The sequence below is a fragment of the Tachysurus vachellii genome, chromosome 22 (assembly GCF_030014155.1).
Source record: "Tachysurus vachellii isolate PV-2020 chromosome 22, HZAU_Pvac_v1, whole genome shotgun sequence".
In the NCBI taxonomy this organism is placed as follows: Eukaryota; Metazoa; Chordata; class Actinopteri; order Siluriformes; family Bagridae; genus Tachysurus; species Tachysurus vachellii.
Window position 1 is genome coordinate 7509596 of NC_083481.1, and position 475405 is coordinate 7985000.

The following is a 475405-nucleotide window of genomic DNA, read 5'->3' on the forward strand; positions in this document are numbered from 1 at the left end:
TGTTAGGATTTTTATTATTATTATTATTATTATTATTATTATTATTATTATTATTATTATTATTCCGCCCTAGAAACGGTCGTGCAGCCCAAACCGTAAGGCCTAGAGAGCTCAAACTTGGTCAGATGGTAGTACTGGTCACAGTTACTCAGGGCCAAAATCTCAGCGGAATCGGACAATTTGGGGCGCTTCAGCGCCCCAAAACGTGTTTGTCCCCATAACCCCTAAACGCCTAAAACCCATATGTCCAAATCTCAAGTGCTTTATATCATTGGAATCCTTGGCTCATGACTTAAAAAACGTATATCTCCAATTTCATTTCTGCCATTAAATTTTTTCGCTATCGCGCATTTTATCCGAAACCTACTTTTGCTAACTAGTCCTAGGTTTTTCGCCTGATCAAGACCAATCCAGTGCAGTAATATTCTCTGGAGTCTCAAAGACAATAATTTTCAAAAAAAAGTCGAAATTTTGATTCAGGGTCCTTAAGGGGCCCCAAAAAGTTTGGACTGTGAGGAGCCAGTTTTAATAAAATGTCAATAACTCAAGAATTAAATGAGCTATCAACACCAAACTTGGGACACATGTGAAAGAGGTCAAACTGAGGTCACAGTTCAAAAACCGTGGCGATTGGCCACTTCGTGGCGCTATAACGGAAAAATCACTAAAAACAGCCATTTTTTAAAAAAAAGCTCTCTAGCGCCCCCAACAGTCCAAAAACCCAATTTTGTGCTGACTTGTAAGGCAAAGATTCTGATTCTGATTCTGGTTCTGACTCGGAGTGGGTGGGGCTTGTCTTGAAATGGGCGGGGCTTTAGCCTGTAATAAATTTGTAATATTTATAACACTAGCTTACTACCTTTATGTTTTTATGAAATACAGCAAAAACGTGTCAGACACTCAGTGTCTGGTTACTGGTTAGAGACAGCTGAAGGTTTAAAAAAGAAAAAAAATCTCTGACAGGCAGAGACGCAATGCGAGTCGCATTCTACCAAGCAAGCACCACGTCTGAACGAACCCACGTTTACCAGAACTCTACTGGTTAGTAAGTACGTATTATTAACGTTACAACCCGAAGTAAAAAGCTGAAGAAACCCTAAACATTAACGGAAAAGACCCACGAACCCGAGTGACTGAAGGAGAGACAGAGAGCTGTTCTGTGTGTGACTGTGAGTGAGCAGAGCGAGACACAGCAGCAACACTGTGACTAGCCTATCACTGTAGGGGAGGGGCGCTGTGACTAGCTTATCACAGAACGCTGACACAATCAGCTAGCCAATGATGATTTTCATACAATCCGAGCACAGATATTGACTCGTATTACTCGTATAATACTTGTACTCGGCAGAAGTGCTTTATCCGTACCGGATACTCGTTTCAGCCGAGTATCCGGCTCATCTCTAATGGATATGACTTTGTTTATTTTAGGGAAAACTGGACGGGTGAGTACTTCACATGACATATGTTGTGGCACCCTCTGTAGCATGACATATGTAGCATGACATGACATATATTATGTCAATCCAAAGGCCTTAAACGCTTGAACCCGGGAAATGCTGCTTGCAGCTTTAATATTTATTTAAATTCGATCCTGGGTTCTGACTCTATCTGGCAACCCATACACACGTGATGAGGATGAGGAAGTGATTCGTTCCTCCTGCTCAGGCAGTTTCATAGATATATACACTAGATGTCGCCTTTTATACGGCAGTACATTAGAGCGAATGCGTCAACTGAGCCGCCATCTTGGTACGGGGGACCCCCTACTCTTAATGCATTAGCGTCAATGTAGGCAAAGAAATAAAATCACCATAAATCGTCATGAATGCGATTCCTAGGTTTTTTTTGTTCGTTCCAAATGTCAGACATGTATTTATCATTAAGTCCAGAGAAAATTTAAGGTTTTGATATTAAGATAATCTACTTTTTCACAATATAATGCATAGTGCTAGTAGGTGTAAGTTTATTAGTTACATTCTTCCACTTGAGTAAACTTCAAATGAACAATCACTACTTACCTTATAGCCTACTGCATGTAACACTGCTACAATGGTGTGACTATACATGTTCATTTAAACATTTAAAATGTATTGGTTTATTAAATATGATACACAAAGCAATTTGCAGGTGGAAGCAAATCACAAATTTGAGAGGAACATTGTGTGAAAGTTAGATAGTTGAGGTGCCAAAGACTGTTGAATCTTTTATTTATACTTTTCCCGCAATACTTGTGCCACATTAAATAAGTATGTACTAAAGTCACATAAACAAACAAAAAACCCCACAAAGTTTAACTTTGTGTATAGATATCTATGAGGCAGTTTAAGGAGAGAGAAATCCTCCAGGGGGAGACAGTGTACACCTAGAGACTCCACACAATCTACACTCTGCTGTGGAAGTGAATAGAGCAAATGTGTTAGGTTGTTGAACTCAGCTGATGAAGGTGTGCAGGTGGAAACTCCTGAGTTGACCCTGATGATCTCAATTTTAGATCAAGATTAGATAATGAGACTGTAAAATGGTTCATTATTAAAGCATGAATGGCAAGAGCATCAGTCACAAGCACTGTTCAATTGTCTTATGTTTATATAAGGAACAATCACTGAACTGACTTCCAAAAAAAATTTAGATTTATGGATAAGACATAAATAAAGAGCACTGGAAAGCAGGGTTGAAAGCACACACTGACTTTGGTGCTTAATGTGATGCTCATGTGTTAGTGTAACGTGTACTGTAAGGAAATACACAGTTGTTCTTTAGGTGTCTGAAAATATCTAATGCAGGACGTTATCAGACGTTCAACAAGAGTGGGTATTTAAAAATGCTGTGCAGAAAGTAATATTACTATCTTAGCTGTGTTGCAGTGCATAAATTCTTCATTACAAAGATGAATACACTTTTGAGAGTCTCACAGCTGCCAAAACCACAGGCCATGGTCAACACATATGAAAAATATGACATGCTCATCCTTCACCATATTCTAAACAATACATAGTGGATGTGTTGAGCATAACGCTGTCTGCAAGGTCACAGGTTTATATAGATGTCCTTGTTTTAACAAGCTACTGCTTCAATAATAACAGCTCAGGCATGGAGATGTGAAAGTGCAGATTATACTTACACTTTTAATGTAACACTAAAATTATAATAACACCCATTGATAGTGTGAAGTGTTCTGTATGGAGATATTTATGTAATAATTATATAAAGAGTCCCCAGGGTTAGTCCTTTGTAACCGTAAAATAGTTTATCAACATAAGAAAGCCTTCACTTTTTCAGTAAGATGATAAGCTATATTGAGAGAGATTGAAAATATACAGCAGTAGATAAATAAAATAATAACTGTATATAGATTAATTTCCATCCATCCATCTATCTATAGTTTATACCACATATCCTAAACAGGGTCATGTGGAACCTGAAGCCTATACAAAGCAAAGGAACTCAGGGCACAAAGCAGGGAACACACTGGACTGGATGTCATGTCCATCACCCAATCGCGCACACACACACGCACACGCACACGCACACGCACACGCACACGCACCAAATCATTTAAAGATGCCAATCAGTCTACAATTCATCTTTAGACTTTAGAAGTAAATCAGAATGTCCAAGAAACCCCCAAAGCACATATTGAACATACTCTGTGCAAACTGGATGGAAGTAGGAAGCAAATCATTAACCCTGAAGATGTGAGTGAAGTTTAGTAAACACTAAGCCACTATATTTCAATTATTAATAAAATATATTGTTGGCAATTAAATTAGAAGCGTAAAGAATTATTAGAAGAATAAAACTCCTTTAACAGCATGCTGCAAAGCTGTTTTTTTCAGTATTTGTACATGCTTCAATTCAATTCAATTCAATTTTATTTGTATTATGCTTTTAACAATGGACATTGTCTCAAAGCAGCTTTACAGAACATAAGAAACATAATTAAAAAAACATAATGTTATACAAAGATTAATATAATATAAAAATTCAAGATTAATATTATACTTATTAGGGTTCAAGCGCGAAGCGCTGGAAACCTATTGTTTTTGTTAGGATTTGTATTATTATTATTATTATTATTATTATTATTATTATTATTATTATTATTATTATTAGGGTTCAAGCGCGAAGCGCTGGAACACTATTGTATTTGCTCAGATTTTTATTATTATTATTATTATTATTATTATTCCGCCCTAGAAACGGTCGTGCAGCCCAAACCGTAAGGCCTAGAGAGCTCAAACTTGGTCAGATGGTAGTACTGGTCACAGTTACTCAGGGCCAAGGTTTCAGCAAAATCGGACAATTTGGGGCGCTTCAGCGCCCCTCAACGCGTTTGTGCCCATAACTCCTAAACCGTATCTCAAAATCTCAAGTGCTTTATATCATTGGAATCCTTGGCTCATGACTTAAAAAACGTATATCACCGATTTCATTTCTGCCATTAAATTTTTCCGCTATAGCGCATTTTGTCCGAAACCTACTTTTGCTAACTAGTCCTAGGTTTTTCGCCTGATCAAGACCAATCCAGTGCAGTAATATTCTCTGGAGTCTCAATGTCAATAATCTTCGAAAAAAAGTTGAAATTTTGATTCAGGGTCCTTAAGGGGCCCCAAAATGTTCGGACTGTGAGGAGCCAGTTTTACTAAAATGTCAATAACTCGCGGTTGATAAATAAGTTATCAACACCAAAACTGGGACACATGTGAAAGAGGTCAAACTGAGGTCACAGTTCAAAAACCGCGGCGATTGTTTGTTCTTGTTCTCTCTCTCTCTCTCTCTTTGCTCCACTATCTATCTTTTCAGATACCTACCATTGGACATCTCCTGTCAATCTTCATTATCCTGTGTGACATCACAGTCCGAACACAGTTCTAGAATCAGTGTTTTCAGTGTTCTAGAATTAGTGCTCTCCTCCAAGCACATTCAGCTTCAATTGGAGGGCTCTATTGTTGTTCATTCAGTTTTAGTATGTCAGAGGGATTTAGTATGTTTTTTTAGTATGATTTAGTATTTTTTAGGGAAAAGTTTTAGGGAGTACAGCATTATCTGTATCTGTATCCGTATCTGTTAACCATATGAATTATCTGTATCTGTATCCGTACTTGGAATGGGTGGGGCCTAACCCGGAAGTAGGCGGGGCTTATCTTGAAACGGGCGGGGCTTTAACCGGTAATAATTAATTTGTAATATTTATAACACTAGCTTACTACCTTTATGTTTTTATGAAATACAGCAAAAACGTGTCAGACATTCAGTGTCTGGTTACTGGTTAGAGACAGCTGAAGGTTTAAAAAAGAAAAAAATCTCCGACAGGCAGAGACGCAATGCGAGTCGCATTCTACCAAGCAAGCACCACGTCTGAACGAACCCACGTTTACCAGAACTCTACTGGTTAGTAAGTACGTATTATTAACGTTACAACCCGAAGTAAAAAGCTGAAGAAACCCTAAACGTTAACGGAAAAGACCCGCGAACCCGAGTGCAACACAATACATCTGTATGTAGAGGGGGGGGGCGCTGTGACTAGCCTATCACACAATCAGCTACCCAATGATGATTTTCATTCAATCCGAGCACAGATATTGACTCGTATTACTCGTATAATACTCGTACTCGGCAGAAGTGCTTTATCCGTACCGGATACTCGTTTCAGCCGAGTATCCGGCTCATCTCTACACTAGGTTAGGAGCGGGTGCCACCCTCTGTAACTTGCGGGTCACTTTGTGTATGTGAAAATCCTTTAAGGCCTTAAACTCCGTAAAGGCCTTAAACGCTTGAACCCGGGAAATGCTGCTTGCAGCTTTAATTATTATTAATTTTATTATTATTATTATTATTATTATTATTATTCCGCCCTAGAAACGGTCGTACAGCCCAAACCGTAAGGCCTAGAGAGCTCAAACTTGGTCAGATGGTAGTACTGGTCACTGTTACTCAGGGCCAAAATCTCAGCGGAATCGGACAATTTGGCCAAAACGTGTTTGTCCCCATAACCCCTAAACCCCTAAAACCCAAATGTCCAAATCTCAAGTGCTTTATATCATTGGAATCCTTGGCTCATGACTTAAAAAACGTATATCTCCAATTTCATTTCCGCCATTAAATTTTTTCGCTATCGCGCATTTTATCCGAAACCTATTTTTGCTAATTAGTCCTAGGTTTTTCGCCTGATCAAGACCAATCCAGTGCAGTAATATTCTCTGGAGTCTCAAAGACAATAATTTTTGAAAAAAGTAGAAATTTTGATTCAGGGTCCTTAAGTGGCCCCAAAAAGTTTGGACTGTGTGGAGCCAGTTTTACTAAAATGTCAATAACTCAAGAATTAAATGAGCTATCAACACCAAACTTGGGACACATGTGAAAGAGGTCAAACTGAGGTCATTTCAAAAACCGTGGCGATTGGCCACTTTAAAAAAAAATATACTTCATACTATACTTCACATGACATATGTTGTGGCACCCTCTGTAGCATGACATATATTATGTCAATCCAAAGGCCCTAAACGCTTGAACCCGGGAAATGCTGCTTGCGGCTTTAATTTTTAAATGTGTTTGTATTTATCCCCAATGAACGAGTCTGAGGTAACTGAGGCGACTGTGGTGAGGAAAAACTCCATTAGAGGGAAGAGGAAGAAACCTTGAGAGGAACAAGATTCAAAAGGGAACCTCATTCTCATTTGAGTGACACCTAAGGGTGTAATTATAAAAGGTCTTTATTCATTCATTCAAAGGCTATGAGAATAAGTTGATAAAATGGATTAGTATGAATCATAAATAATATAAATGTAGCCACTATGTGAAGTAAAAATGAATGGATAGATCATTCAATTAGTCTGCCATAGGACAGATATGATTCTTCCTCTTCTTCATAGATTACATTTCAGTCTGTGTCAAACAAGAAATCTTCCAAATCTAGGCAAATTTTGCCGATCATATTAAAGACGTGTACAACATACCATGGCTCAAACTGTAAGAACCACACAAACAATATCTGTTTGTTTTTGCTTACATCTTGTGGACATTGTACAAACTACAGCTGACGAGTTGTACAGAACTATCACCTGTTGTTATACATAAATCCCCTCTCTCTTTCAATTATGAACATGCATTCAAATCTTCTGCTTGCTTATGTATGTTTAAATTAATTTAATATTTAAATATATTTTTAAAAATTGGTTAAAACTTGATAAATGCAATCAGAGGCAGAACATTTCATGACAATGTAATAACAAATAATAAGATATGCTAAATGAATAAATTAACAAATCAAGAAATCACTGAATGAACTGAGTATCTGATATTTGAGATAAAACAGAGTGTTGTGTGCCTTCCTTAACGTTCATTGGTCTTTCCACACTCCTCTAATTATAGCTCTAACTTTGCCTGACAGAAAGCAGTATTAATAGCAGTGCCATTGGAAGGGCGGCCCATAAAGTATTCACAGGATTACAGTCAAATAGATTGGATACACATTGATACTATTAGTTAGGATTCACTTATAAATATTACACGCATTGATTTTTTATCCACATATGATCTATTTACTTAAGTATTCACCACTTTAAACTTTTACCCAGGTTACTAAAATGGACTTAACCTGAATTTTATGACATTACACTGGTTGCATATCTAGATGCTCACTAACATTTGTTGCATGGGCTACTAACCTGTAAACATACCAAAGTGCACCATTAAATTGTGTTTTAAAAAAAAAATCATGGCTCAGCTGTGATTATATTTTTCCACGATCAAAATCTTTGTCCCAGACATGTTTGATAGCTCCTCGGTCTTCACTGAAGATCGCTGAAAAGACGTATTACGCCATTACACTTGAGGTCATGTGTTTCTTTTTTAGTTTTGTACAAAACTGTGACTGATGGTAACAAGTTCTACCAGAACTAATTTCTGTATTATCTTATCTTATCTCAATGGGGTGAATACTTAAGCAATCACATTTTTTATTTCTCTCTTTTTATTTATTTATGTTTTACTAATAATAATGTAGAAAGGTTTAAGTTGGAGGCAGTGGAAGCTTATGCAAACATGTTAATTATAGTGCAGAAGAGAAAAGCTATAATAATAATGAGATTTATTTAGTGTTACTGTGTAGTTATATATTTGTTCATCTGAAGTGTGAATAATCTGTAAACATAAGAAGGATGTATAAGAAAACGTATTATCCCAGTACCAGGTCTACATGTACAGTGCTTCAGTGCTTCGTCGTGACTAACAAAGGTCAAAGGATGAAGCTTGGAGCTGCTAAAGGTGAAGAGTTTTGGGTGACACCCGAGGGCATGTGGAGCAAGAATCGTATGTCATGCTTGGAGTGTGTGTATCTGAGTGCATGCACACAGTCAAAGTTACATACATGAGTTAATAATGTTCAATTGTTTACCATCAAACTGCATACATCATGATATAAAGCTCATATGAACAAATAAACTGGAACCGATTCAGTTTAAATAATTTTTTTCAAAATGACAGTATTTTATGTTTGGAGCCATAATACACATGGAATCAAAAATAAACCAGATTGTAAAAGCAGGGATGTACACTTTGTATTAGTGTGTAGTTACTTTTAATGTTTCGCCTTGAACAGAAAACAAATAACTGAGCAGGATGAATATTCAGGTAAAAAACAATTAAGGCACTTAAATCCACACTCCTTTAGATTCTGTCAGTGCACACAGTTTTGTTACAAAGCAGCTTACTCACTCACGAGAAGCTGCATGAATACAGTTAGTACATATCTCAGTTAAGAAACATTTACAAAAAAAAAATTCATAGGTTAAAATCTTTCTTAACAACATAGACAGGGTGATTTAGAAGTTCAGACATTCAGGTTAGCCCTAGTTCAGATTCTTCTTTCCTCAGTTACAAATATAGGCACGGTAAAGACAGCCCCAACTCCCCAACTAGATTAGTAGTAGCTTTTTAAGTAGACAAACCTTATCATGCTACAGGATGGTCAATGAGTTACATGTGTTCTGGGTGATTCTGCAAGCAGCTGATGAACTCTTTCACTGGATGGCCCTGGAAGCAGATCTGATACACTGCGTTGAACAGAGGAAATCTGAAAAGGACAATAAATATACTGTACAGCAAAACAGGGAAAGTGGTAAATCTGAACATCAGTATAGTTAAATATGTTACAAATATATCATAAGAAAGATAAGTATTACCACTTAAAAATAGAAAAACAAAAAATAGATGTATTTAACATCATTTACACTATGCATTAATGTAAACTGTCAGCGGACAAAGATGCAAATCCAAGACATCTCAAAAACCAGGTCAGCCACGCTCGAGTCGAGTCCAAATGTAAGCATGACCGAGTCAATATTGGCCAAGTTTGTACTTCAGCTAGTTGGATTTATGCATTCATGTGCCCAGTGTTTAGGCTAGATTTTTAAGGAGAAGCAATTAAGACCAATACTAGTAAAATCAATGCCCAAGACTGAGCCAAGTGAGGAATACATTTACATTTACATTTCCAGCATTGAGCAGATGCCCTTATCCAGGGAGACTTAAATTTGATCTCCTTTTTTTAAAAACAAAGCAATTGAGGGTTAAGGGCCTTACTCAGGGGCCCAGCAGTGGCAGCTCGGTGGACGTGGGAATCAAACTTCTGGGGTTAGGGTAGTCCGATTAGTAGTCCAGCACCTTAACCACTAGGCTACCACATACCTACTCAGAAATACACCCTGAATGGTACACCAGTCCAGAATAGCCTAGATCAGGTATTAAATTGGTCAAAGTTTTGTCAATATCAAATCCAATTGAAAGCAAGGCAGGGTCAAAATCAAGACCGCAAATCATCAAAACCTGCATTGGGCCATTGTTTTCTAAAGGAGCAATAAAAATGTTTTTAAAAATAAAAAAGTTTGGAATGCACCCTGGATGGGACAGCAGTCCAAAAAAACCAAGGCACCATCTAGACATTCATTGCAAGGCACCATGCACACAGTCACATACTTATTCACAACTTGGGTCATTTAGCTTATCCGTGTTTTTGGATGGATGAAGGAAACCAGAGTGCCCAGAGAAAACCCACATGGACACAGTGAGAATATGCAAAATTCCACTGGCTATTCCCTTACCACTGTGTCATCTTAGCAGCTTGCTTTTCAGAAAAATACATGGCATGTTTGATTCACTGCCTGCAGTTATGTTCAATCAAAGTCAACCAAATTGCAATGAGGTTTGTTTGGAGTTCGATCAAGACCACATCTCGATAAATTCAAATCGACAAAATGCTGCTTGTAGGAAGAACCATAAGACACGTGTTGGAGATACCCAAGGTAAGAGTCTGATTTTTCAAAACACAGCCTGGTAGTGGCTTCATTATGGATGTTTTTGCTTATTGATGAGTTACATGGACACTCACTTGTCCACCAGGTTTTTGTGTTGGAGAATGTGGTTCACTTCAGCTGCAGTGGCTGGACCCTGAAGCTTCTGCCCATTCAGCATCTCATTCTCCAGCTCTTCAATTGACTAAGGATGGCAGGATCACATATTTTTCCCAATCAGGCACCAGACAGATATCCAGTGAAAGTAACCAATAATTAGAAGCCAAGTAACAACAGACATGACTTACCTTACCGGTTTTGGCAAAAGCCTCACCGATTTTACGGTTGCGACCTCCATAGCAGGTAGTGATTAGGTCAGCAACACCGCAGCTCTCCAGGAAGGTGGCAGGGGAGACAGTACTGGATGTGCAGAAGATCCGTGCAAAAGCAATCATCTCCATCAGACCCAAACGGATTACAGCTGCTTTGGTGTTATCACCAAAGCCAAGTCCGTCGCAGAAACCTGCGCCAACTGCCACAATGTTCTGGAAGGAAATTCCATACCCATAACTTCCTGTTTGTCTGGTCTTTTAAAATTACATCTTGTTTATATACAACCATGCACAGATAGATTTTCTAAATTCCCTAGTTTAGGTGAATCAATCAAGGTTACCTTCAAAGCTCCACAAATCTCTACAACATCTGACTCTTCCACTACTGTAACCCGAAAGTTCGTTGTCTGCATGAGTTCCTTCAGCAGTGGCCCGTGTTCTTTACTTTTACAGCCTGATGGGTTTGACACAAATTAGTACACCAAATCCTACACCAATGCACTAGCTAGATATTGTGTATTGATAAATAAAACACTTCTTGGTGTGCTATAATAGGAAAATAGTCTAGACTGGGGTGGTCTTATAGTATAGTTGATTACCATTGATTATTTTCTTATAACAGCACATCCTGAAGTGGTTTATACATATAGCACAGATATTTTGCCAATTATTCAAGAATTTCATGTTTAATGGACATTTTTGCTTACTTACCAATTGTGGTCTCACAGAATTTGCCCTCAGCCACCTCATTGGCCAGGTTGGCTCCCATTAGCACAGTCATATTTATACCCAGCTTCTCCTTGATGACATCAGAAATGAGTTTCAACCCATCTGGACCCTCATCAACACCCTGGAGCAGGTAACAGAACAAAAGTAAGTAAAAACCAAAAAGAATGAACAATGTAGCTGAGTGCTATAAGATCCTGGAAAAGCTGAAGGGTTTTTCAGTGCATCTTCCAAGCATTTTAAGCATGAACCAAACCATTATTAGTGTAAAATGAGGAAGAGGAGAAGATTGAAAACAGCTGCACAAATGTCAACTGACTCATTTGCCATTTGTATCATGAAAAATGGACACCTCTTTTGGTGTATTTTGGAGTATATTCCAACATAGTCTGATGTTTAGCTCCTACACAAAATGTGTAAGGCTTGGTAGGTCTTTTACATATTTATTTATGGTATGTTATATACTGACCTAAAAGATGTGCTCTACAGTTTTAATATTTCCACCTTCTAAATTCAAATCCCATCCCATCCATTCTTTACACTGCTTATCCTACTGGGTCATGGTGAACCTAGAGGCCATCCCAGGAGACCCAGGGCACATGGCAGAGTACACCCTGTGATAGACTGGCATCTGGACAGGATGTCAGTCTATCACAGACAGAGACACACACACACAACAGACTATTTAGAGATGCCAATCAGCCTAGAAAACATGTCATGTTGGACAACTTTAAAATCTAGCTGTCAGATACACTACCTTACACAGAACAACATTACATTACAACATTACAGCAAACATTAGATCATTAGATCATGAATCCCTAATTGTAAAGGATGAACTATACCACTGGAGTAAAAGCACAATTCTGTATCTTTCACTTTCATGTAGAAAAATGTAAATTCAAATCAAAGCATCATTGAATTCAATAAAATCTGTTGGCAATTCTTTTTAAATACCACACAATAAGTGAGATAAGAAATTCCACATGACAGTGTGAGCGCTTGCCTTGATTAGGGACATGCCCACCGCATCCGACTTGATGTGACCTTTGATTGTGTCGCAAGTTCTCTTTACAAACTGGTGTGGGATTACAAAGATAAGAATGTCTGCACCTTTCACAGCTTCTAATAGATCTGGAACAGCCACCTGGAAAAGAGAACAAATGTACAACTTAAATAATTGTTTTTCGAGCAAAGAGCAGTAGTTCAAACGTGTTTAGCCTGAATATTTAGCATATTAAACTGTAAATCAGATAAATGAGGAGTAATATAGATAATGTAGACTTTATACTACAGTAATATACATAATATTCCTTCAAAATCTGTTTAGTTTACTTTAGATTTTGTTTTTGAGACAATCAACATAACTGAAGTGTTTTCAGACCAAGATTGTTGTAATGTAAATTTCCTGTTGAAAACAATTTTAGCCCTGGGTCACCATGTTACTAAAGATGACCAGCACAATTTTTAAACTCACACTCTCCAAATAACAGCAGGGGACTGAGACGTTTATTAATTCATGTATTCGGTTTTATAGTTGTGCAGTTGTAGCCTGTTCCCACTCACTAGCCTATTATCAGACCTAAGAGGGTAAAGACTTTTTAAAAAACGTATACTCCCTCCTACACATATAAAACCAGATGAACCATTTTGTTTAAGGATAGCACTAGCTGTCATAATGTTACTTTGCTTTTATCTTTGCTCGTTAGTATAAAAGATATCAGGATGAAGGTTCAAGTTGCTTTCACCTCAGCTGGATTTTCAGTTCACCTACTGTATAAGCTATTGCTAGTTACTATTCGACTGCCTTAAATGCTGCTGCTAATTAGCATGATCATGCTAATGGAAACATAAAGCCACTTATAGCTTTCTCATTAGCATTTAGTGTAGTAGATGCTCTTTCATTTGTAATACATAAGTTAAATACGAGTTAAGACAGGTAAAGGATGAAACGTTATGTTTTCTATGGATTTTCCATTTCTCCATGTCTTTCATAGTAAAGGAGGTTATGACCCCATTCATTCATTTTCTACCGCTTATCCGAACTATCCTTGGGTCACGGGGAACCTGTGCCTATCACAGGCATCATTGGGCATCAAGGCAGGATACACCCTGGACAGAGTGCCAACCCATCGCAGGGCACACACACACACTCTCTTATTCAGTCAAGCACTCACACACTGCGGACAATTTTTCCAGAGATGCCAATCAACCTACCATGCATGTCTTTGGACCGAGTACCCGGAGGAAACCCACAAGGCATGGGGAGAACATGCAAACTCCACACACACAAGGCAGAAGCAGGATTCGAACCCCCAACCCTGGAGGTGTGAGGCAAACATGCTAACCACTAAGCCACCGTGCCCCCCTGTTATGACACCACTCATTCTTTAATTTAAAGTTTATACGCAGAACTGCCTGTGACCAACTGTTGGACCACAAAGAAAGACCGCTAACCCTTAATAACTTGGAGCTAAGCTTGGATTTTTAACTCACTCAATTTAATTTCTGTGTAGTTTGGGATTTATGATATATTATGAGCAGTAAGCATGTCTGTCATACCACGTTAGGAGGCAGCTTATGTCCTGGTAGGTATTTGACATTCTCATGCTCCGTGTTGATAATTTCTGTGAGTTTGCGTCCGTTCACCATTTCTTCAAACACCCACATGTTCACCGTGTCCTCAAATGTGGCAAACTTGGCAGTGTTGGATCCAACGATCTTGGCAATGGCAGAACCCCTGTGAATGAACAAAACCTTTAATCTTGGCAATATGAAACCTCCCTGCATTGACTCACAATGGTCCTAAGCACCACTAGCTGACCAGTTTTGGTGGACCGAGCAGGGTGTAAAAGTAACTTAGATGAAATAGAAAAGAAAACATATTGCAAATGAGATTTAGGACATTGTATATAAGTGTCTGTGAGACATGTAACCAGTGTACTTTTTGGGATAATAAGGAATGACTTTCGATATAATGACCATGGCCCCTATATGTCAGGCTTTTACCACAAATTTCAAGGCATATGATTGTCTAGAATGTCTTTTCTTTACTATAGCTTTAAGCCTTTTTTGCACATTTCATGACCTCAACCCCACTGAACACCTTTTGGATGAACCGTAACTCGCCCAATCTCAATTGGAAAAAATTCCCAAAATCGAACCGAAAGTCTTCCCAGAAGATTGGAATCTATTATGGTCTACATACTTTTGATCATAAAGTACCTGGAGTGTTGATTCATTTGTTTGTTATATAAAACCAATCCAGGGTATTAAAGCATTATAGGTAAAAAAAAAATTCATAATAAATAATAATATTTCTTCCAGTTACATGACATTCTCACAATTATATAGCGGTTTCTTCTGCATGTTGATGATGGCGGTACCAGAATATGGTGCAAGCAACCTGACTCTGTTTGATGCCAACAGACTTTGGTAGCAGATCCTTTATTCATTATCGTAAACAATGTCTCCATGAGGAAATATTAGGCTCCTCTACTTTTCTCTCTGCATTCTACATTATTACCAAGCATGTCATCAGCAGCCAATGTTTTGCTGATCAATCTGTGATCTATCTCTGTATCTGTGGGCTGTTAAAACCAGATAAGCAGCAATTTCCTTTTATTAGCTTCATAATCACTAATTGAGCCTAAAACAGACATGACCAGTCCAGGAAATGACTATAAAGCTTCTTCAGCAAACCTTACTTGCAGATATTAAGAATGGTGAAAAAACTACAGGAGGTAAAAACAACCTGTGTATCAAAGAAATCAGAGGATAACGGTGAGAAGCAAATTAATGAACATGGAATCAAAGTTTAACGCTGGAGTAAAGTTTGTCAGGAATATGTCCTTTTTGGTTAACCAGCTAACAGACCAGGTTAAAAAACATGCCAGTCAGCTTAGAGCAGGAAAATGTCTATAGTAAAAGCAGAATAAACAAAACCAATCAACTAAGAAGTATGAAAGTGACTTGGACTGATTAGGTTAATACTTTTGTAAAATTTCAGAATGAGGAAATTTATTCCTCACAACACTGTCCTTAAGATGTCTAGAAAAATGATAGATGTAAGTGATTTATAGCTGTTTCAAAACTAGGTTTTGCAAAAATAATGTCTGAAAAATGCCTCAAGTCTTGGACCCACAGAGTAGCAAGTTTACCTCACACACGTCATGATGCAACGCAGAAGGGTTTAATAATTACCTCCATTTCAGCAGCATGGTCATGGATCAAAGGAGACATAACATTTCAGCCCAGAATTTTGAAATGTATTTTAGGAATTAGAAGCTTGTGTGGAAATGTGATATGCTGTAATGTGGGACTTGATATCAAATTCCATTTCCTTAGGCATGAATTTAAGCAGGGATTCTTGATTTTGCATTCATGGTCACCCTGAGCACAGAATGCTTCATGTAAACTTTGCAACTATGCAATGTTGCATTTAAATCAGTCCCTGAAGTATTGTCTAGTCACTGATATTAACTCACAATCAAGCAAACTCCACAATATTAGGAGGAGCTTGCAATTTTTAAAAATTACCACAGATTTTTTGCAAATCTGTGTCAAGACCTGCTGCCAAGACATGCTGTCAAGAGATGTGGGAGCTCAGTGGTTAAAGTGTTGGACTATTGATCAGAAGGTCATGAGTTTGAATCCCAGGTCCACCAAACTGCCACTGCTGGGCACCTGAGAAAGATCCTTAATTATTAATTGCTCAGCTGTATAAATTGAAATAAATTGTAAGTCACTCTGGATAAGGTTGTCTGCTAAATGCCAGAAATGTAATTGTCATGTGACATCATAACACACATTCAGCCAAAGCTCTCTTTGATTTATGTGTCAAACATGAGTAGAGCTATTATAGAAAGTAATTACATGTGTCTTCACTGGTGAGAGTTTAAATGTGCTTGCAATTTGACCCATTTAAGAAGTTGAAAAAAAAAATGCTGAAAAAAAAAACCCTGCAACTATCACAAAAATAACGAAATCTTTGGGGAACTGAAATATTGGATACATATATAATATTGGTATATAAATAAATAAATAAATAAACCCAAATACCCAAAAAGATCACACAAATTACACTGAGCTTTTTGTTTCTACTTGCAACGTTTAATAATTTACTCCAATAAATAAAGAAGTGGAATTCACAACACTTTTGCATCCCTACTGATTTTTAACTCACTCATAATTAGCATAAAAAAAAGATTTCTACATTGATCCTTGCAATGTGAGAAGAAATCCGAGAACCTTGAAGAAAACCCAATGTATGCAGAAAGAACACAGAAAACATCAGCTTGACATTAACCCAAGCTCAGGATCGAACACCTGACCCAGGAGCTGTGAGGCAGTAATGCTAAGAATTTCAGCCTTTCCAGACATGTGTTAGAAAATCAATCTATTTCTATCCATGCTTATTTGTCATAGACAAACAAATGTTCCAAACATAAGAAAAAAACTGGGTTATTTTCAAATAAAGGTCTAATCAAGTGTAATCAGTGTTACACTGAGCGTGTTGTGTCAGACATAATGCCTGTTCTTTGTACACAATGACAGACTTTGACATCCTGCCTCATTGATCTCTCGCAGAAAGCAGCTATACTTTGAAACAGCAAATATGACTCATGAAAATCCAAAAACACAAAACACTAGCAGCATAAGCTTTCTTTTCCCTGTAAAAAGACACTGGAATATATGTAAACTGGGTGCTGATAGGTTTATAGTCAGGGTGTGCAGTCATGCCTTCTGTCTCTGAGCATTACTCAGCAACTGTAAATCTAAAGGGTAATGCTAGGAATCATTTTACTGAATCGATTCATCCGAACAAACAATTCAGATCCGAACTCGTGAACTTTGATTCGTTTGGTTTAGTTTCTTTTAGACTTTCACAGTAACCACATTAAATACAATTTCTACTCAAATGGTAAATATCACATTTTAAATGATTAACAACCGAGATTTTTTATTTTACCAATGTAATTATATCGTTATTTAATGTTATTTATATTGGTGAATAATATAAAAAAGAAAAATATAAAAAATAAATAAAAATATTTAGTGCTCATTAGCAAAATAATTTCTTTTGCATTATTATAATTATAATTAAATTACTAGGGACTTTTACATAACAAATCATGTAGCAAAGCAGGTCTTAATTCATACTAAGGTATAGTGTACAAAACCTTTAAGCTCAATTAAACAAATAACCAGACGTAAATAAAATCCTCATATTATATTTAATTTATACACAATTTATACTATAATTGTTATTTAAAAATGAGGTCATTAATTGTAAAAAAAAAAAATAAATAGGAAAAAACAAACCTTAATTAATGAATTATTATTCCTCAGTTAGTTAGTCATGGATATAATCCTAACAATTCACAAAGTCTCAAAGGAGTCGTTTGAAAAGAACCGATTCTTCCGCGACTCGTCCAGCACTCCTTATTTATAACCTATTATAAACGGCGACATTGTAAGGTGAAACGTGTGGTGCAGATTTCTCTCCCTCACACACACAGGTACTCACCAGTTGCCAGAACCGATAATACAGACCTTCTTCGGTGCCATTCTGTAGTGTTGGAGCTCCCAGTCTATTCAGAGGAGCTGCTTTGTGCTTCAAACGACCCACTCATGGAGCTCCACTGCAGCGCCTATTTATATGCTATAAACGGGTTGCCAGATTGACCGACTGTATCACCCAGTTACACTACATTCAACACACCTAGTACAAATTCTTAACCGCACTCGCACAGCGTTGCCAGATTAAGCAATACCCCCACTATACAAACATATTTACACTCATTATTAAATCACATGAGTAAACCATAAAGCTTAATTACCACAATCTGGCAACCCAACCTAGTAACTTAATCTCACAACTTCCATATTTTCAGATGTGCAAAAAATTTATGTACATGTTTATAAAATATGGAGCCATTACAAAGGATCAAGTCAGAAAACAAATGTAATCTGGACTCAAAGGGTGAAGATCTTGTACAGGCAAAAATAAATAAATAAAAAAAATGCTAACATGCCGACTAGGGAATAAAACAAAATAATGGGCTGTTATAGGAAAATAATCAACAATGTCATGGTGTGAAGCAGCTTGATGCAAAGCTGTTCCAACCTCAAAGTTGGATATAAATGTTTATTACAGAAATTTGCCAAAAATTCCTTTATTAATTTATTTTTTTATTATTAAATGAATGACATCATACTTTTATAGTTACAGATTTCATCATTCCTGTCTCTTAGTTGGCAACTGACCTTGATGCTGAAAAGTGTAATATAAATCAATCGTGGCATACACTGGAATGCGAGTTACTATTTTGGATTATGAAATAATACAATAAACATTCATATAAGTTCATCTTTATTATAAGGCTGACACATTCAACAAATTTGGTCCATAAAAGGAAAAAAAAACCACTTTGTAATGAAGGAATGAAGTGATGCACACAAAGTTAAATATTAAGTGTTTGAATATCTTAATCACATGACCATTTCTTTAACTTTCAGCTAATTTGTCAACTCTTAACTCAAGCCTGCTACAATCATGGCTGTTAGTGTGTCCTTCATGAAAGCGTGAGTGCATGGAGCTGGAGTATGCATATATGGCCAGTGAGATGGTAAGAACTGCTGAACGATGTTTATGGTGGAGAAAATACCTGAGCATGGACAGTCGTGTCGATTTTGAAGCCAGTCGACTAGTTCTACGCATCTGCTCGCCATTTCATAGCTTTGTTGAGCTGAAGTACTACACTACTTCGGTAATAAGAATCTAAACCTAACTAATATTCATATAGTCTGTATTATGAAAAAAAATATATCAAAAAGACAAATATCTACCTTTCGCAAAAGGGGGAAAAAAACAAAAACAAAAAAAAACAACTAAAAGCCAAACAAAGTGGCCCCAAAACACATAATTGATTTTGTCATTTACATCAACCACATTTTGCAATCCACTACAATCTATGCAGCAGCCGTTTATGAAAGGAATTTCTGTTTATATATAATAAACTCAACTCAATATAATACAGTAATTGAGTACTGTCAGTCAGTAGAGGTTAAAATGTTTCATGATGAGGACTTACTTATGAACTAGTCACATATAAATCACAGAAATCACAACGGCAAGTTTATTAAACCTGTGGTATAATGCGCTCATGAGAAACCGAGCAGGATCAAACAGCTTCGTGAGCCGCTGCCATTTTCAGGGTTGGTGATAAAAGACACTTATTATTGAGCTAGTTAATCAAATAGCTTAGAGAAAAAAAAAAATCAAGCAAAACAAACATGGTCGAACAAACCAAGACAAGCTTTGCGTCTGAAAATTGCTTCCATTTTTTTTTCCAAGGCTAAAGTAATAGAGCGCTCTCCCAAAAATCTTTCTGTGAATATCTGCCTCAAACAGCATCCAGTTCTTCAGTGATCTCACAGCATAGTATAAAAACACACAAATGTTGTAGCTGGATGCTACATGTCATGAGGCAGCCATCTTGTTCAATAAGAATGTCTTCTTGCTGCACGAGACCACACTTAGTCTAACCACTAATAAATGTGTACGGCATGTTAGGAAAAGTATAACGACCGGCAAATTGTCTCCGCCGGCAGCTGAACCAGCTCGGCCTTTAGAGTTTTACATGCATCCTATCAGAGTAACTAAATAGCAGTGAAGCTCACTGACTTCTATTAGTAGCTTAGAGAGAATTTGGCTGAAAGATTTTGTATCTCACAGCCGCTGCAGTAACATCTGCGTCTATATGGAAAAATTTAGGGAAAAAAACAAAACAAAAAGGAGGCAGAAGCATCTTTTATTCCCCTCCTGGATAACGAGAGGACACAAAACAGAAGGAGGAGAAGAAACATTTTGGTTTTGAGGAAACCAAAGTGGTGAGAGCTTTCTGGTTTGGGTGGAGGAACACCAAATGTTGTGTCCTACCAGCCACAGCAGGAGTGTGGTAAAACAAACTGTAGATTAGTGTCATTGATAAGGAACCCGAGATGGCAGACATCCTCTTCTGTTTCCTTAGGTGTCTTTTTTCTGCTTATGTGTTCCTGATGCCCAGTGCTTGCTCCAGCTCCTGTCTCCTCTGCTGGACCTGGAATGAAATAAACATGTCAATTAATTTCAGGAGAAAACAGAAACATCTCTGATTAAGTGAGATCAAAACTGCACTTTGTTCAGCTATTCAGTTTCTAGCACTACTTGGATGGTATTAGTGCTCTGTGAAGAAGTGGAGTATTGAGAGCTGTTAGTTGAAAACGGAGGTCTTGGTTTCCTTTTTTCAGAAAATACCCAGTCATTGCTTGGCCTTGGCAGGCTTAAGGTTGGGGCTAAAATGCAGTCTGGCCTGGATAATTCATTTCCTTCCTTTCCTTTACGGAAAGATGCCTCTTGGAATGGAATATTGTGACCATTAACTCAGTAATTAGTCACTGCACTTGCAGTCAGAGAAGACTTCAAACAATTCTTTAGAAAAAAAATCAATAAAACTTGTCATGATTTTGTAAAGAAGAAAAGTCTGTCAATTCCAAATGCTGGTTAAACTTCGTAATGAAAGGAACAGCTACTAGAGATCCCCAAATAATTGAATCCTAAAAACAAGGTTATAATTAAACCAGGCCTGATGAATGTAGAAACAACGCATTTCTAAGTTGAGGGGGAAAAAAAAAAGTTTGAATCTATCTGGAATTTTAAGACATCTGAGAGAAAAAACAAAACAAAACACTGGCAGACAGATGACACTGCTTTAGAAATCAGTCTTCTGAGTGTTAATGTATCTCAAAGATCCTCAGGACATTTGGACAAATCAGTGTTTATTGCTAAACTTTAACTCAGATGTAGTGGGTAATATCCAGATTCAAACTAAATAAGAAAAAAGAAAAAAAAAAGGTGAAAAACTTTAAACATTTGTAACTCTGTAATGCTTTGTGTGGCTGAAGACACTGCAGGTAAAACTGTTCAGACCGATCCACTGACAACCACAAGGCAGCTGTTTTGAAGTTGAAGATGTCCAGATGTGGTTTGAGGATAAAAAAGAGTGAATTGTGACAAAAAAGGAAGCAAACACTGTTAGGAAAGTGAATTTTACTTTTAAAGCATTTGGCAGATGCCCTTATCCAGCGTGACTTGCATTTAAGGGCTGCCACATCTGAATTTTTTTTTTTTTTAATAAGCTACCTAGATCCAGTAGAACAAAGCCTTACCTTGGAATAGAAGTAGCGACACACAGCCTCTTGAGCCCATGGCTGGAAATAGAACTCGGCTCTTCTCTCTTCTTCAGGGTTTCCAACCACATCGGTCATGGTCTACACGAGAGAGAAGAGACGATCATAGGAAGTCCTCTTAGGGAAAAGCTTACCTACAGCATTACTCATCAGAACCTGGATTCTGCCACAATATCAAATCCTCAACTATAAACAACTTAAATCCTTAAAATAGAGCTGAAATCTCCGATATGAAATAACTTGGTGGTGGAGGCGAGGACTTCACTTCCCCTAACTTCCCATCAACTGCACAGATTATTTCAGGATAACCAAAAGACTTCCTGACATTAAACCTTTTGAAAGCACAAACACCTATACAGAGTCGCTACAGGATCAAACCTGTCTATTCACTGTGAAATTCAATACTAAAAATACGGTGCCTAAAATAATCAGAGGCAATTAGTACTGTTCGCTGTAACCATCCATCACGTCACTCAGCCCAAACACTGGAACAGCTCCATTACATGGATCTGGCTCCTGGTTCATTTAAGATTGTATCAACTAATAAAAAAAAAAAAGAAGATGGAGGAAGAGTGTAACATCTTTCTTCATTCATTTTGTACAATTTTATATTTTTAAATCGTTATTTTTTATTAATTTTTATTAAAGCTTACTCACAACAACTTAAGTGCAGTGCTGTAAACACTTTTTTTTTTGTTGTTGCACTTTTGTAAAAATAGCAACACTCCCACCCCTTTATCTGGAGTCAGTCTCATGCAATCCCTTTCTCTTAATGTCATTATTAGTCCAGTCAGCCAAGCACTGGCCCACCACCAAGACACAGCTGAGCAAACCTACACACACACACTAGTACAGACAGATACCTGGTGTGAAGGTTCAACAACCGACGTCATTTAATGACAGAAGCATGAAAACCATCAATTCAAACCGGCCAGAGTTGAACGGTTATAACTGGTGACTGAATATAAGATACACTTGTGGGATATTACTGTCAAAAACAAGCTTGGTGGTTGAGTGGGATGTGTATTTTACCTTGAGGTCCCTGCACTGGGACTGCAGCCAGTCGTTGATAAAGCCCTGAGGATCACGGGCAAAGCTCAGCATAAACTCCCTCTGAGTCTTCAGCTGATTGATGGTCTCGATGGTCTCGTGAATCTAAAGGTGATGCCGACAGATAAAAAGGGCCAAAAGTCAAAATCACGAGTGTTTAATTGAATGGTAAATTAAGGGCAATAAAAGAAAAACAAGATGAATGCAAGCCGACTGGTCACAAAACAAGGTGAAAGGAACAAATTATCGCAATAAGAAAGAAAAAAGGAGAAATACACCATTAGGCATAAATTTAAGTCAGAGTGAATGTTTTCCATTCATGCGAAAGTTCAAAGCTCATCTTTACATGTCTACAGTTTAGTTGTTGAAATGTAGAAGTTGCAAAATGCCGCTGAAGTGAACGGGTCATTTGGGTACAGCTGCGACAGCAGTCTCCAAGCTTTCGCTCAATCATTACCAAGCCCAACATTCAGGGTTGAAAATGATGCAACTATAAAAACAGAAGAAATTTCACTCCAAGGCCATCATCACATTATTATTTTAAAATATCAGTCTTCAGTTCCACCCACCACGATTTTCATTCTGCCTGAAAACACTGCCCAAAAGACACCTACCTAACTGTCTGAAACGAACATGGAGCATCGCTCATTTTAAGCCTACAATGTCCTGCGTGTTTTTTTAAAGGGAAAGCGGCCCATTGTATGAAACTATAAGCAAACAAAGTGTGCATATACAAAGCCGTGCTGCCGGATGATGTTCAAGACTGTGAAATCTTTTCAATAAAACCAAAATGGAACAGGACGTGAAGAGAAAACAATGCTGTAAACCTACAGACCTTTAAAAACAAAAAACAAGAAGAACGTCTGCATTGTATCAGGGGAATTCACTTAGGAATAAATAAAAAAGAAACTGGGCTGAATTATAGTGTTTACTTTAACTCTGTAGGGATTAGTCTAATATCCAGTTTGTGTTGTGGCTACTGTCACTGAGGGCTTAGAGAACATGCTTTTTGTCCAGGATGAACAAACTAGAAAGTACAGACTTCAGACTAGCAGCTGTTCTGTTTTGAGGGATTGGACAGAACTGTGGGTGTCAGAGCCTCAAATATCATTAGAGGCGGCAAAAAGACTGGGCATTACTTATACTACCATCCTTCAATGGCAAGAGCAACAAGAATAGTGGCTAAGCAGCACATATGTCTATAAAAAAGAAACTACAACATACATAGAAATGAAAACAATTATACAAATAACTAGTTAAAAACATCAGAAATATCCATAGCTTGTTTCTCTGTTTTCTTTGTTAGTCCAATTAACCAGAGCACACTGCATATCTGCAGCACTACAGCTCTGGTCATCTGAGCTCTGGATCAATTGAATAACTTTAATCTACAACCCAAACGATGCCGTGCTTGGTTCTGCAGTTGTCACCGTTATCGCAGTGTGCCAACACTGACTTGGAACAGAATCTTATTTAGACAAATACTTTGGGCCCAAAATTTGATTCAAAAAGATTAAATGCTGCACATTCGTGAAACTTCCTCATAACCTCAGATGCTTTGGCCATGGGTTTGTTTTTCTGTTCACTTTTCTGGCTGCAAGCTCCAAAATCTTAAATTTTGCATTGTTAATGTTATTTTTCAACAAAACTCCATATACTGAAAACAGAAACCCAACAACGAAGCTCATCAAACGTGCCATATTAAAAATAACACGTACGGAAATGAACGCAATATAAACATATTCATCGGAGATGCCTACACAAACTGATAAGGATGAAACACAAACGCTGAACTGCAAAAGCAGAGCGAGAGAGAGAGAGAGAGAGAGAGAGAGAGAGAGAGACAGAGAGATCACGTGAGCTGACTGAGTAGTGATGAAACCAGGTGAAAGGGAACATCGAGGAACAAATATGGAACAACAATGGGATCAAAGGTTGAAGCGTAAAGATAAAACTCACATGTGAGAAACGCTGCTCTAAAGAGAAACCTAACACATTTGGGCTCTCCAGTAATCAACCAACAAAAAGCTTGTATACATTTTAGTACCAGACTAGAATCTCCCAAAGCTACTCAGTACTCTTTAACCAATACACAACACAGAAAGTCCAGCATGACGATGTAAAAGAAAGAAAATGACTAGCAAATGATTTAACTAATTCCCGAGACCATTCGCTATTACTACAGCTCGTTATTTGCAGAAACGTCGTGTTTTATCTGTGAATAATTAGAGGAGTAGAGAAGAAGCCACTCCTTGTGTTCACGTCGACATAATGCTGATAAGATGACGCTCAGCTGTCGAGATTTCTCTTCGACACTGAACAAAGGGCATTATGCCTTACAAACATCTCTTCAGTAAAAATTTCCACCACACCAGCAAAGCATTTCATCCAATAGGATCTTGTTTCCGCTCTGCATCTCTGACTCACAGTCCATATGCCATGCGAATAAGCAACACAGCGGGGAAATAAATCCACAGTTATAAGCAGTTTAAAGAACCGTACTATAAATCACAAATTAATACAGAAAACATCTAACAGCTCTTTATCCCATTTTTCTCATGGATTCTTGGGGTTATAAAAACAACTACCTTGAAAATGAGTAGTTTAGTTTAGTTACAGAAAGCAGTTCTGCATGACTGGAACCTAAGCCTTAGAATTTAACTCATTTAACTAACACGCAAGTTTCACATAACAGAAATGTTCACAATAAAGAAAATAACATTGGTTCCTGCTACTTTTTTGTCAAAATAAATTCCTTTAGTATTCCTATAAAACTACAACAGCCATCTTAGTAATTAGCAAAAATTTAGGCTGCTTTCTAACAAGAGAAATGACAGTTTAGATTTAGCTAGAGCACTGAAATGGGGTGTGCATGTTGTCAGTGCAATACACATACAGTGATGCAAGTGCTGGGCTGTGTGATTACTCGTTTTAATGACAGTCGTGTGTGAGAATGAAAATCTGCACGTGTAAGTAGAGCTACTGTAGTATGCTACGGAGTAGGGTTAATGCGGTTTCACTGAATGTCCCGATGTTTTTTTTTAAATAAAGAAATTAACAGAACAAATGACACTAACAAAAGTTAGTAAAATATATTAACATCGTCTTGTCAGTCATCGTGTCTCACAGAAGAGGCTGCTCGCACCACTCGCCTACAGTCATGTGACTCCTGCTCTGTGATGAACAGAACAGACACGTGCCACTTCATAACTGTAAGGTCCGTGTCAGACTGAACTAAATTCCTACACTGTACAGACCCTCTCTCCCTGCCACTGAAGTTATCATTGGACCAATCACTTGCATTAGCAATTTAATTCGAACCTTAGTAAGACGGCCATTTCTGCTCCGATCCATAGACGCCACGATTTCAGTGCCGAAAAGCTTTGCTGCTATTTTGAAAAATGTTTTAATTAAAGAAAAGCTAAAAGAATGTGTCTGCATCTGCTGATGACTTGCACCAAAAATTTTTTTAAATAAACAAAACCTCCAACATGTGCCAAACTTGTTGAATCACCTTTTTCAACTGCTTAATTTAATGCCTGCCTACGTACATGTCGTCATGTAGCTTTTATTGTCATTTCAACCATATATAGCTGTTGCAGTACAGTGAAATGAGACAACGTTTCTCCAGGATCAGGGTGCTACATAAAACAATGACAGAGCTATAAGCGAGCTATAAGGACTTAGTAAGTTAGTCCTAGATACATAAAGTGCATCTGTGCAACCTGGTGCAAACAGTGCAGGACAAGACAAATAAGACAGTGCAGGACAAAAAATGCAAGACATCACACACAAGAAAATAAACAAAAGACAACACACAAACAGCGACCAGTGTAAATACTGTATGTTCAATCAATATTACTTGTGCAGAAATACTGGGATGAACACAGTATTATAGCAGCAGTTACCTGAGATATTGTAAAGGATTGTAATTATATTGTAATGTCAAATCCCTGTGGGGAAATAAGTCCTTATATAACAAGTGCACTGATTAATTAAAGGCTAAGAAGTTGCAGTGTGAAAGCAAGACACCGAACAGAACCATGCACAGGATGCACACCAAAAAAAAAAAGGATTTGTCTAAATATCAGACTGTGGAAAGATCTAATTGCTAAGAAATAGGCACAATAAACATGAACATAAATGTGCTGTGTGTCATCAGCATAATCACATCTAACTATTACTATTATTGTATGATGATAAGCCAGCTATTACAAAATAAACTGTTAGCATGTTTAGCCTAGCGTTTATCACAGAGATTTGCTAGCTACCTGTTGTCCTAGCATGACATCAAGAAACTAGAGCTGCGTCCCATAGACCAACAGCATTGTATGCACTTAACCCTCTAGTTTATACATTTTAGAAGGTTATATTGCATCAAACTGAACACTAACAGTTTTTTTTACTAACCAGAAGCTGTTGCTCAGTCAATAGCAAATGTAGCTTGATGCAGCAGAATATATCTAATTTCAAAGATGTACTGTTGATTATCTTGAAAAAGCAAGTGCCTGGTAGCCCTGCGCCTCTTCTGCTACTTAAGCAAAGCTGTGAGTGTTGAGTGCGTGAGGTGTGTAACATTCCACATCTCTGTCATTTTCTCTTAATAGAAAACGGCACAGAATAGTGCACAAGTATGTGATCTGGGTTGCCTTACCTTAGCATTCTTTACTCTACGCAAGCTTTATGTGAGTGAGTATACTCTTGTAAACATGAGCGTTCATTCACTCGAGGAAGACATAAAAGCCGAAGGCAGCACCGGGTGTTTGCATACCTTGTTATCCAAGCCTGCAATCTCCTGCTGACTGGCAGTGGACAGCAGAAAAGAGTTCATCTGGGTCTTGAGTGTATCGTCTACTTCGACGTCGATATCGTAGCAAGCCGTTTTCTTCTGGTCATTCGGGTCCACGCTGGTGATGTGTTGAAGAGGAGCACAAAGAGTGAGTGGATCTCTCAGAGGACCATCATGGGAAGTGGGTTCATAACGTTAGAGGTCTACCTTATGACATGGTTGATGATGATCGGTTCGGGAGGCATCAGCAGGGCGTGCAGCCGCTGAGGAATCTCAGAAAACTTCATCCTCTGAGTCTCAAAGATCTGCAGAAAAAAAATAAATAAATAAAATCACCACATCATTGTGTTCATATTAAGCTCAGGATTCTTAGTGTTTAGTCTTTAGTATTGTTTAACATGTTAACAGGACAAATGACAGGTTATATTAATACACCGGAACTTGCGTGTTTGTTTCTATAGGAACAACCTAACCACAGGGATTGTATCGCAGACGCTCCACACACACTACAGATGCGTGGAAACCTACACAATCGTGTGCTTCTAATTTTGTCGCAACAGTTTGGCAAAAATCCTCATATGTTGTGATAGACAGGTACGACATCGTGTGTGATCATCAGTTGTCCACAAACTTTTGGTCATTCAGTGTTGATTTTTTTTAGCTGTTTTCACACATGCTTAGTTTGGAAAGTCTTTCCTGGGTCGGTTAAGTAAACACAGCGATCGTGTTCAGTCGGGATTCTAGCTCATGATGTCAGCTTGGCCTGATTGCAAGTAAACTCTGGAGCTGTTCGCTTTTGGTGAGAAAGTAATCCAACCAAACATCAGTTAATACCTGCACGAATCGTGGCTCATCTTGTCTGATGGTCATTGGTGATGAATTCAGTGTATGAGTGAATTACTGCAATTCGTAAACAAAGCACGGCTCTTCATTTTAAAAATGATGTGTAATGTCTCGTCTCCAAATCACACGAACTGTGACAATGCTGTTCAGATGGAACCCGGATTGCTGGTCAAACTGATAAATTCTAACAACTACAGCTAAAAAGAAAGCCACACTGAGCTTGTGATGCTGCTGACTCCCCATCCTGTTGGATGACTTATGAGTGGAGTATAAACAGGTCCACACTGAATAAAGTGGGAACAGCTTACGTATTGCACTTGCATAAGCAAATTGGAGTATGTTTTGAAATTTTGCCATGTGAAAGTGAACCGTGCCAAAAATAAGGTCCAACAATAAACAGACTTGGCTTCAGCAGAGAAAGAAAACCTAGAGGAGCAAAAATATTCTACAATACTCTATAGATTTATATGCTAAATGCGATGTAAAAAAGCACTTCTAAATAATATCATAAATGTTGGTAGATTGCTGTGGGAGCTATTTATTAGGGTGCTTATTACGGCCCACCCGTTCACCGGACTTTTATAATAAAATGTTTTTACTTAAATAAAGTGACCATAAAACAGGACGAAGAATCTAAAACAGACTGCATATGAACATGTTGAAATGTCATATTAGGGTGTCTGGCTAAATAGGATGTCGTCAAATAAGTTGTAGTTTAAGGAGTATAATTACAATAAAAAAACAAAACAAAACAAAACAAAACAAAACAAAAAAAACAAAAAAAAACAGTAAAATTATCTACAAACCCGATTCCAAAAAAGTTGGGACACAAAAGTATTGTGAACAAATTGTGAACAAAAAAGGAATGCAATAATTTACAAATCTCAAACTTATATTTTATTTTAGTCACAATAGAATATAGATAACATATCAAATGTTGAAAGTGAGACATTTTGAAATGTCATGCCAAATATTGGCTCATTTTGGATTTCATGAGAGCTAGACATTGCAAAAAAGTTGGGACAGGTAGCAATAAGAGGCCGGAAAAGTTAAATGTACATATAAGGAACAGCTGGAGGAACAATTTGCAAATTATTAGGTTAATTGACAACATGATTGGGTATAAAAAGAGCCAATCAGCGTGGCAGTGTCTCTCAGAAGTCAAGATGGGCAGAGGATCACCAATTCCCCCAATGCTGCGGCGAAAAATAGTGTTGCAACATCAGAAAGGAGTTTCTCAGAGAAAAATTGCAAAGAGTTTGAAGTTATCATCATCTACAGTGCATAATATCATCCAAAGATTCAGAGAACAATCTCTGTGCGTAAGGGTCAAGGCCGGAAAACCATACTGGATGCCTGTGATCTTCGGGCCCTTAGACAGCACTGCATCACATACAGGAATGCTACTGTAATGAAAATCACAACATGGGCTCAGGAATACTTCCAGAAAACAGTGTCGGTGAACACAATCTACAGTGCCATTTGCCGTTGCCGGCTAAATCTCTATAGGTCAAAAAAGAAGCCATATCTAAACATGATCCAGAAGCGCAGCCGTTTTCTCTGGGCCAAGGCTCATTTAAAATGGACTGTGGCAAAGTGGAAAACTGTTCTGTGGTCAGATGAATCAAAATTTAAAGTTCTTTTTGGAAAACTGGGACGCCATGTCATCTGGACTAAAGAGGACGAGGACAACCCAAGTTGTTATCAGCGCTCAGTTTAGAACCTGCATCTCTGATGGTATGGGGTTGCATGAGTGCGTGTGGCATGGGCAGCTTACACATCTGGAAAGGCACCATCAATGCTGAAAGGTATATCCAAGTTCTAGAACATCATATGCTCACATCCAGACGTCCTCTCTTTCAAGGAAGACCTTGCATTTTCACATAACCTGACAATGCCAGACCAGATACTACATCAATTACAACATCGTGGCTGCGAAGAAAAAGGATCCGAGTACTGAAATGGCCAGGCTGCAGTCCAGATCTTTCACCCATAAACATTTGGCGCATCATAAAGAGGAAGATGCGACAAAGAAGATCTAAGACAGTTGAGCAACTAGAAGCCTGTATTAGACAAGAATGGGACAACATTCCTATTCCTAAACTTGAGCAACTTGTCTCCTCAGTCCCCAGACGTTATAAAAAGAAGAGGGGATGACACACAGTGGTAAACATGGCCTTGTCCCAACTTTTTTGAGATGTGTTGATGCCATGAAATTTAAAATCAACTTATTTTTCCCTTAAAATGATACATTTTCTCAGTTTAAACATTTGATATGTCATCTATGTTGTATTCTGAATAAAATATTGAAATTTGCTTCCACATCATTGTTTTTATTCACAATTTGTACAGTGTTCCAACTTTTTTGGAATTGGGCTTGTACAAAACACTTTAGTAAAAAAAAAAAAAAAAAAAACGGAAGTTCTCCGTGTTTCTCATCCTTACCTGCTGGAGGTATTTGTCGCAGTTGATGAACTCGCGCTCATGTGGGTCCTGCAGTTTGTGCGTCTTCACGTACTGCCACAGAGCCTGGATGATGACGGGTCTGGTCTGGGTATGGATGCCCAGCATGCGTGCCAGTCTGGGGTCCAGCTTGAACTGAGGAGGCTACAGAGAGCACATGATCAGATCACTTTAAACAGAACACACTAAATCACATATCTGACCTCTGACTCAAGAAGCTAAGCAAATGCATTAAATAAACACTTAATACTGTGCCTTTCCCTCTCCTGGGCTTTCTTGCAACTGATTTACTTAATTATAGCGACACCTGGTGGCTTCTAGAGATATGAGCAGATCTTGGAGATTTTGGGGGGAACGCTTCATGCCTGGAGAACTGCAGAGCTCTGCCATTGAAACGCTTCTGCCAGCACTCAGCTTCAGTTTTTTTCCTCTTTCCAATAAACTGATTTAAGAGAACTTAAAGACACACAACGGACACCAAAATATCTGATGGAGGATGAGCAGTGTGAAAGAACACTTTTTTAAATTTCCAGGACAATTGCGGTAACACACTAGCATTCAAAAGTTTTCGGGATCATTTGGAAATTTGCTTTTTCCAGTGCACCAGGGCCTTAAACTCGTTTTACTGTTCAGTTGCTGATAATGTGCAACAATCTTTTTTTTTTTTTTTTTTTAAATAAAATCATCTGATTCATATGATGTTTTTGAAATGGCTAAAAATAGGATTTTCTTTGGAAAACAAGAAAAAATTCTAAGTGATCCCAAACTTTTGAATGGTAGTTTATGCTCTAGCGAATCATTTTTGCTACATTTACTACACAATCTCTCTTACACACACACCTGTTATAGTTTTTAAGGCATCGCTCTATTAGCACTGTATAGTTTTTTTTTTATAGAATTCTTAAAAGGCTTCTGTAGCATTAAAACATTCACAGCAGTTGGTTTACCTGGTAGTCGAGCATGAGGAGGACGGTACAGCGCACTCCCACGTCTCCGGGCCTTTTCACCTGAAAGCCGTCAGTCTCCTGAGTAGTGGGTGTTCTGTGCCACTGCGCAAAACAATCAACAGTCATCACACACTGTTAAACGATTGGCAGCCATCAAAGGCAAAGTGACTTACCTCTACCAAATGATTGTCAGGCCCATAGAGGTCTTTGTCCAATTCGATCACTAAAGACTTGAAGAAAGAGGAAAATTTCCTTTTCTGCTTGGTGGCCTCGTATTTAGATACAGCAGTCTGAAAGAAATCAATTGGACAGTGGCATCAGTCAGCTCAGGCTTGTTCATTGGGGATAAATACAAACATTTAAATATAAGTTTAATAATTAAGGAATTAAAAGCAATACCACAGACATCTTTATTACATTACGATATTTTAAAAAAAAAGATTTTCCACATAGAAATGTGATGTAAAAATAACAAAAGGAATCTTTATTACTAAAAATTTGCATGCTGAGGTTAGCTCAGTTAGAAATCTAGTGGTATCTCTAAGGATTTCCCAAAACATGAAAATCACATGGTGGCACAATCCTTAAAATCATGCAGATAGGCATCGCTTAATGGGGAGAAAATAAGATTTCAGTGACTTTGACTGAGGCCCTGGCTGAAGATGCCACAAGGGTGTCGATGTTCAGAAACTGCTGATGTCTGGGGAATTCAACCTTAAAAATTCTAAAATCATTAGAATTTATACAGAATTATAATGGAGGAGAAAAAAAAAAAAAAACACAATAAGAACTGAGTGAGCTGAAATTCTGCTGACAGAAACCTCTTGGTGATGAGAGAATAAGCAATAAGCATTGAGTTGTACTCCTGGTGGCTAAGAACAGGAACTGAGGCTCCAGTGGGTACGTGATCACCAATAACAGCGGGGAAAACAATTATCTTTACTGATGATCATCTTCTGCAGGTGTGATATTTGTATCGTTGTTCCAGGACGTCTAGAACGTCGATACTTACGTCCTCGAGCAGCCGTCCTTCCACTCGCAGCTCCCATGATGCCACAGTTCCCTCACCATCCTCGGCGTCAGGCTTGGCAGGGTTGAAAGTGTTGGAGATAAAAATACGCAGCTTTCGTTTTTGCTGGAGAAAGACAAAGATTCCAACATTTTAATGAGCAAACGATTTCATGATCCATCAGCTGTTCTTCTCACTCAGAGACACATATATGCACATGCCAATTTCCCTAATTGCCACTTGTGCTATAATCCTGTTACGGCCTTCAGCTTACGCCTTCCTATCTATTTATAAGACCTATTTATTTAATTAGCTATTTATTAATTATTAATAATAGATGAATCACATTGCTTTAAAATTCTGTTGAGAAAAACAAAATGTAATTTCAAAGTAAACACGGAGTAATCGAATTCTGAAAACTCAACCACAAAATTACTCAAGGCATTTATTTATTTAAAAAAAAAAAGGCAGGGGTGATATCTATCTATCTGGTTAAAACAGAGTTATATGTACTTAAACCTATGCAACTTTGCCTTATTTGCATTTAAGTGCAATTTTTTTTATATCTTAAGTGCCAGCAGGGGGGCAGGGGGTCCAGCAGCAGGACCCTGTGCTCTCATTGCTTAGTTCAATTACTGGGTTAACCCAGTAACTGAAGGGAACTCTCAGTGCCGGTCCTAAGCCTGGATAAAATGGGAGGGTTGCGTCAGGAAGGGCATCCGATGCCAAATCAAATATGTGGACTAGACGACCCGCCGTGGCGCCTCTGAACAGGAAGCAGCCGAAAGAATGACGCGTGATTACATTTTTATATATCTTGCTATCGTTAGAAAGCTGCTTCAAACCTCAGCCACTCTGAGAAAGGGGTTTGGCCTTGTTACTGTCCGTGCACGCAAGTTAAAAAAATAAATAACTAAACTAAATATCTGGCTAACAGTGTACGTTACGGTGACATCAAGATCAAAACAAATAACGTATGAGGCGTTGATGCAGCGCCTGCCAGCTCCAGCAAAAGGAAGCGCCTGACAGTCCAAGTAAAGTGACCTCTTACTTGTCAAAGCTAATAAAATGGCTCTTTGTTAGAAATGCATCATGTGGATGGTTTTATACATCATTTCTTAGGTGGTTACAATAAAACACTACAGTATTACGGTAAGGTATTTCAGCATACTTGAGCATATACTGTTAAAACTGAATTTAGCTGACATCAGAGGCTTTTAAACCCCCTGCTGGAGCTAATCACACTTTACCTAATGCCAATTACAGATAAAAACACACAAACATTTAAAAACATCCTAGCAGGAAAGTATCATAAAAGTCATGCTGTTTGGTGATTAAAGGGATAGTTTATATCGCTATTCTCTGCAGGTGCTGTTTTTCCAAAATGTAAGTTTAACCTTGATGGGTCTCTTCAGTGCCTCCTGGATATCGAGTCTCTTGCGCATGATGGTTTGATCCAGCTTCCTCTCAAAGGCTAGCAGATCCATGTAAGCCTGAGACTCGGGGACTAGCTCTCTGATCTGCAGTGAAAGAAGACGGAAGCGTACTAGTAACTAGAAACATCAAATAAGTGAATATAAAAAGGTGCTGATGCTAGAAGATCTGTCGAAAGAGGAAAAAGAGGCAGGGCCTATGTGCCCGTTAGGCCTAGTCAAAGAGAGAAATCTTTCTGATCTAAAAAAAACAACTAAGTTTACAAACTACTGAATCACTGCATGCTCATTAGCAGCTTTGTTTTTTTTTTTAAAATAAGCATCACACCTCTACATAATTTAGAAAAAGGCCACTTACTCTCTGAGGTAGAATTTTATCAGCCATCTTCTTCTTCTTGGCACTAAAAGATAGTTTAAAAAAGAAAAGAAAGAAAAAAACTTAGATCTCAACATAGTATAAAAGTAGAAGTAGATGTACAAAAGCATGTGTTTGGTTATTGAACACTCACTGTTGGTTGCGGTTCTGTTGTTGCTGGACCTGCTGTGGCAGCTGAGGTGGCGCAGGCCTCTTGCGTGATGGGTCCATGACTGGCATTCCAGGGCGAGGTACTGGACTAGCGCTGTAGCCTGGAGGACCCATGGGTGGGCCTTGAGGAGTCATCCGGTTTGCTGGGGGCATCCCGGGTCTCTGTGTGCACAGAACAGTGTGGTCTGTTAGCTAATTCCACCACAGACAATTCTTCTGGCTGAAGTCGAGAAGGAATCTGAGCCTTTCTGTACACACAGCTACAAAGAGTTCAGACTTCCCGGAGAGTCCAGACTTCCTGGCACCATCCTGAAGTGTACAGAACTGTGGTCATACAATCTTCAACCTCTGTATGTATGATAATGCTTTGAGGTTAAAGAAGTTGCTGTCTCCTTACTTATTTAGTAACTTTAATAAATCTTTACAAGTAAACCGTTTGTTGCACTAAAAAGCATACCGGATGAAGGTCAATAAAATACATTTACTTTACTTTCTGTTGCATCTGATCTGCGTTATATTGCATTACATTTACAGTATTTTTGCAGACTCCCTTACCCAGAGAGACTATTTTATTTTATACAACCGAGTAACTGAGTCTGGGTCCAGCAGTGGAATTTGAGCTCACAACCTTCCATCACCTTAACCACTGAGCTACAACTTCCCTGCATATTCGATCTGGTGCAGATTTTATGCCAGATGCCCCTCTTTACACAACCCTCCCATTTTATTCGAGGTTGAAACCAGCACTGAGATTTAACCCCTCACTGTCAGCGTCGGCTCTTTTCCCAAGAATAAAACCTGGGCCACAGGTTCCTGCTTGAGTAATTTACTTAAATTAATTAATTTACTTAAAAGCTGCAGAACATTGATGGCTGTTTTTGTTTCCAGACCACGGCATGCTTCATCACCTGCACAACTTTAACGCACAACAGGAAATAGACAAAGGCTTTAATCGATTGTTACTTGCACTGTTTGGAGAGCAAAACCTATCAAAGAAATAAGGAGGGAAAAAACTAAGAAACCTTAGGACAGGAAGACAAGCAAAGGAGTGAGAGACAACTAAACAGAAAGGAGAGCCAGTGAGGAAAGTCAACAGGTTACTATAAAAGAAAGCGAAATTCAGGATTGATATTGAAATTCAAACTTTTTTCTTTTTGAACAAATAGACCATTATTTGTTCTCTAACTTGACAGAAAGCCAGTGAATGAAAGGTATGAGGAATTCATGACAGCTGGCTAGTGATGAACAAGCTGTGTGTGTTTCTCCGTAGCTTCACAAGTTATCCAGGGTTCTACTTTGAAGCTTTTTACCAGACTGGAGGAGAAAAAAAAAAAAATGCACGAATTGGATAAAAGACATAAGATAAAAGAGGAGAACATGGACCATCAATAAAAATGCACATGCATCAAAAGCGAACTGAAGTGACTGTTGTTCTCCACGTTGAATTTTAGATGGATGTCTAGAATTAACTTCGCCAGCAACATGCAGTGAGACAACTTTTACATACAATGTTTTTTGGTGGTTTCAAATAACTCTGGCAATACCGAAGGAAACAGGCACAAATAAATCCCTCATTAAAGTGGCACATACTCTGGCTGTGTCCTGTACTACACGTTACAGTAAATAGTCTATTAGTGCATTGTTTATGTATTCTACATAGTGCACATTGTTTTTACATTTTTATTGTACCCATCAGATAAATCTGTGTGGTTTCACACAGCAATCATACATTTTATGAATTTCCTCAAGCCAGCGGCATTTTTTGCATTAGCATTTTCCGAACTGGGGGGAAAAAAGCCTTAAGCACATGCTTGCTATATCACCACTAGGGCTGGCTGATACGATAATGCGTCAATATCGTGACAAATGTCAACAGTTCACGGTCAAAGCTTTGATTTTTTTTTTTTTTAATCGGAAACTGTTGACATTTGTTTGCTTTATTTAAATTCCCTTCTTCAGTAGACATCAAAAGCATTATTGAACACAACACTACTGATTTTAGCTGCTTGTGAACAAGTCTTTATACCATGAGGCACATGGTGTTGCACAGAAACAGCTTTTTTTTTTTTTTTTTAAATATCATGTGATAGAGTAATAATTTATGTACATTTGTTTAACAGTGTAGAAAATTTAGCAGCACTGCTCCATGGCGATTTTGCCAGATTAACAATACAATGTGGTGATGAACCACAAGTCAAAATCAGCAACAAATTGCCCTAAAACAAAGGAAACGCAAATCTAAACTTCTTATATACTCACCCAGCCATGAGCCAGGAACTCAAACAAGCGGCTTCGTGTTTCAGACCACATGTGCAACACAGGGTAAGAAATCCAGCCAAAGGTAAAACTCCTGCCTCCTTTCTATCCTTCACTAACAGAAACCACCTATCCAGCTGCTTATCATTTAACGCCACACGCTTACCACCACCAGGTGTGTGTAGGCTAAGTACTAAACACACAGCTCTTAATCACATTTCCCCCAACCTGAGCATTTGCCTCAGAGACTGCTGCTGACACTAGAACAGCAGTGCATCAACTACAGCATGTTTTGTAACTGCAGTGAAAAACAGGCTGTTACGCGAACTGTACAATTTGTACATCTTATACACAAAAAGCTGCTCTCTTTTCACAGCACCGCAGGCTTCTCTGACCTCGAAGCTCAAAGCGAGAGCGGAGGCCGTGGACACGTTGGACGCACGAGCACTCACACTTTCTGTGGATGTCGCCAAGGCCACCCATGGAAAAAAAATAAATAAATAAGCAGAATACGGCTTTGGAGGAGAGAGAGAAAAAAACGTCCCTGAGTGATGAAGATGAATTCAGTAGTGACTAACAGCCTTTCATACAGTCCCACTCTAATTAAAAGGTTCATGGAAATGTTCTGTTCCCTCCAGGTCTGTTTTGCAAACCGATGACCTGCTACTCACCAAGCGGGATTGAAGGATTGAGACGATACAAAAGAAGCAGAAGTTACAAAAAAAAAAAGCTATCTGTGGCTTCCAGGTTGCGCAGCACAAATACTTTCCATAAATTGTTGTATTTCAGACGAGTTGGTAAGCAAGAAAACTTTCTTGAAAAGATCTGCAACCCTTTATTAAAAAAATATTACTTCTAACATAATTATGGCAGTTTCTCCAATTCCTCTTGGTCTGTGAAAAGGATGGAATTGCATATTTTAAAAAAAAATCCCTGATTTGGATGTAAACATCTTATAATTAAAAGAAAGTAAATTAAGTCTATAATGAAGAATAAAATGATCCTCTTTAAAAAAAATAATTGAGCATCAGTAATTAACCACAGCTGCTTTTCTATGTGTTTTTCACACCTTTCCTTGTACATTAGGGAGACATTTTGTATTAAGACGTTAAGAGCTTTAAAACACAAACACACGTTATTCTATTCTCCCATAAATTGTCAGAGAACCTCAGTTTAATAATGGCTTTATCAAGGCAAGTAATAGTATATTTATTTTAGTAAAACCTACCTAAGATGTCTGCGGTGTATTTGCGTAACATATCAAAAGAAAATCAAAATCAAAACAAGTCTGATTTCTTCATTCATCACAACGTAACGTTCCATCTGTATCTACAACACACTTAAAACTAGCACCGATTGTTCATTTTCTCTGTTCCAGGTCTACGTAAACACTGTATTTTCGTGTTTTTGTCAACATTTCAGATTAATAAACAATTCCCAACTGAAAAGCGAATAACATTAATAACAATTAATACTTTTTTTTATAAAAAAAAAAAATAAAACGTTAACTAGCTACTAGCATTTAGCTTGTTAGCATTTAGCATGTTAGCTACGATGCTAACAATTCGGCTGAATATCAAACGGCTCGGTTTCTAACCTGTCGTCCACTAGAAAGGGAGTAGAATTGTGTAATTTAGCATGTCAGAGATTAAACGTATAAAAGGTCGCATTGAGCCATTTGGGATTGAGTTGTGCAGTGTGCGGTGATGAGCCGCCTGTCCAGCCGCCTTTGTTCTCGCTCTTACCGGGTATCCAGGCCCAGGCATCGGGGAGCGATACATTGGATTCTGCGGTCCTGCTGGTCCCATCCTTCCCGCAGGAGTTCCAGGAGCCATACCCGGTCCTCCTCCACCCGGTACCGGAGGTCCTGGTCCCATTGCGCCGCCTCCACCGCCTCCAGAAGCCGCTTGTTGGAAACCACCTCGAGCCGCCATCTTGTCTCCTCACAACGAGGAGAAATATCGAGCACACAACCCACCTATCGGGAGCCGATGAGTGTCACGTGACAGGAAACCGGAAGTCTTGATTACATTATTTACATTGTAGTTTGTTTTTGTTGTTGTTTACAGTTTAATACAAATGATCGTCGAAATCAGTCATAAAGTTGACGTTACCACTGAATAATATCATTGAATAATATTAATATCGAGTCATACAATACAAACAATTCATAGGATTTTTCAGTATGTTTTTGTTTGGGAAAGGAAACTATTAAATCTTAGTCCTGAGGTACAAACTGTGCTTTTTTGTGCGTTAGTAACTACTACAGAAAATATAGAGTTATATTTTAATTAGGTTTAGGTTTGTATCTTTCCCCTTTATTTTCATATGGATGAAGAAATGCAGAAATATATAAAAGGGAAACATTCAGGATCACCTAAATACAAAAACACATGAGTAAAGATGGGGTGTAACAGAATAAAAAGAGAAACTAATTCAATTCAACTTATTTGAATAGAGCTTTTACAGAAGTATGGAAACAGAAGAGAGAGAGAGAGAGAGAGAAGAAATAAATATATTAATAAGAATAACAAATAAGGATAAAAAAATAAATAAATGAATATATACAATTGTAGTTTAAAATTAGTTTAAAGAATATTAACTTAAAATTTAAAATGCTATATATCTTTCCCATCCCTAATGAGCAAGCCGAGGCGACGATGCCAAGGAAAAACTCCCTGAGAGGACATGAGGAAGAAACCTTGAGAGGAACCAGGCTCAGAAGGGAACCTCATCCTCATTTGGGTGACACTCTACAGTAAATAGTGTAAATGTAAATAATGTCCTTTCTACAACAGTTTATAATAGTGCAACAGAGCTCCTGAGGTTCAGCGCAGACCTGATTGCAGATAAAGACCAGACCATACAGCTGACTGACACAACATTGGTTCAAAAGAAGACATTACAGTATCAGTCTCCAGGCGGCTCTGACAAATAATATATACAATTAATTGCTAAATATTTATATTGGATTTATTGTGTAATTTATTTATTCATTATTTAATAATAAAAAAAAAATCCTCTTCTTAAACGTTCCACAAGATGTCAGAATTGTACAGTTTCAGTAAGGAAAGATTCCTTATGCGTAGATTTGCAGATCAGTGATCTTATATTTCCTTTATCATTTTTTCATCTATATATGTGGCAGCCTGTGAAAACCCATAAGAGGTTGTTTCTTCAAAAAGTCTTTTTTTTTTTCTTTTTTTTTTTTTTTTTTACTAAAATGAGATGGACCTCATGAAATGGCAGCTCAGCAGTTACTTCACTGCTCTGGGTAGGCTTGTCTGACATTGATTGTTCCCTACTTAATGATTCAATCACTCAGAACTGATCAGCCAAAAAAAAAAAAAAAACATGGAAATGAGAATTTTCATATGTCAGGTATTAAGGGTTTGATAATTTTATCACATAATCTACCATTTAATCCTTTTACAAATAGGTTGTCTAATGTCCAAATTTCCATCCCAATGTCATTACAATTAGCATCATTTAGTATTAGATCTTATACTTATTGAGACAAATTTAATCCTTTTAGGTCATGACCTTGATTTTGGGGTAACATTTTTCATTTACCTTGACATAAAGTGAGGAATCTTTTAAATCCACACAAAAGCATGCGAGCCTGGTGGAAGAAGGTGCTTCCAGACAGTGCCCCTTAATATGAGAGTTCAAAACAATCCACCTAAATCAGTCCAGACTTGCATGCATATTGCTTACTCTGTTATTGGGGTGCAAAAGACTAGCCACTTTATTTAGTTTGTTTTGGGCGATATTACAGACATTCAATTGTGGCGCCTCTATGCAACATGCATAAATGTAATGGCACTGGTCAATGTGTCAAAATAAAATTGTGTAGGGATGATAAAATAGTATTTGCTTTGACGGTTATTGTCTGTACAGAAGCAGTTTTACGTACCCTCCCAGTAGGTCTCCTCTAGGTTCTACAGCTTGCTGCCACCTCCTTCCTCTTAGAAACATGCTGGAACATGGACTATACAAAATAAATTGCACCGCTTTGTGAATATGTGATTGTGTGGTGCCATGCAATGGACAGGCATCACAGATCTGGATGGGATGCCTGTCCATTCATGAATGGTAGTAATGGTAGTAATTTCTGTTGCTTTCTTAAATGTTAAAGTAAATGTTCGTTACTTAGTAAAAGCTCTACAACAGCAATAACTCCTCACATAATGGTTAAAGTTTTGTGAAGCACATGCTCACCCTTATCCAGTGACATTTTCATGGTTACGATAAATAGCTGTCTTTCCACATTCACATTTTACTAGATATATAGAATCACTACAAGCATGCATTACTCATGGACAAATCACATATGAGAGCAAACATGCAAGCAATTTTTTTAAAACCATTGTAAAGATTCTGAGTATTAAATAAACAGTGCTGGTTTTAAATGAGAGAATTAGAAAACCATGTAACGAAGTCTTCAGGAAAAAATGGGGTTTGGAAATAAATATCAGTAGGACAAAAAGACTACATTGTTGACAATGATGCACAAGTATTTTATAAAAATGTTATAAAAAAGGACTTGTTTGATTTAAAACATTTTTGTCAATTTTCGTGTGGATATTTATTTCACTGTTTTATTTTTTATCAAGTTCATTCTGGCACAAAGGAATTTTTCATATGGAGTCATCTGTTATGATTTGCGTAGAAGTGCTTACTGCTAGTCATTTTAATTCTGCGCATAAGCAGTGAGACAGGGGATGGTTGATGACTTGGTTTATTGTATTGGCCATTTAGAACGCATTTCTAATTAAATGGTTTGAACCGTTGAGAAAAACACCATCCATCACCAAAGAGTTGGAACCGGAGTATGCCTGGTAAATGAGATGAGGAGGGAACAGTATGGTGGATACCAGCATCCTGAATCAGGCAATTAACAGCGCTGATGGTTGAAAGGAAAGTAAAAGGACTGTGTGAAAACAAATGGTCATTTTATATACCTCTTCTCTTATTCACCAACAGTTGTGTAGATTCGATGCAAAGCTCTGCAAACCAGTTTTGATGTGAAAGTTTCATATTGCCAGACATGAAAGGGAGAAGGTTATTTCTATTTGCTGATGAAAGTTGGAGCAATTTTCCACATAAGGCCATGAATTTCACAAGGGTCAGAATGATGTGAACAATTTTCAGATTATTAAAACTTTGAATAGTCTTTCAATAGTTAATCAGTGAGAGCAGGTTATGGACATTAAAAATGATTAATAGCGCCACAATGAAACAATTAAAACGGACAAAAAGATTAAATAATATAAATGGGGCAAACTATTACACATATGTTTAACAGACAGGCATTTGTGATTTTTGCTGCATTTTTTTCTGAAAACCGAACATGCTAAATGGAAAGTTTGTACTTTGATTGGACAATGTGTGTGTAGTCATTTTTCTTTACTTTGAGGAATTCTGGTAAAAAAAATAAATTATAAACTAAATATTTTACGATTATTGTTTATTACATCTAGAACTGTATTTCACATGTGCCTTCACATGTGCCCTCTTGTCAATTACTTGATATGACTGACCTCTGACAGAAATCTATAGTCTCAGCTATAGTCTTACTTTTTCATAGTCATCTGCTTTCTGTTTATGATGTCATACCTGGTTTAGCATTTACAAAATGTACATTGTGCTCAACCATCTCTCTCTCTCTCTCTCTCTCTCTCTCTCTCTCTCTCTCTCTCTCTTTCTCTCTCTCTCTCTCTCTCTCTCTCTCTCTCTCTCTCTCTCTCTCTCTCTCTCTCTCTCTCTCTCTCTCTCTCTCTCTCTCTCTCTCTCTCTCTCTCTCTCTCTTTCCAGGCTGGCCTGATCCATCACGATGCTCTACTTCTGGATGGGGTCTCATCACTTGCACAACACTCGCTTGCTGCTGGATGGACTGTCTAAAGATAGATGACATTACTGTGGATGGTAACACTTACAAACCATGAAGATGGCTTAGGACTACATTTGCTATGATATATTTAGGACTACAGTTTTGCACTCATCATTTGTCTCCATCAGTGAACAGTTGAAAACTTCAACATAATTGACTTCAGGAGAAAATGAGAATGAATTTCCTGGTTAAATAACTTTTTCTGTCTAAATAGCACACAGTTTTAGAAGGGAAATTATTCATAATCGTACAGCATTGTAGCTGTAACAATGTAGAGATAACAATGTATTTACTCCCTCACAGAGTTTATATTTCCTTTCTACTACCATGTGATAAGCAGCACCCCAGTGCTTATTATGTAGAAATTAGTCAGATAACACAAGACAGACTGCAGTCAACAACTTGATTATTACATAATGAAAAAAAAATTGCAATATTAAAAATATGAATGAGCAGTGTTATATATTATATATTATGTTATATATTATTATTTATTTTAGAAATAGTGCCGAGAAAGTATGCAAAGCCATCAGAGAGCTATTGCTTATACTGATGTGTTTTGTAATGGTAATTTTTTTTCTGTCTTATGTCCCTGACCTACCTTTTCCTAAGCTTCCTGTATCAAAGTACACCATAGACACAGGCTTTAACTTTTCATCTACCATTAAGAACCAAACATCAGATATCTCCGACCTATTGTCTGCCCTTTATAGCCTGTCTGCTGAATTTCAATAAGCAGGCAGGAAAACTGCAGACAAAAATCACAAGGTTTAAAATTGACCAGTCCATCTGTGGACAAGTTCAAAAAGACAGTGGAATATGCTTAGTGGTCACAGTACATAAAAGGTCATTGAGGCACTGAAAGAGCACAAACAAAAGCTGAGCATCAAAGAGAATCAAAACCACAGACAAAATATCTCTCACCTTTTTACAAACAAAGCGGCATCATTTCATGCTTGTTTTTATCTTTCATGCTTTTATTATGTCTGTGTGATGTTTGTTTTGGTCCAAATTGCATGACCTCAAAAAAATTCTCTTTCTGTTTTGAGGTGTGAAAAACCCTTGAATAGTATAAACCAAACTGGGCTCTCTCAAATAATGTGAAGTCAGGGCAAAAAAATGGTGGAGCAATAGGTAAAGTGGCTAATTACTTACTCAGTTTACTTACTTTATCCACCTCCAGAAAGCGCTGCAGGATCAAATATTAGGTTCATTACTCAAACGTGTACAGTCCTATTCAGTATTCTGGCAATTGATTGCACTCCACTGAGAAAATAGGTCCAGGTTGACATTAATTATAGGGCTGACTTGATTTTTAATTATTAAGGTGATTAAACCTATTTAATTCAAGCAGCAGCAAATGCAAGGTTTTTAATAAAGAAAACACAAACAGCCTTTTATTATAGAAATCACAAAGTGGGGGAAAAAGAGCAAGATGAATGTGGTATACTATGTACATTAAACACAGCACAAGTGAGTTTATTTACAACAATACGACAGTGAACCCGGAATTTTATATAGAGTTAGTGAAACACATGACAGGTGAGAGTACCTGTTGTGATACACATAAAATATACATGACATTACAAGTCAATTTTCTTTTATTGCATGGATAGTACATATGTTCATGTAATTTGTTTTACTGGTCATTAGTGTTGGACCATAAGAATTATATTGCAATTAATTTGTATTGTAAGAGAATAGACAATCCAAAAAACAGAGCCACAAACTTTCAAAAGTCTTTGATTCTCTCAAATAGTGAGAAGTCAGTGCAAAAAAAGGGTGGAGAAATAGGGTTTGAGAAATTACTTACTCAGTTTACTTACTTTGTCCATCTCCAAAAGCCAGGTGCAAATTAACGTGTTGTTTGGAGCATAATAGGCAGCGCTGCCAGGTGCATAGTGCCAGGTGTTGAATAGAAAACATCACAGTGTGGAAATCATCCAAACCAGGATTATCCACCTCACCTGGAGATTTGCCTGTGTGCAATTCCCATTGATGTAGTGAAGAAAGCACTTGAGCATGTTGTTTCTAAAGGTTTCCTTCACACAGCTGATTGTGTAGAAGTGCATTTGTCTCATTTTTGTTCTAAAACACTTCATTCATTGTGGATCGCTGTTAATATAAACAGTTTGCCCACAATAAAACAATGTAGAATAAAAATGCTAACAATTGGTGATATCTTTGTATTAGTATTTTATAGGGGTATAATCAACTGGTGGGCAGTTGGGCCTAGTGTCACGGTCAGCGCGCCGCACGCACCTAATGAACACCAGCGAAGAGAATCGTCTCCAGTCTGGTTTTAAGAAAATTGTTTGAAGAAAAAAAAATTATTATTATTATTATTATTATTATTATAGTTGTTGGCATAACATTATTATTATTTATAATAATAATAATAATGTTTGTTGTTGCTGCTGCTTGAATTAAATAGGTTTAATCACCTTAATAAGTGAAAATCAAGTCAGCCCTACAGTATAATTAATGTCAACCTGGACCTATTTTCTCAGTGGATTGTAATCAATAGCCAGAATACTGAATAGGACTGTACACATTTGAGTAATGAACCTGTACATAATGACTACAGTACTTGAATATACTTAAAAAGCTCTCTCAGGCTTTTACAGGATATTTCTTGTATATGGTGCCTTATGGGACCTCGAGACATTTAAAAAACTTTAGATTTGCATTATATTATGTGTTTAATACATTCTGCTAGAAAGCACAAGTTTTAAATGGTGGTTCATAACAGGCTGTAAAATACATAGGCAAAGATTCACAGTGCAATCATTCAGCAATCATGGTAATCATCAGGAAATGTTTGGCTTACAGTCTAGAATTCATAGGAACTTGTATAGTAGAAGAGCAATATAAACAATATGATGCTGTTAGTGAATACATAAAAAATACTCTGATCACTGATCACAGCAATCTCTAAGGAGTCACTGATTTAATGGTTAAGGAAGGAGTCTTCATTGTCAGTGCTATGCAGTTATTTGTTTTTTTTAATTGCTGTCATATGAGAGGAATAAAACACCACAGTACATGTGGTTATAGGTAGAGTATCAACTTTTTGGGTTTCATCACATCACCCCATTCAATCTAATGGTATGTGAATGTGTATGAGCAAAACTTTTGACCTACTACAAAAATGCAGGGATATGGAGTTCTTATCTGCAATTTTGTGGCCAAAACAGTGCTGAAGAGATAAGAAAATAAACAGGCCAAAGAAAAGCCAAAATGTTTTCAGAAGTCTTTAGTGTTTTAAAGGAGTTGAAAAGGATGTGAAGCTTTAGAGTTCATTATTAGACATTGTTTTCCTAGCAGTTCCATCCAGAATGCTTTTTTATGCTGAGAAGAAGATAATAAGGCAGTATTACCCAATACCCAAATTCTAGGATCATTACTTATTAAAGTACCTATTACCTTTGAAGATACATCAATTATATATCCCCAGAAGAGAAGTTGAGGAGCAAGCAGATGTGGAGCAATTCACCTTCACATTTTACCTCTTTGACATTTTGAAGATATATCACTGCTCATCATGTGAACTTTTTAAGGAGATGCAGAAAATTAAACTGGATTTGTCTGTTTTGGTAGATCAAAATAATTTTTATTCTGTCCATAAAATATTCCAAAAAATATTACATACTATCTGAGTTTTTTTGTTACTGATTTATGCACGTCTAGGATCTATATACCACCACTTAGGAAAAAAAACAATCCCAACCAAATGTCACTGTATTACACTTTCATATCCAAAAACAATAAATACACTCTGGCCTTTGTTATTGCTTTTCTGATATGATACATGCAGAGTTGCACAATGAAGCCTTTGCTGATCTACTACTATTTTGGATGTGTTGCTTCATGCATATGCAATTTGATATTGTAGTAACACAATTATTTTTTATTGATGACAAAATAACTAATCTTATAATTAATGGCAAACTCAAATAATTGCCACACTGAAGATTTGGGTAAGATCCATAATTTCAGGCTTGTTGCTTAAGCTTGTTATCATAAAAAAAAAAACACGTGAGACTGCAGCGTCAGCTCCAAAAGTGAGAGATAAATCTATATTTTATCTGCTAAAAAGTAAGCAAACATACTAATAAAAACTGTTTAGAACTTTATTCACAAAACTGTTACTATTTGAAAACTATGGGCATTAATACTGAGTTATAACTCCCCTTTACAGCTATAACAGTTTGACTTTTTTGGGCAGGTTATGCACTTGCCCATTCATCTAGAGAGTGCAAGAAGTTGGACAAATGTAAGGATGTTGTTTGTTCTCTAGGTAGTTTCAGCAAGCTAGTCTAGTAAAAATGTCTCCATGCAATGTATTTTATTGTAATATAATGAAACATCAAACTTGACCTTTAAAAAATGAAAGCCTCTTAAAAGGGCTAAAATTGCTACATATCCAAAGTGCATTTATGAGACAGAGCTTGGTCCGAGCGTAAAGCTGAGTAGGTCTTCCTAGGAGGTCCAGTGATTTCTGTCCCAGGCTTTGAATTGATTAAATACTAAGTATTTAACTGTTGCTTCTATTATCTGTTGTAGTAGACCTACGTACATTCTATAAGAAAAAAGATTCATAATGCATACCTGGATGTCAGGCTTTCTCTTTTTTTCTGCCCAGAGGAACACTGTGGAAATCTTACAGACGACAAACGACTGGACATGCTAATTGCCCTTCGAGATCTGACAGGATAAAATCATTCCTAGTCTGAGGAAAATTGAAGAATAGGGTGAAATGTTGTTCATATTAAACATTCAGAAGACGTAAATGTGATGGCCTTTAAGTAGGCTAATGTGATCATTTAAAAAAATCCTTCAATCGTCTTCATAGGGTTATATTGTTAGAAATATAAGCAATTAAAATGCTTTAGAGCTTAATTTCATGCTTAATGATTCCTAAGAAGTCTTTGCAGATTAAAGGACGATGCCAGTGCAGATAATATGACAATAATATTTGAAGTTTTGAATATTTGAGTTTCATTGTCATGTTCCTGAAACCAGTTTGATTTGCTTTATTGACATGGTACATTATCTTGCTGCTAGTAGAACTAGATGATGCTAAAACTAGAAGACAGGAATTCACCATTCTCTCTCATCAACAAGGCGTTTTCATCTGCTGAACTGCTGCTAACTGGATGTTTCACAGTATTGTTGAAATTCCTAGAAGCACAGCAGTTAAAGAAATTCTCAGAAAATCAGCCCGTTTGGCACCTACTAAGTCATGCCAGGGTCAAAATGGTTATCACATTTTTACTCAATTCTTATAGTTTAAACCTTACTCATAACTGCTGCTATGTATCTGCATAATTTTATTTATTGCACTGCTGCTACATAAGTTGTAAAGGTGGTCCTAATAAAATAATCCAGGACAGTATACTTAGACTTAATTCGGGATAAAAAACACCCTATATGCACTAATGTATAATTCTGTCATTTTGGTAGATCTGGTAGATGGGCCTCTAGATTCTAGAGTTGGACTGTATTCCCTGTATGTTAGATATTTAAGATATTTTTTAATACTACATCATGATTGATATTTTTACAAAAGTCCTAGAAATGTTTTGAATGTTCCTCTGTCTTCATGATGCTGTTTGTATGCATGCATGGTCTGACACCCTCTGGGTTTATTTATATCAAGATCAGGGATGCAAAAAATAATTACACAAGAAAAAACGAGGAGAGGGGTTTTGAAATACATATGTTTTAGAGTATATATGATTATGTGAAGTAGTTTCATGTAGCATTACTCTTGACACCCTTGATAGGTTCTTGAGAGGCGTAAATGGACAATTAAAACCATAATTTCATGGTTAATGGTTTTCATTAAGACCCATGCCAACACAGCTAGTATAATGATAATAATATTAATAACTTTAGAAGCTATGCCAGCAACGTAGAATCCAGAGACTTCCAGAGTTTTCAGTTTACTGTAAATTCTTATAACACTAGAAGATCACAGTCTGGTAGCCTGTGTGTTTCATCATATACTGTAACAACATGCCTTTTTTGGAAGTGAGGAAAAGTAGAATAATTACAGGCAGAAAATGTAAGTTTATGGGCATTGTCTGATATTGTTCTAATCTATGTGACAGAGTAATAAAATCAATACACAGTCCTGTCTACTTTTAATAAAACAAATGGCAGTCAAATCAGCTAAATCAGAGTTTAAACATGACAGCTGTGATGGCGTCATTAGCATCACTGGTTAAATCTGTCTAAAGGTTGAAAGGTCAGATGATGTATACATATTTATAGATCCCTCCCTCCGAAGAAAAGACAGGCTCCACTGAATGCACAGAGGCACTCGGTTACCACAAATATCACCACAATTCTCAGTGCGGTGTATGTCAACAGAAGCTGTAGATGGAAATAACAAAGTCCTGTCATTCAGAATGCAATTATAATACCTGATTAACACATGTCTTTCAGCAAGACCTGCACAGTGGGGTGACTGCAACGTGTCAGACATTGGAGAATGAGATGTTACATATTGGGGAATGACATTTTTCTGCCCTCTGGGCTTCAAATGTCAAGATTGTAATTTCATTCTAGTGACCTCTAGTGTGAATGCACACAAAGGTAGCTGCTTGGCTACAAGTCGAAGAGTACAGCAACCGGAACAATCTGATGTAATATAACAGCCGAGAATAATCTGTAAAATATTAATAATTTATTCTTTTTTTAATACTTGACTTGCATACTGTTCCCTCTGGGATAAATGTGATCTCAGAGATTTTGACTATACTGTAGCATGTTTGTTGGTGCCAGATATACTGGTTTCAGAAACTGCAGATTCTCATTTATAGTAAGCTCTAGAATTTACAACAATCAAAAATATTCCAGTGAGATACAGTTCTGTGAGCAGGAAAATAGTCAGATATCAAACTGACACAAAATCTACGTAACCACTCTTTACAACCATGGTAAGCAGAAAAGCATTCCAGAAAACGTACTCGGTTACGAACGTAACCTCGGTTCCCTGAGATACGGAACGAGTACTGCGTATGGGGAAAAGCTCCTTTTTTCCTCAATACTGAAGCCTTTTTCAATAACGCAGTGCAACTGCACTGCCATTGGTTTAATCTGTAAACTTTTTTAAACCAATGACGTCGCTGCGTAGCTGTGCCAGCCTGTGGCGATGCAGCGCGCCAAAGCCCGCTAAAAAGGGGCGGGGCGTATAGCTATATAAGCAAGCAAATCGCCAGAGGAAATCAGGTCATACGACTGAAGCGACGACACTGAAGCCGCAGCCTCGTGGCACGGCATATAAAGCAGTACTCATTCCGTATCTCAGGGAACCGAGGTTACGTTCGTAACCGAGTACGTTCCATTTCGATACTCCACTCATACTGCGTATGGGGAACGAATTCAACCGCGCCGTGCCACGGTAGGGAACGATAAGACTTATCTTGAACACCCTGGGGCCCAGAGGATAAGTGAGAGGGCCGGAGCCGTCGAACCCTTGACGCAACACTGCTAAGAGGAGCAAGCTCCCCGAGGTGGTATGATGAAGGAGTCTGAAGAGGCTGTCGTATCAAACCAAAAGAACCCGAGCGTGCAAGGTCGGGATGTCCAGGTTATAGAATCTGACAAAAGGACCAACTGGCCGCCTCACAGATGTCCTTGATAGAGACACCACCAGACCAGGCCCATGAAGAGGCCATCCCTCTAGTGGAGTGGGCTCTTACTCCTATGGGGCACTCAAGACCCACAGAAGAGTAACATAGAGCGATAGCGTCGACTATCCAACGCGAGAGGCGTTGCTTTGAGACCGAAGACCCCTTGGTGCGGCCACCAAAGCAGACAAAAAGCTGGTCACATTGCCTGAACGGCTGTGACCGCTCAGTGTATACCCTCAAAGCCCTCACTGGGCAGAGTAAATTCAGCTCTTGCTCACCTGACAACAGAGGCAGAGCCGAGAGAGAAACTATCTGTGCTCTAAATGGCGTTGAGAGCACTTTAGGTACGTAGCCGTACCTGGGTTTTAAAATGACCTTTGAGTCATTGGGCCCAAACTCAAAGCATGCAGGGCTCACCATGAGGGCCTGCAAATCGCCAACACGCTTGACCGATGCTAGAGCAAGTAGCAGAGCGGTTTTGAGCGTTAGGGGCCGAAGGCCAGCTGACCGCAGCGGTTCAAAGGGAGGTCCTTTGAGCGCTTCAAGGACCGTGTGAAGGTCCCAAGTGGGAGCGGTGAGAGGACGTGGGGGCTTCAACCACCTAGCACCTCTCAGGAAACGCACAATGAGGCCGTTTCGACCCACTGATTGGCCAGCAATAGGAGCATGAAATGCTGCGATGGCTGCTACGTACACCTTGAGCGTGGAAGGGGTGAGACCTTTGTCCAGACGCTCTTGGAGAAATGACAGTATCGGAGATACGTCACACTCAACAGGGTCTTCGTTCCGTGCGGAGCACCAGTCAACGAAGACTGACCATTTCTGGGCGTAGAGTTCTGCGGGTGCCAGATTGTCCTGTTCGTCTGAGAGAGGAGGTCCCGCCTCAGGGGGATCGGCCATGGGGCTTTCATGGAAAGCATGAATGGCTGGACGAAAGGCCACCTTGGTGATTTATGTAGGACACCACTGTCATGCTGTCCGACTGGACTAGGACATGGTGCCCTTCCAGGATCGCCTGAAAAGATCGAAGGGCTCGTTCTACCGCCAGCATCTCGAGGCAGTTGATATGGAGATGGCTGTCCTCGTGCGACCACGAGCCGAAGGCTGGTCTGCCCTCGCAGAGCGCCCCAACCCAGGTTGGACGCATCTGTTGAGACCACCGTCCTTCTGGAAACCACCTGTAGGGGTACTCCACGGCTGAACCAAACAGGGTTCATCCAAGGCTCCAGGGCTGCTAGACAGGCCTGGTTGACTCTGACGCGAAAGCGGCCATGCCGCCAAGCGTGAGGTGGGACCCGGAGTTTCAGCCAGTATTGCAGGGGCCGCATTCGTAGGAGGCCAAGCTGTAAAACTGGGGAGGCATAATACAAAGGAACATAATACGTTGGCTGGGGAGCAGTGAGCTCTTGGCAAAATTGACCCTGAGTCCTAGGCACTCTAAGTGGCTCAGGAGCACGGATCTGTGGTGGTCTAGCTCGGTTCGCGACCGGGCTAGAATGAGCCAGTCGTCGAGATAGTTCAGAATGCGGATTCCCATCTGTCTCAGAGGGGAAAGTGCCTCGTTCATGCACTTTGTGAAAGTGCGTGGAGCTAGAGACAGCCCAAAGGGAAGGACTGCATATTGGTAAGCCACACCCTCGAACGCAAATCTCAAGAATCGTCTGTGATGTGGGTCGACTTCTGAGACTGAGAGATTCTGAGACGAGGTCACTCACTTCAGCTGAGGGACGCTGCTCTGGGCGTGAGAAGAGGACGGCTCTCTCGTTGGAGAGGTTTCATTAAAGAAAACGATCCGCGAGCGCAGAGAGGCGAGACTCATGCTCTCAAAGAAGCAGCATGAGGACTCAGTGAGTGCAGTTTCAGCGTTGGATTTACCCAGGCAGGAAACGCACTCCTCATGGCCGTCATTGTCGTGCAGAGGGACTCTGCATGTGCCACAGTTGTGACGCGGCATGGCCGCCGCCGTTAAAACGGCGTTTTCGGAAATGTTTTTTTAGAGCGGTGAAAACCGCTGGAAAGTTCTTTTTGTGATCACCGGATGGCGGCAGCGGATTTGCCTGCTTATATAGCTATACGCCCCGCCCCTTTTTAGCGGGCTTTGGCGCGCTGCATCGCCACAGGCTCGCGCAGCTACGCAGCGCCGTCATTGGTTTAAAAAAGTTTACAGATTAAACCAATGGCAGTGTAGTTGCACTGCGTTATTGAAAAAGGCTTCAGTATTGAGGAAAAAATGAGCTTTTCCCCATACGCAGTATGAGTGGAGTATAGAAAGGGAACACAACACATAGACCCGTTAGTTGAATGGACTAGGACAGCAAAAAAATTTCTGTTTCTCAATGACTGGAAAATCAATGCCGGGTCTTTTGTGCTCTTCAACTAAATCTGATTTTATGCATTTCACTATTGCCACATGACTGCTGATTGTAGTTTGGATAGATTGGATAGCATGAATGAGATTTATGTCACACTCCACAGTGGTGGTTAATGTCTCATATGAAAGTAGACATTCATGTTTTATAAGTATTTCTGTTTTTACATTAGGGGCAATATATTCACAGAAATGTTCAAGAAAAAAAACAACAACCCAAAATGGCTATTTTATTTAAGAAAAATGTTTATATCTTCAAAGTAAATCATAAAACTTAGGTTTTAGTTTAAGCACTAAAATGCTTGTAAGGTAACAGAATGTAAAGCGATAAAAATGTCTCACACCAAAAGCTAACAGTGTCCTGACTTATTTTATTTTTAGACTTGTGAAGATAAATCATTTGATTATATTAATGTATAAATGTCTAATAAGTCAATTTCTATTCTGCCAGGACAACGGAAAGCTGTTGTTGTAAAAAGGCCAGATTATTTATATGTTATATAGAAGTAATGTCATCAGTTATACAGTATGTCCAGCAATTGCAACTCTTAGTCAGTGATCCCTTTAACTTAAAAAAATTTTCTGCTTAGTACAATATTTAACTACAGTAATATATTTAAATCCACAAAACAATATTATAGATATTTACTTGAGCCAGATATTTTTTCCAGAGCTTTCCAATCTTGAAACCCTTATATTAAAATAAATAAATAAATTAAAAAAAATTGATTCCAAGTAAAACTGTAATCTTGTCAGAAATGCATACTTATTAGGCATAATAAATGTAATAATAGTGGATAATGATTTTTTTGTCTTCACAAAATTGCATGTTATGCTTCATGATCCGAGGGCTCCAGTTTAAAAACCATGGTTATAAAACTTTACAGGTTTTACAAATTGTACTGAAACTGGAATGCTGTTATTTAACTCAGTTAAAAATAGAAATGAGGAATATGCGGTATTTAAGTGTTGGCTCAAGTCCAACTAGCAGTTGATTGTGAAAGTGAGATGAGCTTTGAGGTCAAAGTAACGCAGTACAATAAAGTAAATAAAATATTATTTGTTATATATGCATATTTCTTTGTCATTTACATCATACTTATAAAAATACTTCAAACACCATACCTCATCCCCTGTACTTTTGTCTGCAGTAACTGAGTTGGCAGCTCATGTTATTTTATTCCATATTTCCATTTTACGCCTTCCTTTGATGTCTGATGAAAGGAAAGAAGTTTCAGTCAAAATTTCCTCCAGTTGATCTGCTTTCCAGAGACAGCACTTCATTTCCTCATCTGTAGGGACCGGGTCAGCGTTGTAGATTTTATAGGAGATCCTATTGCACTGCTTCTAATGTATAAGCAATTTCTTCAAAAAATAAATAAATAAATAAATAAAATAATAAAAAAAATAAAAAATGACAATGTGCAAAGTTGGTCACAAACCTATTAGCTCTGCCTCCTCAAGTGCTGAAAGCTTTTTGAAAACGCCGAAAACTGACCCTGATGTCTGGGACGTTCAAGAAAAAGTTGAAAGAGCATTTGAAAGTGTTGTGAATTTTCCATACTTGCTGCAAAACCAGTTCGAGAGGAAGTAGACGCCATGCAATTGAATAATCTTCAGTGATCTGATTGCTGCCATGTTGAGAGGTTGTTGACTGCCCACACTACATGATTAGCTAGGTCGATTGCAAATCATGAGGGAGAAACAGATCCAATCCCAGCATGAGAATACATACTGTATAAATACTAGTGTTAATGCAAGGCAGAGCTCACAGCATCTGACACACAGATACCATTTTTTATCTTGTATTTTTGGTCTTCAACAATACAGATACTCACTCACTCACTCACTCACTCACTCATTTTCTACCGCTTATCTGAACTACCTCGGGTCACGGGGAGCCTGTGCCTATGTCAGGCGTCATTGGGCATCAAGGCAGGATACACCCTGGACGGAGTGCCAACCCATCGCAGGGCACACACACTCTCATTCGATCACGCACTCACACACTACGGACAATTTTCCAGAGATGCCAATCAACCTACCATGCATGTCTTTGGACAGGGGGAGGAAACCGGCGTACCCGGAGGAAACCCCCGAGGCACGGGGAGAACATACAAACTCCACAAGGCGGAGGCGGGAATCGGACCCCCAACCCTGGAGGTGTGAGGCGAACGTGCCCCCCCAATACAGATACTGTTAACAAAATAAATATCCATTATGTTAAAAGTTACTTATTTAGCTATTACTAAGGTCTGTTTATCTTTCCTCTGATTTACACATTGCCCATGAAAAGCTCAGGCTACTTGACTCATTCTTATAATGTTAGCTAATTGGTTTTTAAATGAAGTGCCAGCTATATTAGTTCCCTTGGATTGAATAGGGTTGAAGTGCAGGTTTTTGTTTCACTGCAGAAGAGTGCTTCCGTACGGCTGTAAGTGAAGCATGTTTCATGGTTTCCATTGCAGCATAGTCAATGACCTATAGTGGCAAGAACATCACACCAGGTAAGAGCTAATCATTTTGCTCACCTATCATTGTGTGTAGACATTTTTCCCTAATCCTATAACCACTCACCTATAAATGAAGTCCACATGCTGAGTTTTATGTTTGAGGTCTTGTGGCATTGATGTAACTTTCACTTTAACTCGTGAGCAATGTGTAAATGCCAGCAAAGAAATGGGTGTGTTATCAGTGCTCACATGACTGAAGTGCTCTTTCTATTTCTCTCACTTTCTGTTGCTCACAAACACACACAAATAAGCAGGTTCTCTACCTGCACACTCACTTCATTGCTCCATGCTCATAAATACTTGTGTGCAAGTCACTGCACCTTGCACACAATTTTTAATGACTATGCCCGCTGATAGTGCTCCAAGTGATTGAGTTGTCATTCTCTCTATTAAATGTATTGTTTAACCTCTATAAAAACATTTTATTAGGTTACTTGTATTTGTGGATGATGATGTGGTTGCTCCTCCTGTAGAGCAGTTTGCAGGCTGCTTTGCTTTGATTGCCATCGTTAATCGTGACGTGTCCAGATTGCTGTCACTTTGTCTCGTCTGTTCATTAGTGTGACAATCATGCTCACATCACACGCATCCCTAGTTGAGACATTAAAAATGTCTTCTTTCCCAAAATAATCCCCAGACATAAAGTACAATTATTTCATCTAAAATTCTCAATGATATTTTATTATACCTTCATAGATAAATAGAACAGTCTAGTATCTGTAAAGATGGTGACTGGACTATCAGGCAACATGTCTACCTTTTTTTTTGTAGAAAAACAAAAATCGGAATAATAGAGTTGTAACGATTCAATTATCGTGATGGTCATAGTCTTTGAAATAACATGAACCCGCCTCCATTTTTATCATCTTTTACATAATGGTGGTCTTGTGCTTCGATATGATATTTGAAACAGTGACAGTTCAGAGAAATTATAATAAACTCACAGAAGAGAATAATTCATTGAAAAGCGGCAAATCTCTCTCTCACACACACACAATAATGGGTCATTTCATACTCATACAAATATCATATATACCCAAATATCAACACACAGACTTTTCATGTCAAGCATACACATATCATATCAAACACACACTGACAGACACACATACATACAGATTGACTGATCATGTCATGACACACATGATGATAAATCGAATCAAATGTTCAGACAATTGTAGGGTTCTCACACACACACACACACACACACACACGTATATAATTGAGGCAAACTTGGCAATAATAATGGTTACTGAAAAAAAACTAAAAAACATGCACAGGAAGACAAACACAAGCATGCAGTCACAAGATGAGAGCTGGATGGAACAACAGACTGCTGAACTTTCTTCACCACGAACAGTTGATAATTTCCTGTCAGTAGGAAAAATACATTCTTAAATGAGACACACTGATCGTGAGTGGCACGTCACTGGAGTCCATCAGTCACCACGAATGCTGCTACATTGATTAAGCACTATATTATTTCTAACAATCTAATTAAGCCACTCAGTTAAGATGGTGTTATATACAGAAAAGGCAGGGGACTCCGCCCACAGGAAGCCTGTCCGTTTGAGCTGTGATGTTCCATGTCTCAAAGGCTTAGTCAAGGAGTTCCCGTTCGAGGCAGTGTTCCAAAATCCTTTAAAAGTACACACATGGTTGTGTTGTGGAACAGTACTACAGTATTTCGTGGTTTCAATGTTTTGATTATTTTACATGACACAATGCGGTGTGTTAAAACATCCAGCCAAAATCAACTCTGTGTCGTCCGGGATGGGTGGGTGTTAGCGAGGATGGAGTCAGTCGGCTTTGGTTGTACACTGCGAGCTGGAGTCCAACTCGAACAGCTCCTCTCTCACTCACTCATTCACTCAGCAGGTGAAGTCCTCGAAGTTACCCTGCCCTGGATGGTGAGGTAGGATGTTAGCCGAATATGTAGATGGAGTGCGAAGGTTTTCACATGGAGGCTGAAAACAGAAGAAATCTTTAGAATCAACTTTTTATTCATCTCGTACATAATCATACACAGCATGACATACAGTACAAAGCATTTTTTCTACTGTGTGTCAATACAGATATATATATATATAAATAATGAGTCATATGAGATGAGCATACAGTACGATTATTATGAATAAAGTGCAGATGTGTACAATTAAGGCCAACTTTAGTGCATGTATGCAGTATTTACTGTGCACAAATTTGTTTGAGGCAGTGTGTGTTGTGTAGACGGGTCCAGAAAAAAGAAAAAGTCCTAAATGTTGTTCTGGGTTTGGTTTTGAACGACCTACAGGAAGAAGCTCCTCCTCATACTCTCTGTATAAATGTCAACTGTATATATCCATGCACTATGCACTTAAATCACTTGAATTTTAGTAAAATACTGAAACAACAGTAACAAACACTGATTTTGAAATTTCAGCTAACCTTTTTGTAATGATAATGCTTTACACTAAGATAGTCTTACAGTAGGTCTCATTATGTAACACATTGCAAGGATTCTCAAAACTTTTGCATCCATTAAGTGTAAAATGATTTGAATGTAATCAGTGATTAGGTTTATTTTGGAACAAATAGAGCTCTTATTTTTATTATTTTTTTAAATTTTATTTTCATCATTAAAGGTGACATTATTTATTTAATTAATTAATATTTAGTTTTTCCAGTTATTGATGTTTGGATCACACACTTTTAATTTCCAACACTGAAAAAAAAAAAGGTCAATAACCTTAATAAGTAAAATTTAACTTCAGTTTGCCAAATATGAACAACACCTTTGATGAACATGTTTTTGATTGTTAAGCACCAGAATTCAAAGTAAAGCATTAAGCAGAGCTCCAGTATTAACTGCTGGGGATCAGAATTCAGTTCCAAGATTATCAACAATAGGAAGTAAATGCTCTAATTAAAATGTAGTTTTTCTCATGTATAACAATATTAGTCATGAAAAAAAAGATGTATTAAATGCTGCTGTTATTGTGTGTTCATGTTGTAACTGAAGTTAGTGGTGTCAGGAAACTTAATGTAAAATGTTACGTTCTGAATTTGTGTCGTATGTGATGTGCTGATGTCAATGTGTCGGCCATTTTTAAACATGAATACACTGCTTGCTTTAAAGGTACACAGTCTGAGACATGGCTTATAAGATGCAGCTCAGTATAAGAACTCAGTTGCTGTGTGCTGAAGCAATATGTATATCTTTATTCTATAGATATTTTGATCCTTGAAAACAAACTGCAGTGCCCTAGATGGTCGGAGTGGTAGTGTAGGGAGCAGTTAGTATAATCTTCAACTAAAAATTTTACCTCTTATATTAAATCTTTAACCTGATTTCTGATCAACACTATAAATGTTTAAGATTATCTTAGAGATAACTTTGTACGGTGTGTATATTTCCTGCTAATGGTTATAGAATTCATGATCGCTTCTTTCTTTCTCTCTCTCTCTCTGAAAATACCTTCATTTTTTTGAACATGATGGTATGTTTCTCTTTTCATCTGATTCAACTTCTTTCATCCTCCTGGGTCACCATTTTACAAGCACAAACTGCCTTGTGGGTTGGAAATCATTTAGACTGTAATTTTTATTCATTTTTGCAAACCTAAACAGAAATTTTTCACTACTTCCAGAAATCTGGGAATGATACATTCGTAAAAAGTGCAGCGACCAGTAAGCTGGATCATTATCACTTTCTCTCCACAGTGACCCCATTGAAAGCTCATTAGCAAGAAAATCAATCAAAAGAGTACAATTCTGCAGAGTTCAACTGGCTATTATAATGATATAATGACATACTTTAAATATAAAGCCTCCCTGCAATGCTGCAATGTTATAACTGCAGTGTTTCATAAATAAACTCCCAATCGTAGATCACCAAAAATGACACAAACATTGTGTTTATAAGTGCTAAAAATGTGATAAGTCTTATCATCGAGACAGTGTGGAAATATATCATTTCCTGCATGCAAAACAAATATAAATAGTGAAATGAAAGTCTCTGTATTAGTACATTTTAAGATTAAAACGTATTTTTACGTAAAATTAAAATTTTCAATGATAATTGAAAAATGTGTTTGAAGCTCCTGAGAGCATATAAAGGGTACGGAAAGCTTTAATAAAACTACTTTAATTAATTTAAAAGATTTGAATTCATTTCTCAAATTGTAAATTGTTTATTCATAGCTTTGATTTCTTTATTAATAATATAAAACCTGGAGAAAAAAGATTTTGACTGATAATATATTCTAGCTAATTCACTAGGAATCTGAATATACATTAGGCCAAAACTGGGCTGTTGAAGACTAGAAAAACATCACCTGATCTTCAGCTGCCTAGCTGCCTAGTCTGTGCCCAGCGTAGCATCACACTCCTGTTTTTCGTTGACAGGAGTAAAACCCGATGTGCCTTATTCTGTTATCCAGCTGCCTCAAGGCTAGACGTGTTGTGCATTCTGACATGCATTTCTGCTCACCAAACTTCCTGTCAGCTTGAATAAGCCTCCCTATATAACCCTCCCAAATACTCAAACCAGTCTGTCTGAAGCAACAACATTACATGGCCAAAGTCAGTGAAATTACTTCTGGAGAATCCCACTGAAATAAAATTTTCCCCATTTTGATTTTTGACCTGTTTGTACATTGCATTGCTCCCAGTTGATTGGCGGATTGGATAAATGCAAATTCTAAAACAGCTAGATGTTCCTAATAAAGTGTCCCTACTCTGTATCATAATATATACAGTAATATAATTTTTTGGATGTCTTTCAAAGATAAACTGTTCCCTCGGTTTAGCTTTCTAAAGTTATGTCTATAAAGCTAATTGCACAGAGTGACTTATTGAATAAATGAGGTGTCAAAAGGCAAGAAACAGAAATAAAGCAGAAAAGGTGATTAAGTGCAGCACAAAATGACCAGGAAGATTTATATATTATGGGGTGTAGTGTTAATTTCGTCAGATGAGACAAGACGAAATATGTTCAACAACCTTTTTTTTCATGACCAAGACGAGACGATGACAAGACTGCACCACGGTCCAAAAACGCTGACTAAGACTAAATTAACATGCATTATTGATGACGAAAAAAGACGAGATGAAAATGTTTTGTATAAAATAAAAACTAAGATAAAATCTCTCTTCATTTTCGTCTACAATTGTCTCTTGCATTACGATTAAAAGCAGTATCAATAAAGTAAAAAAATGTCATGTGCAGTCAAGTTCGAGTGTATGCACTGTTTAAACAAGTGTTCTCAACTTCTCACTGATACTTTTGTTGTATTTTAGGCCCACAGTAAAGTAGGCCTATTATTTTCATTTCATTTTATTTTTCTGAGTATATTTATTTTATTTCTGATTTGAACAGAAACATGAGACACAGGGCAACCAAAACAGTTTTAAAAACCTTTGTAACTTAAGTTGTCAGTCGGAGTCTGTTGGGCCCCAGCTTTTGAATTGTGTTGGTTAAAATAAAATACTCTTCAGAACAGGTTAATCATTTGTGAATGTGTCTCCTAAATCAGAAATTGAAAACCAGACACGTTTAACATTTGCATTCAACAAAAATCATTCAACAAGTGTATTTTGTCAGGTAATTATGACATTTAACCAATGTTTGAGATATGAAACACTTTTTTTTACTGAAATGTTTATCAGTAATAATCTCAGTAATAATGTGTTATTTAAAAAAAGACTACAATTTTTTGACTAAAACTAGACTAAAATTAAAAGATTTTTAGTCGACTAAAACTTGACTAAGATACCTTGAGTTTTCTTTTGACTAAAACTAGACTAAAATATGAGACTTTTAGTCAGCTAAAACTTGACTAACAAAAAAGATATGTGAATGACTAAATATGACTAAAACTAACAAGGACATTTGGCACAAGACTAAGACTAAATTAAAAATAGGTCACGAAATGAACACTAATGGGGTGTGTGTGTGAGAGAGAGAGGGAGAGAGAGAAAGAGAGAGAGAGAGAGAGAGAGAGAGAGAGAGAGAGAGAGAGAGAGAGAGAGAGAGAGACAGACAGACAGAGAGACAGAGAGAGAGAGAGAGAGAGAGAGAGAGAGAGAGAGAGAGAGAGACAAAACAAATTAGAAGATAAGAGCTGACAAGCATGGAGTCAAAGAAACAGAGAAGAGAAGAGAGGAATGAATAGAAGACATCACACTGACTAGCTCCACTTCAAGTGCAATTAAAGCTCAAACTGGTTTCCTTAAAATCACAGAGCTGTAACATATTGCCCAGTCATCAACACTGACATCCCTCAACTGCAAGTGACTGCTGCAACTGCAGCTTTTTTTATTTACGCTTGTGTGTGTATGTGTGTGTGTGTGTGTGTAAAAAAAAGTCTTTCCATTTCTTATCACTATCCCCAGTCATTTCTTCCCCATTTTCACAGCTAGTTTTGATCAAGCTTTGCTTCAAGTTAAATCGGATTAGAGCAAAACTTTAAAAGATGTAGCCCTACGGCTGCGTGCAGTTTTACTCCGTTGACAAAATTTCTTTGTTTACCAGAATTTTTTGCCTAAAGTTGTTTTTCTTTTAAACTACATTTAAACTGTATTAATTATATCCTAGTATCTACTAGGCTTGTGCTATATTGAAGTCATTTGAGAAGATGGGAAAAGTTTCTAATTCAGATATTTTGATTTGTTCTCCTAATTTGAGACTACTTTGATATGACTACTAATGATAATCATTATGTACCGTTTCATGTTAAATATTAGATGAATCAGTCATTCTGTCTTATCCCCATTCCCCTATTTCACACTCTGCGTTATGTTGCAGTGTTTGTATGTTAGTTACTAACATGGCACTGCACGTTGTCCAGGCTCAGAACGGCTCCTCGGTCGTTGTTGTTGCTGCGTTTGTGGTTCTTCTTCCTGCAACGGCACAGCTTGTACTTGATCACCTTAAAAAAAAAAAAAAAAAAAAGAGAGGACATGGAGGATTTGCACATTAGGACACACCAAGTTCTACAGGTCCACAATGGCAAAAGTTATAAATTAAGTGAAAACAAAGGATACATGCTTCTTAGAGAAAGTGCATCAGCTTGATTAACGCTAGAACATGTCCTTTTCTTTTAGAAGGAAGTGCTAACATGGGAAATGTGAGCTTCTGGAAGCTTCGAAATGACCAGCACCAGCTTTAAAATGCTAAACATAAGCTTTGGATGTCAAATGTCAACTCCAGACTGCAAAATGACAGGATTTGGTATAGTAAAGTTCAGCTTTACTGTGCTTGATCTCGGTTTCTGTGTGGCAAAAACTAGTCTGAGTATGCCAAAAGACATCTTACACACATCAATGAGCAGCTTTGAAAAGCTTTGTACCAGCATTGGTGACTTCCTATACCAAACTCTGCTCTAGTATACAATATGACAGCTATAGTATGTCAACTCTGGTATGTCACATGGTAGATCTGGTATGACAAACAACAGATGTGCTTCACCAAATTCCAGCTCAAGCATGGCAAACAGCAGGTAGATATGGTATTCCAGACATTGTCTCTAGTGTGCCAACTGCCATCTCTGATGCACAAATCCCAGCTGCGGTATGGCACATAGCAGGTCTGGTACACTAAACCCTGGCTGTGGTATGTAATATAGCAGGTCTGATACACCACACTCCAGTTGTGGTATGTGGTTTCCAAATCCGGAATGCTAAGCTCCAACTGTGGTATGCTAAAGCACTTCTGGTAAGCCAGACAACAACGTGTGTATGTAAGGTATGCCAAACACCAGCTTTGGTATGTTAGCCTCAGCTCTGGTACACCAAACAGAAGTTCTGGTATTCAAAATGCCAGCTGTGGTACACCAAATGCCAGCTCTGATTTACAAAACTGCAGCTTTGGCACTGAAAACAGCAGCTGTGATATGATTCATTATTCCAAATACCATTTTTCTCAGTCTGGCAGGCCAGAACACCTAAAGACAGGAGTTTCTCTTTTTCCATTCTGTACTTTCACTGCATACATACAATAGTCACAACTTATTTAGCATGTTAGGTACATCTGAAACAAATTAAGTAGCATTCATTCTTTTCTGGTAAATTTACAGTAGTACTGCATTTTTGTTTTTTACTCTTAAGGTTGTTTAAATGATCATTTCTGAGTATAAAAAAAACATTCACTGTATGTAAGTAACCCCTTTTATTCAGTGTGAGAACAAAAAAAACCTTCCAAACTATTTTAATCAAGCCTCATAAACAAATTATTGTACTAATGGGAATGTGAAAATAAGCCAGATGCTTTAGGGATCTCCAATGAGGATCAGGAAGCCATATGTTTGGTCCATCTACAGCCTCTAAATAGAAGGTAATTCATTGAAGATCCTGCAAGTGTGGATTGTTTTGGGCTCGGTGGAGTAACTAACTCCTGTAGCTTTGAGAGCTGTCATTTATCATAAAGACACACACACACAGAAATTTCTAGGACGTATAATTTTAAATTCCTATGTAATATGAGTATTAGAGTCTTAACCTAGTCTCTAAAATTAATCAGACTTCACCTTGAGTGTACAGAAATGTCACATGCACCTTGCAAAAGACAAACTAAAAGAAGTGTCTTCAAGTAAGGAACAATCTCCATTCCATGTAACCCTAATGTGAAACTAAAACTAAACAATTGCTCTCTCAAATACTTTTAAAGAAACAGCGTTCAACATGTTCGAAAAATAAACTGATGACATAGAGATTTACCAGCTCCAGTTAGACTCTGCTTTATGAAGTATTCGGACATATTAAGAGGAGATGCAAACTCCATGTGGTCTTTGAGGACAACAACCTTCTCATCAATACAACATTTGTCAGACTGTATATTTGTAAATCACACCCTCCAGTGTCACCCACATGAAGATGAGGTTCCGCTTTGAGTCCTTTGGTTTCCTTTACCATTCAATGTTAGAAATAAAGTCAAACACATTTAAATATAAGTCTAATATTAATCTTGACCTTTTTGTATTATATTAATCTTTATATCAACCTTTTGTTTTGTGTTTATGTTCTGTAAAGCTACTTTGAGAATGTTAAATTGTTAAAATTGTTAAAAGTGCTATACAAATAAATTTGAATTTGAACTATTTATGGTACACGGACCTCTGAATTGATGGCAGAATTCTATAGCTCATGCTACAAATTCTCCTATTATTAAAAAACAATGAGTATTTTTTTTTTGTAAGAGCTGAGTTAACAGCCTCTGAATTATTTGTGCTACTAGTTTTTATTGAAGACCAAGGATAATAAATCATTTTTAGCCTGGAGAAGAAAACATCCGCTTATACTTTAACAGACTGCATGCTAATTAAGATGATAAAATTTGTGTCCACAGGATACAATGTAGACCATCAAAGAAACGATTTAACTCTTTTTAAAGTCTTTTAAGTGGATATCGTTTTACTATAGTAATAATAATAATCATAATAATTATTATTATAATGAATTGACCCTGAACTGTTGCAGCAACACTGAAAAAAATAAAATTAGCACCAATTAAAAGAGATATTATGTGACACAGGATATGCGTTTCTGTAATGATAGGTCCTATAATGACTCGTATCATTCGCTGGATATTTGGGATACGTCAAATGCAGTCTGTTCTCATGTTCCCTGTTACCTACTTCCAGCTTATGATTGGATGAGTGCCTGCTACTATGTGCTGTGTTTCCACCTCCGGTTTTCTGATTGGATGATTGCCTTTTGCCATGTGCCTTGTTTCCTCTGCCAATTTCTGACCGGATGAAAGCTGCTTCAGGTTTCTGTTTTGTCTGCGTCATGACCACCCTACTGCCATGTGTCTTCTTCTTCCTGTTTCTAGTTCCTGATTAGATAATTGCCTCCTGCCATGTGCCTTATTCCTGCCTGTGGTTTCTTATTTGATGATAACTGCTGCCATATGCCTTATCCCTGCCTTTGTTTTTAATATGATAATAATCATTCTCCATGTGCCTTATTTCTGCCTCTGTTTTCTTATTTGTTGATAAATGCCGCCATGCACCTTATTCCTGCCTCTGGTTTTTGCTTGATAATAACTGCAGCCATATCCCTGATTACACTGTTCTTATTTCCAGGATTTAAATGGATGATAGCTGCTTCCATGTGTTTTGTTCCTGCTTCTGTTCTCTGATTGGTTGATTTCCTGCTGCAATATATCTTGCCTCTATTTTCTTATTAGATGACAATTACTGCCATATCTAGTTCTAGTTTCAGATTGGATAAAAGCTGCTGCCATGTCTCTCGCTACTCCCTCCAGCTTCATGGTATCATCCTATCATCTGGTAGGATGATAGCTGCTGCCATGTACGCTCTTCCCTCTTTTGGTTTATGATTGGATGATAACTGCTGCCAAGTGCTTTGTTCCTACTTCCAATTTCTGTCTGGAAAATTATCTGTTGCCATGTTCCTTGTTGTTGCCTCCACTTTCTGATTGAATAACAACTGCTGCAACTCCTGATTTGTAGTCAGTAATGAAACTTATAAACTTTGACAGTGCATGTCATTCTGCTTTGCCCACAGTATTCTCCTTGGAGTGTATAGCTGTATATACTAAGAATGTTTCAACAGCATTTGCTTGATTGTCAAGGATTTTGAAGGACTTTGCTTTTGGTTTAAAGGACTACACACTATATGCCACACACCAAAAAGGTTCTTCATCCATCACATTTTTTACTTTCCACATTTTACAACAGGCGTGATGGATATTCATTTTATCCTCAAGGAGCTGGCTATTATATGGCTCATTTTCCAGTCAGACTGGACCAGACTTGCATTTTCTGGGCCACATAAAATATATCATTATTCAGTCAGGCATTATGCATGAGGGTAGAATATGTTCTGCATGAAGGTGCTAAAATGTTGCTTAAATTCAACGTTGTACTTGTTGGAACATTTTCCAAAAAAATTAAATAACATTTCAATTCTTATTAAACATATTAATAGTTTTAATAAATATAATGATAAAAATAGGTTTCATACAAATAGAGCCCAACTATTATGTAACAGATATAGGATAATCTGTACTAACACCATGGGCAAGTAAAGATTAGTATGACAGTAAGTAAGTCATGACAAGTACTACCACCACCAAGACTCACTTTGTGGACATATCATCTTGTATTTTTGTTTAATATTAACTTGAGTATTAATGTAAGTATTTATCTTATTGTTAAGATTTCTTCAAATAATTGCAAACAACTGAATACATTGCCATTTTCTAAGATAAAATGTATTCAAACCCCTTATCGCTTGGGTTATGAATAATTAGGAACAAACAACAAAGAAATAAGTGTAATTATTACCTTTGGTGGTATCATAATGAATCACGTTTTAGGTAACTAAGGCAACTGAGCATACTGAATTCTACACATAATCCCATAGCATGTTCTGTGACATATATTGAAACAGCACTGGGTTACATTTAAATCAGCAATTTTGGAGCATAAGTTTAAATTAAACAATGAGGAATAAAATACTTTCTATCATATTTAAATCATACCTATTTTCCATTAAATTTTCCAATTTTCATCCATATCACAGAAAGTGCAAATGCACCCAAGGCATCATCTATAAAATCATGTATGTCTGTCAAAATGCTAAAATTCATTAAAAGATCTTACCTCATAAAGATAGTCAAAGAGCTCCAAAATGGTCAGAATACTGGCTCCAATAAAAAGACCCATCTGACCACCGATATCACCTAGAGAAGAGAAAATGTACACCAAATACTGGGCATTGCTAGTTTCTCTGAATAATCACAATATACTCAAAGGCCAAATTACATGTAATGTGAATGGATTATAAATACACAGTACAATACCGATCATACAGACTTATTATTCTTGAATATTAAAAGATGCTATCACTACTATACAACTTTTGTAAAATAAATTTCCAAATGATTGATCTGAGCAAGAACTATGACTTACCCAGTAACCCAGGCAGCTCATAGGCCTTTTTCTGCTCAATAGTCTCATAGTTCAAAGCCTCGAAGAAGATATCCAGAACCAAAATGTTATCCCTGTCAACAGATTGAAGAGTTTATTGAGGAGAGCAAACTTCTATATATTTCTCTTAGAACGTCAACTTGGACCACTTACACCTGTCAAATGGCAGCAAGTGTTCTCCAATTTTACAGTTATATTAAAAATTATGTTGTTGTTGTCCTTTGGCTGCTCCCTCTTCTGGGTCACCACAGCAGATCGTCCAATCCGCATGTTTTGATTTTTGGCAAAGGTTTTAAATTGGATGCCCTTCCTGATGCAACCCTCCCAATTTATCTGGGCTTGGGACCGGCACTGAGAATTAACCCTTAACAAAAAAGATGATGGGTACTGAATAGAGTACTGAATAATCTCTTACCATTAAGACGTACTGAAATTTAAACACATAGTTGATACCTTTGTGCTCGAGACTTGTACGAAAACACGTCATAAATTTCACCTTTCCGCATGCAGAGCTTGTTTAAATCATTTTGAGCATTATGTTTTGACTAACATACTAACTGTGTTATAACTAAGCCTTTATATACCCTAATATTAATTTGTATCTTTTATAATCCATGGATTTCTAAACCTTGGTGTTTGACTATTCCTTCGTAGAAAACTTGCTAGAACATGAGACTCATGAGATATGAGACATGAGATAAACATTAGACCTCTCCATACAAATGACTAAAAATGTGTTTATTAGCCTTCATTTGCATGATAATCACTTATTCTTATTGTAACCTGTAGATGGCAACAGTGTAAATATATAAGGAACAGGAACCTGCTTAGCTAATAGAGTTAGGAGGTTGACAGTTGAAGAAATAAAAATGTCACAGGCCTGTTCATATAATTTACTTCCAGCGTGTTGAAACAAACAAAGCTTGTGCAGATCTTCCGCTATTCGAGTCTATGTGAATTAGCCGTTACTATAGAAAAAAGTGTATTTGAACAAGTACACTGATAAATGGCATTTGAATTAAAGCTGCCACTGCTGTCAGAGTTTCTGTTATAAACATGAATAAACACTCTTCTGTACAATAAGATTAAAAATTATGAACAATTTTAACATGGTTAAATTCTCAAATATTTCTCAGGTTTTCTTTCACATCAGTGTTTGATTGTTCAGTTTTAATGGCCTCGTACAGATGATACTTAGATGATATAATAACACATTAACAGTCCAGAATTGTTCATTATGAACACATGTAAATGTGTTAGAGTGTCTACAATGTTAGGTAGTGTCTGACCCAAATGTTACTTACTCTGAAATTATTTGTATACTGGTCAAAATCAATTGTTGCCCCCTGCTTTACACGCTGAAATAAGCACTGACCCAGAAAAACTCATATTTACATTTTTTTTGACCTACACTGACCTTAGACCGAGGAAACAGATCGAGTGTAACATCCAGCCTCAGGCACGTTCTCTGTAGATCTGAGCTAGTTATTAAATAGAACATATCAAAGGACAAACCCCCAGTGTTTTTTTGCCCTGGTTTTGTTTTTCTGACTCAGATGTGGTTGGGTGAGCTTAAAGAAATGGAGATTGTATTTCAACCTGAGGCATGAAGATATACAGTAAATTTGTATATAATATTTTTAGTTTTGTTAAGTTTAAGCTTGCCCGCAGATGGTAGCTACATGTGCATGTGTGTGGGTGGTTCTATAGACCGTGTACACAATCATATTCATAATATTTTTAATTCATAATTTCTACAGTAATTACTTATTGTATCCTCTGCCCTCAAACATTAAGTTTGTGCTGGTCAAAGAAATGCAAATCAACTTTCAGCCAAATTAAGAGGAATTAAAATAAATGATCATTAAATCGCACAAAATTTTATTCAGATTTGAGGTAAGTGTGTATAGTAAAGATTTAATTACAAATCAGTATTCAAAACTCAAACTGAACTCCAGACTTAAGCCCTATTCTGAAGTAAAGTAATGGGTGGAGTTGGAGTAAAACAGTGGTGTGTCTGAGTTATGCATAATTCTGTAATTAAGTCCATTTGTCCAGCAAACACTGGCTGACAGTCTGATGTAACCACAATATATCATGCTAAAATGTACAATTTGTATATATCGCATACAACTGTAGTTGTATATACACTGAAAAAAAAAACGTTACATCTGAAAATATTATTGGAAAAGTATACCTGATATACATCTATGCCTGATGTTTTTCAGACCTTGGTTCTAGAGGTTACTGCTCTGTTTGATGTAGCTTAAGAAAATTTGGCATTTATGAACCATAAAAAATTTGTCGCCTTTTTCCTAAATTAGGAAGTGCTTAAAGAGTTAAATGCTGATGGAACAAATTTATTCAGATTTCCTATGCCATAAATCATGAAAACAGGAAAATCCATATTTATAATTTAGATGGCAGATAAATTATTGTGTTTTATTTATAAATATCTTGGCATTTTGGAGCAGGGCAATAGCACAGTGGGGAGTGTGATGCTGAATGAATATGGTGACATTTTGCTTAATAATAAGCTCTTTTTAAAAGCACATTTTGAAAACTAAGGGTGAAACTTGTCTGGCTACAGTACATAGAAACGAAACATATTATGCTTGAAAGAACACGGTGGTTTTGTTCCTCTTTCTTTGTTATGGAGAGGTTATTTACAGATAAACTGGATTTTATTTTCATAAAACTCCTTTAGCTATTTATCATTCCATTTACTTTCAGGTTCATAACTGCCCAATCAATACTGTACTCCTCCTTATATTTTATATAAAAAAGCTGGATGGGCTTGTCAGTGTGAGACCTTTGAGACCTTCATTTGTGCTTGCTTATTTATAAAGTTGTTCTCAATAAACTTGCTCCATAGATCACTTTTATGCCGAAGAAGAAATTTAGTACCAATAATATGTGATTAATGCAATCACTCATGCTCACTGAGCGCAGTTTTATTCTGACCTGGGGAGCACAAGGCGCTTCTTAACCAATAAATAAACCTCACTGAAGAATAGAGTTTACAGTTTGCTTTATCAAATATTTATTTATGTACCTAGTGAACACCTTACATAATGGTTGAATATATGATGTTTAACTTATTCATGCTCTTGTATTTCTGGTCTTTTATTATTATTTTAAATAATTGTATTGCATTTAGGCTGGCCAACATTATCTCTTCCTTTTTTACCAAACAATTGACTTTTAATAGCCAGCAAATGGACATCATGCATTTCATTATTTACCATCATGCTTTTGTCCTGACTCAATAAAAGATACTCACTTACAGCTCAGTTTGAATTGGAGTGAATCAGTTTTATTTTCTTTAGTCTAGAAGCACAATTTATTTTTTAACCCAAAAAAACACATGATTCCAATGTTTGAAAGATTATACTGAAGTTATTAAGATGATATTGGTAATAAATCAATGCATTTTGAAAATATTTTTTTTGCTACCCATGAAACAGCTTGGGAGTGCTTTGAGAGAAAAAGTTATAATAAAATGTATTGAGTGCTTTGAATAATTTCAACAAAATAATAAATGGGAGATTTTAAGAGCATTAAATGAGTTGCCAATCACAGAATGAATGAATGAAATAATGAATGATGATGTTACAGTTTTGCAGGAAATAAAAAGGTAATGCAAAATGAGAATGCCCATGAAACTCTCTGGAATCACACAAATAGGATAGGAGACACATAAAAAAAGCTCCAATACATCAATTTGGAATGACAAAAAAATAAATAAATGGAGGCTCATGTTAGAGGTTCTTAATGTTTTTTTTGCTAGGTAAATGGGCAGCTACACAATATTTTGAAAAAGAATGAACGGTGAGACAAATACATCCATCCATGTTGTGTATGGTTTATACTACACAAGTCCCATAGTCCCAGATTGCTGTTTTTGCACAATTCTATACATTATCTCAAGGACCTGCTGCTAAGAAACAGTGTTCATTCTAGTATTACTGCACAAAATATTGTTTGAACATTCAGCATTTACATACAGTATTTACACTGGTTGGCGCTGTTTCTATTTACTGTTTGTCTTTTGTGTATTGTATTTTTTTGTACCGTCTTGTAAATTTTTGTCTGCACTGTTTGCACCAGGTTGCACAGTTGCACTTTATGTGGCTAAGACTACTTACATGTCCTTAGCTCTGTCTTTGTTTTATGTAGCACCACAATCCTGGAGAAACGTTGTCTCATTTCACTATGTACTGCAACAGCTATATATGGTTGAAATGACAAAAGCTTCTTGAGATGACTTGGGACACAAAGTAGGGCCTACTGTACCCTGTATGGAGTTCCAACCCATTACAAGGAACAATCACACACACAAACTATGGAATATTTTACGGCATTCAATGTAAATCCTGTGCCAAATCATTTATGCAGACCAAAGGATTCTCTGTGGCGGTCCCAAACAGGGAGCAGCCAAAAAAAACGACAACAATGACAAAAATGTCATGCTTTCATGTAAACAGTCATTTAGAGTGTGAAATGAAAATGAAAACACTTTATCAAATCAAAATATCAAAGATCTACATTGTGTCCTTTGTGTCAGATAATAAAGGATATGCTCAAGGCCCACTGACATTCAGTATAAGAACTTAATCTAATGAACTACAATGTCCTCCTTATATTATCCAGATCTGTTGAAAGTTTCCAATCTGAATGTATCTTGTTGTGACAGCTGAAGTCCTTTGGATGAGAGCCTAATTTAATATTCAGATTATTTCCTTCAAATGCACTGGGTGAGACTCAAATGAGCAGTTGCAGATTTTTGATTTCCAGTCTGGTGACAAACTGATAAACTGCTGTCTGGTTTCTTCATTAAGCTTCTGTGTAAGTGTTGTTTAGATTATTGTGTAATGTGCTGTTTAGAACACTGTGTCACTGTTTTTGTTTAGACAACAGTGCAAAAGTTTTTGATAAGACTACTGTGTAACTAGTTTTGTTTTGACTATTAAGCAACTGTTATTCTTACTGTGTAACTGATTGTTTAGACTACTGTGCAATGTATTGTTTAAACTACAGTTTGGGCTATTGTTTAGATTACTGTGTAACTGTTATTGTTTAGACCACTGTGTTATGTGTTTACAATATTTATTGTTTAGATTACTGTGTAACTGTTATTGTTTGGACCTCAGTGTTATGTGTTTACAATATGTGTTGTTGTTTAGATTAGTGTGTAACTGTTATTGTTTAAACCACTGTGTTAGGTGTTTACAATATGTGTTGTTGTTTAGACTACTGTGCAACTGTTATTGTTTAGACCACTGTGTTAGGTGTTTACAATATGTGTTGTTGTTTAGATTACTGTGTAACTGTTATTGTTTAGACCACTGTGTAATGTGTTTGCAATATGTGCTGTTGTTTAGAATACTGTGTAACTGTTATTGTTTAGACCACTGTGTAATGTGTTTGCAATATGTGTTGTTGTTTAGAATACTGTGTAACTGTTGTTGAGAATGTTGTTTTAATCGAAAGAACCCCATTCCAACAGTGACGCTTCAGGAGAGCAGCATCATGTGGGTGTGTTTTGCTAGAAAACCGACTGGCGCACTTTAGAAAATAGATAGCATCATGAGTAAGGAGGATTATCCAGAAATACTGAAGTAAAATCTCAACACATCATCCAGAATATTAAAACCTGGTCATAGCTAGAATGTTATTTAAACAAAAGGCATCATGAAGATCCAGGATATTTTAAATGAAAAACTTGCTGCTTCTGTCAAAATGTTACACCTGAGTCATGTCCTTTCAACAGGACAATGATCCACAAAAAATTGTTTAGTGAAGACAGAATCAATTAGATAATTCCCCGAATATCGACATATCGGAGATTTTTACTCAGTATAAACAAATGAATTATGTTATCACTGCAAGTCTGATGTAAAATTATTTAGAACGCTGTTGACTTTCAGTGTGAGACATTTTAACTTTTGTTGGGATAACCTCAAACAGAAATTTAGGGGTTGAAGTTAGATAGGGATGAACATGTACTTGGGGCAGCTTGGACAGCAGAAATGGGCATATCATTATTTACTTTCAAGATATAAACATTTTTTAAGAACTTTATGAAAACTTTGCTCTGAGTAGGCTAGAAAAAAACAGAAATCCAGAAATTGAGTGTTTTCATGATGGCTTGGACAATTCCCTGTCGAAACATCAGTGGGCGTCCTGGCAAAGGTTTGTTTTCTGTCTTGTGCCATGTGCTTTCTTTTATGTTTTTATGTTCATTTGTGCTTGCCCTGGCCAAACCTTATCCCCTTCCTGCCTGATCATTTCTTGCTAATTACCATCCCTATTTATACTTGTTGATTTGTGTGCGCTTTTGCGTTTGTTTGCTATCTGATGTTCTCTGTTTTATGTTTTTAGGTTTTTGTAACTTGTTTTGTATTTTATTTGCAAATTTTTTCCATGGTGTTTTCTGTGTCTATTAGTGTTAATGTTTTGTTAATAAACTGTCTGTCCTCTATCCATGCATTTGGGTCTGTATTTTGTTCCAATAGAGCCACTCAACTCTGACAGTGTTTCTATTTTCAGAAGGCTTTGTAAGCCTTTAAGGCCTAAAATGGAGGGTAACATGACAAAGAAATACAAACTGTACTGTAAAAGGATTCACTGGCACTTACGCAATGTACTGCTCTGTCTTGTTGAACTTCTTGGCCAGGTATTTAGCTGAGGCCTTGCTAGGGATCTTGACAAAGGACAACTCTTTTCCAAAGCGTGTCATGTTGCAGGGTGTCTCACACACACAGTAATCATTGTCTCTCTCCACGAGGAAATCTAGAAAGAACAGAGGAGGGAATGGAGGAGAAAGAGGTGCCATTAGGCTGGACGGTGATCACAGAAAATTGATAGCAAGAGAAAAAAAAAATCAAACAATGTGCAAAGAGTGAAGAAGTAAAATGGGTGATATAGTGTAGAAAGGGGGGCAATGAGAAGAGCTATGGGGGTGGATGTAGGAAGCACAGAGGAAGGGGATGAGAAGAGCCTCATAAATTGAGCCCTATCACTGCCTCAGGCTCAGCTATCCATAACGAGTGGTTGTGCTCAGAGAGAGTGAGATGCCTGGCAGATCTGGCTGTCTCAGTCTAAATGGGCTAATTTCACTTTCTGTCTCTCTCTTTCTCTTAGACAATTCTCTACACTGTACATTCAGTTCAGTACATTCTTAGGCACTAAAAGAAGCAGTTTAAAATTAAATAAAACACAGTGGACATATGGATACCAAACATCATGCAGCTGAAACCAACTTCTACCTTAAATTAAAAAGGCCTTCAACTACAACAAATCCTGTAACACTGCATAACTGTAAAAATAGAAAAACTCACTACTGATTGGCCATTGCAAATATGGCCACTTTTTTCAGAACTAATCAGCCTCTTAGGTCAGGTTTCTCTTTAGTCACACATAAATCTTTACTAAAGAATTCTGTTGCATGCGAGGCAGAGGAGTTCAACACGATCAACTGTGGCTCAGTGGTTAAGGCTCTGGGCTACTGATCAGAAGGTCATGGGTTCAAGCACTTCCATGCTGACACTGTTGGGCCCTTGAGCAAGGCCCTTAAAGACCTCTCCGCTCCAGTGGAACTACATCACAGCTGAACCTGTGCTCTGACCTCAACTTCCTAATAAGCAAGGATATGCAAAAAATGTATTATTTTATTACATATATGTAAGAAATAAAGCTTTCTTCTTCTTCAGTCACTCTGTCATTATAACATTCACAGATTTCCTCAAAAATGAAATGACCTCCATAAATGAGAGGTAATGGTTGACTATGTGTGTGTTCACAGTCACTGATGCATCTTTGCATCTTTTAAATGAAATGGTCATAGTGACTGAAAATCAAAATTCTGATTCCACTCCTAATTATATATATATATTTTATTGGGTGCTGTATTTTTGTGAGATGCTGAAAATTAGTAGCTGTGTGCAACCTGACGTGAAACATATATTGCTGGTACCATTACAGTAGTGTTTAATAGGAAAAAAAATCACAAAGAATAACAATCAGGTTTCTCTATTTGCTTCAAAAGACGACAGAACAGCAGCTTCTTTTCTTACTAACTATTTCAAGATTTTGCTCATAATAATGGGAAATTCAGTTCCATTTTTTTAATGTATTTATGCTTTTAACTTTTAACAATGGACATTGTCAGGTTTACAGAAACCTATCAAACCAGACTCATAAGAGAACTGATCCTCATCTCCTGATGAGATCCAGAATCCAATGTAAAAGTAGTAAAAAACATACTCAAAGTTCCAAAAATGCAAAACAGCCACATGAATCAGTTGCATTGTGTTAAGACAGATGCAAGATACAAGATAACAAGCACAATGCTGGTCATGGTGGTATTAACATAAGAGCTGAAGCTTTGGAAGCAGATCTGTTTGAGTGTACAGATAAGAAAATGAGAGAGCTGGAAAGACTAAAGGACTGAAATGAAGCTGAACTGCTCCCTGTAGGATTAAGCAAGGGCTAATTCCCACTGGTGTCATTATAAGCAAGGAGTCGAAAAGCATTGTGGGAAACCATTAACTAAAGAAAAATTGTCAAACAACATGTCAGTGAAAGAAGTTTATATTAAAAAATTAAAGTAAAGAATTTCACCACAAAATTAACTATTGAAGATCAAATGTTAAAGAAAAAGATTAATATGCAAGTCTTTCGGGTGGAGCATTCAATTAAAGGCCATTTTAACAGCATATGTAGAGCAGGAACTTAATTGTGTTTAGGCATATATGTATTCTTTGATCGCCACTTCACAGAAATCTCTTATGCCTGTACTCACCCAAAGCTGGATCTGCACACTCTTTATACTGTTCTGGCGTGCAGTATGGAGCATCTCCTAAAAAGTCACGAAGCACAAGCAAGAGAGGAAAAAACAATATGACAGATGAGAAATACCTTATCACATAGGCAGTAAAAAAAAAAAAAAAAAAAAAACACTATGATAAACACCAGGCCTTAGAGAGCCAATCAGAATCACATATCAAGCAAACCAGACAATCAACTAGAACGAAACAAAGGAGATGAAACAGAAATGAAAGGAGGACAAAGAGAACATGATGTTCTGGCTCTGAAAGTAGATAATATGTAGTGATTCAAGCATCTTGCAGTCAGTTCTTTTAATTAAACTATGCCTCTGTCAATCACGCTGTCCTTATCTGCCTGTGACTTCTCCTTCAAATCTGATCTCATCATTTAATTGATTTCATTAATGCTGCACCTTATTTGCTCTAAATGTAAGAGAGAGTCAGAGAGAGAAGGAGAGAGAGAGAGGGAATAACAAGCATAGTCGAGATGCAGCAGATTACCATATGCCATTACTACTCTTATTGCTTATTATGTTTTGTCACTCACATATCACACTAATGAGAAAGGTCTTGAGAAATTATCAATCAGAGCACGGTATGTTCAAGAGCCAAAAGCTCACCCCAAACTCCCTGAGCCATTTACACAGCACAGGAACAGCTACAAATGCACCTGCTTTCATCAAGCTGGAAACATGAACCCATGTAAATCCAAAACATCCTGACAATTTGCACTGAGTAGCTTTACGCTGATAACAATTTTCATTTCCTGGAGGATCCTGACTAATATCTGAGCTCTGAGTGTCGGCTGATCTCACTGAGCCTACTCTTTTCTTTTCCTCAGGTTAAAAAAAAACAAAAACAAACAAACAAAAAAAAAAACACAGTTCATGATCCCTGACCTTCAGGTTCACCCAACTTCTTTGCTTGTGTTCATATTAAAGCAGAATCTTTGTGCCATTCTGTTCATATTATCACAGAATATAGTTATTATTGTAGCATTGATTTCAAGTACTGGAAAATTTAAAACAGCTACAATAGGCTGAATTAAGAGGCCAAAATTGCACCTGTAGTCAGTTGTGCATGCCATAGCCATCCACACAGAGGGGTGTGTGTGCGAGGAATGTTGCAGTCTCTCTCTTACCTGTAACTGACACTAGCCAATCATGGGTGTCTGTCAGCTCATGTATGAGGAAGAGGGTAGACAGCGCTCTCCTCTGAGTGTTACACTGCCATATGATGCAGTGCAGCATGAGCAGCAGTTTGAAATGACAAGCTTGGATGACTTCAAATACAAGGGAGAAAGACTCTGGTTTAGCCTTCACCCTCCCTAGCTGCTGATATGTGAGAGCTGGCTGGTGGGTAGGAATTGGCAGGTGACCACAAACCTTGTTGTGTCCTTCTGGGCATTCGTTGTAGAAGACTACATTAAAGATTTTTCCAATTCCAGAAATTTCTAATTAGGATCTGTATTAGAAAGTTAAGAACTCCTTGTGAAAACATTATCTCTTTGAGCGTAGCCTTGAGAATCTTGGAAATTTGTTGGATACTTGATTTTCTTAAAACTCCCATGATCCAGGATTAAGCCATGAGCCGGTACAGAACTTGGCACACCCGTAATGTGTTCCTCCATCATGTGAAAGCTACCTTCTCAAACTTCCTGAAGAACACAGTACCTAGATTCCCATTTCATGCATCTCAAACAAGTTTTTGGTTTTCCCTTCAGCCCCAGAGGCCTATGTGATAAGTGGATCCCATTCTCATAACATCTTTCATAATTATTCCCCACTGGCATGCAGACATAGCAACCAAGTCACTGTCAAGGCTGAGTGAGACACTAAATAAACCTTCAGGCTTCAGCACATAGCTGTCTGTCTTGTTTAATAGGTTGATTGTTCAAACAAGCAGAATCACTTTTGTCCTGTGTACTTCTCTCTCTGCTTTGAAATATTATAATATTTGGAAGACTCACTATCCTCCCATTTATGTTTTAACTAAGAAAATGGTTTGATATAAATGCACAGTTCCAAAGATTCCTTAACTGGATAAAAATACCATTCTAACTGGATTATGAAGTTTATGCTGAATTATTAATGTATTAATAGGCTGCATGTAAACATATCTAATGCTGCTACAAAAAAAGCATTACCTACTGTGAGTAATGACGGAATAAATGTAAGTTCCTCACCTGGCATGTGCACCATGCGACAGTTACAGTTCTCTACCAGGTACCGTGTCTCACAGTCGATGCGGCATGCTGTGATGGTGTAGGTGGTAAAGAAGTCGGAGTCGATGGGTTCGGTCCTGCAGTCACCCCATGGAGGGGGCAGGTAGGTCAACTGCATAGACATACAAAAAGAAAGGAAGAAAGAAAAGCAGGAAAGATGGAAAGAAAGAAATAATTAATTCATAATCATAAATAGAAGACAATTACAGAATTACTGAAGCCACTTTGTGTTACACACTCACATGTAAGGTGCTTCAACTGACTCAATTACTGTGGATATAAAAAGTTTACACAAACATTTTGAAATGGCAGGGTTTTGTTGTGTAAAAAAAATTAAACCAGGATAATTCATGTAATGTCATAAATCATCAACCTGAAAGAAAATACATCCCATTAACATTTCATGAGTAAATCTCCTGTCCAAAACAGGGGCATTGCTAGGGTTGGAAGGGATGAGGGGCTTAGACCCCTGAGACAATCACTCACCAACAGTTGCATTATTATTATCTCACCAACTCTTCAAATAATGGATGAATGGATGAATGAATGACGACTGTCCAATGGCCATATACTAACATCTACTTTTCTGTTTAACAGCTCTAAACATAAATCTTTTACTTTATCTAGAACTAAGTCTTGTACTTTTCATCCTTTTTCACTTTTAGTGTGAAACTGCAACCGATATATTAAAGTGAAAACAGCAAATAAGAAAAAAGGGAAAACAACAAGAAAAGGGAAATAAAATGAAAAAAAAAAATAAAAATAATACAATATGTACAAAAACCTGTTTGCATAAATGTGCACACTCTGTTATAATTGGGAATGTGGAAGTGTTCAGAACAAACCAATCAAACAAAAGTTAAATACTAATTTAGCATAGACCTGCCCTTTGTGTCGACTTTTTATATCCATAATAACGCATAATTAATGCTGTTATTTCTTATATTTATTTCTTCATGGGAACCAGCAAAAGGACCCCTAACCCCCTCCAACACACACACACACACACACTCCTCTAAAGCACTTGTGCACTAATGCATTAGCATGCAGATCCATCATTTCTCACATCATGACTGTTTACAGCCCAATCTAATTACTAAATTCCCTATAATCCTTTTCTCTTCTGATTAGAGGGGATGAAAAAATAATACTAAAAATTACAACCCACAACTGACAGCTCAGTGGAGGGAATCTCAATCAGAAGATGCATTGTTCTTATACATTCTGCCCAGTAATGACTTCACTCATGGCGAATGAGCAGAAGTGGCTCGGTAGTTAATTTTGTGAGTCAAAATCCCAGGACTTCTAGAGCCAGTGTTGGCACCCAGGAATATGACCCTCAGTTAATCAGCTAAATACTCGAATTCTGCCATACTTGGTATTCTCTTTGAGTAAAAGTGTTTGCCAAATGAAGAAGTCAAAGTGCACAGCGTTAATCCGCTTCACTTACCTGTTTCCATCGTCAAACAGGAAACTTGTTTTAAAGACAACTGTGCAGACTGTGCAGGATTTGAAAGAGGCTTTGCTGCAGGGGATATGGAGGATGTGTGTATGTGTGTGTTTGTGTGTCTGTGCCTGGAGATAGGCTTCCAGAAACCAAAAAAAACAATAAAATCACTATGCAGCACCTAATCGGTGTTTCACACTGCATACTAAAACCTTCATAAAAGGTACATAAAATATAAATAATAATAATATATCTAAAATATATCAACACAGATCACAGAGGTTTGTTAAATACATGTTAATGTATAGCCTCTGAATAATAATAATGTTTTTATAAATCAGGTGCAAAATTTCTCCTCTTGTACTGCCAAGCCATTTTTGTCTCTCTTTCTGTTCTCTGGTGCTCGACTGGAAAAAAAATGTCCATCATTCCATATTCGTTTGCTTAGTGAATATAACACAAACCCTAGCTTGTTTACCTGCCTGTATTTTTGGGGTTGAACACACCAGTGTCACAGTTGCTTCCTCACTTATCACACCATAGGCTGTGTCTCAATCAGCTCCCTAGTTCTGCAGTCAGGGCACTGATCCCCATCCTTATTAGTTCCCCTGATTGTGTTCACCTCTACATTGTCGCCCTCTTAATTAGTATGTATTTCTAACTTTGGTATTTCCATGTGCCTTTGCAAAATCTTATCATTTGTGTGATAATTTCTATGTATTTTTAGATATTCATATACATGTAGATAAATTCTATGAATTTTCAGCATGCTTTCTCTTTGTGTCCCTGTCCTTTTGTCCATGTTTAGGGCTATTGATTATTCTATATTAACTTAGTTTGCATGTGATGTTACCCCTGTACTGAGCTCTGGGTTTGAATTTTGGATTTCCTTAATATCATTCATGGCAAGATGACAAGTAAACATAGATGCATCCTGACTCGAACCAAACATTACTTCACCACCAACAAACACAGCAACTCTGCGCGAGAGGCATTTACAATATGAAAAAATATATATTTAAAAAATACTCAGAAAATCTCTGATTACTTTTATAAACTAAAGCTTTAAAATATATTTCCAGCTGTCAGAGCTACACAAAGCCAACTTTATAGTTCTGAGTCATCGAAAAAGGATGAGTTTGGGTAGTACTGACAGCTGGGATATTTTAGTACCCAAATAGGCAGTTTGGCCAGGGCTTATTGTACAACTGTGTCAGATGAGTTCATGTTGTGTGGGAGTACTTCAACATTGGATCAACCTCTCACTCTCCATGGCAGAATATCTTTTATAAAAATGACAATAGCTCAAAAAAGCCATTCATCCATTCATTTAGTCTACCACTTATGTAGGCTAGTTGGGGAGCCTGGAATTTCTTACAGGGGACTTTGGGCATGAGGTAGGAGGCACAGCCTGGATGGATTGCCAACTTATTACAGGGTAGAATCACACACACACACTCACACAGACATTCACACAGTACAGACAATTTATTGATGCCAATGCACGTCTTTGGACTGGGGGAGGAAGCGAGAGTACTCAGATAAAACCCCCAAAGCAAGCGGAGAAATACAAGCACAAGGTTTGAGGCAAATATGCTAACTACAAAGCCATAATTCTGCCTAATACCAAAAATAAACCACTTATTTTCACTGTTCAAACCAGTTTGCCTGATTCAAAACATGAGAACCTATTGCCTTAAAATTTGAGTGGGAAATAAACTTAAGGATTCTATCCTTAAAATCATTGAAAATACCAAACTTTCAACAATATTCCCATGCCATCTAAAACAAAGCCCAGTCACACGGAGAACCAGCGTAGTTTCAAAAGCCTGATGAGAGATTATACCTCTGATAGCTTAACCATATAACAATAAGGGTTGTAAGTATTTGTAGGTTTTCATAAGCATTTCTGTTTTCACCCACTGTACTAAGGGCAAAATATTCACAGAAAATTTTCAAAAATAAATTATAGTTAGTTTTTTTCCATATAAATATTTATATCTTCAAAATAATTGGTGATATCAAACCTATTTTTGCTCTCCGAGATGCCCGTAGTGTTCATAAGCATCTAGGGTTGGGAACCGAGAACCGGTTCTTATTCAGAACCGCTTCTGTTTTTTAACAGGAACCGGAACCGCGCGAAATTATTTAGTTTCGGTTCCAAACGCGGTTCCGATGAGACGACGGGCAAAGTGCTGTGAGCGGTCACTTTAAATAGCCATGTCTAACCTCATGAATATTAATTGTTTTAGAGTCATGCAACCAAATTAACGCAGCTTACCACAGAAATCAGTCACTCGTGCTGCTGTGCTGAGGTACGCTTTGTGTTAAACAAAAAAATGTCTAAAAAAAAAGTCTAAAGTGTGGATTAATTTCCAAAGCTACGACAAGGAAGAAAATCTACCCCATCATAAAAAAAACAAAAAAAAAAACAAAAAAACACACATTTTCCAAAAATAAATGTTGTAGTACAACTATCAGAACATCAGTGATGTGTGATCTGAATTTGGTGACAGTACAGTGTATTACAGTAAAGCTATTGATTTTTTTATATTATGAAAAATCATAAAAAATAAACAAAAACACATTTATCCCAAATAAGTGTTGTAGTACAACACTCAGGACATCAGTGATGTGTGATCTGAGTTTGGTGACAGTACAGTGTATTACAGTAAAGTTATTGACTGTTTTTTGTATTCGCTTTTCGGGTTTTGCTTTTTGCTGACGGTCCCTTGGAATCTGTCTCTTAGGTGTTCACACATAGAGACTTATGTATTTTGTCCAACGCAGAGGAAAGCTGATATTGAGGAAACTTGGGTTGTAGCTGCCTCTCTACATTACTATAAAAAAAGAGGCGTTATTTGTGTAATAAGAGTGTTTAGGTCAGGAGCTATTGACTCTGGAAATTCAAATCTGTGAATATGGAGCCAACTTTACTTAAGTCCCTCTGAGAGGGTTTTCTCCACAGCTGGAGATACAATAAGCCAGGAAAGGTCTCGTCTTCTCCCAGAGAAAGCAGACATGTTAATTTTTCTTCAGAAAAATTGCTAACTGTTTTGCTAAGTTGTAATTCTGAATGTTAAATTTGATGTTGGATTTATTTAAATTGATATGAATTGAAATGCTCTGTTTAAAATATTTAAAGAGTGATTAATAAACACAAATGGAATTGTTTAAGTATTGTGCATTATTTTTCACATTTATTTTATTATGGAATCGGAATCAGAACCGTGAATCATAAGGCAGAACTGGAACTGGAATCGGAACCGGAAAATTCCTTTTGATACCCAACCCTATAAGCATCTAATATTTGTGTGCAACAGAGGGAAAAACATTCATTTTGTTTCACACCTAAAGTCAAGATTTTCCTGACTAATTTTATATTAGACTCGTCAATAAAATAATGAATTTGCTTATACTGATTGAAAATGTCTGATAAGTCGATTTCTATTCCACCAGCACAACACAAAGTCAGTCAAGCACATTGTATTATTCTTACATCTAATTCAAAACTGGTATTGTGTTATTTAAATTCCTACACAATAGAAAACGAAAATCAACCTGAAAGAAAATACATCCCATTAACATTTTGTCAGGGATCAGCGCGGACCTTTGGACACGTGCGAATGTTTTTATTATTGTCACGTGTCTGCCACGCCTTCGTCCGCTCCTCCCTGTCTCCTCGCCTGTTTCCCATTCTGTGATTGACTGTGTGTGTGTATTTATGTGAGCCGCGTTGCCGATGGCAGCGCGGATTCATTAGTGTATTTACGTTAGATTAAGTTACGTTAGTTCCCCGTGTCGTGTGGATGTCTGTTTGTTTCCCTTGTGTATTAAACCCCTATCATTTGAAGCTATCCTGCCGACGGGTCTGTCTCCTTTCCACCGGATCCGGGGGCCTGACAGAATGAATCCGCCTTAAGACCCAGCAGACCCAGCAGGATAGCTTCCAGCTCGGACCGGCCTTTTTTTTTCTTTTTCTTCCTTTTTTTTTTCTCCGGGGAAGGACGCCGCTCCGTTTCCGGTTTCTCCCGAGGAGGACGTCGCTTCACTTCCCCCTGGACTGTTCCGTCAGTCCTTCCGGGCCTGAGTCCAGTGACATCCTCACCACGTTCGCGGAGGATGTCGTCATCCTGGTTGCCCCCCCCCTTTTTTTTGTTTGGCGCCCTGCGGCATCGCCCCGCATGTTCCGGTGAAGGACGCCGCTCCGTTTCCGGTACAGATCATGAGGAAGACGTCGCTTCACTTCCCCCTGGACTGTTCCGTCAGTCCTTCCGGGCCTGAGTCCAGTGACATCGCTCCGCATTTCTCTGGTGAAGGACGCCGCTCCGTTTCCGGTACAGATCCCGAGGAGGACGTCGCTTCACTTTTTCCGCGGGGGGTGCTGCAGGTCCGAGGCGGAGGATCCTTCCCCCCTGGACTGTTCCGTCAGTCCTTCCGGGCCTGAGTCCAGTGACATCCTCACCACGTTCGCGGAGGATGTCGTCATCCTGGTTGGCCCCCCTTTTTTTTTTGGTGCCCTGCGGCATCGCCCCGCACGTTTCCGGTGAAGGACGCCGCTCCGTTTCCGGTACAGATTCCGAGGAGGACGTCGCTTCACTCTTTCCGCGGGGGGTGCTGCGGGCCCGAGGCGGAGGATCCTTCCCGCCCTCCCGCCCCTTTTCTCAGGTCGCCGAGGCGGGGGTTTGGCCGCGGTGCGTCGGGGGATGTTGCTCGGCACCTCAGTTCGGCGGTGGACGTCACTCGGCCCTACAGCTCGGCTGTGGACTTCGCTCGGCCCTTCAGCTCGGATGCGGACGTCGCTTCGGCCCTTCAGCTCGGCTGTGGACGTCGCTCGGCCCTCTTTGGCTGCGCCGCCGTGTGCCCTGCTCCCCCCACCTACCTCGCCGTGTGCCTTGGCTCCCCTCGGCTACCTCGCCGTGGTCCTTGCTCCCCCCACTGGCCTCGCCGTCGTCCTTGCTCCCCTCACCTGCCAATCACCGTGGGCCTCGCCCCCCCTCCTGGACCTTGTCGGGTTTTGGCGCTTCGGGAGCCGCGCCTTAAGGGGGGGGTTCTGTCAGGGATCAGCGCGGACCTTTGGACACGTGCGAATGTTTTTATTATTGTCACGTGTCTGCCACGCCTTCGTCCGCTCCTCCCTGTCTCCTCACCTGTTTCCCATCCTGTGATTGACTGTGTGTGTGTATTTATGTGGATTCATTAGTGTATTTAAGTTAGATTAAGTTACGTTAGTTCCCCGTGTCGTGTGGATGTCTGTTTGTTTCCCTTGTGTATTAAACCCCTATCATTTGAAGCTATCCTGCCGACGGGTCTGTCTCCTTTCCACCGGATCCGGGGGCCTGACACATTTCATCAGTAAATCTCCTGTCCAAAACAGGGCTATTGCTAGGGTTGGAAGGGATGATGGGCTTTAGACCCCTGAGACAATCACTCACCAACAGTTGCATTATTATTATCTCACCAACTCTTCAAATTAATGGATGAATGACTGTCCAATGGCCATATACTAACATCTCCTTTTCTGATTAACAGCTCTAAACGTAAATTTTAAAACTGCGTACTAGTAAGTCTTGTACTTTATTTGTGGTGTAAAATATTTTCAGTCTTCAAAGACAGGGCCAGGACTTTTGAAAGTACATGAGCAACGCCGCTGGTCCAAAAAGTACAGAATAATACTAAAATGTAATCTTGCAATTTTCATACCATCAGAAATGGGAAGAGGATGCATCACTTACTCCCTATCCCCTGTGCTTAGAAATAAATCAGAAATCCAAATAAATAAGAATACTAACTTGTTACGGTGTCAAGAATATGATCCGTTTTTGTCCTTTTTTTGTTCTTATTTTGTTCTACTACAACTGTTGTATTTCCTCTGTTTGTTTCCTTACTGTTGGTTTTCCCATTTGTAAAAGTTTGTATCCTTCTGCTTTATACGACCTCGTTACATTGTGAAATATGTAGCCAGACTTCTTGTTTTTTTTTGTGTCACTCAGTGTCTCGAAGAAACACCTACTCTGCCAAAAAGAGGTAGCCTGACTCATATATAAATCAACCAACCACAGATCATTGTTATTGCCTGTTATTTCCTGTTATTGCATGATATAGTGTTGTCAGGCTTGTTGTCATGATATGCAGAGCAGGCTCTTAGAGATTTGCTACAGGTACTATGTTCACACTAGCGAGCTGTAAAGTGACTGATAAGTTTCTATGTAAGTGTGTGAGATAGAACTGCGATCCCACTGACAGCACCAAATAAACAACGCAACATCTGAAGTGTGATCATAGCATAGCTGTCTCACAGCTCCAGAATCCTGCCTTTAGCCTGAGGTCAGGCTACTGTCTGTGCAGCATTCCACATATTTCCTCTGTGTTCTCTAGTTTCCTCCCAGTGTTTAGTTGGCTTGGTGTTGCTAATTTGCCTCTGGGTGTAAATAAATGCATGCGAGCACAGTGCCTTGCAATGGATCGGCGGATCTTTCTGAATGAATTGTTTTGCCTTGTGCTCAGTGTTAAAAGGATTGGCTTTGGATTCAATGTCAACCTATCTTCAACAAAGAGATGACCAAAGATGAATGAATCAATAAACAGACAAATTCCTCAATTCTATGCTAATCAGGTATGACTTTGCTGATTGACATTTCCAAACAATTGGCTTGAATAATTTCAAAAGTATGTGTGATCTGATGTTTTTTTTTTTCAGTTCCAATTGTTTACTACTTTAGTTAATAACTGAAATGAGTTTTCATTCACTCTCTGGTGCCAAAAAAAACTAATCAAACACCTCAAACTATGTTGTCATCTTATCCCATCATATACAACATTTTATTAATTGCTCATAGAGATATAACTAAGAATAATACCTCTAAGGAGTGCGTTTGGTTTATAGGAGTAATGTTTACCTGTTTTGCTAATCTGTAGATGAAGCTAGTATGAAGTCTAGCACACAACTTGTAAATCAAAGTAAAGATGGCAAGTAAGTGACAAGATTCTGACAGAAATTTCCATCTTTCAATAATGTACTGTAGGGCTGGGCAATTAATCGAAAAGTAATCGAAATCCACATTCAGAACCTATAATCGATCAAATTTTTCCCATTTCCGATTACTTTCCCATTAAAAACAGTACCGCGTGTGGAGTCACGTGACCCCGCTCCGTTCCGTTCCATTCCGTTATTCCGCCGACATGTCGAGCATGGAGAGCTTAAACACTCAGACAACTGAGCAACAAGAGCAGCTTGTACCAAAGAAAAACGCAGTCTCCGTCGTTTGGACACATTTTGGCTTCAGTAAGGATGACATCGAACAACATGAAGTCAGATGTAGACACTGTAGAAAAACAGTTTCGACGCCCAAAGGTAACACCACCAATTTGTTTCAACACTTGGAGCGCAATCACGTTACTGAATATGAACAGTGCATGGCTCAAAAAAAAAAAAAAAAAAAGAGACTGACAAGCGCCCAGCAACAAGTGCCTCCGCAAAGCAGATGTCGATAACCAATGCATTCACAAATGCCACACAGTATGAGAAGAGTTCAAGAAGATGGAAAGAAATAACTGACGCTATTTGTTATTACATCGCAAAGGATATGACTCCCTTGGCTACAGTGGAGTGAAGCTATACAAGTTCTTTTATTTAGAAGAGATACTGCTTTTTTCTACTTTTAATATGAAAAACATTGAAAATAATTTATTTTGTTTCCAAAAGTGCAAGTTATTTATTTTTTTTATAAGAACAAAGTGACTGTTCGTTTTAGGCAATGTGTGCTTTAATTTCAGTTGTTCAACATTGATGTTCAATAAATAATCATAGCTAGTAGATAGTGTGTGTTTCCTTCAATTATTTTAAAATCAAGTAATGCACCCTTCATTCAAAAATCTCTCACTTGTAATATGTGAGCATATTTACTAAACAAAACTTGTCAGTGAACTATGAGGGCAAAAAAAAAAAAATAATAAAATAATTCACTTATATAAAAAATGAAAAAATAAAAAATAAACGTTCATTACTCGTAATCGAGTTAAAATGTTCAATTAATCGAGATTTTGATTTTAGGCCAAATCACCCAGCCCTAATGTACTGTACATTCACATAGTTTCTACTTTTCTTCATGTGGAGACATGAGGAAACCTTCGAGAAGGACAGCCGCCTCTGCACACTCTTACTTGGGCCTTTATGAAGCTGGTGGTGGAAAGTGAATAGATCAAAATATAGAGACAACATGCACAATGGAGAAAAACGTAAACCGCACACTGTGGAAATGGTTCACCTTCCAGCCCAGTAACATAACCAATACAATCCAGCAGTGGCTTTGGGTCAAGTCTATGGGACAAATCTGGAGAGACCTAAAAATAGAGACTCTGCCTGATTAAGCTCAAGTGATTCAGTAAATGTGGAGGCAGAAAAAGCTCCAGATGTGGCAAGTTTTCCAAATTTTTTTTCAGCTGCCCCCTGTTCAGTGTGGCCACAGCGGATCACATGGTCTGCATATTCGACTTTTTATTAGGCCCTTCCCGATGCACCCCTCCCATTTAATCCGGGCTTGTGGCCGACACGGAGTTGTTCGGTTAGCCTCCCTGCCCGTGAATCGAACCCGGGCCGCAGCAATGAGCGCACGGGATCAAGCTTCCAGATAATTAAAATCTGTAATTGCTGTGTTGCTTCAAATTAGTACTGAATAAGGGTGAAAACCTTTGTATATTTTTGTAGCTGATATGTATAAGATAAGTATTGATAAAAAATGATTTTATTAGCCCCATTTTAATATGAGGCTATTATAAAATATAATATAACAAAACAAAAACAAAGTGGGGTGGACACATTCTAAATCCTCTATAATATAAGTGGAGTGTCTACTTCCCTATTTTAAGATTTGAAAGGAGACACGAGAATGTCCTCTTTAACCAATACATTTTTCTTTGCCTGCTATATTAGTCTCCTGAAACTGATTTAAGATACAGACTATCATGTTTATGCTAAATCAATGCTTGATCTATGTTATCCATCAGCCTCTCCATGCTTCCTTGTCCATTCCCCAGGCACCCTCACCTGGGGAATATTTCATATATTTCTGCGTCTTTTTGTCATGCATCAGTCGATGTTGTGTGTTTGTTGCTTAGCCTTCCATAACCTTGCTCATAGTCTGCATATTCAGTATGTGTTGCTGCTTTGGTTTATACTCTCGGTTTTAGAATAGAAGATAGATAGATAGAAGCCTTTATTTTGTCACATCTACAGTACAGCACAGTAAAATACTTTCTTCGCATATCCCAGCTTTTGAAGGTTTGGGTCAGAGCACAGAGTAAGCCATGATACAGCGCCCTGGAGCAGTGAGGGTTAAGAGCCTTGCTCAAGGTCCCAAAAGTGGCAGCTTGGCAGTGCTGGGGCTTGAACCTCAATCCTCTCAACAACAACACAGAGCCTGGACTGCTTGAGCGACCACTGCACCTTTTAAAATAAAAGTCTTCACTTCTACTGCCTCTACGGTTCTGTGACACAGGTTGTGTAGATCATTCTGTTTATTTAATGCACTATTGCTTTGGACTTGTATGCCATGTAACAGGGTACTGTGTCTATTAAGATGCCCAAGGAATTTGACAGACAGCTAGCAAGACAGGTTAAAAATAAAATGACACGCCTCTTTTTACCAGGACAACAGGAAGTACAGCAGAAAATTTAATGAAAAATGTTTAATGAAAGTCTCTGTTGATCGAATAGTCACCCTCCTCTATTTTCTAAATGTACAATCCTTCAAATTCCAGACTAGTTTTGCTGTTGATGATGATGTTGGTGTTTATGCTGGTGTTTATTGCTAAAGAATTGTGTTATGTGGTGTGAGGGAATTGGTGCACTGTTATTATTGAATACACTGAATATTACTTTAATAACTATAATATCTTTTTAATGAATACATTTTATTATAAAATAACTTTTTTGATGAAATAACCTTTGGGCACTTCATCTCTTTCACTCCACTGAGCCATTTACAAGGTCCAGCTGCAAGGGACCATGTTGTAACACTGTCCCTCTTAAAGGTATGCTGGGGTGCCAGACACCCCAGTTTGTGTTTGTGTTTCTTCCTTATCTGGTTTACTCTCCTAAGATTTGGGATATGTGTGATGATCATGCATTAAGATACATGTGTCCTTTGTTCACTCTCCTTCTGACTGGACTAACTTCTTCTTCTTCTTTCGGCTTTTCCCTTCAGGGGTCGCCACAGCGAATCATCTCTCTCCACCTAACCCTATCTTCTGCATCCTCAACACTTGCAACCACTAGCTTCAAATCCTCATTAATTACATCCATATACCTCCTCTTTGGCCTTCCTCTTTGCCTCCTGCCTGGCAGCTCCATGTCCAACATTCTCCTACCAATATACTCACTCTCCCTCCTCTGAACATGTCCAAACCATCTTAATCTCGCCTCCCTAACTTTGTCCCCCAAATGTCCAACATGAGCTGTCCCTCTGATGTACTCGTTCCTAATCCTGTCCAATCTTGTCACACCCAAAGAGAACCTCAACATCTTCAGTTCGGCTACCTCAAGCTCTGACTCCTGTCTCTTCTTCAGTGACACTGTCTCTAACCCATACAGCACGGCCGGTCTCACCACTGTCCTGTACACCTTCCCCTTGATTCTTGCTGATATTTTCCTATCACACAGAACTCCTGACACCTTTCTCCACCCACTCCAACCTGCCTGCACTCGCTTCTTTACTTCTTTCCCACTCTCTCCATTACTCTGGACTGTTGACCCCAAGTACTTAAACTCCTGTACCTTCTTCACCTCTTCACCCTGTAACCTTACTATTCCACTTCCCTCCCTTTCATTCACACACATGTACTCAGTCTTACTACGACTGACTTTCATTCCTCTTCTCTCCAGCGCAAACCTCCACCTCTCCTCACCTCTCTGACTGGACTAACAATCCTTACTATAATTGACAGAGTATTTATCTCTGTCTGGCACCCCAGCATACCTTTAAGAGGGACAGTGTTACAACATGGTCCCTTGCAGCTGGACCTTGTAAATGGCTCAGTGGAGTGAAAGAGATGAAGTGCCTAAAGGTTATTTCATCAAAAAAGTTCTTTTATAATAAAATGTATTCATTAAAAAGATATTATAGTTATTAAAGTAATTCTGAAAAGCCAAGACAGACAAAAAGAGAGAGATTATTAGCACAGATTTCAAAGAGGCTAGATTAGCAAAACGGCTGCTCTCTGAAATGAGTCATGGAAGTTTTGCAAGTGGAACGGGGACAGCTTTCCTTTTTTTATGGATAAATACGTATATAAAAAGCAGCATGATCTCAGGTTCCATTCTTTCCAACATTAAATTGTGAGATTTTCATTAATTTCTTTTATTTTTAACAGATGCAGAACCTGTTTTGGTGTGTCCATGTTCAGCACTGAATTTCTTCGTCATGTCATAATTCACAGTGGTGCTTACTTATTCACATGAACGCTGACACACAGGGCTTTAAGAATCTGTAAATTTCCATAAATATTCTGTTTTTACCTAACCTAACTTAAAATTCTGTGTAACGTTATCCCAACAGAGGTAAAAACATCTCACACTGAAAACCAACACTGTCTTGACTCAGTTTTATCAGACTTGCTGCCATAAAATGTTTCATTTTTTTTTTTACACAGAGTAAAAATGTCCTGTAAGTCGATTTTCATTTCAGAAAGGGTTAAACATGGACAATTCTTATTTTTGCAGAAACCTGTAAAAAAAATACAGCTTTGTTTCAGATATGTGCAGACAGCTGTCACAAACCCTTCACCCTGAAACACATAAAACATGTTTATGTTAAAATATTCATGATGCTTTTGTTGATTTTGGTGCAAATCCTAGGGTTGAGGTTATATTTTTGTTATTCCAGTAAGGCGTTAGCGGCTGCCTTCCATGCTGATGTCACCACGCTGATGACATGCTGATGACATTGCTAGCACAGTTGCAACAGAATTTAATAGGAGAAAAACTGAAATGGTTACAAACTTAACTGATAAATAGTCTGATATCAGAGTTAGCTCCTAAAGACGAATACGCGAGTGCTTCTCTTCTCACTCACCATTTACCAGCAATGTTCAATGTCATTTTAATAGGAATTCCAGAATGCAGTTCGGTTTTATGACGCAGTTAGGCTGATTTATAGCTGAGACTCGGCATGGATAGTTAGTGATCTGCAAGATGACAAGCATGATGACGGTGGCATTAGCAAGAAAGTTAATGTTTCATACGCTGATCTGTTTGAAAAGAGTGCACAAATGAGTAGTTGAGAAGGCTGGACAGACCAAAGGACTAGAGTGCTGTCCACTTTAGAGTGATTAGTGATTAATCGTGGGCTAATGAGGTGTTCATTGAGATTCTAGTTAAAAAGATCTGTTGGTATGACTCTCCAGCTGGTAATTTCAACATAACTGACTTCTCAGAGTTGCTAATCTGTGACATCACATGATGAAAAGTAAAAACAAGACTTAAAACCACATTTTAAGTTCTTGAGCAGTCTTTTGAGCTACTGATTGATACTTTGAAATGCAAATTTGCTTTCTGCAAGATATTTGGATCAAAAACTGCTCTTTCATGTCATTTTCAGGACTATTAATAATGAATCATCACATCTACTTATAACCAATAAATGAAGCACTTAAAAGAAGTTTCTGTTTTTATATACAGCGTACAGAGCGTGTACACTGTCTTGTTTTATTCCAGACCTTAGGCTGAGTTTGTGTGAACGCTCTAATGTGGAAACTAGAAGGCTCACAGTTTTCAGTTATTTTAGTGTTGCCGAAAAGCATTGTGGGTAATACAGGAAACAAAATCTTCTAAATAAAATAGACAAAAAAATCTTCTTCAGCACTCAAAACAACATATTGATTATGTATACTGATAAACCTTTACCATGGGTTTTGGGAGAATTTTCTGTTCCTGTGTGTCACGCGTAACGAACCGCCGGACGAGCGTCGCCATAGAGACGCGTCCCCTGAGTACTAACGCGCTTCCGGACTACACTTCCCATCAGCCACCTCCCTTCCTGATTACCGCACCAGCTGTTCCTCATCTCCGGCTCGTATATATTCACGCCAGAACTGCTTACCTGTGCGAGGTCTCGACTAGTCTTAGTACAGTCATTCTGAGCGTTTTCTGTATTCCTGTGTTCCTGGTTTTCCTGTCCTGTTTTGCCTCTTGATATTCTGATTGATTGCCGCCTGTCCCGACCTTTTGCCTGTCCCTGATTCTGATTCTGCCTTCTCTCTCTCACTGCTGTTTTGCCCGTTCTGATCTCTGCCTGTACGACCCTGTCAGTGTTTTCTAATAAACACCTCTGCTGCACATGGATCCACAGCCGTATGCCTCCTCCTTATTACAGGAGACCTCGCCAACAGAGGATCCAGCAGCTGTCGCGCAGCTGACCACTCAGGTCACCAGTCAGGCTCAGCAACTCGCCGGCCACCACCAACAGCTGACACGCCTCACTCAGCTCACACAGGAGCTCGCCGCGGCACTGCAAGGTCTGCATGGAGCCGCCGCTTCGCCGAATCCCCCAGTCCCGGCACCCACTCCCCAGGCCGCGGCGTACCACGCACCTGCGACCACCGGACCCCGTCTCGCCCTTCCAGAAAAATTTAACTGCGAACCGGGAGGTTGTAGGGGCTTCCTGATGCAGTGCTCACTGTTCGTGGCACAGCAACCGGCCCTGTACACCACGGAGGACAGCCGCATCGCCTTTGTCTGTTCCCTGCTTACAGGAAGGGCACTGGAGTGGGCTACCGCTGTGTGGGGAGAGAACGCCTTCCCCACGTTCGAGGCTTTCCTCGCCCGGTTTCGGACCGTGTTCGACCACTCCGCATCTGGGGAGAGCGCGGAGGAGCGCCTCCTGGCCTTATCTCAGGGCGATGGCACCGCGGCGGAGTATGCTCTGACGTTCCGCACTCTCGCCGCTGAAGCAGGTTGGGGGGAACGCCCCCTGCGACTGCTCTACCGCAAGGGTCTGCATCCTGATCTCCAGGCTGAGTTGGCTTGCCGGGATGAGGGAAGGAACCTGTCCGAGTTCGTGGACCTCTCAATCCAGCTAGACAATCTGATGCGCTCCCGTCAGGCGCGAGCCCCTCCGCGCACCGCCACCCGCCTTACACGCGCCGAATACTCTGAACCCATGCAGGTCGATTACACGCACCTCACGCTGGAGGAACGAGATCGTCGCTTCCGGCTCCGTCTCTGCCTTTACTGCGGGGAACCGGGACACCGACTGTCGACCTGTCCTACCAGACCTCAACGAGGGCGATACCCTCCGGTGAGTCAACGCTCCGTCACCCCGTACTCACCGAGCTGCGCCAAGATCAGTGTACGGCTCAGGATTCGGGGGGTGAATGTGGAGATCGGTGCCCTGATCGACTCGGGCGCGGCCGGTAATTTTATGTCTTGGGACTTTGTCCACACCCATAACGTCCCTGTGATTCCCTCTGTGTTTCCCTTAGCAGTGGAGGCGATAGATGGACGACCGCTAGGAGAGGGGCGTGTGACACACCTAACCCGGAGGCTCAGCATGCAGGTGGGGGACCAACACCAGGAGCGCCTCTCCTTCCACATCATCCACTCCCCACGGCACGCCCTCATCCTTGGCCTACCATGGCTTCAACTCCACGACCCAACCATCTCCTGGTCCAAGCTGCGCATCACCAGATGGGGCTGCGCATGTACCGCGCACCGCCGTGTTACAGCAGAACCGTGCCAGATCAACACCACAGACACCACACTCATCTCCACCGAGACCCCCAATCTCCCCGACGAGTACCTGGACCTCGCAGAGGCATTCAGTAAGATCAAGGCAACGGAACTACCTCCTCATCGCGCCTGTGACTGCGCCATCGACCTACTGCCCGGGGTAACACCACCTAGAGGGAGAATCTTCCCACTCTCACAAACGGAGTCCACGGCCATGAATGCCTATATCCAGGAAGAACTGAAAAAGGGGTTCATTCGTCCTTCCGTGTCACCGGCGTCGTCGGGGTTCTTCTTTGTCAAGAAGAAGGACGGGGGGCTCCGTCCGTGCATTGACTACCGAGCCCTCAACGACCTCACCGTGAAGTTCCGGTACCCTCTGCCTCTCGTCCCGTCAGCCTTAGAGCAACTCCGCCGCGCGCGATACTTCACGAAGCTTGACCTCCGCTGCGCTTACAACCTCATCCGCATCAGACCAGGAGATGAGTGGAAAACCGCCTTCTCGACACAATCCGGACATGCTCGACCGCTGCGTGATCGTCTACATCGACGACATTCTCGTCTATTCAGAGAACAAGGAGGACCACATTCAACACGTGAGGGCGGTGTTGCAACGCCTCATCCAGCACCGTTTATACGCCAAAGCGGAGAAGTGCGAGTTTCACCAAACCGCGACATCCTTCCTTGGGTACGTCATCTCAGCAGACGGTGTCGCAATGGATGACACTAAAGTGCAAGCAGTGCTACGGTGGCCCATACCACGGACCATCAAAGAGCTCCAACGCTTCCTGGGGTTCGCGAATTTCTACCGTCGCTTCATTCGTGGCTTCAGCACCATCGCTGCGCCCCTCACCTCGATGACACGGCAGGCTCCCACTCAGCTCACCTGGTCGCCGGAGGCACACAAAGCGTTCGGTCAATTAAAGGAGAGCTTCACCACAGCCCCGATCCTCCACCACCCAGACCCTAACCGACCATTCACCGTCGAGGTGGACGCCTCCAACACGGGAATCGGCGCCGTTCTCTCTCAACGACAGGGACCCGCCGATAAGATGTTCCCCTGTGCCTATTTCTCCCGCAAACTATCCCCGGCAGAACGGAACTACGACGTTGGAGATCGTGAACTCCTAGCTATGAAAGCAGCACTAGAGGAGTGGCGGCACTGGCTGGAGGGCGCACGGCATCCTTTTACCGTTCTCACTGACCACCGTAATCTGGAGTACCTACGTTCTGCCAAACGAATGAACCCACGCCAAGCCCGATGGACCATGTTCTTCACTCGGTTCCAATTCACCGTGACGTACAGGCCAGGGAGCAAGAACATCAAAGCCGACGCCTTGTCTCGCATTCACCGAGAGACGGACTCGCACACGCTCCCCGAGCCGATCCTCCCTGAGACTCGAATCATAGCACCCATCCAGTGGGACATCATGACCGAGATCGCCAACGCCAACGCCCAAACACCGCCTCCGAGCGAATGTCCTACCGAAAAGACGTACGTACCGGAGCACCTGCGCGCCCCGCTCCTCAACCTGCTACACGCAAGCCCGGCCTCCGGCCACCCCGGCATAACCGCGACAACCCACCTGGTCCAGAACGAGTTCTGGTGGCCGTCTCTGGCAGCAGACACACGCGAGCACGTCCACAGCTGCGCGGTGTGCCAGACCACTAAAGCCTCTCACCAATTACCCGCGGGCTTACTACATCCTCTACCAGTCCCACAACGTCCCTGGGCGCACATTGCATTAGACTTCATTACAGATTTGCCTCTGTCCAACAACTACACCACCATTCTGACCGTGATCGACCGATTCTCGAAAGCCTGCCGATTGATTCCCCTAACCAAGCTTCCCTCCGCCTTCGAAACTGCGGAGATGCTCTGCAACCACGTCTTTCGCTTCTATGGTCTCCCAGAAGACATCGTCTCGGACAGAGGTCCTCAGTTCACCTCACGGGTCTGGAAAGCTTTCTTCAAGCGGCTAAACGTTACCGTTAGTCTCACTTCGGGATACCATCCACAGTCCAATGGACAGACGGAACGACTCAACCAGGAAATCATCCGCTTTCTCCGGACGTACTGTCACCACAACCAGAACGAGTGGAGCCGGTACCTGATGTGGGCCGAATATGCACAGAACTCACTCGTCAAACCCGCCACGGGGCTGACGCCCTTTCAGTGCGTCCTCGGCTTCCAGCCTCCCTTATTTCCCTGGTCCGACACGCCCACCGACCTGCCGGCCGTTGATGACTGGTTTCATCGGAGCGGGGAGACATGGACCAAGGCCCACCGGCAACTACGGAGAGCCGTCAGGGTGCAAAAAACCCAGGCGGACAGACATCGCAGGTCACATCCAGAGTACCAACCCGGCCAGTGGGTTTGGCTTTCGACTCGCGACATCCGTCTCCGTCTACCCTGCCGCAAGCTCAGTCCTCGGTACGTGGGTCCGTTCCGAATCCTCAGGCGTATTAACCCCGTCTCGTACCGCCTCTCGCTGCCTGCCGCCTACCGCATTTCCCCGACCTTCCACGTCTCGCTGCTGAAACCGGCCGGCGAGCCGAGAGGGGGCCCCGGTCCTCCCGTGGACCTACCCGCACCGCCGCCGCTAATGATCGACGGCGAGGAGTCCTATCTAGTTCGCGAATTACTCAACTCCAGACGTCGGAGGGGCCTCTTGGAATACCTGGTCGACTGGGAGGGCTTCGGTCCGGAGGAGCGCTCGTGGGTGAGGGCGGGGGACATCCTGGATCCTTCGCTCACGGCCGAATTCCACCTGCGGCACCCGGAGAGACCGGCACCCCGTCCTCGGGGTCGGCCCCGGCGTTGGGTGCGTCCTCGCGTCGGGAGCCGCTCGCAGGGGGGGGGCTCTGTCACGCGTAACGAACCGCCGGACGAGCGTCGCCATAGAGACGCGTCCCCTGAGTACTAACGCGCTTCCGGACTACACTTCCCATCAGCCACCTCCCTTCCTGATTACCGCACCAGCTGTTCCTCATCTCCGGCTCGTATATATTCACGCCAGAACTGCTTACCTGTGCGAGGTCTCGACTAGTCTTAGTACAGTCATTCTGAGCGTTTTCTGTATTCCTGTGTTCCTGGTTTTCCTGTCCTGTTTTGCCTCTTGATATTCTGATTGATTGCCGCCTGTCCCGACCTTTTGCCTGTCCCTGATTCTGATTCTGCCTTCTCTCTCTCACTGCTGTTTTGCCCGTTCTGATCTCTGCCTGTACGACCCTGTCAGTGTTTTCTAATAAACACCTCTGCTGCACATGGATCCACAGCCGTATGCCTCCTCCTTATTACACTGTGTGTGTCCCAGAACTGTAACATTTTCCTTTTATAAAGCCACTTGGTCAATGTATTCATTAAACTTATTTTATAAATGCCCTATTATTCAACAAAAACTGGGCCTCATTTATCAAGCAGATCTATTCGTAAACTGTTCATTTTACTAAGAAGACTAACTAATGTAAACACTGAAACCTTGACTTTGACAAATCAAATAATTAGCATTTTTATATCTGAAATACACTTATGAGTTTAAATTGCATTTAGCACACTGCCACATAATAATGTCATGTATAGATTTTTTTATTTTCCCCCATTTTATACACTTCTGTGTATGTCCTATACGAACGTTTATTTTCAACTTGTTTACTGTGACTGTAGATTCAATTTTTAAAAAATAAAAGAAAATACTGACACATACAAATAGAAGGAAAAAACAAAGGTCAAATCAGCCCAGGACTAAAAAACTAAAAATATGAATTGATTTTATGTGGAAAGCTTTGCTGGATTCGTTTTAGTCTGAGTAAACTGAGGGGAGACAACTTGTCATAGATGGGAGAGACAGCCTGAGTGACCGGGCTAATTAAATATAGTGAAAACACGCTGTTTAATTTGCAGTAGTTTTCTCTGTCAGTCTGTGCTAGAGAAGAGAGAGAGATGTGTGTGTAGTGCATTAGCATTTCTGAACATGAAAAACTCCAGCTAAATGTAGTCACCTAGAATTGAATGAAACTGAAGAATAGGGTGGGGTATTAAATCACTGAAAACTGCTTTTAATGCAAGCAGCTAACACTCTCACCAGTCTCGAAAACAAGGGCGTGTAGCCAACTCGCTAACAGCATGGCAAAAACAACAGCCGTACGAGAGGAAATATAGCCACCTACACACGCTGTGCTGAGTGTTTGAACAGAACCGATATAGCTATGTAAACACTCTCATATTGGTTTAACCATGTAACATCGCCGTATCAGCCAGTACTTCCTCTGTGCTTGGTGTTTGTTTGTGAGATTTACAGACTAGTTTATGATAAGAAAGAGATGTGAGTAGTATACACATGCTAATTAAAGAGAGAGAAGAGAGAGAGAGAAACTAGGTACTTGTGATTGGATCTGCATGAAACAGCAAAGTTAAAAGTAAGCTGAACGTTAAAGAAATCGATTTGATTCCAGTTGAGATTTTACTCGTCTCCAATTACGAAGGCTAGAGAGCTGACCGGTCTCATATCAGCATCACCTTTCACATGCTCTTTGAAAGGATTAAGAGTGGCATTTCCTCTACACAGGCTTAAAAATCTGTGAGTTTGTAGCCACTTCTAGATTCTAAGAATCTTTCTTTTCTTAACAGCTTCCAAGACTGTTCATTATTTTGCACTGCCACAAATTTTAATTCTTTTTGGGTCAAAAATCTTATAGTCAGAATTTATTTATTTATCAATTGGCAAGCAAAATACTAGCATGCTGGCCAACCATTAATTAAAATCTGGTAGCTCAGACACTCTTTCTTGTCCTTGTATCTCTGCTTTCCAAGTCTCACAGACTTTCACACTGGAAGTTTATTCCGAAACAAAGCATAGTTCACGTGAAAAAATATATTATTATAATATTATTATATTATTATATTTAGTGTTTATATATATATATATATATATATATATATATATATATATATAAATAAACACTAAAATTGTTCAAGGTTAACCTCATGTCTCAAACTCAAAGCCAATGGTGTCCTCAATGATTATATATCAGACTCCCAGACATAAAATAATTCATTTGTTTATACTGATTAAAAATGTCTGATAAATTGATTTGCATTCTGCTGGTAGAATCGCACAAGTACATAGTACATGTGACATTCATTCATTCATTCATCTTCTACCGCTTATCCGAACTACCTCGGGTCACGGGGAGCCTGCACCTATCTCAAGCGTCATTGGGCATCAAGGCAGGATACACCCTGGACGGAATGCCAACCCATCGCAGGGCACACACACACTCTCATTCACTCACGCAATCACACACTAGGGACAATTTTCCAGAGATGCCAATCAACCTACCATGCATGTCTTTGGACCGGGGGAGGAAACCGGAGTGCCCGGAGGAAACCCCCGAGGCACGGGGAGAACATGCAAACTCCACACACACAAGGTGGAGGCGGGAATCGAACCCCGACCCTGGAGGTGTGAGGCGAACGTGCTAACCACTAAGCCACCGTGCCCCCCCTACATGTGACATCAGATGTTCATTCATTCATTCATCTTCTACCGCTTATCCGAACTACCTCGGGTCACGGGGAGCCTGCACCTATCTCAAGCGTCATTGGGCATCAAGGCAGGATACACCCTGGACGGAATGCCAACCCATCGCAGGGCACACACACACTCTCATTCACTCACGCAATCACACACTAGGGACAATTTTCCAGAGATGCCAATCAACCTACCATGCATGTCTTTGGACCGGGGGAGGAAACCGGAGTGCCCGGAGGAAACCCCCGAGGCACGGGGAGAACATGCAAACTCCACACACACAAGGTGGAGGCGGGAATCGAACCCCGACCCTGGAGGTGTGAGGCGAACGTGCTAACCACTAAGCCACCGTGCCCCCCCTACATGTGACATCAGATGTTAAAAAATACATTTGACGTCAATCAGAATTTTTCCAAAACAGGAGACCTTTTTTCAATTTTAGACGTTCCGTCATAAAAAGTTCAAGTTGTTTCCACAAAAATACAGCAGCAAAATATAAAAGCTCCATTATACAACACAGTGAGCTATATTGATTTTTTTTTGTATTTTACTTTCCTACGTCTGGTTGGAGTTCTCATCACATGGAAAGCACTAGCTGCTGCTTAGGATGGCCTACATGGACCAACTAAAGATAAGTGAGAGAACTGTGGATTGTAGAAATCATAACACTGATTTACGATTGCAATTGCTATGAACAGTTTTACTACAACAGCTTGGGGTTGCAATTGCCCTGAACACTTCTGCTCTCCATCGTCATCATCCACTGTTCGAGTCTCCATCGGTGAACAGTTGATAACTCTAACATAATAGGCTTCAGATTAAGTTACAAAGAACTCAGTAACTTTGATGCTCATACGTTGCTCATATATTGCTCACACTATTTGACTATATAGTACATAATTATAGAAGGAAAATTCATAAATCACACTATTCAGTGATGAGGATGTGTTCAGTTAGGAGTCTGGCTCCACTTAAGGTTTCTTCCTAATATCTCAGATAGTTTTTTCTCTCCACCATCATCTCTGGCTTGCTCAGGGATAAATTTGTAAATGTATATGTGAAATTTGTTTATTTCTCCAAAGCAGCTCCATTGTTACAAATTTGCAGGTCTTATAGCTTTGGTATTAAAGAGTGTCCATGACTGGAATCTTCGGGTGATTAACACATTATGACATTCAGTAGCAGTTTCTCAATGTCATTTCAGGGTGCTGAAATCAATTTGGAAAATTCCCTTTAATTATTGTTGCATGACTACCACTAGCTGTCACATCTGCAAAGATTAATTCAGAGACTGAAACAGCAGCAGTCGCTTACCCTCTGCTCCTGGCAGGACACAAAAGTCTGAAAGCCTGGCGCCACTCCGAATCCCAGCTGATCGATGAACGGCGGCTCGTCCTGAGTATGGATCTGCACTTTGATGCCGGCTTCAAAAGACGTCTCATCTGGAGAGAAACAGAACCGATTCAGATACGATACGGTGATTTTCTATACGTGGTGGCATTAATGATTTAGGATCCTGTTTCTGCTGACGGATGTGGAAATGCTCCAAAAAGGGTACTTGAGTCAGATTTACAATGTTGGATCACTGACAGTGTGCTGACCACTGACTTCTTAATATGACTCAGGAATCGTGCTCGGTATACGATAGTCCGCACTGATAGCTCTTACATTCTTAGGCATTGTACAGCAAAACTTACAAATACAATATGAATACATCATGTGAACATCATAAGCCACACCAACGCACATTTCTAATCTATTACAATATGACATTTTGTACAGATTTTGTAATTTATGCCAGTTCCAGAGGCAAGTTCCAGAGGCAAGCTTTTTCTTAAATACATAAAAAACATGTACTTGTTCTTTTTAAGGATTTATACCATTGCACTGTTGAATCTTTGATTCTTATAATACAGTGTCTATCAGACTATATGGCCAAATGTTTGTATGTGAACATCCGACAATCTCAGCCATAAAGAAGCACACAATTTTCTAAAATGTTTTTGTTTCTTCCAGCTGCTACCCCACAGCGGATCACGTGGTCTGCATATTGGATTTGGTACGTGTTTTTTTCCTGGATGCCCTTCCTGATGCAACCCTCCCATTTTTGTCTGGGCTTGGGACCGGCACTAAGAGTTAACCCTTCAGTCGCTGGCTTAGCGTCCTCCCAGGTTTCAAACCTGGGCCACAGCAATAAGAGCTCTAGAATGTCTTTGTATACTGTAGAATTACAATTTCCCTTCACTGGAACCAAAAGACCCAAACCTGTTCCAGCATAATTCCCCTGTGCACAAGTCAAACATGAACTTAAAGAACTTCTGGGATGAACTGGAATGCTGAGTCTTACTTCTCTAGTCTTACTTGTCTGAATGAATTAGCTGAATGAACACAAATCCCCACAGCCTCACTCCAATGCTTCCCAAGAGATTGGAAGTAACAGCCAAATTTTGGAAAGGGATATTTAAGAACTACACAAACATTTGGTCATAAAATGAAGAGAAAATTCTCTGTTGAAGGTTCTACATACATTGTTGTATGTAAAGCTGTAAATGATACACAGACACAAGAAAGGATAGAGGAAGAAATGACAAGCTACAACTTTTTTTTTGTTTTGTTTTATTAACCTTGTACTAATTTAAACTGAGCAAACATATCCCTCAAAACTTAATCAGTGTGTACCGATCAGTCGGCTGCAGTGGCATATCAAACAAATAGCATAATATATCTTTTCCCTGATGTACACCTTAATCAATGTACACTCCATTTTCTTTCATTTGTATAATAAGTAAATTAAAAAACAACTAAAACCAATCATATTCCTTAAGACTCAGGTTTAAACCTATAGCTCTTACTATAACAACCTTACCCTAGTTATTCCTCCTAACTAAAACTGTACTGTAGATACTGAATTATATAAATATATTAATGACTAAAAAGCCTTCCTTTCCCTACTGATTTCACTGATAAACAACATTATTATCTATTCTTTATTATAAATGGCATATGCTAGAATGTTTGATTAAAAAAAAAAAATACCTCATAATTCACACAACAGGTACACAATGAAGGATGTTCCCCTCCTAAATCTTGGTTTTCTCTTACCTTCATCCCATTTATTTTTCTGACATTGCCTTTGGCTAGCTCACTAAGTGAGGAATAAAACATGATGGGGCGTCCTGGTTGTTATGGGAAAGATTAACACATAAGCCACAACACACCACAATAATATGCCAAAGAATACATTTTTTAAAGTTTACTAATTAACAAACCTACTCTTTTTCAAACATTTATGGTTACATTTAATTTTGTGGAAAGTCTAGAAGATGAGGTTTTTTTTTTTTTTTAATTTTTAGAATTAAACCTGCTATTACCAACAAGAAAATTTTACCAACCATTTCATTAAATGTAATCGAAGGTGATAAATGCTCATTCATGCTGATTGAACAATTAATGCTTACACGCTGAATAAATAAACAAAATTCTGAAGAGAATTAAAAATAGTTTGTAAGACGTTTGAAAAAAACATTCAAAATTGATATTTTACTTACACATGCACCGAAGATCACTCTGCTCATACTGTGATAAACTATTTTACAGATCTTGAAAAAAAGCCACAGTGTTAGTGCTTAGTCTGGTTAAACTGCGAGATGAGATAAATTCGGGAAATATCGCTTTGAAGCATTTTGGCAAAGGTCATCAGGAAAGTGGTGATAAAATGCTCTACTGAACATTAGGTCTACACTGTCCTTGATTAAATCATATGTATCATATTGCTTTGCTGAAAGGCTGCCAAGCTCTTAGCTTGTCTTATAGCCTGCTGTATATTTACCCCGAGGAGCAGAGCAGACAAACACAGCTAAGAGCGTGTGCTGAAGTCTACTAAAATACAGTCTTAACTGCAGCTCTGATCAACGTGAATGCACTGGCACCTCAGTAACAAATATGTGAATAAACACACGTTTAAGATTATAGATAAATCGATACTAGCTGGCATTGTGAGCTCAAATGTATTCTTCATTTATGGATTTTACATTAACTAGTGGGATGGCAACATACTCGGGTTACTCAAACAGCATGATGGATCGAACTGATGTTTAAATGTTGTGTCTTTCTTTTTGACAGGTAATTATGCTAAAAAAGTTCCAGTATTTAACATGCACATCTAAGCAGGGCTTCATCAGCTGAACAATGAAATCTGGTTTGCAAAATGTTCCAAAAAAAAAACAAAAAAAAACCCACGTTAGAGCTGAGAGACCTACACAGCTTAGGGAAGAACATTAAATCTTTCAGCTTCTATACATAGCTCAGAAATATCAACAACCATTAAATGCAGGTATATTTTAGTTGTGTAAACAGTATTATAATGTATATTTTATATATATAAGCTTCAATATTTCATTTTAGATGGATTTGTTTCTCAAAAAAATGATTCAGATTCAAATCACATGTTAAAAATAGCTGAAGTTATCATAAACAAAAAAAGAAAAATATTAGAATTATGGCAAAATACCACAATTCCTGACAAGTGTAAAGCTATTCACTGATTTTGTAGGTATTATATATAGAGCTAAGGTGTTATATGGCATCATATTAACTTTCTTTTAATTTATTGGATCTTTTCATGCAAATTTAGAGATGACGTATATCATACATTTTATAGAATATGGCACAGAACCGGGTCTGAACCTGTTCCAGCATGACAATGCCCATGTGCACAAAGCAAAGCCTATGAAGACCTGGTTTGCAAATGATGGTATAGAAGAAATTCAAAGCACTGACCTCAACCCCACTGCACACTTTTGAGATGAACTGGAATGCCGACTGCACTCACTATACTTACTATTACTATATAAGCAAAGATGAACTAAATATGGAACATTATTATTTCAACAAAGCAAATATAATTGTAATGGTCAGGTGCCTGCAAAACTTTAGGCTATATAGTGTAATGCTAAAAAAACAGCTTTATATTCTCAGTTCGAGTGTTGACACGATACACAATTTGTTTATCACCGTCAAATCTATCCTGTCAGTTTACCCTCGACGCTCTGTGCACCATCTGCCTCATTAGTCCCTACTCTTTCCTTTTATGGTCAATGCTTCCTGCTCTTATTACGGTGTTGCTACGGTAGTTAATTAGTTCCACCTGTTTCCCATTACCCCTCATTCAGCTGTGTACTTACTGTATACCCCTCTGCTGGACTCTGTGTGGGGGAACTATTGCCTGTGTGAGGTTGCAGGCTGGTATTATCCCGTCTCTATTATTAGTCCTGGTCTTCTGTTTCCTGTGGTTTTGTTTCCTTTGGCTTTGTTTCCTTTGGCTTTGTTTCCTGTCTGTCTTTATTTTTAATAATGCGATATTCAATCAGCTTTTGCATGACTTCCGACTTCTGCCTGGTGTACTGACTACATTTAATCAGTCTATAGCTGGTGGAAAAGCACTTAGAGCAGCAGTGTGTAGAGCTTCTGTATTCTGTATTCTGGGTAGAGCAATGCTGAAAATGCCGGAAGCTAGAAGTGACCCAAATTATGTCGGGTAATCTTTGTGGTGCATCGCGGGAGTGGTGACATTTTGCTTCGTTTTTATTAACAAAATCAAATGCAGAACCATGTCAATGAAACTTTAAGGATGTTAATAAAAATGTGGCGTAAACAGAAGTCGGTGAACAAATCACCTCTTCATCTTTGCTCTTAATATCCATTAGTATTAGTATCATACAAGCAATTTTCTAATGAGTTTAAATTTATGTACATAAATTTAAAAAAAAATAAAAAAATAAATAAAATGAAGGGTGGCCAAAAAAAATCTCTTCTGGTGTGAACTGTTCTTGTTTGTGTTTTCACACAGACGTAGTTTGCGGTTTGTAAGAGTGATATGACCGTAAATGATATCTCCTGTAGATGTGCTGTGTCTGGTTAAAGATCTGATAAGAAATAGTAGAAGGCAAAATTGTACATTATTACCTTTCTTATGTTTTAGATCATAATTAAACCCAGCAAAAGTTTATCGTCTAAATTTGTCACTCCCACTTAAGGAGGCGTGGCCTCAATGGCTCAAACACAATGAATATGGTAAGAGCTCTGTGGATGTCTGATCCATACAAAGAGTCCCTCTTTATGTCCCTCAGTCCCAGTGAAGCAGGTGTGACCTCTGTGTCTGTCATTCTTAGTGGGGGAGGTGTGGCATTTGTGAAGGGGGTGTGGCCTTTGTGTATGTCAGTCTAGTGGGGGGTGGCCTTTGTGAAGGGGTGTGGCCTTTGGGTATGTCAGTCTCAGTGGGGAAGGTGTGGCATTTGCGAAGGGGGTGTGGCCTTTGGGTATGTCAGTTTCAGTGGGGATGGTGTTTGGCCTTTGTGTATGTCAGTGGGGGAGGTGTGGCCTTTGTGAAGGGGGGTGTGGCCTTTGCGTATGTCAGTCTAAGTGAAGAAGGCATAGTCATTTTGTATGTCAGTCTCAGGGACAGAGGTGTGGCCTTTGTGTATGTCAGTGGGGGAGGTGTGGCCTTTGTGAAGGGGTGTGGTTATTTCCAGTAAAGTATGTGTGCTTCAGAACTTGCCAGTCTTAGGGAAGGTGTGTCCTCTGTTCCGGTCTTTCTCAGAGATGTGAACTTGACTTCTGTGACCTCTGTGGTTGTCAGTTCCATTGAAAGAGGTGTGGCTTATGTCACTCACTCACTGACTGTGTACCTGTTAATCTTAGTGAAGGAGGTGTGGCCTTTATGCCTATCAGACATAGTAAATGAGGTACAGTAATAACTTCTGATCCCTGTCATTACCAGTGAGGGGGTGTGGCCACACAGTCTGTCTGTCAGTAATAGTAATGGAGACATAGTCCAAGTGTGGACCTTCACTTGTTGCATGATATTGAATTAAATTGTATTACATCATGCACACATCATATTAAATGATTAAATAAATCATATCACATTTATCGCAGGCTGCTTTGAAAATATCTTTTATAAACCCTACCATTGCCCTTGTGTATCTGTGCTTTATATTATCTCAGATGAAAAGACACACAGTGCTACTCACAGCCTTGTAAAATCATTTGGGAAATGCAGGTCTGATAGACAGGCACTTCTCTGGCTGTCTGTTTAAACTGTCACTCTGTCCCTCCCATATCTGTTTCTGTGCTTTCCTTTCAATTACAACAATAGGAGCTTAAGTTTAGCTACACTAAGCTATTGAGTGGAAAGCAAAAGACGAACTCGAACACTCACCACGTCCATGTCATCTGATGGGTAATTAACTTGTCTCGCTGCCTGGTTGGGTCTGTATGGGACTCTAAGTGTGTATGTGCCTTGTTTGTTCAATTCCACCATCTGCATGTGAGGAGAGATTGTCTTCTCCAGTGGAGACCGAGGAAACCATTGCAAAGGTGGCCTAAAACGTGCTAAACGTAACTAAAACGTAAAAAGACTTTACTATGTGATTTCCTGCCACATGACACAGAATTCGAGATGGAAGCCAGCATTCAGGTTCCTGCTCATAATCATATTGTACTTATTAATGTAGTTTACCAAAGACAAGATGGAAGGATGAAATGCATGTCTAGGGAAAAGAAATGGATAAAGCTGTTATCTTTTCAGAATTTTATATTGGCTCTGGGCAAAATGCATTTGCACTCAAATTTGTTTAGAACTAATCAAAGTAAGAGAGCAAAAAAAAAAAAAATCTTTCATTGTACTGGAGTTAAAATGTAACTTTTGAGAATTCATTTTATTATAATTTCCTGACTAATGGGAAAACAGGAAAACGTCATTTTCATGAGTTTCAGAGTACCACTTTAAACTCATTACCAAGTGGTAACATATTGTTTGAAACCACCTCGTCCTGATTTGATCTTGTTATATATAACAGCAGATGCAGTTTATTACTTGTGCATCCTTTAATTGTTTATTGTAATATTATTTATTTATACACACACAATTCCCTTCCATCTGCTTTAACAGTTTTCCTCTCCCCTGCTAGCATCTTAATGTGCTAGTGGCATTTGTTGCCCAGCAGTAAGCTAATGCGAGTCAGTGAGTGTGTACAATAGTGTGTGAGAGTGTGTTTTACCTGTCTCTCCCCACACTGGCAGGTACTCATCCTGTTGAATGTCCAGCATTAGTTCCAGGCCGTTGCCCATACCCCCTTTCGTGGTGATGCGGAGTGGCTGTCCATCCTGACCAGAGTTGAACGTGTAGCATTTGCCGTATCGAGTGAAAATCTGCAGAGAAACAAAACAAGAACATCAAATCAGTATATAACATTTGGCAATTTGGCATTATTACTGCAGCAAACGACACACAATTCTGTTAATTCTTGTATATAGACCTATGTACTTATAGATATATAGTATATATGGTCTTTATACAGTTGCTTTCCTTAAAAAAAAAAAAAACATGCACCACATCAGTCTCATGAAACTGTTTAAAATATGCAGAATGCATGTCACTGTTTTGGGCATGTATAAAAACAGCTTATTAGTTCCTATATTTGCCCACAACTGCAATATTTATAGTTCCATTTATTTTTGTACCTAATGTCGTGGAACATCTGTGAAACAAGTTCCTATTATCAATTTCATTATAACAGCTAGAAAAAAACTCCCTTTGTTCTCTGTCTTAAATTAAATAAAAAAAGTACCCCCCCCCCTCAATCCTCCATCATATAACCATCACTGAAACCTTTACACAAGTCAAAATTTATACACTGTTTTATCTTTACACCCTTTCCATCTGTAAGTTGTTTGTTTTGTAGAATTATATTTAGCACGGATTTCAGTAACAATAAGGAATAAGTAAGAAACAATTCCTAATGATGGGCAGAAGAAATTAGGAGGAAAGAAAGGAAATTTCACTCAAACTGATATGGAATATGCACCTTCTTGAGTGCATCTCTAACACACAGCCTAACCCTCGAATTATAGCGCATGGATTCTTGAACGGTTGTATGGTTCTTGTATGGTTGCAGGAAGCTTGGAGTCTATCCCAGCAAACATGGGGTACAAGGTGAAGGATACCCTTGATGGGGTGCCAATTCATCACAGGGCACAACAACACATCCCTTCACACACTGCGAACAATTCAGAGATCCTAATCAGTCTACAACGCAGGTCTTTGTACTTGGGATGAAACCAGAGTTCCCATGGGAAACCTGGAAGTATGGGTAGAACATATTTTTCAGCACTACCAAGCCAAACAGACCGGATCTGAATATAAAATATCCTTCACTAAAAAACTCCTGTCCTTTGCGTTATAAAAAAAAAAACATGAGGTGATTTTTTATATCAAATTTAACTTTGTATAGCTTCATTTTCATGTGGTCTTTCAACACCAAATAACAACAACAAAAACTACGCTGAGATTTCCAATTCAGAAGAACATAACGGAATACACTTCTCCATCCTCACATGAGCTGGGGTTTTCTAATTAGTTAGAAGTCGTCATTTTTAACTCTCCAGCCAACCCTTCTCAATTCTCAGTCCCTGGGGAAACATGGAAAAGACGTTTTCACTGAAAATGATGATTGCAGAAATATCCCACGAGAGAATGGGACATTATGTTGCTTAGCAATAAGAAAAAATTATGAGATAACCCAGAACCAAAAAAAGTTGAGCTTTAAATGAAAATCTTTTTCATCCACCCCAAGAGATTGCCTTTGATTACAGAAAACCAAATGAAAAATGCAGTATCTTGTAATTGGAAGTCTTTGTGAAGCAATGATTAAGTTCACACCGGTATCGAGAATGTTATTTCCCTTGGATATCAGCATGTTCTTTCTTAATGTATTCAGGAAATGAGTTGCTTAACATTCCTGAAATTTGCTCATAAAGGATTAATAGGAATGTTAGGTGAATGAATGAATGAATGAATAAATGAACGAATGAATGAATGAATATCTTAACTAGATCATCAGATCAGTCCCTACAGGAGGTGCAATTTCATTCAGAATAATTTTCTCAGTGAAACTGTCTGATTAGATGTGAGGAAATGCAAGGCTGCTTTCATTGAATCTCAATATTGATTTTAAGCTGTGCTTAAAGAGAGACCGGACTTCATGCGCTGAATCCAGGCGGTGTAAATAAGAACAGCATTTATATTGTAATGCAGGAGAGTCAGGAGCAAGAGGAGGCAAAAGGTACTGTTTACCAGGGATCAGGACAGAGGCTATCGCAGAGGTTCAGGCAGAGTAGAGGTAGCAGGAAAATCAGTAATTAATTGACAAGGGTTCAAATACAGGGAACAAAATAGTGTAGTAGACTGAGCGAGTGAGTCAGTGAACGCATGAGTGAATGTGAGACAGAGAAAGAGAGAGTGAGTGAGTGTGTCTCTCTGTCTCACTCTCACTCTCTCACTCACACACGCATAGAGTATCGTTTCAACCTGGAAACGTGAACCGGTTACAATTCCGTTAGTTTGTCTCTGAAAGTGTACTGAAAAGCTTCCATATTATAAACCTGAGTCTCTGAGCTGTGCTGAAATTGTCTTCCAAGTCTTCTTCCACACCCAGTGTGTAAATCTATATCTGTATGTATTTGGTGCTTCAGCTATCTTTTTTTCACATCTGTATCTGGATGTAAATGCAGGCAGTTAAGCTTTAAACTAAAAGGGTTTTATTGACAAGTGTTTTATATTTTTTACCCAAATTAAACATGAATCCTCCCGCTTTGCCCATACAAACACTAGGGGGAAAAACAGAGGTGGAAATGTCAGCAATGTCGCCAGGGTCTCTGTGAAGGATGGCTGTGACAGTTCCTCAACCTCAGCACGCTTTGTTTAGCTCTGTTTCTTTTTCAACTCACTCACATGGTTATTATTATTTGTTTCCACTTCCTCACAATATTCTCTAACAAATGTAGTTGGTTATATTGGCTAACACCACTTACCTGACCAGACATTTACTAACAGTTTGTTACTGAACCTGATTTTCCTTCGTCCTGCAAGCTTCATTTCTGACCACCTTCGAATAAGTTCTTGAAAGACGAAACACAAACAAAACAAACTAATTGCGCACCTCCTATTCATACCTGTAGCTAGATTTGTTTCAGAAACATTGTTCATTTTAAACAATGTTTTCAAATTGGGTTTCATAACTTGAATTTAAGTAGGCAGTCTTAGTGTTAGAAATGTATTCGGAACTTAAATGCTTGATTTGTGAAATACACGGAATTAAATCTTATTTGTATAGCGTTTGTACATTGAATGTTGTCGCAATGCAGCTATACAGAAATGTACACTTTCAGAAAAGAAATGACAATGTGTCATTTAAACTGATATTTATGCCTAATTTGCAAGACAAAGCCGACTGTGGCAAGTACAAATTACCTGAGACAAAATGAGGAGGAAACCGTGAGACTAACCAGATTCAAAAGGGAAAACATGCTCTCTCACTTCGTTCACATTTAGTATTTATCCTGGTCAGGGTTGCAGTGGGGAACATTTAGTGTGATCAGGAATACATCCTGAAAACAAAGATTAAAAGATGAATTAAGCTATGATAACAAAAAAACAGATAAAGAATATGTCAGTGTCTGAATGAATGAGTGTTAATTTGCGCTGACTTTCCAAATGATTAATTCACATTAATACCAGCAATTATTTCAGCAGGACTTGGGAATTAGGAAATTAGTACTATGGAAATAAAGTAATAAAGAAGCTCAAAACTGCAACAAAAACATGCAGGCTTTTCCAAAGGAAAGATTTACAGGCCAATGAGTCCTTACAAAACTAATCATGTGCAATAGCTATAAATAATGATGAAAAGGTGTGGACAAGTCTAGCAAGGAATAAAGAAAATAAAAAATAAATGCCAGCAAAGAATAATGTAGATGCTCTTATTGACTTTCAATTGAAATTCAAAGGTTTCATTTTTTTTTTCAGCTAAATCATATTTTTATACAATTATGTCGGACTAATGTGACTTCCTTATTTGTTATGCTAATGTTATTTGACACACCATGGACTCATGAATAATCATAAAGGTTCCTAGACGGTTACAAAACGGACCACATAAAGGTGTGTTTCATGGTGATGTCATTCTCTGGAATGGGCTGGGTTGAATATTTCAGAAACTTCTACTATTTTTTTACATGAACAGTCTAGAAGTTTTTATAAAAAAAAAGCATCTAGTGAGTCACGGTTCTGAAAACAGAAACAGGTTGCTGATGAGATAGGTTAGAAATTAGCCAGTCTGATCTGCAATAATGTAATATGTAATGAATGTAATATGTAATAAGCACTCGTTACAACTGTGGTGAGCAGAAAAGCATCTCAGAAAGCACAAGACATCCGACCTTCAGGCGGATGAGCCACTACAGAAATCCACATCAAGTTCCATTTCTGTTAGAAAAGAAGAGGAATCTAACCGTACATTTGCACAGGCTTACCAACACCGGACAAGATTTATAGCCTGGTCTAATGAATCTGTTATAATGCTGTAAAGTGAAGATGATCAGGTCAGAATAAATTCATAGACCCAACCTGCCTTGTGTTGACAGTTCAGGCTGCTGGTGATGGTGGTGGTATAATGGCTTGGGGAATGTTTGTGTAGCACACATATATAATATACTATATTTTCAACTATAATGCAAAAATCAACAACAAACTGGTTCCATGAACATGACAATGGATTTAGTGTACTTCATTTTTTACTACAGTTCTAAGATCTGAATCCAACAAAGAGACTGGCAGCATGAATATGCAGCTGAAAAATGTTTCCTACACCTTGTGGAATTCATGCCATAAAGAATTGAGGATGTTTTGAGGGTAGAGAAAGGGATTAATTCCTCATCTCTGTGATGCCAGGAAATTAGGCAGGTTTTGTAATTATTCAAATTTTGTGAGGTATTTTTAATAGTATGCAATATGATGTCCATAACAACATGTCAACTCCTATTAACATTTCATGCCGATAAAAAGTGGACTGGAGCTCTAGAGAGAAAGGAAATTCAAGGCTGCTTTTTTAGGAGGTGTCAGGCTTTTTTTTTTTTTTTTTTTTTTTAAATAAATGTAAAAATTGCTCGCTGGAGTGCTTTCTGTGCTATGAAGAAAAGCAGCTCCCTCTATGTACGTATATATTGCAAACAATCATACCTTGCTAGTGCAAGCTAATGCATTAGCTTAGCTTGCTATCTAAATTAGATTCATTATTATTTTGCATTACAGTGAAATAGTAAGCTCAGTCAGTGACTAGAAAAGAAATTAAAATGAATTCAAAAGAAAAACTACAGGGAGTTCTGCAGTAGAGTACTGTTTGCAATCATATGCTAATTTTCTTTTCTACTTTCTTTGATAGTTCCCTTAATTTAAATGAAATGACAGCAGGCATGAAGAGAATTTGTTCTAAACAAAACTGATTATGAAATAAATTTAACAAAGGATCCTCTGAAGAGCATCGTTGGCAATGTATGTCAGAGTTGTCATACTGCTGAGTCACATCCTCATAACTTCAAGCCAATGAAAATGAGAAACAACATGAAACCATTTGGCATATGTTCATGTTGGGAGGCAAATCGAGAAAGCTCAGTCTGCATTCTGAGACCCGGACCTCAAGCATGAAGACAACAACAGAACTAATGGATGTTTTGTGTTTTCAAAAGCCACTGCAGGCCATACACTCCTATTTACCCTAAAATGCATTAACTTAATGGACTCAGTGTAACAATAGCCTGATCATAAAGGTTGAAAACAGGGGTGTGCATGTTGATGCCCCTTGCAATAGGTCAACAACGTTACAGAAAATAAAGGCAGTAAATAATTCAGTTTAAAATCAACAATGACAGAAACCACGCCTCCTTTACTAGGACTAATAGGCAAAGTGACCACGCCTTCTTTACTGGGACTGACAAGCAAAGTGACCACACCTTCTTCACGGAGACCGACAAGCAAAGTGACCACGCCTTCTTCACTGAGACCGACAAGCAAAATGACCACGCGTTCTTCACTGAGGCTGACAAACAAAGTGACCACGCCTTCTTCACTGAGACTGACAAGCAAAGTGACCACGCCTTCTTCACTGGGACTGACTCTGTATACTTGGTGTTGAAGTCTTACCGATACCTTCAGCCCCACTTTGTTGGCAATGTTACTGCCTGTTGTTTTTGAGCTTTTCTTCACAGCACTGTTTAACTTTTTTATTATTAGTACACCAGTGTTCTGTTTCTTTTCAGTACGTTACAAATTATTTGATTGGATATGCATACTGCTTATGCAATGACTGATCATTTTTCCCTCTTTCCTCAGCTTCAAAATGAACTGCATTTCTTTCATAGACAGCTCCTTTTTAACAACAAATGTACTCTTTACAGGTGAAGCCCAGTGTTCAAACCAAGAGTAGACATTCAGAGCTATTAATCGTTTAAACAATCGATCTCACAGGGCACACCTGTGCAACAAACACGAGTCCCATTTTCAACATTTCATTAAAACACATGTCCAAGAAATTGAAAATCATCATTCCACAAAGGCTATAAACATAACTCTAAGCCTTTGAAGACTTGAGCATCTGAGTGGTTTACTGTATGTGTGCCTCAACCAGACTTGAAAAGCTAGAGTTGTCTCCGAGATACAATGAACAGATAAGGGCAAACATAATTGGGTTGTTTCTTGTTGCTGTGGTAACTTGTTCGTTTGAAAGAATTGGGGGGATGACCTTGTGATGGAGAAGCCTTGTTCATATAGAAAAATCCATTTTAGCCCATAATGCACCACAAAGTAACCGCTCCGTCTGTAGGAAAAAGAGGAACCAGAAGGAGTTAGACATAGACATCTATTTCTTATCCATGATCCAAACCTGATCACTGTTCAAAACATAATCTAAATTCTGGTCAAAATATATGAAGATAAAGTAGAATATATTTTTTGTTTGTTTGTTTTCTATAAAGCTGCGAGTTGTAAGGTGAAATATGGCTGAAATCTCTCTGCTAGTAATATGCAATGGGACAATTTAGTATAATGTTAATAGGATTTGTCACAAGAAAAGTTAACGGTAATATATCACAGCACACTACATAAATCAACCCACTTGTCTAAAGTCCGACAGGTCATAAAAAAGATAATCAAATAAGAGCTCTAGCTATATAACCAAGTTTAATAGCATAACAAAGTTTATTCTCTTATACAAGTCATTTGCATGCAGTATTTTGAAACCAGCTCAGTGCTCAGTCCCAATTCTTAATGTTACAGACATACACAAACTTGCCATGTGTTGTGGCTCCCATGTAAAGAACAAACCACACGTTCTTTCAACATGGAATGGCAAACACACAATAAGTCATGAGAACCCTGCTGCTAGGCAACTGATAAATATGGACGCAGAGTAAACCTAGGATGTGACTCAGGTGAATGGTTTAACTGTTAAGTCTTTTGTACAGACAGTATAAAGACAGAATGACAGTGAAACTAAGAATTTCTTCATAATTTTCTTCAGATATATATATATCTATATCTATATATATCTATATCTATATATATATATATATATAGGTAAAATTCTGTATAACAAAAATGTCCCCATAATAATGGTTAGAGTTGTCTGTTCCTCCACAATGAACTCATACATGTACTAAACACTTCATCAGGGCTTCATTCACAGAGCATTTTATAGAGCATTTAAAAATGGTTCCTACTGATTCATACTTTTGCATCACAGTTTAACATTTTTTCCTTTTACTGTTACTTATCCAGACTGGATATTAAACCATAAGGCAAGATGTCTTCATGTAATATAGGGAGAAGCACACTTCTATTGTGTATAGAGGGCAGTAAAAGGTACGGCGAATGGTACACAAAGGATTTTTACAACAAACGTCAAGTATTCTGACACAACACTTTCAACTGCTTCATTTATCTGAAACGTCTGAACTAAACTATAAACATCAAACACTACTACTGTGAAAAATTAGTGTGCGAACTGAGAAACCCTTTAAAACAGACAGTTTCTTTGATCTCAGGACACAACTGGTTTACACACACTGTGCACGCCAGTGGAGATTAAGCCTCTGAGCAAGAGAGAGAGAGAGAGAGAGAGAGAGAGAAAGAGAGAGAGAGCAAGACTAGGGGGTGTGACATTGTGAAACAGGTTTCTATCTAATGTTTTTACATTAGCATATTAACCTCGTCTAGTATAACATAAAAACAGTGAATTACAAAGCAGGTGTTTGAAAATAGATTAAATAGGTTCTGACCCAGCTAAGTTAAACATAGGCTATTCAAAAAGCACAGTAAAGAGAGGTTTGGCATCAGATTTCCTTCTTAAATTTTGCCTTATGTGCCACAAGGCTAAAATCTTTTACGCCTTTAAATACCATAACGGCTACAAAACTGCACCAAAGAAATTGGTCGATATGAATGTACAAGACGGTCATTCTTACTGTGTTACAGGCGTTATTGTAGTAGTGGTTTACAGCCTTAAAATTACTGTACAGCTGACTTCAGGTTTACAGTGTACAGTGTTACAGCTTCACAGTGTTACAGCTATAGAGTTTAGTGTTACAGCTTTACACTGTTGCATCTGTACAGTGTTAGAGCTACACATCTTTATAGCTTTACACTGTTACTGCGGACACCTGTAAAGCTTTAGTGTTACATCATTAAACTACCACAGATTTCTAGTGTTACAGCCATTATAGTGTTACAGCTTAGCAGTGTTACATCATTAAACTACCACAGATTTCTAGTGTTACAGCCATTATAGTGTTACAGCTTTGCAGTGTTACATCATTAAACTACCACAGATTTCTAGTGTTACAGCCATTATAGTGTTACAGCTTTGCAGTGTTACATCATTAAACTACCACAGATTTCTAGTGTTACAGCCATTATAGTGTTACAGCTTAGCAGTGTTACATCATTAAACTACCACAGATTTCTAGTGTTACAGCCATTATAGTGTTACAGCTTTGCAGTGTTACATTATTAAAGTGCCACAGATTTCTAGTGTTACAGCCATTCTAAGGTTACAGTTGTACAAAATTACAGCTACGTACAGTAATTTGTGCAGAGCTACAAGATTACAGGTTTATACTGTTCATTACAGAATTACAGTGTTACAGCTTTACAACTGTACAGATTTACACGGTTACAGTTTTAGTACAGCCTTTCTATGGAGATGTAGAGTGTTAAATTGGTACAGCTTTACAGAGTTACACCATTACACTGCTGCATGGTGTTCATCTGTTACAGCTTTACATTATGGTAAGTGATACTGTAATTTTTTACTGTGAAAAACAAAAGTGTAAAAAATTCCCCCTACATCTCTATTTTACACTGGAGCTTTAATGTATTTAATGTATGTAGCAAACAAGTAATAGAAGATTGTGTGACATAAATGACTTTTTCTTAATATCTTCTTCAAACCATACTTTGTCAGCAAAATCACAGTCTAGGAAAAAGTAGTTTAGGAAAAGAGTGTGACTGATTTATTATACAGATATAAACAAAACTGAAAAAGTTTATAGTTGCTTCATGTTCCAGTGTATAACTGAGGCGGCAAAGTGGAAGTAGGGGAAATGTAATGTATGCGTTTTAATTTTGTATTTAAAAACAACAAATTAATCTTTTAGTATCACTTACCATAAAATAAGACAAGATAAATATGACCAGATGATGATTTAAATTGAGTAATAAAGTCAATTAAATGTAGGTTTAATTTACTTTATTACGCATTATTGCCTAGTTTTATTTATCCCTCCACCCCCACCCTCACCCACCCCCCGCAGGTAAAAATAATCTGAATACAATCTGCGTTGGGATGAATTTTAATGCAGAATGTCACTGAAATGCTCCCTATATGTACATAAACAGCTAACAGATAGTTATAACCTCTGCAAGCAATGTTGCAATATAACAAAAAGACAATTCTCAAAGCAACACTGTCTCACACGCATAAACACCATCACAAACATCACAATTAATGCATGTCTTATCTGGGATCAGGCGGGAATAAAATAAAAACAGTCACAGATTGAGGACTGTTTAGTTCTCACCAGCAAGCACAGATTGATAGAGCCAGATGTAGTCATCCCACTTCTTCAATTGACAGCTATTCCTTTCCAAATGAATAATTCATCTTTAGCCAAAAGACGTGTTTCTGTGAGCTTAAGGCTTGCTAGTTTGAAAAACAGCATAGCGGTAGCGAATGTTTTCAAGGACATTATTCCATAGAGTTTTGCAGCCAGTAGATAAGTGTGTCTAGGTAAACGATTCAATTTTAAATGCTGTGCTTTAAATGGATCATTTATCGACAGTGACAACACTGCCGACAAGAACGTCTTAGCAGATAGGAGAAAAAAAATGATTTACCAAAAGATCTATAGGTTTGGTTTCTCATCATATTCATGCATTAATTTGAAGGGATTTGATTCTGCCTTCTAAATGGGTCTGGAAATTGAAAAGTCAAATTAAAGTAAACATAACTGCAAAACTGCAGAGACAACAAGGAAATAGTCTTAGAAGGAAAAAAGAATGAAATTGTCCAGCCATACAAAGGATAATAACTTTAGATGAGAATTGCTGGCGTTTGTAGCACAGCTGTTATATCACTCACATCACTGACAGGACAGATTGAGGTCCTCTGTTTTTTGGAACAATAAAAGCATTTCCACTTCCTGTGGGTCAGTAAAATTTAGTGGTTTTTTTTTTTCTTTTTTTTACCTTTTGTACATGATCCCAAGACTGATTTAAAGTCTCCTGCTTTATGGAACCATAACATTTTTACTTTCACCGATTAGGTATGACAGAGTTTTAACAGTCTGCAGTTCAGCCTCGCTACAACATTATCTCTTTGTCCACAATCTATCTTCATTTCTTCCTTTTCTGTTTTTGCAAGCTGCCTGTGCTGTTTCTGCTCTAGTCTGAAAAACACACAATGTTCTTTCTATTCTTTGAGCTTGGAGGGGAACGAGACAGCTCTGAGGAGATCAATAAAGGAACAAAGATGGCTTGAGGGACCCTGTTGTGCTCGGTGACGGTTTAGTCATGAAGAAATCGATGTTGATGACGCTATTGACAGGCAGAGTGCTGGGAGTCACAGATATTTCTGATAGAGGAGTCAAGTATGTAATGCTGAGCAGTTTGGTGAGATAATCTCACAAGGCAAAAGGTGCACTATTCATTAGTCAATGTCATGACACTGGAAAAGAGCCGACTCCCATCTCCCATCATGCCACTACCTTTCTTTATTTCTTCTCCCTCTTAATTTACTGAATTGGCTCTGAGTCACAGTGACTGTTGACTAGTCACATTCACTAAAATAAAATCACCTAAGGTGCACAGATTGATGTTCCAATATTGTATTTTCACATCCAAAATATTGATTCGGCATTGCCTTATCTGAGAAGCGATGTTAGAAAGTTTATAACTGTGTCATGGTTTTCAATGTTTGTGTATGATCAGACCTTCAAAATACTAGTGCATGATAAATACTGACAATGTAAATGTTTTAAGGAAATGTCATTCCTGTGGTTTTTGCACTACTCTTTTAATTGTCATAAAGATAATTCAGGAAGCTTTTACTCTTCCTGAATTGTCATACATCATCTCCTGTCAAAATCATACCGAAAACAAGATTAAGTTAAAAACATAGATCTGAAAAGGACTTATAAATGGAGAGACACTTCCGAGAGACTTTGGATAAGTTATTCCTAGAATTATAGTGTTGATCACACTACAGCAAGGACTTATTTAAAGTGAGGTATTTGTAGTTGAAGTATTCAGTATCAAAGTACACAGAGCTGAAGTATTCATTCATGATTTATGCAAACATCTCATCCCATAGAAATGATTCATAATTACTATAAAAATCTCTTAACATTACTATATGGCCAAATGAACGTGGACACCCGACCATAATAGCCATATTCAGGCATTCTCCAAAATGTTGTCACAAAGTTTGGTGCACAATAGAAATATCTTTGTATGCTGCAGCATTAAGATTGTCCTTCAATGGAACTACTGTAAAAGTGGCCTAAATTTATTCCAGTATGACACTGTCCCTGGTCATACAGCAAGCTCCATGAAGACAAGGTCTGCCAAGGTTGGAGTGGAAGAACTCAAATGGCCTGCAATCAATCCCATTGAACACTTTAGGGATGAACTCAAACACTGACTGGACCCCAGACAACGTCACCCAACATCAATCTCTGGCCTCAATGATGCTCTTTTGGCTCAATGATCCCCACAGATCCCCACAACCAGGCTCCAAAATCTATTGGAAAGTCTCCTGATTGAAGCTTATTCATAAAAGCAAAGCGCAAACTAAATCTGGAATGTGATGTACAACAAGCACATACGAGTATTATGGTGTGCACAAACTTTTAGCCATGTAGTGTATTGTCTTCTGCTTTAGTAAATAGACACAATGTACTTTTAAATGCTATTTCTGTCCTCCTTTAAATTGTGCCCCTCTGTGTAGCCACTTCAGTCTCAAGGGCAGTATATAATAGTAATGAATGAGTAGTAATGGCACTAAACAGCAAAATGGGCATTAAACTCATGGACAGTGTGCTAGATAAAGCGATATAGCTTGCATCCATATGGCCAAGGGCCATGCCTTAAGCTGTAAAATGGAATTGAGACTGTGATAAATATAGTTATATGAATGATAACAATAAGTTTATATCCCCATGCTGCCAGAGGTAATGTAGCCAATCTGTGCTCATATTCACGATGGCAGAAATGCTTAGCGATGCACTTTTAATCATTTCAAATCAATACAGAGTCTACGGTGCCAATTATTCTGGTACTTTAGATATTAGCTCATTGTTATAGCCATCTACAAGACTCTGGTCTCTTCAGAAAAAAGGAATAAAAGATCAGAATTAGTGGATAAATTGGTCCCTGTAGACTGCATGTCATAGTACTTTTTAAGAGGGAACATTCTCACAAGACTGTATTGCTTATTCCTGCAATGGGTACAGACTTTGTGCTGTAGCTTGATGAATCACAGCCCAATGGCAGCAAAGAAGCTTTATATTGTGCTATGAGAAGGCCACATAAAGTGATTAAACACAGTTTCATTCCATCTAATGCTCTAAATCTTACTTACATGTGACCAGAATTATCAATGATGCAATTATCCAGAAAAGCATAACTACAGTGGTGCTCTCCATTCTGTATAATAGCTCATTATTTTACATTATTATTTTAAAAGCCTAACAATCCACATTTAATTGTGCTTTCTATAAGGAATAAAACATTGGGACATGTGGTTCTATTCAGTATAGAGGAAAATATTCTCTTACAGGGTTAGGTGATATGGCCTGATGCAAAGCCTGAAGTTGATTATTTTACTACAACAGTATGTCCCAAAGTTGTGGGGCATTTGGAAATAGTATAAACAATCATGACCTTACTAGCCTTTAGTATTTAATAAGACAAAAAAAAACCTGCACTTTTTAATGTTACCATAAAACCAGACAGTGCAATATCCTCTGTTCTGAAGATGCCACTGTGGCAGAAAACGTACTGACTCTTACATATCATTGACACTGGAGGCTCCTTCAATAATGTTAAATAAATTCACCAATCAGCCATATAACTAAAAACACCTGCCTAGTATTGTGATGGTCCTCCTTTTGCTGCCAAAACGGTTCTACCCCATGGAGACATGGACTCCACAAGACATCTATGCTGTGGCACCTGACACCAAGATGTCAGCAGTGCCTCCATGGTTCAGACTTGTTTGTCCAGCACATCCCACAGATACCTGATGTTGAGAAGCTGCAGGCCAAGTCAACACCTTGAACTCTTGTAGCATTCCTCAAACCATTCCTGAACATTTTTATGCAGTCTGTCAGGGTGCATTATCCTGCTGAAAGAGGCCAGTACTATTAGAGAATACCGTTGCCATAAGAGAAGTACTTGGTCTGCATGTTTAGGTAGGTGGTATGTGGCAGTTAAACATCCACATGAAACCTAGGACACAATGTTTCCCAACAGAACATTGTACAGAGCATCACACTACCTCTGCTGACTTGGGTTCTTAATACAGGGCATCTCTTCCCTAACTAAGTCACGCATACACACTCGGACATGCACATGATGTAAAAAAAATAAATAAATAGTTTCATCCGAGCTCTGATGATCATGTGCCACTTGTAGGCACTTTCAGCAAAGTACAGAGGTCAACATTGGTACGTTTTTACATTTATATGTAAAGTTAAAATTTATGCCAATTTTGTACTTCATAGGTAAGTCAGATGCAGCATTGAGAATAATAAGCTTCAGCTATGATTAACCATGTCTATTGTACACCAAATATGAGATGTAACATTCTGTATGAGGCAGGACAGAAGTGATTAAACTTGACTCATGCTTAATCAGGGCAAATCAATACCAGGAAGTACAGGAAGATTTTTTTAAGAAAGCAAAAAAGAACAGGATATACATAGTGAAATTAATCAAGAAGTGACATAGAACAGATGGACACAGTCAGGTAACAAACCACTGATAGGACAGCAATGTTACAAAAAACAAACAAATATGTGATGGGAACTGTGATGCAAATGGAGAAAAGGTGGCAGGGGAAAAATTCCTAGTGCTGTGTATTATATCCAACAAAGTCAACATCAAACTAAATTTACAAGAGTTAAATATTTATGATTAATATTCCGTTAGCGGCGTCAGCGTAAGTAACAAATCCGAGCACTTGACATTAACCCCAGCACTATGCCAGTACGGGATTCCAAATCTGTTGTAAAGTTGTTTTGAACTGAAGCTTCTTCTAAATGAATGCTTGTAATTGTATATAGTTGGACAAAAAAAAAATCATCTTCAAACGCCAAGCTAAATAGTTGCTTGTAACACTGTGTAAAGTGGAGCACTAATTTGTGCAGACTTTTTGTCTGATTGCCTCAAGGGAAATGCTGGTAAAGGTACTGTAGTAGGGAACATGATGAAAATGGAAATGAATCAAACATGGGTGTGCACTCCAGCACAGTAATTATGATGTTTCCTTCAAGCTCAACTGAGCCACAGTCTCAGCACTGATAGTGCGAGGTAGAGGCAATTTAAATGAAACAATCTATGCAAAGGCCCCTCTGAGACTCCGGCAACCCACACGGAAGTTGATCTCGTCTCAACTATGCAAAGGCTTTGCACTTTGGAAATATCCCATAATTGAATTACATAGTATGAAAAATGAGTATCGGGATGCGTGTGCATGTGTGTGGGTAAAAGCAGGAGAGAGGTCTGAGGTGGGAAAAAATTTAAAACTATGATTCAGGCTGAGTGCCAGAGTATTTCTGTTAATGGAAATGTAATGAAAATGGCAGTGAAGCATTAAAACCACACACCAGCACGGGTAAAAATGTTACAATCTGCAAAGAAACCGTTTTGTATTTTCACTATTTTTAGCCGGAAAAACAAACTTTTTAGATCAACATATTACTGGTTATCAATATGTAGTGACATACAGGTACCTAAGAAGCGTTAATAAAGTCTTATGAACAAACAGCTCATTATTTACAATAATACTAAAGTCTAATATCCTGGGCCCTATGACAGCCGTTACTTTCAAAAATAATAATAAAAAACATATTAATGCAGGTGTCACAAAACATTAGCTGGAAATTGTTTCATAACTTTATTATTAGAACAAACAAAGAAATTCAGAGTGCACAAGCATCGAAAAAGGAGTTTTTTAATTGCCTAATTGCAAATATATTCAAACAAATACAACAGATCTACCAGCAGATCTATCAGCATGTATCATGTGATTTGAAGCAGTCCATGCTAGATTGATCTACAGGAACAGCAATGACAGCAACATTAACAAAGACTCCTGATCATCTGATGCTTTAGTCTAATGTAGATTCAGTTTGTTGTGTCTGTTTGAACAGTTTTGACAACTGTTCAACACGTTCATTTATTTATCTTCAGATCTGGATCCAGAGCAACACCAGGATATCTGGGCATGAGGTGTGTACACGCCCTGGATAAATTCCAGCATTTGTAAACTAAACATTATTGAATGCTACAGTAAATAAAATGAAAATCTGTTGAATAGGATTTCTGATTTGTGACATGAAGAGAGAGGAGGAGCAAAGTACTATATGAGAAACATCTATACCAATATACACGTTTTTAAGCAAATAAATAATGTTATATCAGGGTCTCGGGCCACACAAGTCAAAATCTAATCTTAAGTGTTCTCTCAAGAGCAAATTGAAGCAAAATACTCATGCTGTAGAGCCCTTCTATAATAAGATAAAATATGTTTTTATATTTGTTCCTATAACCATTTAATTTTGCTCTGGTCATCCATATTACACAGATGGATGAACTTGAAAAGCATCCAACCTTGTTGGCCAATTGCAAGTGCTGAATAAACTTTTCCAGTGCCGAATGAACACTTCACTTTTTAATTACATAGCAATGGTTAATCCGAAAGCTTTCTTCACTGGGGTTACACGAACTTGCTGACGTGGTTGAGAAAAGTATAATCTATAAAATGATTTGATAAATATGTAAATGTTTTCTAACATATTTTTTTTTTCAAATGTTTCTAGAGCAATGATGCTAGACACCAGGTTGGGCGATTTAAAAAACAAAAAAAAAAAAACACAACTTCATCAATGAGTTCCGCTTCCAATTTTTTTACATTACATAATGCTATTGTAGCTAAAATATTCTTGAAATTTTTTCAAAAGTGTTTAATTTATTGGAATGGTCTTTGGAAAAACTAGATGTGCATCACACTATAGATCACACTATATGCTATAGATTGCCCTGTCTCTATTTTTACACAACTTAATAAACGCTTCTTTTTTGACAAAGTAAATGGGGACCAGTACATGATGGCAAAGTTGTCTACCGTAACAGCACCTGCTGCATTCGTCTCGGTACTCAGTACCGCTCTGCCGTAGATCTTTAAGTGTGCTTTATCTATTTATCTCAAATTTATTCTCTTCTGTTTATCTGCTTAATTCAGTTTGTTCTAGTGTTATTTAAATTTTGTTATATTGTATAGCAATAGGTGATTAATCAAGAGTAGTTCAGAGTCTCCCTGAAGGTGTGAATTGTGAACAGGGCTTAGTGATTTATAATGAAGGTGTACCAGCTCAATCTCCAATGTGCTTTAGCTCTTGAACCTGAATTTATTCTCTTCTGGTAAGGTAGGATTCTGACTTCTGACTATCTGCTTAAAGATTTGTGGTTAATTTTTTTTTGTTCAAAAAGTTAATTAACAATTTAAGAACTTAAAAGGAATTACACTGCTTATACAAGTGTGAGCTTTAGATTAAGCAACATGCAGACATATCCGCTTGTTAAATGTAAAACACAGACTATACAATTGCATTACGTTACAAACATTTTTAATCTGACTTTACAAGCCTGTACCAATTCAATATCTCTGAAGTGTTTGGTAGCAGCGCAGGCTATAGAAGGTGTATACAAAGGCTGTTTTTCTTTCATATTGGTTTCAATTTTAAATAGCATTTATGGGTGTTTTATTTATGCATTTATGGGTGTTAAAATGTTCAGCACGGTTATGACAGGGACTAAGAAAAGAATAAATAAATAAATAAACAGGGTTATTTAAAACGTTATTTGAAATAAAAGGGCTGCCATTTAAAACACAGATATAATTTTGTTGATATAGTGACATTTATATAAACATTTATGGAAGAAGTCTCCAGGGTCAATACTTTACTGTTACAGGTAAAGATACAGAACTGAGTTGTTCACACAGAGGAGAGAGAAAGAGAAAGAGAGAGAGAGAGAGAGAGAGAGAGAGAGAGAGAGAGAGAGAGAGAGAGAGAGGCACACAAAGAGAGAGAGAGTAAGAGAGAGAGAGAGAGAGAGAGAGAGAGAGAGAGAGAGAGAGGCACACAAAGAGAGAGTAAGAGAGAGACAGAGAGAGAGAGAGAGAGAGAGAGAGAGAGAGAGACACAAAGAGAAAGAGAGACACAGAGAGAAAGAGAGAGACAAGAGACAGAGAGAAAGAGAGAGACTCCTTTATGTTCCCCAGCATTAAATGTAGCTGTAATTGGTATAAAAGTGTCATTGTAATAATAATAATAATTATTATTATTATTATTATTAGCTATAGTAGTATTAATGGGGTAATAGTTTCAGGTTATTATAGGTATGATCTGTCGCTTCTACTGTACAATACCATGTTCTTCTACTGTACAATACCATGTTAGCATTTTCTAACTTAACATTTGAAGCCAAGTGTATGAAGTTGTATTATATGGAAAAGGTCTGAGATCAGACAGACTCCCGTTCTCTCCAAAACTAGTCCAAAACTAAAGCAGCAAAGATTTCACACCTTGTGTGTCCATTTTGGGGAAACTCAGAGTAATTGTGCATCTGGATTATTTTTGTTAAACACCAGACTTTTCTGTTGTTGATACTGAATGAACTCGTGTTACAGTGTTGTGCAACTGCAGGTCCTGAATCTCACACACACACACACTTACGGTGCTGAAGTTGCGCGGGCCGCAGCGTTCGCCCTGAAAGCGGCAATACAGCAACATTTCCTCCAGCTGATGCCCGAGTCGGTCTAACAGCTGCCTCATGGAGGGCTGCGCCTCACGCGGCGGAGGCAGAAAGCGACTGAAATCCAGCGCACGGAACGGCGTGTTCGAATCCTCTCGCGCGCCCAGAGCCTCCGCTGCGACCGCGGACACTTGCCGGTTTTTCCCCAGTAAACCAAGCCAGCGTCCCGCGCTAAAGATATCCGGTTTGCTCATGCGCCGCGGCAGCAGCAGGTTCCGGTTGCAGATGGTCACCGCGGGGAAGACGAGGCGCGTGGCGTACACCACGTGCGCCTTCGTGTGCACGGGCGACGACAGCAAATAGCGCACCCGGTTGGAGGACCACGCGACCAAGAGCGCGAGCGAGGCGAGGAACGCGATGAGCCAAGCTGCGCGGCGTGGATATGAACCTCCGAGGAAGACGTGCCTGAGCCCGTGAAAGGTCGTGTGCTTCAGGAACAGCTCACCGGCCTCGCGCACGGAGCTCCGCTCGCGCTTTTCCCTCGGCGCCGATTCACTCAAACACATTTTGAAGGAAACAACCGGAAAGACGCGGAGTGAGCGCGCGGCTCCCCGGGGGACAAAAAAAGGAGTCACTTTTCTGGAGCGCGGCGAAGGCGCATGGCCGCGCGGTGCCCGTTAAAGCGCGCGCGCCCTGTTGCACTGTCACACGGTGTAACGTTTACGCTCTGCACGAGGCATGATGAACGTTACCTCGTGCGCTTCACCTCACCGTCTGCGCTTTACTGATTAAGGGGTGTGTCCGAGTGCGTTAAAGCGTCAGTCAGCAAAGACTCTCTCTATAGATCTCCACACTTTTAGCTGAATTCCCCTTTAAATTTAGAAACACTTTGTCTTGCTTAAGGGGCTGAAAATGGAATATGAGCAGAGGAAAGAAGTGATGAAGACGAAAATCAGTGTTGCCAACTGGTGTCAGGGAAAAGTGGCCAGAATAATATAGTCAGAAAGTCACCATATGACGCAACAGTCTGTTATAGTCACCAGATGACGATACAGTATAATTAGCATATTCATTAAATTGGTCTGGTTACATGTGAGTATAGCAAACTTCCAATAGGAAGAAGGAAGATTTACGCAAAACTACAATAACCAGAATAGAAATAACACGTTACACACAACGCTCCATTACGTTATGGGAAACTAATCACTTTGGGCTGCATTATTTCCACACAACACTGTGGTCTCGAGTGTGTTTCTACTTATATCACAGCAATTTGCCAAAATTTAAAATGTTTAATTTATAAAACAAATGACAGATCGTACAGTTTACAGTTAGAATTAATGTTATGGAACCTAAAAGAGTCGAGTTCCTATTATCATTTATTCACTCACCAGCCTCACTCTCACTCTCTCTCTCTCTCTCCCTCCCTCTATCTCTTGTTCTCTCTCCCTCCCTCTATCTCTTGTTCTCTCTCCCTCTCCCTCTCTCTCTCTCTCTCTCTCTCTCTTTCTCTCTCTCTCTCTCTCTCTCTCTCTCTCTCTCTCTCTCTCTCTCTCTCTCTCTCTCTCTCTCCCTCCCCCTCTCTCACTTTCTCTCTCTCTCTCCCTTAACCACGCAGCTTGTCATTTTACAGAGTAAGTAGAAAGTACAAACTCCTCTGCTTTGAATCCTGAACACTTTTCCATGCTGGGAAACTTTACAAAGTACAGTGAATGTTGCAGAATTCTTACACCGGAGACTCCTTCCGTAAATGTTAAATTAATGTCTCCTAAGAAAAAAAACATCACTATGCCAATGATTATTTTTATAGTGGTTTACTTAATATATTAAAAATGAGCACATTAATATAAACTTGTCATTCATGTTGCAGCTCACTGTCTGAGCAGATGTACAAATATAAAACAATAGAAAAATCTACAATGATGATATACTAAAAATAATGCACTTCTTCTCAAAAGTCAGATTCAACCATTAATTCTTGCTGTGGTATAAATTCAAAGAGAGCTTATTTCTTATATAAAGAAGTTTTTCGTCATATTACAACAAATAAACTATCTACCTATTTAGAAAATATTATCATTTCTAAGAACACAAGCAAAGTGAAGCAGTGGTAATAATTAATTGAGAAATAGACATCAAGGAATTGTGAATAATGGTGATCAGTGATTGGTGATTGGTCTTGATCAATGATTAGACATTTCTTTTCAATCTGACCAACCCAAGATCCAGAATTTAAATCATACGTCGGTGGAAATGTTATCGGCAGAATTTTGTGAATTTGGTAAAAAACTAATGCTGAGATCAGCTAAAATGTATTTCAGTCAAACAGGCTTTGTGGGTGGAATGAACTTCCGTATAATTCAGTCTATATAAAACGGAAAAAAAATTGAATGTACTACACTTCCACAAATTTTCCAGCCTTCTATGTTCTGTTATTCTTTTTTTCTTGCTTACCCAAGTTATAGGAATGTGATACAAGTATTATTATTATTATTATTATTATTATTAAAGACTTGTGAGTTTTCAAAACTACCAAGCAAAAGACTGAAAATTTTCCTAAAATTATACGCACAGTTCTATTTATGTCTTCATCCAGGGCGTTTCTGAGAATAAAAGTATGTTCTGCCTCACCAGGTTCCTTAAGACAGATGAAATCTGCTTTCTAAAGATCAGCTTTAGTTTGATTCAGTGTGGAATTTTCAGATTCTTGAATTAAAAAAAGATTTTCTTAAAAAACATTATACAGATATAGATACTGAAATTCAATTTCTGCAATAAACCAGCTGACAAGATGTCAACCTGCTCAGCAACCATCTATCAAAAGCACTGCGAGTATGTTTAAAAGAGACCAACCTGGCAACCTGGTGTCTTCTATGTGCTTAATAATGAATGACAGCATATATAGAGCTAATTAAAAAACAAGTCTTGCGTTTGCCTTGCTTTGTCAATTCAAAAGAAACAAGTAAATGTTTTCTGGTGCCAGGTTTCCGGCTATAAATCCGTTCTTAGGCAGCTGTGATTCATTTGGCTCAAATCCCCTGTTCACTGTGGTTATATTATATTCATGTTTTGTAAAGACAATAAGACTATCTGTGCATGCTCGAACAAATTTTACTAACTCAGTGTGTTCAGTGAAGTGATGATAAGTGAGCATGAGGTCCACTGCAACCCTCCAAGTGATAGTTCATTAAATATTGCAAAGCACACTCACATCTACACTCTCAGATCTCTCAGCTCTATATTAATGGCACAAATACACCTACATTTGTTCCCCGTATTAGGAAATCAAGCTCTATAAGCAAATGAGAAACAATCTCAACATCTAACTCCTTACTCTATACATAAGTGTTGTCTATTCCAGATTTGCATACTGGAACATGATTGGTTCTTGTATTTTATGATTTAGTAACATTGTATTTCACATTTCAATACATACATACATTTCAGATAGCAATGTGTCTTCAGAGCTGCAGGGTCTACAGTTCAATCCTCTTCATGCTCTTTTATGTTCTCTCCATGTTGCACCACATGTGGGCTTCCTGTGGATTCTCTTATTTCCTCCCAAGCCCAAAAGCAAGCTGGTAGGTGGAAAGACACCTAGCTGTGAATTGATAATAGACTAGCATCCCATCCCTATCACACATTCACAGATAGGGGTCAGCCCACGTATCAGCATATTTTGTGCCTTGGAATAGCATCCAGATCCACAATGACCTTGACCAGGTTCAAACACTTACGGAAGATGTATGCATGAATAAATGTTATTTCTAATTGTTCACGTTTCAATTCTATCTTGCTTTCATTTTGTTTTACACACACCATCCCATTACTAAGCTCCCTTCACTGGATTACTGTAGTTGCCTGCATCATATTTAAGACATTGATGATTGCCCCCAAAGCCAAAAATGGACCAGCACCCACCTACCTCGAAGTACTTAAAGTATCACACCACAAACTACACCACATGCCCTCCATTCTGGCACCTAGGAGGAGGAACGAGCTTCCCCTAGATGTCTGAACAGTTGAGTCAAACTAACAAACTTATTTCAAACAATGTCTAAAGGCTTACCTTTTCCTGAAGTACTTAAACTAGCACGTCATACTTAAGAAAAGCAAACAGATAAGTTGTTTTTTGTCATATTTTCTCCAAAGAAAGATTTCTAGACTGATGGTATTTTTAGTCTGTGACCTAGTGAACCAGTGTCAATGCATTCATTAATAGTGATTTTAAACCACTTCTCTAAGGATTTGTATAAGGGTGTCTGCCAAATGCCACACATTTAAATGTAAATGTAAATTGAGTTTATGTAGCATGTCAATTTCCCACTGGGGATCTACAAAGCGCTAACTTTAGCTTTTTTAAGTTTCTTTATGTCGATATCCAATTGTAGAACGTGGCATCAGACATAAAAATCATAATGCATAATTCCCAAAATGGATTGCATACATAACCCATTAGAGAGTGCATAGAAGCCATTTCTTCATTCTATATGTGGTGCACTTATAAGGTGTGGGAAGTAATTTGGCATTCAGGCACTGGACGAATGCAGATGATCGAATCCATCCGTTTAGTGGAGTCCTGAGCCGCCTGTTGAGCGCCGATAGGAAAGGAATATTCGGCTTCGTCCCTTGACTGAAAGACATGCCACACATCTATGATGACACATTTCTTAGTTAGAAGCTAGAGATCACTTTGAGGTCGCTGCATTTTTAGTTATAAAGCTACCACCTGCATTGATTTTTCAGAAACAAAAAAAACCCAAAACGTCTTTCTTCTCAACTCTCTTTATCCAGAGCGTCTAACAGTGCTTTGAATACTGCATTGATTCTGGTTCACTAGATCATGAACTAAGAATACAATCAGTTTAAATACTCTTTTGGGAGGTAATGTAGCAAGAACAGCAAACAAACTAACATTTTTGTTACTTTGGAAGAGGTAGGTCTATCGGTTAAACTCAGCTGTTTGGACATCTAGGGGAAGTTCATTCCACTAGCTAGGTGCCAGGAACAGAGAAGAGTCTTGATCCATGTCTTCCTTGAAGCCTGAGAAATGGTGGGATCAATCACAAGCAGTGCTAGAGGATTGGATAAAGAGTGGTGCAGTGTGGAGTGTGATAAGTACTTGTGGTACAGTAAGTGGGTGGTGTTTTAAATCTGATGTGGGCAGCTACCAGAAGCCAAAGGAGGGGGAGTAGCAATGAGGTGGTGTGTGAGAACTTAGAAAAGTTGAAAAAACTTCTAGAAAATGCAGCTGGCTCCCATGTAGCCTCCTATACAGCAACCAATTTCATACAATTTTCTTACTTTTTTTTTCAAAACCCTTTGCATATAGTAAAATATCAATAATCAATTAACAAACACTTTAACGATTAAAGTCAATTTGTAGAGTGGGTTTTGATGCAATATGTGATTCAGTTCTATTTTAATTCTGTCGTATTTTGTTGACTGATAATTTCCCCCTGGGGTATTGTTTGTATCATTACCTTATAATATATTTTTTAAATTTTTTATCAAATATAATCAATGTTTATTCTGTAGAAAATAGAATGCTCCTATCATTCAACAATGTGTGAAAATAAAGTGCTATGCTATGGTGTAACGTTGTTGATCTGTAGGAAAATCTTCCTGCCTTTTCTTTGGTATATTAGCTGACAAATCTGACATGGAAAGTGCTAACCCTAACTTCTTCTGAGACATAAATCCACAAACTAAAAGACTGTTGATGTAACATCATTACTTATACAGGTAAAGCATAAAGTTCATAACAATTTCTCACTGCCATTGAGCCATTGAGTTTTTTGGAGGAGTGCATCAGGAAACATTTTCCTCTTCCAGCATCACATACTGACGTGCCAGTGTTCTGCAAGAGGAATGGCTCAAAATCCCTCTGGCCACCGTTCAGGACTTGTATCTGTCATTCCCAAGATAAATTGCTGCTGTTTTGGGTGCAAAAGAAAGCCCTACACTATACTAATAAATTATTGCGGTCTAAAACCAGGTGTTTCACTTTCACTGTAGATGTATGAGCTCCTCTACCTTCTCTGATGATCTTTTTCCATCTTTTTAAAATATACAAACTGTCCTAAAAGTCTTTGTACATAGGAGATATTAACATATTTGAGCTAAACGTAACTTTATGTACAACTCTTCCCGATCGAATAGTAAGAATAAATTCAATATGATCTATTGTCAAAGACATTCTTAAAGGCCATCGGGAAATAACATGCAAAATATTAACTACGCATGAAGACTTTAAGGATTTCCTGTAGATTTTACAGAGAAGCTGGAATCAATCAGAGTGCAGACACAATCAGTCTTGATCTGCCACAAATCTGACAAGGGTTTAATGGCTGTGTTATATGGCATAACATTTACCATGTAAAAACGTGGGTCTCAGTTTGTCTTTTGCTTGTTTTTTTATTTTTTTTAGCTTCGAGTGCAATCATGTACCCTTCAATCACTGGCACACAGTGCACTCAGGGCGCGCAAGTAATCACCCTTTAGTGAGTGAACTGTTAGTGAATTATTCTGTTAAAGGTTTCTAAACTTGAGAGAGGATCACAGTGAAGTTTCAGTAAATCCATAAAAGTACTCCATATCTTCTTGAAATCATATAATACACCAGACACTGACAATCAAGTGCCAGTTTCAGCTTAAATATATTTGGAAAATTCAAAGATCTAAGCCTTCAAGAGGCAACCCACATTTTCCTGATATACCATACTATCAACAAGTGTCAGAGAACATAGTGATTTCTCCTATCGATATAAAAAAGCTATTTTCATGACATGCCCAAGAAGCTTTTAGAAGCAAAAACAGCAAGCTAACCTTGAATGCTGCTCAAGTTCCTACACTACAATCCTGAATTACTGCAGTTGCTATGGTTTCCCTTGAGACTTGAGAAATATGGCTGCATAAACTTCATAAATATCTACAGAACATATACTGAATCACATATTTGACCATAAATCAAACTAAGCTCACCACTAAGCGGAGGTGCCAACATCTATAGATTAGGTGTAGCATTTCTTGACCTGAATTCTGAAAGCTTTTCTGCTCTCTCAGCTAATGCTGTGATCTGATAAGCCAATTCACTGAAAGGGTTTGCATTTGATTATTCGCATTGAACTAATGGATTAGAGGTTTGTTGAATTTTGGAGAACCGAGTACAACAGCACCACAAGTGGTCATAAGAAAACTTCACTGAATTGTTGCTAGGCTATGGAGAAGAAGAGAGGCTGAGACTATTTCTTCCTAGCACATGCTATAGACTCATGCAGCCGAATAATAACGGTAATGTCAGATGACTGTCAGCTTATACAATGTGCAATATGTCTCTAATGGTTTTATACTATGTGCAATACTGTATATGCATCTCAACATACATTTCAATAATCAAGGCATTACACTTATCTGCAATTGTGTACATATTTTACTTATTTAATTTCTTCATTTAAATTTCTTTCGTGTGTTATGTTTAAATATCTTCTTGCTGTCTGAGAGTTGCCACAATAAAGACAAAAAGAATCTTACTGTACTTCACCTTACATTTGATTACAGCACACCCTATATTTTTTATATTATTTTTCACACATTGTCCAGGCAAATCACACAAAAGCACAGACGATGAAAGATTTTGTGAATTTTTCTGTTTGGAATTCAGAGAAAACATGGATGCCAAAAAACGGGAAAAAGTAAGTGAGAGTGAAAGACAGAGAAAGAAAGAAAGAAAGAAAGAGAGAGAGAGAGAGAGAGAGAGAGAGAGAGAGAGAGAGAGAGAGAGAGATTGTTCCATATCATTCTTATTATGCCATGGATGAGTCCTCCTGATATAATACATTGCTCATCCATAATAGTTTCAGCCACCAGCCCTCACTGCTCACTATTGTCCACTGTGTGTGTGTGTTGTTTAGATCAGACCTGGAATGTATTAGGCATGTGTATCACACACAATAATCTGATTGATTATGAAATTTGAAGTGTACTTACACCCCAAATAACTATAAAAGTTATTTCAGTTAAAAGAGATGTTGTAAATGTTTTGCCCGTGACACTCATGCTGACTATTTTTAAAAACCTTTAACAATGCTTAGTATTCTTTGCACGTCCCGGACATAGAGACACGTCTTTCCCTCTCTATGCCTCATCTGTCTTTTTCATGGTCAGTTGACTCCATTGTAGGGCTCTGATCTGAATCCTGGGACATGTGGATATGGGAAGGAATTGGCTTTGTGCCCTCAGGTCACATCCCATTGCTACTTGCACCTGTTTTCTGAATCATTAAGATTCACTCTTATTACCAAGAAGTGGTTGAATCAGAACTGCTTCAAAGATGGAGCCTCGAAAATGTCTTAGTGGATTCAGCAGTTGAAGCAGTTTGTAGTTGGCAGCACGGCCATGAACTGCACACTTATACTCCTCTCATTTCTTTTGTTGGAGAGAATTCATCCCAACAAATATATACAGTATAACAGGTCTGGATACTGGGTCATAATTTGGTGTATATTAATTAAACAGTGACATAAATATTCCCCCTTAATAACAACTTGTTTCAGTAATCAGTTAAATTTGATTATGTGAATTGTCCTTAAGAATTAGCTCTGTGTTGTTTTATGTAGCACTATAGACCTGGAGAAAGGTTCTCTCATTTTGCTATGTACTGCGTCAGCTAAATATGGTAGAAATGACAATAAAAGCTTCCTGACTTGACTTGACCTGAAGAAAACAGCCAGCTATTAAATGAACCACAGCATTTTAAAGGAAAAAAATTGGCACAGGTATACGACCGCACCTAATATATTTTATTGCGAAATAAACCTAAAATAAAAATAAAACCTTAAAAGCATTACAAATGGTCAATTGCTTCCCATTATCTACCTGTTTACTGTCACATAGTTTTATTTGAAATCATATTTTATATCTTATGTTCCACTGTTTTTGCTAGCTAAACTACAGCAAACTGGACTGTAGTGTTTCTATCATGCTGCAGTATTTCACTCAGTAGATATGCTATATGGCTAAAAAAGAATGTGGACACCTGGCCAATTACACCAATATGTGTTTGCTGAACATCCCATTCCAGATTTATTCCCCATTTGCTGTTATAATAAGCTGCACTCTACTGGGAAGGCTTTCTACAAGATTTTGGTGTGTGGCTCTGGGGATTTGTGCTCATTCAGCTACACGAGCATTACTGAGGTCAGGCACCGGCCTGGGTTGCAGTTGGCATTACAATTTATCCCAGAGCTGTTCAGTGGGGTTGATGTCAGGGCTTTGTGTAGATTATTTACTTTTTTTACACCAGCCTTGTCAAACCATGACTTCCTGGACCTCGCTTTGCACACGGGGGCATTGTTATGATGGAAAAAGTTTCTACCTCTTTTTTTCCAGTGAAGATAATACTACAACATACAAAGAACATTCTAGTCTATTTAATGCTTCCAACAATGTGTTGACGACTATTCTGGTCACGTAGCATATTTCCAGAACCAATCTATTTAAAAAAAGGGTGCAGTCATCATTTATGGGTCTCATTTAAGAATTGTGAATTTTAAATATATATTATACAAATATTATTAAAGTTTAGAATCACATCTCTTTTACAGGTGCACACAATTATTTAAAGCCAGTCATGTAACTTGAGTAGTACTCTCAAGATAATGTATATGTAGTGTACATTTAAAATTTTATAACCCTTAAAAAACACATTTTTGTCTATTTATATGTGCTATCTTCATATTTCCAAGGTGAAAAACATTAAATATTAAAGGTACAAAATGATCTACCCTTAAAGGGGTTGCTAAATTAATGTTCACAATTACACGTAAATGCACCTTAAAATTAGACTTGTGTAGCTCTTTTAACAACAGACACATTCACAAAGGAACTTTCCATATATCCAGATGTAGGTTTAAATCCTTAATGACATGCCAGAGGTGACATCGGTGAGGAAAATCTCCCTGACACGACAGGATAAAACTTGAAAGGAACCGTACTCACATACTGATAAGAGAGATTATAAACTATATAATATATACAGTAAGATGGGTACAAACTGGTTTATCTCCATTTATTTCTTTACGTTTGAATAAAGGGCCTTATATAATACTGAGAGTGTAATTTCGTATTTTTTAGCCTTTACCACAAATACCGCTTCTTGCACCAATATAATGGCTGACTGTTAAGGCCAAAATATCTAAGAAACACAGGAGCATTGATCAGTGCATTTCACAGCTGAAGCTCAGCCAGTTACAGTTTAAAAGCTCCATGATATTTAAATATATCCGCCTGGTTTTGCAGTTATAGCAACGCTGTCTTTTTTGACCTTCAATGAAAGCCTGTAGAGAGAAAAACAGTACCAAATCAATTAAAGTGAGTCTCTTCCACTCATCACTGAAGCTCACTGCTAATTTAATGTGAATCAGAGCACATGGTTCTCATCAGGGGTTCACACATAGAACACAATTAACAAACCTGTTTTAGCTTGACCTGAGCACATGACGTCAGTCACTGAAAGCAAACAATGCTTTTGCGCAAACAGCGTTTCTCTCTGTACTAAAGCTGTTGCTGATCCTGATTTTGAAGGTTTGTAGTGCGTGGCTGAAATAGAAAATGCATTCATTCTAATGACACGCACAGTTTTTATTGCAGAGTTAATATCAGATTGGACAGTGGGATCAGTGACTCTAAAACAGGGAATAATAGCAGATAACATCACCCATAACGGCAAGGTAATAGCAGAAACCAGGCTTCATTTGGTACGTTTTAATGTCAGTTTCTCAGATTTAATTTTCAGTTGAAGATTGGCACCGATTTTCCTTTTCAGACGTTTGCACGCTAAAACAATTGAGGATAATACAATATTTTTAAGGGATATTATGCAGGGGAGTCTCTCTTTCTCTCATATATACATAGAGAAGTCCATTTTTACGTTTAGGTTTCTGGCATTTAACAGACACCCTTATCCAGAGTGACTTACATTTTTACTTAAATTTATACAACTGAGGGTTAAGGGCCTTGGACAGGGACCCAGCAGTGGCACATTGGTGGACCTGGGATTCAAACTCACAACCTTCTGATCAGTAGCCCAACACCTTAACCACATCCCCCATGACTCAACTGGTAAGGAACGTATATGAGGTAGTTGTTGTATAAGCAGATCAGCCATAACACTGTTGTCACAACATCAGTTGTGAGCCTGGTGCTAAAAGGATAAAAATTGATATGAATAAAACTGTAATAAAAGGTTCTACACAGTAAGCCACCCCTCACCCTCGGCTTAATCAATCATAATTGTACAATGTGAGTGGGCTCCAGTGAATTGATATAAGTACAAACGTTGACTGATTATGTGACAAATTGCTTATTTAAAATTCAACTGTGTGGGTAGTTACTGTATACATAAAATGCAAACACTACAAACAGCCAAATAACTACATTCTGCCAAAGTCACCCTGCCTTTATAAGGTCATGATCAGTTTCCATTGATGAGAGTGCAAACGTGGGAAGAAAAGAAAAATTACACAACAGAATTATTTTCTCTTTTAATATAGGAGATGTTTTTTCAATTACAGATGTCTCAGAATATGTAGAATATTGTCTGGAATGTTTTCTAATGTAGTGCTGCAACAGGAAGGCAATAACATGTTAACGTGTGGCGAGTACATGTAGGAGGCAAGTGCATAAATAACACTTTATTAGACCAAATCGAACAATTGCTGTCAGAGTGTAAAGTGGGACTCAAAACACAGAATGATATCAAACAGGAATAATCCATAACCAGTAAACGGGGAGATAGGCGTGAAAAATCAGGAAAAAAAAGACATTTCTGACAGAGAGACAAAGGCACAAGGACATGGACAAGCTGAAAACACCATTAAGTGGTGAAGACACAAAAATATAAGGGTATACATAAACAGATTATTTGGGGCAACACAGAACAGGTGAACACAACTATGCCAAAGGTGATAAACGCTTAATAGAATTTTACAACAGAGCAAATATCTGTAATATCAAATATATGTAACCAAATAAATAACCACTATCCAAAAAACCCCTAAATAACAATTTTTATTAGGGTGTAGTGATAGTTGCATTTACAGCATTTGGCACATGGCCTTATCCAGAGAGACATTTTATTTCATTCACTACAACTGAGCGTTAAGGACCTTGCTCAAAAGCCCAGCAGGGGCAGCTTGGTGGTTCCGGGATTAGAACTCAAGACGTTCCGAATCAGTTGCCCAACACCTTAACCACTAAACTACCACATCCCACGTCCTCATGGAGAGATTAAAGTTCATGCCCAGAGAAGTATTATTTGGCCATCTCTTGTGTTAATTTGGACAAAAACATCAAATTAATAGGACTAAGAGAAGAAAAAAAACAGTTTTGCCGTTAGCAAATCAGCAATAAATAACATTGAGCTGTAACATATCATTAATAAAACGCATTCAGATGATACTGCCTCCAGTAATACTTCTGATGAGAATTATCTAAAGATCGAAAAACATTCCTAACTAATTCAACGCCTGAGTGACCTCCAAACTTCTCCACTGGTCTCTGACTCATGAATCACACAGTAGATTGTGTTACAGAGTTCAAGTTAAATATACGCTAACAAAAAATGACCGGACAATAAATCTTTAAGGCCGGATACTAATCAATGGCCTGGGTATCTCGTTTCAGTGAAAGCTTGCTGCTGAAAGTGCTAGTGGTAGTGAGTCTGAAAATGGTGTGGAAATAACAGCATTTACAGCTTGTGGGTAACTCAGAGAGAAAAGTGTTCATCATTGATTTGGATCATAGTGCACAAACCATAGAGGGAGTTTAATTTCCCTTCACTTATACTGCCAATAGTAAAGTCAGTGAGAAGCCTGGGTGGAAAGTTTATTGATTCCACTGTGGAAAATAACACTTCACGGTCTACATACTCAATAGGAAAATAACTTTAAGGTCAAGAACGTTTCGTTCATAAAACTGTGAGATTTATAAGAAGACAGCTTTGAATCAAGGAGTGATTGTCCACTTACTACAATTACAGCTTTTACCCTTAGAAACTCTGAAACACTTATTTTTTAACATTCACCAGAGAGTCTGGTATTTTGTCAATAAATAATTTAATATGTCAAAAATATAAAGGTTTTAAAAATATTAAATATACCTACTTTCAAACATGACTGAGATATCAGGTGTCCAGAGAAGTTTTCTTGTCCCTAACAGTTTTTTAATCTAGTGATCGTACCTTCCTCCATAGAACTCATTGTGTCACAGTATTTTAGTTATTTGTCCCACAATTACATTTACATGCAACTGCCCAAAGCCAATTCTGATTCTAAAGCTTTGGCCAGAAAAGTGTATTAAAGTATTGTTTGTGGCTAATTCCAGTCCAGAGCCTCTGGATTCAAGCTCTTTCAAATCCACTTAAAATGCATATTTTCTTAACCATCCATACTGGTGTCTGATCCATCAAGATACATACATTTATTCTAAAACAAACACCGGCAGACAAGGCAGTCATAAATACATACTAATTAATTGTAAACTATAGAATATTTAATAAGAAAACCCAGGTATGTTTTCACACTACTATGTATTTATTGTATACTTCTGCAAGTTACTTTCCTGCCTTGACATTTTCAGCAAAACTGGAAAAAAACAAACAAACTGAAAAGGTCATTTATTTATGTGTCACAAATTGAAGACTCAAGTAAAGAGTATGACTATGAATATATTATTTGGAATAAACAGATAATGTGTCCTAAATAAATGCAAATACAGATACGAACAGAAACCTTGCCAGAAAAGGCAAGGACTAAATTGAGTGGATAGATGTGAAGTCTAAGGGACAAAAAGCAATAACATGAACATACAGTGCATTTACAGCATCCTTTGTAAGAGGTTTGCAGGGTTAGAAACTACTGCAGGCAGATACAAATAAAAAAATCATGTGCACTCCTCTGTCTTCCCTGTCATTGCTAGTCGCTGCACCAAGTCGCTCAATATTTGCATAAAATTCAAGTTTTCTTAACTTGTCTCTCTGCTGTCTCACATCTAGTCACCAAATGTCACTGTCACTCATGTTGCCGGAAGTCACCAGCTCTCACTGAAATGTATGTGTGAACGAAAGTATAAAAATGAGAATTCACACCTATAGTGAGGGTTTTTTTTACCATTTTGGGTTGTTTTTTCCACTGTTTCCAGTGGCATAAGAGTTCATATTTAATTTAAAATATCTTCCAGTTAAAGCCATTTCCAATAAATCCATATATACACTATATATATATGGATATTTAGAGCACGACCAGATACAGACATGGATACAGATACAGGCAGTGGCATTGTGTTACACCGCTTCGCGTTGGCAAATCTTCTTTCTACAGCAGCCATTTTCTGACATTGTGAAACTTGAAACAGGAAGAAACATTTAACACTTAGTCCCAGGAGCAGGGGGTTCACACACCTTGACCTGAAGGAACCCTAGACCATTAAAATCAAGGTTACCTTAAGTGTACCTAGGTTGAAAAAGACAAATGTACAGTACCACTATTCCACACAAGAAGAGGTCAAGTTTCCTCAACAGGACACCTGGCCATCACACTTGTATGTCCTTCTTCAACAAACATTTGCCAAAGATTTTGGAAGCACACAATTGTATATAATGTGTTGTTTCCACATACTGGAACTAAGAGGGTCAATGTTCCATCAGGCCAGTTCACTTTTCCTGCTGGGTGGATCAGGTGTGTTGAGGAAAAACCACAAACATCACCTGTCCAACAACCAGACCTGAGAAGCCCTGCCCAAAGCTGTAAACTTTAACTGAAACACCAGTCAACACAACGGGTGAAGATGACTGGTTGTCAACTACATGTCAGCATGAGGCAGTCTGGAGAATAATTATGTATATGATATGCTGTTTAAGCACAAGGTGTTTTTCTTTACACAGGCTTCAAGGCCACTCTACGCCTGCTCTACACACACACACACACACACACACACACACACACACACACACACACACACACACACACTTTGATGAGCTGTGCAGAGAGAAAAGAAGCAGATGGTTGTTTCATGGGAGACTGCAGAAAAAGAAAGGTTGTATAGGCACGACAGACAAAGCGAATGAAATGAGCCCTGCAGTGTCTGTGTGTGTGTGTGTGTGTGTGTGTGTGTGTGTGTGTGTGTGTGTGTGTGTGTGTGTGTGTGTTGGGGTTGTAGTGCAACAGAAAGACAGAAGCGCCTATTTCATGGACATGCTAGAAGAAGGGCTGATGGTAGAAAGAAAGTGATGAGATGGAAGGAGTTAGTGCTCACACTAATGATGGAGAGTGAGGGCAGCTGAGGAAAAAAGATGAAGTGAAGAAAGTGAGAGACCAGCATTGTGTGAGAGAGAAAGTGTTACTGTGAAAATGAATCTGTGAATGTATTTGGGAACGAGCAGACAATTCAGGGTAATGTCTCAGAAGGCTGAATCTGGCCAAGCAAATTTATCCAATGTGTTCAAGATTTAGACAGCTTGGGTCAATGAGAAGAAGGGAAGTCTACTTTATATACTATTCATTCAGTGAGAGTGAGCGTAGTGAGCGAGCATGATCAGGCTGTCCAAATTCGAAACTTAAAAAAAAAACCTTTAAAAACTGCATCGAATTGAAAATATTTAAAATATAAAACTTTTTAAATATTCAGTATACAGATACATCAGAACATTAATGAGCTCATAATTGTAATAAAATCACATCCAGATCGAACCTTAGCAGAAGCGATACACTATTTGTTCAAACTGTACACACCAAATCTTAAATTTTATCATAGACTGAAATTGTTCAGATTTGCTAGGTGTTTATTCACACACAGAAAATGTATGTGTTGCTGCTATATTTAAAATAGCATTTTAATTTTTTTGCTATATTTATTTTATATATAAAACTGTATTTTACGTTTCCTAAACTGTCTATGATCTATGATCTAAATGTGCAATAGTGAAATACTAACAGCGAAAACATTAAATAGAAATGTTTACTGCTTAACTATCAATTAACTTAAATGTTATGCGTGGTAATTAATGTTCTTTAATGCTTTTTTTTTAATTTGCTGTCAAATATAAATCCTTGGGGAAAAAACACACTAGCGGAACCTTAAAATTTGTTGACAGCACATATGCTTTAAATAACTAAGACAAACTGTTTGAATCTGAAAAACTGGGATGGGAATTCTTTCATGCTTGAAGGTGACAGTGCAAGCGTGGATTTTAAAGGAGCAGATGCTTTTGAAATCCCAGCGCTCTCAGATGGTCACTTTTCGGACTTTGAGCAAGGCTCAGCTGTTCAGTTCTACACTGACAGTGGATTTGGCCTTAGTGAAAAAAATAATGGGGATGTCAGGGGGGAAAAACAAAGATTTTTGTCACACAAACATTTAGATCTTCAAAGTAAATGGTGATATCAAACCCTCGATATTCTGCCCACTTTGATTCCCCTACGCACTTGTCTATAAGTAGGCGTTATCTACAACCACTAAAATTCTGTGTAAGGTTATCCCAACAGTGTCTGACTAATTTTATACTAAACTTGCAGCCTTTAGTGCCAGATAAACTGATTTCTATTTTACCGCTGGAACTGAAATCCAGTGTATTGGTAAAAAGGATTAAACATGTTAAAATGCATGCAATCACTTCAGTAATCAGACATGGATAAAAATAAAAATCTAAATATTAAAAGTTATTTTTCTGAGTTAATGTCTCTAAACCTGTAGCTAGTTCCTGTCATTGAGAGTGTATAACTTAGTATATAACATGGTAAATAACAATATAATAAATACATGTGATTGAATAAACCACAACAGAAGATCTGCTATTGAACTATAGCAATTTTTCATATAAAAGAACCTTTTTTCAGTTTGGTTTGCTAAATGATCCGCACAGCTCCGTGGCTTACATAAATTTAGCTGGCAGAAAATATTTAAATCTTTTTGCCAAAATGACTTGTTTTTCTCTCTCAGCAGTTACAGCAGCCATAAGAAAAGTGAGCAGCACCATGCATTCAACATTTAAATACAACAGTCAAGGCAAATTCTTTTCTTTTGGGTCTCTTTCGCAGACAAATGTGAAAGAATTAATCAATCTCTCACAAATTTCTTTTGCAGACATTAGCATGTGATTATATGATTATCGTTGATTACTATTAAACTGTGGTAAGAATTAGGGTTGACTTAGTGCAGTGAAAGGAGACTGATTGTGTTAAAACTAGTTTAAGCAATCAGAAAGCTCATTAAAAGATTTTCTTGGTCTGATTTGTCTCATTTCAATAATCTTCTTTCAAATTGATTCTTTCATGAACTTTCTGAAATGTCAATGAAATTTAACATTTAGGTGTTTCTGGGGAATGGTGATGTAGCACCGATCCAAAACTTCACGAAACTGTAAGAGAGCAGACATATATCTTACTTGACCGTAGACATGTTCAGATTTTAGTATTTACTATTAGTATTTAGTATAAAATATAGTATTTCATTTGAATGGACAACACAGTAATTTCTGCCTGATTTCGAGTATAGAAAAAGAGAGTATTATATTCAGTCTGTTAGATTTTCACCAAATGATTTCAATAGGTCTTCAGCAGCTCTCAATTTCTGTCTCAACATTCTGCAGGGAGGATTATTATTTCTCATTTGCTCAGTGTGACAGCAATAAAACAAGGTAATTAAAGAGAAAATGACAGCTTTTACTTGACATTTATATGTGTACGAAGCTTGACTGAATGTTCATGGCTGTTTGCAGTTACCTTAATATACAGTCATTAGCTGTACTTGAACTTACTTGAACTTGGACAGCAATTTGAGCTAACTGTCAACGCAAGCAGGAAGCATGGCTAATACATTATACCTGGAAATGACATACTGTAAATGTAGATGAAAATGTTAGTAACTGACATAGGATCTACTCATGTCCTTAAAGGGAAGTCAATACAAATTGTATTGCTTTGCTACTCTATGAAGAAAATGTTTATCCTGATGGGTGTGGTCTCCATTCAGGATGACCCCGCTCCATCTACAGGACACGCATCTGAAAATCCATAGTGTGACAGTAATAGTGCTTATCTGTTAACACAATATGTTCCGTTCAGTATGTGTGTGTAATATAAACACAATCTGGACATAAAACATCTGCCACTTTGGCACTGTTATGTGACCTACAGCATCGTTATAACGGCAATACCTTTTATTTTTCAACGGTTTTTACTTCAAAAAGATAATAATTTACCCAGTCGTTCTTAAACAAGTACCACAAGGAACACCGAGGAATAATGTTTAATACCTATAGCATTTGCGCTTAAAAACAGCCTATTCTGAAAGCTCCTTCACATCAAGCCCTTCTCCTTATGGGATAGTGCAGTGTCCATTGGCTCCAAACAGCAGAATCTTAGCCGAAGCATTAGGCCACTCGGGTATTTCTCGCCTACGCTTTTATGAATGCTGAGACTTTTAGACATACAACTACTTTGGTGTACTGCTGGAGTATTGTGGATATTATTCTGGGAGAAGATGCCAGCTACATGTAGTCTTTGATGACAACAACCTCCTTATTAATACACAATTGTTGGACTGTATATGACTATAGAAAGGAGTTTATAACAGTTTATAATCACACCCTCCAGTGTCACCCAAATGAGGATGAGGTTCCCTTTTGAGTCTGGTCCCTCTCAAGGTTTCTTCCTCTTCCATCTAAGGGAGTTTTCCCTCACCACAGTCGCCTCAGTCACCTCAGAATCGATCATTTGGGATAAATACAAGTCTAATATTAATCTTATACTTTAGTATACTATTAATCTTTGTATAATAATAAACTTTTCGTATTATATTTCTTATAGTACAATATTTCTGCAAAGCTGCTTTGATACAATGTCCATTGTTAAAAGTGCTATACAAATAAATTTCAATTGAATAGAATTGAATATTATCAAGGGGCATGGTGGCTTAGTGGTTAGCACGCTCGCCTCACACCTCCAGGGTTGGGGGTTCGATTCCCACCTCCGCCTTGTGTGTGTGGAGTTTGCATGTTCTCCCTGTGCCTCGGGGGTTTCCTGCATGCTAGGTTGATTGGCATCTCTGGAAAATTGTCTGTAGTGTGTGATTATGAGAGTGTGTGTGTGCCCTGCGATGGGTTGGCACTCCGTCCAGGGTGTATCCTGCCTTGATGCCTGATGACGCCTGAGATAGGCACAGGCTCCCCGTGACCCGAGGTAGTTCGGATAAGCGGTAGAAAATGAGTGAGTGAGTGAGAGTGAATATTTTCAGACATAGCTAAGCACTCAATGTATGATTTAATAAATATGAAAAGGGTGTAAATTATATGCTTTGGCCTTCACGTTCACCTTATTTAAACCCAGTTGAACACCTGTGGGTGATTTCTGAGTGACATATCTCAAATGGACTTACATCACCACAACACACAATATCATGTCAGAAACACTGATGTGCTTAAAATGAACCACTGTCCAAATAAAAGCTGCTCTACTGCTAGACAGCGTAGAGCTCCTAGAAACACAACAGATGAGCTTCAGTAAATGGTAAACTTGCAAGATCAGTGTACATCAAACTGGAACAATCACCCTTGAATATGGACAGCCATATTATTAAAGACTTCTTGGATTATCAAAATGACCTGGAGGAATGAAACCATCCCAGACAGATTTTAATAACACTTCCTTCCACTTGTACTCGGACATTTTTACCCTTACTTACTCATTTTTCCATAACACTTGGTAAAAGATGAGGGTGGAGAAGGCAGATCTCAAAAAACAGGATGCTGGTGTCAGGAAGCTGTCAGCCAGACAGGGTTAATGAGGCAATGAGGCAAGACATGTCTGTGTGAGGTCTGGGGAGATGTGCATGTGTGTGTGAGAGAGAGAGCGAGAGAGAGGGATAGTGAGGGATAGTGTGAGAATAGAACTTTGTATTTTCAATACACCGAGTGAATAAAGACAGTAAAGGTGTATGGATTAATGCATGTACTGTAGGAGGATGTACATGGTTGGATTCACATTAATGATCGGAGTTAATATTATTCTTGCTTAATGATCAATAAAAATATTCAGATGGGCTCTCTAAAGGCATAGTACGGGTCATCTCAAAGGTATTGCTCCTGATGGAACAATATAGACAGAAACAGAGACGTGAGTCTTCTGAGAGCATTTGTGCAGTATAATGAAATGACCCTAAGCCTCTCAGATGTGCGACACCTCAAAACCTGAGGCAGATGTGCAGCAACAGAGGAAATACACTCACTGAGGACTTTATTATAAACACCTGTACACAGGCTTTCTCATGCAATTATCTAATCAGCCAGTTGTCTGGCAAACCGTGCAAATCATGCATTTATGGGCCAGTAGCTTTGGGTCATGTTCATGTCGATCATCCGAATGAAGCAAAAAAATATGACCTCGATAATTTTGACAGTAACATGATTAGTGCCAGGCAAACTGGTTTGGGTATTTTTATAATTACTGATCTCTTGGGATTTTCTGACACAATAGCCTTTAGAGTTTACTCAGAATTGTGAAATAAAGAAAAACTGCTGGAAAAACTCCTTGTGGATGAGATAGATCAAGAGAGAATGGCCAGACTCGTTCTAGCTGACAGAAAGGTTACAGTAACTCAAATAACCATTCCATACAATTGTGTTGAGCAGAAAAGCATCAACAGCATCAAATGCACAAGTTGAACCTTGAGGTGACTGAACTACAATAGCAGAAAACCATGTCGTGTTTCACGTCTGTCAGCGAAGAACAGAATGCTGAGGCTGCAGATGCTGCATATGCTTATCAAAACTGGAAAGGGCCAGGACCAGAACTTGGTGAGAACACCATAACACGGTGGCTTAGTGGTTAGCACATTCGCCTCACACCTCCAGGGTTGGGGGTTCGATTCCCGCCTCTGCCTTGTGTGTGTGGAGTTTACATGTTCTCCCCGTGCCTCGGGGGTTTCCTCCAGGTACTCCGGTTTCCTCCACCGGTTCAAAGACATGCATGGTACAGTAGGTTGATTGGCATCTCTGGAAAATTGTCCGTAGTGTGTGAGTGAATGAGAGTGTGTGTGCCCGGCGATGGGTTGGCACTCCGTCCAGGGTGTATCCTGCCTTGATGCCCGATGACGCCTGAGATAGGCACAGGCTCCCCGTGACCCGAGGTAGTTCGGATAAGTGGTAGAAAATGAGTGAGTGAGAGAGTGAGTGAAACAAACGAGGGAACAATAAGGACCTCTAGAGGCTGAAACACAAAATAACAAGTCCAGAATCTGGACATCTGGTCTCTGTCTTCAACAAGGTGTCTGCATGTACATGAACACTGATGTTGGTGTGAACATTAACTGATTATTTGTCCCACCATAATTTGTCCTGCAACATGTTTCGGTGATTGCACAATTCTACAAGTCTTTCTAATATAGTGACCAATGAGTTTATTATACAGTGACTGCAAATTTTTAGTAGTTTATCAGAAATGTAAATACAAGGTGACTAGTAGTTCCATAGTTACAGTACTATGCTCTTTTTAAGCTGTTTACTTATACATTGGCTACACATTTATTTTTCACTGTTAAAGACAATAAATCAGTACAATAAAAGTGCAAAAAAAATCTTTCTGTTATTTTATACTCTATCTACCACTCTATCTATCTATTTTATACTCTGAAATGGTTGATTCTGGAAGTGAGAATGTGCAATTCTCTGGAAAGAAAAACCTCAAAGAATTGATTCAAATGAGCACACCGATTCACGAGTCACGTCAAGGCAATTTATTTTTAATCTATCCGCTATGATTTGATCATGTGTGTTAAAAGCCTTGCATGGATCAAACCGAGGTCACTGGTCTGCTGCAGCATCCACATTCCTACCAATCTATTGTACTGCATGTCTCACTCATGTTCATCTAATAATTTGAAATTTGTTTCTATGAATTTCTCAAAGGAATATGCATAAGCATCGAAAAATATATTGATGAGAAACGCAATGTTTCTACATACTGTAAACTTTAAATCTGACTAACATGTACCATATTTTACAGTATATTTTGCCATGGAAGCTCCTTTAACCCTTTTTACCAGAACATCGTACATCGAATGTAAATCGACTTATCTGGCATTTCTATTAGTGTAAACTAATAATTTTTTATCAGCACAAGTCTGAAATTAGTCAGGACATTTTAATTTTCAGGATGAGATGCTTTTCCCTCTGTTAGTGGCTGAAGATAGCACCTTGAAATTTTTATTTGCTTATGATCAAGCATCTCAGAGAGCAGAAATCGGTTTGATATCAGCATTTATTTTGAAGATAGAAGCACTAGGTTGGAAAACAAAAAAAAAACCCTTTATTTGTTTATTTATTTTATTTTATTTTATTATTTAATTATTTAAATATTTAATTATTTCATTATTTCATTTTTTCATTATGTCATTATTTACTTAGTAATTTAATTATTACTTTACTTGTGGATATATTGTCTCTAGTTGGCACTTAAGTAACAACGACACTTAAAATGTGATTGTCTAATTTCACATGTGCCAATAAACACCATTGTGGAGTTTGACATGACAAACAAATTTAATGCGGAACATGGACACCTCCATGGTTGGAAATTCCATTTTTTGACGTCTGGCAAAAAGAGTTAAGCACAATACAGAATGGAGGATGTTATACCATTTCTGGGAAGTTTTTCTACCATGCTTAATTCCACATCTGAAAATCATCTGAAATCCGAGTCTGGATCAGCCTCTCTGATCTGACTGTAAACTAGCCGAGTGGGATTGGGTAGTAAAGTACAGCCACAGGCTATAAAAGCTTCCTTTCACAAAGTACCTTTAGCTTCAGGCAAAGTGTTAACAGTCTTTTAAGTAAATAGACAAAAAGAATTTCTAATGTCATTTTGTCATATCAAATATATCTTTATTTTATTATTGTTTCTCTTTACAGTAGAAATGTTTCATTTTATTATTATTGAAGAGATCTTTGCTTTACAGCATTTTATATGCGTCAGTCTTTTGCACATTACTGTATTTAATCAAAAATGTATAATTGGATTTAAAGGGATTATATAACCTCCAGTCTGTTCCATTTTGGTGATGTTCTTGTCCCCAACTCATCGGATTATACTAATAAGCTAATTAACATGACCAAACAAGGTTCGATGTTATGGTTATTCAAACATATTAGATAAAGATTGAGACTGGAAAATGCTGGAGATACACATATGCTTGTCACGTATGTATGGAGGTAAAAAGATTTGCTGTCATTCATTATAACTAACATGCTTTATTTGACTGAGAGATATAAATAGAATGAAAACAGATAGATTAAAAAATCGTTAGTAGTTATTAATTAAAATTCACATAATAATTTAAAGATAAGCAGTGACATGTAGATTTTAGGTAAAAGTTGTAGTGGTGTACAGTATATAATCCATGTTGTCCATGTAGTCTTTTTTTTAAAGAAAAGAAAATTATAAAGCTATATAAGAACAATCCAGATGAGTTAGCAGTTAGCAAGTTTTTCAACATGGATCTATATTTGCTATGGTGATAGATGTGTGTAGTGTTAAGCTGTGGTAAGTGGAAGAAAGAATTACAAGAAACTGGATAAATATGAGGACATAAAGAATGTAGAAGGTTAAAAGCAACGAGCTTTTCACTGGAATTGTGACTCCAACAGATCCCAGCATTAACAAGACTGATCTTCCTTCGTCCTTAAAAGGGAATTTATCTTCGGCATCAACAGTGAAGCTGAGACAGAAATTATTTTACATTACAACAGCGTTTAAAGAATTAAAGTTCCTTGTATCCATAGTTTATGCGGACTTAAGTTGATTTTCTGAGCATTTCATTCATCCACATTATCAAACGTCTCCGTTGTCACCAGATATTGCTTGACTCTCCGGGTCTTTCAGTAATCTTTAACGGTCTGTTTTGTCTGATCCTCTGCTCACTGTAGCCTTTTGCTGTTGTTGCTCCTCCAACTCAAAGCTCAATGTTCTGTGTGTTCTGAGATGCTTTTGGGAAAATCGTATTTTAGCCTTCATGTCAGCTCAAACCAGCTAGTCAGTCTCCTCTGATCTCTCATTTGTTTTTCAAGCCATTCTGTGTAAATTCTTTAAAAGACTCAACCCAGCCCATTTGTCATGAAGAGCTGGTTTACGCAAGTCGTTAAGCTATTTTGTGAGCAGTCCATTCAGATTGTTAAAAGTATCTGCATGTAAGTCATGCCTTCAAGGTCAGCAGATTTTTTTCTTGAGTAGAAGCATAGAGTAAAAAGAGTAGAGACAGTTTTAAATACTGTCTAGACACCACTTTTAAACACAAGAGCTTGAAAATATCAGGGATAGAAAATGCTGACTGAAGATACAGATCATGCATAGTTTTCTATAATGTAATATGATTTAACACAAAAAACCACTATTTTAATATTACAAAAAAGTTACAGTAGAGTGTATTTTTGAGTTTTGAGTGTATGTATAGCTCAACTGATAAATGTCCACATGACATATTGTGATTACATCTACTGTACCTGTCAGTCAATGGCACTGGACTTTCCTAGCAGATTTTTTTCCCTTGTTTTTTTTTTTTTCTGTTGTTTTTGTTGTTGTTGTTAACTGAGACAAAATAGCACTTAAATCTGTAGTTCTTCTTGAGGTCTCAATTCTGATATGCAATCATTATTAACTCCTCATTATGCACACTGAATACAGACACTTATGTGCACACTTATTTTTTTAAGTTATTATACAAAGCTGATCTTTGCATTGTCCACAAGTTCCAGCACCGTTGAGAAATCCAGCAAAATGCCATTTTGAATGATCTTGGTAATGCTTTAGGGCTGCTGAATTTGAACTTTAATCTAAATTCTCTGAAACTCACAGGACTGCTGACATATCAAACAGAAGCCAAGCATGAACCAGTAAATGAGGTGCTGCTGTCTTTTAGTCTTCTTTTACTTTGCAATGCACGTTCAAGTTCCACTGTTCTAAGCACAACCACTGAAACAGTAAAAATATCATTCACTTGAAAATTGGTTTTGAAAAATAAACGATTGCTCACAGACTCCACGCCAAACCCAGGGGCCTATGTTGAAAATTAGAACATCAAGAAGCCATTAGAAAATTAATCACAGAGTTAATTAGCTACTGGTACTGTAAGTGCCTGCATCCTTTAGATGTCAAACCTAGATCATGCATTATATTCACTGTAAGAAGGACAAATATTTAACCCACTTTATTTTTAACCCACTTTTAAAAATCATGAAGTAATTTAATAAAAAAAACACTCAGAACAAGATATTTGCCTTGTTAAATAAATACTTAATCATTGAAGATGCCAACATGCTTTTAGTTTCATAGTCAACAGCTGTTTTGATCAAATCTCCCTCATTTCTAACACATCATGCCACGTTTAATTGTTGAACATCTTGACAGAAAATAGTTTAAATTTATTCATAAAAAGACAAAAAAAAAAAAACTATCCTCCTGAGTTAGAAAATAGTATTAAACATTACACTTTGTGATATCAGAAGCCTGTATGAGTATCTGTTTAATGCTTCAAAAAATAGTGTTTTTGTTCATTTTCTTGTTTTTTTTTTAATATAATGATGTTTGTCTGACCACAACAAAGTTCTAAAAAAATACTATAAATACCCAAAATACTATAATTATGCCCTTTTATGTCATCATGATCTGACCACATACTGTGAATGTTGAATATAAGAACTAGCTAATAACTGCAGTCACTATTTGTCCCTTACGCTGAATAATGTCTAATGAAGGTTAGAGATTATAAACTGAAATCTTAGTCTTTAAGTTCAAATCCCAACTCAGCTCCATGAATAGATTGGATGCATGGAATCTGTTTACCTCATATCTTGCTTTGGATAGATTGGAGTACCAAATCTAAGGATTACAGATAAGGTAAATGCTTTTTTGTTTGTTAGCTTGTTACCCCCTGTATCTCAACCCCATTTACTTGAGATTGACTTGAGATATTACCATTCATTCCAGGTGTAAAATGTTTAATGTAAAATGTCCTGTTGTAGTCTTTATGGGACCATCTGTGCTTTTATATTTAGATGTTGGCTTCCAATGTTTAAGCCATTGCAGCAGTAACTTTTGATATGGCACCATCTAGTGCCCAAACATCAGCAGCTGTAGCAGGGTAGCAGTATCAATATAAAGTAATCCTTTTTCATTACGCCCTGTTTGTAAAATTATTTAGTTCTCAATAAATACACAATTTTTAAGGCTACACCATAGATCTGACTAAGAAAATTCTAAGAAATTGCATTAGAAAATGAGCAGACTTCATATGAGCAACACATTTGTGTGATGCCTTTGCAAAACTCTTTACTAGCCCTCTGTCAGGTTTTGGAAGTTCCAGAAACTCAGACCCATGCACAGGATTGAAACCATGTCCTTGATTAGTAACAGGACATAAAAGAAACACTACATGAAACCTGACAACCAAAGCGATGTATTAATACTCAAAACATGATCAAAAACAAAACACAACCTGGCCGACCAAACACGACAATAGACCATAACTCGAAAAAGACAGACACGAAAGGGTAGGAATAAATAAGGCACATTAGGGATAATTATGAACAGGTGACATCACCTGATACCAAAACAAGTATTAGCAATCCACCTGTCAAAAAAACAGACTTTTTGACCAACCAATCATATATTTTCCACTCTCTTCACCAAATCTAAATCTGGTTATTTGTTAGCCTTAATTAATGCTATAACCTTTGTAAGAAAGCCTTAAATCCTTAAAGTGTGCTTGAAACTGCATGAATATTATAAGACTGACAGTTCTGACAACTTAAAGAACCTTTATATTAGCAAAACCTTGACAAAATTCAAACAGGAGTCTAGTCACATAAACTGATTATTATAAGCAGTGACTCCACACTTCTCCCAATGTTGAAAAAATAAGAAGAGTTAATTAAAATGACCTCTGCAGAGAAATCTGTGGGGGAATATTTCAGAAGGATATCTGTGCTGCAGCTTTGTTAATATTTGATGGCTTGCTGTCGCAGCTCCCCTGAGAACCTTTCTGCTCTAAAAATTCCAATTAGACAGCAGAGATAAAGCTGTGATTGCTCAAAATCTAAAAGTATTATGTGACAAAGCACCAAACACATGACTCATGACATGCTGATGCAGAGAATCTAGTAAAAAAAAAACAACAACATAGAGAAATATTTACAAACAAGGTCACAAACAAAATAAAATTCATGTTATAGTTGAGGAAATTCTATAATGTAATCATATGCCTTCCATATGCACCATTTATCTAGAGTTTACGCAAGAGTTCACGTGAGAGAACGTTCAGAGAAGGTGATGGTAACTTAGCAATACACTCTTTACAACCATAAGGAGCAGAAATGCATTTCAATACACAGAGTATGTTAAACTATGATGGGTATTATTCTTGTCAGATTGGAAGAATTGGGAGCTATAGAGTTTAAATTTGGAAATTTGTCTCCTGGTCTATTGAATCTCAATTTCTGCTGATGTCCACATGGTAGAGTCAGAATTTGTCATTAACAGCATGAGTCCATGAACCTAGTCTGGTTGGTGCCAACAGTTCACCCTGTTAGTGGTGTAGGTGTAATGGGGTGGGTAATGTTTTTTTTGCCATACATTTTGTCACCCAAGTATTGTTTTAAGCTTAAGAGTTTTGATGTTGACCACATTTTGACTTTATCTTATAATGGCTACATGTGTCATGTGCCATGTCACAAAGCACAAGTCTCCAACTATTTCCATGAACATGACAGTGAGTTCAGTGCACTCTCCAATCACCAGCTCTAAATTCAAGAGAGCATCTTTGGGATGTGTCAGAACAAGGTTCACAAATCCGTAGCACTTATGTGATGCAATCATGTGAAATCCACGCCACAAAGATCTGAGGCTTTTCTGAGAGCAAAGTTTTCAATGTAATTTTATTTGACTGTCCCAAAGGCCAGCCTTTCTCTTTCTGACCCCACAGTAGTTGCCTTTTCATTTATCTACTTAAAATTCTATTGAACTGTTGCTCTTACAAGGCACTCAAGAGAAAGAAACGTGACTCGATCTTTGGACAGTGAAAACAGAGCTGTGTCTAATGGAGGCTGCGGATGTTGATGCTGCCTGTAGATTCTCAAATTCTGCCACCGGATGGAAATCTGAGATGCCCTTCTCCTTGGCACAGTCTAGCCCTCTGTGGATCGATCTGACCTGGAGTTCTGTTAAATATCCTCTCAGACGATCAATGCCTATTCAACCACCAGCAAAACTCAAAATGCTCTGAGCATTCTAACACACCAGTAATTAGTTAACATGCTCTGTAGCCAGCCACTCGTCATTGCTTGTAGTGCTCTGCTGATGCCGATAACGTGATTAGCATGGATAAACACACAGCAATGATAGACTAAGTAAGCGTATAAATGTGCAAGGTGATATACCATGAGGCTATTTGGCATGCCGCTACACTGTTATGGATGGATTATAGAATCCGGGAAGGCTATCAAGACACTGTAGCTGTGGATGTGTGTGCATTCGTGTGTGTTTACAGATCATTTAAACAAGATTTCAAGGAAGTGCATTTTGGATCTCTGCCTATGTTAAGCCATTAATGACAAACAACTTGCCATTTTTAACCTCCCAAATACTCAAGAGAGTCTACCTTTTATATAAACACCAAACAAATACATTAAAAGTGAATGCCCTTTACTATACTAAAACTATTTTATAATTCAAAACTCAATAGGGCTTACAAAAAGGAAAAATAAATGTGCCTTAGTATCAGAGATGTTTTCACAGCTTGATCATTTAGCTCCATGCCAAGCAAGGCTTGTTTTCTTATAAATGGAGTCTGACCTTCCTTAAGCACGTATTGGAAATGTTTCCCAGCTTCCTGTGATGCCCTCTTAAAACTCTTTTGTATGCAAACCTCTGGCTCCAACTGATAAAACTGAAAGCTTTCTGCTAAATTGGTGAGCTTCAGCAGAGCTGATAATACGTAAATGGAAAAATGACTTTTACCATTTTTGGTATGCAAATTATGTTTTTCTGCTGTAATGCAAAGCTACTGTATACAACGTGTTGGTAAATGGCACGTTTTCTATTATATAAAGCAATTATTTCATTATTAAAGTCTACAGATTACTAACCTACCTAAAATTATATGTAATAGAAAAATAGTGATATGACTCTTGCAAATACACCACTGATTATTGTTAGTCATTTATAGAACTTTTAAAAGGTGCTTTGCAATTACAAGCGCTCAGAGAAGCAACAAAGAGACCGGTTTCCATGAGCAAAATGAAACATCATGATTATCAGTCACAATGCACCCTGTTCTAATTATAGCTAACTGTCTTTCCTCCATGACAAACTCTGCAAGCAGAATAAATGGCTATTTGGCTCCTATTAATTGCTTTGTATTCCCATATTCATTTTCTCTTGCACTACTCAAATTAAATCTCTGGACAAATGGTATTTGCAATGACATTAGGTTCAGACCTTCATTTACTGCCCTACCTCTCTCCAGTGCTCAGGACCACAATCCTTTCCAGCAAAATTGCACTCCAGAAGCATGTCGTCCATACGATGCCGTGTCCGGTTATAGAATTCGGCCAAGCTGAACCGGGGACCTTGGCGATCAGGCTCAGGGGCAAGCTGGAAGCCAGGTGCCATGTTGTCCTCATACCCTATGAGTGGTCCCATAAAGAGCAGGTCACTGTAGCTAATCTGGGAACGACGGAAGTTGTTGAAGTTGCACATAGTGATGGCTGGGAAGGTCATGTTGGGTGCATTGCGCTCGTCTAGCATTGTGATATGGTCATACTGCATGTAATAGACAACTCGGTCACCCACCTGGATCAAGAACATACAGAGGGCTGTCAGGAAGCATACCGCCCAGAGACCCTGCCTCACGCCAAACTTTTTTTCCTCCACAAAGATGTGGTTTGCACCATGAAGAGAACAACCACTGAAAAATGCTGCCAAGTCAATGTTAGGTGGCTCTTCTTCTACTTGTTCCTCGTAAACCTCCAGATCATCACACTCTTCCTTGTAATGGCCAGACTCGCTGTCGCCACTCCGCACTACCCGTTTGTAGTGCTCATCGAAGCTGCTCGCGTAAGACCCCGCAGTATGCTCATCTCCTGATGTAACAGAGATTGTGCATGTAATTCGCACCATGGTTGAAAATGTCCAACTTCAAGAAAAACTGTCCAGATCTAGAGAATGTTTGCTTGCAGTAGAGATGCGTCCACCATTAAAAAGATAGCTTTTGAAGCAAAGTGGAGGGATATACTCAAATAAATTAGTGTACTTAGACAGATATTTGGAAACAACCAATATTTTCAGCTTGGTGTTAAAAGTCAATGACACCAAGTCCAAAATGAACTGTACAGCAGAAGACGGATAGAAAAATTTTCCTTATAATGTAGTTCGGTTCTACTTAGAACACCATCCACTTGAATTAAAGTACCTCAAAAAATTGTAACTTATGAATCTTGCTGGAAAAATTGCCTTAGAACTCAGAAGGTCCTGCTGCCAGTGCGTTACAAGACCTCAACCTAGATGCGGAAACCTTATAAAGAGAATGCGCATGAAGGGTCGAAAGTCCCAAATATGACTGTCTTGTCAGATCGGAGCATCTGAGGAGGCTCTGCAAGGTTGGGATGAGTATCTGCTGCCCCCACCCTACCCCTACACCAACACTGATACATTATACTCCCATCAGGCCCTGCCACTGCTGCACTCAGTGCATGATGTCAGAACCTGATCATCTTTCTTGCCTTCACATAAGGGGATATACTGTAAGCGACTGTTTTTTAATGTAATTGTAATTGTAATTGCTAAGCTCACATCTATTTAAATCATCCAAGCATCAACTTTCGGGCAGCTGGGCCTAACAATGAAGCCGGCTATGGACAAGTTCCTACAGATCAATCTTGCTAATATGTAGGCCAATTCCATATTTCTTGAGTACCTTAACAAACATGTGGTGTATGAAATAAACATCGGAGCACTTTGAGCACTAACTAACTTTGAGCACGAAATGTTAGCTCAATTGATGGTGTCAAGATGTTGGACTACTGATCAGAAGGTTGTTAGTTCAATTTCCAGGACTGCCAGGTTTCCACTGTTGGGCCCTTAAGCCTCAACTGCTCAGATGTATAAATAAAATTAATGAAATAGAACACAAGATCTGGATAAGGACATCAGCCAAATGAATTAAATAAAATAAACATGAAGACTTTTAAACTGTATTTAAAAAGTTGATTAATGTCTTGTTTACTTGATGTTTTATACTGCTTGCTTATACATGAATTCATTTGGAGAATGCTTTCACCTGAAGTAATGTTATGTTGAGAAGAGATTAAAGCCCAACTCTCTCTGCATCAGATGTTGGGTTTTGAGGTTACAGTCTTCTGATCACCTTTCTATCCAAACTCCTTAGCTATCGCAGGCCAAGGCTTCATATTTAAACATGTTTTATAATTTGGAAGCAAATCAGGCTAAAATAATAATTAAATGAGTAAAAGCTGATTCATTAAGCAGTAAGCCCCCTACCCAAAAAAAAAAAAACAAAAAAAAAAAATTGCATTACATTTTCATCAATATGTTCACACGATTCCTTGTTCAAGAACTCTACAGTAACTGTGGCTATTTACAATCTATTTAATATTTACAATCTTTCTTTCTGCAGAAACCTAAGAACTCCATTATTATTATTATTATTATTATTATTATTATTATTATTATTATTATTATTATTATTATTATTATAAATCTATTCCCAAAGGAAATTTCCACTATTAAACATTTAACTGAAAAACAGTTAACAGACATCTGTGCTGCCAAATAACTACAGAGATAAAGAATGTTTATTACCTGGTTTTTATTTTCCAAAGTCAATATAAATTTTCAATTTAAAATTTCAGAAATAAATAATCCCTTCTTTTCATCAAAAATAGGTTGCAGCTCAATGAGCATTTCCAATGATAGTTAATAGATCTTGGAAATGATGAAGCAGAATCCCACAGCTAGAGTGGAAAATTAAAAATGCAATAATAATAATAATAATAATAATAATAATAATAATATTTATTATAATAAATAAATATAATAATAATAATTATTATTATTATAATATTTATAATACATCATCAACACCCCTACCTAGATAACACAAACCAAAGAACACCTTCTGACCAATCAGATTTGGGAATTCAACACTATATTTTGTGCTATAAATGATGTAGAATTGAACTACAGAATGAACTACAGTAGAATTCCAGACAATATAACATGAGACAAGTGACTTAACTAAATGTTAAATAGCTCACTGATTAGCTCTGCGTGGTACATTACTTTCCATCTTTTTCTGCTGTTCCATCAACATCGCAGGAGTTCTGTGCCAGAATTTAATAAAATTACTGTCAAATCAGTGTCCTGGAGGGAAACGGGAAGCGTATCAGGGTAACCAGTCTGTCTTTACGCACAAGCTGAATAATGAAAAGCGTCGTCTCTGCGGAGCCCGAGCCATCCTTCTGTGAAACTATGTAACCTCAACTGTGTCCCCAAATCAGTAGAGGATTGTGATTATAAGACTACAATAATATTTAGAGAAATGCAATGTGAGGTACTTGACATTTAGTTTTGAAGTGCTCGAGGCTATATAATAAAGTTGACTTCGTTTCAAGGTGGGCTGCATTCCGTTCTATTACACACTGAACATTTCATTTACTTTAAAAGTAAATACCTTATTATAGTTCAGTACAGGTATCGTTTTTCTTTTGTATTAAGCAACATGGAAAGCCTGAAATGAAACTTTTGCTTTTTATTTAGGGTTGATGAAGGACACTAGTGAAAAAAAATGTTGCGTATGTATTACGTTTGCTCAAGGTTCAACATATTCCTTGCTTTAAACAACAACAACAACAAAAAAAAGATTTTAGATTGAAATTTCCATTTAAGCTCATACAATTCATAGAACGTTTATCATCAGTCTATGAGATATACCTTTGTTGCTCAATGCCAAACCAAACATTTTCAATCCTTTGTTAAAACCCAGACAGAAAAAAGACTTCTGGGTGTCTATGTGACCTTTGTAATTGCAAAGGAGGCATTTATAATGTCTTACTTGTGGTCAAACTCAAGCAACAAAGACAATAAAGCTGCTTTGATGGAGATCATGATGGATCATTTTGTGCCATTATCAGCCACCAGATGGCATTAGAGTTCAAAGTAAATAAAGCAGAACCCACTAATAAACATTACAGATCTGTTGTACTATCAACTGTCTCAGTCTTGTTATAAACTGGGGTGAACTTTTACTCAGTCTTGTCTTGGTGGTAACCTACAAATACTTGAAAAGTTTTTCAAAAACATCATTCAAAGACCATAACATTTTTTTTTGGAGTAATGTTATTTTTATTTGTAATGTTATGTCTATATTTACACGTTTAGTTATATAGTGAGCATAAATTTCAAAATCAAAGTAATACACAGCTGTGTTTGGTCTCAGAAAACTAAAACAAATTCTAGCTTTAAATGCATTTTATTTACCTGCTGTTTGCTTCGGCTCTTATTTGCAAGCAATGCTTTGTGTGCTTTCTTTCTTTCTTAATTTCTTTCTTTCTTTCTTTCTTTCTTTCTTTCTTTCTTTCTTTCTTTTTAATTTATTTACGGATAAGTTGTTTTGTGATTGTTAAAGTTTACCTGAATTGCTGAAATTGCAAAAAAGGGTTCTCCTTTTAAACTCTTATAAGTGAAGCCACATATGTAATTTCGTTCTATAATACCTGTAGCTGTACTGCTCATGTTTATTGCATGGGAATAGAAGAGCGATTGGCTGAATTCATGTTGTGTTGATGGTTAATATTTAGTTCATTCTATAAAAATGTCATGTCAGGTTAGGAAGATCTACAACCAGAAAACACATCTGAGTGTCTGGTCTGGATCTTGTCATGGACCCAAACACCATGTGTGGTCTCGTCTTGATCGTGCCCTCTGTCATGCTAAGATTCGGATTCCACAGGCTGTGGTCTTGGTCTTAATTTGGTCTCAGCTTAGGTTCTCTTGAAAATTACATAAAGTTTTTGAATTTTGTCTACAATCAATACTTCCTGATATGCTTAAAACAGTTGTATCACCTACAGTAAATCCCTATTACAGTCGCTGTCAACATAACAGCCCAGAATGGTCAAGCCCCAACAAGAAGTGCAATCAAACTCACTCAAAATGTAGTTAAAACACAAATACTTATATTATTATTCCTAAACTAAAAAGCACATTATTCCTATTTTTATATTAAGCATTCATGTAGTACAAACACAAACACCATTTACTCCTTATAACAGTAACAACACAACACAACACAACACATATACTCCTGAGTCAGATCATGAAACGTTCCTGTCAAATAAATCAAAGCCATGCAATTACTCTGAAAGCTCAGACTATAGGAGCAGTGTTTTTAAAGCTCTCTGTATGCAACACTGCAGTGGATTGATCATTCATATCCTGTAAAGTTAGTGTTAAAGAAAGAAAGAGCTATTTTTAATCAGTAAAGTGGCTGTGTGCTCAGATATGCATTAATGATTAAATAAATGTTGGGATACGTGTGGTACCATGCGACATTTACTAAAGGCTGATCGACCGGAGGATCAATCAGGTACAGAACTCAGAGCCACAATTGTAATTGCTCAGAGCAAAGAATTTGAGGTTCACTGATCCCCTTTTTCATTTTTCACTTTAATAACTGCACAAGCTGTTAACTTTATTGAATCTCTGTGCTTTAGCATGTCACATTGTAGAGCATCACTGGTTTTCAATTCTTTGCATGAGAAGTCTTTTTATTTTGCAGAAACTACAGATATCAAGCTAACTAGCCAGCCACAGATCTGGCTCTATCATTTCACATACTGTACATCCACCATGTTTGTTTTTGACAGAGCAAATTTAGACTTAAAAAAAACACAATTATTAATTTATAGCTAATATCTTTAATATACATCATGTGATTGTCAGGGATCAGCGCGGACTTTTGGACACGTGCTAATGTTTTTGTTTTTGTCACGTGTCTGCCCCTCCTTCGTCTGCTCCTCCCTGTCTCCACACCTGTTCCCCATTGTGTGATTGACTTGTCTGTGTGTATATATGTGAGCCGCGTTGCCGATGGCAGCGCGAATTCATTAGTTTAATTACGTTAGTTCCCCCGTGTGGTGTGGATATGTTTGTTTGTCCTCCTCATGTATTAAACCCCATTCATTTGAAGCTATCCTGCGTACGGGTCTGTCTCCTTCCCTCCATAACCGGGGGCCTGACAGAATGTATCCGCCTTTAGAACCAGCAGACCCAGCAGGATAGCTCCCAGCTCGGACCGGCCTTTTTTTTCCTTCTCCCCCTGGACTGTTCTGTCAGTCCTTCCGGCCCTTTTTCCGGTGACATCGCTCCGCATTCCGGTGAGGGACGCTGCTCCGTTTCCGGTTTCTCCGAGGAGGACGTTGCCTCACCACGCTCGCGGAGGATGTCACCATCCTAGTTGGGCCCCCTTTTTTTTGGTGCCCTGCGGCATCGCCCCGCATGTTTCCGATGAAGGACGCCGCTCCCTGTCCGGTTTCTCAGAGGAGGACGTCGCTTCACTTTTTCCGCGGGGGATGCTGCTCGGCCCTTCAGCTCGGCGGTGGACGTCATTCGGCCCTACAGCTCGGCTGTGGACTTCGCTCGGGCCCTTCAGCTCTGATGCGGACGTCGCCTCGGCCCTACAGCTCGGCTGTGGACGTCGCTTGGCCCTCTCTGGCTGCGCCGCCGTGTGCCCTGCTCCCCCCACCTGCCTCGCCGTGTGCCTTGGCTCCCCTCGCCTACCTCGCCGTGGTCCTTGCTCCCCCCACTGGCCTCGCCGTCGTCCTTGCTCCCCCACTGGCCTCACCGTCGTCCTTGCTCCCCTCACCTGCCAATCGCCGTGGGCCTCGGGAGCCGCGCCTTGAGGGGGGGGTTCTGTCAGGGATCAGCGCGGACTTTTGGACACGTGCTAATGTCACGTGTCTGCCCCTCCTTCGTCTGCTCCTCCCTGTCTCCACACCTGTTCCCCATTGTGTGATTGACTTGTCTGTGTGTGTATATATGTGAGCAGTGCGGATTCATTAGATTAATTACGTTAGTTCCCCCGTGTGGTGTGGATATGTTTGTTTGTCCTCCTCATGTATTAAACCCCATTCATTTGAAGCTATCCTGCGTACGGGTCTGTCTCCTTCCCTTCATAACCGGGGGCCTGACAGTGATGGTGTACACACGTGTTTTATGTCAGTCTTAGTGTCCAGGCATGTGATGTACAATTTTACTGTACTATCATTCATGAAAAACCCAAAAAGCATGTTCGTTAAAGTAGGTCATAAAAATGCCCTTTTTTTTTTCATTGCATTTCAAGATTCATATTGCAAATGTTCCTCGCTGATTTTGCATTAATTTGATACTTGGTAACTGATCAGCACATCCTTAAACTATAAATAAAAACTTTTTTAATAAAACAATTTAAAATATACTTTACATTCATTTATCATGCATACATCTATATGACTGAACTTTTAATCCAAAATAAGCTTATCAAATTTTTTTTACTAAATGTAAAAAACTAACCATGAACAGCATTTACTTCATAATTAAACATCATGCACTTATCAGGGTATGTGTGTTATTAGTACATTAAGTATGACTCTGATTCCTGTCAGGGTGTTGTTGATAATGGTGGTGATCTAATTATCCCAGTTCGTATTTATCCTAAACCAACCCACACACTCTGTTTAATAATTTACACAGTTATCAGCCAATCATACAGCCGTGGTGCAATTCATAAAATTATGCACACACAGGTCAAGCGCTTGTGTTAATATTCAGATCAAATATAGGGAGAAGAAAGAGGAAGCTCAATGTATGAGGATAATGACTGTAACTGAGACATGGTAGCTGATACCAGATGGGCTAGTTTGAGTTTTTCAGAAACTAGTGATTTGGGATTTTCAAGGAACAAACGGTCTCTCTAAGTTTACAAACTCATTTTAGATGAGAAAGGTTAGAGGAGAACGGCCAGACTGAATCGAGTTGAGAGTAACGCAACAATATCTCAATTAACTGCTTTTCACAAACGTGGTGAGCAGAAAAGCATCTCAGAGCTCATCACACCACACGTAGAATCTTGAGACAACTAGACGCATCACACATCAGGCTTATACTGTGACAGGCAGTGGACAAATATAGATTGTTAAAATGTCACTAAGTCTAATAAATCTTGATTTCTGCTCTGGACATATGTAGTGTAATTTGGCATCCACAGCATGAATCTATGGACCTAAACTGCCTGTCAAAAGTTTAAGTTGGTGGTGGTTGTGGTGGCGTAATGGTGTGACGAAGGATTTCTAATTTGTTTATTGGGTCCCTTTATAGCAATTAAGCGTTGTTTGAATGCCACAGCATCTTTTTCTGTATTGTTGCTGACCACATACATACCTTTATAGCAGCAACTGACCCAACGTATAATGGCTACATTCAGCACAATATTGCACAGTGTTATTAAACACAAGTCTAAAACTGCTTCCATGATCCTGTGAGTTCTTAGTGCTTTGGTTTCCTCCCCAGTCACCAGATTTGCATCCAGCATAGCACCTTTCGGATGTGGTAGAACAGATGATTGGCTGGTTGAATGTACAGATGACAAATCTGCAGCAATTATTAAATGCAGTGAATACGACATGGACCAGAATCTCAAAGTAACGTCAGCAACACTTTTTAGCATCCATATCAGGAAGAAATGAAGCTGTTCTGAGAGCAGTGTTTGTAATATTAATATTGTATTACTATATATATTACTATATTGTACTAGTTAATTGACCAGGGAGTATATATACATAATAAAGGATATAGTAATGCTTACTATAGTTTTATTAATTAATTACAGTGATGTTTTTATTAATTGCTGTTAATATTTGATCTTAACACGAAGTGGCATATTATTATTATTATTATTATTATTATTATTATTATTATTATTATTATTATTATTATTATTATTATTATTATTATTATTATTATTATTTAAGCCACTGGGGGGCAGTGTGTGTGTTCCCTATAAGGGATGGAACATGATCTATGTCTAAACTGAAGTTTTCCAACCTGCTTCACTTATGTGTACTGCTCTAACACCTGATTTAACTGCTCAGGCTAGTAGCAAGGTTAACAATATGTTAGGGGTAGAAAGCAGGATGCTTATGTGAAGTTCAAGGCCACCGACGGAGTGGGTTGAAGAAAGAGGATTGTGTTTCAGCTGAAGTGAAATGTGTTCACAAAGACTAGATTTTCTTCCGTTTTTCCTTATGTCCCTTTCTCCAGCTCAGCCTTGATAACCGTGGTGGACCCCTTGTTACCATGGAGACCTGACAGCTGAGGGAAGGATGCACAAAGACCTACGATTACAGACGTACATAGACAACAAAGTGTATTTCAACGCAGACAGTGTACTTGTGAGGACTGTCTACTGATTGATGCATGATGCTACAACAAAATCTAACCCCTGCCCTAACCTTTTACATAATAGCTTTTTTTTCTCAGGGGGACAAGCCAAATGTCCCTGCAAGGTCAAAACTGTCAGATATTCCTGTCCATGATTGTATTCCAAACATGCATCCCTGGTCCTCACAAACACACACACACGAACACACTTACATATACACACTGTGAACTGTGGAATGAGTGTGAATGATTTCTGCCAAAGAGGCAGATCAAACACAGCCGACAGCACAAACAGCTTAAAGAAACCGAACAGTGGTTGGAAAAACATGTCTGGGTGTCTCATCATATTGTGCAGACCTGAGTAACTAAAAGCTCTTACAGAGTGCTGTGTTCCCACAGGACAGAGGAGTGATGATAGCAGTGTGCAACAAGCTTAACACTTTAGGAAAGATGGTGCACTTACACAGAAGTAAATGTTGTCACCAGTTTTACAAGCTTTCGTTCATACTCGTATGTGAATACTGATGAATGTGATTCACCTATAAATGACCAATCACGATCAATATACAGCTGATTTACTTTACATCGAGTCACCCCTAGAAAAATAAAAACACAGAGATGAAAACAACAGAATGAAGACTAAACTGAACAAATAGTGTGTGCCCTAGATCTTCCAATAATGCAGCTCAGCCACTGCAGTGCATCATCTACACATACATGTCTTATACACACATTGACTCATCCTCCAGTTATAGGGTCCTTTTTGTCTTACATAAATGGTTAATCTTACATGTCTTCATTTTTGGATTTGCATTGGAAAAAATGAAAAAAATACATTTATCAAATTTGTATCATACAGAAATAAATACGCTATTCAAACTTATAACGCATATATAAAGCCAAACACCCATGAATCATGTGATTCATTTCTTTTATATATCAGTTTTTTTTAATATTAACTCTACTCTCTTAATCATGTGTTAGAGCACATTTTCTGTTAACATTGCTTTAGTGTAAATATAGAAGGCAGTAAAGAAAAATGGGAAAGAGAGCAAACGAGAAAGACAGAGACAATCACAGGAAGAGAGAAAAGCGTGGACTCAGAGTTTAGATTTATTTGTGCAATATGACATTGCGAGTATTGATACGATCAAAACGATATTTTATTCAAATACACACTTATGACTCTAAAATGTATATCACAGTGCTGCAATAATTGTGTGCTGTTCTTATTACTAAAATGCATTATGTATATTATCTATCACAGACATTAAGAAAAGAAAAAGTTAATAAACTACAGTATTACAGTATTTTCTGACTTTTCCTTTTTCTTCTTTTGATAGAAACTTTATAGAATTTCATTATTAACCCCAAATTGTTATCTTCTGATTTTCTAACACATAAATACAAATATTAAAATCAAACAAGATAACAAAAAATTAAGAGAAATTCTGTGATTAAAGAAAAGAAATAAAACGCTTGTGTGGATGCAAAGTTAAATATAACATAAAAATAATCAATGATGTTTTATATATAACCTTGTTATAACCTTAAGGTTTATTAATTTTCTATAACAGCATAAAAAGTTGTATTCCTTAGTTTTATACCACAGTAATTTTCTGAACTTTTCTTACTAACATGTAGAATAACAAAGCCACGAAGCATTGTAGTACCTGTTATCACTTACAATCTTTACTTACTGTTGAAGTTAATAAGACAAAAATCAACTTTTTACCAGTAACGGCAAGGCACAGAGTCTTCTTATATGATCCTCCTCAATAAAGTCACAGCTTTACCATAAATATTATATCGTCGCTGTCGGGCGGAAACCTCGTATGTCCAAATTTGGTCAATTTCATATTTTTTCACATATCGATGCTATTGGTCAGTCCCCACGTGGGTCTGTTATTTTTACAAGTTATTAACCAATCTAAAGTCTTGAAAATAGCTTGAGCGCAAATCTCATAACTCCATTGGACACTTCATCTGTCCACCTCTTCCTCACTCCGCGGGAGAGATTCGCGGCATATTTCACCTCAAGAAGAGTCGCAACGATTCAACACGTCTTCTGAGGTAAATGTCTTCAAATCACTGGGCACAAAGAAAAAAAAATCTTGACCCCCACTAGTTCTGGTGCTCGTCTGAGGACAGGAATTTAGCGCAAGACAATCCACTGCAACGCGTACTAAACCCTGTGCACTGCAGATAAGGTACAGCGTTTTTTAATTTCTTGAAAAGTAACGGTTTTGGAGATATGAGGATTCCGCCCGACAGCGATGATATGTTACATATTAAGTTATTGAAAGCTTCCCAGCATAATTATATGCTTTCCTTTGTTAAATAACAGCATGGCTTTTTTAATTGGTTTATTATTAGTCTTAGGCTATGTGGATTGTCCAAGTCTCCAGGAATGAGCTGTTACTATGGAAACAATATTGCACTAAATAATGCATTAATAATCGATAGAAACCTGTGATTTTGAAGTACAGCAGCACTTATGACTGAGCTGTTTGTTATTAAATCTCATTCAACAAATTCTGACCAATCACATTCAAGATTTCAACAGCAGTGCGGTATAATACACTAGACCCATCAGCCAGAATATTAAAAAACCACTGACAAGTGAAGTGAATAATGTTGATTATCTTGTTACCGTGGCAGCTGTCTGCGGGGTGGGAAATATTATACAGAAAGTAAACAGTCAGCTCTTGAAGTTCTTGATGAGCTGGAAACAGGAAAAATGGGAAAGTGTAAGAATCTTAGGGACTTTGATAAGAGCCATATTATGATGGCTAGAAGACTGAGTATCAGAGAATCTCCAAAACAGCAAATATGTGGTGTGTTTGTGGTATGCAGTGGTTAGTAGCTACCAAAAGTGGTCCAAGGAAAGACAAGCGGTAAACCAGGCACAGGATCATAGGTGAACAAGGATCAGTGAAGTGTCTGGAAACACAAGGCTACCCTGTTTGATCTGATCTGATATTTGGATATCCAACTTCCTGTCAAACAGACTACAAGCAGTTCGGGTGGGAAAACATGTCTCTTCCCCCTCATCCTCAGCACTGGAGCCCCCAAGGTTGCGTACTGAGCCCACTGCTGTACTCACTGTACACTCATGACTGTGTGGCCACTACCAGCTCCACCAACATCATCAAGTTTGCTGATGACACTGTTGTGGTGGGCCTCATCTCCAACGACGACGAGCGTTTCAGTTCCCTGAAGGCAAACACAGAGAATGAGGAGGAGCTTTTTCGCACAGGCCATGCGAGCCCTCAACCAACAGAACACCTAGAACCAGGTTTCTATGGACTCATAGCTGGCTTGATGGTAAATTTTAATTATACATACATTACATTTACAATAAAGTTACACAAATACCACAGGGATGGGCTTAACCACCAGTGTGGCTTAGAGTATGTGGCTTAGAAAATGTGTTACATAATAATAATAAAAAAAGTGTAGACTGCACAAAGCAGCAGGTCTAATCACAGCATATCATACTTGCCAGCTGCTACACAAAAGAGCTCAACAAGAGGTTCAGCCTTTTCAACCGCACATCAACATTTAGTGTCACAGCGGCCTCGGAACACACACATTACTGTGTGAATGTGAGCAGTCTGGGAGCAGTTTAAGCGGTCAGCTCTGACGGCGTTTTGGTTTGCTTTTAAGAAAATACTTTGCTCTGTTCACACAATCCTTCATTAGAGGTCCTGTCTGAATTAATGGCAGTTTCCTCCAGTGAGAAACGCTGCTAAATGTGACCAAGCAGCAGGCCACCATTTCAGATAAAAATGCTCTGATGTGTAGCGGAAGCAAACATGATGACTTTAGCAGCGGTCCTGAGTACTGTGTGTTTCGCTCTATAATGGGACATGGGATTCATAAATCTTTGGTCTCTTGTGTCAATAAATTACACACTGCTAGGTCAATTTAAGTCGAGTGTATTTATAAAGCCTTGAATCACAAAGCCTGAGATTTAGAGCTCACATCAAGGCCATGGAAAACAATAAGGAACCTTGGAAAAAAGAGCTCATGGAGGCTACCCAGGAGACAAGTGACGATCAATTTCAATTTGATCAAATTTGGTGCAGTTTAGTTTTAATGTAGTGAAAGGGCAAATGCAAATGACTTCAATAAATCTCTCTGCCCAATCAGTGTCGGATTTCCATAAAATCTTACCTTGCACCTTTATTACTATTTGCATTTGGTTCACGTGAACCAACACAAACTGAATTTGTTCCAGTATGAATAAATGAACCAAAACTCCATTGTTACATTACGATTAAAAACTTCAGTGTGATGACCAGTCCCATGTTTTGGTTGCCTGGAACCCACATTAAAAAGTGGTATCTATTTGTAATTTGATCATATATTTCAAGCTGTAGATAGTTAATACAAATATTAGAGTAAAAAATTCAGTTTTTTGAAAGATTTTTGAAGTATTTGATCTAAAGCACCAGAAACTAGAACCTTTGCTTAAATATTATAGCTACTCAGATATCTTGTCAGTAAATCAATACATAAATGCATGTCCACACGAGGGAAAAAAAACTTGCTGGCATTACTGACTTGTCACCTTTTAGTAGGAACACAGGGTCAAGCTCTACATGCATCCATTATTACGTAACATAAGAAGGCACAGGACCATTAAACATACTTTCTGGATCATTTCACTCATGTAGCTCAGAGAGAGGGTTTAAATGAAAGCTAATGTGAAAATACAGAGCGGAGGGATGTCAAGAGATAGCAAACGAGCTTGCCGAAAGGGGAAAGTCATCATGCTTTGAATGTTGATAAGGCAAAATGGATCACTCAGGTTTCAAAGGAGGAAAAAATCTGATTTACTCAGTTTTAACCTTGTATTCGATCACACGATTGGTGTCTGACATTGTCTTCTGTAGTTTCTTCTGCGCTCAAGCGATGAACCACAACCACATTTTTAGATATTTGATTCATGAAACTTCAGGTTGAAATGAACTGTTATGAAAAATCACAGGAAGAACATTGCTAAACTAAAGAAACAATCTTTTTTACCAGCACACTTTTGTTCCATTCCACGAACGGACTTGAACAGAACGGAAATCTGATATTTTTAATCAGTATAAACAAATTAATTTCTTTAATCACTGCGAGTCTGATATCAAATTAGTCAGGACACTGCTGGCTTGTATTGTGTAAAGTATTGTGTACTGTGCCTCTGAGTTAAGCTGCAGCTGATTAGTGTGAAACAATGATTAGGATTTGAATATAAAATAGAAATCACAGCTTTCTACAATAACTGTTAAAAAGATCAAATACAATTACAAACAGTTACTTCACATTGTACCCTCCACCTTTCATATGAGCGATATATACAGCCACTGGCTACCCCAGTAATGTTACTATGTTTAGCTAAACAGTGAAATTGAATAGGGTTTTTTTTTATAGATTCCAGTAAGTCATATATATATGCGAAATGTTCACGTTTGAGGGTTTTTATTTTCAAACCTTATATATAGAGTTTGGGAGGACTATTCTATGTCTCAGATGACACACCCATGAACAGAACTGGGATTGCTTGCTTTACTAGTCAGTCAGACGCCTTCTTCAGCAGTCCTTAGACAATAAAAGCTGCTATGGAAGCCAGATCTGCCATCTGTCTGAGACAAGGGTCACACAGGCTTTCAAGTAGCTTCAGCGCAAAAACTAAAGAAGCAAACTTTGAAAAAAAAAACATGCCTTGGTGAATCAACTACATTTGTGATAACTTGTTTAACTTTTTCCATTTGCAATGTTTTTGTAAAAATGTGCAAGGTCAAATAATTAGGATGTAAATAAAAACAACACCCTGGTGATTGTGCTGAGGCAGTCACTGTGTGGCACATTTTAGCATTTGATAAAAGTCATGCCAAGGGCAGAACTGCTGCAGGTTTGCCAGAATCAAATGACAATGTTTTTTATCTAGGCATCATCATAAGTGGAGTGTAGGCTTACCATGCGCTGCAGGGGTGTGACCGATGTCAGGCAGTACTGACTCACACACACACAAACACACACACACACACACACACACACACACATAAATGCAAACATACCACATGCACATAAAAGGTGGATCGTGAACTTGAAATAATGGCCAATGATTTCCGATAGGGCAGAATGAAAGGGCAAGCAGAGAAGCACACAAAGGTGCTTCAGACAAAGAGCAGCACAATTTGAGGACTAAGCTCGATGCACAGCAATGGTCAGCTCTTGGAGCGGCACCAGGAATCACTAAAAGCCTTCATACAAGCTATAAGCTGCTGCGCTGAGGAGAAAGCCTATTAGAGACTCATCTGTAGCAAAAATGCTAATTCGACTGACATCCAGAGCTGCATAGAACTGGTGAAGATGGCCTGGCTGAAGAAGAACATCCTCTCAAAGTCCACCATTATGATCAACTTGTCAGGACTCTGCCCGGACTTTGGCCATGTGCCTTTTTTTTATGTTCTTTGTTCACGTGTCTGCCCCACCCTTGTCTTTTCCTCCCCGCCTCTGCACACCTGTCCCTCATGTCTGTTAATTATTTGTATTATTTAGTTGAGCCGCATTACCTTGTGCAGCACGGAATCCTCTGTTGTCTTCGTCCTGTTTTGTGTCTTTTAGTTATTAAATCCCTGTTTTTGTTAAGCTGTCCTGCATTTGGGTCCGTTTTTACCCCCACGTCCGTGACACAACTGACTATTTTAATGAATGGAATCCCATCATCTCATTTTAGTCATAACCGTACGAACAGATAGTGACAGATTTTTTTTTTTTTTTACATTTCCAACACTTTCTGAGGAAATTAGAAAGGAAATTACAGGAGGTCTCTTTAAAATTGGGTCAGTTTAATAGCTTAGTGATGATGGGAGGACACATAAGAGGCTATTTTGTAAAAATAAAAAGCTTAGTCAAATATTTGAAGGTTCCTGGCAATTAGTAGGTAGTAAAGTACATACAGTAATGAAAAAAGACATGTGCACAGTATTTGGTATATTTATAGAAACACGTGTATGCACTTTCTCATTCATGCAATTATCTAATCAAGGATTCAGTCATCATCATATGCGAGCAGTACATTGCATAAAATCATGCAGATATAGAACAAGAACCTCAGTTAATGTACCATAGTCCCACACAGGCTGGCCTCCAAGCTTAGGACTCTCAGACTAAACACCCCCCTCTATAACTGGGTCCTAGACACAACAGCAGAGTTTACGCAGAATGTGAAAAACAAAAAAAAACATACAATGAGCTGCACTTCTGGTTGTGGAAATGCTTTGATGATGAGAGAGATCAGTTTGGTTTGCCCAGAAAGGTAGGCATTGGCTACTCAAATAAACATTATTTACAACCATAGTTATTAGAAAAGCATCTCAGAATGTAGAAACACTTCTGCTGCTGTAACTCTGTTGACATTCTGACATGGATATGACATCAAGTTATGAAAACTCAAAACAAAACACACACACACAAAAAAAAAAAAAACACCGAAAGTTGATACACTAGATACACAAATATCTACACAGTGAAGCATGGTTGAGGTAACACCATGCATTATGGATTGTTTCCTCAGCGCTTAGGGTCATGTTCTAGTCAGATCAAGGTTCTGAGACACACAGCTTGACGTAAGTTTTAACTAATTTATTATTATTATTATTATTATTATTATTATTATTATTATTATTATTATTATTATTATTATCATTATTAGGGATGCATTAGAGATTCTAAGCATCTCAATAAAATCAATATCACCATGAAAGGTTTCAGATTTTATATGACATATTTTCCAGTCCTCAGAAATATTTAATTTATAAATAACAATAATAATATAATTTATAGCCATTACAAACTCTTAGCCGCTAGCTATTCTCCATCATGGCATGATAGCTAAAAGGGTGAAGGCGAACACATGCACACAAAAACCACTTCATCTTTTTTTTTAAATACTGCCCGAGCAATGGAACAGATCAGCTAAACGCATCTGAAGGAGAATGCTACCTGCCATATTCTGTATAGCTAAGACATCTGCTCTTTGCCAGCACTGAGATTCTGCAGAGCTGAGAGAGGAAAGCTGACCTTTCCACCCAGAGAGCAGGTCCAATTATATTCTATTGGACACTTTATCCTCGATGACTGTGGCATCATTGGCATTTCAACTCGGATCTCGAAACGGATGTGATCGTGTGATCTTGACTGACATGACACAGATCTCATTTATTAAGCATTTGCTAGCTGTAGATTACTCTTGGCTGAATGTGACCTGTTCTCTAACCAAACATCAGGACACTCGAACAATATGTACAGAATAAAAGGTGCACAGCTGTTCATGAATATGACACCAGCGTGCTCTCATTTTTTTTATCACTCTTTCCTCACTCCATGTGTGGCCAGACATAGTGAGAGCAGCTAAAAATATGATCCTCGCTCAGTGAGTCTGCATTTTTGCTGCCAGTCATGATGTTTAACTCTCTTAGTTATGGACTGTTTTCAAGTGCTACACCAAACACCTTAGATGAATTAGAATTTGCCCCTATTTTGCCCATGTTCATCATTAAATTTCTTTGTCATGTCACACTCCACAGTGGTGTTTAACTGGTTTTAAGTAGTTTACAAATTATTTCTCTTTTTATCTAACCTACAAGAGGCGATATATTAATACTAACAGACTGTCAGAATTGAAGAGATAAAATAATTCATTTGTTTATACTGATTAAAAATGTCCTTTAAGTGAAAAGAATTAAAGATGGTGACCAAGGCAGAGTGGAGTTGGAGAATTATTCACCTATAAACTCGAAACACGATCAAAAAAAGCATTGCATCATGCTCAGAGCGTTCTCACGGTGAGAGAGGAGGATTATTACTCTTCATACATACAGTGATAAAGGATCTGTTGGTGATTATTTGAATTTATGTGTTCCACAGAATATACAAGCTACAGCAAGATAGAAAAGTTATATAAAAAGGCCTATGTGTGGGTTTGTATAAAGTGAAAGACTGAGACATGTGCTGGGTCTTTATTAGTGTTTATTCTTAAATCAACTTTTGTGAACTTTGGATGAGTTTAAAACATAGAAGTAATAGCTAATATAAATTATTATTCAGTAGGATAAGATTTATCCCACTTGTGCCTGAGGACGAATGTAATGATTAATGTTAACTTGTCGAATTCACACTGAATAAATTATTCCTGTATGACCAGAAGAGTCTGTATTCAAAAGTTTTTCATTTTGACACAACCTGGTTGTTTTGACCTCTTTATTATTAGGACATTACATGACCACAACATGCATAAACTTTATTTCTGACCTAAGAACTCTATAACTTATCTAGAAACCTCAGCGTTGCTTCTCTGACACATCCTTCTAAAAGTCATATATATTATTTTACACTTGGATGATCTTGCTGTTCATTTTGGTTTTCAGCAAAGAGACGAGAAAAACGAGAGTACGTCCTGTAGTGTGTTTATACTTTGTAAAAAAAGGTAAAACCTTTGCTTATCATCATCAACAAGTACTACATAGAGTAATCCTTCCAGACACACAAATGCACAGGCTGTAAAAGCTAAAGATATGTTACATTAAGACTCAGATGTAGACTATTCCCAAATATAGGGCTTGTATAATTGTGTAAACTTTGTAAACACACATTTTTCATCAAGACTTGGATTCATTTGGTGCAAAGATGGAATATTCCTTGGATTACAGCAATAACCATTAGTAACCAATAAACTATATGATATTGATCCATTCTCCACACCACTTATCCTGCTGGGTCGCAAGCAGTGTTGTATAATTGTATTATATTATATATTATATGACTACATAGTAAGCCAAAAGTTATGGTATTATTAAATGGCAAAAGTGGACACCAAAATTTTATGCATGATGCCAGTCTTGAATCAAGTCAGTTCATGTATGTGTGCATTCTCTACAAACAGTGTGTCCAATGAATGCAGTCATTCATTCATTCATCTTCTACCGCTTATCCGAACTCCCTCGGGTCAAGGGGATCTCAGGCGTCATCGGGCATCAAGGCAGGATACACCCTGGACGGAGTGCCAACCCATCGCAGGGCACACACACTCTCATTCACTCACGCAATCACACACTACGGACAATTTTCCAGAGATGCCAATCAACCGACCATGCATGTCTTTGGACCGGGGGAGGAAACCGGAGTACCCGGAGGAAACCCCCGAGGCACGGGGAGAACATGCAAACTCCACACACACAAGGTGGAGGTGGGAATCGAACCCCCAACCCTGGAGGTGTGATGCAAACGTGCTAATCACTAAGCCACCGTATTACAGTATGTGCATCGACATTTTTTTGCCAATGACAATAAACAAAATACATTTTCTTAGAAGTAAGCGCTTCTAGTCTGGAAGTACTTTGTAAAAGTTCAAATTAAACTCCTAATATTAATCCTAAACTCTAATAGAATTCTGACTGCATATTTATTTTTAAGTACTAACATTCAATCAGCCATGTTATCTTCCCTAAAGACAGCAAATAGTGTGAGTGCTCCATTATTAGGCCAAAGTTTGTCTTGTAGAAACAATAACCGATGTTTTATCTTGGGTAATCAGTCAAAATTATTCGTTCATGATTGTACAGTCTCTTGAAGTAACTGCAAAGCTAACACAGTGATTAAAGCCTAAGTTAGTGAGTGTATCCTTCTGTGACAATTGTCAGTTACAGATTCTGTTCTCTTGCAATACAGGGTCTAATTCAGTCTAAGTAGATTGATAGATTGCTCATTAGAATATTAAGCCATGCCCATCATGTTGACACGTTCTGTTGTGTATGTTTTTGTATTAGACAAGCATCCCTAATATTTTATAAAATACTCTATGGCTCTTTAAGTAGGTGTCATTCACTAGTGTGCTTCTGGGGAATTTTGACAGGTTACACACACATACTCACACACACACACACACACACACACACACACACACACACACACACACACACACACACACACACACACACACACACACCAGACAATGGCATCTATCTGCATCATATCACTCCAGGCACTAACATTGCCCTGAAGCCAAGGAGGAGGCGCAGCTTATATATTTACACAGATCTAGCAATTTTGTCAGCAATGCCACAGATGGCCGCTAAACTCCTCCTGCATGTCACGTCCAATCAGAGAGGCAGAAGGTGAAGCAAAGCACCTGCTCTTCTATTTTAGAATGCAATGGTCCAATCCTCCTCCACAGACCCTGAGGAAGTGTGAGTGTCCATCTATTTGTCATGTCACATGAAGATGAGAGGTGCTCCAGGGGACAGCCAATAACCAGCCTGTTGGTAAAGATGTGGAGTTCCTCAGGCAGGCGGAGGAAGGCGATTCACACATGGCTTCTCATGAAGCAAATTAGATTGGGTTTATTTACTAAAGTCTCTGTTGTGACAAGGGAGGAATCAGCCTGAGTGCAAAAGCACTTCTAATCCACACACTTTGCATTTCCTACTCAAGATGCAATGATCTGTAAATACTGATTTGTAGCAATGATTCATGCGTAAGCAAATATGTAGGATGAGTGTTGTCTGCATTGATGAAGAGGCTTTACAAGTCAACTGAATAAAAAAACTTCTGAAATTTCTTCTCTGGTAGCAAAATGCTGTTGCAAACTACTTGTGGAAGAACATCTTGTATTTTGAATTGTGCCACTTGTCTACTCTGTGACTTGATTAATCTGATTAAATCTGTTAATCTAATTAAACTGTCTTTAGTACATTAATGTGTGGTCTGGGACGTGTTTCTGATCCACAAGGTCAGATCATAGTACACAGACAATAACAGCAAACTATCCAGATAATACTAGCTAGTTAAGAGTCAGGGTCTTGTTGTGGTATGCCCTTTGCACTTGTCTGTCCTTATGAATGATGCTGTAGGCCCTGTCAATCAAAGTAAAGGTGGTGTGGTCTTTACGCCTGTCAGAAGCAGTAAAGGAGTTGTAGCCTGTGCGCTTGTCGGATACAGTAAAGGAGGTGTGGCCTCTAGGACTGTGAGTCTCATTAGAGGAAGTGCAGGCTTCAAGAATGACCGTGCACCTTGTACAGTATGTGTTGAATCTCTATCATGTATATCATATTATTGATGTATCTTTCGTACATCTTGTCATTGATCAAATTTTGAAATGCATCTTGGATGAAAAAATGACACTTCTTTAATACTTGATATTCTTTTTTTTGCTTATTTCCCATTATTGTAAATTTTTGGTAATGGGATGCACAGTTTATAGACTTGACTTTTTTTTAAAAGAATCAAACTCATCTAATCTGTTGCCTTTTTCCTAACTGTCAGTATTACTGAAGCATGATGCCATAAGAAACCACTTATCTCTGCAACAAGTAATCAAAATACTTGATTCCCACCCCCCACCCCCAAGCAAGAGGATCAATTTTCATCATAAAGTCCTCTTAGAACATTAATTTACACCTTGGCATACACTGACTGAACTTAATGATCTGTTCTCACAGCACACGGTGTAAATATGGTCATTAGGGGCGCTCAGGCGGTATACATGGTGCATCAGCCATAATGGGACACCACATTAGAGAGTCACGCTGTAAACAGAGATGGCTTTGGCTTTTTGGCGTGTTGATTAAAATAAAAGCCCATGAGGATGGAATAATGAGATGAGGTCTGCAATGTTTGGCTGCATAAAAAGATATTCTCCAGTTGTTAAACGATTGGGTCCATTAACACCAATTAGTCTGTGGGATGTCTGTATGTGTTGATGTTTTGACAGTTACAGATAGTACAGTCTAATTTTCATGATCAATACCATATGCTTTGTCCTCTTTCTTGTCCCATATGGCATTGTAGGAATAAAACTGATAATTACGCTTACCATGAACCACTTAATCTAGTAAATACTGTAGTTACCATAAATGCACTTCCTTATTTGCTGTTCTGCATAATGAACTAATTGCCAAATACACTGTTACTGACAAGAATGAGTCATGATTCTCAGAGCAAACATAACCTTCGAAGTTACTGTGATCTGTGACGAGAAGTCATTTGACAGTATACAAGGAGATCAAATATTCCCTTTAACTCTCTTTGTAATAATGTATAAAATAATTGGATGCATACGACTTTCAAAACAACTTTGAGTCTAATTGCCTAATTCTTAATAAGAAATCTAATCAAAAGGACTGTAGGAGAGTTCAGGTTAATCAGCAATATGGATCAGTTAGCTTCAATCTCTATATAAAAATAAAATCTCTTTCAGATATGAGTCAACAGATAGACAGAAGGCAGAGGAAGCCTAGAGTCTCCCTGAAGATTATATCTGAACAGCATCCAAATGAATATTGATGATGTACTTTTAACCTCCTTCTGCCACTCTCTCGTCACCCAGCGGAAGCTAATCTGGCATTAAGGGAGTGCAAGGAAGCTGAAAAGGAATTAACATTACTGACGAGCGACAATGCAGAATCTTTGGAAGGATATCTGTCTTGGTTTGGAGAAGGTTTAAGGACATTTTATTTGGAAGAATTTCAAAGATGTTTGATTTAGAGATTGATGGATGTCACAGTGTATTTTGTTTGCAGGTTGAAGAAAGTTAAAATATATTTGCTTGAAAGAAAGTAAAATGTTTGGATTAGATTATGTCACAAGGTAGTTTTGAGGAATTGAAAAAATGTTTGGTTGGAGGAATTGAAGAATATTTGGCTCGAAACTGAAAGGTGTTTGGAAAAAGTTGTGCAAAAGGTGTTTATTAGAGAGGAAAGAAGACGTTTTAAAAAAGATATTTGCTATAACGGAGGTTAAAGGGTATTTGGATTGGGGGAAATTAAATAATGTTTGGTGTAAAAGAACTTAAAAGGTGTTTGGTGTGATAGAAGTTACTGAGTGTTTGGTATAGAGGAAGGTAAAGGGTATTTGGTTTTGAGGAATTTAAACAGTGTTTAATTTTGAGGAAGTTAAAGAATATTTGGTATGTAGGAAGATCACATGTTTGGTATGGAGGAGGTTAAAATGTGTTTGGTAGAGAGGAAGTTAAAATGTGTTTAATTTTGTCTCAGTTAAAAGGCATTTGGTTTGAAGGACGTTAAAGAGTGTTTCTCACTCACTCACTTTCTACCGCTTATCCGAACTACCTCGGGTCACGGGGAGCCTGTGCCTATCTCAGGCGTCATCGGGCATCAAGACAGGATACACCCTGGACGGAGTGCCAACCCACCGCAGGGCACACACACTCTCTCATTCACTCACACACTACGGACAATTTACAGAGATGCCAATCAACCTACCATGCATGTCTTTGGACCGAGGGAGGAAACCGGAGTACCCGGAGGAAACCCCCGAGGCACTGGGAGAACATGCAAACTCCACACACACAAGGCGGAGGTGGGAATCAAACATGCTAACCACTAAGCCACGGTGCCCCCCTAAAGGGTATTTAGTTTGGAGGAAAAAATAGCTTCAGAGGAAAATAAAAAGTTTTAGGAAATGATAAGGTACTTGATGAAAGTTTTTAGAGGAACTTTTGATTTCAGGGATGTTCCATAGTTCTGCGCTAATAACTTAGCTCTATGAGTCTGAAACAGATTTGGAAAAACTACTTCATAGTAGACATTTGAATTAAAGTGTAAATTAATAATATTACAATGACAATCTCTTCCTTACATTTCATTGTGCAGATATTAATCCCATATCATTTTATAACAGGTAACATAAAGAGAATTGCCTCTGAAATATTCTCACTAAAATCAAGATGTAAAAACATTTCATGATACAGTCATAGTTTCTCTATAACATTACAGTTGTGCTTGAATTTCCCAAATATCAGAAGTTAAAGGCAGTTTAATATCTTCCCTGGTGTCTCCTGGAAATGCTCACCATAAAGGTTAACTTGAAAAATTACATACATTTTCTGTCCTACCAACCAACAGGAAAGGGACACAAATATTTCACTTGAAATCACACTTGGTCTAAGTGCCAAGCAGCAACATTATCAGTTATATATTCTAAGTTTATGTAGTAACATTTATATTGAATTTAGGAACGATATGAAAGCGGATCAGGGATCTGTAGTAACTAGCGATACATTGATAATGACACTGCTGTGATTTTATGTTTGTTTACACATACTAATAGAAAATGACAATGACCATACTAATAAAAAAATTACCATATGACGAGATTAAATGCCTGTAACTGTCATTAATAAACGCCAGGAATTAGTCATTAGTTTTGAAAACGAAACAACAAACTACAAACTAGGCTCTGTAAAAATACTGTATAAAGTAAATCTACTACAGTCTTTCTACAATACAAGCAACCTAAAGTAGAGTGTAACAGTGAGGGTGAGCAATAAAAAAAAAGCTGCAAATAAATGTGCATCAGTAGAGCAGTGAAACAAAAGAAACTTGCTCTAGAGAGCACAGTATTTCTGTAAGCACTGAGCCCTGATTCAGGCCTGTTTCTTTTTAATACAGTCTATATTTTGCTCTTGAGTCAAGGTGTAATTGACTGTAAATTGAGTTAATTTTTAATAACCAAGCTCCTGATACTGATCTACATTTTCAGGTCAGCTGCCCTCATTCTCTTTAATCAATATATGAAAGAATAGCAAAAACCATGAACTCAAAATTACATACATGAAAAATTGTATTGAAGCTTGCCCAGTACTAGCCATGCAGGATAAAGAGTTCTTACTTCATGCAACTCTTCCATAAACTCAGGAATCTTTTATGTCCTCACCAACAGAGGTCTCGTTCTTCTGAGTGCTAGCATGACCTCATTTCTGGGATAATTCCTAAGTTTGAATTCATAGTCCTTTGTGAAGTCTTTCCATTCCTTGCCTAGGTTGAAATTTCATGTCCTATTATTCTGGATCACCTCACAATGTACTACATCCATGCTGTGCTTGTTAATTCACTAACTGGATTATCATTTAGCCTTAGTTATACTATCAACTGTATTTCTAACCCTTGCATGCATATTGACCTAAGTTTGGATTATTTAAACAGGTCAAGTGCCTTTGCGAAGTCATGCCATTCTTAGCCGATGTGTAAATTCCAATCCATGGTTAAACCAGATTGTCTCACCCTGTACTGTGTTTGTTGATTTACTTATTGGATTATCCTTTGACCTTGGTTATACTGTACCACCAACTGTATTTCTGACCCTTGCCTGCTTATTGACCTTGAGCTTGACACTGGACAACAACATTGTTGTTTGCACATAAATCCTAAATGTGCTTTTGTGTCTTGTGTGAATCTAACGTATGTGCATAATATATCTTGGTACGTTTGGTCTGTACATCTATATCAGTATACTTTAATACATCCTTCATCTCATATGTGAATATAACTGTATAGAGATAAAACACAAAGCAGGAATTCTTCAATGTCACAGTGCACCATCACTCTTAGCTGGCCCTCCATGGCCATGTGGAAAATCGTGATGAAAAAAGAACAGAGTAATTGATATTCCTCTGAGAAGCTACATGGTGCTGCCAAGAGTGGCAAAAAAAAAGAAAGAAAGGAAAAAAAACATGAAATGGATTACTCAACGTCAGTAATGGCCATAAACATATAAATCACCCAGGGCTGTTGCTGAAGTCAAGGAAAACAACTCCAGGAGAAGGCTGAGAGGAGAAAAGTACAAATGAAAAAGTCTAACAGCACTGCTGCTGTTAGTTGGTTACACACAACTGATGGAAGCAGCACTGGGAAATTAGCTTCTATTATTAAAAGAGCCAATCATCCTGCACCGATGCAGCATACATTAACCTTCTTCATCTTCTCCTCAGAGTGAGACACTCATTAAAAGGCATTTTTGTGATAATCCATGAAGAACTGTGAACCCATCTTGTGAAGGGTCATGTCAAAGAGGCCACAGTTGGCATTTTCTAAAACTTTGAGGTGACCGCTGCGGTTTCAGAGTCATCTTGTCGTCTCACTAATGGTTCTGGAGCTGATGGATTTCTCAGATGTAGCATTTTGATGAAGAATAGCACTCAAACAGAAAGATTACAGGATATTTTGACAATCAATCTAAAAGCCCATTCATCTCAGTCTAATTGCAATTGTGTTATGCTAGGCTATAGTGAAGTGCCAACTGCTAATGGGTTTGGCATTGCGAGCGAGACTGCAAGTCACTTCAATAACTGGCAGCTAAAGATCTCATGCCTAATCACAAGAAACGATGCAACGATGCATGTCAAACTCCGATGACATTTGGTTCCGATCCATCATGCACATTTTTTTTTATATGACTGAAGTGTAGATGTAGCTAATGACAACAATTGATTGCAGGCAAGACTCATCCATTCAAATGTAAAAATTTAATCATCACTTTGCTACCTAGCTGTTTAATTTAAAATACTTTTACCTGTAATTATGTAACTGTATATATAACTGGTAAATCTCTCAGAACTCTCTTACAACTTTGAATTTCCCAATGCATTCATCCATTTTCTATACTGCATATCTTACACCAGGTTGTGGGGAACGTGGAACCACAAGGTGGGGGACACCCTGGACAGGGTGCCAACCCAGTGCAACACACCATTCTCAGATAGAAAACCAGGTTAGCCAGAGTACCCAAACATGAATCAAACCCCCAACCCCAGTGGTGACAGGCAAACATGCTAACTACTGTACTAAGCTAATATCTGACACTGATTGGATGTTAAATTCCTCACAGTAATAATTTAATCTCTCTGCAATCTTCTGCTGCTACATGTACGTTACAGCCATGATGCAATAAGTAATGATAGAAAACACTTCGGGCCATACTGTTACAGGAAAATAATCTACAATGGGATACTTGATGAAGCAGTAAGTACTTCTTACCCCCATCAGAGTTTTATGAGCATTTTATTTCTCAGAATTTCACACAATGCCATCCTCAGATCTGTCGAATATGATAATGATACTAGATTTCATTCCTGTATCGATCCCATAGTCAATATACTGTACAAGCAGTGCAGGTTTAAAACAAAATAGTTAGCAAAGAATATCAATATACATAAAGACATGACAGCTGCATCAGTCATACATGTCATCAACACTAATGTCACCCAACTTGACTGACACTCCAGATTATTATTCCAGATAAGCGATTGGTCTGAAATACTGAGTGCAGGAAAAGAAATAGTTGCAATAAGCAAATGGGAAATGTTTAGCTTATCAATCTGTCTCAGATCTGGTACAAAATTCAACACCTGGGTGTCAAACTTGTAAAGCTCCGTTTTTCAATCATATTTTCCACTTTTAGTCACTCTCTCTCTCTCTCTCTCTCTCTCTCTCTCTCTCTCTCTCTCTCTCTCTCTCTCTCTCCCCCTCCCTCCCCCTGAGGAGCAGCCTCACTTGGGACATACTGTAAGTACTTTGACTGATTGAAGGCTTTTTAATTTTACCTCAGCAACAATGAATAGCTCCCTGATTACATTGCATTGGTTTGTGTGTGTGTGTGTATGTGTGTGTCTCACAGTTGTTGTTTTTAATAGAAAGACCCCTGTGGCTAAATTGTCTCATTAGCTAAGTCAGTGTTATTACACCTGCCCCTATACATCTCCATTTGCCTCACAGATGTTCCCAGCTTTAGGACAACAACTCTACATCTGTCACACAAAAGCAATCAAAAAAGCAGAAATACACAGCAACACACAAACACGGATATATATACAACAATCAGCCATAACATTAAAAACACCTAAAATGACATCTGATGTGAATAACATTGATTATCCCGTTACACTGGCACCTGCCAGGAAATATTATTAGGCAGCAAGTGAACAATCAGTCCTCAAAGCTAGTGTGTTGGAAGCAGGAAAAATGGCAACCTTAAGGATGTGAGGGACTTTGACAAGGGCCAAATTGTGTTGCCAAGACACCCAGAATCTTGGTGCCAGGTACCACATCTCACCTTCAGAGGTCTTGTGGAATCAATGCCAAAACACGTCCATGTTTTGATAACACAACGAGGACCTTCACCATATTAGGCAGGTCGTTTTAATGTTATGGCTGATCGGTGTATAAAATGGATATAAACAAAGACAGATATACTGTATTATGTGATATGAAAAGACATTGTGTTCTAAAAGGCTGAAATCCAGTACAGATATGAAATAAATGTTTAAAAATTTGTTTATTCTCTTTTCTTTAGAAAGCTTGCCAGAAAGATTTGTTGATTTGACAGCGCACAAGCACTTTAAAATGAAGCTCATGAGACTAGTTATCCATATCAGGAAACAGACCCACCAGAGTCCAGCATTAAAGGGTGATGTGGTACTTAGAATCTTTCATCCACATGCCTATGTCAGGCTGTCTAACTGATTGATCAAGCTAATTCATTCATTCATTCATGTGCTTTATCCTAGACAGGGATGTGGACAATCCATGCAAAAAAACCTGCAGGGACAAGGCAGGAATATACCCTCGATGGGACCCCAGTCCATTGTAGTGCACCATAAATACACATTCATGAACAGTCTCACACCTTAAGGTTCTGTTACAGAAACATTATAGCATGCTGCACACAACCAGACAGCTGTTATCAGTAAATTAAGTTATTTTCATTTGCTGCTTACTGGATGTTATTTGGTTTTTTGCGTCTCTGTGTAAAATCTTTTGTGGTTTCTTTGGTACATCACAGATTTTTGGCATGTATCTGAGTTTGTGGCTGATTGAATGAATGTATGAATGTACAGTTGTACAGAAGCATACAGCTGAGAGTAATGATCCTGGTCACGGTGAGCCCACAACTCACTGGGTTTAATCCAAACTTCAGTAAACGACTCAGATTTTAAGCAAAGTCTTGGATGATGGAAAATTCAAGCATAAAATAATTGTCTGAAAACGAGGGTGCCTTCAGAGATAAAATCCAGACTCAAATTATGGGATAACCTGAAAGGGGATTTATTAAGAAAACCAACAAACACTTGGAAAAACACTGGGGAAGACAAAACAACTGAGAAAATAAAACAGAAACAAGGAGTAAAAAAAAAAATCACACATAAACACAAGCAAAAACACAAGATGCAAAAACACAAGATTATATAAGGGAGGTAATCATTAAGACACAAGGAACAGGTGTGCAGAGGCGGGACCGAATTAAGGATAGAGCAAGGCTACACATGTGAACACAAAACAAACACACATGGTACAAGACAAAGCCTGCCAGAAGGTCCCCCTGTTGTTCAGACAGGGAAAAGTCCAAGCCCATCCATAACAAAAATAGCTCCAATAAATAGCCAAAAAAGAAAGTTTACATATTTATTCATTTGCAAATTACCATGAGATTTATTATCCATTTAACTTAAACTTTAGTTTTAGTTTTTCTCACAAACCTTTATAACTATCCACTGTTTTTAGCGGATCTAAAGGATACAGAACAGGTGCAATATCTTAGTATCTTAGTTCAGGTTATGCATTGCTAACAATTCACTGTTACTTTATTTAGCATGAAATAAGAAGAATGGAACTAAATAAAAAATTAAGGAAGGAGGAAGTCACAAGATCTGCATCTGAGACCGAGAAATCTCTACAAAGTGTATAACAGTATATAAAGTTATTTTTTACCCAAACTCTGCATAGTGTTGATCACAATTATATGTAGAAAGTATCTTGTTTCCCTCGGGATCTGTTCAACTTACCGTGAGTTCGCTTTCATTAACGCCTCACTGTCTGTTGCCCTGTGGCTTGCTAGCAAAAAAACACGAAGCATGAATAATGCATGTTCATGGGATATTATGATTGAAAGGCAGAAGTGCGCATTTTGTTGTCGGTATACGTGACATTACTCATCAGTAGGAGGCTTTTGAAATGCACTCTGTATAATAGCACACTCAGATCAGGACACTCTAAACTGGCTTCGGGGAGAGTCGCTCGCCTTTTCTGACTGTGCACCGTTAACCAGGGGAAGTCTTTGATTCGACTTGATTCATAATTCATGACTGTTAGCTTAGGGGAAAGTTAACCCCAACTTATTTGTGGAAAAGATTCAAACAAATATCTTCTTTGCTCTGATGAGAAGTGTGGAAGCGCATAAGGATGAGGTGACTATTCCACTTTTTTGACAATAATCAGATTAAAGAAGAAGAAGAAGAAGAAGAAGGAGAAGAAATCTTGTCGTAGACTTATAAATGCGGCTTCAGTGCCAGCAAAGGGACCTGAGTGACACATGGATGGAAGAACCAGTTGGTGTACTGAGACCAATTAAGTTACAGGCAGATGTCTCTGCAGGGCTCAAAGTGAGACTTTTTTTTTTTTTTTTTTGGCAAAGTGCTACGGCCTGCAATGAGAGGAAGAGGGACAGGCTGGAGAATAAGATTGTGAAAGAGATAATAAGGTATTTCTCACTGCCACCATTTGTTTTGTTTTTGTTTTTTTTTTCAAAGGAGATTTCATATTCGTACAGAAAGCTGAAACTGATCCAGTAAATGCCCTTGGTAATAAAGGATGGAAGGCTGATAACATCAGATGGGCAGGACCAAAGAGAGAGAGAGAGAGAGAGAGAGAGAGAGAGAGAGAGAGAGAGAGAGAGAGAGAGAGATGGGAAAGTACAGGTAGAGAATAAGAAACTGGAAATAAAGGGTTGATTAGTTGATAGGCTGAGGAGGGTAGATGGGTTTTGAGTTGTATATACGGTCATGTGCTCGTTCTTTTGGTTCCTGTATTGTCATTGGTTGTAGCTCATTGGCATGAATATTTTCAGCTGTTTTCATTTCTTCCCTTGATTAGTCTGTATATTGAAGTTATTTGTTTTCCATTGTGAAGTAACACTCAGCATATTCCTGTCTGACTATTGTGGTTTCTGATCGCGTTCTGCTTCCTGGCTTCTCAATTTATGGATTTTATAGATTTGACAATCACCTGAATTTCTGGCTGATTCCCTGTTTTTGAAACATACTCATACATATTTACAGTATATGAATGAAAATGACCCAATCCAAAACCATGCCAATATATGTTTCTCTTTTACATACTCAATTTAAGGCCATGTTTTACTGGGAGAGTTAAAAATCTCAGTACTCAAGAGAAGGATAGTGTCTTTCCATTCCCATTCTTTACACTTCTTATCATACTGGATTGTGGGGAACCTGGAGCCTATACCAGTAGACTTGGCACACATGGCAGGGTACACCTTGGACCAATTGCCAGTATATTGCAGGGCACAATTACAGACACACATCCATTCAACCAATTTAGAGATGCCAATTATCCTAAAATGTGTGTCTTTGGTCTGGGAGAGGAAACCGGAGTACCTGGGCAGTTTCCTTCGGGTATTCCGGTTGGTGGTTTGATTCCAGCCCTGGTTCTGTGAACCTATGTGCGTCTAGGTGTGAAGCTAGAAAGTATCTATTGAGATCAATTTCATTTCAATGTTCTCATACAATTATGTACTGCAATATTTTTGCCAACAGTTTGGAAAAGACCCACATATGGGTTTGATGTCCATTTGTCCATTGAGTGTACACTGATCTTTTAGAGCTTTTAAAGAGATGAGTGTTTGGCCACAAAATATGGAATTAACGCTGTAATTTAACGTTTACTCGATCAATGATTAAGTCAATTTAAATCTTAAATTAATTGTGTGGTTACGATAAAATGTTAGAATATTCATTCATTCATTCATTCATCTTCTACCGCTTATCCGAACTACCTCGGGTCACGGGGAGCCTGTGCCTATCTCAGGCATCATTGGGCATCAAGGCAGGATACACCCTGGACGGAGTGCCAACCCATCGCAGGGCACACACACACTCTCATTCACTCACGCAATCACACACTACGGACAATTTTCCAGAGATGCCAATCAACCTACCATGCATGTCTTTGGACTGGGGGAGGAAACCAGAGTACCCGGAGGAAACCCCCCAGGCACGGGGAAAACATGCAAACTCCACACACAAGGTGGAGGCGGGAATCGAACCCCGATCCTGGAGGTGTGAGGCGAACGTGCTAACCACTAAGCCACCGTGCCCCCCGTTAGAATATTATTTATTTTAATTAATTAATACATTTCTTCAACTTAATTTGACTTTGAAGTTCCCGTCACAAACTCCATGTAATGGTTACACAAAGAAACCCCATAGGTTTACTCACCGTATTTGGGAAATCTAGCTCTAGGAGACTGGCAGGAAAGTATTATCCCGTTCAAAAAACAACACTTCCTGTTTCAAAAGACAATACGTCAAAATATGGCTTCAAAACAGGGCGATCTTACTGTTTCATGGTCACATATTTGTTATCATTTAATTTAAAATTCTGAAAGTTTTTTGAAGGAAAAAGAAATCACACTTACGAAACTGTGCTACTCATTTTTATGACTTTCTATAAGAGTTGTAAAGTTTCTCTTACTTTGTGGATCGAATTGGAAAGCAAACCAAATTGAATCAATTCTGATCCCCCATAAAAGCCTCTTGATGTCACAGGCTGCTGGAGTCTTTGGGTCAGTATGATGTGGAGTGTGACAGTAGCTTAAATCCCAGTCCTGAACAACAAGAATGCATGTAAATATCTGTTCGGTTCCCAAGACGAGAGAATTCATTATCTTTTCTGTTGCATCTTGTCAGCAATGCTTCACCATTCATTTGTGAAGGCACTCATGCAGAAATGTTATGTTTCTAAAGCTAATCATTGAGCAAGGTTGAGTGAACACACTTCCGGAAGTGTTTCTGTATCTTGGCAGGCGGATGCTAATCAGAAACTCTCCCTCAGTTTAGTCTCCTTTGCTTTTCTGCAGTCAGATGTAATCAGTGTTTGTGTTTTCCTCAGACGTGCGCTCAGATCTATGAGAACTGCGCTCTGAGGTACTCGCTGGATTGGTTTGATGTAGATTCCTGTGGTAGGCTGGATTCCCTCATGGTGTTCACAGAAATGGGACAGGTCTCAAGGGGCTACGAGAATGTGAAAATGTGTATCTCTGTGTGTGTGTGTGTGTGTGGGCGTGTGGGTGTATATCTGAGCTTGAGAGTAACAACGTATTCACATTACAGAAAAGTAAAGTAATAAACTTCCCTCTCCTAGTTAGCTGCATTCAGGGTGTGTCGCTAACAAGTTGAGCTTTTCAGAAAGCAGTCCCTGTAGGACTGGGGCTGTGAATCTCACTCTTTTAGAAGATACAATACACTTTTAAATACAATACATACAACACACTATACAAACCATACAGATGACCAAGTAATGATTCGATACACTGATGATTCAATTCACTACTGAATCAGATTCAGTTCAGCATGGATATGATTCAGTTCAGCTCCTATCAATTAAGATTCATTTCTTTTTAACTTTTTGGTCTGTCTTAGTTTTGATACTATAAAACATCTCTTCAGGGTTTATTTTGTCTGAGAATCGGTGCTGTGTTAATTACAATTCTTTGTAATACAGTACAGAGACGCACGATTCACTAAAATGCTAACAAGATGTTATCTTAGTTCCAACAAAGTATTTCCAACCTCCTTTCTCTCTCTCTCTCTGTCTTGCTCTCTGACTCTCTCTCCATGCTTTTATTCACTATTCTAGATTACAACCATTATTTGTCATTTTACAGACAGTAACCATTTTAATGCAACATTTTTAGTGAAGACGTTTAGTTTTGGTTTTAAATATGTTCAGAGATGATGGTATGAGTCTTAAAATTCCTGCTATGGAAAAATGGCAATATATATTAGTAGAAAAAGAACAATGTTGTGCTAATGTTTACTATTAATTGGGTTTTTTATATTACAAAGCTGTAGGGGATCTGAAATACCTACTTTGAGTAGGTATGGTGGCAAAAACTGGCTCTCTGTGAGGTCACTGACGATCTGTTTTATTATCTAAGATGTTGGCTCTTAACAAGGTATTTGAATAATCTCTTTCAGTACATGAACATTTAATTAAATGGTTCTTTAAAATTCTCTCTCTCTCTCTCTCTCTCTCTCTCTCTCTCTCTCTCTCTACAGTGCTAAAAAATTACGTATATATATTCAAGATGTCACGATTTGTCTTCTTTCTAAAAAGACTATAGAGGCTTAAAATTAGTAGAATCATATGCCAATAAAACGAGACTATTCCAATCTTGAAATGAATAAAATAAGTAAAAGAAATTATAAAATTGTGCCCAAGTGAAATAAAATTTTAGAAAGATAATAATAGAGAATTTCTGTTCCTTCTGGTAAAAAAAAATTGAATGCTGTCAGCAGCAGTTAATAAACATTCAACTTGATTTCATTAATCCCAATCCACATTCTGTGCAGTAAATCTTAATATTTCCCCTAAATAGTACATGTATCACTGGGGCATTCACAAAATTCCAGGGGTTTCGTTACCACGACGTAAAGTGGCCGTGTTTCCGGAGGTCTTGGAAAATGCCCTCTTTCAAAAAAACCAGCATACTATGAAGGACAAAATAGTCATACAGGTAGATTTATTTTAGAAAACAAATAAACAACCAAAAACTACGGTTAGGGTTAGGATTAGGGTTAGATGATCGAATAGGCCACACCTAGCCGCTGACGCAATATCTGTTACGCTGTTCTGAATTCCCTGGAAATAAGTGCCTGCCGTATCACTGGTATACTGACATGCTACTTAGTGTGCTAAAAAAATCCCACAATGCACCACAAAAACCAGGGAGCATCGATGCTCGCTACTGTTTGTTACTGGAAATTACTAGAGCTTTTACTGGAGCTAGAGAGCAGATGGATACACACAATTTTTTTCTAAGGCATGATGGGAAATGTACTTTTTGGTCTATCCTTAGTCTGCGAGTATAAGCATGAGTGTGCATGAGGTGCTATGAAAGTGATAAAAGAAATAGAAAGAAAACAAAGCCAAGATAAAGGATTTCACAAGGTCTGGAGGAAAGTGGTAGATTTCTTAGAAAATGTCTCTGCACTTATGGGCTGTTAAACCAGCCGAGTTGATCAAACACTCAAACTCGAAAGAGTGTCCTTCCACTTCGACCAAATGCTCCATGTTTCAATCTAACGACACTGTCACAACCCGGCTTACACGCACAAAGGCTTCGAGAAGCAGTTCTTATTTCATTAGTACTATCTAAAATGAGAATTTAAACGATGCTACTAAAGGAAGTGAAGAACATCTTTCTCTACATCACAGCTCTAACAGCCATGAAGGAAAGCTGTGTTTTTGAAAAAGAACAGCTTTTGTACATCGCACGTCTGTGGCGTAAAGACAAAGTCAGTTCACAGGAAGACATGAAGCTTCCTCATGGCACTGATCACTTTCAGAACAAAGTGCAGGTCGAAAAAGTGTCAGTTCGGGCGGTCATGCTCAATCAAAGTGGACTGACTGGGGAAAGAAAAGGACGATTCGGGTTGCTATGATGTACACGTCTTTGCCGTTGTCCGTGAAAAGCCCAAAAGAACATTCTAGAAATAAAAGAAAAGAAAAGAACATTATTAAATTCTGCTATGCTTCTGTTCTTTATCCACAGCTAGTGGTAACTTTTTCTGCTTCCGTCACTACAGTGAAATCAGAAGAAAGGGAGGGAAAGAGACACAGAAAGAGAGAGAAGTAGAGATAAAAAGACTGAAACTGAAACACAGTTGACAGAGAGAGAGAGAGAGAGAGAGAGAGAGAGAGAGAGAGAGAGAGAGAGAGAGAGACTAAAAGGCTGAGGGAGGAAAGAAAGAAACAGCAAGAAAGTAATGCAGATAAAAGACAAGTGAAAACAGTGATAGAATAAAAGAGTAATAAAACAGAGAAAGGAGAGAGAAATAGTGAAAAGAATTAGAAAAGGCTAGAGAATGTGAAAGAGGGAAAGAAAGACAAAGAAACACAGAAAGTGAAAGAAAGTGTTAGAGAAATGAAAAGATGGCGGAAGACAATCAAAATGGTGGAAGATGAGAGAAATGTAACGTGAAATATAAAGAGAGAGAAAAGAGTGAGGCAAGTAGACAAAGTGAGAATGAAAAATAAATAAAAGTAAATACAAAAAAAGTTAATGAAGAAAAAATGCAACAAAAGAGAAATGAGGTGAGACGGCGAGTGGGCGAAGAGAAAGAGTGTGTAAGAGCTCAGATAGAGGGAAGAGAAAGACCTGAGAGAATGACAGAAAGAAGCCTGAAAGTGAGAGATGAAACGGAAGGAGCAGGAGAAAAGAGGAAGAAGAAAAGATGATGACAGAGCAAGATGAGAGACGTGAGAGAGAAAATGGAGAAAAAGTGCAAGAGAGAGAAAATGAGTGAGATAAAGATTGACAGAGGGAGAGAAAGAGAGACAGACAAAGAGACAAATGCCACCAGGTCAGTGCTGAGCAGCCTCGGGATGGGAGTCCAGCAGACGGAGCTCATTAAAAAGCAACTGACTTTTCCAAAACACAGGAGGACAACGCGGGGAGAAACACAGCTCACGGCACTTTCCACAGCCATAAATAACGGAAGGGACGAACGAAAAACACTACAGAAGAAGAAGCCCGGAGGTGGAGAAGAAGAGAGGAGAAAATGGAAAATACAGGATTAAGGTTTTAAGCTAATGTTAATTGGGTTTGCCATTGTGTGCGTGTGTGCGTGTGTGTGTGTGTGTGTGTGTGTGTGTGTGTGTGTGTGAGCGAGTGAGTCCATGTATTCATGGTTTCTCGAGATGCCGACTCGAGGGCACAGGGGAATAGAGACGGTGTTGATGGATTCTCCTCACACCTGATTCAATTCAAAAGAGAAGGAAGGATCACAGAGCTCCATGCCCCGCCCACACACACACACACATACACACATATTTCTGAAAACATATTTTTTATGTTTTTCATATTATGTGTTTTGCACTAAAACTTGACAGCGAAAGCTAAAACACGACAGCAAAAGCTAAAACACAACAGCGAAAGATAAAACACGTCAGTGAAATCTAAAACACAACAGCGAAAGCTAAAACACGATAGCGAAAGCTAAAAAACAACAGCGAAAGTTAAAACATGACAGCGAAAGCTAAAACAATAGCGAAAGCTAAAACAATAGCGAAAGCTAAAACTTGACAGCGAAAGCTAAAACACGACAGCGAAAGCTAAAACACGACAGCAAAAGATAAAACACGTTATTCGAAAGCTAAAACACGACAGCGAAAGCTAAAACACGACAGCGAAAGCTACGTAAAACACAACAGCGAAAGCTAAAAAACAACAGCGAAAGCTAAAACATGACAGCGAAAGCTAAAACATAACAGCGATTGCTAAAACACAATAGCAAAAGCAAAAACTTGACTGCGAAAGCTAAAACACAACAGCGAAAGCTAAAACACGACAGCGGAAGCTAAAACACGACAGCGAAAGCTAAAACACGACAGCGAAAGCTAAAACACAACAGCGAAAGTTAAAACACGACAGCGAAAGCTAAAACACTACAGCGAAAGCTAAAACACGACAGCGAAAGCTAAAACACGACAGCGAAAGCTACGTAAAACACAACAGCGAAAGCTAAAACATCACAGCGAAAGCTAAAACACGACAGCGAAAGCTAAAACACGACAGCTAATTCAAGAGCATGACAACAAATTCTGAAAAAGAAAACAACGAACCAAAACCATGAGAGAAACTTCATCTTGAGAACAAATTAGGAAACGAAAGAGAAAAAACTTCTAATGTTGAAAACATGACAACAAATATATAGAAACGCAAACCGTCTGTGTTTTCTGCATTTCGCCGCCCAGCGTATCTGCATGACCTTAACATTAGAAGTAGAGGTAGTTTGTGTTAAACTTTATCTTCTACATCAACATTTTCAATCCATCTTCACTGAGACTGAGATAGTTTCAAAAATATATACAGGATCATCGTGTGGAACGGATTTATATTTTTATTTAAAGAAACCCGGAGGTTTGTAATTATATATGTAAACATATAGAAGGGGGACACGGTGGCTTGGTGGTTAGCATGTTCGCCTCACACCTCCAGGGTCGGGGTTCGATTCTCGCCTAAACCTTGTGTGTGTGTAGTTCGCATGTTCTCCCCGTGCCTCGGGGGTTTCCTCCGGGTACTCTGGTTTCCTCCCCTGGTCCAAAGACATGCATGGTAGGTTGATTGGCATCTCTGGAAAATTGTCCCTAGTGTGTGATTGCATGAGTGAATGAGTGTGTGTGTGTGTGTGCCCTGCGATGGGTTGGCACTCCGTCCAGGGTGTATCCTGCCTTGATGCCCGATGACGCCTGAGATAGGCACAGGCTCCCCGTGACCCGAGGTAGTTTGGATAAGAAGTTCGGTAGAAGATGAATGAATGAATGAACATATAGAAGGGACTTTAGGAGAGAAATAAATGAAGGGGATATTAAATGTAACAGCATTAATAAGACTCGGAAAATGTAAAACAGGAAAAACGTCAAACACTGATGTTCAAGATGTTCAATAAAGTTTACTAAAAGTGTTATAAAATCCAGTTAAACCAGTAATCTGCTCCGTTGGTTTCTTTTAATTACTAGACAGAAACTGTTTATATTTAAGTATTAGCACTACTTTGTCTGGTAAATCAATCCTACTGAGACTGGCGAGCTCCTGCCTAATAAGCATTTGCACAGTTTAAAGGTCTCCTTCCCCTCAGCGTGAAGGCTTTGAATGAAGAACAACAAAAAATAAATAAAAAAAATCTCAGCTTTCTCAGTTTGAAGACTGGCAGCCAGTCAATGCTCAGGTTAAAGGTTAAGGGTGCTCTCACTTGGCCTCTGGTCCCTGACTTCACCATCGATTGTCACCCCTCTCTAAGACGTAATTATAGAGCACGAGCCTTTCGCCATCTCCGGCTGTGTCTGCTCGGAAACCGTTTGGAGATTTTCTACAACGCCTTGTCAGATACAGCGCTAAATATATGCAATGAAAATAACACCGGCTCTGGAAGGTTCGATCTCATCATTAACACAGCGTTAAGGCAAACCCAGTTTATTGCTCCGGTGGGTTCAACTTTTTTTTTAATGAGGAGATGATAAAAAAGAGATAGCAAAGAAGAGTAGGAGGAAGGGAAAATTTTGCTTTTATCTGGAGGTCAGGAAGCGGCTGGAAATGTGCTCGTTATGAAAATTGCGCCCATAATGAAGCAAGTGCACAACGCGCAATTATAACAGAGACAACAAATAGTTGCCACAGTGGCAATTTACTGTTGTGTAATAACAAGAGGCACATCTCTGATCTGCAAAATAGATTTGCATCCAAATTTGCTCCCCCACCCCCCACCGCCACCATTTATAGGAGATGTGGTTCGCTATCTAGTAAGTCCTGAGATTGTATTCTCTACTGAACTTTGACTGAATAGAGAAAATATAATTAACAAACTTTTTTCTCTTGGTCTTGAGCTTCTGAATAATGTAGGTTGAAGCCATATGGTTCAAATAATAGAGTATATTGTTACAAACAATAAATAAATCATTTGTTCATTCAAAGTCTTTCTGACTGGATTAGAAGTGCTGAAAATTACATTTTAGTGTCTTTGTGCAGCGTTGAATTGAATCACCTTTTATATACAATATATAAGTTAGCAAATAGTTTGAATATAGTCAAATATAGTCTGCTGTTTCCAATTAAAACAATACAAGAATCCAAATCTAAGATGATTAAACCCTTTTGATAAACAAGTCCTTGATCATTGTACTTCTTTCTAAAATGAATTAGCAAAATAATCTGCCAATAGAATATGAACATGTATATTTATATAAAGCTTATTTGTAATTAATGAAATACTAAATTATTTTGGATTGCTTGTAAGCTCCTCCTTCAAATGTTTTTTGATCCTGAGTGTTAATTTTCATCTCAAACCAAAAAAATCGTTATAGAAACTTTTTGGTTTTAATGCATTTTCCCCAGCAGTTTGGGAGGTCTAAAGGGTAGCACTTATTTCTTTACAATGCAGTCACAACCAACATCTGTCTTGTTTTGAACCCACAGCTGCCAGTCTTATCGATCATGTTAAATGCTTTAAGTCCCACTGAATGAACTTGCAGGTAGAAATCTCAAGACATACAGTATTGCCATATTATATTCACCGCAAAGATACGGGGCTGTAGTGGCAGTTGATACTGTGCACAAAATAATAAAACAAATGTAAAAATTCATCCTTTTGTTTGTAAGGTTCAAATCACAACGACGACAATAGAGGGGTTCAAGAAATAATGCTGGGTGGTAAGGATCAACTCACTGTCTTGCCTGCAGATGGACTTTGACTTATCTCAGCTATAGAGAACAGAGATATCTCTATAGTTTTTCCTCAAGAGCAGACAGAAACAAAAGGGAGATGCATGCTGTCAGGTCAACAGGGATAGTGAACTCTGGACTACAATCCAGACAAATCCTGAACCTTGGCACATTCACGGTCACCAGATATCTGATCAAGCACACCTCACATAGTCTCTCTCTCTCTCTCTCTATCTCACACACACAAACACACACACACACACACATGCACACAAACACACACACACACAAACACACACACAGATTTTTATGCGTTAATTTTTTTCTGAGCCAAAAGACTGCCAAGTTTCAGAAAGATCTGAAAAGGTACAGTACACAATGGCACAGAATAAAAAAGTACAGTACAGAACAAACATACACACAAAAAAAAAAACAGAAGAGGAGAGAACAAAATAAACAAAATAAAACAGAACCAAACAAAACAGAATAAAACAAAGCACAGCCCAGCAAAACATAACAAATGAAAACGAAACAAAAACAGACTAGAAAAGAAAAAAAACAAAACAGAAGAAAAGAAAACAAGAAATAGAACAGAACAAACAGAGCAGAACAGTACAGAACAAACAGACAAAACAAAATTAAAACAGAACAGGAGAAACAAACAGAACGGAAGAAAACAGCGATTTTAGTGATTTTATGAGAAGCAATTCTCATAACATATGAATCACAACCAAAAACCTGCATTAAATCATTAGAAAAAAAATTATAGTAATTTTAACTTGGGGTTAGAGTTGTTTTAGTGCTTTTAGCTGCTCTATGATTGTGTATAAGCAGCAGTTTGAAAACATCTAGAACCATCTGACTTCACAGCAAGCATGTTAGCCTTCATCTTTCCAGGTCACTGTGGTAATTGTAGGGACAGCAGTACTGTGATATACTTCTATTGTGATATACAGCTTCACCAGGACAACTGTACAACTTCCTTGCCCAATGTAGATATATTACTAGAAGACCATAAGAGTGTTAAGCACATAATAAGAGTGTTAATCACTCATGCAGATCACCAGCTGGTTGATGGGGCAGTAAAGAGAGTTCATGCTCTGGTGTTTATTAGAATACTGTGAATTTGATTACATACTGTATATGTTGGATAATGATGGTCTCACAAGGATAGTAATTCATCTGCGTTAAATGTGATGATTAGGATATAATATGTTAGGGAAAACAACAGGTTGGTGCTAAACCCATCGTTTTACCACAAACAAATTAACTGCTTATTTGATTAGTAGATATTAGCGTGAGTCAGCAATCAGCGGTTGTAGATTCTGCACAATGTGAAATAAAAAATGGTGAAAATTTGGAGTTTTACAATTGATTGTTTCCTATTATGATGTAAATAACCAACTGGGAAATCAGTTCCCCTAAGAAAGATCCAATTTACTGCGAAAATACTGTTTACAACAACTCTGTCTCTCAGCCCAACAGATGCAATACTGGATATTAAAATATCTAGTGAGCTTTATTTCATTATTGTGGAATAATGTGGCTTCATTTTTTAACAGAGTTTCGGTCCCATTGGGTCACACCACCACCAGAGTGTCTCATTTAGTATTCTAAAAACGACAAACACGTATTGTTGTCTCTAGTCAGGGCTTTGCCATGAATTCAGGCACAGAAATGGCCTATTCTTGTTAAGTCGATTATCAGATAGTCTGTCTGCAACTTATACATAAGTTTTATATTAATTTAAGGTTTTAATGAAGGCTTGAAATTGCAATTTCAACCCATTTTCCACTTGAACTTCTAGTCAAGTGTCTATCCAGGTTTTCATTAATCTGTGTCATTTTGATTCTGTTGTATTAAGCCAGGTTTGGACTGTGTGATTACAACTGTCTTTTAAGATTATTACCTGTCACACTGTATGAGATGATCCCAATAAACTTTAGCGGAATTCTATAATAGACCATGCGATAACGTGTTCTTCATGTCAGATTATACAAGGAACGACGGACCTGAGATTGAAGAAAATTGCTTTTGGGATCATGTTGAAAATGGGGTCATATTAACAGAAACATTTTTCCAAGTATGCTTGAGGTAATAATCTATCCATTATCTGTATCACTTATCCTACACAGGGGAATGGAGAACCGGGAGCCTGCCTCAGAGGACATGGGGCACAAAGCATGGAATAACTGGGACAGGGTGCAAACACACATTCCCATTTGTACACTACAGTCAATTTAGAGATAACAATTAGCCTAGAACAGATGTCTTTGGACTGGGAAGAAAAGCAAAGGAAACCCTGGAGGAAACCCACAAAAACAGACGGAAAACATGCAAATACAGCTCATACTGGGCAGGGGCAGAAATCAAACCCCGAACTCTGGAGGTATGAGGGAAACGTGCTAAACACTAAGAGTCTGTACCTCCCTTGAGGTAGACCTCTTGTCTAGACGCATGTTTTTTTAACGTTTCATTATTGACACTACTATATTTGTAGCTGTTATGCATAATCCTATACTGTCCTGCTGTTAGTGGCTTTCAGATCAGTGTCACAGCAGCACTCACACGCTGCTTTTTTTTAATCAAAATATTTCTCACACTGCCTGGACTTTGTCGTCAGCTCTTTTTGATTGCAGAGGCACTGAATCAGCCGCAGGTAATAGTGTCACATTCCACGTTTTAAGACCTCTCATCTCAACTCACGATCCGAATTCTTTTACGACGTGCGACTTTTGTCTGAGAAAGCAAAATCTGTCGATAAATGATGCACTCTAAAGCCGACTTTAGGAGGTGTAAACATCTCAGCTTATATAAGAAGGTGTCACTATGTGAAAGTGCAAATTTCTCAAACCAAGACACTGTGGTCTAAATGCATCTAAAGGAAAATGGACACATTCTGGGTAAAAGAAGACAACTACTGTAAAGAACGAATAAAGGAATAATTTCAACTGTGACAACCAGCTTGTCTGGCAGTTCATCAATCTTTAGCTTAGTTATTTTACCTCATTCTGAATCCTAATACATTCACAAAAGTCAGTAAAGCTACCAAAGCCCGTAACTGATAAAACATCTTACATAAAGATTAGAAAACCAACCCACACACTTAGATTGACTTTTTGCACAGCATTTTTTCCCCCCGCCAGTCTAAACCTTGTTTATCCAAGCCAGGGTCTTGGAAAAATGTTCCAGTCTATTCACTCTAACCTCTGTTCCCAACTTCATTCTGTCTCTCTGTCCATCTTTAAGACACTGTGGACCTACAAACCTCTTCACTGAGCTCAATTTAAAGAAGACATGTCAACTGATAAAAGTCTTAAAGTTTAAACTCCCAGATGTCAGAGCACATCAGGCCAATCTTCTGCTTATCACCAGGTCTCACATTGTAGCCTGAGAATTTAAGGGATCATTGAATGGCACTGTCTCAGCATATCGCTTAATGATAACTAAGGAACTAATCATTTAGTCAAAGTGAATTAAAGATTACATTAATCTGTGCACATTCATCAACTTGTCATGGCTAGAGCAAAGTTTAATTGAGGGTGATGCTGCATTTCTAATTGAGTTGAGTTGTTTTTTGCACAATGACCTCTAAAAGACTTTTTAATAATGTCCCATACAACTGGTGGAAAAAAAACATACAGTAATATACTGTACTTTATACACTTCAGCCACTTCGGTTAATGCATTTTAGGATCTTGCTTTGTCTCGGAACAGCTTCAGTTCTTCATGGCATGGATTTCACAGGGTGTTAGAAAGAATCTTTTATATTTCTTGACAATGCTGGCATGACTGCATCACATAATTGCTGCAGATTTGTCAGTTGCACATTTATGCTGTGAATCTCCTTTTCTAGCACATCCCAAAGATGCTCTACCGGATTCAGATCCGTTGACTTGGGAAGGTTACTGAAGTACGCTGAGTGCCTGGTCATGTTCACTGAACAATACTGAGATGACTTGTGAAGTGTGATACGAGACACTGTCATTATAATATTACGTTTGGTTTCGGCTTGATAGGAATGATAGTCAAAGTCACTGAAATAACATTTTCACATTATTCTGATGTTTGATAAACATTAAATTTATAGAATACAGATTAACCCACTGCTCTCAAAGCAGATATGAAAGCATTATTTCTAGTGCAAGAAATATGGTACAACTATCTTAGGCTAAAATTCTATAAGACCTAGAAAGTATTTATATAACTGTGTATATATACTGTATATATATATATATATATATATATATATATATATATATATATATATATATATATATATATATATATAACATTTTAAATTAAAAGGTAAAAACAACAAGTTTATAATTAAAAGAAACATTTTTCATTGGTTTGATGAAACTACTAAAGACTGAGACCAATTAGACAGATTTTAGAGGTTTCCCCTGAACCGAACCATTTCCTACATGTACTTTTCAAGTCTTCATTAAAGCTGAGCTTTATAATATACACTGCAGGAAAAAAGAAATGACGTACTATTCATTACTATTTACAATTCTATTATCTTTAGCTATTCAGGCATGCAGATAACACCTGTGCATTTAGGGTGCAATTGTGAGCTTGAGCGCATTTTCCTATTATCTGGAGCAGGAATGCCATTTATCACAATTGATCAGCCTTTTTATACTACAATAATGATAAATGTTCAAAATCAATTGGATGGTAAAAGTGAGGCAATTAGCACATATATACAGGCTTTATAGCTCAATCTGTGATACGATCCTGAAGTATAAGAAATCGTTATGTTTATACGGGCGCTGGACAACAACAATTTGCCTGTATTGCTTGAATTGTCACTATTATATGACTTTTGATGGAATTAAGCTCCAAATCAATACTTTGAAATTTGCATGATGTTATTCAACTGTGCTCTACATATCCCTCGGCATCAATAACTATCCGATATGCACATATGAGCACCGCGAATACGCTGTTTAAAAACAGTAAGGGCAAAAATAATGAGAGGTAAAAAGAGAGCTAGAATAAGAGAGAAATGGAAAAGTACTGTACATGGTAAGACTTCATTCTATACATTGACTTAGACAGATAGATTCATTAAAACCTTCACAGAAATAATCACGGCTATGTACTCAACACATACAGCAAATATATGTATCATTACAGCTCACCCGGCATGAGCTTTACACAGCTCTTGGAGCACTAACAGACAGCACATACACAAGTGCAGGATCGACACTCAGAGGCAACGTTACCTACAGTATAACCAAAATAGAGAGAAGGTGAATACGTATACAGAGTACTATATATCAGGGCAGTTTTGATGGATCTGGGGCTCATCTTTTCTATATAAAAGTATAAATGAAAGCACTCACAAAACAAACCTCATGAGCTAATACTGGAGTGCAAAAAGTACACTTTTCTTACTGCAGAACACTTCTCTAGAATTTTTGAATCTATAAGCACATGGTCTAATTTTATTCAGGCAATTTTCACGTAGCAGCGTGAGGTGTCACGTGGGTGTACTGAAGTGGACGTGAGTAGTCAACACCTACCACATTCGGAGATGTTGACAGGGAGAGTCTGCCTCAGAGTCCAATGAGCTTCCTGTTATTCGTACACCTACAGGGTATCAGCAATACTCCTGATGACTGTAAAATGTTTTGAAAGCCATTTGGGACAGATCCACATGTGTATATGCATACACTATATTCGTACAGTATATGCATGACTACTTCAATCATGGAATATTTCGTGTGTTAGTTGTACTTGAGAAAAAAAAAAATATATTTTTTGTGGTGGTGGTCCAAATGCTATTAAGGGAAACCCTTACATCACATAAACATGCTGGTATTTTCCTGGGTGGTGCTGAAGTTAAGAGGAAAAAAAATAACAATAAAAAAATGATGAGGGTCACTTTCAACTCCTAAAAAAGAGCTTCTTTTCTCACTCACCATTTTTGAGTGACATTCAGCGTCATATTAATGAGATATCCAAAATAGAAGTAATGTAGATGTGCAAATCCCCACTGGTTAATCAAACAGCAGGCCATCAGACAGCATTCTGGGTGAAATATACAAACTTGTTGAGGATATAAAAGTTTAAACCGGAACATACAGATTATTAATATTGATATGGAAGACATTCATCATGGGTATTTCCTTTACATCTTAACTATTAGTCGTTCCAATTTCCGAGTCCTGGTACGACAGTCCCTCCAGATCTCATTTTTTCCATGTTTCCTCACCTGTTTGCAGATGCCATACAGGAACTGAAGGCTCATGCAGCTGCACCAGCTGGCTCTATCACAGCTTATGCTAGTGTCGAGCCGAATCAGCCAAGAGACGTGTGAGGCAGCGGAGTGTGTCCACAAGAAAAATGAAGGAAAACAGTCCTGAGGATGAAAACTAAGCCATCGGAATTCTAAGCCAGGATGGGATTCGAGATCCCTCATGCTCCGTATCAGACCGGGGATTTTCTGCGTATTAGGATTTGAAGTGGCTCTGTAGTGCTAATTAATGCTGGCCCATTTCAGGGGCAACCTCTGATTGAAACCCAGCTGAGCGAGAAGGAGTTGTGTAATGCCAAAAACCCTTACCATTGAGAGTCTACCATTGAGAGTCTAATTGTGTCAAGGGCTGTGACCTGGGGTGCAGGCCTTTGAAAAAACATGCCCTGATAAAAAACAGGGCGTGTGAATGGTTTTTTTGTTTGAAGTGAAAGTGATGGAAATGATTGAAGAAGAGAAAAAAGTAAACAGGCAAAAGAGAGAAAGAAATTTTGAACATTAATGAGAAAAAGAGAGAGAGAGTGTGGACAGAAGATAAAGAATCTACTTGCGATCTTCCCTCTAAACTTGAAGACCCCATCACTCCAAAGCCCAACATGGCTCTTTAGGAAATCCCTCTGGGCAGAGACCTTCTGCTCACTTGTCAATGTTTTATCTATGAGTCATCACTCAGCGGGCTTTAATGCCTGCTGGTTTCTTCCATCGCAAGCATCCCAGTTTCTTTCTATCTGACAGGCTCTAAAATCTCTTGACAGATCTGCCAAATATGTTCCATTCATTTATAGTCTAACGCTCGCTTCATTTTCAGCTAAATGGATAGCACTAGAAGTCGAGTGAACTGCACTAAAGCCATTTACGACTGAAAAGATTTAAGCGACAGTATGACCAATTTGGATTGGGCTCTGGCAGAGGAGCATCTGTTGTTGTGGGTGAGGTGTGCGACTATCTCCTGGAACCATCTGCTAAATCACACATGGTCTACGGCTCACCTATACAAACCTGGATGGGGAGTGAGAATGTATTCTTGATTCCTGTTAAAGAATGTAATCCATTTTTGATGTAGAAGATACAGAAGCTAGAAATAGATGCTTTATGTTAATCAGGGTGCTAATACATCCTTACATCCTGAGGCCAAAAAGTGATAAAGTAAAAAGAAAAAAAAAACCTCTAACATGCCATGACTGTTTACCTTATAATTCTTTTTTCATACTATTTTTGACATTTTTATTTCGTTTGCATGTTACTCCTCTTATGTGCCCTCCTAGGTTAACTTGAATTCCCTTTACGCGAGAAGCTACTTCTCATCTCAGCTCATCTCATCTCAACTCATCTCATCTTTCATGTCAATTCATGCATCAATCAAAAAGTGTTCAAACTATAATATAGCTGCTGTTTTCATCCCGTTCCAGACTATATTCTGGTACCTTTACAGGGTAAACAATATTGCAATAGCTTAAATTTGAAATATTTATCTAAATTTATTATACATCACTTATATAGATTTTTTATTTTTTCCACCTTCCAGCAGCACAACACATTACTGATAAATACAGTAATGTAAGTGTGCATTTCTAACAGAGTTGCCAGATTGTGTTCCATAATTTGGAATAAAATTCTCTCACTCACTCATTTTCTACCGCTTATCCGAACTACCTCGGGTCACGGGGAGCATCTCAGGCGTCATCGGGCATCAAGGCAGGATACGCCCTGGACGGAGTGCCAACCCATCGCAGGGCACACACACACACTCATTCACTCATGCACTACGGACAATTTTCCAGAGATGCCAATCAACCTACCATGCATGTCTTTGGACCGGGGGAGGAAACCGGAGTACCCGGAGGAAACCCCCGAGGCACGGGGAGAACATGCAAACTCCACACACACAAGGCGGAGGCGGGAATCGAACCCCCAACCCTGGAGGTGTGAAGCGAACATGCTAACCACTAAGCCACTGTAACCCCCTTGGAATAAAATTAATTTGTTTTAATGGTTGAATTTGAGGTGTCCCCTCTTGTGTGATGCAATCGGTTATTCTGTTGTGTGTGGACAGTTGATTTTTACCTGTTTTTTCCTATGTATGAAACTACTAATGTAAATCTTAATGTTTCTGTTCCCGAACCCTAGGAGTTGTGCTGTTCTGCTGTGCATAACACTGTGCTAGAAATATTAATTACAATAAAAAACAAAACACATTACAATTAAACTAATAATAAGGGGATGTGGCAGCTTATTGGTTAAGGTGTTAGACTACTAATCAGAATGTCATGAGTTTGAATACCAGGTATGCTATGCTGCCACTGCTGGCCCCCTGAGCAAATCGCTTAACCCTCAATTGCTCATTTGTATAAATGTTAGTTGCTCGGGATAAAGGCGTCTGTCAAATGGCGTAAATATAATAATAATGATGACGAATAGGCATTCTCAGTGTCAACAGGTCTTGTCACTTTTGTTACTTATCTGTATGCCTTAAATATCCTTAAAATATACTTTAAAATGGAAGGAACATTTGACCTTGATCCCATTGGAAAAATCTTATCAGTTCATCAGTGTTACATAATATAGGCAGAAACTGTTGCAATATTTTTGCAGAAACTAGTCGACAAATCCAAATCAGCAGGCAAAATAATGGAATCACAAGGCAGACAAGGTCAGACAATGCATGAACCACAGTGCAGGGGCACATTCAAAAACTATTTAAGCCATGTCACAAAACCAGAGTAGCTACACACAAGAAAAGGCTTGGCCTTGATTCTCAGTTAGAGACATGCTGATACAATGATAATACCAAATAAATCCTATAAACACTCAACCGCTCACTCTTCTGAAACCTCTTCTGAGATTAAAAAAGAAATACTTCCCAAACTGAAAAGTAAAATACTTTAAGTACAAGGATTTGCCATTTATTACAAGCATTTCATGTGAAGTTTGCCTATGAAACGTCAGAGAAAAAACAGTGAGCTTGTAGGGGTTCATTTGACAAAATGAAATTTCCTGCATTCATTTTTTCTGTGGATAACAAAGTTCACACACCTTGATGTTATAGTGTTTGTGTAGCATTATTTAAGATCTTGCTGAAGAGGGTGAAAAAGTCCACTGTTTAAACGAGTCCGCTTTCTGAATCACTTCCACTTCCATTTTATTCTACAAACAGGGTTGTGAGGGCTACACTTAAAATTTACTGTAATACACAAGATGTTGCTCAGCAGAGGCCGTGTTAAGCACCGCAGCTGTTACAGAAACAGCATTTGATCACTCCCTCGCTGCTCACGGGTCAGCATGGAGGGGGCATCCTACCAGCTACTGACTATTATGAAGAATCAATAGCAAAGCAAGAGTAAAGGCAAAGCTATATCTAAATTATGTAGCAACACTGGCCCATTTAACATCTTGTTAAACTTGAGTTTATCGGCATAGTAGCGTCAAACTGATCACACGTATCTCTTTACGCTATGATGTCGATTAAATAGTATGTATGATCAGAGCTGCAAATCTCTTCTCACTTGAAAACCTGCTTGGCTTTTTCAGTCTGTCCAGCCTCATCTTTACACAGCATACACAAGTAAATGCTATCGGTTAAGCCTGTCTCTCCTAAAAGGGCAGCAGCTCTTCACCCTGAGCAGTGCACACTCTGTCATTTGTTAGCATGTAAGTTTGAGACAGGCTGAGACCCCATGCATGAGTGTGAAAAGGTTACATTACAGAAACACACATGAGAGCCAATAAGACAGCCCAGTGACAGCTCTGTACGTACAAGGAGGACTCGACACAGTCCGCCTGTCATGCAGGACACCGCCGAACACACACACACACACACACACACACACACACACACACACAAATTCATACTGCATTTGTACAGCAGTCACAAATGTATAGAAGTCAAGACGTTTCAGTGGTCAAGGACGATCCGTTATTAATTGAATTAATTGTATTTGTTAATCAAGCAGCAATTTAGCACCATATAGCTTAATACCTATGTGCTATGAAAAATGCAGGAGAATCTGCAGTGTGACTTGAGACTTGTGGTCTTAGTGCAGGAGTCATAAATGCCAGGAGAGGCATGAACATCTAAATATTTATTTCATGTTTTTTTTTTCTTTTTTCTTCTAGGTTACAAAACGTAAAGCGAGTATTAGAAAGTAAATGGCTTTCCACAGATCAGGTGAAGATTCTGTCACGTTACATAAGGATAACAACGATATCAAAACCCAGCGAAGACTCTGCTGTGTGGGATGAAGGGAAGAAGAAAGAAAAGCAGCAAGAAAAATTTGTTGTGTGAAGAAGTGTAGCGTATAATGATTAGTGAAACTGTAAATAAAATGTGTGGCACAGCTTAATCAATCTGGATGGAATTCAATGTTTTAGTGACTTCCTTCTATATGGCACTGTTCATTCATTAAAACTCCAAATGTTTTTGGTGACCACTGCAGCTTGAGGGAACATCTCTGCTGACATGGAGCTAATAGACAGAAGCTTGTGCATCAGCTACTGACTGTTTGTCTCATCGCTACTGTAACAGGACTAAAGATTTACTGATGCTTATTGGACAGCAAGGTTTTTAATATGTCATATTGAACACATCTACAGATTCACACGAAGTGAATGTCGGTTGGTGGGTAATAAATAAAATGTTTCTCACTTGGTCTCCCATGGTTTCTCCATACGGTGTTTGGTTGACCTCGATACAAGGGGAAGAACCTTATACCCAGCTGCCAATCAGTAAATCAACATGACTGACATCAGCACGAGCATGACTGACATTCATTCATTCATTTTCTACCGCTTATCCGAACTACCTCGGGTCACGGGGAGCCTGTGCCTATCTCAGGCGTCATCGGGCATCAAGGCAGGATATACCCTGGACGGAGTGCCAACCCATCGCAGGGCACACACACACACTCATTCACTCACGCAATCACACACTACGGACAGTTTTCCAGAGATGCCAATCAACCTACCATGCATGTTTTTGGACCGGGGAGGAAACCGGAGTACCCGGAGGAAACCCCCGAGGCACGGGGAGAACATGCAAACTCCACACACACAAGCTGGCGGTGGGAATCGAAACCCCAACCCTGGAGGTGTGAGGCGAACGTGCTAACCACTAAGCCACCGTGCCCCCCTCACGACTGACATCAGTATCCTTATATCTTTCAAATTTTTCAAATTTCAAATCAAAATATTTAGATTTTATTTTTAAAATAAAGTTATTTTAATAGATTAGTTTTTTCAACATAATTCAACACAATTTTTCAAAACTGTTTTGATAAAACATCTTATCCTTGGGTGCCAGCAATTCTGAAGATCCATTTTTACAAGAGTGTTGCTTTTTTTTTCTCCTAATATCATTTCCCTATTGTAAATAAAAACACAGTATTGCAACAAAAGGTATTCGCATTTTAAAGTCTGTGTACACTTCCTTATTTGTAAGTATCGACAGGATGTGACCACAGAAACGTTAAAGTCTTCACACTTTTGATATGATCAGAAACAGTGGTGTGGAAGGAAGAGCGTTTATATTGCAGAGGAAGAAAGGTCCCATTACACAAGTGCAATTTCCACTTTGTGAATAGTTTCATTCAGTGCCCACAATATCCAATGATGAACTGGAGTGGAGAGCAATCGAGCGTAAATCACCTCATGGAAACGCTTTTATTTGAATATATTAGGTGACGATGAGTGTGCTATTCTTCAGCTTAGCTTTGTGATTGTCCACGGGAGCTGGGACAGAATATCTAGATTGAAAGCCGGCCATAAGAGAAGATTTCCGCACACAAGATTTCCTCTTTTTATGCTCTCGTATAATGACATCTTGAATCTTAGGTATCATATAAAAAAGTTTAATTAAAAGTTTAAATCTAAGAATTGTCTCCGAGTCATACAGGGGCTATTGAACAAGTTCTTTAATATTTAGCTGTTTAGCTATATGTATTGTTGTACATGTCTCCCTCCATTCTATATAGCTTTGGAGGCAATTATTTGATGTATATTACACTGTACATTTAAACTTTATGCTCAGTTTCTCACCTACTGTAGCTGCTACGTGTATTCTGCGTATTTCCATATAAAAATCACTCACAAGCCAATTTCTTTGGCTGCTTGGAGACATTAAATGGAAACTAATTGTCTGCGTTCATTTACAGCTTGTAAAATTTTGATACAGGTCGTTCCTTCGGTTTTAATGAGATTTTTTTTTAATAGAAAGGAATCGTGTGAATGCAGATACTGATAAGCAGTAAAAATAATAAAGAATCCTGAAGAAAGTTTATAAAAGCTTTCTAACAGTTGTCACAAAACAACTCAATAGTGTGGGAAAAGAACAAAAAAGACTCATCAAGAAGCGTGATGTGTGAAATCGTGCAGATGCAGGTCAAGAGCATCGGTTCCCGTTCACAGCAAACATCAAAATAAAGAAAAATATGGTTGAAGAGGCCAGATGGGATGCTTTGAATATTTCAGAAACTTCTGATCAGGAAATTTTATACAAAACAGTCTCTGGAGTTTATGGTGCAAAAAAAAGAGTAAAACATATCTGTAGACACTGTTGATGAAAGAGGTCAGACAAAAATTGGGACTGGATGGAGTTCTGTCTGGTTGGTGGTGGCAGGAAAAGTATTGCACAACACATCAAACCTTGAGGTGGATAAGCTTCCACTCCTGTTAGCTGAGATCAGGAAACCGACGCTACAATAGATATGGGTTCAGTGGTCAAAAGCCACACATAATGATGTAAACATTAGCTGAAACGATTAACCTCTTTCTGTATGATTTTATTCTCTGAGGTTTATGTATTGTATCAGTGAGTGGATAGCATTCTGGAAATCACAGTATTGGTAATATTTTGAACAATATACAATCTGTTATAAAGAAAATAAAGATTTTTATTTTTAGAGTGCAACTTACTTTTAAGAACAAAGCAATCAACTAAACACTGAAATTGGAAGCAATATTCTAACAAAGTTGTCAGGGAAAGCGGTGGTCTTAACAGATAAAATACAGATCCAAGTGCAGGGATAACGTAAAAGGGGTTTATTTAAAAACAAAATAACAAATGGCTATAAAACAGCAGGAAAATGAAAAGACAAAACATGGGAATACAGAACCTGGAACACAAACAGAGCAGATGCAAGACAACCGGTTTAAATGGTGTGTGGATGGTTTAAATGGTTTGCTTGTTCTTCCTGGGCTTCGAGGGCTTTCTCTGGATACTCTGGTTTCCTCGACTAGTCCAAAGACATGCACTGTAGGCTGAGGTATATTTCTAAAATGCCTGTAGTTTGTGAATGATTGTGTGAGTGTGTGTGTGTAATTGTGCCCTGTGATGGTTTAGCACCTGTCCAGAGTGTCCCCTGTCTTGTGTTCTAAGACTCCAGGCTCCCTGTGACTCACCATAGTATAAGTTGTTCAGACAATGAATAGATGGATGCAGGGATAGATGATTGATGGATAAATGGATGGATTCATGGATGGATAGATTTATGGATTTATGGATAGATAGATGATTGGAAAGATAGATGGATGGATTTATGGACAGATGAAAGAATGGAGGGCTGGATGGACGGATAGAAGGATGGAAGGACGGATGGATGCATTTACGGATGGATGGACAGATGAATGAATATGACACATTTGATCCAAAGCCACCACCGATGTGTGTACTTTCATACTCACAAATCTCTCAGTGATGTTACATACCAAACCTATAAACTAAATTCTTTATGATACGAGCATGTGTAAAAGCGTGTGTAAGCATGTACACGTGTGCGCTTCCATACACCAGCATTAACGGTCATGGCTCCAGAATGTCACTGTACTGTATCTTCTCATAAAACTCCTGAGCTGTTCCCTTGTAGATTATACCTCGGTTTCATTATGGCCTTCTTTCAGCTCCTCCTTTCAGTTCTGTGAATGAATGTGTGGTAATGTCTGCATGAAGCACTCCTTATTTTCCACAGAATTACTGCATTTCATACATTGCTCTTTTTTTTTTCTAAAATAAAAAGCCATCCATTAGCCATCTGCACTGAATGCTGAAATTAAAGTGGGAAATGGATGAAAACGTCATGCTTTGGTAAGCGTCCAATTTTCGGCTTTCAGTATATAGCCGTATCCGTTTACAATTCACATTTTTAATGGCATAAAACAGTATGGTGGCAGTGAAGGGTTTAGTTATTAGCAGAAACATCTTTTTTTCTCATTTTGTTTTCATTTTTAACCATTTCAGGTGTCCGATCAGCATATACCATCAGACCGATCTATTTAATAGGCATGTTTATGTATTCAAAAGAATCCAATACGTATTATTATTTGATATTAATAATAAATTAATAATTATTAATTAAACATGTTAATATAATAATTGAAGACGAAGTAAGTCAAAAATGATAACATATTTTTTTCATATGAATTCAACAGACATCCCATAGACATGCAGAGACAAGGTTTGTTTTTTCTTTCCATATATTAATATAAAACTGATGTGTTTCACAAAATATTTCATTGCATTTGGTCAAGCAACTGAAATAAATAAACTATTAAATAATGCCTATTACGTGGTTTGAAGCCGAATAACCCGAGGTTCACATTTCAGTGTAAATTTACAGAAATATAGAAAACAAACTGAATGGATTTTTAAAAATACATTTAATTAAAAAAACATTATATAATTGCTCGTGTGGACAATTTATGAATAAATACATTTATATCCAGTTTGATGAATTAGGCCTAGACACAGACACACACACACACACTGCAAAAATCAAATAATGATCATATATTAATGCATAAATCACCCTCATTATCACACCCTTAATTGAGATGATCATCTTTCTTTTCCTCCGCAATGAACTCTCTTCATTGTGCTTTTTTTAGAGCTGATTATCTCTTCACTTTTGCATGTTCACCCAAACCAACTTCATTGGAACTAATTTAAAACATTTAGGTAGTTGTTGAAAGAAATTGTTGCCTTCATTCAATTCATTTTCAATTCATAGCGTTTATTGATCAAAGATGCTGTGTATCAGATGTCTTTATGTACATCTCTGGAAGCTTCATAGAATCCAAAATGGTTTCAGAAAGAGTGGCACTTTAATCAAATGCTTAGAGAAAGCAATTTGCCCTGAAGGTGACCCGTTCTGCTGCGCTGTCCGAACCATTAATGAGGATTTTTTTATGTAGACCAGACGCACCCTCTGACCACTCATCTGTTCTGGCCTTTTTCAATCGCCTGCAAATTACCTCTGTGCTCTTTGGCTGCTTGTGCACGTGATCCTGGGAAATCTTGTCAAAATCTCTCTGTTTCTCGTTTTGTTTCTTTTCTTTTCCGGAAGCCTTTCTCAGATCTAGCAGGTTGTTTTCACAAAGATGAGCACAAGAGCTTGTCCTCAAATAATGCTTGTGGAAACGGCCAAAGGATGTTTACTAATGCAAATGCAAGAAAGCAAATTCCAGTCATGAAGAGTAATGGACATTAGTCAGCGGAAAATAACCCAATCAAACACAATCGCCTGCTGGGCCTTTTTGATGAATACGACGCAAAGCGAAGCTGCAAGTGCAATAATAATCAGGGGCGCTATTTCAGATAGGGCACGCATGACCCGCAATCTCGCTGTTCATTTATCTTTGCTGTCCTTTTTCCTCTCCAGACAGCGTGCTAGATTTATTGAATGAATGTTAAATCAACGTCTGCAAAAAATGACACATTATAGTCTACAACGCAAAGCTTAATTGAGGCACATTTATCAAAACCTAAACTCGCTGACATTAAACAAAAGGAAAGCCTGGTGCACTTCTAATATTAGAGCCAGCGTTTTTAAAAGTCTGAAGTAAGGGGAACTGAGAGAGTGTGTGTGTGTGAGAGAGAGAGAGAGAGAGAGAGAGAGAGAGAGCACTGGGCTCGATTTGAAGAAGTTGCCATCCCTCTGGCTTGTAGAAAAATCAACTTCCTTGCAAAACTGCCATCTCTTTTCCTATCCCCTTTGGATGTTTTTTTTTAAATCAATATTTCATTTTATTCACGAGACATCATGAAGCATTATAGCAGTTTTCTTGCATTTTATCGGTATCCAGTGAAGTGATTGGTGCATTGTGCTATAATTTAAAACTTCAAAATGACAGTGAACACTACAAGATATGTGACCTTTCTTTAAACAGAAAAAAATGAATTGTTAACCGTCTTAGCACAGTGTGTATGAATGTAAATTTCAAAAAAGGAAAACAAAACTCAACTTATTGGCCACCTAACATACATTACAAGAGAGAACACACAGGTCAAATACAATTTGTCCACTGACCACAACTGGAACCATGAGACAGACTTTGGACACCTTTGCACCAATCTCACCTGTACAGCGCTTAAAAAATATCCATCTCCTCATACCAAAGCATACAATATTATAATACTAATAGAATTTCATGAATGTAATAAAGTAATTCTAGTTCAGCTAAATGAATGACAATATGTCCTGAGTTTGTGTTTATGACACTGTTAGGAATGTATACCTTCATCACCACTTCACAAGAGCAACTATTATTTATAGCAATTCCTATTTTACCCTAGTGTTATTATTTGAAACAGGATGTTCAATAGCTAGGATGTTTTCTGAACATTTTAGTCACAGAACTTTTGATTGCTACAATTCAGTCTTTTGTTGAAAGCATTTCTGCCACCATCTGAGACAAATCATCGTCTATGTCTGACTCTCCCGGCCTCTCTACTTCACCCCAAAATGCTTTGATCTGTACCAAATATAACCTACTGTCTTCAGAACAGTCAGCAGTGATAGGCCAGATATGAGCCTAACCCTCTGTTCTCTGTCTCTCAGTTGGCCAGACTAGCATTACAAATAAGCCCTATCTTCTATAAAGTGATGTGTTGCTGATGTTCACTGTAAAGTTCCTTGGGGAAACTCTGCGGCAAGAAATCTGCAATATAACAGTAGTAAGAAAAGTAATAAAAATTCAAAGGCTCTGTTCTCTTTCATGAAAAGATCTACCATAAATCTGTAGTGTTACTTCACAAATATTAAAGACTTTACAAATGCCCATGTACAGTTGCATGCGAAATTACTGGCCAATTTGAATAATTAATCCAAATAGAAATCTGAAATAAAAAGGAGTAAACACAACCTCTGTTGCAAACTCGTTTCAAATCTCAGAATAGGACACAGAATTGAATCATATTAGGCCTAAATTGACTCATTAGGACTCATTAGACAGGTCAAGAATTATCATTAGGAAAACGGTTCTAGAGCATAATAAATTCTCTTCAGATAATAAAAACCCTTCAACCTTGTACTAACAGACAACAAGCACGGGCTTCTCTAAGCAGCTGGCTGAGGGTGTGACAATGAATGTAATAATGCCAACAGTGTAGAAGAAGATTATAAAAAGGTATTAAAGCGCATCCATCTCCAAAAATGTGTTTGCAATATGGCAGTGAGGAAATACACAAGTCAAGGCAAGATTAGAAAAAAGAATTCTAATACAGTGAGAGGCTGCTTACATGGTGCACAGAAAGACGAACCAAAATCCTCGAATCCTTTTCTACACTTCAGATTTGATGGTACAAATATGATCTGAATGGACGAGTCATCAAACTAGTGAAGGTCCAATTTATGCACAACAATGTCTAGATAAGTCAGAGGTAGTTTAGACTTTGGTCTCATAAAGTAAAAATGGAAATCCTTGACCATAACCATCAAATGTATGTTTGTTGAAAAAAGGAACGGTATTTTCATTAAATTAACTTCTCAGCTGTTGAGCATGGGATGGGGCTATTATGCTTCATGAAATAATGGATTTTATTAAATGGCAGTAAATTTTAGAAGCAAATTTTACAGTCGAGAAACCGAAGCTGAAAAGAAAGACAATGACCTTTTTTTTTAGGTATGAATCAGAAGTCAAAATTAGAATTCATAAAGAAATGCAGAGATGAGGCACAAAAGCTCTGGAACCAAGATTAACAAAGTGAGGAAAAGTGTCCGAACATATCAGCTAATCGGTCAAGCATGGTGGATGGAGCTAGTGTCATGACTTGGACTTGCATGATTGCTTCTGGAATGGACTCACTAATCATTATTAATGAAGTAACTTTTACCAAAAAAAAACAAAAAACATTTCAAACAATTTATAGAAAAATGCATCCAAATTTAAAAGGAGGAACTTCATCTTGTAGTAACACACTGCCAACTCAACAAAGGACTTCAAAAATGAAAAAAAAAAAAGGTTTTTAAACTGGCCAAGTCAATCACCAGACCTAAACCATATTGAGCAGCATTTCACTTCCTGAAGAGAAATCTGGAGTTTTGAACTGCATAAAAAAAGAATGGGCTCACCAACTTAATGTAAGTTATTGTAAGCAAGTGATATTGCAATCAGATATTAAGACAATTTGTGCCGTGTTCTACCAAAGGTGCCATGTTGGTTCATCTTCTGGTCTCAAACCTAAATGGCTTTGTCATTCCAATACTTTTGGAGGTAACTGTACTGTATACACACTATAAGTACTAGTTTCTACCATTGTCAATAGGACTGTGTTAATTCAGCACCACATGAGAAACATGACATCAATTTTTCCATTACAGTCATGTACATCCACCTCCATTATGCTTCTGATTCCACAGTCTGCCAACCTCAATCATAAGCTTTTTGAAGATGAAGGAGGTGACAAATGTATTTTGAAGCTAACCTCCATCTTAGCTCAATGCAAGTACAGTCATCTCATCTGTGTCGCAATTTCTGAGGTGTTTGAAGTCCAAGGCTTTGTATAGAGGGAAAGGGAGACAGAGCATGAGGTGGGGCAAAAGGTGGAGGTGTATTTGTATTTTGGATGTGCCGTATCTCTGGATGTGTGAGGAATTGAGGTGTGCAGCTTAGCATGTCATTTCCAACAGCATGCATTTATCACAGCTGCATGGTGGTGAGGTGATTTGTACTGAATTTTGTATACTGTAGCTCAACAACTTTACACAGGCTGTATGATGTGATATGTAACAGTGTGTAATACAGTATGTAGCTAATGCAAGTCACAGATTCATATTAATGCACTTGTTCTTAAACGTTATTATAACCTCTTCACAGAGACTTGGAGACTTCTTGGTGACATTAATGTAGATTTTTTTGAGCAACGGTCAAAGGAAAAGCTGCTTCTTTGTTTTCCAGCATGGAAAAATCTTCAAAACTGAAGACACAAAATATAGACTATAACAAAAAAGACACTATCCTGTTCTTAGAATATTCCAGAACAGTGAATGTAACTTTACATGGATTAAAACTATTAAAAAGTGTTTTTATGAACATTATGAGCATGTTTACAATGTCATGTTATGGTGTTACATTTCTTTAAACTCAAAAGTTTTGCTCTTGGAATTCTTGAATCTGATTGGTCAGAATCTGTCAAGAAGTAATTAATATCAGCTACATGGTGAATCACGTACATCAAATATTGATGCCCTTATGGTAAGTACGTATTGTAAGTAAGAAATTGTAGTATATCCTAAAAATGGTAAAAAAAAAAAAAATAAAAATAAATAAATAAATAAAAATGTAGGTTTCTGTATACTTTTTCTTCGTTTATTTTGTTATTCCATAGTTAAAAGCTCTGTACATATAAATTGAATTGAATTAAAGTTCCTGTAGTCATTTATAGACTAGAGGTTCCAGTGCTTTGTAATGGTTGAATTTACATGCAGGGAAAATGACAACTAAGGTACAATGATGAGCGTTGGAGGTGAGCATTGGTGAGGAAGTGACTATATATAACATGTAATAACTAGTTTTTCAAAATGTCACATAAATAAATGTAAATAAAGAGCAAAGTAATATAATATGAGTGGAATTAAGTGTTTTTACGAGGCACCTCACATAAAAAACAAGGCCAAGTTATGTCTATCTTCATGAGACTGCAAATAAACAACCATTTTTACATACACTACCTGTTTGCAAAAAAAAAAAAAAAAAAAAAAAAGCTTTTAAACTTTTAGAAACATGATGCAATAATTTTTGGTGCTTAAGCAAGAATGTTAGTTGCCATTAAAAAAAAGAGGAAGAAGTAGAAGAAAAAAAATCTGGACAGCCAATTAGACTGTAGCCTTCAAGATTCTGTGTATGTTGCCAGTTCAGTGTATAAAATATACATCATATGCTCTGTGGGCTTTGGGCAAAATGTCTGAGACGGAGAGTCAAAAAATACCCCAATCCTAATTTTGGCAACAGTTTCTTTACTTCACTTTGGGGTCGAATCACACCACATTGTTGTATCAATTATTTTATTGTAACAGTTTTATTTGATTTTTCCACTATTTGTTCATTGTTATATAGAATCATTTTGTAAACTTTGATTTTATTTGTGACTTTGTTATTTAACCTTGGCAAAGCTAAACCCTGAATACACTGTACTGTATATCATGTACCGTATTAAAATAGTCATTAATAATCGCTATATTACAGTTTTTACATATAGCATATGCTGTAATATAGAAATGATCTTCTAGGCTAGACTAAACTAAAATGTTTCACAGAAATGTATTTATAAAGCATGACCATGGCAGAACTGATTTACATTTATTGATGTACAAAGTTTAATGATAAAAAGCAAAGCTCACAAAGAGCTAAAAACAAAATCTACCTCATTGGTCCGAATTTCTGCATAGAATAGTACTTTTACGAGCAATTTGCACGTTTTCAGTGTTTGCTAACATTATACAGATGAATAAAGAAGAGAAAAAAATGTTAAATGATAAAAGCTTCTATATGATATTAGCTACATTAGCTTCACAGCTATAATGTTAAGCTAATGGATAAACAACTACAAAAGAAAACGTTTATGAACGTTTGAAAAACATTGAAAGCATTTTGGTTAGTTAGGTTGTCAGGAGTCTGCATGGACATTCTCTGCCAGAACATTAGGGGGCGTTCCAGTAGCGTTTTATGTCACGAGTGTTGCTCGACTGTTCCGAATTGTCTGCTAATTACGTTGCACGTGGCTTCACGGAGTCCTCATCTTTTCTTTGTCTATGTTGTGCTATGTTACCTGTCGCTTAGTTGCCATTTTAAGTGTTTGTTTTTGCCGTGTCATGTTCCTAGTTCATGTGATTTCTTCCCCTGTCTATGCTTCACTTTTTTTTTTTTTAATAAATCCTGTTTGATTTGTTTTGCCTACATTTGGGTGTCACTCTTGACATAGGTGTGTTAAGGTTAAAGGATAATTTAAGATCCAAACCTTTTTGATGCTGTACTAAGGGTTTTGGTAAGTAACTTTATTTCTTTTCTTTTGATTTAGCCTCAGAAGCAGGGCATAACAGTCTTCCTGTACTTCCTGTACATCAGTGTCAGTACTAGTAGGAGTAGACGGGAAAAGAGAATGTGACCAATATTTGCGAGAGCTTCTCAGGACTAATGTACACTAGCAACACTTTTAATGAATGGTAACATGAACTGTAAGTATGTCTGGAAGCTTCTGTCCCGCTCTCTGGGTAAGAGGCCAACTCATAATTGGAAAAGGACCAAAAATAAAAGGAGAAGAAAAAAACAATGAGAAAATTGGATTTAGTAGAACAGAAGCTGGGGTTTACATCAGGAGAAGGAACACACACACACACACACACACACACACACACACACACACACACACACACACACACACACACAGTGTTGGTTTCCTCTGAGCCCCCCTGCAGCAGTGGCAACATGCTGCACCCTGCTGTTACTATTCCAACACCCCTCCCATCAGCAGCCCTGATCCTAAACACAGCTTAATGCCAGCAGACAATTATGCTTTTCAGGACACACACACACACACACACACACACACACACACTCAATGAAGGTCTCAATCACACAATAAGAGCTGAGGATCCGCACACACATGTCGAAGGAGTGTAAAGCAATGATCCTATCTGCATCGGTGCTACAGATATCTTTCTCTCTATTCAGACAACATTACCCCTTAAAAAAACAAAAAAAAACAGCATGGTCAAGATGGTTCCTGATCAACTTTATGAACATGTTTGCAAGATTTAAAAAAAAAAGTTATTATTATTATTTAATTATTCATTTTCTCCACACCCACCTTTGAAAATGTCCAATGAAACTGTTTTGTGTTTTTTCTTCTAAAACATAGCCCAACTGACTTCCTAATGTAAACCCATGCAACCCAGACCAGGCAGTTACTAAGGATGAACTGAATGAAAGCTACACATCTATGTCAATAACTTTTTTTATTCATCATATCTATCAGCTTACTCATGTCAGTGTAATGCTACATCCTGATTTAGCCCAGTCCCAGTGCACACCTCTAGTCTCAGCCAGATGTCCTGTGAACCTTTCTGACAAGCTTTCTAAGAAAAAGAATTAACAGTACGCATTTTTTTGGAAATCCCTATGTTAAATTTTAAAAAGGGGCTTCTTCAAGCAAGTACAATAAATGAATGTTAAAGTACACTTGAAGAATAAGAGTTTGTGAAGAACTGATGTGCACTGGGATATCAATGGCATGACTGAGCCCAAAGCTTAATAATAAAACCTTAGAAATTAATTATTGCCACACAAAGACAAGGAAAAACTCCCTGAACCAATCATCATTTGGTGTGGTGTCTAAGTAATGAGACTCCAACAAGAGAGCAGAAGAGGTCAGGATCACTGGTATCTCAGTATGCAATTTAAACTAAACTAACTTTTTTCCCCAATTAAGTGTTATGTTCGTTATCATATTTAAGTTCATTTCAGTTCCATATTGTAACATGACAAAATATAGCAAAAGTCAAGGGGGTTAACTGCAAGGCACTGCAAACTAACTGGGTGAAACCAGAAGAGTCTCTTATTATGTGTCTGCACTTCCATAGGCCAGTTTTATCTGTGTAAATGTGAAACAGGTTTTTTATGACTGTGGTGACAACAAGCTTCTCTGAGCAATACTACTGCCATTTCCCAAAAGCCATTTAGGTGATGAAAAGCGCATTAGTCTTTATGAGACATGTGTCAGGTAGACCGCCTGGGCAGATCAAAAACACATACACAGCCTGGAAGCAGAAGGCTTGCTGAGGCTTGCTGAGCCGTCGGACGATGAGCAGCTCACTGTGTCCAGAAATAATAGAAGGGAGAAGTGAGGATCATCATAATTCGTTTGGAACCTTCTGTTTCCTGCTGACTACCTTCTTGGTCTTTACCCCTCCTTCATCTGCCCTTTCGCTTTAACTGCTCTAAAACTCTCTCTCTCTCTCTCTCTCTCTCTCTCTCTCTCTCTCTCTCTAACTGCTCTAAAACTCTCTCTCTCTCTCTCTCTCTCTCTCTCTCTCTCTCTCTCTCTCTATGGAGATTTAGTGGGTTTGTGCAAGTCAGCATCTTGTTATCTATTTAACACAGTTGCAGACACACACCAACACACACACACCAACCTCCTCCCACTCCGGTTATCTTGAGCACCATTAAACACTCACCCAGGTCTTTTCATCTATATCCATTCATCCGTTCACTAGCCCATCAGGTAAACGTTGCCAGGTGCCATATAGTTCAAGGGACAAAGTTCCAGAAGTTTCTCCAATGCAAGCCAATCTCATAACACATGGATTAAGCCTGGGCTTGTTATTACTAAAAAAAAGAAAACCTAGATAAAGTCCCACTTTCATCCATGGAAGCAGATTTTGTGTTTTTTCACACAGCAAGCATAACTGTACAGGCATTAAACATTTACAAGAACATTAGATAGGAAATTCTATTAAAAGTTAAAGAGTCAGGACAAATAGACTGCAACACTTTGTTAGAATTTAATATAGGCTAACAAAATAACCCTGCAGTGTATGTGTCTGGATAGTGACAGTGTGCTTTTGCTGGAATGTGAAGTAGCTGTTAGCTCTAAATCTTCCAATGAAAATAATAATCATGAACTATTTGTGCTGTATATTTCATCTTAAATCAGAAATGCCTATAGTTTTCACTTCTCTGAAAAGTATTCCTGAATATTTGAGATAATCAAAAATTGATTAAATGCTGGTAGAAGTTTAAAAGCTTTCCAACAAGAGGCAACACATACTGTATGCTTGTAAAACGTTTTATTTGGTGTCGTTTTTATTTTACCTGGAAAAGTGTGAATTGGAATTGGTTCTATATAGAACCTAAACATTTCTAACACTTGCTTCAACCATTCTGAAGGGCTTATTGAAAAGAAACCATTGGTGTTCACTGAATCCAAGTTAGATGGTTCTTCTTAGAATTATATTTTATTATTTTTTATTATATTATTATTATTATTATTATTATTATTATTATTATTATTATTATTATTATTATTATATATTTAGACTGAATTTGTAATATTTTTTTGGTTAAAAAAGCTTCAACATTGTGTTGAAAAAGTTCTATTCATTATTGATGGCGGCAAAACTCCGCCCTCCTACTGAATAGCTTCATTTTACTTTTAATTATTTCACAATTTCACTCAGAACTATTTGATCTTTTCACTTTAGCTCGCAGAGATATTTGCATATAGATATCATTTTGAGAAGTAAAGGTGCAAGACTACCAACCAAGTGATAAGGAAAAGTACAATTTAACAGTATTTTTCTCACAGCTCAATAGATATTCTGCCACAAGGATTGCAGCAACACTGCAATTTTTCCATACCTACGTACAGTAATGATGATACATGATTTAATCATTTAAGACAAATACAGTGTGATTTTTTTTTTTTTATCATGTTCATGATTCCAGGATGTAGATGTGGCTTTACTTTCTTCGTTCATATGTACACATGTTTTTCTGGTTTACAAGGATTTTGCTCTTGCTCTTGTTTTTAATGTTGTTTTCCCTTGTATTTGTCTTGGGATCATCCACATTGTGTTAAGTCTATCCTCTGCATGTCCACATCACTATAAAAGATAACTGTTTCCAACTTAGGTTCAGATTATAGATTAACCAGACTGTCTCTTCAACTGTACCCTGGCCCATACTCCTGATTCTTCAGCTATCTGTGTGAAAAGTGACGTGACATACAGTACAGCTAAGTATGGTGACCCTTACTCAGAATTCGTTCTCTGAATTTATCCCATCCAAAGTACACACACACAGCAGTAAACACACACACACCGTGAACACACACCCGGAGCAGTGAGCAGCCATTTATGCTGCGGCACCCGGGGAGCAGTTGGGGGGGTTCGGTGCCTTGCTCAAGGGCACCTCATTTGTGGCCAGCCCGAGACTTGAACCCCCTTAGGGTTAGGAGTCAAACTCTCTAACCATTAGGCCACAACTTCCCCCCCATGGCCACGACTTTCTTTCATTATGGTTCCAAAAAAAAACTTCCTGTTTTTATGTGTTTTGGCCACATATCAAGAGATGTAATCAATAGTAGGTCAGTAATTGTAGTGGCTTAAAGCTTAAGGCTTTAAGCTACTGATCAGGAGGCTTTGAGTTCAGATTTTGGCACCACCAGAGTGCTAGCGTTTGGCTCTTGAGCAAGACCTTTAACTTTCATCTGCACAGATTGAGTGTAAGTCACATCTGAACAAAAGTATCTGCCAAATGAGGTGAGTGTAAATATCACAAAATACAATGTGTATCAAGTGATCTTATAGCACCTGATTACTAGAACACAATTCCAGTACTACGGTCAGTGTTGATCTGTTAGGTATTTCAATGGGTTGTTGTATTGTTCATATTTTTACCAAAGCATGAGAATATTCATCTATCCATCAGTTTTCTGTACTGCTTATCCTATATTAAGTGTTGCATGGGTCCATCCGGGGGGACTTAACAACACATTTAATGCCAAACTATCAAAGAGCACACACACACATACTCACGCACATACTCACACACCCATTCACACTCTACAGACAATTTAGAGATGCCAATCAGACTATTTCCCATGTATTCAGACTGGTGAGGAAACTGAAGCACCTGGAAGAAACCCCTAAAGCACAGGAAGAACATGCAAACTCTGCACACACAATGCAGCGGTAGAACTCATAAACCCAATCCTAGTGCCGAAGGCCAAATGTGCTAACTAGGTGCTGTAGAAGTTATATATCACCTCAATTGCATTCCCAATGGTGTACGTACTAATAAGCGTATATCAATAACATATATAATAAAAATAACATCAACAGCACATTGTTCACATTCAATTTTCCTCCCAATAGTTTTGCCCTTTCAAAAACTTGGATAGAATCCATGTCAAAGAGGTGCGGCAGCTTTTACATCCTGTTTCATCAGCCATTAAACAAAGAAGAGCATATAAGCAAACTCAGCAGAGGGAGAGTTCCCATTTTTAGAACTCATGATAATTCTCAACAAGTTTACGGCTTTAATGCCAAAAATCCCAAAATGAAAGCAGTGGTTTAACATCATGTTCATTATAGAATGACATTATCAGTCTTCTAATCTTATATAAGATATTTCAGTTAGCTCAGGGTTTAGTGTGAAGTCTCAGTGCTATGGAAGTGAGAAGGACTGCAACAAATTCCATATTCTTGCAAGTAATTAAGAAAGCTATATGAGTTAAGATATATAAAATAAAAGATAATTGGAGGAATAGTAGGATATAACTTGGGTGTCTGCTAGACTCTCACTTTCCATGTCAATCATAGTGACACTAGCCAATCATGAGCATCTCTGAGCTCATTTATGTGGAAGAGGGCAGATAGCACAATAATATGAGTGTGTTACTCTGCCCTCTGATATGGAATAAGCAGCAGATGTCTCGGAATAAACACATTTTATCCATCTTTTTAAGTTGTTAGCTGAAACTTGTGAGGTAGCTGATGGGCAAGCAATTAAATTGGCAATACATTTCCATTTCTTTAAAGCTTCCTTGAAGAGAATTGGAAAAAATAATGTTGTTTTCTCCAATTCCCTTCAAGGAAGCTTTAAAGAAATGGTAATTTGTTGCCAATTTAATTGCTTGCTAATTCTTACCCAGCAGCTACCTCTCAGAGACAACTCTACGTATACATACACTACATATGACTAAATCTAAACCATATGTTAAAAGTAACAATTAAAAAGGCTAAGCAACTTTTCATATTTTAATTAGTTTTGTTCAGCATCAGGATCATGATCAGAACCACGGACAGCGGCAAAGCCAGGAAAACAACACAACATTACTGTTTTGCATGTGGCAAGTTTTTCAGCTAAAGTAGCACATTAAAACATATTCTGTAACTACTATGAATTATTCAATAACTACAGCAAGACTTATAGTAAAAGTAGAGAAAAGTTTGGTCTGGAAGAAAAGTTTGGTCTGAGTGGTTATGGGGTTAACTCAATTTTTTTTTATTTTTTATACAGGTATGTTCTAGACTATTTTTGCAACTATTTGAAAATTGTATTTTCGACTGCATTTTCTATATGTGGACACATAAATTGTGACATAATTCTGATGACAACCAGGTATTACCTTTTGAATTTTAGTTTAAACAAACATAAAATTAAAAGTAAAAAGCAAAGTCCATTTGCAATTGAATATCCTATGTCTTACAATTTAAGACTCTCATATCAAAATAGCAATACAAATTATCACTTCGGATCTTTCAGTTCCTCATCGCTGTGAATGATCCATCTCAAAATTCAGATGGATTTGCAATTGACTTCGATCCTGTCAATCATCGGCATGTTTTTATTTGGAAGTGGCTTCGGTCACAGTCGAGCACATTTTCCACCGTGCCTTGCAGTCAACGCTGATTGCAATTTGCAGAGGAACAAAGGAGCAGAGTCACTAAACATAATAAGACATAAAATGAATGGCCTGCTATTAAATTATTGCCATGTTCTGGCATGAAAGCAACAATATTGACTTGATTTAATTGCACCAACATTGTGGACATATTAATGTCTCAACTGCCAATGATTTACAAATGTAAAACTGGACAAATGTCTTTACACAGGAGTGCCCTTGAGTAACTGCCTACCTGGGAACCCAAGTATCCACCAGCAATCAACGATTAAATCGTTGTCAAGCCGTGCCAATCAGTCCAACAAGATTTCCAAAGATGTGAATATTAACAATAAACCTGTGCCAATAAACAAACAAACAAACAAACAAATACTGCTGACAAAAATGAGAACAAGAGATGTTTTTTTGTTGGCTGTATTTGTATGGTAGGCTGCTTTTGTAAAATCTACATATTACAGTCCTTGATAATGTTTGATTTTATACCACAGATTATTTCTCTAATTTCTTATGCTTATAAACATTAGGGACAGCAGTAAACATCAGGGATTCCCAGTAGCAAATTTGCCATATGGTCGAGTTTAAATCCTCATGATGTCACAGCCATCCATAGATAGAAGTCCAAGAGAGTGGCCCTGCACTTTGTGTGGGAGAGATGGAGTTACTCTCTCTCTCTCCCTATCAATCAAACTGGCACCAAAGAATTTTAGGTGTCTGTGAGCTCATACATGTGGAAGCTGGCAATTGGCACTTTTATCAAAGTGTGTTAAAGGCCAATGATATAGTTTGAGGAACAGTTTGAGAATGTGGTGTTTGGGGACAAATAGGGTAAACATAAAGCTAGTTGGTGGCTGAGACAAAAATGGGAAAGAAATGATAAGTAAGAGGTAGGTAGCTAGCTAGTGGGTAAGAATTGTTAAAATACACTAAAGGTTTTTGGAAACCTGAACATAACTCCTCTGTCCAAAACCATGGACATTAATATTAAACTTGGTCCCTACTTTACTTTTTTGTTTTGTTATGTTTTATTTGTTTGCTATTTTTTGAGAGAGCTTTCCACTAGATGTTGTAATATTGCTACAAGGATTTGTGCTCATCCAGCCTCTAGAGCGTTACTGAGGCCTGATCTCTGGGCTGCAGATGGAGTTCCAGTTCATCCCAAAGATGTTCAAAGGGGTTAAGGTCAGGATTCTGTGAAGGGCACTTGAGTTGATGCACATCATTCTTTGGCAAACCATGTATTCATCTTTCAAACAATGTCCATGACATAACCTTTTCTACAGGGATATTGTAATGCTGGAACAAGTTTGGGACCCTTAGTTCCAGTGAAGAAAAGTCTTAATCTTAACAAAACAATTCTAGACAAATATGTGCTTCTAGCTTTGTGCCATCAGTCCAATATGGGTATGATACTCAGATTTCCACATACCTTTGGAATATACATACTAACTACATATAGTGTAGTTAGCTAGTGGGAGGAAATTGGTGAATGACCAAACTTGGGGGATGATATGGTAGAGCTAGCTTGTGGGTGGGAAGCGACAAAGAAACATATTGAGAGAGAATTTTGTAGGGGGTGATAGAGGAGTGCTAGCTACTGTAGTAGGTGGAAATTGGCAAAGCCGCACATAGTGGAAGATAAACATTTTTAGCTAGTGGGTGAGAATTGGTAAAGGACCAAACTGGGAGACAATGAGGGGATGGATGCATGAGTGGATGTAGAACTCAAGTCGATTCATTTAATAATAAATGCTTGTATTGAGGTTGTACAAATTGTAAAAAGTTGACCTAACCAGACCATGATGTACTGTAATAACCTCCCTGTACTGTAATTAGTGTTGTATGTTTTGTAGGCCATGTTTTACCTTCCATGATTCAGCTTTCTAGCTTTCTAAGCACTAGCAGTAGATCCACCTTGACATGGTGGGTAATAAAATTATTAATGTGTGTAGTGAGATGTATGTGCTTGTGGGAACCTCGGCTTGCCTTAGTGTTGAACTCTAAAGTCGTTAATGGTCTTACTTAAAACAATGACAGTGATATATGAATGTGGAGCAGCACTTTGTTCCTGTGCCGCTTCCTTATGTCCTCTCTGTACTGTTCCTTCACACACACACACACACACACACACACACACACACACACACACACACACACACACACACACACACACACACACACACACACAAGGGAGCATGCACACTAGTCAACAAATACATGTGCAAAAATCTATACAAGCTTCTATACGCTTCTATACGCTTATATACAGTATACTCAAACAAACACACAAATACACACAAATACACACACACACACACACACACACACACACACACACACACAAACATATGTGTCTTGAGAGGGCTGCAACATTCTTTAATGGAATTTTTCTGTTTTCAGTCAAGCTGCTGTGATGCATGGTTCCAATTTCCCTGCCCAAAGTGCTCTTGGAGATGTGCTTGTTGTACCCAAACATGTTTGTTGCTTTTGTCTAAATCATTATTGTTGCTTTGATCATGGTGCTGACTATAGAACTTTGTCTATACACGATGAAATGGCCCATTTGCGTTCAAAGCAGATTTCAGAACAGTGGAATAGAAAGGATCAGTGGTTGACCCTGAGTTCAGGTTAGTGGTGTTTCACAAGTTCCTCTGGGTTCTCTGGTTTCGATCCATCTCTCAAAAGGAAGTAATGGCTACTCTAAATTGCACCCAGGTATGTGTGTGAATGTGTGTGTGTAAATCGTATGTAAGACGCTGTACTATGAAGTCACTAACAGATATTTCTACTACTTGTTGTATAATAATAATAATGAATAATATTTCCGTGGGGGTCGCAACTACCATTCCACTTGACAACAAATTGAAGAATTTGACAACAAATTAAAATAAAATATTTCTGGAGGGACACGCTGGAGTGTCCCTCCAGCGTGTCCCTCCAGAAATATTTTATTTTAATTTGTTGTCAAATTTTTCAATTTGTTGTCAAGTGGAATGGTAGTTGCGACCCCCACTGCTGGACACGCTGGAGGGACAATGTCTCTCGGCTGGCCTGGGAACGCCTTGGTATTCCCCCGGAAGAGCTGGAGGAAGTGTCTGGGGAGAGGTAAGTCTGGGCGTCCCTGCTTAGACTGCTGCCCCCGCGACCCGGCCCCGGATAAGCGGTAGAAAATGGATGGATGGATGGATATTTCTGGAGGGAGATCTGCTGTTTGGTTTGTGTATAATTTTAGCAGTGTGTATGTGAATTATATTATACAATATGATTAAGAAACAGATGGTAGATGCTGCACCAAGTCACTTATGTATTATTTACATACAGTTGAACTTTTCTCAACTTTGCCACTGGTTGCTGTCACTTATGTCACCAATTCTCACTGAAAATGAATCTCTGGGGCACTGTTTTTTGATGCGAGTTACGGTATGTGTGATTATCCCCAGTGTTCCAAGAATAACCTATGGATCCACTGTGACTCTGACCAAAAGAAAAAAGAACGAACGATATTTCCCTTTGTTCAATAATACAATAAAACACTAAATGGTCTTTTTTTTAAACAAATCCCCCAAGAAACTCACAAAACAATCAGGTTTGTACAAAGTTGTGTACAGTGCTTACTTCAAGAACATAAAAAACAATAAATTTGGCATCACTGATACAGAAATTTACCCAAGTTCACTTAAACATAATATACGCTTGTACAGAAACTTTTTCTGAGCTTCTTGCAATTTTGTACCGAATTCCAATTTTAAACGTGTCGGCCCTAAACTTTGGCTCATATTCTGTATCTGTTAAAATGCTATTTTTGCTTGGCAATCAATAGCAATATGACTTGTATTTTGGTCAGCAGAGCAGGCTGCAACCATCAAGTGTCGAAAGTATTCAACATTTCACACTTCAGTTTTTGTTGGTTTAAGCATATCTGGTATTAATAGTACACTACATCGTGATGAGCTTGCCAGAGTGAAGGCAACAGATACTACAATAAAAGCAGAACGTGCACTTGATTGGAAATAACACCTTTGCTTGTATCCAAAAACTTACTATGCGTGGTTGTAACGTTTGCCGACATGTTCCCTTGAAATACTTATTTTTCATTGTTTAACAATCTGTTTCTTATTAGATGTTGCCATACATGTACTGTATCTGTGAATTTCTGCTACAGTAAAACAATTACAGATGAGGAAAATACATGTTAATGTGAGTAGAGTAGCTAAATTCTGATCGGTGCTGCTTTTAGAAAATTTTAGAATCGTCTTCTGACTAATCAGAATCGAATAATCATCAGTATTGTGATATACATATGCTAAACTGAGGAATCATTAACATATATTAATTAAGACAGCAGGTAATTCAATTTATTAGTCATATAATCATTTTAAATGAACAAAGTTAAGAGATCACATTACTCCCATTTTGGAGTCCTTGCACTGGTCCCCGTTAGGTTTAGGGTTGATTTTAAGATTTTGATGCTTACCTACAAGGCCTTACTTGGGTTAGCTCCTCAATATCTGACTGAGCTTTTAATTCCTTATATTCCATCTCGCGACCTTCGTTCTTCTGAAACTGGTCTTTTAACTGTTCCTTTAACTCGTTTACAATCGATGGGAGATAGGGCCTTCTCTTCACTAGCTCCAAAACTGTGGAATTCTTTACCAACTGAGATAAGGCAAGCTAAATCTCTTGGCATTTTTAAATCTCAGCTTAAAACTAATTTTTAGGTTAGCTTTTAATTGACTAATTGTAATTTTACAGAGTGCTTATTTTATATTCTATTTGTGTTGCTTTAATTTTAATCTTTATATTATGTGTGTATTTTTGTTGATTTATTTGCTTTTTTAAAGCGCTTTGAGATTTACTTTTAAAGGTGCTATAGAAAATAAAGGTTATTATTATTATTATTATTATTATTATTATTATTATTATTATTATTATTATTATAAATGCACTTAAATAAAACTGTAATTTATAATAATGCCATGCAGTGGATTGTTCTACTGTCTTGGTTTTAAATCTATTTACAGTACATGTTTTCTGTCTTGGAAATTGACTTCACCCCATCCAGGACAGATTTATTCAGTTCTACTCATTTTCTCTAAAAGACAACTCACAAGGCAAATCTAGGTTTTATACTTTTATACTTTGACCAAATTCCATTCACATTTCCAGCCAAGCTTCCTTTTTATTGTTGAAAACATTATGCCCCAACCTTTACTTCCTTAACTAAGTACATTTAACAAAATGCCACCAACCAAGTGGAGAGAACTGCTGAATTAGTGACAATGAGAACAAAATGCCTTTTTCTCACAGTGTGAGCAGCTGGAAGCACCTGTGGAGGGGCATTAACCTGAGTATGATTCAAAGAGCAATGAATTTGCACCTCGAGCTTAGAAAAGACATGTTCCATACAGCATACAGCGTCTATTGAGGAATTACAAAGAAGAAATAATTCATGCTGGTTTACTCTTTCAGTGTTATGTGTATTTATAGTGCCTTTTAAAGAATAGTATAAAAGTATAACGCACACAAGAAAGAATTATGATCAGTAACGAAGTGGTTTGTAGAATGAAAGAACAAAATATTTAGAAAGTGTATCAGATCTGACTTGACTGCCACTCCAGTGTGCACCAGTTTTATTCTCGCTATCCTGGCAGTGCTTACGCTTCCTCCTACTCAAGAGCGTGAACGACAGACGGAACAGGGGGGGGACAGAGAAAGAGGCAGGCATAGCAGCTCAGGTGGCTGCAAAGGCGGATGATATGGCAGGACCAAGTCAACTGGAACAAATGAAGGAAAGGAGCAAGAGTCCATTCAGTCCTGCTTCTTCACTTTATACTGCAAAACAGGAATGGACATTCAGAGGATTATAAATAGTCCAAAAAAAAAAAAGTAAAGCTACAATGATGGGTGTGAAATTAAAGGGGGGAAAAAACCAACAAGGTTTCACCACGGGCAGTCAGAACAGCTTCAGTACACCTTGGCATAGATGTTACAACACTCTGGAGATGTTTAGAAGGGATGAAACACTATTCTTCCAAAATAACATCACTTGTTTTTGCATATGGTTTAAAAAATTACATTCATACATCTTCACATTATTCCAAATGATGTCAGCCATGTCTCATTTCTACTGTCACAGTGTTTTTACATCAAACATATAAAAGACTTGTCAGGTACGTGCAAGCTAGCTACATTGCCTTGTTTACAAAAATAGAGAGAATTCTTTCTGCTTCCATATTACCCAGTTGCCTAGCAATGGTGTTGACTCTAGCCACTTAAATAGTAAGCATGCCATGTGGTAAACCTCCCATGTTAAGGTCATGAATTCACAAATTACACTTGACTGTACTATCAGTAAAGACCACATTTTCACAACACTTAATTTAAAATATTTTTTTTAAGCCAACGTCTACTTAGTATCCATTATTGCAGTGAAAATTCACAAAAATATTCTATGCACTAATATATTACAAACATTACTCAATATCCTGTATTGGACTTTTACATTAAAAATCAACATACATTCTGTGTATTCAGAGTTGCACTGTTCCGCTACAATCAAGCCAGTATTGAACCGGTACATTAAAAAAATAATGTTTGGTGTATTGGATTGGTAGATTGGTAGATTGGATAGTCTCCAGTACTCCAGTCTCCAGTACTGTACTTGTACTTCACAAGCAATACTCAGTATCCCATACTGCACTGATGCATTATAAAGCATTCTATCTAATTCTGTCAATTTTGAACAAATAATATATATTTTTGGAGTATTGCAATATATCCACTTAGTATCAAGTATATAAATGATGCATTATATACTGTACTTAGTATCCAGTTTTTTACTGACACATTATAAACAGACCTAGGACACGCTGGAGGGACTATGTCTCTCGGCTGGCCTGGGAACGCCTCGGTATTCCCCCGGAGGAAGCGGTAGAAGATGGATGGATGGATGGCATTATAAACAATTTGTTTTATTCAGTATTACAATGATACTTTGCAGCCAATGTTCAGTAGTTTAGTAGTGCACTGGAAAATTTAAAATCATTTATTCAGTATTTATTATTGCACTGGCATTTTACTGACAATATGCACTATTCTGTACTGGACTGATACAAATAATATTCAGCATTCAGGATTGCACTGGCATTTTACAAACAATTTTCTTCAGAATGAATGTTTATTTGACTGGTACTTTGCTGCCAATATTCAGAGTAGAACCCAGTATTTAATTGGTATATCACAACTTACTACAAGCATTACATGGTATCCTGTATTGCACTATAAGAGGCATTATTAAACAACGTGTCCTCTTGTCTTCATAATGTTTTCTGGTCTTTTCTGCCATCCATCTTGAAAGCCAACAACAACAAAAAAAAACACTCCTACAGTATGTCCCCCTCCCGTACTATTCATTCCTCATATCTCACACTTATCTCATCTCTCACACACTCACACTCTTTGTTTACCTGAGTACTATTCAGAAAAAGATAAACAGCATATTGACATCAACCCCCGCTACATCTCTCTCTCTCTCGCTCTCTCTCTCTCTCTCTCTCTGTCTCTCTCATTCTCTCTCTGTCTGTCTCTCTCTCTGTCTCTCTCACGCTCTCTCACGCTCTCTCTCTGTCTCTCTCTGTCTCTCTCTCTCTCTCTCTCTCTCTCTCTCTCTCTCTCTCTCCCTCAGGGCACAGATGGATAAATGAGCATGGAGGTGAAGTACAGCACCTCACATATACGTATGACACAGGATGAGAGCTTTTGTTATTCTTGCCCCAGATTTTCTTCAATAACTTAAAAAGCAATATTGCAACTGTTTGCCATGAGATGAAATTTATGGAACAGCTGAAATGTCTAAGAGAAATATGAAGAAGTGTCATTAAAAACATACTAACTAACAGATTATATATGAGAAGCTATGATGAGTTTTTCCCTTGTGTAATCTGTTGGCTTTGAGATTTTAGTCACATTACATACTGACAGCTTCTGTTGTTAAAGACGGTCAAATAGAGTTATAGTAGTCATTTTTATTTGGATTGTTCTTCTGGCCCTGGAGAACTCGCTCTCTGTCACCTTAATGAAGGGATAAATGGAGCCAATTTTACTGAGCCAGATCAGCCACATATCCATCTATCATTTACAACAGAAGACAGCTAAATGTTTTCCCATCACTTCTCCATGTGCTGTGTACGCTGTTAAAGCTAACTAGTTATCTATATGATGCAGCCAATCATTTATGAAGGCTGTGTTAGAAATCAGGGCAAATACTAACTACATTTTCAAAGAGTATTAACAACAGTACCAGTATATTAAGAAAGGTAATGTTAGCTCGTTGATAACGCAGTTAAACATGGTTGGAGTTTCTGTAGATTGCTTGCTGGCTCATGTTAATACACATTTCTTTGCAATTAGCTATCTAGCAAAGATGCACCTTACACAAATTCCTGAGGGTTACAAACAGTCTAAAACAGTATTTAGATAAATGTACTTAACAGGCAATCACTTGAAAAGAAAAGTGAACTAAACTGGTGATTACTTACATACTCAATACCAATCATCAAAGAATCTCAAGTTAAATGCGGAGTTTTCATTCCGCAAAACAACAAAAGATCTGGTTAGCTAGTTGAGTTCATTCAGTTCTCTTATAGTAGTAGCGGAATATGTTAGCTTTAAGTTGTTTGACTTGTGTTTTTCAGTTTAGTAACAGTGCACTGGCATTATATTCTGCCAGCAGAACAGATATCAACATTTCATATATTTATATATCTGTATAAATAAATATTTATGATATTGTGTATTACCCCAAGTCTGTTATAAGGACACTGTTGAGTTTCTGTATGTAGAGTATAGTGACCCTGTGTCTCATAACCTTTCTACAATAACATTGATTCAGAGATAACCACAACTAAAGGTTTTTAATAGTCAAACTAAAAGCTCAGAGTCTCTGATTTCATTCTTCACTACTGTGGAGTTTGAGAACACAAATACAACGCTGTACATGTGAGACCCAAAACAAGCAGAAAATGTTTTTATGCCTCAAAAATAAATATAACAGCAATTTTAAGATTTATACGACCGTGACAAAATAAAAAAAATATATATCACAGTCCTCATATTTTACAGACCTCTAGATCTGACTTTGTGAAACACTTCCACTGCTAACTAGAGACTCCAAAAAATGTCAAAACTGTTGACAATGAATACATGTATTTATCATTTATAGTACAAACTGTGTCTAGGTGTGTATTAAATAACAGTGACTTATCTCTTGCTGTTACACACTCATATTTTCTCATTAAAACCACTCACACTAAGTTTTAAAATTGCAGGTAGGTTGTTTAATAGAGCTCGCATCTTACCCCAATACAGATTCAAAAATACAAAGAGGGAGGCAGCTACGTAATCCTGAACCGCAGTCGGTCCTCAGCAAGGGTGCGTTTTAATTAGCTTGGATGTTCGGATGCAGTCACCTTGATTTATGTTTTTTTACAAATAAAATTGACCTTGAATATTTTATACAAAATCAAATATTAAATAAAATATTATCTCAATATTGTAAATGAAATTATCTATTGCTAAATATCATTAGTATTCATTTATTTAAAGAGGTTATATGACAATTTGGTGTTGGTAACAAATTGAACTTTCTGTTTTTCTACCTTTTTTAAGTTATTTCTTATTTCTTCTACACATATGTAGTGTCATTTTGTTTCTCTCCAGCATATCTACATTTGTTTACATTTTTTATTTTGGCCTGTATCTGAGATAACGTTTATATAGCTAGCTACGTACATGCTTCTAGCTAATGTAATTATCCTGAGTGTTCACTAATAAAAAAGGTATATTTATATATACTGTATTTCTGTTTGTATGTTGAGCTGGGAAATGTTGAAATCTCTCCAGTTTTTGGCTTACATCCTTTACAGGTCACGCTGTTTCTTCTGAAGCATACATATATGTCTCTAGTGTCTCAGATCAGCTTTTAATGAATAAGCATTTGCTGCCTGGTATGTAGACTTCTGTCAGAAACTGCTTTATTCTATTAGTCTTGAAATTCCATTTAGTTCAAATTTGTCCTTATTGGTTTTCAATTGGCTGACAGTCTTCCAATGTTGAATATGTTTTTTTAAACCGCTTTTGCTGTCACACATACTTTTAAAAAAGTATACAGAAAAAAAAGAAAAAACACATTTAAATTTTTTTAAATTTAACACAAATGTACAAAGATTAATCTATGACTTCTACCTCCATTTTTGGGTGTTTGATTTCTGCCTCTGCTCTGTGTGGAGTGTGGCCTGTGTCTCCTGGTTTAGGCTCTAAGTGCTCTGTGAGCCAGTAGGATAAGCAGCCCAGAGAATAGGTGGATGCAAGTTTAATCCATCCACCCTTCCATTTTCTGTACAACTTATCCCAGGGGTCATGGGAAGTCTATACCAGGGGACTCAGGGCACAAGGTAGAGCACAACCTAGACAGAGTGCTAAAGCATGTCAGGGCACAATCACACACACTACAGATTATCAACATACAGTGCAAGTCTTTGGACTATGAAAGGAAACTCGAGCATGTGGAGTACATGCAAACTCCCCCCACTCAGGGCAAAGTGGGAATCAAACCCCTACCCCTAAAGACGTGAGGCAACTGTAGTAATCTCTAAGCCACTATGCCTCCCCACCAAAGTTCATATCTTATTACAAAACAAAACAAAAGAAAAAAAAAATAATTTTTATATACTATAATAAGAGCCTATGAAGTTTGTTTCATTTCCACCACTGCTAATTTCACAACCTTTACTGCAGTATCCATCTAACAGACATGCCCTTTAATTATGAGCAATTTCTCCACGTTTGTTTTTACTGTATGTATTTTAGGCAGAGTCGATACAAGCAAAGTTCCTGTCTGAAGATGTGATGCAAATGAAAACGACAATCCTCAAAAAACAAGAACGAAAAAAAAAATAATAATAATAACAAGCTTTTCTATCAATTTCCTGTGAATAGCTTGACCAAAATCCCCTATAAATGCTATATGACTGAAAAAAGATTGCTGTTCTTAGAAAATATGAAACAATCACTTTCCAAGCTTTTATATATGCAGTGTTTGAGTGGGAGTTTATGAGTGGGTGTACATTTCATACATTTTTATGTTATTTTCTCAGAAATTCATAAGACTTATCCGGCTCTGCTTGCCTGCTCTAACTCATAATCCACTGTCATTCTTTTTCCCTCTTATTTAAATGGATTGCCTACTCTAGTGCAGGACGTGGCATGAAACAGCTAAATAAAAGTGCACCCTTTAGATTGGAATCTGCATAATGCTGGAATTGAGGATGTTTGTGGCCATGAATAAATCTATTCTGTGGAAAGGTCAGATCATCTGTCTTGGAGGTGCACAACCAATATAAAGTAGGTTGTTATAGAAGATTCTTAAAGCAAAGAGAAGTTTTTTTTTTTTTTTTTTATTTAAAGGGAAGAGAAGTCTTTTTTTGGTTAAAGTTTAATGCTTATGTGAGGATCAGTGTAGAGACATGCAGCCTTCACATTGCATCAGATTGTTGAACTCTACCTAATATCAACACCACAAGCACAACCCACACTATATTATTTATTACTTACATTTCCACTGGACTCTAACTGATGGACAGAACTGACAGACTCTGACTTTTTACTCCATACATATGTACTGGATGTGTAACATCTCCCACCGTGTCACTTTTTGACAGCATACATTGTCCATAGTTATGTTAATAATTTTGCACAGTCTTTAGTTCGTTTAGCCTTTTTGCACGGTGTCTGCATGTTAGTGAACAACTGTGAACACTGTAAATAGACCCTTAAAGCACTCTCCATGCTCATGATAATAAAACTTTGACTGGCTCTGACATTTAAATAAATCTGGGTTCAATTCGGTTATTCATTATTTGCATAGTGCTTTTAACAATGTTTTAAAAATTTTTATATATTTGAAATTGAAATTTATCCGTAATGAGCAAGAGCTAGAGCTATGAATGAGCAGTAGCAAGAAAAGTCTCAATGATAGGTCAAGAAAAAATCTTGAGAGATACCATACTCCTCTTGATGACACCATATATTGTGATTAATAAACTTATAACTTATAACTACAGAATCAAAAAGTACAATTATGGAACAAGGAACTTATACGTTTATGAAAACTGTGAGTCTAAGGAAGGTCAATGCCAAGGTTTCTTCATTTTGACCGCTAATAAGATGTTACTGGCACTCAGTGTGGTACTATTTTTTAAGGCAACAGTTTAATAAACAGTTAACAGCCTTTAACAGACTTTTTTATATAAAATGTGGAGTGCATGTGCACAATAAAAGTCTGTGTATCATATTAAACAGTATTTCACTATGTAAAGATCTATGAATTCTTAAAATGCACTTATGTGAAAGAGCAGCATTAAGGATGGATAAAGGATGTGAGACTAAAGCAGAGAGGTTTTTCTGCCATGTTCAGCTCCTGTCATATCTGCACACTAGGCCTTCTAGTGCTGGCATGTGCTGCTGATGTGACTCCAAATGAACTGAGTGGGACTGAATAGCGATGTGCCACTCAGGGCTCTGTTCAGTACTGCTTAAATTTTTTTGTGCTTGTTGCAGCCAAAATGCTTGAGTTTCCTTGCCTTTTATTCTCCAAAATGTTGATGCATTTGGTATTTTTTTAAATAAAACTACGTACAAGGACAAGGTTCTTCTTTTAAACTCCACCCAGTGAATACACATGAAATACTTTCTATGATAGCTGTGCTCATGTTCAACGCAGGTGTGAATCAAAAGGGGTTTAGGCTGAATGCACATTGTGATGACGTGTCTTGGCCCAAATCTGTGGTAAAATATGCTGTAATTTTGAAAAATTGACAACATGGCTTTTGCTTGCTGTTGTGTTGATTTCTGCAATTGCACTGTTTTACACACTGTTAGTCTCACACAATTCACACTGCTTCAGTGCAAGGATTTTTTTCATTTAGCTTGAAAGAGAAAAGTAAAATAATTCCTTCAGACTTGGGTGGGAGTAGGATTAAAAGTAGATTTGCACCTTCGTACTTCATGTGAATAATGTTTTCAGATCCTCAAAGCTTAAAAAAAAAACCTACATTTTAAAAGATCCTCACCATTTGATTTCCCTGTCATGGCAATTAGTATTGTGTTAGATGACTAGTCAGTGTAACCCCTTGTTGGCAGTTGATATGTGGTAATTCTACTAAGTTAATAGTCTAGAAAGAAAAAAAATGGCTACAATCACTGTGGCTAAGTCTGGATAAATTTAAAAACTCTTTTCAAAAGTGCTTGTCAGCGTGGATACATCTGAAAAAGGCATTTTTTAAATTGTTATCTCGACATTGCTGCTTCGATTCAATGTGAAGTAAATAAATGCTGAAATGGTACATGACATGTGCCGTACAGGGATGTAAGCATTTTCAGACATTTCAGTGTGGACAAGCAATTTTTGTTCATTCATTCATTCATTTTCTACCGCTTATCCGAACTACCTCGGGTCACGGTGAGCCTGTGCCTATCTCAGGCGTCATCGGGCATCAAGGCAGGATACACCCTGGACGGAGTGCCAACCCATCGCAGGGCACACACACACACTCTCATTCACTCACGCAATCACACACTAGGGACAATTTTCCAGAGATGCCAATCAACCTACCATGCATGTCTTTGGACCGGGGGGAGGAAACCGGAGTACCCGGATGAAACCCCCGAGGCACGGGGAGAACATGCAAACTCCACACACACAAGGTGGAGGCGGGAATCGAACCCCGACCCTGGAGGTGTGAGGCGAACGTGCTAACCACTAAGCCACTGTGCCCCCTAGCAATTTTTGTTAAACGTTAAAAAAGGAGAAAATTTTTTTTTCAAAATAAAAGTCTTTTTTTTTCCAAACCTGGATTAATATGGATGTTGCCTATAACGAGAGACAAGGGGGCAGTTCTAGGATTTCATCTTTAGGGGTTTTAGCCCTCATTGAGAATATAAAACAAGAAGAGTTTTATATTATATATTATATGACTACATAGTAAGCCAAAAGTTATGGTATTATTTAAAATGGCAAAAGTGGACACCAAAATTTTATGCATGATGTAATGATGCCAGTCTTGAATCAGATCAGTTCATGTATGTGTGATTTCTCTACAAACAGTGTGTCCAATGAATGCAGTCATTAATAAAAAAAATATTCACAAGACAAAGACCAAATCAATAAATGTTATTTTATTTAGTATTGAATGGATTCTTTGCATTAATATGTTGTTTGTGCTACAACTCTGCTAATAAGAATAGTGAAATTTCACTGCTTTTGGTTGCCGTCTTTGCGGCTTTCCGCCGATTAACGTTATAGATAAACGCCTCCAGCTTTGACTGCGTGTGCACGCTGCGCGTACCTGTGCTTCTCCTTATTTATTTATTTATTTATTTATTTATTTTTTCTTTTATTGCAAATTCAAATATGATATTAATCAAAAACAACTATGCATACATTACACAAAATCTATCATCAAGACATCCAACGTTAACTGAACAGATGTATGAGAATAGATAGAAAAAAAGGTAGAAACAGAACAAATAAATAAAAAAGGGTACTAAAGAAAAAAAAAGAAAACAAATAAAAAACATCAAAACAAGTATTAATCACGTTACATGAAAGATCTCATCATATCTCTTCAAAAAAGAAATGCATTTTTTGTTATTAATTACTCTGTGATTTAATTAAATGTTCTACTACCCATATAACTCTATAAAAGTAGGTATTTTCTTAAGAAATCCTTGTTTGTGAAAATAGAACTTTGCCACGAGGATAAGAAAGTTAACAGTTGACTCTAAAGATTTGTTTTGGTTTTCAAAAAAAAACAAACAATATCCTTAATGTGAAAAACACCATTCACGTTAATTTTAGAAAAACAATAGAGACTCAAATCTTTCAAGAAGAGTGAAGAAACATTACATGAGAAAAATAAGTGGCAAATATCTTCACTTTCTTTTTTGCAGAAGGTACATATATCAGCTACATCACAAAATTTAGACAAAAATGCATTACAAGGGTATATATTATGCAAGATTTTGAAGTGCACTTCTTTCACTTTATTCGGTATTTATATGGTAATAACCATGTTTTCCTCCATTTAATGTTATCTATTTTAGAACTCCAAAAAATTTCCCTTTTGGAGAAATTGAGTTTCGAGATTGAAAAAGTTGACGAATACATTTAATATTACAATCTTTACTTAAAAGCGAGACACCTCCCAAAAATAACTGTGAAAGTTGTTTTGTGCATGACTCATGGGTAAGGGAAACTTTCATTAGACATATTAATCCATCAGGAATTGCCTTTATAACAGAGTTAAATTCTTTAAATGGAACGGGACAATGATGGATATTCATAAAGCTTTTAGATAATAAGCATAAGATAATAAATCACCATTAGAGTTGAATAGATCAGCAACAAAAATTATGTTTTTATTAAACCATTTATCAAAAAAGATTGATCTTTTTCTAATTTTAATATCCAAATTATTCCATAAGATGGTTTTGTGGGGTGAAAAGTTGTGATTGTAAGCCAGTTTCCAGGCTAACAAGGCTCGTTGATGAATAGCCAGTTTAATAGGTAATTTACCAGTGGAGTAATTGCATTTCATCAAAAAAGAAAGGCCACCTACCCTCTTAAATATATTATTAGGAATAAAATACCACAAAGAATCTGACCCAAGCAAACATCTTTTTAACCAATTAATTTTAAATGTATTGTTAGTATCATCAAAATGCAGGACTTCGAGACCCCATCACTCCTTTTGTTTGCTAAAACATATTTCTTCAACTTGTGTGACTTATTGCTGTGAGGGATATCACCCCTTGTTTCATAGTAGGAGTCATTGTACCATTTTTTATACATTCTTGAAGCATTAAGAAGAAAGGTTGTTCTAAAATCTCCCAAAACTGTATGAAGAATTCTAAAGTAAGGCCATCGGAGCCAGGCGACTTCCCCTTTTTCATTGATTTCATTGCATCTCTCAATTTATTTAAGGAAACAGTAGCCTCACATGACAACTTAAATTCATCACTTATTTGAGGTATATAGTTCTTAATCTGTTGTAGGTATGACATATTTTGGTTTGCCTGTAAATCAGGGGAGTACAGGTTCCTATAAAAATTAGTAACAAATTTCTCAATTTCTTCAGAGTTTTTAGAAACTGAATTGTTAATTTTTAATGCAGAGATGCTTTTCCTTTTAAAATTCCCTTTCTCAAGTGAGAAGAAGAAGCTCGTATTTTTTTCTCCTTCCTCAATCCATCTCGCTCTAGATCTAACGAAGGCACCCTTAACTATTTCTAAATATATATTGTCTAATTCCAATTGCAAAGTTTTTAACTGACTAATTTCTGTAACAGAGAGATTCTCTTTTTTGATTAAGGTATTTATTTTAATTAGCAAGTCCGCCATATATGGCCCTATATATTACATATTATAAAAGTAGCATTATCAGGTTTAGTGACCAGAATAACCCATCTTCCTTCCATAGAAATCAACGATTCAACAATATCTCCTTTAAATTTGTTAAGTGAGAAACCCTGCGGAGTGGTTAGATCCGTGACTAAAGTAGGCCTTGTCACCCCACTGTGATTTCCAAAAGCGAACATCACCCTCACAGGAATGAGTTTCTTGTAACAGTATTAAGTCAGCATTCATTCTTCCACAGTATAAGAATAAGGCTTTTCTTTTAGTGAGATCTCTCAAGCCACGAGTGTTCAACGATAAAATACTCAAAGAGTTAAACTCCAAGTCTTATGCAAGACCGCTGTAAAACTGCATTGACAAAGAGGTAGTTGAAGCTAACACATACCCTATAACATAGGCAAAAATGCAACTGTATGAGAGAGCATAACTTATTTGTGATAAAGGAACCATAACAAAGTATAAAACTTTCACGTTGCCCCATAAATCGGTCTGCATTTAGAGATTGTTTGTCAATGCACAGTTCAGGAGCCAAGTTCGACTTCAGATGCTCCATGAAGACTGTAAATAAGATATTATTATAAAATAAAATAAGAAATTGTCCGAGCACAAATGAAACGTTCAAATGGAAAAGTTAGAAAGTTTGAAAGTTATTTGTAAATGAAAGACTGATCAAGAGCAACTCGTGAAGAGAACACGGGGGCAGACATCAAAACGTGAAAAACTGTTCACGCACAATTCTTGAGTTAAATTCAAAATAAGTTTCTCCATGAAGGCAATCTGCGAATACAGAACAATACGTTGTCCATCTCAAGGGCAAAGTTCGAGTTTTTTTCCAGCGACAAAAGCATGGGGACCCTTCCACAAAACCTTCTTCCCCTCCTCACAAGCCTTCTTAACCAACGGCCATAATTTGGCTCTAGCCTCAACATCTTGTTTGATCAGCGCCTCCTTGATCCGAAGCTTGTTTTCTTTTAGATAGCGCGAGTCTTTCGCAGCCCTCCATACCATGTCTCTGTAGGTACGCATGGTAAAACGCATGATGACGAGGTGCTCCGTCGGATCTCCTTAGCCCCAGGCGGTGTACAACATCAACTACATCATCCAACTTGTTCTGGATACTAGGGACCATCTTCTTTAGGACGTCGCTCTGGGACCCCCTGTATCTTGAGATTCCATCTACGTGAGTACCGTTGCATTTCATCGAAGCTTTCTTTCAGACTTACATTTTCAACTCGCAATTCCTTAATCTCCTTTTCAAGTTGAACGATCTTGACAGCGTGCATCTTGACCTCTTCACTCATATGGGAGACTTTTTCAGATACTGTAGTTTGTCGAGTTTTCCGCAAGAAACGGCAACTGTTTTATCAATGGAGATCACCTTGTTGTGTGTTTCATCCACTTTAGCAGTTAGCTTCTGAATCGCGTCAAGTAATGTAGATAAGGAAACTTCGTTCATGCCTTTTGAACTCACAAGATTCTTGGATGGAATAGAGCAAATTCTCGATGTCGACTGACTCCGTGCAGCATTCTTTCATAAGGTGTCCAGCTAGTATAGCGCTTTCATGAATGGACTGATTTTTCCTTTTTTTGCCCATAATATCGCGTCAAAAAGTGCAAGTATTGCCAGAAAAATATTGAAAAAGCATATATTTTCTAAGTTGTAACTTTACATATTCAAATCTAAGTTTGTTAGCTTCAAACTCCTCAAACTATGTAGACGACTCTAAAACGTGTCCATTCACACCGCTGCCATCTTGGCTTCCCCAAGCAGCTGATGACGGACTTTTGAAAGTCTTCAACGCACGCGCGTAAAAGCAAAGTAAAAAATATCGCTCTTGGATCAAACTGATAAATAATTTTCTTTCCCATTGAAAGAAATGTCCTGCATTTTAACTTAATTTTTTCTTTTTGAAAGAAAAAAATATACTTATAGTTTTAGGGTGGCTGAGATCACAAACAGGGGGCCTGGAGCCACCTTAAAAAAGGCCTAGAACCGCCCCTGACGAGAGACTCTGGATTTACAGAGTTGGAGGTGACCTAATCTTTTCCTTCCTTGCATTTTTTTAAAACACAAAGCGGCATAATTCAAAATACCCAACATAATACGCTTAAACAAGTTTCACTATGATATGTTATGCTGTGCAGTTTTGTGTCTTATCACAACATTGCAGATATGAATTAATTAAGTCTTTGCGTCACACTAAAATATAGCAAGCTGAAAAATCTTCCTGCCTTAGATGTTCTCAAAAACGGTCCAAGGTATCAAATGTGAAATAAGTCAGTGTTTGATTAAAAAGAAAGAGGTTTGATAAGAAAAAAGACATATATTATTCAAAATATCTATTAAATTATGAATAATTTGGTGCTTTAGCTGCTTATCTGTTATAAGGTTGAACCTCTGAGGTCAAGTGGAATAGCTGACAGGAGCAAGTCTATAGCTGAAAGCTGTCCTCTTTTGCCCCCATCAACAAGCTTGTTAACTCAAAACCAACCCCTTGGACACAAAAGAAGACCTTGAACTCCAAAAAAGTCAAATTTTAAAAAAGTCAAATTTGAATAAGCAAAGAAAACATTTCTCCAGTATTTAACCAAAAATATTACCAAACACACATTCTGTTAGGCTACATAATGCTTTCTTACGTAACCGGTTACACACCTCCTACACACTATTAAGAGAAATTTAACTGATATCAGAAATATAACACAACACCCTTACTTTCAAAACAAAGGTTAAGACTTTTACATGACCACAATGACCATCCAAAATTAGAAATACTGTAAGTGGGAGTCTTCTGTTTGTAATAAATGTGCAGACGAAAACAGAGAACTTTTCACAGACATGAACTTGCCATGAATATCAATACACAATTGTCAAACTGCATTCTATAATCATAATGACACCTTCCAGTGTAACCCAAATAAGGATGAGGTTCCCGTTTGAGTCTGGTTCCTCTCAAGCTTTCTTCCTCTTCTATCTAAGGAAGTCTTTCCTCACCACAGTCGCCTCAGTCACCTCAGACTCAGTCATTGGGGATAAATACAAACACATTTAAATATAAGTCTAATATTAATTTTTGTATTATGTTAATCTTTGTACATTATTATTTTTTGTATTATCTTTCTTATATTCTGTAAAGCTACTTTAAGGCTGTGTCCATTGTTACAAATAAATTAGAATTCAATTAAATATCAACTATAACATCAACATTAACATCATAATTAAATCATAATCTTTAAATAATTTTAGAAAATTCAAAGGCTATGCAAATCATATGCAAATGAAATGCTTGTCCTTAAGTTGTAGTGACTTACACGCATAATTACTGCTACCAAAGTGACTTTCTGGCTTCACACTATGGGTGCTCATTTAATTTATTTACACAGATGTCCTCCATATTGCTCAAATTGCATATACAAATAATGAAATAAATATCAAACCACGTTATTTTGCTCCTCCATAGTGACAGTAATCCAGATTTTTGGCAGAATCCAAACATAAAGCTGAGCAGCTGAGGGTTCAAAGCCTTGATCAAGGACTTGATGTAGAACTTTAGGTTGACAAACTTATTCAACTGACTCAGTTACATTATTATTTATATCAGTGATACCTCCTATATCTGTCTCTCAATGGTCTTGCAATTTCGTGACTGAGGAAATTCAAAATCAAACAAACTCTGTGATATTTGGAAGAGCTTGCAGTTTTTCATTAGTTGCACAGATTTTGTGCAGATTTGAGCCAAGACATGTTGTGTGACATCAAGTGTGTCGAACATTACAGCCATCATAGAAAGTCAGTACATCTTTGTTTTCGCTGGTATGAGTGAAAACAAAATCATGTGCTTGCAATTTCACCATTTCAAGTAGTTCTCTGCAAAGAAAAAAAAAAAGCAGAAGAAACTCAGGTTGCATCACAAATTTTGAAACGCAAGCATTTTTGGGCACAACAATAAAAACGAAGTCCTAAGGGTACTGATTAACATCACACAACGTAACATTTCAAACCCTTAGCGCAGTGGTGTTGTTGATGTTCCAACTAGTTCTGAGTTTTATCCTTCTGCTGCTGTAGATGGTTCCACTTTCACTTGTACTTTCTGTCCAAGTCTGTAGATAATCTCACCTGGATGCTGTACATTTGTAGAACTGCTGCTGTAATCAAAAAAGACTGTCCTTTGCTCATCCAAGGACACAAAATATTCAATCAGCACATCTAGTTTTGTTTACCGTTACTCTTCTATACCTGTATACTGTAATGATTTATAAAGCCAATATTCCGTGTCACTGTAAGTGGATTATTTGCCCTCTGAGTCTGCTTCCTCTTAAGCTTTCTTCTTGTCACTTTTTGCCTCTGGATTTAAATATACATTCATTGTACAGCTTCTTTGTGTTTTTGTGGATGTCTTTTTGTTAAAAGTGTTAAAATAAATAGTATTTCATGCAACTTCCTTGTATTATTAAGACAGACCTAATTTATAGTTTCAATTAATTTACAATCTCCTCCAAAGAAAAAAAAAAAAAATGTAACAAATAACCAGCGGTTTCTCAGTGTGTGTGTGTCAGTGGGCTCTTCATTGTAAGCACAATAGAATAAAGCTATGGCCATGAGTGGTGTGAAATCTGTCCAAATGTTCGGCCCGGCCCTCTTCTCCGTTTCTCTTTCAAGTTTTAATAAGATAATTTTCAACACTTCTTTTCCTTGACTAGTATTTATTTATTTCCTCTCAATCTTCATTTAATTCTTGGCGTTGGGATAAGGTCTTGGACTCTGTGGAATAAGGAAATGGGAGGAAGACATGGTGTAGAGAACGAGCCGTGATCCCTGACCGGAGCAATCTAGCATGCTGTAATGAAGTCCGATCTGCAAGGCCGACGCTGCTGTGTCCCCTCGGACACCCACATGACTATCCAGGGAGGATGACGGAACCATAAAGCAAGACATTCACAAGTACGCTATTTCAACTTATATTTTGTTTGTTCAAGAAAGTCACTGATTTTTATTTCTTGAACTTCATAGACAGGTGCATCCAATCATGAGAAATGGTATATAAGGTGGCCAATTGCAAGTTGTTGTTGTCTTTGACTCTCCTCTGTAGAGTGGAAAAATGGAGGCCTCAAAACAACTCTCAAATGACCTGAAAACAAAGATTGTTCAACATTATGCTTTAGGGGAAGACTACAAAAGGTTATCGCAGAGATATAAGCTGTCAGTGTCCACTGTGAGGAACATAGTGAGGAAATGGAAGACCACAGACACAGTTCTTGTTAAGGCCAGAAGTGGCAGGCCATGTAAAATATTGGAGAGGCAAAGGCGAAGGATGGTGAGAACGGTCAAAAACAGCCCACAGACCACCTCCAAAGACCTACACCATCAAATTGCTGCAGATGGTGTCACTGTGCATTGTTCAACAATTCAGTGCACTTTGCACAAGGTGAAACTGTACGGGAGAGTGATGTGAAAGAAGCCTTTTCTGCACACACGGCACAAACGGAGTTGCTTGAGGAATGCAAACGAACATTTGGACAAGCCAGCTTCATTTTGGAATAAGATGCTGTGGAGTGATGAAACAAAGATTGAGTTATTTGGTCATAACATGGGACGTTATGCATGGTGGCAAAAGAACACAGCATTCCAAGAAAAACACTTGTTACCCACAGTAAAATTTGGTGGAGGTCCCATCATGCTGTGGGGCTGTGTGGCCAGTGCCGGTACTGGGAATCTGGTTAAAGTTGAGGGTCACATGGATTCCACTCAATATCTGCATATTCTTGAAAATATTGTTGAGGAATCATTCACAAAGTTGAAGTTACGCCGGGGCTGGATATTTCAACAAGACAACGACCCAAAACACTGCTCAAAATCTACTGGGGCATTTATGCAGAGGAACAAGTACAATGTTCTGGAATGGCCTTCCCAGTTCCCAGACCTGAATATTATTGAACATCTGTGGGGTGATTTGGCTGTCCATGCTCGGCAACCATGAAACCTAACTGAACTGGAGATGTTTTGTAAGGAGGAATGGTCCAAAATACATTCATCCAGAATCCAGACACTCATTTCAGGCTATAGGAAGCATCTAGAGGCTTCTTATTTCTGCTAAAGGACGCTCTACTAAATATTGATGTGATTTTTCCGTTGGGGTGCCCAAATTTATGTACCTGTCTAATTTTGTTTTGATGCATATTGCACATTTTTTGTTAATCCAATAAACCTCATTTCACTAGTGAAATATTACTGTGTCCTTCAGTTATTTGATAGATCAAAATGAAATTGCTGATCAAAACACCCAAATATTTAAAAATGAAAATCATGGAAATTGTCAGGGGTTCCTAAACTTTTGCATACAACTGTACACTATTGATCTATCTATCTATCCATCCATCCATCCATCCTTCTCTAGTGCTTATCCTACACAGTGTTGCAGGAAACCTAGAGACTATGCCAAGGGATTTTGTGCACAAGGCAGGAGACTCCCTGGATGTGCTCTGACCATCACAGAGCAAAGTAATACTTACTCATTCAGACACTATAAACAATTTAGGGATACCAATCAGCCTGCATGTCTTTGGACTGGGGGAGGAATCAGAGTGCCCATGGAAAATCCCTGAGGTTTGGGTAGAACCTATAGTACAGGTTCCATGAACACAGGGTGGAGACAGCAATCAAACTCATGATCCAAGAGGTCAGACATGGATCTAACCACTATCATCACTACTATCATCTTTACTGCATTTAAACCAAGTTTTCGATTTTGGGCTAAAATGTGCTTTCAGAGACTCTTAAAGCCAACCAAGGCATGCAGCCTACAGTAAGTTCTTGCCAACACTGAATCTCTAACATTATTTTTTTTATCCTTTATAAACAGCCATTACACAGGATTGATTTTTTTTCTAAGGCTTTAAGACAATGTCAACAACTATAACAGGAAACATGGCAAGCACATCACACAAAGAGACTGGAATTGATTTAGACCAACCGAGAAGTACATGTCCACCAACATCCAGTGACAAAGGCAAATCCAATGTGGTGCTGCCACTGCCATATATAGAGCCATATTTATATTTATTTGCAACAACAGTGCATACAACTGAAAGTTGTTCTACTTTCAGAGCTAGATCTCACTCACTCATCTTCTACCGCTTTTCCGAACTACCTCGGGTCACGGGGAGCCTGTGCCTATCTCAGGCGTCATCGGGCATCAAGACAGGATACACCCTGGACGGAGTGCCAACCCATCGCAGGGCACACACACACACTCTCATTCACTCACGCAATCACACACTACGGACAATTTTCCAGCGATGCCAATCAACCAACCATGCATGTCTTTGGACCGGGGGAGGAAACCGGAGTACCCAGAGGAAACCCCCAAGGCACGGGGAGAAAAAGCAAACTACACACACACAAGGCGGAGGCGGGAATCGAACCCCCAACCCTGGAGGTGTGAGGCGATCGTGCTAACCACTAAGCCACCGTGCCCGGAATTTATGGTCCAAAATGTTAATGTTTCTTTTGTGATACACAAAAGAAACTGTGTAGAATATTTTATTCATGTTTAATTATGTGACAGCCTCATTTATCAGTACATAAACATCCAGCAAAAAGCTAAGAGCCTTGCTTATGTGTCCAGCACTGGCTCTCTGGCAACTGCTTATGTACCAGTCATCTAACACAACTACATTCTGTTCCAAAAGGTCTGGGAAATGCAGTGCTTATTGTATATCATACACAATAAACCACTTTGTTCTTATGGCTGTGGCACCATTGCTGAGTGTGTAGGTTGAGAACAGCTGATTCCATCGATCTCTGCGCCGCTTTCCATGCCCAAATATTTCATTCCAATTAATTATGTATGTGACCTTTTCTGCTATGTGGACATGATAAAATAAATGAGTTGATAATGCCAAAATAAATGTAAGTCGTATTGGGGGATCCGAGTAAAGACAAAAATATGATTAACGATAAATTAAATGATGGTTAATGAAAGAATTATCTAAGATTAGAGCACTCGGTAGGGTGCTATCGCATTTGAAAAACACCACAATTAGGAGCAAATCTGCTTGTGTCACATTATATGTAGATTAACACGATGCTTTTAGCTAGGGTTATTTGATTTGAAATAAAATGAGGTTAGCTTACATTTCTGTCAGGATTTTATACCAAACCTACATCCAAATAGGCACAATTAGACACAATGTTTGATACTTGGCTGCATACAGTATACTTCAGCTTTCATGTACTTATATATACTTATACTTACTACAAATCCTGAGCATCGTTCAACCATATAACAGTTCCACATTTCAGCATTCAAAGGCTCAGTAGTAACTGTAGCAATCTGTTTAAGGCCATGAACTTACAACAGGGTGACTCATCCGCCAGTGGTGTATTTTTAGGAATTTGATTGGTTGTATTAAAGATGTTCCTCTTCACTTCAGATCTCATCTTGCTTGTGTGATCTCTAGTTGATTGAGCCATCAGGCAGCCATCTGAGCAGCTTGTAGTACTATGAAATGCTCTTTCACAGATATAGTGAGATGCGTTTTTATTATGAGCAGTTGTGCTTTTTACTACACAATTTCCTTTTTCCATCGTTCATCGCCGTTACGTCCTTTTCTATTTTTGTTTTCTGTTTTGGGAGGTGTCTGTGTTTCTGTGCAGGATGAACACCGATTGGTTCCTGAGGGTTACCTGGTGCCACGCCCTGCCTGGTCAGCTGACTCCCTGCGGCCTATAAAAGCCTCCACCACCTCTTCCTGTTTTATCTTATTTGGCTTATTTGCTGTATTTGGTTACTCGTTTGCTGCTAGCTAGTATTGTGTGAGAGTTGTTTGTTGTATTTGTGCGTTTAGCCATTTCTGTAAATACTGACTCCTGCCTGTTCTTTTGACTTTGATTCTGGATTGCCCCTGTTTGGACTGATTAGCTAACCTGTAAATGTTTGTATATAGCGTTATTGGGAAGGTAGGGAGACAGATGCCATTTTTGTTTGAACCTTTTATTGATTGTGTTTTTGTTCAGGGAGTTAGGGAAGTATTTGTATTTTCTTTTTCTTTTGTTTGCCAAGTAGGGAAGTTAAAGGGTACAATAATTAGCTGGTTTTTGTTTGTTATTTTGGCCTTGTCGGCTCCTGAAGACATACCCCCGGTTGTGAAATCGTTCTCATTAAAATATTGTTCTTTCAGTTAACTCTGTTTCCTCGTACCCTTTCATGTTGTGCCTTTACCCCTAGATGGGGCCTAACATGAAATTGGGGGCTCGTCCTCAACTACGAACCTCATTGTCAGTAACACAAGATACTTTAAGTGTTTTCATCTTATTGTTTGCCTGGGATTTTTACTTTGTGTGGGAGGAAATTAGGTTGTGTAATGTCGGAATTTGAATTGGATAAATCATTTTAGTTTTAGTTATACATATATTGTATGGGAGAGATAAAAAATACTTGCTAGTTGCTAGTATAAAACCATTATGTTTGGACCTTATAGCATGGAATCTCATTGTAGGCACAGACATGATTTTCATGTTTTGTGTGCGCATAAACATTTCATGGAGTAAGAGAGCCTAGGGTTTCCTCCAGTTATTCTTGTTTTCTCCCCATTTCAAAGACATACAGTATGCAGTAGACAAAATGGATGTATGGATAGATGTGTGGCATTTCTCTATGGATAAACACTTGACCCAGCATCAGCAATAGCCTGCATTACTCTACAGTGTGGGATAGAAAGACATTGGCCCCAGGATCATATGACTTCTGGTAATGGTATTCTCACTCACTCATTTTCTACCGCTTATCCAAACTAATGCCAACCCATCACAGGGCACACACACACACTCTCATTCACTCACACACTATGACAATTTTCCAGAGATGCCAATCAACCTACCATGCATGTCTTTGGACCGGGGAGGAAACTGGAGTACCTGGAGGAAATCCCAGAGGCACGGGGAGAACAGGCAAACTCCACACACACAAGGCGGAGGCGGGAATCGAACCCACAACCCTGGAGGTGTGAGGCGAACGTGCTAACCACTAAGCCACCGTGCCCCCTTGGTAATGGTATTATTCTGGGTAAAAAGTAAAAAAAGGAAATGTACTCCAAACCATATGGTAACAGTAATTATGCAGCAAATGATGAGTGGACTTAGGAAAAAATGAGCTTCATTTTTTCAACCTAACCCAGTTACAGATTGCTGTCATAGTTGCCAATGGCCTTTCAGTTCTTTTCTTTAGACCAGTCATGAACCACACCACATGAGTCTTCTGTCTCAGTCATGTCTTACTATAGTCTTCTGTTTTCCTTCATCTCTAAATTCATTGGTCCATAAGGATTTGTGATATTCACTATTGTGGTTCATACACTATTGTGATATTCTATCATACAATGTGTAGTTCTGTATAACTTTATTGCAGTTAAACACATGATCTTATTTTGATTAGTATGAATTCTTTGATTGGGTAGTTTAAGTAAGTAATGATGACTTTAATCAGCATCAATCATCTGAAATAGTTTCGGAGGAAATTGTCTTGGTACCATAGAGACAAAAAAAAACAATGTGGCTGTGAATAAAAATGACTTGTACTGTATATGATTGAATGTTTATTGCTGCTATAATGTAAATTATAAAAGAAACGGAACATAAATATATCTAGAAACAGATTATAATTTAATAACTGACTAATCACATTGGAATAAGTGGAATTAAACACTTTTGGAATGTGTTACAGAAAAGTAATCTTCATCATCACAACACATCATCATTTTTTTATTCTCATCACAGTATGTGATTTATCTCTATACGGTAATTGTTACATCATACGTTTAAAAAGCTTGCTCTAATCCTATTATTTTCTGATCTGAAGCCCGTCGTTCCATTTTTCTCATAGCTTCTTCCTTCAGCCAAATACTCTGACTGAGTATGAAAGGATTATATGGATTAGTTTTAGCTTTTGGCAGTACTGCAGTTTAAGAGACTTCCAACAACTTCTGTGATTTTAATCAGTAATATCCATCTGAAAAGTAATCATTTTAGAAGGAATTACCTTCTGTGTTTAACCAAGCATAGATCATCAGTAACCTTCAACAACAGCACTTTTAATCAACCTCACCCTGATTTAATAGAAAAACTTGGTTAGAGACCTGGTCGTGCGCTGATTATTGTCTTCTGTGTTTTTCCATAATTTCTTGATTGTTATGTCTGCTGTGGTTTGATATGTGGATCTGTTCTATTTGTAAAAATCTATATTTAAACACTTTATTTCAAATTAGTTTGTCAAATACGTTGCAAACAATATGATTGAACCTCCTCTGGTAAACGTTCCAGCACAGAAGGTACAGTACTCGAGTTCCACTCATAAAAATGACCAGACTCATGTATCTAAAAGACTTCAGAGAATTTTACAGTCAAACAACTACCGAAAATGGAAAAATTCTCAATTACCCAAACATTTTTTGGTCTTCAGTGGTCTACAATCTCTTCCAGTCCAGTTTTGTTCCAATCCCACCCCCACTATAGTCTCTCATTTGTAGTCTGTAGTCTCATTTTGAACACATCTGCTACATGTCTTAATGTCCCTGAATGATTCTGAGTTTCTGATTTGTGTCAGCCACAAGATTTGTCAAAGAACATTTCTTTGGTGCTTATGTTGAGAGATGACAGCAACAGATGCAAATGTCGGATTTTCCTCACCGTCTCGTACGTGAACTATCGGCGCAACACCGCACAGCTGTGTAAGCATATTCATGACATGGTAAATAGCAGCGGTTTGTGGTTTTAGTGTCAAACACTAGGCTCGCTCACCACAGGCATCGCTCATTTCTGGCATTAGTCATATTGTTACTCACTCACTCCCCTTGACAGCACTGTGTAATAAATTCATAAAAGCAGCTAACAGCCTGTAATTCCAAATGAGCTTGAAGGCCAGTGTCACAGTGACATGTTATGAACAGAAACAGACAAAAAAAGTCAAAAGATGTGCTCAAGCTGTTATTAGTTTCACAGTGACAACAGCATTTATTCAATTCCTCTTAGCCGGACTTCTTGAAATGACACAGCATTATTATATTACATTATTTTTTATTTGTAGCTGCCTGCTAGTGGCAACTCTCATAAAAAATATATATAGAGAGAGTTCATAATATGCACTTTACATTTTTAAGGAAAATAAAATGTTAAAAATATGGTTAGAATGTTCAAAATAATCATTAGAATAAAACAGTAATATATTTTTGTTAATGTCAATTTATTTCATGTTATCAGTAAAACATAGAAAGGTGAGAGGGAACAAATCCTTTTGTTTCACTGGGCAATTATTAATTGTTTCTATCGAGATTTTTTCCGGGGGATTAAAGGTAGAAGAGACTCACGAGGTACGCACTAGTAACGTCTGTACGAGTTACACTTATAAGAAGTGCTAAGAAGTGATATTGCTGCTCTTTGGTTTAAGAAGAAGAAACTGATACCCTGCAAGTTTATTCTTTACTCTTGAGTTAGAGAGGCCAATGAGGTATGTGTTTGTCGTTTTAATTGCTTTTATGTGAATATGTGTATGTTATGTGACTGTGTTAATGTATAATCAGCCAATTTAAGTGTATTTTCTTACGTGTTGAATGTGCACTTTATTTATGTATGTCCCTTCGTAGTTATTGAGGCACAAAAAGGTACAAGACTAGCATGTGCAAGACATGTTGAAGACTCGTGTCCAAAAATAAATGTCTTTTAAAACCAAGAATGACCTGAGCCTTTGATTCAACTCGAGGGGAGTAACATTATTATTTATAGAGTTAAAAAAATGGACTGGTTCTTTAAACTATCTGCAATGATGATATAATTAGTATTGGAAATACCAGAGTGCTCTTTAATACCCCTATCTGGTCATACGGTGTTGATTACTTTAGCAACTCTGACAACAGTGCCAGCTGTAACTCATACCATTATTATAATTATTTTTATCAATGTGATTGTTTTAATGTATATAAAGAATTATACATAATACAATACTGTTTCTATAGTAACAAGTCACTCACAGGTACGATCCACACAATCTATGACTAGAAATTTAGACTGGAAATGGAAAGTTATTTAACATAAAAATTCATAAAAGTCTCCAGTGTCAGCACTATGTAATAATCAATGTTGAAGATTTTGGAAAACATCTTCCTCAGAAGAAGAGACATCAGAACAAAGGACTTCTTCTTTCTTCGTAGCATGAAATCTGTAGCTGACTTTTTTTTTTCAACAATACTACAAAAAGTAAGTGTCTGCAAATGTCTGCAGTCTGAGAGGATTAAAACCTTTTCATGCTATGCTATTATATGAGAAGATCTTTGGCATCACACCGTCCAGTCAAATGTATTCTATAATATTGTTTACTTGTGTTACTTCATGTTTATTTGTGTGGCAAAATTCTGTGTTTTTTCTTTGTTATATAAAATATTTGTTGTCTCATACTTTTTTTAGAAGGTTTGCTTTAATCCTGTTATCTGAAGCTCATCTTTCCATTCATCATCTACTGTAGCTCCTTCCTTCATCCAAACTACCTAGCCTGTAAAGCGCCATGTCTTGTACTGTAATTGTCCCACACTTGCTAGCAGTGGAAAAACACATGAGAGGGCCATTAGAGATCCTTTTGGGGGACGAACTATGGGACACAATAAGACAGTAATTGGGCAAAAAGTGGTCCAGAGAGAATATGAGAGAAAAGTTCAGAGTAAAAGTAAAAGTAAGAGAGGCCGGCTAGGGTCCAGGTCCATCGGTCGCTTCAGATGACTAGAAGATGGTGATGACTCCACACACACACACACACTCAGACACACAGCATCCCAATGAGAGCTATTTGCCCCTAATCACAGGTCACTTCAATTAACATCAAAAGGGAGCGTAAGGAGAAAGACAGAGAGAGAGAGAGAGAGAGAGAGAGAGACTGTGCATCACCCATTGCTCAATAATGCCATTAGGAGTCTCATCATCACTCTTTGATCTTAATGAGACATTTTGCTGTGGAGGACAATAATGTGCTGTCCATTTCAGAGCCATTTGGACAAAACATCAGCACTAGTGCGTGACTTAAAAAAAAAAAATCACATGAAGAACATAAAAAAAATAAAGGCATTTTCACACACACCACTTATTATTAAAATTGCCTGAGATCTTTCTCTAAGGCTACGAAAAACAATTAGGAACAAATAGGAACAAATGAATTATCTCAGTGAATCTGAGCATAGAGAATGTAGCACAAAAGGCTTTATCATAAACTACATTAACACAAGTACAGTACAAGGGTAACGAAAGAATAAATGTAACTGAAACAAACAATAAATTGGTCACTAAAGGGACTGAATAGAAAACCCATGAGAAGAACTGGAACTAAAATTATACATAGCAAACTTACAGTTAGAAGGACTACAGCAAGACTAATACAGATTCAAAACAAAGAAAATGCTTTTTTTAACATCATGTAATGAGAAGCTGAGTAGATGCACGTGAAGATAACTTGACATTTATTCATAATCCAAAACAAAACAAACTATTATAAATGGCTTGGTATAGACAAAACACACAGATACTGAACATATTCTTTACAAAGCACCAAAGACACGCAGCAATATTAATAAACAAATGAACCAAAGGGCAAAACTCTAAACAGGTGCAGGCCATGAAGAGACGCAAGGGAATCATCCAATGACAGGACATACGAGGAGACAAATACTGTATGAGACGAGGTGGAAAACAAAGACACATGGAGACTAAACAAACAGTGCATACAATGCATACTGTAAGTTAGCTCTGGGTGATGACAGAAATGAGATAATTTTATGGATGCTCCACAACACTGAGTATGGCCATAAATGTATAAAAAGTACATGCGCTTTTAATTTAGAAAATATCATACTCCATTTAATGCAATTGAAACATAACAAAGCTAATATTATAGCACTTTAAAACTAGGCTAGGCATATAGAATATAGAATTTCAGGTGTTTATATAACAAAAACTATCTAAGCAAAGAATTAAAAACAAATGCAATAACCTACAAAGCTAGAATCTGGAAAACTGGAAGAAATATAAGCAGAAATGTGCAGCAGTGCATAGGTAGAGTAAAAGTCTGGGGACAATCCCTGATTGCAAGGTCAATGGCGCACAGATGCTACTATTCATGAAAGCTGGAACACTGAGTGATTCTTTCAGGGACAAAAAAAAAAATTTCACTAACTCCAGTAGAAAAGAAGTCAGACTGGTTCACATTTATAAAGCCATATACTTAGCCTCTTTGGGTAAAGCCCTATTGTAATGAATGAAATGATGATTAAGCTTTATGGAAGTCGATTTCTAAAGTGAATAACTAATAAATATTAATAAAAAAAATATCCGTTTCGGCTATATTCCTCTTAGCATCTACTTGAATGGGGAGAGATTGCTACAGTATAACAGAAAAGGATGAACAAGACAATGCTTAAAATATGGACTAGAAAATACTTTTAATTTTGTCAGTTTTTTGGTTCGAAAAACACAAAATTCCATTTTCAGGTTGATGAAGATCCTCTAACGATAGATCTGCAGTTACAGAAAGCTATTAAGCTATGTCGGGGAATGGTGGTTTAGTGGTTAGCATTTTAGCCTCAGAGGGTTAGGGGCTTGATTCCAGCCTCTGCCATGTAGGTGTGGAGTTTGTACAGTATGTTGTATGTTCCCGTGTCTCGAAGGTTGCCATTTGGTATTACGGTTTCCTCCACCAGTCCAAAGACATGCGTTGTAGGCTGTTTGACATCTCTAAATTGTCTGTAGTGCTCAAATGGGTGTGTGAATGTGTGTGTGATTGTGCCCTGTGATAGACTGGCTTCCTGTCCAGGGTCTTCCCTGCCTTCTGCCTCAAGTTTAGTGGGATAGGCTACAGGTTCCCCATGACCTAGGAGGATAAGCAGTGTAGAGGATAGATGGATTGCATTATGTTTATGCCGTTATCAGTCAGCATTATCTGAGCTTGTGCGCATAATGAAAGTCGTACAGTAAATAGAAACATTCTTAGATAATAGGATCTTTTTGCTCATTAGTACTTTGTTTATGTTTCACTATTGTCTCTACTGCTTCTGTAGCTGCGTCATCCTGTGCTGTTCTCCTATTGCTGGCATTTGATGAACGTTCATAGCAGCTGAGATTTTAATACCAGAAGTATGTCATTGTTTTTGTGGTTGCAATGATGTTACCTACTGTCCTGTCTATATTTTACAAAGTAATTTGTGGATATTATCTAAGTCAAATGCAGTCTTTTGACTATGCCATAGTGTTACACTTCTTTAGAGTTTTCAACATAACTGTAGTTTATATAAAAAAAATTGCAGAATTTTGACATTTTAAAAACATCTGGATTGACAACTCTGTCTTAAGCACAGATTCCCATATCATGTCCTGGAATACCTCTGTTCCGCTTCTAATTAGTCAGTTTAGATCACTTAACTAGGTCTGTACAGTATATCAAGCAAACAGTCATGCTATCTCCTCCAACAAGCTTTGGTGGCAGAATTGGGTCGTACTGATAAGCATAGTGCCGTTAAACGTGGTGATGCCACCTTTCCAACACATCAGTTTCTTCAGATTTTTGCCCTCCTGCAGCTGCCACGGTCGACTGTAAGCGCTCGGTGTTATTGTGAAGTGTATAGCTGTCATCCATTGCAACACTAATGAACGAGTTCCCAACTGTCTCTGGAAATGTGAGCACAAGCCAAAGACCACCATGCACAAAGCCATATGTGGAGTGCTCTAAAGCACACTGCAGCGCAGGCGGGATCAACGGGATTATTAAAAATGGTTATTATGGGATGAGATGCTCAACAATAATGTATAGATGCTAACATCATCCATGACTGATTATACTCGAACTGTAGAAGGCTTGTTATGTGATTAAGCTGGAAGTCATGCTTTGGCATTCTCTAAATTTAGGCTTCATGCCAAAAGAAGTTCGTTCTAGATTGTTCTCTCAGCAGGCTGTGACAGCTTTAAAAAAAAAAAAAAAAAAACAATCTGAGAAACATGGCTGAAGTGGCCATTTCATAGATAGTTTTTTTTTATTATAGGTTTAGAAGAAATCTAGAGAAACAATTTCTTCAGACATCAACCTCCTATTTCAGCCATATTAGAGCAAGGATTTCTTTGACTGATAGTTCTTTGGCACTTGGAAAAGGACAACATATAAACGCTTTCCCCACCTTTAGTTCTGATTTGTCTTATCTCTTTCCTTCACACAACACACACAACACACACACAAACACACACAAACATACACACACACACTCACACACACAGAGACATGCTCTGGCAGTTTCTGAAAGTCAAAAAATATAACCATAATACTATGACACTTCTGCTGTCCTGGCTCTTTTTGCCTCCGTTGCCTCTGATTTGCACAGTCACACACTATTAAGTGAGTAATTATTCCCAATGTGACACTGCAGACAGGAGGATTAAATTCAATTCTAACGTCATAGCATAAATCACGTAAGTGCTTTAACAAAACAACAACTCCCTGCCTTTGTAACCAGTGCTATTAACTGGAACGTGGTATCCCACAATGCACTACTGTCTACAGTATGAGTTGCCTGTTTGTCTGGTTGGGGATCAAAGTATTCAAAGATATATTTCATAAGACATCACACCAGGCACAACCGAGATTGAGTCAGATCCAAGTGTTTTAAATAATTCCTTTGATTAGTTCTATGTTGTGGGACTTCAATTCAATACCTAACTTTCTTCCAACTTTAGTTCCTACCCTAGTTCCAATTTTACTTTCTGACATGAAAAAATTGAAACAAAACCTTCCTGCCATATAAGCTTACAATCTTGCAATAAATATGCACAGCGATTATATGAAGAAAGATAAACCTTGGAAGAAAGCTGAGTGTACACATACAGTTTTTAATTTAGCTAAATACTGTAGGTTTAAAAGTTTGTATAGTGCACAGAAATGTATAGTGCACAGACAATAGTGACAACAGTAGCCGTCTCTACGCGACCAAAGAAAAAAACTACACGTACAAATGTGCTACTGTGTTTTCAATTTAGATGGTAATTGTTAAGTAAATATATACAATACCAGCCATTCTCACAGAAAAGCTTGAATTTATTAATCTTTCACATTGGCAGTTTAGTCTAAAACAGAGATCATTTTCAATTTACCTTTAGAGAGCACTTTGAGATGCCCAAAATGTTAAACTGTTAATATGAGATGAAGAAGGGGGTGAAGCTTCTTACAATTTATGTGCTCTTTTTGTGTATTTTTTTAAACCACACTGTAACTCACAGTGGGGGGGCACGGTGGCTTAGTGGTTAGCACGTTCGCCTCACACCTCCAGGGTTGGGTTTTCGATTCCCACCTCCGCCTTGTGTGTGTGGAGTTTGCATGTTCTCCCCGTGCCTCGGGGGTTTCCTCCAGGTACTCCGGTTTCCTCCCCTGGTCCAAAGACATGCATGGTAGGTTGATTGGCATCTCTGGAAAATTGTCCGTAGTGTGTGTGATTGCGTGAGTGAATGAGAGTGTGTGTGTGCCCTGTGATGGGTTGGCACTCTGTTCAGGGTGTATCCTGCCTTGATGCCCAATGACACCTGAGATAGCCACAGGCTCCCCGTGACCCGAGGTAGTTCGGATAAGCGGTAGAAAATGAGTGAGTGAGTGAGTGTAATCATAGCTGCCTACTCCAATGTTAACATACGTAGTTCAAATGCAAAATACATTAAGGTTGCCAGGCCTGTTCCAATGGTTGTGCCACTTGAAATCCTGCTATATGCATTTCTAACTTTTAAATGTGCATTGGTATGAATGGTTGTTTACCAAATGTTTGTTTTGCTAGGGGCAAAGAGCTGCTTCCATATCATTCCCTACCCACTCCCCATATCTCGAACACTTCAGCACTCATCCCATCATGCTATAAACCTCCTGCTACTAAAAGCCTTGAGGATGTAGGGCAGACCAACTGGTGTCAGAGATATAAAACTATATCTTCTCTAAGTGCTCCACACAACACGATTGGCTCCTCTTGATTAGGAATGTGAAGCCTAGATAACTTAGACTTCGGTTGTAGTAAAGATTGATCATGAAACCCTCGGCATTGGAGGTCTATCAGTCAGACTTACTTTATCGGGTAGTTAGTGGACTTCACACAGCATTCTGAGAAGTCGCGGAAGCTGATCAGCATTCAGGAATACTGTTATCGTTAATGTTTATAGACCAGAGGAGACTCTGTTACTTCATGCTCTTTGTTGGCTTTTTCCTCCGAAAGGATGTGAAATCCGTAAGTGCAATTTATTTGGACCTTTCCATGAAAGCAAACACTTGAGATGCGGCCTAGACTTCACGCCATAAAATGGATAAGGATGAATTCTTTAAAGTCGGGTGATATGAAGATTTAAAACCCTTCACCAGGGGCCTAGATTGAACGAAACACTTTCTCAGCCAATTTAAATACAGCCCCTGGAGCTTTTCACCCTGCTCCCTTAGACAGCTTAAAGGGGAAATGACTTGTATATGCTTTATGAACATGAACATTCAGCCATTCCCTTTTGTGACCAATGGGACTATATGCACCACAATGGCAGCTGAATCTGCAAAGCAAATGTGCACTTCAGAGGCCAAATGAAATAAATTGTCTTTGTGTGTGTGTGTGTGTGTGTGTGCATGTGTGTGTGTATGTGCGTGTGTAAAGGTCAACAGGATGAGTGCAAAGGCATTTTATTCTGCAGAAGACGATTCTGAAAAGAAAAAGGCAGGAGGCCAAATTGCATCAATTGCTCAGGACCTACAGTATCATGAAAAACTGTGACCTAGTCACAATTATGGAGAAGAAAGAGTAAGCAGAAGACAAACACCACCTCGTCATTCACCATTGCACATGTGTAACGTGACAGGACACTACTGAGCTTTCACTTTACTATGTCTAAATCAAGTACAATCATCATGTTGAAGAAAGGCTTTGTATATGACTCCTACATTAAAGCTAACATATACCCAATTGTTAGTTTTTTATGTTAAGTGTGCTAAACGGGGGGCACGGTGGCTTAGTGGTTAGCACGTTCGCCTCACACCTCCAGGGTTGGGGGTTCGATTCCCGCCTCCGCCTTGTGTGTGTGGAGTTTGCATGTTCTCCCCGTGCCTCGGGGGTTTCCTCCGGGTACTCCGGTTTTCTCCCCCGGTCCAAAGACATGCATGGTAGGTTGATTGGCATCTCTGGAAAATTGTCCGTAGTGTGTGAGTGCGTGAGTGAAGGAGAGTGTGCATGTGCCCTGTGATGGGTTGGCACTCCGTCCAGGGTGTATCCTGCCTTGATGCCCGATGACTCCTGAGATAGGCACAGGCTCCCCGTGACCCGAGGTAGTTCGGATAAGCGGTAGAAAATGAGTGAGAGAGAGTGCTAAACAGGATATTATGGGAAGGTTAGAGATTGCAACTAACAAATACTTTAAGTCCCAACTCAGCAAGAAAATTAAGGTTAGCAAAGTATTTTCTGACCGTTACATTTCAATTTAAGAAACTTCTTAGGCTATTCTTCCCACCTATTGGTCTGCGTGAATCAGTGAAAGTGAAAGTGACGTGACATACGGCTAAGTATGGTGACCCATACTCAGAATTTGTTCTCTGCGTTTAACCCATCCAAAGTGCACACACACAGCCGTGAACACACACACACCGTGAACACACACCCGGAGTAGTGGGCAGCCATTTATGTTGCGGCGCCCGGGGAGCTGTTGGGGGGTTCGGTGCCTTGCTCAAGGGCACCTCAGTCGTGGCCGGCCCGAGACTCGAACCCACAACTTTCCACAAAAAACGAACCCACAAAAAAGTCAGACTCTCTAACCATTATGCCACGACTTCCCCACCAATAGAGAGATATAATTAAAACAAGTGCAGTGAAATATAAAGATATTTGTGGTCAGTCAGTGTTAAGAAAAAATATGATGTATATTCTGCACATTGTATATATTATTACATTCTTAATTTAAACAAGTTTTTGTTTACTTGATTGAATCAATTCATGTAGTATTGACGTAAACCAAATACATTGTAAAATCTCACAAGAATGTTAGTGTCAATGGAAACTGCAAAAGAACTATAGTACTGAATTAACACACTCGAAACATGCAAGCTACTGTAGAACGGCTAAGTGGAAACGTGGCGGTTGCAAAACACTAGTGTCACTGGTTCGATGCTCGGTGTTTGAGTTTATACAGGGCTTGGAAAATACATGCTCAAATCTTGTTGAAAGTACAAAATCTATTTGTGTTAATGTTATTCAGTTTAATGACTCAGGTGAAGTAAATTCAAAAAAGCATCTTTTTACGTGTGAGAAGTGAAGGGTTGCAAATGTCCTTGGTAACATGAATTCATTCATTTGCCTCTTAAGAAATAATCAACAGAAATTTAAAAAGAAAAAACAAAAAAAAAACATTTGCTTTGTGCTGTTCATGAAAATCACCAGGACTAAATAAATGACTGAGTGATGATTGAAAAAACATCTTTTGTGTCATTTTGAGCACCTCACAAGTACAAAATAAAATGCTACATACAACACGTTTGTATGAAATTGCTTTCAAAATGACCCAGATTAGAGTTCACTTTAAACAAGACAGACATTACTTCCCTCATAAGCTTCAGACAGTTTTGATAAACTGAAATATCATGTATAATTAATAACAAATGTTGTCTATGTTTTCACTAAATCAGACGACCTGCAGCTTTTCCCCATGTGCATGATTTTTTGCATAAATTTCTGTGTATACATAAACACAGAGGAGGAAACATAATGATCCCATCTTATTAATATGTAGCTACAATAAATGATCTTTATTATGTCACGGCCACGCATTAGTTATTTCAGTAGGAATGTCACCAGTGGGGTTCAGCATTAAAGAGATAAAACTCTCAGACAGTGTTCTACCTCTAGTATGCTGTAGATGGGAACCTGGCAACTGATTCACTCAGCTGAAAATCAGACATCTGGCTGATCCTCTATGCACACACCTGAGGGTGAAAAGCTTTTGCGATTTGAAAAGAGGTGACAGTTGAGGAACATTTTATTTAAGGGAGGAATCTTGTTCTCTTTTCAGGCTTGTTAGCATTACAAGGATGGCTAGCAGATCCATCCAAAGTCCCTGGCTGGATTTCCCCTCCTCTGTCTGAATCATTTTCAATTCTGTCACCTCTCCAAAATAGCTGTATAATGATTAAACAAGGAGATTCTCTTTATATGTCTTGAAATAAAAATGGAGAAAGTACTAGGGTATGCACATAAAGCATGATTTTTAGAATAGCAAGGCATGACAGGAATGAGTGACCGTTGCGTGATGCAAAAAAGCAAACTATGAATGGAAACAGCAGGAAGCCAACAGTACCAAGGTGGATGTAGAGAACCTCAGGCTTTTTTCACGCTTGCTGCATGCCAATTGTGTCGGCCTCAAAACATGAATATCAAAGCAGGCTGCTTGATGGACAACTAAGACACAAGAGGCCTCTCCAGCAATAATGAGGCTGGTGAAAAAGGAATGGGGGCAGAAAGAGTGATGGCGAGGAAATTATGGCCGACGCATCTCCAGCAAGATCAAGAACGGAGACGGGGAAAGGAGAAGGACCTGAGCTGCTTTCTGATTTACTAAGCTGCACATTGCATGGCTGAACAGACAGACGGAGAGTCTTATTTATGGACAGGGTGAGGTCGCCTTGTTTTATTCACATCCACCTTGAGTAAATCCAAGTCTCTATTAAGACATCATCTTTAAGGTTGTAAACCTTCTCAACCTCTGTGAAACGAGGGCCGATGATATAGATAGTGGCCTGTAACATACCACTTAGTGAGATATGAGTTTGCCATCTTTTCCTTCTGGTGTTAATTAATGTCAGTGTCACTAGAGTTATAGTGAGAAAATACTGGTCTGGTGTTAAAAGGTCATAATAAAAAAATAAATAATAATAATAATAATAATAATAATAATAATAATAATAATAATAATATTTTGCGTTACTGATGCCAACAGATCACACTGTCAGGTATATATATATATATAATATTTGTGAATTGTCTTTCCCACATAAACTCCCCATCTGATAATAAGCACTGTTTTTATATTTACTGTGACTTACTGGTCTGATATTGTTTCTTTTCTAGTCCTGTTTGTCATTAATATGTTACCTAACTGTGTTCACTTGTTCTGTGTCACTTGTCCTTGATTAGTTTGCTTTTATATACCGTGTTGTGTGTTTGTTTCACTACATAGCCTTATATTACATATAGAAGCTTGCGTTCCCAGCTAGGATGGACTTTTGTGCTTTTCCTAGTGTTCGTGTTTTCCTTTCTGATCACGCATTATCCTTCTTTTACATTTCCTGCCTGTGCTCTAACCCCTGCTTTGAACTTTGATTTCTGAATTATTGGTGTATCCACAATAAATGCCACACAGAGTTTTCCCTTTATATGAACAACACGGTACATTTCCACACTAGAATCTGCAGTTTATAGATCAATTTGAAATAATGTCAGAATTTCAGATAACAAACTGGTCAAGAATATATGAGATGATGTGTCTGCGCCGAGCTTAAGTCTTTTGCAATATTGTTTACTTGGAGACATTTTGTTCTATTTTAATTACCACTGTTTCAGGATAAACCTGTCATAGATAACATTTATCCACAAATCGAAAAAATTTGTACATGTTATGTCACGCCTTAAAAAGAAAAATCGCAGCATGCAGAATCTTTTTTATTTAACATCCTTATTAGCTGTAGCTATTTTTAACCTAGTTCTAAAATGCTGACACACAATGTCCTGCCACACACAGATTGCACCCATTAATCATTTGAATCATTAACTAATTGCTAATATGAATACAAAACAAAAACACATCCTATACACTAAGAAAACAAATTAATCTAAGGACAACCCACAAGCTTACCAAAGAATTCAGTCTGTTAACAGTGACCATTGTGTCTCAATGAATTCAGTATGGTCATTAGCAACACTGTAGATTCTAAATGAACTACACAGAATAGTAAATCAGCAAGTAGAAACAAACAGAGAATACATTTCCTTTATAATTATATCATGTCACAATTTCACACTGAGTAGGATTTTGTGGGACAGAGGACTTTTAAAATCAAAGAGTTTGAAAAGGAGAAAGAGAAAGAGCGAGAGAGAGAGCGAGAGAGAGCGAGAGAGAGAGAGAAAGAGCGAGAGAGCGAGAGAGAGAGAGAGAGAGAGAGAGAGAGAGAGAGAGAGAGAGAGAGAGAGAGAGAGAGAGAGAGAAAGAGAGAGAGAGAAAGAGAGGCAACCCTAAAACAGACCTGTACACAGTAACAAGCACACACACCAAAAAAAACAGCCAGTGTAATTTATAGTAATGGCACACTGCTGCTGATGGGCTTTGGGTGCTCACGTTGTGGTAGAAGCCAGGCTTAGAGGAGAAATCAGAGAGATGCCTAGTCACAGCTCATTATCCAGAAAAGCAAGCCAGGACTAGAGCAGAGACAGAAGCTTTCCCATCACTGCTACTTCTGCCATCTCGCTGTCATATCACAGGCCCACAGACTGAAATCAATACTACATGCAATTTTTGAATAGTTACTCTAATATGTATGAGTTTCATTTAGAATACTAAGCTAATTAGCAAAAGAATTTGTGTTGTCACAGCTGATAGAAAACTACATCTATAGTATGCCCTTGAGCAAGACCTTAAATCCCACACTGCTTATCTTACTGTGATTAAAAATATCTGCCAAATAAATGTGTTTAAATCTAATACGTATATAAAGGCTGTGCTTAGGGTTATTAGAGGTAACGTCGTTTTAGTTTTTTGGAAGTTTTAAGAATGAGCAGGGACACCCACACACACACACACACACACACACACACACACACAATAGAAAACAATTTTGCACATTATAGTTTCTATTTACATTGTACTATATGTTCTATAATATAATTTTATAAATTTTATAAATATAAATTTTCTACATATTACTACATATTACATTTCTATATACTTTGCTATACTTTATTACATGTTTATTGTATATTGTATGTTTATTGTAATAGTATGCATATGTATTTATAATTAGTTGTACTGTGGGTTGAGAAACTGAGGAAAAACTTTTCATCAAATTTATGTAATATGTCCTTGACCAATACAGAACCTTGAACTATGAACTTGAACCTTGAAAACACACACACACACACACAAAAAGAAGAAAAAAAAAATAAAGAAAAATGGCATATAGAGTTCATTACATATGTTATATGCTATAGAGCTGTCAGGAAAATAATCACAGTTTTTCAATTTTTTCAAGTTCAATTCATATCCACTGTAGAGAAGACAGTAAATAGTATACTATAAGTTTTTCTTTTTTAGCCAGATTGTGCATGCCATAGCTGTTAGGTATCTAAATAAATGTCTGTCCCTTATGAAACAAAGATATACTCCAAAAATATATTCTAAAATATGTATTGGTATTTGTGTTTCCTATGTATATCTTTGTTATCTGTATATGTGTATTATTAATTTATTTAACAATATTTTTCTTTCAAACTGCATTCTATTGGCATTTTTGTACATGTCTCTGGCCAAACGCCATGAATGTAAATGTTAATGTAAACAGATACGTCATATGGAGGGGACATCAGAATTTCGGGTCCAGAAAAAGTACACCAGCCAATTGAAACAAGCACCAAACACATTATTTTTAATTATTTTATTTTATTATTTTATTCTATTGGAGTGTCTCTGTCATGAATATGTTTACTTAAATTATTTAACTAAAAATATAATACAGAATTTTGCATTTTTTTACCCTCTCTGGTCTGATTAATGACGTGACAAAAATGCTTAAATTTGAATTAAAGAGAAGTATACATACTGTATATTCTCTGCTTAAAGTTCAAAACAGATCTTACCTGTTTTGTGCCTATCAAAAGTATAATGTGAAGTAAAACTAAATATGATAACTGTTATATCATTAATATAAAGCATTAAATGATCAACTCTGCTGCCATTCAGCCATGTTCATGGTTTAACTAGCCAAATTTTATTGCACATCAGACACTTCATTCTAAAGCAAGAAAAAATGTTCTAGAAATAGTTAATTAAATGTATTACATTGTCTCATCTTGTTCATTGTATTATCTTGTTCATTTAAATTAAAATAAAAATGTTAATGGCAGTCTATTGTGATGTTTCACAATTAATGTCAGTCTATGCTTGAGGATTAGCTTAAGGAAAAACTCTAAAAGAATTCAACATATCCAAAGACTACAATAAAAGCAAGGATTAAGGACATTTATAAATTATTTAAATATTAGCTCATTTTAGCTAGGTTGCTAGCATTACAAGTAAATATTCTAAACATGTATAAATATGAATTCGCTCAGAAATCCTGACAGGTTGCCTTATAATAGCTAACTATATAGCATTACATCTTATAATTACAGGAGTATGGCTTAAAATCCCCTCAGAAATCCTGTCAGGTTAGCTTATAATAGCTTACAATATAGCAACACAGCTGAAGATTACAGGATAGTTTAAAGTATGAAGTAAAATTCCTCATAAATACAGTCAGGTTAGCCTTTATTAGACAACTTTAACTGCTAGCAGTACAGCTGAAGATTACAGAATAATTATATAAGTATGACTTAAAAATTCTATCAGAAATCCTGCCAGGTTAGCTTATATTAGATAACTAGCTTTCAATACAGCCGATTACAGAAGTTTATAAATCTGACTTATCCCAGAAATCCAACTAGCTAGTTTATTTTTAAGTTTACAAAAGCTTATAACTTAAAATTCCTGACAAAAATCTGTCATGTTAAATTAGTACATGTCAATTAGTATCTGTCATTTCAGTAAAATGGAAGGAATTAGAAGTAAAGATCTAAAACTAAACTAACTAAAAATAATGTTAGGTTAGATTATATTAGCTAACAAGCTAGCAATATATCTGAGAATTACAGGAGTTTAGAAATATGGATATGGATTAATAAAATAGTCTCAAAGGTTGTTTCCAGGTTTATTGGTTTGAAGTAGAGACTGAAAATGTATTGGTTTGACTTAAAAAAAACTAATATTATATATAGTTGTTTCTTCTGTTAATGGGTTAACTGACAGATGAATGATTAGATTATAATGTTATAAACAGGAACTGGCTATAGTGTTTAACAGTATTAAATGTAGCCGCCCATCAAGGCAAATAAAAGAAAACAGCACTTTATTATGTCTTGACCATATATATCATAACCATCAATTGATTAAAGTAAACAGTTAACAGTTAAACTATGGATTATTCCAAATTTCAATTTAATTAATCCACCATACCACCTTGTGCCAGCTGTCTGATATTGACCCGAAAGTGGGTGTGTCATTAATTGTGATGTTCATTTGAACCACTCTTGTTGTGCCAGCATGAGATGTAGTACTTAATTGCTTATTATTGTGTGTCTGCGGTGAGTTAGGGAATCATATGTCCCGAGAGTGCTTTAGGGAAGTGCTATTGATCCAGCTTCCTGGATCACACTTTCGCTGTTTGATATCACAGACAGCTGTGTATTAATGTTCCCGCTGTGCAGGCATCAGAACACAATTCTGGGTAATAGATACAGTTGAGGTCTGGGCTCTGTGCGGGCCACTCCAGGACCTTTGTTTTGGTATCCTTCAGGAACTGTTGGACCAATTTCGATGTATGCTTTGGGTCATTGTCTTGTTGGAAGACCCAGCGACGACCTAAGGCTAGACTACGAGCAGATTTCTGCATATTATCCCTCAAAATGTCAACATAATTTTCTTTTTTCATGATGCCATGCACCCGAACAAGGCTCCCTGTGCCTGAAGCTGCAAAACAGCCCCACAGCATGATGCTCCCACCACCATGTTTAACTGTGGGAACTGTGTTCTTAGGGTTGAAGGCCTCACCCTTTCTTCGCCAAACATAAGCAACATCCATGTGCCCAAACAGTTCCAGTTTAGTCTCATCAGACCAAAGCACAGACTCCCAAAACTCATCTTTACCTTTCAAATGTTCACGGGCAAACCTCAGTCTAGCTGTGATGTGCCGCTGTTTGAGTAAAGGGGTTCTTCTGGGACGATGGCCCTGAAGCCCATGCAACAATCAACTCTCTGAACTACTCTTGCCTAATGGATCTGTCTTTATTTTATAGTACAGAGTTTGGAATATTGACATTCAAGAATGACTGCTTGTTTCTTCGGCTTGCAATTCTGTAACCTTTTGCACCTTTAAGAAATTTAGTTTGTCAATGTACACCACAATATTTAGAAACTAAATAAACTAGTCAAATCGTTATACATTTAGCATGCTGTATTTGAGTGAGAAAAAAATTTGATTCAGTTAAATTCTCTTTTTAAACAATTCTGAATCGATACACAGCTCTCCATAAGATTTTAGTTCAATTATAATAAGGAGTGAGTTAAAATACGTATATGGATTATTGGCCAAAATATATGTTTTTGACTGTAAGGCTAAACTCTGTGTCATCAACTGGTCATAATGAATTAGTCTAACGGAGTATTTGAAAAATCTGTATTTTATAAATTTAAGAGCAAAATAAATCGGCCAGTAGTTCTGTCTGTTTTCTAAATTGAATCAGCTTGGCATCTGTAGTGAAGGGTCATTTGTGGGCTTTGTATTCACCTGCGTTTATGTCAATGATTTAGATGAAGGCAACTCGTCAAACTGGAAACTAGCCACAGGGCTACACACATTAACTCAGAAAGGGCAGAGTATTTACCCTCCCTGATCTGAATAATGAAGTCATGACATAGCTTGCTTCAAAAAAATGTAAATAATAAAATTTGAATGCTTAAAGACAAAAGGACAGAGAAGTGTAAGTTTAATCTCCCCACTCTGAAATAGCTCATCTGTCTATGGTGCTAGTCAACAATGCTCATCACAATCTCTATTCAAACATGACCACTTATTTATAGCTGTAAGTTAATTACTTAAGGTTAAAAATCAATTGGTATTTCTTGCAGCCCCACTGTCGCATAAAGTTGTCTAAACAAAATGGATTGTTAAAGAAAGGACATAGACTAGTGCATGCATTAGAGACAAACTAGAAACTACTGTAGCTAGCAGGTTTGAAGACGTACAAAGTCAAATCACAATTTCAGATCACTTTGTAAGTAACATACATAAAAAGATTTATTTTGTCTTCTCTTTATGCTCAAATGTGTAGCAAAGCTTTCACATAATTCACAGTAAATCCCGACTTTCTTCCATTGTTAAAACACTGGACTTTTACTTACTGTACTATTGAGATGCATCAAGGTGCAAAGAGAATCATTTTAAATAATCGCTTTTGGCAAGCTGATTTAAAAATCACATTGAATCATAGAGTGAACACTGCTAAAAGAATTATAGTGACCTACTCAAAATATAAAATAATACAGTAACACATGCTGAACAAAAGGTCAGCGAAGTGAAAATTGAATCTGTGCCTGTCAAAGGTCACTATTATTAATCTGCATAATGGCTTGGGGCACTTATTGTACTTGCTAATGATACAGAATATTGAAATGTGTCTTGTAATGAGCGCAATGTCACTAGGAAACTCAATCAAGCTGCAGTTTTGCAAAATAAAAAATAAAAAAACAACAAAAAAAAATAAACTGCCAGAGGTAGATTGTTAGAGCACTCTAAAGCTTGAGTAAAGGCCCTCAGTTTAATCCACTTTCCTGCTGAGGCTTATGTATTAGCATGAACATTACGGGTGCTTCATTGAAATCCCTACGGCAGAACGGATTCTGTTTTAGCCTTGATGCTTAGCCTTTTTTTGTGGTTTGGGGAGGGGGTAGAGTAAAGCACCACAACGCCCAGGAGGCTCTCATGTTTATTTTGCCTTCTCCTTAGTGCAAGGTGCTTTCGATGGCCTGTCTGAGAGTGCTGTTTAGTGCCTCAATCAATGGTTTGAGGTTGTGTTTGCAGTTCTTTATTTCTTTCAGACGATATTGGTGCAAAGCAGACCACAGGCGGCCAGATCTCAGTTCAAATGTCCTGCTGAAGCTCATTCTTGAGAACGGGCCAAGGACTCTATTTCTCTCTCTCTCTCTCTCTCTCTCTCTCTCTTATTTTTTTAACATAATCACTCACTACAGAGACTAGTGGAGGCTTTATAAATGTGATGTGATGAATGTGCTTCTTGTAGTGTCAATAACCATGATTCATGACTGATTTCAGAAAGGACAGAACCTATAGGATTTTCCCTTACGCAATATGCTATATATTTGCTAATACAGAGAGGAACAACAACAACAAAAAAAACAGTGGCTGATAGCTGATGAGGCATTTTGCTTGCATGACTTGTGCCCGCTTGTCCACTTAGAGAAAAGGCTCACTACAAATCAATACAGCATTTTTCTTTTTGACCAGCTTTATCTTATAATGAAACGTTTCTTTCTTGATAGTCCAGGACAACCCTGCCTACATCCACAGGATATCACAGTTCACTGTGTGTCATTTTTGTTTGCTGAGATGGAAAATAAATCTAATTCATTGACTTTGGCCTTCAAATGTCATCACATATCAACTCAACTCCTTTGGGAGATTTTGGAATCTTTCTTTAAAAAGGAATTTAGTTTTTTTGAAAGGAATAAACATAATCCTTTTTACCAGTACTGTACACTGATGTTACACAGGAGCCAAGGCATTTTACCTCTGTTGATAACCTTGTGTTTCGGACTGTTTGCCATGTGTTCTATAATAAAGACATAGGCATATGGATCCAATAACTCCTGTGCCTTATACTTGGTCACAAATCTTTAATCTGCACTGTTTAATAAATTCCATATTTTGGCAGTTGTTAAAGAATTGATCAAAGTCACTATTATTTTAGTGCACTATAGTTTGATTTTCTTCACTAGGGGTGAGTAAAAAATCAGTTCAGCTCAATTCCCTCTATACACAATTCTGATTCGATACATAGCTCTTCATAATTCAATTTTTAATCATTTATATTTTGAATGTACCAAAAAAGCAGTTCATATACAGTTTGAAAGACTTCAGAAGTGATCAGATCTTAAACAGGTTGAACACCTTTGGAAGATTATGGAGCAGCATGTGTTAGACAACGCTCTCCACCACAATCACCAAGACACCAACTGAGGAAATACCTTTTGGAAGATCATCTTTTAAGTACAACTCTATAGTACAATCTTTTTTTCAATGAAGCTGTTTTGGTGGCTCATGATGTATGTATTCCTCTCAAGGTTTCTTCCTCTTCCATCTAAGGAAGTTTTTCCCTTGCCACAGTCACCTCAGTCACCTCAGACTCGCTTATTGGGGATAAATACAAACACAATTAAAAATAAGTCTAATATTAATCTTGGATTTTTGTATAATATTATATGATGTTAAACTTCAAACATATTTGAATAATTAAGTCTTTATGTCTATACTGTACATGTACTGTATTATTCAAGATGAGGTTTCAATTCGAAATGTGTGGGGATGCGACAACACATTCAATAGACTACGTTACAAAGAAGGATATTTACATAATAAATACGTGAATAACCCTCTTTACACAACAGTTAGTTCCAGTCCACTAATTTGATTTGATTTTCTACGACTGCCTGTATTTCCTATAACCGCACTGGGATATTTCACTGTGTGTATCACTGTGCTTGTATGTGCTCACTATGGAAAAACTGAAGACGAGATGGCAATTTTCCCAGAAACACCTTTCTGCTATCTAGACAGCTAGTCCATGACCTAGATAATACAGTAGATGTGGTTCTTCTGAACTTGTTTCTGTTAGCAAAGCAAAAATAGTTGTTTATTTGAAATTAATTTCTTGTTTCTAGAACTGTTGTATAAAAGTAATATCTCTTTCATGGGGAAAAATACAGATATTCAGAATCTCCATACTCTTGCTTGAATCTCCATACTCTTGCGAGGATGAGCTTGTGATGAGGAACTGGTAGATGCTTTCAAAGCTTTGGTGAATGTGAACACTTCAGTTTGCCAGTGAAGTTGTGACTCATGCAGAGAAGTTGTGGAGTGAACTGTAAAAATATGGTACATTTGCCAAGAAAAATTGCCAAAAATTGTGTAATACATGTCCATGCACCTATACCGACAGTCAGCCAATGGAACTAGATGAAAAAAGTAAAAAGGAAGCAACACACAAACACACACATACACGCACATGGAAAATTCTCTCTGCTACATTTACACTTTTATTACTGTAAATTTGCAGACACGTGTCTGTCATACTCGTATGTACTTGTTATACATCAAATTACAAATTTAGCCCATCTTTGCTGTTATAATAAGCTCCAATCTTCTTCTAAAAAGAAGATTTTCTACTTTTCGACAAGAGCATTAATAAAACCAGACACTGATGTTTGGGTTAGGAGGTCTGGTCAGTGTTTAAGTTCATCCCAAAAAGTGTTTAGTGGGTTGAGGTCAGGGCTCTGTGCAGGGCACTCGAGTTCTTCCACAGCAAACCATGTTTTCATGGAGCTCTCTTAGTGCACAGGGGCAATGACATGTTGGAACAGGTCTGGGACTCTTAGGTTGAGTGAAGGGAGATGTTAATGCTATGCTATTATAATGATACATTCTATACAATTGTGTGCATCCAACTTTTTGGTTTCAAGCATTGTATGTCTTTTAATACAAAAATTACAAACGATAAATATCATTCTAAGTGATCAAACTGAGGGGCACGGTGGCTTAGCACGTTCACCTCACACCTCCAGGGGTGGGGGTTCGATTCCCACCTCTGCCTTGTGTGTGTGGAGTTTGCATGTTCTCCCGGTGCCTCGGGGGTTTCCTCCGGGTACTCCGGTTTCCTCCCCCGGTCCAAAGACATGCATGGTAGGTTGATTGGCATCTCTGGAAAATTGTCCGTAGTGTGTGATTGTGTGAGTGAATGAGAGTGTGTGTGTGCCCTGCGATGGGTTGGCACTCCGTCCAGGGTGTATCCTGCCTTGATGCCCGATGACGCCTGAGATCCCCGTGACCCGAGGTAGTTCGGATAAGCGGTAGAAAATGAATGAATGAATGAATGATCAAACTGCTATAGTAGATGAGGAATAAAGCACTTTAGGATGTGTTGTTTAGTCTTTGCATCACACAACCTAGCATTGTTTACTTTCTCATAACAGCACACCCCAATCTTTTTTATACCTTGCCATATTACTTTTATTGCTTACTCAGGTTTAAGTTCATTCTAATTGCTTAGCACAGTATGGCTTAAATGTTACCAATTTGGGAGGCTGAAATCTTCCTGCGAATCATGCCAGTCATTTCAGCTCCTTGTCATGCCAGTCATTTCAGCTCCTTCTAACTCTTTTAGAAAAACGATACACAGCGATACAACTACTAAAATAAATGGCTGTGTCATCTTTGCAATTTGAATGCTCCAAATTTTAGCTTGCCCCAAGGTCAGCTATACTAATACAGATCAAGTACACTACGGTCTACGACAGCATTGATCACTCCTCTATCATGGCAGAAGGAAATTAAATCCCATAAAGCCCTATGTGAATTTATAACAGATTTGACACACAGCAGGAACATTAGCAATAAAAGCCTAGTCAACAGCTGCCTTGAGGAGGCAATGGCGTCTATCACCCACATGGGAACATTATTCAAATTACATATGCACATCATGCCTATGAGTAAAGACAGTGATTTTTATGAAGCTGGGCTGAGGCTTTCTGTGACAGAAGGAGAAGAAGAAGAAGAAGAAGAAGAAGAAGAAGAAGAAGAAGAAGAAGAAGAAGAAGAAGAAGACATATCAGGCAAGCAGACAAATCTGACTTCCTATCCAACACTCTGGCGTGGTAATGAAAATATCGAGAGATACACATCCGGCCCTGTGCCTAGCCTTTCCTCCTTCCTGGCTCATCATCAATAAACAGCCCTTTAAACTGCATAAAATATTAGCTTCTCTGTTTCAACCACAGAAAAATAAGAGACGAGATTCATGGCTTCTGACATTCCAATGCACAGCATTTATAGGGATAAGGAATGGTACTAAGGCACCAATAAACTAATACATAGATAACATACATGCATAATGTAGTGTTATATCGTAGATTATATAAATAGCATTGCAATAAGATGTAATATTAACTCTGGATTGTTGCTCGTGTTTCTAATCCTCAGCACTCGTGGGAGCTTTTATCAGACCAGGTGGAATATCAGTCTGATATTGAAGAGGACTCGTGTCTATTCATTTTAGCACCTCATAGCCCTGTACACAGATGGCTTACCAGACTGTAACATCCAGCCTTGTATTGCCTTGACACACTAGCACCTGCCTTGAGTGCTGTGCGTTAATCTAGCGCACTATAGTGAGCGGTGTGAACAACAACACACTCATATAATTAAGCAATAGTGATGGTGTATAGTGATTCAGTACATGATATTTAGTACAAACACGACTGAACCGTGTCCGTCCATCCGTCCATATAAGCTTATCCTATAACAGTTGCAGAGAACTTGGAACTCAGGGGACTCACAAGGCAGGGCACACCGATAAGGAGGTCCCAACTTATCACTGTTCACAATTTACAAAGCATGTCTTTGGACTGGGGAGGAAGCCAGTACTATTTGTAATATTTTTTTGTAATAATTTTTATAAGTACAAATATGACATTATTATTGAGAATAAATGTTATGCTATAAATGTATCTTTTTAGACAGCAAAGTAAAGAAAATGATGTAAATGATCCTTTCAAATTATTTTTTTTCTAAATAAAAATGTAGATTAAAAAATATAAATAAAACTAAATATAGATTAAAAACTTCTCTATTCAATAATGATTTTTTATACAAGTAAATGCTATTTTTAAATATTAAAGTTTTTAAATTTACTTTAAAGCATCAAAGGATCAAACAGATGCTAAATGGATATGCAATCGTTTTTCAATTTATGAGACACATTCAGGCTGTAAGATATGAAGTGATATTGATATCACGATAAATTATAACCCAGTATACTTTTTGTCAATATTATAGATACTGTGACATTTAATATTCAAATTTCCTGGATGCAGCTGATTTGATGTTAAAATGTTGGCCTTTGTAACAACAGCAATACTACTACTACTACTACTACTACTACTACTAATAATAATAATAATAATAATAATAATAATAATAATAATAATAATAATAATAGTCTAAATGTTTAAAGTAATATGTTTAAATCTATTTACTGTACATATTTTCATTTTTAAATAAATGCATTTTATTTTTAAATATAAGAAACACATTTTTGGGGCCTTATAAAATTACTCCATTTAGTGTTATTTTTCCATTTTTATAACTTAATAGAAATGAAAATACATTTATGTTTATATACATTAAATGAATTGTTCAACAGGTTATTATTTTTTAATACAGTGCTACTTTAAGCTGGGAGATTATTAACAAACCTACTGCATATTTTTCATTCATTCATTCATTCATTCATCTTCTACCGCTTATCCGAACTACCTCGGGTCACGGGGAGCCTGTGCCTATCTCAGGCTTCATCGGGCATCAAGGCAGGATACACCCTGGACGGAGTCTGTATATTTTTTATTGTGATATTTGTGATAGGTCGTAGAAATGTCTGTTTACTAGAATTTTGTTGTAAATGTGCCCGTCGTATTGGTACATTTACAGATCACAGCTCATTATCTTCCATTGCACTGTGCGTGTCAATCATCTTCACTGTAAATCAAATCACTGTCAGGTTCTGACCTCAGGACTGCTACTAACTGGAGACTTATGCTTGACAGACTGTTTCCAGTTTCACATCCCTTCAGTGACACTGAGAAAAAATCCAAAGTGCTGAGATCGGCGCAGCACAGACTGTCCTTGCTGAATAATATCTGGTCAGTGGTGGATCTGACACATTATGCATAGCATCATATCATACCAGATAAAATACGAACATGCACAGGGTTCATTTAATAGTTTTACCTGTATAGCTCTTTTTAACAATGGTTAATCTTTTAACAAAAAGTACTGTATACCCATCCTCACCACCTTCTACAGAGGAACCATTGAGAGCGTGTTGCTGATTGCAAGACCCTTCAGAGGATTATGAATGTAGCCGCAAAGATCATCGGTGCCCCTCTCCCCTCGATCGAACACAGCTTCTACCATCAGGAAGAAGGTAGAGGAGCATCAGAGCCCGCTCCGCTAGACTGCGGAACAGTTTCTTCCCCCAAGCTGTGAGAGCCCTTAACTCAAACCTCCACTGCCACCCCTAAAAATACACAGGCCTCCTGTGACGTGACCCACCTGACTGCCACCAGTCACACTCTCCTTAGCATTAGCACACTCGCACATCAAAAATGTTTAAATGTTTACATGCTCATGTTGCACTCCACATCTTGCACTAGTCCACTACCAGCTGTTGACTTTGAATGCCTCCTGTTGCACGTGTACAATATCAAGGAAGCATTGTAGAGTCTTCATACTTATATTTATTGCTTGAGTGTATTTTTTTTGTGTATTTAAATTGTATTGCTTTGTTTTGTGCTTTGTGTTGTTTTTTGATGTTTAATATCTGTATGGATGTTGCACCGTTTGACCTGTGAGACACGACATCTCGTTCCACTGCATGTCTCAACATGTAGCAAAATGACAAATAAAGAAACTTGAACTTGAACTTAAACTACAGTATATAAAGTCAGAATATCAATTTAAAATCTTTCCTTAATCAGCAAGCCAGAGGTGGCAGTGACACAGAAAACCTCCCTGGTATAATAAGAGGAAGAAACCTTTTATTAGAAAGGAACCAGATTGAAAAGGAAACACCTGCCCACCTTATCTCAATTATTATAAATAATTCCCTTTTATAACCATGTACTATATGGTCAAAAAGTCCAATTGTGTAACCAGGAAGTTAATTCTAGTTTTGACATGAACTCCATGATGTTTTGTTGAAGTTATGGTCTGTTCGCTTATGGAGACTTGCAAAACTTGCAAGAAGTGCAAAACTGTTCGTGCTAATTGAAGTCCTAAAGCTATCATCGCAAAACTTGAGTATCCTGCACAGAGCCCTGACCTCAATCCCACTGAACACCTTTAGGGATGAACTGGAACTGTCAGGGAAGGGGTGTGTTTACAGAATAAACCCCAAGATTTCAACATCTGTACCTGACCTCATTAATGCTCTTGTGCCTGAATGAGGACAAATACCCATGTGTCAAAATCTAGTGGAAATCCTTCCCAAAAAAATGGATATGTTTACAATTATATTTCATACACTTGTGCCTTTTTTCCCAAATGTCTTTTATTAATTGAATCTTATTAATAATAATATACTGTAGATTTAAAAATAAATACATTATGTCAATCTCCTACATCTCCTACCTATGACCGCTTTCATAAATTCCCATTGTTTTTAAATATTTCATTTCATTTTATAGCGTTTGGACAGTATTTCCACAATGTTAGTATGTAGTACTGTTGCTTTGAGGCAATGAACCAAGACATTGCATTTGATTGGTGTTTATGGTTTAGAATTGCGATGTTCTCACATTGCGATGTTCTCACATGATCTCACACGTGTTCAATTTGAAAAATAGAATGTGTTGAAGAATTAACAAATGATAAATTCATTAGCTAGCCCACTAGGCAGGTCACAGCTCCAGTATGCTGCAGTTGGCAGGTTCTGCTTGCCTGGAAGTCCAATTAACTAAGCTAAAAAGCAACATCAAGCATGAACTTGGTTATTTAATTGAACTTATTACGATGTGCTAATTTTATGCATAATGCAGATTGTGGAAAAGCAAATACTGAAATCCTGTGGTGAAGCCATCTCGTGTTGAAAGACTCTTCATCCTTTCCTGATCATAGGTGACTAAGGCAGAGGTGGGAGTAAGTCACACATGTGCAAGTCACAAGTAAGTCTCAAGTCATGAATGTCAAGTCAAAGTCAAGTCGAGTCTTTTTTTTAATATTCGTCAAGCAAGGCTCAAGTCTCAAATTTGCGACTTACGTCTGACTCGAGTCAAGTCGTGTCCCCATCTCTGAGTTATTTAGCTTAAGTCCGAGTCAAGTCTCAAGTCATGAATGTCAAGTCAAATTCAAGTCGAGTCTTTTTTTTAATATTCATCAAGCAAGGCTCAAGTCTCAAATTTGCGACTTACGTCTGACTCGAGTCAGGTCATATGACTCGAGTCCCCCATCTCTGGACTAAGGTGAGGAGGAGTCGTGTTTCAGGCAGAACATTTTTTGCTAACAGTTTTGGTCTGGTTACGTTGTATGGTGTTTATATATGAAGTAAATGTATGTTGTGCTAGAAGTATAGTTATATAATACTTTTAATTCAGTACTGGACTCCACTCCATTTGTCAGGTTTCCATATCCATTTGCACTGTGAGTGTGTAAACACTGTCTAGAATCTGTTCAGACTAACTTATTATAGTTCGTTACAACAGCCTCCATGCCCTCAGTTTGTATGAGGTTTTTTTGCATGCCCAGTTGGGGCATGTGATGTAAAATTAAAAAAACCCTGGTGGTTGTTATATCCGTTTTCTGTTATGAAAGACCTGATCTGCTTGTGCTACTGATTTATCCATGTGTATACATTAAGTGTTTATCGATACACTCCACTCACTATTTAATTCATGGCACTGGCTTTTTAATCTTACGTTCAATTCAAATTTTAGAATATCTTCTAAAACATTTTTGAATTCCAAGGCAAAGACAGTAAATGAACAAAGCTAGGATAAAAAGCAGACAAAAATGAACATGAATTAAAAGGCTTGGTATCATCAGGCACTAGGAGGAAACTAATTCAATACTTGACGTCTAGCACAAGACACACGAAGGTTTAAAGAGACAGACTAATCAAGAAGTCGAACCAAAGCATGTAAGACTAATCCTGAGATACAAGCAAAACAAGCAGTGACAATACAGGGGTGGAGACAAGATATGAACCAAAACAAAATAAAATAAACGAAGCAAATGCATAAATAGGTACTATAACAGTAGATATGATACAACAGTTTGCAGCGCTTAGTGCGAGCTGGAGATTTGTGATAAACTCTAAAATCAGCTAAAATGAACTTCTTTAGCACTTAGGGTTGTGCAGATTAGGACATCTGATGTTCAAACAGTATGAGCTACTGTACATTTAACAAAGTTAGCCTTCTTTGCCTGCTTTCTTTGCTAATGCCAGGTTAGACTAGTATGTATTCCAGTAGCACAAATAAGCATGGATTTCAGTAACAAATAAAGTTAGCTAGAACCTTATTTGCTACTAGAATCCTTGCTAATTCATGCTACTATATAATGCAAATGTACCGCCACTAAATTATATTTTCAGGCAAAACACTGTAGTAACTTTAAAACCAAAAATTATTTGAACAGTCCTAGATTACTAAAACTACTTCAATTACTTATATTATAACTCAATAATTAATGTATAATAATCAAAATAATAACTATTTAAAGGGGTGGTAAAACACGTTTTTTCGAAGGCTTGATTGTGTTTGTGGGGTGCACTGTAACATGTGTTCATGCTTCGTTTTTTAAAAAATTGCATTATTTTTTCATGTATTTTACCTTTATTCTACACTGCTCTGTCCCTCCTTGTAAAACGGTCTGATGGTTTCCGGGTCCTATGAAGCCAGTCCCTCAAAAATAGCAATGGGCTTAGATTGGTTAGCTGACCCAGTGTGTTGTGATTCGCTAACCGCTTAGTGCACGTTTTTCAGAAACGACACGCCCCTTATCTTTACCAGTAGTCTGTGCTTTGGTGGTATTACAATGGCGTCAATAAAACAAACAATGGCGTCAATAAAACCATACCAATTATGAGGGACGGAGTTAAAAATAAATTTTAACCATTGATCCCTAACATCCCCGTCCCTAGGAAGGCTGAACAAAGTGGACCTGCAATCCGGATGAAAATAACAGCGTTTCGTCGTCATCGCGGCAACGACACTCCAGCCTAATAACTATACCACAACAACTCTTCTCCACAGCAATATAAAATGGCCACCCCCCCACCCCCCCATTTAATATTCACGGAGGAGGGGTTTATGTAAATATCAGGGTTAGTGACATCAGCAACACTGGAGGAATGTCGTTCAGTCCTTACCGGCCGTTTGCTGTAGTCCTTAGAAATGGATTTCTTTAAAAGCAAATATCTCCCTTTGACAGGAACAGGAACAGGAACATTACACACTAGCTAAAGTTAGAAAAGTGAAATCGTGTTTTACCACCCCTTTTAATTGCTTTTTACATCATTTTTACGTTGCTTTTTTTTTTAAATTCCGAATCACATTTTTTTTCTTTCTCTTCAGAACAATTTTGGCTGGATATGTGCAATGTAAGGTGTAAGGTGTAAAAAAAGATTTTGACAGTATTTATACTTTCACATAATCATAATTTCACAATACTTCATCCTGCCCAGAAAATAATCCTAAATTGTTTCTAGGTAAACTGATCAGCTGATCCTATACTCAGAAATCCTTATCTTCAAATGGCCACTATGGCACGAATTACAGTTCTCTATAAACTGCTGAGTCTGTGGTTCCTGTGAGTCCAGGAAGTGTCCTTGATGGCGAACACAAATGAATAGATCATGATTTAATATCACACCACCGAGTCAATAACACTAAAGCAGTGATCTGCAAATGAAATATAGAGGTTGCCTGCAGGCCAAAGGGAAATCAGTAGTGCTTCCATGAGCATCATCACAGTGGTGTAAACGAGCTACATCTGCATTTCTGACCCCTAACAAAATATTACAACCACTAATCATGTTATATTTATGCTATAAACTGTGGGGTTTGTAGGGCGTTGTAACTTCCTATCTGACATAATTTATTCATTTTAATATGGTCTTATTTACAATATTCATAGGTCCTTTAATTCTTTGGTTAGGTTATGGGACATATTTCTGTTTCGATGTTAAAAGCTTGCCGTAGAACACGCTAAAGGGCAGAACTGCATGAATAGTATGTTGCATAATTAGCTAGCCATTCTAGCTCACTGTGCTTATTAAGCCAACTGCACCCAACATTCACATTGATTTAACTAATATGTACAATGTAGCCCACAGGCTGAATGTACATTGCAACAAAAATAAAGGAGTGTTGCTCCAGGGTTAGTTGTGTTAGCTCTTGGCTTGGCTTTGTCTTTTGAGACCGGATGGCTTGCCAGGTGTCATCACCTTCCCCTAGCTATAATCTGTATTCTGCCAAGCAGTTTTATAAAGCCTTTGGCTGTTGTTGTAGAGCTTCCCTTCAGGTTCTCCCCTGTTCATGCTGGAGTTTCCTCTGTGTCTTCCAGTTTCCTTCCACTTCCAAAGCATACACAAAGATGTGGTAGCCTAGTGGTTAAAGTGTTGGATTACCAATAAGAATGTTGTGTGTCTGAATCCCAGGTTCATTAAGCGGCCCCTGAACAAGGCCCCTTGCTCAGTTGTATAAAATAAGACAAAATGTAAGTCACTCTGGATAAGGGTGTCTTATCCAAATGCTGGTCGGTAGACTTTTAACTGCCCCTAGGTCTGGATGTGCATATTGCTCTGAGGCTTATCAAAATACATATCTTTAAATAAGTGCAAATAATTCATAGCAGATACCCTTATCCAGAGCAACTTACATTTATCTAGTTTATACAACCAAGTAGTTCATGGTTAATGTCTGTGTACAAGTGTCCTGCCATGGCAGTGCTGAAAACTCATGACTTTCAGATCAGTAATCCAATCAACCCATGAGAAACCCCTGCAACATTGGCTATATCACTGGCCATTAAAGAAAATCATGGTTTAAGCACCTGAAAACTAAATATGAAGTCAGTTGCTAATTTAACATAACAAGCTTTTTAGGTTTTACATTTCCAGAATAATCTCATTTTACACAACTGAGGAATCAAGGGTTAAGGGCCTTGCTCAGGGGCCCAGCAGTGGCAGCTTGATAGACCTGAGGTATAAACTCACAACCTTCCAAGCAGTAGCCCAACACCTTAAACACTAGGCTACCATATCCCTTTTTCTATAAGCGCATTAATATAAACATAGCAAATTATATCCTCAGGTATAAAATTAAACCTCGTTTAACTATGTTTACCACACCTTGAAAAAAATCACCAAGTTCTTGGTTAGGGTTTCTGTTACATGCTGTGTAGTTCAGTCCCATCATCATGTACAAAGTATTCAGGTGCCTTGTTAGCACCGGTACAGTATGTGTGTAGAGTGCAGGAGAAATTCAAATTGAAATTTCATTGGTCACATGCACCACTACCATGCACCGTACGACACGCAGTGAAATGCATGCAGGTTTCTTTTACTGTGACATAAAGAAACAGACCAACTGACACATAATGAGCTTCAAAGCAGCAAACAGAGCTCCAAAGTGTCCTCTGCTATGTTTTACTCTGGCAACAGAGATTGGAAAGAGCATTTTTTTAACACTTGTGTAAGCATGCGTCCTATAATCATATCAGCCGTAATTATCTGGAGCTATACTGTAGGTCATATTTAAGCTCTTGCTTTAATTTGTCACCACGCTTTGTTAGCAAATAAAATAGAAACGTCCAGGCAAGCTTAACCCTTTTTGGAATGGTTTCTTGGTCAAATTTTTGATACAGAACTTTTCTAAGACATTTTATTATTTTAGAAACAATTTTAATTAAAAATGTAGCTAACAAAGAGTGAAAGGAAATAGCATAATAACATAACTGCAGATACAAGCTTCCGTTCATTAGCATGCTCTTTAAATCTAGTGAATAATATCTCTCTCTCTCTCTCTTTCTCTCTCTTTCTCTCTTATCTTTTTTTATAAAGGAAGGCTTTAACAAATTTTCCTTTGCATGTTTTGTGTCAATAAAGTTTGGTTTCAAGTCAGTCAGCACACACACACATACACACACAAACGCTTTTCATTTAGTAAAAAAAGATAGAAAAAACACAGTTGACTGAACTCTTATCTAGTCTGTGTGCACGTTTGAGCGCTAATGAGAAACGTCATCACCGTTATGCCAGCATAACTCCCACTAAAGGAAAATAAATGTATACATTTTCTCATACACATCACTTCCATGTTTTACCCCCACGATTTAAAAAGTGTTTCATGTTTACCTGATAAGAATTTACACGTGTAGGCGAATGTGTGTCCAGTTAACCGGATCTGCTTATTATGGATTATACGCAAAGCAACTCATAGCATATCACATTTTCTTTTGTTCTTCAGTTTATTTTATACAAAGGTTTGGAAACTGTACAGTTTATACACACTTTATTCAGTGACATTCAAAAGTTTGAGATCACTAGTAAACATGCTTAATTAAATACCAAATCTTTCATTACATGTCATAGATTGCTGGACAGTTTCCTTCCAGAACCCAGAGAGTGGTCTGACAGGGCTCTGGGTATTTTTTCAATGTTCCTTATGTGTAATTTTTTCTTTTCTTTATGTCCTAATTACTCTCCCTATATATACCATATGTATATATGTTTTCTGTTTTGTAATAGTTATTTTGCATTTCAGTTGCCTAGACATCCCAAGTGTTCCCATGTGTTTGTAGTTTTGTTATTTTTCTTAATAAATCACTTTTTGTCTTATCCCTGCATTTGGGTCTGGATATTGTACCCATGGAGGCACCCATTTCTGATATAAGTAGCATGACTACATAAAGGAAAAATATAATCTGAAATCTGAAATATCTGTTCAAATTTCTTTTCAATTTTTCAGTGTTTGATATAGATAGTACTGAAGCAGTTGCAGTAAAAGCATATTTATTAAATGAGCAGGTAAAGAAATACAAAATGTGACTGTAAAGACAAAAAAGGTGAGAATCGGGTGATCTACAAAACAACTATAACAAGGTCATCTAAAATTGCTCTAACGAGGAAACAAAGATACACAAAAATTTAAATGTACAAACTAATCACGACATTGGGCAATGTAGCTATAAATATGCAAAAGGGAAACAACCAATGAACGGAGACAAGACATGAATCAAAACAAAGACATGCAAGACGATATAAACAATCATATCATAATACAGAAGTGCATCTCACAGTGAGGGGGAAATATATCACAGAGTAAAACTTTATGATACATGTTGGATCAAACTGATCAGAGCGTCATCTAAAAACCTGCTTCATTTGAAGGGTAAAAAAAATAAGAAAATCAGATTTTTTTTAAAATGTTTTTTTTACAAAAAAATGTTAGCATGGCCATGACAATTTGGAACACAACTGTATAGAATATCTATTTCCCTCCTCTGGAACTAAGAGGCTCAAACCTTCAACACAAAGTGAGCTCCATGAATACATGGCTTGCTGTAAAACAACCTCAACTCCACCGAACAGCTTTGGCATCTCCTCACCTGATCCAGATCTTCTCACCTGACATCAGATCTCATTAACGCTCTTATTCCCACATCCACGCACCAAAATCTAGTGGAAAGCCTTCCCAGAAGAGTGGCGCTTATTATAACAGCAAATGTTAAGACATATTCATACAATGGTCATATGTTTGGCCATATAGTGAATAATAATTATACTAAAAATATAAGTACACATACCCTATTTATTGTTTATAGAATCTTCTGTAGTGTTAGGAGGATTTCTTTCATTTTAGAAAGACAACGCTGAAGTGTTTATTGTGCCATCATTGTTTTCACACCACACGTCGCTCGCTTCATTTTTGTGTTTATGACTCCATCAAAAATAAGAGATAGCTGCTGGAAATAGTCAGACTCTCAGCGCTGCGCCGTTCGCCCCTGATAAGCAAAATACAAATATTGTTATTGAGGCTGTCACCTGCATCAGGAGAGTACCAACATAACAGGAGAAATTGAAGTGGAAAAAGTGGCGGTATTTCAGTGAGGTGCACTTTGCTGCCTGCTCTCATCTGCTGATTTGTAACCTCAGCTCCGAACATCTATTGTGGCTGTCAGTCTGGCTTTAGCACTAAATTACTTTCCCATATTAGAAAAAATACAAACCCAAACTCTCCCTCTCTCTCTGCTTCTCCCTCACTCTTTCAGAGACATATTAGCTGAGAGATAATATATATAATATACATATTTGTAGTACAGTGCCAATGAATTCTTGAATTTGATTAGTCAGAAGTGAATCAGTCTCTGTGTTCTGACTGCGGTGTATCTCAATGCATTCGCTTGAATATGCTATTGTTTCTATAGTAACAGCTCATAAGCGACACAAGGATTCGAATGATAGTGACTACGCATCTAATAATACTTTATAGTTTTAAAGAAATGATGCTTAATTGGTTATTAAAGTAATGATTATTTAATATTTATAGAAGGAGTCTCCATTGTCAGAGTTTTATTTGAAACGGTCAGAAAGTTTGTCGGAAATGTTAAGAACAGTAGTCTGGGTGCTTTCTTGTTTTTCAGTAACATGAGAAGCATGAAAAAAAAGTATTAAAAATTAATTATAAATTGTAATTGTTAAGAGAATTCCTGTAGCATAAAAGGAATAAAAGAATTCAGACAGTGCTGTTAGTAGAAAGCATCACACCACCTTGCCTTTGGTTTTTTCCAACAGCAGCACTTCCTGATGTGTTTTATGCCTTACAAACTGTATACTGAATCCATTACTATACATAGCTCAGACTGGCAAAACACACAGTCCACAATACACTGCAGGGCTTAATCTAGCCATAAAAACACACACACACACACACACACTCACACACACACACACACACACACACACACACACACACACACACGTACACACGCCATCAGTCACACTTGGATTGAGAGCGCACACTTCAGATCATTAGGCTGGCGTGTAAATAGCCTTCCACCCTGATCAGTCAGATGTGCTATTTCACTGCTGTTCAACACACTCACATACAGTGCACACAAACACACAAACACACACAGTGTACGAGTTACAACTGGAAGGGTCTTTTAGCACAGGTCAGCAAACTCTCATATTTCTTGACACACTTTCATTACCAGCGCCAAACCAGAGAGAGTCGATAAATCCAACAATGTTAAATAAACACTCATGACTACTGGCTGAAATGCACCTAATGGAAGCCTCAGTTTTCTCTGTTCACAAGTCACTATGCTACATCAACTGCCTCCTACTGAAGCCTACTGTTGCCAAATACTTTCAGTGGAAAGTAAATAAATTTCCCATATTAGAATATTTGTGGAAATGTCTGTAGATGATGTCATGCACTAATTTGCATGTGTATGATGTATTCTACATTTTCAGTGTCAGCCCTTTACATCTGTTCACATCTCTCCTACTCTTTATGCTCACATTGTATATTAACAGAGCCAAATCTCCAACAAAGCTTTCCTTATTTACGTATTTTTCTATTTGTGTTGTCAGATAACAAAACGAATATGATATAGTGACTGAAATGTAGCATATTAAAACTACATATTAACCAGAAGCCTCTGGTTAAGCCATTTCCAAGCTGATTTTATAAACATAAACCATCATACAATATAAATAAGTTAAAGAGAATGGCTGTGCTGTGAATTCGGTTAGATCTACAGGTAAAATAATCTCTCAAAGAGATAGACAGTAGCTACAGAATGTCTTTGGTATTTATTTCTCTTACAAGGTTTCCGTCTAGACAACAATCCCCAAAAAGGATTTTCCATTTTCAGTACTCACTCTATTCTATGAGGTGATTCTGATATATGTATATAAAAGTAGCTAAAATTAGTCAGAGAAATAGCAAAGTGCTTTAGTCGCTATGTCGACAACGCTGCTGTAGCCTTCCACTATCATCCAGGCTACGTTCGAACGATACGCTGTTAACCGAGATCCCACACAGACGACGCGATCGTGCTGTAATCCTCATTTCATCAGCTGACATTTCTCAGCATAGCAGAATCAGTATGAGTTCAGTTTGCAGTCAGTGCTAAATATAATATGTTGTCATTTTAGCTGTCTGAAAAAAATGCTGACATTCATGATGGCTCTGTCTTGTTCCCAGCGTGACTATACATTATACACTTACAGAACACTGTCCATATTTACATATTATCTATAAGCAAGGAATCTATTTTATGTATTTATGTATTTACAAATATCTATATCTATCTATCTATCTATCTATCTATCTATCTATCTATCTATATCTATCTATCTATCTATCTATCTATCTATCTATCTATCTATCTATATATATATTTATATATATAAGATATATATATTTATTTATTTATTTATATATATATATATGGGGGCACGGTGGCTTAGTGGTTAGCACGTTCGCCTCACACCTCCAGGGTCGGGGTTCGATTCCCGCCTCCACCTTGTGTGTGTAGAGTTTGCATGTTCTCCCTGTGCCTCGGGGGTTTCCTCCGGGTACTCCGGTTTCTCCCCCGGTCCAAAGACATGCATGGTAGGTTGACTGGCATCTCTGGAAAATTGTCCGTAGTGTGAGTGAATGAGAGTGTGTGTGTGTGTGCCCTGCGATGGGTTGGCACTCCGTCCAGGGTGTATCCTGCCTTAATGCCCAATGACGCCTGAGATAGGCACAGGCTCCCCGTGACCCGAGGTAGTTCGGATAAGCGGTAGAAGATGAATGAATGAATATATATATATATATATATATATATATATATATATATATATATATATATATATATATATATGTATATAAAATGTCATTTCCAACAGATCCTTTTGATAAGTAAGTAAGTAAGTAAGTAAACAATCCCCGACAACAATTCCCTTCATTATTAGTTTCCTATAATAATAGCGTCTCGAATGCTTTATTCCCCTCATATATATATATATATATATATACAGTATAATTTTCCCTATATATATTAAATGGATATCATATAATTTGTTCTGGCACAGTACTGTCGGAGCTGATTTTATAGAAAGTTATGCCAAATGCTTGAATCTGATTGGTCTGAAAATGTGCATTAAGTAGCGCTGGTGTAACAGGAAAAACAGGTTCGTATTAATGTGCACATTCTAAATTGTTACTGTTTCTATAGTAACGATTCCTACAAAAGTGCATATAGCTGTGTCCCAAATGCTGTACTACACACTATGTATTTACACTATGCACTACTGTATGTAGAGTAGTATCTAGTGTATGAATTTTAGAAGGGTACTATCATCTCAAATGGAACACTAATGGTTTTTAACTGTCCAAAAATATACAGTAAGCTGTTTCTCAGCCTGGGGCATAAATGAAAAAATATGAGCTCAAATTAAAGACAATTGTAAGGCGTCTTGTCAGCGTCTGGTTGTAGCCCAGCCTCCTTTCATAGCGTAATGTGTTGAGTGCATGAGGTGTCCAAAATACCACACTTTCATCTGGTTGCTTAAAGTGTACTTCTACTTGGCGGAAAATTGCATAAGTATGCGATTTGGGATACACTTTAAAACTAATAATAAACAAAAAATAAACATTATTTTATGAGGTGAGGTTTTTTTTTGGTTAGGCTACATCATTTATTTAAAGGTAAGAATTCAGTCTTGATTATGCTTTCAGTTTTCTCGGTTAAATGACAGGCTGCCCGTGTGTGTGTGCGTGTGTGTGCGTGTGTGTGTGTTTTGTTGGAACTGACATTTCCATAGCACTCTGCTACTACACTGTGTGTTTTTTAAGTAAAAATATGTTTGGTGTATAGCAGTTCTCTGACATGTGGGGAAGTTGAGATTGATCCCAGACATCTGTCAGTCATACTGTACATGTTATTGTAGATGGTTCATGATGCACTTATTTTTAGTGCTTTCTTGAACTGGTTAAGCAAAAACACCACACAGGTTACACAAATTATCATTGCATGTATCAGATTATACTGTACGTTCAAATACAGTTTGTTGATCCAGTGAGGTTTTCACTTATGTGCTCAGTAGCATTTTCATTGAGCTTTATTGAATTTTCCTTGAGGCAAGAGCATGCGCCAGTGCAAAATGGGTAAGAGCTAAAATATAGTAAATTCTTATTTAGATTATGAGCATACACAGGAATCGAACTGACTTCAGACTTCTATTTTGGATGGCTTTGTTGGCCATCTGTGTTCAACCCGGTGCCAACATTGGGCCGACATTGGCAAAGGAGCATTTTTCATATCATCTTTACTAGGGCTGCCACAAAGGTTTTTCACTTTTTATAACAAGTCCATTTGTCAACATCAGCCCACTGTCAATGTTAAGCTGAATACCCTGTACATATACAAAAAAGATCATAAATAATGCACTATGTAGCATATTATTCGTGAATTAGTGACGAAATTCTTTGCATAAAATGTGTGAAGTAGGAATTTTGAAAAAAATAAAAGACTGCAAATCAGTGTGCATATATTGCTAATTTGTTACACTCAGGAATTAGCCAGCTAATGTGCAACAATCTTCTCACTAACCACTTGAACAGCAAACATGTCCATGTGCATATGCCTGTTTGTGTATTTTTAGTTAGAATAGTTAATAAATTAAGGGGAAGAGCCAATAGCATCTGTGACCGTCAGTACTAAAAAACGAGTAGCATTCTAAATCTCAAAATTGACACTTGGTTAATGAAAACCTGTGTGCAAAATGAATGAAACTGTTTTATTTATGTTGTGTTTTGTGCTTGAAGGAAAATCGCTTCTATTAGGTAGTATCGCAATTAAGGGACCAAAAGGTTCTCAGTGAGATTTAAAACACAACCAAAGCTTAACTGCTGAGGCATCAGTATTACTACAGAGTAAAAATCCATGTATAGATGTACACCCTGTCAATAATGTATCAGCATTTCTAATCAGATCTAGCTTTGGGCACAAATCCCAAGCACACTTGACACTTGCCCCATTAAGAAAAGCCAGTGCAGTGTTAATATTTTCATTGGAAATTAACATGCTCCTACAAAAAATTAGCCTCCATTCCCTTCCTTGAAGCGTCTCAAAATTAAACATTAACAAATTCACAGGGCAGTTTTCTAAATCTTAAAACTATAAATATAAATATTGTCACTGTCTTGGCTATTAGGCCAAACATGATAAGTCCATAGGAAATCATTTTTGGACAGATGTCTTATTATGACCCCAAAAATCACAATGAATCTCAAAACATTTTTTTAATTCCTGTCTTTTCAATATGCCAGGAAGTTTTAGAACAGGCGTCGTGGCTGTCAGAGATGTGATTGAAATTTTGCAGTTTATAGCATGCACATGTTAAAATTCACTGGCACTGTCTATAAAGTAGCACATGGGGATAAGAAGGCCATTTTTTAAAGACCATACAAAAATATATAAATATGTGGGCACAAATTCAAATATTGAGGTTTTGAAGTTTTTTAGAGGATTCACGTTTATATACAGTATTTCATGGCTGCTAAGTACTTAATGTGTGGCTATGTGCTGCATTTTAAAATGAAAGAGACAGAGAGACAGAGAGAAATCTGCTGATATAAACCACAGAAGCCTGGAAGCATAGACAAGACTGGTAATATTAGGCTTGGAACAACACATAAACACATGCAGACCTCACCGGATATAACCGCACTCATGGATTTAGCCCTTGTTACCTAATTCTCAAAGCGATAGTCCTTATTGCACATTTCCTGACAAATAATTGTCTGGGGCAACATACGAACCACATATTAAGTACGCTATTCCGGTGCGGAATCAAGTTAAACATTTTGTGGCTGACAATATGATCATTCTTAGTTACCCAGCTCCAAATATTAACTGGTGGCTGATGTATTCATTCCTTGCCATGCCTTTTAAAAACCACATGAATACAAATGAATATACATGAATATTAATACAAATACTAACAGGATGTACAGACGTGGTTTTGTGAATCTGCCTGAGACTAGAGGTCTGCACTGAGACTAGGATCACATATAATAAGATTTTTATATTTATGCTGATACAAACAGTCAAATAGAAAGCTTTCCACACTAATAATGTCCATTAACATAAATGTACAGAGTAATTTTAATCATCCTTAGAAGCAGCCTTTATTATTGTCACATACTGTATACAACACAGTTAAATTCTTTTATTACATATCCTAACTTTGGAGGTTTGGATCAGAGTGCACGGTCAGCAGCCCCAGAGGAGAGAAGGTTAAGGGACTTGTCAGGGGTCCAATGGTGGCAGCTTAGGTGCTGGGGCATGAACCCTGATCTACTGATCAACAACCATAAGCCTTAATCACTTGAGCTACCACTGCCCCAAAGATCCAATTAACCAAGCCTAGAAGTACTGAAATACCAGATCGATGCGTCAAGGGGACAGAGAAAGCCCCATTTCCGACTTTAAAAATCCATTTAATATAAAGTCCACATATAGTGGATGTTTCAGATAATAAACTGATGAGACGGCATGTGTTGGTTTAAATTCAGCTGAGAGCTAAATTCATTTAAGGATTACAGAAGGTAGGAACAAAGAAAGAATCTATATTTCTGTGTACATTTATTGTAAGGAACCATTGTGAAGTGGAAGGATAACTTAGTTATAACTTAGTTATAACAGTTATAACTTAATTTAAAGATCTATCACAGGCAGAATTCACAGATTGTGCTGAATCTTTTGTTAGTTTTCTGTTTTGAATGAAAGAAACCTTCCCGTTTAGGCCACAACCACTTTGGGTTATAATGTTATAGACACAGACATTAGGAACAGCAAGACCCCTAACAACATGTCACCTCAGCAGTACTATAATTTAATTAGAAGAGAGATAGTAAAATTGTGGCCATTAAAGCACAAAAAATAATGGAATAACCTGGTACTGGATAAAGTAATGAACACATGGAGCAACCCACCTTGCACAAAAAACAGCTTTTAATTGAAATACTTCCTGCACAGTTCATTTAACACAGTCATGAATAGGTTTAATAGAAATTTACATCACTGGTGTCTGTATTGTTGCCGGTGTAGTGACATATAATTAATGCTTTGGACTTTCTCTTGACCTTACCATTAACTCAATAGCACATTCTAAAGAACATCATTTCTAGGCCAGGTTCATTTACATGAACAACACTTGATTGGAAACAAAAAAAAAAACACACACAAAAAAAAAAAAACCATCAGCACTTTCACAGTTTAACCCACTTTTAGCGGACTGGCAGGGAAAAGTAAAGTTCACTTATTGCTTTAACTTCCAGCAGAGATTCACTGATCTACAAAGCTGTCTCCATCAGCGTTCAAAGGAGAAGATAGGTAGGTAGTACATTATCACCACGACATCTCATAAGGTTCTCTGTGGGGAAGAGATCAAATCAGGTGCTCGGTTTAACAATGGTCTAACAATAGAAGATGTGCTGGGGTGTCTCCATTCTGACAGAGCCTCCTGATTGCAGGTCTCGTTACCTACCAAATTTCTGATTTCAGGTGTTCAAAGGGCTTCATTAGTAACATAATGATGCTACAGAAGAAAGTCTGAGTCAACTACCTAAAATAGCTGGTCTATAGAATAATATGGCATCAATGTTCTGATAAATAGCACTACACTACAGTTTTCTTAAGGTATTGTGGGTGACATCTGTACTTCTGTGTGACATGCTCAAAGGAAAAAAATGACAAACATACTCTTACATATTTCATTTGAACTCTTTAGGTCTCCTATGGGTTTTCCACTTTCCACCCACCTGCCAAAAAGATTAGACTGATAACTTTGATGGGGCTTTAATTCTGGTCCAAAATAAAGAACTTTGTGTGCGTTTGTAATAACATAAGATTAACGCAAATGCACCAGGGTTCCATAGAATCGCGTTAGAAACGATCCCACTCGGATTTGGGCCACAGCAAATGTACCAAGTGTGAAAATCACCTAAATTGCCTCTAAGTGTGTGAATGTGAATGTGTGTACATGGTGGCCTTTAATGCACTGGCATACCAGCCAGGCTACACTGCTGTCTCGCACCCAGTTTCTCAGATGCTGTACCACCCTGATCAGGATAAAAAAGATACTAAAGGTGAATGTTCATTACATAAAACTGGCATCAGATAATTTAGCCTCAGTCTTAGTTAGCGTATGTGCAAAATGCTTTTGTGTGTGTGTAACCAGTACCAGTTAACTAGCTTGCGTAACTGTTTTACTTTGTAAAGTACTTTCATAGAACCTCTCTACAGCCGAGAGAAAGCTTGAGTGTAAAAAGAGTGAATTTTAAAATCGAATGTCTTGAGAATGGTCTATAAAGGTCTGTCATATTGGAGTATCATTTGCCGTGAGTCAAAGCTAAATCTCCCGTGGCCCCAGATAATAATAATCCAATCAAAGACAGCACTGATGTCTAGGGTTTTGCAAGTTTATTGCAGTGTGCTGTCAGGGTTTAGCATTTAGTCATTCTGTCTGATTGAATGAGTAACAGAGATCGTGTGTGAACGTGATACATAAGCAAAGCTGTTTTTCAATTTCTTTAGTAAACCTACTCAGGCTGTGGTGGGACCTGGATGTTAACGTGTTGTTTCATGGTTAGTCATGGACTATGATCCAGTGCGCTAGTGGTTCACATCCCTTTTTCCAGCAACAACTCCCCTAAATCATACTGTTTCTCAACTACTTTTTTTAAGAACTGCACTTTAACAACAGAAATCATTCATGTAGAGATATGCCCTTTTTATTAGGTGTACTTGAGACATAATTTAGAGTTTTGGCTGATGCCATGTGTTTCAAAAGAACTCTCCAGACATAGAGAGATAAGCAGAGGACACATATACCTATAAATAAATAGCAATCGAGATAAATACAGCAAGTATGAAGCTAAAAAAGCCTTCATGACACAGTCCTTTATCACACCTAGTAGTCTTACGTTCAATTATATTGAAGTTATTCACTACAATTATATTTTAAGCATGAACACAAACTCTTATGAAACGACACAACTTTAGCTAAAGTACAGCTATAGTAATTTCTCAGCGACTCATTGGTAAATGATGCAACTACTTGTAAACAAGCTCAGAGGATACATAACAATAATTCACTGCATGCTATCTGGTGTTACATACATTTTTAATTTTATATACACTAAACATCCAGCTTGACACATTTCAACCATGGGACTCATGGTCAGTCAGTCAGTCTGTCTGAGAAGCCAGTGGTCTCTTCTAGACTGGACCGCTAGGCAATCCGTCAAAAATAAATATATAAATAAATAAACAAATAATTTCGCACATTTTTTTCCATCACCAATTTGGCACAGTAACCAACAATATTCAAGTAAAAAAAATGTAAATGTTCAGAAGAAAAAAGAACAAACTTACAATAACACGCTGGCATAAGTATGTACACCCCTTGTTTGTAATATAACACTGTCTTATTTGGTTGAAAGTCTACCAGCTTGATTTAGCAACTTTGTTCTACTCTTCATTGCGAAACAGCCCCAGATCTATAAAATTGTTCAGGAATCGATGCTCTTCAACAGTGATCACAGTACACAGTGAGCACAAGAACAGTGCTCTACAAGTCATTCCAGGCTATTTAATAGATTTAGATATGGCTCATTAGGCCATGATTGTACCATTCCAAAACTTAGACAAATAATTTGTTGACAGAGATTCATACTCTGAGTCGTTTTTGTGCTGGAAGGTGAAACTTTTCTTCTTCTTTAGCTGTCTAACAGATAGATGGTAACTTTAAGCGATCTCATGACTCTTCATGATTATCATGAAGATCAACAGTGTTTAAAGTTCATTCATTCATTCATTCATCTTCTACCGCTTATCCGAACTACCTCGGGTCACGGGGAGCCTGTGCCTATCTCAGGCGTCATCGGGCATCAAGGCAGGATTCACCCTGGACGGAGTGCCAACCCATCGCAGGGCACATACACACACACTCATTCACTCACGCAATCACACACTAGGGACAATTTTCCAGAGATGCCAATCAACCTACCATGCATGTCTTTGGACCGGGGGAGGAAACCGGAGTACCCGGAGGAAACCCCCGAGGCACGGGGAGAACATGCAAACTCCACACACACAAGGTGGAGGCGGGAATCGAACCCCGACCCTGGAGGTGTGAGGCGAACGTGCTAACCACTAAGCCACCGTGCCCCCCGTGTTTAAAGTTGTTTAACATATTAAAAGTTAATATGTTTACAGTTAAAAGTTTTGAATAAGATATTACATTATGTCAAACATTACCATATAACATTGGAAAATATTCCATACCTGTGCCATCTTTCATGTTGCCTTATGTTTTCCCTTTTATCAGTTTTGGAGGGATGTCCTGTCCTGCACATTTTCATCATTTTTTTATGTGACATCTAATATATTATCCCTCTCCCTAAGTATCCCTCTGTTGATCATTTTCACCTATTTACACTTTGTTTGGAGTTAATCTTAATCACTTTGATGAGAAAAGGTGACATTTGATCATTTCAATATGATTAGTTAATTTTGAGCACAATCACACTATTGAAGCCAAGCAACAAAACAAACAAAAATTTTCTGTTCATATCTACTGCACAAATAGATGCAAAGTGGTTTTTGTATAAAGAATTCATAGTAAAATGTTCCTGTAATTTTCCCAACAGGCTTTTTTGTTTTTAAATGGTTGATTAATACCATGGAGTCATATTTTTCGACTAGATTTTCATGCTGTGAAATTTTCAAACCCCTAACTGAGACTAAATATCCACATTTAAATAAATGGAAATGTCTACAACTGTCATCAGAAGACATCCAGCCTTGCAGCTCTGAATGTACTAATGTTTATGAGTTGTATTCCTTTCTTTTATGATATTTCTCTTATTTTTTGATTAGCATTTTTAATGTAAAAGCTGATCTTGCAGACCATCGTGGGAATGCTAAAAATCAGCATGGTATATGTTTTTGGTATCTTTTTTTTCACAGAAAGATTGTCTATTAAGTAGTGGAATCAGAATTGTATTTTTGCTCTATATTTATTCTTTTCTCTAAGCTAGGGTCATGACTCACAGTATTTCACTAGTTAGCATATTTAGCGTTGTATCTGCCCGTTCTCATGGACACCATGGCAACTAAAGCGCTATGGCAACCAGGCCGGGGGGCCCTAATTAGAAAGCTAGTGTCTCTTCTGAAAGAGAACGTGCAAGTGAGGAAGCCATGGACAAACAGAGAGAGAGAGAGAGAGAGTGTGTGTGTGTGTGAGAGAGAGAGAGAGAGAGAGAGAGAGAGAGAGAGACAGAGACAGAGACAGAGAGGGGACAGTGTGTGTGTCAGCTATAGTATATTTATATTTCACAATAAAGCTTGATGTCTGTTACGATGTTAGCTCAAAGCGTGATTGACCCAATTTTACAGTCTCCACCAGCAGTTTTCAAAATGTGAGACATTTGTGAACTTTTTTAAAGAAAGTGGATGTCAATGTTCACAGAAGCCCTGAGCCATCATTTCCAGTTAACATTTAACACTCCACAATCTATCAGAAATCATATTCTGTATGCTTTCAGAGCTTTAGTAAATCTTCCTGAAGCTTCCTGACCCAAATCCTACCCAGCAGTCCAATGTCCAAGTGGGGTTCAGTACCATTTTAAGTGAAAGACTGAATAATGTAGAAGTAACTGTGTCAGTCAAAAGCTGTATGATATGGATTTGAAAGACTCACTCAGTGATTCTGAGTATACTCATTCATTCAGTATACACTAATGAAAGACCATCTGCAGGATTTTAGACGGCATTCATTTTATGCATTTCAGAAATTTCTAAATTGTACACCTGCCAGTTTGTGAGAAATATTTTCTTACATACCATCTGTAAAATACTGTATTACAAGCACTGATTTAAATACTGTGTGTTTTATGGTGCAGAAATACAGCATAGTGGTAACAAGCTTAGCTTACATAAACTAAGTTTATTATTAAATAAATAAATCGTTCACATGCCGCGTCTTTTTACTTGCTCAGTCCTCTAAATGAGAGATAGTGGATTATGCTTTAAGTTTCATATTTAAAGTGTCTCATGTTTAAACCTTTTAAGCAGTAGACATAAGTTCCATTCAGTATAAACAAATTAATAATTTTATTGCTAGTGGGTTAGGTAAGATCAGAAAAACGACAAATTCTTGGAGATTTTAGTGTCTATTCTCGTATGGAGCATTAACACGAGTGTAGAGAATTACATAACAAAAACCCCCCAAAAAATCAGATTTTATATTTGCCATCTGGTAAAAAGCGTGTTGCTCAGGTTTGTGTGAAAAGAAGAAATAAAAATCTATTATAAAAAGACATTATATAAAAATAACATTAGCCTTTTTTTTTGCTTTAAACCAATGTTTTTAAATCTTGCACATAAATTCATGTTGGAATTACTATAATTATAACCTTCAACTTAAAAAAAGCACTCACATCGTCTAACTTGTAATTACCGCTGAGGAACTCTGAGTTGTCTGAAATCTCATGTTGTTAACGGCAAAATGGAGTTAAACATATACATAAAGGGGTGTTATGTCTATCAAACAAAGAAAAAGTTGACTGTTTAATAATAGTCTGGAGCGTTGTATCTTTACTTTAGTGAAAGATGTTAAACCATGGTTTTATCAAAGGAGGCTAAGAATAGCTATTTGGCAGATATCAAGATATCAATATTATACCTTTAGCCTTCACAGAAAGAGTTTCCAACTGTTAAAACTGATCATTCTCTTCTTCTCTCATAAAACTATCTCAGCTAGTGCATTTGTACCAGATTCCAGCCATATTAGTAATAAAACAGTCAGTTATACAATGCTTCTAAATATAAACGTATATTATAGTGTCAGGACTCTGCCTGGACTTTGGCCATGTGCCTTTTGTTTATGTTTCATGTTCACGTGTCTGCCCCGCCCTTGTCTTTTCCGCCCCGCCTCTGCACATCTGTCCCTTATGTTTAATGATTATTTGTATTATTTAATTGAGCCGCGTTGCCTCGTGCAGCGCGGAATCCTATTGTCTTCTGTTCTTGTCTTCATGTTTGCTGTTGTTTTTGTTGTGCTGTTTTGTGTCTTTTAGTTATTAAATCCCTGTTTTTGTTACGCTGTCCTGCATTTGGGTCCATTTTTACCCCTGCGTCGCTGACATAGAGGCATTTATTATTATATGATTAATTCATGTGTCTTTTAGCTTTGCTTTTCTCTTTCTGAGCCCACACTTCTATATTTGTCGGTCATGTCACCTCAAAATGCTGTTGCTAAATGTGCTGGTGGTATTTTTTCATAATATAATAATTACCTTTAATCACAATTGTACGATGACATTTTGGCCATGGCTCAGTGAGAAGCGCTTTAACTGAATGAATTAGAACGTGCTTAACTGTTGCACTGACATCAAAAAAATTAAAAGGTTCTACTTTATATTATCTATCTACGTGAAAAGATATATATCCTTTAATTATTTTCCTGTAATTATTTGCCTCTGAATCTATAACTATTTTCTAATGTTTTATGTTCATTCATGTGTTATATTTCATATTATTCATGAAAGGTTTACGCTTAGGTTGTCTCTGAAGATGCCGTATTTCTCATTTCATATGTTTTGGTATGGTGTGTCTCTGTGATAAAACGCACGAAGGTCAGAAATGATAGAACTCCCCACCTCATTCCTTTTTTATCTCCATTCTTCTTCCCCCACCCTTCTTCTCTTTCCTGCATACATTAGGCTTGTTCAGTCTGTAGCTCAAACTGGTGTAGCCTTTCCGTAGTTATATTTCTGTTGGTGAAAATGCTAAACTAAAGTAAAATTTTTCAATAAGTGAGAATTAACATCAAGAATACGAAGATAAACCCAAAGACATTTGAAAGATGTCTTGTCCGGCCATCTTGAAAATGTTCTCTCATCTATCAACAGCGCCTGGTATCCCCACCCCTCTTTTACTACATAATCAAAGCTGCAAGCGTTGAGTGCATGAACTATCCAGCATTCCGCGCGTCATTTTTTTAAGTACAATAAGTGCATCATCCGAGTACTTGAAGTGCAGTTTGTTTTTGATGGAGTTTTCAGTGCTAATTCACTACTCACAATATTTATACTACAAAATGGCATAGAACAGTACAGATTTGCAGTTTGGGATGCACCTTGAGATAACCACATTCTGTCTTCTTCTAATTCTCTCTACAAGTACAAAAACAATTCCAGTACTCATATTTATTACCTTCAATCTTCTACCCTAGTCCCTCTTTCACTTTTTATGTCAGACTACAAAGCTCCATGCAGTCAGACAGTGCTTCTGAACTCTTCTAAAACATAACAGATTATTGAAGGTACAAGATCGTCCTGATAATTTCATACTATCCCTGTTTGTCTATGACAGCGATGAACAGTTTTACAACTGATTATTAACATACTCTTCATCTTCTCAGATTTGTTTTTACCTTATCTCTTTCTCCCTTGTATCCGTCATTGGGGAAAAATACACATCATAAGTCTTTGGTTCTTTCTTATTCATCTCCCCACTTTTATTTCTTGGCATGGTTAAGAATGCACAGGACTCATGCGCCTCTGGAAATGTGTGAGGGAGGGAACTCTGGCAGAGCTCAAACGGAAAGTGTAGGCCTAGTTTATACTCTCCCTAATGAGACCACCAGCCTAGATAAATATACTAACATGGGGAAATGGTTGCGCTGGGATTGTGCTGAAACTGTAGAACCAATGACGGTTGGCAACATTTTAAAACCCCTGCCAGCAGTCACTTTAATATGTTTGTTGCATCGCCAGGAAAGGAGCTTAGAAATGATACACCAGACTAAAGACATACACTTGTGAGAAATTAATGCTGGTGGGTACCCAGGGCAATCTGCTTTACATGTGAGAAACCTCTGCAAGGAATCATCCACGTGAGCAGTCAAATGAAACGTGCAGCATGACTACGTTAGATGATATGGAAAAATCTGACGTCTTCTCGTATCATGAATTTCATCAGCACTATGGTAAAGCTTGTGCAGCAAAGACATCCAATTATGAAAAATAGTTATATTGATTTAGGATTTAGTGTTTAGTAAATGTAATCAAATGCTATATGTTCACTGGAGGGGAATGTGTGATATTGAAAAACTAATTATGCTGAAGCTGTGCTTCCATTCCACTCCATCCATTTTCAACCTCAGTTATCCTACTGGGCCATGGGGACAGGGGGGCACAAGGCAGGGGACAATTAAACACACACTCATACACCCATTTACAAACTACGGACAATTTAAAAATTCCAATCAGTCTAAAGTGCATGTCTTTGGACTGGAGGAAGAGACCAGAGTGAAGCTAAACTTTTATATTTTGATTATAGAGTCTAGATTCCAGGCAGCTACAAAAAAACTGAAGCATATTCAGGTTGATGCAGAAACCTCTGTTATATAAAATCTCTCTTTTTTATATATATGTCTAAATTCATGTCTAAATTCTTGGGCTTCATTTTTCAAGTTTGATACAAACGGATTTATGTGCACAGCATTGGTACGAGCGTTCGCTCCAGAAATCAGGTATTCGTGAAAATCCCAGTAAATCCAGATAAGCATTTGTGTCCTACTCCTCCTCCTGAGTGTGTGTAAATCTACATATTTACTGATGTATCCCTTGACATGATAATCATATCATTTTACATCAGGAATATATTGCACTGTTGAATATACACCACATCCTCATCCTTTTCCTACTTCAAAGACCAGGATTAGCATCAAGAACAATGTGTAAACTATTTTATATTACTGCATTTATTAAAAATCTATGAACATAAAAAAGAGACAAAACAAACTATTCCATTAGTGCTTGGTGATGAACAGGTGATTCATCAGCATACACACAAGTGTGTACTGTACTGTACAAGAAAATGCTAAAGTAAAGTCAAATTTTTCAATAAGTGAGAATTAACATCAAGAATACGAAGATAAACCCAAAGACATTTGTAAAATGTCTTGTCGTTGGCCATCTTGAAAATGTTCTCTCATCTATCGACAGCGCCTGGTATCCCCACCCCTCTTTTACTACATAATCAAAGCTGCAAGCGTTGAGTGCATGAACTATCCAGCATCATCAATACAAGTACAATAAGTGCATCATCCGTGTACTTGAAGTGCAGTTTGTTTTTGATGGAGTTTTCAGTGCTAATTCACTACTCACGATATTTATACTACAAAATGGCCGCACCTTGAGATAACCACATTCTGTCTTCTTCTAATTCTCTCTACAAGTACAAAAACAATTCCAGTACTCATATTTATTGCCTTCAATCTTCTACCCTAGTCCCTCTTTCCCTTTTTATGTCAAACTACAAAGCTCCATGCAGTCAGACAGTGCTTCTGAACTCTTCTAAAACATAACAGATTATTGAAGGTACGAGATCGTCCTGATAATTTCATACTATCCCTGTTTGTCTCTGACAGCGATGAACAGTTTTGCAACTGATTATTAACATACTCTTCATCTTCTCAGATTTGTTTTTATCTTTTCCCTCTCTCCCTTGTATCCGTCATTGGGGAAAAATACACGTCATAAGAACACATCAAGGACAATGTGTAAAACTAGACATTTTATATTACTGCATTTATTAAAAATCTAAGATCATAAAAAAGAGACAAAACAAACAAGACAATAAAACAAACTATTCCATTACTGCTTGGTGATGAACAGGTGATTCATCAGCATACACACAAGTGTATGAAAAAAATAATTGTTCCTGTATTTCTGTAAAAAAGAATATTAGTCTGCTTTGATTTACACCAACACAACATCATTAAAAGATATTTAAATGAAGGCCACTGTCTTAACCAAATAAATAGGAATTAATTATACTTGCAAAAGAACTCTTTCAGGTAATCTACTATACAGTTTCCTTTCAGAATTTTGTATTTTATGTTGATTAGTTTATTTGTCTTGAGCTTTTCCATCACTTCCAACAAAGTGGAATATCATCTGTTAAAGATTAGCAAGATCATTGATATCTTATTCCATTAACCTCTCTCCCAGGCCTGTTGAATCCATTTTTATACACAGTGGAGATGGCAAGTAATTGAAAATTCCTATTTATGCAAAGTCAAAGAGTGAAACACTGACTATAAGGTTAAAGTTTAATTCATTGGTTTAATTCAAGAGTATTTGTAGAGCTCTTTTTTTTTTCGTCTTACAAAAAAAAAGCCAAGGTTCTCAATGTAGGAACCCAAACCCATTATTTATATTTATTAATGAATTCTGTCAGGATTTTCTAACCCTTTTAATAAAAACCTAATCTGTGAGTAAAAAATCCAAAAATCCAGGAATAAAAAGATCTAATACTGTACACTAGGCTTAATATACAATCATGATTAACCAACGATAAACAAATACATGATTTAATCACCTGGAACCAATAAACCTGAAAAGTGTGTAAAAGCAGCTTGTACACCATTTCAGCTTTAAGGACAGAATGGGAAGTATAATAATATTACCAGCTGTGCAGCTAAAAAATATGACAGTCATAAAAACTCTGCTGGATGGTCGATTATTAAGTGATTCTGCTGTAATGCCAAGAAAGCAGCAGAATAAAACCTACTGCTACCTTTCAATAGAATCCTTTCACAAATCAGTCATCTATTGTTCACATGGTGGACATTTCTATTGTTGATGAAGCTCATTTAGCAGGAGAGTGAAAGAGGGAACAGGAGAAAACCTTTAAAAAGAAAAGAAAAGATTTTTTTTAAATTAGTCCTAAGTGGAAAAATATGAAAATTCTAATTTGCAAAGTCAATTTGATCCCTTATTGTAAGTCTTTTTTTTGAGAAAAAGAAAAGAATTATAATTAAGAGAGATTAAATATACACTGAAAAAAAACATGCTTAGTTAAATAGTAAGTTTTTTGTAAGAAAGGTAAAAAGTTCTTAATTACTTATTCAAACCACACAAATATCAAGCCTGAAATAAAAACCCAACATCTAACATCAAAACATAATGATTACTAGTTTACACTCACTAACACCTTTAACACTCATTAATAAAGTTAATTGGCAGACTGAGAAACACAAAGAAAAGTAACTTTCCCGAAACACTGGATCTTTCAAAACATTTTAAAATGCAATAGCTTTAAGCCTTAAAGTCGACACAAAACAAGAAATATCGAAAAGAACCTGTGCATATTGCGCAAAATGAAACCAGTTTAAAATTCTGTCTGTATATTCAGATGAGCTCCAAAAACCACACCCCAAATCATTGCTTCATTTTTGTTAACACTTGCAAAAACTAGTAAGTAAAACACTTTGGGTTTGGATAACATATTTAAATGAATGAATTTATTACAGATTTTAAAGCATATGTAATTCTAATAATTTCCATTTTTGTGTAAAAATCATTTTGTCATATTTACCCGACCACTACATCTTTTTTAATTCGCTGTATATTTGTCTACTGTTTAAACACACATTAAAAATTTTTACTTCAAATTCATAAACTTAAAAGATTCTCCATTTATTTTGACAGAAAGTGAGCGAACCTGCATGACCATTCCCAAGCAAGCTGAGACAGCAACAGTTAAGTGGGCATGGCTTCCAGGAAGTATCTGTTAATATTGAAGATTTCAATTCACAGATATGATATTAATTGGTTCATTTGCCATTTTTCAGAGAGGAAATGGTTATTCTTTTTTTTATGATAAAACATAGCGGTGTATGCCAGTGTTTTTGCTCCTACGAAAAATGTGCAACAGTTGGTAGGTCTGGTAATATAATATCGTTAGTAAACCAAATCAAAATATAATTTAAAGATGCTAATATCGATAATCAGAGAAGCCTACAAACGCCTGAAAATAACAAACGCCTAATAAAGAAATGGAATGAATTGTTGAATTGTGTTCAATGTGTTTGAATAAATCTGTACATTAGGAGCTCCTGGGCTGGAAAAGGTTTGAGAAGCTCTACTGCTGTTTGTTTTGTTACTCATTTGGCACAGCAAATACTTTCTACTAAAAAAAAAGAAGATGAATGAATTTAGCAAGCTAGAACATTTTAGGAAAGTCAAATCCTCTCTTGGTAGGACTTGACATTTAAGGATTCTACCAGAGCGACTTCAACCATCAACCTTTCAAAGGACCATCATGACCAAGAGTGTATCGTCTGTCTAAGAAAATGTTTCTAGAGACCAGAATTCATGTTTTACTTTCACCTGATCCATTGAGACTCCAGTAGTTGAGGATGTCTAGTAAAATATAAAAGGGTTTACATTTTAGACCCCCCTTCCTCCTTCCTAGACCACCCTCTGCATCATAAAACAGTACAGCCTCTGTTCTTGTAATGTTTAATAATTCTATGTTATCTTTAGAATGAAGATCAGTACTAAAACACAATCTTTTCAGGCTAATGACCATTATTAATTTCATATAATTTCATCCATAATTTTATCCGCTTGTTAAGCCAGGATAAGGATCTGTTTTATCTCTGACTCATCTTTTGAGAGCTTGGCACATCCTTACCCAGACTGCCTCCCTCGCTCTAGCCCTTTCATGCTTCTTCAGTGGGAATGAGCTCCTGCTCCTGGCACTGGGCCATTATGCCGCTGCACAGAGGGCAGACTGTGTAGATTAGTGTGGCATGGGGCCCTGAGTAATAAACCTCATTAGCCATGCGTTTATTATTCATCAAGTGAAACCCAATTGATCGCTTGTCTTTGAGCACTACGTTAATTGAGAATTGATTGATCCGACTCGGACAGAGTTGTGGGAATTGATTGGGCCGATATGACTGGCACACTCATCTGGAACGAAGTCTCTGATCAGCGTGGCCTTTTCATGAAGAAACATTTTTAGAGAACTTCCCCAAGTCTATAGGACATGTTAGCAGGGCAAATGATGAAAAATGGTTAGAAGAAAATATGCAAAGCAGAGTTACTGTCAGCAACCAAGTCAGAAACAGTACATCCTATAATAAAAAAATGTTTTATTCCAGTTATACCACAGCAATTGTACCTGTTGTCTTGCGTGTTATGTTTGTTTTGTTTTGTTTTGCTTGCACTGAGGCCTTGTTGTGTGTTGTTTATTACCTGGTTTTCTGTATTTTATGTATTTTAGTTGCCCAAATTTCCCCTAGTCTTTTCCTGTGTCTGCTGGTTTGTGAATTTATTAATAAAACCTCTGTCTTTCTTCTATCCCTGCATTTGGTTCTGGGATTTTGTTCCCATGGAGGCAGCAGCACCTGACAACCTCAGTGAATTCATATAAACTCCTCAAATGATTCAAATGAGCCCAGGTGGAATAGAGCTTAAAAGCATTTTGTCAATTGGTTTTAAAAATACATTTGTGCACATGTGCAGTGTAGTGGTGCGTATGTACGTGTGCATCATACATATTATGTATTAAACATGGCATGAGGAAACATAATGTATTTAATGAACATCTAAATAAATTGGGGTTCATATAAAATGTACCCTTGGAATCTGCAATCGAACTAAATTCATTGGCAATGACAAAAATAGGTGCAGCTAAACATACCTACTGTAGATATAATGTATTAGTTCAAGTGCTTTAGTATAACACTGTGATTTGTATTACAGCTGGCGTGGTCAGAACCGGTGTCTACAGTCAGGTTTAGTGGATTATGTTCACTGTGCTGAAACTGATATCTGTCCCCGTCCCTGTTCGGCCTTTCGGGAAACTTGGCAACAGACACCGCTAGTGGCATGGTCGCACTAACATGGCCCGGGTCCAATGAAGCATTGTGCTAAAAATACCTATCTAACAACAGTGTTTGTGTGAGCTGGACCACTGAGAGGTGTCTGTGAGACGAGCTTTTATTGATTCAATCGCATAATCTGTGTCTCTCATGGCCTGTGGAGAGTGCAGGTGGGAAATGGATTCACTGGTTCAATGAAAAAGATCATGGCAATTATGTTAGGCTGGGACTGACTCAATCTGCAGAGGTATGAGATGAGAAGATCATGCTATAAGTAACATTACCTGTATTAAGCTACCATTATAAATGCAGCCAGTTTCCAGTTGTAGCTGTAATATATTTTCTGGCTAAAAGATCTCTACCGTAATAGAGCGACATATCACTGATCTCAGATGAATTGGCTAGTAGGTTCAGATGAAACATGAAAGATTTTCAGATGTTGCTTTTAAAACCAAATTTTCAGATGTTGCATAAGTACCGACTTGCCAAGAACTTATATTACAGGTGATTACATTTCATTTTCTTAAAATTTATTCCTCACCTTTTTGATCAGATTCTAATATGATAATTAATGGCATGGAACATCACTTTAACAAGTTTGTCTGTGATTTTTTTGAGAACACGGCATGTAGTGTACAAGCACGTGATCCATTCATCAGATTCACTTTAACAGGAGAAACAATCTGAGGAATGTTTCCTCATTCTCTTGTTTCCTCTCAGTTGTCCGTATGATTAAGACACCAGATCACCAGATAAGAGCTGTGGATCCATTTAGAGTTGTCTAACTAAAGTCTAAATATTTATTATCATTAGCCAACCATACAGGGATGCTGATCCAGGTCTTTATTGATATTGAACAGTTTCTCAGTTTGCACGTTAAATAAATCATCTGAGCTAATCGCATATTTTGGAAACCATATGTGCTTGTTGAACATCCTAGTCCAGATGTAAGCCCTCTTTGCTGTTATAATAAGCTCCACTCTTCTGAATAGGCTTTCCGCTAGATCTTTGGAATGTGGCTGTCAGGATTTTTGTTCATTCAGCTACTAAAACATTATTGAGGTCAGACACTGGTGTTCGACAAGGAAGCTTGGAGTGGAGCTGGCTTTGTGCATGGGGGCATAGTCATGCTGGAACATGTTTGGGCCTCTTATGCCCCCTTTCCACCTGGAATAACTGGGTGCTGGTTCAGAGCTTGTGCTGGTGCTGGTTCGAAGTTGGCGAGCCTTCTAAGAACCGGTTTGCCTTTCCATGGGCTAGAGAGCCATCACAGAGCCAAGTGTTACGTCACTGTATACAACGTTATACAGCAACATTAGCACAGCAGCGGCAAACACAAACACAACATCAACAATGGCGGATGTTGCTTTACTGTTAATGCTCATGGCTTTGCAAACCTGCATTGGCATCCAAACGGCAAATCCTGAATAAATGATTTAAAATGATTTAAAAATGGTGCTAACAACGTTCTCTTTTGTCTTGTTGGTCACAGTAGCCCCACCCGCAGCCACTGACGCAGGCGGTTCTTAAGTCTAGACCAGCAATGTTTTGGTGCTACTTAAGAACCACTTTTCCTGGTTCAGAGTCGGTGCTTTGGGTGTCGAAAAAGAAAGAACTGATTTTAAATTAGGCTCTGGCTCTGAACCAGCACTCAAACTGCCTTGGTGGAAAAGGGGCATTAGACCCTCTGAAGGAAAACTGTAACATTACAGAATACAAAGACATTCTATACAAATGTGTGCTTCCAACTTTTGTAGCAACGGATTGGGGAAGAGTCACATCTGGGTGTGATGGTCAGATGTCCACATACTTTTGGCTATACATACAGTTTCTGTACCAATGATCTTACAGATGGTCCCAGGGAGCCTGGAGTCTGTACCAGGGCACTGAGGTCACAAGGCAGAAGACATCCTAGATGGGGTTCCAACCCATCACAGGGCACAATCACACACAAACACTTCAGATAATTTAGAGATGCTAATCAGTCGACAACACATGTCTTGGGACTGGGAGTGAAAACCAGAGTACACAGAGGAAACCCCAGAACCACAGAGAGAACATGCACACAGGCAGGAGGTCAGAATCGAATCTCCATGGAGGTGTGAAGTAAACATGTTAACCACTAAACCACATTGACTTTGGCCATATACTGTAGTTCATATTTAAAACTTTAATCACTGTAGTAAATCTAATCACCTAGACCTAACTGCACACAGTTCAATAGTCTCTGCTCCCTAGCAACTTCCTGAAAGATTTTATTTTATATTGGTTTTAATTAACAAAATAGATATTAATACGTTTAAAAACGAATAGCCTTAGTTTATGGCCTTTCGAGAGCTCATAAAAATGCTGATGTGGCTTGGGCAGAATATGAATTTGACATTTCTCCTGCCTTACAGGCTGAGCGCTACTGCTGGAGAAAGCTTTTCACCTTGTCTGGGTCTCTTCTCATACATTCTCTTTGTTCTATATTAAATACAAAAGAAAAATCTCTCTTCTCATTACCATTATTTCTCCTTGCTAAATTTGGCACACAGATACACATCCCCAAAGAACACATCCCTACAGAGCACATCCCACATACCTACCATTATATCACTGGCTTATAATAACAAGGAAACATCAAAACCGGAATATTGTCTATGTTTCAGGGGTGAAGGTTCAACTATATTTAAACAAAAACGTTAAAAATAATTCTCTTTTCCTGCAGAATTATAGACGCCTCACTTCTCTCTGCTCAACCCCGGGTTCCTTTGACAATGTAACATTCACAAGTTTGCAATTAAGATAATTTACTCAACGCACAAATTAGGCTGGTATTGTATGTACTGCTGATCTTGAACACCCTTCTTGTTTCAGTGAGGCAGGTGTGCAGAGAGCAGAAGGAAAAAAATAACACTTCAACACTTCGTTTCAAAGACAGGCATCTGATTTTGGACTCACAGTCTTCATAAAAACACAGAACAGCAGGTCAATTTATTATTTTTTTTGTCACGGTGCCTGTTGTCATCTGTATTTATAACTGCGAGCAAGCCATCAACTTGCTCTGAGTCTTTTTAATTAAACACAGGTCATGAATCTCATATCATGGCGTCTCTGTAATTTAGATTTTTTATGATACCCTGCGGGATACCTAGCCCTCTCTATGCTTAGTCATCTTATATATTAATATTAATGAGGATTAATTTCTCCTGCATGTTAGGGCTGTGAATCAGACCTTCATTAGATCAAAAGTTTCACGCTAATCATTGAACAGATTCTACTGCCTATACGCTAGGGCAGGTGTTAGCATTGAAGATACAAGCTTGTGGAACAGAAAAGTCAGCAGGATTATAACTGATCCAGTGACTGATCTTGTTAGAGATCTTTTTTAGTGTCTTCCACATCAACACAGACACAGTGATATAACAACGCGGTGCCAGAGCTAATTAGTATGCTGCCAAGAAACAGTTCAGTTTCTAAGGTTTCCAGTGATGTCTTTGTATCTAGACGTGTAACTAAATGCATATAAATCAACTAATACTGGTACAGCTCTAATAGTTGAGCCTCATTAAATATCAGGTCACTAAACTGCTATATAATAATCAGTCACAGCATGAAAAAACTATCAAGTGTTCAAGCGACAGTATTCTGAACATATTTTACTCCTTCCAGTTTCTTTGCAGTGCTTCTTTACCTGCAGTAAAACCGTGATTTGCTCATTTCAAATCAGACAAATTCAAAATAAACACAGAACTGAATATCCACTGGCTAGATCCCTAGGTGAATCAGGATATCGTGTACACGAGCATAGGCACTGGTAAAGACTCTGACTCAGTATACAACGGGACACTGATGACTCAGTATACATTGGGACACTGATGACTTTTTATTTATTTTTCAATGACTCATTTGATATGGCTTCATTATAAAGTGTCAGACAAGACAGATATCTTCGACATGATTATTTATATATAAGTACATGGATAATATAAAAATAAATAAATCAAAAAATAGTTTTCATTATCATACTTAAACTCATTAAACTCTTAAAAGTCAGTAGACTCACGGTATATAAATAGAATTGCTAACGTATGCGATCATTTAAATAACAAGTTACTTTGTTAGTTTGTATACAAAGTCAACTGAGAGTTTATCTGGAACTTTTTTGTTCGTGCTGAGCTGCTTTTGGTGATTTAGCTGAATGATGGCACCTACTCTGTTTCCTTCCCACGTGTACATCATTTTTGGTGCACAGAATCGATACCAAAGCTTTGGGCTTGACTCTTAGTTTTAAATGCCTGGAATCAGTAAATCAGCTTATTTTGGTGATTTGGTGAAAATGTACTTTGTGTAAGATGTGAACTCCATGTGATCTTTTGCATCTATACAACATTTGTTTGACTATATATTTCTAATCACACCCTCCAGTGTCACCCATATGAGGATGAGGTTCCCCTTTGAGTCTGGTTCCTCCAGTGTTGTAATGTAACGAAGTATAAATACTTCGTTACCGTACTTAGTAGAAATTTCTCGTTACTACAAAATAAAATAAAATAAAAAAATAAATAATAAATAAAAAAATAATAAAATTGCGACTGCAATAAGGGAGGTTTGGCGAATCACTGCTCCTAGATTGCATTACACTCTGCATGCTCTATTTCAGCGTAATGTTGCCTAAAGGAGGCGGAAGCACAACTAAACCTGAGCCACAACAGAGCCACATTTTTTTACTGTGTTACCACAAAGAGCCACATCATACACATGGGCACAAATGATCATCACCCTTTTTCCCTGCCATTTTGAGAGCGAACTTGACACAAATTGTTTACTCAAATGATCTTGCTCCTACTGGGAAACTTTGAGGTATTTTCATCCCACTCACATGCGCGTTTGACGAAAATACCGTATTTAACTCAAGCGAAGCGAACAGGCACAATAAAAAGACACGCAAACTTCGATATGAAGGTAAGAACCGCATGAAACCGGGCAAAGAGCCGCATGCGGCTCGGGAGCCGCGGTTTAGCCACCTCTGTCGTAGACGACCACCCCGACGATAGTGGTGAACAGGGTGAAGAAGATAACGTTATACACCCGTGGCCATATTTGCAAGAAATGTTTCTGTACATTGGAATGAAAGATTCTTCCTACCGGATGAAGTGCCTCTTATGCCTACCGAAAATCACTGAAATTTTACTTTTTACTTTTACTTCAAATACTTAAGTACATTAAATATCAGAAAATTACTTTTGATACTTAAGTACAGTATATATCAGATACTTTAAGACTTTTACTTGAGTAATATTCTAAAAGGTGACTTTCACTTCTACCAAAGTCTTTTTCTAGTACGATACTTGTACTTTTACTCAAGTATTGCTTTCTAGTACTTTATACAACACTGGGTTCCTCTCAAGGTTTCTTCCTTTACCATACTGTATAAGGGAGTTTTTACTTGCCTCTGCTGCCTGAGTCACCTCAAACTTGCTCATTGGGGATAAATACATACACATTGTGAACAAAATCCATCTAATATTAATCTTGAATTTTGCATTCTATTAATCTTTATATTGTTGTTTACATTAACCTTTTGTTTTATGTTTATGTTCTATAAAGCTTCTTTGAGACAATGTCATTTGTAAAAAGCGCTACAGAAATAAACTTGAATTGAAAAGTGTATAGTAGGAAACACTACACTACTGCCCAATACTGCATAATGCACATGCTTGAGGTAGATAAGATAAGATAAGATAAGATAACATAAGATACACCTTTATTCGTCCCACAATGGGGAAATTTCTCTGTTATATGACATGAGGTATAGTTTGAAGTGAGACAACGTTCATCTTGTAGATTCGGCATTCATTTGAGTCCATGTTCAGTACATTTCAACTCAAGTAGCTGTCATAAAAATGACAATTTTGGCCAAATTCTAAAATGATTATGTTCTCTGATGTTTTCAGGTCATAAAACATAGATACATGTAACCAGAAATGCAGCTAGCTAACTTCATAAAGCAGGACACCTTAATACACACCGGTTAAGACGCGTGGCTTAACCAAGGACATTCCCCCAAACAAATGATTACAAAAATCAATGTCAAATGATTTGTCATTACAAAATGTCAGATATGAAAACACAGGTTATTTCATGAGGCCAACAGCATAATGCGTTATAAAGTCTTCCCATTCTTTAGAGGAGTCTTTAATAAAGTAATGTACTTCACCATATTCAATCACATTTTAGTGTAAATCAAGTGACATAATGCCACAGTGTGCTTCAAAAAACATTCCAACTAATCAGTAATGAAATTAACCGCCAACTATTTTAATTGTCAAATTTTATCTTTTAGCTTTCCTTTATTACTTTTTCATTAGTCCTTAATTAGATGCAGCCTTCACTTGAATCAAGTTGCCCTACGTTTACCCAAGATTTCTCTAACAATGCATGCCTATTTTCCCACATACTGTATTCAAAAGGGTGACATAGTTCCAAAGCAAGTAGCATTACTGTCTCAAGGGGTCTGATTAGAATCCTTTTCCCCTGTATACAAATGTGTTTCCTGTAGGTTCTATAGTTTGGTTGCAGCTCCCAAAAAATGCCAGAGATTGGACTGTCTAAAATTATTTAGTGTGAATAAAGAGTGAAGAGTGTGTGTGGTACCATAAACTGACATCCTGTGTATTCCCAGCTCACGCCCTGGACCCCATGCTGGACAACAACACCAGCAATGAACTGCGAGGTAGAATATGTAGAATTTCATATAACTGCACAAAAAAAAAAATCTACAGACCGAAAACTGGATGTAAAGGCTTTGGCAGGTGAACCTCTCATCAGAGCTATTTAAAAATGACTGGATAATATTGTGCTTTTTTATTTATTACATTATTCTATATAATAAACACTAAAAATATTCAGATGTTTTTATTTATTTATTTTGCTTAATTTCTTTTAGTAATTTGTTTATGAAATAAAGACTCGTTTATTTAAATGATGCTGTGTTATATCGTTCCAGCACCTCCTTAGTCAGAAGTGCACTGGACATTGGTGTTGACTCCAATACCTTGGAGCTGCACCAGCTATGGGCAGAGAATGGGAACTTGAATCATTTTAATGATTCATATTTATGATTTAATTTTTCATCGTATGAATTTACGAAAATCTACCTATAAATAAAGTTCACATAACTAAGTGCAGGAAAAGTCAAAAGTCAAATGTCTTAATATAATTTGTTTACATATATAAATAGTATATGTAATGATTTAGCTTCTTATACATGTTGTTGCAAATATCCAGCTTCTCTGGAACTCTTGGTTACAAGTTTTTTTGCACTGTTACACTTCCTGGACACTTCATCTGTATCTAGTGATTGGGGAGTCCAATGAAGTACATACATTTAGTGTCATGTTTATGAAACCAATGTGAGCTTGTGCTTTGTGGCATGGTGCATTATCATACTGGAATTATCCATCATAAAATGGATAAATTGTGGCCATAATTAGATGGATGTGATCAGCAGCAATATTTAGATCGAACAATGCACAATAAGAATTATGTGGCCCAACATGTACTAAAAACACATATCCCACACCGTTACACTACCATCACCAGCCTGACTTGTTGTACATGGTAGGTTTGGATCGATAAAATGTATGCTCCTGATTCAGGCGAGACTTGTCAGAGTGGATCCTGTGGACCAACACTGAGAAACACAGGAGTTTGTACCCTCAGGCAAGCCGGCTACTGAATGAGGACACTTGAGAATGTCTGCACATTCCTACCACACACATACACAATGCATTTATTATAATATTATGTTTTTCATGTTTTTACTAGATCCTATATTTTCTATATTTTATTCTAATCTATTTATTATTTTTATATATATTTTTTTCACTATTGTTCACTGTTGTTGACGTTACTGAGCTTTCAGAAACATCTTAAAGATTCTGTTCTTCTAAACTAGCTAGATTTTAAATGCTCTTCTGACTGGCTTATGGGAGTGGAAACAATGCTGTTAAAGTCTATTTGTCTTTGTGTTGTTGTGTTGTGTGTTCTGAGATGCTTTTCTGCTCACCACGGTTGTAAAGAGTGGTTATCTTAGATTCTGTTGAATTTCAGCAAACCAGACTCATAGCTATTTAGACGTTATTCTGCGAGCTCAAATATTATGGGCCAGCACATATTTTTTACTTTAGCTGATACAATCCTGAATAAATAAAAACCGAGTAGGTCGACTGGGAAGATCATGGAGGGTAGCTCTGTAGTAGACCTCCAAAAATTCTTCAGGAGGTTTATCTAAGTAGAAACCTGTAACTCACAAAAAAAAAAAATAAAATAAAAAATACTGGGGTTTTGGTTTTTCATTGCTTTTTGTGAACTTGCAACCAGGCATTCATAGAAAACCTCTTGCGAGAACTTTGTCAAAGCAAAAAGGGAGACAATATATGTGGAAACATATCTCTTTTCTATATTAGAAAAACCTAGTGGATTTGTCTTGGAAGAAAAGCTGAATCAAATGGCCTCAAGAGATTTGTCATGGTTTGATCTTTGAGAGATGCTGAACCTTGTTAAATGAAATGTCTGCCAGAGCAATCGCATCAGTCAGAATGAAACATCTAAAGCTCGATGAAAAGAGACTCAGTTCCGTGCCAGCTAATTGTTTTAAAAATGCTCTGATCAGGTAAAATTAAATTGGAAGTAAAAAAGACTGGATTTTGTCAACTTTCTTTTCAATAGAGGATAGAATCGTAGACATTTTTGCTAAAGTCATTTTGATTCATTTCTTAATCTTTCTTACTACGGTGACTGAGAGAAGAAAATGTAATGCAAATGTCTCAGATAAACAAATTTATCTGTAAATCAGGCACAAGAGTGTTTAGACGAGAACTGTTGCGATTATGAAAATCTAGCTATTCCAGTCCACAAATTTTCCTATCAGACATTTACAGCATTTATCAGACGCCCTTTTCCAGAGCGACTTAGTGTACATTATCTCATTTTTGTACAACTGAGCAATTGAGGGTTAAGGGCCTTGCTCAGGGGCAAAACAGTGGCAGCTTGGTTGACCTGGGATCAAACTCACAACCTTCCGATTGGTAGCCCAACACATTAACCACTAGGCTACCACATGCCCTGACATCCTGACATAGACATCCTGAGAGCTTGTGTGTAACTTTATATACAAGAAAACGTACTTAAATGAACCTCAACTATGTTATTAGTTTTGTTTTGTTTATTTTTAAATATAGATTTATATATGGCTTATGCAGTCTAGTCTAAATGTCTTTTTTTAATATACATACATTTAATGATGATTATTTGAAACCTAATCGTAGACAAATAAGTTTACCTACCTGTATTCTATACAGACTAAACAATTGGCACCCTATAAAAGAATGAAGAGTTAGTGTGCGTCTACTGCAGCACTGTCGTTATTCAGCTGTCAATTTTTCATTATCGACTCTCTGCGTTGCCATATATGGGGTTTTGTGGGCGGGCCTTAATGTAAAACAGCTGAATGAATATGCTAATTATTTATGGGTGTTTGGCATATATCAACTTACGTATTTGAGTATGAAAAAAAAACAGTGTTAATGAAACATTTGTAAGCCTGTCAGGAACACTTTGTTCAGTGTGACCTACTAAAAACAAACAACTTTACTAAAAGGCTGATAAACAAGCTCGCATTGTAATTTCATCCGGAAAAATCTGCAGGAAGCAAGGGCTGGAACGACTAAATAGAGTAAAGAGTTGACTTGACAAATCTGTGCATTTTGTGTGTGTGTGTGTGTGTGAGAGAGAGAGAGAGTGAGTGAGTGAGTGAGTGAGTGAGTGAGTGAGTGAGTGAATGAGCAAGAGAGAGAGAGAGAGAGAGAGAGAGAGAGAGAGCGAGAGAGAGAGAATGCATACGGATGCATGTGGACCATAGTTTTAGGCTATAATGCAATCTGTCATAACACACCCACACACTCAATCACATATCCATCTCCAGGTCTCACTATCATCCATCACCCACCCTAATGCTCCCACACACTGGCAGTGTTTCTCACTGTGAAACGTTAAAAGCCAACAAGGTTCTTTCCATCCTCTATTGATCAAAGGCTGCTGGAAGCAAGCAGCAACCGTACGCACTATACGTGGGCTGTGTTGCCTCGGTGCTGGAAGTACTCTGTGCTGCCAGGTTCTTCAGCATGGACCTCAACCTTCAGCTGCATGCTTGCATTGCGTCCTGTCCCATCTGTATAATATCAATCTGAATCGACAGTCTAGCAAATGATTAAATGTGAACATGAGTGGCTGCACGAGCTATGAATAGGAATATGAAGAGCTGTAATGAATTTACCTGTATAACTCACATTCCTTTTTATATTACTATTGAACCTTAAAGTGTGCCATTCCTACCACAGATTTTGTCATACATGGTGCACATTAGTGAATTAAACACCTAAACTGAATTTAGGTGCAAACCAGGTGAACAACCAGGAACCATTGGGAGTAAAACTAGTGATACTTTATTTTGTATTCATTATTTACGCTATTTGTTTACACACCCTTACACACACTATGCATTTCGGGGGAAGTCGTGGCCTAACAGTTAGAGAGTCTGACTCCTAACCCTAAGGTTGTGGGTTCGAGTCTCGGGCCGGCCACGACTGAGGTGCCCTTGAGCAAGGCACCGAACTCCCCCAATTGCTCCCCGGGCACCGCAGCATAAATGGCTGCCCACTGCTCCGGGTGTGTGTTCACGTTGTGTGTGTGTTCACTGCTGTGTGTTTGCACTTTGGATGGGTTAAATGCAGAGAACGAATTCTGGGAATCGGTCACCATACTTAGCCGTATGTCACTTCACTTCACTTCATTTTCTCAGTCGCTGTATCATGTTTTTTTTTCAAACATTCATACAGTATTTGTTCGACATATTGCCATCGGCTTCTGTATTTTCAAACTTCCTGCAGAATATTTCATAAAAGGAAACATCAAACATCTAAACATTGAACTCAGCTGTGGTCAGGGAAGCACTACTGCTCCTCGAAGGCAAACACAGAGAGAACGAGGAGGAGCATCTTCCCGCAGGCCATCCTGGTCCTCAACCATTAGAACACCTAGAGCATAGACTCTTCTGGTCTTGTAACATAACACCCACTACCTCAAGTAGACTTTATGCACAGCATACTCCACAAAACTGAGCACCCACTATACAAACTTTATTCAATACTATATTTGTATGCATTTCTTCATATCAGAATATTAGTCACTGTATTCATATACCGTATTTTCCCATATTTTGTCTGTTGATTTTACCTTGTACAGCTTCCCACTATTGTACAACAGACTGCATTTCATTCCTTTATTATTCTATTTTTATTTCATCTTATTTTAGTTTACTTGTACATTCTATTTCGATTTTTTTACACACCGACAGTCGTAAAAGGCATTTCGTTACATGTTCCACTGTGTAAGCTTGTGTAAAATTGTGCTTTTTCCACTGCAGTGTGTGTTGACTTGCAGTACAGGTATAAAGTGATGCGTTAAACTTGCTGAAGTCATCATATGTACGTCGTCGCATTCCATATTTAACCTTCCGTTAATTTCACACTATAGTTATAGAGCATTGAGCACCATCACAGTCACTGCTTTCCTGTGGAGTGAGCGATACAGTGGGGTTCGAAAGTTTGGGCACCTCAGGTAAAAATTTGTATTAATGTGCGTAAAGAAGACAAGAAAAGATGAAAAAATCTCCAAAGTGCATCAAATTACAGATTAAACATTCTTATAATTTGTCAAAAAAAAGTTAGATTTTATTTCCATCATTTACACTTTCAAAATAATAGAAAACAAAAAAAATGGCGTCTGCAAAAGTTTGGGCATCCTGCAGAGTTAATACCTTGTACTGCCCCTTTGGCAAGTATCACAGCTTGTAAACGCTTTTTGTAGCCAGTCAAGAGTCTTTCAATTCTTTTTTGAGGTATCTTTGCCCATTCTTCCTTACAAAAGTCTTCCAGTTGTTTGAGATTTCTGGGCTGTCTGTCACGCACTGCTCTTTTAAGGTCTATCCATAGATTTTCAATTATGTTGAGGTCAGGAGATTGTGAAGGCCATGGCAAAACCTTCAGTTTACTGTACGCCTCTTGATGTAATCCACCGTGGATTTTGAGGTGTGTTTAGGATCATTATCCATTTGTAGAATCCATTCTCTCTTTAACTTCAGCTTCTTCACAGATGGCATCAAGTTAAGAGTCCAAAATTTGCTGAAATTTGATTGAATCCATTTTTCCTTCTACTCATGAAATGTTCCCTGTGCCACTGGCTGCAATACAACCCCAAAGCATGATTGATCCACCCCCATGCTTAACAGTTGGACAGAGGTTCTTTTCATTAAATTCTGTGCCCTTTCTTCTCCAAACATACCTTTGCTCATTCCAGCCAAAAAGTTCGATTTTAACCTCATCGGTCCACAGAACTTATTTCCAAAATGCATCATACTTGTCTATATGTTCATTTGCAAACTTCAAACGCTGATTTTTGTGGTGAGGACGTAGAAGAGGTTTTCTTCTGATGACTCTTCCATGAAGACCATATTTGTACAAGTATCTCTTTATAGTGGAATGGTGTACAGTACCTCAACACCAGTGTCTGCCAGATCTTTCTGGAGGGATCGTGCAGTCAAACGTGGGTTTTGACTTGCTTTTCTCACAATCCTGCAAGCTGTTCTGTCTGATATTTTTCTTGGTCTTCCAGATCTTGCTTTAACTTCCACTGTTCCTGATGTCTGCCATTTCTTAATTACATTCCGAACAGAGGATATTGGCATCTGAAAATGCTTTGCTATCTTCTTATAGCCTTCTCCTGCTTTGTGAGCGTCAACTATTTTCAGTTTTCTAGACAAGTGCTTAGAAGAACCCATGCTGCTGATTGTTGGGGCAAGGTCAGATGAGTCTGGGCATTTAAAACCTTTGAGATTGACATCACCTGGTCTTTCCAGACGATGATTAAGAACAATCCATGACACTGTCATGTCTCAGCTTTTCAAAGGGGGCGGTGCATGCTACAAACTCTGCAGGATGCCCAAACTTTTTCAGACGCCATTTTTTTATTTTCTGTTATTTTGAAAGTGTAAATGATGGAAATAAAATCTAACTTTTTTTGACAAATTATAAGAATGTTTAATCTGTAATTTGATGCCTTTTGGAGATTTTTCCATCTTTTCTTGGTTTCTTTATGCACATTAATACAAATTTTTACCTGGGGTGCCCAAACCTTCGAACCCCACTGTAAGCGTGAGGTTCCATCTCACTCCTTGCAGCTGTAATTAAAATGTAGTAGTTAAACCCCAGTTTGACTCTATTTGTTGCTTACTGTTCAAAGCATATCCACTGAGTCAAGCCACTGTACAAGCCAATGTGGCAAGAGTACAGAGATACACTGTGATACACTGACACGTTCATCCAGTGCACACACCAGTCGTTCTGAACCCTGATTCCTGATGCACTACTACACACCAGTTGAAGCACAATGTCTGAAGGTGGAACGATTCTCACTAGGTGATTATCAAAGACAATCAGGGGAGTATCAGGAGCACAGAGGTACAGTATGTGGAAACTTTGACAAGTAAAATAGAACATGGAACATCACACACTCACATACACAGAAAGATATGCCAGTCAGCCAACAACACATCTTTAAACCAGGGAAGGTTTAAACAAAATTCCCGAAGAAAACACCTGAATCCCAAGGAGAACATGCAAACTTCACACACAGGACTCAAGTCAGGAATCAAACCTCTAAATGTGCCAATCACTGTCATTCTGCTTCCCACCTACTACTGACTTCACTGTAGTACTACTTACTATCGATACGCTATAATGCACATATTATATTCTATACCATTTTCACATTCAATCATACATCACAATTTTCATTGTGAACTTTGTCCAACAAGTTTGACCCTTTATTTCTCACCAGGGTTCTATATGATCATATGCATATATCAGATTATATAACAGTTTGACTGGGTGCACGTTTATTTCATGTTCTGTCTCCTAAAGTGTTTAGTTTTACATGTACAGTATTTAAGGTGGTCGTTATTCACGCATGTATTCATAAGACAGTTGAGGTTAACTTTTCATTAGTTCATATTTAAGTGCTAATGCAAGTATTAGTGCATGATTATTATTTTAATGTTACTGTTTAAACATAGGGGGCACGGTGGCTTAGTGGTTAGCATGCTTGCCTCACACCTCCAGGGTTGGGGGTTCGATTCCCGCCTCCGCCTTGTGTGTGTGGAGTTTGCATGTTCTCCCTGTGCCTCGGGGGTTTCCTCCGGGTACTCCGGTTTCCTCCCCCGGTCCAAAGACATGCATGGTAGGTTGATTGGCATCTCTGGAAAATTGTCCATAGTGTGTGATTGCGTGAGAGAATGAGAGTGTGTGTGCCCTGCGATGGGTTGGCATTCCGTCCAGGGTGTATCCTGCTTTGATGCCTGATGACAAAAAACTTAGACAGTAAGTGAGTGAGTGTTTAAACATATCAGTCAGGAGTTACTAAATAAACAGTACCTAATATTTTGCCAATTTATACTAAGCTCTACATTCCGCATTTGTAAAAGTATAAAAAATATGTGTTTATGGCAACTGTGCAGACACACATATATATATATATATATATGAGCTCCAAAAATGCATGAAATTACATGTACTATTCAGCATATTCTGCACACGAATACAAAAAGGAAGAAAAGAGTGTGTGTATGTGTGTGTATATGTGTGAGTGTGTGTGTGTACACATCTGTGCTCAAGTGTCAGAAGATGTGAGTGGAGCCCCAGTGTTTTTATGTGAAGTGCAGAGCGACATTTTACACGTTATTAGAGATCTCTGCTGAGCTGTTAGCCTCCCATCTTCCATCAGCACAAACCTCCAGAAACATCAGCATAACATACAGCATCACGTGCAATATCCACACGTTCACACACGCCAATGACATGCTGAGCTTTATGCCCACACAAGGACAATAAGAGGACAGAGAGAGAGAGCGAGAAAGAGAGAGAAACAACAATAGGTGTGAGATTGAGAAAGGAGTGTGTGGTGTGTTTACTATTATAGTGTGACTACACCTGACCTTCCAGGACCAAAATAAATGACATAAGTGTGATAGTACAGCAAATTAACAGCTCACACAATCCTGGGAGTGGGACAATAAAAATACCCCCCCCCCCCCCCCAACAATCTAGTCTAACAGCGAGTTATCTTATTGCTTCATACTGTGAAGAGAATTTAGTTTTTCTTCTTAAACAAGATTATACAATCTAAAAAAAAATATAAGACTGTAGCCTTAAGGGAACATCTTTTGTCTGTTAATTTTGCCTCCTTTGCCTGAAACTAGAAGTACAGTATATGTGTAGTATGATTTAATTTAGATTAAGGATCACTATTTTGCTTTAAATTATCTACAAGTACACTACAAGTACAAGGAAGTACCATGAAGATACATTCAGGGCACCACCCGGGCAACAAGGAAGGTACAGTTTAGTAGTATTTTATTAACAAAATCAGGGTTTAAAAACACAAACAGGGGGCAAATTTTTCCTAAAATTGTTCAAAAATTCAAAATTACTATACAGCATTTTTTCTTTAATCCCTCTCTGTGTCGTGTGATCCTTTTTTTACGTTCAGTTTCATTTTTAATTTCCGGAAGAAAAAGAAGTCGCATGGGGTGAGATCTGGGGAATACGGTGGATGTGAAGCGATAAGCACATTGTTTCTGGATTAAAACCCTCTCGATCGGTAACGCAGTGTGTGCAGGTGCACTGTGTGCAGGTGCATTGTTGTAGTGCATGATACCAATTCTTCAGGCATAGAGAACAAAGCAACAAGAATTTAAAATTGCTGTCACATCCTTGTCACGTCACATTCCAGTTCCAGGAATATTTTGTATCCCTCCTTGTATGTAATATAATAGAACTGAAAACAACGCAAGACTGTAGTGGTTCTTTTTATGCACCAATGTAGTGGTATCTTTAGCATTGCACCATGTGTTGTATATCCAGGGCTCTGAAATATTCATCAATGAGTATACACCACAGTGCTTTTAATATTCAGAATATTTAGAATAAATGAGATATTAAGCAAAACGTCCATCAATGCCATTGCTTATAGCATTTTCTTCACCGATAGTAAAAAAAAACCCCACAAACGACGAGGTCTGGTGTTGCGTTCAACGAACTACAAATGTTTCACCTGCACTGTAGAGGTTTTGCTCATTTTACATGTATTCTGTCTATACAATAAAATTCAGTATTGTGAACAAGAATAAACAAGGTTGAGGCAAAAAATGGTATCATGTTAAAGCTGTTCATTAAAGTTGTGTAGTCTTGTGTTGCATTATTTTTGCACCACAAAAACATGTTTTTACTGTCACAGCCCAGCGGTTGCAGGAATTGAATTTCAGGCACTCTGGCATTAATAGAGCACTGTTTATATTGACCAAGAGCAGAACTCGTTGGTTGTGCGTACACATCGGTTAATCCGAGTGTCTATATATACTCATTTCTGCCTTCTGCCAGATTCAGGGCTTTATGCTATGTTCCACACCAGCTGTGACACCATGTAACGTTGTACACTTTAGAAATGCAAATTTTGATAAAGATTACATTTCTAAAAAAAAAATGTAAAAAAAGATTTGAAAAGAAGTGATTTTTAAATTTCAGGCACATGAGCAAAGCTTAGACTCATGAATTTTAACGATTTCCCTGTATAAACTTATCTAATATCAGTTAGTCTCAAGTGTGTCTCCATAAGACCCCTAATAAAGCGTGGCTTTGGCGCTTCAGTTTTAATTCATCATAAATGCAAATTAAACAAGCTTTGAGTTCTATCTCAATCGTCAGAGATGAAAAATCCCCAAATAAACCCAAGTAAGTGAACACAAACAGTAGTGATGCGGGACCAATTACAGGAAAATGCTGTAACTACTGTACAAATGCCATGAAAATGTTCTCTACAGGTTCTAGTTTCCACATGAACCATGTTTACTAGGTATATATGTGTACTGTATACCAACATTTATTTGTGACCATCATTATTTGCGAGAATCATAACATAAATCATGGTGAAAATCTGGGCAACTATCATAAGATAATAATGTAAATCCGGTAAATGCCTTCGCCCAATCCACAGAGCACTAAGGAACCGACTATGAGTGTGTCTTCCTTATTGCATTATGTGGACAACTGATCAATTAGATTCCTGTGGGTAAAATAATCTACTCAGATATGTCACATGCCGAGACAGAGCGAGAGCAAGAGATACACGAGACATGTTCACTTACCACTTTAAAGTCCTCAGCGCTGCACTTGTCCCCACGGTAGTAGCAGGAGAGCAGCATGTCCTTGATGTCGTGGCCGGTTCGATCGTAGAACTCGCGCATGTTGAAAGGGCGTGGTTTGAAGGTCAGAAAATCAGCCTTGACTTTCAGGGTCTCCAGAACGCTCTCCTCTACCAGGTGAGTGTCCCGAATCTCATATCTGAAGAAAAAAAAAAGGAAATGTAATTCTTTAGTGCTTATGGTGTCATGTGTAACAAGCAGATTTTCACTGTTGTATTTGGATAGTCTAAGGAATTTGTAGTTAAAGCAGGTAGAAATGATAAATAATTTTGTTCATGTCAATCATTTTTTAGATTTTTGGATAACATGCCTTCTCTTAAACGGCTGTAGTTTCACGAATGTTCATTTCCATCTTTTTCTCCGCTTGCAACAACAATATTATCTCTGAAATGCAGGTGGTATGTATATAAATACAATATTTTATCATGTTTATGTCAATTTGGACATGATAATCATGTCAATTTTATAAACTTCACTATCTACAGTCAAATCACAATCAAATCCAAGTCACGTATATCTAATAATCTAATTATAGCTTTATTTGAATGAAATGAAAAAAAAAAGATATATTTTATTCAAATATATACACTTTATTTATCTCTAGTGTCTTTTCATAAGGAAATATATTTTGTCCCATACTAAGAGGTAATACTATATATTATATAGCGTCAAAAATGCTCTTGGGAAGTGGTTTGGTATTTTTCCTTGATTTTTAATAATATACTGTAGAAACATTGAACACAACCTACAGTATTATATTATGTGTTTAACCAAATATTAAGCAGTAATATTATACTATATATTTCAGATCACTTCATCAATTTTACTTGCTGATACTGCATCATGTTCAGCACTATTAAGTCTTACACTGTGATGTGTGATGAGAAATTTTCAAGATAATTTGTTCAAGTTTGGAACGGCATTTAAAGCAGTTAAGATTAATCTAACGTTCATGCATTCATTCATTTTCTACCGCTTATCCGAACTACCTCGGGTCACAGGGAGTCATCGGGCATCAAGGCAGGATACACCCTGGACGGAGTGCCAACCCATCGCAGGGCACACACACTCTCATCCACTCACGCAATCACACACTACGGACAATTTTCCAGAGATGCCAATCAACCTACCATGCATGTCTTTGGACCGGGGGAGGAAACCGGAGTACCCGGAGAAAACCCCCGAGGCACGGGGAGAACATGCAAACTCCACACACACAAGGGGAGGCGGGAATCGAACCTTCAACCCTGGAGGTGTGAGGCGAACGTGCTAACCACTAAGCCACCGTGCCCCCCCCAATCTAACGTTAACAATGCTAAATAACATAACTTAGCATTTTGATATTAAATCAGATATCAGATCTTTCATATCCTCAGATGGCCTGTCCATGGCCACCGACTTCAGACTCATGAAGGTTGCAATATATTTGCATTTCCATTTATTTGCAGCAAAATACTGACTGGATTGAAAAACATTTCATCAAAAGTTAAAGTTGTAATGTCAATCAAATGGGGTAACATTTAGTAATAAAGCGTACCGGGCTCTTCACAGAGGTTATATTGAGTTGCTATATTGCAGAAATATCTATTGATTAGAAAGTCCTCAATATATTCAGTCAAAACTAATACAAGTGGGATGGAATGTTTAGCTGAATGACTAACAGTGTCAAACTTTATCTGAGAATATGTGTGGTTGTACAGAAAAACTGACTATCACTGTGAGTTCTGTAGGGGAAAGATATTGACTTTGACACCATTTTACTTTATGAAACTATAAACATATTCTACCAAAGCAATGTTTTCATTTCATTTCGAACTTTGAAGTAGTTGCTGGATATAACAGTCAGTTTGGATTCTGATTTCTGTAACATCACGAGCTAAGTGTGAGTTCCTCACTAAAAGTCACACTATAAGATAAGCAAGTTGTCGGATAGCTGCATGGTGTAAAGAAAGTGGCGAAAACTCCTTGATCGATTTAGTTTGCAATCAGTTAGCAGCTGTGAAAATGGTTGGCGATGCTCCTGCGCCACAGTTGGAATGGAATCTTCTAAAGCAATTTTCTACTTGTTTTCACTTTTGAATTTAAAATGCTGGAATTTTTCTTGTGGCTGAGAAATATGTCAAAGGGAACTACGTGTCAGTTCCAGAAAATGTGACATTTTTAAAGCTAGCTATAGTAGAAAATGTTCAAATATTTCACAATGTGTAGGTTTTCTCCGACTACACACGTTTCCTTGCTCTTCTTGATGACTTGTTTATAACTCTACCATGTGAGGGCACAATTCTCTGAACACCAGGCCAACAGAACAGGCAGAAAAACACACCTCAGTGTAAAATTTGAGCTGCGTTCCTGTTTGTGGATGTGTTGTTTATTATTACACAAAAGGGAGCAGTTAATCCCAGGCATATGCTCAGAACAGAATTTGCCTCACTTACTGTATAGCTCTCTCTCTCTCTCTCTCTCTCTCTCTCTCTTTCTCTCCCTCTCTCTCATAAACACACACACACACACACACACACACACACACACACGTGTATGTCCCAAAAACGTTTGTTTGATCAGAGAATAATTGAAGCCCACTTTAATTGTGGACTATAGCCAGCAAATCTGTTTCCAAAAAAAAAAGGCACAGTGATTTAGTGCTTTTTTTGAACTTCTATTCACTTAAGATGTTATTCCATAATTGGTGTTTGATATTTGTCACAATGTTTCCTGGAATAAACAAACTGAACATAATAAAATATCTATAATGAAGAATTCTCTAAGAAGACATTTCTGTAAAATTTATGGAAGGAGTCTCTAGTCTCAATACTTTATTACCAGCATTTTCACACACATGAAAGTAAACCTGCCTGCGCTTTATGTCTGGATTTACCTTAAACCTTGATATATCCCAAATGAAATGACTCGTTCATAGCGGACCTCTAAAACAATAACCCGATTTCCAGTTTAGTCACAGCATAAAGCACAGCGAGGTGTCAGAACTTGAAGGAAAAACGTTTAGCTTGAGAAAAATCCAATTCAGTTCAATGGCAAAGGACATAAGAGTTAACTTCAGAGATTCATTTTGCTCTGAGTTGACCTAGATGAACTTTAACCCTGAGAACGCGTGAACCTTGGAAGCATAAACGTGTGCAAAAAAAAGAGTTTTTGGTTTCTGACTCTGAAAACATAAAAATGATTCGATTCCAAACTAGCAATCAAACCTACAGTAAACGAGCCACTGCTTCACTCCACAATTACATCACGTCAGAAACATGCATAATTACCTGATTTTGAATCGAATTGCCTGACGAGTGGAAGTAGAATCTACTGTTTAAAGCTTTGCTGGATTCATTTGGGACAGTGTATAGTAATACAAAGTGCATGTAAACGTTAAGTGCATGACCTATTCGTAAGGATGTTCTGCTTTAGAGATTCTTTCTTTGCTATGGAGTCACAGATTGAACAGGATGTCAGTCAGCTGAGCAGAAAAATAAAGCAATAAAAAACCTAATATACACCCGCCATCCACTGTAATATTGACGTCAGTTCACCTTCAAATCAATCTAATCAGTTGTCTAATCGGCCAACGCATGAAATCATGCAGACGCAGGACAAGAGCTTCATGTAATGTTCACATAAATCATTAGAATAAAGAAAAAAGTGTAATCTCTCTATGACCTTAAGCATGGCATGGTTGTTTGAGTCAGAGGGGTTGATCTCAGAGTTTCAGAAACTGCTGTTCTCCTGGGATTTTCACACACAACAATCTCTAGAGTTTACACAGACAAAGAAAAAAAAAAAACACTGAATAAGTGACAGACTTGTGCGTGGAAGCACCTTGTTGATTAGAGAAGTCAGAGGAAAATGCCACATCGGTTCAAGCTCCCAGGCAGGATATACTGTAGTAACTTCACTCTTTACAAATGCGGTGAACAGAAAAGCATCTCAGAAGGTACAAAACATCAATACATTGAGGTGGATAGGTTACAACAGCCAGAAACCCTCGACTGGATTCCAAAACACTGGATTCCACTTCTGCCAGCCAAAAACAAGTGTCTGAAGCTATCATGGGCACAGACCTGTACAAACTGTCAAAAAAATCACAGTCTTTTGCCAGTCTTTAGAGTAGAACATGATGTGTTCTTCTGCTTGATGTTGTAACTAATCCAAGTCATGGTTTGATGTGCTGTGAGATGCTTTTCTGCTCATCATGGTTATAAAGAGTGTTTACTGTAGACTTCCTCTTAGCTCAGACCAAACTGCTCATTCTTAGTTGATCTCTCATATCAATAAGGTGTTTCAGCCTGCGGGCCAATACACAATGTCTTTTTTTTTTCTTTTAACATAATGTTTGTAAACTCTAGAGACTGTTGTGTTTGTAAAACGTTCAGGAGATCATAATGACATGATTGGCTTATTAGATTACATACATACATACATACATACATACATACATACATACATACATACATACATACATGAGCAGGTCTACAGGTGTTCTTAATACAATTGGACAGCCGATGTATATTCTGTGACCTAACGTCCTCTGATTTAATGATATAGTTCAGGATTTTATTTATTTATTTATTTACTTACTTACTTACTTACTTATTTATTTATTGGAAGGCAAACCTTTAATAATTATCTTTTAAATGACTAAACTTCCAGGATTCAGACTTTCAACATACTATAAGCTAATAAAAATTACTATAGGATGCAATTTAAATAATTGTTTGAATTCTCAAATCAGATTGGTCAGCAGAGGTTTCAATTAACCTTAAAATGTAATTTAAATTCAATTTAAAAAGTGATGAATTTGATCAGTCCTTCACAGGGATTTGTACGGTGGATGATTTACATAATCTACGTGACAAGAGCAACAGAGATTATGTACTAGGTGAGTCGTAAATGTTGCGACAAAGTAGAGACAAGTTTATCTTTATGCAAATACGGTGCAACTTGGTGCAGAAAATACTAACAGGAGTGAATGTGATCCATGACAAAGAACACACTTTCAAGATAAAAACACTCTCCCTCCAGAATCCTTTGTTTTAGCAGCAAGAAAACTGATTTGGTGTCAAATGGAATGCTAGTTTTCTTCACCCACTGATAAATATAACTACAGCGACCAGTAATAGGAACCGTGTACACAGGAAAGCAACCTAAAGTCTTTAGGACTGGGATTTTGTGCTTTCTCATCAACCTGCAAATGTCTTATTAACTTGAAAAGAAGAAAAATAGGAAAGCTGATGAGGGTATGACTGTCTACTGCTGATATCACAACATTAATAATAACTGTAAAAGGTTGAAATGTGAGAGTCAATGGTTAATATGTTGAAAGATTTTAATTGGTGGTAAAGTGGAGTATAATAGGAATTAAACACTACACAGTATGTGAAGATATTGCAAAAGATTTTGCAACTTCGCAATCTGTATCCCGCAACCCTGCACACGTCTTTGTATTTTATTTTTGTTCCTTTGTTTGTCAAAGTAAGCATCCAAAAAATTTGGAACAAAAATACCCCAGTATGATTTATTATAATCAGTCTTGAGCATGAAAGATGCCTCCGGGTGTTATAAGATTACAGCGTTATATATGAAACCCCCAACGTAGCAGCTAAACCAAATTTACAGGAACTAAAGGAAGTCAATTTGAGTGAGATATTTATAACAAAAGTTAAGGATGTACTAGTGCTGCAATATAATAACATAACGTCTTGCTGAACCTTCAGAGGAAAAGACGTAAGACGACGAGTATGTATTGCTGTTATTGTTGCACCATGGCAGCCGTCTGCAAGGTAATGTTTGGTGACAAGCTGAACCTGTTTACTGTGTGACCTTCCATTATTTTGTACGTTCCCTCCAAAGAAACTCCCTGTACAGAGCAGCCATGTCAAGAGGTCTTTAACAAATGTTTCGGGAGTTGAGCGTAAAGAGATTAATTGGGAGGGCAGGAAACAGTGGCAGGACGTCTCGTGGGAAATGTGTTCTGAGATGTAGGCATGACGGTACATTGAGAGTACCGCTTTCATGCCTTTACTTCTGCGGTCAGAAATCCGACAGCTCAGAAGAAGAGTTATGTAGGATAATAGCGATGTGCAACTTTCGTGCAGGGATGATATGAGATGTGAAAATAAAATAAAGCTGCCAAAGGCTAATATATGATATGGTTTTATAGATGTAATCTTTGCAATCTATTTGCCAAAGGGCTCGATAATAATAGTTGCCTGGTTGCCCTTGGCAACCAAATGTAGGCAACTGGTAACCATTGTATTTCTTCTTCTTGTCTACCCTGGCAATCTATTTTTATTATTATTATTATTATTATTATTATTATTATTATTATTATTGTTATTATTATTGAATATCTATGCTTGCACACAGCCAGAATTTTGTACAGTGCTGCAATGGCTAAACAAACAATATTGCTTGACTGTGGATCTATGATAAAGTCAAGTCAAGAAAAATTGTATTTTGAATTATAATATCAAATTAAACAACATCTTAAGACAAAATAAGTTTTAAGAGAAGTTTAAAAATGGTGTAAGATGGTTAAAGACCTCAGGTGAAGGAGAGATTGTTCCAGAGATTAGAGCCAACCACAGAAATGGCTCGATCAGCCTTTAACTTCATATGACAATAGGAGATAAATAGAAGAAGTTAGTTACAATATCTTAGCATTACTAGAAGGTGAGTAATGGAGCAAAACAAGAAAGAGTTTTGTATACATAATAACAGGAAGCCAAATCACCGATGTTGTAAAAGGCCTGGAGGAGAACCAGACACAATTCCACATTTCCATGATGACTTTCAAACATGATAACATGAATATAACTACACAAATTCCGAGATCGATGTAAAAAGATGCTGAATTATCTAAAAATACTCAACAATGCAGTCGTGTAGCTTACAGTCTCCTTCACATGTCATGAACTAATCTGCTTTTAGAAACCCAAACACACTTACAGCACTTTTTTGATATTAAATCACAAGCACATTTATTGACCTTTTTTTTGCGTCATTTCAATCAACTAACACAGAACTTTGAACTAACTGCAAGACCGTTGACAATAAACTGCTAATCTCTCACAGCATGAGAATATTTAATGAGTGCTTATTACAATCGAATGCAACACCCATGTAAGTAACACAAACTGACAGGATTCGGTACATTTCTTCCTGTTCCACGTGCTATTATCCGCATTTCTTTAATTGCAAAATCTGACCAATTCCAATCAAAACCATGTCTCACCAACTGTAACACTCCAAATCTCATTTTGCTTTCTCTCTGTGTGAAATCAACTACAAAGCCTTCAAGATTATTTGTTTCGTGTCTGGAATCAGAGAACATTATATAGACGTGTGTGTGTGTGTGTGTGCGTGTGTGTGTGTATATATATATATATATATATATATATATATATATATATATATATATATATATACACACACTATATGTGTGTGTGTGTGTGTATATATATATATATATATATATATATATATATATATATATATATATATATATATATATATATATATATATATATATATCAACCAGGGGGATGTGAACTGAAAGCAGAAAGGACACTTGTCTTAAGCTGACATATAACATTTATTAAAGATATACTGTGCTACAAAAATACAACAATGCAGTGTTTATCTGTGATTCAAGCTAATCGAGTCAAACACCATTGCGGTTTATTGTTCAACACCATGTTCATTCATTTTCAACAATCTGGGATGTCCAACAAAAACGTCTTCTGCTGGGAAGATATAGAAAAAAAGATATTGGAAGCTCTGGTAAGAACAGAAATGTGTAAAAAAGGCTAGACTGCATCACTACCAGACACACTGGATCCACTACAGTTTGCATACCGTCAGAACCACTCTACTGAGGATGCCATTGCTCATCTTCTCCACACAACGATCAGCTACCTGGACTGCAGAAAAGGGAATTATGCAATAATGCTGTTTGTGGCCTACAGTTCAGTGTTTAACACCATAATTCCCTCCACGCTCACCTCTAAGTTGGAGGTCCTGGGAGTCAGCATGCCGCTGTGTCAATGGATCTCCAACTTCCTGACAGACAGACAACAAGCCGCACGGGTGGGCAAACACACCTCATCCTCCCTCACCCTCAGCACTGGAGATCCCCAGGGTTGTGTTCTGAGCCCCCTGCTGTACTCACTGTACACATGTGACTGTGTGGCCACGTCCAACTCCACCACCATCATCAAGTTTGCTGTCGACACTGTTGTGGTGGGCCTGATCTCCAACAACGACGAGACGGCCTACCTACAGGAGACTAAAAACCTGGAGAGATGGTGCCAGGAGAACAATCTTCTCCTGAACGTCAGCAAGACTAAGGAGTTGATAGTGGACGAAGCAGGAGCAGTCATACCAACCGCTAAACATAAACGGGACCTAGGTGTTCACATCACACAGGACCTGTCTTGGTCCTCTCACATCAACACCCATCGCAGTGTCTGGCATTAGCAATCAATTTACCATGGCTGCAGCTCATCAGGCAGACGGCTACTGCGACAAACTGCAATAAGCATGAAAGCAATAAGCAAGCAGGTTGAAAGCCACTATTTCAAAGAAAGTGTGGAATTAAACTGTTCTTTTGCTCAGCGGTGGCTTCTGTGGCATTTAGAAAATTGCCACTGCCACAAAAGCCATGTTTAACACCTAGGTGTTCACATCACACAGGACCTGTCTTGGTCCTCTCACATCAACACCCTGGTGAAGAAGGCCCGGCAGCGTCTGTACCATCTGAGATGCTTAAGGGACTTCAAAGTATCCTCTCAGGTACTAAAGACTTTCTACACCATTGAGAGTGTCCTGACGGGTATCATCACTTCCTCGTTCGGGAACAGCACCATGCAGGACAGGCGAGCCCTCCAGAGGGTGGTGCAATCAGCTGAACGTACCATCCACACCGAGCTCCCTGACCTGCAGGACATTAACAGCACACTGTGACGGACCAGGGCCAGGAAGATTGTAAAAGACCTCAGCCATCCCAGCAATGGACTCTTTTGTTTGTTGCGTTCAGGGAAACGCTTCCGCTCCTTGAAAGCAAACACAGAGAGAATGAGGAGAAGCTTCTTCCCATAGGCAATTCAGAGTTTAAACCAGGAAACACCCAGGATCTAGTACTGGACATCTCTCTCCATCTTCGCTTTTTTTCTGCACAACCTTTTTTTGCACTGACACTTTAACTCTGGACTGTCACTTTAACTCTGGACTTGCACAGCACAGTGCCACTTTATACCACACCATACTGCACATGGACACTTTAAGGACAATCACTAAATCATTTTAATTTGCACTGCCTATATCTACCATACGCATCTATGTATATACATATATATTTTTCACAAATATTTTTAGATATTTTATATAGTTTATACTTTTTATTAATCTACCTCCTTTTAGTTTTATTTTTATCCTTCATTCCATTCCTTTTTATGCATGAATACCGGACAGACATAAAACGAATTTCACTGCATGTCGTACTCTGTATGTATGTGTATGTGACAAATAAAATTTGATTTGATTTGATTTGAATACCAGATAAGAAGGGACCGTTATATGGTGGTTGATTAAACCAGGGATATTGAGATTCCACTGATCGAAATGAATGATTATAAAATAAAATAGAAATCACAAAAAAGACACACAATATATCATGAGGCCATAGTGTAATGCAGCCCCTTCAGGATTTTGCTATTTTTTTTTTGTTTGTTTTGTTTTTTAAAGGTGAAAACACATTTGTGATTAGTTTCTATGATAGCTGTACATAAGCTGTACATATGATCGACACACATGAATCAAAGCAGGCTTAGGCTGCATGTTGTGATGACGTCACATGACACGTCTCTGACCAAACCTATGGAAAATCTGCTGTCATTTTCAAAAATTGTTTGATCGATTTTGTATTTGTTTTTGTGCCCTGAAAAAAATCCTGTTGGGACTATGTAATGTAAAGAGGATGTCATAATGTTAATTCTGTTATAATCTGCCCTGCCATTTCCAATCACGTTTTCATCAAACAATAATGAAATACTTTATGATCTGCTTTTATTATTACTTTTTAAAGGATTTTCCTTCAATCAGTTGTGGCAGCTCTGAAAATGAGTATGCTTTGATTAATAGCTTATTATGGAAATGAACCAGTTATATATTTAAACCTGACACATAAAGAATGATCATTCATTACAATTAATTGTTTGATTTTCTTAGTAAAAGAGAAAAAACACCCAAGAATTCAGAAAACAAGCTCCAGAAATCATCTGTTTCAAATCCCTAAATGCCTTATTCCCATAGATGGTGATGAAACAGATTAAGCCAGTGAAGAAAACGAAGGTGAGAGTCTATCATACTTCACTTATCCCATAGGCTATCCCATCTAATGAATTTCTAGAGTTACTTTATAAAAGTCAGTTGAGATTTGACTGCATTAGCCGAACGAGCAAATAGTCTCAAATACACTGAGTTTATTTTAAAAGGTTTTAGAAAAAATCTTTGTTCCCATGTGGTTGATACAGAAGGTGTGTCTTCCATGTCTGAACACATTAACCAGGGTTGCCAGATTTCAGCAAACAGGAAAACTGTCTTTGCTCGAGAAACAAAGTCAGTAAGCAACACACACATTTCTCATGTATGGACATCCATGCATTTATCCATTTATTTTATGAACCTCTTATCATACACAAGTTCACGGAGAGCCATAAAGCACATCCAAGGGTATTTGGAGCACACTCCCTGGACAGGATGCCATCCCGTCATAGGGCAGGCTTACATACCCATTCACACAATACAGACAGTTTAGAGATGCCAGTCAACCAACGATGCATGTCTTTGTACTGGAGGAGGAAACCTAAGTACCCTAAGGAATCCCACAAAGCACAGAAAGAACATGCAAGCTCATACACAGGGTGGAGATAGAAATCAAACCTCCAACACTAGAGGTGTTGTCTTATATTTGCAATATATAAATATAATAACAGAAGAAATGGTTGTGTACATCAAAGCCACACTGTAAGCATTTATTATACTTAATTCTGATCCCGCATATGTATATGTATATATATATATATATATAAATATAATGGGATCAGAATTAAGTATAATTAAAAAAGTAACCTTGTGGCCACACAGTATTCTAAAATTAGCCACCAGGCAACCCTACCTGACTAACAATTTGGCAACCCTATTACCTGATTTTCTACTGCGTTTTCCACAAACATGGTGCAGCGTGATTCCTTCCCCAATGGACATCTATGTTCTCTATTTGCCATTTTTGAACCCTAGGTAAAATATAACTCTGTGGATACTTGGTGAGCCAGTAAGCATGGCAGGCAAGCAAATCATGAGGAAGGCATTCAAATCAACAGAACATCTGTCAAATAATACTGCACCAATAATAAAAGAGCTCCGTGTGGACTGGTAATTTACTGAAACCAAAACGCTCCATTAAGTCAAGACTACCTCCAAATTTTTGCTCAATACATGCTGTCATAAACTGGTATGACTGTATAATAAATATTGAGACTGGTGCACTGATTCAAATCCATAAATCATTACACCCCTTTTCAGAGAGGAATCAATATGCCAACATCATTGGTTTTACGATTGATAGTACAGTAGATGTACCACGCTTCAGCAAGCACACTATCTTTAAAATGAGTAATTATGGCATGGGTTAAAAGAAACAAGAGCTTTACCACAATACAGCTTTGGTATGTTGTGCTTTCACACAGCTGTCATAAAACTCAGGGGTTCAAAAACTTCATAATGCAGGCATTACGGTGTGATCGTTCTTTCTTGTTTTTGATACACCTAGAATTTTCAAAGAGCTGCATTGGCATGCAGAAAGGGTTTTCCATCGCGAATCACAGCAGGTGCTGAGTAGGTCTATTGGGTCATATCCAGGAATCACTGTCAGTAGAGTCAGGAGGGATAAAAACACAAGCTGACAAGTTTATTACATTGAATACTTAAACAAGGATTCAAAATACAGGTTAAAAAAAGCAAGTAAACCCCAAAAGAACAAAGCAATATATAGCTGAGTAGTTGCTGTGTGCAAAACAATGAAAACAACAAACCAGACTTCATGAGGAAACGAAGTCAAAGGGAATAATACACCATGGGTGAGATGTACTGTACATTTTTATTGAAACCAGAAAATATCCTGTGCTGTGATTTTTTTTTTTTTTGTTACAATGTGGGACAACTGCAACACCACTACAAAAGCAGTTATAATTGCTTCTCTCACCTTACATTAGAAAGCTGCTACAATACACACTCGCAGTGTCTGGCATTAGCAATCAATTTACCATGGCTGTAGCTCATCAGGCAGACGGCTACTGCGACAAACTGCAATAAGCAGGAAAGCTCAAACTGCAGGTTGAAAGCCATTATTTCAAAGAAAGTGTGGAATTAAACTGTTCTTTTGCTCAACTGTGGCTTCTGTGGCATTTAGAAAATTGCCACTGCCACAAAAGCCCTGTTTAATACCTTGAGTTTCATTGTTAGAGCTGAGGAAATTGTATGCGATCATGACGCTAGCACCAAGGTTGCCAGATCCTCATAACAAGAGTAGCATGACAAGTACTAATTAAACTTGTGTCTTTTCTTCTTTCAACTACAGCATAACAGTGTACCTGGCAACACTGCTTGCTCCAAGCATCAAATTCCTGTAATTGTACAGGTACATAGACTATATACAATACCTCCGCTACTAATAAATTAGTGTAAAGTTTTCTTTAGTGTTCAATACACCACATTTGTATGGATCAATATATTTAGATATAATGTGTATATACATTATTAAATTCATATTTATATAGATTTTTGCACAATGTCATGGTCAGTGTTAGTGGATTTTTGTGATTGATGGCTCATCTACATGTTAAATGGCTGAATTACCAAATTGCTGTTTTCCAAATGCCAAAATAAATGAATCATAGCAATGTTTCTGGTATTCTGCCAATATGCATCATTGGTGAGTTAAAAGTGAGACAGAAAGTGCAGGCATGTATTCTCTTAATTCATTTAGTCATTGTTCAGGAATGTATTAATCGTTGCATGATAGTGCTTTTTTTTTTAGCCAGATTGAACAAATTCCATTTTCCATTTTCAGTTCACGTCAAGTGGGAGTTTGAATTTTTTCAACATTTTTCAAAAAGCTTTCCAATCTGGTTTCTCCCTATTTTCTACTCCAGGGCACTCGAGGACACGTACTGTAGTACCACGTCTATAGCCAGTGGTCATAGAGAATTAGGCTGAAATCCTGGCATTGTTTTATGTCCTGGTTGTCAAGGTGCTACAGAATTAATGCGTTTCTTGAATTCAATTGTGTGGAGGAACATTTTAATACAAATTTTTAATGCAGTCATCCCAGACACCTGCTCTAATAAAAAAGATCATATATATTTATGACAGACTGGTACTTTAACACCTATTGAGCCCACATTTGTGTAATAACCAGAAAAACCCAGGTAATACAATGGGACATTTTGGACAGCGCAGTGATTTTCAATACTGCACCTGTCCAATGTGTCGTTTAGACAAGTTTCAGGACTGTGTGTCAAATTGCATCTGCCCTATGTTATTGTGAAGTGGAAATGTCTTGCCTTGGTTGAAACGAGCACTACTGTCTGTAACTGTCTGTCAGGAGTCCGAAAGTGACGGTTGCTATGGTAGAACAGTGATAGTGATCACAAAACACAACGCAGCTTTTTACCTGAAGTCGCTGTTAGCACAGTTGGAAGAAATCTTTGAAGGCTGAACATGTTTTCCACATGCCATTTAAAGCAAAAGGTGGTTAACAGGTGGTTCTTCTTAAACAGCCGTTCGATCAGTGAATACGAGTGAATGACAAACAAGTTCGATTCGCTTTGACGTTAAGCATCACTAAGCATCTTGACAGAAACCCAAATGTACATCTTGATGTCTAATGAGCAAGCCAGAGGCAACAGTGGCAAAGTAAATCTCCCTGACACAGCATGAGCAAGAAATCTCATGAGGAACCATGCCCAAAAGAGAACTCTTCCTCATATACCTAACAGCAGGTAGTGTGATTATAAATCATTATAGTATACAGTTGTACAAGGCAAATTGGTCAAAAGGCGACAGACCGGAAAACAATGTGGTCAAAGCAGGAGTTAGGTCAGAACCTTTTATCTTCTTCTGAGCTGATATATCGCTCCAATAAACAATTCCTCCACAGAGTCCTAAACCCTTACTCTTCAGGTACTTTTGGGATTAACTGGAGTGCTAAACCCAGTCATCCAACATCAGCACCTGACCTCACTCAGAATGAAATTCAGCAAGATTTAGCAGCAACACTACAGTACAGCGTTTAGTTAGAAGTGACCCAGAACCACACAGAAACTTTTTTTTTTATTAACCCCATTTATTTTCAGATAAATGTAAGACAAGTGCATGAACTAGTACTTTTACATTTAAATAGATATGCTCAGTCAAAAGAGACACACTTTGGGAATCATGCAGTTAAGTTTCAGAAAGCTTTAGTTTATATCATACATCAGAATGAGGAAAAATGTGATAGTGGCTTTGGCTATAGCGTGGATGTTTGTGCCGGACTGTTTGGTCTGATTATTTTAGAAATCCTGAATTCCCTTTCGAGGGAACTCAAAGCTGCCAATGGATGCAGAGCAGAGTCATGGGACCTACACCTGGTTATATACTGTATGTAACCCTGTTCCCTGAGAAGGGAATGAGATGCTGCGAGATGGCTGACACTCTGACGAAGCCTCAAAAGGGAACTTGGGATATAGCCTGGTATAGATTTTTACTTTAATGGAATTGTGCACCAGATTTGTTAAGCACCAGATCTGCAGAAAGAAACAACAAAACATCTGAGGACTGTTTTGCGCTGACAAAACACCCAAGTCACTCAAATAACCACTCTTTATATCTGTGGTGAGCAGAAACACATCTCAGATGCCAGCCACTTGTATCGCGTAATCATCGTGACTTATACATTGAAAACATTTTAAATAGACAACAAAAGTTAGAAAAATAAATAACAAAACAACTCCTTTGTTAAACCATGTGCAATGGGATGCACTTATTTCCAGGGATTTCAGAACAGCGTAACAGATATTGCGTCATCAAGTAGGCGTGGCCTATTTGATAATCTAACCCTAACCCTAACCCTAACCTTAACCCTAACCGTAGTTTATGGTTGTTTATTTGTTTTCGAAAACAGATTAACTGTAAGATAATAAAGCATGATAGATATAAAATATAAAATCTACCTCTATGACTGTTTTATCCATCGTAGGTATGCTCTTTTTTTGAAAGAGAGCGTTTTTCCAAGACCTCCAGAAACACGACCACTTTACGTTGTGGTAACAAAGCCCCTGGAATTCAGTGAATGCCGTTTTTTATATCTTAATTTTTTTTTAGTTGAAGAAACTGGACAGGGATTTGCATAACTATTTAAATGACACTGTTATTTATTACTTTTCTGACATGTATCCCTTCAAAACAATCTGTTTTTCCATCCCCAAAAACATCCAGCTGTTTCAAGTCCCAACCCCTGAGTCACCTCTGCAGAGCGAAACCCAGACAGTCTCAGACTTGAGCCTACACACCTGATATAAATAATGATTAGAAGGGAAAGAAACGGAAGGGGATGTAGGCGATAATAATACTGCAATGCCTACTCCTGCCCTTACTGAGAGAAAGGTCTTTGAGCCTATGGGAAAAGAAACGTATCTATGTTCAAAGCCCAGGGGAGCACAAAGAGAGAAAAAACGTATTGGTCTAATGCTTTAACAACAAGTAGAGACAGGGGAGACAGAGGAGTGGAAAGATGTAGAAATATCTAAGTTTATAAAACTCTAAGTATTCTGTATACGTTTTAGAAAGACTATCATATTCCCGAGCTGCAGAGAGGCCCAACAAGCTTTCAGCAAGCTAAGACTTAGCTGATTTAAAAAAAAAAAAAAGGCTTTGAACTAATCAGTGGGAGAGAGTCACAAAGACATTAACTTTATAATGCAATGAATTGTGTAGCAGCCAAGGGAAGAAAATGAACAATAGTATTTTTTGTTTGCTTCATTGTTTTTGATTGTTTTTTTTTAATTGTCAGCGACCAAGGTCTACCGATCTATGGAGGTCCTAATCCACAAGGCTGTGTAATTGTTATATGAAATGATTTGTTTATTTGCAGTGAAAGAGTAAATTTGATTCATTATTTAAATACGTTCTCAAAGCTGTCTTCTGTCTTCATTTTGCATTCGAGGATAAAAGATAAAATATTGAATATGAATAGTCAGATGAATGATATTCATTTAAAAATCTTGCTAGAAAGGTGTGAATTCTAATCTAATTCCTTAGGTATTCATTAACAATGTATTTAAACACACGTAAGCTATGAGCTATAGCGTCATTTACATATGCTCGTTTATGATACGAACCCCTCAAACCCTGAGAATTACTACTTGGATTTCTCACTAATGGGTGCAATAACTGTGTCACTATTATATCATTACAGAAAATAGAGGATTCTTGAAGCTTAGGCTTCAATAAATATCTTTTTCAAGTAGTTACATAATTTCTACACAATAGAGAACAGGCCTGAGCCATGATTTAATATTATGCCACAATAATTGAACTATGTTTTATAATAGCTTGCACTATCATAATGATGCCTTTTGAACAGCCTGTATGTTCACCTGTAAGGGTGATGTCAGGCTGGCAGTTTAGTGTATAACTGTGCACAGTTTTCATGAAACATTGGTAATGCGAAATCTGTCGCGGTAACAAACCCGAGACTACCTGTAGTAGGCGGTGTGAGTTCGGCTATACTGGGAATGTCCTCCGATTCCAGTTAATGTGAAAACAACATGTACACTGGGCCTCACGTATTCATGAAGTAAAGTAACCTGTGCATGTGCTTTAGCCAATTATTTCCCAACACACAATAAGAGTGACAGGGGAATGCTGAGGGACACAGAAGAGGTGAGGTGCCTTACTTCGCATAATAGCACCAAAAGTCACGTTGTGTCCTCTGTGCATGTTTGTTATGAACGCAAATGCACCAGGAAATAATGTTCAAAAGAATCAAATGAGTAAGAAACCAGACTGATGTTGCAAGGGCACCGGAAACAAGCGTGCGGACCGCAGTAAAGATGCCCAGTTCGAAAACCAACTGTTCTATATGTGAATCTGAATCATACAAGAACTTCCAGAATCTCAGGTTCTCAAAATGTCATCACATTAAGCATAATATGCAACTTCTTTATTTAGAATCACTCTCTAGACTCAAATGTTTTATTTTAAATAGTTCGAATATTAAAGACGAATACTACTAACTTTTACTAGCGAGCTAAGTAATGATATCTCTAAGCTGTCTTCAGATCAAATTATGCTCATTATTATGAAAATTAATACACCTATTAACAGAACTATCAATGGTAATTATCTAGAATATGAGTGTTAGAGCAAACGTTTGGTATTTTATACTGTTGAAGACTTTTGTCCACAGATGGGGTACTGGATGTTTTGTATAAATTAAACATATTTTTAATTGATAACAAAATAAGTTATCTGCATATGAATCCCTCATCAAATAACATCAGTTGAAGATGTAAGAATGGCTCATCACTAGGAAATGCAACAGAAAAGGATTCACCCCATCATCATCATCATCATCATCATCATCATCAGCATCATCGTAATCTTGCAAATTTGAATCGATAGCACAACCATCCATTGTAGGAAGTACCAGCGAGGGGTGGCATTATCTCCTGCCAATCACAGTTCCACTAGCCATTCGTGGGTGTCTGTGAGCTAATAAATGTAGAAGAAGACACATAGTACACTTCCCTCCCGTTTGTGTTTAGCTATGCAGTTCTGACAGATGCAGTGACTGGTTTCACATGTCTCAGAGGACATATGTTCAAATCTTCACTCTCCACGGTTGGTAGCTGGCGTGTGAACAGGGGAGAACAGGATAATAGGTCAGAATTGGCAAACAACCAAATAGGAGAAGAAAGTACAGCTAGGAAGAGAACAGCATTATATGATAACCCGAACACACTTCGTTCATCTGCCGAAACAGTATCCAAGCACCGGTGCCTCTTTGTTGATTATCATTGATGATATAAACACGCAAAATACTGACACCCAAAATACTTTAGCAATCTGTTACTACACAAAGCTTACAAGCTTGTTTTAGGCACCTGGATCAATAAGCTATAAACTGGCAATGCTCAAACCCAACAGCAAGGTAAGTGTTTTGTTTCTTTTGTTGTCATTAAGGCTTTTTTGCAGCAACAGCAGATTGTTTTTTCTGCCCACAATAATAATGTCTGGCAACACTGGCCATTTGCACTGAATTCCACCTTGTTTGTATTTCTGTGCAGCACAGATGCTTCGATCACACTTTTTCACCAATTGTGTTTCATTATTTTCTATTATTATCCTAATAAAATAAGCCACAAATATGAAGCAGTCCATCATGAACTTTTGGAATTAGCTGCAGAATTACAATTTTTTTTTTACCCCAACTACAAAATCTAAAGTGACTTCATTCCTGTTTACGCAACTTTTGTTGCTTCTTTTTTTTTTTTTTTTACCTAAATATGAGCAAAACTTCATCTCGTCATTTTTTACGACTTTAAAGTGTATATACGACTTCAAAACAGTTCAAGTTTGAGATGATCGTGATTTATGTTTTTAAAAGATAAGAAAATTGTGTTGCCAGGATCTTCCAAATAAAAAAAAGGGCCTTATGCATGTGAGAAGTGATACCAGCGTTATGTATTGTATCATTTCCTCCATGCTCTTGTTCACTCCTTAGAGAGCATGTAGCTTAAAGCAGACACAAGCATTGCTTTGTGAGAAAAAGAAGCTCCGGGCCTCTGTACTCATGCCACATCAGCTGTTCCACAAAAGCACTGCACCTCACCTTGATTAAGCAAAGTGAGTTAATTAAATTGGACCCGTGGCTTGCTGATGTCTTAAGGGGCTGAAGCTGCCAGAAGAGCACTTAAGACGCCACACTCCATCTTTTTACCCAACTCTATGTCTAAGGGGTGTGGTGCTAGCGGATGCCACTGTTATCAGTGTGTGGTTTTGTGTGTTTGTGTGTGTGCGTGTGTACGTATGCATGCTGAGTATTAATATTGGCCCACCACAGCTCCCTAAAGTAATCAGTGTGGGCTGCGGCAGGAGGAGGATAGAGAGACCCAATTGGATTATAGGCCATGAGCACTTTAATTTCCAAATGATGGCGTAACGAATGGCAGAGCATCTGCATCATCTCTTCGAGCTCTGCACCTCGGCAATATGGCCGAAGTAAATAAGGCACATTTCGAACGGTGTTTCCAGATTACTGAAAACTCTGTGCAGGCTTCATTATATCGCAATCCCCAGTAGATGTAGTGTTATTAAATCTTTTCACATGCACACAGTATAAGAATTGAGTTCACTTAGAACTGGTAGCAGGCTAAAGAAATTCTTGAGGAAAGTTTTTCTTAAGCTGTTTGTAATGAAAGAAGCAGACTTCCTTCTATGCAATGTGGATGCCTTACATTCATTTTTGTAATCTGCTTACTATAAGTCTAACAGCTTTATGCAGTTTTTAAGTTTATAAGTTTTCACATTATTATTTGCTGAAAACAAGTATGGCTGCATGCTGTTTTATTTATTTGTTTGTTTGTTTGTTTGTTTGTTTGTTTGTTTGTTTATTTTGATGGTCATAATTCTTACAGATCCTGAGAAACAGACTTAGACTAGAAAAAGCTTCTTATTATTTAACAAAGAAAAAATGAAGATTTGTTGATATAATATTTATTTATTTATTTGATTGGTTATTTATTTATTTGTTTGTTTGTTTATTTGTTTGTTTATTTGTTTGTTTGTTTGTTTATTATGTCTGTTTTTAAAGGTCAGTTGAAGGCTTTTCACACTACACTTAACCCCAGGTTATCGTTGTTCTAAACCCTGCTTGAATCCACATTCATTTCACACTTGAAATAAAAAAAGAAAAGTTGGGTCACTTTTTTAAGTTATGAAACCCTGCTTTGAAACATGGTTAACACCGCTTTTTTAACTAAAGAAGACCTTGACTATATCGACTTTAAATCATATAATTAAACTAAATGAATGATTATAAAATCATGTAATTAATCTAAACTAACTAAAGTAGACCTTGACTTGATCGACTTCAAATCATATAATCCACACGTTGTACTGCATTTAATACCTTTGTCTTTTATCCAAAGGAACATACATAAGCACTTTTGAGTTTCTATCAAAACCAAGTCGGGGAATAAGAGAAAAAAAAAACACTCACTGTATAAAAAATGAAAGAAAGAAATTGGGCCAAGACAAAGCCATAAATTAAGAGAAAAAAAAAATTATTTCAAAAAAGCCACCTCTGTATAAACAGAGGACAGGCCTCATATCTCAGCCTCAGACTTATTATAATTATTAATATTATATACTGTTAAATATTTTATTGGCATAGTGCTGAGTCAAAATGAATCTTATTTCTGTTTTTCTGTCTGTCTTTAACCTGATCGTTCATATCGGAGTCAATATAATTTACTTTTCAGCCTTTTTCCCATGAGCACTCATTTTGTGCTTCCAGCTGTCTGTGAATGCTGTGGAGTTTTGTGAGAGTCACTAAATCCAAATGAGCTTTCGGTGTCATCTCCTTATACACACAGAGAGTTAAAACTAAGTGGGAAGAAGCATTTATTAATGATTCTTGATAATGAGACATGGGAAGCTATTTGCTCAGTATCTGTTAGCAGGCATACAAGAGCAGTTTAAAATAATACATCACCTCCAGCTGCAGTCATTTTTTAACCCCTTTCTTTCTCCTACGTGTTTAAAAGGTAAACGAGAAATAAGTACTGTATTACTGTATTAGGCTCTGGTGTTGGGTGAAATTGAAAAGATCTTCCCAATCTTATTCAGAGCACCAAACAGATATATTAAAAACCTGTTAATATAAAATTCTATTATATTTGAACCTTATAGCCTTATATTTGGCTGAACTGGATCAGCGATATGGCTGCTTCGATTAAAGGGTGGCGTAAGTTTCTTTTTTATTTGATTCCTCTAGAAGAGAAAACAGAACAATTCTATAAAGTTTTGACTCCCTAGCTTTAAATTCTCATCTTGTTCGTATTATATTACAAGGAGTAATATAACACATCGAGTTTGCTACCTTCAAAATTTAAGTATACCTGTCTGGAAAATGTGTATAATTCTGAGCTATATGTGTGTATTTTTTTTTTGTTAATGTTCTTAGTTCTTTTTTGATTTCCTTCTAATTGAAAAGCTCAATAAATAGAAATAATTGAAAAAATGCAAGTGAGCTGGACCACGAATGCGCTTCGATTAACATGCACATCGTTGTAGGAAGAATATCAGCCTTTTTGAAACCTTTTGGTACCCTGACGTTTGGCTGACACAAACATTTCCATACTAATTTATTATAAGTTCTATAAGTCATTCCGAGTGAGAGAACAGAACAGTGTAGCTTATAGCTGACATATCCAGTCAGTAGGAGTTCATTTGCTTTAGATTAGTATTAATACACTTAATTAGCTCACGCTCACTTATTACATTACACTCAGTTCCACATTTTAGTCAGTTAAGTTACCGGGCAACCAAAAATGTCGGCCTGCGCAGCACACTAGCGCTTTTACTTGCTAATTCATTTATCATTTGTCCCCCTGATTTATCAAAATCAATTACACGTTTTTTTATTATGTAGGAATCCGATTAATTTCAATAAGTGAATAGATTTTCTTGTAGCAATTTCTAAATGCAGCGTCATAACAATAATGTAAATTGTGATAAACATTCAGACAATTTTTGTAATAGGAACATTTTATATGCACATTCCTAATGAGTAGTGAGAACGGTGGTGTGTTTTGTGGTTGCTGGAGTCGTAAGCAGCTTGGCACTTGGCACTTTAGCCCTGTGGCTGGCGGTAGCCATTTTCTCCCTCTTCAATCATCAGCGGCCATTTATGCAGAGCCTATTATTTATGGACCCACTTTCAATCACACATTCATTTACAAATGAGAGCTTCTGAAATGCCCTCGCTCCTACAGTATGTGATCCAGGGGTTGCCTGTCAGGTATAATGTGTGCTTGGGTTCTCATGCATTTCTCATTTACTTCATCTTATTCTGCTGACTCATACCTATGCCAGTTTAATGCAAGCGTGTCTACATGGATGCTCCTCAAGCTTCATGTTGGGATATTGTTTATAATCAAGTTGAGTCATTGTAACCACACTGGAGATTATGTTGTTTAAGGCAAATAATAATGCCCCAATGTGCTGTCTGTTGAATATTGAGCTATTACATGTTTAAAAACTTATTAAAGAACATGTAGTGATTTTACCTTTTATAGTTATATGTAATATTGTGTAATATCTGTGACACGAGCTAGTTCATGTTATTGAAACGATCATTCCTTCACCAGCCTCTCTGTTTTTATCTATCTTGAAGGTAATAAGACAAAACTGATATTTTACTGAAACTTCCCCTAGAGGAAAAGTTAAAACCATTACAAACCACTAAACTATAATATACTTCTATAATGTCTGTTTATGGAACGTTTCTCCATGTCACATGTCCTGAATTTACTTCAGCAACGGCTTCGCATATGACTGTATCGAGTAACATTACAACGATTAAGTTTTTGTTCTTCCAAAATGATTCGAATGAAATTCAAACCCCAAACTCACGCCTGAGAGGAGAAGCAAACCCACAATGCTTAGCTCTTCTACCATGCACACAATAACTGCCTACTTTTAATAACATAGTTACACTGCAGTCTCCATCAGTTCTGACATCCATGTGAGATTCCACAAAGTAAGCCGTTCATGTTAATACTACATGAATTAACGTTGCATGCTCACTCTCAATAACTGAATCTAGCAATTTAGCATAAGCAATGAGAAATGTAATATTTTATAATATGTAAACTATACATAAGATTTTATTTAAATCTGTGTGACCACAATTTCCCTTTTTTTCCCATTATTGATCTCAGCTAACATATCACAGTGAGTGTATTCACCTGTAGCTGTAGAATTAAATGTTATATCACAAAATCTCTTTTTTTTTTCTGAGTAGCTGCTACGTTTTCGTAAAGGATGACATTACATCTCATATAACACTTCAAGGATGGAGTAAACATGCAATTATCATTTATTTGGTTTGGTTGACCTGCTGTTGGTGTTCAAACTGGAACTGCTAATAAATTTTACATCATATTCACTCAGTTGAGAAGAAGAAGAAGAAGAAGAAGAAGAAGAAGAAGAAGAAGAAGAAGAAGAAGAAGAAGAAGAAGAAAACTTTATTATGTTCACAGTCATCACGCAGAACCCCTGGAGCAGGTAGGTTTAAGGGCCTGGCCAAGGTAGCTTAGCAGTTCAGAGTCTTGAACCCCAACCTTCTGATCAGTGAGCAAACACCTCAACCACTGAGTCACCACTTCCCCACTCGAAGCGTTCCCTGGTTATACTCAGGTGCACAGACTATGAGATATCGGTGTAAAATGTGATGAGGCTCCGTTTCTGTCTCACAAAGATTTTAGACCTTTATTGAGATGAGGCCAAGCCTGTGAGGATCCTAAGGCATCTAGAGATGTACCAGCTCCAGTTGCTTCATGAAGTATTCAGACATTATAATCAGATATGACAACTACATGTGGTCTTTGAGGACAACAACCTCTTCATCAATACACAATTGCCGGACTGTATATTTATAATCAAATCCTCCAGTGTCACCCAAATGGGAATGAGGTTCCTTTTTGAATCTGGTTCCTCTCAAGGTTTCTTCCTCTTCCATCTAAGGGAGTTTTTCCTTGCCACAGTCACCTCAGTCACGTCAGACTTGCTCATTGGGGATAAATACAAACACAATATGTCTAATATTAATCTTGGATTGTTGTATTATATAATCTTTGTATGATATTAGATTTTTTGTATTATGTTTATATTCTGTAAAGCTGCTTTGAGACAATGTCCGTTGCTAAAAGAGCGCTACAAATAAATTTGAATTGAGATTCGATCATTAATTCATTACAAAAAAATTTTTTTATTTTATTTTATCAGTTAGACTGCAATGCGAATAGCTTATAAATCATTGTATAAACTCACAACTTAGGGTAAAGAAAAGCCAGTGTAAAAGTCCACAAACATTATGCTTCAAATAAATATTTCACATAAGTCTTGTCCAATGAAACTATTGGATTTCCTTTTTTATGTAAACTTCGGGACCACAGATGCTTCCTTTATACTGCTTTTCTAAGAAGATTTGGGGGGGAATTTGTGATGCCAATCTGTCTACAACACATGTCTTTGAACTGGGAGAGGAAACCCACAAAGCACAATGAGCGCACAGAAACTCTGTGCACTGAGGGCAGAAGCAGGATTCAATCCCTCAACGCCAGCAGTGCAATGGCAAACAGGCAAACCACTATGCCACTGTGCACCAGGAAATTTTATACCCCTAATTCCCCCATGTCATTCAGTAAATTAGGGATTCTCATGCTTTTTCAAGCCTGGGAGGCTGAGCTGTAAAATAAACTCCATTAGTTACAGTTCCAATTCCCGCCATGCATTTCTTTCACAAACACTATTTGAGCATTATAGCTTTCTATTCCTGAAAACATTAGGTATGAGATTACTTTGGAACTTGGACGCCTAAATAAATTATAATTATTTTGTCTTGTGGTTCGTTAAATACACCACTGTAAGAAAAATGTTAAAAATCATGGACCCCTTAGCTATGCTTCATGTACCCTGGGAGGTCTCTGGACCCCAAACTGAGAGCCACTGCAGTAAATAATGAATAGGGTGAGTACCGTTGGTTTTTTAAACATTGATCGTCTCTGCATTTTCAGTGGCTTTTATCTCTGAGCTACTAGTAATAAAATTGCGGTGAAATTTTAGGAAAAGTCAAGACACTTTGATTAGAAGTCATTTCCTGCTGGTGAAGCAAATAATTGCGTATGCGTGATGAGTTTTAAGTACTTTACACTCTCTAAATAAAGTACAAATTCACTTCATTTTCATTGTCACGCTTTCCTGTCTGTTGTGCATAATTATGGAATTGTAAGGCCATGCCTCATCTCTCTCAGATTTTACTTCACTCCTTACTTAAGATACTGAGCTTTCCCAGTCTCTCATCTTTAAGCAAATCTCTCCATTCCCTTCTTTTAATGCTCTGACACTAAGGCTGCACGGACACACGCGCACACACACACACACACACACACACACACACACTCACACACTGTTCTCACCAGCGGAGACTGAGTAGAGATGGAGCACCTGTTTATCAGTGCGGCAACAGTGTGCTTTCACAAACAGTGCTAATTACACAGGGATAAAGCCTTGTTTATCACCCAGCTTACGAGACACAAGTTAATTGCCTCAGCTTGTCATCTCTCACTCTCTCTCTCTCTTTCTCCTGCACAACAGTTCGTTTTAGTTGTTGATTTCACCGCATCACTGTTTCTTCACTTTTACCTTTATGCATTGACACAATTCTCTCTAGTGGCAAGTAGAAGGAAAAAAAACAGATAGGTAAACCCAGCAGGAAAATCATACTGTATACAGTAAGTTGCTAAGACTTTAGGCTAAGCTGATTCAGCCGCTTAAAATGATAAGAAGTAGGTCTTTATCCACATAATACTTTCATTTACTGAATTTGCTAAACCTTATATGTGTCTTGACAATACAAACTGAGTGTTAAACCACATAGTTAATCTTACACTGTCAACAATTTGCTAGCAACATGATTTGTAAACAACCGCATAACATTTCCAACAAAGTGTTCGGATATCTTACATAGTACGAAATAGCACTGTGTTGACACAGGATGCAACTAAGCTGAAGGATCTTGCTCAAGGACACACAACCTTATTAACTCTGACTTCAAATCGTACCTACCGAGCCAACACAATCTTTAGTGGAGTTCATTCAGTGTTAGACGTAATTCAATCGATGAAAGCTAGTCGTGGTGTAGTTTTAGTGTGGTTGAGGTGTCTCACTGGTCTCTCACTCTCACTGGTCTCACTTTACCAGAGGCCAAAAAAAGGGAATTGTTTTTAGGATGAATTAAATTTCTGTGTCATGTCTCACTCCACAGTGGTTGTTAATGTGTGTTTATAAGTATTCTATTTTTACCTAGGCAAATAGGGGCAATAATTTTGTTTAAAATCCAAAAAACCAAAACAATCTTTACAGTATATAACAGGGGCGGCCAACCCGCGGCTCCCGAGCCGCATGCGGCTCTTTGCCCAGTTTCATGCGGCTCTTACGTTCATATCGAAGTTTGTATTTGTGTCTTTTTAATATACGTGTTCACGTCGCTTGAGTTCAATACGGTATTTTCGTCAAACGCGCATTTGAGTGGGATGAAAATACCTCAAAGTTTCCCAGTAGGAGCATGATCATTTGAGTAAACAATTCGTTTAACAAGTTTGCTCTTAAAATGGCAGGGAAAAAAGGTGATGTTCATGTGTGCCCATGTGTATGATGTGGCTCTTTGCGGTAACACAGTAAAAAATGTGGCTCTTGGTCTCTGACTGGTTGGCCACCCCTGGTTTATAATGATATCAAACCAGTTCTGCCTTCTGAGATGCTTCCACTGCTTGTGCATAAGCATCTAAAATGTGAAGGTGTTACCTTCAACCACTAAAAGTCTGAATAAGTTTATCCAACAGATGGAAAAACGTCTCACACTGAAAGCCAACAGAGTCCTGAGTCATTTTATGTCAGACTTACAACGATAAATTAATTCATTTGTTTATACTTATTGAAAATGTCTAGTAAGACAATTTCCATTCCACCGGCAGAATGGAAAGCCATTATACTGGTTGAAAGGGTTTAAATCACAGTTCAGAAGGTTGTGTGTTCAAGTCCCCACACCACTGAGCTGTCCATTTTGGTAAGACTGTTAACCTTTGACTTAATTGTATTATAAATATTCAAGTTATTACATGACTTTATTTAACCCAAGTTGCCAATAATATACTGCAAAATTGATTTATTTGTTCCTACTTGAATTTGCTATCTATCAGCACACATTTAGGCCAAGGCTGTCTCTATGCAGACATTATTTTATGCAGTAAAGACTCATTTAGAAAGCTCTATAAGGACAGCTCTCATTTGAGCTGCTTTATTTTACAGAACTAAAAGCAGTATTGCTTTTATCCTTCTTGGTGCAGAGGCTCCTATTTATGACACTGCGATAAAACCTGTAACCGTCTGCAAAATCCTTTTCACCCACTAATTTGCCTGGGATTGTATGATCTGGGGAGTCTTCTGCCATGCTTGTGATGGACCATTAAATGTGGCACAACAAGGAAATTTAGCAAGTTACTCAACTCAACCTTCCTCTGGTTCACAACCATTCAAAAGTCAAGCAGATCACCTACCAAGGGCAAGTGGTCTGGCTTCCTATAGAGCAGATGTTGAAACCATCCTAAATTGTATGCAGTGGAAATGTTCAAATTAGGGTATATCATATAGAGCGTGTAGAGTATAACAAGATCGTCTGCAACGATTTGTTTCCATTCTAATTTATTCCACACTGTTTTGTTTTTTATTCGACTCGCCTTTCATATTATGTTAGTTTTAGGATTCGTAACATATGGGTCACGCCGAGCGTCGCATTATTCCGCTAGTTCAATCGCATAGAGCACATTTCAGATGCGAAATCAATTATCTGTAGGTGAATTTACATCGCTGATTATTTTTGGTTATGAAAGCATAATTGGCTGCGTATTATTTAATAATTAAAGGAATAAGTCAAGTTTGAGAGCAATCAGAAACCCCCACTGTTATCCATGATGCATTATCTACGCTTTCATTTAAACGTAATTTTTCAGATCTTTTACCACTACTGTGTCTAATGTAGGCAAATTCAAATAATAATGAAAAATAAAATAATAATACCAATAAAAAGAAACAATAAAAGGATACGGGAATAAAAAGCATTAAAAAACAAAAATCAAATTAAATCAAAGAAAAAAATGCATTCTAATTACGTTTCACACTACGACAAATGTAACTTAAAACCTATTCATTAGGTTTAAAATATACTTAGTGTCCTGTGGTCCTTTCCTTTTTTTTTACACATGCTGCTCTTTGATTTTATTTCTCTTTCACTCCCTTTCTCTGTTCTCTTTGAACATTGCTGCAGAATAATTTCATCTCACCGTTTTTTTATCCTGTCCGGATACAAATGTCTGGGATTTTCTATGCAGATGTCACTTTGCATTGGAACAAAAATATGCTTGTTTGTAGTTAGTAGCTTTATTTAGTATCATAATGTGCACATCAGTGAGCCTTCCTCTGATTTTAAACTTTTCCTAAATCAACACAAAACACTTCCTCACAAAAAGGAAGATGGTTGCTATCGAAGAGGCACTCAACCATATACTTTTGTCTGTAATTAAAAAATTCATTACAGATAAACAAATCCAATCCGAATAGGGCTTTAGTGTAAAACTGAATCGGTAGTTTGTTGGCCGGACTCTGGGGACGTCTTTCGTGCTTCATGTCCATGCAGAACGCGACAATACTGACATTGAGATATTTCAGGATGACAACTGTAAAGTGCATCAGACCAAATCTGTGTGTGACTTGTTTGGACTAGCATGATGCAACACTGGGACACTGACAGCATCAGTAGACCCCTCAATCCCATAGAAAACTTGTGGCATTAATGGAAAGTGAAAAGTGAGAAAACAAAAATAGTCACCACACTCCTCACACCCTGTCTGTGAAAGATTAAGTGTTCATTAAGAAGCGAAACATGTGAATCTTTTTTCTGGATTCAGATTAAATAGTTCTCAAATGATGGACCATGATTGCATGAAGCTGCTTTTGTGTATTGTGTGTGCTACATTACTACATGTACTACAATCAGAGAAAAAAAATCTTCTTTCCAATTTTTTTTCTCTCAGATATGTGCCAATCCCACCTACTTATTTTCTGTTGGCACACATGACAAGGGCCTTGTGAATTCACAGGTCAAAATGCATCTAGATAAAGTCTGAGTGAAGCAAAAGTACCCAGAATTGAATGTGTATCATTTATGTCCTTTTCACTTCAGTGCCTGACATTTGGTTTGAACCCAGAACATGCTTTAAAGGCAGAAAAGTGTTGTTTTCGGGCGTATCTCAGTAGCGAGCAGTCATAAATCCTAGATACAGATATTTCCACCTCTGAACATTAACAATTAGGCTATTTTCTTACTACCAAAACATAACAAATTCTGGCTTATACCGTAGATGTGCATAATGCCTCACACCCTCAGGCTATGGAGCAGAGTGCCATTAAATTTGCCCAGTGCTGTGGTAAAAGGATGCGATAACCTCCCTCAGCAGCTACAGTGTGTGTAACATGAGCTGCCAGGACTCACTCTCTGAACCGTGTTGAAAAATTCAGACGGTTTCTGTGACATTCTAATACTGCAGAGGCACTGTCTCACTGAACGTGGGACAAAACGGCACACTGGATCAATACGCTAAAAATACCTAGGCAGTGCTGAGCAGGGCGAGAGTGACCGAGCATCAGATACACGGATACGTCGTTTGTGTTTATATTCATGAGTATTTGTGTCTGTGAATTTCCCACTTTCTGTCATAAGAACACAGAGGCACACATTCTGATCGTTCTGAAACCCGAAGACTGCACAACTGTGAAAGTGAATTAAAAAAAAGGGCAAATTGCAAACTGTCGTTAACAAGAACGCAAGCCCTTAACATTTAATTTGCTCTTGATTACCACTGGAAAACTTTCTTTTTTTTAATGCATCACAACTTCTACAACTGACGAGACTTCTCTTGTCATTTTTTAACCTAATTAATCCGCAGGGAATTCAGTGCATAGTTACTTTGATTAAGCTGCACACATAAACATAAAATGTAAATAGGTTTTGCTTGGACTAATCCAAGGATGGTTTTCAAGAAACAATAAGTAAATAAGCATGATACTTAACTCAGGAATTGTAGTAAATATTATGTTGATCACAAAAAAAAATTAAAGTCTGAAGAAGTGAAGACATTAAAATAAGGCTCTCACCCAAGGCAATACTTAACAGTGAGACTAAACAGATGACTTTCTTAAGAAATTTGAGCTGTTCTAGTAAAACGCAATTAATTATTAAAGCATTTCATCATTTTCGAGATTCAACCAAAAGTCTTTTCCATCAACTCAGCTTCCTCTAAAGATTATAACCATTATTTTTTATAGCACAACCACAATGTATCAGTATAACAATATACAGTATATTGTGACATAAAATTAATCGTGATAATGACATACAGTATCAACATATTGCTTAGCCCTAAAGTTGAGTTCTACACATTTATAAATAATAAAGTGAAAGCAGCCGTTTCCGTGTTAGTACTAAGATAAGGGTGTAAGTGTTCAGTCATATTTAAGATACTTGTGCTTTATATAAAATTCTTTCTTGCTTTCTTTTTTACTATTATTATTTCTACTACTACTTACTATTATCCAGCCATTCATTTTCTGTAGCACTAAAACAGGATCGGTGTGAATCTGGAGCCTATCCCAGGATTCTTGGCGCACAGAACACCCTAGATGTTCTGTTCTGATGGGTTTGGTGCCAACCCATCACAGGGCACAATCACACACATACTCACACACTGCGGACAATTTAGAGATGCCAATCAGCCTACAATGCGTGTCTTTGGACATGGAAAGAAAACTAGAGTTTCCAGAGGAAACTCTCAAAGCACAGGGAGAACATGAGAGAACTCAGGGAGGATCTCTATGATCCATTGTATATGTATTATATTATTAAACCTCGAAATAAACAGAATTTTATGTTTTAGAATCCCAAAACATAAAAAAGGGAAATGAGAAACATCTAAGATCATGTTAAGACCTTTGAACAAAAGGTCAGATTTTCCGTGTTCACACAACACGCCGATAGATTTAATATAACAGGGACCACCCTGAAATGTGGAGCCACCTTGAAAAGCTGAGCTGACTGGTCAAACAAATCCAGCAGTTTCAGCTTGCATTTAACAAAAGAACTATTATTAACGCAATTCCCCCCAGACATCATGCACATGCACATTCATTCACATCTAAAAGCAAGTCATCATCGTTGGCTTACCGGTATGTTTTGGAAAGGTGGGATTGATCCAAAGAACCAAGGAAAGCCACATAGACTCTAACAAAAGTTCAGGACTGAACCCAGGACTGTGGAGGCATAAGGAAGCAACACCACACACAGCAAGACTGTGCCTCTAATAATTGTTCTCATTCAGAAGAGTATAGAAACTCTTACAAAAGTTAAAGAACCTTTGTTTCAATGTGTTACCAATAATTTGTCTCTAAGAAATGGATTTCAATAGACATGAAATTCTTAACTGAATTTCAACAGTACTGTGAGATTTGAAAAAGAAGGACACAGAAGCTTCTCCTTATCTTTTCTTCCAGAACTACAGTACGGGTTTTGCATGGTCATGAGGAACACAGTAATACATATGAGGAACATAGCGATACACAGTGAACACGGCAAACGTGTGCATGCTTATTAACACAATATGAGAACGGGAACATGTCTCAAAGATGTTAAATCGATAGCAGTTCATGCGATTATCATTATTGTGCAGATTCAGATCGAGTTAATATTTGCATCAAACATAAGAATTGAGAGAAAATGTGACCTCTGTGAACCGATTGGTTGTTGGTGCCAGATGAGATGGCTGCTGATCTTATGGGATTTCACACACAAAGGTTCTATGGGTGGAAACCCCTAGGAACACACAACATACTGAATCGTGAGGTGGATGGGCTACAATCAGCCAAGAACAGGTATCTGAAACTTCACTAAACACATGTTCACTAAAACGAGACTGCTTACCTAACACTGGAAGAAGATTACCTGGAGAGCTCATGTATACTATAAAGAGATCAGACTCTGTAACAATAATGTGCTAATTTAGGAAAGATATTAAAGTTACACAATTCAGGACAACACATTCAGCTACATACAGTATCTCTAGAGATCGAGCTGAATAAGCTCTTCATATACAGATATTGGTTCAAGTACCCAAAGTACTTAGTCTCACTGAGACTGTCATAATCTAAAACGGTCTTGCCTTACTGTTCCCGAAACAGTAATCTATATAATCTATATACTGTAGGTCTTATGGTTCCAAGAACAGTACAGATTCAAATGCCCCTGAAACATGGAAAAGGTTTTTTACCTCATTAAAACCATATTGTTTATGGTGCTAGTAAAAGTGAGATTGCAATCAAGATGCAGTCTTAGGTATATAATCAGTCTTTTCAAATTAATCTCTATGCACAACATCTATGTGATTACCAGTGACAAGAATTTGGACTTGAATCTACAAGACTGAGTTACTCAAAAGCTACTATTAGAAAGGTTACAGTACATTTCATTAATAATAATAAATGAAATGTACTGTAACCTTTCTAATAGTAGCTTTTGAGTAACTCAGTCTTGTAGATTCAAGTCCAAATTCTTGTCACTGGTAATCACATAGATGTTGTGCATAGAGATTAATTTGAAAAGACTGATTATATACCTAAGACTGCATCTTGATTAGAGCTTGATTAGAGGATTTAGAGCTTAAATCCAATGACATGGGAAAACAGATTTACATGAGTCAAATGAATAATAATAATAATAATAATAATAATAATAATTATAATAATTATAATAATAATAAATTACTGTTGTTGTTATTATTACTATTGTTATTTAAAAGAAATAAAGAAACATTTTAGAGCATGTTAAAAATATTCTAAAATGTTTCTTTATTTCTTTTAAATAACAATAGTAATAATAACAACAATTATTTATTATTATTATTATTTAAAAGAAATAAAGAAACATTTTAGAGTATGTTAAAAATATTCTTCTTCCTATTCCGCTTTGTATACCACTGCAATTTGCCAACAATTAAATTTTAATTTATTAATGTACAACACATTGCTCTTTTTATGGAACGGCTGCGGGACCAGAGGACAAAGGAGTTTGCGCTTCCTGGTTTCCCAGTAACATGAGAAGCTGTGGGGTTTTTCTGTCTCATTAAGTTCAAGGGAAAGAAAAAAAGGAGATCCTGGTGAGAGAGCGATTGTATACTGTATAGCTACTATGATTTAATCAATAACAGGAACTAACCTCAGTGTCAGGAATCTTACTGACTCAAGTCTCCTTCCATAAATGTTCAATAAACATCAGCATATTAACGATTATGCACTTAGCCAACAACACGTCCTTAATCTGTTTATGTAAACTGATTCAATGTTTAATTAATGGTTTTGAAAGTTGAATGAACTACATAAGAACAGGATGGGGAGGATATTGTCTCATGGCTGTCGCTTCCTAACAATTCAAGATAAATGTACTGATGAAAAATTTAGAGGATCTTCTTATCAAGAGGAAATAAATAAATAAATAAATAAATAAATAAATAAATATTCTCATTGCTAGTAGAAAGTTTATAGTCAAAGAAAAAAAACTACATGTTTTGTTTTGTCAATTAGATTAAAGCTCTGTAGATTAAACTGCAACATAATTTAAACACTTATTTAGAATTCAACAGCTGCTCCGAACTTCTACAGTAAAAATTGAGTCATTTATTTGTTGTTCTCTCAGTGTTCAATTTCGTTTAATTACACACACACACGCACGCACGCACGCACACACACAAACACACACACACACACAATGATTAGTTTAGAGATTAGAAAATGCTGTTCATATTTTGGCCCAAAGACATAAACTCACCTGAACTATTTTATTTGCCCTTACAGGCTAAACTTACAGCCACACTGTGCTCATCTGAGGATTTTTTTTTTCCACAAAGTTTTTTTCTCCTCATTTGTTTTGTACACCATTCATGAAAATGATGCAACATATTCTAAGAAGGCCACATGTAACATGCTATGATGCATTGATGTTTTCTACAAAAAACCTGTTAATATGATGTTATGCACCTTGCTGTGCTTATTCAGGAAATTGCATTAGTTTATAGCTGTTTATATCAACTTTTCTATAAAGTATTTAATAACAAAACTTTATAGACGTTTTAAATGATACATTTCTAAACTGTTAGAGAAGACAGAATGCAATATGAACAATGTTTTTAGAGCACACTATAATCACTGACACCTAAGAATCTTCAGTTTGTGATGTCTGTGCCTGTGTGATTGCCTGCTAATCGTCCTGCGATCATTTATTTGTTATAGCTGTCTATATTCTGGTTATACCTGACTTTATATTTCAAATAAAAATATGATAAAGTTGATAAAGTTTATAACATATATAAACACTGCTTATAATGCATTCTGTTAACATTTCATGAAGGCATTTTTTAAACATATGCTAATCTCATTCCATAGTCTGGATAATTAGAATTTTTTAAATGCATTATAACATGCTATGAATGTATTCATGGGTAAGAATAAATTTGACCATCATAGAAAGTGTTAACAAAAAAATTATAATAAAGTGTATAATGCATTAATATGGTCAATATGGTCTTTATACGTGGTCTTCATGGGAAGTGTTGTAATGATTTATAACTTCATATGGACTTCATAGAAGGTGTTTTAATTTCTAATCAATGCATCATAACATGTTATGGATGCATCTTGAAGTTTATTTTGCACATGCCCTTTATAAAGCAATTGTTAAAATGGGTTATGAGTGCATTATACCGCCTTGTTAATGCATAATAACATGTTATGTATGCATCTTAAAGTTTATTATGCACATGTTATGCAAAAGCAATTGTTAAAATGGGTTATGAGTGCATTATACCGCCTCGTGATGCATTATAACATGTTATGTATGCATCTTGAAGTTTATTATGCACATGTTATGCAAAAGCAATTGTTAAAATGGGTTATGAGTGCATTTTACCGCATTGTTAATGCATTATAACATGTTATGGATGCATTCATAGTTACTGAAAATTCATAGGTACTGTTCCTCATGGAAAGTGTGAGCACAACTGTTCCCAAGTTTTGCCAGATGTGGGATCTCACCTGCCATTGAGCAGCGCGAGCAGCTCTCCCGCATGGTACAGGTCATTACGCGTGACGCGGCTGAAGCGGAAGGAGTTGAGGTTGCAGAAGGTCACAGCAGGGAAAGTCATCATCGGGGTCGAGATCTCGTCCAGCTTGGTCACGTGTGGGTACTGCAGGTAGAAGCGCACGCGGTCCGCGCACACGAACACGAGGAAGGAGAGCGAACCGGCGAAGAAGATAATCCACAGGCAGCGTCTCACGCACAGGCGCTCATAAGTGAACATGTGGGCGATGCCGTGAAGCGTGGACCTGCTCGCGAAAACCTCAATAGGCGCCGGTCGCTCACAGTCCACATTGTCATCATCGGTTTCTCCTCTAAGGTCCATGATTGCTGACAAACTCAAGCGAGTGAAGGAGAAACGCTGAACCCCGGAGGACGCGCGTAAAAGACGCGAGTGATGGAGCGCCAAGTTTCCAGCCCTTTTATCCTGCGTGGTTCTTTACTGGGGAAAAAGTCCAGCCTTTCTGACTGATGGGGCTTTTACTTTCATCCCTCAAGAGAAAACCAATCGATCCTCGACGATTGAGACACCGGAAATGAGCTGTTATTACTTCTTCTTATTCTTTTCCCTCTCAGTATATTCTGTGGTGCTTAGAATTAAACGTGTCATGCAGGATATTTCCCTTAGAAGTGCTGATATCGTGTATTAACCTATTATTAAAACCTAGAAATAAATAAATAAATAATAAATTATGAACTCAATTCGTCAGGAAAATATATATTTTTTTAAAAATTTAATAAAAAAAAAAATGATTCGGGTTAAGAACAAAACAAACAGCTTCGTTAGAAAGAAAAGAAATCTTCATTGCTGATAAAAGTCACCATCTCTGTGGTCCATCCGTTCAGCACGAGACATCAAAACAAAACAAAAAACAACAACAACAAAAAAAAACGTAAACACAGAGACGCGAGGAAGGAAAAAAATCCTATAAGTGCTCGGTTTATCCGTTTGACTCTGTAAGGTCGCTAAATCCGACTGACACCTTCTCAGCTCTTCTCTCAGTTTCTAGTGTCCGAGCTGAAGCCCTGAAACCCTCGCGAGTCCTTTATGAAGGCTCGTTGTGGTGGATGTGAAAGGAGAAAACACACCGACTCTCTCTCTCTCTCTCTCGCTCTCTCTCTCTCTCACACACACTCATACACACTCACGCTTTCTCACACACTCACACAGACGCACACAAACACACTGCGACGCCGCGTCCACATCAGTGCACCATTAGCCTTGGTTTTGGTCCTTCTCGACCATTTTTGTGTCCGTCAGAGAGAGAGGGAGAGAGGGAGGGGGGATAGGGAAGGAAGGAGAGAGAGAGAGAGAGAGAGAGAGAGAGGTATAGGGAAAGAGGGAGAGAGGGGGGATAGGGAGAGAGAGAGAGAGAATGAGAGAGAGAACGAGAGAGAATGAGAGAGGGGGGATAGGGAAGGAGAGAGAGAGAGGGATAGGGAAGCAGGGAGAGAGAGAGGGGGATAGAGAAGGAGAGAGAGAAAGAGGGATAGGGAAGCAGGGAGAGAGAGGGGGGATAGGGAAGGAGGGAGAGAGAGACAGAATGAGAGAGAGAGAGGATAGGGAAGGATAGAGAGAGGGAGAGGGGGTGGGGAAGGAGGGAGAGAGAGATAGACAGAATATGAGAGAGAGAGAGAGAGAGAGAGAGAGAGAGAGAGAGAGAGGCAGAATGAGACAGAGGGGGGAAGGAAAGAGAGAGAGGGAGAGAGAGGGAAAGAGAGAGAGAGAGGGAATGAGAAAGAGAGGGAGAGAGAGAGAGAGAGAGAGAGATGAGGGGTTGCTGTTGGTGCTTTTTGCTGACGTGAGCTCGCCACGGACTGTGAAGTGTCTGAATGTGCAGCTTTTAGCCTTGTCTAACAAGATTGATCTGACCTACCTGGTCACAGTATGCTAATGTCATTATCACGGCAATCATACATATAATCCCTGTAGAGAACACCAATGCCCCAGTGCAAGTCATGGATTTACCTAATTATTTCACAAAAATACCCATAGATGTCACTGAAGGTTTCAAATGCCTGCCCTGCATGTCCATGGTCATGACTTGAAAAACACCACCCCCATATACCTGTAATATATATTTACAAATGCTTATAAATTAAATTGCATCTTGCATTTCATACAGATTATTCAGGTGAGGTTTCATGCTCCGAGTCTCAGTTTCGCCACATTCTAAAGGTGTTCTACTGCACGGATTCAGATATGAGGTATGACATGACTTTTGCTTTGTGCAAAAGTCATTTTCATTTTCATGCTGGAAGTAATCAGTACAAAATGGTAAATCACTTTCATAACAGATTAATAAGAGAACTGTTTGGTTTTATCAGCATCATTAAACATTGTCATCCTTGAGGTCTTCCTGAGAGGAAAAAAGACATTTTTAAATGGAAGCCCACATGTGGCTCTGTCTCTACTGTAACCAAAAAAACAGTCATTTTTTATTCTATTAAAGATGTGGTTTGTTATTTCTGAAAATAACAATTTCTGACTAATGAAAATAATAAAAATGAAAAATAATTGTAAGAAATTTATCCATTACCATGTATGTGATCTATTTGATTTCTTCATCGCCTATTTATTATAATATAAAAAAAATCTTCTGTTTAGATTTTTCTGGCCCACCCACAAAAATTAGCTTCTCCTTCATGCCAGAATAAGATCATTCAGTTCTTCTCACTTTTATTGTCATATTTGAAACATGACTTAATACCATAAACTATACTACCATGCAACAACTCTCGCTCCTTTTATAATTTCTGTTTGTTATTTAATTGTTTGTTTTTTTATCTGGCCTCAAAATAGGCTCCAAATCAGGATTGGTTTTTTTGTTCCCTAAAAAAAGCTAATCAAGTTGCGGACAGAGCTTCGAATTAAGAGTTGAGAATGATGAGGCTTGTCAGTGTTTTTATTGCAACTGCAGTTCACATAAGAGGTAACAGGGGGGATGTAAACATTACAAACTGCTCCTTAAAATTTAACTGTCCATCTAGAGCATCAAGTAGCCAACAAAATAAGCCACTCGCTAATATAACACCTGTCCTTTGGTTATTTTTAATTAGCATAAAAATGATGGGATATAACTTATTACAGGGAGAAAAACTATGCTAATGTGCACTGTGTGCACTGTAACTACTTCTGTCATATCAGCTATATCGATTTTGCACAATACTTTACAATATCTCAGGTAACTGCTGCTATAATGCTAATATGTTCATTCCAGTATTTGTGCACATGTAATACTGCTGTTCTTATGAACAGCAGATATGTTAATCCCTCTGCACTGCTCTTCTCTTCTCTTTTTCTACCCATGCTGAGACACCCATGCTATGATCGTCTTCCGTGCGTTGAAATTTTTGGACCTCCACTGAGACAAGGCTGACTCTGTGAGAACCCTGAGACATCTACAGATCTACCGGCTCCAGTTGGACTCTGTGGTACTTGTATATTTGTAACCACACCATCTAGTGTCACCCATATGAGGATGGGTTCCCCTTGAGTCTGGTTCCTCTCAAGGTTTCTTCCTTTACCAATCTAAGGGAGTTTTTCCTTGCCACTGTTGCCTGAGCCTCCTCAGACTTGCTCATTGGGGACAAATACACATACACACATACATACATACATACACACTGTGAACTGTATATATCTTGAATTTTTATTATATTAATTCTTTATACTTCTCCTTATGTTTATCTTTTGTTCTATGTTTATGTTCTGTAAAGCTGCTTTGTGACAATGTCCATTGTAAAAAGCGCTATACAAATAAAGTTTTTGTATCATTGGGTGTTTTGAAAACTTGTACAATTGATCAAAATTAAAATCCAAAGATATTTTTCGTATGAAGCACCGAGTATTTTTCAGTTTTTATGTTAAAAAAAGGAAGACATTTAGTACATAAATATTTCTAAACAAAAACAGATGAATTATTTATTTTATTATTTATATTAAATTCTATATTAATTATTTTATACATTATTTAAGTGCCCTGTTTATGTATAACGTTTTGTGTGGTAAAGTATTGAAATTCATCATTTAGTGCAAGTTTATTTGGTGGTGGAGATGACTAGCTATACTAGTTGTGGTGGCTCACTTTGTTAAGGCTTTGTGTTAGAAATCAGACCGTGTGTTCAAATCACAACACTAACAAGCTGCAGTGGTTGGGCTATTGAGCAAAACACTTAACCAGATTACTGTAGACCTATCCTGAGAGCTGCTTTTTTTGTACCGTTTAAGGTGTTACAGTACTTTATTATTATGTATTGTAAATTTAGAGCATTTTCCTGGCAGTTCAGCTGTCAGTTAACTGAATGTACTATGTTTTTTCCCCATACACTTTTCCAGATCTTGATAAAAGCCAGACTAATAGGATTCACAACCACATACTACAGCTGGCCTTAAATGTTTAACAGCCTGTCTATACTTAAAAAAAAATCTAAAATAAACATAAATGAAATAAAAAAATGTTTATATATATATATATATATATATATATATATATATATATATATATATATATATATATATATATATATATATATGAGAAATGTCTTGATGCCACGATCCTGTCAACACTATTTGAGAAACTTACAGCCAGAGGGCCAGAGGAAGCCGTCCGTGAAATTGCACATAATGCATCTTTAATCCCCATTTGTTATAGTATTGACTCTGGCCTGGTGTCTGTGTCTCTGATAGTATCAATACAAGAAAAGATGAAATTCTGGCTCAATTAAGGGATTTTCCTGTTCATTTAGTCACAGTTGGACCCCAGGTTTTGGAACCTTTTCCTGCAGCTGTGTTTATTGACACAACTTTAGGAAATTGCTCATTAATTTAATGACACAGACATGATCATTATACACATAGATATACCTGAGGGCCTACCGCTTCATTTACAACTGCATGTTTAAACCATTTTCATGAATCCCGTGATAGAAAAATCTGGATTGATACACCATTAGCGAGTTTGCAGGATTGATCGGGAGTAAAGGGCTTTTCCCCTTAGGTTTGGACAAGGCTTTATCTCCACTCCAGCAATCTGGTTTTAAAAAGATCATGTGACACTTCCCTCTTGAATCATGACCTTGTCAATGGTGACGTCCTTGCTTTATTGACTTGCATCCTGTAAAAACCTTTATCCAGGCCTACAGAAAAATGGCTAAATTAGAAAAGATTAGGCTGAATTAAAAAAAATAAAACAAAAAATCAGTACTCAATCATGATAAGGTGCAGTTATTTAAAGAAGAGCAAAGGAACGGCAATAAACCGGGGTGATAAAAAACAATGAAGCTCATTAAAACCATTCTAAGAAAAATAATAAAGAATAATGCTTTCAGTGTCTCAAGTAGCTTTTTAAATTTAAATTGACGGCACATCAAGAAATTTTAAGGGAAGTCATTTCTAGATCTTTCATGTTTAAAAAAAAAAAAGAAAGAAAGAAAAAAGAAAGTGTTCCTGAAATGTTCACAGATAAATTACCCCAAAAGAAGCTCCTCACAGGATGTGAAAAGGAAAATAGTTCTCAGTTTACACTTTAATGAAAAGGTGTCAGGTGGAATTTCTAGAAGCCCAAAACACTGTAGTGTTTAGTGTTTACTCTGATTTATCACACAGGCTTTTGAACCATTATAAAAGCTTTCCTTTTGTTGAATTGGGTGTTAGAGCAGGGCAAACACTAAACTCTCTTGTATTGTAACCTACCACATCATTCATTTGACACTTTTGCCCTAAAAATTGATCCCAAGGGATAAATCAAGATCTTCCAGGATTATAATGCAGTATAAAAAAATCAACCAGACAATGCAATATTATTGTGTGATTTAGCTGACTTGAAAAAAAAAAAGTATTTAACATATTGATTTCAAACTCATTTATCTGTAAATCTTTTGGGAGCAGTTACACAAGAAATGTGGTATTCATGAAAATTCTGCAAGCTCAGAAATGTATTTACAGTATATCTGTAATGACACGGGACAGAAGCGGACCCAAACGCAGGATAGCTAAAACAAAAGGGATTTATTAACAAATACACAAAACAGGAACACGGACTCGAGACAGGACTAAACAAAACTAAGACCACAGTAGATGCCACGCTGCACAAGGCAACGCGGCACAGTTAAATACAAAAGACAATGATGACACAATAAGGATCAGGTGTGACGACAGGGAGGAGCAGACGAAGGCGGGGCAGACACGTGACGAGAAACGTAAACAAATGCACGTGGGCAGAGTCCGGGCAGAGTCCTGACAATATCATACAAGAGCTTGTGAATTCATGTAAATATATTAATAAGGACACACTTGCATGAACCCTGTTTGATTTACTGCAGTATACAATATACAGTGTATACAGTTCTGTACAAAAGTCATAGACACGTAAAAAAAAAGAAATGCAGTGTAGCAAAGATACATAAAAAATAATGAAATGAAACATTTTTCAGTTTAAACAATAAAAAACTAAACAAAGTCAATATTTTGTGTGACAAACTCATCGCTTAAAACAATGCAATTTGTGTAGTGTTATATAGCATCTTAGAGAATCTGCCACAGTTCTCCTGGAGTCTGTCACACTCGCTTCTTTTTTCATGCAAAACCCAGCTGGCTTCATTATGGTTTTTTTTCTAAAAAGTGTTTTGTTGCAGAAGAAATGTGTTGATTTTGTTTTACGTCATTTGATAACATTTAATTTTTTGTAGGAAATGTAGTTTGAAAATTGTTTTGTTATGACTGAGAACATCTGTCTGGGTGCAAAAAAAATTACTGTTTTTTTTTTGCACAGGTCTGTGTGTGTATACGCTCTATATATTTTCTCTATACTTTCATCTGTGCTGCAGCAGCTAAGCTGGACGTTTTAGCGCAAGTTGTGTTTAGGAGGCAGGTTTTCTGTTTAGTTGTCACTTTCAGCTGTTTAATTGAACAGTTCAGTGAAAAAGGAAGACAATGGTAATGTGACAAGATCAAGTTGATTTTGATCAAAATTGAACTGAGCTAGAGTTCTATGACAAGTGTAACACTATGTAATAATTAATAAGGCCGATAAAGCTAAGCTCAAGGTTTCTTTGGGTGGGTTTAGCTGAGATTTTAAATGCAAACTCAAGTGTTGAAGGTTCAATATGGACTCTAAGGGACTTTTTACATCTGGTCACTTCATGGGTTTTCTCTGATCCGATAGCTATCTGATTTGTTAAAAATGTTCCATTTACATTAGGCCACATAAATGCGTCTTGGCGAATCAGATATCAATCCAATATTTCTACTCCTGCCCAAAATGGAAATATATTTTACCTCATTTCCGGGGTAATTTAAATGGAACACGCTTTGGTGTATGCAGTTTTCAGAATGCAATCAAAAAGAAGACGAAAAAACTTGTTACGACGGTTATGCTACAAAAAACAGCATTTACTGTTTGTTGCATTTTCGCTGGTGGCAGCAACCCATTTTAAGACCAACAAGACACCTGGGTGAAAGATCGGTGCCAGCACTTGCGAGTGACGTACTTCCGTTTGGGAGGAGTATAGCGCTGGCGTATGAGGCTTGAACAACCACATTCATTTACACCTGTCCAGTTTCATCTGAAATGCTTCCCAGACCACCTCCTGAAGTGGTTTGAACGATCGGATTTATATCCGTCTCGAAAACATTTCAGAGGGCGTTTAGACCTGGTCTTTTTACCATCGGATAGCTATCAGATCACAGAAAACGCATGAAGTGACCAGGTGTAAAAAGCCCCTAAGAGGGATTCCCCAAACAGGCAAACTGACAACCACATATTTTAGCTATCAATCCCAGATTTCTTAATTTTCTTGGTCCAGGTAAGTAAAAGACACTTGTTTCATACATGTATGTTTTAATGGAACCTTTCTCTGTAGCCATCTACACAGCTTTGATCCAAACTCCTCCATGGCTCATCTGGCACCTTAATGCGTTTGTGCGGTTGCAGGAAATGAAATGGGCCGCTGCTGCATGAAAGCGAAGGCGGCAAGGTAATTGGTAATGAAAGCGGCGGACAGTTGAGAGCGCAACCAAAGATTTATTGACTGTAAGAAAGTGTCCTGAGACCTTTTACAGGAATTCCTCTAAAGAGAAATTAAGGAGCTCTTTGAATATGCACGAGAGGAAGACTTGCTGTTATAGCATGAATGAAGCAACAAAATGGAGGAGGATTGTCAGAATTAGCTACACACAAAAAAACAGCGTTAAACACTTAGTATGTTGGAACTGAAATAGCTGTCAAGAGGCAATGTTGAAAAGTTTTGGCATGACTCAACCGGTGGCCTGTTATCAATCTTCTGGTGATTTATTGCAGTAGTGAGGTCTAATGTCAATGGTGTATCATGGATTCTCTCAGCTTCTTTGTGAATAATAACTCTGTGGTGCAACCCGATGTCATATCAAAACCCTTTTCGCTGAACTTGTGCCAGTAAACAAAAGAATACCCCAGTGTTTGAATTACATTTGGGCAACAAGATGGGGGTCTCATTGTTTCCAGATTTGGTCCTTTTTTAGTTTGTGTATATATGTATTCAAAGTCTCGGGCTATGTCTACATTAATCTGGATAGATCTGAAAACTGCACTCTCCATCTACACTTGTGTTATCAATTTATTTGATAAACAAAACATTGCACATGCTGTCTCTCATTTCAGTCGTTTGCTGTTTTGCACAATCCTTTACAATATCTCAGGTAACTGCTGCTAAAATATTGTGTTCATCCTAGTATTTCTGCACATGCAATACTGATTGAACATACAGTATTTACACTGGTTGGCACTGTTTTTGTTTATTGTCTTTTGTGTATTGTCTTTTGTGTATTGTCTAGTATTTTTTGTTTGCACTGTCTTTTGTCCTGCACTGTCTTTTTGTCTTGTACTGCACTGTTTGCACCAGGTTGCACAGATGCACTTTATGTATCTAAGACTAACTTACTAAGTCCTTATAGCTCTGTCTTTGTTTTATGTAGCACCCTGATCCTGAAGAAATGTTGTCTATATGTTGTCTAACAGCTATATATGGTTGAAATGACAATAAAAGCTTCTTGACTTGACTTAAATGTTTGCATGAAAACCTAAGAAGCTTTGGTCTACGTCTTTTCCATTAGACATATATTCACTTTCTGTAACTCTGACTTTATGCAGCAATGTTGATGAAAAAAGAAATGAGACTGTAAAGTTGCAAAGGCAGCCGAAAAACGTAGAGAAAATGATGTGTTTTCAAATGTATCTGGAATAATGTGGCTGTAGCCTCACATTGCATTGAGAAACTTAAAGATTTAAAGTTTTAACACTTGAATAGGTGATGACCTTTTTTTTCATTAAAAGCTTGACGGAAAGTTTTGCATGGTCCCTGCTTGAGACCAAAGGTGAAAATGATTATTTTTGCTGTCATGAGTGTGAGCAGACAAATATGAAGCTTGTGATATTAACAAAACAATCACATTCACTGACGTGGCAGCATGCATTCATTCATTCATTAGAACACATTAAAATCATCTGTGGTAACTGCCTGGACAAGCCACAGTGATTTAAATGATCCTACTGGATAATATTTTGAAAAATCGAAGCAGCTAAATGAATTCCAGATTGTCTTGGGGAGGTTGAAACAAATATAATACCATCAATTTGAAAAGAAAAAGAAAGAAAGAAAATCCCTTCTGGTTTAGACCAGCTTTAAATCTGAATACAGATACAGATATAAACATTTCAAACCCTAAACAGATACAGATACAGCTAGTGGCACCTCTATTACTGATGATTGATGGGAACTGCAGCATGCATTGTACAAGATTAGTCCACTCTAAACATTTGTTTACTAAGTACAGCAATTATTTAATCACCTGCAGATCCCTTCAGCAATCAATCAGTGCAGTACATTACAAACGAGATGACAAAGCTTAGAAGACAGTAAAAGTAAAATATAAAACGTAGGACAAATGTTAATTGTCCCTCTAGTTTTGATACAATTTTAGAGGTTTGATTTGCATTCACTGATGTTTCCTATATAAACTACTGCGGCAGCATAAATAATTGGTATATATTAGAAAGAGTTAATAAATGATCTGTATAGCATAATATCTCGTCCAAGCTAAGCTCTGGCCTCCTTGCGCATGCATTTCACACTGCTGGTATATGCAATATGAATATTTAATTTCCAAGCTTATGAAAATGTATGTAATATTTGTTGTGGGTAATTGTTTGTATTATAACTTTTTGTAAATGGGTGTAAATGGGTTTACAGGGCAAACCTAATAAACGTTCCTATCAGATTTACAAACGTTTTAGCAATGCTGATTTTCTTCATACTTGTGTGTGTATGTTAATAAAAGCCACCTGTATATTATGGAGCATATTCATAGCAGAGCTGACTTACATTTAGTGATGTCTATATGAACCTCTATAAAATATGCAGAGATAGTCACAATGTCATTAAAGAACATTTATAAACTTTTATTTTTTATATACAAATCTGAACAGTAGTGAATCTTCCCTATATTAGCCAGCCTAAAAACTTCACCAAGAGGGAATAGATGGTTTATCCCGTAGGTCACAAAAAACCCAGGCAATAATCTAAGGATCTGCAGGCCTTGCTCATCATGGATTAGGTCAGCTTGAATGATTTCATAATTATAAAGAAGCTAGACAAAAATGACATCTAGAGGAGGTTTTGCAAGCAAAACCCTCAGCTAAGCAAGAGCAATGCAGAGATTCATCTCACAATTGCAAAAAAAAAACACCTTTATAATGTTCTGTGGGCTGATAAGCAAAGGTAGAACTTTTAGGACGATATAGTTCCCATTGCAGCTGGTGTAATAAGAACCCATTAATCACATCATATCAACAGTTAAACATACTGTAGTGGTGGCATTGTGATGGTGTGGGGACGCATTCATGCTGCAGGTTTGGGGCAAATCGCCATAATTTGCAGAACCATGAATTCTGCTTTCTACAAGGAAATCTTGAAGGAGTACAGTATGTCTGGTCATTAGTCCATAATTTGAAGCTTAAATAAATTGGGTTAGGCAGCAAATCAACTATCCAAAGGATAAGAACAAATCCACTATTAAATTGTTTACAAGAAAACAATTAAGCTTATAAAGTAGCCTTTATAATTCATAGAGTTCAAGATATTACTTGAACTCTATGAGATGCAGTTCGTTCTCCAAAGTCTCCCGGTGTGGCTTATTAAAGCAATTCTGCTTTAGAGTAAAGGGAGATGAAAGACACCTCCTCTTATCTGAGGCAATTGGCTGCAGTTAATGGTGTTAAGGTGGCAGAACATGGGGGTTCCCAGGTGACCCTGTGGCAGAATCCCTGCTCTCCTCACCGTGGCCTGGGGCAGGAAGCTAATCCAGCCACCGAGGGGTTAAATCTCAGTGATGGTTCAAGCCCAGATAAAATGGGAGGGTTGCATCAGGAAAAGCATTCAGTGTAAAACCTGTGCCAAATAAAAATATGCAGATAGGATAGTCTTCTGAGGCAATCCCAAACAGGCAGCAGCCGAAGAACAAAAACCTTTGCACGTGGGTGAAATAGGTATTGCATAGCCTTTTTTCTTCAATCAATGAAAAGAAGTTTTAAAAACTGTGTGTCCTGTTTTCACATTCTCATTCTCCTACTGTATATTACATTTTGTATAAGGATCTGAAGCTAAATTCTCATTTACAGAATATGCTTTTTCTCACAATTTTTTTTTTATAATTATAAATAAATGATCAATTCTGGAGTGGATACGACATTCATGCTGATTTTACATTACATTCTCCTATGCTCAAAATGATAGCAGATGCTCCTTGCTTCCTTTGGCCTGCCAGTTCCTAGAGAACTGGCCCTGAAATGAATCATCACTGAGCAAAAAGCTCTTGACCCCACTATACTGCACTCCCCGCACTTAAAAAAAAAAACAAGGAAAAAGCCACTAAGTTTCTCTAAACAACTGTTTCTTTGGCAGCATAATCTGAGATTTTGTCAGCATTGCAGAAGGGATCTTGGCTGGTCCTGGAGAAACGGACAGATGGACCATTTCCTGTAATGAGGCCCTACAGCGTTCTCCAGGAGATGAAGCCAAGACAAGAGTCACATGAAGGAACATCAAGGACAGACCCCTAACATAGAGAAATTAACCTACACAGACCCTAATATTGATGCTCCTCCAATAAGGAAGAAAATCTGAGCTGTTCATATATTGAATGTTTAAATAAAGAAACTAGCACTTACTGTACCAGCCAATGTGTTCTACTGAATATCACCTCAACATCAAAATGGAATTTCCTTTCCTGAAGACCATCATGTGAAATGTTAATAAAATGTTTAATTAAAGACATAAAACCCCAAGTTCTCAAGAATACTCGAGAATATTTGGAAAGCTGATGAGTAATAAAGTAACAGTTGGAGCAGTTAATCGCAGCTTCTGATAATTAATTATTGTTCTAATGTCAGCTAAATATTAAATAGTACCACATTGTGTGTCTGTTACGTGAAAGGTTTTGGTAAGTTACTCAAAGCATTTACACATGAAATTTGGCATTCATGAAAATCTTGTGATTTTAGCTGAAAAAATGCTTCAATCCTACTTGTGCTCCTGAGTGTGTATGAATTTGTATGTAATAAGATTAAAAATCTAAACCTTAGAAGAAGACTGATCTTAAAATAATATAATTTGCATGGATTTCTGCACTTTAATATACAGATAAGATTTTTAGCTTTAAATGGCTTATTTATCACACACACACACACACACACACACACACACACACACACACACACATACATCCTGTAATTAAGATTTTTTATAATCACAATAATGGCATTAATTAAAAACAAAAAAGATCATTAAAATATGAAAATCAAGCCAACACAAATCCATATATTAAGAAGAATAAAGTTATTCGTCTCCAGCGTGCCAAATACTCCTTAGTACAGTCCAGGTCATTGCCTTCTTTATGTCACATGACTTTTTCTTGTGTGTTTTCCAACATGGCTCTGGGAATATTCTGCTCAACAGAAGTCATCATCATCCTCGTTCTCATATTTTGGTCCACTCTATGCATAATCCACAAATTCATCCAGCCATGTGCCTCAAGACATCTGGGGCGCTCTTTCATTATATTAGACGGATTCCATGATGCAACAGAACCCAGCATCCATGCTCCACATTCCACATGTATTGCACATGTTACATACCTACATACATACCAAGAATTCACACACATTAAAAACAGTGACTGAGAAGGCCACTGAAGAACACAGAACTCAGTATGGGACAACTTTTGTTTTGTAACATGGTGCATTAGAAGATAAATATTGTGGCCATGAAGGAATGCTGGATAGTTAGGCATGTGTTGTGGGTGTGTGTGGGTGTGTGTGTGTGTGTGTGTGTGTGAGTGTGTGTGTATCATTTAGAGAACAATCTCTCTTTATTTTTATATGAAACTTTGTAAAACTTCATCGCTCAATATATCATTGAGCATGTTTTACAAAATAACCAAGACACTTCGCCAAAAAAAACTTGTTTTGTCGAAACATGGTTTTGAAAATTGAAGAACAGTAACCACTGTAGCACAAAAGAAGACTACAACTAACAGTTCTCAGGGTTACAGCTGTCAAAAATCAATAGAAAGTGTAGAGGCGTCTGCCTTGAATGAATTTTACACAATTTTTGATGTATAAGTTTTCTTTGATGTTACTCATCTTACTTGCACTGGTGTGACAATTTAGATTCCCCTACGGAGCATTAATAACTTTCTCATCTCATCCCTTCTCGTCTGATCTCTTAGTCACAAGACCGCTTTGAATAAAAAAAGACTTCTTTCTTGGTGTCCCCGATCTGGGTAAAGTTCAAATATTATTTTCCTTCAGTTCACAATTTCATGTGAAACCATGAAATTATGAAAATCGTGAAAACATCTAGTTTAACCTCACCTAATTCACACCTACACACTTAAATAACCTTTTCTGTATTCTGTAATCAGATTACATTGCTGTGTAAATACTACACTACTAGACACACACTTTATGTATGTTTGGAATTCATTAACATACAGTACTGTACAGTACGTAACAGAGCTGAAGTAAATCAGATGTGGGTGTGGTAGCTCAGTGGTGAAGGTGTTGGGCTACTAATCGGAAGGTCATGGATTCGAACCCCAGGTCCACCAAGCTGCCACTGCTGGGCCCCTGAGCAAGGCCCTTAACCCTCAGTTGCTCAGTTGTAAGTCACTCTGGATAAGGGTGTCTGCTACAGTAAATGATGTAAATGTAAAATGTAAATCAGCGTTTCTGAAGAAATTGAAGACATGAAAATGACCACAACTGCAAAAGTTCAGCACTATGCACATGCTGCAAAAAATTTAATACTGTATGTAATCTAATATTAAGGAAAACAGAAAAGAAGTGCTTTTTCCTTCATTTATTCGTGTGTACATTTTCACTAAACACTTCAGATGGCATCTATTTGAGGAACTGTGCCACTGTGCTGCTCTGTTAATAAATTAGCTTGCACATTTTTCTGTAGGTGTTAACAGGCTTGCATGTGTTGCATTAGCACATGTAACTAATCAGGCTTTTAAAGGCAAAAAAATTGTTCTCTTTAACTGAACTTAAAACTGAACAGCAACCAGTGCATAGCACTAAATGAGCTATAGTTTAAAATTTTTGTTTACTTGTTTAAAGTGCACTAGTATGGTATGTTTGTATCTGATGAATTGACCATGGGCACAAGGTAGGTGGCTAATAAATTCTACAAAAAGTAATTCTGAATGAACACTGCAGCCCATCATACAGCATCTGCTCCAGTATGCTTTAACCTGCTCCTAAACGATTTACAGTTTTGAGAAAGTTACCGTGTTCCCCAGTGGTAAATGTGTATCCCTCTTTTTATGTAGAAACATAAGTAGTCACTTTCTAAGTAATCACTTGATATTTTAAACTAAATTTATCATTTAAATCTAAATTATAATTTAAACTAAATTGCAAATTAAATTATTTGCAATGCACATTTAAAAAAAACATTTAATCTAGAATCCTAAAGCATTTCTGTGTCTTTCAAACAATGTTGGAAATGACAATAGAGTGTTTTGCTTAAGTAACGTCCTACATTTTAAAGAGAGCTGTGAACCCATCGCTATGTGAAGAATGTGGGAGGAAACAAGGATATAAAAGACCCAAAAAGTTTGTTTGTTTCCATCTATCCATCCATCCATCCATCCATCCATCCATCCATCCATTTTCTGTACTGTTTATCCTTCACAGGGTCATGGGGACCCGGGAACATATGCTGGAATAAGACAGGGGACACCCTGGATGGGGTGCCAACCCAATGCAGGACACAGTTGTAAACAAGCTAAGGATAACTTAGAGATATAAATCAACCAACCGTGGGTATCTTTGGATTGGGTAAGGAAACCAGAGTACCCAGAGGAAACCTCAGAAGCACATACATAGAGTAGATGGGGATTGAAACCGCAACAACATTTAAAAATGCAATTTAGAGTTTCCAATCAGCTTACATCTATCTGTGAGATATGAGACTAAATGATATGAAAAGGGGCACGGTAGTGCTGTGGGCAACATTGTCATCTTTCTGCTCCAGGGTCCTGGTTTGATCCTGGTTCATCTTCTCCTCATTGTGATTGAAGCCATTGCAACTGCAAAAACACACCAGTAGCTGAATTGGCTGTGCTAAAATACCTGTAGCTGTACATTTGTGTGTAGTATGGTAAATGACTGGAGTCCTATCCAGGATATATTCCCACTTCAAGCTGGTGTTCCCAGGACAGTCTACAGATCCACCATGACCCTGACCAGGATAAAGTGGGTACTGAAAATAAATAAATAAATAAATGGAAGGTTTCCAACCTTGAATTCTTAAACGACTGTGTGTGTTGGGGAAAGGAAACACAGACATACTGCAATGACAGACTCACAGGTCATGAAAATAGCTAAAGACATGATTGGTTTTATGTGAATCTTTATTTGAATCTTTGAACAGAGCAGTAGCTGATGTGTTAATAGGCTTTGTCATTCAATTTGTATTATGTCTCATCCATCACAGGGAATTCATGTTCCAAATAATTTTTAATACTCAGTTACTCCTCAGCAGGTTTAAAGCTCAGAGAAAACATGAATGAATTCTTATTTAAAACACCAATAATCACAGAAGTCACCTATATACTGTGCAGCACGCTGTATAGATTCTCTGCAGGCTCTGTACTGTATGATGTTATATTGTTCTTATAGCTGACAAGAAAGACTAATATAGCATCTTTAATTGCAGTCTGACAAAAGCTACAAATAGACGATTTCTCTATCTCTGTATTTTCCGCTCAAGCTGTGCTCAGTTATTGAGTCAGATTATTGTGGTGTGCATACTTCCCTTTGTTAAGATCTCATTTAGAGTCGCACTGTTAGATAAGAGTCCAATCAACCTTCGATCATGGAAAGAAGTCAATAACAAAACACTATTCATGAGGCATAGAAATTCACTACGCTGACAAACAATTAAATACATAAAAACAATTACAGTATGTCTTTCTTCATTTTGTAATTAATCGCTCGTGAAATCTGGCTCTCGATATCACGTGCAGTTGATATAATAGCACTTAATAATGGAAAATTTGTAATGTAAAAAACTATTTACACATTTAGGGATATTAGGTGTAAATTATACTACTACTACAACTAAGAAGAAGAAGAAAAAGACTAAGAAGAAGAAGACAAAGAAGAAGAGGATTAAGAAGAAGAACTATATACAGTTTTATATACAGTTTAGCAAGTTTGTCTTGTACCGGCAAGCTCTGGAGGTTTTATTCCTTTGCCCTGTGTGTCAATGTTCTTTCTACGCCTTTGGGGGTTTCTTCCAGGTATAATTTACTCCTTCAATCCAAAATCATGTGTTGTAGGCTGACTGGCATCTCAAAATAGCATATTTGTAATTATGTGTGATTGCAATGGGTTGGTCCCCTGGCAAAGGCTCCAGGCTCTATTTGATCCTGTGTAGGATAAGAAGTACAGAATATGGATGGATAATAATCCTTTATTTCTAAATAATTATTTAGAAACTAATATAAATCTAAAAGCATTCTGTACCTTTGTGTATGTTTGTGTAAAAAATATGTATTCTTAAATCTGAATTTGAATAAGTTTCTATGCTGCCTTCATGGTCCATTTCAATTTAAACTCATGCTTTCAGATATTGAGTAACGCACAGCATGAAGCAATGAACAAACATAAAAATCACAGGAGGTAAACCGATAACACGGAGCAATGAGAAGATGTTGGAAGGGAGTTAAAATATTTAGGTGACATAACACACACAAAATATAAAACACACTCTGCATAAATGAACCTTGAATCTTGAAGTATGTGTAAATAAATGGAGGCACAAGAACAAAACCACACGGTGCTTTGGAGCCTATTAGAAGTCACTTGACAAAAGACATGAAACAATTACACGAAGCCAGGAAAATTAAATGGTCAGTTTCTGTGTTTAGAATATGCTGAAGTTTGGAAATTTGGAAACAGAACAAAACAAACTTGTTAGGCATCAAACGTATGTGACAAATAACAATTATTTTAGTTGCAATTTGAACTGAAAATATTAAACAGCATCTCAGGGTTCAATTCAATTCAAGTTTATTTGTATAGCGCTTTTTACAATTGAACAAAATTGTAAAAATTGTCGTAGAACAAAACGTAGAACAAAAGGTTATTATAAAGAATAATATAAAGATTAATAGAATACAAAATTCAAGATTAATATTAGATATATTTAAATAGTTCACACTCATGTGTAAATGTTCTAATAATTGTTTTAGTATTTCTAACTTTTTTTTTTTAGGATTTTCTTAATAATGAACACAAAGAATTTAGTGCCAAGTAATATCCAGTTGATGTTGTGATAAGAGAACTAGATTTATTTAATTTCTTTTTGCTAAAAACTTGACAAATTTGACTAGCTAGCTAACTGACAGAAACTGAAACAACAATATTTACTTAGCTGTTTGTTCATTAATAACTTTATAAGAAATCACTGCTGAATTCTCAAAATGTGTTGGTTTAATTTTTATAACAGCAGTTCTTATGTACATTACAATATTACAAATGTAATAAAAAAACAGTTTCCAATCGTTAGGTTTCTGCCAGTTTTCACAGAAATGTTTTCAGGACAGAGGATAAACTTCATGGTAACGTGACAAGCCGTGAACCTTTTTTTATCTTAGGAAAAAATCGAAGAAATGGGTAAGGAGCCTCTTTATATCTGACACAAATAAATGTGCCACAAAACTTTAATTGGTTCCAAAACAATACAGCTGACAAACTGGTGTAAGAAAAATAAAACACTTTAGGACATAATGTCATTAACAACATAATCTATTTTTGTTTAGGGTAAATACTGATTCCTTAATATGTAAAATAGTCATGTGAAAAAAATAAGACACATGCCAGAATACATTTTGCAAAAACTAGGAAGTATTATTTTTTTATTTTTAAAGTTTCTTTAATTAACGTATGATTTATGGCTTATTGTTTGTATTTTCATTCATTGCTCCAGAAACCATGATAAAACTTTTAATGGTTTTGGCATAAAATCCACACCATAAACTATTTGCAAAAGACACAGGAGGCTCTTGACATTTTCCTGACATTCACACACAGCATAAAGAAATACCGTGACTCGTCTATTGTTTGTATGTTAACTACTAAGATCTGGTTCACTTAATAATCAGAGATGTCCTTCATTATAATTAGATCAAGAGGAGCCCTTCAGGCTGTCAGGAAAATAGAATTACGGTTGATTTTAATACAAAGCATCATATCTTCATAATTAATTGGCCAGTTCATCTGTATAGATCCTAAGGAATGATAATTAAGCATATGTTGTGCATTTTACCTCCAAACACAGCTCTTTGTCTTGTTCTTTCTCTCTGGAGTACTGACTATATTCCCAATTACATTTCTCATTTATAAATAATGGCTGTGGGAATTCAGTCAAACAATATGTGTGCTGTAATTATAGTGGATATGCTGCACATCCACATAGAAGCAGATTTCTACCAGGATATTTCTACAGGATTTTTTTTCCATAGGATATTTATCCATTTCATAATAATGATCAGAAAAGGTTTTTGTCTTATCTTTTTCTCAAAGCTGCTCAAAGCTATGTGAGAATAGATCTGTACAAATTTCTAGACACTGAACTTTCTTATGTTACTGAACTTTGTACTGCGTTCGAAGGCTGATTGCTTTCTTGAAAATCAGAGCTGAAATTGGCTAAAAACAAATAAGCAGTTTAATTAGTAGATGATGGCCTCAAGGCATGTTTATCAAGAAAAAAAAACTGTGACTTTCAAAAAAACAGCTGTGTTTCAAGTATTTTTTCCCTGGCTATTAATAATAATATAATAATAGTCATAAAATATAGTTAAAAAACAACATAGCACTTCAACTTTTTTGTGGGTCAAGACTTCTGTAAAATAGCACATTCAAAGCAGCTTTACAGAAGTATAGAAAAACAGAATTTAAATTATAATATAATTTTAAGTTTAAAGATTGTTTGCTATTTATCTCTAACATTTATTCCTAATGAGCAAGCCTGAGGTTACAGTGGCAAGCAAAAACTCCCTGAAATGATTTGAGGAAAAAAAAACATTACATTTAATGTAAATGTAAATAATGTCCGTTCTAGAATAGTTTGTAGTCAAGTGAAATTGTGCAAGCCAGAGCTCCGGATTTACTAACAGGGCAGCGTAATTTCTGACTTCAGTATAGACTTAACACTAATTCCTGAGCACAAAGCTGATCAAGTTGAAAGACAGTGTGATTGTCTCTAAGTGGTTCTATCCACAGCAATCCCATGGGTCAAGGGCTGTCCATGCAGCTCTATCCCCAGCAGAGTGTACCACGAAGCGACAAGACTCCAACCGACAAGACTCCATATAGGGCATAGGGAAGGTAGGTTGAGAAAGAAGAAATGGTTACACTGGGAATTCAGAACACTGGCAACTTTGGAATCAGAAGGCATTCAAACATTCTTGTTCACCAAATACTCTAAGCCCAAGAACCCTCCAGATCTGCTCCTTTGCCTAAGAAAAGCTATTCATAAAAAGCTAAACTAAACAAACTTGTTTTTAGCCTGGACTTAAACACTCTGAGTCCCAAACAATAATTAGAAGGCTGTTCTATAACTGCAGGGCTTTGAAAAGAAAAAGCTCTGCACCCTGCTTTAGCCTTTACTCTTTGAGGTGCTACCAAATAGCCTTCAAAATTTGATCGAGTAGGCTTGGCAGATCAAAAAAAAAAAAACAACAAAAAGATTGCTCAGGCACTGTGGCACGAAACCATTCAGTCCTTTATAGGTCAGTAAAAGTATTTTATAATACATGCAAAATCTAACTAAGAGCCAGTGTGAATAAGATAGGAGTGATGTGCTCCTAGCTGCTGGATTCTAGCTGCTGCATTCTGGACTAACTGGAGCTTGTTTATGCTCCTACTGGAACATCCAGACAGAAAAGTATTACAATAATCCAACCCAGAGGTAGAAAAAGCATGAACTAATGTTTCTGCATCATGCAGTGATATCATATTTCTTATCTTAGCAATATTTCTTAAATGAAAGAAGGCTATCCTAGTGGTATTATCTACATGAGCTTCAAAGTAGAGACTGGAGTCAATATCACATCAAGTTCTTTTTAATGCTATACATAATAAAACAGAAAGACCATCCAGAGATCAGAATCAGAAAGCTCAAAATGTCCTTTACGCATTCTTTAATCTTTATAAGCTGGCGTCTCTCATCTGACTTTGCTGATATATATATACTGTAGCTGCCGGTCATCAGCAAAACAGTGGAAGCTAACGCCATTTTTATGAATAACTGACCCAAGGTTTTAATATAAAAAGCAGTGGGCCTAAAACATAACCTTAGTGTGTTTAGAGAAGTCACCATTTAGATTTAGAGTCAAATAAGACCTGAGCCAGGACCCTTAACAGCAACAACATTTTTTAGCTATTCAACTAGAATAGCATGGTAAATGGTGTCAAAAGCTGCATTAAGATCAAGTAACACCATCAAGAAGACACAACCAGCAAATCCAGCCACTGAAGTGTTAACTCTCAGTGCTGGTCCCAAGCCTTTTTTTTTATTATTGGGAGGGTTGTGTCAAGAAAGTTGTCCAGCACAAAACCTGTAAGAAATCAAATATGAATGAATGGAAGCTTTTATTATTACCACATATACATTACAGCACTGTGGGATTCTTTTCTTCAAATATACCCAATGATGATCTGCTGTGCCAACCTCGGACAGAGAGCTGCAAAAAGGACAACTATATCTAAAAAATTTGACATTATTTATTTTTCTTCAATTTCTTTTACATTTCCCAATCGCCGGTTCACATGTTGTCCTTCTTTGGAAAAGACCTGCTCTCATCTGGCAATCACAGTATGGCTCAGGTTGCTCAGACCTTTAAACTTGCCCATATTTCCTGCCTCCAACACAATAACTTCACTTGTTGTCTAACACGTGCCACCCCATGACAGGTGACACTTTAAAAAGCTAATCAAAGTTATTCACTTCATCTGTCAGTTGTTTTAATAATATGGCTGATGGCTGTTGTATATAAGATTCCTGGATCTTTGTAGTAATCAATGGCAATATTTAGAGATATTTGTTTAAGATGGCTTTTTTATGGCCCTTCCATATTTTGAGAGAAGAGTGAATGTGTCATTATCAATATATACTTCAGACTGCTGTAGTTCACATGTAAATGTCAAGTTATGCATTAGTTCATGCTTGTGATGAAAAGGTCACCACAACTGAGACATTTCCTTTTGTTATAAAAGCTTACCTCAAAACCTGAGACTTATTTCAAATGAATACGTTATCAACTTTATCCATATTTATGTGATATCTCCAAAACACCTTGAAACTCTGACTGTAATAAATTAAGGATTTTCTTCACATATGGTTGTGTGGGTTGAGCTCTTTTATAGCTAGTTAATACTAATGCAATGTACACAAAAAACATGTTCAGACTACATAAATCCCAGCCTGCATTTTTCAAAAGACCAGGCCAAATGTCAAAGCTGAAATTTGACTGACAGAATTCACAGCAGATTTGGAGCACAAAGGTTCCCCGAATGTCAGGATTAAGGCACAGAATGCACAAACCATCCTCATCATGAAGTAATGGGTTCACTTCTCCACAGGATTTGAGCAGCTTGCATTAATTAGTTTTCTTAATTAACTCAGCATGTGTAAACATTAATATTCCATTCTCATATGATAACGAAAGCCTGCTTTCCACTGCTAAAATAAAGCGACTTTACTGTTTCTGCAAAGTCAGATTCTGGAAATTGAAGGCCTGGAACAATATTTTGTGTTGTTGGTATTACAATTATCATTCATTGGCAGCCTTAATTGTCATGTAAATAAGTTTTGTGCTCATAAGTAAATAAATAGGGAAAATTAATCACTGTTGGATTGATTGATTTCCTTTATCTGCTATGCTGACAACTTACTTAATCAAGTGCCTCTGTTACAGCAAAATTTAAAGTTACACAGCGCTAAATGTGTTTATTTTTTTTCCTCCGGCTCAGAAAAGTAATCAAGTCTTTTGCAAAGACAGATGCAAAACAAGTCGGTGTCCCAACTTTGGCTGGATCAGGCATAATAATCAGACTGGCTTTAAATCTCAGAGTAAGTTGTCAAGGAGTCAGGAATGAGTTTGCAGCACCGCTTTGCACGATGCTCTGCCTAAATAAATAATTTTATAATATATTGCCTCATCTCATCTGAGGTGGGGCAACAAATCAATGCCGACGACTTCAGGCCCGATGACACGTGGAGACGCTGATAAATCAGAGAGAAGGACCTGCTCTTAATTACTATTTGGGCTGATGTCAGAGGAGCCAAGCGATGACGAAGCATTCGGTTGCTAAAGAAGTAACATATACACAGGGCGAATGAGACGAATGGACGATGTGTCCTGAGATCAATCAGAGCCCTTCAGATCATCTTTCATCTCCCAAAGGCTGTTCCAGTGCACTGATCCCTGTGTTTGTATGGCAAAATAGAGAAAGGAAGAAAACAAGGTGGTGAAAAAAAAGGTAAATGATATGGATAAAGTGAGAAAAAAGACAGAGAGGGAAATGAAGAGAGAGAGAGCAAGACAGATAAGACTGAGTAGGGAGCTATTGATTGTTTTCATCACAGTTTAATTGCAATTAAATGTTGCCCAAAGCCTTGTGGATCTGTTTCACTGTTGTCACAGCATTGATGAGTACTAAACGCATGCAGACTCCTAGCAGGAAATCCACTGCTAATACATTCCCTGTTGGCACATAGCATATTTTGAATTAGCTAGCTAGAATAAAAGGCTACAAGCCACAGGGATGCCATAAAATAACTTACTAGCAGATACAAATTACTCAAGTAGAGCCGAGTGGTGCACAATGAGACACCGCATGTATTTAGGCAACTGTGTAAAAAATGAATTGTGACTGGATCTTAGGGAGGAACAAACATGATATTTATAAAGAGAGCACACAGAGAATGTTTTAGGGATTTTATTTTTTAATAAACAAAAATGAAAAATAGCTTTTTTAGCAATAGCTTAATAATAAAGCAAACTTTCCAAATTTAGTTGATCAGATATTTAGTGATTTATATTCATCTCTTTAGTTCTGCCTGGAAGCGATTGAACTAATGTTTCATAAAGTCATGTCAAAACTTTTATATGATAATATAGTAAATATATTTTTAATTGTGTTGTTAAGATCCAAAAAAAAAATAAAAAATTGATAGCTGTAACACAGTTAAGCTAACAAGGGAATTATATTATAATTGGCCGTATAATCGTCTGTTTTTCAGGATGTCTGTGTAATATTCAAATAGACTCAAGAAGTGCATACAGTTTAATGCTGATATTTACAGAAAGATTTTGGGTTTGAAAGACTTCCATTACTTTGTTATCCACATCATAGCTCCAGTACCAGATTAAAGAAACACACTTTGGTCTTGGCTGATTGCATTTGGGGTAAATACCAACTATCAAAAAAACAAAACTACTCTTTAGAAAAGCCTTTAGAAAAAATGAAGAATGGAAAAAAAAACTTCAAATGTCTAATTTTGGGAAGCCTGTCCTTACTGTAGCAGCAAATTATTTGATGGTGATGCTCGCAAAACTCACTGGGTGTTTGCAGACATGTGGCACCAGCATCCAGCAGCATCCAAGATCATATTTTCACTCATTTTGACTTCTTATTAATGAAGTGAGCCAGAATTCCCATCATTATCTCAAATGCATAGAAATATATTAAAGAGTATAAACTAATCAAACAAATCAAACAAGCAAATATTAAAACAATGTCCCAGCACAAAGAAATGAACCATTTGACTAGACATACTGATGGACAGTTTCCATTTTCTTTAAAACTACTGCTGCTAATTTAATCAATCAGAATACATGTTGGCTGGTAGATAAACTTAAAAAGAACAATGCTGAAATAACTTTTTCAAATTAATGCAATGCTCAGTTGTAATAAAGGTCTTAGTGTCAGGACTCAGCCTGGACTTTTGGCCCACTTCCTGTCCGCGGGGGGTGTTGCACGCCCGTGTTTTGCATCCGTGTATTTTTTCTGTTCTGTGGAGGATTTTTTTTCCCCCTGCCCTCCCTCCACCTTTCCTGGTTTCTGAGAGGTGGTTCTGGCCGTGGTGCATCGGGGGGTTGCGTTTGGCCCTCCCTGCTCAGCTGTGGACGTCGCTCGTTCCCCCTGCTCGGCTGTGGACGTCGCTCGTTCCCCCTGCTCGGCTGTGGACGTCGCTCGTTCCCCCTGCTCGGCTGTGGACGTCGCTCGTTCCCCCTGCTCGGCTGTGGACGTCGCTCGGTCCCCCTGCTCGGCTGTGGACGTCGCTCGTTCCCCCTGCTCGGCTGTGGACGTCGCTCGGTCCCACTGCTCGGCTGTGGACGTCGCTCGTTCCCCCTGCTCGGCTGTGGACGTCGCTCGGCCCCACTGCTCGGCTGTGGACGTCGCTCGTTCCCCCTGCTCGGCTGTGGACGTCGCTCGGCCCCACTGCTCGGCTGTGGACGTCGCTCGTTCCCCCTGCTCGGCTGTGGACGTCGCTCGGCCCTCTCTGGCTGCGCCGCCGTGTACCTCGCTCCCCCCACCTGCCTCGCCGTGTGCCTCGCTCCACCCACCTGCCTCGCCTTGTGCTTTGCTCCCCCTATCTGGACTATCAAGACGGGTTGGTGCGCCAGGAGCCGCGCCTTGGGGGGGCGGCTCTGTCAGGACTCAGCCCGGACTTTTGTCCATGTGCCTTTGTTTATGTTCCTCGTCACGTGTCTGTCCTGCCTTCGTCTGTTCCTCCCTGTCTCCACACCTGTTCCTAATCTTGTCTCATTGTCTTTTGTATTTAACTGTGCCGCGTTGCCTTGTGCAGCGCGGAATCTACTGTTGTCTTTGTCTGGTCTAGTCTGTGTTATGTTTCATGTTTTTTGTTATTAAACCCTGTTTATTTTGCTATCCTGCGCTTGGGTCCCTTTTATCCTGCGCTCGTGACACTTAGAGCCCGCATGACACTATATAATTTTGGTCTGGTGACACACAGTATTGCCCAGTTGAAACTTTATATCAAACAGGTCAAGCAAAGCAGTTGATCTCGGATATCTCTATATCTTACACAGCCTAACAGCTACTAATAAAATAATAGGATGACAGCACACAATCTCTCCATATGAGAGTAGGGATAATCAATCAAAGCTTATCATATATTATGTATGCTGAACCATTAAATCCAACTCACCTCTGTGCACTCTGTCCACACTAGTGAGGATGATCTACTAGGCTGGCAGCTTGAATTGTCGTTATCTTTGTTGAATCTTTTCTTCTGAGATTTTTTTTATACAGCATACCCTAAAATCAGGCCATGTCTAAAGGCTACATTCGGTTCTTTGGGAGCTGCTTTAGAAAGCTACGCAATTAAAGAACCATTACTGTAGAAGCATGATTGCAGTGCAGTGTCGTAATCAAATTCACCTTTTCTATAACCCTAACAGTGTTAACTCTGGGTGAGAACAAAATTGCAGGGAACTTGGCCGTTGATCAAGCAGTAATGGTTTCAGTCTCCACTGATGATTACTTCCTTCACACCCCTCAGGTAGACACCTACTTCCTAGTTTCTATAGAACATCAGAGTGTAGACTCGTTCAAAAAATTGATGAAATATAAAAAATATGACCTATAATGATACCGAAGCATTACCATCCCGGTTGTTCTACAGAAAGCCGTAGAGAAAAAACCTCCAGAACATTCCCTATTCTCCTGTAATATCAGTGCTTTGAAAATTACCACAGAAATTTCTTTGTAATTTTACCCATTGATACTTGATTGCTTCAGCACACCAAGCAATTCTCTCAGTTATCATCAACCTCTGTTATATGCTCATGATAATGTCTTGTTGAGAAACTAAGGGGACAAAAAAACAATTATGTTGTTTTTGCCAAATAATAAGATGTGCAGGGAATATTGCTCTAGGAAATGAAGGATCTTATTTATTCATGGTGGCACATTCTTGCATGATAAACTACAGGAAACCTGCAGTCCAGCTTCAATTCAAACAAAGGGGATTAGCAATTTGAGTAAAATAAATCAGTTGTGTTTCAAGTAATGTTTTGAAAACTATTTTTTACCATGGGAATTTACCAAGATATAATGAATCAATACCTGGGTGATGTACAAGTTTGGACACCAGGAAACACAAACACTGGTTTGTGTACTTCAGAATCTGCTAATCTCCTGGGATTTTCACACATAGATTACATAGAATGGCCTGAAAAATCTAAAACATCCAGTAAGTCTAGTGGCGGAAAAACACCATATCGATGCGAGAGGTCATAGCAGATGACATTGTGTTCCTCTCCTGCTGCATATCTATTGTATGTATGTATGTATGTATGTATGTATGTATGTATGTGTACATATAGGTCAACATCTGTCTGTCTTTCTGTATATATATCTATCTGTCTGCCTGCCTGTATGTATGACAAACTTGAGACACCACCTTCCACAGAAATCCATGTGTAACCATAGTAAGCATTATTCATGTACTCTTTGTTTTTCATGACCTGTATATCATGTTTTCTGTAGTACATCCTGCTTGATGTTCGCACATGCCTTGTTATAGGCTCGGGGAAATGTCCTGGACCTGTTTGGAGAACTGCAGCAAATGCCACATGATCACATGTCCATAGGCAATCTCATGTCTTTTTAGACTTTAGTCAATACATCAGGCTGAAGAACAAGAAAACAGAAGTCAAAATCAATATCTTAACTGAGCCAAAGCAAACCTTGGTGAGTAAAAAAATAAAGCTTTCAAGTCGAGGTCATAAGGATAATGCAATACAATGCTGCATACATCCGTGAACCCAACATTCGTGATGTGGATATAAATCCTGTGGGTGGAAGAATCGGACCTGTTTTATCCTGTCCGTGTGGATGCCTTTCCTTGTCTCTCTCCTTTCCTCGTCTCTCTCCTTATGATGCATGTTTGCCTGACACATTTACTGCTAATACTCAGCAGAAGGTAACAGTACGCATGCACCTTCTCATAAATACAGTATGTCTTAAGAATAATTCACAGAATATAATGTGCAGGGATAATGAATCCATTCTGATTTTTTGTAATATGAACGAATGAGATTCTGCATGCAAATGAATTTAGTTTCACAGTCTCAAATACAGAAACTGCATTTTAGGAAGGACCAACTGTCAAGGGGAGGGATTTTTTGGACCTGAAGTGTGTGTGTTTTGTTGATACCCAAGCAAATGCCTTGTGAGCCCCTTCCAACCTCTCAGGTCACTGGAGTGTTTGATAGAAACTGCTGAACTGAGTCTTTTTTTTTTTCTTTCCAAGTGTGTTTGTTTATTTTCCACTGTGATGGACAAAGTGAACAGAAGAAACAGTGGGAAGAAGAATTGTCCTGTGCAAGCAATCTGCCCTTCATGCGGATGTCTGTGTGCTGGACGGGTAGCCCAAAACCCCTGGCATGAAAACCAGCATCCGTTCCTCATTTCCTTTTCTACCTGCTGCGATTCCTCAGCAGCAGGATGCTATCAGCTGTGGAAGAAGCTCTTCTCATGTTTTTATGCTTCCAAGTATCTGATAGCCTCCCAGTTAATCTGGCACTACAAGACTCCTGCTGCTGTCATGGATGTGACGGTACGGGAGAGGAAGATACCTGCAGAGAAAGAGTTGGAGCAGAGAGGTTGATAGGATGAGAAAATAGACGATTCATTCCTCAGAACTAAATTACTGCCAAAGAGCAAGCAGCTCCCAAAATGCCACAAAGCAGATGCTGAAGACTGGCTGTGCATGTTTTGTACACACTGGAGCCATTGCTGTTGGGATTTTTTGCTGGAAAACCAAGAATCTTAGGAAATGTACACAATTTACTCCAAGTGTACAGTATTTTAGATTTAGATTTGGCCAAAAGGAAATCTTATATACACTTGAAGTAAATTGTGTACATTTCCTAAAATTCATGGACTCTATGTAATCATAACTGTCACTGATAGGCTCCATGAATCTTAGGAAATGTACACAATTTACTCCAACCGCCATGGAAGCAACTACTGAAGGACCACCCGTTATCGTAGACCAGGGGTGGCCAACCAGTCAGAGACCAAGAGCCACATTTTTTACTGTGTTACCGCAAAGAGCCGCATTATACACATGGGCACACATGAACATCACCTTTTTTCCCTGCCATTTTAAGAGCAAACTTGACACAAATTGTTTACTCAAATGATCATGCTCCTACTGGGAAACTTTGAGGTGTTTTCATCCCACTCAAATGCGCGTTTGACGAAAATACCGTATTGAACTCAAGCGAAGCGAACACAAATATTAAAAATACACAAACACAAACTTCGGTATGAACGTAAGAGCCGCATAAAACCGGGCAAAGAGCCGCGGGTTGGCCACCCCTGTCGTAGACGACCACCCCGACGATAGTGGTGAACAGGGTGAAGAAGATAACGTTATACACCCCTGGCCGTATTTGCAAGAAATGTTTCTGTACATTGGAATGAAAGATTCTTCCTACCGGATGAAGTGCCTCTTATGCCTACCGGAAATCACTGAAATTTTACTTTTACCTCAAATATTTAAGTACATTAAATATTAGAAAATTACTTTTGATACTTAAGTAAAGTAAATATCAGATACTTTACTCAAGACTTTTACTTGAGTAATATTCATACATTCATTCATTCATTCATCTTCTACCGCTTATCCAAACTACCTCGGGTCACGGGGAGCCTGTGCCTATCTCAGGCGTCACCGGGCATCAAGGCAGGATACACCCTGGACGGAGTGCCAACCCATCGCAGGGCACACACACATACTCATTCACTCACGCAATCACACACTACGGACAATTTTTCAGAGATGCCAATCAACCTACCATGCATGTCTTTGGACCGGGGGAGGAAACCGGAGTACCCGGAGGAAACCCCCGAGGCACAGGGAGAACATGCAAACTCCACACACACAAGGCGGAGGCGGGAATCGAACCCCCAACCCTGGAGGTGTGAGGCGAACGTGCTAACCACTAAGCCACCGTGCCCCCCACTTGAGTAATATTTTAAAAGGTAACTTTCACTTCTACCAAAGTCTTTTTCTAGTACGATACTTGTACTTTTAATCAAGTATTGCTTTCTAGTACTTTATACAACACTGCATAGAGTGACACACCCCTAGATGTGACCTTAATGTGGACTGATATTTTTCAGCCCATGTTGTTGACAGATCTGTAACATCAGCAGCAGTAATTGAGCAGTCTCATGAGAAATACATTTATAGGTTTAATGAACCCAAAGAAGGTGGATTATTTAATCTGTCATCATTTTTTCTCGCCTAAAACAGAAGAATCTAAATGCCGACTAAACAAGTATTTTCCAATTAAAGTACAAGAGACACAAAATGGTAGATGACAGAATTGCTCTGTTTTCCAGAATACACCTTAACCTACAAACATGGCTACCCCATAAGACACTTGCTAAAACACAAGAACTCAGTTACAGTCTCAGACCTTTAATCCTGGCCACCAGTTTCCAAAGTTATGTGATTCTCATGTGATATTCTGAAAACCGTGATACATGGTTCTACATGGACTCATATTATTCTTGTCAACTTGTACAACATCATAGTTTACTCAATATTAAATGAAAAGTTCTAAAACTAACGTTCCATGTACCAGTCTTTCTGAGTCATTTAACAGCTCTTTATAATTTAAAAGTTTGCACAAAATCAAAGCACAGTTTATTTTTGTCCACATTAAAACCGTGGCAGAAGCGGAGCGGCAGCAAACGCCCCCTAAGATTTCCTATCTTGGAGCCCATCACCGCAAGCCATTAACTTTCGAACCTCAATTTCCTCCCTCGCACAGTACTCGTTTATGGGAATCTTCCCTTCAGTAAGAGATGGTGCACTATCAAGAACAAACATCTTTAATTAAAACATCCCCACCACTTCCTTCCGTTTCATGTGCACTTTGGATTCATCCCTCCTGTGCATTGGGACTGAGAGAAAAAGAAAAGAATGCCAACAAATCCATGTGAAAGTGTTAGGAGAACAATATTCTACGGCTAACCCGACCTGATAGCCTCCGCGTACGTGTCACAGCAGGCTCAATTACTGTGCAGGACGACTATCTTTGTAATAGCCGGCGATAACAGCATAATCCAAAATGCAGACTGATTTAATGGCTTTTGCTTTAATTAACAAAAATACAATGATGATGGCGATGGTATTGTCCCTGGTCATCTTCGGCTCTATTGTTTGTGAAGGAAAATCTGAAAGGACGTTCTTTAAAGAGATGGGCTAAAAGTAGGAACAGAAGTAATTTTAGCCAATGCCAAAGTCAATGTCACAGCATGAACATTTCTCTGACTTCAACTTCAACTACTTATGGCTTTTATTTCAGCCAACATCTAAAACTACTTAGTGTCAAAGTTGATTATGTTGGAAATAGGAATTCTTCACAAATACCTATTATAATTTTGCTCTACTTGGATAAACAAAGCTTTTATATCACTATAATGCCCTGTATGATGCACAGCTCAAAACTAGTTCTGCTTTTCATATCCTTTTGCCAATGGATTTTGTGAATTCCTTTCATTTATATTTGTATATAGATGTATATTTATATTTCCCCCTTTATAGAAATTATACTTTTGTGGCAACATACAAGTCATTTAAAAAGTCTGCACACCCCTGTTAACTTGGCAGATTTGTTGGGTAAAAAATTAAACCAAGATACATCATGTCAGAACCTTTTTCTACTTTTATTGTGAAATTACAACTTATATATTAAAGTGGGGGAAAAAATAAAATAATCATTTACTGAAAAAAACTAAAAAAATAAACAATGTACAGTAACGTGTACAAACTATTTTAGAATTGGGAATGTAGCAGTGTTTAGAATCAACAAGTCACATTCAAACACCTTCATGTTAAATAGTAATTAGTATTTACAATCAGGTTAAGTGAAAAAGCTGTTCTTATATGATTTTTTTCTGACATCGTCTTGGTAAGATCCAACTGGAAAATCAATATGCTGCAAATAGTTTACAAAGCAGATACAGGATCTCATAGTTAAAAATATCATTTAGTATAGTGTTACAAAAAAATCCAAGACACTAAATATACGATGGAACACTGTAAAGACAATAATCAATAAGTTTAGAAAATATGGCCCAACAGTGACGTTACTAAGAACATTACATTCCCCTAAAATTGGTTAGAAGACCAGTAGAAAACAGGTCAGGGAGGCTGCCAAGGGGCCTACAGCAACATTAAAAGAATTGCAGCAATTTCTGGCAAATACTGGTTGCTCCCTACAGTACATGTGCTATCTATCTGCTGAATTCTTCATATGTCTGGGCTACAGGGGAGGGTTGCAAGACAGAAGCATTTTTTAACCAAAAAAAAAGTTAAAGTTTGCTATCTGATCTCCGAAAACCATGTGGAATAAAGTGTTATGCACTGATTTTTACATATTGAGCTTTTTGGCCGTAATACCAAAAGATATGGTTGGTCCAAAAAAAAACACAGCACGTCACCAAAGAGCACCATCCTCACAGTGAAACATGGAGGTGGCAGCATCGTGTTTTGGGGATGATTTTCTTTAGCTGGGCCTGGGGTTTTAATCAGGGTTGAGGGAATGATGATTAGAAACCTTAAGGTTTCTTCTAAAATATTTAAGAAGAAGAATTATACCTTTCAGCATGACAGAGACCCAAAGAACACCTCCAAAAATGGCTTCACCAAAACAAGATCAAGGTTTTGGAATTGCCCAGCCAGATCTAAATCCAATTGAATATCTTTGGGTGACCTGAAGAAATCTGGGCACAGGAGATGCCCAGGCAATTTGACTGAGTTAGAATTATTTTTTAAGGAAAAATTATTACAAAATATTACAATAAAATAGCCAAAGTATCTGACATTTACCCACAAAGATTTAATGCTGTTATAAAATCTAAAGGTGCTTCAACCCTAGATTGATTCTTTTTGTTTTCCACATTAATATATAGGTTGTAATTTTACATTAAGGTGGAAAAGCTTCTGACATGATGTATCTTGCTTACATTTTTTACACAAAAGAAACTATGCTATTTTAACAGCTGCCACTTTTTATATTCACTGTAATTATTTGATGGCACAAAATTTAAAAGTAATAAAGATTTTTTCCTACTTTAAATGTATCACTGTTACAATTATAAAGTTCAATTAAAACTTTCATAACAGCTAGGAGACAGCAATGGACTATGAAATTAGCTTTGTGATTCTGATCAAGTTTCTTCTATGATGAAAGATGAATAATTTCTATAAAAGACAAATATAATTCCAGTTTCTATTTCACTACATCTGACCAAATTTAATATTGTTTTCAGAGGTTTTCGTACCAGAATTGTGGACATTCGCACAATCATAGTGCACACACACTCACACACTCATTCACACACTAAAGACAATTCAGAGATCTCAATCAGCCTACACTGTATATCTTTTGACTGGGAAGAAGTCCAGAGTACCCAGAGGAAACCCCTGAAGCATTTGGAGAACATGCAAAAATGTTTTAAGGAAATAAAAAGGAAATAAAAAAGGAAATATTATTGAAGATTAAAACATTTATTCTTATTTCAAATAATAAGAAATTAAAGTATCATAAACAAGATAATATAATGCAACACTTCTTTGTGCATTCACAATAGAGAAACCCCTTAATAATTTACAGGATGGCTATAACCTCTGTTAATATGGCAAGTGATATCATTACGGGTGATTAATTGAAAGGTTTACAGCTCGAATCCCAGGACTTTCCAAGCCCAAATCTTTCAGAGCTGCACTTTAACCATTAATTGCTCCAGGGAAGTACAGACACTAAACCCAAGCGCTGACCACCTGCTCACCACTTTCCTTTCAATACATGAAGAAAATCATCTCATTATATTACTCACATACATGTATAATGACTAAATAATCACTGAATAAAAGTTAATTTTTGGTTTGATCAGGACATCATTTATGATATACAACTTTCTGGACACGGTGGCTTAGTGGTTAGCACGTTTGCCTCACACCTCCAGGGTTGGGGGTTCGATTCCCGCCTCCACCTTGTGTGTGTGGAGTTTGCATGTTCTCCCCGTGCCTCGGGGGTTTCCTCCGGGTACTCCGGTTTCCTCCCCCGGTCCAAAGACATGCATGGTAGGTTGATTGGCATCTCTGGAAAATTGTCCGTAGTGTGTAATTGGGTGAGTGAATGAGAGTGTGTGTGTGCCCTGCGATGGGTTGGCACTCTGTCCAGGGTGTATCCTGCCTTGATGCCCGATGACGCCTGAGATAGGCACAGGCTCCCCGTAACCTGAGGTAGTTCGGATAAGCGGTAGAATATGAATGAATGAATGAATGAATGAATGAACTTTCTGGACAAATGTTTTGTTAATAACAATGATTATTGGAAGCTTCCTTATATAAAAATAGTAAATCATGTACAGGTACCTACTTAAATAAATTCTTAACCAGGTCCAGATCCTCATTTGTTTATGCTGCTAATCCACGGCCATGATTGAGTGATCTGATGAAGTGAGATTGTTTTGGTCATTAGAATTCCCTAGATTTCACACTTATCTTGAACAAACTCATATCATTTAATGGTTTTTTACCACATCAATCACATTCAGCATAAAAGCCATCAAAAAGCGAGTCATTACTCTGACATTTCCATTATATCAGATCAGAAGATGTGAGAATCCATTTACAGCATAACTGAACAAGCATACATTTAAAAATAACCTTTAAATGAATGAGATGAGAGTTGCAGATGGAAGTTTAGATGCGACAACTAAGGTAGGACATCTATTTAGGTACTTATAGCTATATAAAAAAAAATTATTCCAGCATTTTTTCAACAGTTCCCTGAAATGTGAACAATATTGATAAAAATTGATGTCAGAAGAGGTTTGTGAAAGCTCCTTCTGGAAAAGTAGTGCATATATTCTGCTAAATATTTTGGTCTGCGAAATATAAAGGACCTATATTATTATGCAGAAATTTTAGAAGAATTTTTTAACTTTTGTAAATGTTAGACCTAGACATTATTAAAGGTCATTAAGAGAACATACAGAACTACAGAGCATGCTTTCATAATACTCTTATAAAATACTATTCTATATTTACGGGGGGAGAGGAGTCAGGTAAGTTTTTTCAAGGAGACCAGGATTTTATCCCCTGATCTCATCCAAGACTATGGGTTTTGGCAATTATAACCCAGCTTTTTTGTCTCTTGTGTATCTTGCAGTAGTTCATGTATTAGACACTTGAGCTCCTGCCAAAGTTCAGTTTGTTTGTCCTTTGAGAAGATGAAGTCATTTTTTATTGATCTACTTCCTGTATTTGCGTTATTGAATTTTATTGGCTACCAATGGTTAATGTTAAGTTTTGACTCATGAACCAACACATATGCTGTCAGCCTAGAAAAAATAGTAATCAGGTTGAACCTTTCGATTTGTTCTAACTGAGTGTAAACTCAATCTAGAGATGGTCCATTTCCGGGTTGCCAGTTACAATGTTCGGATTAAACATCTGCAAAATTTTTCAATTTCAATTGGGGAAACTACACTGCAGCTAACACTCTCAGAAATAAAGGTACTAAAATGTTAAAATTGTAAAAATTGTTACTGGGATGGTGCCATGAAACTTAGGATAGTTTATGTGGTAACTATAATTAACGTTTACTTAATGGTACATTAGTGGTAGTTAAGGTCCTTCTATCTACCGTATATGCAAAAGATGCCTACTGTGGATACAAATCAAGACCCCTTAATGGAAAAGTTTACTGTTTGCTATATTTATTTCTGACAGTGTAGACTAGTCTGTGGTTAGAACTAGTCTGTGGTTAATCCTCCCCAGTTCTGAATTTTTCTAAATCATTTCTGGCATTTGGCAGTCTAAAGATTTTTTATTCCTACAGTTATGGCTATGGCACCAAACTTTAAGCTTCTGCATTGTTTCAACATGTACATTCTTGGCCAAGTAAGTAATCAAATATAATTTCTGGTCCATAGCTTGACAGAGATTGATGTCATCAGGGTTAAGTTCATTCATTCATTTTCTACCGCTTATCCGAACTACCTCGGGTCATGGGGAGCCTGTGCCCCCTCAGGCGTCATTGGGCATCAAGGCAGGATTCACCCTGGACGGAGTGCCAAGTATTATAAGGAGCTAACCAGGAAACATAGTATGATACTGGTGTATAAAGAGAAAATGATTGTATTTATGAGTGCTGCTTCTTACATTTAGAAATTTGGTCCTAGTCCTTTCATTGATACATGTATAATTTTAGTATATTTGTTTGCTCATTTGGAACAAGCAACTTCTAACATAGATGTTTGTTTCAGAGGGCCGGTAAGCTAAACTTGCTTGCGCATATGTAACTCCTATTTTTTTAATTCCTTTTTTGTAATTATGTAGCCTTGACCACAGAGTCCCAGTTGCAGACATGATTATTGATTTACCTTCACCTTCAGTTCACCTTGTCTGCCAAAGTTCTGACTCCAGGTGTGGATTTTGATGATGTTTCTCAGGAAAGCCTAAATACATTTGCAAGTATAACCAGCTGCCTGTGGCTCCAGTACAGTCCCCTCAGCTGATGCATGCAAAATAAACTTTAACCCTCTGTGGGTTGTGTTCTACGATATGTAATCCAGGAAAAAGCAGCTTCAGACTCTCTTTTAAAGCAGCTTACCAGTCCAGAGCTGCACATCCTAAACGGAGCATTGTTATATTGGAAATGTATAATATTTGTGCTCATACGTTACAGATATAAACAGTAGATCCTTTACCTCTCTTTCTCTGTCTCTACCATGTTACCAAGCAACTGCCAAGCCATCCATTGTGAAGACTTTCCTGAGTTGGAAAACTTAACCTGATCACGGTGGCATAGTGGTAGATTTGCCACATTACAGTTTGGGTCCCAGATTTGCTCCTCAGATTAATGTGTGTAGAGTTTCTGCGTATGTGTTCTCCATGTGACTGCATTGGTGTCTTGCCCACTGCCCAAAAACATGCCAGCAGGTGTATTGGCAAAGACAGTGTAAAGATATTCCTGGGATAAGCTCCTCATGGCTCTGACCAGAAAAAAATATCTGGCATGAGAACAGTAAACATTTAAATAGGAAGGATTTACAAGGATCCTAAAAATAAGTTAGGATAGAGTTCTTAATGAAGATGAACAAATAATTACATAGACATTATATATTTAAAATGCCTACAAAAGCAAAAAACAGACTAGCCCTCTCCATCCTGCAGGAATTTATCACACCCCATTCTGCACTCCCCTTCTGCAAGTCTCTAGCCTGGCTCAACTGGACCCACAATTCAAGGCACAAAGAAGTCATGTATCAAGACTCTTCTCTATACAGGCTCCCAGGTGGTGGAATAAACTGCCCACGGCTGTCTGAACAGCTGATTCACTGGCTATCTTCAAACAAAGACTAAAGACCTATCTTTTCAACAAGCACTGCAGTGAGCACAAAATTAATTTAAAAACTTTTTGATAGCATTTTTTGCTGCTTGACCTATTGAACTATAAAGAGGATATATTATGATAGCACTTACAAAGCACTTCTGAGTGAGTCTCTGGATATTATGCTTAAAGCATAAATAAAAGAATTTACATTTAAATAATAATAAATTATGGGTTCAGATGTAGTTGAAGGTTTAGTCTACAATTTTGTGTACAGTTAGAGCCTGTTAATCCATTTCACTCTGAAACACTGTTCAGTTTTATTCCAGGAGGAAAATCTTTCAGGGGTTATCACCCTCAGCATGGCAGGAAAATAACCTTGGTGACTCTGATAACTGTGAGATTGTGTGCACCTGTGGTGGAAAACTTAAGGCGGTAATAGATCACTCCTCTCTATATGATGGTATATAAAGCAGTAGCATAAAAATACTGAAGTATTTGAGTTCAGACTAACTGCAGTCATGCTGAGATTCTTTTTGCTGAGCGTCGTGGTGGCCCTGGGTAAGTCATATATCTTAAACAAAACTATAAAATTAGAATCATTCAGCAAAAAAATAACAAAATTTAATGAATGTGACCTTAAGATTAATAGTTTTTCTTAAGGTTGTACTACTGTTCCTGAATCATAAGTAGAATGCACTTCACTGGAAGTGTAGAAAGGGCTACTAAGTAATTAAAGTAACTGTGTGTTTGTGTTTATCTCTCTGTGTGTGTGTGTGTGTGTGTGTGTGTGTGTGTGTGTGTGTGTGTGTGTGTGTGTGTGTGTGTGTGTGTGTTGGTGTAGCTCTGGCCGAAGAGAGGCCTGAACCCAGGTACCTGGAGAATGTAGGCCAAAGAGTTGTGGGTGGAGAGGTGGCCAGGCCTAACTCATGGCGCTGGCAGGTAAATTATTGTTTGTGTGTTAGGATTCATGGATTTATTGTTCCTGTCATTGTTTCTCATTCAATTGTCATCAGTTAAATTCATCACTATAATTTAACCCAACATTCGTTCTGGTTGTCTCTCTGTAGATCTCACTACAATATTTGTCTGGCAGTTCTTACTACCACACCTGTGGTGGAACTCTGATCAGAACTCGATGGGTTATGACTGCTGCTCACTGTGTTGACACGTGAGTAATAAACTACTACAGAACACGGTCTAACATGAGTTCTTATGGACATCAGCCTTAAGAAATTTTGATCTAGATTTAAATCCCTAATTAACAAGCCAACAGTCATAATTACAAGGAGAAATTCCCTATTATGACAGAAGGAAGTAACCTCAAGTGAAGACCATCTTCTTCTGAGTGACACCAGATAGTGGGATTATAAATCATTACAGTATTCAGGTCTATAAAAGTAACGTTCTATGTCTATTGAAGGATGTTCAAAATGCACAGGAGACCTGAAATGAGAAGAGGACAGTCTTTATGATAGCAGGTGTTTTTTTAATCATCGAAGGAAATCTTTTTACAAGAAGTCAGTGTAACACTGATAAAGTATGGGTAATATGGTCAAACTTTCTGGTTCTAATAGGGACAATGGCTATTGCATTCTTGAATACTGGAGCTAAGAATATTAGGTAATTATAAGCATGAGCATAAGCATTTTCTCAATTCCTGAAATTAAAAATGGCAATAGCAGTATTTTTTTTCTTGGCAGAATAGGCTATTCACTCTCTAATGTCCATTAGACATTACTCAATATTATTATGCTGGTACTGTATAGGTCACATCGTTTTGCTGGAACATTCAGCTGTTTGACAAATATCAGACAAAATGCAGTGGCCCTAGAACCAAGACTTGTTGAACATCCTACTTTTGAACATGAGAAATTACTATTAACAAATATAAGCTTTGCAAACCTAGAAGCACAATAGAGCAGGTTATTTTTCAGTCTGAAATAATATTGTGAATATTATGATTAGAAGTATGTAGTAGATCATTTTAATACTTTTATCTGTGCTGTTTCAGTATTGCAATGAGGCCTAAAGGGAAAATATACATATAACGTATAATAAAAATAAATTTAGCCAAAGAAATTTAATAGAAAGTAATGAACTAAAAAAAGGAATATTAGGTGCAATGAGCAAGAAAAATACTGTAAAACAAACGGGAGCATTAGGTTAGTAAGTAAGTGAAGTAATAATTTGTATATTAATGCTTAACCTTCAGTCAAGTACTGACATTTCTACTGACAGTTTACTATTCCTACTGATATTTAAACATCGAATATAAACTTATGATCAATATATATGTTTCTCGTATGTTTCTTTACAGGCAGAGAACATGGCGTGTTGTTCTGGGAGACCATGACATTTACAACCATGAAGGCACAGAGCAGTACATGAGTGTCAGCGCTGTCCACATTCACCCTCAATGGAACCGAAACAATGTTGCTGGAGGGTACAACATCACTAAAGCAAACATTTCACTCTCCATGAGATGAGCCCATTGTTGATACTAGCTGCAAATATTATCAGTCATTAACAGCCACAGTGTTTCATCATATTATTATGAGCATAATCAGAATCTAAATTACTGAACAGAACAAATAAGCTTCTGAATGTGACCCAGACCTAAAGCATTTCTGAATTTGAATTCTAAAGTGAAAATACATTCAATTTGAATTCTAGAGCTAAAGGAATTTTGCTTCTGAATCAGGGAGTTAAGGAGTATTTGTTCGACTGAGTTTTCCTCCTCTGGCTAAAGAAAAGTGTAAAATTATCTATACTTAGAAACAAGGAGGCCTTGGAGGCTCATCTTTTCAGATATATCCTTCTATCCCCCTGCTGATTTCCTATTTGCAAGTTTACTTCAGTTTTATTTAATAAACAGCTGACAATGTTGGCAATCTGACAAGTGGTATCCCAATTGCCTTCTGCTGTGTTATCTGAGAACATTATAGCCAGGATCACCAGTGCACTAATGGTACTGCACCGACTGTAATGATCACCAGTACATTAATGGTACTGCACCGAGTCTCCATAAATATGTAGTTTTCATCCCTATCTTTCCCTTATTGTGGGATGCACTGCATATATTTTGCTTGTAGTCACCTACGCTTTAAATGAAAGGCTTTTTATAGGTGACATGATTAGCCATTGTTTCACCTGTATGTCATTAAATCAACATCCGCTGACCTTGACAACTAAGTTGCTCACTTCAACAAGCTCATTCTGGAATCATGCTTCAATCTTTTGTCATTGTATTTCAGATAGACATCAATTTCCTTGACCAGACTTGCCTATAGAATAGAAACAATTTGCCATGGAGAAAGACTGAATATACCTGATTATGAATTTTTGTTGTTGCAAAGTCATTATGGTTTTTTTTATCAGATACAAAAGATTAATTATATCATGATTATACTATGTTCTGTCTATTTCCTTCCCTGTTCTCAGGTATGACATCGCTCTGCTGCGTTTGTCATCTGATGCCTCCCTGAACTCCTATGTGCAGCTGGCAACTCTGCCTCCCTCGGGTCAGGTCCTGCCCAACAACAACCCCTGTTACATCACAGGCTGGGGAAGGACTCAAAGTGAGTGAATGAATCACACACCACAAAACTATCATTTTAAAGCATTGTTGAATTTTTGAGTATGACTAGAAGGTATGTTAGTATTTCATAAACTAATTAAAAAGCTAAGTTTATATTAATGTGGTCTTTCAAAGATTTATGTTTTTTTAGTAACAACTAATCTACAGGGACTTTGCAGACACTCCACATAATCGAATATGTCTATTATTTTGCCTAATAAGTCTATCAGTGTCAAATAAGTCTATGTCTAACCACTAACGTCTAACGTGGTAAAGCTTTCATTAAGGAGATATTTATAGAATAAGTTTTGGGTAACAGCACTTTGTCAAAGTTAGCGAGTGTTTGGCCATGAGGTAGTCTTCAGTACAAAGGGATTTCTGTTTTCACACAAACTTGACAAGCTGCATATTTTAAAAATTAAGCTTGTGGGCGAATGAATGTTTTTAGCTAATATACCATAATATACTATATACTATGTTTTTTATAAGAATTAATTATAAATAGTTAAAAACCATGGTGTGTGATTCATTAAAAAGAGACATAAAGCAGAAATATGTTAGCAGAAATAATTTTTCCTCCAACATATGTTTTCTTAAAGGAAGGTAAGATTAGAGTTCAGCAATAGTACATGGTTTATATATTGGACTTTCAAGCCAAATACAAAGTGTATGACCTCAGATTTCTTCTCCTGTTCTTATTTTATACTGACTCTTATACTGAAAACTTTATTAGCTAGCAAATGGTGGGTTCATTTTTCATTAATTGGTCCAATATAATGGTTTGAAAATGTGCTAGACATTAGATTAGAATTTATCTTAGGTTAAATTTAATGGTTTGTCATCTCTCCAGCTGGCGGTCAGCTCTCTGCTAAGCTGAAACAGGCCTACATGCCTGTGGTGGACTATCAGACGTGTTCAAGCAGCAGCTGGTGGGGCAGCACGGTCAAGAGCTCCATGGTGTGCGCTGGAGGCTACAATGATTCCGGTTGCCAGGTCTGAGTTAAATTATGTTGTTGAAGGTCTTCTGTTGTCTGGGTCGATTTAAAATGTCTAAGTAGACAAAAAAGTAAAGTTTGACTTTCTACTAATACACAACAGGAGATAAAAACAAATGTGCATTACAGTAAATATAATAGTTCTTTCTTGACCACAGGGTGACTCTGGCGGCCCCCTGAACTGCCAAGTTAGTGGGCAGTATGTAGTCCATGGAGTTACCAGCTTTGTGTCATCTCAGGGATGCAATACGTATAGGAAACCCACCGTCTTTACTCGTGTCTCAGCCTACAGTAGCTGGATCAGTGGTGTAAGTAAACTTTTAGTGCTCCATACTGAGAATTCCCCAGTTCCCTTTCAAGCCGTGATACAGCTTCTCATTCCCTTACTCGGGGAACTGGGTTACATACATAAGATAAGATATTTTATTAATACTACTACAGTATGTAGTTGTTAAATATATACACATACATTTTGTAAAATAATGTTAACACATATCTTGATCATTTCTTTACTCTGTAAGATCATCAGTTCCGTTTCTGTCCACATAGACAGTCACAAAAACAGAACTAATTGAGTAACTAAGTTATTTAAGCAACATTTAACTGACATGACTCACTACTTGATCATTTTAATATGCTGTTGATGCTATTTTTCTTTAATACCTCATTAATTTTAGATTATTGGATAAACTGGATGGATACTTTGAAGCCTGAGTGACATCTGATACACATCACCTATGTTCACAAGCAACGGACTACTAAAATCCAATAAACTCTGTATCTGTTAAAGTTATCAATGAAATGGTTCTTATTTTTTGCAATCACACGGCCAAAATGTGCTGTAAGGAATTTCTCATCTGTCGCCTGGACAGGGTAACCCTCTTTCATCTGCCGCCTGGGCAGGATAACCTTAAATTCAGCCTCTCGTTCCTCTGCTCGATTTCTGTTATCCACAAGGCCTTGGGGAAGTCTCAATGAAACACACACACGTCAGTCTTTCAAAGAGAAGTTCCAAAGTTTATTAGGAAAAGCAGGAATATATAGTCGTACAAGAAGAGGGAGGGTGTAGTGGGTGTGTGTGTTGGTATGTGTGTGCATCTGTGTTTAGGTGACCTCTCAGTTACCCCAATAAAGACAGATCTTATAGGGATGCGAACCTATACTTCCCTTAGTTCCCATGGTTGGTAACATGGAATGATTATGTCAGGGCCATCTGTTTTAAGACTAATTAGGGAACAAGAGAATTAAGGGACAAGAGTGTGTTTGTGTGTGGGGGAGAATGTATATGTGTGTGAGAGAGAAAGAACAGTGTGCTCATTACAGACAGTCTGCAACATTATCAGAAAAGATTGCTTTATACAATTATTCTCACATGTGCATAATGCTTTACTACAATACATGCTTTAGCAAGGAAATTCAGGTGTTCAGCTGCTTATACTGATTCATATAAACAGAAACTATATGCAATATCTGTTGTCATTTACTAAATAATCCAAAAGCAAAAGCTACTCACTTAGACTGACCAGCTGTATGTATTTGTTTGTCATGTTCAACTCAAAATTTACCAAACACGTGTTAGTTAGATTTTTAAAAGTATTTGAAAAAGCAATAATGAAACAAGTCCCTTAAAAAAAAGTAAGAGGCAAACAGTATAAGAACGCTATAAGTAAATGCCATATTTGATTCTAGATCCTTTCATTTATTTCAACCCCTTTATAAATTTACTATGTAAACAATGTGTGGCAATCTTACTAATCTGTGTTCATTTCAGTTTCGCTGAAAATTTGAATCTAGCCATGCAAACATTTGGATCTGTACCTTCTAATGTTAGATTACTTACACCAAAAAAAAAAACAGATATCATTCAGTCCACATTGCAATTACTACAAGTCAAGCCAAGAAGCATTTATTGTCATTTTGACCATGTGTAGCCGATGCAGTACATGGATGAGTAAAATGAAACATTCCTCCAAGACTCTGGTGCTACATAAAGACACCGAGCTACATGAGAAAACCCAGAACAGAACAAAAAGCTAAAGGGTAAAATGAACCTATTCACATAAAGATTAAACTATCCACATTCATTTCTTTATGTGTTTAGCTATCTAAGGATATATGGTTTTGTTCGGAAGCTGAGAAAATGAACAGGTAATGAGTACAAGATATAAGAGGCAAAATGTAAGTGTGTAGATATAACACCTTATTCTCTACAGAAATGAGTTCGCTCTAAAATAACTACTCATTTATTACACAAGGATTAACTAGTAACAAGCTTAGATATAATATATCTAAGTAATCAAAATATCATCAGTATTTAATATGGATGAGTGGGGTGAAATCATATGTACTGAACATAGAACTGCATGAGCACAGAGAGAGGTGCTAACATAGTGATACCACATATAGACAAATAAAAAAACAAATAGCCCAATTAATAATAATAAAAAAAGCCTGTGTCAAAGGCAGTGTTAGGGGAAAGAGAAGGGCATAACCAAGGACAAGGTGAGAGGTTATATGATTAGATATGGGAATAATTTGAATGTTTTTCTTAAAATACTTTGCACTAAGAATCAGCAAGAATGCATCACAAGTCTACTCTGTCTTATTATTTATTTGTATGACTGTAATACCCTTAACATATGCCTCAAAGCTATTGACCTTGCCCGTTTGGAGCAATTCTAATTCCTAAGCAATATAATCAGTTTGATTTGCTGCTTACATTAACACAACCTATTATTGAGATATCACACTAATGAGAGTGTCAGATGGACTGACAGTCAGAGGCATAAAAACTAATTCATGATACTGTCAGAGATCCGGGGTGTCGTCCTGGATAAAAAGACCCAAATGCAGGGAAAACATAAAAGGGGTTTATTAGGAAAAAATAGCAAAGGGCAAAAAACACTAGGAGACTGGAAACACAAAACACAGGAACAACAAACAAAAAGACAACAAACCAAAAGACAACAAACCAAAAGACAACAAACCAAAAGACCAGGGGCCTGTTTCAGAAAGCGGGTTAAGTGAAAACCATAGTAACTTACTCTGTGAACCTAACCTGGTCGGGAGCAGGTTTTCTTCCGTAAACCCAGAGTTTCTTTCGGTCTCCTCCCCTTTTTAAAGCGGAAGCGACGTTTAAACACCTCATTCATTGTCCACATTTCAGTTACACAGAGAGCAGCAAAGGGAATAAAATGTCCTGTTATGGACGATCCTGTTGATGAAGAGGCTGTATTAATTCGTAGGGACTTACATTTACATCGGGAGAGGATTTTGAGGCCCAGAGTGGATTTTTTGTTATCCCTATGCATTTTTATTTGAGTGGTACCGTTTTTCTTTACAGTCAATAAGATACATCCATAATGTCATCCATCCTTACATCAGAACCATCAGCCATCTGTGCTCTTACATCCCAGCTGATGCTTTGTGTTGCCTTACGTTTCTGTGCAAATGGTAGTTTTGTGTAGAACATCGGGGATGCAGAACATATTAGAAAGGCTACTGTTTTCAGAGCGGTCAGGAAAGTGTGCCTCGCTCTTAAGGTTTCCTGATAAAATAAAATACTGTTCTTCCAGTTTCACCTCTGATATTATAACAGTTGGGAATTTACTCTAAAATAGTTCTTAATTACTAACTACAAATTACACCTTCAACAAGTCTAATTAGATTATTGTAATAATTACTATCTCTAGAAAGTATTGGTCTACTTACAGTACTAATTTGGTCTACTTACTTATTAATTACTTTCTAAATCCCAAATCAACCTGAACCCCTTGAACAATAAGGAGATATAAATAAATAAATAAATAAATAAATAAATAAATAAATAAACAATATACAATTGCATGAATTATCCTTGAATTGAACAAAGTGTGTAACTAGAGGGAGAAGTTTACATTAAAAATATACCTTTTAAAGGCATATAGAGTTTTATTTTATAAAGGTTTTTTTAAAATACATGTTAAAATTCTATATGCTTGCAGATTTTTTTTTGTCTGACGCTGTTGCCATGGTGAATTATTATATCTGCGCTCCATTGATAATGGCTTTTTACAGTTGTCAGTCAATTTAGAGCTGATGAAACTAAATCTTTTCAGCTGTTCTGTAACCGAAAACTCGGAATTTCCCATCTCAGGGTAAATCAACTCAGTGTTCAAGTTTAAACTCAGAGTTGGTTCAACCCCCTCTCTGAAACAGGCCCCAGGACTCAGCCAAAGCAGACGTATGACAACCGGTATAAATAGGGGTGACAATAATTGAAACACAAGGAACAGGTGTGCAAGGGTGGGAACGGACAAGGAAAGGGCTGGGCTAACACATGTCACACAAAAAAAAAAAAAAAAAAAAAAACCACACATGGCACAGAAACAAACTGCATAAATGTCCCCCTAGTGTCCAAAACAGGAAGGTCCAGGCCAATTTCTGACAGATACCCTTAATAAAGCAATTTTCCCAATGTCAGCAAGAATGTTTTCTTAAACTCTAAAAGTTAAACAAAAGTAAATCAATGAGTCATATAATAGTTCAGTAGATATTGCACAACCATTTTATTTTCCTGTTGACTTTTGCTGTCAAATGTGTTACTTTTTTTGCAAACTAAAGAGTGATTTTGAGCAGGTAATGTTATTAAACTGGTATGTATTGTATTGGCTATGGTTTAAACTGTAGAGAGCAAATTAAAAAAATATATTTTATTTATTCTATAACAAGTTGAGGCAATCTTGTTACCTTTTTAAAAGATTTTTTAAATTTAATGCACATTGTAAACCCTTACACCAAGTGCTCCCATATATATCATCAAACAAGGCTGACATATGCACAAAATTCTCGTTATATAAAAATTCTCATTATACAGTATAAAATTTAGTAAGGTAACAAGGTATGTGCTATGTGATATCAGGTATAGACTCTACTATAATAGAGGCTATAATAATCAGAAAAGGGTTTTTTCAATTATAAAATGCATGAACAAATATCGTGTATATAAATAAAAATAAACAAGAACTATTAGAGAGAATCCAGTGCCTCAGATTTGCGACGATGTCGGGGTGCTGAGGGTACTTTATCTCATTCGTTTGGGTTCTGCACTAAACCCGGTCTTGGCAAGATATATTTGCTCGGTATTCTGTGGCATAAAATCACGTTTTCCGACCTGAAATGGAATTATTGCAATATCACATGAAATTGCCGTTAATGCTGGGCATAATGGTGGCCAAGAGAATTAAAAATGACTTATAGTGGAAGTCTACTTCTCACTGATGTTTTCAGAGCTGGCTTGAGGAGACGTTGTCTGTCTTACATTTTGAGAAAATATGGTCTCTTAAACAATGTTCCAAAGTCTGTGGTCCCTTCCTCCAACATTTACATGACAGTGGAGTTTCAAGTTTTTGGTATATGTGTGATATTTGGGTTTTTATGTTAATTTTTATCCCCTTGTTTGTGATCTGACTTTTTCCTTTTTAATTTAGGTCATTTAAGTCATGTGGCCACCCCCTTTTATTTCTTCTTTATTTCAGTTTTTTTATTATTGAAAACTATTAGAGAGAAAGAACATTGTTTAAAAATGCCATATGCCTAATCAGAAAGAGCATTGCAGCCACAGTGGTATACTGTATATATCTCAGGTTTCCTCAAAAGCAATGCAGCCCAAAGACATTTATTAAATTCTAGAAATACGTTAAAAACGTTTCTCTGCTCTTTTAAATTTGTGCTTCTGAAACTATACATAATGAAACTGTTCATTAAATTGAAAAGTTACTTTGGCAGCTAAAATTGTTGCTCATATTGTGCCATTGGCCGGGTCATACAGTAGTTCTCAAAATTAGTAATAAATGTGATTTGCAGCATAAATGGGTTTTGCTATTGTTAGAAAGAGTTACTTTTTTCAAATGGTTTATATGGCTTGTTAATGGCTTGCATAATCACAGCCTAATCTGTCTTTCGTAGATGAGTAATGTTGTCGGAGCTGAACACACACCTCTGTCACATCGGCTTTATCAAAGCTATTAAAATAAAACTCTATAATGCACTCCTGGCCAAATAAATTGCGTTGTTTTTCAAACCCTACAGTCAATTATTAAAAAATAAGCAATTTTAATACAAGCATTAATGTAAAGTTTCTTTATATTTGATTAACCTAAAGACTGACTCACATGGAGGCCACTCGCTTCTGCTGAGCAGGGGTGCAAAGGCCCCTGGGCTACACCATTACCATGGGCCCATCCCTCCCCATGAACTATTTAAAATTGCTCTAATGTACGAATAAATTTTAATTGGCTACCTTTAAAAATATTTCCTCATTTTTCTTGCTGCAAAGTATTTGATGAGGTTGGTAAAATCTCATTTCTGGAGAATGTCGCTCTCCAGAGACATTAAAGTTAGATAACAGAACGCAGCCTGTTTTTCACCAAGGCCAGTTATGAAAGTGACCGTTCACTGGTGGCATTTGTTACAAAAATAAGAGCGATGTCTATGTTTGGAAATACAGACACTAACTTCCGTTGTTTTATTATCTTGATAAGCGTTCTTGCTGTGGTGTCGCTTTTCTTTTGTGTGATTGCTTTAAAATGTGAAAGTTCATCCACTAATCAGTTTACAAATCTCTGCAGTATTTATTTTGCAGTTTCACTGCAGACAATCAGAGCTCTTCTGGAGTCAGGGACAGAATGTTATTTAAAAAGCCAAAATGCTGGTTTACAATGTCTTGTGAACAGAATCAGCGGTCTGTCTGACCAGTCTGTCAATCACCAGTATAAAACGCTTGAAGAAAACAGATCTCGGCCTGAAATGTAGTGGTCCGGCTCTGTGGATTCATCACGTACAGGACACGTTTTAGATCCCTGCAGGCTGTCACTCTGTCTAGCGTCCTCTAAAAGCTGATTAGCACAAGTTGTTGCAGAGGTGTTGGCGTCTGTAGACTTTTAATATCCTGTTTGTTCTATCAACAGAGGGGTCAAGTGGATTTTTCTCTGCGCCCAGCTCTCGTGCTTCTTGTAATCCACCATCTTTCACATTATATGGTTGTATGCAGTAACTGCTTACTGGTTGACAGAAGGATGCGCCCATTATCTAATAAACACCAATTACGCAACTAACACACCTCCGTAAATAAAGAAATTCTGATTTTATTTACGGGGGCACGGTGGCTTAGTGGTTAGCACGTTCGCCTCACACCTCCAGGGTTGGGGGTTCGATTCCCGTCTCCGCCTTGTGTGTATGGAGTTTGCATGTTCTCCCCGTGCCTCGGGGGTTTCCTCCTGGTACTCCGGTTTCCTCCCCGGTCCAAAGACATGCATGGTAGGTTGATTGGCATCTGTGTGTGTGTGTGTGTGTGTGTGTGTGTGTGTGTGTGTGTGTGCCCTGCGATGGGTCGGCACTCCGTCCAGGGTGTATCCTGCCTTGATGCCCGATGACGCCCGAGGCTCCCTGTGACCCAAGAATAGTTCAGATAAGCGGTAGAAAAGGAATGAATGAATGAATGAATGAATGATTTTATTTACATATTTTTTTATTTATAAGTGTATTATTATTATCTGTAAAAAATATTTACATATGTAAATTTTTTTTACAGATAATAATATATATTATATATATATATATATGTGTGTGTGTGTATATATTTTACATATATATATATATATATATATATATATATATATATATATATATATGTAAAAAAAAATAAAAAAAATTTACATATATAAATATGTAAATATATTTAAATGGTTAATAAAAAAATATTAAATCAAATAAATAAATTAACTACCCAGTGCAGTTCTCTGGGCTTCAACTTGTGTAAGCCCGTGCATTAATGCGCCCCTGCTGCTGAGGATGGCCCCACATGGAAAACCTGGTTGCATGTTAAACGTGATGACATTATGAGGTTGCTGCAAGACGTTGCTGCAAGACGTAACAGATGGATCATCCAATCAGCAGAAAGACTTTCATTCGCAAACTATACCTACCTGGTTTGTCTGAAATGTCATTGTGTTTTCTGGTTTGTTATATTTTTGAATTTTCTATTTTGTTTTCTGAATAATTATGTTGGCTTTGTAGAAGCCAACATTCTGTTTTCCTATTTAAGCTTAGACAAAAATTTATCAAGAGTAACTCCTCCTAGAGCTTTCGAGCCACATGCACCAAATTTGGATATGTTGTAGACCCCGGTCTGAAGTTTGTTGCTATTACTTTTCTAAGCGATCCGAGTACCGGTACCTCCGGTACCGTGTCTCAAACTGGCCTTTTTTCCCATAGACTCCCATTATAAACTTTGGAGGTTTATAACTCGGCAAGCTTTTGAACTATCTACACCAAACTCGGCCAGCTCCTTTAGGGTGATACTCTGAACAAAGTTTTAAACTGGAGTACCGACTGGCCTTTCGGTTGTGCCGCAGCCCCGCCCCCAAAATATGCAAAATCAAAAAACTTTTTACAACATGGACATGTGACATATCAAAACACTCACAACAATGATGGGAACTTCCTCACAGGTATTCTGATGCCGTAAAATGCTCATCTCCACTTACCTCAAAATGTTTTGGCACCCTAGCTTTCTGTTTACTTGCTTCCAAAAGTAACACTGACCCTTATGTCCACTCGCCTCCAAAAAGCACTGGCCTTTGCGAATAATTGCATCGTCAAAGCCAACATCAAAGTTTGTCGTGACGAACTTTACAAATCTAGTTTGTTTTGTTTTCTGATTTGTTCCTTTGTTTTCTGATTTGTTATTTTGTTTCCGGTTTGTTATTTAGTTTTTCCCTGTGCTAACACTCAAATACCATTGGCTCCTCTAAGCTGAACGAGGTTCTGGAAACAAAGCCCTGTGATATAAAGCAAGGGAAGAACCAAAGGAATATACCAAGAAAATGCTGAGCTACATCGGCAGGTATACTGTGCAGAAAGCAAAGCAAAGCAATAGCAGCATGGTTCTGCAGGATGTTTTAGCTGACACAGGAGTGGTAAAGAACTTCTTTAACTGTGCCTGCTTCCAACAGTGCTGATATTTACCTGATATCACTCTGCTTCTCTGTGTTGCCACATAAAATTCCAATTCTATCAATAGTTTGTGACACTGAAACCCTTACTAACCTTGAATGGCAACACGCAACACTTTACCCATTTGTGGCTTCTTTGGGAACTAGTTTTGTGGACAGAGAAAAAATAAACAACATATTCGGTCATATTCTGTCTGACTTTATAGTAATTACTCAGAGCTGTTGAATAAAATGGTTATTGCACAAGCAATAGTTCTGCTGTACTACTGTCCAGCCTGCGGCCTCATGCCTATGGCCAAATAACAGCCATGCTGAAGTTCAGCACTCTTGCTTATGCAATATTGCTTAAATATGGTGCAATTACAGAGCCTGTGAATTAACTTCTTTGCCAACAATGACATCACTCAGTCAGACATACAGAAACTTTCTCACAGTTTGTCCCAGTCAACAAGCTAATCGACAGATGTTATATCTAGCATTCAATAGAACAATGTTTTGAATATTGTAAATGTAATGTGAAGTAACTGTATACAGTACGTTTTTCATTTGAACAGTAGAAGGAAAAGGTGACAGTGAAATGTTTGCATTCAAGGACAATGGAAAGAATCAGAAAATGCATTAATTTTAGGATATGATCATAGATCAGATCTATGAGAAAAGATCAGACATCTTTTGCATGCGTGTCTGTCCCCAACCTTTAGTATTTCATTGAAAACTGTATTCTGACAGGCTCTCAGCATTTCCATGTCACATAGACATATGTTCATCCACTGGCTTCCATGAATGAGATTTTAATAGCAATATATCATGTCACAGGATTCATTTTATCAAGTTTAGGTGATTTGTGGCAACATGCTTAGTAACAGCAAACAAGTTCTTGTATGTTTGGTGCAGGTAAAGCTGCATCTGCAGGTATTTATCTATCAAGTGAGTCAAACTTCTTTCTCTTGGAAATTTTCCAATAATTTTTGAAATATACCAAAATACCAAACTCATACCAATCCAAGATCTGAAAATGCCAGAATTTTAATCTTTAAACTATAAGGTATGAAGAGTTGAAGCACTTCATTTTGGGGTTTTGTGATGCAAATTGGTTTGTGGTTTATTGCTTAGCTATTCTTATGTAAATGATTAAGTTGTTGGATTTTGCACCTGGTTCGTAATATCAGCCTCATATGACATATCTGTCACAATTAAATTACTATGAGCTATACTTACATTATATATTCGAAAAACAGAAGTCTATATAAGTCTATATATGAATGCTTGACTATTACATTGATTTCTACTGTTAAATGCAGTAACTAGCCTTTTTCCGAAATAGATTCTTCTTTTGGCTTAAAAATAACTAAGGTCTTATTCATGCCTTTGCTGTGTCTATCTGCTCATGCTCACAAACCCTGAATTTGTATGTGCAGCTGCCCGCTCGGCTCGCCTAAGGTCAGGTCATGCCCAACAACAACCCCTGCTACATCACCAGCTGAGCCAGAGCACAGAGAAAGTAAGAGCCAAAGACATCTGGCGTCCAGACACCTTTATGTCCTACTTTAAGAACCTCGGCACTTCATGCTTAGAAGGAAGATGGCTGTTTTTAAGTATTTCGTTTCATTTATATCAAAATGGGCACATTTCATTCTTATTCTCCAGAATGTTCTCTAGAAAAACACTAACAATGATTTTGCCAAAATGAATCTTTATGAGCTCATTAAAATATTACTAAAGTTTGTAGATTTAACTGTTCACACACATATCTGTCATAAAGATGCCCAAACATACAAAAGTCCTTTGGCATTATGTGAGACATAATTACTAGCACTGTGTCTGATTAAAACTAGCAGCTGAGGAAGACAATCATCTGACAATCACACAGAAATATCATACTATACTACAAATATAGTCTCAATAATGAAATTCACTTCACTGATAGAATATCATAAATATATTGTATCCTGTTATGCTGATAGTTGTTTCGGTTTCTGTTGCAGACAGTGTCCGAGCTGAAGAAAGTACAGTACCTTAAAGGGGCAAACTTAGGGTCGGTTTATATAGCGTCTGACAACAATTGAAACATTATAATAAAAATGTCATATTAGTTCTCAGATTTATTACTGATATATCGATTGTTTTTGTCATAAAGCGTGAAACCGGTTAGATCCAAGAGCAGGTTTATTTGCAAAATCCAAAAACAGGCAAGGTTCAAAACACCAGGCAAACAGCAACAACAAAGGAAATCCAAAAGCAGTAGTCGATAATCCAGGCGTAGGTCAGGGCAGGTAGCAAACAATCACAAATACGAAAAACAGGCAGGGTCAGAAACGAGGCAATAAACAGAACAGAGAAATACGCTCGGTATGCAGACAGGCTAACAATACTTCGCGTCATACGAGAGTTCTGAGTGAGCTTAAATAGACCAGATGATTACAAACAGGAACCAGGTGTGCTGAGTAGGTGGTGCAATGGATAGTGGGAATTAGAGTCCTGATGGTAAAGTGCAGCAAATCCTCTGCAGGCCAGCAGAGGGAGCCCTCATGGCTCTCATAACAGAGCCCCCCCAGGAGTGGATTCCAGACACTCCGACGTAGATCCGGAGGGTGGTGGAGTGGAGGCGGAACAGGGGGCGGGAAGGTGGGCCAGGTCCATGTGGCTGCAGAGGGCAGGGCAGAGCTGGCGAAGCTGAAGGCCAGGGCGGAGCCGGCAGAGCTGAAGGCCAGGGTGGTGCCACATGCGGCGCCAGTGACCAGAGCAGGACTGGAGGCCAGGGTGGTGCCGCAGGCAGAGCCAGCGACCAGAGCAGGACTGGAGGCCAGGGTGGTGCCACAGGCAGAGCCAGCGACCAGAGCAGGACTGGAGGCCAGGGTGGTGCCGCAGGCAGAGCCAGCGACCAGAGCAGGACTGGAGGCCAGGGTGGTGCCGCAGGCAGAGCCAGCGACCAGAGCAGGACTGGAGGCCAGGGTGGTGCCGCAGGCAGAGCCAGCGACCAGAGCAGGACTGGAGGCCAGGGTGGTGCCGCAGGCAGAGCCAGCGACCAGAGCAGGACTGGAGGCCAGGGTGGTGCCGCAGGCAGAGCCAGCGACCAGAGCAGGACTGGAGGCCATGGTGGTGCCGCAGGCAGAGCCAGCGACCAGAGCAGGACTGGAGGTGTTCCAATCCTGTAAACAGGGACAGGAGGTAGAGGGGCTGGCAAAGCCAGTGAAATAAAACACAGGACAGGTAACACAGGCAAATTGGTTGGTTTAGGCCAGGCAGAGAGCTCAGGGAACCCAGAAACGACCATCTTGGGCCAGGCAGAGAGTTCATCGTTGGCCATCTTAGATGAAGCAAATAGTTCAGGGTCGACTGTTTTTGATGAGACCTTGAGACCTTGGAAGTCGTGCATGGTTAGTGACCCAGGTTCGAACCTTCCAGCCGTGACTAAGTGTTCGGGGGACTCTGATTCATGAGAGTGTGGGATTTCCTGTGAAGCAGAAGAACAAAAGGTGGACCCTGCATGGCTCAAAGGTGATGCGGACATAGAGGATAAGGTTGATTCAGGAGCTCCAATTGCTACAGATGATTCAGTTGATTCATTAGCTCCAGCATGTTCAGGTGCTTCATTTACTCCAGCAGGTTTAGGTGATTCAGCAGATTCAGGTGCTTCAGACGGTTCAAATGGTTCGGTTCATTCAGGTGCTCCAGCAGGTTCAGGTGATTCATTTGCTCCAGCAGGTTCAGGTGATTCATTCACTCCAGCCGGTTCAGGTGCTCCAGCTGGTTCAGGTGCTCCAGCCGGTTCAGGTGCTCCAGCCGGTTCAGGTGATTCATTCACTCCAGCCGGTTCAGGTGCTTCAGCAGATTCAGGTGCTTTAGCAGATTCAAATGGTTCGGTCGGTTCAGGTGCTCCAGCAGGTTTAGGTGATTCATTTATTCCAGCAGATTCAGGTACTTCAGAAGGTTCAGGTGCTTCAGCAGGTTCAGGTGCTTCATTTGCTCCAGCTGGTTCATTTGCTCCAGCTGGTTCAGGTGATTCATTTACTCCAGCTGGTTCGTTTGCTCCAGCCAGTTCAAGTGCTTTAGCAGGTTCAGGTGCTTCAGGTGTCTCAGCAGATTCAGGTGGCTCGGGAGAGGCAGATGGTTCAGAGTCGCGGATTTGGGAACTGCCCGGTGAAACAGAAGGGGAGCGAGCATGCCGCGGTGCCATAGCAAGTACAGGAGGCATGAGACTGAGAGAACATACCTCGGTGGTCCTGGGGATCACTGAACTTGACAAAACTAGATTACGCCTCTTAGTCACTCGTGCAGACGTCATCTGGGGATCCAGTAGACTAGACACTAGTAGTTGTGGCTTTGCAGGAGCAGGAGAGATAGGTGAGGCAGCCATTTCGGGCAGTGGTCAGGATGCAGAAATGGCAGCAATCTTGACAATAGGTGCGGGGATGGTAACGGCCCCCTGAGGGACAGGTGTTGTCAGGACAGTGGCTCTTTCAACCGCTGATGCAGATACAGTAGTAGCCCTCTTGAAAACAGGTGCAGGTAAGACGGTAGCCATTTTAGGGGTAGGTGCAGACATGGCAGTCCTGCTTGCGAAGCGTTTTCTTCTGATAGCCCTCCTAGACAAGGGTTCAGGCATAGGAGCGGCTATTTTATGATCTGAGACAGGCATGTTGGTGGCCATTTTGGGAGTAGGGGCAGGCGTGACAGCGGCTGTTTTAGGAGCAGAGACCGGCCTAGTGACGGCCATGCTGTCAATGGTCTTTCCATCCAGGGTTTCCCATAAGTTCCATCGGCTTCGGCTTTCTAAATGACTCACAAACCCCCAAAAGTCCAAAATTTGTAAACTTTGTGTCTCTGCTTGAGACAAAGGTTCATCCAGACAGTCATTTAAGTACAACTTTAATTCTTCGTTGCTGAGGTTCAAACCAGCCGCACATGTCCAGAATAATTGGGCAAAACAACTCACCGCTTGTCCTTGTTGGCGGAGGGACATCAAGTCCGCCAACCTGTCCCACCATTCTTCCTCAGAGGAGGGGGGCAACACTTGGATTTGTATGCCGCTGTATCGGTACATATTGGGGTACGGGAACACACCAATCGAAATAGGGAAATATCACTACTGAATCCTAGATGAGTGGTCGGAAAAGGTGCCGGAAGACTTACTAGGAATGCTGGATTTGGTTGTTGGTTTATGGCTGATGCAGTGATGAAACCAGGGTGGATGAAATAAACCGCTGGATCTTGTCGGGCGAAGTATTCTGTCATAAAGCGTGAAACCGGTTAGATCCAAGAGCAGGTTTATTTGCAAAATCCAAAAACAGGCAAGGTTCAAAACACCAGGCAAACAGCAACAACAAAGGAAATCCAAAAGCAGTAGTCGATAATCCAGGCGTAGGTCAGGGCAGGTAGCAAACAATCACAAATACGAAAAACAGGCAGGGTCAGAAACGAGGCAATAAACAGAACAGAGAAATACGCTCGGTATGCAGACAGGCTAACAATACTTCACGTCATACGAGAGTTCTGAGTGAGCTTAAATAGACCAGCTGATTACAAACAGGAACCAGGTGTGCTGAGTAGGTGGTGCAATGGATAGTGGGAATTAGAGTCCTGATGGTAAAGTGCAGCAAATCCTCTGCAGGCCAGCAGAGGGAGCCCTCAAGGCTCTCATAACAGTTTTTATACCTCTCTACTTCCTTTCCGCTCTCTGTGTGTGGTTCATGATTCCCCTTTCAACCACTAACCCCAAGTACGTCAATTAAAAACATTCATTCATTCATTCATCTTCTACCGCTTATCCAAACTACCTCGGGTCACGGGGAGCCTGTGCCTATCTCAGGCGTCATTGGGCAACAAGGCAGGATACACCCTGGACGGAGTGCCAACCCATCGCAGGGCACACACACACTCATTCACTCACGCAATCACACACTAGGGACAATTTTCCAGAGATGCCAATCAACCTACCATGCATGTCTTTGGACCGGGGAGGAAACCGGAGTACCCGGAGGAAACCCCTGAGGCACGGGGAGAACATGCAAACTCCACACACACAAGGTGGAGGCGGGAATCAAACCCCGACCCTGGAGGTGTGAGGCGAACGTGCTAACCACTAATCCACCGTGCCCCCCTCAATTAAAAACAAAAAAATAAAATAAATAAAATAAACAGTTTATATTAATTTGTAAGTCTAACATTAAACATCACATTTTCAAATTGACACATTTTATTGTACAGCATTTTTCTTACAAAATCTCGTTTTCATACATGAAGCCAAAGAAGCACTAAAACAACAAATACTAATTAGAAATCTTGTTTTGTTATATTCATCTCAATGGCTTACATTTAAAGTGGAGAAACTATTACAGAAATATGCATAGCACATATAAATGTGTGTGTCCCAATCTATGACCAGTCATTTCTATAGAAATAAAAAGACTTTGATTAAATATGTTTTACGTCACAGTCTATATAATTTTCAAATGTAAAGATTGTTGAAATCAACTTAACAATGCCCTTAGCCCAAATATATACATTACTATACAGAACAGAGATTTACAATCCATTTTAAGGCAGAAAAACTAAAGAAATAAATTATAATAGGGTAGCAATATCAGAACAGTAAAATGAGATCTAACAAGGTTCAGTCACTACTGCAGCTTTTTTCCCTAAAGCTAATCTGGCGTTCATTTATCTGACAGATGCTTTTATTCCATCTGGCTTACAAATGATACTCTGACAGTCTGGGGATGTAAACTCACAACCTTCCTGACACAACCTTAGGGCAATGACACATACAAATGACTGACAAAGCAAAGTATCATGTCCTAAATTGACATTCCGTACCAGTCACTTCAATATCTTAAGCACTGTTGTTATTGTATGTTTTCCTTACAGTAAGTTACAGATGTCTTTCCCATAGATGATAATGGAGGAATACATTTCCTGTTCCTAATGAAACACAGCCAGCTGAGCCATCTTTGTGACCGACACTCCTGCCATATAGTCCTTATAACGAAGTCAATTAGATCTTTAATTTTTGCCATAATAAGGGTTCAATAGGCTTGCTCAGCATTTACAGTCCAGACACTCATTATGTTTATACACAATCAGTATTCAAGATGTAACTAAACAAATGATTTGACCATTTTCCAAACAAAAAAAAGATTAAGAACAGGTGAAAAGTTAGATAACCTATATCCCTTTTCAGCGTATTTCTTTGCTGTGTTCACTTCATATATATTTTCCTGCACTGTTTCACTCGGCTGAACGACCAGTCAGTAAACACTGCCCTCTGACAGCAATTCAACATGCTCAATCAGCCAAAAAGCACAAGAAACGATGCCAGAACTACAGGTGACGTCTGCCATGATGTGTCAGGACCTTTACTTACCGAGTCACCATTACAGAAGGTCAGCTGCTGAATTAAAACTTGCTTCTTAATCAGTCTGTTCAATAATACATGACTTGTTCTGTATGTCATGAATGCCAGTTTATACAGAAATAAAGCTTTATATTTGTCATCGCGTATATATCAGTATCTTCACTTGTTTGTCTACTGTACTACATATTTTCTTATGCGTTACTTCTTACTAAAAGTGTGAAGAACCTAATTTTAATGTAGCATAACAACAACATGCACTAGGGCACTGAGTGACACTGTGGGGGAAAAAAAAAAACATGCTCCCGCCATCTTTAGTGCTATAAAGAATGCAGCACACACAGCCATTTTATCTGACACCAAAACGTGACATTTGCTTTCAAGATACTGATTAAGCCTAACTGGAAAGAAAATCAGACTGTCGATGTGACTTCATGGAGCTGCTCTGTTTGTCAGAACAGCTATAAAGAGACTACGTTGAACATTTAAGCTTCAATCTACACAGAAATATCTTAAAGAATATAGAACAATAATGAAATTGTTAAATGTTCTGTATGTTTGTTGTGCGTGTGATATTTTATGGGTTATGCGACACTTACAGTGGCATAATATAACATTAATTAGCAGAATTATTATAGATTTCCTTGCAGTACATTAGTGTATTGTCACAGCCCAGTATGGTCAGACGTATGTTTGCATACATGCTGTGTACAACTAATCAGAGTTCCTCACACAATCCATTACCATAACCCCAAGCAGCAGCATGATTAAACGCACACTTTGTGACTTCAGCACAATGGTGTCAATGAACTAAAACAGCAGATTAGAGATCTTTTACCTCTTCTGATCTGTTATGTGAGATAAGCATCTCTGCTGTCAAATATAATGTTAAACGTCTCATATATATATCTGCTGCATGGCAGTCATTTACTGCCATGCAGCAGAGTCAGTTTTGTTTGTTTCTGCGATAACCTCACAGGCATGCTGATAGTTCTGCAGAATCTTCACGATGCTGTCATGACCAGCCTGTAGTGCATCATTCAGGGGAATGTTTCCCCACCTGGACACACAAAAACACAATTATTAGATGATGAGTTATTAGCTACTAACATTCAATTAGGTACAGCGTGTATTATGTGAATTGCACACTTAACCCAATACAGTGGACAAACTAATCAGCACAAAAGTTAAGCTCTGCTGAACTTTTACCACCTCGTGTCTAATCACTTCATTCATTATACAAAGCTCTCTGGTGACTTGAACGACATGAATAAGAATTCAATCATTTTTTTAATAACTCTCTGACCTGTCCTTCACAAAGGGGTTCACTTTGCATGTTTGTGTTAAAAACCGCACAACCTCCACATGGCCTGAAATAAAAAAACAAGACAAAAACAATGGAAATGATATTATTTACTCTTAGCAACCTATTTAGAAATACAGACATGTAACAGCTATCAGTTAATTGTATACCTTCTGCCGCAGCAACATGAAGCGCTGTACGATGGTCATAGTCCTTCTGGTCCAAATCCATAGATGATAATGCAAACCTGAAAGAAGAGACATACACAATGAAATAGAGAACATGAAGGAATCCAATTCAGTTCAATTACATTTATAGTAAATTACCTCCTGAGGGCAGAAACATCACCACTATGAGCCGCAAACATGAGGTTGACCACAGACTTGTTCTAAAGATTGTCAGTAAAACACAGAGATGTATATACATATTTAGATGTGTGTGTGTGTGTGTGTGTGTGTGTGTGTGTGTGTGTGTGTGTGTGTGTGTGAAATAGTTTTACAGATTGAGATTTACAAATAAAATAACTTTAATGACTGTATGAAGATTACAAAATGATTCAACTACAGTACACGTAATGCAGTGGTGTTTACAGTATGTCCAGCAGATGAAAAAAAGAAATACAAAAAAATACTTAAACCATTTTGACTGAAGTGCAGAAAGAAACTTTATGTATGTATTTTTTTCTAACTGAATTGCCAAAGGATAAACTATTATTATATTGTACAGGTTGGAATTAGATATTAAGTAAAAGAAAACACTAGTGAAGCTAGACTAAATCTCATCTACTCTACCAAAGACAATAAAAGCAAGATGTTGTAGTTGCTGCCATGCTGCACAGATATGCTGTTTTATATATATATATATATATATATATATATATATATATATATATATATATATATATATATATATATACATATACATATATATATATATATATATATATATACATATATAATCCTCTTTTTGTGTTGAGATCATTTTAAGAAGAAAACAATAGTATAGTATGTAGTTTCATTAGAGAAGGTCACTAAGACAGAATGTGAAGGCTGGCCAAAGATAGCAAGGGGCTACAGCTAAACATACAAAATCCTTCTTTATCATATGAGTGGCTGATAGGTTGGATCAGGTGCATTTTATCAGCTCGGGTTATGGCATTACAGTCTTCTGATTGGCAGGAATTCAATCTAGTTGGTGTCATGACAATATAGTCTGCTGCAACTTGTGCAATTTCAAAGCAGGTCTGAAAAGGTTAATCCTTTTGTTCTATTGGGGTCAAAATAACCCCCAAACAATTTTCCCAAAACAAAATGTTATGCGCTTTTATCCAAGGATGAAGCTAAAAATCCTGAGGCCTCTGAGAAAAGTCCCTGTTCCCTGTTACATCGAGTCCCTGTTCCCAATCCAATATAACAGTCTTAAGACATATGTTCCATAGCCTGTATCAAGCTCTGAACCCTTTAAACCACTCAGGGATTTCTGTGCTCTTATGGTGTCCCTGCTTGTATTTAATTTTATAAAAAAATATATATTCAAATACAGTATGATGTATATAACAGAAATAGAAATGATATAAATAATGAATAATGTTAACAGCAAAACTATTCCCACAATTTATTATTTGCACTCTCGTTTGCTATCAGAATCCTCTTCTCTGTCTAGAAAATATATTGTGCTATATATACTGTAGACTGTATATATGGGATGTGGTAGCTCAAGTGGTCAAGTTGCCACTGCAGGGCCCCTGAGCAAGGCCCTTAACCCTCAATTGCTCAGGTGTATAAACTGAAATAAGACAATGTAAGTCACTCTGGATAAGAGTGTCTGCTAAATGCTGTAAATGTAAATGTAATATATATGGTAACGGTAAAGCTGTAAAATGAGAGCTGCAGCGCCATCTGCTGGACAAGAAGCACAATTAAATTCATAGGACTTCACAAAACTACAACAGCTTTTAATATTTGCTCTCACCCTTTCATCACCAGACTGTCGACGTGGATCCTGTTTCTTAACAAAGTGTCTCAGATTGTCATAATTGTGGAAGTTGAAGTGGGACACCAGTTCCTGAGTACAGAAAATGTTTATGCAGTATATCAAATCTAATGTCTTATGATCTTCAGCTGAAAGAGTGAATATGCTTAATGTCAAATGATAAATGATGTAATAACTAAAAAATGTCATATTAAAAATAAGACATTCAATGATTCCTTACATGCATTTGAAACTCCAGGTCAGTATACTGTAAGTGAACGGCTTGTTTAAAAAAATAAAACATCTTTTGTATTTTATCAGATATCAGATATTGATTATATGCATTATAATGAATAAAGAGCATATCAATACAGATATATTTATCACTGCAGAACATTCTAAAGTTATATGTCTGTTCTACACACAGAAAGTCAAAGGAGAACCACCTATGGTGATGAAAAGCATTTACTTCAGAGGGACCGAAAAATGATCATTTATGAGGGCAACTAATTGACACTTTTTAACCCTTTTAATTTTTGCAGTAAAAACCTAGATACAAAAAAAAAAAATTTTTATATAAAAAAAAAATTTCTATAGTCTAAAATGTTTAGTCAATTGAGAAATGTTGGATGTGTCTGTTTTATTGGAACCATTTAGCACTTTAATGGAGCACTTGTAGCATACCACAGTGTGTTTTACAGTAATACTAGCACTGTATGCATCTTTTAGCTATACGTTTAAAGGGATTAAACTCCTGCATGTTTTTAATAAACCATTCATTTTTATAGTCCAATTAGAATCTAGATACGATCAGTTATAGGTTTCTTTATTTAATTACTATTTTTTAGTACTTTGTTAGGTCTGTTCAATAATAGTGATTAAACTATAGAGAATAAACTCCATATATGTTTAAAATCATTTGTCTGCCAGTGTGTTTAATATTATGTATGTTTAAAAAAAAAGCATTTGCATTTGTATACCTCTAAATAAAACTGGTGGCAGAATCAAGAAAAGTCCATTTGTTCCTATTAAATTGTGATTTGTTTTCTTGTTTGGATCGTTCAGAGGAAGAAGGGTGTTATTACAAGTATTTAAGAATGGACTGCAGTCTATGTTTAGGAGAATTTTAGCTGACCTGACAGAAGCTGATGCCTCGTACACTGTTCCCCAGTCTGTCCAAAGGTGGTGACCAGCACATGACCCCCATCACATTGGGCACCACTAAGAGCACAGCTCCTGACACCCCTGACTTAGCAGGCAATCCCACCTGACACAAAAAGAACAAAGCTCACACATTTATATTTTATATTTTCATTCATATGCACATCTAATATACAGAATATACAGAATAAAAGATTAAAAGTATAAAAGTTTTATTTATAACAGCACCTTTTCCTTTTATAATAAACTCTCAAGATCTTTCTGGTTGGATGTTTATGTTCATATCAGCATACACCTACACTTACATGAAAGGCAAAGTGGCCAGAGTAGTCATACATGCCGCATGAGTGCATGAGGCTGAGTGTATTCCTCACAGCCTCAGAGCTCAGTACTCGCTTGCCTGTGATGGGACAGATTCCTCCGTTGGCCAGTGTGGCTGCCATCACACTGCCTGACTCGCATGTCACCTCGATAGAGCACAGCTGAGGGGAAATAAATCAAAGAACTTTCTAACTTATTTCCACCATAAATGTTTTCGCAAAGTAAATCAACATTGTAATACCCATTCCTTACAATTTAGAAGTGTCTATCAATACAAGCTGTTAAACTCTCAGATCATAAATAAACGATTATTAATTTGATAAGGAAACATATTAAACAAGTGTTAAACCAAAGATCATAAGTATTTAAGGACTTATTAACTCTCTCCTCTCAGATATTAATGCGACAGAAAATTATTATTGCATTATTCTATGCATGCACACTTGCACACTTGGCTAAGGCAATCAAGCCTACGACAGGACACAGACAGTGCTAATATCATTTGTAAGACAAATATATCCACTCACCATCCACTTTAATAGGAACATCTATAATCCCAATTTATGTATTTATCTAATCAGTAAATCCTGTGGCAGTAGTGCGAAACATGAAAACATCAAGATACAGGTCAAGAGCTTCAGTTAATGTTCAAATCAAACAGGAGGAAAATGTGTGATCTCTATGACATTGTGCGGTTTTTAGTAATGACATGGTTTTTAGTACTTAATGGGCTGGATTGAGCATTTCAGACCACAAGCATTTATAATAAAGGTGACGCAATATGATAATTAAGCCTATTGTAAAGACAGAAAGCCTATGTCATTCATATGAATTGATTATAATCATATGATCAACCCATTGGGTTACTTTAAAATGCCTGTCAGTACTGTTCAAACTCTGATAAAGAGGGGTTCTATTGATACTAAGCTATGGTCAAGTAGACCAAGAAAGATTTCATCCACACTGCCAGGAGGAATTGTTCGGGATGCAAAGAAAACCCACAAACAACTTGGAGAGAAATACAGCCTGCTCTGGAAAAAAGTGTTGTTGTTGTTGTTGTTGTTGTTGTTTCAACTAGCAACATAATTAGATACTTGAACAGAAATGACCTGAATGGTCAAGTTGCCAGGAGAAAGCCATTACTGTGCCCATGCCACAAAAAGACCCGCCTTCAGTACACCAGACAGCACCTGGACGAGCCTCACAGCTTCTGAAGCAGTCATTTGGAGTGATGACACAAGATTGAACTTTATAGTCACAACCATAAACTCTATGTTTGGAGAGGAGTCAACAAGGCCTTAGGTGAACACTACGCCACCCCCACTGTAAAGCATGGTTGTGGATCTATGTTTTGTGGCTCCAGGGGCTGATGGAAGTTAGTAAAAATTGATGCCAATAAATGAATGCAGCATGTTATCAGAAAATACTGGCATTTGAATTTTACAGCACCAAAGATGCACATGGGACGCTCTTGGATGTTCCAACATGACATTGATCCAAAGCACACAGCAAGGTTGGCCCTCCAATGGCTGCAGCAGAAAAAGATGAAGGTTCTGGAGGCCATCACAGTCTCCTGTCCTCAATACCATTGAGCCACATGGGGAGATCTCAAACGTGCAAGCCTAGAAATTTACAGGAACTGAGGGCATTTTAGCAAGAAGGATGGGCAGCTATACCACCTGAGAGAATTAAGGACCTCATGCACAATTATTACAAAAGACTGCATGCCATCATTTATGCTAAAGGATGCAATACACAATATAAGAGCTAAAGGTATGCAGACATTCGAACACGGATTATTTCTTAGTTTCTTTTTTGTTTGATGATTGTGCCATTCTGTTATGCCTTACATATTCACTTGAGTCCTATTAGAAATAATATTCACATGTTTGCCTTCTCACTCATGTTTTCTTTAAAAAAAAATAAGAATTAAAAAAAGGTACAAATTTTGCAAATTTTTCCAAGATATGCAAACATTTGAGCACAACTGTAAAATTTTTTGTTATGTTTACCTGAAAGTAAAAGTCTAGGGCATCACTCATATCAGCCCCATGAGGAAAACACTGCAAAACACAAACAGGTAACCAATAATTGTTTTGTTCATTCTGTTGAGAAGTTTAAAAAAAAAAGTTTGAAACGCAATTACAGAAGAAACCTTTTTCTCTTTCAGGTAGTAGCCTATTGCATAGTTTCTGTCTCCTGTCTCCTTTTCTGACTGAAACCTACAAACAGAAATTGCTTTACACAAAATCAATGGCAAAAACATAAAGCCAATTAAAGGCAACAATGTACGGTAAATGTTAAGGACTCACGTGGCATTACTGAAGCCCACATATTCCTCGCCTGCCATTTTTTTCACAAAGTCCATCACCTGGGGAAAAAAAAAAACAGGCTATTTGTTACAAAAATTATTTCACAAAAATAACAATAAGAACACTTATATGCAGGCTGTTTGAAACATTTTCACATTTTTATATTTAAAAATGCATAACAGGGAAAAAAATTCACATTCATTCACAGTTAAGGTCCCATTTTTTATATTTAATCACCTAAATTACTAACATTACATTAACATTTATATGCTGTATATGAAAGAAGAACATGATTCTGTTTATTTTATTCTTTGATTAACTTTGTACTATTGCCTGCCCACTTACTTACATAGTCAAATTTTTCTGCTTTGTTGGCCCCAGGCTGAATATGTATATAAAAAAAAAAAAAGTCAATCATATTTAAAAGACAATCATATTTGAACATGACAGAGTTAAAGTGAATCCTGAAATAAACCTGGATGGGTCATTGCAATATCATCACTCATACTGATAATATATATCTCCTTTGCTTGTATTCTACTGATGATAGATATTTTACTGAGCGGAACAGGGACACATAGATGCCATGTTTTGGATTTTTTTTTTTTAAACAGGCCTTGACATATTATCAATGTCTCCCCTTTAATTCATGGGCCAGATGCCCATATTTACATCCCACCAGGTTCGGGTTATCAGTCAGAGCAGAGACATCTTTGATTGTGGGGTCAGTGACTCACCTTTGTGACGTAAACTAGCTCCAGTCAAAGCATAAAGAATATGTGTTTACCTTGATAAGAGAGCTGATTACAATTGCTCCTGCATTCACCATGGGATTGTGAGGTTTATCTGGAAAACAAATATACCATTTTAAAACCAAACAACAATTATCAAGCTTTCTAAAAACTGACACGTAACCTTGAACTGCTCACTGGAACCCCCACAGATTATTTTGTTTATAGCAGTTGTGCTGGGTTATAGATATAGAAAAAAATCATACATAGCAATAATATAACCAAGGAAGGAAGTCATAACATGTTCAAACATGTTTTCTTTGATTAATGGGAACAAATATGAATGTACAGATTTGTCAAAGAACAAAAACTGTGACTGTGGCAAGGAGCTGAAAGTTTGAATGGAAAATGTGTGTACTGTAAGTAATAAGCATGTGACAAAAATGCTTTAAATGATTTAATCATAAAATACAAGCACCACTCATAGTTGAGTATGCAAAAGAAAAAAAAATGCATATATATATATATATATATATATATATATATATATATTATATAAAACATAAAATAAAGTTTTGGTGGGAATATTCCTGATAAATAATAAATGATTCTGTTCTGCATAGTGGCCTTGAGAAGAGCAGTGTGTGCTCTTGTTACACATAGACAAACATTTACCAATTTTGAAACAAATTCCTACAAATTTCTTTAATATAGATTTTTTTTTCTTCATTTGTAGAAAAAGCACACACTGCTCTTCTCAAGGCCACTATGCAGAACAGCTGAGTGTTCAAGGGCTCCCCAAACACAGATAGGTCATTCTGCCCAAAATTAGAAAAGGCTTGCATGAGAATTATCCTGAATCTAAATTTTGCCCAGATATTATGCAGGTGAAGGTTCACTAGACGTAATGCAAGTTATTAGACTACGTGAAGACATATCCACCCAAAAATACTCATGTACCCAGTAAGCATAAGGCAATAATCATAATCATCTAAAGAATGTTAAAAGTTCACCAATAGCTTCACTTGTAAGTAATGTTAACTCAATTGTGGAGGAATATTTTGTTATTTTTAAAACAGATGTAGTATTGATCTCATGCCCACCACCGTCATCAAGGGAGAGCATGTTGAACTTTAGCCCACTGGGCTCTTTCCCTACATAATGGTGCACGTGATCAGTTCCATGCTCATGTACAGCAACGGCATATTCCAGTGGCTTCACACATGACTGCAGGCAAAATGGCACCTTGGTGTCACCTGTTGAGTGCCTTTTAAGGAGACACAATTCACAATTCATAAAAAATGGCAGATGTGTAATATTTGGCATTTAGCAATAGTGGTTCAACAATTAATTTTTAGTGCAATAACAAATTCTACTTTTTACCTCTGACCATCAACTGTGCACAGTGAAATTCCCCAAAGACTGGGACTGAACTTGGCGAGGTGTGGAATATAGTCTGCTACCTGACAGACAAAAACTTACATTTAATATATATATATATATATATATATATATATATATATATATATATATATATATATATATATATATACTGATTTAATATATATATATACTGAGCAATAGTATAATTTAGCAAAAGTATAAGTAATGATACAGAAATACATAATTTTATGAGGAATATAATTACTCACTTGACCTTCGTGCTGCTGTTTAGCTCTGTTATAGATCTGATTTATGATACTAACAAACGCCTCAAACTCGGGAATGATAAATTTCTTTCGGAAAGCTTGGGAGAGCAAGACAATGTTTCCACCGACACACCTGATAAAGAGTCCAAAGAGTTATGAGTTGAGTTGTTTTAGTTAGAACTTATATATGAACGTTGACAACGTTGCATATACAATGATTAAAATAGCTATAAAATAAATTGATAGACTGGATAGACTAGGAGAGTCTATCTTGTCTAGACAGCAGTCTGACATTTGAGGTGTTATTCATATTACAAGAAACAGTTAAAGTGGACATCTAATGTCCATTTAAATCCTTTTTAGTACAGTGTTGTGCTTGTGAACATCTGGCCAATCAGTTGTTAAATATACAACAGCCTTACAAACAAAAAACAACATATCAACAACTTTTTAAATTAATTTCTTTTTAAAATTCCAAACTATTTAAATTAATTTAGTACCAAATGTATTTCTGTTAATTCAGTTAAATCACTGATATATATATATATATATATATATATATATATATATATATATATATATATATATATATATATATATATATATATATAATTTAGTTTTAAGCAAAATTAAATAGTTTATAAAGTATACAACCTCAAAAAATGTTTTGTAAATGGTGTCCTAAAGAAAACATTCAAAATTCAATAGTTCATTTTAATTCTATTCTCTCACACTTGTATTTAAACATCATAATGCCTCTGCCTTCATGTAGTCTAGGATTAGTTTGTGTGTGTATGTGTGTGTGGGTGTGTGTGTGTGTCTTTGTGTGTGTGTATGTGCGTGTGTGTGTGTCTGTGTGTATAGTTGAAGTATTTTGAGTGACACACACACCTGCGAAACAGATTGCGATCCATCATGACATCACCATTAGATTCTCGTACAGCTTGCCGCAGTTTGTCCATGCAGTCCCGCAGACGGGGATCAGACGTCAGCAGGCCCGTGCTTTTAATAGCCTGGAGCACAATTGAAACAGGATTTGCACAGCTCCAATGGCACTATACAGAATTCTTTAATATACAGATTTCTATATCAGATTTGATTTTATTGTTTGCATTCTGTTATGATTTAGTCTTGAGCTACAGTACAAAGGCATATAGTAACTAATCTATATTTATGAGACTTTACTCTTTCCACCAAATTAAATGGCCACCATAGGACCACAAGTGAGTACTATATATTGTTAAAAGAAAAAGCAACTTGGTGATAGGTATAATTGATAATAATGGCAATTAACGCATAAGAATATCGAGGTGTATTTATTTAAACGGCAGCTGCGTATATAATGTAATACAGAACAAGTTAATGCACTGCATGAATTACTTAAAATTCAAGTTTATTCATGCAATCATGGACTTTTTAGGTGAGTGATGAATTCTCACCATCTTTTGTGTGTTCAAACTTTGTATTTTTAAAGCTGACAGTGTCTGTTTAATTATTGACTCACACTTATGAAAAGAGAGATGGGGATCCTGTCCTGCCCATCAGTTATGGTGTGGAACAGCAAATCCTCCAGACCTGAAAAAAGACCTTCCCCTGTCCTACCTCTGAGTAAACACAGATAAAACTTTAATGGCCAAAAGATATGGGGTCAGAATTGTTTCGTTATTCTGAATAAATATACTATGATCCACAAATAAATATAAAGAGTTTCACAAATATTTTTTAAATCAACAAATGCACAATAAGCAAACCGTAAATATATGTTACACATTTCACAAAAAGAAATGAAATTCACAAATAAATAAAATGGGATTTGCAAAAAAAAAAAAAAATTATAAATATATATTTAATTGTATTTATTTGTGGATCGCGTTCTGTGCATTTGTGGATTTGAAACATTTCTAACATCAAGACGTGCACAAGAATACACAAATAGGTGGACTCCGCCCACCGTCTACTCCAGCCAATCGGACAACGGTCTCGTGGCGCTGACCAATCGTGGCACGGTCTACCTCCAACCAATCACGTTCTGATTTACTCGCAATCGCATGACTCGAAATCATGACATTATCTACTGTATGTGAAATACTAAAAATAAAAATAAAAAGCCCAGAAACAGAAACAGAAGTTTCATGTGAAACAGCATTCAGTGTCAACTCACTGTACACCTGTAAACATGGCTTACATTTTGCTGATTGAAAATGTACTGTGTGACTTTATTAAAGTAAAAGCTAAAGGAAGCAGGATGCATTATGCTTACAATAACTCTTAGGTTTCATCATTCAAGGTATCATAATTCCTCTATACAGCTTGTATACATTAGAATAAAATGTCATTTCTTCACGACCATAATGCTTTATATAACGTAGAACGATGGCACACAGGGTTAAGTCATGTACGTGCAAGTGAAAGCATCAGTATGAGAAAAATGCAAAGTAAAAAAAAAATCATGAGACTGTAAATACATGTGAAAGGGCACACAAAATAGAACAAGAGAATCGTACTGGATGAAAAAAAATTGAAGAACAGCTTCAGAGCAAGTAAATCAGAACGTGATTGGTTGGAGGTACAGTATATTCCACCAAGAGTCCACCTATTTGTGGATTCTTGTGCACGTCTTGACGTTAGAAATGTTTCAAATCCACAAATGCACAGAACGCGATTCACAAATGAGCAGGAAGCCATTCACAAATAAATACAATTAAATATTCATTCATTCATTCATCTTCTACCGCTTATCCGAACTACCTCGGGTCACGGAGAGCCTGTGCCTATCTCAGGCGTCATCGGGCATCAAGGCAGGATACACCCTGGACGGAGTGCCAACCCATCGCAGGGCACACACACACACTCATTCACTCACGCAATCACACACTAGGGACAATTTTCCAGAGATGCCAATCAACCTACCATGCATGTCTTTGGACCGGGGGAGGAAACCGGAGTACCCGGAGGAAATCCCCGAGGCACGGGGAGAACATGCAAACTCCACACACACAAGGTGGATGTGGGAATCGAACCCCGACCCTAGAGGTGTGAGGCGAACGTGCTAACCACTAAGCCACCGTGCCCCCACAATTAAATATATACTTATAAATATTTTTTTTATTTGCAAATCCCATTTTATTTATTTGTGAAATTCATTTCTTTTTGTGAAATGTGTAACATATATTTACGGTTTGCTTATTGTGCATTTGTTTATTTAAAAAATATTTGTGAAACTCTTTATATTTATTTGTGGATCATAGTATATTTATTCTGAATAACGAAACAATTCTGACCCCATAAAAGATGGTGTTTTTGTATCTGACATTTGCTTCTTTAGTGTGTGCTGGAGCTAGTGTTACAGCATTGTTACAGATTGTCTAATAAAAAATGTCAGTACCATAAATAGATTATGTATTTATTGTATGTAGATGTATGTATGTATTATATGTGTTTGGGGAATCTTTCATTGGAGCTAAAATTAAATCTTTAATATGATATAAAATGATTCCCCCCAGGTATCCTAGCTTTAAAATGATCTGGTTGAGAAATATACAAAACTGAAACACATTATATTTAAGGAAAGATTGTGGCATACTATTCAGAACTACAGTACATATAGCAGAAAATGTCAGATATTGACATTATGTACGGTTTTCTCAGAATACTGCACACATTTCTGTCAAAGTTTAATAAACGTTGAAATAAAAATGCAAATATTTATGTAACATTGTAAGCGGTTCGAGTTTAATGTGGTTATTGTACAGAATGTTGTGTATAAACTGTCCTGACTTACCCCTCTGGGGTTTCAGTAGTTGCTCTGCTGAGATAAAGTTGTGAAGCACTGTGACCCAAACACCGGCTCTGTTGTGAGACCTGTCGCATGCTATCACTGTACAAGCCCAGTGCACCGTTTCTTGCGACATTTTCCACAATAAACTCCACCATTCTGGCATTAATCCGACCAAACGTTCTCAAACGGCACATCATCATCATCCACATCCAAGCAAGAGAAGATTAAACACAGTTTGTCAACAGTCTATGTACTTCTCAAAAGAGTCTCGTGCAGAAGACTAGAGCGCACGTGTGGCACTCAACAGCAGCTGTGTAAATACGCACAGCTCTTGTTTCACGTTTATGAATAGACAGTTTACAATTTCCATTTGTAGTAAAGTTTACGTTCTGTTTGTTACAGTCTGACTCACCTGCAGTGTAAACGCCTCTCTGTGACGGTCCTGCATGTATGTTTACCCACAAAGTTGTTTGGTTATTACGTGTGCAGTAATATTAAATCAATACTGTGTGAATAGTCAGGTCAGTATGGAGCAATATGCAGTCAGCGGTGACCATTTTAAAGGGACGGGCCTTTTGCAAACAAGCATAATAATACATCAGTCTTTTGCAAGTCGAATAGGGATTTTTAATTCAAACAGGTTTAATGCAAATTGGTGAGTTTTGTACATGCATTATTTTACTGTGAGATGACTGGATAACATGTGCAAGTGTTTATAGCAGAAATAAGCTATTGTAATTAAAAGCATTCAAAGTAATATTTACTTTTGCTGCATGAATATTTTCTGTTAATGGTTCTACTAGAATATATTTAAACTTAGTTCATGTACATTTTGCGTACAGTGTTGTCCAAAAGTCTGTTTATTTCCCTGTAAGCTTGAGTGGTGGTGTGCACTTCAGCTGACATGGATTGCACAAATTTGTTTAAACTCCTACACACATGCTCCAGTAGAAGAGATTAGGCATGAAGAAAATCTGATTATTTGGACAAAAGCAGTTAACATAGTCAATCAGTTTGCTTACACTTAAGTGAGTCCTGGAAAAGTGTACAATTATAAAAATAATATACACTGCTCAAAAAAATAAAGGGAACACTTAAGCAACACATCCTAGATCTGAATGAATGAAATAGTCTTATTAAATACTTTGTTCTTTACATAGTTGAATGTGCTGAAAACAAAATCACACATTTATTAACCCATGGAGGTCTGGATTTGGAGTCACACTCAAAATTGAAGTGGAAAAACACACTATAGGCTGATCCAATTTTGATGTAATGTCCTTAAAACAAGTCAAAATGAGGCTCAGTAGTGTGTGTGGCCTCCACGTGCCTGTATGACCTCCCTACAACGCCTGGGCATGCTCCTGATGAGGTGGTGGATGGTCTCCTGAGGGATCTCCTCCCAGACCTGGGTTAAAGCATCTCCTGGACAGTCTGTGGTGCAACGTGGCATTGGTGGATGGAGTGAGACATGATGTCCCAGATGTGCTCAATTGGATTCAGGTCTGGTGAACAGGCGGGCCAGTGAATAGCATCAATGCCTTCTGCTGACACACATCAATGCCAACTGCTGACACACTCCAGCCACATGAGGTCTAGCATTATCTTGTATTAGGAGGAACCCAGGGCCAACCACAACGGCATATGGTCTCACAAGGGGTCTGAGGATCTCATTTCGGTACCTAATGGCAGTCAGGCTACCGCTGGCAAGCACATGGAGGGCTGTGCGGCCCTCCAAAGAAATGCCACCCCACACCATTACTGACACACTGCCAAACCGGTCATGCTGGAGGATGTTGCAGGCAGCAGAACGTTCTCCACGGCGTCTCCAGACTCTGTCAAGTCTGTCACATGTGCTCAGTGTGAACCTGCTTTCATCTGTGAAGAGCACAGGGTGCCAGTGGCGAATTTGCCAATCTTGGTGTTCTCTGGCAAATGCCAAACGTCCTGCCCGGTGTTGGGCTGTAAGCATAACCCCCACCTGTGGATGTCGGGCCCTCATACCACCCTTTCTGACCGTTTGAGCAGACACATGCACATATGTGGCCTGCTGGAGGTAATTTTGCAGTGCTCTGGCAGTGCACCTCCTGTTCCTCCTTGCACAAAGGCAGAGGTAGCGGTCCTGCTGCTGGGTTGTTGCCCTCCTACGGCCTCCTCCACGTCTCCTGATGTACTGGCCAGTCTCCTGGTAGTGCCTCCATGCTCTGGACACTACACTGACAGACACAGCAAACCTTCTTGCCACAGCTCGCAATGATGTGCCATCCTGGATGAGCTGCACTACCTGAGCCACTTGTGTGGGTTGTAGACTCCATCTCAAGCTACAACTATAGTGAAAGCACCGACAGCATTCAAAAGTGACTAAAACTTCAGCCAGAAAGCATAGGAACTGAGAAGTGGTCTGTGGTCACCACCTGCAGAACCACTCCTTTATTGGGGGGTGTCTTGCTAATTGCCTATAATTTCCACCTGTTGTCTATTCCATTTGCACAACAGCATGTGAAATTGATTGTCAATCATTTTTGCTTCATAAGTGGGCAGTTTGATTTCACAGAAGTGTGATTGACTTGGAGTTACATTGTGTTGTTTAAATGTTCCCTTTATTTTTTTGAGCAGTGTATATTCAAGATATCAAACATCTAGCAGTAGATTTAAAAAACGAATTGAAACCGTTTTCAATAAAACTGAACAATCCCAGTTTTTTATTGTGTTCTCATTTTACCAAGTGCATTCTGTGGTGTATTTGTAATGACATTTTAAAGTAACAGATTGGTTTAGATTAATAGTTGGTTTATTAGTTCAATAGGTGGCCTGGTAGCACGGTGGCACTGTTGCCTCACTGCTCCAGGGTCCCATGTTTGACCTATGTCTCAGGTTACCCTCTTTCTGTGCTTAATCTCCCCGTGTCTATGTGGGTTTCCTTCAGGTTCTCCAGTTTCTTCTCACTTCCTAAAAACATGTAGCATTTTGTCTCAAATAATGAATGAATGTGATGCTAAAAATGGCAGATCCATGGTCAATTTAGAAAATATTTAGTAAATACTTATCTATATGTTCTTTTTGTACTCGATCTTTGATTTGTTTACGATCTCTCTAGTACAATTAGCATAATGTGCAGCTTAATTACCGTTTGAATCATTTAAGCCTTAATTATTAGCAGTTTCAGTCAAAACCATGGTACCTTGCCTTGTGCTAATGAATAACCTTATTACCAATGTTTTTAAGATCTGCATGTAGTTCTGTCTTGTTTTATTGATCACAGTGTTCAATACAGTGTGGAAAACCACAACGAAATCTTGCATGCAGTTTGCATTAGTCCCAAAGGTCCAATACAAAACATGTTAATGGTGCAGACTAATTCACTATATTTGGGTTAAATTGTAGATTTTTGGCAGAAATATTCATTTAAACTAGTATTCACTAGCCAAATTATTAGTCTTACATTATTTACATTATTTCACATTATAAAACATTAAGAAAAGTTAAACCATTGGATATGTGACATAGTTCTTAAAAGGTTATTTAAGTTGTGCATTTATGTAATTGATGCAATATGATTTTAAAAAGGAATCTGACAAAAAAAAAAAAGATTCTAAATTGTATATCAGGATGAATAGTTTTGAATGAAAATGTTATACACTGCCATATACACTGTTAAACCAATAATTGAAAGTTGACAATTTTACCTTTGAGGTGTTGAGAAGATTGTGTCATTAGATTTGATTGATTTACACTCAAATTTGTAAATTCACTTTATTAACATAAAATTACAATGGGTTTATTCACATCATTAGTGTTCCAAAGACATTTATTAAATATTGATTAAAATATTTTTGTTGCTCGGTCAATAATATTATAGTGAGAATACAGGCACAAGGTGGTTATAAACAAAATATTTGGTCAGATGTTTGTGGTTTACTGGCAGCTAAAGCAATTTTAAAGGAATCCATATGCCACTTGCAGTATAGAGTAACACCCAATAGCAACTTAATTAAACAGACAAAATATGCACTGGCATAAACAGTATTTTGTATCACTTAAATAAAATGTAAATACATATAAATCTTCCTTTTGAGAAGGAACACTGGATATAGTTAATTTAAATTTGGATCTATAAAACACTCTTGGCAGGCCGTGGCAACACAAATCTCAGTGCAATGTCAACAATACAAGCTGGCATGTAAGAGAGAGGGATCCAGAGGAGTTTGGCATCCCAGCCAGGACTGTACCTTGTCCTTGGGTGAGCAGCAGACAGAGCGTGCTCCATGCAGTTGGTTACTTTACTCAAATCAGCATCACATATGGCATTCATAATCAATCGCTGTGTGTTGATGTCTGGATTGAGAGCAGAAAAATAAAAGGAAACCATTTGTGGTTAAGAAATGTTCAGTGCTTCAAAGGGGCTAACAAAGCACCATGGACTAATTGATCATTTGGAAGCAAGTGATAATACATGCAGGGTTGCCAGTTCTCATCATAATTTCCATCTCTACTACATCGCAGAAACTACACATAAATTTTGCATATTTTTGTCATTTTTCTCAGCTTTAATGAAGAATTTGTTCACCCTGTTGAGCGTGCATTTCTGATTTGCTATGATTGCCTCATGTGTTCATTATTCACTCTATAATCATTATATCCCTCTATCAATTTTTGCAATACACATAAAAGTTTCTGTACATCATCGATACACTGTCTGACTCCCTTTGTTTGTCACAGGCTCTATTTACTTATAACATTTTTAGATTTAATTCTGTTTATTTGCTTAATCTTGGCAATTATTAGACTATTTTACAACAAAAACAAACATCTACAGAAGCCTTTCCACCCAAAACCTCACTCCAAAATTCCCAATTCCGCAGTAAAGCCATAACGTGGAGCAGATATTACAGCTTTTTTTCAGACAAGTATGAATGTCATATTATGATATTTAACAATATTCTACATACTACCATAAATTGTTTAATTAAGAAACTAATAAATTTGCCTAGAATCTATACGCTTTTGTCCTCATTCCAAATTACATAACTATGCATGATATGCAAATTAAAAACAACCCAACATCCTACTGTCAACAGTTGACTAATGAATAACTAGTGAATAAACTACATCAAGCGGTCATGACCTGGATTTATATAAGAGAACTCAAACATTTCAATATATTCCACAATATACCATAAATAACCATGAATTTTTATGGACACTGTGTAAGCACATTTACAAACTTAACCTATGGTTAGTTAGATGTTAGTCATTTAAAATTATTCATTATTTTAAGATGCATGGGAATATTACATATAATATCAGAAATATTTACACTTATCCAGATATTTTTCTCCATAGCTTTCTTTCACTTCAGGCGTCAGTTGGTTCCACAGGCGATGAAGTTCCAGTTCCAGTTGGTCCAGGCTTGTCACCTGGGTCTTGAAGAACCCAGGTTCTATTATACATACTTTGATTCCAAAATGTTGAATGTCCCTCCTGAAACAGAAAATTGCATCGTTTGTATTTATTATAGACTCATAACACCATTTAATCCTTTATTGCATTATATTGGATTTTTATTTTTTTTCCCTTTCCATGTGTCACATGGAAGAATGAACTGGGATGGAGGATGGTTTAAACTCAGGATCTTCTTATTGTGGCTGCGGGGGTTTCCAGTGGTTTTTCAGACTACTCATTTTACTGCATCATTGGTCTATGTATGATTACTGTATAAAGCAATTTCAGTATTTGGAGCAGCATTGAGAAAATAATAATAGAAGTCTAGTTTCTATCTAGGCTTATCAATTAAAATCTACAAAAATCTAAAATCTCTAACATTAAGGTTCTGAGTATAAGCTATATGAGGAAAAGTCTTACCAAAGATAAATCTTGATGTGATTTTAACCAATTTTCCAACACTGGAGCCAAAATAATTTGTGGTTTTCATGCACAATCAGTCAGAATATGCTGACACTGACTGAAGAATTTATGAGTGTCTAAACAACTTGCATTAAAAAGTGTTTTCCTTTCCTTTCCTTTCTTAATCTAAAATTGGATCCTATGATAATTACACATAAGGTATACTGCAGATGTGATAGATTAGGTTAAAAATGCTGGTGTATTCCTTCAGCTGCTGATCTAGCACAATTTTAAATCATGGAAATACATATTTATGCCTGTTCAAGCATCTGGTTTGAAATACTGTCATATTAATGGTCTCTGATTGCAGATACAGTAATGACTGATGTTCATGGTTTAATGCTAATGTTTTTTTTTCACATTGCTGTGTGCCAAATATAAAGAACATGATGCTGAAAATATGTTCACCTTTGATTTTACACTGTTAACTTGGAAATACCTGAGGCAATCGGAAAAGGATTCCACTGCAAACTTGGAAATGCAGTATCCACCTCCGTTTACTGCCACTCTGCCCAGTACTGAAGCCACATTAACAATTCGTCCATGGGCTTTCTTGACTAGTGGCAGAAAATTCATGGTCGTCTCAATCACACCTGTCATGTTGACTTTTAGAGTGCTCTGGAAATCCTCGATCTGCATCCACTCAGAAGGACCCATGGGCAAGGAGCACCCTGCATTGTTCACAATCCCCCACAAACCTGCCGTTGCAATGAACATATTACACCTGAATAATGACATTCTATAATATACTATATTCCACAATGACCCTATGGAAAAGCTAGCACTTTTACAGTGTTATACATCATATTATTAATCAATCATTTAGACTATGTTAAATGTCTAAACCAAATCACAATTTCATTATTTCTCAGTCTTAATACTATCATGCCTTAGTAGTGCATTATGGGTAATACAAATGTTCCCGTAACCACCAACAGCACACTGTTTAAACACTATAACAACTATCATGAAGACAACATTCATCAAGTAGGCTGATTCTGCATTCAAGTATTTAACAAACACAAACTGTACATTAACAAAAGGCACAGACCAACCTCTGTCTCCAACCTCCTTCTTCGTCAATTGCACAGCATTCTGAATACTAGCTGTGCTAGTAACATCCAGTATGCAGGTCTTCAGATAAGGTCCCGTCACTCTCTTTAGGTCATCTGCTCCTTTTTCAGTCAAGCAACCAGCCAACACATGGAATCCACAATTGTCTAGTTGTTTACATAGCAGGTTCCCAAAACCTGAATCACAGCCGGTGACGAACACATACTTGTCATTAATTTTGTCGATTGCCAGGCTGTCACGGTACATCCATATCAAAGCCCATAACAGCACAAAGGCACCAACAGCATACAAGAACAGGTGATCCTTACTGCATAGAAAAAACAAATTTATACATAGATACAATCATGTCTACATTTAAAGGGACAGTTATGTCAGAATATAAATAAATAAATAAAATATGTCTCATGAGGAGTGCTTTATATATATATATATATATATATATATATATATATATATATATATATATATATATATATATATATAATTAAAAAGATCCTAAAGACATTTAGCATTTTTTTTCAAAATTAGTCTTCTTAAAACTCACTTATAATGAAAGTCTAAAGCAAAATTGTTGTCAAATTTATTATTATTTTCAAATTTATTATTCATCATATTTTATATGATGCATCACACATTACCTGATATATTTATATAGTAGCTCCATGTCCATGAGAGATCCTGAATGATGCAGGCTTCAAACAACAACTGTAAAAAAAAAAAAATTAATCAGTTACTAAAAATTAAAGCAAGTCAACATTTCTTTTAATACATTAGAGATTGCTCAGTTAGTGCCAAAGCACTTATTAGCCCCACTATTTCATAAGTGCCTGGGTTTAATTTAGTAAGTTCACACACTTGACACCATGGCCTCAACAGTCAGGCAGTTACACAGCCATCTTTAGCTTGTGCCACTTTAGTAGCCTTTCTTGATTAGTGACATTGCATTATTAGCTATAATAGTTGGTTAGGACCATTACCTCAAAGAACACACCAGGCCCATGATAAGGCATGTGATTTTTAATTTATTGATGATTTTGCCACTTGCCATGGTCATGGGGAAGTAACATAAAACTGTGTTTTTTCAATGTATGTTTTTTCGATGTAATAATTTATTGTATTAGTATAATTAGTATAAATGGTTGCAATTGTAACAATTAAAATAACTGTTACAATTAAAATGATCAGATTTAAATCAGTATTTTATATTTTGTTACTAGACATAAAAAGACGTTTTGCATATGCTTCAGTCACAGCAATTATTTGCAAATTAAATCTTTAAATATTTTTACATATTAGTTCCTTGTTGAGAAAATAACTCCACTCCCCCATCTCATTACTAAAAATTTGGAAAAAAAAACTTTTAGATATGCTGGAGCATGTACACCACCAACATCTTGTGCCTACAGCTAAAACTGCTAAGCATATAATGAGTATAAATAATAAGTAGAAATAATAATAAATGTAACATACTATTCAGTTGAAAGATATCTATTCAATTCAATTCAATTCAATTTCATTAGATACATAATTATATAAAGCACAAAATGTCCATCACTCCATCAATTTTCTATACTGCTTATCCTACACAAGGTTACGGGAAACCTGGAGTTTATCCCAGGTGACTCAGGGCACAAGGCAAAGGAAAAGGGTGCCAACACATTGCAAGGCACAAACACATACACACACTCACACACCCATTCATACACTTCGGATAAGATGCCTCCACTCTTTCGACTGGGGAAGGAAGCTAGAGTATCCAGAGAAAAACTCCAAAGTCCAAGATAAAGGCAGGAACCAAATCCCCAATGAAACAAGCTAAACTCTAAGCCACTCTGCATAGTCAGAATGCAAGGTTTAGTATATATACACATTTGCAATCAGGGGTATATTTCAATAATATTAAATATCTATATTTTTTGTTGTCACAGAAATAAGTGCTAATAATATGCAAATATATTTGAGTATTCAAATAAGCTGTAGAACCTCAGACATATAACTTACATGAAATGCCAGTATGGCTCCAACCACTGCTTTATTTATTCATTAATTTGAGTGTTAGGTGGAAGCATGGAACAGACATACAAAGTCAAGGGTAAATCCATAGTCATGAACCAGGAAATCAAGCTGAAAAAATCAATACACTTGGATCCAGGAAGTAGAAGAAAAACTATTAAAAAACTTGACATAGAAGCCATAGTTTGAACTGATGTATACTCACAAGTCATTGCAAAAACTGACAGATAAAAAATAAGCTTAGTAGGTAGTAGGAATGAAGAAGTATTAAACAGATTGTTATTAACAACTAACAGAGGGAATGATATAAAAAATGCTGGGAAGCCAAAAGGATCACAAACCTACGTGTACAAATTCCGGAAACTGAAAGTGGTCAGAATCATTGTTTTTTTTTTCCTATCAAATTTTAGAAATGTTATTTTTACAACACACAAATATAAACAATTGTGTAAAAGTTAACACCTGGTTAATTGCAGGATATTTTTAACAAATGCCTTACAGCATTCAGCATTCTTTGGTACCTAAGGGCTAAATGCAATTTAGTAAATTTTATTACAAAAATCAACATACTACACACACACACACACACACACACACACACACACATATATCTATATATATATATATATATATATATATATATATATATATATATATATATATATATATATATATATATACTATACACGAAAAGGTTGCTAATAGGTAACTCTTTAGCAATATACAGTAGGTTGCTAGAGGTTGCTAAAAGGTTACCAAAAAAATCTCTAAACACAAAACAGTTCTGGAAAATATATCTATGTTGTCAGTATACCAACCACCTGCCATTTTAATTAATTATCAATAATAATCTTCTTTTAATAATTTACTCTAATAATAATTTTCTTCTTTTATGCAAATGAGTTTAATAACGTTATTGTTAATGTTATTGTTGTTGTTGTTGAGGAAATTTCATCACATATTTTAAGTAGATAAATTATTATTTAGTTATTGCTTAGTTTTTGTTATTGAAAAAGGGTTCTTCAACATTTTAATACTCGATTGACTGTAGGACACGTTGTATACTGTAAATATGAATGTAGAGCACAGAGACTCTCATACACACTGTAGCTAAAATTCTTCTGCAGATGCTCAAGGCGATGTTTAAAGATTGCATGACAAAACCCTGAAGAGAAAAAGAGGCTTTGGTATTATTAAAGATGTATAAAGAATGTCTTTGTGGAATGTTTTCCCCCAGAGGCCAAAATATCAAGATCATTTTCTTCTTATCAAACTTATTAACCCTATTTTAGTTCAAGGTGTTATACAGTAGGCTACTTTTTTGTTACTTTATGATACTGGTGTTTTTTGCAAATCAAACTATAAATGTTTTTGTTAAATTAAAAGAAAAATTCATCATGTAGCTAAATGCTGTAAGCATCATGTGTGTGGCCACTTGAAAACACGCCAGAAAAGCTCTTTTATTAAATCCCCTTGTATGGAACTGTATAGGAAAGATGGAAGTTATGAAGCTAATAACAGTTTCATATGATCCCTTCTTTTTATCTTATGATGTTTAGAGACTGTTTGTTTGTTTCAAGTACTGTAAGTATATGAAGATATGGGCATGTATGAAGATAAAAGGTTATAGCTCTGATAGATTATTCAATGAAATAAACTGTATCTAATTTACATAAATTTGTATACTATAATTAAAAATGAAACATATTAAATAAAGTATGAGCATGACTGACTAGATGCAATCAGTTAGTCAGATTTGTATAGGAATGATTCATTTTACAGACAGCAAAATTAATATTATTCAATAAATATTGCATCTAAAAAACCCACTTGGCATTACATGAACTGATAGCTGTGAAAATGATTAGGTGTTAGAAAGGCTATAAAGTTGAAAGGTGTCATATTTGTCCTACCTGCTCTGTTCCTACTAAACGTCCTGTGAGAATTACTGTGCTTGTCCACTTGTTGCTTCAGAATGGGAATGTTTCAGGGACGGCTTTATCCCTTGGCTTTATCCCTTAAAGCAGGTCCACTATTTGTAAGCTATGCATAATGCTTCTTATTTGTGTGTGTGTGTGTGTATGTGTGTGTGAGAGAAAGAGAGAGGGGGCGGATGAGAATAACTTGAGAACAGATTCCAGAAACAAAAAAACCTAATGCTTATATAATAGTCATTCCTTAAGATATCGCTGGAATGTCTTGCTATTCAGTTTGTAAATGTCTTATTTCTTATTCATGCGTAATTGTTTAATTGTCTTTTCTTCTACTCAGATCAGTTTTACAGCCATAGATACAAGTATATTTTCAATGATTATATCCCTGGAGTTATGTGCTTTGGATTTGAAAGATGCAAATGTAAAAAAAGTCCATAAAGCTAACCATCTAGATTAAAATAATCTTCAGATATTACAGAATTATGTTACACACACACACACACACACACACACACACTTTTTTCTGTCCTCTACTAAGAAAGTGTTTTCCAGCCTACTATAAGTTTCATGGATGCACCCCTAAAAGCTGTGAATAGAATTTAAATTAGATTTTAAGAGGATTTTTTTTTTGCTGTACAAATAAGGTCTCCTGCTAAAATGCCTTACTATCTGAAAAAAAGCTCTGTGTGTTATGAAAAAGGTTTTAAAAAAAAAAAAAGCATAGACTGCTGAAACTTTTGTACATGTATTTATTTTTTTATTTATTTTTTTACATTTTTGGCCACCGCTGTTCTTCCTGAGATAAACTATGTCCAATCCAGAAAACAGCATAAGGACAGTTTTAGAGCTCATTTAAGATTCTCTGTGAAAGCAACAATATGTTGGTGTTCAGCACTAATAAAAACTTGTCTTCTTTAATCAAGGGATCATTTTTGTTGTAGAGTAGAATTTATTTAGATGTAATAAACAATACTAAAATATCTAATATGGTAAATTTCCAGCTAGTAATTTGATAAGACTGTGAGGAAATTTGAAGTGACCTTCACAGATTTGAACATTAACCCAGTAAAGAACAAGCCAACAAATCCTATTGCTGTGTGTGAGCACTCTTTGTTCTAATTAAGGGAACTTTGTACATGGTTTCTTTCAAAGGCCTTGCATTGTATAACACTAAAACATCTGCTGAACATGTGAAAGGCAAATAAATAAAAAAAAATGAATAAAAATCATCCTCATGCAATATTACACAAACAGTTCAAAAGGCTAGGAATAAGAACTGCTTTTCTATTTAAACAATTTTTAGGAACATAATAAAATTAAAATTCTCAACCAATAATTTGAGCTTTATAAAAACTGGATTTTTGATGTGAGGCCTAATTCTTATGAAGTCCTTTAAAGGAAGAAAAGGTGCTCATTTTAAAGGAGTTAAAAGAACACACACCTGTACACAGCAATACATACAAACATCTTGAATCTGGTTGGTCGGAATGTGGCGATTCAATTTATAAAACAGTTGTCATACATCATTTAGGCTTATAATAAGCAGTACAATCAGCAATGTTTGATATAGTAAAATTTTCTTTAAATAGACATTTAGACAAGGAAGGATTCTCCAGTGTTAGGTCTTTGTAACGGTCTGTAAGTTTCCTCCAGAGGGAAGTCCTAAGCTTTTTAAGGAGACTTTCACACTTCTCAAAAACATAAAAAGTAATTTATTATTATTATTATTATTATTATTATTATTATTATTATTAACTACAAGAAACAGAAAAAAGAGAGGCTTGTGAGGAAACAGATGTTTATAGCTTATACAATTTATTACGAAATAACTTGTTTAATCGATATTCTTCATTACATGCAAATATAAATAATAAAAAATTGGGTTTATTTCATTACCAAACAGCTGTTGTATAGGAAAAATAAAACCTGGGACATGCTGTTAATGGAAAATAATCATTATAATTACTTATCTTTACCTCCAGCCTTGTTTATTAAATACCCAGTAAGCACATGATGCATCTCGCCGGTCTAATACATTAACATTCCATTAACATTTATTATTTTTTATTCAAAGTGACTTATAAGAGAGGCAATGTCACCATCTGGCTTCTCTGTGCTTCATTTTGGACTTGAGTCTAAGCCTTCAAGACTATAACCATCCATCCTGACACTGACATATCATATAATGCGAATGCTAGGTCATTAAAAAATGAAAGGGTTATTTACAGACACAAACAATAAAACAAAGCTTAGCATTCGTTATGCAAACATTTTCTATGTAAACTCAGTGTTATAAAAACACAGGTGCTCTTGGTATGTGTTGTTTGGGTGAGAAAAAAAACTTTTCCAGACAAAATACATCATCATTTAGCAACATCATCTGCAAACATGATTCTAGACTTAAGCTGAAACGAAATTAGCAGTTCATCAAAGCAATTCCATTCCTCTATCAATGTAGTAGTAATCCAAGATCTACACTACTACAGAATCCTAAAGGAAAATGTGTTGTCCCTGTTCTGCTCTCCCTCTGCACAGGCATTCTATGATGATGCCGTCTGGATCTGGCCTTTGTGTACGTACTCTAGAGCTGTGGCGATAGTCCTCATGTCCATCTCAATGCTGCGCGCCCAGTTCTCCACATCACCAATTTCCTGTTTACAAAAAAAGGAAATGAAAGGGTAAATAGGAAAGGTTGATAAATAAATAAAAAAATCTGTCATGTATCAAATTTTCTCCACTTTGATCTCCACTTTGAGAAAACTTAATGATATCTTTTTTTTTTTTATTTAGGTTTCTTCTGACTTTGCCTTGGGTTTTTGCCTGTAAAGCTCAACATACACAGAAGTGACTGCAGTCTGATTTTCTCAAGATTCTACCAAGTTTTTAGTGGAAGTCTTACACTATAGCCAAATGTTTGTGGACACCTGACCATCACAGCAAAATGTAGGTCTTCCCCCAAACTGTTGCCACAGTTGTATAAAACACCTTGATATGCTGTAGAAGTAAGATTTCACTGGAACCAAGACCCAAACCTGTCCCAGCATGTCAATGCCCATGTGCACAAAGTAGACTCTTTACAGACAAATTTAAAACGTTTGACAATAAAATGTCATTTCTAACAAGAAAATGGACCAACATTTTTGATCTAATTGAATTAACTAACAATTATTTACCTGCTGTTGTTAGCATAAACAAATGAAAGTTGTATTTAAAGACAGAGACTGATGCTGATACAGAAATCGTTTCCTATTGTAAATTTATAATTCTTCTGAACTTTTGTGAACAGCAATGTTGTTTTTTCAGAATTAGAGGATAAACAAAGGTAGGTGTGGTGTATTTTAGTGAAATTGGATAAATGTCTAATTATGCTTTTCTCCTTTTTCATCCTTGAACATACTACTGCTCAAGACCACATATAATAGAAAATGTCCAAATTTCACAAGATGAAGTGTTTTCCCAGGCCACCACACATTTTGTGTTTTTTTTTTGTTTTTGTTTTTTTTTGCATTAACCTAATTACAATATATCCAACTGTGAGTTTATATAGTAAGCTTGCTAGTGAATTACAAGGCTTCAGAATTAAAAACTGCTTGGCCCAGATTTACAAATAGATATTTGTAAAGTCTCACTAAATCTTAGGCGAGACAAAAGATCCTTTCATTTACAAGACAACTAATCCAATAAACCTGGAGGCATGACCCGAAAATTAACAGATGCAGCAAAGACGTCATTTAGGGTGTTTACAAGCTAGAGACTTTACTGGGAATAAGAAATAGGGGACTAGAAATAGTTATGCTGTTAACATTAAGTGATCAGAGTATTTAAAAAAAATATTTTATTCTATTTTATAATTATTAGACAATTTTAGATTATTAGATTTTTCCAGTGGTTGTCTACCTTTTAAAATACATACCAGGTCAAAATCATACAATACTGCACTTCTGAAGATAAAGATAAGCGTGCAGTCAGATAAATTGTGTATGTGTATGTACTGGGTGATTTACAAATAATGAATAACTGCATGTCAACGATAATCAGCATGTAAAGAAACAGAAGGAATCAATCTTTATATTAGGCATGTGCTCATTTTTCAATAGCCTTGGCAAGTTCAAATCTCTGCCTCTTCTAGTTAATCAGCTTGCACGCTTTACGCTAGTGTTACCATGTTATTTTTCTATCATCTTATTTAAAAGCTGTACACAAACAAGATTATTTACAGAAAGCTGTTATATCGAATTTACATTGGTTATGCTAGAGACAACATTACAACGACAAACTATAGTGAATCAGGAAATAATCAGAGTGTATTGAATCAAATAAAGACTAATCAAGTCTAGTTTGTTTCTTAAGAATGAGAGGGATCCTGGAAGCTGATACAAGACAGCAGGAAATCTATCTAAGGCTCTGCAGAGACTTTTGTTGTTGTGGACAAATCTCATGACCGATCTTGCCTGGGGCAATCTTTCTTACAATCTACTGCCAGACAATTTATTTGCCAGAGTTGAATTTATAAGGTAGCAAATACATCACTGAAGTACTCGCTCTAAGGGTATTTATATAGACATCTTGAAGCTCAAAATGTAAAAATGTACACCTTGAATTCTTCAAAATAACAATGGTATTGTACCTTTAATGCCTGGTTGAAGCTTTCCACCATGCTGATCCACTGCGACGTCTGTTTAGAAAACTGAGCTGCCTGAACCTGCAGTGTCTTCACCTCATGGTCCAGTTTGCGCTGATTAACATACGCCTGAGCCACTCTGGTAAGAGGGACACGTTTTGGACAGGTTAAAGAGAAGGAACCTGATTTAAAAGAGCTAGCAGATGCAAGTTCACAAAATTCATAGAATTAAAATATAGCCTATGATAAAAAAAATTAATTAACTAAAGAAATAAACAGAGACATAAATGTATATAAAAAGATATGCATGATGGTATCAAATGTACATAAAGTAAACAGGATAAGGAAAATAAAATATGTATAAATACAACAAAAGACCATCTTTTCTTTTTTCAATTTTGAGACTTTTAAGTTTCATAATCCTTCTGGTGCTTTGGTGCTATTTTACCCCACACAGATTCTTCACTACAATCCCAGATTATGATTATAACTATAGAGCCTTATATCACATGTGCAGACTCATTCTTTAGGATTAATGCTTCTATTTATGTGCACTGGTTCATAAATAAACTATTCATTACTCAACTAAATATAGAAATGTCACACTGAGGTCACAGGGAATAGCTCTATTAGACTCTTACCCCACATTCAGGTGGTCCACTAAAGCCTCTGTCAAACAGGTGGCGGCTGCAATGGCTTCACGTCGTCGTCGCTCTGTGTTAAAGGGAATCACAGAAAAAAGTGCTATCAAAGGTCAATTAAAACATTCAAAATTAATAGTTATTTGAAATACTTGTACATGACAATGGTACACACAAATGCTACTGTTGCACTGAATGAACATTAGGCTAAAAAAAATCTGAAATATTTCTTTATTAAACCATTTGACAGAAAAGAGTAATTAACTATAAACCATCAAACTGTGACAAGAATTTTATTTATTATTATTATTATTATTAGCAGCAGCACTGTTGAATTTACAGTAAGGGATAAAAGTCTAGTCACTGATCGCTGTTGTTCCCAACAACCAATCACTGATCACCATTCTATTCTATTCTAATGACATTTCACTGATCACTGCTGCTCACAATTACTATTCACTGATCAAAGATGTTTCCACTGACCAATCACTAAACGTTATCCTTTCTCCCAATGACTAAGCATTGACTACCATTGTTCCCAATGACTAATCACCATTTTTCCAACCTTTGTCTTTTTTGTCCCTTGTTTTAAACATTTACAAATAAAATAAAATACAACACAACAACAGATCACATGCAAATGATTACGAGGACTCATGAATATTCAGATATCTGTGCCATCCGGTGTCTTTTGTGCACACATTAGGTGCTTTCTCCTGAACAGAGTCAGTCAATAAATACCAATAAACAATCTATTGTTTCACAAGTCTATTGTTTCACAACTAAGCTCCAGAAAGCTACAGAATACATTAGATAATCCTAATTTCTAGTAGAAGTGTTAGATTAGGAAAATGAGCAGGTTTTGTTGGACTGTAGTTATATACATGACTGTAATGTGGCTCAGTTTGACTATTTATTAAAATCTGAATAATAAGAATTAGATTTAGAATCATTTCTTTCCCTCCTCTAAAATAGTGCAATTTGACCACAACCTCTGTTCAGGCTCTAAATGCTCAAAGTCTCTAGAGACAAATCAATACATCATTATAGAGAAATGTAAAAAAAAAAAAAAACAATCTGTTTTTTTTATTTTTTATTTATTTATTTTATTCCCTTTCATCACACTGCAGGAAATACTATAGTTTAACTTCTCTAGAATAAAGACATACCTTGAAGCTCTTTCCTTTCGTTTTGTTTAACTTGATGTTCCTTTAACAACCGTGAAAGCATTGCTGCATTAATGTTATAAACCCCCCAAAAAAACCGCAAAAATATAAAGATAAAAAACAAAAAACCCTGAATTGTTTGTTGACGGTGTTTGGGCCGTATGTCATATGACAGAACACGTGGGTCGAACGACTTTTCAAATTAAAAGTCTCAAAATATAAAGGTAGTGAAAATGATACAAGAAATGAAAGGAATAAAATCATGAAAAAAATTAATCAATAACAATTTGAAAATTTAAAGAGCTTTGAACAGTGACTGTATTTTTGTATTCATTTTTTAAACGAAGTCAGAATTTAAAACAATACAATATTAAAAAAGATTAAAAAAAAAAAATTTAATCAGGATGGTTATAAGAGTTGCCAAGCACATTGTCCTCATGTCACGAATCAAAAACAAGACTAGTTTTTGTACTGAATTCCACAATTTATCCGATTCAAAGAGGCGTGTCAGGAATAACAGGAACCGTCAGAGGACTTTTATTTTGCTTTTTCTTTTTTTTTCCTATTGTGGTTCACTTCCGTATCTGGTAAATGCCAGCTCAGAGAGGATGCTGTAGCACAGACGCCGTATTTGTCGCTACTTCGGATGAAATAATGTCCGTAGCGGCTGTTTATTATGTACAGATGTGAACGTATGTGTAAAGCAGTGTTAAGCTTAGTGTTAAGGTCAGTTGACAGTCTGAGTGGGCGTGGCCTGTTTCCAAGCCGTTATGCTAGCTGATATTGTGATGTGCAGGAAATCGGATGGCTCTTGTGTGTTCACTGCTGTTCCTGCGAGCTGAAGAGAAAACATAACATGTCCACAACATCATGAACCTAAAAAAGACCAGAAATGATGGGATCGGAAAACAAGGTAAAAGCTAAAAGCTAAATAATGTAGTACAGAAATCACAACAAAGCTTCAATGTTTACAAAAACAGAGGTTTGTTGTTTTCTTGTTGTTTTCTTTTCTGTTTGTTTTTCCCTTTTGAGTTGATCAGTTTCCTTCCATCTAACATGTTGTTGTTAAATGTGAATGTATTGTTATAGTGTATAAGCCTCTATTTAGTGATGCTACCAGATGTTATAATAATTATAATTATAATAATTAATATATATATATATATATTATATAATAATTATTATAATGTGTTTAAAATGTATAACGACACATTGACTGAATCCCAAATGATTGCTTGCTGTGTGTATTAAGTGCCCTATATAGAGTGTGTATGAATAAGATATGAATATATGATAGGATAAGATAAGATATGATGTACCTTTATTCGTCCCACAGTGGGGAAATTTCTCTGTTACAGCAGCAAAGAAAAAGAAATACAAATATATAAAAGAATGAAGACATAATATAATACACAGTATATACACAACACAATATATAAATACACAAAAGAAAAAAGAGCCCACGAGTAAGTAGTTACGCTAACAGACATATTGCACACAGGAAATTTTTTTAGCACATTTTTAAAAGTTCTGTTATTGTACGTGTTGTTTAAAATACTTTGTTATTGTTATTATTGCACTTAAACCAGTAATCCAGTGTGTAATTATGTTGACTGGTTCACTGGGAGCAGCTTTGATTGTAAAGTCTAATAGCAGCAGGGAGAAAAGAGCGTCTGTATCGCTCCTTCAGACACTCAGGATGTAACAGTCTGTCACTGAAGGAGCTGCTCGGAGATGAAACCATTTCATACAGGGGGTGAGAGTCGTTCTGATGATAGTTTTGCTACCATCCTCCTTTCTCCCACCTCCTGAATAGTGCTTACACTTTTATGTAGTGCACTATTTAGAAAGCACAGAGGCATTTGGGATGATCTCGGGATTGGGGTAAAGGTTAAAGAATGACACTTCATTTCACAATGTCTGTTTTTGGCTTTCTGTAAGACTTCTGGAATAATATTTTTTGCACTGTTAACGATTGTGACTGTGCATGCAGATGCTGACTCAAAGAGGAAGAGAAAGACGGCTGAGATCACACAGGCTCTGAACGCAACACCGGTCGACGTGGCCACACTAAGGAGGATGGCCATCAGTGAAGGAGGGCTCATGACCGATGAGATCCGCCGTAAAGTCTGGCCGTGGCTACTGAACGTCCCTGTAGAGAACATCCCTGAAAAACTTGGTAAGTTTGGTAAAGTGAGCTGAAATTGTTCAATGCTTGCTGTAGGTTGCTGATAAGTCACAAAAAATGGTTTCCTTTCCAGATGATGTGAATAGAGAGAATGATAAGGACTATAACCAGGTGCTCTTGGATGTACAAAGATCCCTGAGACGCTTTCCTCCAGGTTAGTGACAAAAAAACGTGCTGCCGGTGCTTTAGTAAGCTCTTTGGTCTATTATTATACATAACTGAGTCATGTGAGGTGCGTCTCTAGATCGTGCATCGGTATCTTATAAACAAGGTCAGGTCTTGGTAAGGATGCTGGTTCACTACACATTGGGACACTGATATGACATTCTAATTTGCTTTTCAGTCACTAGAAAAAACCAAACACTTATTTATATGTCCAATAACTTTGATAACCACACATGTTTCTGTCATGGCACTTCAAGCTGGATTGTAGACTGATGAATTTTTATTTAAAAAAAAAAACGCTAATGATAGCACTCATTTAAGAACAAATACACAAATAACATAGTATTAACCTTTGTAGGTGAAGTTGGCTGAGAGATTGTCTACCTTTTGTTTGTTTGCTTGCTAGTTTTTTCATGTTGAGAAGCTAAAAACATATCCCATTATTTCCATTTAGGTAACATATCGAGCATAGATGTAGGTTTTAGTGGTGCACTGGAAGGATTTGTGCGATCAAGACAGACGACTATTAATATGCCCGATACCCGATCGGTGTGTGATTATGGCATGCATACAGCTGGTGGTTAGAATCTTACCTAGTTAGTTTTGTATCTCAGTTAAAAAAAAAACTAAGTAAACCTGACCTAACTGCATTTGGGGGGTATGGAAGAATGTACATGTCTCAACTTTGGCCAAAACTGTGGTGGTCATAATACAGTCAGCTTTTCTTAACATCTCTTCATTGCCAAATATTTTAAGTTTACTTTGACACTTACTTTGTTCAGGTATGCCTGACGATCAGAGGATGGGACTGCAGGAAGAGCTGATCGACATCATCCTGCGCGTGCTGCAAAATAACCCCCAGCTGCACTATTATCAGGGCTATCACGACATCGTGGTAACCTTCCTGCTCGTGCTGGGAGAACGCCTTGCCACTGCGCTGGTGGAGAAACTCTCCACACACCATCTCAGGTGGAGCAGCAGTTTCCTTTAAATACATTTCAGACATGAAAATGTGTGCAGGACATATACAAGTATATCAGCTTTGGTAGTAGAAAATCCTCTGTACTTGCTGAGTTGTCTGGAACACTACACTTTATACCACAAACCTCATTTACAACTGATGTATTCATCCTTCCACATACATACACACACTAACTGGTGGGTGGCTGAAATGGCTTGTTGATGAGAAAGAGAAAAGACTGTTTGAAGCTGACAAAAAGGTTATAGTAACTCTTTACGTCTGTGGTGAGCAGAAAATCATATCCTAAAGCAGAACATGACAGATCCCGAAGTGGACAGGCTACAACAGCAGAGAACGATTTTGGGTTCCAGTTGTGTCAGGGAAAGACAGAAATTTGAGGCTACCGTGGACACGGGCTCAGCCAATCTGCACAAAAATATCAGGTCTGAATAGTCTGGGGGGCTTTTTACACCTGGTCACTTCATGCGTTTCATAGCTATCCGATGGTAAAAAGACCAGGTGTAAATGCCCTCCGAAACGTTTTCGAGACGGATATAAATCCGATCGTTCAAACCACTTCAGGAGGTGGTCTAGGACACATTTCAGATGAAATTGGACAGGTGTAAATGAATTTGGCTGTTCAAGCCACATACGTCAGCGTTATACTCCTCGTAACAAGTTTTTCGTCTTCTTTTTGATTGCATTCTGAAAAGCGCATACACCAAAGCGTGTTCCATTTCAATTACCCCGGAAATTAGGTCAAATATATTTGCATTTTGGGCAGGAGTAGAAAGATTGGTTTGATATCCGATTCGCCAAGACACATGCGGCCTAATGTAAATGGAACAGTTTTAACAAATCAGATGAAGTGACCAGGTGTAAAAAGGCCCTGTATTTCTTCAGCAACATGCAGCTGTCCCCATCCATTGAGGTCAGATTTGGGCATCAACAGCATAAATACATGGACATAACCCACCTTCTTTAAGCAGAGCAGGGTGGTGCTGTTGGTTTAATTGGGTGGAAATGTGTTCTTGGAGCACACTGGGCCTAAAATAAACAGAAATCTAAATGTCTAAATGTTCCATGATCCAGAGAGCGAGATCACGACAGCTTTGGTGTCCTCCCCAGTCATCACATCTGCATTCAATAGAGATGAAGAGAGAATCTGGTAAAACAGGAGATTCTATGGTCACCTGACAAATCTGCACATGATGTGATTTAGTGACATGGAGCAGAATCTCAAATGAATGTTTCTAACATGTTGTAGACTGCAGCGATGAAAAGAGGAATTGAAATCCTGACTGACTATATTGTTCAGATCACATCTAGAGTATAATCATGACTTTTTTCCAGACATCCACACATTTCATTCTTAATTCTTAGACTGTTTTTTTTTTTTTTTTTTAATTCGTTTGTTAGATATTTGGTTGATAATTAGACCAATGAGAAAACTGAGGCATATAAAACCTTTTATAGTACATACACTTCTTATAATGCATACGAATTTTCTTTGTTATGGATTTTGCCTTCACTTGTGCCACATGTTTTTAAGTAAAATGTAATGATTTGTCCTTAATCATTTTTCCACTAAAGGGACTTTATGGACCCCACCATGGACAACACAAAACACATCCTCAACTACCTTATGCCGATTATAGAGCGAGTCAACCCAGAGGTGTACGACTTCATGCAACAGTTAGTAAATCTTTTTGGATATTTATTTAGTTGTGTATTACGTTTTCTTGTTTAGATATTTGGGAGTTGCCTACGTTGTTTGATTGTGCATTTAGTTTGTTTAAAGGTGGGGTGCACGATGTTTGAAAGCAATTTGTTGACATGTGAAATCACCAAAAGAAACACGCCCCTAACCCAAATGGGTGTCACCCCTGTTTTGATAGCTCCGCCCCACACATACATACGTAACCCAGGCAACTATTTTGGCGGAACCTGCTGGGGCGGCTGGCCGAGGGGATATTTTTATCAATAAATGAACCCAATGAGTAATACTCTGGTAATACAAATGTGTTTTTGTAGTACTGTGTGTTGTACCGTGAAAGGTTTATCTCCGTTTCACGCAGAAGACGACGTTCAACACCTAGAACCCGAGGCAGAGGTAACGACAGGTATCCGCCATGTCAATGTTTTAATCGCTTTCTGCTAATGTCACACATGCGCACTGAACCCTCTCTCTGGGATATTGACAAGACACGCCCCTTTCTGAACATTGGGTACAGGTTTGTTTTGTTAGTCGGCCCGACTCAGTTTTCTGAAGCATTTCTCAAACAACGTACACCCCGCCTTCAAAGAATGTAAAAAATAAGTTCCAACTTTAAAACTAGGTGTATATACGGAATTACTCTTAAAATGAACCTTAAAAATATGAAATATGGCAAAAATTATGTTCTTAATGCTGATGAAATTCTTGCCAAAAGTTATTTACTTTTTCATCTTATATACTGTGTTTTATGGATATTTACTGTGAAATGATGAAACCCACTGATTTCTTTGCTCTAGAGCTGAGGTGGGCACCATCTTCGCCCTGAGCTGGCTCATTACCTGGTTCGGCCATGTATTATCAGATTTCCGGCATGTAGTGCGGTTGTACGATTTCTTCTTGGCCTGCCATCCACTGATGCCAATTTATTTTGCTGCTGTGGTGAGTTTGCTCTTTCATCTTGCTGACTGTTTCAATGGTCAGACTTCCTCAGTGCTCTCTTGTTCAGGACAGGTATTATTTGTCTCGGCTATTTTGGGTAAGCAGAGACAAGTAGGCAATTTCAACTGTGGCTCTTATTGAGCTTCCGACAGCCGGGTTTAACACTGCAAATATTTACAGCCAGCTGTATTTGCTTTTGCAAATGTAAGCAATCGCATTGGCTTCTACAGCAGTATCAATATTTTAGTAGCTATTGTTGGAGAGACACGGCAGGTCATAAAAGTTACACAACCAGTAATATTGGTGGGAATAGTTAGTGTAACTTACATTTCAGAGAGACAGGGTGAGAGATACATGATGATTTCTTGTTAAAGATAACTACTTATTCATTTTCACCCATCATGAGAAATATTAGGGTTACTGTATTGATTGTTTGTCTGCCACTGAAACTGTCTTTTCAAAATCACTGGCTATCAAAGATATACGTAAGGAAGCCAGTGCTTTCCTTATCTGTTCATCATGTCTGTGTGTACAGATCGTGCTGTATCGAGAGGAGGAGGTGCTGGACTGTGAGTGTGACATGGCCATGATGCACCACCTGCTCTCTCAGATCCCTCAAGACCTCCCCTACGAGACCCTTATCAGTCGAGCCGGAGACCTTTTTGTACAGTTCCCTCCATCCGAGCTAGCAAAAGGAGCAACTCAGGAGCGTTCTCAGCAGTGAGTCACCTTCCCTTCTTCCCGTTTACTCTGACTTCCTTCCTTTCTCTCATCAAAATAACACGTTTCTTTTTTTTTCTGTTTCATTTACCATAAATTTACATTTTAAGTAAGCTTGATCATAATTTATAAGTGTTTACCCTCTTATTCTGTATTAATATTAATTAAAACAGGAAAAGGTCATTGGCAGTAGGTTCCATTGAGATTTCTTGAATTTCTTACTCTGCATTTCTTGAATGTTTCTCTAATCTGAGTAAAACTCTTTACTCAGAGTCTCTCCTTGAAACGACTGCTCCAATTTATGTATTTGTTTTAACTGTATCTATGCATTCTTATTTGGAGATTTTACACTAAGGGACAAAAAACTCTTCCAGTTGTGATTCGAGTTTATAAATCCCAGTACTTCACATTGTGGAAATCACATCTGCAGGTTTGTCTGACATTACTGAAGTGCTGGTTGCAATTCGAGGCAGATAACCGTCTATTCATTTTCAGACAGTTAGTAATGTAGCCCTGGTTCAAAACTATAGCAAACGTAGGAGACCAAAATGTCTGGCATTTAGTTTAAACTGTCAGATATGCTGATTTGTGATGCCCTGTTTAGATACAGAGTGTAATGACTCAGGATGTCATTCTCTATTTCAGAACGGCCGCGTCCACCTTCACAGACTTTGAGCTGGCCTCAGCGCAGCAGAAGCCTGAAACCGTGCTTCGCCGCAGACAGAAAGAGCAGCAGCAGAAGGAGCATGGCAGCACCATCGACCCTCAGCGTGGCACCGTGGCCGTGATTCGACCTGCTGCTCGACGGCTTGTCAGACTGGCAGTGATGGGCATCACCGTGGCACTGGGGGCTGCTGCATTGGCTGTAGTGAACTCTGCTCTGGAGTGGGCACCTAAACTCAACCTCTTGTTTCCCTAACATGCACAGACCGGACCTGTCTCTCAGGACATTGGGACGGGCCGTATTCAGTTTCTTTTTTTATTTATATATGTGAGGCCTAAATAATGTCATACTAAGAGAGATTACAACAAAGTGTTTTTCCCTCACAGGTTTAAGCTAAGGAGCAGGATTGTTTGATGATCACACTATTGAGCCAGAGCGGAACAGTACAAGATTGTCAAAAAAAAAATCACATGTACATGCAGCCTCAAACTAGTCATTTTATGAATTCGGAATCCATCATGAACGTTGTACATCTCTAATTTGACAGTTTGTATGTTTTCTTGTGATCATGTGATATTCATTTCGTAGATTAGGACTTGTACAATGGGTTTATACTTCACTCTTTTACTAACACTTTCTGGGCCCATCCTCTTGCCCCTACCTCCTTACCTTTATGGACCCATCCACATGGCCACACCTTTATCATCTCTCTAAAGCTGACCACCCGGCCTCACTGCCTTACCTTTCTGACCCATCCATTTGGACTCACTCATTCATCTCTCAGAAACTGACCACTTTACCCTGCCTCTTTGGCTTTGTGGACCCATCCACCTGGCCATCCCATCACCTCCTTTAAGCTGGTTTCACCACTTGGTTCCACCTTCTTACTTTTCTGGCTCATCCATTTGGACTCGGGCCTCAACGAGTAAGGTTTCATAACCATTAGTCGGAATAATAACCAGTTATTCGGAATTGTAGCATTAAAGTTATAGGCACATAAAGTGCCATTTATATTTGCAACATTACCATCGTATCACCTTTGATACGTAAGATTTGTAATAGGCATAGGTTTGTACCTGCAAAACAGATTATGGTGTCACGCTTACAGTCACAGATTCAAAAACCTAAAACGATGGATTAGAGATTCATAAGATTACAGCGTAAACGTTGCAATTACGAGTGCTGAATGGATCTATTCGTTATTAAGAGAAAGTGAATTCTCTTTACATTACAATAACATTGAGACCAAAATCCTTTATTTAATATAAATCCCACCTTTATATTAGAAGCACTTTTTTTTTGCAGTTAATAAAGCTAATTATTTTCAATATGTGCTCTTTAACTGAATATGAATAAATTGTCACAGTTTATATACACTTCGTATACTCAAAATACAAGAACATTGATGTTTCATTTTAGGGTATATTATGGTATACCATCAGATTTGCTCATTGTTAAAGAAATCAGAGCTCGGAGTATCACCCAGTGGCTGTTTATCATCCAATGGCATTTTTTTATTTTTATTTTTTTATTTGATAACTGCACACTCCCTTAAGAGACGTTGATGTAAGATTTGCTCCATTGTTCTCTAAGCGAATGATGAGCTGTGAAACTGTAATAAATTATTAACCATTCATAAAAAAGGAGAAAAATGGCAGTTATCATTACATTCATTCACTGCATGTGCACAAACACAACTGAACAATGTGTGAAATTAGTCTCAGCGGTCTGGATGTCGTTATTCTTCAAAGCCCGGCGATCTTTCTTCCGATGTTTTTTACAGTTCGGTTTACAATTAAACCGACAGATCAAATATTTTATGCAACAATCTCTGTTATGCACAATTTCTGTTCCATTACAGATTCTGTTCTGTAAGTGGAGGCATTAAATAATCCTGTATAAAACATCATAATATGTTAAGAGTAAATTGCGGGACTGTTTTAGTTACTTGATGGTATGGTTATAGAATCCCTTAGTAACATAAACGGTGCATAAATTTGAAGTGTTTTCACTATTTTAGATATCAACACAGTCTAATCATCACTTTATAAATCAACTTATAAGATTAAGTTATATATTGTAACACGTGTTTAATCCGTATGTTCGCTTGATCCATACCTTCGCCATACTTTATAGTTATTAATAAAAAAATCATTTTTGGTCATTTATTTGTACTGAAAATTTATTCTTTATGTTTGCTGCTTGCACTTTGCTGAAAAATCCTGGTCATTCTTTTAACAACATTTAATTCATCTGCAAAATATGTTGACCAACAAATAAACTTTTAAGAAACCATGAATTTGTATTTTTTTATTATTACAAGTGTTATAAAAGTTTAGTTTGATGCACACAATGACACACATTTACAAAGACACGCTTACATTTAATGTCTACTTTTTTTAAGGCATATTTGAGGGTTAACATCTTACACACGTCTCAATACTTAATGCTTATTTATAGAATAATGCAAATGTTTAATATGCAAAGCTCCTGAGTAACACAACATTATCAGGAGATCCTGAGCTCAAATCTTGATGATGGAATGGCCATTCTTTCCTCCCTACAGTAAGGCTAGCGGTCATGTTGTGCAATTTAATATAGAACTACTTAATCATGTGCAAGTTCAACTCAACAATGCTAAATACCGATCTTAGTGCCATGATGCGTAATGTGCAAGATTTGCTTTGGTCATCATTGAAAAAAGACGTACAAAAACAACAAACTGATCATCCATATTCCCAAATAACAAACCCCTATAAAGAAGATGATGATGTTTTTTTGTAAACGGTTCATTTAAAGATTATAAAGATTATAATCACATACCCAAATTATGATTCATAATTCCCCCACGATTATTGATACCTGCTTGCGGATGAACAGCTTCAGTCTGTTAGTTACACAATCTGTTAAGTTATTTCCTTTTATTCTACAATGTCCGTGGAAATGTGATGTGTAATTACAGTGGAGATTAGAGATCAGTGACAGTTTTGACAATTTGGGTGACAAGGGGCAACGTTGATGCGACATTTACATCCACCTGACGTGTCTCCATGACCCTGAGGAAGAACAAGAGGCCATTATTATGACATCAAATAGCATCAGGAGCTGAGAAATAAAGCCACAAAAACTATACATACTCATATAATACATTTTACAACAACATTGTTGAATGCTCAAATCTGATAGGTCACAAGTTGTTGATTGATTTTTAATCTCAGGAGCTTTGGCAGCTATTCTGGCTTATGAAGGATTATATTAATGCACTCGTTATGTAATGTTATGGTTTCTATAGTAACAAATTATTCTTATTGTAGGAGCTCAATTAGGAACAATTTACTTAATTGTTGATTGTTGAGAAGAAATGTATTTAACAATAACTGAAGGAATGTTAGTCAGAGGTAAAGATGTTTCTATGTGTTTTCTGCTGCATGACTGCTATAGCTGCTACCGTATAACATAAATAACTTGTAAGTAATTAATTGTCAGCAAATTGTTGTGTTATAAGTGTTAAAACACCGGAAGTTGTAGGTATTAAACAATAATCAGCTTCAGGATGGTAACAGTAACCAGTCTGCTTAAAGCCTGGTGGCACCTAGTCATTGTTCGTGTTATAACAACTCACACATTTTTATGCTTTACTTATTCTTCCTGCAAGGGACAAGGGATTCTATAACACTAACGCAGTTACCTGAGGACCCCATCTGGCCTGTTTGGTCACCCAACAGATTTCCGTCTTGCACATGAGGCAGCAGATCCAGTCGCAGCCGTCTTTCTTCTGGATGATCACTTTGCATTTGGGACAGTACATGGCTTCACCATTCTGCAACATCATCTGCGATACACGGGGCATGTTAGCAAACTGAGGAACGGTAACACCAGATTCCATACATGTAGTCAAGACACGTTCGCTATCCTTATTTTTGAAGTCGTTTTCCAGAGAAATAAAAAAACCTGCCTCAAACTACATTGAGTTCCTCAGTGACTCACACTATCTACATTGTCCTTAACTATTAAGTGACAAAAACCATAGTTGCTACTCCGAAGATACTCCTAAGATAAGGCGTCATCGGGCATCAAGGCAGGATACACCCTGGACGGAGTGTCAACCCATCGCAGGGCACACACACTCTCATTCACTCACGCAATCTCTAGATTCTCATTAGGGATAAATGTTTTATATGCTTTTATAAGTTTTATAACTGATGTATGACAATTTCAGTGGATAAAAGCCACTTAGCACCGGTTAGTATCATCCTTCCAACATTAAAAGGTATAACTGCTAGAAACTTCAGTTTCTAACATTTCCAATGGCAGGTATTTCATATTTTCGGCTAGACCTGAGGTTAGATTAGATTCGAAACGCTAGATTCCGTCAAATTTGTTGTCTTATATATAACATGTATGTGGGAAAGAGGTAAAGAATCGAGTGCAGGCAGGTTGGAATGGGTGGAGAAAGGTGTCAGGAGTTCTGTGTGATAGGAAAATATCAGCGAGAATCAAGGGGAAGGTGTACAGGACAGTGGTGAGACCAGCCATGCTGTATGGGTTAGAGACAGTGTCACTGAAGAAGAGACAGGAGTCAGAGCTAGAGGTAGCCGAACTGAAGATGTTGAGGTTCTCTTTGGGAGAGACAAGATTGGACAGGATTAGGAACGAGCACATCAGAGGGACAGGTCATGTTGGACGTTTGGGGACAAAGTTTGGGAGGACAGATTAAGATGGTTTGGACATGTTCAGAGGAGGGAGAGTGAGTATATTGGTAGGAGAATGTTGTACATGAAGGTGCCAGGCAGAAGGCAAAGAGAAAGGCCAAAGAGAAGGTATATGGATGTAATTAATGAGGATTTGAAGCTAGTGGGTGCAAGTGTTGAGGACGCAGAAGATAGGGATAGGTGGAGAGAGATGATTCGCTGTGGTGACCCCTGAAGGGAAAAGCCAAAAGAAGAAGAAGAAGTGTATATTTACATTTATGTAACTACTGTAGTATAGTTGGTGTGTATATGTATCTTGGTTGGTTTACCTCTAGTATCTCTGTGGTTTGTTTGGCTGCAGCATCGTTCTCTGCTCTGAGGCGAAGGTCATCTTGGTACTCTTTACAGTTCATGTCTTTGTGAATTGCCTATAGAAGACACCTTAATATACCTTTTGTTGTATGTTTATAATCATGTAATAATCCTGAAAATGCAGAAAGCACATTTCAGATTTGAAACTCAGCAGACTTAACAACCTTGCAGAGGAGGCAGTTGGTCTCTTTGCAGATGTTGCAGGCAAACTCATTGACGTCGTCTTCGAATATGCACCAGCCGGGGCAGTCCAGGGTTTTACAATGGTAACTGTTCTCACTGCGTGACTCGGCAATATTCAGCCTCAACTCTAAAAACTTCTGGTATTCATCAGGTGACAGGAGCTGGAAGAGAGAAATTTCCTTCATTCTCAAGGGTAAAATTTGCACTAAAAATCATTCGACTACATTCAGTACTTGGATTATTAATGGATATAAAATAAAATAAAATGTCTGTATGTTTCATAGCTAGTAAAACCTAGTAAAATACCAGGTTAATATTATACACACTACAAACTAAATCACATGCTTTTCCCACATTTTATGGAGGTTGTATGTGTATAAGATGTGTATCATATACTGAAATGGTCATTAATATCACTTTTTAGTTTCAGACACCAGGCATTTCTCATTCGCTTTATTGGAATTTGGATGATATCGTAAAGTTTGATCTGATTTTGGTTGTTAAAGTTGTACTTTAGACAAACAGTTAAAGAAGTGATTTGATTTGTGTGCTTGTGGTGTCTAACCCCGTTGTCATAAATCATTGTTTATAAATTATTTAAACACTCAACACCACATTAAGCAATGTCACATTTTTGCCCTTATTATTCTTTGCCTCTGAATGAATATTTGTTTGTTCCTACTTTATTATTTAAAAAAAAAGATATTTATTTATTAGCTTCATTAACCCTGTTATTATCCTCATAACGGATATCATGTGATTGATCTGTGTAATTACAGTGCCTTGCAAAAGTATTCATACCCACTGAACTTTCACGTTTTGACACGTTACAAGCACAAACAAAAATGTATTATATTAGGATTTTCTGTGATAGACCAACACAAAGTGGCACAAAGAAGAATGTGCAAAAATGTCACTCTCTAGATGTGTAAACCTGGTAGAGACATACCCCAAAAGACTTGCAGCTGTAATTGCAGCGAAAGGTGGTTCTACAAAGTACTGACTCAGTGGGGCTGAATACAAACGCACGCCACACTTTTCAGATATTTATTTGTAAACAAAAATTGGACACCATTTATAATTTTCCTTCCACTTCACAATTATGTGCCACTTTCTTATGGTCTATTTCATAAAATCCCAATAAAATACATATTTCTTTGTGGTTGTAACATGTCAAAATGTGGAAAGGTTCAGTGGGTATGAATACTTTTGCAAGGCACTGTAAAAGAAAAAATCCACCGTCAAACAAATTAATATATGATTTTACTAAAATATCTATAATGTGATTAGACATTCTACTGTTTATTTGTTGACTTGTTGATTTTCTCATTATTTTTGTGAGCTGCTCTTTGAGGCTCTGACATCACAAGGTGTTAAACAGAAGAAACAAGATCCATCTCTAACATTCTTGAACAAAATTCAAGAATGCAGTTTTAAAGCAGGTAGTTAAATGGCATTGTGGGTAATGCTGTTCGGGGTAGGTTTTTCCACAGAGCTTGACTACACATATCATTACCTTTCCCCATCAAAATGAAGACATTTTTATATTTCAGAACTTATTGCACTGAAGTGTTTTTTACTGGTCTTACTGTTTTAATCTCTCGGTCCTGAAGCATGCAATTACAGGAGTATTCCCCGTCTGCATAAGGACACACCACTTCGGCATCCATACAGTTTAGAATGGTCAACTTCACACACTCTCTGTAAACCCAAATGGACACATAGTCACTTTTCTCACATTTATGATTTAGTGGTGAATTAGTGGTGGTTATTTATTACCTGCAGAAGCTGTGAAGGCACTCTCGGAGAGTGGCACCCTGTCCTGCCTGGACATCCTCGCAGCAGATGGGGCAGGAAAACTCCTCTGAGTTCCTAACCAGGTCCTGATTGTCTGTCTCTATTAGAGTGAGGAAATTCTTCTCTCGCTCCTCTATGATGGACTGAGAGATTTCATCCAGTCAACACATATTAAAATAATACAGAGACTCAGAAAACAGCAACAGTGTGTGATTTTTATAATCCAATATTAGACAGCTACAATTTCAGAAATAATGTCACATATCAAAATGCACCTAAATATGAATCTTACAGCTGTTTCAATACAGATATTCTGTAAGATTCCGGTACCAGACATCCGAGTAACAGGCTTAGCAAATAGATGGTAATATATCCCTAGATACACAATCTCACTGGTTAAGAATATTATCTTTCTCTATAGTAACTAATTTTTCCACCACAGGAATGTCTATAAATAGAGACTATGATTCGCATTTATTTTTGTAACAAACTAAAAGTATGACTATGTGATGGAATAACTGTGTGGTGTTTATATCTGTTATTCCAAGAGAAAACAGGAACTAACAGGTTGCATGGGTGTTTCACGACATTATATGTGACTATAAACTGATAATAATAATGTCTAGTTAAATTGAAATTTACTGGAGGTTCCTGTTCGCACACCATTCACTTTATATATCAAAAAATGATTGACTCCAAATATTTTACAGATATGCTCCTGGCTTTGTGGTGATAATTACTGGTGTCTCTTAATTTCTAAGCTTTGCAGAGTTTTCTGATGATCCTCTGGTATTTTTCAGTTAGACCAATCTCTAGCGTCTAGTCAGAATGGTGTGACGAAAAAAAACATCTCAGTTAGAGACAGCCTTCTTGATAAGAAAGGTCAGAGAAGAATGACAAGGATCATTACTCAAATAACTACTCCCACCTTTCTAAATAGGATAATAATAATAATAGAAAAATACAAGTCTAACCTGTTCATACTGAATACTGGCCAGCTCTTCTCGCTGAAGTCTACGTGCTTCCTCTTCATCTGGTTTGTATATATCTGGTATTTTATAGTTTTCTGGTCTCTCAGCACTGCACATTGCACAGCCTGGTCGTGTTGGTTTGTTCCTATATGTGCACTGCAAACAAGACCATCCTACCTAGAGGCACAACACAGACATTTTGTTAGTGTGACTAATGTGACTATATCATAATGATACAAACAGATGTATGTTCATATGCTCATCTATACTTTCAGCACAAAGTACTTTGAATTATGTGCAAAACATGACAAACAGGAGGGTTGAAACCTCACCGCTGGTTTGGGCGGAGGTACTGGGCAAGGTTTTCGTACAGGAGACCCTTGAGTTTGTTTGCATCGAGCTCCTGGTTCTGACGTACCTCTACTGAGAACCTCTATGTTCTCAATAATACCTGAGACAGCATTAAAAGCAATCAGGTGGCATTCAGGCTGCAACATTTAAATTTTCACATTTTCAGATGTACATACAGCATATAATCACAACCAGACCTAATTCAGCTAAGAGGTGTGTATCTTTGTGTGTCAGTCAAATTCAGAAAGCAGTTTCTAATTTAATACACTTAAACAGAGAGAACATAGTCCAGGTTAAAGGAAGAGTTAAGAGAAAGTAATTATACTGCCTATCTTCTTGTCCTGCTCCTCTTGTTTCTGCTGTTCTCGGCTCAGGTTGACAGAATGGGCGGACCTAATGAAGACAAATGCCTGATCGTCATCACTGGTCACGTTGTGGCTAAACAGTGTGTCTTCATCTTTAGCAAAACGCTTCCCTATGATCCAGCACTGTACTGATGGGTGGAAGCCATAGTCTTGGCTAATCTGTTAGTAAAGAAGAAAAGCAGATCATCGGACAGTTAAAAACATAAACAATAATGTTTATATGGTTAGAGGATTCAGGAGACTGAATTCTCAGCTGTCCAGGCCCCTAGGTGAAGTTCATTCCACAACCTCTGTGCTGGAACAGAAAAGAGTCTTATTGTTGAAGACCAAAACCTCAATAGTTGATCAATATTTCTTGGAATTCTTGTATTTGAGTATCCTAAATGGGTATGGTCTGACCTCTATCTAGACATAAATTAAACATTTTTTGAATTTGACCAAGCCTGTGCTGTGCTTTCCAGAATAGTTACTGAATTGCACCATGACCATGATAAAGTGATTAGAGTATCTGGAATGAATGAATCTCTCAGAGATTTAAAGCCCCAAAACATGACGCACCCACCCCCATGCTTCACAGTTACACAGAGTTTTTTGTTGTTGTTATGAGATGATGCCCATTTATTGAAAAGCTTCATGCCAAAATGTTCTACCAAAAAGTTTCATGATTGACAACAACAGTGTTTCAGAGCTGTTGTGAAACATCTAGCCTTTTGTCTAGTAGTCCTACTTCTCATCTATGTCAACAATGATAAAGGAGGCACTAGAAAGAAGTTGATCCTTTATGTTCAACAAAGGCATGAAAATACATTTGTAATTTGTCTCCAATTACATTAAGCAGACATTTTTGCTCATTAAGATAACTTGGATGAAGATATATTTTGTAGGTCTATAATTACTCATATTTGTGTAATTCTTATTAACATGTGGAAAAATCAACACAGCCAACAGACAACACTCACTCACTCACTCACTCACTCATTTTCTACCGCTTATCCGAACTACCTCGGGTCACGGGGAGCTTGTGCCTATCTCAGGCGTCATCGGGCATCAAGGCAGGATACACCCCGGATGGAGTGCCAACCCATCACAGGGCACACACACACTCTCATTCACTCACGCAATCACACACTACGGACAATTTTCCAGAGATGCCAATCAACCTACCATGCATGTCTTTGGACCGGGGGAGGAAACCGGAGTACCCGGAGGAAACCCCCGAGGCACGGGGAGAACATGCAAACTCCACACACACAAGGCGGAGGCGGGAATCAAACCCCCAACCCTGGAGGTGTTGCTAACCACTAAGCCACCGTGCCCCAACAGTCAACACTTCCAAAAAAACACTTTCAAATGGGACTTTACTCCAATGCAATGAAGACTGACTGCATTCCTGAAAGAGTATTGAACCAGAGTTATTGTTGCCTTCCCCAAATCATAACTTTACAATCAGTGGCACACTGTAGAACAGCCTCAAAACAAGTTAGGTCCGGTTATCACGTATCACTTCTGTAGTAGATGTGCTACTACAGAAGTGCTAATGTGTTAGAACATGCACCATAATATATGTTATAAGAGAGAAAAAAAGAATACCTTATGAAATAACTTTGGTTAAAATACACATTTGAAAGTCTTGTACTGGTGCTGCTTTGGTAAAGGAAATAAAATCTGCAAAGTCAAATACATTATCAAAGACCTTTAGTCGACGGAAAACTACTCTACAATCACCGATCTCAGATTTCCATTCTGAAAGTGCTGTATGGAGAAAGAGTTTTTCCAAACTACTGATCGCTGTCAAAAGATTTGCAATAACTGTACAGCAATAATGGATGATTACTGTCATTAACACCATTATTTCAAACCTTTATTAAACCTAAATCTTCCATCTGTAATAAAGTCTAAACACACAGCTGTGCTTCATTCACACCTGAACAAAAGCTCAATTAATTATTGAAATATCACACTAGGGTGATACTGGTGAGCACGGTGGCTTAGTGGTTAGCACGTTCGCCTCACACCTCCAGGGTCGGGGTTCGATTCCCGCCTCCACCTTGTGTGTGTGGAGTTTGCATGTTCTCCCCGTGCCTCGGGGGTTTCCTCCGGGTACTCCGGTTTCCTCCCCCGGTCCAAAGACATGCATGGTAGGTTGATTGGCATCTCTGGAAAATTGTCCGTAGTGTGTGATTGCATGAGTGTGCGTTTGTGCGTGTGCGCGTGTGTGTGTCCTGCGATGGGTTGGCACTCCGTCCAGGGTGAATCCTGCCTTGATGCCCGATGACGCCTGAGATAGGCACAGGCTCCCCGTGACCCGAGGTAGTTCGGATAAGCGGTAGAAGATGAATGAATGAATGAAATATCACACCTTTGCAGATACAGAATACCAAAACAAAATAAAACAAAAATATACCAGGAGGAAATACAGTTTACACGTGTTGCATAATATCTCCATTTCAGGAAACATAATTCATCTGGTTTACTGTCAGTGACAGAAGTGGAAATGGTCAAACATCCTTTACTCCGCAGTCCATTATTGCTAGTTTCTGCCAGTAAGTTCTCTGTCAGGGATATTTACAGCTGTTTTTTAACAATCTGCCAGAAAACTCCAAAATTAGGAGTGATGTGGTATTAATGTAACTGTTTTTATGAAACAGCTGAACTAGAGGCTCTTTAAAAGAACTAGCAAAAATCATCCGCTTGCTCTTCTCACTCCTTCAGTTACTACAGATTAGGCTTGACATGGTAGAAGGCTTGAAGGAGAACAAATCTATTTTTATCTGTTATTATCATTCTACTGGCAATTGACATGCCATTAAGATTGCACTTTCAACCTCTTACATAACAGCAACAGCAAAATACTTCCTGGTTCTGTTAAAACTCAGCCAACGCCTAATAAATTGGTAGAATACACAGTATTGTAGTATTGAAGTAATCACCCCAATATCAACAGCCCTGTGTAACACCATGACTCTGAATTTAAATCTATGCTGATCATTTGTGCCAAATCAAATCTTTCTACCTATCCTTAACTACACACTTAGAGCTGCACTTTATTAAGAGTCAAACACTATATGAATCCTAATGCTGAGAGCAGTTTGTACCTTCTGTTTCAGTTCTGAGATCGTCATGCCAGGAGTCACCGACATTGTGATGTAGGCATCAGACAGTGCATCTTCAACACCAACTCTCAACCTGCAGTGAATCAGTGGATCACTGGGTTCATCTTTCAGAATCTATAGTCACATTGAAGCGAACATAAAGAGGATGATGTGAATATACCTGATGCAGGCTTGGGAATACGCCTCCTGAGTAAGCCGCATGCACACAGGCACTTTCAGAATAAGCAGCTGCTCTACACATTGGATGGCCTCAGCTTTGTCTCCTGTATTGATGGCCTCGCTGAGCATCTGAGCTGTTTCCTCTGCTGGGATTGACACATCAAAAATATCAGATTAATCAAATGTTGATTTATTTACACACCCACTCTTAAGGCCCAGGGATTGATAGATCAATTAGAATATTAAATATATAAAATGTTAAAAAGCATAAGTGTGGGGGTCACAATGAGGTTTAAATGTATGAGACCACACTGAAAATCTGTAATTGAAAACCTTTAAAATTGGATATAAATAATTTGAATGTTAAAGAACATAAAGAAATAAATGTGTAATATAATAATATTATGCACTATTTCTAGGCACCTATATAAATGTAATCGGTTTGGTGACATTGACCGTGTTAACTGCTTTGTGCAAAAGGTCAGATTTTCCTCATGTGTAATCTCTAATTAAGCCTTTGTTAAAACGACACTTTGATGGATTTAATCTCGAAAGCATTAGCAGGTTTTGCACATGTGGAGTCCATGGCAGCTGAAGTGCGCTTTTTGTAATTTGATCATTTACTTTGAGAATATTATCCGCAGTGTACAAAGCAGTTAACATGGCCAATATCAATCATGATATTAAACTTTCATTTCTTTGTTTTAAATATTTCAGAATTCTAAAACTTTCCCAGATTTTCAGTGCTGACTGTCCCCTTTGAACCACAGTGTATATATTACATATAACAGAAATAATTTATTATTTATTAATTAATAACATTCTTATATATAAGTAACAACTATATATTTTATTTTATTTATGTGTGTCTATATATACCTTACTGTACATTCTGCCTAATATTTCACACTCATATATCACACATATATCCTTTGTGTCAGTGTCTGCACATTTTTTTCAATGTCATAGCCTCAGAAACATTTACGTGTACTTTTCAACAATGTCCACAAATCTCTGCACTGCTATAGCCTTTATATTTATTCACTGTACATATGTTTTCATATATACCTATATATATTACATGCTGTACACGTTTGCTTATATACCTATATATTACATGCTGTACATATGCTACATACATATCTGCACTTGTCTATTTGCACTTGTCTATTGCTACACTTTGCACTTCTGGTAGATGCCAAACTGCATTTTGTTGCTGTGTACCTGTACTATGCAATGTTCTAATGTTCAAAATAAAATTCTATCTATATATCTATCTGTCTGTCTGTCTATCTGTCTGTCTGTCTGTCTGTCTATCTATGTGTTTATCTATCTACACATCTATCTATCTATCTATCTATTATATAGAAGATAAGTGGTTGCTACATAATCACTCAAAAAACAAGATGATGATGATGATGATGATGATGATGATGATGATGATGATTAGACGTAGTAGTAGCAGAAATCTTATACATTTCCAAATAAATATATATTAAATAAATATAATAAATAATGTTAAAGTACCTTTCTTCAGGTTAACGTGGTTGTGGGGCACAGCCATGCTTTAAACTACAAGAAAAACCATAAAGGTTGTGTTAATTCTGCTCACCTTCAATTCTTTAACAAATGTAAACTAGGCTGTTTACAGTCCAGCATAAGACTTTGAGTTGACAAGAAGTAACATTATAATAGTGTAAATATTTACACAGAATAATGACAAAGCAGGATGTTTAACACTTCATACAAACAGGGAGATAAATTGAGTATTTTTACTCACCTTTTTGCTGGTAACTTTCAAGGTTTTCTTCTGTAGCACCAACAGAACAAAAAGTGAAAGAAAGCAACATTTGAGGAAGTACATGAGCTTCCAAGGACACAAACACACCCTCTACTGCATTAACTCTTACAGTGACAAGCTAAATTATCCCTTACGGTGATTAATTACATACAGAATATTATCTGATGAATCTGATGAAGTTTTTTAAAAAATAATTGTTTTCATTTTGTTAAAATTGTAAGGGACATTTTATTCGTTCGTTATTATTTGTTATTTTCCCATGTATTGTATCTGTTCTGTACTAAATATAACTATATGTCTTATATATATATATATATATATATATATATATATATATATATATATATATATATATATTTTTATATATAAATTCAAATTGTTAATATGATACTTGGACTGCGTTTTTTGAGCGCATCCAGGAAACTAGCGAGTGCACCGCTCTACGACAACATGGCAAAAATGTGCGTATGGTGTTGCGCATGCTAAAGTAGGACACCTTCAAGGTAGCTATCAGAAATAATTCTGTACTTTTACAGAACTAGCTCTTTAACATGCTGGCAGTAAAACTTGTAGATATCACAACACGATAATGTAGCTGTAGGGTAATATGTCCATGTGATTCGTATTTCTGCGCAAGATCTTTATTTCTTTAATAAATTGCTAAATATGCTACGAATGCTACGATACGATTCGGTGAATTAAGGAATCAGATGATTCGGTTCATGAGTCGAGATTTTCCAGGATCAACTTGTTTGGTTAAACGATGATTTTGGGCATATCTGTGGTTTCGACTAATTTCAGAATACTTTAATTTTGTCTACTAAACGATTTGTGGTGTCGCTTTATGACAACTATCTATAGTTGTGTCTGCCTTGTGAATGAATTGTTCTTGTGAACCGTTCTTTGTAATGAACTTTTCGAACCGATTCGATCTGAAAGTAACATTGTTGGTGTTGCAGATTGCAAGAAAAAGTGCAAGTTCTCACCATTAACATTATCAAATTAGAATACATTATGCCATGTAATGTAAGATAAGTATTTGCTGAGTAAAGACTAGGGTTGGGTATCAAAAGAAATTTTCCGATTCCGGTTCTAGTTCTGCCTTATGATTCCCGGTTCTGATTCCGATTCCATAATAAAAGAAATGTGAAAAATACTTCACAATACTTAAACAATTCTATTTGTGTTTATTAATCACTTAATAAATATTTTTAACAGAGCATTTCAATTCATATCAATTTAAATTTAAATAAATCCAACATCAAATTTAACATTCAGAATTACAACTTAGCAAAACAGTTAGCAATTTTTCTGAAGAAACATTAACATGTCTGCTTTCTCTGGGAGAAGATGAGACCTTTCTTCGCGGTTCCGGTTCCTGTTAAAAAACAGAACCGGTTCTGAATAAGAACCGGTTCTCGGTTCCCAACCCTAGTAAAGACCTCATACAGACAATATGAGTAGAGATGAGACTGAGATAAATATACAGAACTCTTCAAATCTTGTTGAACCAAAAAGACAATTATTAATTTTTTTTTGCACTGAAGTCTTTCAGAGCTGGATATGAGACAATAAATCACAATTTCAGCTTTTGTTTCCTTATAGTTACGTCTATATGTGTAAAATAACTTCACAAGGCATGAACATGGCATATTTGGTGGCAGACCACCCAAAATATAAGGGATTTACTTGTTGTATACGCGAGTGTAAAAAATTCTACGAATCACAGCTTTTTATCTGTATTATTCCTCTAGAAGTGTGGTGCTCGGACGTTATGGAGGAGAAACCGATGTCTTACGAACGAGTTGTATACAAAAACACCTCTACGTACCACTACTTGAAGATCTACCTGTAAGTGTAAAGTAGCTGTTGAGCTTAAAATTGGTGTGTGGCCTGCTTGTTTTTTGTTCTTAATACATCTAACACAATACCGCTGACATCTCTGACACCAACTGTAGGATAAACAAAACAAATCTCCACACTGTTGCTATGTCTCAAAGGAACATGAATATCAGCGGTGATTAGGTGCTGATGAACACAAATAGTAAAATGCCACTTTAACATTGAAAAATAAGGTTTGAATTTCAAAATAGGTGAATAACCAAATGAATCCTGTATTATCTGATGAGATGTCTTCTGTCTAGAACGTAGAATATAAAGACAAATCCCGTGTTCTCACTGCTGTGGCCCAGGTTCGATTCCTGGGCAGGGCGCTGACCCAGTCCCTAGCATAAATCAAATGGGAGGGTTGTGTCAGGAAGGTCATCTGGTATAAAACCTGTAACAGATCAAAATATGCAGATTGACTGATTTGCTGTGGCTTCCCTGAACAGGGGGCAGCTGAAGAACAACAACAAGAGACCCTGTCATTATGTATATCGTTTTTTTTCTAACCAAATGGTGCCAGTTTCTGATCACGACTAAGAAATATACAATCTATATAGCAAGAAGTAAATAAATGAAATAAAAGTAAATAAATAAAAAAAGTAAATAAATGAAAATGACTCTTGAAACTTTAAATTAGCAAATAGAACAATAAGATCTAAGGTTTCTTTAGTGTGACCAAAATTCTAGTATTTCTCAAAGCCTCAGACAGTCTAAAGCTGGTTGTATATACTAATACTAGAATAGACAAATCACCCTGATTCTTGTGTTTCAGTTCACTTTAAAAAAATTTCTGTTACCTGAAGCCTGATCTTATAGCATGTGGTTTTTCATTCCTGCTCAGAGATTTTGAAAATCGTAGCAAAACCCTGAGTCCAGAACAGTTTAAGCAGTTTATCATCTCTGGAGTTAAAGACCTATACGGAGAGGTAAGGACAACTTAATATACAGTAGATTTTATTTGCTTTTATTAAATGCTTTCTTATCATCGTTCTTCGCATTAATGAAAGTGAGTATTTATCAGGCTGGTGTTGTGTTGTAGGTTGGAGCTGCTTTACCATTTGATTTGCTGACATTCGATCAGCACGCGTTATCAGCTGTACTGCGTGTGTATAACAGGTATGCTACACTTTTTGTCTAAACTTTTTAAAATATGAAATGGGGCTGACAATTGACACAACTTAAAAAACGTTTACAGATTGTCCGGAGATCACAAAGTTCACAAGTTCACAAATCCTAATGATGCCACTGCCATTTTGACCAGGATCCAAGCCAGACAAATGCTTTCTCTGTTCTTTGTAAAATACAACATAGAAGTTAAGGTTACTACTTTCGGCTACACAAGGCAGTTCTGTCTATTTTTGTTTACTTATTTGGGATCATTTGCTTATTTGGGATCATCATGTACCTTGCTTTGTGCACAGGCAATGTGGTATTTTTTTTTTTTTTTTTTTTAATTCCTACCAAAAAACCAACCAAAAATGTACATAATTTATCACAAAAATTAGTAATTTAATATTTTGATTATTAAAATTCTTACAAAAGATTTTCTCCTAGTGTTTCAACTCAAACATTTTGGCAAAATAATGAACCTAGTAAAATGTCTGTCCTTATGTCACTGATTTATTTGCGGCTTAATTCGGGAGCACAGACAATGCTCAGGTTCCCCCTTAAATAATGAGTTATTTCATTGTTGTAAATAAATGTTATTATAACATGTTTTTAACATTATATTGCACAGCACATTATCTGCACTTGTCTAATACATACTGATCTTTTTATATTCTGCCAGGGGTCTGGTGAAATTGTGGACTGCACTAACACTGATTGGAGCATATGAAAACAAACCATGTGCTTTTAGAGTCACGCAGGTAGGTTTGTCACTGGATTTTGGAGATAACCGAAGTTTTCTATTTATATGAACCGGAGTTCCTTTTACTCACAGCTGTAGTGGTTTAAAAGTATTTTACTCGAGGCTTCTATTTGTTCCAGTGTAAGCATTAGTGACTCTCGTTATATTGTGTTTAATAAAAATTATATTGGATTCAATCCCTAGTAGATTCAACACACTATGAGTATGTATCACATTATAACTACTATTACCACTTTTTTCTGCTCATTTATGCGAATATTCAATCATTTGTCAGGTAAAATCTTGCAGATACAGGTGAATTTTTACACAAATGTGATATTAATGACTTTGGCATGATTGTTGGTGGTTTCTTTGAAGTGTTTCAGTAACTGCTGATCTTGTGGGATTTTCATCCAATATTTTAGAGTTTAAAAGGAATGGTAAAAAATAAAATATATATCACCAGTTTGATTTCAGAAAAGCAGCTCAAAACACACAAACCGTTGTATCTTGAGTCAGATGGGCCACAATGCCATAAGAGCATCAGCCAAAAACATCAATGTAGGCAGTTAAAATTTACAGAATTTGGCATCAACTGCATGAATCTTTGGATCCAAACTGCCTTGCTATAATATCGTGTTTAATGTTTCTTGGCACACATCGGGTTGCTTCATACAAATGCAAGTATCATTTGAATGCCACAGCTTATCTGAATTAATCTTGGTGACCTCAGACCTACACTGTTTGGCCAAACTGTACTCGTCTTACAGGGGCCACTAACATGATGTACCAAATCATAAAGCAAATATTGCCTCACATTGGTTCCATGAACACAACGAGTTTAGTGCATTTTATTGGCCTTCCCAGTCACCAGAAATGAATCCAGTAAAGCACTCTGTGACGTGATAGAACAGGAGATATGCAGCATGAATGTACAGCTGACAAAGTGTAATTCTCTTGTACAGCATCCTAGTCCAGTCACGTCCCTAAATGTAGAAGCTTCAGCTATACCTTTTGTTACAATGCTCATAAAACATTGAAGTACCAGAAGATGGCAGTAATGAGTCTGACAGAGAAAGCGATGCCTGGACACAAATGTTTATGTGCATGTTGACCTTTGATAGATGCTTACATACTGTTACGTTTCAGGCCTTATTACTGCGACACTGTGGTACTATATTACAGTAATTTTTTTTGTGCGCGTGACTCCTTCCACTTTTATAAACCCTTTTTTTGCTCTGAGGCAACAATATATGTGCACAGAATTTCCCTGCTCATGAATGCATCTACTTTATTCCTGAGTGGACACTAAGGCCCAGTAAACGTACATGTTTTTCATATACGGTCATAAAATTAAGTGATATCCACTAGATGGCACATCGGAGGCAAAACATTCCTGTTAATCAGGTTCCTATGTTGACCTTTTAAAATGGCATGTTTGTGTCTGTGCAGTAGAATGGAGTTAAAAACTCATGGTAACTTCTCTTTAAAACTTTCCGCGGTCGTCGTTTGCCATAAATTACATCTCACTTCCAAAACCTTACATTCAAATGTTTTTACTGTTTCAGAAGCTCAATGATACATAAAACCAATTTTTTTAGTAGGTTTAAAATCTTGAATTTTTTTTTTTTAATTTAAACTCAAACAGAAAAATAGAAATGTGTTAATTTTGTTTTTACCCAAAAACTCCCTAAATTCAAGCCAAGCGTCTTTCATAGTAGAAGGAATCACGTTGCATTTTTACAGTAAACTTACAACATTGGACCATGTTAACGAATGTTTATTCCAGTTATTATCTGTCCTTCTAGGTCTCGCCATTTTTGTTAGCCTTATCGGGAAACAGTCGTGACATGGAGCTGTATTAGAATCCATGTGAAAATGGCCTTCATTCTCAGAAGAACCCTGTTTGGGAAAAGTGTGCAGCATGTTCTGAGCACAGCAATATTTGGGACCTCGAAACGATTTATCCCAGAGTCAAGTGCTCTCAGAATGCTCCACGTTGGAGACCGAGCCTCGCTGACGAAGGTTTTCAGCGCCAGAGACGTTGCACTTTTTGCTGAGCTAACAGGAGACACAAACCCGCTCCACACTGACCCTGAGTTTGCCAAAAAGACCTCTTTTGAAGCTCCTATTGTTCACGGAGTGTTGATTAACGGCCTCATCTCAGCAGTTTTGGGGACCAAAATGCCAGGCAAAGGCTGTGTGTTTCTCTACCAGGAAATTCGCTTCCCGGCACCTTTGTTTGTCGGGGAGGAGGTGGTAGCTGAAGCAGAGGTGAAGAAGATCAAAATGTCATTTGTTTTCATTTCTGTTTCCTGTTCTGTCAGAGATAAAGTGGTGATGGAGGGGGAGGTGATGGTCATGATACCGGAAGATATGCAGAAGGCTTAGTTATTATGAAACTTATTTTTTTGTATAATGTTATTCGTGTACTTTAAAGGATTATGTTCTTCATAGCATCATATTCTTTTTGTCAGTTGCTTGCTTAAGCTTTCAAAATAAAAATAATGAAGTTTATATTCATTTTGATCTCTCATTTCTTCTCCTTAATAAAAACATGGTTCGTTTTATAGTTCAGATACTAACATAATAATTTTCTTTTTAACATCTAAATACTTCTTTATTGAGTTAGTCATAAAGTCTCACGTGTGTTCTTAAACAGTTCATAAACTGCTGTCCAACTATTACAGACACTGCTGATGATCTTGCTCAGTATCGATAGGCAGTGAGGTTTCGGTTGTTTAACTGGTTGCTTGCACAGGCACGATCTCTATGTGATTAAGTCTATGCGCAGCTAAATGGCTCAAAAAGAGAACTAAAAAACTACAAAAATACGTTGCAGTGCCTAATCATTTATTCATGAAGTAAGAGCATGTCAAATACAAGACTGAAAAAATGAGACATATTATATAATATATATACAATAATCTATACGTAAAGGTATATATTATTTATTAATATTTAGTTTGTTGTGTGTTAAAGGCAATAAACACAATATGCGCTACAAGTCTGTGAACATAACACTCATCTGAGTCGTAATTGTTCTTTGCTGTTATAATAATCTCGACTCTTCTGGGAAAATCGCTAGATGTGGCTGTGGGGATTTGTGCTCATTCAGCTACATCATCGTTAGTGAGGTCAGGTACTGATTCCAGCAGTCAGCCAGTTGCTGTTCCAGTTCATTGAGCCATCAAGCCACTCGAGCTCATTCACTTAAACCTTGGCAGAAGTGATCATCATGTACCTTGCTGTGTGCACAGAGGTAATGTCATGCTGGAACAGGTTTGAGCTCCTCTAAGTTGAACTCCTCTGAGCAGAAACTGAAACTCTACAGCAAATTGGGGGGGGGGCTTGGTGTTTAAAAACGGTAGCAAAGCTTTAAAGTTTTCTATCAGATAAATTCCTACATTTCTACTGATTCGGTGGATGATGACGTTATTGTAGGAATTCCTGCAACATAAACACACGCCACTAGTTGTTCATTTTTGTCCCTTTCTTCTTTTTTCTTTAATGTTCCAGCACCTTAAAAAAAAAGAAAATATTGTGTAGCATATTGTGTAACACAGTATATACAGGT

The 475405-nt window shown here is 37.6% G+C and overlaps 11 protein-coding genes across 15 annotated transcripts; 4 read left to right on the plus strand and 7 right to left on the minus strand.

Annotated features, from left to right (window-relative positions):
* Positions 1 to 8373: 8373 nt before the first annotated feature.
* On the minus strand, positions 8374 to 18034 carry gpd1b (glycerol-3-phosphate dehydrogenase 1b). 2 transcript variants are annotated; one of them, XM_060858382.1, is made up of 8 exons: positions 17877 to 18034; positions 13910 to 14087; positions 12363 to 12494; positions 11333 to 11480; positions 10963 to 11075; positions 10598 to 10834; positions 10388 to 10494; positions 8374 to 9073 (listed from the first exon to the last, which is right to left on the minus strand). In XM_060858382.1, the coding sequence occupies exons 1-8, from the start codon at positions 17915 to 17917 to the stop codon at positions 8977 to 8979; spliced, it is 1053 nt and encodes a 350-aa protein (XP_060714365.1). In that variant the 5' UTR covers positions 17918 to 18034; the 3' UTR covers positions 8374 to 8976. The 2 variants fall into 2 exon arrangements, with proteins under 2 accessions (XP_060714365.1, XP_060714366.1); XM_060858383.1 differs by having other exon boundaries at positions 17903 to 18004.
* Positions 18035 to 18705: 671 nt separating this feature from the next.
* smarcd1 (SWI/SNF related, matrix associated, actin dependent regulator of chromatin, subfamily d, member 1) lies at positions 18706 to 38868 on the minus strand. The gene is made up of 13 exons (XM_060858044.1): positions 38642 to 38868; positions 34624 to 34802; positions 34473 to 34515; positions 34079 to 34201; positions 32685 to 32807; positions 31846 to 31962; positions 31673 to 31774; positions 30708 to 30869; positions 27627 to 27724; positions 27402 to 27537; positions 22613 to 22735; positions 21560 to 21661; positions 18706 to 20451 (listed from the first exon to the last, which is right to left on the minus strand). Exons 1-13 carry the CDS (start codon positions 38828 to 38830, stop codon positions 20398 to 20400), a joined length of 1551 nt encoding a protein of 516 aa, XP_060714027.1. The 5' UTR covers positions 38831 to 38868; the 3' UTR covers positions 18706 to 20397.
* Positions 38869 to 55981: 17113 nt separating this feature from the next.
* asic1b (acid-sensing (proton-gated) ion channel 1b) lies at positions 55982 to 359028 on the minus strand. 2 transcript variants are annotated; one of them, XM_060857891.1, is made up of 11 exons: positions 358383 to 359028; positions 323244 to 323439; positions 108068 to 108218; positions 101322 to 101449; positions 78266 to 78416; positions 76056 to 76112; positions 73891 to 74044; positions 67232 to 67323; positions 66923 to 67002; positions 62123 to 62224; positions 55982 to 57280 (listed from the first exon to the last, which is right to left on the minus strand). In XM_060857891.1, exons 1-11 carry the CDS (start codon positions 358748 to 358750, stop codon positions 57185 to 57187), a joined length of 1575 nt encoding a protein of 524 aa, XP_060713874.1. In that variant the 5' UTR covers positions 358751 to 359028; the 3' UTR covers positions 55982 to 57184. The 2 variants fall into 2 exon arrangements, with proteins under 2 accessions (XP_060713874.1, XP_060713873.1); XM_060857890.1 differs by lacking the exons at positions 323244 to 323439; positions 358383 to 359028 and adding an exon at positions 126417 to 127254 and having other exon boundaries at positions 55984 to 57280.
* Positions 359029 to 395858: 36830 nt separating this feature from the next.
* cela1.6 (chymotrypsin like elastase family member 1, tandem duplicate 6) lies at positions 395859 to 400805 on the plus strand. Its single transcript, XM_060858423.1, has 8 exons — positions 395859 to 395998; positions 396282 to 396379; positions 396508 to 396608; positions 397758 to 397883; positions 398882 to 399018; positions 399868 to 400010; positions 400171 to 400320; positions 400690 to 400805. The coding sequence occupies exons 1-8, from the start codon at positions 395959 to 395961 to the stop codon at positions 400699 to 400701; spliced, it is 807 nt and encodes a 268-aa protein (XP_060714406.1). The 5' UTR covers positions 395859 to 395958; the 3' UTR covers positions 400702 to 400805.
* A 15066-nt stretch (positions 400806 to 415871) lies between these two features.
* On the minus strand, positions 415872 to 430018 carry gls2b (glutaminase 2b (liver, mitochondrial)). Its single transcript, XM_060858278.1, has 18 exons — positions 429586 to 430018; positions 427309 to 427408; positions 426696 to 426817; positions 425808 to 425937; positions 425539 to 425618; positions 425259 to 425422; positions 424212 to 424270; positions 423774 to 423806; positions 423425 to 423483; positions 423268 to 423334; positions 423125 to 423175; positions 421097 to 421273; positions 420766 to 420897; positions 419631 to 419723; positions 417986 to 418047; positions 417830 to 417906; positions 417663 to 417726; positions 415872 to 417416 (listed from the first exon to the last, which is right to left on the minus strand). Exons 1-18 carry the CDS (start codon positions 429789 to 429791, stop codon positions 417284 to 417286), a joined length of 1809 nt encoding a protein of 602 aa, XP_060714261.1. The 5' UTR covers positions 429792 to 430018; the 3' UTR covers positions 415872 to 417283.
* A 3314-nt stretch (positions 430019 to 433332) lies between these two features.
* rdh5 (retinol dehydrogenase 5 (11-cis/9-cis)) lies at positions 433333 to 438797 on the minus strand. 2 transcript variants are annotated; one of them, XM_060858596.1, is made up of 6 exons: positions 438779 to 438797; positions 437199 to 437265; positions 436542 to 436867; positions 435926 to 436184; positions 434900 to 435063; positions 433333 to 433917 (listed from the first exon to the last, which is right to left on the minus strand). In XM_060858596.1, exons 2-6 carry the CDS (start codon positions 437228 to 437230, stop codon positions 433694 to 433696), a joined length of 1005 nt encoding a protein of 334 aa, XP_060714579.1. In that variant the 5' UTR covers positions 437231 to 437265; positions 438779 to 438797; the 3' UTR covers positions 433333 to 433693. The 2 variants fall into 2 exon arrangements, with proteins under 2 accessions (XP_060714579.1, XP_060714577.1); XM_060858594.1 differs by lacking the exon at positions 438779 to 438797 and adding an exon at positions 438562 to 438725.
* A 3508-nt stretch (positions 438798 to 442305) lies between these two features.
* bloc1s1 (biogenesis of lysosomal organelles complex-1, subunit 1) lies at positions 442306 to 447112 on the minus strand. The gene is made up of 4 exons (XM_060858614.1): positions 446939 to 447112; positions 445770 to 445842; positions 445135 to 445267; positions 442306 to 443158 (listed from the first exon to the last, which is right to left on the minus strand). The coding sequence occupies exons 1-4, from the start codon at positions 446997 to 446999 to the stop codon at positions 443048 to 443050; spliced, it is 378 nt and encodes a 125-aa protein (XP_060714597.1). The 5' UTR covers positions 447000 to 447112; the 3' UTR covers positions 442306 to 443047.
* Positions 447113 to 447516: 404 nt separating this feature from the next.
* tbc1d20 (TBC1 domain family, member 20) lies at positions 447517 to 456532 on the plus strand. The gene is made up of 8 exons (XM_060857845.1): positions 447517 to 447848; positions 448929 to 449114; positions 449197 to 449277; positions 450071 to 450257; positions 451843 to 451944; positions 452764 to 452905; positions 453441 to 453625; positions 454271 to 456532. Exons 1-8 carry the CDS (start codon positions 447806 to 447808, stop codon positions 454542 to 454544), a joined length of 1200 nt encoding a protein of 399 aa, XP_060713828.1. The 5' UTR covers positions 447517 to 447805; the 3' UTR covers positions 454545 to 456532.
* A 52-nt stretch (positions 456533 to 456584) lies between these two features.
* On the minus strand, positions 456585 to 468146 carry rbck1 (RanBP-type and C3HC4-type zinc finger containing 1). 2 transcript variants are annotated; one of them, XM_060857843.1, is made up of 13 exons: positions 468072 to 468146; positions 467819 to 467863; positions 466293 to 466437; positions 466115 to 466205; positions 462980 to 463178; positions 462636 to 462754; positions 462307 to 462480; positions 461315 to 461475; positions 461125 to 461236; positions 459517 to 459696; positions 459310 to 459408; positions 457978 to 458121; positions 456585 to 457345 (listed from the first exon to the last, which is right to left on the minus strand). In XM_060857843.1, exons 2-13 carry the CDS (start codon positions 467853 to 467855, stop codon positions 457265 to 457267), a joined length of 1542 nt encoding a protein of 513 aa, XP_060713826.1. In that variant the 5' UTR covers positions 467856 to 467863; positions 468072 to 468146; the 3' UTR covers positions 456585 to 457264. The 2 variants fall into 2 exon arrangements, with proteins under 2 accessions (XP_060713826.1, XP_060713827.1); XM_060857844.1 differs by lacking the exon at positions 466115 to 466205.
* A 374-nt stretch (positions 468147 to 468520) lies between these two features.
* Positions 468521 to 473776, plus strand: rpp14 (ribonuclease P/MRP 14 subunit). The gene is made up of 6 exons (XM_060858626.1): positions 468521 to 468595; positions 469847 to 469943; positions 470821 to 470905; positions 471019 to 471095; positions 471769 to 471847; positions 473637 to 473776. The coding sequence occupies exons 2-6, from the start codon at positions 469867 to 469869 to the stop codon at positions 473691 to 473693; spliced, it is 375 nt and encodes a 124-aa protein (XP_060714609.1). The 5' UTR covers positions 468521 to 468595; positions 469847 to 469866; the 3' UTR covers positions 473694 to 473776.
* Positions 473707 to 474345, plus strand: LOC132838348 (hydroxyacyl-thioester dehydratase type 2, mitochondrial-like). The gene has a single exon (XM_060858625.1). The coding sequence runs from the start codon at positions 473707 to 473709 to the stop codon at positions 474217 to 474219; it is 513 nt and encodes a 170-aa protein (XP_060714608.1). The 3' UTR covers positions 474220 to 474345.
* The last annotated feature ends 1060 nt before the right edge of the window (positions 474346 to 475405 follow it).

Bases quoted from the DNA above. Each gene is read 5' to 3' on its own strand.
- gpd1b (XM_060858382.1), bottom strand. From the start codon at position 17,917: ATGGCACCGAAGAAGGTCTGTATTATCGGTTCTGGCAACTG. The intron at 11,076-11,332 runs GTAAGTAAGCAA...CAAACCCATCAG, and splicing joins ATTCTGTGAGACCACAATTG to GCTGTAAAAGTAAAGAACAC. The intron at 10,495-10,597 runs GTAAGTCATGTC...TGCCATCCTTAG, and splicing joins CTTTTGCCAAAACCGGTAAG to TCAATTGAAGAGCTGGAGAA.
- smarcd1 (XM_060858044.1), bottom strand. From the start codon at position 38,830: ATGGCGGCTCGAGGTGGTTTCCAACAAGCGGCTTCTGGAGGCGGTGGA. The intron at 34,202-34,472 runs GTAAGTGGCCTT...CTTTCACTGCAG, and splicing joins ATAAAATTCTACCTCAGAGA to ATCAGAGAGCTAGTCCCCGA. The intron at 31,775-31,845 runs GTAAGTCACTTT...TGTTTTGCGCAG, and splicing joins CTGACAATCATTTGGTAGAG to TGGCACAGAACACCCACTAC.
- asic1b (XM_060857890.1), bottom strand. From the start codon at position 127,001: ATGTGTTTGAGTGAATCGGCGCCGAGGGAAAAGCGCGAGCGGAGCTCC. The intron at 108,219-126,416 runs GTAAGTGTGTGT...GTTTCTCTGCAG, and splicing joins GCCCGCGCAACTTCAGCACC to ATTTTCACTCGATACGGCAA. The intron at 62,225-66,922 runs GTAAGATCTTTT...TTTTTTTTTAAG, and splicing joins TCTTTGACTATCTTTATGAG to GTGATCAAGTACAAGCTGTG.
- cela1.6 (XM_060858423.1), top strand. From the start codon at position 395,959: ATGCTGAGATTCTTTTTGCTGAGCGTCGTGGTGGCCCTGG. The intron at 396,609-397,757 runs GTGAGTAATAAA...GTTTCTTTACAG, and splicing joins GCTGCTCACTGTGTTGACAC to GCAGAGAACATGGCGTGTTG. The intron at 397,884-398,881 runs GTACAACATCAC...CCCTGTTCTCAG, and splicing joins CGAAACAATGTTGCTGGAGG to GTATGACATCGCTCTGCTGC.
- gls2b (XM_060858278.1), bottom strand. From the start codon at position 429,791: ATGTGGATGATGATGATGTGCCGTTTGAGAACGTTTGGTCGGATTAAT. The intron at 423,335-423,424 runs GTGAGTCCTTAA...TTCTGTTTGTAG, and splicing joins GTGGGCTTCAGTAATGCCAC to GTTTCAGTCAGAAAAGGAGA. The intron at 418,048-419,630 runs GTGAGAGCAAAT...GACAATCTTTAG, and splicing joins GACAGTCTGGTGATGAAAGG to AACAAGTCTGTGGTCAACCT.
- rdh5 (XM_060858596.1), bottom strand. From the start codon at position 437,230: ATGGACATGGAGCTACTATATAAATATATCAG. The intron at 436,868-437,198 runs GTAATGTGTGAT...TTTTCTATGCAG, and splicing joins CTACTATATAAATATATCAG to TAAGGATCACCTGTTCTTGT. The intron at 436,185-436,541 runs GTTGGTCTGTGC...TTGCAACGGCAG, and splicing joins GAAGGAGGTTGGAGACAGAG to GTTTGTGGGGGATTGTGAAC.
- bloc1s1 (XM_060858614.1), bottom strand. From the start codon at position 446,999: ATGCTTTCACGGTTGTTAAAGGAACATCAAGTTAAACAAAACGAAAGG. The intron at 445,843-446,938 runs GTATGTCTTTAT...CCTTTAACACAG, and splicing joins CGAAAGGAAAGAGCTTCAAG to AGCGACGACGACGTGAAGCC. The intron at 443,159-445,134 runs GTACAATACCAT...TTTTGTAAACAG, and splicing joins GCTTCAACCAGGCATTAAAG to GAAATTGGTGATGTGGAGAA.
- tbc1d20 (XM_060857845.1), top strand. From the start codon at position 447,806: ATGAACCTAAAAAAGACCAGAAATGATGGGATCGGAAAACAAG. The intron at 447,849-448,928 runs GTAAAAGCTAAA...CTGTGCATGCAG, and splicing joins TGATGGGATCGGAAAACAAG to ATGCTGACTCAAAGAGGAAG. The intron at 449,115-449,196 runs GTAAGTTTGGTA...TTTCCTTTCCAG, and splicing joins GAACATCCCTGAAAAACTTG to ATGATGTGAATAGAGAGAAT.
- rbck1 (XM_060857843.1), bottom strand. From the start codon at position 467,855: ATGGCTGTGCCCCACAACCACGTTAACCTGAAGAAAG. The intron at 466,438-467,818 runs GTACTTTAACAT...TGTCAATCCCAG, and splicing joins CCACGTTAACCTGAAGAAAG to CAGAGGAAACAGCTCAGATG. The intron at 462,755-462,979 runs GTATAATTACTT...ATGCTGTCTCAG, and splicing joins GCAGGACAAGAAGATAGGCA to GTATTATTGAGAACATAGAG.
- rpp14 (XM_060858626.1), top strand. From the start codon at position 469,867: ATGGAGGAGAAACCGATGTCTTACGAACGAGTTGTATACAAAAACACC. The intron at 470,906-471,018 runs GTAAGGACAACT...GTTGTGTTGTAG, and splicing joins TTAAAGACCTATACGGAGAG to GTTGGAGCTGCTTTACCATT. The intron at 471,848-473,636 runs GTAGGTTTGTCA...CTGTCCTTCTAG, and splicing joins GTGCTTTTAGAGTCACGCAG to GTCTCGCCATTTTTGTTAGC.
- LOC132838348 (XM_060858625.1), top strand. From the start codon at position 473,707: ATGGCCTTCATTCTCAGAAGAACCCTGTTTGGGAAAAGTGTGCAGCAT.